The 576,716-nt window shown below is 37.4% G+C and overlaps 1 protein-coding gene across 1 annotated transcript; it reads left to right on the top strand.

The window, feature by feature from the left end:
- The first annotated feature begins 208,026 nt into the window (after positions 1 to 208,026).
- CNTN5 (contactin 5) lies at positions 208,027 to 481,566 on the top strand. Its single transcript, XM_074150159.1, has 23 exons — positions 208,027 to 208,038; positions 208,458 to 208,698; positions 221,081 to 221,204; positions 226,516 to 226,691; positions 272,913 to 273,008; positions 297,081 to 297,284; positions 314,856 to 314,958; positions 331,651 to 331,832; positions 339,764 to 339,900; positions 342,940 to 343,069; positions 345,255 to 345,405; positions 407,201 to 407,328; positions 412,082 to 412,257; positions 426,111 to 426,231; positions 441,209 to 441,367; positions 441,794 to 441,943; positions 453,365 to 453,435; positions 456,593 to 456,827; positions 466,956 to 467,065; positions 476,868 to 477,054; positions 477,514 to 477,626; positions 479,035 to 479,203; positions 481,463 to 481,566. The coding sequence occupies exons 1-23, from the start codon at positions 208,027 to 208,029 to the stop codon at positions 481,564 to 481,566; spliced, it is 3,279 nt and encodes a 1,092-aa protein (XP_074006260.1).
- The last annotated feature ends 95,150 nt before the right edge of the window (positions 481,567 to 576,716 follow it).

Below are 576,716 nucleotides of genomic sequence, written 5' to 3'. Positions count from 1 at the left end.
TTTGGTGGCCTTTTACGATACTGCCACAGACTTGGTGGACAAGGGCAGAGCAACAGACGTCATCTACCTGGACTTATGCAAAGCGTTTGACACTGTCCCGCATGACATCCTGGTCTCAAAATTGGAAAGTCATGGGTTCGATGGATGGACCACTCGGTGGATAAGGAACTGGCTGGATGGCCGCACTCAAAGGGTTGTGGTCAATGGTTCAATGTCCAAGTGGTGGCCAGTGACGAGCGGAGTTCCTCAGGGGTTGGTACTGGGACCAGTGCTATTTAACATCTTTGTTGGAGACCTGGACAGTGGGATAGAGTGCACCCTCAGCAAGTTTGCTGATGGCACCAACCTGTGTGGTAAGGTCGACACACTGGAGGGAAGGGATGCCATCCAGAGGGACCTGGACAGGCTTGAGAGATGGGCTCGAGCAAATTTCATGAGCCAAGTGCAGGGTCCTGCACCTGGGACGTGGCAATCCCAGGCACAAATACGGGTTGGGCGGAGAATGGCTGGAGAGCAGCCCTGAGGAGAAGGACTTGGGGGTGTTGGTGGATGAGAAGCTCAACATGAGCCAGCAGTGCATGCTGGCAGCCCAGAAAGCCAACCGCATCCTGGGCTGCATCAAGAGAAGTGTGGCCAGCAGGTTGCGGGAGGTGATTCTACCCCTCTACTCTGCGCTCATGAGACCCCACCTGGAATACTGTGTCCGGCTTTGGAGTCCTCAACACAGGAAGGACATGGACCTGTTGGAACGGGTCCAGCAGAGGGCCACGAAGATGATCAGAGGGATGGAACACCTCCCCTATGAAGACAGACTGAGAGAGCTGGGGTTGTTCAGCCTGGAGAAGAGAAGGCTCCGGGGAGACCTTACAGCAGCCTTCCAATATCTGAAGCGAGCCCACAGGAGAGCCGGAGAGGGACTCTTTGTCAGGAGATGTAGTGACAGGACAAGGGGTAATGGTTTTAAATCGGAAGAGGGGAGATTTAGATTAGATACCAGAAAGAAATTCTTTACTGTGGGGGTGGTGAGGCACTGGAACAGGCTGCCCAGAGAAGCTGTGGATGCCCCATCCCTGGAAGTGTTTAAGGCCAGGCTGGATGGGGCTTTGAGCAACCTGCTCTAGCGGGGGGTGTCCCTGCCCGTGGCAGGGGGGTTGGAACTTGATGATCTTTAAGGTCCCTTCCAACTCTAACCATTTTATGATTCTGTGATTCTATGAACATAACTCAGGCTGGGAGAAGAAAAACTGGGAAAAAAGAAAGCTTTAAGATGATACTACTGCGTTTACTGTTTATCTGGTAAAAGGATACCTGCAGAAGGAAGGCTGGTTTTCAGCTTTCATGTAAAAGTTAATTAATCCAAAAGCTCACATAGCATCACAACAGTGGTGTTTTTTTGTTTGGTTGGTTGGGTTTTTTTTTCATTTTTCTAACTGAGGGGGCTAACAATTGTTCAAATTTACTGAAAGTGTTGTGATTTCTCTGTTGTTACCAATTTAACGTAATGATTGGACATCTAAGTAGAAAAGACTCTGGTTCAAACAAGTCTTTTACTAAGGAAGTCTTATGCTGTATTTTTTGAGATGATAAGCCAAATGTTGACAAATGCCTTTAGCATAATTTTAAATGAGCAATTTGAAAATGAAGTAATCAACGAAGTTGTAATTGCGTGTTATATAGAAAAGGTCACTTTAAGAAAACAATAATATGAGAAGGCATCTTTAGAAAAATGCTCGTGCAGTGGTTTAAGTTCAAACAACAGAAACTATTTTATATTCCTTCAGTTATAGATGAAATTACATAAACATATACAACTAATAATGTAAATTTGTAACTTTTCCATTCTTCTCAGTACTACCCTTTCTTTATATGGTAGCAGATAAAAAATAACTCTTCATTCATGTTTCTTTTTGTTGTTGTTTTAAGAAATACCATTTTCTCCCCTAACAGCATAAACCAAAACACTTTTGAATCCTGTATCAATTCTGAAACAAGAAAGCTATCTCCGATTTAATTCCTACAGCCAACCAACATTGCCATATTGTGCAACATACAAGGAATGAAACATGAGAGTCAAATGAACAGATCTCCACATAGAAGAAGGTTTGCATGATCTAAGGCTTCAAATAGAGCTCTACAAATACATATAACTTCTTTTTCTTTTTCTGTTCCACAGATTACCAAAAAGGAGTCCTAATACATTTTGATACAGTTCAGCCTGTGAGCGTCATCAGTTTTCACTCATACAAGAACTATTCTGTGGACATCATTTCTGTTTTGAAGGACAGCTTCTGTACAGCAAATAGAAGAGTTGAGGTAGTGGATATTTAAACTAATCTGCTTTTGGAATAGGTTTATGAGCTTTATTGCCTGCATTTACCAGTTTATAAATTTAAAATCAAACACAGCTTTCACCAGCAATTTAACCTGCATAAGCTTAGAAATAGAACATAGATCAAAGAAAGAAATCCAGTTTTCTGGGTAATATAGTTATGTTTCTCACCATGGTTTAGTAGAAGGTTCTATCTTGAAAGTGTTTACCACTCCTTGTAAATGTTTTTAAATAATCACTGCATTATACTCTAATCTGGGTGCACTGAATAACTTCTTTTTAAATAATTTGTCTCATGTCCAATAACACCTGATTACTTCTGTAAAACTCTGTAGACAAGTTTTAGAGATAAAGTCTATATTGCACTTCTAACCTTTCAGGTGTTTCAATGTGGCTTGGCCTAGTTCTAGAATACAGTGGGTTTCTTACAGGAATCTGAAACCATAGGCAAGTTCTCATGAAGGTAAGCCTAAAGGTCAAACTAATTCACCCTGTTTGGCAGCTAGAGTTTGTTCCCAACTAATATTAAGTGGTTTGTGTAACTCAGTGCATGTTTATTAGAATATTCAAATAATACAAATCTGTATTAATGAAGCAGGTGAATGTCAAAAGTTGCGTGCTCATTAAGAGCCTATTGTGATACAAACCAGTGTGATATAGCAGCTGTAGATATGAGTCATTTGAATTTGATAATCATTATCCAGATGAACGATGGATATTCACTTTAAATTTATCATGAGTACAGCCACAGATGGAAATAAGATGGAGTAAATGTCTGCGGTTATCTGTTAACTGGTGTGCTTCATCATTTAATAGCTGAATGACTTATGATCATGTAGTTCAGAACACCTCTAATTAATTTTTGAGTTGAGTCTTTATTCTCAACCTCAAACTATGGTTTATTAATAGGTCAACATAAAGAGCTTGCTGAAGTGTAATGTGTGGCTGTGCAAACATATTTGGAAGCACATAGTTCATTGTTGGATGTCAGATGTTTTACCTGCCTACCCAACTAATTGAGAATCATATCAGAAAACTAGAAAGCCATTGTAATGAATGAGACACACAGTGACCTCCAAACAGACGTAACTGAATTAGAACTGATTAACTTGATATGAGTAGATTCACGGTGTCATTTTAAATATAACACAGTTTAACTCATTTTCCTGCTCTTGACAATGTATTGCAACCACTAAATGCATGGGAAAGATTGGCAGGTGAATTTTAACTTGTTTTCTCTGTACAAGCCTTATTAGAGTAGCGAATTTATTGAAGGATATTCTTTATATAAAAAAGCATTTTTTTATATAAAAAAATTCTGCTCTTGACAATGTATTGCAACCACTAAATGCATAGGAAAGATTGGCAGGTGAATTTTAACTTGTTTTCTCTGTACAAGCCTTATTAGAGTAGCGACTTTATTGAAGGATATTCTTTATATAAAAAAGGATTTTGGCTCTGAGTGCATGCAAAGGGGGCTTTCTGGCATCTAAGAGGTGTCTTTAATGTCCTTGAGGAGCAATAGGAGGAGAGAAGAGGGAAGAGTTTTTTTCCAAGCTATAAATGAAAAACCATTCTCTCTTTTCTTTCGTGCCAAATAACAGCAAAGATAAATTTAAGCCATAATTTTATAAGAAAGTTTAAGTTTCTACAGTTATTTATAGGCTGAATAATTGTGTGTACTGTGTCAGAATTCTGTTACTCTTTAGGCTGGATGCTTTTGATAGTCCCAATTTTGACAAATATGCCAGGATCATTTATGCAGACATTCTTTCTACATAAATCTATAATCTCAGGTGACAGAACTAACTTCTGGGCTGCCAGCCTTTGTGCACAATGTTAACTTCATCATCTGTTGCAATAGAGCAGAACTGAGCCTTGAGTCTGTTTCTTAAATCCATGTGGTTTGTTCCTAATAAATGTTAAAGTGCTCACTTGTAGGAATTCCTATGTAAAAAAATAACATAAATTGCCAGTGAAGCACAAATCATGCTGTGTTTTGTTCCACCTCTATAAAGAATTAAGATGATTTGGCACAATTTAATGCCTAAGCAGGAGCTGCTTATTTACTGGTGAAGAGTACGCCCTCAAATCCATGCCCTTAACCTACCAGAAAGTACACATTATGAAATAAAACAGATTAAGGGAAAACATTCAGCTCCCCTGACTATAGTCCCTTGAATTTTTTCTCAGCTCTGAGATCCAGGAATACTTTCGTCCCTCCTTTCCCAAAACGCAGATCTCCATTTTTTTGCCTAAGGTTCTGCTAATTCCCCTGTTTCTTTTCTTTCATTTCCATGGACTTATCTTTTGGTGGATTTCCCAGGAATAAGGCTTACATACACAACTCTTAAATCAGAATAGTTGGTGCATGTCATCTTCATTTTAAGTTAATCACTCAGATAAAGGTAGAACAGCAGCATCAAAGCTTACATAAACAAAAGAAATGTCTCTGATGCATATTTTTGAATAGGCTATGTTGCTCTTTTCATACTATCTGCCTTTACCATGTGGACCTTGGCATAGTGATTACATTTAATAGATCTTTTTAGAACTGCCCTTTCATCAAATTTTTCTGGAAAAAATAGTGCCAGTTAGGAAAAACAGTTGCTAAAATGGGCTATATAGGTGTTTTGTATATTGTTATTTTAGATGATCTGAAATTCTGACAGTTGTAACAGTTAGGACAGGCACAAAAGTAGCAGTGATTTCCAAAAATAAAACTCTGTATTGTCTTCCAAATGTGAAGATTCCAATAGATTGACATCCTGAGAAAGTGGAAGGACCTGACACGAATTAGTCATTTTCTGTATGTGTGGAATTTAACAATCCTTAAATGGCTCATGCTGGATAAAAGAAAAACAGAAAAATGACCTTTATCTTTGTCACCACTGCAAATCATGTTGTTCCACTGTTTCAGTGATGCGTAGAGGTGGAAATAACGGAGATGAGTACAATAGACTTTTCCATAGACTGAGTTTTCCAGGTCATTTAATTCTCTCTAGTGTCTTCAAAACCTTTCCAACAGAGCTAATGATAACAGATTGCCACATTATCCTGTTCGTGGTGACCTGTTTGGGTAGCTGCCAGAAATTCTACTCACTCAAAACTATGGGTGAAAAAAAGTGTTTACTGAATTCACTTCTAATGGTTACTATAATGTATTCAGGGCAAATATAATAATATATCGTACTATTGAGTACTTCATGTGTTAAGTAATGATTCGATTCTTTTGAAAATTGATACTTTAGATATGGGTTGATGCTCTGCTGCAGCTGGTTTTGAATTTTCCTTGCAGACTCTGGCCTTCTGCCAGTTCACTTTCCACGGGGACAGTTCCCCCAATCTAACCAAGGTTGTTTTTTCAGCATATAGCCAGCTAAAGCAATCCACGCTAACTCTATCCTTTCTAAAAGAGAAATAGCTGTGGCTCTGAAGGTGATGAATATTGCTTTTTCCTGGGAATTGTGATTACTTTTAGGGTGCATGAGCTTAAAAAAGTGGAAAGGAGAAAGTCTCACCACCTGTGCATATAGTGGCATTCAGTTTCAAACATCGGTCATTTTAGATTTTATCTTAATTGTTTGTATCTCTAGCTTTAACAGAATTTTCTGAGACCCAGGAAGCTTGAAATTTTTGCCATGAAAATATGAACCTGTGTTTAATTAATGAGCGTGAATAAATAAATAGATAGAAATCTGCCCATCAGCTGCTTGAATATTCAGTGTTTCTCCATCCCAATCAGAACGAAATAATTTTGTAAAAGAGATTCTTCCTGCTTTGAAAATACTTTGCTCTTGTGTGTTACTTCTATTGAATTTTTGAAAAGCTAGAGGGATTTAAAATTTTAAATGTTTACTGTTTATTCAAATGGATTCTTAATCTTGTTTGAAAAAGATTTGAAATACAATCTTTTTTTTTTTTTGGTTGGTTGGTTGGTTTTGTTTTCAAACTACGTTTAAGTTCCCATAGAAATGCTAGATACAACATACTTGTTCCATGTCAATGCAAAATTCAGGTTAAGAGTATTACCAAAGGTTACTTTCAATGCACCAATGAATGAGTTCAGCTGTCCGTGTATTTCTGTTTTCTAACTTAGGACCGATGTTCAGGTTCGTGGGCTCGTGTTGAGCATGCAAGTCACCTACATAGCTTTCTCTTGATTATACATTATGGATTATAGAACTAGAAATACTCCAGGTGGAAAATGCCGTCAAATCTATTTGAGACATAAATGCTCTAATAAGAAAAGGTTTCTTTAGGAGTCTGTTTCACACATTAAGGGTTCAAATTTCAGTATTACATAAAGAGTTTTGCCTGCTGAATGAGAAATGTGGCAGTTCAGCTGCTGCTTTGCTAGCCGCTGAATCATCTCTCATGAGTAACAACTTCCTTCTCAAGGTGGGGAAAACAACATAGGCTGGGGAACCATGAGAGTTATCATAGGTAACAAGGTTAATTGCATCACACTAATTTAAAAATGAAGGTTTAAAAGGTTTTGGACTTGTATGCTTGATATCTCATTGCCAATAGGCATGCTTGTATTCTGAGAAGATTCATCTTTTCAAGGCCTGAAGTGGCTACAGTGATTCACCTCTTTCCTACCTGTGCATTTGCAATAGAAATAAATTGAATACAAGAGGGTTTAGACCTTGAACCCATTTACTTTAAGACTTCAATTTTATGTTATACCGAATTGCTTAATTTTAATTTTTTGATGAAGTCTTCTATTTTGCTGCTGCATAAGTTTGTAAAGGTTAAAATGCTATAAAATTAAGACTTGATGTTAATATAAATTTTTTTTAAAGTCTTCAGATTAGTTTCTGAAGTCCTATTAGACTACAGTCCTGAAGTATTCAAATATTAGTATCATTTTCATTAATATTGAGTACATAACTTGATGGATTAAATTGTGGTATATATGTTTACAGTTCACTACAGACTGATGAGAATCTAATGTGTAACATATTAATAGTGGTTCACAGCTTTCTGTTACAGCAGAATGAGGAAAGTAGAAATACTGTTTTAAGTAATTGCATGTATTCAGATTTCAGGTCTGCTGTAAATTTTTCCCCTTACAAGAAGCCATTTTTTATATGTCTCAATGTGATCTAAAGAAGAAACGATTTTATCCTGATGTAGTTACTTATGCTTAGTCTGACATTACAGTGAAGCCTAATCAATGACAGATCACTGCAAAACATGTGGTTCAGTTCTCTCCTTGCTACCCTCCCCTCCCTGCAGCAGATCTACAGCTTGTATAGCCAATGCAGAATTGTGGAAAGTTTTTGTTTTGTTTTTTGTTTTGTTGTGTTTTGTGCGTAAACCAGTGTACTAGATGCAAGGGAAATTCCAAGGCAGCAAGACTTCCACTTTCTGTGGCAGCTTGTTATCAGATTGGCTTTTCTATCACACTAAGCCACAAAGCATGCTTTAATTTTTGAAGCAGGGATCTAGCATCAGAAAGATGCCTGATCTAGCATCAGAAATCCCAATGTGAATGCAAATGAGCTGCATGCAGAGCCACTCCACTGTGGGTGCCTCATGCCACTGCTGAATGATTAGCTGCTTTTGCAAAACTAAGTGGTGTAGGGCCTCACCCCCTACTTGTTTGATTTTGGGGAGGCACCATGCTCTGCAGGAAAGCAGCAATATGTCAAGCCTGTCAAGCCAGTAAGGTCCAAGCAGGCTCCAGTGTTTGTTAAAAACAGTTCTAATATTTTCATTGAGACCAAATACACCTACTTTCCATATAGTGAATATGAAAGCCCAGTCTCTAACCTGGCCGTGGCATGTCCAGCTGTGCCCATTGTATCACCGTTTCCCACAGCCAGGCTGAGGTTAGCTACAAGGCAGACAGTCATTCATGATGGGGACAGATGCAGGCAGATAGATGTTGGAGAGACATTGAACAGCCACCCATCCTTTCCTAAGAAATGAGCAGGAGAATGTTTGATATTGTTAGCTATATGTACTTTGTGAGTAGTGAATGCACATGTTCAAAGCGACAAGCATCTGAATCTTGAAGACAGCTATTTGACCATGCCTTTTCAGATATTGTATAACTCTTAACATTTTACACAGAATTCAGATATTTGGGTGATAGTCAGCAGTAGAAATCCCAAAGCTAGAGGTAGTTTGGGAAGATGCCCATATTTTTCATTATTTTTTTTCAGTACAGAAAACTGATGGGCTGAAATTGATAATAAAAAGCCATTGATAGAGCTTAAAGCTCATGTAGCTTTTTCATTATACCATTTATACAGACACAACATTTCAGAATAACTAACCTCATATAAATGTGCATGCATCTGTTTTTATATTACATTCATATACAATTCAAGTTTTTAGAAGTGCTTTTAAAACATATGTTTATAATTGTTGTTTTGTTTTATCTCCCTAGACTTGAAAAAAATATGCTAAAATTCCATAAAGATGCTTACACCATGCTGCTTTTTACATGACTAGGAGAGATAAAGAGGCTGTCAACACGCTTTGATTTTGCCTCAGGTTTTCAGACCTGAATCCACATTTATATCTCAAGTCTTACAAATATCCATATAACTTAAAATTTGTTTTGTTTGCATAACACATGGATTTTTTTTGAAGGGTTCTAGGCTCCAAATAGCAAAATAAAACTCTTCTTCAAAAGATTACTTTTCTGGGCTGTAAACTAGAGAAGAGGTCTTGGCAAATGGGATATGTTTCTGAGTTTTGCAATGCTTTCAAGAAAATAGTGTAAAATCCATAGCCTCACACAAAAATGAAAACATTACATAGTATAACAGAGACACTCTGAAAATAAGTGTTAAGCATCCCTAATATGCAGCACAACTCCTTTATCAGCAGTTTCGGGGAAACAATAATTATTTCTGCTGTGACAGGATGAGAAGAACCAAAGCTCAGTATTATTTGTTGTCATTATACTAATTATTGTTAGTTATTTGTTATAGCAGGAGTATTTTTCCTATCTGAAGTCCTCAGAATTAAAGCTATTTTCATCCTTTTAATAACATATGCAGTGTGGTTTCTAAAGAAGTTTTGTAATTAATTATTTCAAATTCTTATGAACATTGTTATTGTCTTAATCTAATATTTGGTACTGATAGAAATGAGCTGCAAAATATTTAATGATATTTTGCAAGTACTGTCTTATCAAGTTTGTCATTACCACCTTACATAAGCAATTTTAGAAGTCAACAGTCTTGTTAGTTAATGTTAATGAATTTGGCAGTCACACATAATTGGCTCTTACCTTGGTTTTAATTTCTTTTTATGGGATTGAATGGGGGCTTTTTGAAAGTATAGACTTCAGATTTATTGGTTGTACAACTGTAAAATCACTTCTTGTAACTGGTGTTTGGCTGGATTTTCTATCACATGAGATAAACTAGATGACTGACAGATCTGGTAAAATTAAGTAGCTCCATATAAAAAGCAAAGTTCATAAAATCGTAGTATTCAGATAGAAAAAGAACGTTGGGCGGTCTCCAGTCCAGTCTCTTGCTCATGGCAGGCCAGCTCTGAAGTCAGACCAGGTTGCTTAGGTCTTCATCCAGCTGGGTCTTGAAATCATCCAAGAACAGAGGGTCTCTCAGCTTGTGCTGCTCCCTGACTGTCCTTATGGTAAAAAAGCTTTTCCTGTTCAGGCTGAACCTCTCTCATTTCAATTTATACCTGTTATCTCTCATCTTCCCAACTTGCACTGCTGTGAAGAGCCTGGCTCTCTCTCCTCAGTCACCTCCCTGTAGGCACTGGGGGTTGCTGTTAGGAACCCCCAAAGTTGTCTCTGTTCCAGGCTGAACAAGCCCAGCTCCCCCAGACTCTCCTCAGGGAACATGTGCTCCAGCCCCACCATCTTGGTGGCCTCCCCTGTGCTCCCTCCACTTGGTTGCCGTCTGTCTCGTACTGAGTGGTCCAAAACCAGACACGGTATTCTAGATCTGGAAATTCTCAGAGAAGTGGGAAATCAGACATTCTTTACCCTCATAAAACAAGATTCAAAAACATTTGTTCAAAATGAAAGAAATCTTATTTTTGCTTTCAAATTTAGTAAAAGAAAGCTAGGAGCACATCTCAATTTCTGTATATAAACTCAATGCATCTTCAGTAGCACGATTGTCTGGACTCTGCAGTGTGGGAAAATGTATTCTTATCCTCCAGACTTTCTTACCTACTTCCCTATAGAGATAACATCCTATTATGAAGGAGTTGCTAAACATATAAATGTAGTAGATATAGCTCATTCTTCTTTAGGCACATCTTGATTTTTGCTGATTCTGGAGCTCTTAGTAAAGATAAGGTTGGCTACACAAACTTCAGTAAATGGTCTCTAAGCTCAGTTTCAAGTCTACCCACTGAGCATTTCACTTGTATTTGTAGTACTTTGAAGTACCTGTACTAGTCCTATCCCTCAATAATTTATAAGTATTTCTATCCAAGATCATTTATAAAATCAGCAGTGGACAGCTGTGACACTCAAATAATCTCCCAAACCATTTAGCAAATAGAAGGCATGCTACACATTGCAACCTTTTAACTCACTAGAATGGTGTGGGGACCAGAGCACAAAAATAAACAGAAACAGGACAACCAAAAATACTCATTGCATAAAATTGCATCAACTTTAAAAAAAAAGCCTAATAGGCTAGTGAGACAGGTGTAGCTGGACAACTCCAAGGGGCCAACATTGTCTGCTTCTCTGTTTGCAGTCAAATAGAATCCATAACATAGATGGTGGTGGTGTAGCTGCTGACTAAATAACCATCTAGGTGATAGAGGAAACATAAGGGATTGTGTGAAAATCAGATTGGAATATTAGGAACTAGGTTTGAGTTTCCACTTCTGCCTTTGCTTTTTCTATGGAATGTGTATTTGAGCAGCAGAAGAATAAGAGATTTTTAAACATTGGTTTTATTACTTTTTTTTTTTTTCCCTTTCATAGAAAGGAAAATTAACATATGTCATTATCCTACTGATTTTCTACCAAGTCGTCAGCATTATTAAAACTCCAATACGTAGATCATAATTTGTACAAGAGGCTTGTTTGTGAACATAGCAAGAGTAATAATTCAGCTGGGGATGAAGAATGACTCAATTTTAAAACCAAATGCCTTTATTTAATATTTTTATGCTCGTATGAAATCTATCAATATAATTTCTTTTATTCTTTGTAGATTTTCATGGTAAAAACAAATAAAATCTTAGTAATTCTTAAGATTAACTTATAAGTAACTATGAAATGGCTCTACTTGAAAATGTGGTAATTGTCATACATAAGTAATCAGTCATGTTGCTAAATTTAAAAATAATTTGGTTGATGAAGAAGAAATGTGTGTTTTTCTTGTGTTGTGCATTCATTTTCCATAACAAATTAGTGCCCACATAAATTCAGTCTTCCAGACAAATGAATGTTCAGTTAAATGAGAATCTGGAACTTGCACATAAAAACAAATGCAACTGTACTGATCTTAGCAACTGAATTAACAGATGCATAAGCAGTAGTGTCTACTTAGCCAATAACATATACATTGTAAGTTGTATGTAGTTAAAATAGACTTTTAACAAATGAGTGTGCATTTTTCAGCTGCAGTTGTACAAGGTTAAAAATGCATTCGTGATTTAGAGAGCATGAATTCTTTATTTATCTTTAACTTTGCTTATACAAAACTTGTCATTCATGAAACAGCCTGTCCACAATACTAATTTTTAAAAAGATAAACTGAAAAAAGAAGTCACTCTTCTTCCATGCACTTTACTGCAGGCCTAAGGCACAATGGCTTTGAGCCTCATTGCTGAGTCGCTGTTTTGTAATCAGTGGAAAGAAATAACAGAACATAATTCAGTTGACCCAACATCTAAATCATCCTCAGGGTGTCTGTCAATAAAAGGAACCTGGGATGCCTACTCGGGATGAATTGGCCCAGTATTACATGTTAAACTTCATTTGGCAACACTCCACAGTGTCACGTTAAAGAAGTCATCTTGTTAAGGTTTGGCAAAATGGGGTATGCAGAGAATGTATAACAGGATTTTACGTTGTAACGCTGTAAGGCTTAATAAATACGACCTCTGTTTAGTGTGAAATAGTATTCTTCAGAGTATGTGCTGTTGTATTATGCATTCAACCTGTATCATATAACTTTTATTATGAAGTGCTGAGGAAATTACATCCTCATGGTTTGCAAAGCAGAGCTTCACAGTTATTATAAGAGCATTTTCTCATCATCTGGCCTTTCTTCAAAGAGCAGTTACTCTCAACTGACATACCTCAATCAACTGACCTAATCTGAATCTTGTTTAACTGTTAAAGCTTTCATCTACTTTAAGACTATACCTACATGGTCAAGACTGTATGCACTTTCTGACCCATCCATACTATGTATCTACTAATACATAGTTATATTTGCCATGTCTATTGCAATATCCTGATGTCAACACCCTTCATTCTCTTACCACAATTCAGTCCACTATTGAAAGCTTCCGCTTAACATTTGGGTATGAAATGTGTTCCTCTCTTATGGCTTCTGGATGTTCCTTCTTTGCCGTATGTTTAGAGCTTGTTTGAAGACACGCTATTTGAGCATGAAGTCTGTCTATAACAATGTTGGACAGAAAAACTGCTCAACTCATGGTGTTTTAAATCAAATCTTGTTCCAAGGGGTTTATTGATTTATTAATGACACATAATTAACTAACAATCAGTGAACCATATATTCGGGATCAATATCAATAATACAGAAGATAAACCACAATGCTAGACATATATAAAATTGTAAGAAATACCTTTAAATTTCTAAACAGCCTTTTATAACTAACCCCCAGAAGTGTGAGTTGCACACACTCGCGCAGCTGCCTGTGTGCTCTGGTTTTTCCTGCACCCGTATCAGCCCAGGGGCTAGTAAGACAGCCCCAAGGTGTGGGACCTGCACTGCAACCTGCACAACCAGTGCCTGACTGCATGTGGCTCCCTGTGGCCCCCAATGGTGAGGATGCTCTGCCAGCCCTAGACAGAGATCGCAATGACAGCGGGGTGACTCTGGCATTCTGAAACTGATGAGGTCTCTTCGTACTTCTTTTCAAGCTCAGTTCCTTGTTTCCAAAATCTCTTGGTAATCTCCTGCTTACTGTTTAAGCTAGTGGTCATTGGCATCTTCCTCTTTAGGGTTGTCAGTGTTTGGGTAAACAGGCTCTCAGACTGTGCTGGGTAATCCACTCACATGGCATGCAGTCCCACTGCCACTCTCACAGCTACTGTTACGTATGGCAAGGGGAGCAATCCCACTTGCCTGTTATTGTCTTCTGGTGCTTCTGTGCCAGACTTCTGTTCCTATCCTGCAAGGGAGAGAAGAGCCTGGAAAGTGACTGGGCTGCAGGCTGCAGGCAGGTTTGCTGGAGGGCTCTGAATCTGCTGAAAATGAGTGTGGGGGAAATCTAACACCATAGTCAAGAAATAAGCAGCAGTGCATACTGATTCGCATGCTACTGGATCTCATACAGACACACATGAGAAGTCTGTTCTGTAAATGTTTTGACTTAAAGTCAGTCTTAAGCATCTATGGATATATATTCACTGGTTTAAGAACAAAGTAGGCTGCTGGTGACAATGCTGCTTACCTAGGATAGAGAATTCATTATAGCATACTTACCATGTGACAACCAATTTGCATTTGTTTATCTTTCCTTTAATTTCCATGTTCTTTATGCAGTTCAACTAGAGTGATTACCAATATTTGAATAAATGGCAGATTTACTGCATCTTGTGAAACAAATCATTCCTTTAAGTCATTGTGCTAATCAAATATATTTACTCTGGAATGGAATTGGTATTTAATGTCATTTGTTCTTTGAGATGTGAGAGAACATTGTATTTATATTTTATTTCTTTGTTGGCAATTTGTTTTTCTGTCAAGTACTAAAACATGCCATACATTGTAAAAGTGATTGGATGTAACTCAAGAATAGAGTAATAAATATCTAGTCAATGTTTTCTTTTGAATAATAATAATTAAAAAAAAATCCTGAACTTGACTTAGTACACTCTTTCTTTAGTAAGTGTGGATAGCGTGTTTGACGAGATTTGGAGACTTGGACCCAACAAGAAATCAAATACAGTTGATTAAACAGCTTCCTACACACATTTTGAAATCAAAGTGCTTATATTTTCAAAGAGGTATTTTAGTTTTATTTTAAAAAACCCAAACAGATAATAGATAGATGGTCAAGTCTACTGGCTTTACTGAATTGAAACAGAAAGTTTGTGCATTTACCCATCTTTAAGTTTGTGGAATTTATTGTTTTTCTTTTTAAAAAACAAAGTTTTTTTAGCAGTTACAGACTTACAGCACCTTTAAAACACTGCAGTTGACTGTAGAATAACTCTGCGTGACTAATGTCAACCTCCTTATGTCTTAAATTGCCTTTTAAAAATAAATAAAACATTAATTAAGGTTCATCTAATATAATTCTGTTTTGAACTATAGACTAAAACTGTAATAGGTTAATGTCAGTAAGAGCACTGAAGAGCAAGTAATGTGTCCAGAGTTTTCTCTATTAGCAGAGTTATGTAAAAGCTTTTAATTTCACAGCATCTGAAAAAGCAAATGCTTATAGTCTTTACGTAGTTTTAACAGTCTTTTCACTTTAGAGACTTTAGAGTTTTCTTGAATTTGTGGAAAGTATCTTCATCTCACTGTGGCCTAAATTCTGTTTCATATCATAGAATCATAGAATGGTTAGAGTTGGAAGGGACATTAAAGACCATCCAGTTCCAACCCCTCTGCTGTGGGCAGGGAAACCTCCCACTAGACCAGGTTGCTCAAAGCCCCATCCAGCCGGGCCTTGAACACTTCCAGGTATGGGGCATCCACAACTTCCCTGGGCGACCTGTTCCAGTGTCTCACCACCCTCACAGTAAAGAATTTCTTCCTAATATTTAGTCTAAATCCCCCCTTTTTCAGTTTGAAGCCATTACCTCTCATCTTATCACTACATGCCCTTATAAAAAGTCCCTCTCTAGCTTTCTTGTGGGCATCTTTCAGATACTGGAAAGCTGCAGTAAGGTCTCCCTGGAGCCTTCTCTTCTCCAGGCTGAACAACCTCACCTCTCTCAGCCTGTCTTCATAAGAGAGGTGTTCCAGGCCTCTGATCACCTTCATGGCCCTCCTCTGGACTCGTTCCCACAGATCTATGTCCTTCTTATGTTGGGGGCCCCAGAGCTGCACGCAGTACCCCAGGTGGAGTCTCACCAGAGCAGAGTAGATGGGTAGAATCACCTCCCTCACCCTGCTGGTCATGCTTCTTTCAATGCAGCCCAGGACATGGTTGGCTTTCCGGGCTGCAAGTGCACATTGCCGGCTCATGTCGAGCTTCTCATCCATGAACACTCCCAAGTCCTTCTTGGCAAGGCTGCTCTCAACCCATTCTCCACCCAGCCTGTACCTATGCTTGGGATTGCCATGACCTATGTGCAGAGTAAACCAGTGGCAATTCTGTAGAAATAATTGCCAAGTAACCTTTGTAAAACACCATTAGATTTTGATTTGTTGTCAGTTAAATTTCAGTAGAAAACGAAATCATGATGAGTAATAGAGAGCATGCATTCCACACTCTTAATTTCTGAAAAATTTTTTGTATGATTTCTTACACTGTTCCCTGATCTGTAATGAAATTGTTCACAAATTTTCTTTGAAGATTTCTTTTAAAAAATGTCACTTGAATTTTATTAAAAAGAGTGAGCTAATTCTCACTATAGAATAAATTCAAAAAGGCAATTTATTATTCTGTTTTTAGAAGATATAAGGCTTCCTTGTAATGCTAATCTCTCAGTGAAGTTTTACTCCAAGCTTTGGAAAGATCTTGCCAAATGGAAATGATCATTGCCTTCAGAATTTTTATGGAATTAACTATGTCATATTTAACAGAGCAGAAGTTTCTGTATGAAGCCCATAAAAGTTCAGGCACCTAAAGTATAATACAAGCACAGTTGAGGAAAGTAGGCTCAGTTCACCTTCCACTGAATTTCCACTTAATCACAGAGCTAATTTCACTTCAGTTTCTTATTTAATGTTTCCTTCTTTTCTCTAGCATTCTAATTTTAGACAAGCACACCACTGCTGCTTTGCCTCTCCACTCCTCTACACCTCAAAAACCACTCAAGACTGGAGTGTTTTCCAATCCAGAAGACAAACATGGATCAATAACAAGATTTATGTCCTGATGAAATGCAGTGGTGGTTCCTCCAGGACCCTAACACTAGGGGCAAAATTTGACATTTCCACAGGCTATTTCAGTGCCCTGTCTTCTAGATTAAGAGTGAAGTTCTCTTTACCATGATTGTATTAGCTCAAGTAACCCTTAAAGATCCTTGCTTTTGGCCAGAAACTGCCAGAGATGTGGCTGTTTTCTTCTTACGTGACAGATAAAAGGATGTGGCTTCAGAACTTTGATGCTATGAAAAATCTGGATAAGAGTCATGTATTTAAGTTACACTGGATGTTGGTTTAGGTCAGAAAACAAAATGTATGCCTGAGTTCACGAGAGAAGTTATTTGTCAGGAATTGTTCCTCCAGTCCCTTTACCTCCCTAGAGTAATCCACTCTTATTTCACTTCCTAGAATAATCTGTACTTTGATTTATCATTCATCTTAGAGGAGTTTCAAAGGTAGAACTTATGAGGTATCAATTTATGAAGGTGGAAAAGGGAATTCACTGTCCTACATTAGTTCTAGTTGATAGATTTCCATTTCCTGTAATACAATCCATGCTGACCAGCTTTGTAACCCCTGAGACAAGAGACTATCTATCTACCCTGGAATTCATGGCCATTATTGATTATTTTGGGTGAAAAGTGAAATTGATATGTATTTCTTGGTATTTGTCTCCACAGCTGGGGTAGAGATGCAATATGCAACTCTTCTGGGAGTCTTCTTTTTAACAAAACTAATTAAAAAATCATGAGACTTCTATTTTAGAAGATCTAGGATTTAGTGCCCTATGGGCGTTTGTTAGAAGTTTAAAAATGAAAGGAGTCTATTTAATATAGCTTTGCAATTGGTTAGCATTAGTAGACTAGATGTGCTTTGTATAGCTTAAGATTTTAATTAAGGTGATAATTGTGTTTATTTTTAAAATGAAATATCTTGTAACTCAGTTGAGTTCCTTGTTTGCAAAAATTAGAAAAATCAATATGCTGTATTTACACTCACAAACCAGAATCAGTGTTGTGAGATGATAAAACTTTATTTACACTGTAACGGTATTTTCACTGCTGTTCACACCAAGAACAAGAACACGAATGTAGGTTTAGACTGAACATTAGGAAAGAATTTTTCACAGAAAGAGTGGTCGGGCATTGGAATAGGCTGCCCAGGGAGGTGGTTGAGTCACCATCCCTGGATGTGTTTAAGAGACGTTTAGATGTGGTGTTGGGGGATATGATATAGGGGAGAACTTTGTAGTGTAGGGTAGATGGTTGGACTCGATGATCCCAAGGGTCTCTTCCAACCTGTATAATTCTATGATTCTAAGAGGACACATTCGTGGTGCCTGAGGTGTCATTTGTTCATAACTGCTACAGTTTGTATGAATCTCAGCAAAGGTTTCCCTTTATAAATGCATCAGGTATGTGTGGCATGGGTAGACAGATCTGTGTTTGAGGAAACTTCCTTCTTCTTCTCATCTTCCTCAAGTTTTGTTTTTATTATTTCTTTATTTATTATTTAAAATATGAAATTCAAGTTTATCTTCATATTGTGCCATCCCCTCATTTCAAAGCCACCATTACGAACAGAAGTTTCAGAGCATCTCCCAGAGGTACCTCCAGAGGGTGACTCAAAGCAGCCTTTTATTTTCAATGACTGTGTGAAGAATGAAATCTAATTTAGGTACTGCATGTGCCTTATGAATATTCCTGATTTTGCTTACGTCTTCAGAAACATCCGAGAGTGAAATTCATAGTGCTTCTTGGTGGTGTGTATTGTCACTTTGTCAGTGCTATAAATTATGAAGATCTTTGAGAAATAAAGTTTCTTCTAATTGTTTCTAGTTCATTGGGAACATCTGGCTTGAACTTTTTGAGTACTAGGTAGTTGTTTTTTTCCTGAAGATTAGAGTCGGTTTTTTCTCTTTCTGTCAAACTCTTTTGAAAAACTCTTGAAAATCCAGCTAACGCCAGACACTAAACTCGCACAGGCTACTTGGAAAAATCCACTCTACAAAAATGCCTTTGATTCTTTGTTGGACACTGGTTTTGTAGCATTTAACCTCCATAATAAGGGTACAACCTACGGTGACTACAGTAGCAAATATTCTGCTGCATATATTTTAATTATTGATAAATAGGTGTCTGCATTGGGTCCCCTGCAGCTATCAACAACACTTGCTTTACTGAAGCTGCCAACTGGACAGCTTCAAAGCAGGGGAATACCAACAGTAGGCGTGAGTGCTCTGCAGTGAATTTCAAAAGGAGAGATTCACAGCAGGAGTCTATTGATAACTCCTATCTCAACCCACTCTCTGCTGCCCTAGAGGTGACTGTTCGACAAGGACACCGTTTTGCACTGCAGATTCACATGTGCGCTGGGAGGGTGGATTCACCTTGAATCCTTGCCAAAGGAATCGTTTGTGAAACTAATGTAATAAAACTGCAGAATGCTAATTCTAAAAGAAATAAAAAAGACCCTGGGATTACATGCAATTGTCCCCCACGTGCAAATTAACAGTAGTAACCAATCTGTGGTTCCATTGTGATTACATATTATATTATCAGCATCTTATAGATTCTGATATCCATCTTGTGAGGTATATATGATAAGTCAGACACTGCAGAGTATTTATATATATATATATTTATATATATATATATATAAAAAAAAAATCCAGGTATTTATTTTATATATTTCTTTTAAAATGGAACTTGTTCAATGCCATTTCCATAGAGATCATCATCCATGTAACAGATTCAATACATTTTGTGCATTTTAGTTTGATTTTCTTGTTGGAGCAAGACTATTTAGATAGAAAGTAGAATAATAATTCATAGAGACTCTCTGTTAAAAATGATCCTTTGATAGGCATTTGATTTTCTCCAGCTTTTATTTTTCTTTCAAGGTTGTGCTTTCATAACCTTTTGGGACAGGTTTTCCCAAGGGCATTTTTCTATTAGGAGGAGTATACGTAGCTAAAAAGAGACTAAGAATACTCTGAGCTCAAGAAGAAGAAAATTCAGAAGAAAGTTCAGAGCAAGGTATTAGAAGCAATATAGTATATCATGCTGTGCTTGAGAAAACTTTCTTCCTTGAGGTTAAAGAAAGCAAAATATTATGGACCATAGGTAACTCAGTTACCTGTGTTTCATATCTGTGCTGAGCTCATTAATAACTTGGAGACCCTATAATAATTTCATAACTGGACTTCTAAATCAAGACATACTGAAATTATGAAGAATGCCTATTGGGCTATTATGTCAAGAGCTCCGAAGTTCTTGCTGCTGTGGTTATCTTGACAGCTGTAAATAATTCCTAATAAGATGTAAAATAAACTTCTAGCTTATACTCATACAATTGCAAGGGTTTTCTGTTACTTTCAGAAAATTAATAAGAGCCACTATGCTAAGTAGAGCTAATGAGGGGGATTTATTTATCTCTTCTCCTGATTTATGCTAATATGAGTGCATCTGTAGTTTGAATTAGTCTGCCTAATGCTGTTTTGGCCAGGATTAGAATTTCTCAAAGGCTTTGCATTCTCACATGGTTACCACTTCCGTTCAGCTATTTCCCTGCCGGTAGTTTTAGCCTGGATGTTAACACTAATTGCAGAACAGTAAATAGTTCATTTTAATCTTTAATAAGTTTACATCTTTTCAAATTGGTTCTTGGAGTGTGAAATCTCTGTTGTCATTGCAGTTTAATGTCTTAGCATCTCAGAATAGGAATAAGAAATGAAGCTTTTTCCATTGTTTTAGAAGATGATTCAGCAACTATTGCTATCAAAAAGCATAATGCCCTTTTCTTGACTTTAAACACAAATAACGCTTGCAATTATAAATTCCCTTTATCAGTGTCTATCGGTACTGACCCTGACTGATCTTGGCAAACACCAAGAGTAGACAAAGTCCAATGTAGTTTTGTAAATGTCAATGTATGACATCACCACGGGGAGTTGGCATCTTTCTGTACTGACAGAACGGAGGCTGTAATTAGACATGAATGACAAGGTGCTTTTCATCTTTGATGAGAAAAGATTTTTGTGTCAAAATATCTCACCTGAGGAACAATTTTTCTCTAAGCATTTCTTGTCCTGAACACATTTTGCATAATAATGGTGAAGGAGGGAGGGGGGAGAGGGCAAAATTATTGCACAGTGTTGCTAAGTGACAAAATAGCAGATGTTCTGCATTTGCAGATAACAAATGTTTGAATGCTATCATATTGTGATATTGACAGATACCATTCGGAGGAAGTCTTCATATATTCACTATTTGAAAAAATATAAAGAAAATCAAGGATATTAGAATTTTTGAGGCCTTATGTAGGGAGCATTTTAAAATTACTTGACAAAAGCAAATCATCTAGTTCAGAAATGTGTTTTAAGGATTTAATCACAGGATACAAAACCACTTTAGGAAGATAAATGACCTGATCTTTTCTTGATCTTTTAAATAGTAAAACACCCACCTGGTCAGTCAGTGGAAGTGGTATCAAATACCATATGAATTTAGAATGTTTAATAATTGGCCTAGTGAATGGACTTATAGTGGTTATATTAAAAATAGTATTTAAATAAATGGCTGCATTTGTATTATTTTAAACTAAATATGATCTTTGAAGCACTGTAGAAACACTGCAGAAGGGCATAAAATGTTTTCAGAGAAGTACATAACTTCCAGATTGGCATAATCTGAAATTATGACATGTAGGAAAACAAATTTAACTTTGATAGGCAATGAATGCCCTAAATTTTTATTAAGACCTGTAGATTTGCAAGACAACCTGGTCAGTTTGCCAAAGCTTAGAGAACACTTTCACTTTTCACAGCAAATATATCTGTTGAGAATTAGATAACATATAGGTTGCAACTTGAGCTTTCAGGTTTGTAGTTTATTTCTTCTGCCATTTATTTAAAATTTGCAATTAGATGAATGCATAGACAGTAGATACCTTTTCTAGCCCTGCCGTCTCTACCTCAATTCTTCACAAATCCCAAAAATACGAAAACAAATTCCAGCTCAAAATATAATGTCTGTGCAATTAAATTAAGTTTTCCTTGTATTGAGAAGTTTCCGAATTTAACTTTCAAATTGACTGTTCAAAAAGTAAAATTTGAAAAGGTATGCACAAAACAAGTCAAGGGCAAATATTTAGGTCTGGTTACAGAGCAAGACTTTACGTGTGCAAATAAACATATAATTTACTAGATCTATAGAAGGGGGAATAAATGGTTGGTTCCTCCTTCCCCCATGACATTTCTTTAGTGTTCTACCGGCGGGATTTTTTGCATAGTCTTGAATGAAAAATAGTGAAGTTGCAGTTTCTGGAACCCTTTTCCAGATGATTGTCACTTACTTGCCTTTTTTTTTTTTTTGACTAGACTGAGCTTCATTCTCCTTTTCTCTGAAAAGGCAAAAATTTCAGAGACATCCATCGAAGTTAATGGAACTACATCAATATACAGATTGAGTGGTCGGGCATTGGAATAGGCTGCCCAGGGAGGTGGTTGAGTCACCATCCCTGGATATGTTTAAGAGACGTTTAGATGTGGTGTTGGGGGATATGGTATAGGGGAGAACTTTGTAGTGTAGGGTAGATGGTTGGACTCGATGATCCCAAGGGTGTCTTCCAACCTAGATGATTCTATGATTCTATGATAAAAATGTAGTTTGAAGTTATGGTATCTTCTATGTAGATCTTTGCTGAAGAGACATAATTTAATTCTCATTTATTTGATAATTCTCTTTCAATGATGGAATTTGAATAAACAGTCTTTAATATATGTTTATAAAGCATAAATACATTAATGCAGTGTTTAGAATTTTAATATGCTTTTCAAAGTTTTTATTACCTTGATACAAAAATGGAGTATATAGTTATGATCTATAGTGTTAAAATCTGAATAATAATTAAAAAATCCCATAAATTATTTTTAAAACTGCATATTACGTTAAGTACTCAGCTGAAATGAACGTCTAGCCAAATTAATTGTCATTGCTCGAAAAAATATTTGAAGTTGTTTTGCCTGTGCAAGCAATGTGCCTGGAAGCCACAGGGAAGTTGTTGATCAGCCGTTATCACCATTCTGCCTACTTTAACAGATGGTGTAAATAACCAAATTACAGATAGAGTAGAGTGTGCAAAAAAAAAGAGAAAATCATGTGAAAATAAAGGGGAGGCCACTTCATAGCATGGAGTCTGTCTGCCTCAGTTATTAGCTGGAGAGAAAGGAAAGATACTGGCTCTGTACACTCACCTTCCTTCTCCATTATAATGCTTGCCAAAACTTTACAAAGCTCATTGTCGCTCCCCCATCATCCTTCCCTCTACTGTACTTTTAGGTGTTTTTAGAACTGCTAAAAGTCTGACAGTTTGCTTTAGGCTCGAGAAGCATTTTTTTTCCTTGTTGCGCCAAAACTGCCAGAGGCCTGGAGGAATCTTTAGCATTTTTTTCATCTTTCTCAGACCATCAAGTAGGCAAAATTAATTTGAGAAGGAGTTGAACAATGGATTCTAATGTTCACGAGTTTACAGGAGTTTTTAACTTATTTGAAATTGATGCTGGCCTTCCTATTTATAAGAAAAGATAAACAGGCATATGTTATGGTTTGTAGAATAGACACTGCAGTTTTTGCATTAGAGGTACTGGTAAATAATTTAAAAACTGTGGCACACCTTTTCAAATCAATCTGATGTCTGTTTTATTGCCTATGCTAAAGGGAAAACTAGAGAAGATTTCTCTGCATGTGTATTTGTATAGATCTCCTTGGCAAAATTGGTGCGAAAAACCAGCCGGAGTTTCAGCTTCTCTAGAATTTTTGCTGGCTTTGTTGTAAAATTGCATGATTTATTTTGTATATAGAGCACATATAAGTTGAAAACAATGCTCATTTCCCCAGAAACAAAACGCAGATATTTGAATTTCATATTTGTGTCAATGAATGACTGTACTTGTGCAAGATTATAAGTAGAAGTTTTGTGTTTTAATGCTTTTATTTCTGTATCTGAGCTACCACTTGGCGTTGACAGAGCACTTTGGTGCACTGTTTTTTTAAAAAAAAAAATTCCCCCAAATTAGAGCTTCAGGGTTTAGTCCTAAAGGCAAATTAAAAAATGTCTATTGTAGATAATGCCAGATATGTAGATATGTAGATAATGTTCCAAACAATACACGCCTTGTAAGGCTCACTCTGCTTGGAGTATAAGGCTGATAAGCCAGGAGACTGCCATCACTGAGAAAGAACATTCTGGTCGAACTGAAACACCAAAGGAAAATGTATATGCAGTGGAAGCAGGGACGTGCATCCTGAGAATAATATAGGATCAGGAAAGGCACAGCTGGAGATAATTAGGGGAAGTGAGGAATAGTGACAAGGGCATCTAGAGTTATGTTAGTCAGAAAAGGAAGACAAAATAAATTGTACTCCACTGATAAATGAGACAGTGTATCTGCTGACAACTGGTACAGAGAAGGCTGAGGTACTTCACCTTTTTTTTCATCTCATCAATTGCTCTTCCCACCTCTCTCGAGCCCCTGAATCTCAAGGCAAGGAATGGGGGAATGAAGTCCCACCCATCAGAGGAGAAGATCAAGTTCTAGACTGTCTGAGGAACCTGAATGTACACAAGTACATGGGACCCAATGAGATGCACCCCAGGGTCCTGAGAGAACTGGCTGATACAGTTGCCAGGCACTCTTTATTGTATTTGAAAAGTCATGGCAGTCAGATGAAGCCCTCAGTGACAGCAAAAATGGAAACATCACATCCATTTTTTAAAAGGGTAAAAAGGAGGACCCTGGGAAGTCCTGACCTGTCAGCCTCACCTCTGTGCCTGGGAAGGTCATAGAACAGATCCTCCTGGAAGACATATCAACACATACGGATAACAGGGAGGTGATTAGAGACAGCCAACAAAGGCCTTCTATGATGGAGTGACTGCACTGGTGGATAAGAGAACAGCAATTGATGCCATCTATCTTGACTTCTGTAAGACCTTTGAAGTGGTCCCCCACAACATCCTTGTAGCTACATTGGAGACATACTGATTTGGTAGATGGACTGTTTGATGGATAAGCGATTGGCTGGATGGCCATGTCCACAGAGTTACAGTCAATGGCTCAACATCCAAGTGGAGATCAGTAACAAATGATGTCCCTTAGAGATCCATATTGGGACTGATATTGTTCATTATCTTTACTAATGACATAGACTGTGGGATTAATTGCACCCTCAGCAAGTTTGCAGATGACACCAAGTTGAGCGGTGCGGTCATTTCTGTGTAATGCTGAAACACAGGCATTTAGTGTTTTTCTTGAAAAATCATTATTATTTATTTTCATTATTTGTGGAGTTTTATCTAGTCCTACATATTCTATAACAGAATATCATAGTCCAATTCATATCTAGTCCTGTCTGTTCTATACCAAGCAAATCTTTAACAAACTGTGAATTACTAGTTTTCATAAGGGCTTGACTCTGAAGTCCTCATTCAGAATATTTTCACTATTCCAGGCTGTCCATGAATTTATCCTTAGAGTAGTTTTCTGAGGTGATGTTATATTATCCCCACTTCTCTAGGGAACTTGGTCACAAATCATAGGCAGCATCTCCAACAGTGCTGACCAGTTTTTGTGCCTTACCCAAGAAGCTAAGAGACTGACTTTTTTTTTCCAGTTTTCTTAGCACTTTCACAGAACTTTAATTCAGAGTAGAGATCCAACTGATTTCAGTTTTGACTGTCAACACCTAGGACCCTTGAAAATTGAACTGCATCTGTCTGAAACATATAATCCTGCCTATTTCCAGTACATGGTGCCTAAATGAGGTAAGGATCCTGTGGGAAATACTATGTGATCATGTAACTAAAAACTGTTTCAGAATGGCTACATATGCCAGGGTGATTTCAGGTTACATATAGTCTGGCACATTCTACCTTTTCAGTTTTTTCATTACAGCCTGCCATACTTGTGATGCTTTTTTTTTTTTTTTTTTTTTTTTGATTGCAGGGAGGGGAGGAGGAACTGGGAGAGGGCAGAAGGGTGTTGGTTTTAATTAATTGGAGATGTTATTTGATTTTTTTTGACCGTGTTTTCCTGTTATCTGTTAATTTTCTGTTCATCTTCAGACTGGGATTTTCAAAAGTATTTTTCCAAGGGATGTATGTAAGTGATAGAAACTGGAAAGCAGTCATTTAGTTTGTGCTTACCTCTAGGGAAGCTTTGTAGTTCACTCTCGTTTTCAGGAGGTTTTGACAGGCCACAAGATATGCTTTCTTTTTCCTCTTTCTGCTACTTGTGTTTGCCCCTTGACTTCATCCTCTGTTGGTGGTTTGTTTTTTTTTTTTCTCTTTTTCCTATTCTTTCCATATTTCAGAAAGTTGTTTCTTCTTTTCTTTCTTATTGACTATAGAAAAATAGAGTGGTCTTCCTTATTTGTTTTGTTCCAAGTACCATTATGGTCCTTAGCCCAGGAAGAAGCATTTGGAGAAAAAAATCTTGCTTTCTTCACAAAGTCAAGATTCAATATAAGTAATGGATATAGACTGCATTAAGTGAAACATGCAGAGTCTCCAGAGTGTTTAGTTGCTGAGACCTAAACAGATCTGATCATGTGTGGACTGACATTGCAGAGATCTATAAAAGGTGAACTTTATAGAGGTTTTCAGAAGAACAAGCAAAGAACATCTATAGCATCTGGACAAAACCCTTATCAAAACTGAAGTCACAGATACATGAGGTAGATGTGCTAATATTTCTGATTTTTATGGTTGTAACAGCTTGGGTGTTAGCAGAAGCAGAAAAATTTTTTCTTTCATGCAGAAATATGTGCATTCATGTCACTGGGCCAATGATCTCAATTGGCTAAGTGAAAATGTAATATAAATACAGGTAATTGCAAGGTAATTACTTTACAGCTTTATGAATAATTTTACCTATTTTGTAAAGATGAAAATACACCTTTCCAGATACGATCCTGCAGTGCAGATGTGAATAGATACAAAAAATTGTAATGAGTGTGGCTCAAGGGGTGGTGTCAGCAAAATATATTGGCCCTTAAAGGATTATGAAAGTAGAAATCAGATCAACAAGTTTCGGCCTGCTGAGAAGGTTTCTGTAGCTTTCTCTAAAGACATATTCAAAACCAGTCTTGAACTGTACCATACGATCATAAAAATAATTTATTAGTGTAAGTGCTAATTTAGTATCCCATTTAAGAAATACAATATACAGTATTAAAGTGAGCTAGTTTTCTTAAGTAACACCAAAGGGACTATTGCAATTACCTAGTCCGATCTCTCTCAATCAGACAATAGACTTTATAATGATATAAATCCCTATGATAAAATCTGTGTAACTATAGCAGATATTTGAGGACAAAAAAAAAAAAATCAAGTTTTAAAACAAAACACATTTGTTGATAAAGATGCTGCAAAAGCTTGTGGTAAAGTTGATCCAGTGCTTAATCTCTTAGAGTATTAAATGTGTACTTATTTCAGCCTAAGAATTTCCAGCTTTAATTTTGTGACATCATGCTGCTAGTATATAAAACGCTCTATTGGCTATTCTGTATTCTAAAAGTTGTTTATTCCTGGACAAGCCACCTTTAATGTTTCCATTAGTATAAGGACTTGATTTTTTCTCTAGAAGGCATAATTTCCACACTTTTAAATCAATAACAGTACTTCTCTGAACTCTCTCCAGCTCCTCAACATCCTCTGTGAATTATAAGCAGTGTATTTCAGCAGGAGTTGTGTAAGAGAACTGACATACATACACAATATTTATTATTTTACCCACCAGAGCTTTTAAAAATTATTATTATTTTGCCTCTGACATGGCTTTTAGTGATTTGATTTTGAAGTTATTCAGAGTCTTTCATCTTAGAAATATGACCCATGTTCTTGGTACTTAGTAACGCAATTTTGCCAATAGTGACATTGAAAAGGGGTGGGGGTGTTGCTTTTATTTCTGACTGATCAGGTAATCCAAGATTACTGGTGTGATTATTGTGTCATTTACAAATCTTTTTTTGTTAGGACCAGAGTTTTTTTAAGGTAATTTTTAGATTATATGAAATAAGTATTAGGCACGACGAGGTATCTGGGTTCCCAGTAGACAATGATCCTAGTACAGACAATTCTTTTTACTCACATTATCAACTAATCAGTGTTTCATTGATTTCAGTGTTCAGGATACTTTTCATTTTGAATAAGAAATGATAAAAATTTAATTTGAATATTTGTGGTATCAAAAGAAACGCCTTTTAAAAAACTAAGCATACTGTATCAGCACTATTGGTTTTTTTAGCCAAATTTATAACTGCACAAAAAAAGGAGAGATCCTTCCAATATATCTAAAATCTAAGTTAAGATCTACTTTCTATAAATCCACGCTGATTAGGATTAATTGCCCTCCTTTAATTATTAAGTACACTATCAGCCCTTTTGTATAATTAATGCCAGTTTAACACGGCCTTGTCCTTCTTTATTAATTGAGTCCTACCTGTTATTTTTCAACAGATTGGCATGCGGTTGAAAGATTGGCAATTACTTGGTTAACCCAGATGAAACTTTTTATTGCCATAGCATGAACTTTGTTCCATGGCCCTGGACTTCCTAGCGTTTCAAGGCTTAAAACAGGACATCAACAGACCAGTTTGCTCCTTGGCTAACTCTTCTAAAACTGCACATCATGATTACTTTTGTTTATCAGTCTCCCTGCTTTATAACTGCTATTGCAAATATTTCCTCATACTCTAAGAAAGGTGAATTTTTCATCTAGCTTCTAGGAGCAAAATTCAATTGTTTTAAATCTTTCAAATGTTTCTGATCTCTCTGATATCACAATTACTTTAATGACATTTGTATCCTTGAACAAACTATACAGTCTCTCCATAAATAACTTCCACTGTTTGAAATGTCTTTTCATGGCTCCCTTCTAGGATTTTCTCTTAATATTATGTCAGTTGTAACTGGAAATGTACTTCTGCCTTTTCCTTTAGCCAAGAGTGACATTATTTTCTGGTATCTTGGTAACTAACATGATATTTCACCTTGATCAAGATATAAATATTGTAAAATTTATTGCAAAATGTACAGGTAAAAATTTCCTTCTCATTAGATGGAAATATTTGATTTCCTGATTCCCATCAGTTGATTTTTCAAATTTTTTTGCCAGTCTGAGTATGTCTACATATTGCCCTTACATCTTACTGTTATTCATACAACTAGTCCCCTGTACTCAGGTTGCCAATTCAGAAATAATTACCCATTTATAAGATTCTGAAAGGAACAGAAGCCAGCCTAGTGTCATCATACGTGACTTCACAGGTATAGATGACAGTGGGGAGTCACAGGAGAGTCTGCAGAAATCAAATTAATAATATGCAAAGTAAGGAAAATGCTCCCATTCTACTTATTGCTGAGTGCTACATAAACAAAACACTAGAAAGGTCCTGCGCAAAAAATTGTAACATATTTATGTCATCCTCCTGTGAAAATAGAATCTGAAAGGTAAAAATTCCGAGTGGGTGTATCCTTATTCTGTCACCAGTGCTATGACACTTTAAGGAATATTTTTTCATGAACAATCTTCTTTTAAAAATGTTTCAGCCTCTGCTGCCAAAGGGAATAAATTTTAGTTTCAGAATCTGCTCTTGAGCAAGGCTGACAGGCGGTTTGGAAGGAGATGTGCCTCTCCCTCTACTTCTTTCCTGAGTTCCTCTCAAATGGAAACATCTGCAGTAGCATCTTTTGACAGATCATTTCCAAAGCCAGTAGAAAACATTCAGTGGGATGTTCTCCAAAAGGGAAGCAGCTCACATGGAAGTACACCAAAACTACTGTTCTTGCAGGTCACTGGCTCAGTCTAACAGGTTTAAAAAGCACTGAGCATTTTTTTTTATTTTTTCTTAACGTATTGTTTAAAAAAAATAATGGAAGTGTTGGGATATAAAATCATTAAAGAGTGCTCATTCTTGAGACTATGATGTTTCTCAGCAGTATGAATTAATTAGATCATTAGTCCATTTTTGAAACTGATGGAACTGTACACCAAAAACTGTCAAATTTCATTTGAGTTAGATAGTGCTGTGTGTCATGGCTAATATGTTTAAGAAGTAACCTTTCCATCCTGTTATTGTCATGTCAGACTATCTGGCCTGGACTGGAATTGGGAATGGTGACCCTTTAAAAGAGCATGTAACACTACTAATGGCAAAGTGACAGTCAGTGCACCAATGGCAATGAAACAATTATAGGAAATTAGTTTCCCAAACTAGGTAATCACTGAATGGGAGGCTTTCTTAAAGTAAAAAAAGAGTGCTTCAAGATCATCATGTTTAATGTTGCATACTTGTGAAACAGTAATTTCTTCAAATAATATTTTTATTCTCTCTCTAACTGCTCAAATATTTAATTCAGGTTGTTTTAAAACACTAATTTTACTCAAGCAGGTTTTTTCATAGGATTTCTTGGTAACAAGGATGTGTCTCCAGGAGCGATAAGCATGATTCTGGAGACCCCGGAGACCTGCATAAATACCGCAGTTCCCAGGTGCTGGCCCTGATCCTTTATCATATATGTTCATTCCTTACATGAAAAAGTGCAATGTTTAAATTCATTCTTCAGGGAACAGTATTAAAAGAACAAGGGAGAACTTGGCTTTATTCTACCAAGTTAACAGGATATTGCTAGATAATAGGATTTTCTAGTCATTCTTTCAGTTCCCATGGCTGAAAAAAAAATCTACATATATTAAACTGAGACAGTCTGTCCTCCTTCTTACTCTCAAAACAGTAGAGGATATTTTGCTGACATTGTTATGTTTATTAAAATCTCTATTTTGGGAGAGGTACTGCATTTTTGAGGTGAACAGGTAATGATTGAATGCAAATATCCTACTTATTTATTGGAAAACTCCAAATGCACCTGGAGATATTACTACTTTGTAAACAATCCTACCAAAGTAGACTTCAGATGTAAAGCAAGTAAGAATTGGCACAATGGTTTCATAGGTGATACCAAGCAAAATGTCCCCTGCTGAGGACTTGTCCAGAAATTCTTGCAAAGCATTGTTAAAATACAGGCCTACACATCAAAACCTGTTTTACAGTTAATGACAGGATTGCTTTTATAACTTGTATCTTTAAAGCTGACAAAATTAGGGTGGATGTCATCTATGCTGAAGCTGAAACCCTTCACTGCACAGTGTGTTACATGGGTGATGTGCAGCAGAGGGCTGAATTTGTTCTGTCTGAATTTAGAGCCAGGTTGTAGGGAAACACGGCCTTCTGCCTCTCGATACCAACTTCAGTTTGATTTATAATATGTTCTGGAATCTTATACTTCTGCAGCATTTTGAGGAGAGTTAGAGTAACAAAGGGTAGCAAATGATCTGATTGCTGTGCATCTTTCTTAGTAGGCAAGTATTTTGAGTATGTTCAACTATTTTGGTAGTCTGATAATGAAACAGAGTTTTACTGAGTGTGTGAATAAGGAAGACAGACTGCATTAGTAGACTCTCGCAGCACTGAGGATGCTGCTTCAAATTTTTTTTTTTGTTGAAACTGCCTTGACCTAGATGTTTACAGGAAATCCTGGAAATGGAGCTGAGTTTAGCTCCTCAAACATAGATGACACTTGGATTGCCAAACGTCACAGGATCCCTGAAGTTAGGGGTGAGGTATTTAGGGAGACATCTGAAATTAAGGCATCCATTTATGCAGACCTGAAAGGCTTATGAAGCACTTTAGTGTCATAACCTTGTATTTAAGTGAAAAAAGAGAACAAGTATCCCATAATAGTGTGTGTGGGGGGGTTATTACATTTTGGTTTGTCTTCTTCCTGCCGAATAATGGATTATTCTATCATTTGGACACAAGCTGAATGATATTAGCTGAAGAGGTGGTGACAATTGCGAGAAATGGTGATAACTGTTTGTGCACTGCCTGTGTTTATAGAATGGCTGGGAAACAGGAAGAATCTAAAGGCCATTTTGCTGATTTTCTAGCTTCAAACTTGTAATGAGCTTGTGATGAGCAAGACATATGCTTAAATACCATCACTAAATACTATTTTTTTAACATGATTTCATCAACAACATTTTCTTTACACTTCAGCATTATCCTGGTTTCATTCTGATAGGTTTAGACCAGCCTGCCCTACTTCACCTTTAAGCATGAGGATTTGATTTTAAACCAGGAAGACTTAAATCACAGAAATGTAGGACTGAAAAGGATAACACAAGATCACTTCAAATTCCAGTCAATACAAAGTCAAGTAAACTTCCAGACTGGAAGTTTAGTTCAGAAGGTCTACAGAACAATTAATGATGAATTTATTCATAAATAGTAACAGACCAAATACAATACAAAGAATAGGGGAGACAAAGAGCATCTTCCATGTGCTAGCAGAAGATTTGTTAGATAAAACTGGGTACGTGTAGAGACTACGTTATACATTGCACCTCAGCAAAAGTGATGAGAACGATCTCAAAAAATCTGACCTGTGGTGTTAATAGAACCATTTCACTTTAAGTTTTGGTTTTGTTGCCTAAGTGATGGAGTCAACATCAGCAGGAGTTTACCAGCTACGCATTGGTGAGAATGTCCAAGGAAGTATGCTGAGAAAAGCAGGGTTTCAAGGTCTTGCCAGTCTTAAGCTCTTAATTATTAGTCTTCATCCTTGCCAGTTTTTATCCTTGAAGTTTATGGCCATATAATTTGCCTGTTGCCTGGTGTGATTATATTCCTCAATGACAATAAAAAAAAAGGTGTGTGCACATCCATGACTGCTTCTTTGTTTAAATTCTAGCTTCTCTTTCCTTTTATAGGAAAACACCATAACTGTTTTCTGTGGAGTACTTGCAAATATCTACAGAAAATTATCTCTGTGGCAGTCATACAAGAATACGCTATAATCACTTGCTTGTGAAAAAGATCAATATACTGTCAAAATATTTGTGATCAATTATGTTTTTAGTGAAAAATACCATTACAGCTAAAAGAGATTCTCAAAAAAAGGGAAAAAAATTCTTTTTCTTGAACATTTTGCTGTTTTAGCATTTTGTCTAGCTCTATTGCTGATATAGATTAAATAATATTTCCAAAGACACACTGCAGATCTTCATATACTTTTGAATAGTCAGATAGTACTGGATAATCATCCTAAAAGAACCTAGGTAAGTATGGCAGACCTACTCTGGAATTTCTTTAACCTTTGATACTTTTTTTCTGCTTGTAGTCATAAAAACTTGTTGAATTATGTGTCCAATTCAGTAGCAACTTTCTCTTTTCCTTTAAAAAAAGCTCATGAATCTAAAATACTTCAGAAGGATAAATTTAGTAATAATGATCATTAAACATGGCCATCCTTCATTCAATTAAATTACTTTTTCCCTGGAAATGTCTGAAGAACCAGAAACAGGACATATCTAAAAAGAAGTTTGTAGAAGTGGATTGTTCCTCAATGATGTTAAAACGCAAAAAAAAAAAAAAAGAAAAAAAAGAAAAGTGAATCACAAACTACTTTTTTCCCCTAGGAATTTATACAGATTATGATTAGAAACTGAAATGACGTTTTGTCACTCATGATACAGGGATTCACTTAAAAATTCCTTAATGATTTCTTAATTAAATCACATTTATAAGAACAGTGCCATTCCTTAATCCAGCCCAACAGTCTGATTACTTTTCAAATCAAACTACAGTTTAATTTCAGAAATAGTTGTTATAAAGCTGCTTAACCCTTAGTGAGTCAAGTTCAGTTGATTATTTTTGATTTCAAAAGTGCTCTGAAAAAAATTGCTACTTGATAATTTAGCAGGTAAGGAAAGACCTGCAGCCAGTTATGGCAGGAAAATGTGAAAATTGTGAGAAAAGGGAAGTAGCAGGTTTGTCAATTTGTGACAATTATTTTTACAAAATAAGAATCCTTATAATTATAAATATTCCATACTTGCAAAAACTGTAAAACCAAGCTTAGGTCTTGGCCAGAGCTAAGACCCATTAATAAAAATTTCATAACAATGCTACATTTCATTTGTATCGAGGTATATTTTAAACACTGCAGAAATCTCAGAAAGGTGGATTTTCTTTTGGTTCGAGTTGCATTTGGTTAAGCATTTGATGGCTAACCAAACTGTTTAAAACTTTAGAATTACCCAGTGAATCTTTTGCAACTAGTATCTTATGAGTTGTTTTTTTCCAGTACCAGATAGAGAGTTCACACAAAGAGACTGTTACATTGATTTTTCACAGTACCTCAACATTCTCCGCGTTTGTAAACTATTCAGGGAGAAAAAAAAAAATAAAATTCTGAGAGGTCTCAAAAGGCCAAGTTGGTTATTCTCCTGCATGTCTTCTTTACTTGTAATTGCTGCTTTAAAATGTGTAATGGAAGACAGAATTTCTTTGTACGTAGTATAAATGGCTGAAAGTATTCAGAATCATATGCTAAATCAGTATTAACTCTCAATGCCATATACAATAAAGAAATTGGGAAAGAAATTATGTTGTTACAACTCTTTCCGAGTTATATTTTCCTTGCAATAAAGTAGTCACAAATAACTTTCTTTCACATACCTTTCAGCATGTATCTGAAAACTCTCATTGATGGGTTTGGTGGTTTGTCTTTTTATGTTGTTCTACTTCAGATTCTTTCCCTAAACCTGTTTCTTAAGCTGGGCATGTCAATATTCAAGTTAACAAGAATAACCCTGAGAGATTCTGTAAGTATAACATTTGAACACAATCTAGTGGTAATTAGATGATGTAGACACGTGTTTGCGTCACTTCCATTTGAGCAGGCTGCTATGCTGAAAGAGAGGACAACTGAAATAGTATGTTTTAGATCAATAAATTCAATTGCATAATTATCTCTCTATGTAGCATAATGTCTAAGTGGAATATTCAGGATTATTTTTACTTTATTAGAAAGCATTGGTGTCAATGAAGACCTAACAGAAAAAGCTGGAAAGTTGAAAATGTTTAAAAATATCTAAAAACTCATTTTCAATACTTTAAGAAAGATTTTTTTTCATTTTCCAATTTTTTGGTCTCATTATTTCCTGTATTATTTCATCATTTTTTAATTACCTAATTTTGTTCTAATTTTTAGTTCTGTAAAAATGAAGTAAATAGTAAATAGTAGTTTGAGGTGACTTTGGTTTTGTTGTGAATTTCTATTTTACTTTATTTTATTTGGGTTTCTTTAATTTGGACATATTCAACTGGACCTGGGAACAGAGGGGTTTTATTTGTTTGCTTGCTTGTTTGTTTGTTTTCCTCAAAAATCTCATGCATGCTTAAAGAAAAATATTTTTAAGCATGTTTCATTGTTAGGCATCACATTATCTAGAATGAACATCTCCCACCTGTGAACACCCAAAGATCTAAATAATTTAAAGAGACTTAAAGAAATTTGGAAGAAATAAAACCTTTGTATTGTAATTAAACAACGAAGATACATCTGACTGTATAAATAACTGATGATACATAACTTCCTGCAAAGTCCTTTCACTGAATTTATAACCTAGTGCCATGGAATAAACAACCCCAAAACAACTTCAGAAAGTACATCCTGCAGATTAGAGCACCTTCTGAATAGGTTTCCTTTTCAGAATTATGTGCCTTGTAACAGCATCAAATAGGTTGCCTTGTCTATTATTCCTCCATTTTTCCTCTTGATTTTGATTGCCTTTCCTTTTTCCCACCTCTACAATTGCTACAGAAATTTAAGATTTTCTTTCTGCATCAAATTCTATCTCCGAATACAGGAAATTTTTCCCTTGTTTCACTTAGAGATGACATCTCTAGTAAAATTCAGTAACATCAAAGTGTAGACTAGTAATGCTTCATAGTGAAATAGTTCAGACATCACATTTATGTAGCCATTTTAATTTCTGATATATTCAAAGATGATAATGGACACAAACCTGCCCATAGTGCTCTGTGCCTTTGGGCTGGAATATTGCAACAAGTTCTTTTTAGAGCTGTCCTTGAAAACCCTCAAAGATTTTGTCTAGTGCGGAATGATGAGGCATAACTCCTTGAGGGCATGTCACTAAAAGAGCTGGAGACATCCATACTCCTCAGGCTTCGCTTGTTGTTCAGAATGACTCAACTTTAATGTTAGTAAGAAAAGTAAGGAGTTTGCCTTATAGAACTTGGAGTGAAATATTTTAGTTCTGTTGTAGTTTTTTTTATTATACTATGAACTTTTTGTACTGATGATAAAATATTATCTGTATATAGAAAATCAGAATTCTGTGTCATGTTAAAAATTCAGTTTTGTTTTGGGTTTGTTTTTTTTTTTATATCGCCATTAGGGATAACATTTTTTGCATTCTGCTAGTAAATGTAAAATCATTAAATTCTGAATCTATGTGCTTTACTGTGCAATACAAACAACATCAATAACAGCACTGTGGCCTGTGGAAACCCTGACATTTTTCTAAGATGTGACATATGGACCTGCCAGAAAAAGGAAAATGACATTTTCTTAATTGTTGGGTTTTATTATTTGCTTCATAGTGGCCTAGTGGAGATTAACCCTCCTACATCAGACAGAGAAGGATAGGGTCTCTACCTTGAGAGGCCTTAATACAGGAAATTGAAGTGGTGCAATGAATTAGGGCAGCATATTACTAGAGAGGCATCAGCAGCCAAAGGCCAGGCTGCAGAGGGAAGTTCAACTATTCTCCCTAGGCACGTGTTTTAATAGTGGTTTTTTTTGTTATTTCTACTGGTGAGGCAGTAGCAGTAGCAATATGCTTTCCGTTAACCTGCACTGATGCTGTAGGGATGCTGCAAGAAGCTGATGGTACTATATTTGTGGACACACGGTTTTGCAGACAAAGGTCTGCAGATAAATAGGCTTTATTCAATTTTCTTCCTGTAGAACAAATTTAATTTTTTAGAAATTTAGTTTTCTGGGTTTCTTTTTAATGGAATATTTAAATGTACTGTTCAAAGTAGAGTGTTGGGTAGTGCTATTTAACAATTTTTTCATAATTGTTTTCAGTCCTGAACATGTTTATCCATTTTTTCTGTGTTGTTATGGTTACAACTGATATTCTTTAAATCATTTGGTATACATGAAATAGATGTGAAATAAGTATTTTTTTTTCAGTTTGCACACAATTCTGCAGTTACATCAGTCTTTTTCTTAATGGTGTCTGGTGGAATATTTAATTCATTTACCACATCAAGTAAGCATGTATTTGGAGAGAGAAGTTATGATCTTTATTCTGAACGCAGTTTCTATGTATGTGAATTCAAATATCATGTGGATGTTTTGTTCATTTTTAAATGTTTTTCAGGAGACAAAAAGTTGTGCCATTACAGTATTTGTACAAGTTTCACTTTCCCTAAATAATGATATCTGTACACAGAAATTATTTAATGATTTAGAAGAAAGTCTACTTTAGGATGTGAAATGTGCACAATGATGGATCAGAATTTTTGGTATGGCAGTTCTGTACTTACCCTGATTTCTGCTGACTTCTCCATGAAGAAATTCAAAATAAAAGATGTACAGAAAAGCTTTATGATGGGAAATGACATCCATGCATCTGTCTTAGAGGCATTATATATATTTTTTCTTTATCTTATTGTAAAACTTGAGAATTATGCCCTGATGCTCCATTTTCTGAGGCTGAACGTCCCTCAGTGTGGGTCACCCTGTGCTCAGGGCATGCTGAGTTTTCTAATACAGTAACCCAGCTGTCTCTGTCACTGACATCTAGCATAGCCTCTACCCATACTTTGGTGACTGCTGTTGCTACACTAAGGTTGTGTGGCAGGGAGTATTTTGGGGACCACTGCATATTTATGAATTCTAGTTGCTAGAGACAGGATCTAACAGACGGATACTGGAAAGCACACTTGGGTGTTGTAAGGGGGAGGGGAAACCCTAGAGAATATTAGCAGCCATGACATGTATCAGTTCATTAGCCATCTAAGTCTCTTTAGCCATCTAAGCCTTAAGTTCATTTTCAATGCAGCCACAGAAAAGTAAAATGGTTTTTGTCCTACCTGGGTCCTCTCCTCTGCAGAAATGTGGCACTGGAGCCTAGGGCACCCCTGTAGCCTAAACTCAGCTTCGGGCTACCTGCCATCCCTTCTTCTTCCCTGCTTGTGTGGAGTCCTGCCGCCTCCCTTTCAACTCCTCAGCCCTTTTCCTGAGGCATTTTTGTATACTAACCTTGTAGAAAACTGCTAACTTTCAGCCGAGGTTAGCACAAGGAATGAGGTTGCAAAGAGGCACATCAATACTAGAATTTAAGCAACTGGGAGGGCACAAATTCTGTAAGTCATTCTGAATACATAAAGTGTGCATGAAATAGACTTTTATTTTAATTACCATACAACTCTGAAGTTACATCATTTTTTTGATGGCATTTGGTGAGATACTTACTTTGTATACTGAGTCAAAAAAGCAGGTATTTGGAGACAGGCAGAGGACCATGTAGATAAGAAAGATGAGGTGAGAGAAGAGCTTGCCAGGCCGTGGTCAGGTGAGCTGTGGGCCCACCCAGAGCTTTAGCTTTGCAGCTAAAGCCAGGCTTCACTAGCTTTCCTAGCTGGCTTCAGAGCAGAGGAAAACAGATTAGTATAAAGCATGATCGCTATAAACCAGTGAATTATGTCTGGTCATCAAACTCTGACTCCCTCCTTCCATTTAGCACTTGCTGTCTGTATTAGCCTCTTCAGAGTTAAGCTGAGAGACTGAATTTGAAGATTAATCTCCTTCTACAGATGGTCTCCCTAGCAAGGAATTAGTATATTTCTAAGTGTGCTTTTTGTACTTTACTCCTACATAATTTCATAAAGGCCATCAGTTTCTAATGCAGGAAATAAGGCTATAAAAATGTGTTCGTTAGTCTTTTGTTTGTTTGTTTTTGTTTGTTTTTTTTTTTCAAAAAGGGCTGCTTGAAATCCCTTCTCTGGGTAACAATCAACAAAGTTCTCATTACTGGGAACTTTAAAATGTGTGCTGATCTGCAAAACAGAGCGTGAGTGATGTGGGCATTACTTATATAATTGGTTTTGTGCATACTACAATCACATACTGGCTTTAAAATATACCCCCTTGGTGTGTTCATTATATCCATCTCTCATCCACTTCTGCAATAGATATTTGCAGTCATTCATCACTGTTTATTAGTAGGAAAGCAATGAATATGGAGCAGCAGCATGTATTTTAAGTCTCACATTACAGTCCCAAAAGAACATACATGTTAATATACAAAGCATGGCAGAAAGTTCACATTTCTCCTGTTAACTTCTACACGTTCAACACAGCTGACCTGCTGTCATATTTTCCTCTTTTTTCTTTTTTTTTCCTTTCCATGTATCTCTGCTTAGTTACTAGAGATTAGAAATGAAACCAGGACTCTTAAAATGGTAATTTGGGCTTTGTCTGATGATAGTGTGATTTATTATTAATTTTTGCTTCTTTTTATATTAACGTGTTCTCATTTTAAATAATTTATGAGCTTTTATGATTTCTAGATGTATACCTTTTAAAGTATTCTACATTTTGTATAGTTCTTTAAAGGAATATTTAATTGCATAAACCTTTAAAGATGCAGATAAATCTCTTGTAAGGCACATACAGTGTGAGTGGTAACTCCATAATTTAAAGCTGTATATCACAGCATGCCATAAAATATTCTTATCAGCAGTTCTTGGCAATATAAAATTGATATGTTTGGTACTACCAGGTAATGTACTCTTTCCTGTAAGTCACCTTACTCTGATTTACCCTTAAGCTAGTCTCTGCATGGAGAGAGTTGTACTTTGGACTTATTAGTAAACTTCTTGGCAAATGAAAAGCAGTTCATCCATAACCATAATTAGTATAGGATGACCATGACTAATTCAGTTGTTTAGATTACCCAAGACACCTCGATTGCTCTTCTGCAGCAACATACTGAATATTCAACTTTGTGAATCAATGCAGTACTGGATGCAGTAGCAGATATATCCAGAGGCCCAGGGTACAATTTGTCTGTTTGCTCTAAATTGATAACCTCTTAACTGCACTATTTCTCAAAGGGGTTATTTGCTGCAGCAGCTATTCCTATTACTCCTCTGATTGCAAACTCTCTTGCCTCAGTGCTTAAGCGTGATAAGGAAAGAGGAGCTCCTCACTGGCAAACTGCAAGAGCTTAGTAGAGATTTGAATAAAAAGGCTACGTGTTATAACAGTCTCCTAAGAGGGATGTTGGGGATGGGGTTTGATATTCCCAGGGCCATTGTCATGCCAGAAAAGCTAATTACACTCATGTCAGTGTCTTTGTGAAGAACCGGTAATGAACCCTATATCCCATTTAGGTATTTGTTTCCACTATATTCATCAATGTAGACATACAAGATCCCATGGAGAAGGTACCTCACACAACAGCATTTGTGCTGTGGGTGTAATCACTGTGCATAGTCCAACTAATAGCAGGCTCCTGCCATGAAGCACCTTTTCACCTCCCTCCCAGACAGACACTGTTGTCTTCTTTCCATTAGAATTAATACTAATTTATTCACAGGTAAGTTCAACCAGCAGATTTTTCGGAAAAAGACCTCTCTATCCAACCCAAAATAAAGGCTTCTCTTCAGATTACCTTAGGTCTCAGTTGGATAGAATGTTAGGAAGGGAAAGGAGAGAAACAGTTGTATTGCACTGTCAGGCATAGGCCTGAGTTTTGCTGCAATATGTGCAATATGTGTACTGTAAAAAGTCACCCTGAATCACGCAAACCTTATATGAGGTTTATACCTTCATTGAGTCAAGGAATGGGTAATTTGTCTGTCAGATACAAGAACTGATCTGGTCTAAGAAGCAATTTGTATTTCTAAGGAAGCGAGAGAAAGTTTATTTCGATTCAGGTGGGTGGTCAGACTATTACTCTAATGAAAGAGAAGTGAACTCATTTTAGAAAAACAGATTAAGTCTAGACCCACTGGAGAGGTCCAAAATAGAAATTAATTCTAAAACCAAGTCTTTCTTACCAAGACAAGGTTTTCTTTCAGGGATAAAACCTGAGGTACAAGGCATGGAGAAAAATAAAATCCACAGATTCCAGAGAAGTCGATATCACACCTGCTAGATAAAGGGATTTTTGATTTAGTCATAGTTCAAGTACATTAAATGACACGTCCCTTTCTTTTTTTGTAACTATGTGTGCAACTACTTTTTGATGTTTTGAATAACTTCTTTTATTTGCATTTTTCTTTAACCTATCTTGAGATAAGAATGATCTTAAGATAACCCAATAATAGCATGTTTCTCACTGAAGACTAAGGCAAATCCAGAAACCTGGCCGCTTGTCATCCTTAAGTGCCCAGTTCTCCCCTGTTCTCTGAAATACGCACAAGGGACTGGAGAATTTTCAGGGACAAAATTGCATGACCCTCATGAGGAGCTTGTGTTACATGGGTCAAGACCAAAGAGTATCTACCAGCAGCTGCCTGGCATCTAGTTAAGATAGAGAAAAACTTGCCTAAATTCTTAGGATCTTTATATGGTGTATCTCAATATCTAGAAGCAGTTTACCATAATTAAATCAGAAACTGTCAATCTTTTAAAAAATGTATGGGCTGAAGGTTATTTAGCAATTTTTAAAAGGTTTAGCCATGGTATTTATGAATCTAAATATAGTTTGAATAGAAGTCATACATGTATCAAACGTTCTACTGGAAGAAAAATAGTTTTGTGTTTTCTTTTATCCATATCTGATGAACAGAACTTTAACAGGGCACTGAAACAGTAGAGTCACACTGTTTCAGTCTCAAACTCTATAGTACATTTCTGCTATTCTCTTCATGGAAAAAGAAAAGTTATTTTATACATGAACTGACATCAATCATTGAGAATTTCAAGATAGACAGCTCCAAGTAGTGACAAAAAAGAAGTCAAGCCAAACTAGGACTTGTATGTTTAGTCAGTGGTGAAATAGACTTAGGGAAGTGAACTTTGACTGTACTTTAAACTTTCTGTAACATACAAAGTACAAAAAAAAAAAAAAGGCAGAAAAACATGTTGCAGAAGCAAAGCCATTGATAGAAGAGCTATCATGTGAGGCTGGAAATTCAGCTGTGTCTTTTACTTTGGAAAGTAAAAAAAAGAATTTTGAAATAAGTGGGATAAATAAATACTTCCGCCTTCCGTTGTGAGCTCTTTTTTTTTTCTTCACAATTTACTCCCTTCTCCTCTCCCTTCCCCTCTCATATTTCAGTGAACTACAGGGAGAAGATGAAGATGATGGTAAAATGCAGACGATGTTGAGAAAAGTATTTGGTTATTTTGGACTACACTTGAAAAGAGAGAGTGTTGTGTGATACACTTTTAAGATAATGGGTTTGGAGACTGTAGTGTCCCAGAAGAACTTTATAGAAAAAAAATAGTAAATTTTAGATTAGTAGGTCAATAGGACTAGATAGTATACTTCCAAGAATGAAGGGATATAAGATTATGATAGAGAAATCCCTAGTTCTAAATTAAATATGCCATGTATGTACCTAATTAACACTACACTGTATGACCTTACTGGTGAGATTTATGACAATTTATTAGCATTAGAATGGTAAGTTTTACATATTTTGCCTGCATTAAAATGCAAGATTTACAAATGTAGCCTATGCAGAAAAAAACCTCTATTAAAATGTAATAACGTGTTTATTGGCTGACTTTCCATTAGAATTCCTTATAGTTCAGCAATAAGTGAGTAAAATACATTCTTATTTAGCCTTCTATGCTTTACATCTTTTAGAAGGTAAGCATTGCCAAGGAAGATGGTCCCTTTTAATTCAGGGTAAACACCAGCCCTAAGAGGGGCTAGTTTTACCCACTGCCATCCTGAAGCATCTGATCACTTCTAGATTACTTACAGAAGTATATACAAATCTACTGAAATTCAAATTTTTATGTTCAAAATCCCATTTCTCATATAAATCTGCATAAGGAATGCAAAATTATAGCATGTGGAGTGATTATAGGGATCAGAGTCCTTACCTAGAATTTCCAGAAAAGGCTCAGCATTTAAGATGTACCTTCTAAATCTGAGGATTTACAAGTCCTCAGCAATCTGAAAGCAGGTGGGTTGTCAGCCTCTTTCAAAAATAGGACTTTGTTGTAAATATTGAAGTACAGGTCTTTCACAATAGCTTACAGATTTGATATTCTTTCTCCTCTAAAATTAAACATTTTCCCATTTACACTTGAAAGTAAACAGTTTTCTTGCTGAACCTTACAATTTTTCTTTTACTAGTGTTTATTGTCCTTATGCTTTTGTCCCAACATCAGGATTTTGGCAAGTTTGGGCTGAATTATCCATGCTTTTTGCTCTGTCTCTGAATTATATAAGGTATTTCTATATAGAGCTTCAATCCCTTTTCCTGGTTTTATGTCATGTTTACTCCTAAGCAGACGGTTGTGTGCTGAGAGTTGTCATATATACACTAAAGTAACTTACAATTGACTGTTGCTTTTGCCTTAGAATGAATGTTGAGTGAAATGGGAAAAGTAGTTGTCCTGCAAACAAATCAACTTTTTATCATAAATTTGACATGCATCACAAATTAATGGAGGCAATTGCTATAGTAATAATGTAATCCCTGGAAGCACTGCAGCTGTCTATTCAGGTGCATTCAATCTCTCCTTGATGGGAATAATTACCTTCCATCCTCACTGGATAATTGCCTTTTGATTGAGGTCATCAGAGCAATCAAGTCTGTGAGAGGCAGAAATCATTGCTAGGGTGAAGAAAGAAGGGGGAGGAGGATAGAGACCAGAGCAGATCTTTTAGAAGGGAGAATTAATAAAGAGAATTTGTATGTATTTTACTGCTTCTTTGTTTGTAGCGGTATTTCAAATGATGTGATTATGTGAAATTAGATGGCTGTTAAATATGCTAACGCTCATGTCTGTTATTTTTTCCTCCAAAAGAAGGGTGTTATTGTGTCAATCTTTGAATATAGAATTTTCTAATTGCAAGCTTTGAAAATAGTTTCCTTTTGTGAATGTCTGCATCAGTTTGGAACTCTATTATTTTTTGGGAGGGGGGCAGAATTTTCCCTCCCCTGAGTCTGTTAGTTGTTTAAACCAATGATTTAGCAGGTTGGATTTTTGCCCTGGGTCTTTAGATCCTAGTGTTGGTCACTATTGGAAATTGCTTTCACCTGGTTAATGACTGGACATCGATACAGCCTAAAATGCCATTTATTGTTCTAGTGTACATCTTCCCTAGTGGTTCTGTCAATCCTACATTGTCTGCAATGAAGGCAACAATTGTCTAGCCTATTAGCTGACAGTTTCAGCATTATATCCCTTGGTTGGACCAAAAAAAGAATGTTTTGCTTTTGTTTAACAAATTATGAGGAAAGATCAGGAGATACTTAAATGCAATATTTTTTCTTCCTCTTATAACAATATTGAAGCAGGCAGTAGAGCACTCTGTTGCTTGAAAACATTTTTATATTTTTCATTATGGGTACAAATACTTAGGATTTCTGTACATAACAAGAAGTTATTTTGCTACCTAGATGTACACAACTAAATTTTATCAATAGAGAAAAATCAGCAGGGTGATTCATGTTAATTGGTTATGGAGAAGAAACTGTTGCATTATGTGGTATATAAAATGTGTACATTTTAAAGTTTAGTCTTTGCAGTAATTTTTACGTAAATCATAAAATACAAATGAGAAACTGACATTCTGTGTAACATGATGTCTTTATTTCTGACTGCTGTAGATGGAAACACAATTTCTGGCTGTGCTGTTATTTCCCTCATATATTTAACAGGAAGTTTGTACCACAGACAGTAAATGCCATCCGTTCCTTGGAAAGTAAGTCTCTGGATATTTCAGCCGTCATGCAGAATCAACTCAGATAATCCACGCTCAGGCTGGTAAATTTACTTTTGCTGTTCAGTGAAAGTTCAGAGGGTTAGGTTTTCTGTGCACGTGTATTACACTACATTTTAAATTGCAAATAAAACTAAGTAATTAGTAATGAGGATGAACTTATAGTAAATATGGAAACAGTTCAGGGATGTGGGAAGTTTTTCTTACATTACTTCAGTATGAGAGTGCATGATAATTTTTCATGAGCTTGTTCTGGAGACATACTATGGAGCTTCAGATGAAAAATACAGTGTTCTTGAACAGACATTGAATTAACATGAGCAGATGATTTACCATTTTCAGTGACTTCTCAAAAATAGTTGACTATCAGAATCTGCTTTTGGGAGTCATGAAGAAAAATTTGTGCAGCGGTATTTCCCTTTGTTTTTAAAAGTGTGCATATATAAAATTAATGTCCTAAAACTGGAAGCACATGGTATTTTAAATAGTGTAATGAGTCGCTATTTATTGGATTCATTTAGCTGCTCTGTTATTTGTAGACATCATTTTTTATCTTCTAATAGGAAAATTTATGGCTGAGATATTTCTATTTTTTTTTCTAAAGAAATGATCTAAAATTTATAGTCTAAATCTGCACTCTAACTTGTTAGAATACGTGCATTTCGTTACAGAAGAGGTTAACAACAGCGGTCTTAGTACTCACCTGAAAATAGAGCTAAAAGAAACATCACAGAAATGCGTTTGTTTGCTGATAATCCTGCTGTATGGAACTAGAATACATATTTTCATTTGCTAATCCTATTTACAGGAGATAAAGCCCCATGCTTCAGAGCACTGCCAACCATGAACTGCTTGCTGTTTGGCACAATAATACTGCTGCCTGGGCAAGTGAAGCATTGTGTCTTGCTCCTTTAAGTAACCCAGTTAAATTGGCTCTGCCTACCACACCTGGGGTCATGAGATGCTTCATACTTTTGGGGTAAACACAGAATAATGATGGTGAGCAATTTCCAAGGTACTGCCCAAAATACTCAGAAAGACAGATGCGAATGAGAGAAAGGCTGTTTAGAAGAAGCAAGGTCTGGGGTTGTTCTGAGATAGACAGAGCGAGACTGCTGGAGAAGCTATTGGATTTGACAGAAAAACACAGAAGAGATCATGGTGAGTGACAGTGGGAGGAAAAAAATGTTTGGAAGTTAATGGTGTGGAAATGAGGTAGGTTCACCAAAGCTCTGCATGTAACTGAAAGGAAATTGTTGCTGGTAAACGCTAACTGTGGCTGAATGCACAGGACGCACAGTTGGCTGCTATCAGAGGTTTCTTGCTGCTCCTTTGAGGCAGTTAGTGTTAGTCACTTTTCATTCAAGTGGATGAACCACTCTTGTAAGACCATTGCAGTGTGTACATGACTCTGTCATTTACAAGTGGAAAACATAAAGGTTTTAGAAAAATAAAAGGAGAAATGGGTATTTATAGGTGTTTCAGTGAAACAGAAGCAAATTTTCTTTATTAGCCTCGTAAGGAAGAAATCACTCCAAGCCTGACTCCTGTTTTTTACCTTGTCTTCAATAGCTGCCTGAGCTTAATTTATTTGTTTCCATTGGTGTTTCTTGTTACTGTTCAATTTTCTTGCTTGAAATTAAACTGTGATCTCTTTGGAACAGTAATGTGTGTGCCTGAATAGTGCCCAACACAACCGGGGCGATTTTTCTGTGGGACTTCTGCTGTGCTGTTAATCAGAGGCTGCACAGCTTTTGAGAAGACTTTGACTTAAGGGCCTTAGTATATTGGCAATGTGACTGTAAATTGTAAAATTGTACTCGTATTTTTTCGTTTTGATTACTAAGAACTTAGGCTTGAAATGATATGTGTAGAGATGCATTTTTCTTAAGCAATAGAAATGCAGCTTTGATCATGAGATGAAAATGGGTATGTAAAGACTGCGTTGTCAGCACTAATTCATAGAAAGAGATTGAAAACTTGAGACGTGAAGCTGCCTTACCTCTTAATCCTTCACAGGCTGAGGTGAATTACTTGATAGAGTGGCAGAAAATGTTGCTATCCTTTCTCTTGAGTGCAGATAGAAAGTGAATTAAATGACTGAGGACAATGTCATGAGCAATTGAGCTGTACTGATGTTTTATTAGGTAAAAAGGTTAATGCTGGACATCTTATTCTCAGTCCTGACTGCTTCCTAAGACAAGATGGTTGGCCATAGCTGACAGCAATAAAATCTTAGAAATATGAAAAGAAATGTAAATGAAAGAGAATTCTTATTTTCAAAGTGCTGAACTTTATGAACTTATAAATATTTAATATAACTAGGTCAAATACAAATTTGTTGTTGTCTTTAGACTCTGTGTTCTAGGGGTCATCCATCTGAAAATAAAGAATGAGAATGGTGGATGCAAATTACTCTGGGTTTAGGACAGAATGCAGGATATGTTCAATGTACTTGTTTGTAAATCGGTGTTTCCTGATTTTGTTTGAAATACCACATAATCATGACACTTGCTGTTATCTCAATAGAATCATTGAACTTTTAAATACTTTCCACCTTTTTCTGAGCAAATATTTAGTTTCAGTAAAAGCCTGAAATAAGTTCTTTTTTTTCTCATTTGGAGTGTGTAGTAAAATTGGATATGAACAGCAGAGAACATAGGCGTGCTGAAAATAACTCAGTTAATGAGAAGCGTAAAAGGATTCATTACATATTTGCATAAAATAAGATACATACCAGAGTACATACTGGAAAAATTTGAATTTTTTTTTTAATTGAACATAAAAAGAATCAGGGAATGATATTTTTAAAGACCAGTCTAGTTCTATAAACAGAATAAATTATCTCATTGACTTTTTCTGTTAAGAATTATAGTGGGACAGAACTGGCTAGGATTTCTTATCAGTAACTTTTCTTATCCCAAGGATAAGATGCTAAAAGAAGCCCACAGCTTGTGTGCTTCTGCCTCTGAGACTGAGAAGATGGAGGTGGGACAGGAAGGGTACTTGGACCAAATGTTGTTCTGACAGAGGAGTTCTACTTTTATCTCCTCAGAGTCCAGCGGGGCCAGAGGTGTTCTTCTGTGCATATAAATCTCCTGCTGGGAACAGTTTTCAACTGCATGTGCCTGAACAGAGCCATCAATTAACTACATTCTAATGTAGAGTATAGCACAGTTTACTAAGCAAATTCTGCAGCATAGGCCAAAATTTGAGGAGTCTACTGTTCATCATATATAATGCTGTTAGGAAGTATATTTCATATCAGCATCAAATTCCACAGGTCAGGCCTTTTTTCACCAAAAATGGTTGTCAGTAAAAAAATTATTGTCTTTAACTTCTTTGTTAGAGTTGTCTTCTTTTACCAGATGTAATATAGAACCAGAGTGGTACTGCTGCAATCATAAAAGCATGAAAGAAAGAAACCTACTATGCTTCCTAGAATAACCTTTGGGAAAATAGACTTGTACTAGCACTCACAAATTGCAGTTGAATGTATAAACCTTTGAACTCTGAAAGAGATGATAGTTTTTAATTCTTTAAAAGGATTTTGTTTAATATAGTTTGATTTGGGAGGTATTTTTAGAAATTATGAACTCTTCAGGACTCTAATTCAGCGTCCCATTGAGATACAGACCTCCAGGTAGGTGATGTCTGGTGACCTCCCGCACAGCTGAAGTAAAGCTGACCCAGAGTCTGATAGGAAGAAGTGCGGTCTGAGGTGGTACAAAACTAGGTATTGAGACGAAGTTCAAATCCAGCCAAAGCTTTTGGGGAATACAAAATGATCAATCATCATCTTTTGTTTTAATGACTCCTGCATTAATGTAACTTATGAATTCTTCTAAATACACTAGAGTATTTCTGTGCAGGGATTACCCTCTAGCATGGTAGACCATAATCCAATGGTCAGCATCAGGTGAAAAAATACTTCTTTCCGTGGTAAATCTGAAAAGCCTGTAGCAGTATTTGATCTACTTAGAGCCTCCAGTAGTGAAGCCTTTTGTTAAAAAGCTAACAAACTCCCTTAATTGAGACAGCTCTTGCAAACTTACCCAAAAACTTATACAATTCCCTCTGTCAATTTCTATTACCTCCCACTTTGTCTAGCTTGCACAGGTGCCAACTGTCTTTCAGGCAACTCTGAAGCCTTGCTAGATATTTAGAAAGCAGGGAAACAACATTGTGTAACTGTGCTGAAAAACAGACACACACTTGAAAAACGAACTTACTGTCTGTTTGTTACTCCAGGAGGCTCTTTCCTTCAGCAGTATTTCATGAACACAGAGTATAGTGATATTCAAGGTCTCCATGATGCAACAGTAACTAACAGTGACAGTTTTTCAACTGGTGTGACAGTGTTATCCCACATTGTAATACTATGAGCAGTATCTAAGGTTGTTGGGGGAAAAGAGCCAGTTACTAGAACTTTAAGTTAGTTGGGTTGTTTTGGGTTTTTTTTTGTCATAGGCTTGCATTTGCATGTAACAGAAGACTTTATTCTTTAAGTCAAGAACTGTAAAGAACTTTTCTTCTTTAGTAAGTTAAAAAAAAAAAAAAAAATCCTAAATGGAGTATTTGGTGAAATCTAATAATATAGTAAATGATTTTACGTTTCTTCAAGAGCAAACACTTCCTTAGCTTCACTTTATAGCAGTGGTTCAGGATGTTCTTGGAGTGAGAAAAAGACCAAGAATGTTAGAGAGGAATATTTTCATGATCCACATTGTCCCTAACATTGACCAAAGTACATGCCAAGAGAAGGGCTGGGACAAGGCAGATAGATATTTTTCCCAAAAATCGTTTAGCCACCAATCACTTTCAGCTCAGAGATCACATTTATCTCATGAAATTCTTACAAATTCTTCTTTAGATTTTAACACAGTGTAAAAAGATATTAATAGACAGATGAGAGAACTGAACAAGAAATACTGAATAGCTTTCTTGAGGATAAATTATTTAAATTTAAAGCTGTGTGAGAAATTTTGAAACTTCCTCTCTCAGTCCAAGTTTAAACAACTCAAATCCATTTGTTCTCCCAGAAGACAAAGGAACAGAAATATGTACGTAATATCCCTGATAATCTTGCAGCCTCACAGCTACAGCTACAAATCAGCTTAAATGTTGGGTAATTACTTCTTATGATTATTTAACTTATTAAACAGCAATTCAGATTGAGGTTGAAACAGTACCTAATGTACCAGGAATGAAAATGAACCTACTTAAGGATGAGAAATGATCTATGACAATCGATACAGAATGGCTGCAATAGGAATGGTCTTGGAATAGTGCAGAAAACCAGACTGCCTTAGGAATCACGCCAGGTCGAAGGCGTTTGTTCTGTGCAGAGACTTCTTGCAATCTGGAGCTGAATTAGCTAAACAGTGCCTATGTTGAATTAACATGAAGTTTCCTTTCAACCATTTTTAAGTACCTTGATGAGTTTTCTGATGATGCAGAGAGCTTTAACTTGTCAACACAATCTTCCTCTTCAGAATGATAGAGATTATCAGTGTGGCAGACAAATACATTGTTTATTCTTTCAGTCCTTTGTAATGGAGCCAAAATTTTCCCTGCTGTATGTTTTTTGGACGATTTGGAATCCGCTTTCATGGAATCACAGAATTTTCAGAGTTGGAAGGGACCTCTAGAGATCATCTAGTCCAACTCCTCTGCTAAAGCAGGATTTCCTATAGCACGTTACTCAGGACTGCATCAAGACGGGTCTTGAAAATCTCCAGAGAAGGGGACTCCACAACCTCCCTGGGCAGCCTGTTCCAGGGCTCTGTCACCCTCACTGTAAAGAAGTTTTTCCTCATATTTAAATGGAACTTCCTATGTTCCAGCTTGTGCCCATTGCCCCTCGTCCTATCGCTGGAAACCACTGAAAAGAGTCCAGCTCCATCATCAAGAACATCCTTTTTCTTCATAACAAGGGACTTTTTTCCCCTGTTGCGTAGGCCTGGGATACCCTATCCAAAAATAAATTCAAACCTGAGGAATAGAACCTTAAGTTTTCCTAGCCAAAACCACACAAAAAATACATGGAAAGATAATTAGATATTAATACTACAACTAAAACTGCTGAGTAGGCTTCTTAATACAAAGGCACCTCTGAGACTTTGTGAATTTAACTTTCATTATTAGCCATAAAATTCAACTTAGAATATACTGTTTAACTTTCTTTTTTTCAATGTATAAACTTTCTCACAAACTGCAAGCTAACTGCATTAAGTGAATGTATCAAGTGCTTGTGAAGTCTTTAAGTGCTGAGTTCTGAAAATACAGTGGAAGCATTCTTAACACTTGTTGATATTCCCAATGGAAAATAGTGGAGCATATTTTTTAATTGCTCTTCTTCAGAAGTGTATTAATTTCTTAGTTATGTTTCTAGCTACCCTCTGCTTTTAAGTTGTGTCCTACCAGGGTAGAAAATTAACCTTTTTTACCCTTCCTGTCTTTACTCTAAGAGGCCACTTAAATGATACTCCCTGAAGTACAATTTTTGCCCGCACTAGTAAGGAGCAATGAATATATATTCAGGGTTTGTATTGATAATTATGCTTAGAACGTGTGGTATTGCAGGCTAACTCAGAATATTTATTTTTTGGGCTTCAAGTAGGAGGAAAACGTGATCTTTCTGAAATATTAGTAGTGTTTATTAACGTGGTTTTCTTTGGTCATGCTTTTTTGGTTTGTTTTGTTTTTATTCATGTATCACCAGAACTTTCAGGTTAGTATGCTTTCTAAGGAGATTAAAGTAACTGAAGCCTTATTTTATGAGATGCATGTATTTCTGCATCCAAGTAATTGAAGTTGTTTTGGTTTGTTTTTTTTAGGGCTTGATCCCTTATTTCACTAATATAAGTCTTGTGCTCAATGAATCATACACTACTGGCTTTATTTTTTTTCTGCATTTTCATAATTTTTAATCTTTAACCTGAACTTTAGAGTATCAGTGGACATTATCTGGATTTCAACAGACCTGAAGCAATTTTATTTGCATTCTTTTTATTAAAAATGACATTTTTACCTCTACAGCACATTAATCTAAAGATTTGGAGGGTTTTTAATATTTTGGGACTTTTACCATTTTTAGTCTGTATTTTTTAAAAAGTAGATTGCCTATAATAAGACTGACAAGCTTCTACTAGTGTTCCTAAGTGTTTCATTGTTAATGTTTTAGAACCATTTCCTTCGATTGCTTTTTTTAATTTAAAGGTATGTCATAATTAAAGTAACAAATGTGCTGAAAAGTTTGAAGTGTAATTATTTAATTTGGTTTGAAATATATTGTTCAATTACCACTGATAACTCTTCTGTTTGTAGTTGCTAACTACTGACCATGTGTTATCAGTGATTTTATATGGAACAGCTTTTTGCTTATTTATGCTTTTATCTTTATTTCAGTCATTGCAGCACTTTGAGCCAACCTAATACTACAAAATAGTATTTCTATGATTTATACTTCAAGTGAGGAATGCTTTTACAAATTTCTAAGAAACTATATTGGTTTTGCTCTCTGCTGTCTTATCTCCTTATTTCTGGCAAAGTTTGACTTGCAACAGATGAGGAGGTATGTCAGTTGCCGTCCATATGTCTGACTTATTTTAAAGTCAGAAGTGAGCATTCTGTACTAATCTGTTCATTGCAAATCAAAAATACTGCCATCGGTCTTCTGAGCCAGCCAGTTCCTTGAGCACAGTAAATCTAAAGAGTACACAACATAGTAAATCCATTATTTAATGAGGACTTCTACCAGCCTTATCTTGTGTTTTCATAGTGAGAAGATTCTGTAAAGAATGAATTTCAGTAATAAGATTTATTTATCTAATGTCTTGCTCCTGAGATGATCAGAATTGTTCACCATGACCTTTAGTCTGTTTAAAGTTTTTCAGACCAATATCCTCTATTTTTGTTGATATCTCTTCTGAAGCAAGTAGTTGGAAATTTGAGTTATGTAGTGCAAAATCTGATTATTGGCTATTCATAGACTAAGTTGAGTGAGAGATGACTCAAGTTATTTTTAATATTTTTTGTCTAAGAAGTACAAAAGTCACACTTTTTTCAATGATCTGTTTTTTGAAATAGAATCTCTGCTGGTTTAAAAACCACAAACTACTCTAAGTTGAACTGAAAAGCAAAGCCTTTGTAGTATTGGCTTATAAAGTCAGATGGATCTGAAAGACATTTTACACACAGTAGAAGCTTTTGTGAACTATTTATGCTCTAGCTTTTGTAAATTATAGTAAGAAGTCCAGTTGTGCTCTTAATATCAGGGACAATTTTCTTTAACTAAATCACATAGACTTTCAAGTTCCTAATATTATCTAATTTCAGGAAAGAGACAATACTCAAAAGAATTAGTAAAAAGAAGAGAATGGTCTTACAAATTTGGAACTCGGTTCTTGGAAACCAAAGAAGAATTTATCTGTGTTAGTAGCACAGTGACTGGCTGTGGGATACCTATCCACTGTGGCAAAATGCCTCAGATAAAGCATATTTTCAGTAGTAGTGATGAAATCTCTAGTGGCCAAGATTGTAAAGGGTTCTTTTTGTGTGTGTATGGTTGGACTTGGTGATCTCAGAGGTCCTTTCCAACCATGACGATTCTGTGAAATGCTAATTCAGTGTTGTCAGATACTGTTAAAACTTTGTGTGGGATACTACGTAGGAGTGGGTGTTTATGTTCAGGAAAAGAATAGTACAAAGAGCACTTATCAGAGGAAGAAATACTTAACAGTGTCTCAATTGAAAAATAAAAATAAAAAAAAAGGATACGTCCTGTGCAGTAAAACAAGAAATGCTACGGTCCTTACCCATGAAGGAATGGCAAGTCTTTCCAATAAGAATAGTGTGAGCAAAAGATTATATTTGAGAATTGGGCCTATCAAGTACGGAAAAGTGATACTACAATGTACTTCTCTGCAATATTGGGTGACTTGATGAGAAAGAATTCCTTTTCACTCTCATGCATCACACTCTCTACACAGAAGGTATAATTAATGCAGTGAAAATGGAAATTAAATTGAAACGGCTTTCTTAAGAACTATTTAAAGAACAGCTAGGTAATAAAGCAGTTCTAAGGAAAAGAAAAATCTTCTAAGAAAAGGTAACTGCTAAAAGCTTTAAATAACCTGATACAGACAAAATAAATTCAGAAAGCATAAATACACCTAACCTTAGGACTTTTGAACTGTTGTATTTGGTATATATGTGTTTAAAATAAAAAATGTTTGTATTTAATCTTAAATGTCAGTATTAAAAATGCATTTTAAGTATTAGTTCTTTTGGGGAGTTAAGCCTAAAGAGAAAAGAAGATTATTATATTAACAAATTACTCCCTTATGCACAGAATTGTTGGAATTTATTCTATCTGAAACCTTTTCTGTCATGTTTCTAAGCATTGATTTCAAGAGACTTAGAATGACACATTTAATTTAACATTGTGATAAAGAACATCTCTCAAAACTGCAGCCAGTTACTATCCTTAAAACCAACCATATCAACTCTGCTTGTAATCCTGCCCTTTTATGGTTTTCCATGGAGGAATACAGAGAAAATTGGGAGACCAGGAACCATAATTTGAATATTCTGATGAAAGAGGGTTGGTTTGTTTGTTTTCTTTCACAAGATATTCTCACTTTCATATTAGCTGTTATCTACAGTTTGTTTTTTATAAGGATGGCTGGCTTTGGTCAGAACAAGGATACAGTTGAGATTACGGAAGCAGTCTGTTAGGATTCCTGTGTGTGGTGTGCCCTAAATCAAGTTCTTGGTCTATGGTATGACAATGCAACATTTTCAATTTCTGTTTCTTTATTCCACAGAGTAGTATAATAGTGAAATTATTTGCCAGTCTAGATAGTGAACTGTCATTTTTTTCCTAAAGTTTCTGTATCCTGACTTGGAAAAAAGAATTTCTGCAATTTATAACCTATATTCTAGCTGTTGGGGGAAGAAAAAAAAATCCTCACATAAGAATGCTTATACTGATCTATGAACTACACAGACTGTGGTGATTTGGACAGATCTCTGATCCCCTGAGAGATGAGGCCTCAGGCAAGATTTTGGCTCTAGTGCTAATTACAAAATTTCCAGACAAAAAAGACAATTTTTTTCAAATTTAGTTATTCCCCTGCCAACATCTCTTGGTTTCCATTCATTCCTTTCTGTTCTAATTTAGTTCCAAAACTTGTATAGTTTCAGTTACTTGAGATTAACCAAGCAACAGTTTTTTGAGACTTTTGAAACAAATGTGTGGTTTTCATACAGCTCAGTAAATGAATTTAAAAATCACATGGTATTTCAAAGCTAAAGAAATAAACAGTCTGTATTAGTATAAAAGATATGCTTATCATTAGAGGCTTTGGAGAATAACCACCATAAATGCCATCCCAGGCAAAAAGTCGGTTCTTTTTGTTAGCTAATGATACTGAAAAACTGTTTTCATTTTTCCAAGGCAAGTGTTTCAGTTCTGATGTCTGAAATAATGTGTTATGCTTAGAGTACTGAATTAATTAATTCTGTTTTGAAACTCTGTTTATTCTTCATCTCATCTCTATGTGTAATATATCATGTTCTTTAATCATTCTAGTGTATTTCCATAGGTTGTTTATTCCAGAAGTCTTTCACATAAATGTGAAATATCCTCTCAGTCTTTTGTAAAAGGGTAGTTTCAAGTTAATACCGTATAATTATGGTATTCTAGTATTATCAATAACTTTTCTTCTAATTACAATAATTTTACAAAATGTGTTAATCTTGTTTATTATCAAAGCAGAAACATTCAGTGAAGGGTTAATCTTTTGAAGAGGAAGATTTATAAGGTATTTGATTATCTGGTAACCTCAAATGAAAAACACGTGTCAAAAGTTAGGGACCAAATTTGGCTTTTGCATTTCATAGAATCATAGAATGTGTTGGGTTGGAAGGGACCTTTAAAGGTCATCTAGTCCAACCCCCCTGCAATGAGCAGGGACATCTTTAACGAGATCAGATTGCTCAGAGACTCATCAGGCCTGACCTTGAATGTCTCCATTTGACTTCAATACAGCCAGGATTTCACCTGGAGCTTCCATTCTAAGATTTCTTTGGCAAAATTGTGCAGTCTACATATTTTTCTACAAAGATGATGAGAGAAGAAATGAATTATGCTTTTCATTTTATGAGGGGAAAAAAAAATTAGAAATTATAACTAACTTGCAGTATGACCAAGTTATTAGAAAAGATACAAGTGCTTATGGAATCCATGGACATTGTTTTAATTCTGTAGCCTCAGAACTACACCAATATTAGGGAAAATTATATGACAAATGCTTAAATTGGTGAATCATGGAAATGGTTATCAATCTTAAATTATTGAAAACATTGTGCATAAAGACATATGCAGAGATCTGTTTTGCATTTCAGGAATGGTGCCAGAATAGGCATTACCTATATACGTACAATGTTTTCCATGGAAAATATCTTTTGGGAAAGTAACAGGTAATAATTTCTCAGCCTCTAAAGAGACTTTTGTTTCCTCAGATGTACTAACATGTTGGTCTGTATTGTCATCCAGAAAACAGTATACATTCTCTGCCATCTTTGCTAAGTAGATTAAAAAATTATTTCCTTTCCTTCTCCTTATCAGTGCTGGCCACCCCTTTAATACAGAATGCTCTGGGTTTTGATACACATCCTCTAGTGAATCTTGCTAGGCTGATGTGACGCATCGCTCCAGCTGTCCTGCCTTTTTGCTAACAAAGTATACAGCCCCTGTGGAGGAGGTGATGAAAAGAAAACAAGTTCTAGCATTTTCAGGTTTCTTTCTAATTTAAACTGCTAATGAAAAGATGAGATTTGTGTGGTTTTGCTAGACCAGGACATGCAGTTCTCTCTTACAAAGCTGAAAGTTTCTGGCATTGGGGCAGGAATATGCTAAACTGCCCTTACAGGAGACATTTGGCAGAGCTCTTTGATTTTGCCCTACATCCTTTCCTATCCATTTGCATAGGTTCTGCATCTGGGCTAAGCATGATGGGATCTGATGGTACTTCTATAATTGAAATAGAACTTCATGGTCCAAGTAATATGTCAGGCATAATCCTTAGTTCTCCTAAGTCATTTTCCCCTCCTACAAAGCTATTTTAAGCTTTAGTCTATTTATTTATTAGATTTTCAATTTCAGAAGTGCCAAAAAATGACCTAATAATGAAAAAGCCATTGCATGAAATCATGAGATATTACAAAATTCTTATGCTCACTTCCAACTATGTGGAATCTGCACACTTATTGGATTCCACAGTTCATTTGAAGTGATGATGCATGTCATTGATAGACCTCTAATTTCCCACAAGCCTCTAAGAAAATGCTAACTCAGCAGCATTTTTGCTTAGAATATGCCTTTCAAATTCCAGCTATAAGACTAAAGTATTCTTAGCAGCAGGTGCCATATATATTTATTTTGTATAAATTATTTTGTTACAGTTGCTGGCCATTTGCACATTTTTATAACACTATGGAAGTGCGGTGAGACTATCTTCATGTTGATCAAGGTGCTGAGATTGGAAAGTGCTAACATTTCTAAGTGTCCTATCATTGCAGATTTCACTAAAAGAGAAAACCTTCTGTTGGCAGAAGCAATAGCTTTTTGCTATTTCATCAATGTGAGGATACATAGTAATTCAATTTTTTTTTTGTTAGTCTGTGTTGATTTTTAAGTAAAAGATTTTCAAAGCTAGGAAAAAATACTATTAGCATAATATTTGGGAGTAAAGCTTTCTGGCGAACTCTACATGTTAGAAAAATAGAATAGGTCATATCCAAGTAAGACTTCTACTTTTTGATGATAATACCATTTGATAAATCATTAAGTAGTAGTAATAGCACTTAGTATAAACCCCCCAAATCAGGATAAATTTAGGATAGCTTTTAATTGTCATGAAACTAGTTTTACAAGTTTTAAACTAAGCCATCTGTGAAATATTATGCTTACAATGCATTCATCTGTACTTTAAGTAGTGTAAACTTAGAACAACTGAAATTTGAAAGCTTGCCATGACTCTTAGTTAATACTAATATACTAATACTAATTCTCTCAATCTCACACACACATATGCATATGTGCACACATTTAACTGTAATATTAGCTAAAAACTTACAGAATATAAGTTAAATGTAGAGCAGTAGGCCTCCAATTATAATATAAAGCAAATTTTATCAAATCTTACACATCAAGAGAGAAACCATTTTAACTTATTAGAAAGAATTTTAGAACAGACTTTATTATCATGTCGTACTGTATGTTTTATGGACTGCCCTTTTACAGCAAAAATAATTATTATAAAAATGTCTACTGCAATGTGAGAGATTGCTTGGTGTTGTTTACAACTAAGATTAGTGTTCAAGAGTCAAGAGGCTTCACCTACACTCTTAGTTACCATAGATGATTGATTCCTTAATAATGGCTTTCTTCTCGGGGAGTTTATGCAATGTGGCTGCACAGATTTTGTAGTGGAAAAACTCAGCCTTCAATATTCTTGCGTAACGGTTATAACAGAGGGTTGTTTTGTTGTTGGTTTTGGGGTTTTTTTAGTGAAATGCAGATTTTTTGAATGGATTTTAAAAAATTATTTAAAACTACAAAATCTTTGTTGGCCCACCAATTGCATGTTTCACACTGGTAAAATTGCTACATGGAAATGGCATCCAAATTAGGCAAATGCATGTCATAAAATATCACCATCAGTTATGGTTAGTAAATCATGACCATAGGCAGAACAGATGACTTGACAGTTCATTAGGAAAGACAGGAGTCAGCAAGCAAGACACTTTAATGACCAGAATACCTGATGTTCTACACAACTATTCTTAATATACCAAGGGGGGAGAGAGGAGAATCAGAGCTTACTGAAATTAATTTCTATCCATCACTCTTGTAAAAGTTACTACTACAAAAGAATCATTTGGTACAAAGATTGCTATTGGAAAACTTGGAGTTGACTTTTTTTTTTTTTTTTTTTGGAGGAGAATAACAGTCTGTTTTCATACTACTAGCACTTAAGAGTCCTAAAGATAACAAGTAGTGTGAGAACTCAGAATAATAAGATAATTTCATTCTGGGGAAGAAAGTGGAGCTTAAAACAAAACACATTGGTGGAGGCAGACAGCCATTCCTAGAGAAGGAATGGATGAGTCCTTTTAGCCCCATGGCAACCTAACTGTTGTCATGTTTTCAGTAGTAATCATTGTTTAAGAAGTTTGAGGAGCATTCTGAAAAAAAAAAGATGCAGAGTAGATGTCTGTCTGTCAGGCATTTGCCTTAAGTATGAGCAACAATGTGAGATAAGGCAACAAACATTAGTGTCTGCTTGTTAAAATTGCAAGCAACAGATTGTACTGTGGATCAGGAGTGGATATTTTTTCAATGCTGAGATGTGATACAGGGGATGACAGTCATTTGTTTTCCGTAATAAACTAGAGGGAGACACATAAAGGAAAAAAAATGTAACCTCAAGCTTGAAAAGGAAATTTAATTACAATAATAATACCTAATCCTTTCCAAAAAGTATAGTAGTATAGGGATAGTAATACCTAGTCATTTCCAGAAAATAAGCTTCAAGTACTTTTCGAGACACTTGCTGCACACAGAGCAGATGTTTTTCTTGATTTTGCCAAATGACATCCAGGTCTATTTCTTTAATTCAGGAATTGACATTCCATATGAGTAAGTGACATATGCTTTAAAGCAGACATTATCTTGCGGTTTTAATCACTGAATATCATCTGCTTTTGTCACCTCAAAATTAGATTATGGAAATAGGTTTTGTCTAAAACTCTGTTTTAAATCAATACACAAACAACAGCTGACATAGATCTAAATATTCTGCTTATTATTAAGCATTCTAGCCTTCTGGTAACACCAAACACAGAAAACCAAGGGGAGAACTTGCGGTCTTTCTCTGGAACTTTAGGGTGAATATTGTAAAACCCGTTATTGTTTGGGGTGGGCTTCTTGGTACATTGGGCCATGCCTTTCACATTTTTGTACTGGACACTCTAAAGCTGTAACCTTGTCAGTATAAATCTGAATCAAATTTTAAAGGTGAGCTTGAGGGGAATCATGATACTTAGGACAGTTTCAGAATTTTTGTTTTAGATAAATAATTCCTTTCAATTTGAATAGATATTCTCTTGTTAACATCTTGGTCTTTACTGAGAATAGCTAGTCTTGCATTCAGTGCATACTGCAAGCTTTATGTTTGTTAACAGATTCATACAAATGGAAGGATTAGGAAAAGAATATCGCCGGACATTGTAGTCAAGCTATTTTAATAGCAAGACGCTTCCAGTGATATCAGCTGAAGCCTCTATCATCCTTTGAAAGAAAAGGACTGCCCCCTGCTGTGTACTGTCCTTAGACTGACCACGGGGTGCATCTTCACTTTAGTGGAAAATTCCTTTTTTATTAATACTTGTTCTAGTTATTTTATAATTGTACCGAGGGCAAGATGTTTGATTTTTAAAGAGGGTTAATGAGATCATTTTTTTTTCAAAACTATATGTGGATGACATTTTAACGTCTTTTACTAGTATTCAAATCTCTGACTGAGCAATTTCATTCATCAAAGTTTGATAGGTGTCTATCTTAGTAATATTTCCCAAAACAGAAGAAATACTCTGAATCAACACTCCCATCTTTGTGGGTGGAGGGCCTCCCTGTTTTTTCCCTGACAGCCTGAATGAAATACATGAAACTCAAAGAGTGACCTAGCAGTCCTTTTCTTCAGTCCTCTAGGACTGTCATTCCTGGTACTTGCCAGACCAGTCTGCATGAAATTTAACGGAAAAATAAACACCTCTTGGTTCTAACAAGACAAAAACTGGAAACTCATTACTAATACTGAGAAGAGATGCAAGGAATTGAAATTATTCAGGAACTATTTGTTTTAACATTACCAGCAGTGTTTATTACCAACAGATTTGATAGCAAGCATTGTCTCCTGGGAGGTCTCCTCCCCTCATTGCCAGTCACTGTGATTCCCATTGACTGCTGCTGCTCACTGGGGGGTTCCTAAAATTCTCAGCCTTCGTAATTAATCAAATCAAATTATCATCTTAGAAGAACTTGTTAATGAAATACTGTCAGTGACAATATTGGCTTTGGATATGCAAAAGTACATTGTGAAGCTTCTAGCAAGGCATCTACAAACAGTTTTGGCAACTTCTTGATGATTAAACAAATGCCAATGAATGCTTGTGTAAGGGGAAGTGGATATATTTTCCATAAAGTATAACTCCAATATATCTAAGAAAGGATACTTTTTTCATGATAATGAATATGGTATATTAACTAGTGCCATTTGGAGACTGAACTTGAAAAAACAGTAAGGGAAATGTTTATAGGCTTGATGTGTCCGGATATTAGCTGACTATAATCACAGCATAGCTGTGAAGAAGCCTTTTTAGGTAATAGGATAAGAGATGGTACTTTAGGGTAATAGATGGTACCCTGAGGCAAGAGTTAGGGAAATATAGCTGGAAAAGACTGAAGGGTAGAGGAAAAAATGTAAAAAGAAAAGGGAACTGGAAATAAAAGAGAAGGTTGAAGGGAAAAACAGGCAGGGACTGGGAAAAGCAAAATACTGATGCATGGGAGGGACTGTTCTGAACTGTATTATCTCACTGCATTATGGCACTGTAGCTGTGCAGCTTCTGCTTTCCTATAGCCAAGTTGAGCCTTCATACCTTCACCAGGATTTTTCACACACTTGCAAATGGAGATGGAATGGGGAGGCTCTTGGCTAAATTTGGCTCACATGCAGAGCACTCCTTCCTGTGTTACTGTGCAACTACAGCACTTGGCTGTTGCTACATCATCCTGTGTACAAATTTATTCTTGTCTCCAGGGATTAACTTTACCATGAGAAAGGATGACTTGTAAGGTAGCATTCCAGACTGAAGGGCAGGGAAGAGCCATAGCTTTTGAGCAATGACTGTTGAAGGACAGATTTCCAGAGAAAAGAGGTTTATCACCTTTGTGAGCTAGCAAAAGCACAGTAAAGCTCTGAGGACAGAAAGAAGCATGTTAGCAACTACAAAATCCCACAGAAGGAGTAAGAATCCTTTTTATAACTAGGCTCAAATTTCTCTTTTGCTGACTTCTTAGTGTAGGCTATGCAGCCTTCTGCCTCTACAAAGGAAGAACATAGTGATTCAATTCAAGGAAGTCAGGGCAAAAGGGAAAACTAAGATCAGTAGGTCACAGGATAGATCCTTTGAGAATGACTGAACCTTGTATGAGGCTGAAGCAGGTAGGAAAAATAAGACTTGGGGGAAAAAAATCAAGCCAGTAAATGAGATTGGGTAGCAAACCAGTACCAACCCTGTTAAAAATAAAAATATCTCTGCTTTTATAAGAAAATGAATGAGCTAAAAATGTTATCACATCTAAAACGTGGTTTATTAGGATAACGAAACCTTTTCTAGTTCCAAGACATTTACTAGCGTTCATAGTATAGAGAAAAGGTAATTGCATTTCTTCACAAAAACAAAACAAAGAGGAAAAAACCCCTCCCTCTAGCTAAAGACATTCCAATACCCAATTATTCAAAGCACAAAAACTTGGTCAGTTGGACTAAATTTTAATACAAACTGACATAGTTTAGTTTTTACAAAAGATAATACAACAAAATCTCACTGAATTTTCACAAACAGTAGCTACCTATAGTTTTATTTCCAAAAGGAAATTGCTAAAAAAATTAAATTGGCTTTAAATGGCTATTTACAAATACACTTTTAAGAAAGCAGCACTGAAACTGTTTGCATTTTCATGGTAGTACAGTGTGAAGTTCATGTTCTGCCATATAAAATGTTAGATAGAATGCATATAACTGTTTTCTGTAAGGTATGCTAGAAAAAAGAATTCAGTTTACATCATTGTCTTTGTGAAAAGGTTTAAAGAGATTTAAAAAAATAGAAATATTTGAAATTGCTATCAGTAAATTCATAAAAACAAGTTTATTCTTAGAAAGGTCTATTTTAGCTGTGTAATCTGGGAGAGGAGAGAAAAGGCAGTATGAGCTGTAGTGTAAGAACAGACTGCTTGCTGTAGTGCCTGTGTGGGGCTTACAGGAGTTAAACAACAATTTAGGTGCTTAAATTCAAGAGCAGCTCAGAAAGCTTATTTGAAATGAAAAGGCATCACATATTGGACTTTGCTGCTCCTTTAGCATTTACCTTTCAGTTTCTATAGAAAAATGACCTAAGAAATAATTATTGTGACCTAAAAAATTGTAAAAGACCTGGTTGCTATGTAGGCATCAAACATTCTGAAGCTCATGGCCACAATCCAGTTCAAAACAGCCTTTGAGACTATAGTGACATCTGCTAAACATATGAGCTTTTTTGTTTGGTTTTAAGCAACTGCCTTTTAACTGTATTTATTTTAAGAAACTTTCTTTCAACAACTGTCTTTCATTGCAGCTCAGAACTGGTGATTACTCTGATAGCATCTTGGTGTGCTCTGCATCAACAGAGGCATAATCTTGAGTGTCATCCTTAAATTTCAGAACAAAGTGAGAATTCAGAGATAGCTCTCTGCTTGATATTTCCTTTTGGTTAGCTCTGTGTGACACTGCTTTGAATGCCTTCTGCAGGAACATGACCTTCTATGGAACCCTGACGTGCAGGAGCACCCTATCTCAACAGGATGTCTGAAGAAGACATTTTGAATAGCAGCTGCTCTTTGCTGGATCAATCCAGATAGTCAGTGGAATAATTCTATCCCTTAAATATAAATGTATAAATTGATAGTAATGGGAAAATGACATATGTCCTTCAAACTGAACTGAAATATTTATTTGCTGCTTGGAAGCTCTTTAAATATGCCTAAGGGCAGCCTCTCTGGCTTCCTAAGTACCTTCCTAAAAGAACGACTTGATTCAGGGCTCTTAAAGATTATGTTGAAACCTATTTTACTCAAATCTTCCCTAAATTGGTTTGCCTCAGATAGTCATGAATATAAACATAAGAAGATAAATGGAATGAGTGTCTTAGACCTAAATGCAGAAAGTTGTAATTTTCAAATGTCTTTTTAAGAGCAATGGAGTCAGATGACATTCTGAAATCTCATTTTCATGATATTTAGCTTGCATATTATACTCTGTCAACACTAATAATAAACAGTTTATTAACTCAAGGCTTTTATCTATAACTTTTAAATTATTTGTTATTTAATATATTCCTCTTTAGTTGTCATTTACCTATTCCATAGGTATTTATTTCCTTTACTTTTGCCTCATTTATTTCAAGAGGTTGGTACTGCTTTGGAGCAGAATGATAATCAGGCTGTATCACTTTGTTGTTCCCTGAAGTAGGGATACATGGAAATCATAAATAATGCAGTGACTGCAGCACTAGATTAGGAAACGGTAAGAATGGCGACAAAGTCATGGTGAAAGTAGGGACTGAGTTTGGCAATATTATGGAGGTGGCAGTAGATGTACTTTCCACAAAAGGTAGAGCGAGAAGAAAAATGAACTGTGTTCAGAATTCTTGCTTTGGAAGAAAATAAATATGGGTTGAGAAGCCTAGTGGTAAGAGCAGAAAAAACAAATACATGCAATTTCTTTTTTTCCCTAAAGGAAGATATTTGATCATGTCTCAGTTCAGAGAACATTTTTCCCAAGGAAACAGAGCCACACTTTCTAAGGAAGATGGAGGCAATGTTTAGTGATATAGTTAGGCGTGAATATAGGCACAACTGGTGAGGGAACTAGCAATTAATTGACAGTTCTAGTATAAATGAATTGGATGATAACTTCAAAAGATGAGATGTATAAAGCTTGCAAAGAGTTGACCTCAAGGACAGTTTTCTTTCTGTGTAAGTGCAGATGGAGAGATGCTATTACTCTGCCGATAGTTATACAGTTTCAGTGCTTTCAGTTGGGAAATTAAGATTGCAAATGGATGTGGGTCTGAAGCTGACCATATCGTTAAATCTATAGAAAACTGTAACGTTTGATATAGCATTATAGCTTTTGAGCCTTTGAGATGTGAACGAGAGAGCTCTGAAGAAAGAGTAACAGAAAAAGTAACAGAAAAAGTAACAGTAAAAGAACTGGTGAATGTGAATGGATCTCAAAGGTTTTTTTATACTTCATCAGCATAGAATTTGATGAAAAAAATAATCTAAAGCATGATTTCCAACCTGACTGCATAATCCATTTGGCACAGACACACATGCATGCACGCTCATGTAATAAAGATGTTAACTATCAAGGAAGGGTTCTAAGTGCAGATGACAGCTCTGTAGACTTTCTGGTGCAATAGCTACACATCAAGTAAATGTACAAACAGACAAGGGAAGTGAGGTCTGACTTCTGTCTGAAAATCAGTCATGGTAATCTAGAGCTAGAGTTGCTGAAAATTTTGCAGACAGTAAGCAGACCAAGCAGATAGTATGACAAAGTCATACCAATATATTTCATTGGCATTTGGGATTGATTTATTGCTGTGAAGTAAATACTCATCATTCTCCTGAGAGTAAATTTGGCTTAGTTTAGCCTCAAGCACTTGGCATAGGGAACAGATCACTTTAGAATGACAGCTAACAAGTTTATTTTCTCCACCACATAGCCACTATACTGTAACACTTTTTAAGCTTCACACATGCATTGTTAAAGTACATGCCTCCTACATGTAAAGGCTATTTTGGCTACATTAACAAAGTGTGTTTGCAAGCTAAAGCTGGCTGTGAAAAGTAAGCTAAAACTCTGTGTCACTTTTGGGAGGGAGTAGCCTGAAAACATGAGCTCAGCTGTCTCTAGATGCCTGTTTCAAATACATATCCAAGATGTGTATGAGTTTGGGTGATTTGTTTTGTTTGTTTGTTTGTTTGTTTGTTTTGATAAAATTAATTTTATCCTAAAATGTCATGCCAAAAATACTGGTAATTCATGGTTGTGAACTAGTGCTTTCTTTTCTGTCATGTTATTTTGGTACATCAGAACACTAGCACAAATTTCTTCTGTTCTAGACAGCTACATGTCCTGCACATTAAAGCAAGTGAATTTTGTGGCAGTGAAATCTTATATATATTTTAATATAGGAGTTGCCATTGATACTAGGGATGTCCAAAGCATAGAATAACCATAGCTAGAAAAGTACATCTAGAAAGGATCAGCTAATGCTACAGGAAGATGCTCTTAAGAGCACTTATTCCAGACATCAGTAGAGGTAACTAATTAATTTCCTTTAAGTTTGAATATCCTCCTACTTCTTCTGATGCATTTTGTTCTCGATCCTCTTTTTCACCTGTACCATGTTCAAGTTAAATGTATTTTAGAGATTCTTCTTAGTCGTCTAGTCTTGTGCTTAGAAACATTAGTACTGTTTGTTGCTTGCAAAAGACCATCATTACCTTAATTGTGGTCTTGGACTGTTCTTTCCCGCTCTTAAGCCCTCCTTAAGCTTTTGCTGTTTATTATCTTTGAGATGAGAAACTCAGCAAAACTGTCGGGTGATGCAAAAGTATGTCTTCATTCTTCATCCATTCTTCATCCATACTTGGATGGATGGGTGGATGGATTGATTGGTTGATTAAAGCAATCATCATTCATAGGAAAAGCACTAGTTTAACCCTAATGGAGGAGCAATTTTTTTTTTTTTTTTTTTTTCTCAGGATCTATTCTTATTTTCATATACACTTCATTTGCTAGTGTGGTGGGTTGATCTTGGATGGCCACCAGGTGTCGACCAAGCCAACTTGGACAACAAGATGAGGGGGAGAAAATAAAATAAAATAAAAATGTCATGGGTCGTGATAAGGACAGGGAGATCACTCACCAATTACCATCATGTGCAACACAGACTTTACTTGGGAGTAAATTTCATTTATTCTAATTATTTTCATTAATGACAGTGGTTCATGTCAGCAAGAGATCAGAATATCCCCCTTTTGGCACACCCTTTGGTAAATCTTTGCTAGGATAAACACATTCCCAAAAGTTATAGACTATTAATTGCTTTCATTTTATTTGCTGTAACTATTTAACATTTATTTACTTCCTTTTTTTTTTTTCCTAAGTGAAGAAGAAAGACTCTTGTACCTTTTGAGTTTTACAGTTAGATCTGGTTTCTGTACCACTTCATATAGTACACTGGAGGAATTGCAAAAACTTAATTTACAGTAAAAAATTGCTGAGAGCTGGATAAATAAAATATAAACAGGAATAGGATGAACAATACTGTAGATCTAATTCATTTTATTGATTTTGTTTTGGTATTGATTTTGTCTTATGTTTCCTCTTCTGAGGCTCTGCTTCCACAAATAAACTTTTCTTTGTGACACATGTTTATATTAATAGCATAATATGGTGTGCAATACAAAAAAAGTTTGTGATGAAAGTGGCAAGCTTTAACATCTGGATATGGAGACAGTTATGTGGTACTGCCTATCTAAGGAGGGACTTTAGGATTATCTCATATCGTATGTCAGATACACTAGAAGAGAAAATTATTCACAGTTTTCACATTTACACTTCTGTGTTTAGGATCTGGAGGTAGTGACTCAGGGAACTAAGATGACAATTTCCAGAACTCTTTTTTCTAGCTGTGATGTGTTTCATAAAGATATCACAGAGTTTTGTACACATTTCTCTCACAGCTCTAGTGAGATAACAACTTTTGAAATGAAAACTTTAAATACAATAAACTAGGCCAATACGATACAATAAATACAATACCAGTACAATAACCTGCAGAGCTGTGAGCTCATTCATAGGTTTCCTATGTAATAATATAAACTCCCCAGAGCAAGCCACACTGTTTTATGTGTCTGGCTATACTATCAGTAAAACAGAAATACCTACTCTGATATTGACTTGTAGGTGTCATCTGTAACCCCAATTGTAATATACCTACGGGTACATTTAGATAAACACAAACTCATGAATTTACTCTAGCCTAGAAACCATAAGTTCATGCTACTTTTCTGCTTTGCATGCATAGACATGCATAGAATTCCCATCCATCATCACCTGCCTGAGTAGTCATTTTTCATGTAGAAGCAGCAATGCTCTGTTTCTAGTCTGTTGTTTGACAGGTCTCTACCCAAGACATGATTCCTTAGTTTATGAGTCTAGCACAGATCTCAAGGAAGTTCTTAGACAATGGACACTTTTAGTTTAGCATGGTAATAATATCTTAGATGTGTTAGGTTTACTAATAATAATCACATTCTGAACTACATTGAAAAAAAAGTAATTTCACTATAAAGCATGTCTTTGTTATCAAGTGCTATAATTTTATTTTCTTTTATTCTAATAGTGTTTATATATGTATTTATCTGAAAGCAAGGTGATGTTTTTTCCCATTCTTGCAGGAATTTAATATCTGAGAGGCATCTTAGATAATGTTTTAAAGAAAAACCTGTGCTACCGAAGGATGACAATTTACCACACATTAGTAGCTCTAGCCAGGTTTTCTTATCCTGCAACAAAAGGAAGATACATTTTTATTTTCAGTTATAACTGTATTTTAAAATGTTTATTACAAAGTTCTCATATCTACTCCTGCAAAATACATCTTTCTGAGTTATTCATGGTCTAACAGACAGAAATTACTGACCTTAAGTATTGCATTATTTGTAATACTGAATAATGCTTTGTTCTATTCTTGTTTGGAGAATGCTTGCTAGATAATTTGAAGATTTTGTTCATATGCATAGTACAAAACTTTTGTGTTCCATGAACAAACCCTTCTCTTAGTATGCACTTCATCCCTGAAAATCCTCTAGTAATAGACTCAAATTTCTGAATTAAGAGTTTTTTGATTCTTAGTTCCAACATTCTTTCTCAGGTAACTAGTTGAACAGGGTATGTTATTGTGGTTGTAAAAGAACATACGTATTTCCTCATGTTCTCTCTTATAATGCTGATCTCCCAGGTTTGTGGCTCAAAGAAACACTGAATCTTCTTTAAGGAGAATGTGTACCTTATTTCCTAAAGTTGTCATTTATTAAAGATTTATTCTCTGAAGCAAGTATTATGCAACTTACAAGGTTGCAAGTATGCAAGGCATACTTAATTATAAGTATTTAAATTGTAAGTCCTTAAATAACCAGCTGGCAGGTAGGTGGGCAGTTCTTTTTCGACAGGTACTTGATTCCAGAAACTGTCAAGTTTGATGGCATCTTTGTAGTCCTAACAGTAATTCCCTATTCCCACAAAGCAAGAATACAAATCCTATAACATGCATTTTGTATTGTACTTTATTTCTCTCAGACAGTTATTAAACAGATACAGCCTAATGGTTCTTTCAGGTAACTGAAAATGTTAATCTTGATTTTCTTTCAGGTGGTTATTATGAAAATTGCGGTGGGTGATTGTTCTGTATTAGTAATCAAATGTTTTGATAAGGTTGACTATCAGTTGACTATGAAAGGAAATTGCTTCACTTTTCAGGAAGGTGCTTTGGGAAAAAAACCAGAAAGTTCTTTCATTGAATTCTGTTTATTCATCACTAAATACACATTAAGTTCTTTCAATAAATAATTTTTGATTATTAGGAAAATTTTCTGTTACTGTTAACTGTTAACTTCTTGAAAACCGAAAGATATTTAAGGGCCAAAGTCATGCTTAGAACAGCAGTGATACACATACATTAGTGTACTTTTAAGTTTAGCACTGTCAACTTTCATTTCAGCTTATAAAAAGAAAACTGAAGTCTGCAGGAGACGGATGTGAAAAAGAAACTGTTCTTTTATCTTTAGAGATGAAAGCAATAGCAGCATAGTATTAACTCTTCTAAGGTTTGGTTAATTATCCTCTGTTCTTGGAAATGTTTCGATGATTTACTCTTTAGCTTTACTATTACAAGGACTCGATATATATGGCATTAACTCATTTTCTGTGGCAGTTAATTCCATGAGGTCAGTGCCTACAACTGACTTAGTGGAAGAGGCAGTAAACTTATAGATTAACCCAAGCAAGTAAAGGAATTTCCTTCCCTTCTTGCATTTCTGTTGCACCAGATTGTAAAGTGCAACTGAAGATTCAGTATTTTTAGCTCCTAAACATAGCTATTTGCATAAAACATCTAGTTATCATTGTGTATACTTTGAATTGTTTACCCTTGTGCTTAATTGAAAGAAGAAATTGCTTCAATATTAACAAACATTCTTCATATCTTGAGTCCTAGGGTCTAATACTGTGAAGTCACTTAGAGAAACAGTAAGTTTCAGAAGAGGCCAATAGGTTAATGCTTGAAACAGAAGTTTATGGATGTGCAGTAGTTGCAGACAGCTGCTTTACGCAGTTATATTGCTCAAAAAAAATCCTTTGAAAAGGATAACCTAATTTTTCTGTCCACAATTTGCATCTAACTGGCAGTCACCCAAGTACCTGATTGACAGAGCAATCTCAGGTGTTACCCACTCATCCCTCTAAAGTGTTGATGCCAGACGTGTCTGACTCCTTAAGGCCATTGTAAAAACTCCTACCCAACATGGATAAAGAAATGGAGCAATGAGACAACAAGTAACTAAAAATGGCTCAGTAAAACTACTTTAGTAACTCTGTAAATAGCTTCCTAGGAGGTGAAAAGTTTGGCTGTTTTATGGTCTCTAGCTTAAAAGCATCAACGAGCTCAGATGAATGCATGTGTGCCTCTGTGCGTGTGTCTGTAAAAACTACATTTTCAGTTTTGACAGTAAAATGTTGGTTTTAGTGATTTCCTGTGGTAGCCAGTTTCACTTTGTGTTTGATAGATTATTCTATACTGACTCAGGAAGAAATATCAAGCATCACATATGATTATACCCTCAATTCCTCTTAAGAGACAAAAAAGAGTAGTGTTAAAATTGACAGTGTAGTATAACTATATAAGATTTTTTTCCATGTACAAGATAACATGACAAGATTTGGGAACTGGATATCAATAGAAATTGGGGGTTTTCATTGGGTACATGCTTAAAAAGAGATTCACAGCTCCAGAAACAGGAGGGAAAGCAAATACGAGTTTCTGTAGGTATTGTTTGACCAACTTTTACCGCAGTACCCTTCTTCCTCCCAAAATCATAAATTGCAAGATAGGTTTTGTGCATTGTACCTATCACAAGCATAAAATTATTCTCTGGAAGCAATTAATATTTGGACCGATGCCAGTCAGAAGGAATGTTGTTCTCCATCCCCTGCTATGTAGAAGAAAGACATTTGTGCTCCCACTTTGTCAGGCTGCCTGTTACCCATGTGCAACTCAGAAACGCTTCTCGATACAGCAGTGCCAGTTTAATTTAGTCATTGTTCTTATCAATGCTTTTGCAGATGCTGTAGGCAATAAGCCATGTGAGTCACTTGCAGAACTTTCCAAATGACTTTCCATGTCTTGATGATGCTGAGACAAGTACAATTTGTTTTTAAAGCAGACCTACAATGTTACTACTCATAAAACTCAAAAAAGTTCTCAAGGACTCAAAGTAATTTGCTTCCCACCACAGTCTGATGGATGAATATTAAAATCGGTTCCGATATTTACTGCTTAGATACAGAAATTTCAAATCTGCACCAATGGACAGTTTCAAGGAAAAGCAATGAACACAACTGGATCACTCTGCATGTTGCTGTTTGGATTTTACTGTGTAAGAGCCTGAGAAAAGAAGCATGAGGAAATCCTCACTATTTCCTGCTCACTGGAATTGTCTCAAGTTAGCTATTTCCATGCCTTTTTGCTGTAACAGCTTTCAGTTACCTATTAGCAGTCCTTCAGAAAAGGAGGGTGTCTCTGCACAACCTGACATTAGCACTGACCTCCGTTCTTCTGCCCTGCCTTACCTCCAGGCTTCGCTGAGCTACTGCAGAAGAGCAGCTGAGAACTGGTAACTGTAAATTGCGGAGGGAACCAAAAACTACAGGAAGAAGTCTGTCACGTCTATTTTTTGACTTCTGTTTGATCTAAGCAATTCCATTGAGAAACCTCATTTTGGAGAGCAAATTACAAGTAAAGAATGCAATTTCATACAGTTTGAGGAAGGTTAGTACAATGCTGGGTATTATTTTAGAAGTGGATCAATTGTATCTGCAAAGGTCTGACACTCTAGACAGAAGGGGAATATTCTGGACACCACATAAAGATCTGCGTATTTCTCTGATATATGCAGAAAAACGGAAAGGCAGAAAAAAGGAAACATTGCAACAAAAAAAAAGAACTAGTGTAACCAAAGAGGAACAGTTCAAAGAAGGCAATTGTTTGAAATGTTAGAAATTATTATAGCAATTTAAAGGTATGTTTACAGCTAGACACTGTCATACAAGCCCTAAAATAGTAGCAAGGCAAAAAGAGTTATCATCACCACCATAGAGTTCATACTGGATGGCAGCTTTCACCTAGTGGTATTCACTGAAGATCAAACCTCGTTATGAAGTTTATTGCTGTAACATGATGCCACTACCAGTGTTTGAATTTGCTAGTCTGTATCACTGGATCGTAACACAAATACAAAATTATTGGGAGGCTATACAACCATCCATGAGAGAAGTAATTCAAGGTTTAAAATATCAAGACAAAGGTAATAATTTCTTTGAATATAATTAATTTCTTCATTAATTTATTGTGACTTGTTCTTACGTCCTTTACAAAGCACCATAGAAATCTTACTTTATAGAAAGATAAGGTTTTAATTTGAAAGCACCATTGCTTTACACTTTTAAAGTTGCATTAGACAAAAGACCTGAAAATCAGACTATGACATTTATGTCTTTTATAGTTTGACTTTTGACTTGCCAGCTTCTTTATTTCTTCATTATACCTTTGTGTAAACTTTCTGCATATATAGAAAATGTCAAGAACAACAGCTTTTCTCCTGGACTATTTATAATTTGGAATCTCCTCTTCTTTTTGAAACCTGAAATGGAAAATATGTATACCTATGTATTAGTTCATGGTCTTCAATCCCTTAAAGTAGAACATGTAATTCTAGAAATACCTTACTCTATTTAAAGTGAATGCACATTTTTCTTTTTCCAAATAGTTAGAGAGTAGAGGCCCTGATGACTATACATGGAAAGGCAAGACCTACCTGGTTTTCAAGTTCAAATGTCTAGAGTTCTAGAAGATAGAAAGAGAATTTAAGAACCATCAGCTAGTTTTATAGACAATACCACAAGCCACATATTAAGCTGAGAGTTCAGGAGATTATACTGGAACTCTGAGACCATCTGTAGGACAAAATAAAGAAAAAGAATGCCATTTATTTGAAGCCTGTCTGGTTGGTCATAAAAGTTAAATAATGACCAAGGTGTCTCTTCAAATTAAATTGAGTAGTCTAAACTGTCAGTGATGTCTTTCAATATTTTTCCCCTTTATTCCTCTCAGAGTCAAACCATGTTATAGTTTGATCTGAATGCCTGCCCAAAGGGATGCTATGTGCAGCTCACCCATCAGAGAGTTTCCAGTGGAAAAAATAATCAATGTGTTGAAAAGCAGTAGTATACTTTTTTCACCCATAACTTCCAAGGATTCAAATTCTTCTGTATGATTGTATTCCCATTACTCTGCAGAGCTGTTTTTAATGCTATCACAATCACTCTGTAGATGTGTGCTGAAAAATACAAGTGTAATGCTGCTATGTATCAGAATGCATCTTCCACTTGAAAACCTGATATATCATCCTTGGCAAGAAAAAAAGAAAAAGGAAAGTGTGAAGATTGTAATTATATTTCATTTCAGCCTTTCCCCAAGGCATACAAAATGCTTCAGAAGATTTTTAAGGTCTGCATGGAGCAAAACACGTGTAAAATCTCAGACAGTGTCACAGATCTTCCTCAAATACATTTGTGTCTATCTTAAAAAAAAAAAAAAAAAACCAAAACCAAAACCAAAACATATTAATAAATAAATAACAATTGGTGTAAGGTGATATTCAGGAATTTACAAGTTCCAGAGACAATAGCTGATGACTTTTTTATTATAGAGACACTAAAGTCAATATACAGAGACTGATTATTCATGGCTTCAAATAACGCTGGTGACAATTCTGTGGAAGGACAAGCATACAGTTAAACTACAACTGGGACTACTATCTTGTGTGCCTAGCACTGGTACTTAGGGACACAGCTACTCAGCACCTACCTGCCCCGACTCCTCCAGAACCTTTCAAATTCCACTTCTTGCAAAGGCTGAATTCACTCAGACTTTTCTAGACTTGGAGGTTGACTCTCAGTTCCTTTTATTCAGGGTGGTACAATACAACAGCAGGCGATGGGTGGCACACAGTGGGATCTCACCTTGTAGCAATTTGAGTCTGTGGTCTCAAATTAGAATTCATCTTTGAACTTATTGCATCCTATAATCCTTATAGGCATTCATCCTATGTTTTCTTATTAAGTGACATCTCTTATTGTGCATTACAAATTAGATAATCAAGTTATTCTTTTGGTAAATGGACATGCAAGATCTAATCATGGACTACAATCCATTTAGTGCACGTTATGTATTTTGCAATGTTTGAAAAATTGCTACTCTATATGCATATAATACAGGACTTCTGTAGACGTTGGTCAATCTTTTGATATACTACCAGGCATCTTGCTCATTGTTGTAACATAAAAGTTCTTGTTAATTGCACCCTACAGATTTCTGTTATTCCAATTGCTTGTATGGCTACTGCACTTAAATTTCATCTTTCCAAGGCTGTGAAGCATCACCTCTGCCTATAGTTGAGATAATCTTGAATGACATAAAACTTATGAATGACATAAAACATAAACATAAAAGCAATTCATTTTATTGCTTGAAATGTGTTTGATGTCAGTCTAGCTGAAATTTTAAATTCGCCAATTTCTCAGGGAACAACATGACTTTTGTGTAACATAAAAACAGTGTGAAGGAACATAAATTAAGTGTCTTCATATAATTAGTTTTATATCAAAAATTTAATACAATTTTAGTAACAACCTAAAATAAAAGCAAAATCTGATGTCCTCAACAGGACAAGAGGTAATGGGCACAAACTTGAACATAAGAAGTTCCATCTAAACATGAGGAGGAACTTCGTCACTTTGAGGATGGCAGGGCACTGGAACAGGCTGCCCAGAGAGGTGGTGGAGTCTCTGTCTCTGGAGACATTCAAAACCTGCCTGGACACGTTCCCGTGCAACCTGCTCTAGGTGGACCTGCTTTGGCAGAGGGGTTGGACTAGATGATCTCCAGAGGTCCCTTCCAACTCCATATCGTTGTGATTCTGTGATTGAGAATACAGCACCAAAAGTATTTCATTTGACTCCAAACTCTTTTTTTAAATTAGTATTAGTTTGCAAATAAATTCAAAAGGCTAACTTCAGTTTTCTGTTCAACTGATCTTTTTAGCTGACAGTCAATCCAAAAGGAAGTTCTGCACTGTCAAGCTCTCCTTTGGCAGTCTGCATTCTTAACATTTGCTGCTGACAATTGTTGGCAAGGAGTATTTATGTGAGGAATATGAAATAAATATTTATTTTTCTTGTCATTTAACTCTCAGCAACAGCAAAATAACTAGTTAACACTCTCTCTGGGGATTTCCAAATCTCAAAAAATATTCATAGTAAAACCCATAGCCCTTACAAAGCATGCATAGGTCACATATATAGGAGAACTGAACATGTGTTGTTGACAAGAAAAAAGAATAAACTAATAAATGAGGAAAGTTTAGTTATTACCAAACACATACCTTCATGCTCATCAGAAACTCCATTTCATAATCTGCTCTGCTGCTTCTACTGTCTCATCTTGTTTTTCCAGGAAACATATTATTCTAACATGATTGTGCTTTACACTATTTAGAAATGGGACAAAATAGGCAATGACATTTTTTAGAAACGTTTTTAATCTTGGCAGTTGACATCCAAACAATACAGACAACACAAGTGCTGATTATTAAATGTTAGGCATGTAGATACTTCATTGTGAATGCAATTGTAATCATACATGAATTGACAAAAGATTAATAAAGCCCAATACTTTTATAATAACAATATTATTAGTGCCAATAACCTCCAACATTGATATTCTGAAATGTTTTAATTTTTTAAAGTTTTTTCAAAATTTCAGTAACTGAGAACTAATTTTCTTTAAGGAAAAGTAGTATGAAAGCACAATTGACCTAAATGTAAAAATATTAATCCCTTCTCCTGGTGACTATTAGCTGTAGCACACTATTTGATGTCCTTTGCTTTAAAATCCAGTGGGTTTGGGGTGTTTGTACTGTACAAGCTTTCAGAAAAAGCATTCAGCATCTTGATTTTTTTTCTGTTTTATTTTTCAGTCTGTTGTTTTGCTAGTTGTCAGTAATATATTCATGTCATCTGTATCAATAAAAAAGTGGTTTCTCCAGTATCTTTTTAATCTTTCATATTCTATCATAAAAAGGCAGTTCTTATGATATGTTTTCTGAGATTGGAGAAAACTGTACTGCTCCAAGTATTGCAGCTCTTCTTCCACCATCATAATCTGGGAATTTGCTGTTACTGATGGCAGTTTCATTGGTGTGTTGCTTGACTCCTCACTGGCTCAAAAATATCTCTATTAGAAGAATCCTATTTGCATTGTCATTCAAATAAACTAATTTCTTTAATCACAGAGTGATAGGGGTTGGAAGGGACCTCTGGAGATCATCTAATCCAACCCCATCCAATGGGCAGGGACACCTTCCACTAGACCAGGTTACTCAAAGTCCCATTCAACCTTGCCCTTAAATACTGGGGCATCCACAGCTTCTCTGAGCAACCTCCTCCGGTGTCTCACCACTCTCACCACCCTCACAGTAAAGAATTTCTTCCTAATATCTAGTCTAAATCTCTCCCCTTTCAGTTTGAAGCCATTACCCCTTCATGTGAAGGGGTTTGAAGCTGTTGCCTCCTGTCACTACATGCCCTTGTAAAAAGTCCCTCTCCAGCTTTTTTGTAGGCCCCCTTCAGATACTGGAAAGTTGCTATAAGGTCTCCCCAGAGCCTTCTTTTCTCCAGGCTGAACAACCCCAACTCTCTCAGCTTCTCTTCATAGAAGAGGTACTCCAGCCCTCTGATCATCTTTGTGGCCCTCCTCTGGACTTGCCCCAACAGGTCCATGTCCTTCTTATGTTGGGGGCCCCAGAGCTGGACACAGTACCCCAGGCGGGGTCTCACGAGAGTGGAGTAGAGGGGCAGAATCACCTCCTTCAACCTGCTGGCCACACTTCTCTTGATGCAGTCCAGGATGCAGTTGGCTTTCTGGGCTGTGAGTGCACATTGTCAGGTCATGTCAAGCTTCTCATCCACCAACACCCCCAAGTCCTTCTCCTCAGGGCTCCTCTCAGTCCATTCTCTGCCCAGTCTGTATGTGTGCTTGGGATTGCCATGACCCAGACGCCAGATATTGTACTTGGCTTGTTTGAATTTCAAGAGGTTCACACAGGCCCACCTCTCAAGCCTGTCCAGGTCCCTCTGGATGGCATCCCTTCCCTTCAGTGGACTGACCACGCCACACTGTTTGGTGTTGCTGGCAAGCTTGCTGAGGGTGCACTCAATCCCACTGTCCATGTTTCTAACAAAGATGTTGAACAGCACCGGCCCCAGTACTGACCCTTGAGGAATGCCACTCATCACTGCTTGCTACTTGGACATCAAGGCATTGACCACAACTCATTGAGTGTGGCCATCCAGCCAATTCATGGAATCACGGAATCACGGAATTGTCAGAGTTGGAAGGGACCTCTAGAGATCATCTAGTCCAACTCCCCTGCTAAAGCAGCATTGCCTAGAGCACATTACTCAGGACTGCATCAAGGCAGGTCTTGAAAATCTCCAGAGAAGGGGACTCCACAACCTCCCTGGGCAGCCTGTTCCAGGGCTCTGGCACCCTCACTGTAAAGAAGTTTTTCCTCATATTTAAATGGAACTTCCTATGTTCCAGCTTGTGCCCATTGCCCCTCGTCCTATCGCTGGAAACCACTGAAAAGAGTCCAGCTCCATCCTCCTTCAACCCATCCTTTAGGTACTTGTGAACATAGATAAGGTCTCCCCTCAGCCTTCTCTTCTCCAGGCTAAAGAGTCCCAGCTCTGTCAGCCTTTCCTCATCAGGGAGATGCTCCAATCCCCCAATCACCTTTCTTGCCCTATGCCGGACTCTCTCCAGTAGTTCCCTGTCTCTCTTGAACTGGGGAGCCCAGAACTGGACACAGTGTTCCAGTTGTGGCCTCACCAGTGCAGAGTAGAGGGGGAGAATGACCTCCCTTGACCTACTGGCCACCCTCTTCCCTATGCAGCCCAGGATTCCATTGGCCCTCTTGACAACAAGGGCACATTGCTGGCTCATGGAAAGTTTGCTATCCACCACAACCCCCAGATCCTTCTCCTCAGTAGTGCTTTCCAGAAGACCCATCCCTAACCTATATTGGTGCCTGGGGTTCTTCCTCCCCAGGTGCAGGACCCTACATTTGCCCTTGTTGAACCTCATTAGGTTCTTCTCTGCCCAGCTGCCGTGGTTTTGGCTGAATTTACCAAAACCAGACTGACAGATGGCCCTTCCCTCCCTCTCCCCTCCACAAAAGAGGAGAGAGGAAGAGAAAGAGATAAGGAGATTTAGAAGTTTAGAATGAACTAAACTATTTTAATGAAGAATTAATATTAAAATAAAAGTAAAGAAGAAAATAATGAAATAGATACAATATATACAAAACCGTATCAAGCTCCCAGGATGACAGTCATGTCACCGGCAGGCACTGGGGAAGTCCGAGACTGGACTCAGCGACGAATGGGAACTGGATTCCAGCTCTGGAGTCAGGAACACACGGATTGGGATCAAAGGCAGATGAACAGACAGAGTCCTCTCTGGACGTCGGCCATCGCAGGAAGAGCTGACCCTTTGATCCCTCAGCCTTTATACTGAGCATGGGGCAGATGGGATGGAATACCCAAATTGGTCAGGTTTGGGTCACCTGTCCTGTCCACTCTTCCCCACCGATGTGACCCCTCTACGTTTTTCCGTTTCCGATCCTCTAAGGGGGCAAATAATGAAATTGGCTGACCTTGGTTGTTATGGCAATAAGTATAAGCAAGGGCCTCCCTGCATACCATTCCTTGGCATGGAGCACAAACATTGGTCTTATCATTCTGAGAACGAGCAGTTTTCTCCACAATATACCATTAATTTCAGACAGTTAGAAGAGGCCTAGCTAAGATGTAAAATTACAGAATAGAAAATTGGTTTGGTTTTACTTAAAACCAGGACACCAGCTATCCAGCCTGTTCAGCTCACGCTGGATGGCGGCACAGCCCTCTGGAGTGTCGGCCAGCCCTCCCAGTTTGGTATCATCATCATCCTTATCCACCAAGTGGTCCATCCATGAAATCCATGTCTCTCCAATTTAGAGATAAGGATTTTGTGCAGGACAGTGTCAAACACTGTGCACAAGTCCAGGTAGATGATGTCAGATGATTGCTCTTCCCTTATCCACCAATGCTGTAACCTGATTGTAGAAGGCCACCAAATTTGTCAGGCATGCATGGCTCGCCCTTGGTAAAGTCGTGTTGGCTGTCACCAGTCACCTCCTTATTTTCCATGTGCCTTAGCAGAGATTCCAGGAGGATCTGCTCCATGATCTTGCTGGGCACAGAGGTGAGACTGACCAGCCTGTAGTTCCACAGGTCTTCATTTTTTCCCTTTTGGAAAATGGGGGTTATGTTTCCCCTTTTCCAGTCAGGGGAACTTCACTGGACTGCCATGACTTCTCAAATAGGATGGATAGTGGTTTAACAACAACATCTGCCAGTTCAGGACCCACAGATGAATCTTACTGGGTCCCATGGATTTGTGCACTTTCAGGTTCCTTAGATGGTTTTGAACCTGGTCTCCTACAGTAAGCAGCTCCTCATTTTCCCAGTCCCTGCCTTGGTCTTCTGTGACTTGGGCGGTGTGGCTAGAGCACTTGCCAGTGAAGACTGAGGCAAAAAAGTCATTGAGTACCTCAGCCTTCTCCATATCCCAGGTGGCCACATCTCCCGTTTCCTTCCAGAGAAGGCCCACATTTTCCTTATTCTTCCTTTTATCACCGACATACCTATAGAAGCTTTTCTTGTTGCCATTGACATCCCTGGCCAGATTTAATTCTGTCAGGGCTTTAGCTGTCCTAACTTGATTCCTGGCTGCTCAATTTCTCTGCATTCCTCCCATGCTGCCTGTCCTTACTTCCACCCTCTGTAGGCTTTATTTTTGTGTTTGAGTTTGTCCAGAAGCTCCTTGTTGATCCATGCAAACTTCCTGGGGTTTTTTTGACAGACTTCTACTTTGTTGGGATGCATCACTCCTGAGGTTGGAGGGGGTGATCCTTGAATATTAACAGCTTTCTTGGGCCTCTCTTCCAAGGCTTTATCCCATGGTACTCTATCAAGCAGATGTTTGAAGAGGCCAAAGTCCACTCTCCTGAAGCCCAGGGCAGTGAGCTTGCTGTGCACCCTCCTTGCTGCCCTAAAAATCCTGAACTCCACCATTTCATGGTCACTGCAGCCAAGGGCATTCCCCACCAGCCCCTCCTTGTTGGTGAGAACAAGGCCCAGCATGGGACCTCCCTTGTTTGTTCCTCTGTCACTTGGAGAAGGAAGATATTGTCAACTTTACTAGATATACAGACTCTCCTGTGTGTTCTCCTTTACAGAACATTGTCCTGTTAATTCATTTTTTGTAAAGTTTTAATATGTGCACTTATTTCCTTAAAAATAGTTTTTAACCTTTTAATATGTTTTACTTTGAAAAAGTGGAGTCTCTGCAATTTAAGATACTGGAAGATTCATGTATGTGAATTCTGCTTCTCAAATCTGCGTACAATGGTGACAATATTGAGTCAATTAATTAATCTTTCTTATTTGATGAAAAAAGTTCCTGAAAATGCACTACGAACTTTTTACACCTTGCTTTGTTATCATCATTATTTTTGAATGACACTTTTATGCCTGTAACTTTGCTTGTTTGGGATAGAGTGTTCAAATTGATTACAGAAATGAAAATACTATCTCCTATGAAGCACTGATAAATTTTTTACATTTTCTTAGGAAGGGAAAAGAAATTTGTCTCAGCCCTCTTGCATCTCTCTGCAGACAAATGTTAGTACATGAAAAGTTAATCAATCTGTTCCTACTTCCTTGAAGAGCTACTTAATTTTTATAATGTTATAAAGATGGCTGTTTAGTTCTCTCTCTTAATAATCAGTAGGATGAAGCCAATTAAATTCCTCCAGAAAGCCCTACTATAACAGCTTATTTTTCTCAGACCGAGATGTTGACTGGTCTGGTTTCCCACCTCCTCTATTGTTCAGTCACAGATCAAGTATCAACTAATGGAAGGTGCTTAATACAAATTTGAGGTAGTAATTATTTATCATATATTTTATTCTTAGTTATTTAATAGGCTTTTGAATAGATCTTCAGTTAAATAATATAATGAGATTTGGATTTATCTATTTAGTCTTGGGGAAAAAACACAAAAATTAGAATGTCACATGCATTAACGCAGTCTTAACTGCAAAATTAAGGAATTTTTCTTTCCATTTGGAAAGTTCTCCATTTAAGACAGCTTTGCAAGACATATTTTCCAATGTATTACCTGTACCAAGTTATGATAATAGTAAATAGGATAATGGTAAATAGCTAGTTCTGGTAACAGTCAGCTAGCTTTTCTAGTTGCAATAGACATTTTGACATTTGCAAATTCTCTTCATCTGGTAATCTGATTTCAGAGCAAAATTTAATTCCTATGGATGAACACATCAATTAAGGAATAAACAGCATGCTTAGATTAGCTGCATCTCTGCTTCATATTTCACAGAATCACAGAATCACAGAATGATACGGGGCTGGAAGGGACCTCTGGAGATCATCTAGTCCAACCCCCCTGCCACAGCAGGTCCACCTAAAGCAGGTTGCACAGGAACGTGTCCAGGCGGGTTTTGAATGTCTCCAGAGAAGGAGACTCCACCACCTCCCTGGGCAACCTGTTCTCTCTCAAAGTGACTCTCAAAGTGACGAAGTTCCTCCTCATGTTTAGATGGAACTTCATATGTTCAAGTTTGTGCCCATTATCTCTTGTCCTGTCACTGGGCACCACTGAAAAAAAGACTGGCCCCATCCTCTTGACATTCACCTTTTAAGTATTTATAAGCATTGATCAGATCCCCCCTCAGTCTTCTCCAGACTAAAAGGACCCAAGTCCCTCAGCCTTTCCTCATAAGAGAGATGTTCTAGTCCCCTAATCATCTTTGTAGCCGTTCACTGTACTCTCTCCAGCAGTTCCCTGTCTTTCTTGAACTGGGGAGCCTGGAACTGTACACAGTTCTAGTTCTAGTCTAGTTTACTACTAGACTGAAGATGTAATTCTGTATAGTTTTTGTTACTGTTCCTTCTTTAAGGCTGCTGAGCGATATTTTTCATTTCATGTTATGGTTTTCAGTAGTTTTTAATTTCACCGTGGCTGATGTTGCAGCTTCAGAAACTTGTTATCACAGAAATGTATGGAATCATAGAATAATAGAATTGTCTGGGTTGGAAGGGTCCTTTCAGATCATCTAGTTCAACCATCAACCTAACACTGACAAAAGCCATCACTAAACCATGTCTCTAAGCACTAGGTCTACCCATCTTTTAAATACCTCCAGGGATGGTGCCTGAACCACTTCCCTGGGTAGCCTGTTCCAATGCTGAATAACCCTTTCAGTGTAAAAATTTTTCTTAATATCCAATCTAAACCTCCCCTGGTGCAACTTGAGGCTGTATTCCATATATATAGCTCAAAGAACATCCATAGATCTATTTTTTATTTTTCAAAGACGAAAGAATGTTTCTAATGAGTGAAGATGTATTAGAGATTTTCAGTTAAAGTATAATCCTGGAAGATGTTACCAAGTGCACTTCTGCAATGCTAATTATGCTAGTCAGGTACATTTACATAGGTGCTCAGGGTTTGTTCTCACAACGGGATTGTAAAATCCAATATTGATACCATAGTGCAGTAAATAAATTATTTTTCTTGTCTGTTTAATATAAAATATAATGTGGTGTCTCTTTGAGGTAGAGCCCCGCATGTAGAGAATTTTCTTGAGTTAAAAATCAGCCCTCATTTTGGATTGTGTGAACCAAAGACAGAATCATTTGCAGTTCTGCTGAAGGTAGTTAATGTGGCAGCATCAGAAGGTTTTCCAGGGCACATGCACAACTCCTGCTGGCTGCTGCTCTGGGTGTTTGGAGCCCTGCAGCGGAAGGTGTGTAGGAGAAGTATCTGTTCAGAGACAGTATTGTGTACATATGGCAGTTATGAAAACATATGTTGTCTGTGACTCAATGGCGGCGGACAGAATAGATCAAGATTCAGTGCGTTTGCTTTTGTTTCCTTCTAGAAGCTGTGTTTGCATCTGGTCTCCTCCTGCTTTTTAGTGACAAAAGGCCATATAAAACTGTAGGCAAGAGTTGCATGTAAAGGTGCTTTATTTTCTTTTAATACAGTCTTTTCAGATTCTTTTCAGTTTCTCATTCTTTTCTGTTTTGATGTGATTCTCATCTCTTTGTAGTTCTAATAATTTATTGCTGAAGGATTAACAGAGGGAAAAAATCCAACACAAGAGCAGTGTGAATTACAAAATCTGTTTTTAACACTCCATGGCTGCTCTCAATTAGGAAAAAAAAAATGTTAATACACTAATAAGAACAGAAGATAAGACAACATGAATTCACTTTAATGGCTTATTTATTTCTGTTTCTCTTTAGCTGTTCATGTTGAGGTATATGGTTTATGAAATGCTTTTCAAAGCAAGAGTTTGTGATGCTGGGCGTAATACAAGGTATCCGTTTTTCTAAGAATTAAGAAAGATCTTATTACAGATAGTGAAGACGAGGAGGTACCCAGATTAGACCTGCTTCTGGTTAAGAATGAGGAGATCGGTCCAGAGCAGCTAGAAAATCAGTAAGGCTTATTGCTTGTCTATAATGCTCCCTACTGAGAGCAAAAATAAAGCTAGAGTATTTGATAAAATGGAGAAAATCTTAGTGTTTGTAGGAAAGAAGTGGGAAAGTTAAAAACCCATCTAAGGAATAACATATTCTAGAAAATAAAAACAATAATAATTAAAAAAAAATTGAATATTTTAAAGCAAGGGTTTGTTTTGACAGATGCAAAGAAAGGCCTTGGTATTCTTAATAGAAAAGATGTTGTTCAGACATGGTGGTGTGAGTGGGTAGTTAAGACAGTTAAGAAAAAATCAGTTCCTGTCTCACACATACTTTAAACATGTTTTAATGGCAGTTTGGCACCATTTTGTGTTAATGAAGATAATACAATATGTACTTCAAGATCATTATGACACTTAATTCATGAATAAGTAAATTATCTGATGTGCAAAAAAGAAGCAGCAGGTTTTGGAGCTGACCCCTAATAAAATATTTCATCTCTTCTGTCATTTGCTTTTTTGACTGCCTTTTTTTTTTTTTCTCTACCATACAGAAGTCTTTGTAATATTTTTACTGGAACTAACTTGGATTGTTTAGTGAAGTTATTTAGGTAATTTTTTTTTTTTTCTTATTTTAACCCCTTATTTTAAACCTTGTTTATAATAACTCCTGTAATTTTATTGTCGCTGTTTAGAAGGATGAATCTATAAAGCCGAAAGGCTAACAGAGAAAAAAGTAATTAGAAGTTCACTAAGTAGTTACAGTCTCTTCAATTTTTATGATAGGAAGAGTAACCCCAGGTCAGCTTCTGGCAAGACTAAACACCATGAAACATTAAATGTAAATTGTGTGAGCTTGAGTGCTGACATTCAAAACTCTGATGATCATCACGAAACCTGACCATGACATAATCCAGTGGCCACATAACTCACCAGTTAAATTTAGACTATATGTTTCCTTGATTTCACTAACTGTTAAAGCTGTACATTGCACTCAGTTAATTAAATTTATTTTTAAAACAAATCAGTTTCAACTACTTTGCACTGCTTTGTGGATGTTCTTCAATGGGCAACTTTAACTTGAATTGTATTAGAATAATATCTCTCAGCAGGTTACCAAGATAAACTAACATGTTACTTTAAAGGGAAAAAATATATATTTGCACTCAGAAGTTTGTACCAGCTGAAGCATAAGTGATTCTAAGGCTTTTTTTTGTTGTTTTGTTAGTGTAAGTTCAATTTCTCTGTCTGCATGTCACTTAATTTGGTATTAAACAGATCTTTTTATAGTCCACCTATATTTCCAGTAACTCCAACAACAAAAAATTTTGGGCTCAGAGAAAACCTGTTTGAATAACTGTCTTTATTGTTACAATTGAAAAATAAGGCCAGCAGTATTAATGTATTTTATAGAAAGATCTCTACCTTGCAAATGAGGTAGAAAATAACAATAGTGTTTGAATCTTAACAGGTTTACAGCTGTCATGGGGTGTATGCAGAGAATGATAAACATGTCCAGTGACTTTCTGTGGGCTGTCTTTTGCAATCAAAATTGCTCCTGAAGAAAAAAGATGAATGATATTTTCTCTTTAACTCATTCTGTCCCACTGATTTTTAAAATTTGTTTGTAAAAAAGTAAAATGTATGAGTAACTTCAGACATGGAAAAAGAAATACTTTTACTTGCACATAATACTCTCTCTTCTTTAGTAAACAAACAATTTGTACTGTTCTGGATCTTTTCCTCAAATTAATAGGTAGAATGTGTTGCCTTAAATACCAATACTGCTTTTTAGTACATTAATTCTTTTTTAAAAAGACCATGCAACAATTTCCAGAAAGTCTTTGTATCATAGAATTTTGAGAAATTAAAAGTAATGTATTTAACTTTAAAAGTGAGGTTTAAGTCTCAAAACTATTCTTGATGTGATTCTCAAAACTGTTCTTGGTATACCACGCAAAAAATATCATCAATAGCTTTATTTTCCATAAAGCCTTCTAATTTTGAAACACAAAACCAAAAAAAACCCAACAGTTTTGGGTCTATTTACTCTTTAAGGTAAAAATGCTAAAAGCAAAAAACCAAAAGTGTTTGTGTTTTTAACTCTATGGAATGAAATATTTTTATTAAGATCATATTAGGTGGACATCTGGACATTAAACTGAAATGTTTAGGTTTGATAGAAGTCTTGCCAAGCTTAATTTCTGAGTGTGTAGGACAAGAAGGTAAGGTTTAAATGATTGTATATGTGTATCTACATATATGTAAGTACAATATATGTACATCTGTATGTACATGTGTGTACAAATGTTCACTTCTGTAACCAACTTAGACTGAAGCATTTTCTTTAGTCTTCTAACTTGCTTAGACCCAGCCAACTGATTCTGTTGAGACTGAACGTAGTGATGCATGTCTCAGCCAGAAACCTGGGCGTGATGGCTATTGCACTAAGGAAGCTGAAGGGATAAATGATGGTGAAGGGCGGAAGAACCATGTTGTTTTATCTTTGTGAGGAATAGGGTCACACAGGGGAATGTAAAGAACATTGCAATGCCTGTAGGAGAACATGGTGCTAAAAATCTCTAGTGGTCTATGGATTTATTCTCACCTGATTTTAAGCTACTATATAAAGCAACCTATAAAAATTGGCACATTAGGCACTCGTAATTATTGTGACGCTACATTGTATATCCCAAATAATTTGTTTACACCTCCTGTTGCATTGTCAAAAGAGCTACACCTTATGACTGTATGAACAATGAAATCATCTCCTTCTGTTTGTCAGATAAAGGTTATAAAAGGGCATTATTGTTTTTGTAAATATGGTTCAGAATGAAAATTGATTTTGTCAGCTTGGAAGCTGTTGTTGCCAATGGCTGTTTGGAGTTGCTGTTAGTAGGCTGTAGCCAAGGGAAAATAGATGAAGCAACAGCAGGAAATGGTGCGCTGGAGAGAATTTTCAGTCCTGTCCTTGATCATCTGAGAGAGAAAGTCTGATAAAAATACCCACAGAAAGGAGGTGTGACTGGTTTATTTTTCTTTTTTCATTTTTTTCTGTCTTTTTGGATTGTATTTGTTTCTGAAGAGTCTTGAAGATGATGGGGAGTGATAAAAATCAAGTGTTCACAACAGAGAAAATTATTTCTCCAAATTTTATGGTTCTTTTGTGAAAGGAAAAAAAGCAGAGATACTAAATAAACAGTGAGGCAACTCATACTGCATTAACTTTCTAGTATACTATATGCAAATAGGTGAGGGCAAAGATTGGCCTGCAGAGGCCAACGAACAAGGACAGTTGGGGGTAAGACGTGCTACAACACTGTATGTAGGAATGGGAGACACAGCAGATTTACTTTTGGACTTGTAGCTACCCTGTAATATTTAATCTGCTTGTACCATGAAAATAGAAGTTATCTGGGGGCAGAATGCCATGATCTGTCTTTAATTGTTCACCTCGGTCATCGATGGTGACATGCAATTTACATTGTAAAAGAACAGCTGAGGAAAATTAGTAAATTAAAATAAGAAAGAATGAAAGTAAAACAGCTATTGCGTCAAGAGGCAAAATAGTTTTGGCAGAAAATAAACCCCCTTGCGTTCTAACACTCCTCACCGAGGTGGGAGGCTAGGGGCAGCTGGGTTTAAATTCTGAGTGATGCCCAATTCACCGCTATCAGTCCAGTCGCGTTTCATATATTAAACTATGACGATTCTGGATACACTAATAGTGGACTGCACCTTCAGTCTAGTCATGCTCATGAACTAACATGGCCTCACTCTAGTATTTGGTTGCGTTCAATGAGAAACCAAAATGGCTAGCTACTTAAGTACTGCAGTTTATTTAAGCAACAGATATAAAGGTTCTTATGGTTTGCCGGTGATAAATACACTGTCTGCAAAGCACATGCAAGTAAAAATATTGTTAATGGTACAAAGCACGCGACAAAGTTACAAACAATACAGCCTGGCTATAAATGTAGCAGGTAACCCTCTAGAGAGATTTCTAAGTTCCCCGAGGAAGCACTTGGTATAGTCAAAGTCTTACCCGAAGGCATCCCTATGGAGGGAAGAAAGGCTCAGCCCCTCGACTGGTCCCAGAAGTCAAAGGCAGTCCGTGATGGGGTCCTCCCTGACTTGTTTACGATGGTGTCTTCCCTAGCATCCTGCCTTTCTTGGACTATTTTTATACTATTTTTTACCTTCAAGGTGGAGTTTGAGTGACTCTAGTCATAAATACCTTTGTTATGATTGGTGTAAAATTCTCTTGCCTGGCATTTAAAGGTATAGTTTATGAAAAATTCAGGGCGCAGACTCAAGGAGGAGTGGTCGCACCTTGGAGGCAGGTAGCCTTCGGGCTGGAGGTGTGTTTTGGTATTATAATGACATTTTAATGAGCAAAGTTCACACAAAGGACAGCATTTCATCAAAATTTGACAGACTCTTGGCTCAGGGTAGCAAGTATGCAGCTTATCAGTTTCATAGGATCACCGTGTTCCCATATCTGCTGTATAATTACAGAGCTTGGCGATGGAATCTTCAGTCCACTCCATCCTCCATGTTGCTTTTGCAAGCAATATTGTTCAGGGAGTCATAGATGTAGCGGATTCCTTGCATACCAGCTGCCACTGTGTTCCACCCTGGAAATGTTTCGATTTTACACCTTTCCTTAATGTGTGAAGAATGCTATATTTTTAATATAATTTTATTTTAGGAATTATTTCACACCCTCGACTTGGTGGCCACAATTCTTTTGACACAGCCCAGGATGCAGTTGGCTTTCTGGGCTGCCAGCACCAATTGCTTCTTTTTCTTTCTTTGTCAGAAGTTTTTTTTCCTACTCACAATTCCATTGCTGATATATTCTTTGGCCCTCTTTGCCCCCTGAGTGTCTGTATTCTTTCTCTTATTCTGAATTATTAATTTTGTAAGCTCCCTAGGGCAGCATTGTATATAGTAGAATCATAGAATCATAGAATTGCCTACGTTGGAAGGGACTTTTCAGATCATCAAGTGCAACCATCAACCTAACACTGCCAAAACCACTACTAAACAATGTCCTAAGCGCCACATCTACCCATCTTTTACATACCTCCAGGGATGGTGACTCAACCCTGGTCAACCTGTTCCAATGTTTGATAACCTTTTCAGTGATTAAATTTTTCCTGATATCCATCCTCAGCCTCCTCTGGCACAACTTGAGGCTGTTTACTCTTGTCCTATTGCCTGTTACTTGGGGGAATTAAAGACACAAATGCAATCAGCAATTGTAGAAGTATAAGGTGTTTTTTCTTCCTGTGTAAGGTGAGAGGGACATTGGTACTAGTACGGCATGGGCCAGGTAGTCATGCACATGGCAGCTGGCAGGTTTCTCCCTAGCCGCCCCTAGCCTCCCGCCTCGGTGAGGAGTGTTAGAACGCAATGGGGTTTATTTTCTGCCAAAACTATTTTGCGTCTTGATGCAACACCAGCTAATTAAGATCTGAAGTTTACAAATAAGAAAAGGTAACATTGGTTCTCTTCTGGTCTGTAGATTACTTTTACTGCCTAATGTCTCCACTGAATTCAGATCATAGAGTTGTTTCATTTTCCTTATTTCCTGCCTCTTCTGCAACACTGAAAATACTGGATGATCCTCCTTAAAACTGTGGCACCTTTGCTATGTTTAGTGAGTCCTCAAACCATCAGGAGGAGGGTGAGATTCCTTCCTCTGTCCTCAGCATACCAGAATAATTGGACTAAATTTTCTTGACACAAGGTGGATGGATGTGAAGGAATGTCCATCTTCTGTCTTCTCAGGGAAGCTCTACATTTCTCATCAGCTTCTGCCTCCTCTTACTATATAAGCTGTTACCCAACTCCTCCCTTGCTCCAATTTATTTGAGAGCGAAGAGGAAATTAATTATTATATTAAATGATTTAATTATATCCTAATTTAATTCCTCACAATATCAGTGTGCTATGTCTTTTCTGAAGGTCATGAGTTTTCTATGGTTCAGGAAACATTATCCACCCCGTCGCTTATGAGAATAAGCTCAAACCAGATTATTATATTCACTCTCAGCTGTAATATTTGTATTAACTAAGTCTCTTTTTCTATGTCTGCATAACCCTTATAAGGACTTTGAATGAGTGTAGCCTAGTTTGGTTTCTTAATGTCTGCTGCCTTAGTGAATAAATAGTCAGAAGAGATCCACACATCTAAGTGTGAAGTTGAAACTGAAATTCTTTTTAATTATACTTCGATGAGCTAATTTTTCTGAAATACTAACAAGATGTAAATGGAGGTATGGTAAAGCTGGTGGCAATATCTTCAAATTAGAGGTTTTCTTCCCCCTGTATACAGTATGAAATCTTCTTTACTGAAAATTTTAAATAGTGATAGAAATAAGATGTTTCCCACTCATTTGGTTTGAACTCTCGTGTTTTTAGCTTTGGATCTTCCTTAGATGGAAGATTATCTCTTATTATGTACTTTCAGTGCTGAAGTGAAGGATCTACAATTAGAAAATTTCTCTTTCAATTTGCTGGAATTAGGCCAAGCTAACACATGACTGCTTTCCTGTATAATTAAACTATGAAGGATTATCATATTTCTAATGTCCTTTTGTCCTTGTTTAAGTCTGGTTCAATTTATAAAATCAGTTTAATTTAAAATCAGATTAATTTATTTCATTATTTTCTTTAACTATTTATTTATTACTTAAATTAATATGAAGGTTTGGCCCTGTAATAGGTAGCCTTTTGGGGGCAAGGAGTCCCATAAATACAAATAGAAAGACTGCAAGTAATACACTACTTACACATAAAAACAATATTGAAAGCACAGACGATACTTGCCTCTCCATTTTCAGTAGTAATTTACATAATCATACTCAATGATATACTCATTCTTTTATTTTTAATAATTTTTGAATATTCCAACATAACATGGAAAATAGAAAGAAAATAAGTGAATATGCCAGGTTTTATTTTCTTTTTCCAGTTGCTCAGATATTTTAATGGTGGGACCTGTTACAATACTAAATTGTACAGATAGATCATGTTAATTTTTATGGATAAACTAATATAACTAGATTTTAAGGGAACACTCAAGATAAGAAGAATAGAAAGCACAACTGACATTTGACAAAAGGCATTACCAGACTATTTCTATGAGCTTATTTTACATAACTCTTTGTCCTCTTGGCATCTTCTCTCCCTCTGCTGCTTTGCATGAAACATCTAGTGAGGAGCAGGAAGGTGACAAGGCGTCCTAAGACAGCATTCATTTTCAGATATAAGTGTCACTCTGTCTATTAGCCATCCTGGTATTCTTGTTTGGCAGCAGGGGTTAGAAATTGAATTGTAAAACACTTATGATTCCAACTAATTATCAGGAAAGGAAGAGAAGCACTTGCAGTTCCTACCTCAATCCCACCTCAATTCCCTTATAATCGCTAATCAGGCCTGTGCTGAGGGATTTCTGTCTCTTGGAAGGGAATGGCTGAACTTTTAATAAAAGCAGGCATCATTCCACATATCTTCCAGAAGCACAAAAAATAATCTCAAGTAGGTTCAGTGATGGGCCTGATACTTCTCTCCCTGTCAAACAAGTGACTGAAAACCCTGTCCTGATGGAGCCTTCTCTGGGTAATTAATAGGATTTGCCAGCACCTGTTCAGCATGTACCAGAACATCCAGTAGCCCCAGGCTTGTATTTAACTGGCTGATTTTTGCCTGATTCACTAGCAGAATTTCAGTACACTATTGGCAAAAAGTACATAGTACCTTCATTATGTTTCATTGCATTTTGCTGAATTGTTGTTCTTAGTTTGTATTTTATAGACAACGTGAATTTGCCAAAGCGAAGCATCTTATACAGCAAAGAAAATGCCATGCTGAAAACTTTGTCTAGTTTGTGTTCTTGCTTCTAAACTCTAAATTCTCTGCCTTCGTGAATGGTAAGAGAAGAAAGAAACAAAGAAGAAATTGTCCTCTGTCACTGAACTCAACCTACAACCAGTTGGAACTCACAAGCTAAAGAAAAGTGACAAATTTTCACAAGTTCTGATAGACATGAAAAGAACTGAGGAACATCAATGGAAATAAGTGCTGTCAACACAGTCAATGACATTGCTCTCTGGAAACAAATAAGAGGCTCATGACTTAGTTTAGGAGGATGTTCTCTCCCCAGAAAAACTTATAAGAAACTATTATATTTTTTCAGAAACTATTATTTCAGAAACTTTAAGAAATTATTTCAGAAATAAAAACTAATGAATGAGGAAAAAATCAGGAGATATCCTTCCAGTTCTGGAAGAACTGTGACAACTTCTTCGTATAATTAGGGAAATATGGGTACTCTGTAGGGAGTGCTAAAGCTGTTGATCTTCATGACAGTAAACTCCATTTTAGGATGCCAACAATACAAAAATGATACTAAGAACACTTCAGCCACTTGCCATAGAATGCAGAAAAGGTATGAAAAACATGGGAAATAACTTGCTCTTTGCAGATTGTTGTGCAGATCAGATAGTGCCATTTTATGCAAAATTAACCTTCTGCTGAATGAGCTATGAGTGCATTGTGTGGGCTGGGTAATTCCACAGAAATATACTCCTATTTGGTCTTGATTATATTGGTGTATGTATATCGCATAGTGCAGAGATCGATTGTTAGTTTATGTAGGACTCTACGGCTGGAGCCTCCAGGCCTGATTCTGAGCTAGTATACTTTTCACAGCTTAATTCATGGCTGTTGTATTATGACAGTTTACAGAGATGAGGAATTGTCCTAACTTTCTTAATTTTTTGGGTTTGGTTTTTTTTTGTTGTTGTTGTTGTTTTACATGTAATGAGAACCTCCAAGGTGATGTTTAACCCAGTATCCTGGACAAATTCCTTTTGCATGTGCACCAGACCAGCCTCTGCACTTTCAGGTTATGACATTCTTAATTTCTGACCCTAAATCTGTCTATTCTGTCAAGCAAGGAGGAATTCTAGCTGCTTCTTGAAAATACTACATTCCAATACTTTACTATGAAGTACCTTAAAGGAAGGACTGCCAACTTACACAGAAATCTCTGCAAGAAATGAATCTTCAATCAATAAGTCTTGCAACCGTTATTAGCAAATGTTCTTGTGCAACATAAAATTAAATTATCTTCCAAAGAATAAACAAATGAGAAAGTGTCAGCACCAGCAGCTACTAAGAATTATGTCCTATTTAAGGACTGATCTAAACTCAGAAATGACAAGGTGTCTGGATAGCATGTATGGATAAATTTATAGTAGTTCATTTATTTGAATCTATAAAGGAACCTGAACTGCTTTTGTTGTGAGCTACTGTGATTCTAAACATTTACTGGAATTTTTCTTTAAAAATCAGGAGAAAAATCCCTATAGAAAATAATGAAGACAGTGGCAATATGGAGAGGACTATTCAAAAGAGGCAGCCGGGATGTCTGCCCTCCTGCTTTATCACTAATACTGCAGAAGGTTTTACATTATGGTATCCTGGGCTTCAAATTAAATGTCAAATTCAATTTGCCACTGAAAACATGAAGAGTGTGACTGCCCTTCGAGGGTTAACCTGACAGCACAATTTCATAATTGGTGTCTGCCCTAATACTGAGTTAAAATACAGGAAGAGGTGTTATTTGACTGCAGTCATATCTTACTCTAAAAATAAACAATCCACCCTCAGATAGACTAAAACACATTTGGTTGAAATTTTAGCTCTTAGTAAAGTTCACTGTCTTTATTTAAAATCTTTGAGAAAATAATGTTAAATACAGTATGATAACAGATACAAAACTCCCTGATGGGATCATGCCACCAGTTACGTCTTTACATCTCTGACATTTAGCTCGTAATAAAATGAGATTTGTGAAAGAAAATGAAGAGGTACTTATTCCATTTAGAGTACTTTATTTTTTTTTTCCTTTCTATTCAGACAAGCTTGTGTTTTAATAATGAGATTTCTAATCCACTTTAATATCCTATCATTATATCTTAGTGAACTATCTGCCATATAAGTAATAATAATAAGGTATGTTTAAATATAAAAATGCATCCTGAAGCATTAGACACTTTTAGTACTGGTTGTAATTAGAAACTTAAGGAACATGTGCAATTAAATATGGTCATAAAAAAAGCCAGATACATCTCTGTAGCACCAGTCAATTTGTTGTATCATTAATATTCTTCAGTATAGCAGTTTAAAAATGTATTGCGGTGTTTCAAAATAGCTAAGAACAAAATTATTAACATTTGAACCACGATAACTGTTTCAGAACAAATGAGTGTTTTAAGTATCTTCTCCAAAGTAATTTTGTATTTACAGATGCATTTTCAAATTCTACATCTTTATCTATAGCTCTAACAGCTAAGTTCCAAAGATAATGTCTTTTTACTGTATATTGAATAAATTCTTTGCTATTTTGAGATATGACAACTATTAATTGTAATGAAATAGTTTAGTCCAGCCATTTAAATAAAGCAAGTGATATTTTGCTCCTTTTTTCTTGCTCATTTGAGTAGTTCGAAATTAAATGATGTAAGTGTCTAAAGTGACTTGTGACTCTTAAGCTTAGGGAACTTTTACCCTGTCTGAATTGAAGATATAATCCTTTTGACCTATTTCATTTTTTGTGGAGAGTCCTCTCATGTGAATACATAAGCAATTAAACCTTTGTGCAAAGTCCTTGTAAAATGGTGATGTCCCCTTGTGATGGAGTCTGTCTACATGGATCACGTCAACTTCGTTCTGTATTCTTTCTCAAATAACAGTATAAAAATTACAGAAAGACACCTTATATTTGAAAAGCAGAAATTTTTTTTTGCTTAGGACAGGCTGCCCAAGCAAGTGTTTGAGTCACCATCCCTGGAGGTATTTAAAAGGTGTGTAGAGGTAGCCCTTAGGGACATGGTTTAGGAACCTCATGAATGAGACATCAAAAAAATTTCTGTATAGTACTGTCATTTTTCTAATTTGTGGGTTGCCATTGAAGCAGACTTGCAACATATGCACACACTGACGGATCATTCCCATACAGCCTTTTTACACACAAGCCTCTCTTTGTATCTCCCATCCTCTCTACACATGAAACAGCCTCCTCGACTCACTGCATGTAGCCTACATCCTTTTTGTATGAATGTCCTTCTGACAGGCTGATGCCATCAGGTAAGGCCCATTTGCAGAAGATAAGCGGGGTACTGAAGGATCTTATTTTTCCTTACATAGTTTTGGGAGCCTGCCCTGTGCCTGCTTTATAAAGTGAATGGGATCTCATGTCTTAGGCACAGAAAATTTATTGATCCTTTTCACGTGTAGCATTGAACACCCTGGTGCACAATATACCCTGTTACGCCAGACCTGATTTCTCTGGAAGTGAGCACAGGAATGAATTGAATTTACAGGTCCACAGAGAGGTTTTGGCCACTACTTCTGAGCATGATATACACCCAATCTGCAGGGTTTTATATCCTCACAGAGAGACAAGTGGTGATGCTGGTTTGTGTTATTAAAATGCATAATATCCTTAGTCTGGCAGTTGAATTAACTGGAAGTCTTAAGCTATGCTTATTTATGCTGTCTGATATAATACCAGATGCAAGAGTCAGTCAAAGATATTTATTTAACTGCAATCATCTTCCCTCTTGGCACTAGTTGGCTGCTGCAGAAGAGAGGTCAAGATGCTGCTTGCTCCTCTTGTACATTAGAGGTAGATGTACCGAGTACAGCTGAGACACAGAACAGCAGTGTCATGCTGGTCCTATCGTCCTTCACCCTCCTGCTTGGCAGAGAAAAGACAATTTCCAGATGTGATTACTCTGGCACATGTTACAATCTCTCAGAGGAACTTGGAAATAAATAAGTGGGCCTGAAAAGAGTAGCATAAGAACCTTTTTTCCTGCATTTTTTTTGTTGCGAATAAATCAAGTTATTAACATGACCCACAATTCTACAGCTGTTCCTCCCTGAACTTCTCAAGTTCTCTGAGGGCATCTGTAGGACTTAATAAAAGTACTTGAATATACTTCCTGAATAATTAAAGCAAACTACTGAGGAATGTCCATCATAGACGAAGAGTGATATTATTGCAAGACCACTGGGGTAGAAGTTAAATGACCAGTTCAATTTTCCAGGTCTTGTGGAAACTTTCATACAGGCTTGAACAGATAAGTAAAGATTGCTATCACTCAGTTTAACCATCTGAAAGTTAATTGAATAATTTAGCTTAGCTGTATAGGCTTCTGCTGCAATTAGGTTTCCATCACAGTTAGCAAAAAGAGTAAGGTTGTTCATTTACACTCCAAAATAGCTGTCAAAAATGGTTTGAACAAGTTTTTCTTCAGGTTGTCTATTTTTCTTCACTTATATACCTAATTTCTGAAGTGTCAAATTATACATAATTTTCCTCTTTACTCTTTATTTCCTACTACTTACACGTGATTAATATTGACACAACTACAAAAAAAAAAAAAAATTGAGGAGAGTGTCATAAAGGCTTGTGGGACTTTAAGAAATAAGTGCTCCTAAAGCTCATATAAGAAATCAGAGAGCTTAACTGTAGTAGTTGTGAGCAAATCTATGTTACTTCTAGTCCAGGCTCTGAGAAACTGGAAAATGATGCTGATGAGGTCGGTCTGGGTTGCAGAGTGCTCATTCACACACCTAAGCAAGAGCAGCCAGGCTTTTTAAACTGCTTCCTCCCCAGCAGCTGCTTGTTCTATGAAATGTGAGCTGAATTTTAGAAACTGTCAGTCTGTTTGACAAATGGATGTTGGTAAAAAAAAAAACCCAACAGCTAATTAATTCCACTGCTTTCCTTCTCAGAAAGATTCATCCAATAGGTATTTATTCACCAGATAACATGTCCATGCCTTATAGTGGAAGCAGCCTGTTGGAGCTGCCTCAGTGCCTGGGAGTAGCACAGAAGTCCACAGTTATATTCTTCTAAGCACAAGGTACATCCTGAGTCACTTGACTTGCCTGAGCAGTACCCTGATTTTTTCATGCTATATTCACATGAAATGCAGCACCTCACTATTGCTTGTTTAGAGAAGCTGAGAACTATTTCTGCCATCCTCTCCTTTCTCTGAGCATGCTGATGACATTTTATGTCTAATATGCAGTAAGAATCCCAAAGAGGATCTAGCTCCTCTAGCAACTAAAATGATCCCTGAAATAATTCAGCATTAAACCAGCCTTCTTGGTCAAATGATTTTGTTAATCTCCACTATATTTATTTGTGGTTGATTTGGTAAAAATGTAGTATTAAACACAATGTAAATGCAGTCAATTAGCTGAAATATTATAATTTTCTCACTTTCATCACCAACTTGATACGTGTGTGTTGGAAAGGGAGACATTCTGTATCTCACATTCAAAAACTTTTTTAAAAATATGTATGTGTAAATATATTCAAATACTATAAAACAATCAATGTTTAATACAGTATTAATTTCTTATTTTATGGGTACTGTGCAGAGTTTTCAAAACAGATTTTGTTCGTCTGAATAATTCAGAACTCATAGATATGAGAGACAGAGTGTACCCTCAGCAAGTTTGCTGATGATACAAAACAAGGAGGGGTGGCTGACATGCCAGAAGGCTGTGCTGCCATTCAATGAGACCTGGACAGGCTGAAGAGTTTGGCAGAGAGGAACCTGATGAAATTCAACAAGGGCAAATGTAGAGTGCTGCACCTGGGGAGGAATAACCCCATGCACCAGTACAGGTTAGGGGTTGATCTATGGAAAGCAGCTCTGCAGAGCGGGATCTGTGAGTCCTGGCCAACAAGTTGACCATGAGGCAGCAATGTGCCCTTGTAGCCAAGAAGGCCAATGGTTTCCTGTGGTGCCTTAAAAGAGTGTGGCCAGCAGGTCAAGAGAGGTCATCCTCTTGTGTTGATGGCCCACAAGTTGAGGATGCAGGTGACAAAGTCCATCCCACTATAACTGAAGGCATGGTACATGATCACCTAAGGAATCTAAAGATATACAAGTCCATGGGACCTGATGAAATCCATCCCAGAGTCCTGAAGGAACTGGCTGATGAAGTTGCAAAGCCACTTTCCATGATATTCGAAAAGTCATGGCAGTCAGGTGAAGTCCCTGCAGACTGGAAGAAAGAAAACTTCACACCCATTTTTAAAAAGGGTAGAAAGGAGGACCCTGGGAACTACCGACCTGTCAGCCTCACCTCTGTGCCTGGGAAGATCATGGAGCAGATCCTTCTGGATGCCATGCTTGGGCACATGGAGGACAGGGGGATGATTCAGGACAGCCAACATGGCTTTACTAGGGGCAAGTCCTGCCTGACTAACCTAGTGGCCTTCTATGATGAAGTGACTAGGTCAGTAGACAAGGGGCGACCTATGGATGTGATCTATCTGGACTTCTGTAAGGCCTTTGACACGGTTCCTCACAACATCCTGCTTGCCAAATTGGAGGGATACGGATTTGATGGGTGGATGGTTCGGTAGATAAGGAATTGGCTGAATGGTCGCACCCAGAGAGTGGTACTCAATGGCTTTAAGTCCAGATGGAGAGCAGTGACAAGCGGTGTCCCTCAAGGGTCCGTGCTGGGACCAGTACAGTTTAACATTTTTATCAAAGACATAGACAGAGGGATTAAGAGCACCATCAGCAAGTTTGCAGATGACACCAAGCTGTGTGGTGTTGTCGATACACCAGAGGGACGGGATGTCATTCAGAGGGACCTGGACAGGCTGGAGAGGTGGGCCCAGATGAACCTCATGAGGTTCAACAAAAGCAAGTGCAGGATTCTGCACCTGGGAAGAAACAATCCTCAGTGTAAATACAGACTGGGGGATGAGGTATTAGAAAGCAGCCCTGAGGAAAGGGACTTGGGGGTGCTGATGGACGAGAAGCTGGACATGAGCAGGCAATGTGCTCTCGCAGCCCAGAAGGCCAATCACATCCTGGGCTGCATCAAAAGAAGTGTTGCCAGCAGATCCAGAGAGGTGATTCTGCCACTTTGCTCTGGTGAGACCTCACCTGGAGTACTGTGTGCAGGTCTGGAGCCCTCAATATAGAAAGGACATGGACCTGATGGAGCGGGTCCAGAGGAGGGCCACGACAATGATCAGGGGGCTGGAGCACCTCTCCTATGAGGACAGGCTGAGGGAGCTGGGGTTGTTCAGCTTGGAGAAAAGGAGGCTCCGGGGAGACCTCATAGCGACCTTCCAGTACCTGAGGGGGGCCTACAGGAAGGCTGGGGAGGGTCTGTTTACAAAGGCCTACAGTGACAGGACGAGGGGCAATGGTTTTAAGCTGGAGAAGGGGAGATTTAGATTGGATATTAGGAAAAAGTTCTTTACCATGAGGGTGGTGGAACACTGGAACAGGTTGCCCAGGGAGGTGGTTGAGGCCCCTTCCCTTGAGATATTCAAGGTAAAGCTCAACGAGGCCCTGGGCAACCTGGTCTAGTTGGGGGTGTCCCTGCTGACTGCGGGGAGGTCGGACTAGATGATCTTTGGAGGTCCCTTCTGGCCTGGACCAATCTATGAATCTATGAATGAATCCTCTCCCTCTACTCTGCCCTGGTGAGGCCACATCTGGAGTATCGTGTCCAGTTCTTGGTTCCCCCCAGTTCAAGGACAGGGAGCTACTGGAGAGAGTCCAGCGGAGGGCTACAAAGATGATCAAGGGACAGGAGCACCTCTCATGAGGAAAGTCTGAGAGACCTGGGTCTCTTTAGCCTGGAGAAGAGAAGACTGAGGGGGGAATCTGACCAATACTTATAAATATCTAAAGGGCAGGTCAAGAGGATGGAGCCAGACTCTTCAGTGGAGCCTGGTGACAGGACAAGGGGCAATGGGCCAAGCTGGAACACAGAAAGTTCCGTCTGAACATGTGGAAAAACTTCTTTACTCTGAGGGTGCCAGAGCACTGGAACAGGCTGCCCAGAGAGGTTGTGGAGTCTCCTTCTCTGGAGGTATTCAAAACACATCTGGATGCATTCCTGTGCAACCTGCTTTAGGTCATCCTGCTTTGGCAGGGGGTTGGACTAGATGATCTCCTAAGATCCCTTCCAACCCCTGCCATTCTGGGATTCTGTGATATTTCGAGATTCTTATTTAGCATTTGCAATCAAATATTTTTTTTTTTTGTTTTTCAGAGCAGTAGTTCAGATGTTCATTCAACAACATAGAAATTGTGATTGATCAACATTTGAAAAATAGACAATTTGCTTCTTTCATACAGTAGCATTCTATGCTTCTTCCTAGAACTTGACTGGTATCTTTGAAAGCTATATTAACATCATGAATAAAAAAACCTTATAAAATATTAATTTAGATATTGAAAGTCCTGGTTGCTTGCCAGAAGGAACCTGACAAGGAAAGGTTCCACTGCAGAATAAACTTTTAATATTGTTAGCGATAAATTAAGTGTTCATAAAACAACTCAGAAATTGTTTTATGAAACTGCTAAAACTTGTGCTTTATTAAATTTTCTTTACAATAGGTTGAACTATTATTAAACCTTGAAAATAAATGATCTTCCCTTGGGGTGATAATCAATCCTACAAGATGCCTTGCTGTTTACATTGGCGTAATATCATTTCACTTTCATTTGTCCTATAACAAATTCCACTGACATTTCAGTGTAAAAGTGTCTATGGTATGACTTTTATCAAATATTAACTTAATATGTTTTTATTAAATTTAAACCATTTTGTAAATAGTATTGTCAAAAAGATTTTGGACTGAGCAAATTAATTCTTTATTGAAAGCAAGCAGGAACATGAACTCGATAGAGGTTATTTATATTCTGTATAACCATTGTCTGTCATAATCATTGTCTAGCAGTTAACTTTATATGTAAATATATCATCAGGGAACTCTCAACAGGGAAGCTCTTTTTAAAAATTTCCAGCTAAGCTATCTCCTCTGTTCATGATGAACTTTGTAACATCTGAGCCTTTGCTTTTCCAAAGCCTCTAATCCTCCATGGGCTGAGTGTTGCCAGGCCTGATACTCCTGGGAACAAGGGAGACGGACTGAACTGCTGACTGTGGCAATTCAATTCATGTCTTCCAAGCCCTGATTGAAGTAAAGGTTATGCGGGGAGGGACAGAGACTTCTGTGTTGATTACAAGGCTTTATTTCAGTGCTTTAAACTGTGGATCTTCAGTTAGACCTCCATCCTTTTCCAAGATTATAACAAGCCTTTTATACAAAGCTCAGTCAGTGATACTTAGCTCATTGCATTTATTGATTTCATAGGTTTGCCACCTTGAGGAATCTTATTAGCAGTCTGGTTACACCTTAGGCCAACATCCTCCACTTACTAAATGTGAAAAAAAATATTTCCTAAAAATACTGTATAAAACCATGTGAGTATATCTGTTCTTTGTAGGATATACTATTTTTCTTTCAATTCAGACATATGAGTGTCAATAGCTTGATTTCTTACTCTCTTCAGTTCCTGCTCTTCCAAGTCCATGTAGAACATTAGAATTGCTTATCACTGGTGTTATTTCTTCGTTATCTGTGAGCATGTTCCCTTTTCTTAAGGAAAGGGAAAATGAAATAATTTGATTTGCCGGTGACTTGAGCTTTCCTCTAATATATATTAATATAGGAAAAAGAAATATTACACAGAAAACTTTTTTTTTGCGACGTCACATCCTTCCTCTGAGCAGTAAAGTCATTGTAGAGACAAAGGCTCGTGTTACACTGCTTTGAGACAGGATGTGGATTTAAGTAATCATCCCTTTCATGTTGGTACAGATAAACTGATAAATATGCATATGATGGAAAAGGGAAATGAGGTAGTGATAATGGAAGAAAGCCCTTTGATATCAGTATCATAGTATCTATGCTAAAAGCTTCACTTCTTAAGCTTCACTTCTTAACTAATTTAATTTAAAAAAAGAACAAATCTTTGCAGTTGCATATAAATTTATCCTAAGTGCCAGAAAACAAACATTAATGACAGTAGGTGCCATTGTTATTAAAAAGGTCACAGTTTTACTAAACCTAGTTCTCTAGGTTGCACATTAGTGTTTACAGCATTGCATAAGGGCTCATGCTCCAAGTATTCACAAATTCTTTTGGGAGTCAGAACCATGAGACAACATCCACCCTTTCACTACTAGCCAAAATAATTCATTAAAACACACTGAATAGTGAATGTTTTAATAAATTGTCTACAATTAGCACCCAGAATTAAAACAATTTGCAAAGCAGTTTGGCAGAAATTCTGGGAAAAACAAAGAAGTATAGATAGTACCATGCAGAAATTGAAAATTGCATCTGCTAATTCTTTGTGCAGAACAAGAAGTTATTTTTTTTTAGATAAATTACTTGCTTCATATTATATACATCAACTTTATTTTGGAACTCAGATTTTTACAAATTGTCGTCAGGGAAAATTCACATCCTTCGTATTAAAAAAAAAATCTGAATCTGCATATTTTGTGAAGAAACCAGAATAAAAACAGGACAGAAAAAAAACCTCAGCAAATGGTAGACATTCCATCCTTACTCTTAAAAAGCAGACTGTAGAGCTTTGTCAAATCATGCTATTATGCAAAAGAAATCTATAGAACATAGTATATTCTGGACAACTTCATTTTCTTTTCTTGCTCTGAATTACCAATGAAGCCAAAAAACTGTTGCAAACAAGCCAGCTGGATTTTTGTGAGGTCCAAATTTATATTTGGGGGAAATAAATAGATACAGTTGAGCTGACATGATTTTAAAGTCCTTTTGAACAGCATCTTCAGCTGTATTTTTTTGCAATAGTAAGTGACTGTATATCCTGTACTATATTCCTAGGATTAAATTGTAAATGCTTGTTTTAAAGATTCTTCATTCTGGAATGAAGATAGTCAGGGCTGGAAAGCAAATCAGAGAAAGAAAATTGACAAGATTTTCAAACGAAGAACAACCAGATACTATTTGTGTAAGAAAGAAACTTTTTTTTTAGAACAAAAACTTTCTTACAAGATTTAAGAGAATATTCATTAACTGTTTTTAAAGCAGTAACACTTCATTAAATATAGAGCAGAAATTAGTCTATATGCCTATGTTTATTAACCACAGCATTTTCATGCTCTTGCCTATATTATTTCATAGAAAGCATCTTTGTGATTATCCCACATGCCATGTGGTAGCCCCATATATGCAGTATCTGTGTATTGTCAGACTGTAAGAACTGTAATCTTCAATTCATAGATGTACGATATCTCTACAATGTTGCTATGCATTCCATTTGCTCGTAAAGTGTTTCCAGGTATCCCTGAAGAAACAAGAAATATAGAAAAAATTAAGTAAAGATGTGGGATCATTTAATTGTGGTAATAACCAAGACTTCTAGGTAGATTTTTAAAAAGGTATACAGTGATATATTTCCCCCTTGCTTGTGTTGCTAGCAATTATCTTACCGAGATAAACCAACTTATTTATACAACAAATATCCTAATAGGAAGGTCAGTGTTCAACATTCATGACTTAATTCAGAGCATCTCCCTGTCATTTCACTCTGCTTTTACATTTTTATATGCCTGTGTAACAGGACTGAAGTTTGTTTTACATTGATAGGGTCAGGTTATGCAGGTCACAGTTAAGAGTTGTCACTTAGAAGTTGTTATAGCTATTTAGCTGTAGGCTTCTTATCTGGCAGAAGTTATCATAACTCTGTTGTCTTTAATGAAACTTTCATTAAAAATATATCCTTTCCACAGGGAGCTTAAAATCATCCTGCTTCAAGGATGCAAAAAGAAATAAATTCATCTTTTATTATGATGTTCCCATTGCTTGTTTCCAGTTATTTCTGGAACTTTCTACTCTTTCAACCTCAACCTTTAACATTATTTTTTAACAGTCTGATCCAATAGGCACAATAATACCTATTGATAATAATGACAAATCTCACACTTTAATGCTGGAAACTTTGGTATATTTTTCCCTATTTATGCAACAGAGAAATCACCAAGTTAACAAATTTCTATGTTGCACTACTATAAAAGCAGCTCAAGAGAAGTGAAGAAAAGAGAAAGAGTGATGAAGTTGAGGGAGGAGGGAAGCTGTGCTCTACCCTTTATAACAGATATGGCCATAAGGGAAAAAATTAAATATTAATGAAAATACTTATTTCCCAAAGGCCTGGCCAGCAAAGAATGCTGAACGAGATAATTCACTAACCAAAGGAACACAGTGACTGAAAAGCAGATTATCACTGAAGTGAAAAACAAAGGCAGCTGACATTAATAATTAATGGAGGAGATTTCCTGTGGAGGTTTAGATGAGTTGCAAGCACTATGTGTAAAGTCACTTGACTACCAGATTATTATGTTCTCTTTCAGACATTCTTACATTAAGGTGTACACCATATTAAGTTTGCTTGGTCTGAGTTACTTGGAAGGAAGTACAATCCTAATTGGAATTTTTATCCGTGTTGAAAGCTGTGCCTGCTGTGCTGTATAAATGAAAGCTGACAAGTTACACCTTTAGATTGTTACAGGAATAACTACCAGCACCTAAACAGATGCTGTCGTCTTGTGCTCACAATCTATGTGTCTCTCTCTATGTGTACATATAAAGGTTTGTCCCTATATACGAGGAAAGACTGTCAAAATAGGTTACAACTAGCGATGCTCACAGAGCAGCTGAAATTGCATAATCCACCAGGAACCTACTCTTATGTTATGAAATTATTTTTTTTTGCAACTGCATTGAGCTTTGCCTGTGCTCGCTTACTGTGACTGTTCTCACATGCAGGATAGGTCTCCCGAAACAGCGCCTGTGGCATGTAACTGAGATGATTATAATTTGAAGGAGTCAGATCGTCCCCAAAAGGGTTTTGATAGGGGAATAAAGCCAAATTCTCCTTTGTCTCATTGTTCTGCACCGTGGGATTGCTCTTGTAGTTGTGGATCACAACCTGTAGAGGTTGAAGATTCCTTAGGCTCCAAGAAGATCTCAAAGGCTTCCTAAACAGATATGACTAATTAAGTGTAGGAAATTAACTTCATCTTTGCAGCTTATTGTTTTTCAAGTCAAAGACTAGAAGTACACTTGTGTCCATACATAACCAGCTGAAGCTTCTCGTATTTTGGACTGAGTTTTCAGTCATTTGAACATAAAATCTCTAACTTTTGATGTGTTGATATTACGGATATTATCAAAGCGATAGCTAAGGACAGAGAGATCAAAGATGTATTGCACCGAGATATATGTGGGAGTTATGGAACAGATAGGAAACCCAAATCTGAGGAGTGGCTAGAGGAAGCTGAATATGAAAAGTTCTGTATAAATGGTTGTTCTTTCAGATGTATTCGTAGATTCTTTACAGAGTGAGTAAATTGCAAGACACTGAAATCTATTTCAACTTAATTTGCAAGTAATAAAAATGCCTGAATTTCCTAGAGCAAATTATTATTTGGGGGGTGGGGGACTTTTAAAAATGCTTTATACCAAATATCAACATATTGCTTTCAGGAGAGGAAGAACACATGCCAAAGTATATGCTTTGAACATGCTTGCTATGAAAGATATGTGTTCTATCTTCTATCTAAGTTTGGCTTTTTGGAAATTCAAAGCTTCAATACACATACAGCTTTGGGGTGATTTCCACACATATGTCCGAAGCACTGCCACAGACATTTCAGCTATTAACACAGCTAACTACTGGAACAAGATCCCTCTGAGCATCTGTTGGGCACCCTGCCCCTGTGCATACAGGGTTCTTTGGAACTAGACTTTTAATTGCATTAGGACCAGCTTTGTCTTTTGAATTGTATATCATATTATTGCAAGATATTTTTAATGTTTCCTAACAGAGATTTGTCTTTGTCTCACTAGGCTAAGCTTTAATGAAGAAACGTCAACGTTGCTAACAACTGCACAAAGAGGGACTGAAGACCTTTGCAACCAATGATGTGGTTGTCATGGAAACTGTTTCTGTTTCTGTCACTCACTGGCTGTCTTTCAGGTAAATCAAAACAAAACCAAGAAAACTCTGCTTATTGTTTCAAGGCTGTGAACTGCAAACAGAAATAGGAGATGTAAAAGCATGCCAGAGAAGATCAACGTTGTTATTAAAATTATTTGCCTAAGTGATGAAATTTTAAAAAGTTATATTAAGAGATTTGTAAGTGCTGTCCATCTGCCTTTAATTTGTACATAAATCTGAGTAATGTTTAAAAGAGAGGACAACTACATGCCTTGTTTGAAATTACAATGACAATCTTATTATTAAAAAAAAAGAGAAAAATGGAAAATTATTAATTAGCATAGTGCTTAGCTAAAGATTGAGCACTGTAGATTGTTTCACTTTGGCATCATGTTCTGATTTTGGAAACTAGTTATTAGGTTGTTTTGTTTTTTTCTTTTTTTTTTTTTTTCCTGCGTATGTTTTATTGATCATTATGATTTTTTCTCTGTGTAGTAAGTGTATTTTGCAGGTTTTTCTCTTGGCATTAGCTTAGTTGTCTTTACCTTTGGAAGTAATAAAATGAGTTAATCAATAATCAGCCTAAAGACTTCTCACATGAGAATTTTTCTAATTTGATAGCATATTGTCTCTAATTGATCTTTTTTGGCTGCCCCATTTTCTTAATGCTACCTCTTATACTGCCTCTTAACAGTTACTAAGCTACTCTTTTCACAAATTCTTCCCAAACTTATTGGTTTTGTGTCACCGCAAGATGAAAATTAGTAAAAGTCAATGAAATAAAGTATTTTAATTTGTTATAATACTATGACATTGGGCATGGGAATTTAATAAAGGAAAATGCCTGTGCATATCATGTAGATGCTTTGGATGCATACATGAAACAGTCTAATCTAATCTGTTTTTTCTCATGTAGCTTCATTATCATACATTACCTAAGTCCATTATTTTTGGACAGAGAATATAATTCTCTTCTGTCTTGTATTTTCAGGTACATTATCAATCTTGGTAACATTTGTATTTTGGTGATTCAAGTAGTAGTGTCTTACAACCACCATCTATTAATGTAATTTTAATACTTTTAAGTTGAAAATTATGTTTTTATTGTTACATTTCCAAGAACTTTGATGCAAAATTCTGAAGCATTTCAGAAATTCAAATCTAGGATTTCTTCATAAGAATTATATCTTCAGCCTTGCAAATGTTAAGAGTTAGAAGCCAACATTGGGCAGAAGGTATTGCACAGTAAAATTCATGTACCTGAGCCTGCAGTTGGTTTCACATAACTAAAATCTCCTTACCTGCAACTGCTATTAAACAGAACACCTTTAAGTAGTAGAGTTTGCTCCAAATAGAATTATTTGACTCTGTACAACACAATAACATGTTGTAAAATTTGTATACTAAAATTTTATATACAGGAATGAGTTTCAGCTCTTTATCACAGCCATTGTTTAAGTACATTTATTAAATCAACGTCTTGCAAAGGCTTTAGAGCATTTAGTGACTAATTCTAATATAGCCTTAAAATATGTAACTACTTTGGAATTTGAACAGAAAATCAGTATTTACAGGAAATATTTTATTTAAATAACAGAATTCCCTGAAAACTCTTTGTCAGCACCATATCTAAAATTGACTATTCCTCTCATCTGTTAATGTACTATTTATATCTGATGGTTTCCAAAGCATTCCTCTTTTCGCTTTCATTTTTATTTGGGATTCTTTAGGATTCTTAAAGGTTTATTCCATATTACTGGAGCAGATTTAGACTCCTATAAGAAATAATTTATAACTGCAGTGCTTGTTTTCACATGCTGTTGAATATGTGATAACCCATACATTTTTCCCATACACAAAGATAATTTTGTAATGATTTCATTAATAATAATCATTCATTAGAAAATTTAATGCTGTAAGAGCTGAAAGTAACCAAGGATAAGAAAATTGGGTTCAAAGTTATTTTAATTAGATTGTCAGTGTAACTGGTAATTTACTCCATACCTTTGACACTTGATTGCATTATTGTGCATTTGAAGCTGCCTTTATATTCCATAGCCCTCACTAGCACATGCTTACAACTGCAAATAGTTCCTACAGCTGATGCAATTCAAGGTAGCCTAATAAGTTAGATGCCTGAATGTGCTGTTCTTAACGATAGAGCAATAGGTATTGATGCTGCTTCATTCAATTCCTGTTGTTTTGGGCTGTGTTAAAATTCAGTACTTATCCATTAAATTATCAGATCATGGGATCACCCTTAGCAGCAGCCAGTGTTTGGAAGAGAGAACCACATTATTGTATTGATTTTGCAGTGGTGAGGGAAATCATCCAAGAAGAGAATAGATGACCTCTCTAGTTTGTGTTGACTCTGTTTTTATATTATTTTTATCTTAAAGCTGACCCTGTTATTTTGGGTTTTGCTTATGCACGAATGTGTGCAAGTGTGCTTAAACTATGTGGAAAATAATTTTTGGGTGGAGAAAAGTATATTATTTTCTGAATACAAGACTGAGGACTGGATTTTCTCTCTTACCTAGGTTTAAGTGTTTTAGTGTAAGCAAAAAGTAGTCTGGGTCTACAGCTTACAGTTATACACTTACAGTCTCAGAAAATTTACATTTATGACACTATTGTAATTAACACATGCAAAGAAGATCTCAAGATTGATAATATGTTCCTTCTTTTCTTATGGCTTGTTATTGCCCTTCAAGCCAAATTGGAGTTGAAGAAGAATTAAGCTGTCATTTTAGATTTAGTCTGCCTCACTTCTGAACTGACAGTTGGAAAAAACACTTATTTTGGGGTTGGTTTTTTTTTTCCTTTTCCTGTGAGGTTTTCCTGTAGGGAAAGACCTCAAGTTGTAAGGGAACAGGTTACCAAGAACAAACAATTAATCTGAAATTCGGAGGAGCCATTCATATCTGATTTGTTTACCTGAAGTGAGTTCAGAGGTGGCCAGCTTAAATTTAAATCAAGTTCATCAGAATTTAATCAGTTGGTAATTTTTAACTTTCATGAGAGCTTATCTATATAAATACATTCAGGGCATTTTAACAAATGTAATTGTGATTTTTTCAGTGGAAATCCACAGAATGATACAGGGTATGGCATCAGCAGTTTTGCCTTCTGGGTAATTTGGTCACCTGTGTGTTCCTCATGCGTAATCATGACCTTATGATTTGGACCACACTGTCCTATGTACAATGGGACTTGGGTATGTTCCTGGGATTTTACTGTCCTGGTTCCCCATAATCACTTTGCAGTCTGCTTTTATGTGTATAGTAAAGGCTGTTTATTTTTGGTTCACCCTAGTAACAGCTAAGCAGAGAACCTTTTCTTTGTCCAGAGTTACTAAGGTTTTCTTGAACTGATTTCTCAGAGATGCTGGAATTGAATATTGCTGAAAGATGTTGTTTTAAAATAGCACTCCCTAACCTTGAAATGAGACAAGCAGGTATGTCTCTTTGTGTTTCAGGAAGAGAAGAAATATTTTTTAAACAGAACAAAATCAGGTCAGATTATCGGCTCATGGTTAATAGAAAAAGTAAGACTGTGGCTTTTATTTGCAGATGTAAGACACTTGACAAAAGCCAGCTTGAGAATAGGGCTCCTGTCATTCTTTTTAATAATTATTGCTTCCTGTGACAAGATGTTTCAAAATTTAAATATATGCTAAAGATTACATAATAGAGTGAATGGCATTTATAGTGGTCTGATTTTGTTTTAATCTAACTTATATCCCTTATGGCTTTTTGTTCCCCTGCCCATTTATCTACTTATTCTGTGTTATTACCTGCTGCACGTTAATTGGGTCAAAGTGAGACTCATTTTGTCTGTAAGACTTTATAATTCATGACATCAATAAAATTATGGGTATAATGAAAGTAGCAAGGCTTCACAAGATAGAGGGAGTACCTCTGAGACCCAGTGGTCACTGCTCATAGCGCCAAGTGGATAAACTCTTGTCCTTAAACCTAATCTCTATGTTCTGTTCATTTCTTTTTCACATAAAACATTCTCACGGCCAAGCAGACTTCCTAAATAGTGAATTTTCCTCTGTATCCCTCAGTATGGTGCTCAAAATTAAAACCAGCATGACTTTTATGAACAGTTGCTTGCTAGAATATGATATGAATGAACGCTTACAAAAAATGCTCTTAAGTAAGAGAGCATATATGGAACAAACACAAGTGTCCCGTCTAGTTTTGACCTACAACTGGCAGCAATCTGAGGTGCTTCTTTTCTTTTTATTATGTCCATCCTGCTCCATCTGGCTACTTGGAGGCTTTTAGGAATTGTCTTTATCATCTGTGCTTATCAGCTTCCAAAATGCATCTCAGACCTGCTCAATATGTGACTTTCAGAATTCCAGCACCACTGCCAGGATTAAAATTCATAGCCTAAGGTTCATAAACTCATTAACCAAACCAAATAAAATATGCGTACCACTCTGAGTGCCAGGACTATTTCTCGTTTTTATTCCTCCTCCTTTTAGTATATCAGAGCAGACAGTATGTAAAAGTTTGCTTCTCTGCCAATGATGAACACATGAATGACCGGTGTTTATCATTGATAAGCTTATACAATCAACCACCTCCCCTCCTGCCCCCCAGCCCCTGCACTGGTGACAGTATAACAAATACCATGTAACTTTGTCACCTTTGATAGCTGAGCATAAAAGCTGGAGACAGAGCTCTAGATAAGGACTAGGGCTTGGGGACTTTCACTTTCTCAGTCTTCCAAGTAAAATGGAAAAGTCAGAACACACTTAACCCTTCTACTGCCCATCCTGAAATATTGCATTTGCAGATAGTCCAACACAAGAGAAGAACAATTTGTCCCAGTGCTGAAATCCAAGTTAGGCTGCTACACACATTCTCATTCCTGGATTCAGTGCTTAATTGAATTGGGGAGGAAAGCACTTATCTGCTGAATGTTGCACTTTGTATAGTTCTTAATTTAAAAGAAGAATGGAAAGCTAAAAATTATTTACTGCTGCCAGAATCCTGAAGTGTGAGTAACGTTTAGCAATCAGGAATGTTAAAAACTGGAAAAGCTGTGGTCATGAAAAGAGGCACTTTGAGTATGCACATAAGAAAGTATTTTTATGAGAAACCCTTATGCTTGTATGCAGGTATGTGGGGTTTTTCTATGTTTAAGAATTTCTGTAATAAATTATTTAGGTTTTTATACCTAGTTAGGGCTATGTAATGATGTGCTCATATGCTGATATACGGTTGCTTCAACTTGCAGAGTACCTAATGTTACGCAACCACCAGATGCCTTTCTTTTATCATGAAAGTCATTGATGTGCTAGGCCTTTTCAGGTGTAAGACCATAGTAAATGTGAGCAAAAATCAGAATCAGAACAAAAACATCGCCGTTTACACAAGAATTAAACTAATGATCGATATTTCATGACATAACAGTAGTAACACATCTGGTAATATTACTGGCATACTAGAACATATTTTAATTACCTACCTAACTATACTTTCTCAATTTAATACACTTAGGTTTGTTCATTAAAAGGTTCCTACCTCCTAACACGCACTTATAAATCATACAAGCAACTGTCTAGCCAACTGATACTTAGATTAGGTTTGGTTTGGGATTGGGATAACAAACCTTTTTCAGAAAATGATTGTGATACCCACTGAAAAATAGATTCTAGTCATTCTGTTGTCACCATCTATATGGAGAACCCTTAATCTACACATCTATCCTCATTTTTGTGTTTCCTCTTAGTTGTTGGATAAGTCTTAATATGACAAACTGTTTAGAGTCAGCCTATTGCAATCTGATACTTTTAAAATATTTTCTATTGCATTAGGTATGATACTAAATCACATGGTTCTTACTGATAGAATTATACAAAAATATAATGAAGCAATGTTTTTGTGTCAAGATAATGATTTTACCTTTCTGTCTGGCAGTTTACACAGACATATATATTGATTTCAAGTTTACACAATGGGATAGTGGCTCTACTACTTCTTTTCATATTTTTGTGTGATACTGGAGATGACATGCTGTTGGGATTCAGTCCTGGCATTGTATTCCTGGAGTCCCATCTGGACCTGGAGTCAAAACGTCAATCAGTATTACCAGTTTATAATGGTTTAGATTAAAGTGTTTGTTCATCCCTCTCCATCTTTGTGTTTAAAATATGAAAGACTAAATCTCTTTTAATTTCAAAATGCCATCATTTGAAGCTAAGGATGCTCAATGTCTATAGCACTGTTATAACCTAACATTTATACCAGAGTATAATAAGAATGAGTGATCCTATTCTGCTTGATGTTTTGCCTGATTTTTGATTATTTTTTTTTCTTAGAGATTTCAGACTACCTGTTTACATTTATGGGCTAATAGAAAGATAATGGACTAGTAGGAAAATAATTGTAACAAAGCTCCAAAAGCATCTTTGTAAAGTCCTCCCAGCAGGGAGAAGTCTGCTGTTAAGAAGCTGCCACAAAGAGACAGACAAAACAGCAACGATACAGGCCCAGATTCATCTCGTTTAACTTGAATGTTTAAACTGAAATGTCTGTTAGAGAATAATTGCTCTCCTTCCCTAAATAGTTAATGGACAGAGACAGCCACTTGTAAAAGGTAGCTAATCTCATCTGAATCTGAATTACTTCCTGGAATTCTGCACTAAAACTAATTCCTAACATTAAGGATGTGAAGTTAGACCTCTTTCAAGTTTTCACGTGATTAAAGAACATAGAGAGAAAGGATATTTCTGGACATATATTAAATGCTCATAACAATGGCAGATATGAAAAAAAAAAGTCTTTTGTCCTAAGGTAGTGTATACACTATACCTACAAAACTATCCCAAAATAGCAGTAAACGCTTTGAGGAGAAAGCAACAGTTTTTAGTGTTGGGCCAGTGAGAAGTACCCAAACTATGGGTAGACTATGATTGCTGCTTCATCAGGTTGTCTCCTCATATGGCTTAGCATAGTCAGGCACATGTTAGGGAAGACACTTCTGCCATGGGGTGCCAGGAAAAGATCCCTGACCCCCAAGCAGCTTCCTGACTTCGGCTGTCTTTAGCAATAACGGCAGGTGGTGAATTACATTATTTGCTCCTGAGAATATTCAGGAACTTTATGCTTACACCCAGCACCTCCACTTAGGTACCATAAGCAGCAAGGCAATACATCTCTATTCTGTCACTAAAAGAGGCTCACACAGTTAATATTTAATAGAGCACTTTGCTTACTAGGACAGTCAACCTGTTCTACCTGATAAATGTTGCTTTCCTTTACCCCAAAGTAATGTTAAAATTTGTAGCCACTGTAAACAAGGTCATAGCGTCTGTGTAGATACTGACTTACCGTAATCACTAGAGCAAACCACCAAACAAGCCTCTCAGCTACCATGGAAAATATTTACCTTCAGCCAAAAGTTCAGCTGAGCAGGACCGTGGAGGACTGCCTTGCAGCTCTATGCAGCACAGTGAAAGATGGCATCTGCCAACTAAAGGCAGCACTCGGGATCCGCTGGTTTAACTCATAAAGCCTGTTTCCTACTGCCAGCCAGCAAGATGTCCAAAGTAGTTCTCAGTACTTCCCCCAGATATTCCATGTGTTACTTTTCTAACTGGGTGGGTGACACTCCACCAGAAATCCTCACCCCCAGGAACCTCTGCTGCTTTCATCTATACTACTGGGAATTCAGGATTTGTGCAACGCATTGCAACAGTGATAAGGGTTTTTTTGTAGGAACATTTGTAGTAGGCTTGCTGTCAAAAGTAATTAATTAATGAAGTGACCGTCATTTTCCCGAAGTGTGTTTCTAGATGGCCGCTTCTCATGGTCAGAAATAATAAAAACAATAACACTGGGTCTCAAAAGCAACTGAGTCTGTTTTCCCTTTCTTGTAGTGCCAAACATGTACAAGGAATAGTTTGCTCATAAAGCAGAATAATTTCCAGTTTCAGTGCAGCACTAACAGTATAACAAATACATAATAAAATAAGTCATTAACTTCATTTCAAAAAGTCATTAGGGGCTAGAACAATGTTTCTTAAGCATTGGCCTGGCCTTTTCTAATAGGAATGCAATAAAAAGGCAGTGAAATCTTTGAAATTATGACAAATTCAGCTTTGAAATTAGATACAGTTTGCTAGTAATGAGGTTAAAACAATATTGGAACAGCTCTACTAGGAGAGCTGGCAAATATGACAATGCTTCAAGTCAGAAAGCAAAATTAAATATCTTTAGAAATTAAATGTTTTATCAAGTTTCTAATAGAAATTCGATGGAGAATGTGAGTGAATGTGTGTGTGTGTGCATGTGCCTGTGTTAGAATAGTTTAATACTGGGTTGCCTTCTAAATAATTTTCAATTACATTAATCCTTATGTTCTTCTCCCCCCGCCACCCCCAGCTTTTTTCCCGTGTGGGTTCATTAAGAGTATAGCAAGCTCTCTACCGCTCTCTTCCACTGGACTGGTCAGAAGTTTCTCAATGTGATATCAAATTATCAGGCTAGATGTGTTCGTGCATCTTTGTGACTTTACTGTCATACAACCAGATGAGCAAGCTAGAAGAGCAACCAGATTGTTGGTTCACGTCCAGCTCCTATTTCAAGCAATAGCACCTACTGCTTTTAACCCTAAGAAATGCCAAGCTCAAACCTCCTCATAAAATCTAGTTTACAGCTTTACTCCTACCTATAGAAATATAATATAGCCCTATGAAAAGCCTTCTTTCTTCTAATTGCTGATAATTTGCCTTAAATGGCTGAGAATATACTACACTGTATGTCAAGATCTAGGAAAAAAAACCAAAACCAAACCAAACCAAAAATGATTGTAAAGGGATTTTATATACTTATTTCTCACTGCCCAATTCCAATATTAGGTAGTAAGCATATTATTGGAAACATTTCCTATGTCCTTGAGACTTCTAGACTTAACTTTTCTTTCATTAAACTTTTCAGCCAGGACTCTTCAGGTGGTATACTGAAAAATGTGTATGGGGATCTCTTCAATTTTTACTTAGTATGGTCTGATATATTTGGCAACAAGAAGAGATTGAACTGACAAACCACAGACCACACATTTGGGTTAAATGAAACTTCCCTGCTCATTCAAATGCAAAAGATTGTTATAGCAAATAACATCACAAAAACTATTTGGGGGAAATCAAATTGCTACCATGGACTGAATAAATTTAGATAATAAAGGATGGAAGTATTTGTTTAACTTTTTTTGGGAAAAAACAATCAGAAGGTGTATAAAACACCTTCAGAAATGATCCAGGGAGTTAAACTCATTGCTGTGCTGGAATGAAGAGTCATGTACTTATTAAGCTTATAAACTTTCTGCAATGATATGAATTTTCTCCCACAACTTAAGTCCGTAGCTTCTCTATATATGATAATTACCTGTGTTGGAGGTAGTGATGAAATAACCTGCCTCCTTGCAAATATTCTCCTCTGCTCCCTAGGTAACTATCTTTTTCTTTCAGTCTTGCCCATTTGAGTAGTGGCAGTAGGTTAAACTCTGAGCAATCTTACCCAATATGAAGTTAATGTTAGTTGCCTATATCATACCTGAAGAAATCTTCACATGCTAAAAAAGCTAGTGTGGTTTTCATTCTCTGTCTGTTTGTTTATCAGTCGATTGTGTAAAAGGTCTTATTGCCATGTGCAAACACTTCTTTTTTGGAGAAAAAGTAGGCATGAAACCCTGTGTTGACAACCTGGTTTATATTTGCAAAAATTAATACATTATGTAAGAAGAAAATCTCCCAGTTTCTCAGCATTGGATGCAAGCTGGCTGATGTGGAGGGGTCACACACCTTATCAAATAATGAATAAATACACTTCATATGTATGTGAGGAGGTGAACATAAGTAGCTGTGAGTGAACCTCTTGCTGTTCCAAACTTAAAAATGCAGTTGTCAGCTGTATAGCTGCCTTTGTTTAAATTGCTGCTAGCAGTTTGGTTAGAGCAATTTCTTAACTGTAGTGTAACTAAATCTCTATCTTAAACTGAATAAAGTGTGAAAAATAAATATCTCATCTGTCAAAGAATATGAAGTGTGTATATATTGTTCTGTGCTAAGACTGTGGGAGGTAGAGTTTATTGAGCTCCATAGAGCACCGTGACTGCTCTGTTCAGTGGAATGCTTTGATAGGTAGGTTTTTCCCTATTAAGTGCAGTAGTGTGAAAATGCTGATAATACTGAAGAACATATCCTGGGATTTTGGCTTTTATTCAGCATGGCTTGCTGTGCTATGTACTGAGGCCACTTTCTGTAGTGATTTTAGTTTACTTCATTGGATTTATTAACCTTAATGTTGGATATTCAAGTAGAAAGGCTTTATCTAATAATTTGTTAAATACCAGAGTTAGTTTTGGTCAGGATTTCCGAGTGGTTGTGTGTGCTGGGGGAGTGAGGGCATTGTGTAGTTTTTAAATTTTTTTAACTTAGCACCACAACCGATGCAACTCATGAGCTCAGTGGCTAAACAGTTCGTGTACTGATGATGACTACTGGGGTGTTAACCCTGTAGTGAGTGCACCATGGCCTGTGCTCCTAGTGTTTGCCCTTAATGTGGTGTGCAACTGTGAAAAGGAATGTTTTAGTCAGGGCACTATAGGTAGTGTCAATTTAGCTCAGTAAAAAGCTGCAGGTGGTTTTCTATGGCTCACCACACAGCCATTAACAGTATCATCTTTGCTCAGCACAGAATTGCAAGTGATAGTATTTAAACTCCCTATAACACAGTGAATGATAGCATTCTCATCTTGTCCAGGAAGAAATGTGAAGACAGGCATTCTGAATAAGCCTGTGATTTAAGCGAGTCAGGTAAGGAAAGAATATAGTCTCATCATTTGCAAGAGGATGCGGCATCATTGAAATTTAGCATTGATTTTTAAAGTGATTAAAACAGGACAATGTATCACAGACTCAGCAGATTTCAAAAGAAAAAGATGAGCGTATTCATAAATATCTCCTGAGATGAGCACCAGTGTAACTTAGCAGATCTGAATCCCTTTCTGGAGATGCTGCTTTTCTCTAAGCCCTGTGGAAACTACTCTTAAATGAGGTGCTTGATGTAGATGACTAAAGCAAGTGATGTGAATATTCTTCTCTAACTCTCCAGCTGTTGTTCAGTTGCGGTTGAAGCACTAACCTGCTCAAAAAAGTTAAAAGTGGAAAACCTCTCACAAAGGATTTTAGAACAAAAAATGTACAATAAAAAGTAGAATGAAAACATGCCAAAATAGTAGAGTACAGAAATTAATACCTTTTGCCTCATAGCTATTTTTTGCTAAGATATTATAAAAAGAGGCTTGTGACAATCCATTCTAAATCTGCTTATGTCCCAGATGGGCAGAAGGGGAGAAGTGGAATGATTACATCTGTAGGTACATAAACCCACCCCAGTGGTGTGTACCTGTACTCTGGTTTGGTGACCTTACTCACCTGGGACTACAAAAAACATCACTTTTCTGCAAAGTTTACATTTGTTCCTTTAGTTTGTTTTCTGTAATATAGTAGCATAATCACATTTTGTCTAATGTGTTGAAAATAGCATATTTTGCTCTTCGTAGTATATTTCTTCTTCACTGAACATTTGGTGATCATTTTGGATAGAATTTGTGTTTTCCATTCACTGGACAGTGCTTAACACTTTTTAATCACTAATCTGCTGTGTTGTATTTATGACTGTTATACATTTAACACTCGTAATAGAGGTTAAATAAATGATAGTTAAGTCCATGGTCATGAGAATTAAGCTAAACTGAAGATAGTAAATACTGTCATTTTAATGATGATTCATCAAATTCCCTCACTTCAGTGAGAGCTTGAAAAACTTAAAAAAAATCAATAAAGCTGGTATTAAAAATTAAAAGGGATATAAGGAATAAAAAGTTAGATTCTCATAATTTTTCCTTTTGTCTCTGTAGTAGAGTTGTATGGCATTTACAAATCAATAATTTTTATTATCTTACATAATCCAGAAGACACTTTTCAATTAACAGTGCTATCATTCAATAAAATATTGGAGTGCTGCAGAATTTTACAAAATATTGATTTCATTCTACTTTGTGACTTGCAGTAATACCACACAAACCATTGTGGATGGGGTATAATGACATCTCTATTTTAACGTATCAAGAATTTAAAAACTTGACCAGTGAACTCAGTTGTAAATTGACAATCCAGTAAAGCTTCACCAAAGGGAATGCTGAAGATCGTCTGACTCATTCATGACAGATGAATTTTATGGCATCTTATTGCCTTAGAACTATAGAAAAAAAACCCTTGATATGCAGAAATACCAAAAGTTAACCACGTACTTTTACTTATCCATTAGCTATTATTTCTTTCATGTGAAATAAATGACCTAGAATCAACTGTCTTGGCCATTAATGGTGCCAATAAATGTTTTGATGATTAGTTCCTTTTCATCTTTTTGTTTCAAAACTTCACTTGTAGAAATTTTTTTATCTTTGTGGGAAGATTTCAGGTACTGATAATCTGAGAGAGAAATTAATTTCCGTGTGAGCTCAGGTATTTAGATATACAAGACCATTTTTCTAAATGTTATAATATTCCCTCTTGGACATCCTAAATACATATATGAATTAATTCTTCAATTGAGTTTCAATAATTTATTAGAGAGTGCAAGATACAGTCTGTGAATATGTACACTTTATCAACAAGTCTTGATGGACTTAAATAATGAACAAATTAGGGAACTCAAACAGGAATGCCCACAGTGAAATGAATAAGAAACTATGTCAGAATTTTTTCTTAAGTTACTTTCATCGTTGATCTGGGCATTGGGTGAAATCTAGCATCTGATTTAGTTTCTCTAACATCTGGTATAGTTTATCTACATTTAGTTTAGTTTGTCTAACAGGAAAGAGTGTAAGACAAACAAAAAAATCTAAAAGCTGACCAGTTTATACTCCTAGAATTCTATTGCATTCTTTAATTTTGAGATTGTATCACCATTAAAGATTTAAGAAATGTTCAATTGACTCTTTAAGGATGTTGAAAGAAATTACAAATACTTGATTTGGCAAGTTATCCAACGTGTGCTCGATTGCAGTTCAGAATTTCCTGTTAAAGTAGATTTAGGACTATAAAAAAGGTACTTCTGTGAACAAATGGGAAAAAAAAAAAAAAAAGACATTTCCTCTAAAGCTCTCTCTCAGTCTTCTGTCTGCTGTTCATCATAGTCTTAAATAATTGCTATAACTTATACTGTAGTCTGTGTTCATTAAGGTTATAAATTTGTATGTCTCCAACTTGCACAGAAGGTTACCGTGTCCTGTAGTGCAATCTGATGGTATAGTGGACATGTCACACTACCCACACCACACTACATTTTCTTAGCAGCATTTTCAAGGTTTGTGGAGTTTTGCTATACCTGTCACAACTACAGTTCTCCAGGCAGTGAAAGAAATCCGCAGAGCTTACCATGGGATATAGTAATTTGAAGTAATAATAGCATTTTTGTTGTAACTTGTATTGCTTCTCTCAGTTATTACAACGGCTTGGATTTCTAAAATATCTGCTATACCAATAAGGAAGGATAAGTTACTTCAAAATAATAATTAAAAATAAAATCTAAGAAAAATTAAGTAGGTGCTATAAAGTAAAAACTTAGCCTTCTACTTGGGTGTGATATATGAAAAAAAATGTTCATTCAGTTCAATAGCCTTTCCAAGTAACCCACAAGATCTTTTGTACTTTGAGATTTCTTCTGGTCAGTTGTTCTTATATTTGCTACTAAGGTTTTAAAATACTTATGATAAGAAGTTTTATGACAAGCAAAATACTTGAACAATGATTAAATTAAATATTTTCTGACATAAGAAAGTTATGATTAAAAATATTTCTAATTCTTAGCTATACTTTAAAAAGGAAATTAAGTTCCGATAAAATAGTTTTCCACTTTGATAAAGTATATTTTCTCATAAATTATAGAGTTCTGTAATTAACTTTTCTTAATTATCCTCATTTTTATATTATTCATGTCAGTGAAAAAGTTCAATTTTAAATACCAATTAATCTTCCAACTAGAAAGAAAGAAAGAATATGACTTTCTACACAGGCTTCTAATTTTCAACCTGAGTCTTCCTGGAACATTTTTATTATATCTGTTCTTGTGAACTGTTAAATAAATTTCTCCTTTCCTTCTTTTTCTTACACACATCCATCAGTTTTCCTTCTACAACAGCTGGTTAGAGGAAGCCCCATATTATTTCAATCAGCAGTGTAGGCAGTGCTGCAGAATATTCTAAAAAGCTCTTAATTCCTACAATATTTGGAGGTATCGAATAGAGATATTATTCATCTGTGTAAAATATATAAAGATATAAGTAATTTATCAGACTGACTCAAGGGAGATAAGTCTTACTAAAGACAGAATTAATCACAGTGTTTGTGGTATTTTCTTGATGTTTAAGAAATGAGAAATTGTAAAATAAAAAAGCTAGTTCTAGTCCCAGCGTGCTATTAATGAAGGTTTTGTGGCAGGAAATAAAAGTAAAGGATTAAAAATAGATCTATGTCCTGTTTCTAAATCCACAAAGAATTTTAATGTATCTGCAGAGAAATTCATCAAAACTGCTTTCCAGGGCTCTGATGACAATATTCTCATAATTCATTTTGAAGTAAATTTGTCTAGCATTTGCTTAATGTATCTAAGAGTAACCAACACACAAAAAAAATAGTGCCAAAAGTAGCAAATTATGAATTAATTTCTGGTTGGGAGCCTTGAAACTCATCTTTGCTCTGGTTGTGAAAGGGTATCTGCATCGTGTTACGTTGTCTGCCCAGGTTACTGCAACGCTGTCAAAGCATTGTCATTTCTTTAAGAGTCTGTGTTCTGGGAACCGGTTGGAAAAGTTCTTGCAGTTGAACCCAGAGGAAGTGTTTTATTCCTTGTGGAGATGTTTTTGTTAGTGTGGAAGTTGTTTTGTTTTTGTGTCAGGTGAGACATGACTACAACTGGCAGCGATACCAGTAGCAGTTTTCCTGCATCCCAAAATTGTTGCAAATGGCTAAGTATCTAGCTTTGCTTTTAAGCTTTTATTATGAATTCCAGGAATCACACACTTTGAGATGAATAATACTCAAGGCCATACACTCGCTAAGATAAACAGCGTCTATGTTCTTGATGTAATAATATAGCAAGATTGTAAGTCAAATTTTAGATTAACAACATATTATTATGCCAGCAGGCAAAGATTTCTGTTAATTAGTTCACAATTAGTCCCTCTTATTTCAAATCTCAATGTATTAGATATTGATGGAATTAATAGATTAGCAGCTTCAGCTTAATGGTGTCAAACAGGCCAAAATGCAAATAGGAATTGCTTTTAATGGGATTTATTGATTTATGTGCATATGCTATTTAGTCAGTTTTTTGCTTGACCCATACAATTGCTTTATATTTTAGTTCATAAGAAAATGCAGGCACCTCCTTGTCATATTAGGAAATAATTTGTTTTTGTTTTTTTTTTTTCCATCATACAACTTTTAAGATTTTCCAGTAGAGCTGTGTTTGCATGTCCCTCACATGCTACACCCCATTCTCCCAGCAGCAAGTCTATATTGCCTTCATTCTGGCTTCAAAATGTAGTTAGAAAAAACTTTCAGGGACTACGTTGAATTATTATGTACTGAGTCAGAAAACGAGACATTGTGCTACTTGGAGATGTTGGTATAACCTATTTCAAGATATCTCCATGAGCTTCTTAGGAAACATTCAAACGTCACAGATCAATAAATGCAAGATCAAATAGTCAGAAATGGTTTTATCTGGACTTTTAAAACAAACGAGAATTTTGACCTGTAGTTCCTGCAACCGCAAAAAGCGTTAGTCAAATCAAGTGTTCTAGTCTTTGTATTCCCTCTACCAGGCCCAAAAGAACATTCCTGTAATTCACAAGCAGGGCCAGACAGTGATATTTTCCTCTTAGATGATATAGAAACAAGAGCATCTTTGTACCAGTATGTACTACCAACTATTCTTTGATCTTCATTTTGCAGGAATATGAATTTCAGGTACGCCTCTTGCCCCCTAAAAAGAAAGAAAAGAAAAAAAGAAAAGAAAAAAAAGCAAAACAATTGTTAAATAGATACTGATCCTACAACAGATTCTGTATCAGACCTTGGTTGATCTGAGTAGCCTTGTGAAAATGCCTCGCTCTCTTTCTCTTGGTGATCTTAGAGTGAGTTGAGTCGCATAAGTCAGGCGTGTCAGTTACACAGTGTTCTTTTTTTTTTTCAAGATTAAATCAAATTCATCTATCTTATACAGATGCATTAGTGCAGATTTCTGTAAGATCATTCATCCTCATGATAGATCTGTACCCAATCACTTCTCAAATCTAATTTCTGTTGCCTTTTCCTGAGCTTTTTAAAACTCTGGCTATTTTACTTTTTTTTTTTTTTTTTTTTTCCCCCACTGGTAGGTGAGATTCAGCAAGTAAACCTGATAGCAGTATGTTCACAACAGCAGGAGGGTTTGGTTTTTTCTGTTAATTTTGTTGGATCATGCATTCAAAACAGTTAAAACAAAATTTACAACACCCTGCTGTCTTAACACTAAACTAGCTTGCAATGAATTTACTTTAATGAAATTAAAGCCATAGAGTATGACTGAAGAGTAAGTCCTTTGGTACTTGCCTGATTTCTTAACAGACACAAATGTAAAAATCCAAACAGGTCATGTGGAAATGATTTTTCAAAACACTAAGGAAAGATTTAGGGTAGCATATTCTCAGTTAGCCATCCATCTACAAAATTCTAATTATCTCATCTGTGGAAATATAGAGATTTAATTCTGGAAGTTGTTTTGCAGATGCCTTGTAAAACTGTACCTCTGCTATGTTTAACTGTAGACTACCAAACAAAATCAATCTATCTTTCAAACAGACGCCCTATTCAGAAATGATTGTGAGGTCTATAGCATTTGTTTCCATTTCCATTGTGCCGGGGTGGCCAAGAAGGCCAACAGCATCCTGGGCTGTATCAGGAACAGCGTGGTGAGTAGGACTCGGCAGGTGATTGTCCCCATGTGTTCAGCACTGGTAAGGCCCCACCTCGAGTACTGTGTCCAGTTTTGGGTCCCTTGCCACAAAAAAGACATTGAGGTGCTGGAGCAGGTCCAGAGAAGGTCAACGAAGCTGGTGAGGGGTCTGGAGAATAAGTCTTATGAGGAGAGGCTGAAGGAGCCGGGGTTGTTCAGCCTAGAGAAAAGGAGGCTGAGGGGGAACCTTCTCTCTCTCAACAACTACCTGAAAGTAGGTTTAGAGAGGCAGGGGTCAGTCTCTTCTCCCAAGTCACAGGTGATAGGACAAGAGGAAACGACGTCAAGTTGCACCAGGGGAGGTTCAGATTGGATATATTAGGAGAAATTTTTACCCTGAAAGGGTTATCAAGCATTGGAATGGGCTGCCCAGGGAAGTCGTTGAGATACTATCCCTGGAGGTATTTAAAAGACGGCTAGACATAGTGCTTAGAGACATGGTTTAGTGATGGTTTTTATCAGAGTTAGGTTGATGGGTGGACTAGATGATCTTGAAGGTCCCTTCCAACGTAGACAATTCTATGGTTCTATGATTCTATGATTTGCTTTCTAATTAAGTTGAAGAATAATTAGTTTTTTGAAATTTCATTTTTAAAAGCTTTATTTTATATTAAAAAGGATGCAGATCTGATAAAATATTTTTTGCCTTATAAAACTGGCATACATATATTTGTTTTGCGTATTATCCTTCTATTTAAGAGTTTTGGAAATAAGTGGACATATTGTTGCTATCTATTCTAGGCATCCAATTCAGGCACATTAAATTAAGAGTCTGTCCTCTGTGTATCATCAACAAAGGCAAAAATAATACTCCTGAGAGGAGATTGTTTTAGGATCCAGGCTGAAAGCCTAACTGGTTCCCATTTTGACTAATTGTTTGTTTCCAAGCTGTGTTACTAATCTGCAAGGTAACCATAATTTGATCTCATGTATACGGTCTCTAAGTCTTGTTCTACATAAAATGAGACATTCAGAAACACCAATTCAAAATCAAAAAATTCTTAGTTATAGAATATGAGCTTTCTGATGTGATAGAATTGTTAAAACCCTGAGAGAACTTTTCTGTTTGACCCAACTATTGCAATAAGACAGTCTTATGTTTCTTATATTAGCGTAACTTTTTGTACCTGCAAGTGCCTAGCCCTGCATATTTAGTGCACTGTTACTTCTATTTTATTTCATTGTCAAGGCTTAGATAAATAGTATTCTCCTCAGCTGTCACTTATTTTCCAGACAAAACAATGGGAATATTTCACTTGTTTCATTTGGAATTTAAAAAAAAAAAAAAAAAAAAAAAAGAAATCAGGACAGAATTCAGTATATCTCTGTCAGACAGAATTTAGATAATGGTTAACAAAAGTATAATTAGTAATAATATGTTGAATAGACACCTGCTTAAGAATATTTCTCCATTTCTCCTCTTGGTACTTTTTTTTCAGATACTGTAACCTCCTTGTTTTATTCAAGAATAATGACAGCATTTACAGTGTTTCAGGAGATAGGGCAGTAACATCATCACAATTTTCTGCATACCAGATTTTCACGGGACTGTTTGGGTAGATCAAGCGTGCCATTCACTGTTCTTTGATAAGTCAGCAAATCACATCAACTACTGGTGTATTATAACTGACACTGATGCTCTCACTGTTATTTCACACTTACTGAGAATACTTAGGGAAAGCAGAAGTAGGGGATGTTAGTAGATATACAGTTTCCAACTGATGTTTCATTTTCCTAGGTTTGTCTTTTCTTCTCATTCAGTTAATTTTTGCCTTTCTTTTCGTATAATCTCTGTAAGTGTGAACTCTCAAAGCGAGCAGCGTAACTGTGACAATGACAGACTAAGCAAAAGCTGTTAAATGGGTTATATCTATAGGAGTGGAGCCCCTCAACCAAAAGAAAAAGAAGGCACCTCAAGAAGGTTCTTCAACCAAAATTAAGATGCCAAAATTGTTCTGTGGAAATCTGTCTCTTTGCTCACAGTCAAGGGTGTGCATAGTGTTTAGTCATGCAAATAAGAAATGTGAATTAGAAAAATAAAGTGACATGGGCTTATTCCAGGCATTAGGCTATAGGTCCAGTACTTCTAATGCACAAGAGGCTAATGGCAGGTGAAGAAGTGTAGGAATCCAGATTGAGATTATTACTGATGGATTTTTTTTATATAAATCTAATCTTAGAAGTCTAATTTCTCAAACACAGAATTCCTCAAAAGCAGAAGCTGAATGACTTCTTCATCTCAGTTTTTACTAGTAAGACTGGCCTTCAGAAATTTAAGGACCCAGAGGTAAGAGAGAAAGTCTGAAGCAAGAACGCTGTAGCCTTAGTGAAATGGGATCAGGTTAGAGAATAGTTAGGCAAACTGCTTAATTTAGGTAAGTAATTGAGAGAGAGTAATTGAGTAACCGGACATATGTAAGTCCATGGGAACTGATAGGATGCACCCATGATCACTAAAGGAGGTGGCTGATGTCATTGTAAGGCCACTTTTGACTATGTTTAAATAATCATGGTAATTCGAAGAGGTGCCTGATGTCTGGAGGAAAGCAAATGTCACTCCCAACTTCAAAAAGGGCAAGAAGGACCCAGGGAACTACAGGCTAGCCTGTCTCACCTCAATCCCTGACTAGGGTATAGAACAACTAATCTTGGAAACCATTTCCAGGCACATGAAGGAGACAAAGATGATTAGGAGAAGTCAGCATGGATTCACCAAAGGGAATTCATGCTTGAACAGCCTGATAACCTTCAGTGATGAATCTAAGGAACCTTCTAGGCTTGGTGGATGATGGCAAAGCAGCAGATATTGTTTACCTTGACTTCAGCGAGGCAGAGGCTGTAAGAGCCTCATAGGCAAGCTGTCGATGTATGCGCTGCAGGAACAGACAATGAGATGGACTGAAAACTGGCTGAATGGCCAGGCCCAGAGGGTGGTGATCAGCAATACAAGCTCTAGTAACCAGCAGTGTACCCCAGGGATCAAGACTGCAGGCTCCAGTCCTGTTTTACATCTTCACTAACAGTTTGGATGATGGGATAGAGTGTACCCTTAACAAGTTTGCTGTTGACATAAAACCAGGAGTTGCTGAGAGGGTCTTGCTGCCATCTAGAGGGACCTTGACAGGCTGGAGAAACGGGCTGACAGGAACCTCATGAAGTTCAACAAGGAGAAGTGCAAAGTCCTACACATGGGTAGGAACAACACCATGCAGCAATATGTGCTAGGGACTACCCACCTGGAAAACAGCTTGTCAGAAAAGGACCTGAGGGTCCTGGTGGGCACCAGGTTGAACATAAGCCAGAAAGGGGTCCTTGCCACAAAGAATGACAATGGTGTCCCAGACTGCACAAGGAAAAGCATTGCCAGCACTGGTGAGGCCACACCTGGAGTCCTGTGTTCAGTTCTGGACTCCCCAGTACAAGAGACATATGGACATCCTGAAGGGAGTCCAATGAAAGGCCATGAAATGGAGTATCTCTCCTATGACAAAAGGCTGAGAGAGCTGGGATTGTATAGCCTGGAGAAGAGAAGGCTCGTAGGGATCTTATCAATGTCTGGAAATACCTGAAGGGAGGGTGCAAAGAGGACAGAGCCAGGCTCTTTTTAGTGTTGCCCAGTGACAGAAGAAGAGGCAATGGGTACAAACTAAAACACAGCAGGTTCCCTCTGAACATCAGGAAACGCTTTTTTACTTTGTAGGTGACTGAGCAGTGGCACAAGTTGTCCAGCGAGGCTGTGAAATTTCCTTCCTTGGAGATATTCAAAATTTGTCTGGACATTGTCCTGGGCAACCAGCTGTAGGTGGCCCTACTGTAGTATGGGGCTTGAACCAAATGACCTCTGGAGGTCCCTTCCAACCTCAGCTGTTCTGTGAATTAGTTAATCGTACTGGAGCAGGTCAAGAGAGTCAAAGGCTTCAAAAAATCAATGTAGGCACCAATGAGTTTGCCAAGAAGCAGCAATCATATGCCAAAGTTGTCTTCCTTAACAGAAGGATGCATGCAGTAGACCCATTTTCGTTTGGTTTGATCTTCCTTATGCCTCATGTCTTCTTCTGTGGATATTAATTTCTTTCTCTGAACCTTTCTCTGCTCTCAGAGAAGTCAGCAGATGTTGGGCATTATGTTTTCTAGTTATAGAAGCATTACTTCTGCCAGGCAAAGTAAGAAAACCTTTTTTCTATTTGTTAGTTGACCTTTATATATACGATAGATGTAGCAACTGTTTTACCATTTCCTTCTCTCTTTCTCACTTCTCTCCTGTATTCTTTTTTCATACGTTTTCCTGCTGTCTCATTACTAGACAAAACATGCTTCCTAATACTACTGTATTAGCTATTACTTTAGTCTACCCATTTGACTTGTTGGCTTCAAGACTTGTAAAATACCTTGTACTGATGGTAAAGTAGAATACTAAAAAGCTTAGTAATTCTACAGGCTAAGGCTTTGTAGTTATGTATTTTCTAATGTATGCAGGGGTTATTTTTCCCTCTCTTGCTTTGGGGCCCCCAGGTGCTTAGCCTGAGAAAGCAGAAAGGAACCTTGTATGAATTTAGAAGTACTATTATGCAGAGTGCATTAACAGGTTTTCAACAGTTTGCTGTTGTGAAACAAAAATTCATTGGAGATTTGTTGGCTCTAAATACAACAGCAGAAGTATCACCAACAGCATGTTCTTTACATTCCCAGTGGAACCCAGAGGAACCCTGGCTGCTTTCATTCCTCATTTACATTTATTTTCTACTTGCTCAGCAGAGTTCAGAAAGAAGAAAAAAATTCAATTTACACAGGTATCTACATTGTTCTTGGACTTTTTCTGAAGAGATGGTAAAAATGCATGTTGAGGCTTACGACAAGGGGAACAGGAAGGTTAATAAATTCTGTACCTTTAGATTACTTTCTTTTGCATCTTTTATATATACTTTTCATTAATCATTTTTAGCTAGAATTTCTATGTGTATATGTGTGCATTTGCACATGATTTAGTTTGTTTTTCTTTGAAGTCCTGTGGTATATTTTATGTATGTTTTCTAATTTTGGGAAATTTCAAATAAAAATACTTTGTCTCCACATTTCACAGACGTTAAAGAACTTCAAATACAGGAAAATAAAAATTGAGTTGTCTCCCTTGTAATGGGCCCATTGTACCTTTGGCAAGACAGCTTTTGCGCACAAATGGTGTCACAAAGTTTTCAGGCATTACATAGATTACGTGGCCGATTTAGTGTCATGCTGTGTTTCACATCCTTTGTAATGACATGATCATCCATCAAAAAGAGATAAAAGTATCAATATTATGACATTTTTGTACAGTGTCATAACACCTTGATATAATAATCTCTTGCTGCAGAAGAAATACAGATAGTTTGGCTTCTAATTAATACATTATTACTAGTCATAAGGACATCTTGAGTTTTTAATTCAGCCCCTCTCTACTTGATAATTCCTCGTTGTCCTTTAAAAAAAAAAACACAAAAGTAGGTTTAAAATCTTTCTCTGGCAGTGCTTATACAAAAAGAATAATATATTCTGGACTATAGTCAGGTGATGGACTGTAATGCCCTCAGTAGACTATAAAAGTTCTGCTAAAATGAATGTACTTGATGGTGTAAATAATTTTTTCTTGGGAACCTAGATAAATAAATAATATGTTTACTTTGAGTTCCACTTCTGCTATCAGTGTTCTTTTCTCTTACAGTATACTAAAAGCAACATAAAGCACTACCATAACTGTTGTATCAGTGCTGTACTGATTCATAATAAATGTTCAAAAGTTTCCTGTATTTTGACACAATAGCAGAAGACCATGTGAAGTTTCATCTTACAGACCCCAGCGTTTTCTAGATCTGTTCCCAAAGGAATTTCCCCAGGAAATTTCCCACTGTGCAGCTTTGAGAAGTCTCGCTTCATCTTCTCTGATCAGGTAGTTGTAGATAGGAATAAGGTTTCCTTTTCAGCTTCTCTTCTCCAGGATAAGGAGACCCAGCACTCTGAGCCTCTCCTCATCAGAGAGGTCCTCCAGCTTCATGGCCCTTCTCTGGACTTTCTCCTGTCTGTCCATGTCTCTCTTGTACTGGGGACACCAGTACAGGGCACAGCACTGCATGTGTGTCCCACCAGTGCTGAGCAAAGGGGCAAGATCACCTCCCTTGACCTGTTGGAAACCCTCTGTCTGATGCAGCCCAGGAGGTTGTTGATGTTCTTTGCCATGAGGGCATGTTGCTGACTCTTTGTCAACTTGTCTGTCATCGGGACTTGAAAGTACTTTTCAACCTAGTTCATTTCCAACCAGTTGACCCCAGCCTGTCCTGGTGCCTGGGGTTATTCCATACCAGATGCAAGACTACATGATAGAGGTAACTTAGAAGCCCCAGTGTGTCACATACAGATGTGCAAACACATACAGATAGATCTCATCATACACATAGATCTCATCTCCCTTGCACAAATATATTCAAATTTGTTTGCAGTCTGTAAGTGATGTTGCTTTGTGAGCACTGTATAATGTTTTAATTAGAAAGCCCTGCAACAGCAGGGAGAGAATTAGAAGGTCAGAGGGATATTCTTGCACTTGCTCATAAGTCCTTTTTTCTTTTTTCTGAAACTCATATGAGATTATTGTCCTAAATTTGTTTGAAAATGTGATTTAGGTTTTCAGGTCAGGTGGTTTTCAGGTGGTTTTGGAACTACTTAGGGAAAATGAACCTCCTGTTTTACTTTCTTAAAACAGTGTGCATAACAGGCAATACTACTGCTTTCTCCTCTTCCTATTTGTATACTCGTCATCATTTTCCTGTGCTTCGAACTGTTTTCTTGTTCTGAAGCTTTGGTTCCTATTTCAAAGTGGTCCTGCTACATGTTTTTGTCAAGTTCATCAATTCCAAATTGCCAAAGGGGCATTGTTACATTATTGATTTCTCTAACATAGCACCTTGCTATTCCCCTAAAATCATAACATTTTTTCATCAAACTTCACCCTGAATTTGTGATAAGATTAGCCAGCACGTGTAAGGGATGCCCCTCCATATCTGGACTTTATATGCCTCTTAACAGGGTCCTTTTTAACTCTAAGTTTTCGATAGTGCTAAGCGCACTGTCGTCATCTGAAAAGAATTAGGACAACACAGAAGTATGCTCATCTCTACCTTTTTAATAAGCCAAGGCCTGCTGAGGATAATAGTTTTTCACAATTTGTGACCAATGTTCAAACATGGCTTTGTTACAAGTGGTCAAAGAGTCTTGAGCTTTAAATTAGTCACAGAGCAATACTTGTTCACACAAGATTGCTGTGCCCTTTAGTATAAAGTGGACTTTTAGCAGCTGCTCAAACCTTAAATATTAGTAGGGTTGCTATGTACCAGCAGACAGAAATGTATGAATACTTTTGAATACTTTTCAGTCCTTGTATCCCTTGTGTAGGTGTAAGTATGTTGTGCTGTCTCAAGACAACATTAGTGTAATGTTTTTTAATTAATGTCTTTATTTATAATTTACATTAAGCTGTTTGTAGGTGTGAAGAGCTGTAACATGAGTGTAATTGTTGAGGAAATAAGAAAAAAAGGAGAGGACCTTTGGCTGGAATTGGTGCAGTAATAAGATTATTTCGTGGTTCCATTTTGCTATAGCCTAACCTAGTGGAGCTGATTTTACTCTTATATTTATTTGATTTTTAGAATAACTCAAAATATTATTTTGCATTTGCAATGTAAGGTAATTCTGAAAATCTGTTTCTGTTCTTGCCTGATGTATGTTACCTCATTTTTTATGACATGATTTTCATTGATTTTGTGTTTATTATTAATTTCAAATTTAGCTAATCCCCAATAAAAGTAAGTGGAGCTCAGGAGAACAATATTGGCATTTCATATCACAGAATCACAGAATCACAGAATCACATGGGGTTGGAAGGGACGTCCAGAGATCACCTAGTCCAATCCCCCTGCCAAAGCAGGTCCACCTGAAGCAGGTTGCACAGGAACTTGTCCAGGTGGGTTTTGAATGTCTCCAGAGGCGTAGACTCCACCACCTCCCTGGGCAGCCTATTCCAGTGCTCTGCCACCCTCAAAGTAAAGAAGTTCCTCTTCATGTTTAGGTGGAACTTCTTATATTCAAGTTTGTGCCCATTTCCTCTTGTCCTATCCTCGGGCACCACTGAAAAAAGACTGGCCCCATCCTCTTGACACCCACCCTTTAAGTATTTATAAGCATTGATCAGATCCCCCCTCAGCCTTCTCTTCTCTAGACTAAAAAGACCCAAGTCCCTCAGCCTCTCCTCGTAAGGGAGATGCTCCAGGCCCCTAATCATCTTTTTAGCCCTCTGCTGTACCCTCTGCAGTACCCTCTGCAGCAGTTCCCTGTCCTTCTTGAACTGGGGAGCCAGAGCTGGACACAGTACTCCAGATGGGGCCTCACCAGGGCAGAGTAGAGGGGGAGGATAACCTCCCTTGACCTGCTGGTCACATGAGGTTCCTTGACCTGCTGGCAACACTCTTCTTGATGCACCCCAGGATGCCATTTGCCTTCTTGGCCACAAGAGCACATTGTCAGCTCATGGTCATCCTATTGTCCACCAGGACTCCTAGGTCTTTCTCCTCAGAGGTGTTCTCCAGCAAGTCAGCTCCCAACCTGTACTGGTGCATGGGGTTATTTCTCCCCAGGTGCAGCACCCTACACTTGCCTTTATTGAAGTACATCAGGTTCCTCTCTGCCAAACTCTCCAGCCTGTCCAGGTCTCGCTGTACGGCAGCACAGCCCTCTGGCGTGTCAATGACCCCTCCCAGTTTTGTATCGTCAGCAAATTTGCTGAGGGTACACTCCATCCCCTCATTCAGGTCATTGATGAATATATTGAAGAGGACTGGACCCAGTACTGACCCCTGGGGGACTCCACTTGTTACAGACCTCCAAATAGATTCTGTGCCCCTAATAACAACCCTCTGAGCTCTGTCTTTCAGACAGTTTTCAATCCACCTCGCTGTCCATTCCTCTAATCCACACTTCCTAAGCTTACCTATAAGGATACTGTGGGAGACTGTGTCAAAAGCCTTGCTGAAGTCAAGGTAGACAACATCCACTGCCCTTCCCTCATCTATCCAACCAGTCATGCCATCATAGTAGACTATCAGGTTAGTCAGACATGACTTCCCCTTGGTGAATCCGTGTTGACTACTTCTGATAGCTTTTTTTTCCTCCATATGCTTTGAGATGATATGGGTACTTTGAGATGACTGGGTACTTGACTTTGCTGTTGCAGTTGGGAGTGAGATATTATTTGACGAATTTAGAGCAGCACAGGTCTTGGGTTATTAAGTGCAATGGTGGTTTTGGTGAACATCATCGTAGTGTTTTGGGAATCTAAATCACTTTTGCTCAGGAGTTACTGTAGCTCAGTGAAATAAAAATATTTCAGTTTGGGTCTACTGTCTTAATTTCATCAAATGAAGGGAAAATGTTGAGCATTTGTTAGACAATGGCTTATAGAATACTTAATTATGGTACATAATTTTGTCTTTTATGACTTAATTGGTCAATTTAAGAGGTTATTATCATATACATGACCTGTTAATGTACTTCCTTTTTTAGACTATTACACTGTTGGGTTTTTTATTTGAATTTATCACTTGAACCATTAACATGTATAAGTCCTCATGGTGCAGGACATAAATTAGATCATGATGTAAAGTTCCTTTCCTTTGGGGCTTGCTGTTACTTAATATTTAATATTTAATGTTATTGTGTTGGTCTTGGCACTTGAGTCATTTCCCGTGTTACTGTACATTTCCTTTTCTGCAGGAATACCCTTGAGGTCTTGTAATTTGCAGGCAATAGGGACTTTCTATCAAGGTTTTGACCAGTCTCTTAATTATTTACTATGTCAAAGATTCTCTAGTGTTTTTATTGCCCCCTTGTGGGCCATTTACTAAAAAGCAATTTATTTTTTTTTTAGATAAATTAGCTTTATTTTGGCTTGTTCCATTACACAGCAAAAGTACTGTAAATGGGCTTTTTTCAGGTCATCAGAGGTCCTATTTAATTCTCCTGCCCTTATTTTTCACATTCTGAAAGGATCTATTTTTGGCCTTCTTAATAACAACAAACATCTTGACATTTTAATACTGCAGTTGCCTTTTTCTAAACAACTGGGCATCAACAGGGCATTGCTTCCCTTTCCTGCCTCCCCCTGAAAAATATTGTGCAAGTCCTGTGAGTGTAGGCATGAGAAGATTGTGATATGAAGGCTCAGGTTTGGCTGCCTTGGATTAGGCCTCAGTAAGTAATGCTACTCTGTAAAGTGTTTTCTTCTTGACCCTCACATGAGAGAAAAACTCTAGTTTATATTTCTTAAGTGTGTCAAGTGGTTCAAGTCATGTAGGTTGCGTCTGGATGGTAGAGCCAGACTTGAGAGCAAAGCAAGGTTGATTCCAAAAGGTACATTTGAAAAATTCTCTCTGCATGAACAAATAAAAAAACCCAGTGTTTCTGTTGTCTTTGCTTCCCTTTACTGCCCCCAAAATTAGCTGCTTGAAAATCAACTGGAGACTTATAAAGCAAGGCTAGGCTATTCCATAGTCTTCTTACCTCGTATTAAAATAGTAACACATTTCATCTACAAATGAAATGGGGCTGGTAGATAGTTTACTTCTTCACTCAGTTATTTCTAATATACCTGTGTTTCATTGTCACTGTTCACAGTATGTGCAAATATGTGTCTGTGTTTATGTATACAAATTAACTTTTTTTCTTGGATGAAGCATATTATGTAAAATATTTGTCATAAACTACTTGTATGCAAGTAGGTTTGTCTGTCATACACAATGAGTAATTTCCTACTCTACTTCACATGCCACTTTGCAGTTTATTGAGTAACTTTGATAATGTCTAGATATTAGTATAAATTTACATTTATATAATGCATTTCATGATGGAGGGCCCTAAGTGTGCTTAGAGACTCAGCGTGCCTATCTGAAAAGTACTCAGAAATAACCTGATTCAGTTCTGAAATGTAGCAGCCCTTCACGTGTACATTGAATTTCAGTATCTAAGTATTTCAAATGCTTCTATCATCAGATTACAGCATCCTCCACAAAATTTATGAAACTATATTATAAGACAAGTGGAATTCTACTTACTATCCTAGTCTTAGCTCATTTAACAAGCTAGTTTAACCTAACTCACTAAACTGTTTCAAAATCTGTTTTGTGCCAAAAAAATGTAAAAAGAGAAGAGTATGGAATCAAATCCTGCCTGGTCAGGTTTCTCTTGATCTCCAGGCAGCAGTTTTTGTAGATGTTAATTAATAACAGCCTCCTACCAGAAAGCAGGCTAGTATCCTGTAGTCTACATGTAAATACCAGTATGGATAAATAGCAATTGCAACAGTACAGTGTTGAATATCGCTACTTGAAACTGCTTTAGAGGGATTTAGACAGAAAGTAAATACGCACAGGCCATTTTGTTTGTTTGTTTCAGAAAACTAATTATGTTATCTGTATTTGTATGAAAAGTGACAACAATTCTCTCCTTAGCCTCAGTCCTGAAAGTAGTATAGACAGAGAGAGAAATTCCATTGAATTAAAACTACTGATAACATAGATTTATACGTGCAATAAAATACTTGAAAGGAAGTCTCTATCTTTATCTTTGCCTCTTTAAGAATTAAGAACTATCACGAGTTTCATCTTTTCAGTGCATGGTGATGTGCAAACTAGCAAAATCTATCGCTGCAACTCTCCTAGTCACTCTAGATGTCATATTTCCCCTTTTAATGTATTTATATATTCAGTATTTTAATTCTCATCCATGTCATGATTACTGTGGCTTTTCACTTCCAAAAATCAAGAATCATTGTATAACACAAAGAGAACCTGAGGACTACATGGTTTTCAACTGAATATTTCACCATTTTCTTTTCCTCAGTGTTTTGGGGTTTTTTGCATTTTAATAGAACAGAAGTGCATCCTTCTATCATGGTTCTGTCTCTGGATCTGTTGTCCCTTTCTTTTAGCTGTACAACCTTCATGTCAGTTCCATTCATTTCCAAACATCAAGCTATTATTAAAATGCTCTCAGTTTGGAAGACATTGGCAGGTGATCAGAACGCCTAGAAAGACTGGGGGGGCAAAGGCAAATATGATCAAGAAAGAGTAATGGGAAGCTTCAGATGCAGCTGCTCTTCCTGAGCTGTAATTTGCAGTGCTAGAGGTTTGTACGCGAAGGAGTGGTATATTACAGAAGTACCTTGCCGTCTGGGAGCAGCACACTACAAAAAGAAATGATTTAGACAACTCTTAGGTATATACTGGGTACCACAGTCATACGAATAACATGAATATGTATTTTCTGGATTTTTTTTCTGCGATTTTGGGCTGTAGCTGTTCTTATTCTTGAAAATTTCGGGGGGGTGGGGGGGTGGTGTACATATAGAGACTGCCAATTTCAAACTCAGGTTCTAAACACTGAGAGATAAAAAAAAAAATCCAAGAGTTTGCAGAGCTTAAAATTCACGTGATCAAGGAGACAATAGGCACTAATTGTAAGGAAAAGACAGTGAGGTTTTTTCTTCATTTGGGATTTTGAATATGTAGCAATGATGATAAGGGTATGATTATTCCTGATAGAGGTGTTGTTTAAAGGGTGTTTATAATTAGACAGAGATTTTTCCAGTATTTTGTCCTGTCCAATTTGTTCATTTTGATGGAAGAATCAATAGTGCTAGCCACAATAATTGAGAAAATTAGTAGCAGCTAATATAACACAATATGCATGTCCTCCTTGTTATAACTGGCATTTAGGCATGGCCTTGGCAGAGTGGCAGCGCATATGCAGAGGCTGGAGGCTCTGCAAACTGACAGCTGTTTAGATTTTGATCACTCTCTAGTTTCAAATGTATTCAGTGTAGCTATGAAAACAGATGAGGAGGCAGGGAAGCTCTACAAATGACAATGTCCCTGATAAGGATGAGTATCTCACTGCTAATTGAAGAAATATGTGCATAACTTCTGCTAATGCCAGTTTTGCTGTTTCTCTCAAGCTGTTTCTTCGGGGCTTGAAGATTTCACTTAACTGCAGTCATTTGTACTGAGGCTTTAGATGTACAAATGCTGCAGATGAAAAAATATCTCAAATGAAAACCTGAAAGAAGTTTTCTGGGTTTTTTTGTATGCTTTTTTTTTTCTTATTTTAACAGAAAGAACTTTTGTTTTACTAGAGAATGTGAAAAGGGATAAATAACCTTAAGAAAGGATGAAGAATTTCAATTAAAAATATTTTAGCTTTTTTTACTTGTTTCTACTCTTAGAAAATGGATAAATGTTGTGGTGATACTGAAGCAGGGAGGCATTTGTCTGTGTTGGCAATCCCAGGTGTGGGAGGAAAGAAACACACAAACACACCTAATCCATTAATCATCCCACAGCACAAAAGAAAGAAAGGGAGATCTATGGAGATCTTGCCATGTTATTCTTGTGATATAAATGAGGTTTTCTGGAGCCATATACCTCAGCATTTATTAATTCACATTGTGACCACTGCTTTGTTCCCAGCCCAGCTAATCAGCAAATGACATTTTGCTGTCCAACGGCCAATGTAAAATGAATGAATGGCTTGTCCTAAGTACAGCTTTTACTACGTTTCCAAAAGTATTAAGGCCTTAGCTTTTGTTATAAAGCTCTATGAAAGAACAGGCAATTTACTGGTTTCACTTTAAGAGTTGTCATGGTATTCAGGGAGAGAGCAGAAACATTAAGAACTGAGGACATATGCTTATAATTCTTGGGCTGTTCTCTTTTAAAGACAAAGAAGTCACAAACACAATATTTGGAATTAGATGGCATGTTTTCATAGTGTATTGCACTATGAAAGTTCATTACTGGAATCACTGTAAAGGCTATAGTTCAATAGTATTTATTTAAGAAGTCCTGGAAGCTGCAATCTGCACTGGGACCAGTCTAGAAAAGTCCTCAAAATCAAAGGCAAATGCCTGATGGGTAACCAGCCTCTCAGCTCTATTTCTAGCCATTAAGTGGGAATTGAATGGCGTACGGAATCCTTCTAGTATGTTACATATTGACTGAATTTCATCATAGAAGTGATAACAGGTACATGACGTGATTCTGCTGAGGAGCAGATTTTGGAAAGGAAATACATTATAGAATATAATCTTTGTATACTTCTATACATTGGGCATGTTTAGTTTGGAGAAGAGGAGGCTGAGGGGAGACCTCATTGCCCTCTACAACTACCTGAAAGAAGGTTGTGGAGAGGTGGGTGTTGGCCTCTTCTCCCAAGTGAATAATGACAGGACCAGAGGAAATGGTCTAAAGTTGCGACAGGGGAGGATTAGATTAGATACTAGGAGGAATTACTTTACTGAGAGAGTGGTCAGGCACTGGAACAGCCTGCCCAGGGAGGTGGTGGAGTCGCCATCCCTGGAGGTATTTAAGAAACATGTAGACATGGCACTTCAAGGCATGCTGTAGTGCCTGAGATTGTTGGTTTGTGTCTGTTTGTGGGTGGGTGTGGCGTGTGGTGTTTTGTGGGGTTTTTTTGTTGGTTTTTTTTTGTGGTTGGACCTGATGATCTCAAAGGTCCCTTCCAACCATGAAGATTCTGTGATTCTGTGAAATATATCTTGAAGTAACATAGAGCACTTAATGCTCTACCTAGTTAATGGTATTATCAATTTACTGTAAGTTTTTAACATCAAAACTAGTACTTTTTTTTTTATCCTCAGTTGCCATTATATCTATAACCATTTAGGTGACATTTACCTCTACTCTTCGCTTTTCACAAAGGTCTAAGTTGTCCATTCCATAAGGAATGAATGAAGGAAAAGGTTATCCTTGGAAGTAGAGGGAATTCTCAGTTCCTTCTATGCATTCTACACCATTTAGACTTGCAAAAAATGTTAAGAAAAATTACTGTCTAGATTTGTGGCCAGGCTGGCATATGTGTAAAAGTTAGAAAGGAAAATAAGTCAGCTGAGATGTCAGTCAGAAGCTGTTTAAGCTGTAATGATAAAGAGGATGAAAGAGTCTGTTCTCATTTTAATTAACGCTAAGGGGACAGAAGGCAAAATTCACATTAACATTCTGAGTAATCCTGAACATTCATTGTTTTCTGGCAGTCTTAGTCAGCAGCCTATTTGAATCAGTCAGTCTTAGAAAATTGTATTATGATATATTGGTTTGATCACTTTCCTAAATCTGTTTGGAACACAGCCAGCTTTTAGTAAACTGCAGAACAAAAGCATCTAAAGTACTTCATGGAAAAAAAAAAAAAAAGAAAGAAGAAAGAGTAGATAAAATACACCAAATATGTATGTGCCAGCAAGGAATATAAAGTCATGTCTGAGTGATCAAATGTGATTTTCCTTTGTTGATGTTTAAAATAAGTCCTACAACTGCCATATATTCTTTAATCCATCTTTGAATAGAAACCAACTTTTATCATAGTAAATGGAATGTACCTGGAAAACTTTATGCTGAGACTCACCTTGATGTCTGTGCTAACAGATTGTGCTAAAACATCATAAACAAGCAAATCATAAAACTGCACCTTTTCCATTATGCAGCAGTCATCTGATATCTTAAGGGGTTAAAAACAACAGAAGAAAACTTTGCAGAGAAAGTCCAAGTGACTTGCACAGTTAATTTGTTTTTGCTGAGTCCATTTTTCAGTATTGATTTTTGGGCAATACATTGCAGGAAGCTGGAATTTTTGCAGCTAACAGCAGTTGCTTTGCTTTTTTTTTTTTTTTTTTTTTTGATTATTCCAGTGTGGACAGTGCATACATTCATACAATTAAAATTTGTGAGTTTTTTTAAAACAGAGGAAGGAATGGGAGGTACTTCAGGGTTCATTTCACAACAGTTTGTGGATACTTAATATAAAAAAAAATAATCCTTGAAATCCCACATCAGTCTTTGCCTAAACTTCTGAATACTTAGACTCTGGGTGCATATACTTTCTACTAAATGTTCTCCTAGTGCCTAAGTTTGTGCCAGTAGATGTGCACTCAGTGATCCATACTGTGAAACGGAGCAGCAAGATAACTTGCTCACATCACAGCCCCATAAGGACTCCCCAGTGACATGTTTCCTTGTCTGTGGAGCCTGAGCTGGGAGAGCTCAGGACTTGCATCCCAGATAGATACAATGCCAGCCTGATGTGAAGCAGGAAAATTAGAGCTGACATAATTAAAATTCTTATAAGATAGACTGAAGAACTGAACTTTTCCCTGGTATCCTCCCTCCCCAGCATGATCCCCAGTGACTAAGTAAGGAAGTCTTTCCCTGTCCTTCCTGGGATAACAGATTATCCCATGGCAGTTGGAGCATTTTTAGAAGCAGAGATTGAGATAGCTTCATCCTGAATGTTTTTGTCACACTGTTTAGAGCAGCCCTGTCAGAGGTGATAGGAGTTCTTGTGCCCTCTAAGTGCAAAAAGGAGTTTGAATCTTTCCTGGTGAATAAAAGACAGGAATCCGTTTCTTGCTCATTGTCCCATTTCACAAGAGAGAGCTGGTTCAGCGCTGCCCTGCAGAGGGCAGTTTATGGCTCCATCCTGAGGCAGAGCCGGATACCTATTTCCAGATGCACCAGTGAATCTGTTACACTGGGAATAAGGTCCTATTGCCCTGCCTGGAATTTCCTATTTCTTATGTTAAAGGGTTTTGCGCTGTCAGCTGGCTTTTACAGCTCCTTTTTTTAGAGAAGTATCTCACAATTCTGTTCATAAAGTTCAGAGCATCAGCTTAAAAACTAGTTTCCTTGCAGTTTGTACAGACATTTATGGGAAATCTTTAGTGCCATTTAATCTAAATAAATTATTACAGCTATGTTTTATTATTCTATTGTGCTTGACAGCACAAAAGCTTATTCCAAAGAGATTAAGGCTTCCTTCTTAGCAACCAGTTTCGTTAGTAGAGGAAATGACAATTTCAGTTCGTAAACAATTACAAGTTTTTGCACTGAAAAAATATAGATCAGAATGAAAATTAAATTTAAAATGTACAAGCCAGAGAATAACAAAAAAGCAAGTGAAACACTGTTAAAGCATTGAATGATCTGAGGGAGACAAATTTAGTATGTTTGATTTCAAGTTTCACAAAACTTGGCAAGTAATCTACTCAGTAGTATTCATTCTGGAATATCTCCATCTCATGCCCCAGTGTAATCAGGTTTAGCCAAAATATAAAACCTTCATCAGGATGAACTGTGGGATATCAACCCTAAGATATTTATCCTATAGCCTAGCAGCTGTGATGCTTCCCTGCAAATGAGGTACTTTTGCTCACAATTTTTCTCTAAACAAAATGGATCAGAGAACTGACAGCAGGTCTGTCCTGTCTACACACTCTGCATGTAGCAACGGCCATGTCTGTCTCTGTTTCATTTAGAGTAAAAAAAAAAAAAGGGATTCAGAAGACCTTCCCAAGACCTTCCCATGTTTTTCAAAACTGGTAAGTTGCTGTGCAACATTTCGGTTCTGATTTGTTGATGGCTTTAGTCAACTGCTATAAGGAAGGCCTAAACAATGAAAGTCAGGATGACTGTCCATGACTATCAGTAACAGGTGCATTGAGCCAATGTATGTAGAGTCTCACACACCTACAAGCTTTTGAGTATGTTAAGAACTCTTTAGGAATAAATGTTGCACATCATTTACAAGAATGAGGGCAACACTGCATGAGGTGCTGTGTAGCTGGCTTGCCAGAGTGTTTTTAGCATTATTTTGGTTGGACTTTTACCACAGAATAAAAGTGGTAACCTATGGAAGTGGAAGTGGAAACCTATAAACTGTCAGCATTAATTCTTAACATAAACTGTATTGATGATGATGGCAAATAATCACAACATTCATTACTGTAGACAGGCAAACAGTATTCAGCAGTATTTTCAAAAGCCTTGCCTAAATTATAAAGCATTAGTCAAACTGTCCAGCACTGATTCAAACAGCACCTGCTGCTGACATTCAACATTATTAAGTTAAGAGAAACATCATGAGAAGGAGAAGAAGAAAATAAAATTTCCCCACCTCTTAGACTTACTGTCTTATTGCTTTGGAGTATCATTTCATACAAATGTTCTGCTGAAAAAAATCAGATTGGGGGAAAAAAAACCCAAACTAGAAAAGTATAGAATTAACTTTTGTCTTACAATGCTGAAAGGTAAACTGGAATTGTCAGGAGTTGATGACAATTATAAAGCAAATGGGGACAAAGGCCATACCACATTGCTTCCCATTTAGAAGGTTATCTGCATAAAGAGCTTAGTTCAGCCTTTAGCAAAATGCCACTCTTCAGGATGCCAGTAACATACCATCTATCAGCAAAAAAGGTGCAAACAACTATGCTGCCACTTTCTGACTGAGGCACTTCCAAACACAGGTGAACACTATGTTATATCTATATCTTGTTTCTCTTGGATCCTTGTTCAGGTGGAATTTAATACTGTTTGTGAGCAGAGAACAAGGAAAAGATTATGCAGGAGATGGATGAGTGTATTTCAAATTGCTTCCCTCTTGTTTTCTCTCACCAGGATGAGATGCATGAATGAATATTTAGTAGAAAAGGAAAGCAAAATAATAGCAATACACTTTTTCGCATAGGTCCACAGTGTTCCTCTCTATAATAGTCCCTTTGTTCTGTGCAGTGGGTTGAGACCATTCTTCCTGTGGTTCCATAAGTAAAACAGCTAGATTCAATAAACGCTATTCTACTTTGAAAAATATAAACTCTGTATAGAAAATAGATTGCATAGTTCATTATTTTTGTTCTATCTTCAAAATACTTTTGATGTTAATGTTTGGCAAGATTTTTCCTAGCATCAGGTTAAAGATTTTTAACCCTTTAATATTCAAAGAACCATGTTACAGGAAGAAAGAAAAAGCTTTATATAATCTATATCTATGAGTCACTGTAGGCTTTCTTGCTGAGAATGATCTGGTAAGACTGCAAGGATGAAGCTCAACACACGTTATACTTTGGTTTCCACTGACTCATTAGAATACTGTTTTCACCCGCTGCACAAATGGCCATTTATTATTATTATAAAATTATGAACCATATTAATTTTTGAGAGAGAACATGTTGCAATACACAAATCTCTGTTTTGGATGTTCTCTATAAGTCAAAATTATTTTCCACATCCTATCTTTTCTGGTACTGGCATTGTGATTACATATAGTGAGTATAAATGTTCCCTTTAATATGTTGCTTCACTTGAGAGGACACCTTCTGAATATTCGGTATGTGACTACAGGTGAATGTTAAATGGACTATTGAGAGGTTTGAGCCCTTTCGGCCCCTTGCAGGCTCTGGAGGTTTCATGTGTAATGCTCTATAAATATCAGGAGGAAAGCAAACTCTCTTCAATACCTCAGAAATGCTGAAATGCTTCATACCACCAGCATAAGTTTGACTTGTTTTGGGTTTTGCCATATTAGCATTATTTAGATGGTCTTGCTCTTGTCTTTCTTTTTTATGAACTTTCTTAGGACTGTTAAAGATTTAATAAAAATTCTAAGATATGTCTCTTGATTATGGTTTGGACTACCGAATGAAGGTGAGAGGAATTTCTTGCTGTCATGGTTTCTTTTGTCAGGATACTACACTTTTGTAAGTCCATGGCACACTTTCCCAAATCAGTAAGGCCCTAGATACAGACTCTTTTTCCCATGGCCAGACTCCATGGATGCCCAGATCTTTCAGTGAACAATAGTAGTGAATCCAGGGATGCCAGGTTGCTCTGGTTGCTGGTCTGTAAGGCACAGCAAGTATAGGGAGACCAGATTCAAGCTGTTACTGAAAGTATGTTGTGGCCTGTCTTTCACACAGGCCACTACTCCGTGATTCTTATTTACAGAGGTACTACAGGTACTGCTAAGAGTTGGATCCTTGAGGCATAGATAGCATTATTGTCAGTTTTCCTAGCCGGGGTCAAGGCACTGGAAGGGACAGGGATGTCCTGGATGTTTAAGGCCTAGCTGTATTGGTGGTATTTCCATATAGTGGCTTCCTACACCACAGGATGAAGTTCCATGAGCTTGCCGAGTGACAGCTGCCTCATGGAGAAGAGTAAAACCAGACAGCCTTTCCATACTGATGTGCTAACTGAGAATGTTAAATTAGGTCATGGCATTATTATTACCTTTTTAATCAATATTTTGGTCTGTCAACCAAAGGTGAGAGGATTACTTGTAACGAAAAGAGGGAGAAGAAAGTGAGTAGTAAATCAAATGATTAACATCTTATATGAATAATTATTAATGCAAGATATGTAAACAGCAACATCTTATGATTATGATCACATATACAAATTAGTTGGCATAACAGAACTTTTGTGAGGTCTCATGACAGGAACAGCAACATAGTACTTCTTGCCTAGGAAGCATTGGCTAGTGAAAAGGGAGGCAAGGCACAGTTTATGAGCAATGTAAGCACTTTGATATACCTAAGAAGTTGTACCTGATGAAAGTCTGTGCATGATAATAAAATGGGAGAAGAACAAGGGTACTGTGACTGAGGTTGCTGCTAAATGAGAACGATCACATGGATAAGGTTTTTTTGGTGAGCAATTAGTGGACTTCCGCAAAGCCCAGATCTTAGATGCAGTGAAAAATTTAAACTACCTGGCCAACCATTCAGAAAAAAAACACAGTAAAATCCAGGTTAACAAGCAAGTTGGTCGTTATGTTGTTATGTTATGTTATGTTATGTTGATATGTTGGTCATATTAAAAAAAAAACAGAACAGTTAAGGGACAAAATAAGTGGAGGGAAGGTATACCTAGTTTTGTCTATAACCTGATGTTTTTCTCTAAGTGGATCTGTCTGAAAAAATGAAATTGTCGTGGAACTTAGATAAACATTAAGAACTAAAATTCACAAAGTTTGATAAAGGAGACAGAGACATCAGGAGAATAAAAGCTTGAGAGAGGTGTATGTGTAGCTTCATGCATCTACTTTAAAAAATTTGGCCTGGAAGATAAACTTTTCAGAAGTGCCTTAGTGCCTTTACTAATGTCACAAAGGGAGTCAGGCTGCTGTAATTCTAGTAAGCAAGGCTGACTCTCAGATGGTTGTTGTGGTCTTCCTCCAAATAATGAGGAAAGGTGACATTGGCTGCTCAAAAGCAATCAGTCCATTTGCAAATGGCCAGCTGAGAGACAGCTTGTGTTAGGCTTAATGCCATCAGTCACAGCCTGTACAAGAAAACTCACAGCACATTATTTTATTTAAATTACAAGTTTTCTTAGCACAAATATTTTGTGGCTATTCCAAGTAATTAAAAAATGATGATTATAGTTTCTATGGCTACAACTGTGAACAACTGCAAGAAACTGGATATGATCTGTAATTAAATAAAATTTTCAGGCGAAACATATTTCTTAAACATTCAATATGAGCAGTTTTCTAGAAATGAAAGGAAAAATTATCACCATTTAAAAATGGTGATATCCTAACATCCTAAAAGTTTTCAGATTGTGGAACGGCAGAAAAAGGCCAATTCACAAACCCAGAACCCACGTCTAATTTTACCACACTTGTGAGAAAAAGTATTGTTCATATTATATGAGAGATTACTTTAATGATGGTTTTAGCTGCAGCACAGCCTGCAAAATGTGACTAATTATCTCCCGTAGCTCTAAGAAACTTGTTTCCCAAAGGAATAGTGACAATAAAACTTTGTCCTTATAGCACTTTGCATTTGTGAGTCTAGAAAAGATTTATAAAATTCACTAATTAAGCCTCACAAACCTCAAGAGAACAAGTAAAGCAATAGTTTACTAATTTTTATGGATGCCACACACCAAACTCATGTGACTTGCCAAAGGTCACACAAAGTCAGAGACAGCGCTAGAAAGAGATCAAAAGACATCCTTCTTTCCTAAAGGCCAATGGCATAGCAGTGCCCAGCAGACAGCACTTTTCTGCCACGGTTCAGATGGCGACATGCCTGTATCCATTAAAATGTCATTGAGCAGTCTGTTGCTGTAGTTTTCATCCTCCTTTTTTGCTCTGCTTTGTATATCAAAATGGAAATAGCAACTTTCTGTACATTAGGTATAATGAATTAGCCTTTTGTAGGGCAGTTAGAATGAGTTTGAAATTCTTTAAATACTTGTTCAGTATGTATTTGTAGTGTTGTGAGAGAATGTGTAGCTTGTTAACCATAAGGAGGAAATAAGGGAAGACTCTGTAAAGGGGGATTTGTGAACTTAAAATGCATGCTGTAGTAAGACTGACTCTTCTCAGTAACAAGCATGTGTAAATACTGTAGTAAATGCTTCCTCATCCCATTTCTACAATCAGGGAAATTTATGTTTCAATATAGCTGCTGAAAAATTTGGGGGATCTGTCTGTGTATCACTGAAGAATGCTAGTTAACTCCTAAAATCACTATATTACAGAATGCTCCAAGGATATTAGTAAGTCCATCACAAACTGCCAAATTCTCTAACAGAAATCAATCTGCTTGTCTAGATGAAGCTGCAGAACAAACAGTATCAGCCATTAACCTGACGAACTGGACTGTGGCCAAACAACAGTTAAGCTAAGAAGGCAACATGAACTAGGAAAAACTTTTTGGGTGAAAAAAAAGAGAGAGGTCTGGTGTGGAAAATCCCTCAGAAAAAAGCATGTTTTTCAAGTTGCTGGTTCTCAGTTACACCTGTATTATAAATACATATATATATAATTTTGCCAGCATTCACTTGGATAAAGTAGCAAAGAAAAGCAATGGAAGGGTTGTTTGCTAAAGAGAGGTTCATCTTAACTGAAGTGCCACTTAGGAAAAAAACAAACTTTTTTTGGTTTCGTCTCACTGCAGGAGCGAGAGAAGTATAGCTTGATTCAAAAGAAAGGGCATGTGCAACAGAGTGCCCTGAAATTCCAAGGAATGGTCTGACCTACACCCTCAAAATTCTCAAGACTGTGAGAAGTAGTTGAGGGAAAAATACAGATGGTTTTATTGTTTTCTTTGGATGCCCATCTTTTACTAAAGAAGGAATAAATTATTTTCTCTATTATATAAAGCTAAATGTCCATTTTACATGAATGAACTTAAAACTTGTTTATGCACAGCACTGAAACTGTGGAAACCTGGTAGGTCTCACACCTGTGAAAAGACTAAAGGACAGAGAGATTATGGCTTTTCTATGATATCTAGTGCAACCTACTCAGACAAATTAAAATGTGAGACTTAGTAGGCTGCAGATTCGATTCCAGAGAAGTGGGTTCAAAAGTTATGTCTAAAATGTTAAATAAAAGTGTATCAGAGACCAGTTCCAGGCTGAGAGGACAAATGGCAGCAAAAGGTCAAAAGGTTAGGTCTAACTCTTCCACTGTTAGATTTGCTGCAAGATAGCTGGGTTGCCCAAAGAGAAGTAGGGTATGAAGTTAAAAGTTGTTCACCCAGAGCATTGAAAGTGTGGGCAGATAAGCAGCGTGGATAATCTAGAATGATCAAACTCATTCTTTAATCACTTTTTTTTTTTTGTGCTACTAATCTACCCAAAACTAGCCACTTGAAAAGCACTAGCTTAGAGAGCTTCGATAAAGCTGTGGCAACTGCCCCAGGAGTTTTGCAGGAGTTCGCAGCAAATAGATGTTCAGGAAAAATAAATAAAATAAAATAAAATAAAATAAAATAAAATAAAATAAAATAAAATAAAATAAAATAAAATAAAATAAAATAAAATAAATAAAAAATCTGCACTGTGCATTTTTCAGTGACTGCTTTTAAGCATGGGCCAAAATTCTTAGCTTTTTCTTACATTAAAAAAGCATTAAATCACAAGACCATCTTACCTGAAATCAAGAGTTACTCATCTCAAGCATTATAGAAACAGGATCCTAAATTAGATATTGACCTTTTAGCCTGATATTGAGAAGACAGATTATTTAGTGATAGGAGGAAAATGAAAGCAATTTCCTAGTCTCAGTCCCTCATTCCTCTTTATACGTGAATACACTCTCATACAAAGAAAGACAAACCAAATTCTGTAAAGTGGCTGCAAAGTAATTAATCTTAGAGTGAAAGGATGAAAACATGAAGTACTATCAGTAATTTACTTTGCTCTAAGTAGGTTAGACATTTCCAAATCTGAAATGCTAACTCAAAGAAAGAGAAGGCAAGTAGTCAGCTACTGTCTGTTGATATCACCCCATTTTTCTGCTCCACCAAGATTATTTTGACAATTGTGCATAAACCAGTCATGAATTATGATTATCTGGGATTGTTTATAAACTTTAGTGTAGGGATTTTTTTTTTTTTTAGTTAGATTTAAATCTTTGGTAAAATACCAAAATACAAGCGATGAACTATTGTGTTATATACAGCAATCCCCTTGATTTCTAGACTCAAACAGGTTTTATAATAATTTATGTAGCCTACTGTTCTAAGGCCTTGATTTGCCTTCTAAATCACAGGTGCACATTACCATTATCTTGTAACATCAGCTCCTTCTTTGCATGTGTTAGTGATTTGCGTGTCCTCTAGATGACAGAACAGATACACCTGCATGCTGAAGGGCTGAATTAAATCATTAGTCAAGGCTTATGTCAGGCTACTTTGGACCCCAATGCAGTATTTGATTGTAAGCACCTTGTTCTTCAGTTGCTTCTGCACTTCTGTTGCCTGAGCTATTCTGCCTCTTTCAGCAGAACACCTTGCCTGAAGGGAAGCAGTCATGTGCAGTTTGCTGGGTCACCATGAAGTCAGACAGCAGTCATAAATATCTTTAGAGAAATTAGTATTTATTCAATAACAGAGGCTTCTTCAGGTAAGTCCTTGGGGATCTAAGTCAATTTACAAACTCTGGTGATGTTCTCTTACATGCAGTCATAGCCTAGTGTTTCATTTGTGCAGGATAATATGTATTTAGTATACAGGGACAGTGAATTCTGGTGAATCTTTATAGTTAACGATCTGCATTCCTAAAGGAAACTTCAGAGGAAATATTAAGAAGAGATAGGATGCCTACACAAGGATGCTGGCCTCTCTCTATTGTCTACAAAGGAAATCAGGAGTAATGAGAGAAAAGGTCCCTTCCAACCCCATATCATTCTATGGTTCTATAAGACATGTTAAATCTAGAATTACATCTGTGACAGCACTATGAGTAGCGCCTGGGAACCCATCCAGATGTTTTGAGTCCAAGTCAAGTGCTGATCCATAAAATCACCCTTATTAGCTTTGCCATACTAATCGCACTCTTTGTAGAACAGGAAGTGTTTACGTGTAATCCTTAATTTCCTATCAAGAAAACATTAATCTGCTAACTCTAATCTTTGCATACTTTTCTCTTGCTATTTATACTGATCATTCCTGCTTAAAAATTTTTAATTGATTATACAACAACTTGCCTTTTCAGCATTTGTTGAATTGTTGAAAGGTGACAGAACTGACAGGAAAAGAGTTAAGTTGCCCTCTTTCTGTTGGTTTTTGGTTTTGGGTTTTTTTTTTATTTATTATTGTTATTTGATTGGCTTCAGAAATAGTGTTTTCTGTAATGCAAAAATACTGTATTCATCTGAATTACAGTTACAGTTATCTTCTTCCCTAGCCCTTTCCCACACTCAGCATTACTTTTCCAAACAAGAGCTTGGCAATCACACAGGGGATGAATCACAGAATCATAGAATGGTTAGAGTTGGAATGGACCTTAAAGATAATCGAGTTCCAACCCCCCTGCCATGGGCAGGGACACCTCCCACTAGAACAGGTTTCCCAAAGCCCCCTCCAACCGGGTCTTGAACACTTCCAGGGATGGGGCATCCACATTTCTCTGGGCAACCTGTTCTAGAGAACAAGTTCACACGAAATCTCACTCATCTTACTGCTCAGTGCTAGCTGAGGAATCTGCATTCTCTTTCCTTTCTCACTCCTGGGAAACACAGGATTACCATTTTGAGACCTCTGCAAATGTTCAGGGTCATTCCTATGGGTTCAGCAGTGACTCCACACTAGTTGTGCCAGCGATCGTTCTGGATAGAGACTACATGTATGTCTAGCTAAGGTTACATGCTGACCTATACACTAACACTAAAACCAGGAAAATGAAGTAATTCTAAAGCTGGAATGAACTTTTTAACTTTAACTTAATTAGACAGTGTGAATTCAGCACTGATGATTTGACTTGTGCGCCACTGTTACTCAGGCAGATACAGCAGTACTAATATACATAGCAAAATGCCTGCATAATATGTAATATGAAAAGGCAGTAATACAGCAAGGTCTCACCTAGCTAGAAATTCTTGTTTAAAAGAAAGGTTACAACTTAAAGAAAGAAATTCCTTGCAGAAGGAGACAAATTCAAAAATAATAAATCTTTAAGTTGTTAGTTCACTCAGAATATTATTTTTAAGGTGTAAACAAGAATTATTTGATTTAATGTTTATTACTTATACAGAAAACATACTGAACTAAATTGAAAAATTATCCCATTATGTTTTCAAATCCAATGGAATTAAGTGAATAAACAGAATTAAAGGTTTCTCTAATCTTTCCTTAGTTACCAGAAAGAGGTTGATTAAATAGTGTAATTGCTGTGGTTCCACACGTTCTACACAACGTGCACATGTACATGAGAGTGCATATATAAATACACATAAACACAGAGAAAGCTGGATATATTAAACTAAGGGAAAGTCCTTGGCCAGCAAATTATAAAGAATTATAAATGATGCAATGCTTAGATTTACTTTTACTACAAAGTAGAATACAGTTTAATTAATTTGGCATGTTTGGAAGGTACTTTTCCCTTGACAAAAAGTTATTTAAAATATCCACTTTCAAGATGCCTCCCCCCTGATTTAGCACACCTGTGATGATGTCATTACCATCACTGTATGCCCTACAAAGAAGAGCTGACGACAGGCAGTGCAAAGCTCTCTGCCCTGACAGGCGGTTCTTGGAAATACACTCCATGCAGTTTGCCATATCTCACTGAACTTAACATGGAATATGTATGTCTCATTTATATGAGTCACGTGCAAGAGTTTCCAGCTGCTGACATGCTGTGTTCAACGCGAAATGCAAGTCAAAGAGACTTAAATGAACTGCTCACATATGTGAACTTTTAGTCAGAACCGAATGTAGTGATTTCCATAGGACTTCTGATTTCTGTTGGAGAATAGAAGATGTGATATGTCCTTGTGTCTCTCCCTGGGATTTCTAGATAAATACACGTAGTATTGAACTGTTAGTTTATGGTCCCAAAGAGGTGAGGAATTCCTGACCCAGAAAAGCTTCATCCAGTTAACGGGAGAGAAGCTAAACTTTCATTTACTGGTAAAAGATACTTTCTTGGAGCAGGTTGTAAGAGTATATTAAATGTATACATTTATCCTATGACAAAATATAATAATCTTAAATAATTGTGAGCCTTCTCACAGTTACATGCTTGTTCTATCAATCATGGTTTATTGCAAGAAACAGTAAAGCACAGGAACAACTGTTCGATGGTGGGCAGGCCCCCTGCAGGCTCACCTGTAGCACATCAAGCTGATGTGTCCCAGGATTTCCAGAGAAGTTTGCAGTCCTGCACCAGCAGTTAAGAAAAAAGGGATACAAATGAAGGTTTTCAGGATATTTTGATATAGCTACCAAAATTTTTAAATAATTGAGCTTATTTCAGAGATGCAAGGTTATACACACACATAAAATAGCATGGTTCAAGAACCATGCCTAAGGCAAGCATTCCAGATGATAAATGTTGTGTGGATATACTGAGCTATAACAGGGAATTCTAAGAAACATCTCTTATTGGCCACATAGAGAAAATGGAAGCACTGAAAAATGTGAAAAATTGAAGACTTTAGATTTGGATCTGTGTTGCAATGTATTTAAAACAGGTCAATGAAAGAGCCAAAACACTGAAAGATTAAATAGGATTGGTCATTTTACTAACAGAATTCAACTTTGCTGTGGAAAACACTGCAGTTTTCTCTCTGGTCTGTAACAATATCTTACATCTTCAGTTGGTCAATATGCACCTGAGCTTCAGCTCTGGATAGCTATTTTTACTTTGATGAATATGTAAAACTAATCCTATTTTTTCATTTAATTTATATTCCAAATATAGCACAAGTTATTAAGCCATAAATAGTCATCCAATGCTCACCATACATTTTGCACAAGGGAGTGGTGGTCTTTCATGGGCATCTCTATTTGTTTTAACTTATTTTGATGTCTGTAGGTTTTATAATCTGGATCTTGCAGCTGGATTAGTATTTTTAATAGTCTAAAATTAGATCAAAGCAAGCTGATTTGTTTGTCATACTAACACTTTATATGTAGGATTTCCATGAATTACCCAAGTGTATATTACAGCTACTTAAACTGCTCTCTGGGGGTTCAAGCATTGCTTTCAAGTATAGGAGGGATTCGGAAAACATTTTATACATCAAAATTCCCCTGAAATCCAGTCAGCCATCCCTGTTTCATTGCTTTATCTTTATAAATGTGAACAACACAAATGTATTTCATTTGCTTGTCTAGGCCTTCAACAAGCTCTCAAAGATATGGTTCATTTTTATTCAGTGCTGTTCCAAATAATAGGGAAGGGAAAGAACTCCTGTTATGAATACAATGTAAATCAATAGTCCCAGTTGTCAGGCGTGAGCCACTCTCTGGTGGTTGCTTTTATAACCTCTGGATTCTTGTCTCCTTGCCCTACCTCAAAGAATGCTGTAGGTCGTGTTTTATATCCTCATTTCTGCTTAAATCCTGGTTCCTTGTGGAACATATGCTGATTATAACACACAGGCATGATGCTTTTACTAAACCTGGAGCCTTTCTGAATGCCAAGTCTGCAGGAGAATAGAAAAATGGTTTTCTAATAATTTTGTCTTATGACCGTCATAAAAAAGAGCACGTAGCTTTGTGGTAATTTATGATAGTACATCTGCTGAGCTACAGGAGCTTGGAAAATCTATTCTGCTAATGGTGTCCTAAACTAAAATTATTATGCATTCATTAAGTTGCAATAAATAGAAGAAGAGCTAATGCATTAAAGTTAATAGGGCTGCTGGAGATATTTACAGTGAATAACAGTATGAATAGCACTCAGATAGATATGAATCTCACTGGGAAATCCATTTCAGTGTAAAGCTTGTAAAAAGTGGAGAGTGGGAATGCAGTGGATTGGTGTTCATGGCAGGCTGCTGAAAAAATGTGTCACTTGACAATGAACTCAGTCTGGGTGTATCCATTACTTCTTAAAGCTATTTCTAGATATATAATTACAGCATATAATTATGATACATATTCCTCTTATTCTTCAGGTGGTGCTATTTCTATCACTTTTGAAAAATCTAGCTAAATACAGTATGCCTAATGTAAAAAAAATGTTTTGGTGACATGGAAAAAATTATACCTACAATGACAGTGGTTAAGAATGTCCATATTTTTGTAACAAAGATGTAGACGTTAATTGCTGTAAGTAATTAACTGAAAATGGTAATAAAAACAAACTCCCAAATCGTATGTCATTAGAACTATTAAATGCTTTTTGGACTATCTTTCATATGTAGTATTGAATGAGCATTTAACACCACTTTCTCATCGATCTAAACTAGAATTAATTGACAGCAGTATGTTTTCAGGTTGCAGAAGGTGTTCACTAAGGACATATAGCTCATTAATTAATATTTGCACATATATCTTATTTGCCTAGCCAGTCCTCTATAAAGAAATCTCTGCTTGTATATCATTCTTTCTCTAAGTATTATGAACATTTCCATTATATTTTGAGTGCAAAACAATGTTTGATTAATGAAGGATGCACCTTTTCCCCATCTTTTCCACTCTTAAGCTTGATATTGCTGTAATTTGCAGTATGGTCTGTTTTCATGAACTTTGACCAGAAGAACTCAAAATTTGGGATTTAAGACAAGCATTCTCTTCTAAGTTTCAAGGCTGAAGTAGGCCAGGCAACGTGTGTAAAGGCTAATGCGACGGGTATTCTGATACAACAGACAAGAATACTGCCTGTAGGGAGAAAGTTGATATGCAAAGGAAATAAAATTGAAAATAACAGTAAGACAAAAAGCTTGAAGACACTAGACAAGATTAGATATTAGATAAAACAGGTCAATTTGTACACACATGGAAAATTAATAGTAAGGATGCGGTTACATTCTCCAGCTATACCCAGACTCTGGTGTTTGCCTAAGAATCACACATCTCTGTGACATCTTTCTGTGCCTTCATAGTCAGTGTACCTGTGATGTACAATTGCATTACGAAAGCCTCTAAAAAATGTCATACAATGAAAGCTTCGAATATATGTTTCTTTTTGGTAGTATTACATTGTTCTCTCTGAAATTATTATTATTTTATGAAAGCAGAGATTATTTTAAACATATTGTACAACACCACCAAGATAGAATTGCTTAAAGCAGTGTGGGTTGTTCACCTTGCACAGAAATATTGCCCAGCTGAGTAGCTACCGGAAATTCTTAAATATAAGTTATCATAAACAATGCATCTGTTACTAGAGCATAAAGAATTTTTTTAGCTAGGACACCCTATCATGTGCTATTCACATTACTCAAAGCACCTTACTGATATCCCACTATAGCATTTCATCTATTAAAATCTAGTGTGGCACTCGAAATATGGAAGGCAAAAGGAAACACAACTTATATGTAAAATCAAGAATTTATTGTTAATATAACAGAAATCTGAACAATCTAGTAATAAAAAAATAATATTAGTCCAGGTCTCTTGGTTGTGGAAAAAGAGAGAAACAAAAAATACAGTAAAGAATGTTGTTGCAGAAAAGGTCTCAACAGTGACACAGTGGAAATGGTAGGAACAACAGTTCCTATGATTTGCCCCTTTCTCTGCTGTTGTGCTCAGCTGTCCCCAGCCCCTCTGGGTCCTGCAGTTCCTGGTGTCAGTCTGGGTGGTGTGCTATGGCCAGTCACCGGTGTCTCACCCAGGAGTGTGATGCAGATAGTCTGTTTCTCCAGCTCTAAGGTTCACTGGAGACTAATCTTTTCTTTGATGTTTTCTACCCTGCTTTTAGACCCTGCTCTTTGTTGATCTTCAAATGGTATCTCCACATTTTTAAATATCTTGATCAGGTTGCTTTAAATATATATACTAGATCAGGTTGCTCAGAGCCCCGTCCAACCTGACCTTGAATGTTTACAGGGATGGGGCATCTACCGCTTCTCTGGGCAACCTGTGCCAGTGTTTCACCACCCTCAGTGTAAAAACTTTCTTCCTTATATCTAGTCTGAATCTACCGTTGTCCTACCTGGGCCACTCTGTCACATTGCTGATGATTTGTTGCCCTGGACTTTCAGCCACTTTTACCAGTTTTGTTCCTAAAGTTGAATCACACAGAATCACAGAATCTTCATGGTTGGAAGGGACCTTTGAGATCAACAAGTCCAACCACAAAACAAACAAACAAACAAAACAACAAAAATCCACACACAAAAAAAACCCCACAAACAGACACAAACCAACAATCTCGGCTCCCTCCCTCCCTCACACCCCACCCCACTCCCCGGCTTTAATTTAGGTATCTCTGTATTTTGCAACTGAAGCAATGTATTTTAGCCCTTGTGACTTTTACTTGTGTAGTTTCTCGTGTCATCATCTACATTTATAACAGGTTTTTTTGCAACACTTGAATTTCCAATATCCTGATAAAATCCACATGTTCACCCAAACTGTGAATGAAAAAATAGTTGTATTACAGATAATAGTAGCCTACATTTCATGATGCTCAAAACATCAACAGAAGGTACTGCATTACTTATCAACCTTATTTATAATTAGATCACAAGAGAATCACCATGCTTTGTCGATGAACGTGCATAGTTTTCAGAAACTCATTTATTCAGAGAACAATGAAAATTATTTTTTGGTTGAACCTTATTCTTTCCCTTTATTTTTTCCTCCTTACTAAAAACACCAAACCCCAAAACAAAACACAAAAAAACCCTCTTTTTTTGGAGTGTGAAAATTATCCATAGGAAACAGACATTTAATGAAAAGTACTACCATCATGAAACCATTTCAAGAGGTTACTGTCAAGCAGCCCAGGCAAACAATTATCTCCCAAATGGTCTCATTTGTAATAAGTAGGATACCTCTTAACTGTGCATTAGTCTTTTCTTAAATTGAGTTAATGTAGCCTATTTAAAAAGCATATAAAATAGACTTAATATTATAATACAGATCAATCACTTTAACACTTTAGTTCTCTATGAAGCTCCTCTCTTCGAGGAAGTAGAAACATATTTGTAGCAATCCCCAAATCTGTTCCCTAAATGGAGGCTCTCAGCTTTCTTCTCTTGTATCTCTTCTTGGCACCTTAAAGTTCATCATTTATGGAGTGCTCAAAATTTCTTTCTCTTGAGGGAAAGTCAGTTGTCCTTCTTTTCTCCTTAGGTCCCAGCCAGATCTATTAATTCCTTTGTGAAGCTGGACTGAGATCTGCTGACTGTAAAGGCAGTCATGGCTCCCTGTAGTGCACGTCCCTGAGAACACCATTAGCCCAGCATGTGCAAAATCTCTCTGTCCTTTCTGTTGTCCGATAGTCCATCGGGTCATTAATCCTAAAGTTTAGAGGAGCAATACCCAGCAGAATGAAATGACTTCATCGCAGCAGTATATGGCTCTCCCTTTAGCAGGAGTCAGCACCCAGTAGATACTGCTGTGTTTAGCAGGCATTGCTGGACTGGAGCCACAGCTGACTGAGCTGATGGCTGCGGGACTGCAGCACACCTGGGATATCTGAAACAAAAGATCCACCCACCTTTTTTTATTTTTTCCCTCTATATCCCATTGCTAATAAATAAATATTTACATTTCCATAAAAAATTGTGATGGTTCTGACAGAGTCCAGTGACAGAGTTCAGTGACAGGTGCTTTGATTACTGAAATTATAACCTATATCAGTAACCAGCAGGAAACCAAACTCTAGTGAAGTGACCTGTATATTTTTCTTCCTCTTTTAAATTTAATTTAGCTTCCTTATTAAAGTTGCATTAGCCAGAGACCAAGTATTGTATGTGCAATAACTTCAATTTTTGCCTTTTGTAGATTTGTTTCACAAAATTAACATAGGCACGTGAGTTTAATCTATTTCATTTCCAAGTCTTGTCTGTTCCAGTTGTGTGCAGAACATCCTTATTAATCTATTACTCTTTCCGTTTTTCATCCAAACGAGCATTGAATCTTTGTAGGGTTTTTTATTAATCTTTAAATTTTCACTGGTATGTAAGACCACACTTCCTTTCCTCCCTTATTATTTTGTGCTATAAGAAGCACCTGAAGCAAGCATTATAAATTCATTGAATCCTCAGGAGCCAGGCATATTTCAAATGAAATACCTGGTGTGTCATAATTTTCTATAGCTTGTTACCTTTAATTCAAATCCTTTCCTCTCTTTTGACCTAATCCAGAAAGTTCCAAAATTTCCATCGTTTCAAGGCAATTCCAACCAGAGGACACACACGCGTGACAAGGCAGCAGCAGTTTCGGAAGAAGCCATTTGTGTGCGCATGTGTGTGCATCTGCTGTAGATATGGAGAATAAAGAGAAACTGGGAGTCTTAATAGAGTAATGGTAAAAGCTTAACTTGTTACTTTATTGGCGTGACAGAGACTTCTGATAGTTCTCATAGCAGTAATATTGATACAGATTTATTATTTATTTTTTTAAGTAGAGGCACATAGAGGGAAAAGAGAGGAAGCGTTGCCCTATATGTGGAGGATGCATGTTCATGTTCTCAGGTTTAAAAAGTGCACAGGAAAATATATCTCTTGAAAGACTCTATCAATAATGAAATAGATATAAACAAACATTTAGTCATGCTGGACTTTCATTAGAGATAGATATCTACCAGGAAGCTTAAAGAGGGGGTTTTATGACTGGTTAGTGGGGCTTTTAGAAGCCAGAGACTTAAGGTCAATGGGGAACATCTGATGAGAAGCCTGTGTTATAGAAATTAAATTCTTTTAAACCTGTGAAATCTTTACAGCAACTTCCTGAATTTTGTTGTGAAGAAAGCAGTCAGAGGGAAAGTGCTTCTACACTTTGTAATCACAGAGAGGAATTTGTGGAGAGTGGGAGGGTAGAAAACAGCCAGGGTAAGGTGATCAGGAATTGGGTAAGTTCATGATTACTATGGAAAAAAGCAGGAAGACCAACAAAAGAATGACTCTGAAATTCACTGTGGTATCCTTCAGTAAATCCAGAGTCCAGGTCTTATTGGAATGAAGTCTGAAGGTCTAAAGTAGTGAAGCAAATCCACAAAATCAGAATTATTTTTATACAGAGGAATAAGAGGATGTGCAGTAAAAAACAACTTGCTGGTCTGTGAGCTTTTCTTCATTGATTTCAAACACAAAAAGAAAGTCTGCTGAATGTGGTAATGGACATAATAGAATCATAGAATCATAGAATGGTTAGAGTTGGAAGGGACCTTAAAGATCATCGAGTTCCAACCCCCCCTGCCATGGGCAGGGACACCTCCACTAGACCAGGTTGCTCAAAGCTCCATCCAGCCTGGCCTTAAACATTTCCAGGGATGGGGCATCTACAGCTTCCCTGTGCAACTTGTTCCAGTGTCTCACCACCCTCACAGTAAAGAATTTCTTTCTGGTATCTAATCTAAATCTCCCCTCTTTCAATTTAAAAGCATTACCCCTTGTCCTGTCACTACATTTCCTGACAAAGAGTCCCTCTCCGCCTCTCCTGTAGGCTCCCTTCAGATATTGGAAGGCTGCTATGAGGTCTCCCCGGAGCCTTCTTTTCTCCAGGCTGAACAACCCCAGCTCTCTCAGCCTGTCTTCATAGGGGAGGTGCTCCATCCCTCTGATCATCTTCATGGCCCTCCGCTGGACCCGTTCCAACAGGTCCATGTCCTTCCTGTGTTGAGGACTCCAAAGCTGGACACAGTACTCCAGGTGGGGTCTCATGAGCGCAGAGTAGAGGGGTAGAATCACCTCCCGCAACCTGCTGGCCACACTTCTCTTGATGCAGCCCAGGATGCGGTTGGCTTTCTGGGCTGCCAGCGCACACTGCTGGCTCATGTTGAGCTTCTCATCCACCAACACCCCCAAGTCCTTCTCCTCAGGGCTGCTCTCCAGCCATTCTCCACCCAACCTGTATTTGTGCCTGGGATTGCCACGTCCCAGGTGCAGGACTCTGCACTTGGCCTGGTTGAACTTCATGCAATTTGCACGAGCCCATCTCTCAAGCCTGTCCAGGTCCCTCTGGATGGCATCCCTTTCCTCCAGCGTGTCGACCAAGCCACCGAGCTTGGTGTCGTCGGCAAACTTGCTGAGGGTGCACTCTATCCCACTGTCCAGATCTCCAACAAAGATGTTGAACAGCACTGGTCCCAGTACCAACCCCTGAGGAACTCCGCTCATCACTGGCCGCCAATTGGACATTGAACCATTGACCATGACCCTTTGAGTGCAGCCATCCAGCCAGTTCTTTATCCATCAAGTGGGCCATCCATCGAACCCATGACTTTCCAATTTTGAGACCAGGATGTCATGCGGGACAGTGTCAAATGCTTTGCATAAGTCCAGGTAGATGACGTCTGTTGCTCTGCCCTTGTCCACCAAGTCTGTGGCAGTATCGTAAAAGGCCACCAAATTTGTCAGGCACGATTTGCCCTTGGTGAAGCCATGTTGGCTGTCTCCAATCACCTCCTTATTTTCCATGTGCCTTAGCAGAGATTCCAGGAGGATCTGCTCCATGATCTTGCCAGGCACGGAGGTGAGGCTGACTGGCTTGTAGTTCCCTGGGTCTTCCTTTTTTCCTTTTTTGAATATTGGGGTTATGTTCCCCTTTTTCCAGTCAGTGGGAACTTTGCCAGATTGCCATGATTTCTCAAATATGATGGAAAGCGGCTTAGCAACTTCGTCCGCCAGCTCCCTCAGGACCCGTGGATGGATTTCATCAGGTCCCATGGACTTATGCACCTTCAGGTTCCTTAAGAGGTCTCGAACCTGATCTTCTCCTACTGTGGGCAGTTCTTCATTCTCAGAGCCCCTGGTTTTGCCTTCTGTGACTTGGGCAGTGTGCTTAGAGCCCTTGCCGGTGAAGACAGAGGCAAAAAAGTCATTCAGTAGCTCAGCCTTCTCCATATCCTGGGTGGCCAGGTCTCCCGTTTCCTTCTGGAGAGGGCCCACAATGTCCCTAGTCTTGCCTTTGTCCCTGACATATCTGTAGAAGTTTTTCTTATTGTTTTTTATGTCCCTGGCTAGATTTAGTTCTGCCTCGGCTTTTGCTTGCCTGATCTGTTTCCTGGCCACTCGGACAGTTTCTTTATATTCTGCCCATTCTACCTGTCCCTGCTTCCACCCTCTATAGGCCTCATACATTAGAATAAATATAAAAATGTTATACTTTAAATGTATATATACATTTCTGTGGGCAGAATCAGTAAGAATACAGCATAAAATCAGAAACAGTTAAAAAGGAATAGCAAGTGTAACAAGAAGTAATTCCATATGCATATAAGCATTAAAAGAAAGAACAAAGAAAAGGGTACTCTACAATTCAGCAGACAGGAAAGGCAACAACAAATTGCTCAGTAAAATCTTAACTATTTAAAATATTTTATCATTCAAATGAAAAAAGAGGTTTCAGGAGATAGCAAGTAACAAACACTAGTGACAAGAAGTTAAGAATAATGGAATAAGTGAAAGGAATAATGAAGAAAACGAAAAAAAAAAACAAAACAGGTTAGGAAATACTTGAACAAAAAGATTGCAATATGTCAAGAAAAAAACATAAATCAATTAAAGAAGTTCCACATCTGAAAATAATCAGAGGTTGGGAGTGGGAATAATCAGAGTGGGAAGTAAAGTGCATGCTTGCCTCAATTTTACTCATCCCAAGGTATCCATTTATGGCCACTGTTGGAGTTACTGGGTTAAATGGGCCTTTTTACTTCCCAGTGTGGCCATTCCCGTAGTAAAGTAGATGCACCTTTCTATTAGTAGAAACGACGAGAAGGGTCAAAAAGCCAAACAGAGTTAACTGCTGTCATATATGTGGGAGCAGATAGACCTTACACTGCCATGTGTGAACAATAACACTGTTTGTTAGGTGGTAACTAAACCTTTGCTTCCAATGTCAGGGCCCAGTCTGGAGTATTACAACAAGCTCAGCTGAAAAGGGATCAGAAAACCACAACAGCAAAAGCAAACAAGCAAGTAAGCATAGAGAGAATGGTAGAAAGATTGCTTGTTTGGATTGGTTATTCTAAAGCAGATAAAACTTTAAGAAGGAAGGATATAGCAGTTGGGTTTCGCTGGTTTTTCTTTGTAAGTAAATAAAAAGTAATTGCAAAGAACAAATCAAATAAAATGTCAACTGAGAACAACATAAGAAACAGAAGGAATAAATTGCAACACAAGAGATTTAGGATAGACATTAAGGAAAATTTTTTAATTTGATATGGATACTTAAACAACAGAAAAATTGCTGTGGGATGTTGTGGAATATATTTTGTTGCAAAACACTGTCAGGAATGGCTAGATGCATTATCTTGATGCAGGGGTGGGGAACTAGCCTTGATGGATCATAGAGGTCCCTTCTAGCCTTTTTTTTTCTGATTTTCTGACTGTCTTCCTTTGATGTAACTTTGTATGTTGTTAACAATATGAAGGGGGCTGTACAAATATTGTTGTACCTGTATGGTATAAAGAAGTAGAGCATATGCCTGCCGACAAGCCCGTAGTGCAGAAATTATATACAGATAGTATCACTTCATTTTATGTAATTCTCTGACGAAAAAATACAAGCAAGAAGCTGCTTAGATCCAATGAAGTTACGATACAATCCATTACTATTTCTATATGTGCCAGCACAGGCAGAAATCTAGCTCTGACCAGTTGCGCGTTAATTATTTACATACCTGTCTAAATAATAGTTGAAGTGTGGTAACTATTTTATAGTTTCAGTGTACCTATTGTTAATAAAAGGTGCAAGAAACAGGTCTGTTCCAAAAAATCTTTAAGAATGATTCCACTCCACATGTGGTGTATTTTAATATTATTTGATATGGATTTATTGTTTTGCTAGAATATGTAATAGACATAAAAAGGTACATTAAAAATGCTTAGTAGAAATGTTATTCTTCTGTTATTAATAATGCAATTAGGGTTCTAACTTTTATGTCTTCTGAGGGAAAAAACACTACTTTCTAATGACTCGCTAAAGAAGAAAACAGAATTATGTGATTTATCAAACACTGAATGTAGTTAATTCTCAAATCCAAAAATCAAATCAAATCTAAAGGGAAGGGTCAAATAGATATGTTTTTTTCACCTTTGCTAAATGAAAGAGAAAGTAATTATATTCTCCTTTAGTAGTATTTTTAAGCATACTCTAAAGATCAAATGGTCTAGCACAAATAGAAAGCTTCTCCATACAAGATGAAGTCAAAACAAACACATTCTAGCAATAAAACAAAACAAAGTTAATAAAGAGGAAGTCTTACTTGCTCTTACCCATTTATTATTAATAGAATGAATAACTTCATCCTTTTCTAATGTCACAGTTTATTATTCAGAAACCGGATCTACTATTTTTAATACATGTTGTAATTCATCTTCGTCATGTAATTAAGCATTTGGCTCTATAAATTAAATTGTAATTACACATAAGAGAAAGCATAACTTAGGTCTAATTGGATTATGAACTCTGTGTACCTTGTTCATAGTTACTGTCAACATACTATAAAGAATGCCTAGGATAAAAAAAAAAAAAAAAAAGATATCTCAGAGCATTCAATAAATAAAGCACTGTTTTCTCAAAGCATATTAAAACATGAAATATCATCTTTACTTTATTTACATGTATGTTCCTGTGAACATACACTTTTGTATGTTGTATAGTTGAAAGGATTTCTTTTCCTGTGATTAAATATCACTTTTATCCTAAAGAAAAGAGAGGCTCAAGCTTGTACTCTTATACCACTTTAAAAGGAATGGATGGGAGAAGAGTTTGATTTAGACATAAAAGTGAACAAACTGGACACTTTGCCACTGTTTCATCATTATTTTTGCATTATTTTATGCAAAGTTCTTATGTCAGCAGTATCAAAAGCCATAATTGGGAAGACACACCCCCACACTCCCAAGGATGTTACTTCTTGGGCAGCATATCACCTTCATTATTCAAATCACATAGTGATTGTATTTGCATAGGCTTATTTTTACTTTGTAAACTGGTTTTACATTCAGATAATTTCAAAGATAGTGGTTTTGTTCTAGGCATCACTAAGAGCACAAGATTTATATTTGAGCTACATGGAAAAAACAAATAAGCAAAAAACTCATGGGAAAGCAGTCATACTTCAGAATATTTCTGAATTTCCTTTGAAAATTTGTGCAGATATCTGCATCTGTTTTGTCTCCATGGAAAGAAGAAATATCAAAAAACATTACTAAGGGGAAAAGTATTTTATTATTAACTGTTAAGAAGTTGATTCTTATGGAAGATGTCTGACATCTTTTCTCACATACTAAACACTGTGGACCTACCTAGGAACTACTGGGGAGTTCCTAATGTTTCTTCAGATCAGTGTCTGTACTCATGGAAAATAAGATTCTAAACTAGGCTATCCAGAACACATAATTTATACACATTTCTATATATGTAAATTCATTTCTGATGTAACCTCTTTCTTCTACAATAAAAAAATGCAGAACCCAGGCACAATTTAAATTCAGTTTGAGCCAAAGTATAAAACTCTGAATATTTTTATAATGATGTTCTACAGACTTTCTAGAAATAATACAGGAAATATAAATGAAAGTGAAGGATAACTCATTTAGTCTTGCAGACCTAAAGCCTATGTTAACATTGGTTGGACATTTGAGTAATACTTTTAAGGGATGAAATGCAAATCAAATTATTTTTCTCTGTTTAAATGTAGTAATGTGAACAGAATGCTTGTGAACTGTAAAATCTGTTTCATTGACTGAAGTTTTATGACACAGTAATATTACAGCCTACATTTTTCTTATTTCTCACATAAAATTTTCAAACTTGACCGATTTTTCAAAGTAGTCAGCAAAACTTCACTAAAAGTAAAAGGCATTTTAAGTGTCTGCATATGATTTGTTGAAGGGTGAACTATTTGGTTTTAATTTTAAACATCCAGCTTTAAAGAACTGTGGTGATCCATGAAAAGGAAAAAACATATTAATTATCTATGCATGAAACTTTTTAATCTTAAATTACAGAGATGCTGCTGAGAATCCTGTCCTTTAATGTAAAGCAAAGATATATTTGACAAAATTACTTTGGCTGACCTTTTTAATAGAAGCCAAAAGCAAACACTTGTATGGAATGTTGGAATCTACCTCATCAGTGCAACAACTGTTACTTTAATTAAAGGATTCATACTCATGCTGTGACTTTCTTTAAGTAACAGTAAGACCTTCACAGAATCAGAGAAGAGTTGAGGTTGCAAGGGACCTCCGGAAGTCATCTGGACCAACTCCCCTGCTACAGCAGGGCGATCTAGAGCTCGTTGCCCAGGACTATGTCCAGATGGCTTTTGAATATCTCCAAGGATGGAGACTCCACAGTGTCTCTGAGCAACCTGCATGAGTGCTCAGTCACCCTCACAGAAAAAAAGTGTTTCCTGATGTTCATAAGGAACCTCCTGCATTTCGGTTTGTGCCCATTGCCTCTGGACCTGTCACTGGGAACCACTAAAAAGAGCTTCACACTGTCTTCTTTGCACTCTCCCTCCCTTCAGGTATTTACAGACATTGATCAGATCCCCTCTGAGTCTTCTCTTCTCCAGGCTGAACAATCCCAGCTCTCTCAGTCTTTCATCACATGAGATGCCCCAGACCCTTCATCATCATGTGGCACCTACAGGACAACCAGGCAATCAGGCCCAGTCAACTGGGTTTATGAAAGGCAGGTCTTGCTTGACAAACCTTATCTCCTTCTATGACAAGGTGGATTTAGTGGATGAAGGGAAGGCTGTGGATTTTTTCTACCTAGACTTTAGTAAAGCTTTTGACACCATTTCCCACAGCATTCTCCTGGAGAAACTGGCTGCCTGGACGATGTACTCCTCACTGGGTTAAAAACCTAGCTGGAGGGCTGGGCCCAGAGAGTGGTGGTGAATGGATGGAGGCCAGTCACAAGTGGTGTTCCCCAGGGCTCAATACTGGGGCCAGTTCTGTTTAATATCTTTATCAATGATCTGGATGAGGGGATTGAGTGCACCCTCAATAAGTTCGCAGACGACACCAAGTTAGGTGCGAGTGTTGATCTGCTTGAGGGTAGAAAGGCTTTGCAGAGGGATCTGGACAGGCTGGATGGGCTGAGGCCAGTGGGATGAGGTTCAATAAGGCCAAGTGCCAGGTCCTACACTTGGGTCACAACAACCCCATGTAGTGCTACAGGCTTGGGGCAGAGTGGCTGGAGCTGCCTGGCAGAAAAGGACCTGGGGGTGTTGGTCGACTGTCAGCTGAACATGAGCCAGCAGTGTGCCCAGGTGGCCAAGAAGGCCAACAGCATCCTGGGCTGTATCAGGAATAGCGTGGTGAGTAGGACTCGGGAGGTGATCACCCCCCTCTACTCAGCACTGGTGAGGCCCCACCTCAAGTATTATGTCCAGTTTTGGGCCCCTTACCACAAAAAAGACATTGAGGTGCTGGAGCAGGTCCAGAGAAGGGCCACAAAGCTAGTGAGGGGTCTGGAGAATAAGTCTTATGAGGAGCGGTTGAGGTAACTGGGGTTGTTTAGCCTGGAGAAAAGGAGGCCGAGGGGGGACTTTATTGCTCTCAACAACTACCTGAAAGGAAGTTGTAGCAAAGTGGCTGTCAGTCTTTTTTCCCAAGTAACAAGTGGCAGGACAAGAGGAAATGGCCTCAAGTTGCACCATGGGAAGTTTAGATTGGATATAAAGAAAACTTTCTTCACTGACATGGTTGTCAATCATTGGACCACGCTGCCCAGGGAAGTGGTTGAGTCACCATACCTGGAGGTATTTAAAAGATGTGTAGGTGTGGTGCTGAGGGACATGGTTTAGTGGTGGTATTGGCAGTGCTAGGTTTACAGTTGGACTTGGTGATCTTAAAGGTCTTTTCCTAAATGATTATATGATTCTACAGTTCTATGATCCTCATGGCACTTTGAAGAACTCTCTTCAGTATGTCCATGTGTCTTACTGGAGAGCCCAGAACTGGACACAGCACTGTTATCTGTGGCTATTGCTTCTTCTGGTTTGCTTATATTAGCTTATTTAATGTCCTAAAGCACTCAAGTGAGGAGAAAGTATCCTGAAGGGCTTCAGGGGACTTAGCTTGAGGAAGGAAAAAAAAAAAAAAAGGTACTGGAACCTGTGCTGTAGCACTGAGTATCAGACTGTCAGACTGTAAAGGGTTGTTAAATCCAAGGTCAGTATGATGTGGTTGATGAACTGGAGTAAAAGTGAGTTCAGTGTCTGTTGACTCTGCATGTTACTGCTATAGTGTTTCCTTGCAACATATACTACATACATGGCATTTTTTTCTTATTCAGAAGAACCTTTAGCAGCAAAGTTATTGACTGATGTTCACATTACTAAAAGCCGAGTATTTTTACTTACAAGATATGACATTTACTAGTAAGTGCAAAGTATTCCCATGAATAATTAAAGCTAAACCATACCTGTCAAAGTAAATGAAGTATAATTCACAATGTCTTATTCTGGCATTTCTTATTGTGTGTGTTTACTTCATCTCTAATTCAGAAAAATTCTCTAATCTGTGCTAGGCTCGCTGAGATTTGAGAGCATAAGTAAAAATGTTTGTTAGATGATTGTATGTCTGTATTACGAACTGGTGTTTTCAGTAGTGCAGTGGGTTGGAAGATACACTTATTATGAAAAAAAAAATGGTACTCTGTTAAAACTACTTAAAGTTTTCCTGATAGTGCTGTTCTGAAGTCATCTAATCCTTCAAGATGATATCTCATGTAGTTCTGATCTTGATGCAACTTCAAACTACGCTGTAAACTAAAAAGAAAATTAACATTTTAAAACAGTACTCTCTTGATTGAGTATCACCATGTTTAACAAAAAGTAAATTTCATACCATCAATTTAAAATAATGATGACAACAGACATTTTAAATCTAATTTCTTAAATGTCTTTTGCTCTGTTTGAACTACATGAGATTTTTTTGTTGTTGTTCTGGGTGGTTTATTTTTTCTGCTGACAAAATATCCAGATATTTTACCTTAATAATCTGTTCACTGGGCTCACTGACTTAGACAGGCTCCATTCTGACTCTCCTGTCACAGTAGAATTTGTAATTTATCTGTTTTTATATCCATAAAGATACAGCCTTAACTAAGTGGTCTTTTGCATAATCAGACTGGCTTGGAGTTCACTAAATGTAATCTTGCGCTGTGTATCTCAATTAATCTTGCAGACTGTGGCTAATCACATCCCCACTAGGCAGGCTCACATATCTCACCAAGCTGGATTATTAAAATCCATATTTCACGTTAACAGCCATGTGTGTGAGATTAGTTTCTAAGTAGTAATGCACCTGCCATAAATACCTCATATCTGGTATCTTCTGAAATACTGCTGCTGTCAAAGATGAAAAAGCATGATGTGCATTCAAAACTAGTTTACATTTCTTTTTTATGGGCAAGTGATTTTTTCTTGGGTCCTTTTCTTTGTTCTGATATACCTGAAAATCTATAGAGCACAGAATGTAATGAAGACAGAACTTGGTAAATGATATATTCTGGAAAGATTGATAGAAGAATACGGTTATATCAACTTTATTCATTTTTTACCATTTCAAGTAAAAGCTTAAGTGAGAAAACCTGCATTAATTTGGGTTCATACCATTAGTCATACATTAAGTGCTAAATTCCATTTTACAGTGAAACTTTTTAAATCTGGAGTAACTCCAGTAAGCTCAGTTGGCCTAGAAACTGCCTTTGCATTGTCTTTTTACTAATTACAGAATCACACAGAATCACAGAATCATGGTTGGAGGGGACCTTTGAGATCATCGAGTCCAACCACAAAAAAAAGAAAAAAAAAACACAAAAAACCCCACCACCACACCACACACCACACCCACCCACAAACAGACACAAACCAACAATCTCAGGCACTACAGCATGCCTTGAAGTGCCATGTCTACACGTTTCTTAAATACCTCTAGGGATAGCGACTCCACCACCTCCCTGGGCAGGCTGTTCCAGTGCCTGACCACTCTCTCAGTAAAGTAATTCCTCCTAGTATCTAATCTAATCCTCCCCTGTCGCAACTTTAGACCATTTCCTCTGGTCCTGTCATTATTCACTTGGGAAAAGAGGAAAACACCCACCTCTCCACAACCTCCTTTCAGGTAGTTGTAGAGGGCAATGAGGTCCCCCCCTCAGCCTCCTCTTCTCCAAACTAAACATGCCCTACATCATAGGATAAAACACTTTCCATCCAATCAGTAGACAATTAGTAGAAGATCCAGACACTGAATCTTGGAGTGTCAAGTCTCTCGAGTCTGCAAAGGCAACTGATGCTACACTTCATACCCCATACTTTCAAAAAGCAGAATTTGTGTTTAACTCCCTGAAGCCCTCAATACAATGGCTACACTAATGCCTGGGATTTGCAGTAAAGACCAAGCAAACTTTTCTCTCAGAACTTCGCCCAAAAGGTCTGTGGTTCAATGAGCCACCCGAAGAGTTAAAAGTGTACAGCTGCAAGAAAATAGGCTTTGCACACAATTGCTAAATGTGATGATGCTTTACTTAAAGGAAATACAAGAAATTGACTTATTATTTTCCTAATGTGCTACTCCTTAATCTAAGTCCTCATTCCCATGGGAGTTCATCAAGTTCTATCTGTATTCAGACAAGCGGTGTTTGTCTGGTGGAGGCTGCTCCGGCTGACTGGTGGGATTGATGGGCACAGTCCCTGCCCTTTCACAGCTTTCCAGGCTTTCTGTCAGGTGAATGCCTGAAAAACTCCTGTTTGGCACTCAAAGATTCTTGATAGATAAAAATGCTGTTCTGGTGATTTACAGCCTGATTGCTCAATCCTTTCTAATGAGCCAAACCTGTGTTTTAGAGCAGCTACATTTCAGTGGCATCTTCGTTGACCTTTTAGTGTTGGTGTGTGCTTCTTGGAACGTCAATGCTCAAAGGCAGTAGGAGGCAGTGGAGAAGGAGAAAGGTATAGATGCTCCAAGCATAATCTGGACTTTTGTTAAGGACCATATGGTGAATTCATAACTTTACATAAAAAATATAGGCTGTATAAATAGACTTTTCAAACCATCATATTTATGCACAATTTTCCTTTAAAAAACTTTCTCTTATTCAAATGTATATGTAGACTGACAGAAATGCTTCTGCTTTCAGAGCTTCCAATTGTCCTTCAGGTCTATCATTTACTCAATAATTATGTTAAAATAAATTTGTTTTAAGGGTTTAAAATTATAGGGATAAGAATGAGATTATTGCAAGAGAGCAGAAAAATAAATGCATGTTTAAAAATTTAGTGCCAGTTGATGATTATGCATATATTCAGCAGCATAATTTCAAGAGTTCAGTTTAAATATACAGAAATGATGGACATAAAGAAAAATCTGTTGGGAAACGACACTTGCTTATGCATTACATATGCCCTAGTCAAAAAAAACAGCTGAATGTGCTATATATTGCCAATGTGACTGATACAATTTTCAAGTTGCATTTCATAATGTGTGCTCTCTGGTACATTGAATTCTGTGTAACAGTAGTGGTCCATTTTAAAATTTTCCTAAACACTTATTTTTATATTATAAGTCCATCACAAACTGAGAGAGTTGTTTGGATTTATTGTTGCTTATTTTTTGCAAACCTTCACATGAAATATATCCCATTATCAGTCACAAATTGCTGCTAATGTTTCAAAGTATATCACAGAAAGAGGCAAAATGCATCAAGACAAATCAGGCAGCATAGAGCTGGGTAACTGCTGAACACCCTCCAGAGACACACAAACGAGAATAAGAAATATGCTCTAAGTCCTGAGGTCAAATGCTTTACCTAAGAAGTACATTAATCCCCTAGAGAAGCGCTGCTTTGAGAGTTTAATTTCTCTCAGGCAATAGAAATAAGGAAAACAAAAACCAGCAAAAGCCATCCAACCCTATGCATTCACTGACATAAAAGACCAGAAGGGGTATAATATTGTGTTTGTTTGTCAATAATATAGCAGTACCTAGGAGCCTGTTGTGCCAGGCATTTTAAAAATTCAGAACAAATAACTCCTGCAAGGAATTTATCACCCAAAAATCCATAGTCAGCAGAAGAGCAGACCAACCACCTAATGTAATAGAGAATGATATCTACACAGGGTCTTCACATCTGGCCCTAGGTGAAACCACAATTTATAATTTTTATACAAATTACTATGAAATACAGATTTTATGTCCCTCCCAGCTAGCTAGCCAGCCTTCCCCATTTATCCATACTATATCCATCAAATTATTATTTGATTACTTTTGCTTATTTAAAAACTGAAATAATCTATGGTGATTTTAAGAGCTGTCAGGTCTCTGATCAGTGTTAGATTTCAGACTTAATAGATTACAGCGAAGTGACCACCTCCAACTAGTTAGGTGCATGTGGTGATATTTGCATAAAGAGCTAGACTGATATTGTGACTAAGCACATTCTTAATGTTAACTGTCTTTAATGACAGTGTTTAATTGCATATAAGGATGTTTTCTTTTTCTTCTCATATCTTTTGGCTGTTTGGTTAGTAAGAGCTGACCATAGAAACTCTTCCTCTGGTTTGACATCACTCTACCTGCAGAACATGATAAATTATGTTATTAGTATCACATCAGTGTTAACCACTGTTGGAAGCAGGGAAAAAAACTCTTTTAAAGTTTTAAATATTAAGTGTTTTTAATTATTAAAGCTCTTTTCATACATTGACTGCCTTAATTTGCATAAGAAATGTGAAGACTTGTAGCACTTACTTCAATTTATTGCATCTATTTGCTTCAAATCCTATATAAGGCAGCTTAACCAAACTAAGCAATCTGCAGAACAATTAGAATTCTAAATATATACTGTTTAATTGTCAAGCAAGCAGAGTCACACATAAGAGGCGATACTACTGCCTGTGGAAAATCTTTGGAATGAAAGAGATCAATTCAAAAACTGTTTCTTTAGCAGCAAAATGTTTTTACCCACAGTATCTTCCTAATACCTTATAAACTACTTTCAGGTAACAGTTTTACCTTGGACTTTAAAAACACAGATCATCAGGCTTTAGCTGGAGATAGAGGAAAGAGGATTTGGTGTACTAAAGGTTCCTGAAGGTTTGCAAGCAGCAAAGCAAGCAGAAAGAATTGTAGGTTTAGACAGCAAAATCACCTACAGCTCAGAAACTACCACTCAGAACTGTACAGAAAAATAGCCTGCAGACTGCCCATCATCAGGAAGCTTGCTGAGAGAATAAAGGAGTGCTAAATTTTGCTCTTAAACTGTTAATTTCTATGAAGAACTTTATGTGATTGTGAGAAAACACAAATAATTTCAGATTTCCTTGAATAAGTGAAAAACTGAGCTACACGACAAAATCTTTATATTTAACCAGGTATTGAAAAGAATCTAGACTCCTGCATTTCCACATGAATGCCATTATCATGAAGCTCTCTTGCATTGTATCCTCTGCCTGAAGAATACTGAATTAATTAGCTAGAGAGATTTGACCAGAAAACCTGAGGGAACCAGTTCTGAAAACTATATGGGCCTCATGCTTAGACCATCTTGCCAAATAGGAGGATCAATTTCTGGACTTGAATCTGAATCAGAAAGCCAGAAAACTTGAAACTGTACATCATATTCACAGGTAGATTTGGTTACTCTTCAACGCCAAAATACTGCCTGCCTGAAAGTTTTTATTAAAACACACCACCAGCTCTGTGCTTTTCTTTAAGTCACCGCATAATAAAAGTAATGCAGGGTTTTCTCTAACCATGTTGTCTGTTGTCCTTCCCTTGTCAGCCTGCTAACCACTAACCCTGTTCAAAAGCTGAGTCTACAAAAGACACACCTGCATCATTCTTGCTGTTGATCTACTGTGCCAGTTCTTCTCCCATCCTGGGAATAAAATATCCAGTGCTATGTTATTTTAATAAAAGCTGAGGTGACAAAGCATGCACCTGTATTTTTGTTCATTCCACCTGCTTGTCCTGGTACTCTGCTGTCTTTTCTCCCTGCAGTAGCAAAACCCATGTGGCCACCATTAGTGAAAGTACTGTCTGCTGCGTACAGCTTTAAATGTTACGCTTTGGTTGAGGGGAAAAAAATGAATAATCAAAGGCAGTGAATCCAGACAGCTGTTTTTACAAGGTATTGTTGTATCATAAACAATTTTGTACTTGATCCTATTCTTTCAGATCATTAAAAGATTTACTACTGATCTCAGTGAAGGTCAACTTTGGACATGCCAGCAGAAATAACAGACTATATTTAAAAAAAAAAAAAAAAATTGGAAAAAAAACCCAACCCAAACCAAACCAAACCAAAAATCCCTGTACAAAGTAGAGTAGTCATTTTCTCCTGCACCCTTAATCAGCTTGATGATTTGAAAAGAAAGTTGGAATAACTGTTAAATGTCTATGTGTAATTTCATCAGTGGCTGACGCTGCATACAATAAAGAGTTAAATCTCATCACAGAATCACAGTACCTTTCAGGCTGGAAGGGATCTCAGGAGGTCTCTAGTCCAGCCTCCTGCTCACAGCAAGGTCAGCTGTAGGGACAAACCAGGTTGCTTGACATTTTATCCAGTCAGGATATCCAATGTCACTGCTGGACCTTCCTCATTGGGAAAAAGTTTCTCCCAATATCCAGTCTGAACTTCTGTCTTACCAATTTATGTCCATTGTCTCTCACCCTCCCACCCAGCAGCACTGTGAAAAGCTATCTCCATCTCCTTAGGGACCTCCTGTAGGCATCGGGGGTGCTGTTAGGCCCCCCCAAAGCTGAGTGCTCCAGCCAGAAAAAGCCCAGCTCCCCCAGCCTCTCCTCTCTGGGCCATCTCGGTGGCCTCCCCTGATACCCCTCCAGTTCGTCACTGCCTTTCGTGTACTGGAGGGTCCAAAACTGAACAGAGTATCTAGATGAATTCTTATAAGTGCCAAGTACGGAGGGAAAATCACTTCCCTGGGTCTGCTGGCCCTGCCCTTATTCCTACAGCCCATGATGCTTTACTCTTTAGTGACAGGGCACAGTGTGGGCTCCTGGTTACCTGAGGGCTTTAACTGCAGAGCTGCTCCACAATCAGTAGTTCTGCAGCAGCAGCTTTTGTCACCAAAGTTAACACAAAACCTGACTATTTTTCATCTTCGCTTTGAAGAGGTAAAGGCAAACAAGTTCAAATAATAGACTAATTAAAAAAGGCAAAAAATGCAATCCATTTTTGTAATGATTGTGATAAAAGAATATGTGATCTTGCTGTTTCTGAAGCAGCTCTAACCTCAGACCATTCTTCTAACACTATTAAACTTAATTGTTAGTCTTCCAATTATGCACACGAACGGAATAAAAGAGCCTGCAGACACAGAAATACGTGACTCAATTTAATACATGATTGTTAAGGCATGTAAAAGTGTGTGAATATTTAGCCCATGATGACCTAAATGTGTTGCACAGATGTGTAGGAATAATAAATGAAATTCAGGAAGCTTTAATAGAACTATATGCGCAGAGATGTCATCCATTTCCATGCCACTCCGTTTCATCATTGCCGCACTCCAGTTCCACAGGCTTCTAGTGCTCCCGATAAGTGAAACAAATTCGACATCTTTTCTCTCTCTGTTACCATTGCCACTCAGAACAATATTGTTCTCTAAATTGGTCTTTGAATTTTGTACATTTGGAAAAAAAAAAGCCACTCCAGAAAGGTACATCAATAGGATACAAGTGACCTGTGATTCAGTGGAGCCTCTCAGGACACTAAAACCTTCTCTGTGTCTAAGTGTACAATAGCTGTTTTGTCAAAGGCTATACTTAGGAGGGATTGCAGTTTCACTTAACTAACGGAGAGCTGTTGACTTCACTGACAGCATTATATATTTTATAAATAGATTCACTTGTTTTTCTGGTATATTGGTTTTCTTAAGGTGCTTTTTTTTTTTCAGACAGATTGCTAAAAAATTTGATCATACAGTACTGTGATCCTGCGTGTTAAGGAGTGTTACAAGTGGTCATGGTCTCTGGCAGCTCTGGAGCCTGGGGGGAATTCCCCCTGCCTGGCGCTGGAGCTCAGGCTGGTGCACCTGGGGACCCAGGGGTCTCCATCCCAGGCCAATGGACACGGCTGCTGCTTCCCCCTTTGCAAGCTCAACCAGTGGGCAGGCTGAGTGTGTGTCACAGAGACACGCACACAAACACAGAGGACACATGGAGGATGCTGAGATGGATGGCTACACAGGCAGAAGGCACTGCCTTGAACTGCAACTTCGTGCAACACTACCAGGGCTTGCAGGGGGTGTAAGCACAACCAGCCCAGCACCCTTCCTCTCCTTCAGCTGGTCAGGACTGAAGTTCACTGGTGCAAGCACACACACAAGACTGTAGATTCACAAGCACACACAGTTTTGCAGATCCCCAAATAGTAGCATGGTCCTTCTGTCTGCCTGTACCCTGAGCCCTCTTACCTGCTGCATTGGGTGCGTCTCCTCCTCACCTGCTAGTCCAGCTTGGGGCTTGCTACTAAACAAGTCCTCATGTTCCTCTTGTTTACCCCTTCCTATCAGCTGCAAAGTCTAGGTGACCCTCTCCAGAGCTGTAGCTGTAGCTTCTTAATGGCCCATCAGTTACTGACTGGAGACTTTGGTCTTTGGCATCATCTCTGTTGCCCTGTGTCTGTCAGGTCTGTGTCTCCGACTGCTCTTGTTCATTGCTTCTTCCTTTACATATTGTCCCCTTCTGCATTGCAAAGGTCCTTAATTGGATGACCCTAATGAAACAGATGTTCTCAACTTCCATGTACCTTTACATTCTGGTTTTTGCTATGAACATTAAATACGGTATTTGGCTTTCTGTGAATTACATATACATTTAGAGCAGGATGAAGTAACACAGTTTATGTATTTGGTACTGGTGAAGAAATAAGATCTGCTGTGTGCTTCAAGGAGCTACATTTTGAAAGTGTTATACTATAGACATTTCTGAACCCCCAAAGACCATCTTTAAATATTTTTCTATTTAGATTTTTCTTGGTCTTTCAAGACCTGTCAAAATGATGCAGTAGTATATTAGTCTTGCTGTTCCATTAGCTTTAATGAAATTCGCATTACACACTAAGCTCTCCTTTTGTTTTTAAAAAGAATGCAAACTTTACCAAGAGTATTTTAAGAAGTTACCCCAACAATATTTTTACTTTTTACAGTCTTTATATGCATTATGTCAGTTCTTACTGGTTTATATTACCATGCTAATGCTATATTCTCTGGAAACATCAGAAAAGTGAGAACATATTTTTCTCTATAATGGTATGGTCTCATGGATACTAGCAAAGCATTTTTGAATCTGATGGAGTGGCAACTTCAGAACTGGTTGCCAGTTGGCTAAGAGCATATAATTAGAGCTCCATAAACTTGTCACTGGCAAGAATCCCTTTATTAAATGAAACATAATCTGATGTTAGTTTATAAAGAATGAAGAACTCAAAACATTTTTAAAAATCATATGATAAACATAATCTTTGCTTAAATACCATTTTTAAGAACAACTCGTTTTTTTGTTTGGTTGGTTTTTTTTAAAAAAGGACAAAATTCATGTTTTGCTTCTGATTTCTGAACTAGATATATTATGTAGGATAAATTTTACTTATCTTTACATTTCCATTTCTGGGCTAGTCATCTTCAGTTCTATTTATCTTAAACTTACTTGTGTGACTATCATAAATTCCTTACTTACTCTAGAGCCAATACAACATAAGAGATTTTTGGGGGACAGTCTTCTCCTGTGGGGCAGAGATATCCATGCAGATGTGCTCAAAGAAGCAAAAGGACTAACAGGTGGGTGCGTGGTTGGTGATGGTTCCCCCTTAATCAAGAGTGTGGCCAGTCATGTCAGGGTCATGTTTTGGAGTCATGTTTTGGAGGGGTTTCAGATCAGTGGTAATTACAGCATAATTATTATTACCGCGGTAGTCTGAGGGTATGAGGAGAACAAAGAATTGGGGAGGAGAGGATAATTTTAATTATCTGTAAGATTTTTTACAATGCAGCTTTTATGGGTCAGTGACGATGATTATGGAGGTGGTGGCTGAGATTCTTCAATGGAAATTCTTTTGTTCTGGAATTGAAGTCCAAATGGCTCTCCAACAGTCTTAGTCAGACTACTGAATCTGGAGCATACAGTTTTTTTTCTTAAAACTGAAGATAGTTTAGTTTGGGGGAAAAAAAAAAGACACTTCAAGAATAGAATTCATACACTTTGGTGGGAGATTAATTATACTCTTCACCTGAGATATGTTTATTTTTCTTCACTCACTATAAAACATCTCTGAATGACTTGCATAATGTAGACACCTGCATCTGGTTGTGTGAATCCCATCCTATTACTTTTTACTATAGGAGTGATGTGTTGTCAGTTCAAGTGTTTTTAATATTACAGGGGATGCACTGTTTATCATGAAATGTAGTTTTCTGAATTCCACACTTATCTATAATTCCCACATTGCAGGTAGCATTTACAGTTCCCTCAAAAGTAAACAGAGATATGAAGATGCAGTTGAGGGTAGAATTTTGATCAAAGAAAATGGGAATGCAAACCAGTTTGTCACTTCCCCTTTTGGAGTTCTTTAATGGGTTTTAAATTAAAATAGCTAATTAGCTATTAGATTTTTCAGTTGATCAGCTAATTTTAGCTATCTGCTTTCTGACCATGACTGTAGAAAAACCTTACGGCATAATTCTGTTTCAGTCACTTTTTTTTTCTTCCTGAAATTTTTTCAAGGTGCAATTTGAGAATTTTGTTCATTTGTCTGGTATTTGTATAAATGGGATAAGATTTACCAGTACCAGATCTGCCATAATGTAAAAGGAAACCCCAAATCTGTCAACTGTGCATTGTATGGTAGCACATTTCTGATCTGGAAAAATCATATTTCTGTTCAAACTGTGGTGTGGCAGGTAGTTACATTGTCTCAGTAACAGGGCCTGGAACAAAAGACTAAATAAATCTATATTTTGATTCCTCAGTATTATTGCTATTGTTTCATTTATACATAGGTATGCAAAACTGTTAACAGACTTTACAAATAACAATACTTGAATTGAATATTTTAGTTACCCATTCAGTTCATCATAGCTACTAGTGAAAGTAAATGAATTAAGCTGTAGGGTACTGGGGTTTTTCACCCCATTTGGTGTTTCTAAATGCTTTCTGAACTGGTGATTATCTAGAGTTTATTGTTATTTGAAGGTGATTAATTTGAAGGTGAAATCTGGGACACGCTTACATAAATGGGAGGAAGGCTGAAATGAAAAGGAAGAGCATTTTCAGCCTACACTAGGAGAAAAAATTACTTTTAGAAAAGTGGCAATATGCCAGCTTCACTGATAATGGTTGGTAATTAACTTCAACAGCAGGTTGCACACCTGCTTCAGGAGGTCTAAGGGTGTAAATCATTATCCCCTGAGCTCCCAAGATTTTAATTTTAATTTTCCTATTTGGACCCCCAAACTCAGCACCACAGGGACAGATGGTTGAGCATGACTATGGTTTACCGGAGCAGAGTTCTACAGTTTTTTTGTGAGAGGAAAACATCCCACTGTGGGACGAGGCCAGACCCTTCCCATAGGCCATAAGTTATTCTAATGCCTATAATAATTGTGCTGATCAGGCCTTTAAAGCTGATGCACTGAAAGTAAGCATAGTTCCACAACAAACCCCATTGTAACTCTTTGATATCTATGGAATATACACAGTTGGTCAAAAACAGCATTAAAAAAATCCAGCTGTGATACAGATGGCACTCTTAACACCTCATTTAGTGTGGTCTGTCAGTTTACTGTAAAGATTTGTGAAGCTAAAAATGAAGAAATAGATATTTAAGAACTGCTGTATTTATGGTTGAAATCAAAAGATAGTATTTCACTCAGTGTTTAAAATGGTCTCAGCAGAGCCCAAAGCAGACTAAGCTACATTGGTCTGTTTGTGGTATTTGGTACGATGATTAAGTGTACATTTACTCTCAATGTGGAAGACATTTTATTTATTTTTTCTTGGAGATTAATGGAGGTTAACACATTTTCTTGTGAAAAATTGGAAGATTACCCCAATATTGCAAATGATGAAGCTGGAGCAGAGAGGTACTAATGGATTTTCCTGTCTCTAGAATCAGCCATAAAAACTAGTCATCATTTCAGTATTCAGTGCTGATCTTAGAGTGCATTTAAACACTCTTTTACAGAAACTATTGGTGCTGAAAATTGAAAAAAAAGCCATGAAAATTTCTACAAGGCAAAGCTAGGACACCAAGGACAACGTTTTTATAGAAGCAGTGGGTAATTCTTAAGAAAAAGTGCAGTACCACTCTGAAGCTTATTGCACTTTCTTCTTTTCAGTTCCTCCAGTAAGTGAGGTTACAGTCTTTTGTGCTGTTTCTTGTCCATACTCGGATAATTTAGTAACACTGAGCTAGCACCTTTGCCCCCCAAAAAGAAAAACTAAAGAAGGAAGCCTTTAATGTAGTGTGACTAATCTTAGCAACTTTGAAGCAAATCGTGTTTCTTACTGGTAAAGCTATGTTATTTCTTGCTCAGTTGTTGGATTAGTATTGTTTTCACTCCTTTCTCAAGCTTTTCATTCAATAGCCACTAAAAGTATGGATATTTGGCACTAGCAGTGGCCTCTGGTCTCCTTGAGGTCCCTGGATATTCAAATCATTGAATACATAATGGAGAAGTACATGAATATTTCAAATATCATTTATGCTGCTTCATCTCTAAAATTAGACTGGTAAGGTTTGTCCATCTTGCCAAATGTCTGGAGTTTGAGGAAAAGGAATGCGGTATGTTTGGAGTTAAGCCTCTTTTTTGTTAAGCAGTCCAGGTTACTGTGTCTTTGTAAATCAGAAATGTTATTTCATGCATAACACTAAGAGACTGCAGCACATGGTGATGTTAATGTAATACGACATAGATACGTGAATTATTCAGTAAAATACTTCATTATTCAATAAAAATGATATTGAAAAATTGAAGGCCAGCTATAAGGGTAATTTCAAAGAATCAACACTTTCTATACACACATACTTAAAATTGCTAACTTTAAATATAGAAGGATATTTGTTGACCGAAAAAAATATTTAGATAGTAGGTTATTGATGCCCATAACTACTGGTAATGGGCATCTGAATAAATATTTAATCATAGTTGTAGTCACTGTAACATTTAAAATAATTAGGATGTGCAACGTTATAAATAATTAGGAAGACATTAGCCTGATAAAAAAAGCTTTCTTGTGGCAAGCCTACTTTTGAAAAAATAAATGAATTTCAGACAAAAAAACCTTGAAAAAAATTACATGGCTTTAAAATATAGTTGCTGTTGTTACTTTCTGTAAAGTAAAAAATAACTGCTTTTGTTTTGCAATTGGCAGTAGTTGAAAAAATGCATGAAGTAATAAAGTTGGGTCTTTTATACTGTATGAGCTCAGGTTTAATGACATTCTTTCTTCCCTTGTCCAGTTTCTTTGATTAGCACTAAAAATCCAGATAGCTTGGTTACTCACAAAGCGATCTTCTGAAGATCATAGGAGTCAGGCTGATGCACTTTCTAAACTGCATTCCTCCAGAAATTTCTACACTATTCATCACTGAATCACACCTCAGAGCAGCAAATGCTCTTATTCTACACAATCAGAGATTTAATGAAATGTGCTAGGCTTTTAGAGACAGTTTTTCCCTACATATTACATAACTCAAAGGTAAAAGTAAGCAGGGAGTGTCTTATAAAACGCTGAATTCCTGAGAACAGTCATGGATCTCTAGGTTCCAATGATAATAAAATAATAGGGAACAATATTTTATAAATGCATCTGCACAGCCCCAGTGTACATAGTTTGCATAATACATAATACAATACTATTCAAATTTTTCAGTGCAAATATAATGATAATGACTTCTGTGGTTACATCAAAAGATGCTTTTGTTTTTTAAAATGTGACAAGATTCAATGCGTAGTACTTGAACTTCACGAAACCTTAACTTATTATCTAAATAAAATACTGAAGTGTCATCCTGGATTCCTTGAACACTCTGCTCTAAGTAGTCTTGAAAAAATCATTCTTCTTACACTCTTCATTTCACCTGTCCTACACACAGGAAAGAATATGTATTCAACCTGAAATTATTACTTCTCTACCGTATAAGATGTGCAGCATAAACACTCACAATAGTCTTGAGGTCTGACAATGTCCTCCTCCTTTCCTCTGCCCGCCACAATCTAATACAGCCATCACCGAAAGAAAGTAGATTGTAACTTTCTTCCTGAAACTAAGTACGTAAGAAATTTTTCCCACACATAGGAGGTGCAGGGAGCTTGTGAATACAAGCAGGGCCAATTTTTGTGTTTTTACAAGTGAGACATCTGTGCTATTGATGTCTTCTTTCTCTTCCCTCTGAAGTTCTTTTTGCCTTTTGCAAGATGCCTTTATTCAGATGTCCCACACAAGGGATATCTCTTTCTTAAAGGGAAACGTACTCCTTTTTACTCATTTCCGTGGGGTCTTATGTGTTATATTAGAAGTTACCTTTACCCCTGCTGATGGAACAGTAATCCTAATTTTCTGAAGTCCAAGCACTATAACGTCACTGAAATCCTTTCTACTCTTCTGTTCTTCTTTCCACAGATCATCCTATATTGAGGTATGAACCCTTCATTATATTACAAGTTCCTTCCAAAACAAGGATTATGTTTTAATATATATAATTCTGATTAGTTTTCCCAGAAAACAAATTGAACTGTCATATCAGTGGTGTGAGGTGGATGTCACTTTGTTAGACACATGGAGCAGCTCTTCTTCAGGAGAGTGATTAGAGAGGTCAACTCTGGAAATTTACATTGAAAATTTGCTGTATTTCTGGCATAATTTTACATAGTGGAGCTCTTGCTGTATAAAGAGAGTGGAAAGGCAAGACAGATCTTATATTTGTATTGTTTTATTTAAATAGCTGTAAGGTTAAAACTTTTATTCCAAATTGCTCATTTTATCTTAAAAAAATATTGTACTCATGTATGTAGCTCATGCTTTATATAAGTGGTAGGTAATACAAACATATCAAGCATATGATTGGATGATAAGGTCTCTTGAGGCCTCTCTGATCTTTATTCTGTCTTGTTTCTGTAATTTATAGTAGGCAATTTAATAAAGATGCCTAAATTTCTACATGTTATTACTGAGCACATGACCTTCACAAGAATGTATCATTTCTTGTTTTATCTGCTTGCTGTCAATTTTGAAATTGTTCAATTTATGCAAATTGTTTTGTGCTTGGATTATTCAGACTGTCTAATGCTAAGCTTTTCACTCACATCATAGATGTCATGACAAAGTAATACAAAAACTTTCAGTGACGTATGCAGGGGAAAGAGTCTCTTTAAAGCAGATTTTAAAGCAGATTTTAAAAATAAAAAGAAGTACAGCCTTAACAAGTTCATTCTTAGGGCTGCAAAGATGATTAGGGGACTAGAACATCTCTCTTATGAGGAAAGGCTGAGGGACTTAGGTCCTTTTAGCCTGGAGAAGACTGAGTGGAGATCTGACCAACACCTATAAATACTTAAAGGGTGGGTGTCAAGAGGATGGGGCCAGTCTTTTTTCAGTGGTGCCCAGTGACAGGACAAGAGGTAATGGGCACAAACTTGAACACAAGAAGTTCCATCTAAACATGAGGAAGAACTTCTTTACTTTGAGAGTGGCAGAGCACTGGAACAGGCTGCCCAGGGAGGTTGAGGAGTCTCCGTCTCTGGAGACATTCAAAACCCGCCTGGACAAGTTCCTGTGCAACCTGCTTTGGGTGGACCTGCTTTTGCAGGGGGTTGGACTAGGTGATCTCCAGAGGTCCCTTCCAACCCCATATCATTCTGTGATTCTGTAATGTGTACAATATGGCACATTGTTAGTGCCCTTTACAGCACATCGGAGTTCAGAAAAAAAAACTTCTCAAAGCATTTTTCCTTCAGCCCTTTAGGACTGACCTGGATGGCCCAAATTTTGTTTCTTCTGTTGGTAATGTCCTATATCAGTTATCTGATCTCCAAGTGGAATTTCTCTGATCTCACTACATTGAGTTTAATAGTGACCTAGGATATATTTCTATACCTACCTATAATATTAGATAATAAGACATCAAGTGCAAATGGATTCATGAAGACCAACATAACTTTCTCCATTTTACCTGCTGGAAAGTCTTATGAACCTAGTGCAGCAGTAGTGGCCTGTGAAGATCCCCCAAATACGTGCAATATTTCACACTTATGAAACATTTATTTTACAGATACTAAGTCAGAAAGTAGAGGTAGAGTTTGAACACAAGTTAGACACACAATTAGAGGACACTACAGGAGTTATTAAAGAATAACACATCTTTCTTTGAAGTACGTTACATTTTTGCACCTTTGTCTGCATAAAAGATCAGAATTTGCCTTGTAAGATAAACGAAGCTATGCGGTGATGAATACCCAGTCTGCATGCATGCAATTTATCAAGAGTTTCTTAAACAGATATAGTATGGTGGGTATTTATTGGCATCCAAAGAAGTGTTTTTGCCGGTTGACCTTGGAAATTAGTAAGATTTATTTACTTAATCCTCTGACTAAACCTCGTTTGATATCTCCAGTATAAGCACATGGGTGAAGATCCTACAGAATCATTATTTTGTTTTGTAGATTGAGGTAGAAACATGTCAAGGAACTTACCCAGCGTCACAAAAAGACTTCAGTGTTAGACTTGAGAGTGGGTTTCAAATAGTCTCTATACCTAAATTTGTTTGGTTTTGCATTTTTATGCATTGTAAAATGTATGAAAACCTTTTCAGGTAAAACAGAATTACAAGCAAAATGCAGGTGCTCAAAAAGTTTCCTTAGTTGATTCCTAGCAAATTTATTTCTCTTTTTAAAATAACCACTTGATCAATTTTAAACTCTCAGTTAATGAACTGGCTATCACCTCATGAACAGCTGCAATAATTTTATAATCAACATATTTTAAAATTCCATATCTCTTTACTTGCCCTGTGTAGCCAAAATATTCTTTTTGGCATAATCAAGTGCTCTGAAAATAGTTATGAATTATTTTTTTTTTTTATGGAAAGTTTCTTCTTTGAAACGGCAGCCTTTTGTCACATTTACATGGGGAATTTTCTTTCAGGGATGAAAAGGCAGTCTCTGGAAGGCTGCCCACTTTTGTGCAATGTTTCCAATATAGAAGACTATGCTTAGGCAAAGAACCAATACATCTTTTTCTTCCTGCCCTAACATTTTGACATTAGTCCTGGTTTATGTTCCTCAGCTGTCGTCACATTCCACTTCAGACACAATCTCCATTCAGCACTTTTGAAACAAGATTTTTCATTGCATTTGTCAGAAATGTTATAGGATCTCCTAATATGAAGGATACTGTTATAAAAGAGAAATAATTTCTAACATGGAGACAGACCACCTGAATCATGACCTGAAAACCAAGCATGCTATAAACCCACTGATAAACTGTATTGCGAGCTGGCACCAGAGCCAGGAGTTATCTTCCCTCCTTCTCTTCCTCTTCAGGATGAAGAATTACAACACCAAAATTCACATTTTAGTGTGGATAGAAGACCTGTTTCAGATGAACTAGCATTCAGCCTGGTTCACTGCATTTGGCTTTCCCTTAGTTTATATCATGACAGTGAATCAACCAAGAGCCATTACTGTTGGAGGTATCATACTCCCTCACCAGAGAGGTTACGATGCACAGGCAGAGGGCAGTGCTTCATTTTGTGTCCAGAAAAAAACACAAATCACTGTATGAGCACGACTTCTGAGACACAGGAACAGAGTGAGTAACAGAGAACACATGCTGGTATGTTAGACTCTATGAGACCAGGTTTTTGTGGTATTCTAGGTTCTTTCAGAAACTTTCTGTATGCACATTATGTGAACGCTTATGAAATAGTCAAAATTAGAAAGAACAATAATAGACTTTCCAGCCTGCAGAAGGAGGGGATTAGTTTGATGATGGCCTGTTTGTCTCTGTGTGGGAGAAGGGTGTGGAGGCGGTGTCTGGCTGTGTGCGCGTGTGTGAGATCCTTCATCTGGAAAAAAAAATTGGCAAAAAAGGAGATTTATATGTTTTAAATGTGGTTGACTCTGTGATTACCTTTTCCTGTTGCTTCATTTTCATTGATCTTGCTGTTGTAAAAATTTGATATCGATGAGACTCATGAAATTTCTAGCTTAATGAGTAGGGCAACATGAGGGAAAAAAAAAAATCTTTGCCTGTGTAAATCAGCAGAGTTCAGGCATTTCTGGGGAGCTTGGGGAGCCTGCAGCCCGTTACCTGGAGCAGTGAACATCAATGGCTATTAGACCAGTTGGTCATGACAGGAGCAGGAGACTAAGAAGAATATGGAGGCAAGGGAAATGCATGTTTTTTCTTGTTCTAGTTTGCCTCTCAGCGTTCTCTCTGGGGATGCCTTTCCCTGCTGTTGACTGTTGTCTCTCTACATAGAGCATATCCTTTTGCTGTACAAAACATGGTGCTTAACCAAAGCCAAGGTATTAGCCAATCCTTCAGATTCTTGCCTCTAGCAGTGTCTTCAGTTAATGCTGCCCTGTCTTCTGTACTATGAACATACACAGGAATAACTTGCTCATACCTTAAGAACACTGTAAATACACTCGAATATTGTCACTGAGTCAAATATATATTCTAAAAAAAATCAAATCCAAACAATCTACTTCAAAATCTTGTTCAGAGTGTTTTTATTTTTTCGTCTGTTACTTCAGGAAGGCAGCAGCTGCACCATACTTTTTCTAAAGGTTCTCTGGCTTAGTTTTCATACCTTGCTCTACCTCTACACCTTCTTTCAGTTAGCCTGAAGCGCTCCCTTCAGCACTCCACATTCATGGAGTGTATATTCTCAAATAAACATCCACTTTCAGGAATCCTAATTTCACCAGTTATTGCAAAAGTGGAACAAAAGACTGGTTTGGGCTCTTTGACTAGTATGTGGGCCTTTCTGCATTGGACACAATCACAAACTCATAGAGACTGCAAAATGGAAGAGATTGCAGATCTGTCCTGCTTTCTCACAATTATATATATCCGTATAATAATTTTAAATTAGTACACTATGCATTCTTCCAGTATTTTTTCAGTTAAAAATGCTTTTGAAATGTGAATATGACTTCTTTAAGGGAATTCTGTGTTATCAAAGAAAACATTTATAAAAAGCCTCTTTTCTGCACAACATTCTTATTTGAGAACAATAAATAAATAAAAAAATCTGTGTTCTAAAATTAAGTATAAAAAATGATCAAATACTATCTGTATACAGGTACGTTGGAACATTTTCCAGTAGTAGATGGTCACTTTGGTTTACTAGATATATCCATAATGACTATTACTTGTTGAGAGCTGAAACTGTAGAAATATGTAGAAGCTGAACAGTGAGAAGAAAACTTTTGAGTATGTTTTGGATTTATTTTGTATAGCGTAGGAACTCAAGTAGGACTTTTTCAATGAAGATCTTTGATGGAAATTATATAGGAAGTCAGGCCAGAGTGTGATCAAGATTTCCCTTGGTCTTAACATTTATAAATTGTGTATTATATTAAATCATACACAGATGCTTTGATGATATATGGGATGGAGTAAGGGAGTGTTTGCCAATGTGTAAACAGCAGTAGCATGCCATGTCCTACAAGCCTTCAAAAATCTTGGGTATTATTTTCAAAGTGTTGAATATGGAATCAACCATAAATATCTTTCAGACGGCCCTCACTAGCAGTCAGTACAGGTGTGGTCTTCGGCAGCCTGTCCAGCTGCAAACACAAGATTTGCAATGTAAAGGTTACCAGAAGAAGTAATTGCATTTTAACAGCACATTATTATACATTGAACCACTGCACTTCCACGAGACCTATTATCCCAGATCTATTTTCTTGGTTAATCTAGATATGTGATCCATCTACTCTCTCTGGGTATTTGTATTGTACTTTTTACTGTGGTACCTCCAAAAAAAAGCATTTATGAGTAAAACACTGGAGTCTGAAGAGTCAGCTCAATTTTCTATTCACTCTTTCAATTATTTTCCTTTATATCTGCTCCTTATAAACAGATACCAATCTTTCCAAGTAGTTTTATAGATCTTCTGTGAGGATGGGAAAAAGTAATTCACAGAGTTTTTGCCTGGTGCTTCAGTGAATTTTCCTCATTAAGTATTTATATAGACAGACTGGAGTGTATGGTCTAGGCTCCAGATAAAGTTGGAGCATAGGTCTTTCTAACGTAAATTACTAATAACAGTACTGCTAAAACTGAGGAAAAGTTTACCAAATTAAGTAACTGAAATTCACAAAAGCTAGAAGAAATATATTTTCTCTTGGTGTAAATAAATGCTGTTGAGTGCAATGGACTACTATCTATTTATACTGTTAAAAAAACTCAACCCATCATCCATTTATTATTTAATGTAATTCCTTATGATTTGTATCTATAAAATAATGAGCCCTCTAGGCTATTATTTTCTATTAAACTTAACTTTAAATATGAGTGTTTCTTTAAAATGAAACATATTACCAAATATTATTCTGGACCAGCTCTGGAGTGCCTAGTATAAAATTAGAGTTAAGAGGAGCAACTTGTTATCATGCTAATTCAGGTGATGTGAGAAGGACCATTTCAGTGCAGGAGGATCCCTAGTAGGGCAGAAAGGGACCTTGTGGCTGCAAGATCGCTGCAACAGACACCAAGATGCTAGAAGATCATGAGGCATTAAGCTGAATGAAGATTGCTTCCCTTTGCATAACAAACGGTAGACTCACCCCAAAAAAACTGTAGCAGGGATTGTTCAGGGACAACCAGGCTTTGTTTCCCTAACTTTAAAAAAAGGATTTTCATTTGCATCAGTAAACACTATTACTTGGCCCTCTAATTATAAAGCCTATTTTCAGTTTACACATTGGGATTACTGCTGGCTAGTGAAAAGTCAATTTCTGTCCTATTGAAACAAAACCCATTTGGAAAAAGTGGATGTATTTAATTGTTTCAATAGTATCATGGCATCTAATAATTTATCAAACAAATGACACATTAAAACCTCAAAACTGTTATGCACCCAGGTGAAGAAAAGTAGATTTTATTAATTCTGTGTGTGACATCAAGCTCTTATAATTGCACTAGTGAAACAGGCCTGCTACGCAACAAGTCTTTCAGAAAGTCCTTTCTATGTAGTTTGTCCACTTATGACAGTTAAAATAGCCTGCAATGGCTTCAGCACTATTTGACTTTATACTGCAGAAGTGAATGAGTCATAAGGTGCCTCTGGTTCTGATTTTGGAAGCTAAGAGAAATAAATTACTTACTTTCTTTTTTTCAAGGGCTGTAAAAATCTTGTGCTCAAAAATAGACAAACGTACTCTTTATTTTACTTTTTTTGTTGTTGTTTTGAAGCCAATTGTAAGTATTGGTTATATTCAAACCCATTCAAAATCACTGGAGATTGAAGAGCGACTGTGATGTGAAAATGATGTTATGTGGGCATATGGAATAACAAGATGTGTTTAATTGGGAAATAAGCATTATTTGAGACACTGACAAGAAAAAGTACCCAAAAAGTCATAAACTGTACATTTTTGCAGTTAATACAGAACTGGAAAAGGATGGTTTGGTGATTGTATGTGTTTAGCAGTTAGATGCTATTATTTTCCCTGTTGTACCATGCTCTTACATTGTCATTATCTCACAAATCCATATATTTAAGGTGGTATTTATGTGTATAAGATCATCAAAATTCAGAAGGATGTAGTCAGTGGTATTCTTTATGAGATGAATATTAGCTTATTTACATTATATTTTCATTTATCTATGCTGCTTAAATACCTTTCAAAATGTTCCTTTAAGACAACATGTTTCAAATGCCTTCAGCTTATATTCACAGCTGAGAAAAAATGCTGGTCCTTGGTGGCTGCTTTAGGTCCTCAGTGGCTGGAGAGTCCTCTATGCCCTGTAGTGAACCTTATCAGCACAGGAGAGTCAGACTCACGCCGACATGAATCAGAACGGTGCCATAACTCAGCAGCCTACTACATGAGCTTCAGACAGGAAAAAATTACTAAATTCAGAAAACTCTGAAGAGGTTCAGAGGTTCACAGCATGTACACCTCAGTCCCACAAGGTGGAAGTCTCTTCTCCAGAAGGAAGGTATAGCTTGGGTAAACACTAGGTTAATACTCACTGGGTGTGCCACAGGATTTTTATGTTAACATGTACAGTAGTTGTTTGCAATATGATTATTTTCATCTTAAAGCATGCATCTGAATGGAATAACTAGAGGTCCTCATTTTAGAAAGAATAGAATTAGGCATTTCTTAGACATTTTAATATAAGATGAGGACATTCACTGCCTGTCTGTGTCTATGAAAAGCAATCTAAGAACAAAACTAAGTGGCAAGTCCACCCTGCTGATATTCAGCAACTTAGTGTTTAAAATGCATGTCGAGGACATGTCACTTAGATTCAGTTTATGCTTTTCCAGAGTCTGATCCTCAATCTTCCCGACCACAGATGAGTTTTCTAAACACCAGGGTAGTTTACAAGTGGACTCTCAGTACTCTTGATGTTCCCATTACCTCTTTCACCTCTGTAAATAACAAAATACAAACTGGATCAGGGCCTTTAACCAGTTACTTTTATAGTGCAAGAGAATGCTCACACTATTAGCTTCTAGAACCAGCCTTTCTTTTATGGTTAGTAAATATTTCTCTGAAAACGGAAAAGAACAGGAGCATGAATATGTGCCTCTGACATCCTAGGTGAATGCCACATACAGCTATGCTTCTGGGTATTCTAGGATGCTTTTCACTGTCTGATTAAGAGAGTATTTAAGAAATTATTTCAGTAAAACGTCTGTCCAAATGGATATATTCTTGCAATTTTTTTTTTCATTTTGGTACATAGGTATTTTCTGACAAAACAATATTTTTAAAGAAAACAAAAAAACCCCTGTAAAACCAGGTGAACTTTTAGTGAGTTATATGATGGAAAAGAAAGCCTTTTTCTTCTAGACAGAATCTGTTATATCCTTTATTACAAGTATTTTCTACAGAAACGTTGACCTCAGTTTTTTATGAACAGCTTCCTCACATGATGACAGCCCTACCTGCTACAATTCATACCCTGAAAGGGAAAGTTTTAAGATTTGTTTACTTCAAACTATTTTTTTCTATTATTATATCTTTCCAAGCTTGAACCTTTATTGCCACAGCAAGTTCTTAACATTCTCTTTACAACATCTAAAACCTGACTTGCAGGAACAGTACAGAGGAAATGAAAAACCATGTTCTGTGATCTATTGGGCTGTTACTCTTCATGAACGTTGGTACCGCTGACAAACGCATAAAGTACTAAATCGTACCCAATCTGGATTACTATGGATAGAACCGAAGAGCTACAGTGTAATTGTAGAAGGCAATCTCTGATTGCATTTGAACAGTAAAAAAAAGCAAAACAAACAAACACAACTCTTTTCCTATAGCTATAGAAAATGGAGCTAGAATAAACTGACATTAGCAGTGTTAACATTTTAGTTATGCTGTTCTTTAAGCAGAAAGTTTTTCCCATATCCCATGCAAGCTTGAAGAACTATCAACTGGCATTAATTAATTCAAAAGCTTTTTATTTCAGAGCAATTAATGATACCTTCAAGTAACTTATGTTAAAAATGGGATGACTTTCTATAGAATCCCTCCACATCATCCTGGCCCTCAATTTTTGTCTAGGATCAGTGTAGTCTCTAGAAGACATTAGTATATATGCCAATGTTAGCTTATTAGCAAAATTAGCATGGATTATTGGTTCTTCTGGAAGTCTGACACAGGCAACAATGTTATCTGTGATTCTTCTTTGGGATCTGTGCATCTGATCGGCAAACCTTGAATCTTCTTTGACCATATTCTGCTTCTAGGATCATGGAATGGTTTGAGTTGGGAGGAACCTTTAAAGATCATCTAGTTCCAACTTCCCTGCCACTGAGTTTCACAGATAGTGATTAGGTGTGGAGAAAGGAGATAGCTGGGCCAGAAGTGATGAATCCAATTTTATTCTATATACTCTACAGAAGTAAGTTCCCAGAGATAGTAAAGGTCATTGTTGGTCATTTGTCTTCTTGATCAACTCAGTAGCCACGTGACAGCCATAATCACAGCTATCTCAGTGTAACTGTATAAATAACCTGGTACAGAAATCTTTGCAAAGAGAATTGCTTAAGAAAGTGATGGAAAATCCTACTACAAACATAGCAGAGTACATAAGTAAGAGACCTTTCTTTTCCTCTGCAATATCTATATTGAAGAATTGGTGTTGACTTCTAAACAGACAGATTTCTGTTTTGAGACCTTTGATCATTTACTCAGCCCATAGGTAAATTTCAGAATTGTCACCATCGCTCTGTGTATTCAGATTTCAAAATTTTGCAAACTCTCCTAGAGCAAGGTTTTCACTCAAAGGTCAAGTAATGTTTTAAATGACTAACCACAAGAGAGTTGGTGCTATTTTTTTAGTCTGAACCATCTCTTTTTAGAGGTTAAAGTAATAGCAGCAGCTGATATTTGGTTTTGCTGTGTTAGTGAGTGTTCATCAATAACGTAATGGGCAGCTCTTATTCTGCGCAGGTGTTTTGGCCAAGTACCGTGCAGTGTACCTGCTGGTAGAGAGTTTTGATCCTTTTGGAGTTCTTCATCTCACCTTTATTTTGGGTCCGGGTGCAATCTTGCCTATATTATCCATTACTAGCTCCAGGAATGGTGACTGTGTATTTTTTTCCTGATTCTGTTGTTACCAGTGATAGCAAAATTACAAATGGAACCAGACAGATTTTAATCCTTATTGCTACTATCAACAATATACTGTGATTCTTTTAATTTCTCTGGTTTCGCTATATCAGACTTTCTGATTCTTCTTGCACCATCAATATTCCTTTCAGTTCTTCCTCATTGCCAGAAATAAAGTGATCGTGAAGAGCAGAGGGAAGAGACACAACTGACTCACTTTCATTTTCTTCTTAAGTCTATATATTGTCTATAACCTGAAATTTGACAGTTTCTCTCCTGTGTTTATTTATTCTCTTTCTTTTCCTGGTTCCAATGCTGTTTGGAGTCAGTCATCTATGGGGAATGTATGTGGATGGAAAAAATTAAAGTAATCCTGGAGTTTAAAATTCCACACTTTCTACAGAGAATTTGCCTTCAAATGTGGTTCCACTTGCTAATAATGAGCGTAAATGTAAGGAATTATTTTTTAAAAGTTGAATTTTCAAACCTCAGAGCTTAGGCAGAGTCAAGAACAATTTTCAAATTCAGAGGGACTCCTTGCTTTTCCCTTTGAAGAAGTAATGGAGATTGTAAAATTTGGGTAAATGTACATCTAACTGAAATGGATGAGCCTTTTTGAGTTTGCTGTCCTCAACATCAGCCTGCAAAGTTTATTCTCACTAACTTTCTGCTTCCCAGAAACTCACTGACAGAAGACAAAGAATGGAGAAATCCAGCATCAGTTGTTCTCAAAAGACTTTTAAAAGAAATAGCCCTTTCCTGCTGTCACTTGCTATAGCATTCAGAAACTCAAGTTGTATTCCATACTGACAGCTAAAAGCAGAAGCATAGAAATGTCTGATCCACACAGATCCCATACAGCAACAAGGATCAGAGCTTTTGGGGAGCCCCCTCCTCCTTTGAGAGAGACTATTGGTGCTAAATTGGAAGAAAGGAGACAAAAAAGTTCGGTCTTGGGAACGATGAGAGGGCTGCATACTCTAAGATATTTTTAGAGCCATTTCTCAGCTCAAGTTCGCTCCCTCTGGAGGAGATTATAAAAATGTAAACAAATGAATAACAAAATTTCAATGTTTTAGTTGTTCATTCTCATGGAAAGCTGTAGGGAGATAATCCTTAGGACATAACTCTGTTCATTTATACAGAAGGGATGTGAAATTAATACAAAAGAGGCTATGCCAAAAATATACTCCAGTCCTTCCAGATGAGCCTTTGTGGCATTTCCCTCTAGGATAGGAGGGCCAGCAGCTCAAATAGAGTTTAAGGATCAAATATTAAAATAATAAGTAAAAAATGTAAACTTCCTTCAGACAAGAGTAAAATTTTTAAAGTATGCCTAAGGAGTCTGTATGCCTGATGCAAACCGAATTAGTCATTTAAAACATTGCTTGACCTTTGAGTTAAAACCTTGTTCTGGAAGAATTTGCAAAATTTTGAAATCTGAATACACAGAGCGATGGTGACAAGTCTGAGATTGATCTGTGGGCTGAGTAAATGTTCAAAGGTCTCAAAACAGAAATCTCTGTATAGAAGACAACACTGATTTGCAGCTACATGCACACAAGAAATATATAATAGAAACATAGGCTTTTCTTTCTAAAATTAAGAGGCCAAAGGGACAGAATGGTGCCCTCTGTGACCAGTGTGTGCAGAGGCTCTATCGTCACAGATCTGTGGACTCCAGTCTGAAGGCAAATAAAATAGAGTTACATTAAGTTGACTTTTTTGACTAATGAGGCCCACAAATCCAACCAGCTTTGGAGACAAATAGAGGCAGTCACTGACATAAAAAGATTTTGGTATGTTATTGCAAAGTTGAATTTCCCATATGCTTCATTAGTAGATACTGTAGCCTTTTTTCCCTGGAGATATTTTCCATCAAAACTGAGTAGAAATATTTTGGCTCTGGAAGCCATGTGCCTGGAAGTGCATCCTAAAATATGCCCTTCCTACTGGTAACTGATAGGTCTTGTCTGACTGTGCCACACTGGCTGAAGCCTTCCAGAATAACAGTGCTATGGACTTTATTATTTCAAAGTAAGGGAAATTTCAGGTAAACAAAGATATTTTCTCTGTTATCATGATTGACATTCATTGTCATTTAGTAATGCAAAACCATAGATGGGAATATAAAACCTACAGAATGCAAATTCCCTTGAAATGACAAGGCTTATTGATTCAATATCTTTTCTTTATAGAGAGTTTTTTGAAATGAAAGCTATAACCTCAGGCTTCAAAACAGTCACACTAACTGTGTTTACAGTAAAGTCCTATATACCAACTAGATGACTTAGAATAAATCTTTCTGTTCTGTGCTATTCATACTTAAAAATTTACTTTTATGACAGCACTAAATTACATTGTAGCAAAAAGAACTATTATAAATTTTCCTGGAAAGATATCTACATTTTAGACAGCCTTGACTGATTCAAAAATCTTCCTTACTTAAAAATTCCTGTTGTGTTCCATGTCTATAAAATGGCAACTACTTTTTTGAAATGGAAATCAGCAATAAAGCCAAAGCAATTCAAGATATGACAAGTCTTTTCTTATTGTTGCCCATGTGTACTTCCCTAAGCGCTTGGCAAACTAATGCTACTTTGAAATGTAATAGATGTTTCTGATTGACTTAGAAAAGTCCTTTGTGGTGACTTCTAAAATCAATTGTGCTGATTTTTCTCTGCTGTATTTTACATTTTCATTGCTCATTATCGATGTACATATGGGGACTAAGTTTGCCTGTCATGGCGTTTCAGTGCTGGTTCCAGCTGTAATCCCATTACATCTGTTACGGTGCCAATGCTTGCAGATTATTTGTTCCCCACATAGATGGCTCTAATGCATTTATGCGTTTTATTAGAATCCTGTGTGCAAATTTATAATAACTTTGCTTGCTGGTATAATTTTCTCTTTAGACTTGTTGTTGCTGCTGGTAATAAGAAAACATGCTTTGGTTCTATTTTATAATTATCATATCTTGTATTTCTTCTTGTTAAGTCCTGATAGGAATTCTTCCCGGTGACTTTATGAAAAGATTAGACAAAGCACTCAGGATAATTTTCTTGGGGCTGCAGTAAGTCATTGACTAATCTACAAAGAAGTGTGTGACTGCCCACTGCTGGATGAGATGATGTTACAGGGCATTTTGTTGGGATACATTATGGTATTAATTGTCAAATCATTTTGACTGTGAGTCTTTATTTGAGACTTCAGACCTCCATGCTCCTTCAAACACCTTGTATGATAAAATTTTGAGGTCCACTTGTAATGCAGAGATCTTTTAGATATATGTATAATAGGTAAAGTAGTTTTATTTTAACAACTTTTTTGTGTAAATGATTTAATATTTGCCTTCTTATCTGTTAACTATGTTCCCAAAGACTACATTTAGGAAGCCTAGCCTTCCTAGGCCCCACTATAGTGAATGAAGAAGAGAAACCCATCCAAAAAAGAAGTCAAAAAACTATGGTTGGGCTATTACCCTCAGGTGTTTTCCAGGGAAATATACTGCACATACATAAGCCATAATGATATATGGAATGTAAGGCCACCATCTGGTCTATCCTTAAAACACTAGGACAAGAGGCAGGAAAAGTATAAAATTAAACACATAGATACACTAACCTTAATGAAGAGGAGATAACGGAAGCAATGTCAAAGACCCAAGGTCTCAAGTCTCTGAATAATGGGTGACTAAAGGAGCCTATCAGATGTATCCATGGAGCGGCTTAGCCGGAACACTGTAACTGATGAGGAGCAAAAAAAGATTGTCATGGTTCTCATGGGAAAGAGAAACCTATGAGATGTTTGAGGCAAATTGCAGATATAGTTGTCACAAGATATTTCTGAGAAGGGCCAAATGTGGAGAAAGGAAGGGGTGGAGGTAGGTGTTGCGTGAAGAGGCAAAATAGTTTTGGCAGAAAATAAACCCCCTTGCGTTCTAACACTCCTCACCGAGGTGGGAGGCTAGGGGCAGCTGGGTTTAAATTCTGAGTGATGCCCAATTCACCACTATCAGTCCAGTCGCGTTTAATATATTTTAAACTATCACAATTCTGAATACACTAATAGTGGACTGCACCTTCAGTCTGGTCATGCTCACAAACTAGCACGGCCGCACTTTAGTGTCTGGTTGCGTTCAGTGAGAAACCGAAACGGCTAGCTACTTAAGTACTGCAGTTTATTTAAGCAACAGATATAAAGGTTCTTATGGTTTGCCGGTGATAAGTACAGTCTGCAAAGCATGTGCAAGTAAAAGAAAAACTGTTAATGGTACAAAGCACGCGACAAAGTTATAAACAATACAGCCTGGCTATAAATGTAGCAGGTAACCCTCTAGAGAGATTTCTAAGTTCCCCGAGGAAGCACTCGGTATAGTCTAAGTCTTACCCAAAGGCATCTCTATGGAGGGAAGAAAGGCTCAGCCCCTCGACTGGTCCCGGGAGTCAGAGGCAGTCTGTGATGGGGTCCTCCCTGACTTGTTTACGATGGTGTCTTCCCTAGCATCCCCCCTTTCTCAGGTTATTTTTATATTATTTTTTACCTTCAAGGTGGAATTTGAGTGACTTTAGTCATAAATATCTTTATTACAATTGGTGTAAAATTCTCTCGCCTCGCATTTAAAGGTATAGTTCACAAAAAATTCAGGGCGCAGACTCAAGGAGGAGTGGTCGCACCTTGGAGGCAGGTAGCCTTCGGGCTGGAGGTGTGTTTTGGTATTATAATGACATTATAATGAGCAAAGTTCACACAAAGGACAGCATTTCATCAAAATTTGGCAGACTGTTGGCTCAGAGTAGCAAGCATGCCGCTTATCACTTACATAGGATCACCTTGTTCCCATTCTGCTGTGTAATCACAGAGCTTGGCCGTGGAATCTTCACTCCACTCCATCCTCCGTGTTGCTTTTGCAAGCAATATTTTTCAGGGAGTCATAGATGTAGCGGATTCCTTGCATACCAGCTGCTGCTGTGTTCCACCCTGGAAATGTTTCGATTTTATACCTTTCCTTAATGTGTGAACAATGCTATATATTTTTAATGACATTATATTTTAGGAATTATTCCACATTATGTCAGAGAGGAACAAACCTGGGAACACAGAGAGGACAGGAAATAATGCCAGGGATCACGGCTACTAGATGAGGACAGAGGAGTGGATATTGTCTGTGTGGACTTCAGGAAGCCTCTGACAATATGTCTCTTAAGATCCTCCTAGAGAAACTGTTGATATGTGGTTTGGATGAACAGACAGAGAGGTGGGTTGAAAATGGGCTAAATGGCCAGACCCGGAGAGTTATGATCAGCAGCGCAAAGTCTAGTTGGAGGCCAATAACTAGTGGTGTACCCCAGGGATCAAGACTGGGTCCAATCCTGTTTTGCATCTTCATTAATCATCTGGATGATGGGGCAGAGTGTACCCTCAATAACCTTGCAGATAACACAAAATCAGGAGGAACAGCTGATAATGCCAGAGAGTGATGCTGCCATCCAGAGAGACCTGGAGAAACGGGCTGCCAGGAAGCTCAACAAAGGGAATTGCAAAGAGAAGAAACAACCCCAGACACCAGTATATGTTGAGGGCTAAGAAAACAGCTAATATTTATTAAGCAGCTAATTAAGCTTCTAATATTAATATTATTACCACACTGGAAAAATCCCTTTCTGTCCTATGTTAAATCCCACTAGACAAAACACTGATGCTTTTGATCTTTGACAGCAAAGTATTCTGTGTACATGTGTTTACTCCAGGATTGAGTTTTAATATCTATCTGCATGTTCTTACTGAATTCTCAGAAGACCTGAGAAATGTAGACTTTTAAATAAGGTACCATTAAGACACCCTATATGCTGGGGGGCGCCCAGCTTGAAAGCAGCCTTGCAGAAAAGGACCTGGGAGTCCTGGTGGACACCAGGTTGAACATGAGCCAGTAACGGGCCCTTACCACAAAGGCGGCCAATGGTGTCCTGGGCTGCATGAGGCAAAGCGTTGCCAGCAGGACGAGGGAGGTGATCCTCCTCTTCTACTCAGCAGTGGTGAGTGCCTGGACCTGATGTCACAGGACAGCAGCAGCCTGGGTCTAGGGAACTGGGATGGAGAAATCCTCCAAGTCCAAACACCACTGTATACATCAGCACTTTAAGATGAGACTCTATGTGCTTAAATAATTTTTTTGAAAATGGGACTAAATCCTGGACATCTGTATTCCTTTAAAAATCTTATCAAATATTTTGAAGTATTATTTTGAGTTTATAGTCAATTTTGTGCCCTTTCTTACCTGTAGTAATTAATCAAACTTTGAAAGTTATCTCTCTGCATGCAAACAGAACCATAAATATTGACTTAATATTTCATCTTGTCATAACTTAAAAGTCCTTTTTTTCATCTTTATATGGCATCAGTCTTTTCAGACCAGCTTCTGCAAGCATTAGATGGAAGTAGTGTTTAGGTCTGGTTTGGTGATGTTCTGAGTGACATAAACTTTGATCCCTAAAATCTATTGATGAAATTGAAAATGAAAATAATCCTGTTTCTAAAGTTTAGTAAACCACTAGGTAGCTCGTTATTGAACTACACTATTTGCTTTGTCTGAGAAACAAAACAGTTGTGTTAGGGAATTATCTCAGTCCTATTATTATTTTTAAATAATTCGCACTTTGTTGGAGATCAGCTTTACAGCCTCTCTTTTTTCCTTTATAAAGGGCTGTATGAACAGCTCAAGTCTGTGTCCTTCAAGGAGCTGCTAGTCTGTCTCAATGGCTGCATCCTTTTGATGGCTTTCCTTTGAATTTGCAAATATTTCATTGAGGATGCCAGGCTCACCACCAGAACAGGCTTATAGTTGGAAATGCACACAAGCGGACACCAGATCCTGTGGTTAAAAAACCTGCTATGAACACACAGGAGAAGAATTAAGAATCACCTGAAAGACTATGAAATATTAAGGGTTTAGTCCAACAAAGTAGTTTCCAATTTAGGAAAACAGTGTGCAGATGTGTTTGTGTTATGGATTTACCCTGTGAGAAAACAAATCCCTGCACAGCGTACTTTAATTTATTTCACTGCAAAGACTGGAATAATTTTGGATGTTTTGAAAGGTTTATGTGTTCACCTCTATCAGTACATCTCAGACAAAGAAGACAATAAACAAGCTTCGGCATGTACCTTTTTGTGGAACTGCTGTTTCCTTGTGGGAGGACAGTGGAATAATGTCCATCATAACAAGGTGTGTTTTTTTTTTTAAATTTGCTTTATTGTTTTTGAAAACACTTAAGAAGTAACATAAAATCTTACTCCCCTTAACAGTCTGTAGACCTATATGCTACTTTGGATACTCAAAAATACTTAAGAAGTGCTTTGCCTGTGTATTTGTCCAGAGCATGAGAAAGAATTTCACTCTGTGTGTGCAGGGATTGCTTAATTGCTACCAATAGCTGTTTACACTGACAATACATCCCATGATTAATTCCCTAAGGAAAGACTAAGTCACATAACGGTCTCAAAGATGCAAGTCAAGGTAGAAAGTGCACTGTAAAATATTTAGCAAACACCAAAGTAAACCACAGAGAACTAAGGAAGGACTGAAGGGCAGGGGCCTCAAAAATAAATAAATGCTTTGAACCAGGAGATAGGTATTTTGAAAGGGATGAAAGACTGTCTGCTTCCACCACACATATAAACACACATAGTTATGATAATATGTAAGAATGTGTATCACAGGGAACAGAAAAACTTACATTATCCTAGGTGACCTTTAATTAACTTTGCAATTTAAAGAAAGCTTTACTTTAGCTGTTAATCATAAATGTCTCTGTGACAATCAGAAGCTGGTTCAGAAATTTCTATGTCAAAGTAAAACCAATCCTTCCCAAAAACTAAATATTAATTGACAAACTTTTACTGGATTATTTTATTATTTTAATTAAGGACTGTGAGAATTTCTTTCTCTTGTACTCATTGCATTGAATGTTAATTTGTTCTCTGTTTACTTGCACAGTTTCCAAATTGTGTTCGTTCCCTTATAATAAAAGGAAATTTTGCAAAATTCTTTAAACAAGTCAAACACTGTACAGCTCTTACCTCTCCAAACTAATCTTAATTTGTAGATTAGATAAACCTGTCAAATTCTAGTCTTTCAGTCTTATTAATACATGATCTCTTCTCAGAAAGCTATATTTGTCTCTCATTACTTCAGGAAACCCTTACAACCTTATTGTTCATGGTACTTCCACACTGATGAAAAATGCCACAGATTCTTTCACCCAAGGATGAAAGGATGTCTACACTTGGTACGATGTATAAAAAGTAATAATACATTCTTAAAAATATTTCCAGCAGTTTCTCTTGAATGAGTGGTTAATGTCTCTTAATTTTCAGTTTCTTCTGTCCACATAGGTTGGAAGACAGGGAAGCAGTTTGAATAGTGAGATGTGCCTATGCTTTGATGAAAGCTCTGCCTGGTGATGTGAGCCTGAAGCAGTAGCCTCTTTTCAAAAGAACACAGTTTTCTCTCATACACATGTACTCTAATAACTTTTTTTTGTTTTCAGTATCTTGTTAATAGATCTGTATTTTAATGGTAAAGATCATAGGCTGAACTGTGCTTTTTTTTTGCAACATGCTTGGACCCAGCTCCCCTGTCCTCCCCCCAAGCCTGCCAGTACTCCCAATAGGCAGCCTGAATACACCAGCCCACAGCCTCAAGCCTCCCGTGCCATGTCCCATATCAGTCCCTGTCCCTGCCCTGGCTCTGTGTCCCTTAAAACAGCTTTGCGCTGTCCCACAGCACCTAAACCACTCCACAGCAGGTCCCTGCTGAGCCCAGATCTCGGCAGGGTTTGATGCACACCTTGTGGGGATGGAGGACCTTGAGTGACCCTGCTTAGCCTCCCCAGGGCTTCCCCCCACCCTGCCCATGGCCCAGAGCCCCATTTCAGCCCAGTCACTGCCCCAGTGACGCTATAGGACACCAGTCTGGAGTCAGTGTTGCTTCTGCTGGGGTATGATCTGTGGTTGCCACGAGTCCTGTTTTAGTGGCAGGTAAAAGTGCAAGCAAAGAGACATAGTCCTTGCCCAGCCATGTTACTGTGTAAACAGACCAAAGTAGTCTCATGAGCACGTGAGAAAATACGAAGCAATAAGAGCTCTCACACCAGCTGTCCAGCTGGCATCACCAAAAAGCAAGTTTTCAAGTGTAATTTTGGGGGAATATGGCAAAATAGCAATATAGATGTTTATGGGAAGCTAATTCCTTGTTTGAAGGACATAAGCGAAAGCACAAATATAGCTTTTGAAGGCAACATCTGGTAGTCTTAAGGCAGTACCAGAGCTTGTGTTTGAGCAGCAGCAGACAAACTGGTATTTTCAAGTCAGTTCAGGATGTGTTTCAAAACCTCTCTGAAAAGTGAGCAACATCCTAGATTATGTTTTGCTGGCCAAGTAGCTATTTGATCTCTTAAATTACTGTGGTTTTACAAATGTAAACACAGTTCCATTGCCAAGAAAATCAGCAGGCAGTTCCCTTCACACACTGATTATTAAGATTTTGACTTCTTCATTTTTCATGATGGTATTAATAATTTAATCAAGCGTTTTATATTAACAATGTCAATTACAAATTTCTCCTTTGCTGTGGATTGACCCATTATTGTCTACCTAGCATCGATATGCGTATCATTGCAGGAAGGAAGGGCTATAAATAAGGATTTCTATCCACCTAATTACTTTAATTGATTTATACTGAAATAGTTGACCTTTGGTACTTGGTTCTCCCTTCACATTCAGAGTTGACAGCTCACTCTGATGATCATCAGCCACAGGGAAAATAAGTGAAGATTTCAATTAAAAGCATGCAGTGTAGGCTAATCTATGGATCTCACATTAGTAACGCTCCATACTTTCCTGCTAGAGAATACATGTCATGTTTGAGCTGAAAAATATTGTATGAAAAGTACCTGAAGAGTTAGAACAATGAAGTATATCTAAAAATTGACAAACAAAACCACTTAGGAGTCTTAGGGCACTTCTTCATATGTGCCTACAAATTACAGCTAGTGCCACTTAAGCACTACTCCTTCAGGCCAAAGATCACAAGATAAGTAGAAGCAGATGATTTCTGCATTCACTTTCTTGGGTAGCATGAGAGTAGTGATGCACTCAGCTGCCTACACTGTCTGCTCTAAGTGTTATTTTTCAGACAAAGCTGGCCTAAAACTCCTTTTATTAGATAAACAAGCAGAAAAATTCCACACATTGGTAAAGTGTCAGACACATTTGTGGTCTTAAAGAGTGCACAAAACAGTAGTAATAAATATTGAGCTAGATGGAATATGCTAAATTATAAAGTTTTGTTGATAATATTTGGAGTTAAATTTTCCTTCAATAAGTTCATGAGAAGAGTTTTCAGAGAAGAGTTTTCAAAGAAGAGTTTTATATTTTTTACATCTGAAAAGCCGTTTCCGTTACATGACTTGACTGAATTTGAAAAAAGTGCAAAGCACTTACTGAACATAATCACTGTGTTTGAAGCCTATGCTAAGGCTATGACATACCCTAACTAGCTGTAATCTGTATATTATATTAGCATGTTTTGAAAAAGAAAATATTAAGTGTTTTGATAGAAAAAATAGGACAATAATCTCAAAGCACTTTCCTCAGTTTAAAATTACTTTACTTTGGATGAACATTCTTCCATAATTGGAATATATTATTACTTTTATTATTTTTCTTACTGCAGTTGTAAGCATTCTGTAGCTGAAAGTGTTCTATTTTAAAGAATATTTTGCTTGATCTGGTGGATGTTGTATGTCAGATGCAAAGTGGGAATAATTGAGTGTATATTGAGTCATCTATTTGCTACATTACGAGTATGAAGTGGAAGTAAGATGGAAAATAAATTGTTTTTTCAGTAGGAAGGGAAACAATGACTAACTCTACAAAAGAATCTTTATATTATTCAAAATAATTCCTCATAAAAATTCATGACATTTAAATCAGCTCTAACAGTATAATATTCCAAAGATGCTGACTCATTTGCTAATAGCCACTGGAAGTACTCTTTATTGTCTTTTAGTCAGTGTTTTAAGTCTTCAAAGCAATTTCCCTTTGTTAAAGGAAAACAAAATATATCCCTAATTATTTTTATTGTTTTTTCCATATCTGTCCATAGTGTTCCATGGTCTCAAATTTTCTGCTTTGTATGACCAGATTTCTAAGAGAAAATCAAATTCTACAAAGTGAGAGGCTATTTTGGATTTTCAGATTAAATTATTGTGTATCTTCTTGAGCACTGCACTACCGAAAAGTTCAACAGAAAAATTTTTTGTTGGAAGGTTACTTATTTTGGCCAAAGTCCTTGCAAAAATAAGGGGTTTTTTCCCCAAGGAAGGACCATCTTAAATAGATTAATTTTCTCCTTTTCCCATATTATTAAATATGTGGTGAAAAAGGCTGGTAAAGACCACCAGCATATTTTCCTTGAAAACTTCCAGCTTCTAAATCATCCCCCACTGCCGCTTTGGAAAACAATTCAAGTCTCTTGATCCTTACGCCTGTGCAGAGCAACTGGACATTTTGAGCAGAAAAGACACAAATGAAGCCTGACTGATGTGTGATGAGCGGACTAAGACAATGGACTTCTGAACAAGTTGAAATGGTCACATCTCAGCTATTCACCTTGCTTTCCTTTTAAAGTCGATGGCAAAAAGTAGCCATTTCCTGAGCACGTCCATCACATCACATCACATGCCTTGTTCCTCTTCCTCTTTGCTACCTCACCGGCTCACAGAGAGATCCAGATACCAGATGTTTAAAATGAGGTTCCTGGTGAAGGTTTCAATCTTTTTGTTTGGTTTGGTTTTGATGATTGCCTGCATATGCTATTGCATTGCCTGTTGGTTTGAATAATAATTGGGATATAATAATATCTTTAAAATTAAATCTCTGATATGTAAACTAAACCACATACAGTGGGAAGCATGCAGAGGAGGATGAGATGCACTAACTTCTTCTGGAGAAAATCTGTTGGCTTCCACTTTTTCCTTTATTTTGTTCTGTTTGTTTGTGGGGTTTTTGTGGGGTTTTTTGTTTGCTTGTTTGTTACAGTTAATGGCACTTCATCAGGAAAATATAATTTATTGACATTTTGCTGTGTTTTAGTAGTAATCCCACTTCTCATAAGGAGATGCTCTTGACGGACGCCTTATCAACACAGGTTCCTACTATTCTTGCATATCACAGAATCACGGAATCATGGAATTGTCAGAGTTGGAAGGGACCTCTAGAGATCATCTAGTCCAACTCCTCTGCTAAAGCAGGGTTGCCTAGAGCACATTACTCAGGACTGCATCCAGGAGGGTCTTGAAAATCTCCAGAGAAGGGGACTCCACAACCTCCCTGGGCAGCCTGTTCCAGGGCTCTGTCACCCTCACTGGAAAGAAGTTTCTCCTCATATTTGAGTGGAACTTCCTATGTTCCAGTTTGTGCCTGTTGCCCCTCGCCCTGTCACTGGGAACCACTGAAAAGGGTCCAGCTCCATCCTCCTTCAACCCACCCTTTAGATACTTATAAGCATTAATATGGTCTCCCCTCAGCCTTTTCTTCTCCAGGCTAAAGAGTCCCAGCTCTCTCAGCCTTTCCTCATGAAAGGGTCTCTGAGGTTATAGCCAAGCCATATGTCATCAAGCAGTCTAAAAGGAAACCTATGTGCATGCACAGAACAAGACAGAAAATACATTTCTGCTTAAAAATTGAGGAACAACAGTGGTACAGTTGAGTTTACAGAATGAAAGCACATATTTTCATAAGCTTGGAAGACTGAACACTTCCACTGAAACAATGTAATTAAAAGTTACAATTAAAAAAATGGGTTAGCATTCTTAGTGACATTTGATTAAACATGCTAGCTAGCAAAAATATACAAATGAAGGTCACATTTGCAAGTATTATAAGATAGTCTACATTTTAATTAGATGGTTGAGAAATGTCAATGAGTTAGTAACTGACCAGGAGTCACTTAAAAAAAAAAAAAGGAATGAAGGAAAACAAAACACCACCCCAAGAGTCAGAATCCTTTACTCTCTGTAGATTTCAAACACCACAAAGACAGTTTTCAAAGAAGTTTTGGGGATGAATTCAGTGAATTTGCTTTGTCATTTTTCTCTGTTTGAAGACAATGTAATTTAGTCAAATTGCATAGTACCATTGTTGGAGCTATGTTGACATAGGTTGTGCCTTTTGAAACAAATCTGTCAGATAAAATATAACAGGATATTATTTGTGGTTTATATTTGTACCCATGGACTGTGCCTAAGGAACATGAATAAGCATGTACCATCCTGTGGGAAAAGATCCCCTTTCTCTCAGAGTCAGTTTAGTTCTCCCACAGCATACATGAAATTAAGTTGAATTTAACCTGACAGAGCTATTACAAATTATAGGAGAAAAATTCTTCCAAATTATCTTGAAATTAATATTTTTGGTTTTTTTTTCTAAAAGAAAAAACCTCAGTAATCAGTAGAAGACAGTTTCTCTATTACCTGTGGTATTGTTTTTCCTCATTGTGTTGAATCTGACCAAAGAAAGACTGAAGAGCAGCGTCTGCTGGAAATAATAAAAGACACATGAATAATTTAATGACTTGACACAGATTCATTAAAAAGTTACCAAAACTAATTCAAATCATAGTTTGCTGTTGAAAATCACATTTAGGAAAATGTGCACTTGGAATAAAAAAATATAGTCTGTCTTAAAACTGTCATACTGTTGTTAAGATGACTATAAATCTGGTAGTTCTAGTGCAAAGAACTATGAAGGCTAATCCAAGCCGCTGATTTTATTGTGTCTGGTTTATAGTTGCTTAATATCTTTACCATTTGGGCCTATATATTCCTTATATGAGTCTGCTTCCAGCTGAAAAGCCTTTGGATATTTCATCCCAAATACTTAAGTTATTTCTAAGAATGATGTTAGGGAAAATATAATTTAATTGTGAAGCTCAAGTGCAGCGAAGTTTTGAGAGCTACCTATAGGTCTTTGATGGAATTTCTCAAGGATTTTGAGGGTAGACTGGTAAAGCTAAAAAACACATTAGAGAGTAACATCTACTCTCCAGCAGTTTAACTATGTACTTAAATAATGGAAAACAAATTTATTTTCTCAAGTCTCAGAAGTCTAATCTAAACCAAATTAAAGGAATAATTTTATTGTAAATAGTACTCCAATAAAAATATATTCTAATTAAGCCACTGCAACTAGGCAGTGCAGAAGTCTAAATCTCTGGAGGCGAATGTTCAGATTAGGAAGTGGGTTTTGTTTTCAGGTAGCACAGTTTCTGCTCTAGTTGTCAGTAATGATCACAGGCTACAGGCTTTCAGTAAACAAAACAAAAAATATTTGCTTATGTATAATTTATTAACCATTTCCAGTTATGTCTTACAAGAGAAGCTTCACTCAGATACAGCATCCCCATGAGCGTGACAAAGCAACCAGAATCAGGGTGAAATTTCACATTGATCACTAATCCCAGCCAAACAAAACAATTATAGCATGAAAGGTCAGAAACCAGCTTGCATAATAGTGCCATTACTGCAGGATCTTTTCACCATCTAGACTGGCTTTTATATTCTTTCCTTCTCTTTGTTCCCACGGTACTTTACATTCATGCCATCTGAGATCATGTTGATTCTTTTGTTCTTTCAAACCCTGGATTTACCACTGTGGAACAAGTGTTCCCCATTCAACTGGAAAACCAAGAATGTAAAATTTTTTTTTTTCTTTTTAAGTGGAAAAAGTATTAGAGTCTTCTTGACTCGATGAGGCAGCACAGAACAAGTTCATTTTACCAAGTTTCTTATGCAAAAACTGTACTTTGATTCAAACTTCTGCAGAAAGGGAGGCTACATACCACTGGGGATTTCAGTATGGCTTCTATTTACTTTCGTTTAGCAAGGTGATATGTCAGCAAAACTCAGGCAGCCTGGAGCGAGTCTCGCTGTTGTACTTTCTCCTTTATCCAGTCCTGCTCACTGTTTAGCCTTCCACGTGGCTCCTACACCTCCTCAAACATCCTTCCCCTCCAGATGCATTCCTCTGCCTGGAAGCTGATCCAGGCACTCATCCTAATGACAGAAAGTCTGTCCCAAGCTAATTAGTTCAGGAGTACTTGTTAGCTCAAGCTTACTAGAAACTGTGGTATGCCTCATCTCATAAGCTGGCATGCCCTTCCAATTAAAAAGAGCAAAAAGAAAAAGTTTTTCTTAGTACAATTTTGAAAGGATTAGTAGTTATTTTGCTCTACCGTGTGTGTATAATCTGCAATTTGGCCTGGTGGTAAATGAATTAAGTGTAATGGAGGATATAATTTTTGACGTATTTGTTTATAACTTCATACAGACATACTACTTTTGTTTCTCTTGTGTGCCTGGGCATCAGGGAGGAAGGCCGCTTATTAGTCAACTTGTCTGCTAGGTGATAGACCTGGACAAACCAGGTAGAAGGATGTTTCCCGCCTGTGATGAAGGTCATATGAGAGACTTTTATGGAAGCAGGTGGAGATGGCAGAGAATGAGTGACACAGCAAGGATGAGAGCTAAGTGGCAGACTCGCTAGAGCAGGGGCCTGGCTGCATTATGTTCTCAGTGTGTCATTGAACTGAAAAAATCACTATTGAAAGCAAAAGGAAGAATCGTAAAGTCGTATGTTTATGTGAAAACCGACAGAGTTGTGTGCCTGCTCCACCCGCTTTCCAAGATGACAATACAGGGCAATAGGAACATAGAAGCTATATGAAATGGTCTACCTAAGAATCAGGATTATCAGTGCTAGTACTTAATTTCTAGTTGCTAATCTCTATTTCTTTGCAAAAGAAGAAATATACAGCTCAGACTCTAACTTGCACAGGAAGCCTTTCTGTCTACCCATGAAGGAAGACTGTTTCATAATTTTTCCAGTGAAATGACATAAGAATAATTATTTGAATCTTCTCAAGCTGGAATAGCTGATATACTCAGGAACATCACCCAAGGAATTATCTTCTGTTGTCAACAAATGGACTACATGGCATATAGTACATTTAACAGCCTAATAACATATTATTTCAGTCACACAAAGTACGTATCATTTGCTGAAAAAGTACTGACATAAAGTTTTCCCAAATCCATGTCCTTTGCCATAGGGCAAATAGCATAGAGCTAAAATAACATGCTGAAAATAGAAAAGTGTCTGTATCTGCAGAAAATACCCAAGGAACAGTACATTCATTATAGATGTGATTGTAATCATGTTTCCTTTGGAAATCTTATTAAGTTTTATTATGCTGTGTTGTAAAGTTTGGACCAAAGGCAGGGTTGCATTGTTTTTTTTATAATGCAGAATTCCTTCCAGTGTGTATTTCGTCTACGTCTGTGTGCACACTAGAGGAATGTCTTCCCAACCGTAATTGTCACTGTTTCCACTTCTTTTTTTTTTTTTTAAAGCTGTAGAAATGGATCCTGTAAACCAGAAGACGTACCACTGTTACAATTACATAATAGTTTACTTAGGCATAAAAATATACACAGGAATAGTTCTGTGACACCACACTTTTTAATTTAGCATTTTCTTTCTCCTTCTTTGTCCATCTCCCATAGATTACAGATCATTTGTTCACCTTGGGTTAGAAGCAGAAGGACATGTGTGTATATGAAAGACAGAGAGATGTGGTGTCTTTTCAAAGCGAGAGTCCTTTGCATGGTGCTTTGCATCCTTGTTACCAGCTACAAGCTGACCACATCCCAACTCCATGTGAGAAAAACAGGACTGCATCCCAATTTGCCCATTTCCAGATTTCCTGCAGCATTTCCAGGGAGGGCATCAGCACCCCTGGGGATATCAGAGGATCTGAGCTGTGAGGATCTGAGGATCTCCACAGTGTCCAATGCCCACTTATGGTAGCACTAATAAGCTATCCTGCCACCAGAACTGCTATGTTCGCCACCAAGCATTTCCATCCTCTGATTGTGTTAGAGACTGTGTTAGGGAGAGTTTTGTCCCTTTCCTTTATGTCTATACTCCCCAGGGAACATCTTCCTTCTCTGTTCACAAGGAAGATGACAAATCTGCATTAAAGATTTACTGTGATAAGTTTAAATGTGGACATTTCTACTGCAGCTCATTTGTCTGAAATCATTTATATTTGTATGGCCACAAATATTTTTGTTCATAAGATATATTAACATTTGGTGAGACCAAAATCAGGCAAAAATACAAAAATTTCTTCAAGAAACCTCGATGACCTTGAGATTCTGACCTCAGAGAAGTCAAAATGAAAATAAGTTATTTTATGGGGATATATTTTAATATGAAATTTTAAAGATTTTTTTTTAATATTTTCCTGGAAATGGAAAGATTTTATTTCCTCCCTATGTCAAAATTTTACTTTAAAAGAGCTAAAATACATTAATATTGCAAACTGTTAAAAGAATGTATTGAAAGACAATCAAAGATATTTTTTGTGAAGTCACATTTATATTCCAGTGATAATGTTTCAAGAGGTCCTATAAGATATATTTTCATACAACATTTTAATTTATTATGATGATGTTTTATTTCCCCTGTCTTTGTGAGCCAGGAAAGACGATATTATGTATGTGATATACAAAACATTATGATGCACAATATAAAGTAGATGGTTTATGAGACCAGGATGAAAAACAAGCTAATGCAGAGTTCTCCTTATTTGTGCCTTTGCCATCTGATTGCAAAAAACTTGTATTTACATCCAGATTTTAAATGAGATATGGCATCCTCAAATAATGTATATTTAAAGTTTGCATAGATTAAAATGTTAATTTTTAAATACTGGTCATCTGCTTTTGTCAACTTCCAGCTTTTTCTAAAAGATAGAAGAGGTGTATTTTTAACATCTGATCAGAAAAAATAAATACTGTACTGAAAAGACATTTCCCTAAACCTGAAAAACTCTACGCGTTCACTGTCACAAACTTCATAAAGTAAAATAGATATCTCTCTAATTTGAAACCATTTGAAACATAAAATAGTCCAGACTATATTTATGCTTAGAATATTTTTCCAAAAGCTCTCCAGCAAGGAGATATTTTAGAGAGATTTTATTTCAATTGAGTGTACTGCTATTCAAAGCTTTTGAACACTCAGTTTTCCCTTGTTCATATTATGCCAGTGTGAAGACTGTCTCATTTATAAATATTTATCTTAAGTGGAGATGACAGAAAAATTATCTTTTTTTTTTCTGCCAGCCACTTCCACTGTCCTTCCCAAAATCAGTTCCTTCATAAGCACTTGATATGCAATCTGACTGCCTTTGCTCATCTCTATCAATGTATTTTTAAATGTTCTTGCCTCCTTAAGACTGTTGGATGTTAGGGTCTATTGATTTCAATAATTGTGCTTGCTTTGTTCTGCAGATCCTGAGTGATATTTTTATTCCATCATAATAAAATAGTTTAGTTATTTCTCTTGTATTTGGCATTATACAGGTGCCAAAAACTTGGGCACTACTCTTTATTTGTAGACACTGAAATTTTAAGTACAGGCAGAAAAGGAAAAAAAAGGAAGTTGGCGGTGACACTGGCATGTGCGTGTTTTGGGGAGATGTATTTGTGCATACATGGGCTCTTGGGTGTTTTAGCTAGCCCACTTGACTTGCAGACTAGTGTTGAAATGAGGAGCATATTTAGCTTCATCCAGTGTTTCTGCACTGCATACGCGAAGTAATGTAAGGCTGTGAAGGAAAGAAGGTGGCTTGGCAGATGCCTTTCTACTGTGACTTAGGGTCATAGAAATAGAATTAAAAATATTGAAAACTCATATTACCATAAGTAAGAAATTTAATAACCACATGATTTTTCTATTGTGTTGAAACAGCAGGAGAATTTTCTGACTTAGAGCTCTATGCTGCTTCCCAGTTCTGTCTTGAAGCTGAGTCCCTCGTGGAATCTGGGGTGTCTCTGACACTCCTTTAATAGATAAAACTTTTCTGCTTTTCTAAAGTATAACTAAACATTCTTTTGAAAAGTGATAGATTTTATCCTTATTCAGTGTTCGCTTCTTGGGTCTTTTTCAGAATATTCAGAAGCTGTTCCTGGTCTCCCCACTTCATATGCTGCTATCCTCAGAATCAAATCGGGCAGTTCATCTTTAACCTCATTTAATTCAAAGAGCAGACCACGATTAAGCAGTCCTTCATTAGGAAGTGTATCTTCACCAGGCTGGAGAGGAGCTGCACATTATCACTCCCCAACAAACCTCTACCATTTTTCAGAGGCCTTCAAACACGATGGTAAGTCTAGTTTCCCTCTGAATTTTTGAAACATTTTTCAAAAGCATGATATTTTTATCAGCTTACTTCAGTATTTCTCAGACATAATTTTGAATTTTATTAAACTTCTCAAAGCAGAAATGAGCCTCTCCCTTTACATTCTTCAGACTAGCTTTAAAGTCACCAGTTAAAACATTCTTTTTTGAAGATTCCTATGCAGAATATTTTTATACAGTTTTTGCTACATGAAAATAGCAAACTATTGGTTTGAAATTCCATTACAGCACAATTTCATCTACTCAACTAATGTCTGTATATTTGAAAAGCAAATCAGCAAAATGTCAGTCCCTCTTTGAAATATTTTTTCTCATTGGAATTTTTCTGATTATTCATGAATGATAACAAGGTAAAATAAACATGAATAGTAAGTCTTAAAAAAATACTTTTTCTATAAATTACCTACTCTGTATAGTCAACTCTGTCATGCATGCACATATGTATGCATGGTAGACACCATAATATGGTGTCATTTAACTTTAGATGCAGTAATTCATAGTAACAATACACACTTTCTCATATTTGCTTACATTTAAAAAAGCCACATTTCTGATACCATTTCTTTAGTAATAATATTTATCTGAATTACATTCAAAGAAAGGTAGAAAGAAAAACAGAAGGAAAAGGAGGAAGGAACAAGAGGGAGGGAAGAAAAAGTTAGAGGATATTTGAACATAGTAGCCTAAGGAAGTAACTGGAGAAAGAATATTGATTAATACCTCGCAGTTCAACAGTGGCTGTGATTACAGGATTACTACTTCTCTCAGTAAGTCTTTCTTTTTTTTTTGTTTTCCTCCCCTGGAAAGTACCTTGCATGTGATGAAAGCTAATGGTGTATGCACATGCTTTTGTAAACAGAACGGGCTTAGATACAAGGATAATATGTTACATGAATTAAGGTTGATCTAGCATACCAACAATTGGAATCATGCAAGCAGATAAATTCTGTTTGATAGCGTTTTCAGAACTGGGGCAGGTTTCTACATTTGTTCTTCCTCTGTAATACTCTTCCTAAGCAGTGACTATACTAAACTCACTTACTGTCCATGCACCAGACACTGATAAATCCTCCCAAGCAACCTGATATGTGCAGGTGAAAATCAAAGTTCAGGATAAGAACCAGAGTGTATTATCCTCGTCTTCATCAGCATGAATGTCTACAGACTGTAGAAGAAATTGGTAGCCGCAAGTCAATAGAATAGACACTTGCTGAATAATATAGTAGAAGCTGGAACTACAAAGCATCTTCTCCCTGATTGACCCTGCTTTTTCTGTCATTTTTTCTTTAGAGAAAAAAACAAGCTGGCAAAAAGGCAGCTTACTATGTTCAAATTTGATGTGAATTTTGACTGTTATTTAAATCCTAAATTTGAGAGGGCTGAGAAAATTTTATACCCATCTCATTCTAAGAAAATGACGTATGGGATGAGGATCCTCAGAGTAAGCATTCCAACACCTAAATCCTTGTCGTTTCCAGGAGATATGCTGAGATCATACCTGATGTAGGTCAGCAGTCATGGCACTTCTAAAAACATAGGGGCCACATTCCAACTCTGCAGTTGAGTGGCTTCTATTTTACAGCAGGAAGTGAAGAACCACCGACTGGAGACAAAATTTAAAAAGGGCCATAACTGACAAGCCCCAATGAACAGAGCACTTGACTCAGAAGAGAGGGACTTCAGTTCTTTCTTCCAAGGACTGCATAAAGCAGTCCTAGGAGAGCTACTCCACCACTTACTGGTCTTTGTGCATCCAGATGTGTAGACAGTTGCACAAACAGGTAAATCTGAGGCACCTGAGTAAGATTTTTAAAGCCCTTGCTTATCTGAAACACCTGCATGGCACAAGCAGACGTATGAAACAAGACTTAGAAGATCAGCATACTTCTGGCATGGCAGGACTGAGGATTCTGTGGCAGGAGACCGGGTAGGATATTTTGCATCATCCAAGAGGGCAAGAACACATCTATGGGAGCTGAATGGGCAGCCGAATGCAACTTGTTTTCTAACAAGCACAGGCTGCTGTAGTATTTCCTCATTTGTGTGTGGTCATGAGTGACCACTGCTACAAGTGAGAGGACACTAATGAGGGGGGGGAAACATATTTTAAGTTATTATGATTAAGAATTTGCATCATTCAAATATCTAATATATGGCATACACTCAGGACCCAGGTTTGCCATAAGAAAAAAACAAAATTCTTATATTAGCTCCCTAAGTATAGAGGTTCTCAAGCGATTTCTTGATTTCCTAGGAGATGCTCAGAGGCCTGACATGACTTCTAATAAAGGTCCTCTTATACTTACTTTATGTCATTTAATTTGCACTCTTAGTTCAGCATGTGTTTCCTGATATTTCAAATTAAAAGAACTATGCTGTTCACTGCTGAATTTAAACTATATGGGATTACTTCGCATAAACATGCAGTTAAGGCAGTACAGTCCTTTTCTTCAAGCTGTGTATCAATGTGTAAAGTCACGACTAAAGACTGTGCATAGAAAGTGTGAATTATTCATTAAATACTCTTGAAGAATCATAAAACTGCAAACTCTTATACTTTCTATTGTTCCAAAAACTTCTGGAAATGCTGCAGTTAAAATAATTGAATTTAACCTTGAATAATGAATCTTTTCATCCTTCCATCTTTGGTTTGATATCTTTTAGAAGAAAACAAATAGCAGGGTCTAGTTCACAACTGGAAGTGTTTGAATCAATGAACCTCAAGATGTGCAAGATCTGAATCTAATTTTTGCTCAGGGAGGATTCCTGATTTCACACCATCTCCTAGATTCAGCATTTACCAGTCTGAATTAAAGACACAAACTACTAAAAAAATTTTCCACTGCTTGAAAATATTGGGCAATATTCATTAATGTGGCATGCAGTTTAGATAGTATAAATGAAGTCTAGAACAGATCTGGTTTTTTCAGGCCACAGAACAGAGAAAGCATTTTCAAGCCACAGAAGAAAACTTGTCCTATCTTGTCTAATAAGCAAATAAACATATCTGCTTCAGAAAAGATAAATCTAAAAAGATGAGAAAATATTTTTATCTCCTTTGCAGTGTAAACTCAATCACGCATGTACTTGACACTGTTCCAGCATGCAGAGTGCTAGAATCAATGTAGATACCTCAAGGCATGTGTATCTACCTGAATTTACCTGTCAAAAGGAACGTCTCCTCAAATTCTCTTGACTTTTAAGTTAACTGAAACACAGTTTTAAGATTAAATGTATTTTATAAATGCATGTGTGTATAAACATATATACATCTATATGTGTACCTGTTTCTATATATGCAAAATAATTATTGTAAATTGCAACCACCTTTGTTATTGTTAGAATCTGTTACACACAGATTTAATCATTGGAATATATTTTGGTGTGATGAATCAGTGAGCTTTTTCTGTTTCAGTATATTAAAAGAAAAATTATATTTTGGCAGATTATAGGGATATTAAAATAGTCATTCTTTGTTTCTGAGGTGTTAAGTGAAAGGCTATATTATAGAACCTACTTGTAAAATCAATATTAGAACTTAATACTTTTTTTCTGCATTTAAGCTGAAAAAAAAGATTTCTAGCTTTTAGTTGAAGAAAGTGATATGTTTTCTTTGAAAGCAGGGTGATTATTTATACATCTAAAATATTTTCTGAATATACTGAACAGGTTAAACTGTTTATTTCTATGGTAACAAAGGTTAATCAGAAGATGCTTTAGAGTCACCACATCAAATGCATACAAGTGGCACAAACTGAAAACAAACCAGGAAAGTAAGAAATTCAAAAGCGAGTTTGATAACGAGTAGCACTAAAACCTGCTCTACCTTTACCAAAAAGTGTCTTACACTTTATAGGACCAATTTGAAATGAAATACTTTTGGTTTATTTTATTAATGACTGAGGATATGCACATTTCAGCAACATATGTAGCCTTATCAGTAACTTCTGCAACTTTCTTAGTGTATCCTGAACATATTAATACCCAGGACTGACAGAGCATTGGGATATTGTTTGGCCCGTGATATGTTGAGCAGATACTTTTCTGGGTAGGGTCTGTCTACAGAATCCAATGCTTATTTTAGGATGGAAGATCTGTTACTGACCCCTACTTTTAGTCTGCTTTAGAAGTTCTATCATTTTACACTATCTTGTATCATTTCTTTAGAAAATTCTTCCATCTCCATATGGGTTCCACATTTGAAAAAATGGGCAAAAAGAAGTAGAGAGATAAGAAAGTGCTGTTTTCCCAGTCCTGTAAAAACTTGTGTTTTTTCAGTTTGCTGACTTACTCTGCTTTCAAAGAAGAATTGCCATCACCCTTTTTCCAACTGTTATTTGGATAAATTCTGTTAGTGTGCCACAATAACAGCTGAAAACAAATGGTTTGTCTGGAGATCTTTCTAGTCCACCCTCAGAAGGATTAGCAAATCTTAAATCTATGATATTTGATGCAAGTGACCAGCGCAGTGCAGAATTTGCTACACCTTCTGCAGACAATTATATTTTTTATATATTATTTAAGAAAACATTTCAGAGAACGTTATTCCCTTTATACTTTAAAAACACAGCACACAGAATTATCAGATGCTAAAAATAATGTTGCCAATGAAGCTTTGATGCAGGTCTTTGGATACGGTTATATTTCCTTCCTGCCCACCTCTGTGTTCCCAGGGTTCCAGGAATTCATTCTTTTTCACAGTGTATTTATTGAACTGGAATTATATCAAGGATGGTGGCAAGAAAGCTGAGTGTTGAGGAATGACACTATTTCAGTTATTAGAGAATTGAAAGTACAGGAAGCTTTATTCTCATCTGCAGTTTGTTCTCATGGTGTTTGCAATGCTCAGCAAGATGAACATCTGATTTTTTTTTTATCAGCAATTGGGGGAGAGAATGAAAGTGTCTCTGTATGTAAGAGAGAGAAACTATATTTTGGCTACTGTCCAAGGTCCAGGATATACAGATTGCAGTTTCTACTCCTGTGAGAATTTAAATACTTGTCACTAAGAAGTCATATAGCATGGTATTGCATAAGTGCAAATGTGCTGGAAGGTGAACCTCAGAATTCAAAGAATATCCGAGTACTGATCCCAAGAATACTAAAGAATTTAAAAAGAGGGATTTTATTAATATTTGGAATGTTTTCCATATCCATACCTTTCTGAGAAATACCAGCTTATATAGTAAATTGTAATGAGAGTATTTAGTGCTTTTAATTGCTTAGATTGAAAAAGGCAACTTAAAATTTGTAAATTAGTTACGTTGCTTGGTTGCAATGAATACCTGTAATCCCAAAACATATATAGCACTGTATAATAAGTCACCAATCTCATAGCACTTAAATAATATAGAGAAAACTGGTTGTTTTCATACAAGCCTGTGTGAGGAATAGAAATATTTCCCTTGAGAAATTAAAATAGTAAATTGGAATATACGTATACTTAATATATATGCTAAATATTAATCTTTTTTTATGTTCCTGCATAAGTTAGAAATTAAAAATAAGGTGTAGAGTTCAAATCCTCGCACGCACACTGTCCTGTTAAAGAGCATGAGTCACTATTAGATAAAATATGAGTTCAAACAAACTTAATGCTTTTGGATCCCTGAATGGATCAGAAAACATACATGTGTATAAAAATCTGTATATATATATAAAAAATATATATGCATGTATACAGAGATATATAAATTAAACATAATAAGGAAATAAGTACAATAAGGAGAAGTCCCAGGAGGTTTCACCAAAAGACCACACAAAGCAGAAAAAACAGCCAATGCTTCATGAATGAGAAAATTTTATTTCAAGGTCAGCTTCAGAGAGCGAGGGCAGGTAGTGCAGAGCTCCTCTTCTCCATGGCTGTGGGGAGCCTCCAGCAGCCTGTGGGACCATGGTGCAGACAAGGGCCGTCTGTCCTTCCTTGTCCCCAGGTCAATGGCTTTATTGAAAGTGGCAGAAATCTCTGGCTGAGTGACTGCAGAGCAAGGGGCCGGGGGTCGCCACGGTCAGGTCCTGTCCCTGTCAGGCCCTAGGGCAGCAAAAGGCAGGATAAAAAACCAAGGGAGCAGCCACCCTGGCTCACCATGGGCAACCCCTGCCCAGGGCTCTGCTAGGCTCTTGGTGCCTTAACTTCATTTCAGCGTCCTTGCAGAAGGTGGTGAATCTCTGCCTGTGTGGCTGAGGATGGGAGTGTGCCATAGTCTGGTCCTGCCCTTGTTTGAGCCTTCAACTCTGCAGGACAAGGGGTAGCAGCCACCCACCATCTGTTGAGCCACGGGCAACCCCTGCATCTCTGCCCAGGCCTGGCAGCCCTGCCCTCCCGTCCCTGCCATCTTCTTGCCTCTCGTCTCAGCCCTCACTCACCAGCCTCTTGCCTCCACTCTGGGCTGGCACCATGCAGCCCCCTCTGTGCCAATCCTGGAGACTCTGTCACCAACCCCTGTGCCACGGCCACCTCCAGCGTTCTTGCTGCTCTGACACAGCCACCATGTCACCAAGTGCTCCAGAGCTGATGGAAGGCCAAGCTCTTGGCTGCCCAAGGGAAAAGGCCTGTCACTCTTCAGCCTTGTTCAAACACAGTAGAATGGACAAATCCCATAGCTTTGGCTAGTGTGAACGTGGCACTATGGTGGTCTGCTCTGCCTGGGGGTCTCCAACACCTCACCACCTCCCCAATGGCACTGGGTATTTATCGGTTTGCAACTGAATGCCCTTTACAGATTAAATCATGTGCTTGAAGCTGAGTCTCCAGGGCACTTGAGACACCCTGGAGTGTCTGGTCTGATCCCAAGAGGCCACTTCAGAGACGTCCCATAGATGCTGTGTCACACACGGCAGCTCTGTGGCCGGGAGGAAATGGGGGTGGAGGAGGGAAGTTGAGCCTAGAAAGAGGCAATGAAGGTGTTGCTTTAATTTTTGTCTTTGTTTCTCACTACTCAAGTTGATTTTAACTGGAAATAAGTTTTCCCAAGCTGAGCCTGTTTTGTCCACGCCAGTAACTTGTAAGGGAGCTCCCTGTCTTTCTCTTGACCCAGGAACTTTTTCATCCTATTTTCTCCCCTGGTGGAGTGAGCAACCAGCTGGTGGCTGCATGGCAGCTGCCCAAGGTTAACCTGCCCCAGTGTGTACTGTCCTACAGTAATGCTGTTTAGAGTGTATGTACTGTAGATATGGGTGGGGGGGGAGAGGGAGAGAAGTGGTGGTCATTTTTGCTTATGAACTCTTTTGCTATATGGTTCTCAAATGGTTAGTGTTTCGAATCCTGTAAAAATTTGAACACATATAAAGCGTGTTTGCTTACGTAGAATAGTTCATATGTATAAAGTTGGTCAAGTGGATTTTATAATCAGGCACTTTTTTCTCTTCTTCCTTGGCAATCATCCATGTCTACTGTCACCTAAAATCTACCTCTAATCTTGGTTACTCATGAGATTAGCTTAAGGTATAAAGAACATACTGCTTGATGCAGTCATGAGTAATGTGCTCTAGGCAATCCTGCTTTAGCAGGGGAGTTGGACTAGATGATCTCTAGAGGTCCCTTCCAGCTCTGAGAATTCCATGATTCCATGATTCCATGATTCCATGAAGTGTTCATGATCAAAACGTGGTAAGAACCAGAGATTAATTTTTTAAGGAAGACTCTCATCGGAAAGAGCAGACTGATGCAGTTGATTAGACCTGGGACTAAACCCCAGAGTTTACTAATCCTGATGTTGTCTCTCTTGAGCACAATTGAGCAGTCCTACAGTCTAGTTCGTAAAAGGGCACATGAAGAATCCTTGTAAATATTAATCAGTGTTCAGTTATGCTGTACACTGAAGAAATTATATATAGGTTTTTGATGGTGTTTAATAAGTGATGAAATACTCCTGAAAGAGAAATTAAGAAATTCCCAGTTGTAATCAGGTGAAATTCACATAGTCACCCATTTCAGACTGGAAATCTTCAAGCGGAATGATGTCAAGCTCTCCTAAGCATTTGCCCCTGTTATTGATGTAGATACAGCTTGGAATTCACAAATCAAGTAATGCACCAAGATTGGCAATGACACCAAAGTTATTGAAAAATGAACTGTTAACCCGTATCTACTTTTCAACTGTTGAACCTCATTGCCACCTACTTAAAATCTCAAGTCCCTAAAACCAGTGATAGATGAGATTCACCTATTCCTGAGAAGGCTGACTAGATCCCATACTGATCATTAGATATCTATTTTCTCCAAGCACTTCAGATTTTAGTCCGCATATTATTCTCTCAGGGGACATATCTGCCTCAGAAACAATGTGGACAGTATAAAGGGTGAAGAAGACACGGTGTTATTCAAGAATCAAAATTAAACAGTTTTGACAAGTTGAAAATTGTGAAGCAGTATGGTGATTACAGAATTTCCAGGAGAAATTTGAAGTAATTTACCTGAATCTTGAATATCAACAATCCATTTACTATGGAACTGAATATTTTAAATCATAAATTAAGATTATGGTTCTTTAAGTGTTTTCTTTGATATGAAAATGTTAAGAACTGCTAATAAGTAATTGTTACTTAAAATAACAGCTGATAAGTTGGTAAGATGGTAAAAGGCAGCCAGAATTCTATTTAACGTTTTCCCCGAGAGTGCAGACTTTTATCCTGCAATGTTAGAAATCTCTGTATTATGAGTGCCATGCACATACAATTTTTGATTTTTTAAAAATTTGTTCTAGGAAGATTGATTAATTATATAAATTTTGTGTGCCTATTCACATTCCTCAGTTTCCAAGATTTCAGGCTGTGCAGTCACCATTCAGTCCAATTCCCCCCTCAGCCCTGGCTCCGTGACTGACTAGTCTTGCAGTTCTGCAGCCTCACGCTATAACTGTCTGCATGCCTCGCAACCTGGCTTTACCTTCATTAGGGGAAGGGAAAGAAAATCTGCATCCCCGAGTCTCACCCCACATGAAACAGTGACATTAGCAGAGTGTGCACTCGCTTCTGGGAAATGTTCTCAAATCCCATAGTTTCAATGTAGCTTTAAACTCTCTACATAGAAAAGAGAGTACAGTAAACCTCCAGTGATGTTCCAGGTCAATTTTGGAAAAGTCCAGACTTTCCATTACCTCTAATGGCATGTTAAGTTCTAGCTTATCATTGACACAACTACTGAAGTCTTCACAAGGCTTCATTTAATTTGAGCTTTTATTAGCATTATGTATAAGAAAATTATTTTTTTCTTTTTAAGTATAAGCCAGCCTGTGTTTTAATTTGAAAAAGAATAGTTTTAGAATATTTTATAAAACATTTAAATGAAATATTTGCACCTGTAGTATGTTTCCTTCATTGCTTTTGAAATAAAGGAGGAATAGAGCACGTAAGATTTTCAGTTTCAAGTCTGTCACTGGAGTTTAAATGAAGATAGTATCATTTGGTGGTCTGATACGATTTCTTGAATATCACATATGACAACCCATTTTGTTTTATTTAATCACCCCTTTATTAAGTCTAATAATTTATAAACATGTAGTCTTGTCTTTTCAGCAAGTGCTTTGATGTCTTCAGAATAGACCTCTTTCTTCAATTATTCTGTTGCAGACGATCTAACTAAGAATTCATTTAGTCACTTTAGCTACAAACTGATGAACATTCTCATTCATTATTATGTTGCTTCTGAGTCTCCGAATATTCTCTGCTGGTACTCCACACTCCATCTGAAATGCAGATAAGCAGCCAACTACATCTTTTCATCTTTTAGGAACATGCCTTGCATGCACTGAACTTTCTCTGTTACCATCCTCTTCACTGCAAGCAGAAGTGAAACCTGTTCTTATTCCACATAGCAGAAGTACTCATTTGGCTACTACCATTAAGACTGCCAACCTCCCCATAAAGAGTCCAGGTTATTTTTCCAAAAGGAAAGTGCACCACATTATTTGCAAATAGTACAGGTAGAAAGAACAGCTGTACTGCTAGTGACACCAGCACCTACCTAGCGTTACATGTTTTTCTTTTCTTTCCAGCAATTCTAGACTGTGACATTTTATCTACAAAGTCACTCTTAGCGAGAAGATAAGTGATTAATCTTCATGAATATGCTCCCTGTCCATATACCTACTAATCTGTATGGAATAAACCTAATTCTAGACCCATGATTTAGCTTTGCATTCATTCATTAATTCTTGATTTGCTAGACTCTTGCTTGATGAGAGCTCTGATTATTTACACCTACATTCATTAGTATTTTCTCCTGTGCAGTGTAAGAAGCAGGTAACCAAATTATAAGAAAAAGTCCATACAAAGTTTTTATACCTATATTTTCCTCTCTTAAACTAAGTTTTTCCCCTGTGGCAGCCTCAGCTATAGTGTTCAAAACTTAGTACTGGAGTTATTTTAACTTCAATAATATAAGCACATATTAGAAGTCACTTAACTGTGGTTGGAGTTTTTTAAATAATTATAGAATCATAGAATCATCGAATGGTTTGAGCTGGAAGGGACCTTAAAGATCACTGAGTTCCAACCCCCTGCCATGGGCAGGGACACCTCCCACTAGACCAGGTTGCCGAAAGCCCCATCCTCCAGCCTGGTCCTGAACACTTCCAGGGATGGGGCACCCACAACTTCTCTGGGCAACCTGTTCCAGTGTCTCACCACCCTCGATAATGCAGATATCTGTCCCAGAAAATATATTTCTGCCAATGCATACAACTGAAGTAATGTACCTAAACACAGAAGTAATGTAAATATACAGAACAGCAATTCACATTCCATTACACAGTCCTACAAAAAGGGCTAATAAACTTGAAAATTATGCAAACCAGAAACTACTAATTGCTACCACTCTTATTTGTTGTCTTTAAAAACTGACAGGTAATTTTTGAATCTATTTCAGTAGAAGCATACATACCTGAAAATGAAGGTATTTTCAAAACCTGCATTTCAACAGCAGTGTAAAATGACAAAAAACTAAGTGTGTAATAAGTCTACAGTCACTAAAAAGGAAGATTGAATAGCAGAAAAGGTTTTCATGTGGTCTTTTCACTATAATAATAGAATTGAGAAACCCAAAATGTCACAGAATTTAAAGACATGGAAATTTGCATCTCAGACCGAGCATACTATGACTTATGTCTCCCATGTTTCTCATGCTTTTTCAGACTCCAAGACTTTCTTCTCTGTACCAAGACTTGTAGTCCCATGCACCTTTTCCTGTCCACTCAAACTTTCTGAAACTTTTAGCAGTACGAAAAAGGTCGGAGGTCCCAAAATTGTGAACCCATAACATGGCTGAAGTTGTGGGGACTTGGTAGAACAATGCAGTAAATAATTTTTATATGTCAGTGACCAAAATCCAAAGTCTTCAGGTGCACCTTTCTCACTTCAAGCTGGCACTGATAGGACAAATATATCAGGAGGTTATAAACTGCTTAAGGTTTCATGTGGTCCTCAGTACCAATTGGAGAACTTGTATGACGTGAACATATGAAACTATAAAACTGACAGAGAAAACACGGCTCCCACATGTTTCATTGCAAATAGTAGGACAATGTAAGTATTTCCCCTCACCCAAATTATTACGCTAGTGCTCTAAATCTTAAGAGCATTGTGGGACTAAATCATTCATGAGTTCGGAGCAAGTCTAAGTTGATTAAAATTCCACAGTCTTCAGGCGCACAGTGAGCATTTTAGTTATTCAGACCTACATGATCAGGAACCTTTTACTTTTCTGAAGGTTACACTTCCCTCTTCACAATATGAATGAATTGGAATCATAGATGTACTCTGGCTCTATCAAGCTTTTCTTGTTCAGAAATTTAAATTCATATGAAGATATAGATACACGCCAAAATTAGAGAAGACTGGAGGAAAATGAAATGTCAGATTTTGCTATATATTATTTAATAGCAGCCACCAGTTGCTGCCATTAATTTTATGAGTTATTTTTCTTAGCAACTCCTATACATGAAGGGGAAAACTGTGTCTTAGTTCTTTGTGAGATAGGCTGCTGGAAGCAGCAGGAAAATTTTTGTTTACCTTGCTCTCTATAAGAAGAGTTAACTCCTCTTGCTGGCTTAATTCTCCTGAGTTGCTCATTAGACTTCAGGTCAAAATATGTCTGAGAAGAAAGCCATGTTAAGGCATGATGAACACTTGCATCATACTATGTATTTTATTGTTAATTTAGTAATATTTATTCCCTATCTTTTTTGTTTTCTTTTAACTATTGCTTTTTAATATAACATCTGAAGTAATGTGATATGAACCTCTGAAAAACAAAAATAATTTTGCATACTTTAATCTCACTTTGTAAAAGTTATAATACACTTACATTTATTCAAATTTCCTAAACTGTAACACTTCTATTTCCACAGAAAGTATGGATTATGGGCCAGTGTTTGTACAAGAGCCAGATGATGTGATTTTTCCAACTGATTCTGAGGAGAAGAAAGTATCTCTGAATTGTCAAGCTCGTGGAAATCCTACTCCCACATACAGGTACCTGTTTCAGAAATATTTTTTTTTATTATTTTTCAGAATATTAGCCTCTGCAATCCCACTCTGACAGTCAGTGTGCTTTGGAGAACAATGTAACAGAAACTGTTCCATGACAGAAATGGCTTTCCTGATTTTGGCTTTTTCCAAAAATGGAAAAGCCAAGAAATGGCTTTTTCTGATTCTGAATAAGCAAGAAAGATAAGTGGTAGTCATATACTACACTTCATGTAAGGCAAAGCAATATGTGAAGTTTCAAATTATGTTCTCTGTGCATCGCATCTATCCATGTGCAGGGACTCCTTTTGTCCACTTTTTTGACTTGTGCCTGTAACAGCTGACAAGACCAAAAACTGTAATTGATTTTTATTCTAAACATCTAAAAAGCTACAAAATACGATCCCATTTTATAGGGAAAGCAGTAAAGAGCAGGTACATTAAATGACATGACTATACAGTACAGGATACCAATGGCTGAGCCAAATCTGGTGTCTTTTCACCCATGAGTCCACAATTTTATTCCAGTGCCTGCTGCCTGTTTTCCCATACAGACTGTTATACCACAGATACCTTCTATACAGACCCACTATGACACACCTGTGAGTCTGAGAGTTCAATTTATTAATGGTGCCTTCTTACAGGTGGGAACAGCATGTTGCAGTCACCTTATCCATTTGCTATATCTGACTCTGCTCATATTTTATACAAATTGCAAGTGATGTAGGAGGGCTGAGGGAACATATGGTTGATTTTTTTTTTCCTATATACATTGTATATCTTTTCTCCTAAAGTCATTCTTCACTTAGAAAGGGAACATAAGGACTCTTATTGTTGTTTTGTCATAGGTGACAATTGTCAGTTCTGCATTTTATTTTTTGCCTATTACACTTATTTCACTTGTGGATTCTTTAGGATTCTGGATGAATTTTCCTTAGATGCATTAGAATCACAAAACTTGTATTTCTATGGCAGGAAGAAATACAGAGGCAGTACCATGTTTGATATCCCCATCATAACAGCACTGAATCTGCCTCTTTGCAACCGACGTGAGTCATTAAATGGATCTGATGTATAGCAAAACCTCCCCAGACAGCACAGGCATAAGTAAAGCATGTAACATGGGATTAGGGAGTGACCAGAAATTCTTCAAACTGGAAATTGCATGAACTCCTCACCATGTGGAATGAAAGCTATGTTTCATTCTTCCTTATTGACATTCCTTGTGTAATTTCTATTACACATTTGTCACTTTCTTGGTAGAAATATATACGTATTAGTTTCACACACTGTTAAAGTGCTATCAGTCCATTAAACATGGCATATGACCCTATGGAAAAGTCACAGATTCCCACAAAGAGAGGGGAACCTGATGTTTAGCCCTCCCAGATGACCTCATTATTCTTATGGAGATCTTTTCTTTGGAGAACATAACGTCATCTCCTCTCTAGGTTCAACTGTTTTTTCCTTTTTCTCATTGAAATGCAATCAACATATACAGACTTTTAGCAGATCTTAAAGGTTAGCTAGGAAGAGGACAGAGGTTCTCTCTTCACAAAGAGCCACATGAAGTGGACAAGGAGCAATACATAGAAGAGAGGTTTCATACAACAGAGATTTCATCTCAATGTAAGAAAGAAATTTTTTACTGTGAGAATAATCATTCACTAGAACAACCTCCTCAGGGACATGGCAGAGTCCCCATCACTGGAGTTTTTCAAGGTGCAATGGAACAAGGTGCTAGATAATCTCATCTAGGCTCCCTTTTCCATGAAATGTTGGACCACATGATCTTTTGAGGTCCCTTCCAGTCTGGGCTGTTTTATGATTTTGTTATATCCATTCTTTCAGCTCTCAAGAGATTAATTGGTGTCAGCAGCCTCATAAAGAAACTTTCCTAACTGCTATTCATGCAAGAAAAGCTTTGACCTGAATGGCTTTAACAGAACAGCTTAACTTCTGTCCTGTTGCTGCAACTTGTCTGTACAGTGTATGCAATACACCCTCCCATTCAGGGAAAGGGAAAAGAGATATAAATTACTTGGTGAGGGGTATACTGTTCTCCAGGGCAGGTGCAGAGGGAATTTTATCTCAAAAAAAGGCTGTAGATAGGCAAAGGTTTGTTGTATTTCACTGCCCAGCCATTGGCATATGAAATAGTGAGGAGAAGGGATATTTCCGTATCACCAAAGACCATGCCCTGTTATCTACAAGCATTGGACAATAGACATCTTTGTTTTTATGGGCTGTGAGGTCCATGTTGCTAAGAATTATTTTCAGCCAAAAGCAAAGCACAGAACACCTTTTTTTTTTTTTTTTTTTTTTTTAAGCTACATTAAAAGAACATTTAAAAGCACTCAAAAATTCCAAAAAGTTTAATTCATTTCCTTAGTCCGTAGAACTTACAAAACAGTGTTTATAACCTGTTTACAAATTCTTTTTTTTTTTGCTAGGACGTTACTTTATTTTAACATAATGGAAAATGCTTACCTTATTTTAGGTTTTCTTCTTCCTTGCAAAGAGCTTTTTTTCCCTTGTTCAAGATCTACCCTGAAATAACAACTTTTAATTTCTTGAGTTCCAGTCATTAAGGTATCTAGATGCATTGATTTAGGGAATAACTCCCTACGATCAACTGATTCTATTTGCTCAACGTTTCTGCAAATCCTACTTTAGTATCACAAGTCAGGACCTGTACAATGAAGAACATAACCGAGATGCCTTCGATAAGGAATACAGACATTCACAAGCTTCCTGTGGGATCTGACAGATCACCAGTGTTCTGAGTTAAAGGCAGGTGCAGGATTCCCTGAGATGCTGCTTCACTACACTGCTTTCATTGTTTGTGCAGCATTATATTTCCTATTTTACCTAAGACACATATAAGCTGGTTAGGAATTTTTTTGTCAACATCATTTGCTGATAAAAAAGGCAGTTAAAAAAAATTACTTTCTGTCTCAAGCCAAATTAGATTATTTTGAAATGTTATCTGTCACTTGTCTTCAAGAAAAAATGTAGCTGATTTTCCCTATCAGTTCATTACCTTTTAAGTATTATATTTGGGTTTCTGTCCTCCTAGATCAGTCAGGGTACCTAGAAGAAAACATGTCACACAATTCAGTGTTGCTTTTCCTCTAATGTGTTTGGATTATATGAAGGGAATACAATCATTCAGGATGGACCCCAAGATATATAGGCAGGCAGCCATCAAAGTCCAAAATTTTGGGGTAGTATTGCAAAAACACATTTTTGCATTCACTGAAAATGAAACTAAGTAAAGAAAGCTAATTAAAGCAAGCTGAATGTTGTGCCCATTGCCATTTGGAAATGCCAAAACTTGAAATTTTGACTTTTTCTTTATCTAAATCTCTCATCATTACTGGATCAATGAATTTTGCATTTTTATTTCATAAATATCCATGAAAATACATAAATTAGCTTTCATTATGATTTCATTCGAAATCTTAAATCATTAATAAATTGTTCAAGATTAAAAGTTCCTCTTCTTTTTAGCTTTGGTATGTATGAATCTCTTTTAAAGTGCAGTGAATCCTACAGACATTTCCCTAATATCCTTTGCAATATAAAGATAGTCAACAGTGTTTCATTTCTTACATCAAATGAAGCAGGAGTCCTCTGCAATCAAAAGTCCAAGCATGAAAAAAGGGGCAAATAATAGTTTCACATTTCATCTTACTTCTGGCAATTCTGACCTTTGGATTAAGAAAAACTCAGAGCTATTTCAGCTGAATTCTGTTGTCTGTACCCCATTCACCATGAATGTTAACAAGTCAGGGTGTACTGATAATAGTTTTTCTTCATTAAAATTGCCTCTGGGGTCTTGATGTTGCCAAGTTCTTCCAGTCTTTGCTGAATGCTGGCAAAGCTTGGCAGTTTCCCGATGCAACTTTGAAACTGCAGAATGACTGTGAACTAGCATTGAAGTTAATATCTGTGCATCGTAATGGCTGCACCACACCTGTTTACACTGCTTATCTCTTCTTTTGTAATATCAGAAGCACTCTTTCAACAGTATCATGTTCTATACAGTTTGACACAAAAGCAAATCTAAAAATTCTTCTTATGTGGATTATTATTATTTATTTGAGATATTGAACACACACCCCGAGGTTATTCCAGAGTGCTGGAGTCTATTAATCTACCACACAAAATCTTTTCTCTTGCAGCCAGTGGACTATTGCAGGGTTTGTTGTTTCAATCTCTGGAGGTAAAATAGGGGAGTGAGGCTTTTTGGCAGAGTATATCCAGGGGAAAAAAAAAATAAACCCCAACCCTAAAACCCACTCACACAGCAGAAAAATTATGAGACTCTTAGGTTACTTCTTAAGCCTCAGAAAAAGAAGTGTTTGGGAATTATTCAATGTTTTGGCTCAGGTGTGATACTTTCTGTTTCCTCCAGCTTGGCTTTTTCCACCTTATCTTCACTCCCATCCCTGTCTTTACTGTTCAGGCTATTCATTCCACTCCCAAACACCTCCCAAACTAAGCCTTCCCTCCACTGACTCCTCATTTGATCTTAATTTCCATTTACCTGGTAGCTGCCAGGCATTACCCTTAACCAGCCGGCAGCTAATTCCAGTCTCTCCTGTCCCAGTCTTCTCTGAATTTTGTGTATCTTTTTTGTGTATCATTTTGTGTATCTTGGTCAAGCTGATATTGTTTTGCTTTTGTCCATTGCCAACAACCTTTGTTTCATAACAGCCTACATACATAAATCTGCCTCCCTGCTCTCCACAGGTCTTTTCTGCTTTCTGTATTTAAACCAGGTTTCTCAATTTCTTGGGCCCAGAAAATCAAATACTGGAAAAGAAAGGTTACTGGCTCTTATGCAGTGCAGACTCAGCTCTGCTAACTCTCTAAGCTCATCTGGGCCTAAGGCTTTAATGATAGAAGATGAACAGAAAATTTTTTTATTATAAGCATATTAAAATTCATATTGTTAACATAAAGGATGGAAGTCTTTGTGTATGATAGTTTTTGGTGGGGAAAAAAAAAGAAAAAAAGACATCACTAGTTTGATTCAGCATCAGCAAAACAAAAAATATGCTTTCTCTTCAGAGGCTGAAGATCTGTTTTTATTTGTGGGGTTTTTTTCAGAAAAACTTAGCTTTTGTCAGGCATGTGTTGTAAAATATCTCCATCCCAAGCTTTGCCAAAATAACAGGTTGCCAAAGACAAGCACAGGCTGTCTTTGAGTAGCTGTCATCCTTTTAACAGCTGAGGCTAGCAAGTTCTGTATACTCTGCCTTCCTTTTGTCCATAAAAGACTCACATAGTTTCTTTCTATTTTCCTAAGATGGCTTCGAAATGGAACTGAAATTGACATTGAAAGTGATTATCGCTTCAGTTTAATAGAAGGAAGTTTGATCATCAACAACCCCAGTGAAATGAAGGATTCTGGACAGTACCAGTGTTTAACCACCAACGTGTTTGGCAGTATATTAAGCAGGGAGGCTGTTCTTCAGTTTGCATGTGAGTAACAATTTTTTTAACATGGATAAATGAGATCATTACATTGCTTGATAAGGCTCTAAATTGTAATTTGAATACATTACACAAAAGTTACACTGTCTACTGACTTTGTTGGGCTAGCATCTCAAAATCAGAAATAAAATGCTCAGTGGGTAGGAGTGGACATTTTTCTGTGGACTTTTTATTGTTAAAATAGAATCAACTATCAGGGAAAGTAACTCTAGTACATGATCCCAAATGCTATCCTCTAATGATGTTCTTGAATATTCTGCAATGATATGTTTCATTCGTTGCTACTTTCCTGAAAAATATATCATTTTGACAGTATCTGAGCAGAAGAAAAAGAACTGTAAACTTAGGAATAGAGTTGGATAAACTGCCTGTATATCTGCAGCATACTCTGTATCTGTAACTATGTGTGTGGGAGCACAGTTTTGTAAGTATATATTTATATAAATATATATTATTTATGTCTAAGTTCATGCATACATATCATACCTATGTTCACACATTATGAGACTGAGATTTTTTTTTTGTAGTTTTTAATGGAAACTGGAAATGTCACAGCTTTTGAAATCATACACTACAATATACTTTCCAGAAGCTATCAACAATTCATGATCCTGAGTAAATGCTATGGTCTATCTATAGCATGCTCTTTTTCAAACATACTATCAGGAAAAATGGGCCCATAATTTCAGATGTTCTACCTCCCTTCAGCACTTTACAGGAAGGTAACCAACACCATTTTAGTGCTTTATCTAGGTAAATCCTACCATGAGGGGTTTTAAGAGGCAGAAACACCAAAAGAACTCCATCCTAATTTCTCAGATCCTGCTGAAAATAGGACATTATCATGAAATACGAAGCCCATCTTCATATAGCCACAACTGGAAAACAGTGGGGTTAAGGAAGAGTTGCCTACCTGCACATCCACTAACATAGGGTGACATGGAGAACCCAGCAGAGATGGTGTGGGCTCTGAGATCCTCCTTTACTCTACCCCTCCGTGGTAAAGCCAGGCCTCTCAAATCTATAATTTTAGTCTTATCTGCTGCAGATCCTGTTAAGGTATTTGTTAGCAAGATCATGGCACTGTCCACTTACTTCTGAGCCGGTAGGAATACTGACATTTGTCAAAGTTTCTTCATCTCAGGGCAGTGTGGTTAAAACTCTGAACATTGCAACAGTGGCCTTATCACAGTATTATCGGACCTCAGTCTTAAACATAGCTCTGAGAAAATTCTGTTACATTTTTTCTTTTAGACAAGAAAACTGTCATAAAGCAAATCACTTGTTTAGAGAACCTGTCAATTGGTAAATATAGATAGTTCCAGGGCTCTGAACCTCAGATTTCTGTTCCCATTTCAGGTGCATGGTTAACAGGTGGCCATTTGACCTCCAGCTGAAAAAAATTGCAGAGAAACTGAGAGCTGAAGCTCAAAACAACAGAAGGGCTATGGCTTTCAGTAGCTACCTCCATGGTTCATTCAGGATACCATGTACTTCTAGTTACAATATTACCTCTTACAATAAAACAAATTTAGGTAAGGTTGTAAAAAAAAGTATAAGAAAGAAAAGGTTGGATTTGGTGAGTTTAGAATTTTGTGAGCAACCCCTTCAAAAGAGCAATTTCAAGTTCAATGTGTATTTATACCTTCTTTGTAGCATGACACTTTCTCTTCTGCTCTTGATTTGATGCTTCTTCAAATCCCTGATCTTAAAGAACTGGCGTGTTCCTGTTGAAATAATATTTGCATCATGCAGAAACTCACAGTATAAATTGGTGTCACCGTACTGTAAATTCATAGCAACCTATTAGAAGCTTATATCACAGAAATGTTTTAGTCAGATCCAAAGCAAATTTAAAATAAAGATTTTTATTGTCATTTTAGCTTTAAAATATCTAAGACACTGTCTTGAATTTGACCAGAAAGTTCAGATAAATTTTCTTAAAGGAAAGATGGAATACTTTCATCCTAATATCTTGGGTGATATAAAGTTCACACTGGTTCCCAAAGTGCTAATACTCTGTTTCCTCTAGGAAACTTAAATGTGCTTTTCAGATGCTTAAAGGGAATATCCAATGTGTGAGCCGATGGCAGGCAGGACACAGGAACAACCACAAAACCATGGATTAAGGGCAAAGAACAAAATTAATCTCAATACCTCATGAATCAGGGAACCTCTGAAGCAGAACCCAGGCAGAGGCAGGCAAGCAGGGGACGCAGGCACCGCCGAGTGAGAGTCCTTATTAGCAAGAGAGTCCTTGTTAGCAAGGGAGTGAGAGAGCGAGAGAGCTCCCACTTGCTGTTTGGGCCTGTATTTCAAGGATTCTTGCAGGCAGAGTTTTCCGTTGTGCTTTGATCACTTCAACAGCAGGGCAGGAATCTCAGGCATGTTTGATAAGGTGCCTCTGAGTCCATCCCAGGCCTGTGTTATCTAAGTGCAGATGTCCTACTTGTTCAGCACACAAAACTAAGCAACAATTAGTGTGATATATGTGTTTTCCAGCACCCCACATGCAAGTCACTTGAGCGTATTTACAGTCCTCCTCGCCGATCTTCCGTTCCTTTCCCACATCCATACTTTATAGCATGAAGGATGGTTTTATTATTTAAAACATAGTATTTTGGAGACCTCTTACTTCATATCTAGAAAAATTTCTGTAGTGTAATCACAGTCTTTCTGAAATAAATTAGGAAATTTTCCATATTAAGATATTTTAACCAATTAATCTATAAAATCTCATTTATTAATAACTATTTTTCTTGCATTTACATTCATTAATTACCTGAAAACAACCTGGGGTGCTGTAGTATACAATTATATTAGGCTATGTTCATTCAATAACTAGCATGAGCTCTAAAGCATTATATAGATTGGTAGAGATGATCTAGACAAAGATTAGTTTACATTACCCTGAAATAAATGTAAGATTTTTTAAAATGTCATGTTTGTAATGAAATACTGTAAGATAAAATTTCCGTATAATTGAAGTAGGACATTTTATAGTATTGCTTGTTAACAGCAGGCTTGCATGTCTCCAGTTATTTTCAGTAAGACAGAAAGTAAAGCACTGAAAAAGATTTTTATAAGGAAAGGTCCTAACCCTAAAGCAATTAAAGTAATTGGTGCCCTGCAATTTTACTGGGCTTTAGTGGCTTGAAGGGTAATTTATAATCCCAGGGATAAACCAAGGCATTTCTGATTATGAGATACAGAACTACACATAATGGCATTCAGTTTCCCCTTTTTCACTGAAAGCCATGGATTCCAGAAGCTTAGAAACTTGCTACTTTCAAAGAAAAAATTTAAAAATTAAGTTCATGGATTTGCTTGAGTGCATATTTGTACTGCTGTGGAAAACAGCAACGTCTTTGCAGCTTGAAAAGTTTTCTTCTAATTAAAGAGAGAAATGGCATACAGCTCAAAAGGAAACAATAGGGACCATTAAACAAGGCCTTTGACACTGTCTTACAGGAAAAAGCATGTGCTGTAACATGACTATGCAAAAATGTCACAAAACTTGAAAAAGGAGAGCATGTTTATTGCATTGGCTCTTAGTTTTCTCACAATTGCATGGCCAAAAGCCCAGTTGCTATGGTTATTATCATGTAGTTCAGCATTGGTCATTCATTACAAATATAAATGTTTATGTTCTCCGTCATTTACATATGTGTGCATAATTAAAATAGGATTTTGAAATCCTTATACAATGTCTTTGGATTTGAAAAAGATACAGTTTTATATGTGTTTAGAGATACAACATTTGAAATAGCCTTCTGTATCACTGGTTATTTTTATGGAGCAAAGTGGAATGACTAGTTATATGCCATTAAAGGTCTGCTCAAAATTTTAAATTATCATAGTAAATATTTAAGAAGATTGAAACACAGAAAAAATTCTTTTTTTTTCTTTTTCCCTTCTTCACATTTCCTATGATTTTTTTATGCTTAAGATCACGCTGTTTTATGCTATTCTAAGAAATTAAGAAAAAAACAAAAAGGAGGAAAAAACTCCATACTGTAACAGAAATTAAGGAAAAATATATGTTTCAATAAAGGCAAATATTTCCCAAGAATTTCTTTTGTCTTCAGTAGAATTTTATGCAGAAAAACTGTGGGGAAAAAAGCCCAAAGATAGCATTGACAAAATGTCAAGCAAATCAGAATTCTTGATCACAAAAATCTTATGTTTAAAGTCACATTTCAGAAGTTTGCTCATAGCAGGTTGTTTAAAAGATAAAAAGCTATCAGTTTGCTGCAGCTTCAAATGTCATTTATACTTCACATTCACAAGGAATAGTTCATATACAAAGTATATTGTTTTCTTAACAAGATTCTAATCGTCTCACTAAAATGTAAGATCTCTAGAACACTAATTACTAAATTCTTTTAGCCCATCTTAATGAATTTTGTAGTTCTGGGTGTGGCTAGCTCTATAGAAGAGTACTTCAAATCCCAAACACATCTTTAAAGATACTGCAGTCCATGTAAGTAGAAAAGGGATAGTTATTCTAGCTCAAGCTTTTACTGAAAAAAAAAAAAAAAAAAAAGTGTATGTATGAGGGCAAGAGCATCACCCAAATAAAGGAACTAAGCAAACTTATAGTTGCTGCAAGCAGAAACCCAACTTTGTTAAACACCTAGTAATTCTAAAGAAGTGCATAACATCGAAAGTGTTTTGAGGATATCAAACTTAATAACAAACTGTAAAAGTTTTATGAAGTATTTTATGCACTAAGCACACACATCATCCAGCAGTGCTGGACCTTGTCCTCACCAACAAGGAGGGGCTGGTCGGGAATGTCAAATTCAAGGGTAGCCTCGGCTGCAGTGACCATGAGATGATAGAATTCAAGATTCATAAGGCAGCAAGCAGGGTGCGCAGCAAGCTGGCTACCCTGGACTTCAAAAGAGCAGACTTTGATCTCCTGAGAGATCTGATTGGTAAGGTAGCGTGGGAAAAAGAACTGGAAGGGAGAGGGGCCCAAAAAAGCTGGGTGGTATTTAAGGATTGCCTCCTCCAAGCTCAGGAGAGGTGCATCCCAAAAAAGAAGAAATCGGGCAAAATAGCCAGTAGGCCGGCGTGGATGAACAAGGAACTGCTGGACAAACTCAGGACCAAAAAGGAGGCCTATAGAGGGTGGAAGCAGGGAATGGTAGACTGGGAAGAATACAGAGAAGCTGTCCGAGTCACCAGAAACCTGATCAGGCAAGCGAAAGCCCAGGCAGAACTAAATCTAGCCAGGGATGTGAAAAATAACAAGAAGAATTTCTATAGATATATCAGGGATAAAAATAAGACGAGGGAAGCTGTGGGTCCCCTCCGGAAGAAAACGGGAGACCTGGTCACCCAGGATATGGATAAGGCTGAGCTACTGAATGACTTCTTTGCCTCAGTCTTCACTGGCAAGGGCCCTAACCACACTGCCCAAGTCACGGAGGGCAAGAACAGGGGCTCTGGGAATGAAGAACCACCCACAGTACAAGAAGACGAGGTTCGAGACCTCTTAAAGAACCTGAAGGTGCATAAGTCCATGGGACCTGATGAAATCCGTCCATGGGACCTGATGATATCCATCCATGGGTCCTGAGAGAACTGGCGGACGAAGTTGCTAAGCCCCTCTCCATCATATTTGAGAAATCGTGGCAGTCTGGTGAAGTTCCCACTGACTGGAAAAAAGGGAACATAACTCCAATATTCAAAAAAGGAAACAAAGAAGACCCGGGAAACTACAGGCCGGTCAGTCTCACCTCCGTGCCTGGCAAGATCATGGAGCAGATCCTCCTGAAATCCTTGCTAAGGCACATGGAGAATAAAGAAGTGATTGGAAACAGCCAACATGGCTTCACCAAGGGCAAATCGTGCCTGACAAATTTGGTGGCCTTTTACAATACTGCCACAGACCTGGTAGACAAGGGCAGAGCGACTGACGTCATTTACCTGGACTTATGCAAAGCATTTGACACTGTCCTGCACGACATCCTGGTCTCAAAATTGGAAACTCATGGATTCGATGGATGGACCACTCGGTGGATAAGGAACTGGCTGGATGGCCGCATCCAAAGGGTTACAATCAATGGCTCAATGTCCAGGTGGCGGCCAGTAACGAGTGGTGTTCCGCAGGGGTCGGTACTGGGACCAGTACTATTTAACATCTTTGTCGGTGACATGGACAGTGGGATAGAGTGCACCCTCAGCAAGTTTGCTGATGACACCAAGCTCGGTGGCGCAGTTGACACGCTGGAGGGAAGGGATGCCATCCAGAGGGACCTAGACAGGCTGGAGAGGTGGGCTTGTGCAAATTGCATGAAGTTCAACCAAGCCAAGTGCAGGGTCCTGCACCTGGGACGTGGCAACCCCAGGCACAAATACAAGTTGGGTGGAGAATGGCTGGAGAGCAGCCCCGAGGAGAAGGACTTGGGAGTGCTTATGGATGAGAAGCTCAACATGAGCAGGCAGTGTGCACTGGCAGCCCAGAGAGCCAACCGTGTCCTGGGCTGCATCAGGAGAAGTGTGGCCAGCAGGTCTCGCGAGGTGATTCTGCCCCTCTACTCTGCGCTCGTGAGACCCCTCCTGGAGTACTGTGTCCAGCTTTGGAGTCCTCAACACAGAAAGGACATGGACCTGTTGGAACGGGTCCAGCGGAGGGCCACGAGGATGATCAGAGGGATGGAGCACCTCTCCTATGAAGACAGACTGAGAGAGCTGGGGTTGTTCAGCCTGGAGAAGAGAAGGCTCCGGGGAGACCTTATAACAGCCTATCAATACCTGAAGGGAGCCTACAGAAGAGCTGAAGAGGGACTCTTTGTCAGGAAGAGTGGTGACAGGACAAGGGGCAATGGTTTTAAATTGGAAGAGAAGAGATTTAGATTAGATATAAGGAAGAAATTCTTTACAGTGAGGGTGGTGAGGCACTGGAACAGGTTGCCCAGGGAAGTTGTGGATGCCCCATCCCTGGAAGTGTTCAAGGCCAGGCTGGATGGGGCTTTGAGCAATCTGCTCTAGTGAGAGGTGTCCCTGCCCATGGCAGGGGGGTTGGAACTCGATGATCTTTAAGGTCCTTTCCAACTCTAGCCATTCTATGATTCTATGATCATTGGATGGTTTTAGCTTGATCTCTTATCTGCTTTCATTTCTGTTGTTAGAAATGTGTGTAACCTAAAGGGAGGATTTAAAAATGAAACTTTAATATTAATTGCTCAATACTGGCTACTTTAGGCATCTGTACTGGAGCTAAAAAAGAGTAAGTGACTTAAACCTGATGGGAAACTGGAAAAAAACCCAGATATTCCAAATTGACTAAATCTACCTGCTTTACCGCAAAACAGCTGCATATTTTTTGTGCTGGGTTCCACAGGCTCTCTTTGGAACAGTGTGCTACAACTTTGGCTACAACAGTGGATGTATTTTGTGCTTACCTTTGCTACATGTACAGTCTCTGTTCTACTAGGTCACAAAACAAAATTGCTTTTCTCTCTCTGTGGATTATTCAACCTTTCACAAGCCTACCATCTCCATGATATTTACAGCCTGAGCTAAAAAAAATAGAGAAGTGGTAGGGGGAAATAACTTCTCACTTGTCATTTATGGAACTTCTCACTGCAATTTTATTAATCTGATTGTCACAGGCTTTTTTGTATCATTTTCCTTTTTTTTAATTTAATCTACAGAGAAGGGTATTGATTAGATAAAATTTAAATATCCTTTTCCAATTGATGAGCTACCATGGCTGTCCAGTGAGGTACAGAATAAGAAGTCAGCCATGATGCAGACATATAAATCAATAGTTTTCTGAGGAGACAGCCTTGCACTGCCCATTCCATCACAACACACTTCTGACAGCCTGTTAGCAAGTTCACCACCTAAAAAATGAGCTTAAAGATCCATGTTTTCTTTCTTGTCATCATGCTTCCTGGACATCTTGTTGGGCTTACTCCATAATTTTCTAATATTAATTTGTAAAGAGTTGATTTAATCACAACCCTCTAAACATAAGAAAAACCTTGATTTTTCATGTTAATTCCAAAATTCACAATGTAACAAAATGTTTGGTCACATTACAATATCAAAATTTTCATATCAACATACAAAGATAAACAGTGTTAAATACTATAAAAGAAAGATGAGAACGAGCTGAGTGGGAAAAGAAATCAGAATGCAGCTAGTCATGCTTTCATTTGTTAAAATGTCCCTGATCGTTCTGTAATACAGCCTAAATTGGGCATTGTTTTGTTCTGAAACCATCACAGCAATGTGGAGAATGTTACTACGTTGGTAAAGAATAGCTACAGTAGTGATTTGCACTATAAAACTTTCGGATTTTTTTCTGCATAGTTCAGATGTGGAGACTCACTTTCATTATTTATTTGTGCAAGGTGGACAATTTCACAAGGAAAGATTGTGAGATCTTGCTTACAAAGTGAGATTTCAAGGCTAAGGTCTTCAGTGACCTGTAGGACTCAGATCAACTGCCCAGGCCACAGTTTCCCACATAAACATTCAAACCACTTGCGCATATCTACTTCACAATTCTGCAAATCTAGCCCTTTGTTTTGTTAAGAGAATCAGAAGGAATTTTAAACTGAAGGATATGTATTTTTTTCATATAAAATTTGAAAAAAATGAAGCTTTGAGTCAAATTAGAACTTCTTTTTTAATTTCAACTTTAGAAAAGCAAGTTATTTGAATTTTAGCTGTAGTGATACTTCGTTGTTTATAGAAACATTCATCTTATACAACTAAGTTCAATGGTGCAAGAAGTGAAGAACTTTGCCCCTAGTCTAAAAAAAGTATTTAATCTTAAAATATTTGCATGATCTTTTTGAAGTTGATGGGATGATGTGTGTGTTTAAAGTTGAGCATATGCTTAAACTCTTTGTTGTTGTTAAACACAACAATTTCTAAAGCAAGAGTTGAAACCGTCTGTATGGATTTGTTACCATAGTGTCATCATGACAGACACATAATAGGTTTAATTAAGCCTTCTGCCATTCATTTCTTGATCCTTTCTTTCTTAAAGTGAATAAATAGCTTAGAATAATAAACTTCATGCCTTAAAAATAGCAGAACTCATTACAATTCCTTTTATCCAGCAGTTCTCAAAGAAGCTTTCCTGTTGGAAAAGGTAGATCTGGGTTCATCATTATGGCTATGGTGAATCTTTGATGAAAATCTGCCTTTGACCTTGCTTTACATGAGTGAATCTTTCATCCAAGTCTCAAAGCAAGTCTGGAGAAATAAATAATATCAGCACTTGAGAGGTGATCAAAAACTGTGAAGACAGCTAAAAAGCACTAAGCAAAGCTACTCAAATTTTCGTCCAGTCTGTGTCCATCCTTCCTTAACTCTCAGTCTGCATTTTGATGTTTCAGTTATGAAATACTTGGAACAGACATCTTAAAATGGGAGATTAAGTCTGAAGAATCTCAGCTACACATGAATTCTTACTGTAAGGTGATACTCAGGAACATGAGAAGACTGTACTCACCAGCACTGTGTTCCAGAGACATTCTGTAAGGCAAAATATTAGGCTTTGATTGTTCTCCTGAAAGAAGCTGTTTAGTCTATGTGTGTCCTTACAAACAACTATCTCATTCCTTCACTTCATTAATTTGATTTTTGTGTGGTGAAACCACAGATTAACTCACCCTGAGTGGGGCATTTTGACAAAGCTGAGAGCCAAAACTCAGGAAACTCTAAAGTAGGAACCCAAAAGGGTTTCTTCTTTTGTATGGTAGTATTAGAATGAAGGCAGCTTGAGCAGTTGAGGTCAGATCCCTAATTAGGGATTATACATCAATACAGTGCAAATTTGACTCTCATTATAATAAATTACTAGCTTCAGAAAAGGATATCAATTCTGGATGTACTCCATTGAGCAACATTTATAATCTCATTCTATTTGAATTGCACACAGGCATAACTTCAACCTCATTGATCCTTATATCCATCAAACACCAAAAAAAGTTATGATTATTTCAAAGTATTCAAATATAAATGAGATTTATTAATCTTGTCAAGTTCATTTCTTGCTACATAAGTTTTGATGCCAAAAAAGTATTCTGAGGTTTAAGTTCTGCTGAAAATGTACTTTAAAAATGCATTTTATATTTTGTGTTCTGTGGAAGCATTAATAGAAATTAGTCATGTAGGGAGACACAGGTTGAAATGTAATTACAGCAGTCATTTGAAGATGCATAGTACATCCACTGACTTCTCATTTTAGCATTGTGCATCTCTCTGCAGGACTGGGAGGCTGGTGTTTAACCTGTCTATAACCTACTTACCTGTCTTTCACTATCTAATTTATCATGCTAATGAACCATTAGTCTTGCCATTTAAATATAGATGACAGTAATTAAGACTCGCATTACTAAATATGAGAAATTTTAAAAGGCTGAGGGAGAATTCTGTGCCAAGACCAAGCTGTATTGTGGCTTTTTCTGAGAATTAGATCAGGCTTCTGATCTGGTTGAGAAAGAAACTTGTCTGACATAAACACAGGTGCACAGATACTTGTGATAGTATGAGGGAGAGGGCAGCACAAGGCTGGGAGGGAAGAAGAGAGAAGTGGACAGGGCATTTAAACTGACCTGCTCAGGAACAGCACTTGAATATAAATAAAAGCAGTGGAGTAACTTTTGATAATACTTTTGGAACTCAGGGGAAAACTTCTGAGAAAGAGTTGAGTTCTAGCTGAGTTAACACTGCAAAGGATGTGTTAAGTTTAAGAGAAGCCTGCAATGAATGAAGGATATTGATCATCAAAGAAAACAACATCTAGAAGGCTGTGAGACATATGGATAAAGTTGGAATTAGCAGAAGTCAAGCTGAGTCAGACTGACAAAGGAAATTAGAAGAATACAGATAAGCTTTTTAGCTAGTTTAATAAAAATTAATAGGAAAAGTTGATGGGATAGAATTCAAGTCAGTCTAAATATGACCCCAAATTCAATGGTTGCCTTTCTTTGATTTTTCATATAGACAATATAACTTATATAGCTGATTCCATATGAAGCATGAGATACCAGAAACAGAAAGATATGCTTTCGGTTTAGGGATGGGAGAAGACAAGAATGGTAATAGAACTTCAGAACAGTGTGCAGTTCCAGGGGCAATTTGTCCTTTGTTGTTCTTGATATTTGCACTAGTGTTAAGAGCACAATGATAAAATTAATTAAATTATCTAATGCTACAAAGATGGAAAGTATTGTCAACTGTAATAATTATCAATTTTATTTGTAAAGTTTTGCACTCAAAATAATGAGCATGGTAATATCACTGTCATTTTGCATAGAATTTCATGTATTTATTTTAAGGATAAAATCAAAACAAGCTCCAAGAATAATTTCTCACTAGCGATAACGATAGCATCGAAAGCATCCTCTATGACCACCATGTGGTGGTAATGTCAAGTGAGCAACACGATAGTCAGTGAGATTGGGTAGATGTGTTACATCTGCACACCAGGACCCAGAAGTTCGTAATTTCTTCTGTACTGGTTTTAAAAGTCAGATATCAGAAGTTTCTTTCATGGAACATGGTACGTATATAAAAAGGAGCAAATCGTCTCCATAAAATGTATTGTAACCTGTCTCCATATACAGACACACACACAGAGCTAAACAATGCAAAAACCAAAACGCACCCTTTAATTGGGTTTCAGCCCTATATCTCACCAAGCATGGAATTATGTAAAAATGCCCGCAGCATTCTATAAATATGTAAATCCTGAGCCCACCCACCTACCCACTCCATACACTGCACTAATTAAAAGACTATACATTAAGTTAGAAACTTGTATACTGTGTTGTATACTGTGTGTCTAACTACACATTAAATATTACACGGAATTTTATTGGAGTTGCAAGGTCAAACATCGAAGCTATGGGATGAGGGATGTATTGTTGTCTATGCAATCTGAATTATGCCTTGCATGCAAGAGTCCTACAATATAGATTTGTCACGCAATCACTTTTTTTTCATATTAGACCCCCTAGACTCTTTCAGGTCACAGAAAAATTACTGCTCGCTTACTGAACAGTGTACTATTTTCTATTGTTGAGTGCACAGCCCCCCACCTTCATTAATTCAGACTATTCAAAACCAACTCTGAAGACAAAATTAATTTCCTCAGAAGCTTTTCATGGTGCTCATCATTACAGCATCCAAATGCTTCATGAACATTAATAAATTTATTTTTACAATGTCCCTGTGAAGTGAGTGGTTATTAGTATCTCCTTTTTATAAATGAAAAACTAAGACATGAGAGATTAATGTAAAATATCCAGTAATCTGGGGAGCTGTACATGAGCTCATGAGGAGCTGCTTTTCCCAAATGCTTAGCAAAGCCAGAACTGATCACTCTTCCATTCATCAATGACCATTTTTTTTCTCAGGCTTTGTATCAGTCATATCTCAATCCTGCATCTGGTTTCTATTCTCTCTTCTGCTATCAGATTAGGCCACTGATCCCATTTGTGGTTTCCTTACTTACTGAAAGCATCTATTTGACCAAAAAGGATAGTAACATCTTTCTATCTCTCTTTTAGTGCTCATTTTATTTCATTGCCTGTGGTTCCTTTATCTCACATTTCCCACTTCCAGGATCCTAAGCTCAGTTTCCTTTCCTATCCTTAGTCAATACCTTCTATAGGATGCTTTTTCATCCATAAATGAACTTCTGGTTATTTTTTAACTAAAACTGGGAGTAACTGAAACAGGATCTTATAATGGAAAGTGTTGGCCAACTTAATCACAGCAGTTACTACCTGTTGTCTTTATAATAATGGATGGATTTCTTGACGGTACAAATATCCATTGGCAGAACAGGGTTTTTTTAGTTAGAAAAATTCTATATACCTTCAGGCTAAATCACTTAAATTGCTACTCCATTAGCTCTTACAAACGAAGTGGGTCAAAGCTTTGAATGGCAAACTGTTACAGTATGTTGAATAGGAAGTTCTACTGATAATTCAGTAGCTGGTGCTTTCTCTTTTAAATTATTAAATCATTACTGCAGAGGACACTATAATGAAGCAGGTACTCCTTGGATAAATTTCTGCCTGGAAAGGCATTTCTACTTAAATGCTTGCCATTCATCAACATTTTCTTTACTGTGAGGTCTCCCTCACTCCTCATTAATATAACAGCAACTAACTGTGACCTGTGTTTTGGTTGGTGACTGCAAGATTTTGAGATTTTAAGACAGCCTTTATGCAGTCACATCCTCTGAATTCCACTGCCATTTTACTGTGCTAGTCTCATCTCCTTTTCCTGTCCTTTTCTACTGTGTTCCTTCACACGTCACAAATGAAAGGTTCACACACTTCACACTTCACAAATGCTTCCATCTAAATGGAAGCATAAGAAATATAGGAAAACTTAATTTATGATAATCACTAGCCATGACAAACTGCAAATATGGATAAGAACTCTTTTAAAATTTTCTTTGTTCGTTTCACTGCTGGTTGTTTAAGGACTGGTAATGTGTACTCGTGTGATACTGGGAAGTGGCACCTCTTGTAATTTTTAATTAACTCTTAAAATTGTTGTTACCTCATTAAAATCATATCTGCTAAAAAAAGTGGAAGCATCGTAGATAAAATCTGTCAGTAAAAGTTGAACTGGAATATTGGTAAGAAAATCATAGCTAACTGAATGAAAGACACTAAGTATTCTCAATTCAAGTTGCCTTGTGGCAATCTCAACAGAGGAGCCAATCCTTTAAGTACTTTATCCTGAAGAACGCAATCACCAGCAGTTCACTCCAAGTCACTGTAATTGCATTCAGGGTAAAGATATCGCTGCATGTTTTGGTTAAAGTTCTCTGAAATGTACAGAGTTGTGTACTATGTGAACAGAGGATGTTTAAAAATTGGGATACAGACTCAACAGGAGATTTAAGCACTTCATTTTTTTGTAATAAAAATCTTTTTTATTATTGCTTTCACAAAAAAAAAAAAAATCCAAAGCAATCTGTTTTAGAGTCAAGGAAATGCGGTGTATTAATTTTGTCAATAGTTTTGTATACGTTGGTTAAGAAAATCCTATTATAGTGAAGTAAAATTGTTGTTTACACATTATTTTGAGGACTTCAAGTTTAGCTTTGTATTATACTAAAAATATCACATGCAATTCATGTATATATGTGATATGTACTTAGACATGGTAAAACTTGACTCAGCATTGCCAAAAGAAAAAGTCTAAATGACTATTTTTATGCACAAGACTGTTCTTAAAAAATATTTCTGTACTGATGAATTTCCAAAATCACAAAACACTTACAATACCAAAACTGAAATGCCTTCATAATGATTTGACTATTTTTTTCTGAAAGCTATGTCACTTTGATGTCATTACTGTTCTGTTACAGTTATTCAATTGTTGAAGTGGAGTTCTAAGGAAATAATCTGATGAGGAAGGTAGGGCCACAGATGAAGTTGTAGGGCACCTGCCACTTTTGCAGAACTATTTTGCCTAAACTCCTGCCATTTCTCCCATCCCAAGCTCTTCCACACAGCTTCTCCTTAAACTACCTGATCCACAGCCAATAATTCCTCCTTGTTCAGTGTACCTACTTGATGACAAAGGCACGCACATTCTGCCTAGTCACCCTCTGGTGAGACATACTCACAACTCAGAGGCTTTATTTGCTGTTATTTCATATATATTCCTAAATGTGTGACCATAGCACATATGCATATTTTCCCCCAGGAAAATATTTACATAAAGGAAGGTAGAGTAAAAGAGACTAGACGTGGAAGACACAATGGAAAAACTATCCAGACCTAAAATCTGTGGATTCTCTGACTTTTAAATGAGCTTTGTATCAGACCAATAACGTGAAAAGAAACTTGCTTTGTAAGGACCTTTTAACAAAAAAGACAGTAAACCAGCATATAAAATTATTCCCACATTATTTGGGAGCAAACTTAACTGAGTATTTTTAAATGACATAGATCTAAAGCATGTATAAAATTTATTCAAACTTGAAGGAAAGGGAATGAAATTCAAATGTTTACTTTCATAGCATCACAGGTACCTTATCTATTTAAATAAAATATTTACTGAAATAAATTTAACTAAAATAAAACCTAGGAGTGGGACTTGATCCTTATGGTACCTTCCAGCCTTCCAAGAATAATGAAAATTACATATTTTAATGACTTGATACAATCATATCACAGAATCATAGAATGGTTTAGATTCATGATTCCGTGATTCCATGATTAAAGTTCATCTAGTTCCAACCCCCTTCCATAGGCAGGGACACCTTCCGCTAGGCCAGGTTGCTCAAAGCCCCTTCCAACCTGGTCTTGAACACTTCGAGGGAAGGAACATCCAGAATTTGTCTGGGCAACAAGTTCCAGTGCCTCACCACCCTCATAGTGAAAAACTTCTTCCTAATATCTCATCTAAATATATCTTCTTCCTTTTTTAAAACCATTACCCCTCATACTATTTGCTATGCTCCCAGACAGGGTCCCTCCCCATCTTTCCTGTAGGCCCCCTATCATTCATTTTCAAAGAGATCAAAAATTATCTTCTAAAGCAATATGGTTTGTGTAAAGAAATTAGATTGTATCCAGAAAAAGATGGAGAGACCCCTATCAGACAGGTTATTTTTTGGAGAGTGTTTTTCTAGGTAATACCTTTAGACACATACTAGTGCCTAAAATTGCTCATCTCATTTTTTCAGGACACATTCTGTTTGAAAATAGTAATGAATCCTCACATCAGTTGTTTTGTACATCCAATGAATTGTTCACAACCCTATCTACTAAGATAGCTGTGCAGTCCTTTCACTTCCTAGAAAAGTGTTTGGAGATCAGTAAAATACCTAATGGTTTCTATTTTTAAATAGCCAGGCTTTCCAGATCACTTACAAAGAATTCTTGTCTTCAGACTTTATTAATTTAGAGCCTAGCACTCTGTGACAGTGTAGTGTAATGAAGGCAGTGTTCAGCAGTCTACTTCAGTTAGTCAGGGCTGCCAAGTTTTATTCCCTTCTTTTATTTTAATGTTATTGAGTATCCTGAAATATGATGGGCTTTCTAGTACATTGCATATATGTTCTTGTTTATTCTTATCTCTTTTAATGAAAAACAGTCAAGGCAAGTGAATCAGTCACCAATGTAAAAAAACAAAACCCAACCCATTCTAAAAGCAAGAAATACTGTTTGTGATTTAGCAGCTGAAAAATCTGTAGATTGTGTCTGTTGTATAGCTCCATGCTTTCACTATTAACAGTCTTAAAATGCTTTTACCCACTTTAGCAGCTACTGTTTCCAGATTGTAATTATGATTGATACCTTTTAAGCAAAGACTAATCATATGTCTGTTGTTGCTATGAAAATGCACGCAAACTAGGTCAGTGCTGCAATATGCTGGAAGATAAGTCTTCATTTTGTAAATGTTTTAGATTCCAGAGGATTCTGCTTCTGGTTTTGCTCAAATCTACCTTAATACTGAGATGAAATATTTATACTGGAGTTAATTCAATCAGGCGGTCATTTTGTTTGACAAATTGGGTCACCTTTTGGGGAATTAACAGTTTATGAGCTTCAAACTCATGTGAGGTTTTGATTTACTGCTCATTGTGAGCACCACGATATTGGCATGCAGGGGCCAATGCTATAACAATGTTGCAAAAGCTGGAAATCACATTCTCATAAATCAGTGAGGGTAAAATATTAGTATTGGACTTTGATCCTGAACTGAAAAAAAAATAAAATTGATGTAGAACTCAAGAAGGGGAAAACAGATATCACAAAAACTGATTTCCATCTGTAACTTGGCTTTTTCAAAAAGCTTTTCCTAATATATTCTCTATATGGTACATCCATATTTTCTTAATTTGATTATTTTTTTTTAAAAAAAATCATTTAAGTCATTTGCTGACACGAATTCCTGGGAATACCCTGGTAAAAATAAATAAATAATCAGAGATTTAAGCATAGGTAATTTGTATATTACAGATGTTTCACCCCCCGTCAGTGATAATAATTATTGTCTCTGTGTGAAGGAGACAGCTGAAACCAGTGATACTGATTTTCAAGGTGGAAGCCAACTATCAGGCAACATCTTGAGACTGGATTCTGAAACTAAATCTTTAGTGAGCATCTCACATCTCTATGTGATCTGCATTATCACATCTACTGGACATGCAATCTGGAATTTGGATCTGTGGGTTCTTTCGCCATTAGAAGGGTCTCATTCGCTGACTTCATGTAAGTTATCTGAGGTGCACATCAGTTTGTGAATAAACGCTCAGGGTGGAAAAGATTTACATCGTATCATACCTGAAATTATGTTTGAAGTAATTACAAAAATGGTATTTTTTACAGATACAGCCTACAAATAAAGTACCTACAGGGTACTTTCACTGTTTGTACCTCTCTGATAGCGCAAATTACTAGAAGTAGGAATACTTTTCTTGCATTAGGCATAGGCATTTTGAAAAAGGGCCATAATAAAAGGTTTACAAGTTTCAGTGTTTGAATTATAATGGCTGCAAAGAAGATGTTTCTGCTTCAACTCTTTAAATTACTGCCTGAAACAGGAATGCATTTAGGCACTTAAGGTTTGATTTATAAAACTGTTATTTACCTTTATGCAGGTTCTTTGCATAGTTTACTTGGTAAAAGTAGAACACTTTTAGTTTGCATAAATTATATTTTTCTTTTCTCTTTTCATGGAAACTCTTGTAAATGCTGCTTCATCATTCTCATCTCAAGAACGCACATTAAGACAAAAAGAGGTTGAAGGTGTGAAAGAACTGTTGTAATCCCAGACTCAATAAGTATATAGCACTGCAATATATTTTATTTAAAGAAAAATAGTGGATACATTTTACAATAAGCTGCAGAAGCTAGAGTTGCCTGGAGAAATGTCAAACTGGTAAAAAACACTGGTTTCTCTTTGAAACAGTGTGTTTGGTCTGATCTGGCACATCCAGGATATTCCTACTGATCTCCTTGGTAGGTGATTTTTCTATCTTCTCTATGCACATTGTTAAATAAAATAGCGCTAAAGTACTAACTTGCACAGCTTCTTAACTGTTATCCAGGTTTCCAGTGTTTCTTACCCACGAGAACTTTGACTAAGATACTGAGGGTCTGTAACACTTATAACTGAACTATAAGCAGAAAAGTTATTATTACCAGTTATGTATGTTTCTCCCTGTTCCCCATAGGTTTGTACAGCTCTATCCATTCCTGCACCCCTCCCTGTCCGGATTCCCATGGTTTACAGTCTTTTCAGTTGGAAAGTCTAGGTTGATCTTCCTGGGAGCTATGCATGTGGTTTCTTGGTAGCCCATCAATTAGTGTAACTGGTGAGGTTTGTTTCCTGTTGTTTTCTCCACATTTCTTTGGTCAGGTCTGTGTCAGTATATATTGTTTGTTGTTTCCCCCTTTTCCTTTAGTTTCCCAGTTGACAGGGTCCCCCATCAGATAACCTTGCTGGAATAAATGTTCTCACAGTCTCACTTGCCCTCATCAATTAGCGTGACTCACCAGGTTTGGTTCTTATGAATGTCCTGTATGTTTTCATAGATTCATAGATTCATAGATTGGTCCAGGCCGGAAGGGACCTCCAAAGGTCATCTAGTCCGACCTCCCCGCAGTCAGCAGGGACACCCCCAACTAGACCAGGTTGCCCAGGGCCTCGTCGAGCTTCACCTTGAATATCTCAAGGGAAGGGGCCTCAACCACCTCCCTGGGCAACCTGTTCCAGTGTTCCACCACCCTCATGGTAAAGAATTTTTTCCTAATATCCAATCTAAATCTCCCCTTCTCCAGCTTAAAACCATTGCCCCTCGTCCTGTCACTGCAGGCCTTTGTAAACAGACCCTCCCCAGCCTTCCTGTAGGCCCCCCTCAGGTACTGGAAGGTCGCTATGAGGTCTCCCCGGAGCCTCCTTTTCTCCAAGCTAAACAACCCCAGCTCCCTCAGTCTGTCCTCACAGGAGAGGTGCTCCAGCCCCCTGATCATTTTGGTGGCCCTCCTCTGGAACCACTCCATCAGGTCCATGTCCTTTCTATATTGAGGGCTCCAGACCTGCACACAGTACTCCAGGTGAGGTCTCACCAGAGCAAAGTGGCAGAATCACCTCTCTGGATCTGCTGGCAACACTTCTTTTGATGCAGCCCAGGATGTGATTGGCCTTTTGGGCTGCGAGAGCACATTGCCTGCTCATGTCCAGCTTCTCGTCCATCAACACCCCCAAGTCCCTTTCCTCAGGGCTGCTTTCTAATACCTCATCCCCCAGTCTGTATTTATACTGAGGATTGTTTCTTCCCAGGTGCAGAATCCTGCACTTGCTTTTGTTGAACCTCATGAGGTTCATCTGGGCCCACTTCTCCAGCCTGTCCAGGTCCCTCTGAATGACATCCCGTCCCTCCGGTGTATCGACAACACCACACAGCTTGGTGTCATCTGCAAACTTGCTGATGGTGCTCTCAATCCCTCTGTCTATGTCTTTGATAAAAATGTTAAACAGTACTGGTCCCAGCACGGACCCTTGAGGGACACCACTAGTCACTGCTCTCCATCTGGACTTCAAGCCATTGAGTACCACCCTCTGGGTGCGACCATTCAGCCAATTCCTTATCCACCGAACCGTCCACCCATCAAATCCGTATCCCTCCAATTTGGCAAGTAGAATGTTGTGAGGAACTGTGTCAAAGGCCTTACAGAAGTCCAGATAGATTACATCCATAGGTCGCCCCTTGTCTACTGACCTAGTCACTTCATCATAGAAGGCCACTAGGTTAGTCAGGCAGGACTTGCCCCTAGTAAAGCCATGTTGGCTGTCCTGAATCATCCCCCTGTCCTCCATGTGCCCAAGCATGGAATCCAGAAGGATCTGTTCCACGATCTTCCCAGGCACAGAGGTGAGGCTGACAGGTCGGTAGTTCCCAGGGTCCTCCTTTCTTCCCTTTTTAAAAATGGGTGTGAAGTTTCCTTTCTTCCAGTCTGCAGGGACTTCACCTGACTGCCATGACTTTTCGAATATCATGGAAAGTGGCTTTGCAACTTCATCAGCCAGTTCCTTCTGGGATGGATTTCATCAGGTCCCATGGACTTGTATATCTTTAGATTCCTTAGGTGATCACGTACCATGCCTTCAGTTATAGTGGGATGGACTTTGTCACCTGGATCCTCAACTTGTGGGCCATCAATACAGGAGCTAGGAGGAGAGGGGTTGCCAGTGAAGACTGAGGCAAAAAAATTATTGAGAACTTCTGCCTTCTCTTCTTCCATTGATACAAGTTCCCCATTGCTGCTCATTAGGGGGTTACATTTTCTTTAACCTTCCTTTTCTGGTTAATGTACCTGTAGAAGCCTTTCTTGTTTTTCTTTATGTCCCTTGCCAAGTCCAATTCTAGCTGTGCCTTGGCCTCCCTGACCTCATTCCTACACAGCTGGGCAACATCCCTATACTCTTCCCAGGTTGCCTGTCCCTTCTTCCATTTCCTGTGTAGCCCCATCTTACCCCTTAGTTTGACCAGCAGGTCCCGGCTCAACCATGGTGGTTTCTTGCCTTCCTTACCCAATTTCCTACATGTTGGGATTGAGATCTTTTGTGCTCTATGGAGAGCATCCTTAAAGATCTGCCAGCTTTGTTCTGCTCCCTTGTCCCTAAGGGCAGTTTCCCATGGGGTCCTATTTACTAACTCCTTGAAGAGTTGGAAGTTCGCTTTCTTAAAATTTAGCGTCCTGATGGTGTTCCTCTTGGGCTTCAAACTTCTTAAGAGAGTGAACTGCACTAGGGCATGATCACTGCAGCCCAGACTGCCTTCAACTTTGATATCCCTGATGGCCTCACTTGCATTTGTGACCAACAAGTCCAACAATGCATCTCCTCGAGTAGGGCTGGTGATTTCTTGTCTCAAGGAGTTGTCGTCTAGGCACTCTAGAAGCTTCCTGGAGTGCCTGCAGCCAGCCGTGTTGCTTTTCCAACAGATGTCAGGGTGGTTAAAGTCACCCAGCAGAATGAGAGCCTGTGATCGTGATGCCTCTTCCAGCTGGAGTAAGAAGGCATCATCGACAGGCTCTGCCTGGTCAGGAGGCCTGTAGTAGACTCCTACCACAAGGTTCCCTTTGTTGTCCCGATCTCTAATTCCTACCCACTTTTGTTTATGACTTACTCCTTTTCTTATTATCTCTTTTTGCATTGAAAAAGGTTCTTGACCAGATACCCTTAAAGGAGCAGACACTCTCCTTCCACATAGAATCATACCTTACAAATATGACTAAAGAGAAGTTGCATCATTTCTTCACCACATTATGATTCTTTCCCACCTCTTCTATCACTCATTCCATTCATATTCAGATGCATCAGAAAACATTAAAGGAAGCTTGAGGCAAAAATGTTTCTAATAAACCCAATTAATAACAAAAGCACTGTTCTTATATAATTTTCAGCTGTTCATTCTTTCAAGCAATGTCAGTTCATACTGCACTTTTCCCCAGGTATTAAATAAATATAGCAGTATTTGGAGCATTAAAGTAACACTAGGCAGTCTCTTAATGTATTTTGCAATAATGTTCCTTTCATCCTGAACTGCTATGCATTGTTGTCATAACCATCATGAGAAAGAAAGCTCTGCTAGTCATAAGAAGTGTGAACCCTCATTCCATTTGCATGAATTTGCACAACTTAATGTTTCTTGGCCTTATGCCAGTGGATTTTTTTCCCTTATGTTGAGCTCCATGTCTCACAAATTCTTCCTTAAAAGAACACAAGCGGCTGATAATTCACCTCTCTGTAGTGACCATAGCACACGTATCATTTTATTCTCTTCCCTGTAGCTCCTCAGAGTCTGAACTTGGATTTTTCAGCCTACCTGTAGCAGATATTTGTGCAATGGTGTAACACTACTTTTTCAGCTCTGCTATAATTTATTATACAGCCTAAAACTGACAGTTTACTGCTTTTCTTTTCTGCACCATGTTGTATGCACATAGGTCTGGATTTCCAAGTGTGAGCTCAGATTAGTGTGAATAGTCTCCCTGTTGACACTGTTGCTAATCAACTAATTAAATGTCACAAAAACCATATATATGCATACAGGTGTATTTAAAATACAATCATATGCTTTATATTTATCTAGCTGATAAATATGAATATAAATAGACCTACATACATACATACACATATATGTATAGATTTAAAACTTCTGGGTTAATCATTATTCCCAGAATTTTGTACCTAATGCCACTCTATATAAGACTGGTTTATTTACTGTCTCTTTATACAATTGACTCTCTCTGCTCTGTCCATTAGACCCTGTTTGCACAAGGTTTTATAAAGCAGCTGCTGAGCGAGATAATAGGGGCAGATTCCAAGGCTGAGACACACATCAAGATTTTTTGATAGAAGACAGTGTAATGTGAGGGAGATTTGAACCACAGAATGTGCAAAGTCTCATAACAGTCATTGTCTACTATTAGCCTCCAAAATTGCTTTTCTGAACTTAAATCTTAAATTATTTGTCCTCCTCAAGAAATTCACAAACGAAACTCATAAAAAATGGTTTGCAATTGCATCTTGAGGTTATTCTGAACTTCCAAAAGACTGGGTCCTCCTACACAAATTTAACCACAAACTTCTTCACTGTCAGAAAACAAATCCTTGACTCTTTTAGAATCTAGACTTAAGAACAGATATAAAATGTTGAAGTTAGTAGATTGCATCCTGCCAGGTTCAGCTAGACCAGTTAAAAAGCTGCAATTCTTATGAAGATTTTAATGAGAATAATATTAATAATGTCCCAAGAGTTAGTGGATGCAAGGTCTTCTTTCTATTCCCGTGAGAGCAATATCAGGGAAAATCCCCTTATTCCTGCTACACGGCAATCTGATCGCTCTGTGCCTGTCATCACAACTGCTTTTCTTAAGTTTGCTGGAAAACTATAGAAATTAGCAAGGAACTGGAACGGTCACATAGCTTCTGCATGAATTTGACAGATATCTTGTGACCAGAACACAGATCTTCCCATGGAGTTCAATTGCTCACATAAAGGTCCTTTAGATTTACCAAAAAAAAAAAAAAAAAAAGTTAAATGAGAAAAAAATTGATTGTAAGTTTTCAGCAGCAGTTTATTTTCTTTTCTCTGTCTAGCTGTAGGATTTCCTATCTGAGTCTTAGCAGGGTCAGGATTTTTGAGCTCCTTTATCTAACAGGATGAAAGAGATCTTGTATTACCAGCAGTCATTAGCTTTAGGATGTGGTACAAGGTTTCCTGGGGTGATGTTCTTTGTTACTCCTTCGTGGCTCACATTATCCTATGGATCAGCCCCCAGTGGCAGTGTGCCTCTCCTTGGCCATGGTACTTTTCTAAGGGAATTACTACTTTGAGCTGTTCAAAGCTCCATTTTATTGGAGCTCTTAATCAAAAATCAAGTTATTCTTTCCATACTGATAATATGAAGATTCCTGATCTTCCTCTCCTGTCACTTCTGGAGCCTACCCTATCTCTCTATTCTACCTTCTGTGGCCTGCAAGTTAAAAAGGATGTTGATGAATGGGAGAAGATTTGGAGGACTGAGTAGAAAACAAGAATTTGTTCAAAAAAAATTGAATTTATTTTGTTTAACTCTTCAAAGCAAGGCTACTGGTGCAGTAATGCATAGGCAATAAAAATACAATCACAGTGGCCTTTACAATCTAGCAGTTGAAGCAGTAACAAAATTCAGCATTTGAAACTTAAAGCTAAAATTTTTTATTGAGAATAAGCTGCAACTTCACAGGGAGAAAAAATAACCACTGGAAGAACTTGGCTAGGAAAGTAGTGCAAATCTTTTTTTTCTTTTTTTCTTTTTCTTTTGTTTTGGAAGAGATGTCTATCTTAAATAGCAGTTAATTTAGAGAAATCCTATAGTTCATGTTACACAGGAGCTACAGTATATGATTGCAGTGGTGATTGCCATATTTATCACTTCTTAGTGTATCTAGAGATGTTTAAAAATTGCATTCTATATTTTTGACTCTTGCATTTTCTGTTGAGAGCAATGTGGTAGTTATTCACTTGCTGAATACTAGCTGAAGAGAGTAAAAGTAAAACTTTCACAAATAGTCATTCATTAGGAGCACTCACGACAACTTGATTTATTGGTATTCCTTAGGGTATGTAGCCTGATTAACACTTGACTTTGACATACCATCTTTTTACTCACGGGATCTCTGAAATTTACTTTCGCACATTTTCTCTTCTCCAGTCAACTACATATGAGATACCTGATTTAGTCTCAGTGACAATCATTGTACTAAGCTTGCCATGTCTAACCATATACAACAAATTCAGACATTTAGACATGAAGCAAGTGACCATCAATGCAACCAAAATTACGAGTAACATATTTTTATTTTCCCCATATTTTAGTCCTAAATTATCTGACCCCAAGAGGCTGTTCATTAACTCTGCTCTTCTGGCAGAGAGGTTCCTTGGAGAGATTCAAAACTTGATCAGACAGGGCAGCCTGATCAGAGCTGGTTCTGCCTTTAGCAGAGGGTTGTAATGATCTCCAGAGGTCCCTTCCAACCTAAATTATTCTATGACAGGTTTATGGAGGAGAAAGTAAAAGTTTCTTGGCCAAAGTCAAACTCCAGTTCCAACAATCTGAATTGAAATTAATTTGCTATGAATAGTAGGCTGGACACCTGTGACTCTTTGTGGGTGGTGTTTGTTGTTTGTTTTGTTTTGTGGTTTTTTGTTTTGTTGTGTTTTGGTTTTTTTTGTGGTTGAACTCAATGATCTCAAAGGTCCCTTCCAACCATGAAGATTCTGTGATTCTGTGATTCTATGACTCAAATTTGGCTGTCCACACTTACTGTATGCCAAACAAAAACAATGCAAAAGACCTGGCTGCAGCATAAGCAGTCATTTTTCTCTTCTATGAGGATGAAACAATAGAAGATGGAAATGGCTTGAGCTCCCTCAGATAATTGTGCACAGATGTACAATGGTCAAAGCCAGGGAAAAATGTGGGTATAATTCCTCTTTCCGAGGTGGATGGAAGATCCTGGGTGGTGGTATATTATTTCTGTAAGAAGACTATGCAGGTATGGAAGATGCTGCCATGTGCAGAGGGAAGCTGGAGCCATGCCTCTGTATAAAGTAAAGCTCTTCTGCATTTCCAGCTTCCAAGGGGCGTCAAAACCTGGAGCTGCTGTGTCTCAGAGGTGCATACTGTGCAGAGCTGCAGCTCCCAAGCTGTTTTCCTCTGTAGTGCTAATGCTGATTGCATAGCTTTACATACCTACATATTTTAAACACTGTTTTTGGTGAGAGAGTGTTATTTCACAAAACAACTTAGAATCCTCTTGTCAGCATACTTCTATGCAATGGAAAATGCAGAACTGCTCTCCACCAGGATTCCCATAGAAACCTTTTAAGCCTCCTGCACAAACCCTGTATATCTTGTAGGTGTTGTTCCTGTACATTGCATGCTGTAAAGAATAAGGTTAGCTTTATGTGTGTTTAAGAAAGTAGCTGACTCTGGACAGACTTCAGATACTGGTGATCAGCTAAATTTCTTCATGGTAACTTGCCTGGCTGGCACACCGATCTGAAGCCCAGAAGGTATTTTTTAGTGAATTATGATTCTCTGATTTTTTTTTTCCCCTTTTTTTCCTCCTTGCTCTTCAGTAATACTGATTCTGACACAAAAGTAGAGTCACAAAGTGAAGATATCATTCAGTTCTCACCTGAGTATACAATTTTAAACTTACCCTTTGCGATACTCTGTGAAGTCAATAGAATAATATAAGGGATTAATTTGAACTCTTTCATCTACAGTTTCAACAGATTAGTAGTTGTAGTGTATTTTCTTTATCACCTGCACTTTTCATTAAATAAATTTTGTCTATCTTGTAGGCTGTGCTTTACACAGCATTAGGCTGTTGGAAAATATTATATCCCACATTGACCTTCTGTGCATCTGGGCTTTGCCTATTTAGATAACAAAGGCACAAGGAAACTGATCTGCTTGTGGGGTTATATTTGCATAACTCCATTTATTTCAGTGACCCAAAGTATACGAGAGAATCAGCTCATAGAGACCTGCTACATAAAGGACTTAATATAATTACCTGTTGAACTGTCAGAACTTTTTTAGAAAGACAGTCCATGTGGAGGGCTTGTGTCATTCTGGTATTACTGTACCTGGGGGTTTTACTTTCTTGGTACTAATTCAGTAGAAAGAGTTGAATGCCCAGAAAAGATTTAGGCAAAAACATGGCAACAAAGTAAATGGACTACTCAAAGTATGATTTCTGAGGAGATAATACTGACAAAATCTTTGCTGATGTAAATGAGAAAAAAATCCAACCTTACAAAGATAAACATTGTCTTCCTGTCTCTAACAAGGTTATACTGTATAATTTGTCTAATAAAAATGAAACTTGTCACCAGAGTGTGTTGAATGTCGCAACTGCCCCTCGAGCTCCTTATATTTGGTAACATGAAAAGGCATCCATTTACTCAAGTTGTAGAAGCTCAGGCTTTTAGCACTAAGGAATTCTGACTGGCTCTGTCACAGTATCTAAACTGCAGCCTATATATAAATATTGTGGCAAGCAAGTGCTTCTATTTAAATTATTTTAATAACAATTTCAAAATTATTTTAAAGATTCTTTCGTAATTACAGCAATAATAGGTTAAAGTTTAAGAGGCTAAAATTAAGGAGTCAGAAACTTAGCAGAAAACAGTCCCTACTGATGAGATGCATTTATTCCACAAGACAACAAATTGATAGTGTCCAGTTTCAGACTCACCAGTAGAGAAAAAACATTGGTAGACTAGAGGGAGTTCAGGGGGCACCTAGCAAGGTGGTGGGGGCTGGAGCATTCGCCCTTGAGGAGGGGCTGGGGGAGCGGTGTTTGTTCAACCTGGAGCAGATACGGCTTTATGGGACCTAACAGCATCTGCCCAGTGCCTACAGGGAGGTTATCACAGAGATGGATCCAGGCTCTTCAAAGTGGCGACTGGCAGGAGGAAAAGAAAAAATGGGCAAAAACTGGAGCAAGTGATATAAGGAGAAACTTTTTCCCTGTGAGGACACCTAGGCGGTAGCAGAGATTCCACAGAGAGGTTGTGCAGTGTCCTTCCTTGGAGGTTTTCAAGACCCAACTGGATGAAGCTTCAATCAACCTGGTCTGACCCTGTGGATGACCTTGCTTGAACAGGAGATTGGACCAGCAACCTCCTGAGGTCCCCTCCACACTGAATTGTCCTATGATCATAGAATTTCTCTGACTTCCAGCTTCTATATGTACCTCCATCTGTAAAAAACTTTGACTTTGGTATTTCAAAAAGCACCACATGTCTATATTGTTGCAGTCAAGTGAAATTTACTGCAGGATAGGGCTGTGAAGCACAGTATTTTCAGTTTATTGAGAAGACAAGCAAAGGCATGTATTTCCATGTTCTGAGAGACAGGACTGACAGAAGCCCTTTGACATCAACTTGGATTACACAGAGGAACTGGAAAAAAAACAATTACCTATCTGTATTGATTTAAATATAGAACATTAATGTAAGGATGACTTAAGTCCTTCAGGAAGCACATAAAATAGAACATTAAACATCTAGCTTTAAATTTCTGAACTTATTACTGAGGGTTTTACTGTTAATTTAGGAATTTCAGCAACTGATATTTGTTTAGGGGAAAAAAGTCAAAATAAAGCATGAGGACAGTAAGGGATTTTCCCCCCAGTACTGTGAGCTTGTTGATATGACAGAGTATCTAAAAGACAAGCTGTCTCTTCAGATTCACAGAATTTGGCTGAATGTACAGTTAACGGGTAGAAGACATAAAGTATCCTCAAGAAATATCAGCTTTAGTTTTAAAATAGTGGTTTTACATGTGCCCTGGAAAAATGAAAGACAGATTTATAAGCATATATGATGCAAGTGGAAAGAAACAGCTACAAACTTGGACTTGTGTCATCTGGTTGTGTGGCACTGTGGCATTTGAAGGTCAAATTGCAATGCAAGTTCTGGCTCTATCAGCCAGACTTCCTTGTAGGAGGACAAATGATGAAAGCAGCTCTGCCATTCCATCCGTGGATCTGGCACAAATGCTCTGCTTACCAGTAGAGATACTGTAGGACACCCAGGCACAAATGAAAAGCAGTCAGATTCCTCCTGATCTTCCCCTTCTAAGCCTTGATGTCTGCCATCTAGGGAGAGCATGTTCTTCCCTGCTTGGCACCTGGCCATGAGCTGCTGGAGCGTGTCCAGAGGAGACCCACCAAGCTGGTGAGGGGTCTAGAGAACATGTCATATGAGGAGAGGCTGAGGGAACTGGGTGTGTTTAGTTTGGAGAAGAGGAGGCTGAGGGGGGTTGCTCCTCATTGCCCTCTACAACTACCTGAAAGGAGGTTGTGGAGAGGTGGGTGTTGGCCTCTTCTCCCAAGCAAATAATGACAGGACCAGAGGAAATGGTCTGAAGTTGCGGCAGGGGAGGTTTAGATTAGGTATTAGGAAGAATTACTTTACTGAGAGAGTGGTCAGGCACTGGAACAGCCTGCCCAGGGAGGTGGTGGAGTCACCATCCCCGGAGGTATTTAAGAAACGTGTAGACATGGCACTTCAAGGCATGCTCTAATGCCCAAGATTGTTGGTTTGTGTCTGTTGGTGGGTGGGTGTGGTGTGTGGTTGTGGGTGTTTGTTTTGGTTTGGTTTTGGTTTTGGTGTTTGGTGTTCGTTTTTTTTTTGTTTGTTTGTTTGTTTGTTTTTTGGTTTTTTTTTTATTGGTTGGACTTGATGATCTCAAAGGTCCCTTCCAACCAAGAAGATTCTGTGATTCTGTGATTGCTACATACCACCTGGATCATAAGATTCAGGTTTATCTCTTCCTGCACATGCCATCCTTCACATATGAAAGAACAGAGTAATGCCACAGACAAGGTTTGGGGAATAGGAGGACATACAGGGGAACTTAACAAATAGTATTTGTCTACTGCATTTGTTCTTTCAGAAGTTACTTAAGAATTGCAAAAGAATTGCAAATGTCCCCCTATTGATACTGTAAGAACAGGAATACTTTGTGTAAAAATCACATATTTTACAGAAAGTGTGGCTAAACTTCTTTACCATAAGATATAGTATGGAGAAAATGGAAATTATTTTAGTCCACAGTAGTTAAACTGCATTTCAAATTTGCATTTGTATGCTAAGCATAAGGTTCTGAGTTGCACCTACAGAGGATGTCCCGCTTTTCCTTCTGGAGAGAAGAGGAATGTCCTACATCATTCCACCAGTTTCTGCGGTTGTGAGTTATACTTGAAACCTTTCTCTCAGTTCTGAAGACACACTAAGCTTGAGCTTCCACATATAGCAAAGCAATTCGAGGACAGATATGGGCTAGAATTCATCTGTAGAAAACTTATATTTTTAAGTCCTGTGAAAGCTTGCTGGAATCAGCTGCCACATGAAAATATTCATATTGCATAACCAAATGAGTAAGAATTCAGTTTCAGAATTGCTCTGAATGCCAACTCCTGAAAGGTTATTTGGCTCTGTGGTTTCTGAATTACAAGCCATCATTCCATAGTAAAGATGTGCGCCAACCACTTTTGTGCTGGAAGTGTACTAGAGCTCTTCTCAGAATACTTGCAAAAATTGTATGCATTTTCTCATCGTTGATATAACTGACTAGTGTAGACTCTCAGTGCAAAACAACCTTGGAATATATTCTCAAATACATACATATGTATACACTTGAACACATTGCTTTTTTTGTTTTCTCTTATTTATACATAAAGATGAAAAACAAGGACACAGTAAGATCTGTGACCCTTCACTGAGACTTCAAAGATGACGTAAAGTTAATGATTCTGGAGATTACATTTCACATTATAGAAAAAAAAAGGCAGGACAACAGCTATTTTACCCAACAGCTATTGAGCAGTCTGCTAGAGGCAAACAGAATTTGCATTCCCTTCATAGCCGATGTATTGAACGTGCCTTCTCTACAGGCATTGTGCCACGAGCATCTATGCCAGCTCTACTGAAAAGCAGTGTCTATGAGATCTAACAAGACTGACCAGTCATTGTCTTTGCTACAAAATGCTTCAGGAAAGGTTCACAAGTCTTCTGAAGATTTTCTCTGCAGTAATATAAGGTGACAAAATGACACTTAAGAAAAACTGTAGAGAAAATAAATCTGGAATTTTATTTATTTTCCCAGTGATCCCAGTGACCAAGAACACAACCATTAAGTTAACTAGAAAACAATGGACATAAATCAAGACCAGGATAAACAAGAGTAATGTCAAACTGATGAACGAAAAAAAAATTTAGCATAAAAAGATATAGTTTTATTTTCAGTGAATTTGTTCTCTTTGCTCTGCTGATGAACTTCAACCTTATTTATGTTACATTAAGATTAATCATTTTCAAACTAAACTTTTTGAAAGAACTGATTTATGATCTCTGATGAGAGATCACTATTACATTATTTTCCTTTGTCACATTATTTTACATTTTATCTACTTATTTTACCTTTGGCCTCCTGAATCCAATATTATAGGTGTTTGAGTTTTTTTGCTATAATAGTTATTTCCAGACTTCAGAGCATTAATCTGTGCCATGTCTCAGTTTCTTATAGACACCTTTGCGTCTTCAGCCTTCAAAACTTTCTAAAAGCAATATGCTTCTATTGATCAGCTACGTATTTCTGTAACACCACTTCATAACCCACTGAGGATTCCAGGACTTGGTTGTTGGTCAGGAATCACTGTTTTACTTGCCAAATGTGCAAGTATTTGTTCAACTGCCTGGAGATTCTTTATCATATTGATTATACCAAAGTCCCATTCACCTGTTATATTAAAGGAAGAAAAGAGCAGACAGGGGAGCAAAACCATTCCAGGCCAGCAATAAGAGTGTGTTAAAAGGTGTAGAGATTTTATACTGTCTAACAAGACATCGGGAACATAAACAATACTGCAGTGCAACCTCATGTATTAAATAATAAGATAGTTAGGTTAAGTGAGGTGATGAAACACAAATGAGATCCTTTCACATGCAATAGATTTCACATTATTTTTTTATGATAGTTATGTATATCAAGAGCTGCTGTTTGTGTAGTTTGATTATAGACACTATATGAGTGTATTTACATTTTCTAGGATAGGTCAGGATATATCAAAAAAAATCGCTGATAGAATTGCAGTTTAATAGACTGTGACTATGAAAAAATATTTTGAGAGTTTAGGATTTGCTTGTTTCTTCCATCACTCTCATTCTTTGCACATTAGAAATTAGTGTTATGAGAAAAAAATATAGATCCTCCCTCCACTTCTAATTAGGAAGTTTTTCTAGACTTTGCACATATATCCCATCATATGTATTTGTTAAGTTCCTTTCAACTCTGGCTTAAGAGAAATAAGAAGCACTCAAATTACTCGGAAGTGTTTAAAAAATGGTGTCATTTAAAAGGAAGGATTCAACAGGCAGAAATACTCAAGATGCACTTGTGAGGCTGACAAGTAGGTTTACATGATAGCAATAGTTTTTTGTGTTGTCTGCTTAAAATCAATATTTACCCAAAGGCATTGCTTCTCTGACATTACAGGTGTTGCTAGAGAGGGAAATAGCTTTCTACGTTCTTTATAAAGTCAATGCAGTAAAGTAGATACATAACAAAGGCACTTCCATTCCTTCCTTGTTATTTGAAAGCCTTTTGCTTCCACTGAAATTACAAACAATAAATATGAAATGCTAGCTGATTTTCTACTTGCTGGAGACAGTCTGCTAGTCATCTGAAGCTGGACATTTAATGCAGCATTATGGTGACGGCATTTCTGCCACCCTCTTTTCTCCAGTAAGTGTCTTCCCAAGGTGCAGAACATTATGTTGTCTAAGACTCACTCAGGCTCAGCAGACGGAGATGGAGGTTTTCCTGCATATGTACATTAATCACCAAATAGGTAGGCAAAAGATGGAGTTCACCACATTGTAAAGTTCTTTTAAAAGTCAATGGAAAATCCTTTAATATATCTAACTTTCAGATTTTCTATACTGCAGAAAAATATGAAACACATTAGGTGTAAAATTAAATGTGTATCTCTAAGTTGGGTTAAATCTAAAGCTATCATCTTGGTCCTTCAGGAAGAGTATCTTATAATACAATTAGTCTCACAATAAGAAAGTCTATGAGGTTAAAGGCTGAATTTTCCTTAATTTGGCAATTGTTTGGAAAAGTACTACACTCATATCCTAATGTTCTGTTTACCTTTTAAAAAATTAGTTAGTTCACTTGCCGTACTGATAAGAGTAAAAAACTGTTGCTTCACCTTTTACTAAAGCAAGGCCAAAACAGTTAAGGGATTTTTACTTGCCTTTTGTTTTCCATGTACCAAAGGAATCCTTTGTCATCATCTACTCAGTTTTATCAGAGCATTGTAGACAAAATAATGATATTGAGAAAACAATCTGAAGATCACGGAAATAGTAAAGTGCCTCTAAATATAATTTATTCATTCCCCTTTAATGTCAAATATCTACACTGTAGACACCTGCAACTGATCTAATTGTTTAGATTCTCTACTTAATCTATTGCACTACTAGGATGCAATTCATTCATGTCAAGTTGACATCTAAAATAGGTCAAATGAATCAGGCCTTTGAAGTGTCTATTTCTTTGCATTGTCTTTAAAGGAAGAATGGGATGACTGGCTCAGATATAGCTATGAGACAACTGAACCCCACACTGACAATAAAATTTAGCACTCACAAATATTGCTTTTGTGGTGACATGTTAGAAGGAAAGAATTTATCTATATTCCAAGCAGAAACAAATATTTCCAAATAATAGGGATAACAATTGAAAATGATGTTCTATTACATTCAAAATCATTGGCATTAAAAATCAATTAAAAAAAAGGCCTTCTCAGTGTTAATATTATACTGTTACCTTAAAGTATAATCTCACATGAATCTCCTAAACGACTAGTCATCATTACTTAGTTACACTACCATTCATTTTCGGTTTGCTTACATTTGATTCATATTTGGTAGGCCATAGACATTTATGATATGACTTATCTGAACCAGTTAGTGTAAATAGTCTAACATTTTTACTTGGAATGAGCTTAGTCACAGCTAATTTCAACCTACAATCCATGCTTGTATTGTTAACTGGAAACATGTAATACTTAGTATAATTGACTTGGATAAAATGAATGTATGCTACCACTGTAGATGTTCTTGTCAATAATTTACAATTACACTGATAAAAATCCCATTTCATCTCCTTAGCATGTGAAACATGTAAAATGGGTTGAAATTAATTAAACAAAATAGTTTATTTTAAATTACATTGATAGTGTGGATGCAATTCTCCTCATTCTATCTATTTAGGTACCATCTCCTTAAACATCAGTCCTTCAAATTATATTTGTTCAATCATTATTAAAGTGATAACACTGCAGTAATCTTGTATCATTTTCCTATTCTTTCCTACACAACACCGAAAAGGATTCATTATTTTTTCTTCTTTATCTTTTCTAAGAGTATCTCTTGGTTTGCTCTTATTCTTTGTATAAACAATTTATGCATGCAATCTATGTTAAAAATGGTATTCCAATGTATACAAGCTTTTATGCACATATTTAAATCAGTTGACTCTACCCACTGAGTTCAAGGGGACCATTTCTAGGACTGAGTTTAAACAGTCACAAGGTGTTTATTTGTAGGATCAGCTAGACTCACTAGGAGATTGACTCAGAAACTCAGATAATTTCTTTTAAGAAAATGAAATGACGGAAAAGTCTTTTTCCTTTTCTCGCCTTTACCTTCATCAGAATATTTTCTCTTAGGCTTAGACATTTATCAATGTAAGATTTTTTCTGTAATGCAAATTAATCTCATAATTTTTCTCTAAAGCTTTTCGGATTTGTCAACCTCTTTTTACAAGTATGGCACCGGAACAACATGTCAAACTTATGTGACAGAGGCATTTTCAAAGGAACTGATTTTCAGATAGCAAAAACTGAACCCTTTTTGGTAAAAACAACTATAACTCTCAGTGAAGCGGGGAAAAACAAACTAATTGTATAATATATAATGTTAACCACCTGGAACCCAACAGATATGAAAAAGATATTGCTCCTCACATATTGCAGACTCACACATCCAGAATTTCACTTGTTATTTTTTGTTAGTAAGGTTCTTCGGCTGTGTCAGGTCCTTTGTAAATTAACAGTTTACATTCAGAAACAATCCTTTCAGCACCTCTTAGGTAACTGATCTGCTTGTTCTAAGCCATTCAGTGATCATTTGGCAATATTGCTGCAGAAACTGTTGCTCTGTAAATACTTAATCTGTGGATTTTTTTTCTAATTTTCCCTTTGATATTCATGAACATACAAATCATTTTTTACGTTATTTCATAATATTAAAATCTGACCAACCACCTCCATAGTCTTCATTTCACAGTCTCTTGTAGCGTATGAAGGCATGGACCCTGGTCGGAGGTGCAACCAGAATCGTTTATTACAACAAACATGCAGTTTATATAGTGCCAAATATCTCCTTTCCCAGACAACACACCCCTGCAATCCCCAAGCACCAGACGGGTGGAATTCCCCTCAATTAGTAGGGTTGTTAGGCGCTGTCTGTGGGTCGTCCCCTGACAGTGTTCCTGCTGCTTCTGTTCTGTTCTCTGGCCTTGCTTCTTCCACAATCCTGTTCACCCACAGTCTCTAATTATTTGGTCCACTTCAATATACAATCCAGACATCACCTCTTTTGTTTTTCTGAAGTGAATTTTCAGTTCCTTCATACTGCATGTTCACTACAGAAGCTTGGATTCTTTCCTTGCTGGTAAAAACATATTATGTATTTAATCTGCTTTACCAAATGCACCCCATAAATTTGAAATGGCTAGACTTCTTTTTAATATTTTTCCCTCATGTCCTCTTTTATGCCTGACTTTGAATGACTGTTGCAAATGCTTTACGGTACCTTCCTACAAGACCAGTCCCTAACAGGTCTGATTCCTCTGACAGAAGTTATCCTATTACATGGAGAGTTCATGTATTCAAGACTAAAACTTCTCCAGCCTGATATTTACTTTTTTAACCTCTCTGTGGTTGAGTTTGTCTGCACTACTCAATACCTGTATCATGGACCCCAATGTTTTCTTGTGGCAAAACACTGTCTAAATACAGACCTGTGATTAGGGTCAATCGTGGGTTTAAGGCTTACAAGTGCTGTGCAATTCCTTAGTAGTAATGTAGGAGGAAGTATGGTTCTTTGGTAGGTCACCCAGACTTGTCCTGTGAGGAAGTTCAGTTGACTTAAATGGAAATATCTGCATTTCAGGATTATTTTTTTTTAAAGGATTGCGTACTACTATGGTTAGGTATGGCTGCAGGCTTAGAGAGCATGGTCTATATGCTCTTAGATAGCATGGTTCCATATGATTTATGGAATCATAGAATCATCCAAATTGGAAGGGACCTTTAAGATCATCAAGTGCAACCATCAACCCGATTCTCTCTTGTATGTTATACAGTAGTCCATATGAGAAGAGAAGCTCTCCAGCTCTTCTTCTGTACTGCATTAGTAATACTACCCAATTACCCCTATCTTCCAAACCAACAGCTTTCACAGCTTTGATAGCGCTTAGTTGCGGTATCAGAAGTCTGTGCCACTGTTAGAGCTGGGACATACTTGGTGGTAATTTTCTTTGCCCTAGGAAGGTCAGTTAAAAAGAGAAGCAATTATTAGATTGCTTAAAGAAATCAATCCAGATTGTGGAGCATCTAACCGACTTAGTTCAGGAAACATATTGTACTTTTATTTCTATTGATCAGTAAGCAATAATATATAATTGTGACAAATGACAAAGGAATTTAAGTGATCAGATGAACTACTGAGCGATTGCTGCCTGATGTACATTTCTAAAACAAAGACCATGATTACTTCTTTGTGCAACCTTGCACTGCATGGCTGCCTGCATAGTGCTACTGACATATCTGTGTCTTACAGTTTCTTATATAGAGACCTTAGGTAGGATATAAATTTGATAAGAAGCATAACAGTCTTGAGAAAACAGGAAGAGAGGCGAGGCGAGGAGAGACTGCATGCTGAACAAGCTCTCTGACATTATCATGTGGCAGAATTGGAAAATAAGTGGCATAGAAGAATAACATTAGACTACAAAGAGAGAGGTGGGAGAAGTAAATGCCCTTTCCAGAGCATAAGAAACAGCTTTAGCCAAGATCTCATGAAATTATGAAACCTTCTATGAAGGTTTAACTTTACTGATACGACAAATAAATAAATTGTTTGCCATTCATTGGCCGTACATTGGATCATTAAATGAATGGTCAAACCACCTTCACAGGGCTTTTAACTGATGTGTTCTAGTTTACAGATTGAAAAGGTTAAAGTACGTAGCCAGTAATTTATAGTAGCTCAACTGACGGGTGACAATTTGTTTATCTTTGATGACTATTACTTGTTCAATTACATGTTCATATCCTAAACTGTGATTTGCAGTGACTCCTATCACCTTGATATTAAGCAGAATGGCATGCTTCAATAGAAACTACCTTATCAAAAACATTACCTGGGTTCATATGTAACAACCACCCGCTACCTAGGAAACACTCTGTGTTTGTAAGGCCTTCATTTCCAGTTGAGCTATTCAGCTAAGACCAAGGTCTTTCAGATTTACTCTTTGGATGTGTCCAACCACTTAGTTATCTTGTCACAATTGATTTGTAGGTCATACTGGGCACCACAGCTCATAGAGAAGAAGAAATAAATAATTTCTGGGAGATTATGACCTTCTTCTTTGCTTTATGACAGACCAGAAGTGAAGTATGGAGGCATTTATACACATTAGTCTAGTGAAAAGTCAGCACTTTGAAATGACTTGTCTAGAGAGGAGTCACAATTGGATATGTCATACAGCACAGAAATGGTGTCTGCAAGTCTCAACCTGTTACTGGAATCTGGACAGTCATGCCATTCTCCAAGCCTTGGATCTGAACAGCAGTTCTCAGATAATATATTACTTCTGGTTCATGCACATATAACTTGGAATTCTGAAACAAAACCTCTATTTACACAAAATATAATTTAGGCAGAAAAAAATTAGAAGAACCAAAACATTATCAAAGATCCCTACATTGTTGTCTTCAGAACAGGGAATGTGGTAGGGCAGGCTTTTATTTTCTGTGCCCGAATTTGTAAATCTAGGTCCCTTTTGTAGTTAGTAAAGAGGAATAATCAGTTCTTAGGTAGTATTAATCTCTTCTTAAGTTAGAGCTGTAAACTTGATCAGATGAAACAAGTTATGGAAATACACTGGTATTTTGTCAGTTTAGTATAAAAGAAGAAAGATAGTTTTGAATGCAGAAACTGTGAAAGTTCTGAAAATTTAATTTAGGTGAGCTCAATGCCATCTCTTCTGAACCTGGGAAAGTTTACTCCCTTTGCTACATTTCCCTGATGAGAATAATTTCATTTCTTAACTGTTTTAAACCATTTCTTCTGATCAATTCCAGCTTTGGCAAAGCCAGATTTGGAACTTAAAGAGTTGTAGGAGAAAAGATCCTTGAGGCCAAAGGTTTGCAACATTGTCCTGTACATATGGAAGTGAAGACATTATCTTTGGGAGCAGAAACCATGAGCTAAAACTATCATATATATATATATAAAAGCAATGTTTTTCTCTCTAATATGAATTAGAACAATGAAATAGAGAATATCTTACCCTTAATGACTTGTTCACACAGAGTGATCAGAAAAGTGTGGGGTTTTTTCCTCTGTATTACAAACACTGTTACAAATCAGCCTTCTATGAACCACAACATATATACAGTGATTTTCCAATAAGGTGGAGATTAGTCACTGACAATTCCATATGATAACATAGGATAAGAAACTGTGCTCTGCTAGTCATTACATATTTAATCATGCAAAATTCTAACTGGCATTGCTATCTTTAATCACTAATTAAACAAAGGAAAAAAGTCACATCTAATTGAAGAAAGTTAAAACAAATGAAATAGTGTTTGCAATATATCCTTGAATGTTTGGAACTAATTTAATTGAAAAAAGTGAGTAAAGGGGAAATAAGAAAAAAGGAAGAAGCACTCACACGCACAGAAAGGAAATAAGTAAGATAGTAGCATTACCAATATCATGTACACTTTATACAGGTTAGTATACCACTCAGTGACAGGAAGGCTTATTAACAAGGATGCAAATAGAAATGTGTGTTTCTCAAGATGCAGATAACATTATGTAACAAAATGTGCTTACAAACAAATATTTTGCATATATTCTGAAGTGAAAATCTATTTGCTCAGAAGATCTGGAAATGGTATCATTTATTGACCCACTTTATTTTAGAGATTAAGTGTGGGCATAACTGTGCTTGAAAACCTTTCCTTTTATTTGTTACTTAAGGTTGTTGTTTATTTGTTTGGTTTTAGCTGTTGCTCCTAAATGACAGATCATGAATGGAATGAAAGAATAAAAAAGTCTTAGCTATAATATTTCCATTTGGTTCTGTGTTTTGCCTTGCTATTGCAGTATACAGATATGAGAGACAGCTGAGAAGCATGCTGAAATAATTCTTGTGAGACTAGATGAAACCTGACAGACACAGAATGATTGTAGTTAATTAATCATAACCATCAACAACTGTAACCACAAACATCCCAGATATTGTGCAATTAACATGGCAAGTTGAATCATATAGCAACTCTATAATTTTCAACATAATCTTCTTATTTTATTCTGCATGTAAATATTTCTTTTTCTGATTCCCTTTGATCCAGTACTTCAGGATTTATGAGTGCAGAAATCCTACTGAAGTTCAGGGAGATTTTGGTATCTACAAATTCCCTTTCTTCTTCAAGGCTCTGGGAAGAGTTAAGCTTTATTGATGACACTGATGGTATTCATTGATGCCATTGAAACTAGGTGTAACAAAAAAAAAATTCTTCAAAGCTCCCAATATACATAAGACTCCTGGGGTACCCTTCCCTGAATTATTAGATTATATAAAAAATGAATAGCTGGTCAAGAGAAAACTGTAGAAGAAGCGTGTCAATTTATATTTTATATAAAATCTATGTAGGATCACAGGTAGTGAGTGAATATTTTAATTGAAAAATAGAATTCCTTTTTAAAAATATGGTATAGTAAATAGAGGCAAACTCTATTTTTTGCTTTTATAAAAAGTTCTATTTTTCTAATAAATAATAATTAATTAATTAAAAATAATATTCTAATTTGTGGAGGAAATAAAAAAGGAAAAATATTTTACTATATTTCATACAAGAATCAATAAATCATTTTTGGAGATAGTTCTATATATTTCTTATCTTCACCAGAATAGCTAATTATTATTATAATAAATTGTATTATTGTAGTATGTACTAGACACATTTATGGATTCGTGACTTCTCTGTGATAGGAAATGTAGAAAATACAAAGCTATGTTCGCTGCTCACAAGATAAAACAGCTAGTGATAGACGGCTAGGCAAAGATAGACAACAAATAGGATAATACTACAGAACTACAGACTACAGTACTACAGATATTTTTGATTTAATATATATAAAGATTATACGTATAAAATATGCCATTAGGGACTGGGAAGACAATGTTCCTTTAGTTTACTACTTCTCTGCATTTCCTACTGAAAATTTAATTCAGGACTAACGAATCAATACTGTATATATTATATACAGTTCATGCTGACAGCATGGTAGAAAGAAAATTATTTTCTTTTTCTTTTTTTCTGGGAAAAAAACTGCATTGTAGTATCTGAGAAAGATTCTGGAAGATGTTGATATAAGAAAATACAGTATCTTGTGTCTTCTTTTCTTAATCTTTTACATTTTCAGCCAGGATTCCTTAAGCTTTCTCCTGTGCTTCTCGTCATCTTTTGTTGGCACTCCCTGAAAACTTCTGTAAATATCCGTATAACCACACCCTTTCCTTTAAACTCTTCAATGGCTCTGCAGATGTACAGACACAGGGTGGCTGGCACACAGCCTTAAAATACAGCATTGCTTCTCTGAACTCTCTCTTTGGTGTGTGTCTCATTATATAATTGCATAGTAACATCTTTGAGAAAAAAAAATGACCTTTTTCAGGTCATGTCAGACTGATGATCCATGAAGGATTCAAAAGGTTTCTGGTAATAAATAATAACAGCAGCAATGATAACAAGCATGATACATTCTAAAATATTTGAATCCTGCCCCTATTTTGTCACCTAAAAGTCATATGGTAATGTGATTTTTAAAAGTTCCAAGATGTATGCTTTTCCCATTAACCATGGTGAGAGGATGGTTTTGTCATGGAAGAAATCTTTTTGTCTGACCTTCCTTTCACACGTTTTCTAGTTAACATCTTCAGTATTAAAAGTTACTCTTAGGGTCCAATGAGTGATGCTAATAACAAGGCTCCACCTATTTAATCTGGTATTCCTAGAAAATAGGTGTATGTCAATACAAAATGATCTATTAATTTACTTGGACCTCTTGATATGCTGTGAGTATTGTATTTAATCCATCCAATTTAAAAGTCCCCTATACAATCATACATGTCATTTCTTTTTAATACCTGCCTTTCATTCTTCTGTAGCCTGTGTTTATGGGCTATTAAACACAACATTTATATTGTCCATTGTTTAGAGTGTACAGTCAAACCATGTTTTTGATTTAGGTTATAATGGAATTTTGAAAAACATATTTTTAATGGAATTTTTTTCCCTGTAAATCTTACCTTTTTTAAAGAGCTACAATTACAGCTCAAGGTCTATTTCTTAGTCCTGTCTTTCAAATGCAAGGAGAGGAAAGCTACCCTCTCTATAGTGACATGAAATGAATAAGTTTGTCCTTGGCCTGACAGAAGAATTTTACTTTGCGTAGATCTATTTTTACTGTAATAGAAAGAATATGCTTTATATTTATCTCTAGATATCTTCAGCATATGTCTTTAAACATTTTAATACATATCATATGATGTCCATTTTCAACTCCACTATAAATTTGCACATAAAGTAGTTTGAACTCACAGAATTGGGCTGGCAGAGATGTTGCTCTGCACCAGTCTAATTTCTACTTTTGAAGTTAATTGACTGGTTTAAGTCACTGATAATGGACTACAGAGCCTTCCACATCTTCCATGCTAGGTTACCAAGCAGTAATTGCCTAAAATAAAAACAAAATCTGTTATTAATTTTTAATTTGATCCTAATTTCATATCAATCATCAGTGGACCATTGTCTGGGTCACAAAAACCTGCCCCTTTGTTGTTGCCCCCATCAGCTGCAGCTAACTGATGAACACAGAGAATGAATGGTCCCTCGTGTGCATGCCTAAAAACAAAACTGCAGCGAAGGTGAATTGGAAGGCTATTAAGTGGTATAAACCACTCCAACTTTTGTACAAGTCTTTCTGTCAATGGCAGAATGTTTCCCCCTTTATTTAGTTGTTCATTTTGTTGCTAGTCCTGCAAAGCTTTTCTGTTGTTTTGACTGCCTTGAGATTTTTCTCATTTATTTTCCATTACTTCTTTCACCTTCTGCAGAAGTCTGTTGGGTTTTATTTAAACTGATATTCTTGTGGTGGTGAGTGTCATTGTTCCTCAATGCACATCAATACGTTGAGAGAAACCTATGCTTCAGCTCCTTTCAGCAGAATGGGGATAGCTGCTGCTGAGACAGCCATACTGCCTGGCAGCTGCTTGGGATCAGAAATCTGAACGTTTCCCAAGTTTACAACTTCTGTGAAAGATTGAATACTACACTGAGCTAATTATACCTGAAGTACAAGTGGCACATCCAGAAAGCATTACGGCAAATCCATTGGATTTAATGTCTTGCATCTTCACTAGCTCCGGAATTTCTCTACTGTTTCCCTTTCACAGTGCAGAATGCTTCTCTGTCACAGGTTGTTCTTTAGAGACACGGTATAATATTTGTTGAATTCAATATTGTTTTAGCAATAAAGACAATTGTGCTGCTCCCGCCACACACACTCCATCCTAAATGTTCTTTGCATTTTTTGCAAATATATTGCTAACACTATGGTTACATTAGAAATGGTGAATGACACTTAACTATACATTTTCAAAGTGGTCAAGGCTGTACCTCATGTTAAAGAGTATGGAAGTCACTGAATTTCACTGAATTTTTAGAGTTGGAAGGGACCATAAAGATCATCTACTCCAACTCCCCTGCCGAAGCAGGATAAAGTCATGTAGCTAAAATGCCAGGAACTGCTTTGAAAATAATACAGTAGGTGTTATCATCTTTGCTGCTAGCACTGAGATAAGTATAAATAAATCTAATCTTTCAGGGCAGAAGATAAATACCTATGGAGCACAAAAAGTCATTTTCTTATCAATGAAATATGCACATCATAATAATATGAAGGATTGACTCATTCTGTGTGGGGCTGTCTGGCATATCACATGCTACTTATACTGCAGCAAGGATACTGAACCGATGGCCAGCATTGCTGTGGGAGAGGTTACAGTACCCACCTCTAAAGCAGTATTCTGTCTATTCTTTCTTTTATTATCTATTTTTTTAGAGTTTTTAAAGTAAAATTATAGGGTTTTGAATACTTTTTTAGTAGCTATCTTTCTTCTCTTTTCAATATGCCTAGATATGAAATGGCTGGGATTTACAGGAAATTAATTACATTTCCCTTTCATTTAATTCTTCCATATTGGACTTGTTATTTTAATGTGGGGGAACAGCGAGCATGATCCTTCACCTTTCCTTCCTTTTAAGCTTTCCTACATTTATTTATTTTACATCTAAATCCCTGCATTTGTACTTGTTAATCCTTTTTTTTCACATAAGCTAGCAAGAGATACAATTCAGAAAGGACAGCCGAAAAGAGTTGAAATTCAAAGCCTTCTTACCTTCCTTCTTTAGTTCCTTCTTTAGTTTGAAATTAATTGGTTTGAACAAATAGAAACTTAAGTCACACATAGTACTTTTATTTTTAAATAAAAAAAGATCTTTATTTTTCATTTGGAGAAAAAAAAAATAAATTTGTCTTTCACGGTGCATGTACAAAACAGGAAATGGGAAAAAAACCCTGAGGTTCCTATAGCTAATTGGAAAATAACATTTATCACCTGAGGAATGAAAATTAACAAAAATCTTTTTGTTTTAAAAAAATTTTACTTCTGCCTGTAGAGGTTACAATTTAGATGTCACAAATTTCCGTTCTCTTGTGTTGACAGGCTTCCAGGTTGTATATTGTGGGTAGTAAAAGCTTAGTATAAAGGATGAAAACATATAGCCACAGGATTCGACATTAATATTAAAATATTGTATCCCCAAAAATAAATAAATAAATTATAAGTTTAAAAAAATAATTTCCCCAAATTAAAGATATTTTTAAAATAATTTAATATTTCACACTGAGTTTGGAATTTAAGTCAAAAGACTGGAGTTTTTAATTTAAAAAAAAAAATTTCTGAAAATTCTGATTATTTTCAGGCTTACAAGAAATTGCAGGAACAGTCTGTGAAAACAATTCTCAGAGACTTTTTTTAGAATTAGAAAAGATTGCTTCCTTGTCCCACTCTCTTTATAAATTGCAGAGAATCTCTTCTTACACTGCTATGAATTTTTACTATTAAACTCACAATATTTTCGTTTATTCACCTATTTGATTCCCTGATCCAAATGTTTTAAAAAAATAAAAATTCTCCTTTTATAGTGCATATGGCAGATTTGCAGTATGGGTTTCAGGTAGTCAGTAGTATTAAAAATTTTTCTGATGTTTGCAACATACGTTCTTTTTTTCTTCCAAATGCTGGGGAAGCAGGTACTACTATGATAATATGATAATATCTGTTCCTACACACAGAGCAATGGCCTTTGTATTTCTCACAGAGCAGCTGTTCTGGTTTCAGAGCATCTTCCCAAAACATGTTGAAGCCATGGCACATCAGTTCAAGTTCTGTCCACATTTTAAATTCACTGAGGTTTGTTTATGCATGCAGTCTGGAGCTTTGAAGGCATTTGAGGAGTAAATCAAACTGAATGTTTTAGGACATCCATACAGAGAAGATTAATCATATTTTCTTTAGAAGGAAGGCTACAAGAACAATCTTATGGTTTAGTGTCATTCTTGCTTGAAAAATTGACCTTGGAAAAAAGCTTTAAGGACACACACTGTTTTCTCAAGAACTCAGCAATAATGCATTAAAAAAGATGATTATATTCCTAAATTTTACATTAAAATGAAAGCTGAACATTGGTTTCTTAGTAGGCTGTGGACATTATTGGTTGATATATCAGTTTTCTTTTAGAAAAATATTGGACTTAACACAAACACACATAAAGTTGTAAACTCAAAGTCATATGCAATTGAAATCCAGGGATTCTTAACTAAGATGACTTTCCATTGCAAGCTGCTCTCCCATCCAAAGTCACTGTTTATGCAGGGATATACCAGCCCACTACTTTCTAGACATAAACTAATAAAAATTACATTTCTACAGGATATACTATCAGGTAATATTCATTAGGTGGCACTTTTAAGTGAAATTACACCAGATTGTATTATAGTCCATCATGCACTTATTTTAAAATGCAATATAATATTTCATTTCATTTCTTGCCATGGAAAATTTTGCATAATTTGGGAATGTTTCCCTATTATTTGTTAAAATTGTACTGAAACCCATCCACCTTTTCTCTATTCAAGCATGATATCTATTATTGAAATCAGAGCACTGACTTATTTTGGCCAAAGATAGCACGAATTTAGATGCACTTAAATTTTAGGCTTCTGCCTGTGCCCAAGACATCTTTTAGAAATGTGAAAAAGCATTTGGAAAGATTATACATCTCTTTCTACTTAAAAAAGTATAGCTAATCCCCATTATGAAATCTATCAGAGATCAACTCATATTATTTTTGAAAATCATTGAACTTCAGTTTCATGCACTACCAGGCATGGAGCAAGATGTGGAGCTTCAGCATCTGACAGAAAACTGTCAACTGAGTGCAGTTAAGAAAGCAATAATCCTTTTCGACCTATTCAAACTGTTTGGTGTTGTCTGGCTCATACCACTCATACTAGCACCTTGCTCTGTACGCAGAAACACAGAGGTATGGCTATAGGTTGCTGGATGTCACTGAAGATGCTCCCACTAGCCCCATCTATTCATATTTCAGCACCTCATTTAGCACCTGCTGAAGCTTCTGGTCCTTTTCAAATATATCTTTGGGTACCCTTATTGCAGCTCTCTTTGCCTTGATCCACATCAGACAGAAATGTGTCTAGAAAAGCCCTGAGTGAATAGAGTCTTTAAATGGCATCACTGGCACTTACAAATGGATGAAGGCGACCAGTCTGATGGCAGAACTGAGCTGTCATATCTCTTCTGCTACAGATACTCATGCTAGAGCATAGCTATCCACCTTGAATGTGAATCCAGGTCCAGTGTTCCCTGTGGTAAACGGAGTAATTGGATCTTATGGTTGAGAGGCTTTAAATAAACACAATGAACTGCCCATAGTAGTGCCCTACAGCCTCATTCAAGAGTTTTGTACAAAAAGTGAAATGTTCCTTATTCCCCTGCTGGAGGGAAACTTTTGAAGGGAAAATATTTTTACTCACAACTGGACTGTACTTCTAACACTGCAGAAATCAGAAGGAAAGTATTTTAAAAAAGTAAGTGGGCTAAAGACCACATTTGGGTTTAAAATCAATGCTGCTGATTTTCCCCTCTTCTCCTCACAATGTGCTGTGTGTTGTCCATTATGACAGACATGTGCATGATGTTAGCAACATCATCAGTCTGGATGTTAGCAAAGGTGTTCTCTCCACTTTTATTTCTTTTTCTCACTGCGTATGAATCACTTCTACAGGTGAAAAAAACCAAACACGATATGGCAAAAAGAAATAATAGCACCATTAAAAGTTTTTGTAAATGCTATATATAGTCTGCTGCTTTTCCTTTGATACTGTACTCAAGTGCACTAAAAAGAGTAATAAAGTGCTGATGCTACATGGAATTTTTTGTAATGAAAATAGATTTATTTTTAAAGGCCCTCCTACTATAGATTAAGGTATGAAACCATGAACTATCAGCTTTACATGAGGAAATAAAATGGAAGTCACAGCCACAAAATTTAAAATCTTCGGTATGTAACTAAAATGCTCTGTTCTTTTGACAGATCTGGGGAATTTTAGTGGTCGGACAAGAAGTGCTGTCTCTGTACGTGAAGGTCAAGGAGTTGTTCTGATGTGCTCCCCTCCACTTCATTCACCAGGTACAGTCGGCTGCAGCTTGTATGCATGCTGGTCCTTTATAGTTGGCTCATTATTGGATGTTCATTATTTTAGATACAACGTGTATTTGGTTTTAGATATTCAAAAATGAAATACCCACCATTCTGCTGACAGTTTTGGGAGTACCAAAGGAGTAATTAAAGCTCATATACTGCAAATGCCACTGAATAACAGCAGAATTTCTGTTACAAGATTGTCTTATTCCCAGTATAATACTTGAATGTAACAACAATAGTTTCCATGCCACCAGTGGTGAATATGCTGCCTTGAGGTCACAGAAGATTTCTTTTAGAGTTTAGAAGCTTTCAGAAATTGTTCCAAACGCCAGTGTCAAGACACTGTTGTTGAATACAAATTGTCTTTAGTTTTCAGTAGTACAGCCATGATTTTGGTTGCTTGCTTTTGCCGTATAACTTAGTTTCCAGTACAACTGCATCATTACTAGAAGTCAGAAATAGCATAAATCCCATGAAATGCCTGTGGATTCCCAAATGAAAGTGTAGATATCCCAGAGAGGTTACATTTTTGCTTTTCAAATTAGCACTCCTGCAATGTCTGCAGATAGCTAAGCACGTCTTTATATTTGCATATCACATAACACCTGGAGACACGATGCTAGAGAGAATACCTTGTTTTTTCAATAGATGCAGTATAGCCTCTTCAGGAAATGAGGTCTGTACTGAGGGGATTTTTTCTTCCTCCAAATCTGAGCCCTGGAAAGAAGTCGCATTGCAGATAGAAGAGTTGCAGAAAAGAAAATCTCCTCTGAGTTTGTTAGGGAAATGTGTTCACTTTCTATTTGTTCTGGAATTATTTTTATTCTATTTATTCTGGAATGACTGTATTACAATTATCATTGCAATTAACACCTGTTATCTTCTGGCCATCTCTCTGCTTTTCTCTCTTCTGAGTGCATTCGCTTGTTATGGTTGCTTTTATAGTCTATTTCTGAGTTTGACACTACAGCCTCTATGTGATGAAATTGATTGCATGATGTTAAGGCTTGATTATGATAAGTAAACTGAGAGAGAAAAGACGTAGGCAGAAAAAGTGAAAGACAGTTTCAACACCACAGCTGAATTAGATTTCCCCAAACAAACTGAGAGCATAAGGACAAATGGGCGTCAATAGTGAAGTAGTCATATACCTTGTAACAGCTGTCATTCCACAAAATGCACTTTATATGTCATCAGACTGTTTATAATTTTTTCCCTGAAATTTGCTTTTAAACTTATATTTAGACAGATTGCAATGCAGTGTTCTACTGTAGCACACACATTGCCTTTGAAGGTGAAAAACTTGTATCTTTCATTTTCATCAGTGGGCCAGCAAAACCCCTGCTGTGGAAACTGCTGTGCTCACAGGCACCGTTCAGTTGGTTTAGTTTGTATTGTTTGAGCACTGGCATGCTATGTCAGCAGGAAAATTGCTTCTAGAAAAATATTTTGAGCCCTTGTTGGCATAATTTTATCACCATAGCTATGCCAAGAAAGGTTCTGCAGTGTAGAGGAGTGATCACTGAAAGCTGAAAAATTGCATTGATATGCAGATGCAAGCAAAACCTCTTGTGAATGGGAAGGGGACTTGGCCTCCACTTTGTTCATCATGTAATGCAGAATCAAATGCAATTTCCCTCCAGCTCCTCACCTGCAAAGTACTGAGGGCCTGTAAGTCCCTGTGGTACTGCAATGGAACTGGAGGATGTAGTATAGTGGCTGGAGTCTCCTGGGAAAGGGGAGAGCTACCTCCATGTGCCTTCCAAAAATTCCACACCTGGTGATGTTTGAACAATAAATCATCCCATGAAGCTCTGGCAATAAGGTACAAGGCATTACTGAAAGATGACTACTAGAGCAGAGTCAGTTTGTGAAAAATTGTTTTGGACAGAAGCAGAACTTTAAGGGGGAAGTGTGTGAAATCAATTCTGAAATTATGCAGCAAATCCAAAACTTCTCCAGTTACAAAACTGTTTTGAAGAGCAGAGGAACCTCAATGATTTGTGTGCAGGAACATCTAAAATACATTTTTAAATTATTTTTTTTAAAGCATTCAGTTTCTGAATACTCCATTTTAGTTTCTGTGTCTGATTTGCTCGAATTGTATTGTCTTCTAAATAGTTCTAAGAAATTTTGACCCCTAAAATCACCTGGGAGACAAACTTTCAAGTGACTACTAAGCTATTGTAGTGGATATATCTAAGGTAAAGACTATTTAAAGCATGTTTGAAATGTGTGAACATGTAACATTAACAAAACCATGAGTTTTGGGGGTGTTTTTGATGACAGAGAATTTTTTGTGGATGAAAATCACAAGCTCCACTATATTGATTTATTCACATTGATCAGCACCTTTAGAAATAATTTTCACTTACTTATCCCAGGAGATAAACCCATAATACAATATCAAACGTAATCATTCTCCACAACCTTGTAAGCAGTTCATCCTTCAACAAAATCCTATTCCTCAATCTCTAAAGTCAATAACTACTTATAAACTAGCCTAAGAATTTCAGGATTGAGCCTTCTTAGAAAATGACAATATCATTGTGGGAAAAAAAAAAAAGGTGACTTAGTGAAAGAACACTATATTAAAAGAGATACAGGTTTATTAACATGTTTTCAAATAGGAGATAAAGTAAATACTTTTGATTGAATAATACCTGCATTACATTCTTACAGATCACAATTCTGGAAAAATCTGAAAGTCTTTACAAAGCACCACTGACTGAAAAAATATTACACTAATTTCTTTTGACAAGAATTTAATCAGAAAACAGATTTCATATGTACACAGACTTGATTTCTGTTTATAATGCTGTGATATATTATCAAGACATAATGCAATAAACAAACAAACAAATACAAACTTGTGATATATATAGATTATTCACGTAGGTTTTCATTAGATTGTTGTCCAAATATTTTACAGAGGAATAAGACACACAAAAAAAGAAAAAGTGCACCTGAAATATGTTTAGAATATTTGCAGTGCAGATTCAGATGAGAGAATTATTTCTTGGTTTTAATAAATGAGTTTGTTAAGTTATTGTCATCTTTGCTGAGAAATATCTGTGCAGAAAAATGAGGGAGATTTTTGGGAGAGACACTATCCCCTCTTTCAAAATGGTGAAGGAAAATACATTCAACAAAAAGGATTTTGTGCAAGTTCCTTATGACAAACAGGCACCAGCAGATTCTTACCTCCTGCTTTTCCTGGACCATCACTCCAAAAAAAAATGCTGTATCTGACTTCATTGGGAGACCTGTGTCATTTTAATGTGTCTACTCCAGAAGTATTTCCACTAATACTTTTTTTTTTAATTGCAAATCCTTAAGTTGTCCCTTGTGAAATATATTAATTGTGGGTAACTTGATCATCCATAAAAATAACTTTTTATCCTTTTTTTTTTTCTTCCATAAGTACAACATTTGATTCTTCCTTACCCCCCATTATTTTTTTCTCCAAAATGGGTTTCCTAGACGTTTAACTCTTAGGTACCCTTGCCAAGCAAGAGGTTAATTGATTACCAAATGCTTAAATAACAAACTTTGTTTGATATCTCCATTTTAAAAGACCTCTACTGCTTTTTTCTATAAACAGGATTATGGCTTTTCATTGTGGTATTCTAAAGGATGTAAATATATGGTTTTATTCAGTCATTTAATCATCTTAATTACAAGGTTTACCATACCAAGATTAAAAATGAATGGAAGATTTCATCCAGATTTACATGTTTCCCTCAGAATTAATACTTTCAGCTGAGCTTTTTAAGGCTTTTATTCAAAGCTTTCAGTATGAGCTTAATAGAGAATGACGATTCCCATTGTTAGAATGAGAACAGCGCTGATGCATGCAGGGGAAGGCAGATGTGTGCTCCCTCCCACCTCAAAGGCACACTGCCTTCTGGAGGGAGCACTGCTATATAACCTTTCCACAGCATGTAACGTCTGTACAGATGTTAAACTATACATTTTTTAATCTCTTTCTAAAGGACAAATCTGATCTTACGCAGTTTGGAAACTGTGTTGTAGGCTGCATCTTTTGTGCCTCCACTTTAGCGTTATAAAACTGTATTTTTCGTAAGAAATGCTTCACCAAAGATGATTAATGTCAGTGCTATGGGGATCACAGTCCTTCCAATGCATTTTCTGGATGTCTGTATAGTAGTGTGTTGCTAGACCAGCAAGGTGCTAAACCAAAACTCTTTCTACCAAGGTCCAAGAGGTTTTGTCCTGTTCTTCTGTTTCTTACACAACTGTCCTAGTTCTCATATTAATTGGAGAAAATCACATCAAATAATGTTTTTGGGGTTTTTTAAAGTTATTCTGAGTTCTTGTTTGTCTGTACTTTGGGCATACACGGAAAAATACTTTGGAAGGAAGCACAAACCAATCACTTCTCACTGCTCAGGGTGTGCAAAAGGAATCCAAGAGTTGTGTTTGTGTTAAAACTGCAGCTTTGGGCTGCAGCTCCACTACAGGTAGGAAACCAAGTCTGACTGAAGTGCTCTAGTCAGAACTCCTCTGATTAGGCCCATACTGCACAAATTATACATAGAAATAATGAGGCAGCCTCTAAATGACCTCATTCAGGTACAGAATTCTTAGGAGTAGACTTCTCCAGGCAAATTAGTTATGATAACAAGATTGTTATATTTGGGCTGGACTGCCCTCAGTATGCTCATTAGCTTGTTTACAGGCAATTGGCTCTGGTATCTGCATGCAGGACGCAGCAAATTCCATTTTGAAGGCATCCATGCACCCTCTGGCTCTCCATTTATTAAGCTGGATTTTGTGAATGCAGTTCAGAGATGTCTAACTTCATGTATATGAATGTCACAAAGTTATCTTAAGTCTGTGGATTCAGTCCCAGCTACCAGGCACCTAACAGTGGCATTTCAGTGCACAATGTTACAGAACTTCCGTATTTATTTGCATCTACCCATTGCTAGTTTCTTCAAAATCATAGGAAGACTGCATGAACTTAGATCTCTGAATGTTCCATCTCTTTCTGGACGTAACTGATTGCTAAGCTGTCACTACAGGTGAGATTTCTTCCTGACCATGATTTGTGATATTAATATAGTTCTGTATGTAACTGTAAAGTAACATCCAGATTTATTCTATTATATATTTTTTTCAAATCTGACTTTTCACATCAACTTTAGCATAGCAATCTATATAATTTGCTTCAAGGAGAGACCAATGTGTAGGTGAAAGTCACATTTGAAGGACATGGACCTGTTGCAACAGGTCCAGTGGAGGGCCACAAAGATGATCAGAGGGATGGAGCACCTCCCCTATGAAGACAGGCTGAGAGAGCTGGGCTTGTTCAGCCCGGAGAAGTGAAGGCTCCGGGGAGACCTTGTAGCAGCCTTCCAATATCTGAAGGGAGCCTACAGGAGAGCCTGAGACGGACTCTTTGTCAGGACGTGTAGTGATAGGACGAGCGGTAATGGTTTTAAAATGAAAGAGGGGAGATTTAGACTAGATATTAGGAGGAAATTCTTTCCTGTGAGGGTGGTGAAGCACTGGAACAGGTTGCCCAGAGAAGTTGTGGATGCCCCATCCCTGGAAGTGTTCAAGGCCAGGCTGGATGGGGCTTTGAGCAACCTGGTCTAGTGGGAGTTGTCCCTGCCCATGGCAGGGGGGTTGGAACTCTTTAAGGTCCCTTCCAACTCTAACCATTCTATGATTCTATGATTCTATGATTTCTCCTTTCACCTCCTTGAGAACAAGGAGGACTGTTTTGCTGATCCCTACCAAAGCACTGGCCTCTCACAGTATTCCCAAAACAACAGCTAGACAGGCCATGCCTCCAAACATGACTCTCCCTTAAGTTAAGCAGAACTTATCAGTCAGTACCTTCTATTAGTAGTTTGTAGTGGTAAATATGTATGAAACTGGTGATGGCAAATAGAACATTTCACATTCTTTGGACATAACTATCATCTCCTCCTAACTGCTAGGCTTGCTGGGAAGGCAGAAATGTCTAACACCCTGATGCTTCTCCTTCTACTAGCAAAAGTGAGATTCAGAGGAATACTGAAGTTTAGGATTGGTTTTCTGTTGGTTTTCGTTTCTTTTTTTACTTAAGAATTATTAATACTTTAATGGAAGCCAAATATGCATACTAGACTTAACAAACAGTTGACCTGTAGTAAGGGGATCTATACGAAAACATACAGAGCAGGTGTCTTAATTCTGTTTTGTTTCTCTCGTAATTGCATGCCATAGTTTGTTATTCACCTGTTTTAATTCACTGTGGGAACATGATGCTGAGTAACAGAAACAGGCCACTTTTGTAATGGTATTAGAAAATGATTGCTAACTGGAGAGAAAAGTTTCTTTAATAAACCCTTAATATGTCATATATAGAAGACAAACTGACACAACTTTTCTATCACTTCTTTATACAATAATATTTAAATAATAATATAATATATAAATGATCATAATGTACATGTAAAACATTGGCGCCTAGCAAATGTGACGCCCATCCACAAGAAGGGTCGGAAGGATGATCCAGGGAACTACAGGCCTGTCAGTCTGACCTCGGTGCCTGGGAAGGTGATGGAACAGATCATCCTGAGTGCCATTATGCAACACATGAAGGATGCCCAGGTGATCAGGCCCAGCCAGCATGGGTTCACAAGGGGCAGGTCCTGCTTGACAAACCTGATCTCCTTCTATGACAAAGTGACTCGCTTGGTGGATGAAGGAAAGGCTGTGGATGTTATCTACCTAGACTTTAGCAAGGCCTTTGATACAGTGTCCCACAGTATCCTGCTGGAGAAACTGGATGCTCATGGCTTAGATGGGTATACTCTCCGCTGGGTTAAAAACTGGCTGGAGGGCCGGGCCCAGAGAGTGGTGGTGAATGGAATGAAGTCCAGTTGGCGACCGGTCACGAGTGGTGTCCCACAGGGCTCGGTACTGGGGCCGGTTCTCTTCAACATCTTTATCAATGATCTGGACGAGGGGATCGAAAGCACCCTCAGCAAATTTGCAGACGACACCAAGCTGGGTGGCAGTGTTGATCTGCTGGAGGGTAGAGAGGCTTTGCAGAGGGATCTAGACAGGCTGGATCGATGGGCTGAGACCAACGGGATGAGGTTCAATAAGGCCAAGTGCCGGGTCCTGCACTTGGGTCACAGCAACCCCAGGCAGCGCTACAGGCTTGGGGAAGAATGGCTGGAGAGCTGCCTGGCAGAAAAGGACCTGGGGGTGTTGGTCGACAGCAGGCTGAACATGAGCCAGCAGTGTGCCCAGGTGGCCAAAAAGGCCAACAGCATCCTGGCCTGTATCAAGAACAGTGTAGTGAGTAGGACCCGAGAGGTGATCGTCCCCCTGTACTCGGCACTGGTGAGACCCCACCTCGAGTACTGCGTCCAGCTTTGGGCCCCCTACCACAGGAAAGACATTGAGGTGCTGGAGCAGGTCCAGAGAAGGGCAACGAAGCTGGTGAGGGGTCTGGAGCACAAGTCTTACGAAGAGAGGCTGAGGGAGCTGGGGTTGTTCAGTCTGGGGAAGAGGAGACTGAGGGGAGACCTTATTGCTCTCTACAAGTACCTGAAAGGAGGCTGTAGAGAGGCGGGGGTCGGTCTCTTCTCCCAAGTTACAGATGATAGGACAAGAGGCAATGGCCTCAAGTTGCGCCAGGGGAAGTTCAGGTTAGATATTAGGAAATATTTCTTTACTGAAAGGGTTGTCAGGCATTGGAATGGGCTGCCCAGGGAGGTGGTTGAGGCACCATCCCTGGAGGTATTCAAGAGAGGAGTTGACATAGTGCTTGGGAATATGGATTAGTGTTGGGTGGTGTGGTGGTGTGTGTGTGGGTTGCGTGTGTGGTGGTTTTTGTTTTTGTTTTTTTGTGTTGTGTTTGTTTGTTTGTTTTTTTTTTTTTTTTTTTTTTTTTTTTCATTGGTTGGACTAGATGATCTTAAAAGGTCCCTTCCAACCTCTGTGATTCTGTGATTCTGTGATTCTGTGATTTTAAAAACACTGTTTTGAGAGCCACATGTATCAACTGTATGAGTTAGCTATCATGAGTTGAAGGGTTCCTGCACTTCCCTCTTAGGCTTTACTATATATATATTTATGTTTATTTGACTTTAACTGAATTATGTTTATTTGAATTTAACTGAATGCTAATGAAGCTTGAACTTTGCTTTTCAATAATGGGAGGGGAAAAAAAGAAGTGTTAGAAGACAGGTTCACAGTCCTTTAAGCTCTATATTCCTGTCCTAATTCTGGGTTAGTTCCATAGCGTCATCTCATGTCTTCACCCACATTTTTCCCTGGGAGGATCTTAAAGATGCTTCCCTCTTGAATCCACTACTTTATCACTTTCACTAGACTGCTTTTGAATCTTTCTTGTCTAGTAATGCTAATTCCCATCTGTGTTATCATTAAAGTGAACATCCATGGCCTCTGACATGACTCAGTATAGGAATCTGTATTCTTTATCTGTGCAACTGATTGATGACTATGCTTGTAGTTTTCATTATGGAATGAACAAACACAATTAACTTCTTTTTTTTCTCTTCTATGGTCGTTTCATTACTCAATACATGACCAGTAATTTTGCTGCTGACTTCCCTGGAGCACTTTTTAGGGTTTCCTTCCTCAATCTTGTTGAAGGCATGCATCTGAGGATATGAAATTTAAGAGTTTGGGAATGATATAATTTTCTGTAGGGTAGCACTGTAACAAGCTATGTTTGCCAATGAGGAGTTACTCCCAGTCTGTTGGCAGTGTGTTGTTATTAGTTTTTAATTACATTTTAATGATCTACATGTGCCCCAAATTCTAGGCAATGTCTGTATAGTAGGCATATGGATAAATAATTATCGATTTAAACTTTCTTGACATAGAAGTCTAGATTTTCTCTATTTTTATTTTTTTAATAAGTTGAAAAGTAATAAATGAACAGAAATGCATTACTGGGCCAACTCTAGTAAGTTCTCCCGAGGAACTTGTAATTTGGAATTTTTTAAAATATCTTTTCCAAATTTTACCACTGTTGATAAATTATCCCCACTCCCTTAAAAACACCAATAATTGTTTCAAAAAATACACTAAGCTACACTAGAATCTGACAGCACAGTGTCCCTAGACCCACTGGATCACTCACTGGAGTTGTTCTTCCCCTCAGGGACCATGAAAATGTAGTAAGAGAAAACTGGTTGACCTTGGCCAATTAAGCCAGTGCACAATGTTGGATGAATGGGGAGCGTTGACAGGTCTCTGCTTGACGGACGTGTGGTGTAGTTTCGCAGCCACACTGTTGTCAACAAATATTACCCCAGCTGCCAGTTCAGGAGAATCAAAGTGCAAGAATATACCAAGGGAAGAGGGGGGAAACAAGGGAGATTAATTAATTTTAAAAATGCATTGAGTGTGTTGGCCCTCAGGCTTGTGCTCTACTGCCTTTCAGGTGACAGCCTTATATGGTTCTTTGTCTACAGCTTGACAAATGGGACAATAACGATGAAAAGTTTCTGTAGTGGGCAGGCCCCTCTTCGCTAGAGACAAGTTACTAGCCTGTTACTGAGATGTCCCAACAAATTAGATGCAACTATCAGGAACCCCTCAGTCTAATGATTAACGAAGACAGCATTATCCTGCCAGGTTTAACAGAAATTTGTGTTCATGGTACCACAACCACATTTCTGCAACTAGTATTGTAACGGTACCAATTAAATTAGGAAATGGTGTTGCAAAAACTTTTTCTGTGGCACAGGCTATATAATTTCTAAAGCAGCAGGAGACCAACATCAATAGATTTAAGACTGGAATAACATACAGCAGTTACAGTCACAGAGGTACAGGGCTCTCGCAAAATTGACCCTCTCATAATAACCTTCCTGTTAGAACCCATTTGCTATTTAGTTCAGATGTTTTACTAAGCTGGTGGCTGAAACAATACCATTTTACAAACACATCAGTTAGCTAAATGTCAGAAAGTCCATTTTGTTTAAGACAGAATATTTCTAATTAATCCCAATTACCTCTCCACTTCATATAACATAAAAGAATAGAGTGAAAGTGCACGTTAATCAATGTAACTAAGGAGAAGAAGCCAGAAATACAATGCTGATCAGACAGCTGAAACAGGAGGAAACATAAGAAGGAGAAAGAGATGAGAAATGATTAATTTCTAAGGGTCTGTAATCTAGCTTTTTCTCTCCATTACCATCGTGGGGAAATCTTAAAGGATTAAAAAAAGAAAGAAAACAGTGGAGTTTTCAGAAAATGCAACTCTTCCCAGACTAGGCGTGATTGACTGAATTCAGCGGTGATTCTGGCAGAGATGACTACCAAAAATCTTGGAAGGTCAGTCTTGATTCAGAAGGAGAAAGCTTCGGACTGAGCTGATCTGACTTCTGTAAGATTGCATTAACAAGTTTCCCTATATAGTAAAGTCAGTTATTCCTTATTTTGTAATTACTTATGAAAGTGAAGTTACAATCATTTGAGGTGATACAACGCATAATGATACATAGATTTTCATATAGCCTTATTTAATCAGTTCAGGAAGATTGTTCCAAATAAATGAAGCAGTATGAAAACAATTCTAGTTGGATATCTAGTGTTATTTTTTCTTTTTAAGGGGGAAACTAGAAATTGTTTAGAAATATGTATTTGGGTGTATTTATGTTCTTTTTTCCTACCCAATACAATTGTAACTGGTATGAAAATAGTTATAACTCAACAGTAAATACATTAAAGGCAATTGATTGGATTTTTGAAGGAGAAAATGACTGAATCAATATAAGCATAATATCATAGAGTTCAGACAAAAATCTGAATGATTATGGACAAATCCAAACCCCTGTGCAGCAGCACTTGTGCATCCTTTATCTTTTGACAGCAAAAGATGTTTTCCAGAGCAATTTCAGTGGAAAAGTGACTTCTTTTTGATCACAATGCTCTTTTTAACAATGTAATAATTGATACCACATTTAATTCTGATAATTTGATTGCCCACTTCTATCTCCTGTGTTCTCACGCTATGTTCCAATATTGTTAAATCATTGCTGATAACTTCATTAGCCAGCTAATACAATTCCTGTTGCGTTGACACTATTACCCTAGAGTGGAGAATCCGTAACTGGAAAATTTCACTTCATTTATTCGTTTATTGAAGCATTAATTTCATGGTATTTTCCTCTTTCAATAGTTAAGAAAGTCTTCTATTGGAGACTGCAGGGATGAAAATTCAGGAAGAAGAAGGTAGAATGGAAAGAAGGACATAGATAACACTGGTGAAGGGTTTGTCTCTGTTTGGCTTTTTCTGCAGAACCTTTAGGAGTTTAGCAAATTACCATGTAGTTTCAATCCTGAAGAGTCTATTTTCAGCTCTGTCAAATGCAAGATGGAAGGAAGGAGGACTACCCATTTTACAGAGGATAACAGAGGATGATCTGGAAAAAAAAAATGTCAAGAAAACACTAAAATTGCACTGATTTACAGCCCAGATCAAGTGACTTTACAATGTTATGCTTCATACCTAAAAGGAAAAGGGCTTTGAAAAACATTATTAGTCTTCTGAAAACTATGCACATACTCAGCACAGGAGGGAATAGAATTGCCTGTTGTTTGCATTACTTTAATTATTATATTTCTTTTATAGAAAAAAAAATCAGGGAGAGTTGGACAAATATCTTCTTTTTCCATGTGATATGTATATATATATATAGTGTGACACATCAGGTGTCACACTGACTGCTATTGCTATGTGGTTGATGAGGAGAGACATGGGACACTGTCCTAGGCTGAAAGTAAGACAACAGAAGGCTATGTATTATCTCTAAATAACAATTATGTGACAAGTAGAAGATGGATGGAAGCAGTTCACTGGGTTTCCAGTAGTGCAGAACAATGTGCACAGGGACTCAAAAGTGTATTGTCTGTATGTAGAAACAGGTAAGAGTTACAGTCTCTACACTTTTAAATTTTAAATGATTGATTGTTACTGAGGTTATTTGTAGTGATTTATTTGTACAACATGGTTGAACAGCGTTATCAGCATTCTAGGGCAGTTTGCTAATGTGACATGTATCTTCCTCTTCATCTACACTTTGAGTTATTTTTTAATTATGGTGAAAAAAATAATCTGTCACTGTCATTCTTAATACTTAAAAATTGTCTTTTGGGGACTATAAATTTGGTTTTATGTTATTCTCTGAAGCATATGTTCACACGTTCCATTGTGTTCAGAAAGATGTAATGGAGGATCCATTCCTTGGTACATTTAAGCCTAGAAAATATACCAAGAAGGAGCTGAGCACTAGACCTTGAGCATCAGGGGGATTATGTGATTTATACTCCTGATTTTTTTTTTGTTAACATTTGAAAATCAAATTCAGAGGGAGGATGAGGGATAGCTACCCACCTCTGATGTTCATCTGCACAGCTCCTAAGGATTCATTGACTACAACATTTTTTGGTGTGTTTTGATGTTTCTTGTAGATGTAGAAAGAGCTGGTAAGGAAAGGAAAGAACACTAGAAATTAAAAGAATTATGTATTAGTGGAGATTCCACTTTGATTATGGCCTGATTCGTGACTGCTGGGAAGTCACTTCCTTCAATCTTCTTCATTTTTCCCGTACAAAAGTGATGATAATGGTACTGCCCTTGATTTGAGATCTTAGGATCATAAATACCATAGGAGCAAAGGAGCAGACCTAAGGAAGATCCATCAATGATATCGTGCCGTGACCATAGTGGAATTCACCAAACACTGACCTGCAGATAGACCGAGAAAAGCCTTTAAATTTGTATTAAAACACCTGGCGCCAAGAGAATATAAAGCAGAGAGGCAGTGGGGTGTATCTTAAGTTCAATATGTGTAGCCATACCAAGGTAACTCTACGGATTCTGAGTACTCAGTTTTTGCCAGTACATTTCCTAGGACAACTCCATGTAGGGTGGTGAAGGCTGTTAGAAAAGATTGTGTTTTGAAGTGTAAACTAGCACTGCAGTTTACACTGCTACTACTGCTACACAGTTACACTGCTACTGCTACATCAGTAGCCTTTTATTCTCATTTCAATACCCAGAAGCCTGAAATTAAATCTTGTTAAATAAATCTTTCTGCTATTATTAATCCTTCCTGGCATTAGGAATCAAGGTGAATGAAGGATAAAGTGACAAATTTAAGTTGTTTTCTTTCTTGGAAGTACAAAAAGCCAAATTGAAACATACATATAAACTCCTTGAGAGACTGATACTCTGATAACTGGAGTACTAGTGAGTATTTTCAGCCAAATTACAGAATTCGATTAACGGAACTTCTGCTGCTAAATGATGAGTAGAGGAAAGCTAGGGATACAGAGATGCATTTTGCATCTCTCAGCTGAAGAAAAGATAATGTCACTCGCACTTGACAGGGCAATATTCCACAAATTTGGATGATCATCAACTTATTATTTCATGGTTTTTTTTTTTTGCTTTGATGGATGTCCTTGTTATACCTTTGAAATGCATTAATCCTTTGGTATCATCGCAGTAGTTATAAAATGAAATTTCCATGTAATGCAGCAGCCCACTTGGGTGCAGGATTCTGGGATTCACTGCAGGTAACACAGCTCTTGAGTATGATTTTTCATTGTGCTGATCTCTGCAGCAGACTTAAGGAAGAAGCAGACTAGGCGGGAGTAACTACCCCAACAGTGACATTACAATGTAGAGAAACTCAAGTATCATATCATGATCAGAGAACAAGAGAGATGTAAAGTGTGAAAGAGAAAAAAAAGAAAAAAACAAAAACAAAAAACTTTAAATTCTGTTTAACATTTTGCCAGAAAAAATAATTTTCACATATAAATATTATATTCAGATATGTTTTTTTCCTGAATATTAAACAGTATCCTCGCTATTTTCCAATGGCACATTTTTCATATCAGTACAATAGTTAGTTAGTCATTACCACAGAATTATTTTCATTCAAAATATTAAGAAATAATCAACTTGTGTTACTGTACATTCAACATATTTCCATCATAAAAAATGTTCTAACAATAATAAGCTATCCAAATCAGAGTACACCAGTGACTTGTCCTGCACATTTGTCACTGCTAATTTTTATATCTCCTGTAGATCAGTTATTACAACTGCATGGGTTTAGTTTTGACTGTTAAAATTTTCAGCAGTAGAGGACAAAAGATTCTAGAACCGATTCTTTTGATTATGCTTTTAAGTAAGTTTTTAATACTTTCAATACACAATAAGTTAATTTTGTGGTTATTCCAATTCTTTTTAATTAGCATGTGCTTTTATAAAACATAAATTCTAGGTACATTGCAGAGACTATTCTGTCTTTGTCAATAAAAAGAACAATAAAAATAGTTTGACCACATTTATTTTCTGTCAATATTGTTAATTATATCTCACTTTTTAAATTGGGTATTAATCAAGTCTCATATTAGTCATTGAATTATTTTATCTAAGTTGAAGCTAATGAAGTTATAATGATGTGAGTCTTCCTGATTTCCCTCTCTAATGCTGGAACAAGATAATCTCTAATTCTTGTATTTGGAAATTACTAATCATAGAGTCATGGAATCATTTAGGTTCAAAAAGAACCTTAAGATCATTGAGTCCAACTGTTAACCTAGCACTGTCAAGTCCACCAGTAAATCATGTCCCTTGGCACCACACCTACATGTCTTTTAAATACCTCCAAGGGTGGTGCCTCAACCACTTCCCTGGGCAGCCTGTTCCAATGCTTAATAACCCTTTCAGAGAAGAAATTTTTCATAATATCCAATCTAAACCTCTCCTGGCACAACATGAGGCCATTTCCTCTCATCCTATTGCCTGTTACTTGGGAGAAGAGACCAAGCCCAAACTCTCTACAACCTCCTTTCAGGTAGTTGTAGAGAGTGATAAGGTTTCCCCTCAGCCTCCTTTTCTCCAGGCTAAACGACCCTAGCTCCCTCAGGAGCTCCTCGTAAGACTTCTGCTCTAGACCCCTCATCAGCTTTGTTGTCCTTCTCTGGACTTCCTCCAGTACCTCAATGTCTTTTTTGTAGTGAAGGGCCCAAAACTAAACACAGTACTTGAGGTGGGTACTCACCAAGTACAGGGAGACACCCTAGTCCTGCTGGCCGTAGATATTTCATTAGTTCTATAAAGTCAGTAGTGTTGATTAAAAGAGTTGCAATTCTAAAGCTTGAGTTCTGAATTAAGGTCTGTGGCATTACTTATTTACACTGTTTATTGCTTTTTACCATCCATTTTTTTCTGCTTTTCATAGAAAATAGCACTGTACAGTGACATCTGCATTACCTGGTATGTTATAAAACATAGAACATCAATTTAATATGGATCATTTGTGAAAGTCTCCAAACTGCAAGACATTGCGATCACTGCAGAGCACAGAATGAGAATCCAAAAGGATCAGTACATTGGAGAGATGGTTTCTAATGAGTAACACAAAATTCAGCAACATGCAGATTACTATACTCACCAAACCATCAAATTTATAGATAGAATAAAGGAAGATAAGTGATTAAACAGCATTCCTCCTTAGAAAAATACTGTTATTACAGAAAATGGAATACTTTGTAAATGGAAAATTGCATATTTTAATTCTAGGACACACTATGAAGACTGCTACGATTAGAGTACATGAGAATATTCTTGCAATTATCAATAGTGTTAGTGTCTCAGAACACTATGTCCAGCTTTGGTCATATACTATCAGATGTAGAAAAGCAGTAGAGATGACAACAATAAAACTAAGTAGAGGATTCGAAACCATTACTTATTTAAGAAAAAGTTGAATAGGTTTGGTTGATCTAGCCTCAAGAACAGAAGGCTGATACGGACGATAATGGTCTTCCATTGTAACTGTAAAAGTTTAATATTGGTCCTCAATAATATGTTTTAAATACTTTCAATGTGGTAAGTTGCATAATCAATAAACAGTATTGCAAAAAAAACAAAAGAGGAAAAATACATAAATATTAAGGAAACTGTCTCATTATTAACTGAGCAATGAAATAGGCTCTTTTGAATACCTAAATTTAGGAATTTAACCCACTGCAGATTTTTAAAGACTGGGCTGATAGTATCTGATCTTGCCTGAGGGTAAAAGAAGAGCTTGAAGGACATGTGGTCTTGAGTTCATTTTGGCCACAATATTTTGATTCTTTCTGGAACAGATTTTTTTTAAATATAAAAATCATGTCAGTGACAATCAAATACACATAATAATCTAGCGTCCTTTCCCAGTATTTTTCTTGTATACTATGTGGTCTCTTTAAAGAGTGTATGTATGAGAAAGAGATTTCATCGGTCTTCACATGTTTCAATGCCTGGGTACGTTTCATATATGTCAAATGCACAAATGAGACTATATTGGCTGTGTATACTGGTAATGACAATATAATATTTTTATCCTCCAGTACAAAATCAGTCCTGACAGTGCACTTACCTTTTATACCATATTTTTAGTTATTACCTGTGTGAATGGTTATAAGAAAGAAAATATTTGAAGATTTATCACTGTAATTAAATCTGAACAAAGACAAATATGTGATTGGTAGAATTGAGTTTCAGGTAAGTAAGCAGTAGATACAGAGCCCCCAGAGCAGAAGAGAAGTAATTTCATTGCAAGCTGATAAATCGACAATATCTGTTTGCTCTATGTAGGTACATTACAACGCAACAAATAAATTACCTTCATTAAATATTTTCTTGGAGGATTAATGAGCACTGATAATAAGCCACAGAAGCACAGAGATGCACCAAAATTATTTATCTGGTTGTGGTGGGAGGCTGGAGGAACAATCCATTGTTATCATTCATCTTAGCTAAAAAGAAGCCTTCCCCTTTTGAATGTAAAGTGTTCTCCATCATTCGAAAGGGCCACATATTGCCACCTTATTCTGTGGTTGGTTCACAGAACATCCAAACAGCAAGTGTGATGAAAAAGGTTAAAACTGGGCTTGAGATAACATAAGGTTTCATATTTTCAGCAGGGAAAATTTAGGCATATATTTTTCCTGATACTTTATTTTGTTTAAATGAAATATTTCTGAGTGGTAAAGCAAAGCCATCACACAAATTTCATGGTTTATAGCTATGAATAGTAAATTCAACTTGTAATCTTAAGTGCACTTTTTGCTGCTTTTTTATCAATTAAAAAAAAAAAAAGAGCAGTAACTTCTTCAGAGCTGCTAAAAGTCCCAGATTATCTCAGATTTTGGCTGTCACCAGGCATCAGTTGCATTTATTCTTCAAGTACTGCCATCTTGTGGAATTTGAGTAATCAGAAGAAATCCTAAACAGGAAGAGAAATATATTTGCCAACAGGAGATACTGGAGGAGATGGAATACTATATCTCCCATTGCATCACAGAAAGAAGACACAAAACAGACTTACTTCTTGTACGAACACCATAACTCCACAGAAGTGCAATTATGGGTTGTGTGTTTTCATGCTTTGCCCTTGAAGATGCAATATTTAACCAGTGTATGGACTGTACATTTAGGTTTTAGGTGGCCTTCAAGGAGTTTGTGTGGTGACTTTCTTGTTACGTCTTCACTTGCCTCCTGAAATACTACTTCGCTGACAGGACTGATGAAAAGGCTGTCCAGAAACTGCATATTAAAAGGTTGAAGCAAGCAATTTCTCAGGAGAAAAGCCTTTAAGCAAATCTGGGAAACATTCAGGCATTAACAACCACAGGAGTGAATATGTGGTGCTATCTGAATGCCTCCAGCACAGCTCTTGATACAATACTTCAGGGGGTTATTTCTTACCAACCCACAATGACAGAAAGACTTTTGCATTACCATACTACTGACATTTTCTGCATCAGAATGATATCTCCAAAAGCACAATACAGCACTAGCAAAAATGCTGATATGTCAGTCTTCCAACTTCGTCCATTATGGGAAGTACATCACATTGTGACAGTTTAGGAATTAGGGCTGTGAAATGGAGAAAATAGATCTACAAAAATCATTTAAGAAATTATAGTAAACAAAATTTCACACCATAAATTCATTTTGGCAGGAGATAGATGCTCTCTTCTCACTACTTTATCACCAAGTGACCTAGATTTTCACCTACACAGCCCACTAAAAAGTGCTTAATAAAACACAGAAGCAAATTGGATGTTTGGAAGGCTTTCCAAATGATCTTCAGATCAGATCAGAAAACAGATACAAAGCTGGGAGACATTTTTCTGTAAACAAGGCTGGTCATTCATAAAAGGAAATACCAGTTTTGAGGTTACCAAAATTAGTTAGATAATTTTCACACCAAGACTTTGCATAGAACAGAATTTACCAATAGAAGAGTCCTTCAGCCCAAGGCACAGGAGAAAGCCGATTCACAACTGCCTCTATAATTCATAATTTCTCTGAATTACTCTCTGTTGCTGTTGATGAACAGTATCTACATAAAAGTTTCTTTTGTATTAAAAGTCAACTGTAATTTCCAGCAAGGACTCTGCATCACCTTTGTGATTTTGGCATAGGTGTCACATTAAAAATAAAATAGATGGACATAAAAATAAAAAATAAGCTCTGCACATATTCTATAAAAATACTCTAAATTTCTGTATACTGCAGTATTCATGGTTTCCTATTTTCACTTAAACTTTTTTTCCCTATTGAAAGCAAAATGAGTACAGCATGGAGAAACCATTTACTCATTTTTTTCTCAAAAGGACATGAATTCAGAAGGTTCATATCTAGAGGAATTACTTCCTGATTTTACAGTTGTAGTTTCGTTTATTTAGATTTTGGTAGCACTGACTTTTATCTTCAAAACCTCTTGAGGCTCATCCTTATTTACCTGTCAGGCTTGAGATGCATCTCTGAAGTTTAGTGACCTATTAAAAAGTTAATACAATGACAGTTGTGCTGTGTGCTGAGCAAAATGACACTTGTAAAATCTTTTAACCTAAACCATTATTGGAAAATACAGGCTTGAAGTTCACTAACAACTGCAGTGAGCTGTGTACAAATAGGCCCAGTGTCATCAGGGCCAGCCAGCATGGGTTTATGAAAGGGAGGTCCTGCTTAACCAACTTGATCTCTTTCTATGACCATGTGACCTGCCTTCTCGATGTGGGGAAGGCTGTGGATGTTGTCTACCTGGACTTTGGTAAGGCCTTTGACACTGTCCCCCACAGTGTTCTCCTGGAGCAGCTGGCGAATCATGGCATAGACAAGTGTACTCTTCACTGGGTAAAAAACTGGCTGGATGGCTGTGCCCAGAGAGTTGTAATTAATGGGGTGAAATCCAGTTGGCGGCCGGTCACCAGTGGTGTCCCTCAGGGCTCAGTGTTGGGGCCAGTCTTGTTTAATATCTTTATTGATGATCTGGATAAGGGGATTGAGTGCACCCTCAGTAAGTTTGCAGATGACGCCAAGCTAGGTGGGAGTGTTGATCTGCTTGGGGGTCGGCGGGCTCTACAGAGGGACCTGGACAGGCTGGATCAATGGGCTAAGGCCAATGAGATGAGGTTTAATAAGGCCAAGTGCCGGGTTCTGCATTTCGGTCACAACAACCCCAGGCAACGCTACAGGCTTGGGGAAGAGTGGCTGGAGAGCTGCCCAGTAGAAAAGGACCTGGGGGTATTGGTGGACAGCCGGCTTAACATGAGCCAGCAGTGTGCCCAGGTGGCCAAGAAAGCCAACGGCATCCTGGCCTGTATCAGGAATAGCGTGGCCGGCAGAAGTAGGGCAGTGATCATGCCTCTGTACTTGGCGCTGGTGAGGCCTCACCTCAAGTACTGCGTTCAATTCTGGGCCCCTCACTACGGGAAGGATATTGAAGTGCTGGAGCGTGTCCAGAGGAGACCCACCAAGTTGGTGAGGGGTCTAGAGAACAAGTCATATGAGGAGAGACTGAGGGAACTGGTCATGTTTAGTTTGGAGAAGAGGAGGCTGAGGGGGGACCTCATTGCCCTCTACAACTACCTGAAAGGAGGTTGTGGAGAGGTGGGTGTTGACCTCTTCTCCCAAGGCAATAATGACAGGACCAGAGGAAATGGTCTGAAGTTGCGGCAGGGGAGGTTTAGATTAGGTATTAGGAAGAATTACTTTACTGAGAGAGTGGTCAGGCACTGGAACAGCCTGCCCAGGGAGGTGGTGGAGTCGCCATCCCTGGAGGTATTTAAGAAATGTGTAGACATGGCACTTCAGGGCATGCTCTAGTGCCCAAGATTGTTGGTTTGTGTCTGTTTGTGGGTGGGGTGGTGTGTGGTTGTGGGCATTTGTTTTGGTTTGGTTTTGGTGTTCTGGGATTTTTTGGGTGTGTTTTTTTTATTTGTTTGTTTGTTTGTTTTTGTTTGTTTGGGGTTTTTTGGGGTTTTTTTGGGGTTTTTTGTTGGTTGGACTCGATGATCTCAAAGGTCCCATCCAACCAAAAATATTCTGTGATTCTGTGATCTGTTTGGTCTTAGGCGTCTGGTTCTGAAATTCACAAAGCTCACTCAGCAGTTTTCTATTTTGTAAGAGTGAGATTTCAGAAAATATTTAAATGTAAGCCTCCCTTCTTGTGCTCCTGTGCTGAACTGCTGTGGGACTTGTGGCAAGTAAATATATATTCACTGTTGTTTTAGAATATCTTATTTGGCATGTACTATAGATGACAGACTTGTCTATAGATAGACAGCAGTGTTTTAAATGTTGATTCTCCATCATTCTGTCTTTATTAGTTATTTTTATACGTCATTGCAATCATTTGGGTATTCTTTTATGCATTGTACTGCCAGAAGAAAAAAACAAAACCAAACCTCCCTCCCAGGTTTTGTAGTTGGACAGCCTTCATTAGCAATTCTGTGATATGAGAACCCTAAATTTTAAGTTTGCTGGTATACAAACTGGGAATATTAGCAGTCCCAGAATATGAGCACCAATGCAAGTTTCATTCTTTACCATGGCTGCAAATTTAGAAGTGTGTGACATTTGTACAATGGATCAATGTCAAGGTGCACCAATTTTTCTATAATTGCACTCATTCTCTTAACATCCTTTTGTAAATCTTCTGCAAGATCATCCATCTGTTTTTGTCAGCTAAAAACTGTTGGGTCCCCAGATCCCAAGCCAGCTGTAGTTGTTTCTGACTGTTCTGTATAGCATGTATTGGAAATTGCAGGGCTTCCCTGAGATATTTCCACTGAAGCCTGTGGATACTGTATGGACATAGGTTTCACAATTATATTTAAGAATATACTGAACTCATTGACCAGGTCTATTAGGAGAGGAACTACATAAAGTGTGTAAGGGTCTTTTCACCTGCAAAGAAGGTTAAGAATTCCAGATCAATTCCAGATCTGAGCATTAAGATGCAAAGTCTTCAGAAATGAAAAAAAAAAAAAAAAAGGAAAAAAAAAAGTGTAATTCCTTCAAAGATCAAGAAGTAAACTGTTAACACTTTTGTCTGTGCTTTGGAGTTTGGGCTCCTGGCTGGATGCTGTAGGAATGCACAAATAAAAGCGTTAACTGCAGCTTAATAGCATAAATGATTTGAGTTTCAGATTTGGCAGAAGTCCTGTTACTTTTTCCTCAGTACCCTGTCCTGGTACTCATTCATCCATCACTCAATTTTTTACAGCAAAAATCGTTTAGAAGGTGAAAAAATGACAGTATACCCCCACACACCCTGGATTCATCACTAGCAAAGATTAAGAATTGCATTTCCTTAAAGGCACAAAAAATTATTGCTTGAAATCTGTCCCTTAGGAGTAGTTCTAATTAATAAATGAATAATTGACTGTGTGTGTTTTTAGGGTACAAATGGAGAAAATTCTATTCTACATGAACTGCCAATGAACCCACAACGATGACTGCTTTACATTTGGTTTGAACTACTTTTAAGCCAGAGCAATTAATGAGACTGCTTTCCATTTGAATTGGTAACAGGTGTCTTCAATTAAAGCCTATGCATTTTCCTTGAACTTATGTGTTCATCATCATCATCGCTTTGTAGAATTCTATGGTGCCATGAATCATTTCTGCCAGAGAAGACACCATAGCAAAATGTGGCAATGGAATTTTCGGAGAGAAATATTTTTGGCTAATTAGTATTTTGCCTGAAACATAACAGAAGAGGAAGGAAATTTTGAACACTCAGAGAGCTCTTGGTAAGCTCGGAATTCCTCAGGGTCCTGTGTAACCACTCAGAATTAAAATTAGATCTGAAAAAAGTTTTAAGCAAAAAGTCAATGTGTGCAGCTTAATTCCCCATTTTGGAGAAGTTTTCCCCTGCTGTCAGGGGGGCTAAACTAAATATGTTTAGTCCTTTACCATAACATTTTTGTACTAATACCATCAGTTTTTCATGAGAAAATTTTCATCTCACTTCAAAATTAGACTGAACTTCTTCAAAATTAATCTAGAAGATCCTGCATCTCTACACCACTGCTTGCACTGTTGGCTTATGTTGGTTGTACAAACAGTCGTGCTTTTCTATTCCTTTCTGACCACTGAGTCAGGAAACGATACAATGTAAGGATAGAACGGACAGATCAGTTGGAATTTCTAATGTTTTTTGTACTTTAACAGTCAAACTGCACACCTGGCTATGGCTAGGATGTTAATATGTTTCACATTTCCCGTACCATGAAGAGCGATACGAGTTCCTCTCCTATCATTAGCAGAAAAGCATATAGCAAAATTTAAATTTTGAGGCGTTCCCTCTCACCTCTCTAACCCTTTCATTTTCCAACTAACTTTATATCAAGAAAAAATTTTGACTGTAGTGGGGATAACAGTATGAGAGAACCAGAGTGACTTACGTGCAATTACTGTCTTCATATCCCTGCTGAAGCTGAGAGTAGTCACCTAAGAAATTTGAATCTAAAAGCTTGGAACTTGCTATACCAATGGAGCAGTTTGCATCCTGGAGCAGTAGTAGGGGCTTTATATACCTGAATTTGCTTTGGCTTTTCTGATTTTAGAGTCAGCTCTTTAAAGACTATCACAGGGAGAGAATACAGAAGAAATTGCCTTATAGATAATGTGCCAGTTTAGAAAGTGAAGAATATTTTTTTTAAGCGTGAAGACAAAATGAAACAGTGGAAGACAAGATTGAAAGGAGAACATATAAAAAAGCATACATAAGGTTAAGGCTTTTAAGTCTGAATTGGTGGAATTCCGCATGAATAATTCCCTGTAAGGAATACCCTGCTAAATCAGAATCTCGTTAACTTTACGATACTTCTAATACTGAGACATTAATGCATCTAAGCTTTTAATAAATCATGATATAATCTCATACAGAATAATAGGAAATAATCTTTTTTCTGAGCCAATTATTATGAATATAAAGGGAAAAGTATATACTTTTCAGGTGAACAGAATTATTCTAGGGATAATAATAAGAACCAAGGCACTGCCTTCAGTTACCATTTTTTAAAAATCACTTTGATTAGTCAGATTATGAGGCAAAGCAGTTGATAGCTTTGGTTTAAGGAATCATTCATTGATCGTAGGGATTTAAGCTGCAAATAGGAAGGGTTCTGAGATTCTTCAGTGAAGCAGATGTGGAAGATAGAAGTGTAACACAGTAATACTGCCTGCAAGGTAGATTGAACTGTTATTAGAATCTGATGATTTTTTAAAAAGCTGTTTGGAATAAAAACTGTTTATACACACACTTGGAAAAGTCATCCCTAGCTCTATTGGAAGCTTCTTGATATATTTCACTGGAAATTTGAAAAAGTAGAGAAAACAATGCTTTATATATTATTTTTGCCTTGACCTGAAAGATTAGATCTAATATTTTATGGGTGTTTTCTGAGGTTGATGAATAATTTAATTATTTTTTCCTGAACTGTATCTGTCTTCCTAGGGAACTTGTGGACTCAACACTTATGCTATTTTCAAAATTCCAAGAAGAAAAAAAAAATTCTCTTCAATGTTAAAACAAGCAAATAAAAACTTTAAAAAGCCTTTAGTTCTTGTTTTTTATAGATTATTTAAATAAAGTTAATGAGCATTTATTGAGTGTATCCATTAACATGACACAATATTGTGTCCATAATTACTTTCTCTTATTTTTTTCTGTGTTCTTTTAGAGATCATCTATAGCTGGGTATTTAATGAATTCCCATCTTTTGTGGCAGAAGATAGCAGACGCTTCATCTCTCAGGAGACAGGCAATCTCTACATCTCCAAGGTGCAAACATCTGATGTTGGCAGCTATATATGCCTGGTAAAAAACACAGTGACGAATGCCAGAGTTTTGAGTCCTCCTACACCTCTGACACTGAGAAACGATGGTAAGAAAGGCATTATTTCTGGGTATCACATGGATGCAAAAATACTAAGCCAAATATACTCTAGTTAATTTAAGAACCATGATTTTATTGTTTTTCTATATATGCATGCATTTACTGCAGCAATCGGCAAAGGAAAAGTGTTCAAGGAGACAGTTTCATTTGAAACATCTAACAGCTGTGAGAATATCTAGACCTCTGAAGGCTGAGGTGCAATCTGACTCCTCCTGACGCATTTTGTTTAGAACAGTTACTCCTTCTTGCTATTCTGGTGCTCCATCACTGACAGAGAGAAGCAAATCTCCTTTCCTGGTAATGTCTGTTTCTTTAGGGCTCGGCTCAGTTGCCTTAACCCAGGTGGCCACTGCCACACTGAGATACTGTCAGGCATCTGAGACATCCATGGGGAACTGGCAAATATCACATAGGGCATACAGACCACCAGCAGGATGCCAAGAGATATACATTCATGCATCTCAAATGACACAAACCACACATAGTGAGACAAATGAACTGAGGTCCTACTGCTTAAAAGTTTACCTGTTGCTGTACTAAAGACCTGTTACACTTCCAGGCTCCAATTCAATGCACTGATTAAGTACCACCAAGAACACTACAATAGCTTTGATTACAATGATAGTTAGTTACCCAGGCAGTTTTGAATTTCATCCAGTCATTTAACTGCAGTAGTTTTTTCTGTAAATAAGTACCTAAATCTTATTATCAAAAAGTGGCTTAGGATCTTTTCCCTCAAAGTCAAAAGAAAACACTTCCCAATAATATGTCTTATGGAGCAGTATGACATTTCAGTATAAATGATATGTAACTGTGATTCTTTTGGAATATCTGCCAGTAGAGGCAACTGTGTTATTTGCTCTTTTACAGCAAAAAGATTAATATTTTTTACATTATAACCACTTTTTGGTTTTATTTTCTGTCAAAATAGTGTTATTTTTGAGAATAATAATTAATGATTCCATAAGTGCCTATATTTTCCTTTTTCCAAGATGTTCCACAATTAACGATGCTTTCAAGTGATTCAGAAATAACTTTGAAATAACTTCTTGTTTCAGCAATTCAGCATATGTGAATCCATATTTACATAAATCAGAGAGAGAGAAAGGGAGAGAGAGAGATATTCTGCGCCTTTTGTCTTGCTTATGGCTTTTTCTAGAGCTAAGACTAGTCCTGGGCTGTAGAAGCATTACAAAAGCTGGACTTAAAGACAGATTAGTTTAACAGAGTAAGGAAAAAACATGTTCACAGATTAGAAAGGAATTAAGTTTATTCATCATAACAAGTTGAAACTTCTGTCTGCACAGCATGCAGCCTCTGGAGCAAAAAGCTGCATGTTTTACTGTATCTTTTCCTATTTTCTTTTGCTGGTTTAGTACCTATGTTAATTATTGAGTTTCAGGTGTTTAGTTTTGCTGAATTAACATAGCAGACCTGATCTTTTCAATATCAACCTTTGAAAATTAAAAACCCAAAGCACTGACTGTCTTTTTAATTAGTTTGAACTCTGACAAAAACAGATAGAATTTTATTGTCATATTTATTATTCACATCTTGTTCTATTGTTTACTTATGGCATTTCTTCATTCTTTTATTGGGTTCCAGTTTTGTGCAGAAGTTCAACAGATTAATTATCCATATCATACTAACAGTACATAGGCACACAGCACAGTATAACAAACGGAGAGAGTAAATAAGGGTAAATGCAGCAGTCTACATCACTGAGATAAGAAGCAAAATCTGTGAAGGAAAATTGCACAGATTTTCTTAAATGTCAAGTGGGTAGTATATATCAGCCTCAAGCAAATTTGAGTTTCACGGCTGGCTGTCATACAACTGTGATAATCCAACCTTCTGAACTGTGCTGGAGTATTGGGGAGGCATTTGCACATAGATGAAGCGCTCCTCAACAATGTCCCTGTTAATTTTTTCACATGCATAAATTTCTACCAGGCTTCCATGCCTTAGTTTTTATCTGTTGGGATTTCTGAAAAGCCCCTTTATTGTAATGAAGTTCTTTAGTGTTTCTTAATATATTGCTGGCCTTCCTATATGACTGAGCAAGTTTCTCAGTGAAGAGACCCAGACTGTCTGTCTAACTTTACAGTCTCTGTAAATCTACCTTGAAAAAATATTCAGGAAAATTCTTGTTGCTAAATCATATTTATTATTTAGAACAACTACCTCGTTCTGCCTCCTTCACAGAATGCAATAACATGGGCCTTGTAAAAAACATCTGGGATGACAATTAAAATATTCCATTAATAGTACTGTACTTTTTCGTTTTGATAGAAATTGCTTTAGCTTATATTGCCTTGTCAATTGACAAATATTAAAGAGAGATGACAGAATTTAAAAAATATGTATACATTATACTTCAAAATACAGGATAGTATAACTACTGAAAAGGGTGCTCATTAAAGTTAAAGAAAATGATAGTAATTTGTGAAGAAAGAAACAGCTGAGGATGGACTCAAATAAGGAAGTGAGAAATTAAGAATGGCATTAAAACAAACATTCAGCTGCCTGAAAATTTACTTGACACTATGTCGCTGAGTTCTATTGTATGATATTGAATATGGCTTTTTAAGCTTTTTGATTATAAAATTAATTGAATCACATTCAACTTCTCAAATATTCACTTAAGTTTAAAAATCATATGTCTTTCTGAGTTCTAATGGTTGGCATCACAATTGACATTATCCTACGCAGTCAGCACATCTGTCAGAAACCACAGGAAGGCCTCGTGGTTCTAAACAGCTTTTCCAAATGTCACTGTATAAATAAAATAATTTATATGGTCTGTATTCTCTGGACATATGTATAGAATCATATAATCATAGAATCATCTGGGCCGGAAGGGACCTTCAAATGTCATCTAGTGCGACGCCCCCGCAGTCAGTGGGGACACCCCCAACTAGACCAGGTTGCCCAGGGCCTCGTCGAGCCTTACCTTGAATGTCTCCAGGGAAGGGGCCTCAACCACCTCCCTTGGCAACCTATTCCAGTGCTCCACCACCCTCATGGTAAAGAACTTATTCCTAATGTCTAATCTAAATCTGCTTTTTTCCAGTTTAAAGCCATTATCCCTTGTTCTGTCATTGCCGGCCTTTGCAAACAGACTGTCTCCAGCCTTCGTGTAGGCCCCCCTCAGGTACTGGAAGGTCGCTATTAGGTCTCCCTGGAGCCTCCTCTTCTCCAGGCTGAACAACCCCAGCTCCCTCAGCCTGTCCTCATAGCAGAGGTGCTCCAACCCCCTGATCATTTTAGTGGCCCTCCTCTGGACCCTCTCTATCAGGTCCATGTCCTTCCTATGTTGAGGGCTCCAGACCTGCACACAGTACTCCAGATGAGGTCTCACCAGAGCAGAGTAAAGTGGCAGAATCACCTCTCTGGATCTGCTGGCAACACATCTCGACACAGCCCTTGATGCAGCCCAGGATCATTAATTCAAAAATATTCTACTTGATATATTTGTCATTGTTCTCAGATTTTGATATATAAACAGTACCTGTACCAAGAGGACTGGGCAGCTTGCGACAAAAGACACTCCTATGACAACATTGGTCTCTATTTATCTGTGAGGAAGAAATGGAATAATATTAAAGCTTTCTGTCAAACTCTGCAAGAGTGTAGAAACTTCCTGGGCTTTTATTAATCTTTTATTTCTTTCATGAGGTGTCTCAAAGGGGAGCTTAGCTCCTTGATATGAAGCAAATTAAATATAAACATCAAGAAATCCTTCAATGGATTCTGAATAAAATGAATACCTCATTTGTTCAGATGTCCTTGACAATCAGACATTTCATACAATTCAATTTCATTTCAAGTTGGGTTATAAAAACACTCTAAAATTCTATCTGAGGAGATAAAAAGTTTTAGCAGGAAAAAAAATTATGCATCATTTCATAACTGACTTTATAATGCATTAGAAACTTTGAGGGATTATTTAATAACTGTTTACAAATAATAAACAGGGTTCTTAAAATGGATCTTTACAGGCTTGGATGCTGATTGGGAGCAGTAAATTATGTTGACTAATAAAAACAAGAGACTCTTCAAATTTAGGAAATAGAAACACAGGGAGTATAAAATATTTGATGCTTGATACCATAAGGCAGTTTTTTCAAGTTCACACATTTTCATTCCAGCTTTTTCTTCTTTTTTATCTTTTTTATCTCTCTTGAAAAGATGTTAACTTTAACATTATTACTGTACAGGAGAGAATTAAGTAATTCCTTTTTTTATCTCTGTATAGATACTGCCTAGTGACTTTGCTATGATTAAATTTCCAGAAAAATAGAGAACTTGTACAATTTCAGACATCAGAGGACACTTTCTACTGTGTTCCATTAGAACAAATTAGTTTATACCTCAACAGAGGTCGGTGTATCTGACCAAGCTATTCTCATGTAACTGGGTGTGAACCTTGACCTTCAGGGTTGGGTTTTTTTTGGCATCATCATAGTTCTATGAACTGAATCTCATCTATTATAATTCTATGTGATTAATAGCCTCACATAATAATAGAACATATAGTATCAAGGTATTAAGGATATTCATTTCTACTTTTCCATGATGGAATGTGTTATGCATATGCTTATTTCAGGCTGAACTCTGGGATATGTTGTTTAAACATAGAATCATAGAATCATAGAATCATAGAATCATCCAGGTTGGAAGAGACCCTTGGGATCATCGAGTCCAACCATCTACCCTACACTACAAAGTTCTCCCCTATACCATATCCCCCAACACCACATCTAAACGTCTCTTAAACACATCCAGGGATGGTGACTCAACCACCTCCCTGGGCAGCCTATTCCAATGCCCGACCACTCTTTCTGTGAAAAATTCTTTCCTAATGTTCAGTCTAAACCTACCCTGTTGGAGCTTGAAGCCATTCCCTTTTGTTCTGCCGTTAGTTACCTGTACGAAGAGACCCGCACCAACCTCTCTACAGTGTCCTTTCAAGTAGTTGTAGAGAGTGATGAGGTCTCCCCTCAGCCTCCTCTTCCTCATACTAAACAGTCCAAACATCACTGGGTTATCTAAAGATCTCTTTCCCAGCATTAAGAAAAGTTTGGAAGAAGTAATAATAATTTCCTCAGTGGTAGAAATTAAGCAATAAAAAGAGCCAGTGTAGGATAGTAAGGTAATAAATAATAAATATACAAAATCAACAGTTTCACAGACATAGACTATTTCCATCCCTGAAGAAAGCTGATAGTTGTTAATTAACTGATAATTAGTATCAAAAAGATTTGTTAAAGATTAACCCTAATGTTTATTATAGAATCATAGAAGGGTTTAGGTTGGAAGGGACCTTAAAAATCACCTAGTTTCAACTCCCTGCCATGGGCAGGGACACCTTCCACTAGAGCAGGTTGCTCAAAGCCCCATCCAGCCTGACCTTGAACACTTCCAGGGATGGGGCATCCACAACTTCTCTGGGCAACCTGTTCCAGTGCTTCACCACTCTCACAGTAAAGAATTTCTTCCTAGTTTCTCATCTAAATCTTCCCTCTTCCAGTTTAAAACCATTATCCCTCATCCTATCTCTACACTTGTTGATAAATAGTCCCTCCCCATCTCTCCTATAGGCCCCCTTTAGGAACTAGAAGGCTGTTGTAAATTTTTTCTGGATCCTTTTCTTCTCCAGGCTGAACAATCCCAACTTTCTTAGCCTGTCTTCATAGGAGAGGTGCTCCAGCCCTCTGATCATCCTTATGGCCCTTTTCTGGACCCATTCCAACCGGTCCATGTTCTTCCTGTGCTGACAACTCCAAAGCTGGATACGGTACTCCGGGTGGGGTCTCACAAGAGCAGAGTAGAGGTGCAGAATCACCTCCCTCGACCTGCTGGCCATGCTTCTTTTGATGCAGCCCAGGATGCAGTTGGCTTTCTGGGCTGCAAGTGCACATTGCTGACTCATGGCGAGCTTCTCATCCACCAACACCCCCAAGCCCTTCTCCTCAGCGCTGCTCTCAAGCCATTCTCCACCCAACCTGTATTTGTGCTTGGGGTTGCCCTGACCCAGGTGCAGGACATTGCACTTGGCCTTGTTGAACTTCATGAGGTTGGCATGGTCTGTCAGTTTTCTTATGATCTGTTTTATTTTTTTTATGATCTGTCAGTTTTCACCTTCCAGAAATGCACAGATTTTCTTTTTCTTGCTTGCATTACTAGTCTGTCTTCTAATGTATTTATTCATATGTGGCTGAATTCTAGAAGACACAAAGCATGCCTGGATTGTAATGGGAGTTGAAAATACTTATCCAACTGTGATTTTGTCCTGTCAGATTTTCTGGAGTTTCCCACCTTGTAGGCTGCCTCTTTCATGTGGGTTATATTGCTAGATCATTAATTTACATTAATTTACATTTTTAAGTGTCCAGTCACATCTCATATTTGAATTATGCAAGCCCATAAAAACTGTCAAAGACTGACCGGAAACTATGGAAACTCTTCCTATTGCTCCAGGACAGAAATCAAACCTGAAATAATCCTACTTTGTTTTTTTTAAAGCAGGGCCAAACTGTCTGGGCAAAATGATGTTTGATCTCTAGCAGTATACAAAGACTGATACCACTGACAGAGACCTCAAGGTATGCAAGGTCTGCTCCAGGGGAAGGCTGATAAAATGACAATGTCCCTGGACAGCCATTACTCTTGTAGCAAACATGTTTCTCCCCTGAAATTGTAGAGAGATATTTTAATGGTGGGTCATTATGAAACTGAAAATAAAAGACTTCTCATTTCTGCTTTTCGCTAATGAAAACACGAGTTTTCACAGGTTCATGGGTTACAGGTATTTTGAAGAAATACTTTCTTGACTGTTTCATTCTGACACTTGTGCCTAGATCCCACTGCAAGGTTGTAAAAAATAATAGGGTGAAAGTCAGGATGAAAAAAACCCAGTGTAATCTTTCTTTAATTAAAAAAAGAAAACAAAGAGATATATGTAATAAGACAGGGGCAGGTTGTTTGTTTTTGTCATTGTCATTTTGTCATTGTCATTTGTTTTGGGGTTTCCATTTAGAAAATTTGTTACAGCCAGTGATGATTCCACCTAAAATTCTCAGTGAAAATCTGTAGGTAGACAGGAAGTTTTATGGAGGGTTCCTGTACAATGACCCTTTTCAGAGTGTTTTATATGGATTGTATCATGGTTCAAGTGCATTATCAAACAGCACACAAAAGTTCAAATACAATATTAGTAAAAGATTTAGCATAAAAATGGTATAGAGAAAACATCCTGGGATGGTGTTTTGACAATATAAAAGCATTGAAACCAAGGGAGTATTTCAGGAGGAAAACTGGGAAAGGTTTGGAAAGTGTTAGGTTCCAGCATTCAATGTAGAACAAAAACTCTTACACTGTGAAACAGTTTGCTCTGAGTTTAATCTACTTGGAGCTCTGTTAAGACAACATCGTTCAAGGACTTTTAATTGCTGTTTTCCCACTAGTTTATAGAATCACTATCTGCTGGAAATTAAGTTGTTGCTCTTTTTAGTTAGCTAAGGTAATTTAAGATTCTAGACATATCATCATGCACATCTGCACTCATGTTTTTTTTGTTTTGCTTCTAATGATTTATGAAAGTATTACATGAAGGAAAGAGTTAACTTATCCATATACCGAGTATAAAAAGCATAAAGTAACTGAACTGGAGAAAAAATGTTCTTCTAAATTCAACTCAGGATTAGGAATTATGTTGCCTCAGACTGTAGCTATTAAGATTTCATGCAGAAGTGTGCTGGCAATATTTTAGTTAAAGGTGACTAAATTAAAATTTCTGCAAATTGATAATGAAAACCTTCATAGTTGCAAATGGTTTCACATTATTCAGAACATTTATATCTAATGTTATGTATCTTACTGTCTCAGGATTTGAGATACAAATTCACAGGTTACTGCTTACTTGGCAATCATGGATATGGCATCATGTTCAAATAAGAATTACTTGTCAGTTTGGTGTTCTTATCAACATAGTGAAATAATTTAATTGTGAACAGCAGGATTTTGCTTGAGGTTAGGACTACGGTAAGTTTATAACAAGGATGATTTGTTGCTATTGGGTATAAAACAATAGCTGTTGAGAAATGTTAGAGTTAGTTTCATCTTTCTTATTGACGAAATAATAGGTACTTGTATTTGCATGATTAGATAAGGAGTCTCAACTAAAAAACATTTCCCTTTTAGGAAACTCTTTCCAGTTAACTAGATAACAATTAATATTAGAGCAACATTACTTTGTGTCCTAATTGATCAGAATCAAATTAAAAATTGCTCTCTGGACAGTGCAACAATTTTGACACTTTTGGTACCTAACTGGAAAGAGGATATTTTCTTTTCATCCTGTAAAAGAACAGTGCAGGTTGCAAGAAAAATAGAGAGTAAGGTCATATTTGAAGTACAAACAATTATGCCATTTACTATAAGAGAAATTAGAGTCTTCAAGAACTACGAACATGCCATCAGGAAGATAATTAGAAACCCTGTGAAAATTAGATCCTCCTCCTAATCATTTAGATTATATAATATTTTCCAGGTTTCTGAATAGCTTTTATGAGCCTGACCTGGGTGAACAGCAGGCAATTTGAAAGGAGGAACAATAAACATTGGCCAGTGATGCCTAAGCTAAATCTGCCATAGATTTCTTGTGCCAAGTTCATCCCAATCTCCTGTTATAAAAATGTGAAATAAAGAAAGCAATGATAGTTCTTGTGGCTTTTTGTTGACTCGTATTCTTAGACCTCTCAAGCAAGACAGCACATTGTCTAGTCTAGTGGAGTCCTGATTTTTCTCTATGTGTATGGCTACTCAGAAAAATTATCTAAATACGTAGTCAGTGAAAATATTCAGGTTATCATGTTTCCATACAACTATATGTGTACAAATCTTCATGCTGGAATGTCCTATACAAACCATTGAGATGCCCTCACTCATCTCTAAATACTCAAAGGATTAAGTTTGGTTTCATCCAACGCCAGATGTGCTAGGTTTAACAGAAGAGCCTTGATGCTAAATTACATATATGTGAGAAATTGGATGGATTTAAGTTATGATGGAATTCTAGGTTATGACTCACTAAAGACTTCACTACATAGGGAGAGACAGTAATCTTGGTCGTAGTTACTGCTTGATATTTCCAAACATAGGTAAACAGAGATCTCTGCAGCCTGCAAACTATAGACTAGAAATTTTGGCCTCTTGTTTGAAGAACTAGAGAAAATACCACTGCTCCCCTCATTGCTTATTCTGAAATTACCTCATTGTTTTTGTGTCCTTAGGGTTTGGCCCCAGTTCCCTTTACTTCAGTCATAACACACCCACTTACAATTGAAAATGAAGTGCTTTTAGTTGTATTTGCTGTTTAAGAGAGGTAGAAAGGTCTTGTGTATGTATGACATACCTACATGACATTTATTAGTTATAAATAACTAATTCTTAAACTATTCCAAGATAGGAATCCTATTCCTAGAAAGGGCTTTCCAGACACAGTTCAGAGAGTAACAGCTGGACTAATGAAATGAAGTATACTATAAAGATGGATTTTAATATGGGAAGAAGAAAGTTTTGTTTAAGCTTTAGGTAAACAATTTGTTTTGGTCAAATGTGACCTTCTTCTACATTCATACCTCCATAATTAGAAATACATGAACATATTAACCCCTAGCTGTGAACTAAAGAAGAATTTTTTCCCTTCTTGTGCTGTGTTCATTAAGATAATTTTTCCCAGAAACTGAATTACTAAATTTTCTTTGATATTAGGAGAGATTCTAATAAATACTTCTTTCCATCCAGTGATGTGTGATAGGATTTGCTCTCTGAGTAACATATGAAAACATTGTTGGTACTTTAGTGTTCAGTGCATTACAGAATGCAATTTCACATGAGCTTTTTTAGGGCTTCTCAAAGGATAAATTTAGAGCTTAAAACTTGGCTAAGAGATCTCCAAATAGAAGGACTATTGTGGACAGTTATCATAAAACAACCATTACCAAAGTAAATTTTTAGAGACTTACAGCAGGCACTGGTCCTTCCATTTAGAATAAGATTAATGGCAGGTAAATCAGTAAATTCTTTCCAATGCATTGACAATTTCTGCTGCAGTCAGGAAGTAATGATGGGTATCATCATTATATTTGAATTAATTCAGTTTGTGCTGTGAATTTACTGTCATTGTAAATGCGTGTATTCAGGAGTCTGTCTTCCAAATAAATATTTGGGGACATTTAATGGTGCAGATCTTCAGGAAAAATGCTAAATATTCATTTGTCACAAAAAGACCCACACAACAGACAAGCCTAGTTTGCATCATAGATTACTGGTAGAAGAAATTATACACAAATATTCCTGCCTTAGTTTCTTAGTCAAAGTTTTCTTGGGTTTGGATACATATTCACACAACAGATCATCATTACAATGTGGTAGGAAACTCAATTTCTGATCTATAAAATTATTAGAAAATTAGGACAAGTTCATCACTCCTCAGATTTCCCAGAGCTTGAGAGAAATATCCAAACCAATAAGAATCCTCAGTAATTTTGTGATTAGAGTACTATCCAGGCTGTAAAACAACCAGATTAACATTCCTACACCATCTGATTAAGATCAGGGACTTCACCCAAAGCTCTCACTGGCAAATACTGAGCTGGGGATTGTATCTTCTGCTAATAAAATAATAGCAAGTATAAATCTGTGCCTTATCTTTCTCCTCAGTATAGGAAATCTTTGGCTTTCATTTTCTCCCTAGTACTCTGATGATGTTTAGCCAGAAATCTTATATTTAACCTGTTCCACTCAAAATTAGTTTCTGAAGTTAAAGAGCTATTGCTTGAACAGTTTGAAACAAACCCAAATCATTTTAGCAGAAAAGGTTTAAGGAGCTATCATGGAAGCTTATGTTCTGGGAGATTCAAGAGGGTAGTTAATATCTGGGGAAGACTAATGGAACAGAAGCATTAGCCTCTACACAGTTGGAGTAAGATGATGTGTCAAGATTTCTCAACAGTCTGATTTTTTTTTTTCCCCGTGAAGGCAAAAAGTGTTCTTGTGTGGATACAGACATAGATTCAAAATTTTTCTACACTCTTCTTTTAAAGTTGTAAAAGTCATGGAGTGGCAGGCTAAATTAAGAAGTAGTGCAGTTCTTTTCACAGTGATAAAGACTGATATCCTGCCTGTAGGACCGAAAGGATTGACAATCAGAAACTGATCTTGCTACTTTATTCCATTTTCCATTTCCGTTAAGTGGCCCACAGGGGATAATGTAAACAGTTTTAGCTGCAGTAATATCTGTAAATGTTTGAAATTCTATTACATCTATTTCTGCGGTATGTGAGCACCTCACAATCAGTGTTTATCACATTATTATGATTTAGTGAATTGTGCCATCTCTGTTTTTTGATGGAAAACTAAAATGCAGGCAACAGTGTAGCTGAGGGTTCATAGGACGCTTCGAGTAGTGGAGATTTGAACTTAAGTCACAGATTTGCACCCAAGACAGAGGAACAACTTGTTAAATGAAACCACTTCTTAAAATTAAACCTGATTTTATAAAGATTTTTCCTTACCACGATTGGAGATTGTGTAATAATTGCTCTGTGTTAATTGCATTGTTGTAACAAAATATGTGAAGAAGGAAATAGGGAAATCATCTCTTCTATAAATATTGAGCTCCATTTCTGCCCATGTGACTAAGAAGCCCTTAATTCTAAAAAAGTCAAGCTTAGTCCTGGAATATGTTCAGTCATTTGAATCGGTGCCTTTTTCAGTAATCAGAGATATAACAGAAGGGTTATTAGCTTTTCATCTCAGTTCAACTTTTCACACTGAAAGGGCAAGTATCCAGACACTGGAAAATGTAAGGTGAGATAACTTGTTTCAGAATAAAACCCAGGGGTAGGATTTCATTAAACAAACAAGAAATACAAAATTTCAGGATCTGGTAAGTTAGATTTATTTTGAAGTGTTGCATTTCATACCGTTCATAAATTCAGCACTTTCATACTCAGATCTGAACTCAGCTGAAAGGCACAGCTTGTGAAGCAGAGAGAGTAGTAAACTAACTAATTAGCCTAAGAAAGAGTGAATCATGGAGGTCATCTCTGGGAAGGTAAAAGATTCTTCAATAGGAGGTATTTTCATGGGGAGGCAGAGCACAGGAGCATTGTGATTGGCTCCCCGTTCCCCCATAGTGCTCAGACCATGTGAGCTCTGTGATTTGTTAGCTGTTTGAAAATCGTATATTATGTTTTTATTCTGTGCTGATCAATTTTATTTATTGCTATATTTCATGTTTGATAACTGGAAATAAAAAATGACTGAGATATTTTTTTATGGCCTTAACCAAAGCTCTAAAAGAGAGTCATGTGTATAAGTCCGAGAGAGATTGATTCTAATGCACATAACTCAAGACCTTGATGTTTCTTAAAAGTTCAGTTTCCTTTTAGCACCTGATACAAATGAACAAAAATCTTGATGAAAATACAGATGGTTGTTGTTTTACCACTACTGATGCATAGTGACCAAAACAGAAACTGGGAAAGATAAAGAGCCTGGAGGTACAACAGCCATAGCAAAGCAATTACAGTGTAATGTGGGAAGGTAAGGCCTTGATAATTCCCTTGATGGCTATGCAACTGTAATGGCCTCCTTGGTCTCAAAGATCATAAATAATAAGAATGAAAAATATCCCTTTGCAATAATAGACTTTTGTTTCCTAATTTTCATAGGGACACCAGGCAATTGGTCAGTAATTTTTCTACATCTTTCTGCCAGTTGCTGCAGGCATGTTGCTTGCTACTAACCCAGAAGAAGAAGATGTAGTAAAAAACATTAGTAGATCCACATTACATTAGAAATATGAAATGATGGCATGACTTGCAAAGAACATTCCATACTTGTACAAATTGCACCTACTAAAGAGAGTTAAAGTAACTTAAAAACATAAGATCTGAAAGAAAAAAATTGTCCCTCAGAAATGTTCATAAGTACTGTATTATTTTAAAGGCAAGAATAATTTAATCCTGTTTTAAGTTGCATTTTTTGAGGGCTAAAAAAGCCAAATATTTAACAGTATATGACAATACATCACAATGATTTTCAGGAACAAAGTTTTACACAAAAGCAAAAAAATCTTTAAAAATTCATTGAATCACAAAACCTGTCAGCGTGAATATGCAATCAACAGATGCCAGAGATTTAAAAGGAAGACCTCAAGTGTATAAGGTTGCATCATAAAACCTCAATGACTATTTTCAGTAGTGTTCACTAGAAGGGAATTTAGGGAGGTTCTCCTATCAAGACTGAAGCTCTGGTAGTTGAAGTTTCAATAGAAGAAATTTTAGAAGAAATATTGACATTACAAATGCTAAAAAATTTCAAAGGCCAAACTCATATACAGAAAGAAGCAGAATGTACCGTTTTCCTTCAGCGGGCCTCGGGACTAGAAGAAGTATACATAGAAAAGATGGGTTTTTTTTAAAAAATGGACTCCTAGGAATACCTGAGGCCCTACAGACCAGTAAGTCTGACTTGTGTGTCAAATGTTTTGATAGAAAATACATAGAAAAGTGCAATTAGTACAACTGTATTTATCACGTTACCATACAGTAATCTTACCATGCAGTCATATACCATGAACAGAGCTTTTAAGGAGGGAAGTCTTTCATTGATGAGAAGCTCAGCATGAGCTGGCAATGTGCGTTCACAGCCCGGAAAGCCAACTGTATCCTGGGCTGTATGAAAAGAAGCGTGGCCAGCAGATCGAGGGAGGGAATTCTACCCTTCTATTCTGCTTTCGTGAGACCCCATGTGGAGTACTGCATCCAGCTCTGGTGTCCTCAACATAAGAAGGACATGAACCTGTTGGAGCGAGTCCAGTGGAGGGCCACGAAGATGTTCAGAGGGCTGGAACACCTCTCCTATGAAGACAGGCTAAGAAAGTTGGGACTGTTCAGCTTGGAGAAGAAAAGGCTCCAGGAAAAATTTACAGCAGCCTTCCAATTCATAAAGGGGGTCTATAGAAGAGAGGGGAAGGGGAGATTTGTATTAGATATTAGGAAGAAATTCTTTTCTGCGAGGGTCGTGAGGCACTGGAACAGGGTGCCCAGAGAAGCTGGGAATGCCTCATCCCCGGAAGTGTTCAAGGTCAGGTTGGATGGGGCTTTGAGCAACCTGGTCTAGTGGAAGGTGTTCTTGCCTATGGCAGGGGTGTTGGAACTAGGTGATCTTTAAGGTCCCTTACAACTCTAACCATTCTATGATTCTCCATGATTCATACTCATGATTCATACTTCAATCTATATGCAATTTTCCTGAAGAGTCAGGGAGAATGTGTGTAGTTGAAGGTAACACTGAGTACTTTCATTTCAAATAGCTGTTGACAAGGTCACTCATCAAAGGCTGTCAAAGAAATTAAATTCTCAGAGAGGACAACCCTATTTTGTATTAACAACATACAAAAAGTTCCAGCTGTTGTAGAAGTATCTAATCAGTTTGAAGAACTGTGAGATTGTCAGTGAAGCCACAGAATACTTTTCTGGGACTTCATGATTCAACATATAAATGATCTGGAAAAGAAATGAACAGGGAGATAAAAAAGCTTGTTGATATAAAATTATTAAGGGTAGTTAAAATTAAAGCTAATTGTGAAGAGCTGCAAAAGAATATTGTGATAATAGACTGGATAGGTGATAAATTATGTCACCCAGTACAAATTTATATAATAATTAAACATAAAAATGTAATACCTGTACTAGACATTATTAATCGGAAAAGAGATTAGGGTGCCATGGTGAATGAACAGTAGCTTAAGTGAAAAAAGGCAAATAGAATTGAATCATGAGGAAAGCAATAGGGAACAAACAAAACAAACAAAAAAAAACCATCAGAAAAACCCACAAGTAAAACCAAAATGCGATAGAAAGATCTACAGCTTCAGTATTGCTGTGCTGTTCTCATTTTCCCATCTCAAAGTGTTAGAATGGAATTTGAAATGGTGCAACATGGACACTAGGAAAAATTGCAAGTTTATGAAACGTTCACTGTAAGGAAGGATTAATAGTCTGGGATTTTTCAGCCTGTAAAAGACACAACTAAAATGGATATGACAGATAAAAAATCATGAATGACTTAACTGAGATGAATCAGAAACTGGTATTCATAATCACACACACACAAAAAGCCAGAAAACAGTAAAAGAATACACAAGGAATATAATCAAAATATGAAATTTATTGACACTACAAGCCAGTGGGAACACATTTTTATGACAAATCAGGCCAGGAATTATTTCAGTCTAGGCTAAGGAAAATTTTAATCGGCTTCAATTTGGTTGGTGCTCTGACTTTATTTTAATACCCAGGACAGAAACATTTATTTCCTTTTTTGTACAAAACCAAAAATACCTTTTAAGCTTTAATGACAGAACTGGTTGAGAATTTGCCTTTTCATATAAGGGATAGTATTTATCCAGAAGCTCATAAAACAATGTCAAAACATTTATTTAGTCATGTTTTTGATGAAAAATGGGTCACTGTTGCTAGTATATGTAGTACTTTCATGATTATATTTTTTTAAAAAATAAATCTACTTATAAATCCATATTATTTATGGAATTACATTGTTTGAATTAAAAGCATTTTATGTTTTGTGCTTCTCTTATTTCATTCACATATCAGAAACATTTAGATTTTCTAACTAAATTTAAGCCCTCAAAGACATATTTAAATGCATATATGCTTAGACTACATCCCAAAACAAATCCACAGGAGCCTGTGGGACAACAGCAGGAAGAGAACATAGTCTCACTGGAAACTCCTGAGTCCCATGAGGAACATTTGGAGGGCTGGAACTATATGTTTTACCATTTCATCCTTTTCTATTATTGTTTTGCTCCAATAGGTTGTGGGTTGTTTTTCCGTCTGCCAGCTGGTTTTCTCTCAGTTGCAAATCTCATATTCCTCTATTTTGATGTTCCTCCTTATGCTCCTTTCTTTTCTCTTTCTTGCATAAGATATTTCTTCTCTCTCCTTTCTTTTCCTCTCTTCTTCCTATTTGCTTGCTTTAGCATTCTATGGAGACTCTTGACTGATATTTATAGATTTAGACTAGACTTGTCTTGTTGCTACTGTGTCCACAAGTCAGATTTCATTCAGTTTTCCTCATCTAAAAATCTGAACAAGTATTACTTTGTTTGATATGGCTTTTAGTTCCTGAGTATCACTTACTCCAGTAGCCCATCTTCTGTCTAACCAAACACAGCTATTATAGTCATACTCTTCTCCTGCCATACTGATTATGTCATTTCCTCTGTCACATCAAATACAAACCTCTCACTTCACCTTATAAAACCTGTCTCCCTTCCCTGCTCATTTGTAATTTCCTAAACTCTTGTGATTCTCCAAAGCTGTCAGTCCCTCCATTGAAAATTCCAGATAACTCTACTGATTTCAGTGTTTATATTTTTTCACATTCCTGAATGTTTTTCTAGTTGTATTTTACAGTACTAACCGTGTTGTCCTGATAAAATTAATCATCTCCCAAATTAAAAGGGCCACTGAGAATGAAGTGACTGAACTTTGTCTCCATTTCTGTATTTATATCTGTGTAAACAAATGCTCTTACATCATTTGAGCTTTCCTTGCTGAGCTTAGAATCATAAAATCATGGAATTGTTAAGGTTGAAAGATCATCGAGTTCCACCTTTAACCTAGCACTAGCAAGTTATCACTAAACCCTGTCCCTAAGCACCACATCTACATGTCTTCTAAAGACCTCCGGGGATGGCGACTCAACCACTTCCCTGGGCAGCCTGTTCCAATGCTTAATAACTCTTTCAGAGAAGAAATTTTTCCTAATATCCAATCTAAACCTCTCCTGGCACAACATGAGGCCATTTCCTCTCATCCTATTGCCTGTTACTTGGGAGAAGAGACCAAGCCCAAACTCTCTACAACCTCCTTTCAGGTAGTTGTAGAGAGTGATAAGGTCTCCCCTCAGCCTCCTTTTCTCCAGGCTAAACAACCCCAGCTCCCTCAGGAGCTCCTCATAAGACTTATGCTCTAGACGCCTCACCAGCTTCATTGCCCTTCTTTGAACTTGTTCCCGCACCTCTACATCTTTCTTGTAGTGAGGGTTTCAAACCTAAACACAGTACTCAAGGTCCTCAGTCAAATAGAGCATGATATATTGATTTATTTGTCATAATTGTCACTGCATTGGTGACAATAGATAAAACTTCATCTATGAAAATTCTTATCCTTCTAAAATTGTCTGATTTAATCTTTCAAAATGTAAATTTTAACCCAAGTTTGAGAAAAAAAAAATTTCTTAAGCTCACTGTTATGCTGCTGGTAACCCTGAAGAGCATTTTAGAACACATAGTGGACCTGAGCAAAGCACATCAGATCAAACAAATTATCTCCATCAATTACTGGCTTTACTCCTGGGCAGGTTCAAAAAACAAGCCACAGGGCTTTTCTGTGATAATCTCAACAAATGGAAAACTGATGATATTTCATATTTTAAACATTCCTTATTTTCCAGGTGTCATGGGGGAATATGAACCAAAAATTGAAGTCCATTTTCCTTACACAGTTACAGCTGCAAGGGGAACTACCGTTAAGATGGAGTGCTTTGCACTTGGCAAGTAAGTACAGATTCTTTCATAATTAGACATCATTGTTTATTAAGATGTGACTTACCTAATTTGTTGTTTCATTATTTTACTGGATTTCATTTTCACAGACAGTCCTTACTGCACACTCAAAGTACCCAATTGACTAAGTAGCCAATTATGAATTCCCTGCCCAGCCATTTCTGTGGACAGTAATTCATTCAAGATAAAAGACTCTTTGTCAAAATGAAAAGTATCATTCTCGTAAACAGAAAACAGAAAGGAAAGTTTCAATTTTATTGAAAATTCTACCAGACACACATTTATTCACTGTGGTGATAAATCAGTAAATTAGATTTTATTCTGCCAGAGTATCATAGTTGGAGAATAAACAAGATTAGTAGCTGTTTTTCGCCAGATGCTAGTTTATATATGAAGCTAAGAGCACAATGTTTTAAACATGTCCTAACACACTTTGTGGCAGTGCCAATTGTCTAATTTTTACCTGACTTAATAGTAGTACTAGAGAACAGGTGTTCAGTCTGTATTATTATTCACATCAAGGGTTTTTTTATATGTTTATTGATTACAAATTGGTTCTTGAATGTGTTTATTTCTCTCCTTTAGTTTAGGGAAAGATTTTAGAAATACCTCTTTGCTATTTCATACAAATTAAATAAGAAGTGAAATTACTTCTATACACTATTCAGATTACAGAATATAGGATGAAATTGATAGCATTTCAATTTTGTTGTTTCAGTTACTATTATTATTGTTGCCAAGAATAAGGGTGGCAAGGGTAGTATACAGTCAGACAGAACTAAGAAGCAATTCTAGTGATTCAAATAAATTATTCTTTCTTCTGTACATATATGTAGCTAAAACCAGATGTTTCATCAGTGATGTTTCACTAGAGACTTATAAACATATACAAAGGGTAGTGTTTTTTCCAAAATACCACATCAAATTCTGTGTGTGTGTGTGGGGGGGGGTGTTGAAAGAAATCTCACTGTATTGAATTCCTTTCAGATCTTTTTGATATTCGTGTTCTTTTTGGACATCACCTCCCCACCCCCTGAAGTCATGTTGCTCAATATCATATATCCTGCTTGGGTTTTAGTTCACAGCACATACAGGTTCATTGCAGCCTGGCTTTGATTAAGAAATAGTGGAGGATTTGTAACTCCTGTTGAGGAACTTCACAAATCAGTTAGTGTGAGGGGTACTGTATCCTCCACACCAGTTTTTCTTATTTACCTAAGTAGGAACAAAACATAAGAGGAAAGGAGTTTTAAAGCAATAATTTATTTTCCTAAGGATCACCACTCCAGCTTGCTCGGCAGGTCTGGCTTTCCAGGACAACCTTTCAACATCTGTCTCTACGACCTGAGATGGCTTTTTAAATGTCTTTATAGTCATTTTGACCTTCATGTGTCACTGGTCACTGGACCTTTTGTTCAGATTTTTCTCTTAACAGTTCCTGTTTACAGGCCAGATGAGAAATATCTTAAACTTGCTTCCCTTCTTGCCTGTTTTTCCTGGTTGACCAACATCCAGATACTCTCATTGAGCAGTTCAACAGAACATATTCATAAATAATTACAGAGTAATTCTGACAAAGTATTTTAATTGTATCTATTTAGGTCCAGTGAAGTTGAAGGAGAGGCAGTACACAGCCAAACCAGTCCAAACAAAATGTGGGAGACATAACCCATGTACAGGGTGATGAGACTGTCTAATGTGGCATTGTGCAGTGACAGCACCTTTTGCAAATTCATTCCCCGCTTAAATGTAAGCAGTAGTTTAGAAGGCAAATGTGAGGGGCAAACTTCTGTAGGGTAAAACACAAGTCTTATGTTTTATAAAGTAAAGATAATGAAAGAGGTACATGAGAGAGGACAAAAAAACCCAAAACAATAAATGCAGAGATTCTCTGAAATGCTGAAATATATGAGGAAAAGAGCTGTTCTATAGAGGTTGGTGGCTCCAGGCTCTCTCCTGTCAGCAACACTAACCAATTTTCTGTCAGGTCAGTAGTTGGCAACGAGGTCCTTTTAGAGTCTTGGCTATGGCTGAAGCAGTAACCAACATGTTAGTTTCTGTTTTCCTCATTTTGCTGGAATTAAATTTCAGTTCCTGACAGATTACAAGTCAACTGTCACTTTCCAGTGAAGGTATGCCACGTGTTGTCCTTCACAACCATCACTGAGAGGCAAGAAACACAGCTACTGATACCTTCCATCACCTTCACCTTGGGATTTAGTAAACTCTCTCAAAAAGTGTCAGTCACTATTCAGTCACACAAGGAAGGCGAAGGTTGACAGGAACAGCTTTAATTAGCTTATTTCCACATTCATGTTTGGTGTTAACATTTAATAAACAATAAAACCAAAAACATCTGAATCATCAAGGAATTTAAGGTTATCTAATAAGCTGACCCCATTTGCTGCTATTGTAATGGGCAGCTATTTTTACCATGCATATTCCTTATCTTCTTTTCACAGCTATTAATGCACAATCAAATCAGCTGAGTTGAAATTGCTTTCAACCTGATATGGTAATAATTACATGAATGACATTTCAGGACTCGTTTGAAACCTGGAGGCTGAGGTGGGAAGTAGAAATGCATCAGATTTCCTATTCATTTTCATCATTTTCATTTTTTGTTCCCATCTCTTATTGCCGATTGCTTGTAAGGATCTTTCCTTGTTACTCTGCCGTGGGTCCCCATTACTGAACTGAATCAGCAACTAATTTGTTCCTTCTTTATTTCGCATTTTGAGATTTGGTGTTTTGTATTCTTATTGTAAATAACACAGAAGTTATTCCAGTCTCAAAACCAATGTGCCTCTGTTTTTCTTATGATTTAATTTAGTTGTCTGGAAGACTCGCTCTTCTTTCTCTGCTGTAACTGTGAGAATGACAGACATTCCAGCGAGATTTCCTGAAGTAGGCATTTGGCAAATATTCCAGAAAGAGCCTAGTCTTTAGTTGCAGATTAATGATTTATTAATAGCGTTTATTTAGAACTGCCAGTCACTATGGCTGTAGGAATTAAATAAATTGCAGCTGTGCAGCTTTTGTCTCCAAACTAAAATCAAATGTCTTAATTGGTTGACAGACAGAAATTCTCTGAGAAGGATTTTATTTTGGCCCAAGTTGTAGCTGGTCCAGTTATAAGTGAAAATATTACGTTACTGATGCCACTTATAAACAGACTTTGTTTTTGCTAAAGAATTCAAAGTAATACAGGAGTGAAGAACCTTAAAATGGTGTTATTTGTATCAGATAATTCTGCTTATAATGTGTCAGTCATTGGCTAAGAAATCACTGCATATATCCATGATTTACTGCTGAGGTATAGCAGACGACATGACAGACAGAGGAGTCAAAATTTACTATATTATATATCAGAGTGTGCATTTTGCAATTAGTGATGTAATGTGATTTGTGCTGGATATTTGTGCTGGCTCACTTTTGTTGAAATGCTATTTTTATAGCCATATTCATTGTCACATCTGCACAACAACTTGTGTTTGGATTAGTTCTATGTTTTGTATACTTCTGTATATATAGTAGACAGATATTATTTCTGCCACCCATTTAATTATGTCATTTTTATTAGGAACACTTAAATTTCTGTTTGTTTCCTAATAAGGCAGAGGATCATTTATTTTTTTTAGAGAATAACAAAAAAAACCCATGGGCAATAACAAAATATTAATATCTTCTAACTTTTTAACTTTTCATAAGAACAGAACTACATCTTTTTAATTTACATAATTGCTAAATCCTGATTAAAATTTACATTAAGCATTGTTAAAAATCATAAAATAATAATTAAAAAAATTAAAATCTCATTTAAAACTTACTGAATGGAAGAATTCAAAACATCTACATTAAAAAAAACCCTAAATCTAACTAGCAGTATGTTGATATTTGTTTTTAAGTAATGCAATTTTCACTGCTTGTCTCTTCTGTTATTTAAAAAGACAAGGTAATTTTTTGGCAAAACTAATAAATGAGCTTAATGGTAATGAAGTGGTTGTTTGCAGTCTGGATGATCCTGGTTTTCTAACAAGTCCATCATTTCATTGTCAGAACTTAAGTTTATTATGTAAATCAGGAACACAGATTATGACCTTGTTTTTTGGGTAAGTTCTGGTGAAGAAGCCATCATTTTTCCAGCTGACAGTCTTGCACAGATCACAGCATTCCTGGCTTTTTCTGCTCTCGGGCACTGCCTTCTGTGACAGCAGGTTGCCATCTTATTTTTCTCTCAAATATTACTGACTTTGCTCCCAAGAACATCTGGAGGGAACTGGTTAATTCTTTCGTTTCTTTTTTTCATGTACTTTTTAAAAGGAAGAATTCTGATGTCTTCATTTTACTCCTCATTACAAAGATATGAAACTAATGGTGTTGTTGAGTAAAAGGACTTAAGTTCTGTCCCCACCACATGATATATTCAGTAATGAAGCACTTCCAGTGATGACCATCTGAATGGTCACTTTAACACTTCCTGACTTGGGAGTATAATTATCTCATAAATTATTTTAATACTGTCATTTTAAAAGCAGGTGTAGATGGAAATATAAGGTTTTTTAAAGTCTCAAAATGAACAAGTTTTTGGAGTTTGAACAATTATATGGGACTGGTTTGTCCAAGCTTGCATGAAAAGCTGTAAGTTACAACACTCTTCAATGAGCACAGACTCCTGCCCTCAGAGGAAAGCAAGAAAAAGGAAGTGTCAGAAATTTATCACTCCTTTTTCTTCCTTCTTTTTTTCTTCTGGCTTATAACTCTAAATTGACTTTTTTCCCCCCCTTTCAAATAATTCTTCTGCATTCACTCTTTCACACAGATTTTTTAATGTAAAATGGTGTGCAATACACTTACCCTATTTAGCCCTCATACTTCAGCCTTTTCCTCACTACATTTTTGATCATGCATCACGCCATACAAAAGCTTCTATTTTATTCTCCATGTAAACTTCATATTTCATTGGTTTTCTGGCTCCAGCCAGAAAAAAAAATATACAGTTTGTATTATGATAGTGCCAACAGCCAATTTTGAGTGAATAATCATATTTTATTTCTCATTAGAACAATTTAGAGGATGTAGGGCTATTGCTGTACTTGTAGGTTACCAAAGTTTTCAATCTTTGCTTTTAAAATAGGATCTCTGGGCCATGTAGACTGCCAAAAGGATTGTTTTGCTAAGAAAAATAAAGTTTTATGGATCCTTTTTTTTTTTTTTTTTCACTATGGTTATTTTTTAACCACATAGATCAACACATAAACATCAAAAGAATCAATAGAGAGCAGTGCTGACAGATAATTTTTCTTACAAGCCATATGTTTGCTTTTCTGTATTTTTGAGAGACTGTTTTATGCTCGTGCTATTTCTGTACGATAGTAACATCTACACAGTATATCAATATTCTTTCTAAATGCTAGCTTACTTCACTTTAGTAATGTCAAAACTATGTTTTTATTGTGAAATATTTTTAGTTAAAGAGAAGAATAAAATAGAGATATTGACTTCCTATGATTACTGAATTATGATGAGGCTGTTATGATAGAAGTGTTGTTCATGCTGTTATTTTTAATGTTGCTTTAATAATTCTATTGTAAACTTTGTTTTGAAGAGATTTATAGCTCAGTCAGAAACATTCATCCTATCTGTAATATGGTTTGCAAAAACTCACGATAATCAAATTTTAAATCTTGCTTTTTAAATGAAATAAAATAATATTAAAAGAAAGTGAAGTTACATATATTTAAGTCATACAAGTGAACGAAATTTAGTGACCTGTAATCTAGGAAATGTTCTAAAATGTTATCTTGAAACAAGTTCTGAATCAATTCTGATTAATAAATATCCCTAAGTTTTAAATCTATGTAATATAGGATTTTATTTTATCTCCTTGACCTGATTTTCCTTTAACAGACTTTTCTAATGATCCTACAAATTTTTATTAAAACTGTTATTATTTATTTTATGTCACTATTAATATTTTCATGGCAGACTATGTACAAGTAGAGAGAACTTACTGGAGATTTTTCAGTATGCAGAAATAAAAGCAGAAAGTGTTTGGATAAGTTAATATCATATATAAGCAAAGATCAGGGTGGCGATACAAAAAAATCTTTATGAACCAGTGAAGGGCATTTGGCTGTAACTGTGTAGAATTGCATGAAGTATTTGAAGAAGTTATCTTTGCTGGTGTTGCTCATTAAGACAATGACATAGGATAATGCTATAAAGAAGGCTTCTAGATATTACAAATCTGTTTGGAGGTGTAAGTCCATGTGTTAAAAGGCTGTTTCTGTAAGGTCTGGTCAGTGTTTGGCAAACAATGTAATGAAGAAGAAAGTAATTTCAGAAAAGAAGGAAGGTTAAAGGCACCCAAGAAGGGCATCTTTAGTCAAAGGTTTTATAGTACCTGGTTCCCTTCTTTTCTTCCTCTGAACTTTAGCTGTATGTGATTTTTGCCGGGAACACAAAATACACAAACAATAATCCTATAATGAGTCACAGATCCAGGTTGCACACTTCTCTGACTAACACATGCAGTTATCCATCTGGCCCCTCAACGCAGGGGAACAGAAGTTTCCAGCATTGCACCATATTGTTTCTTAACTGCAAAGGACAAAACTTAACGCTCTCTGCTCTTCAAATTAGTAAAACATGTTTTTTCCTTTCAGTCCACCAGTTAAAACTATGCCCTGTCTTCCATATCTTTCTCCCTGACTTTTATCCTTTTATTGGCTGATCTTGGCAGATCCAATATTACCTATTTTATACTGGTCCAGAATGTTTCAGAACTGGTATTTGTGTTGGCTGCAAACAGCAAGATTCTTCCTGGCTTCAGACCTGGCAGGAGGCATCTCCTGCTATAAATTGTCAGGGGAAGCAGACAAGTCCCATAACCTGACCCCTTCCCATTTATCCAGTGTCAAAAAAGGTCTCTTGAGGATTTCTACTCTGAGATCAAATTATTTTCTGACATAAATTTTCTTAATACAAATCCATGAATCCACCTCTCACTCCAGCCCTGGTATTGTGCTAAAGAGTAGCAGCCCTAATGCACTGATCACAGTTGAAAACAAATTTAAAGTTAACATCTGTTAACAGCACTGCACTGTATCCCAGGGGCATCGAGAGGAGTGAGTGTCAATGAGGCAAGCAACAGCTGAGTATTATTGAGTATAAAGATGGGAATATAGCATGACTATAAAATGATGCTAACATCTGTCATATAAAAGAGGTTTCACTGTTTTTAGGGCCAAGTATGACAGTTTTTTGGTCATTTCTTTGGCATATGTCAGCAGATATTTACAGTGAGGTGACAGTCAAGAGATGTAGCTCCAAAATGTCTGAAATGGAATGGTCATTCAGCTCCAGCAGCTGCCCCTTTCTACGTATTGTCTTTTGGAAATTACTAAGTCACCTTGTACCTTTCCACGAACATAAACCACTTCTTGCTTCTTCCCACAATGAAACACCTTTGATTTTACAGTGTGTTCAGAGCACATTAACAGCTTTCATTTCCACTGAATCCTGTGACAGTAGCAGGTACATTGCTATCCCCAACACAGGAACTGCTGGTCAACACAAAGTATGAAAGTACATGATGAATCACAGCATTGATAAATGAAGGTTGGAGGGTTGAGGAATTCTAACCAGATTTAATATACAATTTGCAGGCAAAGAGAAAGCTAATCTTGTCTTTTAAATGTATTATGGTACTCACAATTTAATGACGTGCCAAGATCCCTGTCTTGCATTAAATGGAGCAAATCATTGTAGATGCTATACATCAAATTCCCTGTTGGAGCTTGGAATTCAAATATTCAATGTTTTTCCTACATGTAGGAGAATTACTAGGGGAACAAGGAGTCATAGCATCTTAGCATTGTCAACTATTAAGCAAATTCACAGTGGAGAAGTCCACAGGTAGTAATTTGCCTTCACCCTCAAAAACAATTTTTATCATGATGTTCTGTTTTTCATCTACAGGTCACAGAGACATAAAATAGTTGTTTTCTCCTTTTAGAACAGGAAAACTATGGCACAGGGTATTAAAATAGAATGATTGGCCCAAAATCAAACTGCAGGATAGAGACAAAAACTGGTATAGAAATATAAGTTTCTAAGTCACATAGAACAAAAAAACATGTTCCTCCATGCCCCTCCACATCACGTGCACTTAAGGAAAAAGATGTTGTTAATTTTATCAGATGCCAAACCTGGAAGTTACTCTTAAAGTTTGCTGGTAACAGAAGAAACCCAAGAGGGAAATGAACACTTTCGGTAGAACAACATTTATCAATGTTGTAAGTAGGGGTGTCCTTTTCTCTGGAGATAAGCTTGTGATGAGACGAAGGCACCTTCTTAAACATGAACATGGCATCTTCAAACTGAGTTTGTTTCGGTAAGACAGGAATAGACCCGGGATTTTTTTTCCTTTAATAGCACATATTGTTTATGTCAAATAAATCTTTCTAAAACTTTCATCAATCTAAAGTTCATTTTTAGCTCATACTGAATAAGAATTTATGTCTTAAGGTGCTAGACCAGGATTGGATTTTGTTCCTATTTTTAAGGCTGGATTGATTTCTGCTTCCTTTAAGTGGTCTTGTTCTTGCATGCACTTCATAATGTTGTTACAAATATTGCAATCATTCAGAGCAATGTAATAAAGATTCTTTGGTAAATCACAAGTAGCACTCCCGACCCTCATTCTGCCTCACTGTGAATAAATGCTTCATACTTAATGCTAAAAATTTACAGTTAATTGCTTTTACCATATGGCATAGGGGAAAAAAAACCCACCAAACTGCAAGTCCCCATCAGTAGAATGTCATTCTCGAAGAAGCAATATTACCAATCCCTTCCCTTTCTCTCTCACAATCATCAAAGAGAACTTGTAAATGCTACTAAAAACTCTGTTCAATAATTTACCCAGCTTTGCTTTAGTTTGGAGGACTATTTTACTGCATTCCAAACTTACTATCCAGAAGCACATATGTGGGCTTTCTCTCTGTGTCAAAGGTTGAGAGGATCAGAAGGAAACAAATTCTGTCAATTGTCAATAGTAGGTCCCCGGAGTTACCATTGTGGTATTTCTCTCAGGACTTCCCACAAAGAAATAAATGCATATAATACTGTGTGGTGCAAAAGCATGAAATCCAGCACTTCCAAAAATTATCATGCTCACGGTCTTCAAACTCCGTAGCTGATCGGCAGGTTCAAAGCCATTTTGCAGACCCCAGACACACTGAATTTACATGTGCTTCTCATTTGCATCATGATTAGTGGTAGACCTGTTGTTTCTGGAAGTCCCCGACTCATTGTTGCTAGTCCTCTGGAACTGATCTGTATACATACACTAGCCATATCAGTACAGCAGAGTCAGGCAATCCTAGATTAATGTATCAGATTAATTAATCCTAGATTAATGTGCAGCTACAGAAATTCTGCCTGGGCAAAATTTGGAACAGAGAAAAATGACATGAGAGAAAGTTCAGTTATAAAATAGCTTTGCACAGGGCAAGTAAACACAGTGGCACTGTAGTAATGTGGCCCTGAGAATCCATATGAATACCTGCCAAAAACATGTCACCTTTTCAGGCAAATTTCTGCTTCAAAGCATTTGTCTCCCCTAAATTAAATTTGTGGATTCTTCATGTATTATCCCCCATACTAACACAGCAGATGTCATATATGTCTTCTGCTTTTGAAGTTGCTTCAGATTCTCTTCTCAACAGCCTTGATCAAGTCACAAGCTGGTGACAATTTACCTATTGTTACGTCTTTAATACTTTTTAGAAGAATATCCACTTACTTCAGAGTGCCCCAGCCAGCAAGCTGAGGTAGGGTGTGATACAGAGACACAGAAAAAAGGGTCACTCGATAGCTGAGGAAAAAACTGGGCTTACTTCTGTCCTTATTTAACAGTTGCAGTAGTTCAACACCTCCTCCATCCCACAATATAACATTTGCTAGACTGTCATGAAAAAAAATAATATGGAATTTTGCAATGTGACCAACACTGAATCCACAGCAGATGTTCAGCTCTTTTGTATTAAATTTTTCATCATCTAGCTGCGCTGTTGAGATTTCTTTAAGAGTATATACCATTATCTAACTTTCAAATGGAGAAACAAAATGTTGCAGAATAGTGTTTCCCCTTTAATCACTACTTGTGAAATCAATACCTTGCCTATTGTGGATCTTTATTTCTCGTTTGATTACATCTTAATCAGATGACTCTTGGGTTCATGATTAACTTGAATTTAAGAATTTGGAAAAATCTTTGAAATCGCCACAAGTGTCAGTTGCATTTTCTAACTTTAGCTATCAAACTGTTAAGGTTCAAGTTTGAGCTAACAGTTTAGACTCTGATCAATCAGTAGAGCAAAGCCTCTGGAGTGTAATTCACTATGAATAATGAATCATTATAGACAAAAATCATTATCCATAGTGGTATTTTGGATGTTCGAGATGCTCTAACGTTAGGACTTACAGTGTGAAGAAAATGACGTGGAACTGGACATGCAGCCAAGCAAGCACAGTGTCCTTGCTCTGTGCCATAAAGAACAAGCCAGCAGTGGTAGGAAAGCACATCCACATTAGTATATGACAGTGATTCATCAGGCCTTTTTAGTACAGTCATAGATGTGTGTTGATGTGACTTGCAGACCTGGACTTGTTCCTGCACACAGGTTTCAAGCTTATCATCATTTCCTTCTATTCAATTTCTATTCTTAAATCACCAGTACTCACAGCTGCAATATTTCATGAGTGCTAACTATATTTTAATAACCAAATGAAAGGAAAAGTTATTATCTTGTCTCCTAAATCTTTGCATCTGACCAGAATAGATTTATATGGGACATTCTAAAGGTAGAATCATGGTAATGGTTGATGGGCATTTCTGGAAAGTATCTGATGGAGAGAATTTCATGATACTCCTCAACATTTTAATCCTATATAATTATCCTGTAATAATTAGAAGATATTTAACACAGTTGCAAGGCTGCAGGGAATAAAGAGAAAGTTTTTTTTCTAGTCTCAAATGCACAGGCATGCAGAGGTTTTCAAGATATATTATGATGTGAACCTGTGGATTTGAAGGCATAGCTCAGAACAGTGATGCATGGTAAAAAGAAATAGTGTGGAGAGGAATCGAAATTAAAGTAGAAGGTAAAATATTTCAAAAGAGCACATCAATTTGAACCAACCAAAAATAGAAAAAGTAACCTATGCATTCTTAGTTAAGATATTACTGAAAAACTAGGAGCTCAGATCCATGGAAAAGATATTTTAAAATTCAGACATTACTCTCATTTGCACCTCACACTGTTTCTGAAATAAACATATGCTTTATAAATCCAATTAATTTTTTTTTTCAGATTAAATTGCAAAAAGAAAAAAAAAAAAAAGTATAAAATTGCTTCCAATAGTTTTTTCAAAGCATTTTTCTTTTGCAGAATCACAGAATCGTAGGTTTGGAGATCATCTAGTCCAACTCCCCTACCAAAGTAGATTCACCTAGAGCAGGTTGGACAGGAATGCATCCAGGCAGGTTTTTAATATCTCCAGAGAAAGAGACTCTACAACCTCTCTGGGCAGCCTGTTCCAGTGCTCTAGCACCCTCAAAGTAAAGAATTTTTTCCTCATGTTGAGAAGGAATTTTCTGTGTTCCTGTTTGTGCCCATTGCCCCTTGTCCTGTCACCAGGCACCACTAAGAAGAGCCTGACCCCATCCTCTTGACACCTGGCCTTTAGATATTTATAAGCATCAATGAGATCCCCTCTCAGTCTTCTCCAGGCTAAACAAACTGAGATGTCTCAGCCTTTCCTTATACGAGAGGTGCTCCAGTCCCTTGATCATCAGCCCTCTGCTACAAAGACTCTCTCCAGTAGTTCTCTGTTCTTCATGAACTGGGAGCCCAGATGTGGCCTTACAACGGCAGAGTAGAGGGGGAGGATACCTCTCTTGACCTGCTGGCCATGCTCTTTTTAATTGGCCTTCTTGGCTACAGGGGCACATTTCTGGCTCATGATCAACTTGCTGTACACCAGAAATCCCAGGTCACTCTCTGCAGAGCTGCTTTCCAGCAGGTCAGACCCTAATCTGTACCCGTGCATGGGGTTATTTCTCCCTACATGCAGGACCCTACACTTTCCCTTCTTGAACTTCATTAGGTTCCTCTCCACCCAACTGTCTAGCCTGTCCACAGCCTTCTGGTGTGTCAGCCACTCCTCCCAGTTTTGTGTCATCAGCAAACTTGCTGAGGGTACAATTTTCCCTCCTCCAGGTCACTGATGAATATATTGAACAAGACAGGAGCCAGTACTAACACCTGGGGAACACTGCTAGTTACAGGCCTCCAACTGGACTCTGCACTGCTGATCACAGCCCTCTGAGCTCTGTCTTTCAGCCAGTTCTCAATCCACTTCACTGTCCACTCATCTAACCCACAATTTCTAAGCTTGCCTATGAGGATTTTATAGGAGACAGTGTCAAAAGCCTTGCTGCAGTTGAGATAGACAACATCTACTGCTTCCTCCTCATCCACCCAGCCAGTCATTCCACCATAGAAGGCTATCAGATTGGTCAAGCACGATTTCCTCTTGGTGAATCCATGTTGACCACTCCCAATAACTTTCTCTTCCTTTACATGCTTAGAGATGACATCCAGGATGAGCTGTTCCATCACCTTTCCAGAGATGGAGGTGAGGCTGACTGGCCTGTAGTTTCCTGGGTCCTCTTTCTTTCCCTTTTTGAAGACTGGTGTGAAATTAGCTTTCCTCCAGCCCCCAGGCATCTCTCCTGTTCTCCATGACTTTTCAAATATTATGGAGAGCAGCTTTGCAACAACATCTGCCAGCTCCCTCAGCACTCATGGGTGCATCCCATCACGGCCCATGGACTTGTGGGTGCTAAGTTTGCCTAAATGATCTCTAACCCAGTCCTCCTTGATCAAGGGAGAGTCTTCCTTTCTCCAGACTCTCTCTCTCTTACTTCCAGGGTCTGGGATTCCTGAGGACTGGCCTTAGCAGTAAAGACCAAAGCAAGGCATTCGGTAACTCTGCCTTCTCTGCATCGTCTGTCACCAGAGTGCCCACCTTATTCAGCAGTGGGCCCACATTTTCCCTAGTCTTCCTTTTACTGCTGATGTACTTGAAGAAGCCCTTCTTATTGTCTTTGACATCCCCTGCCAGGTTTAATTTCAAGTGGGTCTTAGTTTTCCTCGTTGCATTGCTGCATACTCTGACAACGTTCTGATACTCCTCCCAAGTGGCCAGTCCCTTTTTCCACATTCTGTAAACTTCCTTCTTCCAATGAAACTTCTGAAGAATTCCCAACAAATTCAATAGCGCTTATCCCAATTAATATACTGCTGAAAATGGACTCTATAATCTCATCTAGAGATTATTAATAGAGATATCTAGAGATATTAATAGAGATTATTGTTCAAAGTGAACAAACCCACAGTACTGTCTATCACAGTCACCAATGACCTCTTAGAACTTTTATTTCATCTCAGATGAATGAGAGATTTAACAATGGTATTTCTGAAATCAAATAGGATTTTTTTCTCAGTGGTGCTAAGGTTTACCAGTGGTATTCAACTGCTAATTTCCAAAAGTGAGGAGAAATCTTATCTTTGAACTCAATTCAAACTTGGATAAAGTTACTCATAGGAGTTGAATGTGAACAGGGTTATAATAAACAAGGAAACTATATTCCCATAAATGTCTGCTGAGACCAAAATAAAAATGGATTATAATGATTATAAGATTTAACAATTATGCATATTACATTAAACTCATATTAATGTTAGAGATAATTCTGATGTTGCTTTATTTCTAAGGAAGCTGTGGATCTTTTGAAAAGATGAACAATATGTGCATATATTAGTTAGCTTTTATGGTGGATTTTATGAGTTTTCTAGAACAGTCACACAGTTCTATTCTTTCACATCCTCACTCATATTTCTTTCTTTCATTCTCACACAAGTCACAGAGGAGACATAGGTATGGATATATTTTTATTTCAGATGTAAAATTCATACCTCACTTGTAAGTTATGCAAGGAAAATAAGAAGCTTCATTAAACAGCACTACAAGTTGTCTGTGAATAGTGATTTGCAGTTTGGGAGTGCTTTCCTTTGAAATCATTAAATCTACACAGCTAAAGCAATTTTATCTCCTTGAAAAACTCCACTTACTACCTCATACTGATGAAGAAAAAAGTTGAGGTTTTTTTTAAAATGTTTCCTAATGATTCAGAGAACAAGTTTCCTCTGTATTTGCCATGCTATACACATTTACTTTCCGTAGCACGCATGAAAGCAAATTTCAAAAAAAATAGTTAAATGCACTTTAAAAGAAATTTTCTAAATACCTGAATTTCAGAATAACCTCATAGTAGCTAAATAAGACAACTTTCATGGTTTATAATGTTTTCATTGTTTCTCAGAAACATGTGGGTGTATATGAAAAAAATTCCACCTAACAATTCTATTCAGCAGAACCAGTTTTCTTCCATGACAATAGAGCAAAAGCATTTTTGTCATTGATTTTACTGGAAGTAGGGCTGAAGGGCAAATAAGCAATAATGGGCAACAAGAAAGGCACCCTTATGGTGCCAAATAGAGTGTACTTGCACACCTATCTTATTCAAAAAACAGCAGTTGCTGAGTAGTATTGCACTGGACCAGCATAAAATATTTCCACTGTGGACCTGTGTTGTGATCAATAATGATTAATGAAACACTTTGCCTGGCCATGGTGGCTGTTTTGCAGCCAAAAATTGTGATATAACTATATTCCATAAAGAAAGAGGACAACCATATAGGGAGCTTACACTTAAAGCTGAACCCAAAGAGTTACAAACAAAAGAGAGCTGAACAAAAGAGTTACAAAATCTGAAAAATCAGTCAGCAAGAAAGTAATGTAAGATTAATAATGAGCAAGCTATAAAGCTTCCATGGTGAGACAGGAAGGGAAAAAAAAGATCTCATATGATCCATACCCATCATATGTTCCACAACTATCTATAAAAAGAAACAGATATACATAATTGGAGTGCTGAAGAAAGAGATGAGTCTGTTTTGTTTACTAAGGAAAAAAAGGTGATTTGATTTCCATACATGTATTTCATCTATGGGGAACAGTGTTAAAGAACCATTTTGCAACAACAAGAGTGGTATTGTAGGGATAATGTTTCAGAGATGAATCCACACACACTCAAAATAAAGTGTTTTTTGTTAGGTTAAGTAATCAGTGCAGCAAAGTGATAAGGGAAACAATGATTTTCTCTTGCTGATATATTCAAATATATAGTGGATATCATTCCATATGGGACTATATGTTGGCTTTGTGAAGGTATTTATGTTCAATGAAATTCAGTGATTTGTGACATTCAGGAGATAAGATTAGAGAAACCTGACCTCCAACTACAAGTCTGGGAATTTTCTGAGTCTTTATGAAGTACTAGAATTTGGAGCATCATGTCTGGAAGTTTGAGTACAACTGCAGTAACTCACAGCCTGATTTTAACTGGCTGAAGAATAGCTAGAGCATTACTCATGGGTGGTTACTATGTCTGTATTTGTTGTGTCTCAAACTGGATGCTCTAAAATACTGAGGGAAAGGTGGGTTTTTTTTTTTTTAATGTAACTTCATATTGTTACAGCAAGAAGTAGTTAGCAATGGTGGCAGAAATTAACAGAAGCTTTGAATAAAATATTATTTGAAAATATATCAGCAGGTAACAGTTACGTTTTCTTTTATGAAACCAACCATTCCTCCAAGCTTCTTTTGGAATACCTGAAGCAGCCTAGTTTTTAGCTCACAAACAAACATTTTATAACTACAGTTCTTCTTTTTTTCCTTTTTCTCTTCTTCCCCCTTAAGTATCCACTGCTCTATTTAGGCAAATGTTTGTCTGTACCAAAAGCCCAGTGGGTGCACAATGACTGATGAGTGTTTGGGCTCAAAAGAAAATTGAATAAGTGCAAACACTATCTAATACATTTCTTCCCTCAGAGTGAAAGTAAATGACACAGTTTCCACATAGACCTGTGTGGAATAGCAAGCTACAGTGAAAAGCCCTTCCACTCCAGCAAGCAGGCATTTAATTCTGTGAGTCAGAAGCACGAATGCCATTAATATATATTTCTTACACAACCAGTTTTGTAACTTAAAGAATATTTCAACAGAAAAGTCCCCAAGACTTTGGTCAACTTAATCTATGCAAGATAGATACGTTGGTACTGAAATCCTCCACCTGGATGAATGTATCACTTACTGATCTCCTGAACAGCAGTTTCATTGCAGGAAAATGGGGAAGTGTTGGAATTTGCTAAATTCATCCAGGTTTGTTATTTTCTTTTACCTATTGAGTGAAAGTGTTCAGGAACAAAGCATAGAGTGCTAAAGAAGCTCTAGAGTATTTCAAGTGATTTACTTGATCTCAATAAAAACTTAGCCTCCCTTGTGGATGAAAGAGACACATTCCGTGTAACAAACCATTTATTAAGGATTCCCTACAGCAAGTGAGGTTTATCAAACATTATATGAACCTTAATTGTGGTTATATTTTATTGCTGCTTAGATTATTAAGTGTTTAAACTACCAGATAACAGTATCTATATTCTTAACAGAGGAAGAGTGCTAACAGAATTTTACTAAATATTTCAGCCCTGTTCCAACAATCTCTTGGAGAAAAGTTAATGGTCATAATCCGAGTAAAGCCCGCCTGAGAAAATCCCAAGCTGTGCTTGAAATACCCAATGTGCAACTAGAGGACGCAGGGATGTACGAATGTAAGGCTGAAAACTCTCGTGGAAGAAATGTCTTCAGAGGACAGCTACAAGTGTACAGTAAGTGTAACTGCACACAGTATTATCCAGTGATGCTTTGTCCACACTTAAGGCTTTAACTACATATGAAGGATGCTAAGGTCCAGTAGAAATGAAATGTCTTTCTTCTGAAATACAATTAGTATTGAATTAAGCTATATATTTTTATTCCTTAGTAATGCATTAAAGTCTGAAATAAAAATAAAGTTGACTCTCTCAAAGAACTGGCTTAAATGCGATTTCATGTTTGATGTTTATGGCTTTGAGGGGGGAGGTTTAAAGGGTATCGCTATCATTTTAAAAGTCTATTTTTTTTCTCCTGATATGATATATAGCAAGACATGTAACTTAAGCATGATGTATCTATCAGAAAACAACGTTAGCAACATCTTAGGATTTTTATCATGGTTTTATTAATGTTTCACCCTTGCCATGCCTGGGTGCTGAGTTTTATCAAATTCGTTGTACAGGAATCAGAGCTGGAGAAGTGATTTTGTTTTTGTGAAAAATTCTCAATCTAGGTATGCACAATTTCTGAAAGTTCTAATTTTCAGAAGGTGCTGACAAATTTTTCTCAAGGATTGGTCTTTCTAAAACTTTTTTGAGAAAACATAAAAAAAAATAAACACAACCTGAAATTAAAAATATTTAGTAAAAATCATGACTTTTATATATTGTTGCTGCTTCATAGAGGCTAGAAACAAAAGCTCATATAAGACATGCCCTGAATATTTACCAGTCAAAGTTTTCCTTATATTGAATGCATGTTTGAGTCCCACCTACTTCTTACAAGCTACATCACTTGGTATCATTCCATGAATCCTACAACCTTAAATACTTAGCAGGAAAGGTTTACTGCAGAAGATCATGCAACGAATCTTTCAGACTGAATTCTTTTCTGTCTTCAAATATCGCAGTCACTGGAATTCCAACTGCTGCAGTTTAGACAGGGCCTCAGGCTAATAGATACCTTGAAGAAGGAGTCCCTCCTTTTAATCCATTTTATTTTTCTTTTCTTGATTTCAGCCCATGACTCCTAGTGCTTTCTCCCCATTACTAACTATACACAGTTCTTTGTTACACACTTTCATCAAATAACTGTAGCCTGGCATCATATATTTAGTTTATTTTCCATATGTACGTAATCAATTTTCCTGTCTCCTCCAGCTTTCCAGTGTCTTTATCTTAGCTCCATCATTTTTAGTGAGTATCAGCATATCTCTGGATGATGCTTCTCTCCTTACTTTTCATTCTCATCCATCTAGAGCCAAGGGCAGTTTTTGTCTTCGGGGTTGGTTTTTTTCGCATATGCTGGAAAAAACCTGTGATAGGAAAGGTGGTAGCTTGCACCTTTTGTTTTGGACATACCAACCATAGTGCACTTGTTCCAAAGGTTTTATAAAAGAAGGACAATGAAACTGGTGAAGGGTCTGGAGAACAAGTCGTATGAGGAGTGGCTGAGAGAATTGAGGTTGTTTAGCCTGGAGAAAAGGAGGCTGAGGGGAGACCTTATTGCTCCCTACAACTACCTGAAAGGAAGTTGCAGAGAGTTGAGGGCTGGTCGTTTCTCTCAAGTAACAAGTGATAGGACAAGAGTAAATGGCCTTAAGTCGCGGCACGGATGGTTTAGATTGGATATGAGGAAAAATTTCTTCACCTAAGGGTTATCAAGAATTGAAACAGGCTGCCCAGGGAAGTGGTTGAGTCACCATCCCTGGAGATACTTAAAAGAAGTGTCGATGTGACACTTAGGGTCATGGTTTAGTGGTGGACTTGGTAGTGCTAGGTTTACAGTTGGACTTGATAATTTTAAAAGTCTTTTCCAACCTAAATGATTCTATAATTCTATGATTCTATGATTGTAATGCTTTTACTGAAAACAGCAGTCAAAGCCCAGAAACTACTCAAGGCATCCTACTTTGCCAGTACCCCAGCGATATTTCTCCAGTATTACAAATTCTTACTATCAATTACTTCCATGAAAGTATAGCAGCTCCTGCCAGAGACCTAAGGGCCAGGGGTACTTAGCAGCATGCCTGGTCTTTTTCAAAAACATTTCTTAAAATGTCTGAAATTTAAAAAGAAATAATTTGGGTTATAACATGAACCCTAGCTCATAACTGGCTGTTTCCTAGAAATGTGAAACTACTAGATGCATGCCAAAGCACCTTATGAAGGAGTTACAGTTACCTCTGCCTTCCCCTTTCAGAGTTAATGGAATGAAAAAGGTACTCTTCGAGAGAGAAACTAAGATGCTAGCAAATGAAATTAATTCCTCAAGAGCACCCTGCAGACCTGTGGCATAAACTCACAGAAACATGATGTAGTGTTGTACACAACTCTGCTTCTCTCATTAATCTGGACATATTTTTGTTTTGAGCAGAAATCAAGACAGTGCTTAAATCTCTGAGTCCATAGAAAACATTTCCTATGCCAGTTTTATTCTACATTGTCCAGATAGAAATATGAATTTTTAGTTCTCCACTATTCTCAAAATTATATTTTTTTACAGTCACTGGCCTTATGGATAGTGCAAAATTTATGCTAGTTGGCAATTTTTGCCATAATATTAGAACAACTTTTTTGACATCACAGAAAGGAGGTCCACTTTAGATTGTCTCATTTCTCTGATTAACAGATATGTGAGACTTATATTATCTTGCAGGTAAGTCAAAACCATATCTGAGTCAGAGTTTCACCTATCTGCATTAACAGGGAGTGAGGTCAGAGTACGTAACAGAGAGCTTCCAGACGGAGACCAGCAGCGACCTCCAGTACAGCAGAACAAGAAGTGCAAACTGTTACTACCCCCCTACCAGTGCCTTTTCTTGGCCTTGAGATTAAATACTCCCCAGTGAACCTCTCACAGCCTTCAGTGCTCCTGAAGACAACATTATTGTCTCATTGGCCTACAAGCCTTGACAACCCTTTCCAGGGGTGTAAGAGGGTTTGGGTAAGAAGCTTTTTAGCCGCACAGAGTTTAAACTAATATTACTTTACAAAATGCTCAGTTTCTTTCGCTGACAGCCGATATGGCAGGATTTGGGGGTGATACTTGAAACAGCATTTCCTGCTGTACCTCTTACTATAACAACAGTCAACATGAATTATTTACCTTTAAGCTCTTTGTCTTTTCACTGACAACTTATTCCTTCAGGAGATAGTGATTATTTTGGCTCAGAAATTCAGATGTAGGCCATCATGCCTTACCAGGGGTTTCTTGTAAAATTTCAGAGCAGGCTGTAGGACCAGCTGTGTCATACTGCAGTCTCACAATTTGCATATTTGTAGGAGCTTGCTTGCTGTCTGCTTGAATTTTCTTCATCTTGTCAGTTGCATCTGATCTGGGTCACCACAGAGTATTTTGGAGAAAGCCCAGGACACCAGTCTGCCTGTCTGGTCACATTTAGTCAGAAACTAGTGACTTTTCATTTCTTACCTGGTGCTCCAATCCAGTGACTGTCTGATGCAGCTGATGCTTCAGATGTTGTTCAGAAAGTGGTATTTCAGATGCTGACAATTTCAGATTGTTGTAGTCTCAGCATTTAGTGGAAACTCAGCTGTAGAAATGACAAAGGCATTAAAAATAAACTTTTGATCATGAAAGACATCCTCATACGCACTGCAACTTATTTTGAGAGGTGTGGCTATTCGCCACGTGATCTGCTCATCCTATAAGTTTCCATGAAATTTAATTCAAGCTCAAAGTGATTAATAGAAGAGAGCATAAATATTAAAATTTGGGTGGATACATTCAAAGAAACATAGAATGGAATCATAGAACAGTTTGGGTTGGAAGGGACCTTTAAAGGCCATCTAGTCCAAGCCCCCTGCAATGAGCAGGGACATCTTAAACTAGATCAGGTTGCTCAGAGCCCTGTCCAGCTTGACCTTCGAAGTTTCCAGGGATGGTCCCCTACTACGTCTCTGGGAAACCTGTGCCAGTGTTTCACCACCCTCATTGTACAAAATTTATTCCTTGTATCTAGTTTAAATCTTCCCTTTTTTAGTTTAAAACCACTACCCCGTGTCCTATGGCAACAGTCCCCATCTTTCTTATAAGCCTACTTCAAGTACTGAAAAGCCACAATAAACTCTCCTGGGAGTTGTCTCATCTCCAAACTGAACAACCTCACCTCTCTCAGCGTTTCCTCATAGGAGAGGTGTTCCAGCCCTCTGATTTTTTTGTGGTCCTCCTCTGGACCTCCTCTAACAAGTCTTTCCTGTGCTGAGGACCAATAACCTTTTGTAATCACAGTTCCTCCACAAATCCTGACTAGAAACATTTTCCCAATGGTAATCGCTGGTTTGTGTAATTCCTGCTCCTCTCTTACTCCTGACCTCTTGGGTTTGCTTCTGTGTTACCTACTTACTAGTGTTAGTGGTGTGAATCAGACCACAAAAACACTTTTTTGTCCATTTTCCTTTCAGCTGGATCAGTTCCCTGATCCTGCTCACAGCAGTACCCCATAAGCAGTGCTGTTTCCACAACAGCAGGGGAGGTTTGCTGTAACACCAAAGTGCAACAAGCAGCTGAGGGCAGGAATATTCTGTAATACAGTGTAACGGACCATCCTGATTTTAAAAAACATTTTAATAACTTCCTTATAAAAATTGTATGGAAGAAAATCCATTGCTGCCACTACAAGTTAGCCCCAGATACGTATAGTAAAACTGGCTAGAGAGAAAGAGATTTTTGTGGTCAGAATTGCAGCTTTGTTTGAGATTTGCAATCTTATCTTTCTCACTGTGATAGCTACCTATTCTTCTCCTACTTTATACTTCCCAATTGGCCTTGTGTCCAGAAAATAATTTTTTTTCACTCCAAACTCTGTTCTTATTCACATTTTAAAACACTATCCAAAGTAATTTGTCTATGCAAAATTTTTCCTTAATTTCCTTTCAGTCAAAAAGTTGCTTAGTAATTTTAGAAAGTAGGCTGAGTTTTCTACATGTGAATTTTGTTTTGCACAGAGGATATAAAAATTTGCTTGTAAGCTTGAAGATTTATTGCCAATTTGTGTTTGTAAAATATTTTGACATCCTTGAATAAACAGGTGCAGAAATGCAGCATAAAATAAATCAAGGATTGGATGGTGATTTTAAAATCTCAGGAGCACCGCATAAAGCTGTGGCACAGTATTCATAAAGACTACTGAATAATAAAACATATTCTTACATTCACCCCAAAACTCATCACTGGACAGATAAAAAACAAGCAAACACCTATTTTGCCCCAAGATGAGTGTTACATCTATAAAAAGAAAAAATAACCTGTTACTTTTGAAATCTGTTTAAATGCTTCTTAGAGTTTATATTTTCTACTTAACCATGTGTAATTATGGAATGAAGTTTTCTTTGCCTGTATGTATATCAGGATGATGTCAACACATTTTTGTTAAAGAAAATAATATATGGATTCAGAGGTTGTCAGAGGTTGTTCATCCAGTTAAACGTTTCACTTTTATAATTATCTACAAGGTTTAAGAACAAGTGTTATGATACTATGGAAAGTGACCCTTGCTAATGAGCAGAAAGGGAATCCTCTGTGGCAAAGTAACAGCGATGAAAGGAAGCCAGAAAGTGATGAAAATATTTCTCTCAATCATGCTCTATCCCTGCTACATCTACTTATTGCTTTGTTACCTTGTTCTCAGAGGGGTGGGAATCTGAGCCTTGGCTGATGGCAAGTTCAATATCTTGAAAGTTATGAATCCGAAGGCCATTTACGCTATGAGGAGAAAATTTGGGGTAGAAATACCCCAACTAATGAAACAAAGTTGTTAATACCGATCAATCGTACCCCTGTGATTTGCAAGTCTGTGGTTACAGAGGAAAACTCATGCCATGACTATGCTGTCAAGACAGCCACAGACAGAGGGTAGGGAATGGCACTTGTGTACTGAGAACAACTCTGCAGCCAGGCTCAAGGAGACAGTTTTATTTCAGTGTAAACAGTTGCACACCCTAATCCTGAATGCTCTGGTCCATGATGAGATCCAATTCAACATAGAAGAATAAGACTAGATATGCTTTGGATCATATGGTAGAATTTTCAGAACAGTAAAATAATAAAAAGAATGAGATATAAATAGGAACAGTTTAGCACCTTTTTGAAACTGCATGATTTTATGGCACCACTGGCTAACTTTTATGAATTTTTATTTACACATTTAACTGTCATATGCTCCAAAATCATATTAGCATACTCATTTTCAAAGGAAACAATTGTTTCTCAGCATGCTTCCTTTGAGCATACTGAAACACTCAAAAAGAAAACAGCAGCTTCAACTATACAATGCAATCAAATTATATTCTTAGGACAATTAATAGACAACAAGTAAGCAGAGACTCTCACAAACTGCTTCTGAGGACTTCATGGGATCCTTTGATATAAGTTAAGAATTAAGTGATTCAGCGCTGCAGAGCACATAGGGAGCATGTCGTGCATTGCCTCCCTAGGAAGAGTAAGGGAGCAGATGTTTTGGTCTTGAGTTTGGGAGTGAGGTTGGGTCAATCTTATCTCTGTTTTCCTCTATTAAAAGGGAAATGGGTGATTCTTTTTTCTGATACATTTCCAGCTTCTGACAACTGTCTGGTCAGGGATTCTGAAGCAGACTATTCTCTGCTTAGGAATGATAGACACCTCATTCACTTTCTTTATCATCCATGCACGAAATGTAAGCTAGAAGCAGTTAGTCACCTGTCATGCCTGTTCATATCTTCTCACGTCTTTGATTAGTGACCTGTCAAATGCCAGCTAGATTCAAAGATTTATTTTTAAACTCAGTTCTCCATGTTTAAGTACGTTATCAATTATCCAGCGTTTGAAGCAGAGACTTTGCTGTGACAGATCTGGACTTCTGTTCATACCAAGCAGAAGAATTTTACATTCCTTTAGCAATGAAGGTCTTTTAGCTACTTATTCTCTACTATTTGAAAAAAACCAAAAAAAAAACCCCCCAAAAAAACCAAAAAAACCACAACACACCAACATTTAAAATCATTATTTTAATTAATTTAATCTTTCTTCCTCTTTGCTGTACAAATTGATATGGTTACAGTATGAAAACCCAAAATCTGGCTTTTGAGCATATATTTTTATTTCTGCATATTAATGCTCAGTTCCTCACTGAGTCTTACAAAGTTTCCAAATTATAGCATCCTACGTATAGCTATCTCATCCACTGCTCCATTAAAGATCTACTTCTCTGCAAAAAAAATATTCTCTGCTTTTTAAAAGATTATTATATGGAATTTAAGTACTAATGATCACATATATACCTAACAACTGTCTACCTTTAAAGAAAGACTGTTTTAACATTGTCTTACTGTGTAATTTATGTTCCTGACGAATGTTGGAAATCTCGAAGGTTCTGTGCTTAAAAACATTAAAAGAATTTTCTCTCTTGAAATCTGAATTAAAGCCAAGAACCTTTAACAAAAATATGTGCAATACCTTATCAAATGCCCAGTCACCCCTAGCTGAATAAATCGTGATTTCCTAGTAAACTGAGAAAATTTCATTAAACAGTCTATGATGATTGACCTCATTACCAAAATTTGAATAGCTTATGTCTTGAAATGTTACTAAATATTCTATGGTTAGTACCAAGCAAATACTCTTAAATTCAATAATAATTAATGCATTAACATATAGTACTATAATTTAGTCCATTGGACTTCATTAAATCAGGCAGATTTCTATTCCTGATCATTATACTGCTTACTGCCTGGTGCCATTACAGCATTTCCTTGAAAGTTACAGAGTTTTGTTAATTTTATTACTTTCCTAGTTTTGGTTGTTTGTTTAAATGTTCTTCTTTCTGAGAGTAAGATAAGCTTCATAAAGGTCGCAATTTAAGCTCTTTAATTGATTAGGTCTTTGCATATCAGCTAGAGACTTACCAGTTTATATGCTTTGTATATAGCACGGTATTTTTGTCTTGCAGCCTACCCACATTGGGTGGAGAAACTTAATGATACTCAATTAGACAGTGGAGATCAGCTCCGATGGGAATGTAAAGCCACTGGAAAGCCAAGGCCCACATATCGTTGGCTGAAAAATGGAGCTCCTCTCTGGCCACAGGTACATTAGATGAGAAGTCACCAGTATGTTGCATATTTCTCCTCTCATTCAGATAAAGCCAGTTAAAGAAAGTACTGAAAAGTACTTCAGAAACGACTGTTTCCTGGGTTAGTTTTTAAGTGTTAGTGTACAGACAGGTTTTCTATGCATATCCCCTCCGAATCATCTCAAGCAATGTAAAATTGCATTCATCACTAATTATCTGTAGTTCAGAAATATTTGGGAGATGAGACCTTCTGAGCTGTATCTGCAACAGCCTTTTCCAGTGTACTATAATGTACATTTAAGCAATCTCCAGTATGTTTTTTTTTTCTTTAGAAAGTGTTATTCTGCTATTTGTATCTATTTTTTTCTGTATAAAAAGATAGTACCAACTCAGAGAATTGTTGTATTTGCTGAATCAGATTTCTTTGTATTTCCCCTGATATTTTGTTATCTTATTTCCTATATTTTGCACATAATCATACTATTCAAAACAGAAGCAGGGTAATGTAAGAGGGACAATGACAATTATATTTTCATCAGTTTTCAACTCCATTAATTCTCTGCAAGTAACAGGGTAAAATGCAAGTAATGAGTACTCTCCGCTGGGTAAAAAACCTGGCTGGAGGGCCAGGCCCAGAGAGTGGTGGTGAATGGATGGAGGCTGGTCACAACTGGTGTCTCCCAGGCTCGGTATTGGGGCCAGTCCTCTTTAATATCTTTACCAATGATCTGGACGAGGGGATTAAGTGCACCCTCGGTAAGTATGCAGATAACGCCAAGCTGGGTGAGAGTGTCAACCTGCTTGAGGGTAGAAAAACTCTACAAAGGGATCTGGACAGGCTGGATCAATGGGCTGAGGCCAATGGGATGAGGTTCAACAAGGCCAAGTGCCGAGTCCTGCACTTGGGTCACAACAACCCCATGCAGTGATACAGGCTTGGAGAAGAGTGGCTGAAGAGCTGTCTGGCAGAAAAGGACCTGGGGGTGGTGGTCAACTGTTGGCTGAACATGAGCCAGCAACGTGCCCAGGTGGCCAAGAAGGCCAACATTATCTTGCCCTGTATCAGGAACAGCGTGGTGAGTAGGACTCGGGAGGTGATCGTGTCTCTGTACTCGGCGCTGGTGAGGCCCCACCTCGAGTACTGTGTCCAGTTTTGGGCCCCTCACTACAAGAAGGACATTGAGGTTCTGGAGCGAGTCCAGAGGAGGACAACCAAGCTGGTGAGGGGTCTGGAGAATAAGTCTTATGAGGAGTGGTTGAGGTAACGGGGGTTGTTTAGCCTGGAGAAAAGGACGCTGAGGGGAGACCTTATCGCCCTCTACAATTACCTTAAAGGAGGCTGTAGAGAGGCAGGGTCGGTCTCGTCTCCCAAGTCACAGGCGACAGGACAAGAGCAAATGGCCTCGAGTTGCACCAGGGGAGGTTCAGATTGGATATTAGGAAAAATTTTTACGCTGAAGGGGTTATTCAGCATTGGAATTGGCTGCCCAGGGAAGTGGTTGAGTCACCGTCCCTGGTAGTATTTAAAAGATGAGTAGAGATAGTGCTTAGTGACATGGTTTAGTGATGGTTTTTGTCAGTGTTAGGTTGATGGTTGGACTGTCAGGGATCTGAAAGGTCCCTTCCAACCTAGACAATTCTGTGAATCTGTGAATTCTATGATTCTAACACAACTCACCATCAAGACCATTAAAATGTTCCATGTAAGACTCCTTGAATGTAAAGTCCTTAAATACAGTCACCTGATATATTTTAGAATTAGGTCTAGATAAAATTTTCTTCCTTTTAAAAAACCACTCATGGCATGGCCTGCCATTTATTTTACTTTGTTCTGTTTCTCTCACTGAATCGTCGACACATCAGCCCACATAATGTGGGTTTTGCTAAGCACCTTTCCATTTTATAGTCTCAAATTATTTAGAGTAAAGAAAAGTTTTGTAAATTTATTTCATGCATTTTTCCAGATTAAAATAAAGCTGTTCAATTTTGGGAGAAAATGTCTCCATTTGTAAATGAATTCATAGAATGGATTTATGAATATAAAAGATGTAATGTCTTTCTTTTCAGTGAATGTCGCTTTTATCTGTGAACATCATCCAATTATGCAAACATTGAGAAAGGAAACATAAACACAGTTTACTTTGAAGCTGTGAGGCATTGAAAATAAGGTTATATCCCTTTACTTTATCCATTTCTGCCTTTTTAGATGGAGCTATTAGTCCTGAAATTGAAGCAATTTAAATATCTGTATGTTTTGGTTTTCTGATTTTCCAAACCATTAGTTGCACCAGGCTCTGAAATTTAAAATTAAATTTCAGTTTAAACTGGGAGCTTAAAACAGAGATAACTTTTTTCACAATTTCCTCTGCATTCCCAAACACTCTGTTCTTTATCAATTTTTTATTAAACTTACAGCTGTAATAATGAAATTTAGAGATGTTTTATAGCAGTTCAAATTATTTCTTATACAGCTCTGTGAAGTACCCATTTCCATAAACAGCTATTAATGCCCCTTCTCTTCCAGCTTTGATAATTATTTTCTACTAGTGGACCTTTCAAATAAAAAATTTTCACTAATGATGAAGGCAACTAGACCCTTTCACTCATAGTCATGCAAGCAATCTTTTATATGAACTTTTATGAAAATAGTACCATGACTAAAATGAAACATTTGCTAGAGATGTGAAGATCATCAGATATGTTGCACCACAACTGACTTCTTGCCTCATTAAAGTTCCAAGGATGAACTGCTTTTAAAAATCATGCCAGGGTAATAGAAGACAAACAAACAAACAAAAGCAAGCCTTGGAGATAGTGAACTTGCACTGAAAAATATTTACCTTTAAATATTTTTGGAGGTTTTTTTGCCCTCCCACATCTGCTTTATTCTTGTCATCCCTTACATAATAAGAAAAAAGTAAGCCCAAGGAAATTTGTTGCTCAGTTTTATTTTAGCTTAATAATGTATTTTGTCCCTTTGCCTTAAACTAATAGCATAGCAAATTTCCAGTGCCTGTTTGCTTTTATGGATTTTTTTTTTTATTCCATTACAGAGCAGGATTGAGATGGTTAATGGTGTTCTGATGATCCACAGTGTGAATCTCTCAGATGCTGGAATGTATCAGTGCTTAGCAGAAAATAAGTATGGCACCATTTATGCCAGTGCTGAGCTGAAGATTTTAGGTGAGTATTATCAAAAAAGAACAGACTGTTCCTTTTTTTCCCTTTGATAATTACATTTGTTCTTGGTCTGTTATGATAAGGAACATCTTCTACCAGTCCAAATTTAGCAGAGCAGATAAAAGTGGGTTCCTTTTTCTTCTTGTTATTTATGTGTGAGTGGGTCCTTTGTTGCCCAAGAGAGCACAGGTCCTTTGGTTAACTGAAAATTTTATTTCATAAATTACTGACTCAGTTACATTTTGTGACTATTTCTCATATAAGACTATTTCAGTTCAAATATATGGAAACATATTTTTTACTCTTTTAAAAAGAAGTGCAGGAGAAGAAACATAGAGAAAGTAAATATATTTTAGTCTCTGCTAAAATTAAATTATTATTTCTACCAAGGCCATTATTCAAAGGTAATTAAGTATGATCTTAGTTTTAAAGGTGTAAAAATTTCCTATGAAGTCACCAGAACTGATTGAATACTTGAAATCATATACTTGACCTAATACCATCCCATAGTAAAACAAATACACTACATAGTATTAGCTGGAAACATAATAAAAAAAAAATCATTATTCAAAAGTTGAAGTGGGGAATTAATGAAGAAAAACTTGAAGCATGTCTTTCCAACACTCTAGTTTTCCTTAAAGCAAACTGTGGTAATACACAATGGGAGAATAGTGATAAGAGGACCTCCACGGGGTTAAGTGAGACAGACTTGTAAGGGTCTCATGATCTTTTTTAGAGTATTGTATAGCTGGAAGACAGGTGGCTTTCAAAGTAATTCAGTGGCCATATCAGAGACTAGGGGTCTCTGCACTGCTGAAACCTTGCAAATTTCAAACCCTGCACCAGGGAATTTATCTTGTAAACTCCTAGTCAGATGAATAATAAAGCTGAAGTTACTGAAATAATATACTGCATTTGAGCTAAGATTTGGTTCCTCTGAAGAATAACCTATCTAGTACATTTCCACTATTTCATATCTGGCCAACATTAGAATTTCACTGATAACTCTTCAAAATATTTCTGTCTAGCCATAAATTGAACCCCACAGTCAGTGGTTGCGCTCTTTCCATCACTTTCCTTTGTCATTTGTGATTCAGTCAGCAAAGAGATCCCTGTTGATTACAATGTTCTCTTGCTCTGTTTTTTTATATCCATTATAAAATAAGTATACCTATTATATCAGGTAGTTGCACACTTTCTTTGAAATTCTCTAATATTGGAAATGGCCATTATATGTTGCTGCAATAAAATCAGCCTTTCATTTTGTCACTTGCGAAATAGTACCCCTGTTAAATTTTAACCATAATGTTGCATTAAAGAAGTAGTTGTGTTTAATTTTCTGGATTATTAAAGGGAAAAGAACAGAATAAATTGTCCATATAAATAGCTCTGGTATGAAAATTACCAAAAATAATGGTAGGAAATTCCTACATATGTGAGGCAATGGAGTGTAATAAGTTCCTATAGGTGTAGCTGAGATAGTTGCAGGGGGGATTCTGGTTTTGCACAACTGCTTTAAGAAAAACACAAACAAATGAGATTATTTGAGAACAACTGTCCTTTCTTGATGTGAAATTACAGTAATTAGTGTCATTTTGTGATACATTTATTACCTTAGAGAATGTATTGTAGTCAATGGGACTTCTTGAAAACTGAGATACTAAGAACAAGACATGGTAAAATATCGTCTGTTAAGAAGTTCTCACTTTTCAGTTCCCAGTATTCAGACAAATTTTAAAAGGGAAAGCAACAAAGTTTCTCTACCAGTAATACTTTTTGTAAGAATAAACTCTAGAGAGTGCATTTTGGATAGCTGTTGAATTTAAACTTCTTTTCATTTTTCATAACTTCTAACAAGTTACCTATGAAGTCCAAAAATTTTGGAAAAGGTGTAGCTAAATCAACAGTAGTATTTAATTTCTAAAGCTATTGGATCTCACAAGCAATCTTACTTTAATATGCTGATGTGAAGGACATCTCACTAATTCATAACTGCATTAAGTTATGGACCTGCCATCTAGACTTTGCTGCTGATTTCAAATATTTTGTAAAATCTCATCTAATCTGTGGTGTCATAATTTCCAAGCCAAAAATGGATATTCTGTCCCCCAAACCAAATCTATTATGCTAGCCTTCTATTAGAAGCTGTGATTGTTCTCTGTAGGGTTAACGTACTTCTTTTTAACAGCTTCAGCTCCCATTTTCCCACTAAATCAAAGGAGGAAAACAATAATTATTACCAAGGGCCAAGACGTTGTCATTGAGTGCAAGCCACAAGCCTCTCCAAAGCCAACTATCACTTGGAAGAAAGGAGACAAAGCGTTAAGGGAGAGTAAGAGGTCAGAAGCCTGTTCGGTAAACTAAATATTGTGTTTGCATGTTTGAGTCTGTGAAAATGAAAAAAAAAAAAAAAAGAAAATACAAGAAGTGTCAAGAACATGCATATGTTAGCATGGATATGGCATATTTATTTTGTCAAGCTGATTTTGCTGACAGTAGTGACTTCATTGTTTCTATAATATTGAAATGAAAAGTCTTAAAATTGTTCGGAGATGCAGGCACATGAAGTTATTTTGGTTTTTTCTCTATTTTCTGTTACTAATTTGAAAAATGCTTCAGTTACCCTATAGAGATACTACAAATTTAGTGTATGAGGGTATTAAAAGCATAGAGGCTGAAGTAGTCAAGACCACATAAAATATCAAATGTGCTTATTCATTTGAAATAATTTAAATAAGGTAGATTTGCAGCTTGATCACAATAGAGGTCTGTCTAAGAATAGCTTTAAAATGGTTCAGAGCAGAAAAATACAATTCTATTATAGGATTTAATTATACAAGTAATTTCTGTACTCAGCAGCACATCTGTTTAACAGAATATATTTGATTAAATAAGTTCTGTCCAGCTCTTTACGTTAAACGTAGTTTAAGCACTGCGGGTTAAATGTCAGCTGTAATTGCACTTTACAAGATTGCATGTCTGTACACTAGAATAGTTTTGCCACACTGCACATGTTCTTTAAGTACACAAGAGCAATCTTATCTTCTTTCTGGTAATATATGTGAATGAGCCACTTAAACTGACTTGTATGGCATTAGTCAAAAAGATAAAAGCAAGGCCTTTTGGTTCATTGGTGCAATACCGATGAAAGCAGTAGAGCGCATCTGTCCTCATTAGCTGCAAAAGCCATTTCATTCAGGTGAGTTTTATTTTCATCTCATGCCATTTGTTTTGTTCTGAGAAGGAAAAATGGGTAACTTTTCCTGCCGTTTTGACACTTGGGGGAGGCAGAGTGAAACAGCATTATATACAACATTTTACTAACAGGTATGAATTTTATTGTACATATTGACAAGATATGACAGAACAATATTACAAAGATGCTGATAATATCAGAGAATATCTCAGAATATTTTCTGAAACTGATGGCTCTATGCTGTAGCTACACAGTTAACTGTTTTCACTACATGACCTTTTCCTCTCATCTCCACAAAACTCACTATGGTTTCTCTGATCACCACATGTAAATCACATTTTAATGCAAGACCAGTAAAGCATTTTGGTAATTACTTGATGTGTGTCCAAACATAGCCTAACTCTCAAATTAAAATCTCATTAAAATAAGATCTGGAGCTACGTTTTTGGTATTTGCAGTTTTTGATACTTGCTTACTTTGACAGAGGCTGGAATGGGAAATGATGAAACATAGAAGATAAAAAGATGGTTGAACCATTTCAAATCTTTGAAAGACATGGGTTGTGTTCAACTTAATTTTTAGTCAGCAATTCGGGGAGTATCTTGTATAATTCGGAGCAGTTGCCCTACTGTGTAAACAGGGTGGGGGTGAGGGGAATATCAGTTTCAAGGGAACTAAATTCTCCATCTATATAGAGTGTGCTTTAAACAATAAAAATAAAGTCGGTGTGAAGAGGAGATGAGGAAGGCAACTGTGATTTTGGGAAAGAAAATGTAAATTCATAGAGGTATTTTGTGTGTTCCCATGTTTTGGGCACTCTGAGAAGGAGCCATTGGAAGAACACTGTATAAAACATTCTCAAAAAGGAATAATCTGACAGAATTTAATGAGCACATCTATATACTTAAAAAACAACTGCGTAACTTTCTTCATAGACTTCTGATAAAAATCCCAGCAAAAACAATTAGGAACTGTCATGTGATGAGTCTGCATAGAATGTTAAACCATCAAAGATTAAAAAAAAAGAAGCGTTCTGATTAAGTAATAAAGAAGGGCAAGGATGGAACAGCAGAATAATTTCTTTTTCTGCCACAGCTTAATCCTCTTCTACAGAGTGCTTGTACCAAGTGCGTGTTATGTTTCATTTTTGCCAAGTCTGCCAGCCCAGAAATGGATTTAGCATCTGTTAGAAAAGTCTCAATACAAAAGAGACCTTCCCCTCTACAGAGCAGAAGAAATTCCACTTGACTAGTGGGTCTGCTATCATCTAGTCCACCTCTTCCAGTGGTGTTGCCTCCTTAGGCGTTCCTCCATACAACCAAAAGCTGGTTGACAGAAATACCTCAAGTGACATTTCTGTTTGTAAATGAGCAGAAGGCTGAATTTGTTCCTGTGGCACTCATGGCTGGGTACAGTTCTCACTGCAGCCAGACCTTGACTCAAGCTCCTGAAAGTTAGTGCAGTCTGAAGGCCTAAAGCGTTTCAGATTCATTCAGAAGGCTTAAACCCCTTGCTTGGCAACATAACTGTGGACAGTCTTTATGAGCTCCATCTCTTGGCTTGGGGTTTTTTTTGAACAAATTATCCAACTTAAGGTCTTCATATTCACAGTCTGTCTATGCTAGGTTAGTTCTCCCCGGTAAGCAATCAATATTCTGAGCTGTAAGATAATTTGATTCCACTTGGAAAGCACCTGTATATTATAATAGCTCTTTTGAACTGGGTTCTGAGTGGCAAGTCTATAAGATAGAGCAAAAAAGTAGGATATTCACAACTATTTGCTACAAAAAGTATCATTCTGAGTGTTACAATCTCATGTGTTTTAAAACTGATAAAATTACTCCTATAGAAGGATTTAATAAAGATTCCAAAGGATTCACAATTCATTCCATTAACAAGATGTAAAGCTCAAGATCTGCTGCAAAAGCCACATTTTAATGAAATAAAACATATAGTATTAGAGATCTACTATGCAGAAAATTAAAACTTCCAAAGAACAAGGCATAATCTGTGAAGTTTACTGATACAGGACATTCAATGATCACTATAAGCATTTGAGAGGAACTACATGTAAAATTTCAAATCTCTTTCATAGATCATTATCTCAGTGAGTCGTTAATACATTCAAACAAACGTAAGTTCATCGGCATCTTCACCTAAAAGTTAAGAGGAGGGAAAAAAAACCCCAATTGTTATACTTTTATAACAATTGCTGCACAACAGCAATTGGAGTTGTGTAGGTAGGTAAACACATTTAAGGTACACATTTTCATTAGTCCTCTCATAATAATTAAAGTTGTTAACTATCTTTACTAACCACTTGTCTCTGGGTTCTACTATCTCATAGGCTGATAGATGACTGTGTGTCATTTATGGCTGCCTGTAGTAATTGTGCTCTGCTTATTGATTTGAGCATTGAGGTTTTTAGTTCATAAGAATTTTTTAAAGAATTTTTTAATCTTTTAATTCATAAGTAGTTTTGGTTTTATAGAAAAGGGGATTCTATTGGGATCCAAGTCTGAAAAAAATAAGTTTATGCTTTGATTTTTAATAAAATGGTTAGAATTTTGATTTAGGTCCTAAATAGGAAGAATTTGGCCCTTGGGCAAGAGTACAATGATCAACAACCACGTTTATGAAGCTTCTGAAATATTCCCATCGGACACTTCCTAATCTGTAATCAAATCATCATTTAATATTTTAGCATCTTCTAAACAAGACCCAGACCTAGACTATTCAGGTCAGAAAGCCACTTAGGATGCTGTTGCTAATTAAACATTTTTTTAAACTTATGCATCGAGCTAAAAGAAGACAACAAAAGTGATATTTAATAATATTATTTTATGTATACAGTAAACGTTATAATACGCAGTAGAACAGACTGGAAACTGCTGTCAGTTACATCAATATAAACCATTAGTAATGCTAATAAAGTCGATTAAATTCTGGATAAGCATTTTTTAATAAATTCTTTCAGTTCCTGTGTTTACAGCTTCTGTAAATTGTAGGTATTTTATAATGATTTACTACTGCACAAATTTTTGTGAGCCATTACTCCATGAGCTGTAATCTGTTTCATCCCTTTCTTAAAGTCACATACCTCTCTTTTCTAGAATGTCCTGTAGTAGCGACTACAGCTGATGTTTAAACAGATATGCTTGAAGAGTCATAGGTATTAAAAGACAGTATAAGTCTCTGTTTATCTGTTTTTGTTCTTACTCCTACATTACAATATACTTCTCATTAAACTTATATTGAGTTTTCAGTCTAGCTCATTATTTCCATTATGTATCCATTAATTATAGTTAAAATAAAATCATTCAAAAGCATTCTATGAGTGCAAAGAGTTCTATGTAGTCTCTATTTTTTCCTCTCCATTCAGACCACGAAGAAATAAAAAAAAAAAAAGCACAATTTAACCAACAAATGGGTAACTGAGGAAGCAGCATTTTTATAGTGCCAATTTTGTGCTGCTTTATTTTGCTTTTGTTCCTTTTCCTTTTGAAGTTTCTCAAATATTAATGCTTATTTTATCAATGTTTCTTGTATGTCTCAATTTGTGTGCAGATTAATATTTAATCTAAAAAAAAATCTAAGTACAATGATGTTTAAACATTGGTAGTATAGTTCCGCATTTATTGAATGCTCCCTTTCCATATGGCACAGTCTAAGCTTTCTCCTTCACATGACAGAGCGAGCTTTGCAGGAAAACATTATCAGTCTCTGAAGGTCAGATTCACAACAGATCACCATGAGCACAACAGTGCCAGTCTCTCTATGGCCGTTGTATAATTGCTCATATTCATCCACCTAAGTCCAAGGTTAACTTTGCCTGAGGACGTACATATATTAAGCATTTCTGTGAAGAAAATAAATGGTAATAATACTCCACCTGCCACTTCAATTCAGCCACTTTTCATATGGAACAATTAGTTTACTGCATTCCGCCTCTGCTTGAAGGAGTTCTGGAAATAAGGTGAAGAAAACTTTTGGCAGGTTAAGCAGCAGAGGAATTTTAGATAGTTTGAAAGGAATTACCTGGCATGGTTTGGCCAGGACACAAACTTCAACATCCCTATTCTTGCAGTAGACATCACAGTGGTTTTTTTATTGATTCCAAGCAGGTAAAAAATTTTTATTCCATTTTTTTCTGAATGGTACAAAGGAATCACAGAACAGCTGAAAGCGGCAGGGACCTTTGGTTATCACCTGGTCCAGCCCCCCTGATCAGAGCAGGATCAGCTAGAACAGGTTGGTCAAACTCGTGTCTGGTTAGGTTTTGAGTATCTACAAGGACAGAGACACCGCAGCCTATCTGGAAAACTTGTTCCTATTCCGGTTAATCATGCCTACAGTAAACCAGAAAGATATTCTTATATTTAAATGGAATTTATATTTAAATGGAATTGCCTGTATTTCAGTTTGTGCCCATTGCCTCTTGTCTTTTCACTGGGCACCACTGAGAAAAGTTTGTCTCTGCCTGTCTACTCCCTCCCATCAGTGTATGTATCAGTTGATCAGTGTGTCAATCAGCTAGAAGGCCCTGATCTGTAATAAATATGTCCATATAATGAATCAATGTCAATGCTTCTTCCATGACACATGAAAATCTACATTCAGACCTGCCTTAAATTTTCTTGGCAAACAAATTCATAAAATGGAATGTCACTTACTCATACAAAAGCTGTGCACTGTGTATTGCCATGTAGTATAGTTACTGTCTGTTGGACATGTTCTTCATTTGCTGTGTGCCTCACCTGAGGTCATTGGGACTGGTTTGTAGCAACAGAACAGCTAGTAGAAGCTGTACATTAAACGACGAAGTACTGGATATTAATAGCAAGTGCTGTGATGATCACTCTTTAGATATCACAAATAAAATTAGTGGATACTGAAAATAGGGAGACATTAATATTTGTGAAGCTATCAGGCATTAAAAACATGGAGAAATATTAATGAGGAAATTCTCTCTTCATAGTCATGTGGATATAAAATTTCAAGCCACACATTCATAAAATCGTAGAATGGTAGAGTTGTAAGGACCTTAAAGATCACCTAGTTCTTACCCCCTGCCATCAGCAGGGACACCTCCCACTAGACCAGGTTCCTCAAAGCCCCATCCAACCTGACTGTGAGCACTCCAGGGCTGGGGCATCCACCTTCTCTGGGCAGCCTGTTCCAGTGTCTCACCACCCTCACAGTAAAGAATTTCTTCCTAATATATAATCTAAATCTCCCCTCTTTCAGTTTAAAACTGCTATCATTCATCCTATCACTACACTCCCTGATAAAGAGTCCCTCCCCATCTCTCCTGTAGCCCCCCTTCATGTACTGAAAGGCAGCAATAAGGTCTCTCTGGAGCCTTCTCTTCTCCAGGCTGAACAATCCCCAACTCTCTCAGCCTGCCTTCATAGGAGAGGTGCTCCAGCCCTCTGATCATTTTTGTGGCTCTCCACTGAACCCATTCCAACAGGTCCATGTCCTTCCTGTGTTGAGGACTCCAAAGCTGGATGCAGTACTCCAGGTGGGATCTCACTAGAGCAGAGTAGAGGGGCAGAATCACCTCCTTTGGCTTGCTGGCCACACTTCTTTTGAGGCTGCCCAGGATGCAGTTGGCTGTCTGGGTTGCCAGTACACATTGTCGGCTCATGTTGAGCCTCTCATCCACCAACACCTCCAAGTCCTTCTCCTCAGGGCTGCTCTCCAGCCATTCTGCGCCCAACCTGTATTTGTGCCTGGGATTGCCATGTCCCAGGTGCAGGACATTGCACTTGGCCTGGCTGAACTTCATGACGTTTGCACAGGCCCACCCCTCAAGCCTGTCCAGGTCCCTCTGCATGGCATCCCTTCCATCCAGTGTGTCGACCACTCCACATGGCTTGGTGTCATCGGCAAACTTGCTGAGGGTGCACTCAATCCCATTTTGCATGTTGCCAACAAAGATGTTAAGCAGCACTGCTCCCAGTCTCTGAGGAACGCCACTCATCACCAGTCACCACCTGGACATTGAGCCATTGACCGCAGGTCTTCGAGACCAGCCAATTCCTTATCCGCTGAGTAGTACATCTGTCAAATCCATGTCTCTGCAATTTAGAGACAAGGATGTCATGCGGGACAGTGTCAAATGCTTTGCACAAGTCCAGGTAGATTATATTAGCTGCATTGACCTATGAAGTACATGAAAACACTAAACAGTTCCCATTAAGTGAGAATCATCATCTATATGTACTAAACGAGAAGAGTAAATCCACTTTAGGGGACAAAGTGTTCAAGCTGTGTGCAACATAACACACAAGGGAGTGAATTGAGGCCGTTGAAATCTTGCCTTTATCTAAGTTTTCATAATTTTTTTTTTCTTTCAGTTCTGTTTCTCTAACATTCAAAAGTCAGAGAAAAGAAAGAGAAGAAAGAAATCTCGTATGGGGACATTAAATTCCAAATACTAATATAGGATTGCTATAGTGTTGCCAGACGGAGACACAGGGAAGCCTGAGACTATTGCCTTTTACTTACTTTCAGGTTAATGCTGAAATCTTTGAACTACAGAAGTAGTTGTCCTGTAAGCCTGGATATTTCATCTGTCATACTTTGCTGTGCAATTAGTGGAAACACATAGAGCACTTAAATCTAAAAATATCATCATTCAAAAACTTAGAAATGGACATGATTTTATATTCTTCTGATCTCTCAGACTCCTTCATTTTCAGTTTTGACAGGTTCTTATTACAGTTCTACTCTTCACTACTATATTTAAGGATCTATCAGTGTTTCCATTGTAAGTTCCTATTTTAATGGCTTTATAGCTCAATTGCTATGAAAAATATCAAAGGAGAAAAGAAAAAGGATGATGTTTTTGAGCAGAAACAAGAAAAAAAATTATTTGAGTTTGCAGATGAAATTCGTATTCAATTTTATAAAGTGCTTTGGTTAGTACATGTTATGTTATGTTTTTAAATATGAACATGTATTTGTGTGTAACAGAAATATATATTATATGCTTTCTTCGTAATCATGGTGGTAGCTTTCCAAAAGAATTTCAATTCCACCTAACTGTGCTATGTAACGTTTGTTTAAACTGAAAACTGTGCATTGTGAAGGCAAAAAAACCCCCGTATATATGTAAAATGGATGGGAAATTACTCTGAATTGTAATTGTCAGTTTGTTTATTGGTCCCTAAGTTGCACCAGGCTCAACCTGTATCTGGCACAAGCTTTTCTGCATCTGTGTGATCAGCCACACAGACAGCACAGTAGCTCAGTCTACTACGCTTTCACTTTTTGGTGAAAACACCGCAATTTTCTTTTCTGGTAATAAATAAAGATCTTCAGAGTTAAACCAACTACAGGACCAGATAATTAAGTAGTTGGAAGATCATACTTTGTGTCCCTAGTTAAATATCCAAAGAAAGTGGCCACTCATGAGTTTCAATTAGTTTAACAAATAACATTTCCCACAGGCTACCAAATGAATTCTGTGGTTATATTCAAAGAAATTGTTATCTACAAGATGCTAAATGACTCATCTGAACTGAAACATCCCAGTCTTTCTTCCCAGGAATTGTATTCAGGACAATACTTTCTATTACTTCTCCTTAATACAGTATTCATACACTGCTATACAGCTATTTAGGCCCTTGCTGACTCTTTTTAGGGAAATAATGCTTAATTCTAATACAGAAGTGTATGTTTAGGTAATAGTGCATTGAAGTACACATTATTTTAGAAAAACATTCTCTTCTTCACTCATTGGGTTGATGTTTGAAGAAGTGTTCCACTAATTTTCAATTCAAATAGGATTTAATTGTGTAAAAACAGGTATGCAGTTCTTTAAAACAACCCCCCTGGCCTCCAGCTGCTTTGTCAGCAGAGTGCAAGTCTCTCTAGTATCCATCAAGCACATGTGGGTGCTTTGGCCCTCTTCAGGCACCTACAGACTAGACACTAATACTTAAGGGGCTGAGTCCCACCTTATATGACCTTGCTTTTTGGTATTTCCATACAATTGCATTTCTTGAATTTTTTTCTCAGTTACTGAAATGTAGCTATCCCATATATATATCCCATAGGCCTACTGAAAAGAAAAAGCTGAAGAATTCAGCCTTTTAAGTTGCTAACAACCACAAGATATTTGATCTGCTGTATATGCCTTGAATGTCTGCTTATACAACTCAACTAATTATCAGTTGAGCAAACAGTTAATGAATTCTGATTCTAACTATGATTCATCTCTCTGCTGTTGTTACACTGCTGTTTGTGCACCACACAGGCAGAATATGACTAGTCATCAGACGCCTAAAGATTTTTCTTTGCTTAAGGCTCTTCAGACTATGACTTTCAGCATAATTTGTCCTTAATAGAAACTTCAACTAAAATTCTTGGGAATTTAAACACTTAACTTCATGCCACCAGCTGATCCCCAGATTCCCAAGTGGCACTTTAATGATCAAAAAGTAGTGAAGAGAGAAAATGCTGAGGACATTAAGAAAGAGAAACTTCATGTCTGAAAGTCTTATCTTCCTGAGAGAGTTCCACAAGTCACTTCTTTCCAATTTTTACATAAATCATGGTCTAATTTAGCTGTGGCAAGCTCATAATGGGAATTAGAGATCTGCTTATAACGTAGAAAAAGGAAACAATGATAACCTTGACTAAATAGTAAAAACAAATGGCAAGGTCATCCCTTCACAAAAAAAAGGATCTTTGTTCAAAAGCAGCATTGTTTTACTAATTGATCGTATTACACAGCATCAGTTTTGACAACACAATGTTTTTGGCCATGCTCCTAAACAACACTTACTCCTGAAATGTTTCCTCCTTTGTGCACCTCAGGCAAGAGATTTGCTATTCTGTAGCTATGGGTGCAGTCAGGTCTGGTTTCAGCGACAAAGTTAAATTGCTGAAATTTCTTTCCTTCGTCTCAGTCCTCTTGCTTTACAATGAAAAGATTTAGGGATCTGATTCGGGCGAAAAATAGCCCCTTTATTTCACCTGGGCTATTTTTGTGCTGGATCATTTCCCTTGTCAGTCGGTCACACAGATGCAGACATGCATGTGCCAGAGCAGCCCAGGAAGAATCCTTCTGGAAGGACTGGCTAGGGACCAAGACAGATGCTCGCAGGAGAGGAGTGTGACAGCACACAAAGCAAGTCTTACATTTTCCTGCCTGTATGTGCTATACACCAGTTAGGGCAGATGGTTTACCTACACAAGTAAATTAAGAGCTGCCTTGTAGTGTTGCTGGGATTGCACTGGGATTGCACTGGGATTGCACTGGAATGCAATCAGCTATGCTATTAAGCAGTTAGTCCCTGGTTGGATTTTAACCTGCATCAAGTAGCTGTCCCCAGGTAGTCCTTAGGCATCTTAGGAGTTTGTGCATTCCAAAAGCCATTCCTGCTAGGCTGTCCATGTGCTACCACCATGTTTTAAAGCCTAACAGCATTTAACAGGATGGAAACAGTTCTGTGACAGCTGGGTTCAATATATGGAAGGAGCATGCCTATTGATTTTCCTGATAGAGGAAAAATGTTTTAAGTTGTGCAGCACATGAGAGTCTTACCTCAGCCTGAAGAGGTAAGAGCCAGAATCTCTGGGCATTATCACTGAATTAGTCACACTGAAATAGTGACAAGATAAACAATAATTACTGCCATTCATTGACATGTTACCATATAGCAATAAAATGTTTAAAGTCTGTAGGCACCAAGTCTATTTTTAAACTAGGAAGAAACAGAATGTTAAAGAAGAAATTCCCAAGGCATTTTGGGAAATTTGTGGAATGAACCCAGATTGTTTGGATAAAGAAATCTTGTCAGACTCCAAAACAGAAGAATGTATTTTGAGTGTATCTTTTAGTTTATAAAGGATAAAACTACATTTTAAGTGATGTTCAATATTTTGTTATTTCTGCTAGTCAGCATCCATGATCTGAGTGGAGATTACAAAGATCTTCTGCACAGGGGCTGTTAAAATTCATTTTGAACTAGAAAGCCACCTTTCCAGGGAATATTCTTCCTTATCTGTCATAAATCTAAATTAGTTAAGGTGGCTTTTCAACAGATTATCACCTATTGCATCAAGATTTAATGGTCTTTGTAGCTATATTATGAAATGTATTAAATTTGAAAATTTAAAGGGAATTTGTGATGCTTTTGGCATCTTCTCTCACATTATATTCTGACATTCGCCAGTGTGTCTATCTTGAAAATTCATGGACTGTCAGTATTTGTATGCTAATTGCTTCTAGAGAAGAAGAGTAAGTCTATGCATACTTTAAAAAAGTTAGATATGCTTTGCAGAAAATTAAATTGTATGCAAAACCTTAAACAGATTATTTGATATCTAGAAAAAAAGGTATGGTGGAAACTGGCTTTCTAATGGTATTTGTAACAAAAAAGAATGACATTGGTCTAGAAAATGACAAGATACAATTAATCCACATAGTCATGATAACAAAAATAATGACTCTCTCAAGATAATGACTTTCTGGCCTCTCTCTAACTCTATGAACAGATTTCAATACATAAACGACTATAAGCTTACTATCCAATCAGCAGTCTCAATGGCATATTTCTAAGCAATGTATGGCAGTGAAATTACATCTTATCCAGAAAAAAAGAAAAAGACACTTTAGGTCAGAAGAAGGGATATCTGTCATGTTTGCATTTTTGCATATTTTCCAGTACTGTAGAACATCATTCTTTGTAGTTGTCAAGGTTCAGATTTTTTCATGGTGAAAAAAAATAGACATCATATTTCCTCATGAAAAGTTTATACCAATTTACCTATAAGGAAAGCCAAGGTATTCTTTTATTTAAGTAATATGGCAATTAGTATCACAAATCCTTGACAGGGCAAGGGGCAACGGTTTTAAATTGGAAGAGGGGAGATTTAGATTAGATACCAGAAAGAATTCTTTACTGTGAGGGTGGTGAGGCACAGGAAGAGGTTGCCCAGAGAAGTTGTGGATGCCCCATCCCTGGAAGTGTTCAAGGCCAGGTTGGATGGGGCTTTGAGCAACCTGCTCTAGTAGGAGGTGTCCCTGCCCATGGCAGGGGGGTTGGAACTTGATTATCTTTAAGGTCCCTTCCAACTATAACCATTCTATGTTCCTATGATTCTATGAAATCAGTATCACGCTATTACTGGTTACGAGTTGCATTCCTTGTCTTTAACACTGTCAATCTCATGTTCTCCTTTGGACAAAAGGTTAATATAAAAAAACTTTGAATTAAATGTTTCTCCTTAATAAATAATAGATAAGAGGCAAGAATTTCAAAATATTTATGAAAAACAACACCATGAATGATCCATTCCTGCTCGTAAACTGTAAACGCATTTACCACTGTGAAAGAAACTATTTTTAATATGATCTAGTTGTGTATAACACTAATTTTGCTATGGCAAATTGCTAGCATCAGTGAAAATCAGATTATTTGGATGTTAGTGACTTCCATGGAAGTAGATTTTCTACACACATACCTGAGATTCCTGTATTTCTCATTTTCTTTGCAGTGGCTGTATACAGCTACTGTCCCTACAGCAATTAAATGGGAAGAGTCATAGCGAAAAGAATCATAAGTTTAATGCACACAGGAATGTTAAAAATGTACTTTTGTTTAGTAGACTAGCCTTGAAAAAAGAGAAAACATTCTAGTAAGAGCAAACATGGAGGTGTTTGATATTTGGAAAGGCTTTTAACAAGCATTCCTCAACCTTGCCTTTCCTTTCTGCTTTCCTCTTGCTAAATCCTTTTTAAAAATTATTTCTGTAGTTTCTGTTTTAAAACTTTAACAACTAATAGCTTCCAAGTTAATTAATATGCCATTTCTAACAGATTATTAAAAAATATTTAGTAAAACAAGCACCAACATTGGCAGAGAAGAACTTAATGAGGTTCAACAAGGGCAAGTGTAGGGTCCTGCACCTGGGGAGGAAGAACCCCAGGCACCAATATAGGTTAGGGATGGATCTTCTGGAAAGCACTACTGAGGAGAAGGATCTGGGGGTCGTGGTGGATAGCAAACTTTCCATGAGCCACCAATGTGCCCTTGTTGCCAAGAGGGCCAATGGAATCCTGGGCTGCATAGGGAAGAGAGTGGCCAGTAGGTCAAGGGAGGTCATTCTCCCCCTCTACTCTGCACTGGTGAGACCACAACTGGAACACTGTGTCCAGTTCTGGGCTCCCCAGTTCAAGAGAGACAGGGAACTGCTGAAGAGAGTCCAACGTAGGGCAACTAAGATGATTAAGGGATTAGAGCACCTCCCTTACGAGGAAAGGCTCAAAGGGGCTCTTTAGCCTGGAGAAGAGAAGGCTGAGGGGAGACCTTATCTTTGTTTACAAGTACCTAAAGGGTGGGTTGAAGGATAGTGGAGCCGGACTCTTTTCAGTGGTTCCCAGTGATAGGACGAGGGGCAACAGGGACAAGCTGGAACATAGGAAGTTCCATTCAAATATAAGGAAGAACTTCTTTACGGTGAGGGTGACAGAGCACTGGAACAGGCTGCCCAGGGAGGTTGTGGAGATTTTCCTACTCTGGAGATTTTCAAGACCCGCCTTGATGCAGTCCTGAGTAATATGCTCTAGGCAATCCTGCTTTAGCAGGGGAGTTGGACTAGATGATCTCTAGAGGTCCCTTCCAACTCTAACAATTCCATAATTCCATGATTAATATCTGTAGCGCTTCACTGGACCTAATATAATACTATGCTTTTTTTCTTCCCCTGCCACCATAGCCTGTTGTCTCCGTACAGAGTCACTAATACGCTTTTTGTATTATGCTCTTATGTCTTTGCCTACGTTCACAGCAGACATAATCAGCCTAAAGCTGTGAAATATATAATTTAAATTTTACCACAGTGTCATTAAATTAACTGTGCTAAAGCTGTTGAAACATCCTTAAAGGATTAAAAAGTTACAGTTTCTAGTTAAAAACTCGAGAAGACCTATGAGAAAAGTATGCTGTTTTCATATGTGTAACTTCAGGTCACAATGCATAAAATCCCCTCATTACATAGTCTAATATTGTTGGAAAGTGATGGCATGGTAATGTACCAAAATAGTAAGGTGATATAGAATCATAGAATCATAGAATCATCCAGGTTGGAAGAGACCCTTGGGATCATCGAGTCCAACCATCTACCCTACACTACAAAGTTCTCCCCTATATCATATCCCCCAACACCACATCTAAACGTCTCTTAAACACATCCAGGGATGGTGACTCAACCCCCTCCCTGGGCAGCCTATTCCAATGCCCGACCACTCTTTCTGTGAAAAATTCTTTCCTAATGTTCAGTCTAAACCTACCCTGCTGGAGCTTGAAGCCATTCCCTCTTGTTCTGTCATTAGTTACCTGTGCGAAGAGACCAGCACCAACCTCTCTACAGTGTCCTTTCAAGTAGTTGTAGAGAGTGATGAGGTCTCCCCTCAGCCTCCTCTTCCTCATACTAAACAGTCCCAGCTCCTTCAACCGCTCTTCATATGATTTGTTTTCCAGGCCCTTCACCAGCTTCGTTGCCCTCCTCTGCACTCGCTCCAGCACCTCGATATCTCTCTTGTATTGAGGTGCCCAAAACTGGACACAATACTCGAGGTGTGGCCTCACCAGTGCTGAGTACAGGGGCACAATCACCTCCCTACTTCTGCTGGTCACGCTATTTCTAATACAAGCCAGGATGCCGTTGGCTTTCTTGGCCACCTGGGCACACTGCCAGCTCATATTCAGCCGCTTGTCAATTAGAACACCCAGGTCTCTTTCTTCCAGGCAGCTTTCCAGCCATACTTCCCCAAGCCTGTAGCGCTGCTTGGGGTTATTGTGGCCCAAGTGCAGAACCTGGCACTTGCCCTTGTTGAAACTCATGCCATTGATTTTGGCCCAATGATCCAATCTATCTAGGTCTCTCTGTAGAGCTTCCCTGTCCTCCTGGGAATCAACACTCCTGCTTAACTTGGTGTCATCTGCGAACTTGCTGATGATACACCCTATGTCCTTGTCGAGATCATCAATAAAGACATTAAACAGAAATGGTCCTAACACTGAGGCCTGAGGCACACCACTTGTGACCAGCCGCCAGGTGGATTTAAATCCATTGAGCACCACTCTTTGGGACCTTCCAGTCAGCCGTTGCTTGACCCAGTGGACCGTATGCTCATCCAGGCCGTGTGAAGCCAGTTTTTCCACAAGAATTGTATGGGGGACAGTATCGAATGCTTTTCGAAAGTCCAGGTATACAATATCAACAGCCTTTCCCTCGTCCAATAATCTGGTTATCTTGTCATAGAAGGAGATCAGGTTCATCTGGCAGGACCTGCCTTCTATAAACCCATGTTGACTAGGCCTGATCCCCTGGTTGCCCATTATGTGGGTTTTGATGGCACTCAAGATGACCTGCTCCATGACCTTCCCTGATATCGAGGTTAGACTGACAGGTCTATAGTTTCCTGGATCCTCCTTTTTGCCTTTCTTGTAGATGGGTGTTACATTTGCCACCCTCCAGTCCATTGGGACCTCCCCAGTTAGTCATGACTTCCTGTAAATGATGGAAAGAGGTTTGGCGAGCACGTCTGCCAACTCTTTCCTGATATTTAGTCAGATATTCTAATTTGTTTCTGTTGCCTCTTATTCTATGCATCTTCAAGTCCAGCTTTGTCTTCTCGACACTTTCCAACAGGTGGATATAAAGAGGAAAAAAATCTACCCTTAGCCTTCCTCAGGCTAAAACCCTTCCTCAGGCTAAAACAAGAAACATTTCTCGGTCTCTACTTATATGCTCTACTCATGTGCTTCACCCCATGACCATCTCCTTGGCTCTCTTCTGAACTCACTGTAGTATGTCAATGTCCTTCAGGTACTTGGTGTCCCCAGTACAATCCCAAAAGAAAAAGCATCAAATAAAGGGGAAGAATTGACTCTCAACCTGCATGCGGCATTTTTAGAAATACAGCTTAGAAGGTGGTTGATCTTCTTCACTGCAAGGACACATTGCTTGCTATCAACCACGACCCCAGGTCCTTCTCTGCAGACCTGCTTTTATCTAATCATGCTCAGTCTGTATTTGTGCACAGAGCTATTTAGAGGTTTAGAACTTTTGATACTGACATCTGTCTTAAACCATTTCTCCACCTGTCAAGGTCCACCTGAATAACAAGCCTGCTGTATAGCACATCCATCACCCTCTCAATCTGGTATCATCTGTGAACCTGCTGAGCCCACTCCATGTTGTTGTAAAGGTCATTTATAAGACCAGTAAACAGCTGTGGGCCCTCTATAAGTCCCTGAGGGAGGCCAACTAATAGCCAGCCACCAGCCGAATTTTATATCACTGATTACAGATTTTTGAAACAGACAGCGCAACCAATTCATTCACCAAACACACCCAGAGAAGACCTTAGTGATGATCACCCACCTTTTCCTCTTTACACAAATGCTTGGTCTAGGGTCAGCTGGCTTTGATACCTTATCTGATAAGTCTTCCTCCTCCTCAGCTGATCCTAGGGCACTTTGCCTGTCCTGAAGTTACAGATCTACAGGTGTAAAGGATCGACAGGGCAAGATCTAGGAGACTGCTGTTGCCTTTCCAGTCTCCCCCGTCTTGAGAGTTTCCATCTACTGTTCGAGTGTAGTCTCTAGTTGAAATATTTCTTATTTCACATAGCTTGAGCTTTTGTCTCTTCAAGATCTCTGAGAAGACCCTGTAACTTTCCTGTCTGATCTCCCTGATGTCTCACAGTCTGCATGCACTGCAGCACTAACAGCTGCCAGATCTCTGTTAGTGGCACTCCAGCCTGACAGTTACACACCTGCCCCTCAAGCACCAGCTGAAGAGATGCTTGGGTCACTTCTTGAAAGCAGGTAGATGAAGACAGAAAGCACAAACTGACGCTAAACAGAAAAAAAAAAAAGCCAACAGAAGTCTCCAGTTAACTGACAGAAGCATAAGTCTCCAGAAGACAACCATCACCAGCAATGGCAAGACACCAGAAGATGCCAGAAAGAGCTCTCAAAAGATTGAACTTGTAGCGATAACAGCTAGCTCCTGCCAGCTAAACTAAGACTTCACAATTCTTTCATCAGGAAAGAGAGGAAAGAAATCCCTTTGCTCTAAAGCGAGCAATAGCTCAGACCTGGAGAGGGTTTACCACCTCCAGTAAATGTTTGACCTGAAGCTTGAATCTGCATCAGGCAGTATATGGACTTGGACTGAGGTTTGCGCAGAGTGGTGGCTGCTTTGCAGCAGGCTGATGGAAGAGCCAAACAAGATCGTAGGACATGGAGATTCAAAACCCTGCAATGCAATAACAGTGGCATTCATTACCCTGGATTTCTCTCATCATATATGGTTTAGAAATCAGTGACTCATCGTTAAAGTCAGGGCCCAGTTGTTCTTCTCCATCCCAAAATTTTCCTTTCTGCATAAAGTATACCTTTTCATGAATAGCGCTTTTGGATTTTAAAGGCATTGAACGGAAGGAAACAGGGCATTTCTTTGAAGCACTTATTTTCTCTGCAGCACAAACCCTACTGTGGTTGTTTTAACAATCTAAATAATAAACATAATTTAGATGTTAAAAATCTCCTTTTAGAAACTTTAATGGATAACTCTAATTTTCTTTACAAATGGAAGACAGCCTAAGTTCTCATAGAAAAGCAAAACAAAGTGCCAAAGCCATGTGCCTGTAAGATGCTAACAGAGGTATTGAAAATAGCATCCTATTTAACACAGACATATACAGAATCTTTTACAACTCAGAAATTGAAATTACTTATATTATAAGCAAAGTTTCAAATAAATAAAGCTAAAAGAAATTATTAACATTAATGTACCTTTAATTTACCTTAGACCTTAGGTGGATTCAGGAGAAATTATGCTAAACAGTTCAGACTTTATGACTGACATCTCTGTAGCTGCAGACGAATATTTCTCAGCCTATCTCCTCATTCTAGCATTTCTTCTCATTCCGATGTCATGCATCAGTAAACTCTGAACAATCTGTGTCTCAGAGCACACCATGCACTAATTTTGCTCTGCCAACCTTGAATGGGAATTATAATACTTTTAATACACTTATAATACTTTTTTTTTTCTAGGTAAAAACAAGGGAAGTAAAAGACCCTCTGTATCAGAGATGTTGTTTTTTGCTGTGAGTTCTTAGGTTTAATGGCAATTAGCCATAAACAGCACCATATACTTTATCTCTGTACTAAATATTCTTCAGATGAAAAGTAGTATTTGTGGGGACTTAAAATTCCTAGTACTTCAAGAGCTAAGTGCTGCATTCAAAAAGGTATATCAGTTGAAGTTTTTAGCACCATATTCCCCTTAGTGGTGATTCATTTTGTCTCGAATCAGTCTTTCAACACTTCCTCACTTTTGCATGCAAGGCTCACAGTATTATTGCAGTTGTGGTGTTGTGTTTTGTTTGGAGTTTTCATTCTCTGCTCCATTTCAGGATCAAGGCCAATACAATAGTTCTTTGTTGTCCACTGAATACCCACTCAGAAATATCATACATCTTCTTTGATATTCCATTAATACTCAGTGGTTTCTAAACTCTAATGTCAGATTAAAAGACTTGTATGATTCAGACTGTTGAATTTAAGCACATGTGCTTTTTCCTTTAAGACATGATTCCTGCTTGATGTTTGACTTCTGCATTATGGCTCAACTGCACTTTCATGTGACACTCAGATAAAAGCATATACCAGAAAGTATAATCCAGATTTTTATCGAACAGAATCCCTTGTGTCCAATACAAACTCCTGTAAAAAGAAATACTTGCAACTACAGCAGTAAATGAATCCTTGTTTATTAAAATTCATTTATTCCTTAGCAAGGGGGTTCCTGTTCTGTTGAATGTAATTTCTTCTATAATATTAATGAAAAAATTGTCACTGCATAAACATAATATTGAAATGAACTAATTCAGACACTTCCAACAGGACCCCAGAGTATAGAGACCTGTGTAATAAAACTGATTGTGTAGGTCAGATAATAAAACTGGGAACACTGTTTATTTGTAGGTCATATTCTAAATTTTGTAACTTTTAATTCTGTAATTAGGCCATTTTAATTTAACCCTTACCTGTCTGTTACTTTTTGCTTGTAAGTGTATGTTGATTTTTGTGGGTTTTTTTAAATGTAGATAATTTGATTTTAGGAATGGAGTATCATTTTAGGAAATAAGACATAAAATTTAAACAAACAAACAAAAAAAAAAAATTCTACCAAGTCATTGGAATTAAACACATGGGAATTATCGTGACCCTTTTTTTTATGACAGTTATGTGGCATTTTCCATACTACCAATCACACAGCTTTGTGGAAACGTAAAAAGCGCATTGCCTGTATTCAAAAGTCTTGAACTTGTAGCACCGTATTCTTGCCCTGTCATCCATTTAATCTCAAAATGCTTGATTGCACAAATGGCCTAGCAGTAAGTAGCTCTACCTTAATGCTAACTCTTCATCAGGTTACTGCAGAAAGGAAGTCCTATTCCCCTTTTCAGTTCAGTTTTGTAAATACACAGAAAAGATGTTTCTATTTACCTCAATGTATCATCTGATTTCATTTTCAGAGGAAAAGTCTTCAGTTGCTTTTCTTTCCATGAACAATGAGTTTCTCTTCAGAGCCAAGCATGTTCTTTAGTAGTACATATGGTTAACTTCTCAGTGATGTGAGGTCAGCTGAGAAAAGCCAAATGATAACTTTGGGTATTATCTCCTATACTCTGAGTGCTCTTTTATTCAGAGTAACACTTGTTTTTATAATTTGATTCATTCTATTCAACATGAGTTTAAAGACATTAAGTGAGAAAGTACTGTAGTTTAGAGACTTCACTTTGTCTTCTTTTCAAATGGCCTAAACAGCTGTTCTTTCTCCCTGCTTTAATTCCGTATGCAATACTTCATATGGTTTTCAGTGTGTAGCAAAATGTACTTTACCTGTCGGTATATTCCCTTTTCCCTCTATCGTAGCCTCTTTTCCAATTTCTGTGATAATTATTAAACTGTTTGTTTATCCAGTTTAGGTCTGGAACCCTTTCCCACAAGCAAGATTATCCCTTTACTTGAGATACAAATTCCTTATAACTTTTGCACCTTTGACTTAATAAAAATCAGTTTTCTCTATGTTCAGGTCCTTTGTCCAGTGAGTAGCTTCCCAAGGTTTCTTCTGTAATCAAGTCATTGAGCTGCTGCCTTTGCTCCCAGGTCCTGGGTCCTTTCAAAAAAGTTGAAAAAAGAGTCAGTTATCCATCATGTTCAGGAATAACTGTATTAACCATGATTAGTATTTATTATTCATCCACAGTTTAGTCTCCCACTGTGATGTCATTTTAGGAGGCATTTGCTTGTTTGCTAGTATTTAGAAGAACTGTCTGCCCAAACCCAAATCTGATTCTTCCTGCAACTGTTTCAGACTTACAGACTTCCTTACTTGATCAAACTGAAAGAAATGATCTCTGAGAAGTTTATTATTTTCAAATATCATGTCTAATATTTTCAGTATTTAAGCATTATCAGAACATAACATTGACAAATTTCTCTCTGTTTGGGGCTTCCCAGTAGTTCTTAAAGTACCAGTCTGCACTATGTTGTGAGCACAGTAACGAAGGGTCATACCTCATTACAGCAAGGAGGCTGCAGACTGACAGACTGCCCCATCAACCCCATCTGGGAAGTGCCTGGCTCAGAGAATGGCTGGGTGGTAGACTGGAGAAGAATTTGAAGAGAAGGATACTCTGGGCACAGATAATTAATGTTAAAATTCTGCTTGACTTTTATGTGGAAGCCAAAAGAAAATCAGGCAGATACTTTCATAGGGTACAGGAAAGTATCAAAACTATATCATTAATTGTGCCTCAAAAGCATCTGAAAAAGGAAATATTTGATGACAACTGCTAGAGTATATTGAACTAGCTGAGCCTTCTCTATAGTACAAAATTAACAGTTTAATTACAGAAACAACTGAAGCATTTCACAGGTAATATTGCAAAAGGCAAAGTATGCACTCACGTTTCCACAATACACATTTCCAGCAAAAAATGGAGGAAAAGGTATGGTGAGAAAAAAGAATGTTGAGATTGATCAAGAATAACTCATCCAACAAAAGAAGGGGCTTTTCAGTGAACACAAAGTGCAGGAAAATATACTGTGCTTTAAAGCTCTTGATTCTGGGCTTCAGAAGCAGTTTCCTTTCTCCTTAAATGTTAAGGACAGGAACTTCTTATTCTAGATTGTGTCTTATTGTTCTTTAGCACTATGTTGAAACCTTGCTAGGAAAAAAGAAACACCTGCCACACTTTTAATGCACATTCTGGAAGCTTAGAAACGTCTCTGCAGCTGCTATCGTTCTTATAGCAGGGTGATTGAAAAAATGAGTATCGATGCCCCAGGTTCTTAACAGCACTCCACGGAGCTCTGCGGTAGATTGCTCTGTGGCATTATTATCCATGTACTGTTAAGTTGGATTTTGCACTTAGCAAGTGGAGGATTTTGATCAATAGGAAGGATTCTACACAAGGGACTCTGTGGATAGGCATTAAACTTACTGAAGCAACTAAAAGAACTCTCAAGGAGTCTTGACAAATTACAAGCTGCTGCTCTTGTCACATTCTTAGCAGTAAACTGACCATGAGCAAAAAACTGCCATCAGAGAAGGCCAAAACGATAAACAGTTAAAGCACTGCAAACTGGCACCTTTTTCATTTTGTAGGAATTATCCCATTAAAAGATTCATAGGCTGAGCCCAAAATATGATGAAGGAACTGAAATGTCTGACAATATTATCCAAGCTGATTATTTTTAGCACTTAAAACTATCCCAAGGGATTTCTATCCCAGATCTATAGACAGAAAAAATGTTATATTTCAATGAATACAAATTATTCAAAGTCATGAGACAAAGATCAAAGAAGATGAAAAATTGAATTCAAGTAAAATCAGAGGATCACGAATGTTGAACAGCCACCTTCCTTATCATTTCATGGGTTCATTAGTTTTTACCCAAAAGGTATTGCACCATAACCTGACTGCTCTATATATAGCCCTTTAACTTCATCTACTAACATCTGAATTGAGATCAACAATTTCATAAAAGGCTATTTTATAATCCAAACAAAGGCAGAAAATTGAATGGAAAGGAAAGGAACAAATAAAATTGTGTTTGTTCTTTCCCAAGAAAATTTTTTGTTATAAAAATTCAGCTGCCAAAAGTGTGCAAATAACACACTTGCTATGAATGTTGTCTTAGCATCCATTGTGCTAGGCACTGCTCAAGCAAATGCCATTTCCAAATGAAGATGCCAGTTGGTACAATGCATGATGCTTGTGTAAGCAGGTTTCATTCTTTGTGGAAGAAATGCAATTCATTATTTAAATTCCAGAAGTCAAGATGAAAAGCTTATGTTTTCTGTGCAGAAAAGCTGGCACTGGCAGTTTGTCCCAGGACACATTGCTTGTCATGAGACATAAACACTGCATAATAAAAGACTTTGAAGTATTATTAGTGGTATTAGTGAGACTGATATTCAATATGACACATGAAAACAATAGAAATATTTTCTCTGACACATGCTGAAGCTCTCATCAGATCCTCCTTAATTGCTAAACACTGTCCATAAAAGAGTGTAGGATTTTATATGTGCTTTTTGAGTGAGATAATGTAAGTGCATTTCTTGGTTAAACATATAATCCAGAAAATGTATATCTTAATCTAATTTGTAAACTTTCATCTAGACTCTAATTTTCTGCTGCAGGAGAAAAATTACTCCTGCTTGTTTATAAATAGCAGCTTGAAAAACTGTGCACTTAATTAAACATCCAGTGACTGATCTGATCACCCTGGTGTATCTTCATAGTTTGTGATTTATAGACAGGCAAAGGGTCATGGGAACCATTTACCACATTAATGGTGATATATGAGAACAATCGTTTTAGTCTGCAACATTTTATTAAAAATCTTCAGGCGCAGGTTGTAACTACGATGCAGGTTTACTATCTTTCTGCCTCTGTGTGTGTGTTGCCTCTAAAAAACAATAAGAAGCTTTGATTTGGTGGATGGGATCTGAGGCCAAATTATGCCCTGAGAAACAGATGGTGTGTGAGCAGGAGCTGTGTGAAACAAGCTAGCAGAAAAACGAGGCTGTAACTCAGACTGTGTGGTACCCAGGATTGAGTCATATAGCGTGTCCTCTTTCAAACCAGAAACCTGGAAGCAAATGAAACTCATAGATGTTTTACAGTACACAAACCCCCAAATTGTCCAGAGTCATGTCCCGGTCACAAGGTTTCTAGTATTTTGTGTCTCCACTAAACTGATTCAGTGAGACTGTCTACTAGCTGGGCGGTTTATAGTGTTGAGTTGTTAGTCTTCCCTTTCTCATCCCTTTTACAGATTTCTCACATTCTCAGCTGTCATCCCCTTGTTTTACAAGTGCATGTGTTTTTAGCTAAGTTACTTGAAAAACTAGTTCAAAAGCTGGGCTCTTGATTTGTAGCACAGGTAAATAAGAAGTTCATTGCTAATAGCTTCTTACAGCTCTCTTTTTACAATGCTTTTTTTCTCATGCCTTCTCCTCTTCAAGATAACATATGCAACTAAATTTATTGTCAGGCAGAAGGGACTGTATGTGTAACGTATCACACAGGAAAAGCCAGAGGGAGCTCACAGAGCTGTACCAACCCTGCACCACCCCTGCATGCAATTCAGAAACACATCAAGTTTCCACACTGTGTTTTGAGATGCTTTCATGAGCGTTGGGGCTGTTGTAGCTAGTGCCACTTCATTTTCCTGGACTCCAGTGTCTTTTTCTCTAACCCTCTCCTCCTGTGCACAACACAAATTTCCTTCCTCTTGTCTCCATCAAATTCTTATTGTTTTTCTCAATTTCAGTTACCTTGGACTAAATTCCCTGTTTTGCATTTATAAAAACTACCAATTAAAAGAACACATTTCACTAAATAGCACAGGATGTAAAAAAAACCCAGTAGTTTTTATTGACAGAATACCCAAAAATACAGCACAAAAATTGTTTTAATCAAATGTTAGACACACTATGTATATATATAAGCATACATATTATATGCTTATGTGTATATATATATACTTTTTTCCATTGTCTAATTTAAATACTAGTAAGGATCAGAACAAAAAGTCTATGAAAACCAGAAAGTGCATTGGATTAATTTTGATATCCACTGTCAGCCCAACTTTTCTTTCAGATGTTGTGTGGCCCTATCATAAAGATTAGAGCGTCTTCATGTGTTTTACACAAATGTTCAGCAGCAGCAGCAGCTTCTTGATTGCATCCCCCTCAGTCTGTGCCCAGGCTGCAGGAAGGTGTCCATGGAGGAACAGCTATATTGAGCAGGAATCTCATAAGCTTAATGGTCACCACAGCTCCTGCAGGTGTGACTTTATCAGAACAGTAACCGCCATGTCTCTGACTATTGTGTTGCCTCACACTCCACTTTGGGCAAAACAGGTTTTACTTTCCTTCTCTCAGCAGAGACTGAAGGTTTTGTGTCACACCAGGCTTTAGCAATCCAGAAGATGCATTCTTCTTCTAAGTCAGTCATCTGGTCTTTTGGTAAGCAAGAGGTGGTCAGAGTGATGTGCTCAGCCCAAAATATCCATTCAAGACTAGTGATGTGAATTGTCCCCAGATATGCTTATTTCTGTCTGCTCACTATAGGGAAAGAGAACCAGACACATAGTTTAGCCAAGAAGACAAATCCCATCTTCAAGACCTCATCACCAAATACAGTTTTCTGTGAGGTGAGAATAAATCCACATAAAGTCTTGGGCACAGACCTAAGATCTTTCTATTTGAAGCACATTCCAAATTGTAGTGACTTTCCTGGCCCAATTACTCAAGTAGGCCTTCACTTTCATAGCTGCAAACTTACAGAAGCAGATTTATTCACTTGCAAATACTATGTTCTTCATCCCACTGTATTTATAGCAGAGTGTGTACACTTGCCTGGAGTTCTGCTTTTTCTCTCTTTTTCTCTTCCATCTTCCTGGAATTCTATGAGCTCTTCTTTTATTTTCTTTTTTAGTTACAGTTTAAGTTTTAATTTAACTTTAGAGAAAGGAAGAAGCAAGGCTCTGATGTATTGGATGTTCAGACAGGTCTTTGAACCACTGGTAACTGATATATTTCACCAATGTTTTTAGTTTGGAAAGTCTCCTATTACAGTTAAAACGACATTGTTGTGACTTCTGTCATGTGCATTGCAACTTCATTGTCCTTGGAACTTTGTGGATGTAGAATTTGACTGTTGAATCCTTTTTCTAAGATATAGAAAAACACACCACTTTGTTTTTGTTATTGAACTTCTGTGGTTTTGTAGGAATTTGTATAGGACAGCAATTTTTCTGACCTTTGAACTGTCTGTTTGATATGATTTCACAAATTTTTAATGATAAAGAAGAATAATATTGAAATAGAGTCATACATATTTACATAGTATCAGTTTTATATATATACAGTTTCTAACATTTAGGATCCTTAAATATTTGTTCACATATAATTTTTTTCTATGTACTTGCTAGTATAAACCAATATTTATTTACCTGCACTGAAGCTTCTCTCTATGCAATACAGAATTCAGGTTATTTTAATGTCTGTTAGCTGTATTCTCTCTAACCTTAAACACAGAAAGTACAAACATAGGATACAACAAAGCCATTAGGTATAAATCCCTTTCTAAAAATGAAGCAAACTTTAACGTAGCTTGAGAAGCGACCTTCCAACAGATTTTAGAATGAAAATTCTGCCAAACAACATACAAGTTTCTTTCTGATATTTATTTTCTCATATTTTTCAACATTTCATTATAAAAAAATACTTTTTTTATTTTAACTTTCTTTTCTGCTTTTCTCCACTCATGGCAGAGCTAATGCCTGATTTATAGCAATTTATTTTAATTAATTCTGGACACCTGCAACCTGTAATTGATTTGGCACTGATATAAATTTCCTGACTCCAATCCAGCTATTACACTACTTTCAATCATATTCAACTTCTCCTTTGGATATGGAGACATGCCTTAGTATGGAATTAATGGATTTTGTTTTTGGTTTAGCTTCTTTTTGTTTATATTCTCTACCTTCTGCTAATGCTAAGAACTGCATATAACCACAAGATAAAATTGTGCTAAAAATTTGCATAACCATTTTCCTAGTTAAGTGGGGATTGAATATCTATGGACTGAAACAGAGTGTAAATATGTTTGTTTAAGGGTTCAGAATACCTTTATTCTATTTTAAGGATTGTTTTTCTTCATAGGTACTGAGCCAAGTTCATCAACAAAAAATCATAGGCTGCTGGACTTCAAAGAAAAATTATCTCTCAGCTTATAATATTTTTTATTTTAATTGGCATTTGTTAAAATGAGAATATTTTTGTGGCACTGCTATCTTCTTCCAATTATGTTCAAGCTCCCTCCTATGTCACCTGATTTAGGCTCAATATGTTTAATTTCCTCAATTTTCTAGTAAGAATAAGAGAAGTATTTCTAAGATGTTGAGCTGTACGGTACTGATCTTTAGTGTAGAAAAAGAGTAATGTGACCCCCATTTGGAGTAATAGGGTAAGGTTTCTGTAAGATCAGTGATTTCAACAATTACTGAAGTGGCACGTTGCAAAAATCAGCTGGTACCTCTGTCAACCGCATGCAGGAGAATGACCAAAAAATATAGAACTAATTAGAAGCACCACAAAACTGTCTTCTGAAGAGCTTAACCCTTAAACTACAGAAAATCTCCTCTTATATGGTACATACAGGAAGCAAAACAGTAATTTGCATTAAAAACTTTCAAAGATAAGAAATCCACATCTATGTGTATTGCAACATGAAACACCTGCAATAAATATATGTTAATCATAAAGAATGTTTATGCTCTGAGGCAAATACTGGGGTATTTGTTATGAGGTACATATTATTTATATACGTACTATATATATACTATACTATATATGTTTATAAACTATGTCATATTTATATAATAATTATATGTAATAAATATACATATTGGTTTATACATATTTTAATTATATATACACATAAGTTATTATATGCATTTAATAATGGGCTTTTTTTCTTGCTACTACAATTTAAGAGGTGCATTTTTGGTATATACCATCAAGGTATTTTTTTTCTTTTTTCTTATTTCTTTTTTTTTCCTTTTTTTTGGGGGGTAGGTGAATGAGCAACACACAGTAGATACAGAATAACTACCTAAATATTTCAGGCAGTCCCATGCCCCTTTACTTCTATTTCTGGTTTATTTTACACTGATAATAGAGAATATCTCTTAAACTGAAACAAAAGAAGAGGTTAATAAAACAAGTATACACCAGATTAAGTATTGCTGAAATGCCCTGTGCCAGTCTGAAAGCGTTTTCCTATGACAGGAATCACTGAGACTGTATGATAATCTCATGAGAGAGGGGAGGAGGTATGTACCTTTCTACTACTTTTAGGGATTCTGACACAGAAATTCAATCTAAATTTAGGAACAGAACTCTAGCAAAGGAAAGATGTAAATTTGCTGTGTTTCCATGTCTCTCAAAATTTTCAACTATTTTTTTGGAACCTTGACCTTGCAAGAGTCTTTTATCATTTCTTCTTGTTCAACTCATATCATATTCCAGAGTTTTAGTTCAGTAGAGACCAAAACTTCTGAGAAAACATTAGAAAAACTTAATTTTTTCAAGTTTTACCTAAAACATTCTTAAATAGTCAGTGTGTATTTTTGTCTCTCTGAATGAACAGAGAGGAACTCTGTGGACTAAAACCTGGGACTACGTTGACAGGGACTACTATTATGCTAAATCACTTAACTCTTTGGATTCCTCATCTTGATAGTGGAATGGGAATAATGTTTCTAATTTTCTCTGTAAAGGATTTCAGGATTAATCATTCATAGAATCAGAGCATCATTCAGGTTGGAAGGGACCTTGGAAGGTCACTAGTCCTAGTCACTCCTGATCAAAGTGGAGTAAACACCGACCGTGTGACTGACTGTCACAGAACTTTGATGTACTTTTGAAAATTACTTTTCAATAAATAATAGAATCAATAGCAAACATTTGGGGGAAAAAAAGCATGGCTTCACATTGCCACAATGGAATAAACTGAGTTTGGGAAAGAGCATCATTAAAATAAAAAATAGTCTTCAGATCATGTTTTCAGAATTGGCTAATGTCCCTACATGTAGTGCAAACAAGAAGTTGTAGCCACCTAGCACAGGACAGATTACTTTTATTTTGTATTAGATGAAAAATATGATGAAAAAGACTATGACATTATGGTATTTTGAGACGGATAAGAACTATTGAAACTTTATATTTTTCACTAATTTAAAAAAAAAAAAAAGGTTTAAAAGTGTTTATTTTCAACTTAAAGGTATTTATTTTCAAGTGACTCAAGTGTTTTTAGTGCAAACTTATATCAGGATAGGTGGTAGAAAATTCCTACTTTTCTGAACTAACACAAGTCTGTTTCGAATTATTTTAAAACTGTTGCAGGAAAAAAAAAAATATTTCTGAGCAGATTTTAAAATTGTCTATCTTGAAATCATGTCGGATACCAAGGAAATTGAGCGCTTTCTTCTGATAGCTCACTGACTGTGTCGTTGGCGCTGATTTGTGAGTTAATATGCTGAGATTGTTCCTGCCTGGTTTTATCTATGCTCAAAGCTATAATAGGAACTGTAAACGGAGTAAGTAGGAATGGGTAACATATTAGCCCCAAATCTGACCACTCATTTATTTTCTAAAAAGGACACAGTCTCTTTTTGTAGCTTGTGGACTCTGGACTGTTATGAATTATTACAACAAGCTTATAAGAAAACAAAATTGGGCATTCTAATCAGCAGCATTCTTGAGGCACTAATCCTTACATTTTCTGTTTCTTATATTGTTGGCAAACCACGGACATTGCCTTCCAAGTACGATTTTGTTATGGTTACAAGTTGATGTGCTTTTTTCCTGATTATTTTTTCCTGTACTTCCTATCTTGGAAATAACATGACCAAAATTTCTTGTTTGTCCTCTGATCCACTTGTAAAAGGCCACGGAACAGCATGTTCCAGAGCAGCACATTTGTGCCCTTTCAGCACATTTCTCAGGGCAAGTAAGCACGTTAAGTCTTAAGTTTTGTCTGGGTGGTTTTCTCATGCTTCATTATCTCCCCTGGTGCCTTTGACTGATGGGGTATTTCCCCTGTGTGGCAAGACTATAGGCAGTTCTTACTCTTACAAACATGGAGAAAACTGCACTAATCTTCCTGCATTTGATGCTTTACTTCAGCTTATACTGAGAGAAGTCAAATACGTCTGTGAACTTTGCCTCTTCCTTTCTTACAGTGTACAGATATTTCAGTAATCTCTGCCAAAAAAATGCTTTCAAGTGTCAAGAAAAACACTTTGCTCCTGAATGGCACAGTTCTGTGACAGAGGAGATGGAGTGCTCAGTATCATCCGAACCCATCGTAGTCTATCATGTATGATAAAGAGAAAATTTTGCATTTTTAAGTTCTTGTATTGTCACAAATGGCATGGATACAAATATACATAAAGGCAATAGACTTTTTAATAGCTCTTGATGCTTGCAAAGAAGTGACAGTATGCACCGACTGCTTTAAATGGGCACTGATCTCAATTAACTTTAAAAAACTGTAGGTCATAAAACCACAGACTCATAGAACACCAGGGTGGAAGGGATCTCAAGGATCATCTGGTCCAACCTTTCTTGGCAAAAGCACGGTGTAGACAAGATGGCCCAGCACCCTTTCCAGACAAATCTTAAAAGTGTCCAATATTGGGGAATCCACCAATTCCCTGGGGAGATTATTCCGATGGCTATTTGTTCTCATTGTGAAAAATTTTCCTCTTGTGTCTAATCTGAACATCCCCAGTAGTAACTTGTACCCATTACCCATCATCTTTTCCATGTCACTCCTTGTAAAAAGGGAGTGTCCGTCTTCTTTGTAGCCACTCTTTAAAAACTGGAACATGGTGATAAAGTCTCCCCTAAGCCTTCTTTTGTCAAGGCTGAACAAACCCAATTCTCTCAGCCTTTCCTCATGGCAGGTTTCCCAGTCCTTCAGTCCTTTGGTCACCTTTGTGACCCTTCTCTGGACCTTTTCCAGCCTGCCTACATCTTTTCTGTATAGCAAGGACCAAATCTGAACCCATTATTTCAGGTGTGGCCTGACAAGTGCTAAGTAGAGTGGGATAATGATTTCTTTATCTCTACTGGTGATGCCCTTGTTGATGCAACCCACCATCCAGTTGGCTTGCTTTGCTGCAGCAGTGCACTGTTCACTCGTATTGAGCTTTCCACAGAGCTGCTCCCCAGCCAGGTAGATCCTAGCCTGTGCTGCACTCCTGGACTATGTTTTGCAGGTGCAAGACCTTACAGTTGTCCTTGTGGGACTTCATAAGGTTCTTGTTAGCCCAGTCTTCCAGCCTACCCAGGTCTTCCTGCAGGGTGGCTCTCCCTTCCACAGTGTCCAGTTCCCCACTCAGTTTGGTATCACTGGCAAACAAATCTGATCACAGTTATAGATAAAATATGATTCAAACTGATGTTCTTATAATCATGCAAAATGGAAGCTGTACCATAAATGTTGGAAACTTTAATTGTTTCTATTTTTTTTCCAAAAAAAAAATAATCCTATGATACCAATACTGGTCACACTGCTGTTGCAAATAGAAGTCATACCCCAAAAGGGATACTAACTTTCTTCTATCTGCATGTTGCCTACAATTAAATTAAGACAGTATTTTAATACATAGGTTAATTTTACTTCACTTAAAAAAAACAGCTGTGTACAAATGGGGTTTCACTTTGTAAGTTTTTTAGCTTAAAAGAATAGAAATTCTAGTGTCTTAATGTTGCTAGTATCTTCCTCATCTTCTAAAGTTATTTTCAAGTCAACAACTGAAAACACAGTATATGCTATATGTTCTAGCTTTGCCTTCTGCTTTTTACTTTCTGCTTTTCCTTCTGTATCAGTGATGATTTGTGCCCAAGACAGCAGTGATATAAACTCTTAGAAAAGGCATATATGGCACATGATGGATACTACCAGACAATGGATGCGATGGTAACTGGAAAAGAAGACGTGTATCCTGAAAACTCTCAATTACTCAATAGTCTAAGGTTCCTTGTTGAGCAAAATAAAAATGCTGGCAACTTTTCTTTATCAATGTAATCTTTCTTACCAAGCAAATACAGTATTTTTTAAAGGCGGTGGTTTTTTTTTTTTTTTTTTCAGTGTCAGTAACTTGCAAGAACATATCTTAACTTCTTATTGGCTTGGATTGTCAACAAGGTTAGGGTCTTTTCTTTTTATCCATTTTACTCAAAAAACATTAAGGCCCTTTGAAAGACAAAGAAAACATATTTAACAAGCCCACTTTCAGACAAATAGCTTTCTAGTACTACATCTCCTGCCTATACACATTTTTGTTTCACTCAGAAAATAAACTGTTGATTACCCTGAGATGCGAATGAAATACATTCAATTAATCTCTTCACTGTGAGGGTGGTGAGGCACAAGAACAGGTTGCCCAGAGAAGTTGTGGATGCCCCATCCCTGGAAGTGTTCAAGGCCAGGTTGGATGGGGCTTTGAGCAACCCAGTCTAGTAGAAGGTGTCCCTGCCCATGGCAGGGGGGTTGGAACTAGATGATCTCTAATGTACCTTCCAACCCAAACCATTCCATGATTCTATGATTCTATGAAAACCTGAATGTATCTTGCCTTCCCTTTAAATGTTGTATATGTTCTCACTACCTAAACATAAGAACCTTCCACAATGTCTTTAAGAAAAAGGAGTAGGCACAACTCTATTATCCTTCTCTCAGTCAGAAAATCTGCAAATGCTTTATCATGTAGTATCAGACACTAATGTCCTGGTATAAATAGAGCTCCAATGTCTCTAGTTACCTCACTCCGAACTAGGGTAAGGCTGAGGTTAGCCTTCTGATTTGTTGTTGATGTTGTTGTTGTAGTGAAATGGCTGTGTTCATTATCAAATATGATTTTCTTTTTGGATTTTTTTTATTAGATGTATTTGGATTTTCTATATAACCAAATATTAGATAGACCAAATTAGCATATTCAGCAAATTTTAGCAAACTATACATTTATGAAAGGAGGCAAAAATGCTGACATCAAATATAGTTACTGTGTTGAGTATTGTATTATGATTTACTGCAAAGAGAAATAGAACAAATAGCTTTTATCAGCTCTGTCCGGATCTGCTTTTCTGGCAATTCAAAACATTGAACAAGTCTTCCTGTACTCTACTTCATAATATATCAAAGGAGCTATTTACTATACAGGCAGATAGCAACTATCAGATCCAAGGAATTATAACTTCTGCTACCTCAGGACAGGTTCTGCAATAGCTTGGTGTGTTCTATATTGTCAATCTGGTGACAATAGGCCAACAAGAGGGATCTTCCACATTCATGGAAACGTGAAAAAAGCAACTTGTCTTTTCACATGCTTCACACCACTTCCAGGAGATAATCCATTTCCAACAAGAAGCTGCATAGTTGGAATGATGTCCCCGTAACTCTAATTATTCTTAAGTTTCTTCTGTCATGAAGTGTGTTGCTGGATGCAATATAACATCTAACAGCAGCCAAGCATATGCTCCTTTGTCAGTGCTAGTGAGAAGAGACAAAAAGAACACAATAACTGAATATTTTTTAGTTGTATAGAGGTTAGAACTGTAATGGGCAGCTAGATAATTTAGTCTGAATTGCTTTACACCTCAGATCCCCCTAATTCCCTGCTAAATAACATGTTTAACTATAGTATGTCTTCTTTTATAAAGGAATTGAGGTTTAATGCAAATACATAAAAAGATGGAGAACTGGCTCTTCCCTTGGTAGTTTTGGGGACTTTCTTCCAGCGACTAATCTCTCTGACAGTTTGAAATGTATTCTTCTAATTTTAATTTGTTTGTCTTTAGCTTCCTGCTATTTGCACCTTTAATCCCTTTCCCTTCTAGGTTATGATGCCCTTTGGGACATAACATTCACTTGCCCCAAAAAGACTAATGAAATAAGTCTTTTTAAATAACAATGCAAATGGAACTCTTAAGTTTATCTATAGAAAATGCTTTTCCTAGTTCTTGATTTGCTTCACATTTTTTCTAAATTCTTTCCCAAAATTATTTTTCTTTTTACAATATAATGTAGAAACATAAAATTTATGCAGTAGTCCGGTATCATTCTCATAAGTGTGATCTGTCAAATTAAAATTACCACTCTCTCTACCTAAATACCCTGAGGGAGCCCAAAAAGAGCTAGTGAAATTCAGAAGTAAGTAAAGAATTAACCACCATTTCGGAGGAGACCTGCATTCTGCAGCAGCAGTACTATCCACATTTGGACTTGTTTTGTTCAAGACTGGGAAATGCTTGTACTTCCAGAGCCTCTAGCAAGCTCCTCTTTAAGGGGTGTAACATAGTGCCACAGAAGGTTGCTGTCCAAATGAGAATGGAGGGACAAATGAACTGTACCTTGACGTATGATGTAGGAGAGAACACCATGCACTGGTGAGTGATATTAACAGATTAGGGGTAAACTGTCCATTCAAAATTATTTAATTGTCCTATTTTATTTTTCTTAAATAGTCATGCTGTCCTAGGGAAGAAGAGACAAATGAACACAAACCCCTAAAAACCACAGAGCACACTTTCAAGTTTTGTACCATGTTAGTATGTCGCTGTGTTTCTCTTACCCCTTGTCAGATAAGGATGGAATAAGATACCGGTAAAATACATTAGCCGTGCTCAGGCTCGGCTGTACTGAGTGATGATCTCCAGTATCAATCAGAGGTAGCAGCGAAATCTCTCCACTCGAGCTCTAAAACACAACAGATGCTGCTCTGCCAGTTTTCATTATGCTGAAGTAGTGTGGCAACAAGATTGCTTCTATTTTGAAGTTATCATTTTTCTTAGGAATAATAACCATTTCAGATTTCTCTTTTGCCATAGCACTTCTTAACAGCCAACACCTCCGCTGTTCTTATATCTAACAGAAAAACAAACTCAAGAAAACAGCCCGGATTAAAATTTTAAGGACATTAGGAACTATCCAGTGAGTTGATAATAAATTACTATTTACAAAACATTCAATAGCAGGGGCTTGATTGAAAAGCAAGCAATTCTTAAGACTTTTATCTAATGTCCTCAGCTGTGCAGTGTTAATGAAGGTTTGCAATTACCATGAATTTTAGCTAATACTCAGCTTTATTTTTAATTGTTTTGTTTACAAAGTGCATGCATTAATCACATTAATGTTATATTTTATCACTGTCAAGGTTACCTGACGGCAGTTGAGGAGCTCTAGACAGAACAGCTTGTTTCTGTCTTTTTGAAATGCGTTATGAGAGGTGATACAATGAAAAAGAAAATTCTTATTAATTTATTCTTCTGAAGAGAGTTCATAACAGATTTTGGCATTAGATATTTTCTCAGACCCATCTTGTCTCAGTATTTTATGACTGTAATTGAAATTATAGTCCTATAAACCCTTTATTTAAATGTTCCTGAAAGGAAGTTTCAGGCAATGAGCAAGCAAATGTGTTATAGAAAGTGGAATCCCGGCTCCAAGTATATTAAGGGTTATTAAGCCACTGACTTCTGTGACTAGAAAGGGTTAGTCTTGAGTACTGCACGGCAAAATGTATACCAATAATTCCAATATATACTAATAAATCTGTTATAATGATAGCTATTGAGATTATTGTAAGCTTATTTCTAATCGCAACTCTTTTCTTGCATCTCTCCTTGCATAATTATGTATTTGCATAATTACTTTTGATGTAATTGGTACTGTTTAGATTGGTAGCCCTCTGACGGTGCGAATGAGGAGATGTCAGTGTGGTACCCTATGAACCACAGAGCTGTAGGCTTGTGAAAAGGAGGGCAAGGTCAGGCAGGGCCTACTAAGTTTCTTCTACTTTGAGCCCTTCCACGCAAAGCCAAAGATTTGCACTTACTTTCCAAAGTGTTTAAACGTGCAGTAGTGGTGTTTATTTTCAGAACTGTAGCAACTGATGCAGAACCAACTGACAGTGCGCGACGATATGTGACACCAATTTTGCTGTATAGTGCAAAAGCTTGGTGTCACAGGGGCAGACTGCCTGCATGGGCATGACGGGCCTCAGGCTGGCACTGAGACTAGGTAAAGAATTAGCCTCAGAAACAACTGGAGGTTGAAGGCATTCACTGGTTCTTCACTACCTGTTAAGCTGACGCAGCCAGTGAGGCTAACGTACGCCGATACTGACAGAAGTGGAAGTTACAACCTAGGGCTGCTATATCCAGTCTTAACTGGTTTTGGTTTTCCTTGAACTTACTTGGTTATAATACCGAAGTCCATAATTGAGTTCCATTTGAATATGATTACGTTAATCCTTTTACAAGGTTTGCCCCTTTGTACCTCTGTGAGCAGACGAATTAATTTTGATAAAGCAGAAGTGGAGCTGCTAGACACAACACATAGTACAGACTATAAAGGAGTTAGAGCTTCTTTTTCCATAATGTGCCTACTTTTTTACCAGGAGGTATTTAACTGAAATCAGTGTTCAGTTATCTTCTTTGTAGACTGGAAGGGAGATGCTAGTCAAATGTTGCATCATCTTTGTCAATTAGTGTGAATGTGGAGGAGTGGGAGTCAGGTGGCAGTTTCAGACAGCATGACAGCACTGAAGCATGCTGCTTTTAAGTCCTCTCAGTTCTTTACTTTGGATCAAAGACAAATTCCATTGCAGTCATCTGAGCCTTGGGAGCAGCTGATATCCTTACTAAATGAAGTTCATATGCCTTTCTGAAAGTCCGACTCTGTGCACCTGTTATTCTTCTGATTTTATTCATCAGGCAATCGCTGTGTTTCTGAGGCATGACAAACAGCATCAAAATCCACTCCATGTCCTTGATAATGGAGCGGGGAAACAGAGAAACCTTGAAAAATGCTGCCCTTAGCTGTCAGACTGTTTTAGCAATTTAATAATTTACTGACTAGATAAAAATAACTAAATATGTTTCTTTTTAAAGTTCTTGCTGAGAAATAAGGAATGTTTTCAGCCCTCAAAGCAAAAGCTGATTTTGCCACTGTTTTATTTTACTTTCCTTTTTTTTTGCTATTGTATACATCTTGGATGAAAATGAATTCTCTCCCTCAGTGGCTTATAGAACTACTCTTAATATTTTATGTTGAAGGAGGAATCAAATTCATAAATAATAAATCGAAACCTTCTAGGTGGAATGCACAGGAATATAATGAGTTTCTGCAAATATTACAGATTTAATGCAATAATGCAGTGTTTTAATGTCAGCTATATTCATTTGCTACTACTGAATGAAAATAAATTTTCAGCCATTAATGTATGCATTCAAATGAAGATAATTACTATATTCTTCACTGATTTTTGCTACATCACTTAACAGGAATGTGAATCTTAGAGATTAAAAAGCAAACCAATGTACTGCAGACAGTGGGGTCAAAATGAACAATGCATGATAAAAGATTTTGGTTTATTTCATAGAATTCATTAGGTTATATTTGAAAGCCTAAGTCACAACCACAGTTAAATGAAACAAGAGAAGCAATTAGTTAAGCAAATAAAAAATGATCTCAGAATAAAGTATTGGTGATAAAGAGAGAAAAAACAGTCATAAAGGAACCAAGCTCAGTAGAAGGGTCTCAAAACAAGGTTTCTATAGAACTGAAAAATAAATGTTAAACAACACACTCAGACTGAGAGTTTCAAAAGACCTGAAACACTCGTCTTGTGTTTAACAGGGCCAAACAAAACAAAAGCAAGGGTTCATCTACATAACAGACAAACGAACCTGTGTTCTGCCTGTGGTCTAGACCTTTCAAAAACTGTACCATAGCCCTGAAGCTCATACTGGCAGTATGGGTTTTGTGCCTCACTGATATGAATATAAGTGACCATAAGAATTTAAGCAGCCAAGCTCAAGGAAACAAAGTCAAAAGCCTAGACTGTTTGAGCTAGAGAAATGTCATTAGGCCCTCTGAGTGTGGGTAGAATTAATTTGAGATACTGTTTCTAAACTGCCCCACACTGAAGATCTAGAAATCAAGCTTCAACATGAAGTAGAAGCTTTGGAACCTACACAGAAACTTAACACAATGTTGAGTCTGACATGAAATGTATCGGCTGTTGACGTATTGATTCAACAGTCCTGAACAACCTTTTTACATAGAATATAGAACAAAATTTCAGCAGCTAACTTCACTGTTAATACCTATTATTTCTTCTGTCCCTTGACTTCCAGAGAAGTTTGCAGAGCAGACCCACTTTTTTCCTAGAGTCTCAGGTTTATAGAAGTGTCAGAAATATGAGTACCATTATGGTCAAGAAGGATTAGAACCAAAAAATTTGCTTTTTGAATGAGTTTACGAACCTAAGTGTTAAAAAGGCACCTTCCATTTTGTACCTAACCTCAAAGCAAAATATACTTTGGTTCTTGAATCTCCATATGAATTTAGGAGTTCTATTGTTTTGCTGGATATGAAAAATAATAACATAGACCTGAGTTAGGTGCCAAGGCTTTGACAACTTTCTAATAAAATTCCCTGGCTGGTATATTTTATTGGCTATCTGTGGCTCACTGTACTTCTTGTAGGCTCTTTCAGTTGCTGACCAAAACTGCCTCCACTGCTTTGACAGGGTAGGACTTATTGCTGTGCAAGCCAAAGCATCAGTCTGAGAGACTAAGGTATAAAGTTTTGGGTTTGGTGGAGTTTTTTTTCCCATTTTCTCTCCTACCCTATGTGATATGAAGTGAGATATTAATTGAGTTCTTAATGGATTGACATAAAATATCGGCTAAAAAATTGTTGACATGGTAGTATGGGAAGCCTAGCTGTCTAGGCTGCCATTTCAAAAAATCAGGATTCAAGTATTTGCAGCACCTAAATTGGAGCCACCTCTTTAGACACTTTACCTCTCACCTCTCTTCCTTGAAATCTTGCATGATCTACTCACTTTTGACACATGGACAGTACTATATTGTAGCAAAGTTAAAACCACAGGCAGACTTCTGCAATGGCTTTGACGATGGTGACAGTGCCCAGATGCAGGGCAAAGATTACTTGACTGAATTAAATAAGTAGGGATTCATGAAGTCATTAAACATTTAGCTCAACACCTATAATTTTTCACTTCAACTGTCCAGTTGGCTGACTACTGTTGGAATGTAGATTTTTTCCTGCATGAAATGTCTTGCCAACAATGAATATGCACTAAACTGCCGTTCAAGAAAGAATTAATGGAACTATAAGCATGGCCACCTGGCTAATGTCCTTGTCTTTGATTTTTTATCAAAAACACTACATGATTTGATTTATCTTTCCTCCAAAAGGTAGTTTTATAAAAAATATACCCATGAATACAAATGTGTCTAGATAAACAGATATAAATTAATTTACTGACAATGAAATTTTTGAGATTCCTAGAGAGTCAACATTCTTTTTCTAATTCTGGTTGTATGTACACAAGTGGAGTCAAAATGTTCTGGTGTAAGCTGTTCAGCTGTGTTCAGAATGCAATCTGGTATGGTTATCTTTCGTGATGAAAAAACAGGTCATAACCATGCCCACTGACATCTGTGGTAAATTATGGTAGTTCCATTCCAGATATTCTCGTTGTAGAGTTTATTACAATGGACTATCACAGAAACTAAGATTTTAACAAGATTCAGCAAAGGATTAGACATTTAATTGAATAATAATATCTGAATTGTAAGAACATATTGTATTTATTAACTTTCAAAAGACTTTTGGGGCTTAATCTCTGATGTGGATTTTAGAAATAGGCTGAGATAGTTTCTTTATTTCTCTTCTACAGCATTTATTGAACACTACCATGAGAGATGAACTATTGCTCTAGACAGGGCTGTGGTCTTATCATCTTATCTCCTAGTTTCTGTCTTCTTAAAGCAATGGAGTCAGCAGCATTGTCCCATATGCGCTGAGCCCCCGTCCTTCAATCTTTCTGACTGGAATAACAAGGAAATATTTACAGTCAAATAGCATTGAACTTCTTGTGATATTATCTGTTGTTTATCAAGGACTGAGACATGTTAGAAAAGAAGTAATTTTTCCCTTGTCAATTGGACTGAGAGGTATGTGAGTACGAAGGATCTCATACTCCCATTTATTACTGATACTGCCAAATTGCGTGTATTATTTAGGTTTTTCTGTGAAGAGTGTTTAATTATTTCATAAGATTCATAAGACCATTTTTTAAAAAAAATCTTTCCTTAAATAAATATTGCCCACATTTAATCCTTGCCCAAATATAGATTGTATTTTTTTAAAGTTAATGCTTTAAAAAAGGTAGGCTGAAAAAAACTTTAACTTAACTTTATTAAGTTAAACTTTATTAAGCTGAAATTAACTTTAAAAAAAGTTAATGCTTTAAAAAAAGGTAGGCTGAAACTACAAACTACCTTTTGTTTTGTTTTGTTTTGTTTTTGGTTTGGTTTGGGGTTTTTTTGTTTGGTTTTTTTTTGTTTGTTTGTTTGTTGTTTTTTTTTTCTTATTAGGTTATATTCTATGTACACAGCTCAAAAGTAGCTTCAAAACTTTACCGGCTGATATGCTTCTCTGGAGCCTAAGGCTATATGCTCTTTTTCATGCTTTGTTGACTTTTCATTGGGAAAAGGCTCCATAAACTCACCGGAACTCACCAAAAGAAGGTGTTTCCCCCAAGTCTCAAGTCAAGAAATGAAGTTTTTCCCAGTTCATTTTTGCACAGCATGCTGTTTCTACCAACGTTGTTTAATGATAGCTCTGGCAAAGTTACAGACTTCTGTACTGTATAAGCATACTTTGAAAAGAAAAATATCTGAATTCAGTGTTTTATTCAGTCTTTTCTTTTTTTGGGGGTGGCAAGGGGCAGAAAGTCCAAGCCAGGGTTTTAGAATGGCACAAAACAATTTATTTTCTTTTTTTTGGGAAAGGATTGACACGTAGATAGTGCAACATTCATACAAATAGCACTGGCTGGTGAGGGAGGTAATAACAGTATGTTTTCTCTTTATTGTTTTTAGTATCAGAAGTCAGAGAAAGTTTCAAGATATGACAGCACTGAGGCAGTCATATTAGTTGCATGAATGAGTACCAAGTTTGGACAGATGTTCTTAAACTTCTCATAGAGGGTCCCAATCCTTTTTTTCCTTCTTCATATTTACAGGTAAATATAGTACAGTATAAATGCCAGTCTGCCCATCTGTCTATCAGCTATTTGTGAGCGGTCTTTGGTTTGCTCCAAAATTCTTCATTTTAGCCCACCACTCCTTCCTGAACTGCAAACTGTGCATTTATTTCCCTTTGGAAATGCTTTTCAACCTGCTCTTTATGTTTAAGAAGCCAGTACCCATGAATTCAGAGGAAGAGTTACACCCTTCCCAGGCAGTCAAAGATGAAATAATTTTCAAAAGGGGAAGAAGGAAGTAAACAAGAAAGCAGTTGGTAAAAAACCCACAAATTTAACCAAGGCTTCTTTGCTTCACCTTCAGGATATGCTCTACTGCTGTCCCAGCTGTCCTGCTTCTGTGTTAGGACATCAAAAAACAAAGCCACACTCAAACCTGGCGAAGATGTACCTACTTATATATTTTTATTTCATATTAGAGTTTAAGAATACTAGTGTTAGTTTTAATGGAGTGGTTTTCAAACGATACATCATCACCAGCTTGCATTGGTGTACAAGCTTTTGACAGGTGTCTCCTGTTCAGTACAGAGCAACTCACACTTGGACTTCAGGTTTTAGATTTCTTCTATCCATTTTTATTAATGGAGACAAGTAAAAAGCAAAAGATAAACTAATAGAAATAACTTACAAAACAAAAAATAAAGTGAAGTATCTTATTTGCTGTTCCATGAGTGTAACCATTACCTGTTGCTTCGAGGGGTTTTTGGGCCATCTGTCTTTTGCATGATAGCACATGGCAGGGGTACATTCCCATGAATTCAGGTGGTAGCAAGGGAAAAGCAAGCCGTTGTTGGCTGTGCATAATATTCTCATGCTTTTTCTGAGTCTCTGCCACCTGTGTAGTGTTGAAAAAGCATAGACAACCTGCACTACTGAGATGGGAATGTGAGTTCCCAAAACTTCAAAAGGAGATAAATTGTTGAAAGCTGGTGAGGGACCAAAAGCATTCTTGGACCTCCAAGTAAGGCTGGTACTGACATGCCCAGCCTTGTCTAAATCTAGCCATACCCAGGACAGTTTATCTTCCATGACAAATGTATGGAAATCTGCACTTGAAAATTACTTTTTATTTACTTTTTTTTTCTTTCTTCTTTTGTTTTTCTTCCTTTTTTTTCTTATTTCTTTTTTTATCTTTTTTATTATTTCTTTTTCCTTTTTCCTTTTCATTTTATTTTTCCTCTTAATTTTTTATTCCCTTTTTCTTTATGTGCTGTACAATGGCTATTCAAAAAAATCCAGCTGACTGTAGCAGCTTGGTGGGATTTAACTATATATATCAGGAGGAATTTAAGTTACTACACAAATTTGTAGCATACATGTTCTAATTTCTGAGACTTCAGAAAAAAACAATAATATAGGTGATCTTGTCTATTTTATAATCATAAATAATCACATACCCAGCTTTGAGTATTGGGTTTAGATAATGAGTGATAATAGAATTTTCATTAATTGTCAATTTTGAGAGATATTCTCTTTTTTAAGAGCTCTGTGATACTTAAATACGTCTAGATTTAGAAATTACAGAAAGTGAGGAAGAGAAAGAGAACAATTCACATTTACTAATGAGTGTTTTGTACAGATCCAATCTAGAAGCGATAGGTACCTTTTCCTGATGTTTCTGCACCTTTTCTTTTCACAACATGTTGTTATTAGCTCTGAAATTTTTGGGGTCACTTTTTTGGATTTACTTCAATTATGTCTAACGTAATGGCTTTTCATCCACTTTGTTGGATTTATTCCTTAATGTGCTATAAGATTTAGTCCCTGGTTCATTACAGCTTGTGATTTATTTGATTTCAGTATGGGACTTATTTGTCACCATTATCTGTGCAGTTATAAATACACTGTTCTGTACCACAGATTTCTCTGTTACTGGGTTAACTTTATAGAAATGATTTATTCAGTTTACTCAGCTGGATCTGGCAAAATCATCTACACACCACTGTTGGGAATTTGAATTAGGTCACTTAGTCTTTGAATAGTACTTCTTATTTTTTATTCAAAATAATAGATGAGGATGACACTTCTATATTCGTGTTTGAGCATACACTTCATCAGTTTCTAACAGTGGTATTTTTTTATTTCTTATGCAATACTACAGCTCTTATTCATCTGTGCACTGAAGATATTGGAAATCTGGAGACAAATTCTTGTCCTCTCATTTTGAGCTTGAACTAAACAGCTACCTTGAAATCAAAATGCTTCAGTGCTTTATCAATATAAAATATATGTTTAATAAATGTAGAAATTTATTTCTATGATCACACACCATGTATGTGCATTAATTACAAATATTTAAAACTCAGAATGACAGTAAACCCCATCTCTATCTTCTTTCTCTTCTTTATTATAAAGTGCATAAGATTTTGTTGGTTTAAATGAGAAAATAGATGGGTTTGTATGTTACCTACAATATGCTAATTAAAAGAAAAATAAGAAAAAACAATATAATTTTTACAAATAGTTATGAAAGTATTGTGGGATGTCTTGGTTATTGCATGACTGAATTCTTAATCCAGAGTTGCTGCATAATGAAGGTCTAATGATAGAAATAAGGCAAGGGAAAGGAAAAGGACTATCTTTTGTTAACCAAAGAATACAGTTGAAAATCAAATAAAGTTTTGTCATTACTTTCTAAATCCACAGCCAGCTACTGCCAGAGCTTTGTCTTTTTTGTCTTCCAAACTCATGAGTGTCTGGACATTGGTCAGCTGTTGAATTGTTTCAGATTAATAGTTATTACAAGAAGCCATGGTTACATTGGACAGGATAAGAGGTAACTGGCACGAACTTGAACATAAGAAGTTCCATCTAAACATGAGGAGGAACTTCTTCACTTTGAGGGTGGCAGAGCACTGGAACAGGCTGCCCAGAGAGGTGGTGGAGTCTCCGTCTCTGGAGACATTCAAAACCCACCTGGACACGTTCCTGTGCAACCTGCTCTAGGTGGACCTGCTCTGGCAGGGGGGTTGGACTAGATGATCTCCAGAGGTCCCTTCCAACCCCCATATAATTCTGTGATTCTGTGAAATAGAACCAGGTGCTGCTGTGGTTACCACATGCTGGATTGCAAAAAATATTAGAGCTACATTCACAGGATTCTCTGGCTGGTACAAAGACAGTAAAGGACATGGAGATCATAATGTTTTTGCATCAGAAGTTTTTACAGGGCATATGCACTGAGTTCAAGCTTTAATACCAAGACTATTAAATAGAAGCAGGATGCCATGCATGTGGTCAAGCTGAACTACAGATGTAATAGCAGTTTTGACTATATGGGTAGGGTCAAAGGGGAAATATTTTGCACTTCTTCCTAAAAGTAACATTAAAGAATTCCCTTAGATATAAAGTAAAAAAGAAATACTATGGGGGCTGGAAGCAGAGCTTTCTGTAATATCAAAAGTAATCAAGTGTCTATGACAACAACCTGGAACTAGATTATTATATTCATGAACAGAGTGGTTGTCCAGTTCCTGGGGGCCACAGAGCAGTCTGTAGCACTCAGGTGAATGCATTACCACTGTGCTACCTTCTGTGCTCCATTCTGCTCCATTCATTGTATGTATTGCAGACGTTTGCATATCAAGCTCTTTTATAATAGAACTATAATATTAAACTTGTTGCAATGGTGAAAAAGTGATGTTATGCCAGTGGTTTAATTGTCAGTGTTTCACCAGTTTGAAACTGAGGAAGTGTCTGTCAAAGACAGGCAGATAAAAGAAAAACTGGAAGCAGTTATTACATTCATGAATTAAGATATTTCAACTGTTACTGAGAAGACTTCCCTCTTAATCTTACATCAAATCTGAAAGCATGCATTACGGGAAAATTCTATTAGTAGGTTAAAATGAAATAATTTTTCTTTTATGTTAACCTATTGATTTTAAATAATAGATATATACATCCAAATTCCTGTGCTGTGATACATGAGTCATTTCAATCTCTATATGCACTGAGTTCAAACCTATTCTGTTTCTGACTACAAAGTCTGTCAAATGCACAGGAAAGTGATAGAGCCTACTCTGTGTCCTACACTGGTCAAATTTTGTTTCTTTGCAGAAGTTCCTCCTATGGGTGTGACCCACAAGGAAGTAAATCAGCTTTTAGATGGCTTGTTCTGAAACCCAACATGCTGAAGCTATGTAAGAAAACACTGAAGTGAGCACAAAAGCAATCTGCTGATTCAGAATTTTTTAAAAAAATAACTGAAGTCTTAGTAAACTTTGTGTGATTAAGTAGTCTGTCCTCCCATGCCATTGGAAAGCCAACAAAAACATAATACTGTCATAAACTCTTAATATTGAGTTTTGGATAATTGGATGGAAATGCCCACTCTTCATCTGGCACAAATTTATGGTGGAAAATGATTCAGAGTGATTGCGGGTTGACAGAGTAAGATCCAGTGACACTAGGAATTAAAAACTTTTGTTTCATCTATTAAAAAAATGCATAGTTCCTCCATAAATTCCAGAGCTGAAAATAGTAAATTTGGATTAAATATACTCCTGCTTTGTGACATATTTCTAGCAATCCACCCTGTTTCTGATCTGTTCTCTTGTGCAGTTATTTATATCTTAGCTGTCTTCGATCAGGCATATGAACCTTTAAATTGAATTTCTGCATTTGTGAATTTATTTTAAGTTTCCTATTAATTAAATCAAATTAAATGGAATCTTATGACTAGTGTCCCAACATAAAGACCCTGAACTAGTGTAACAACATACAGTGAAATGCAAGTCATTATTTAATTGCTAAGATATTCATTGTTTAGACATGGTGATTAATTCATTTGGCATTTACAAAGATGAAAATGGTAATTCTATAATAAAGTAATTAGACAGAGGAGTGTTGCCTTGAATGAAACAAGACTCAGTCTGTAAATCTCAATGAACACAGGCTTAATCTAAATTGAATCCTTTTAAATTTCTAATATTTGATATTTTCTGATGAAGACAGATTTTTGCCCAACAGGTGACCTTTTGCACATGAAAATAATATTCCAATGGCATTTTAACTTTTCTGTTCAAGCAGCTATGAATTATTTAAATAAATTTCCATACATTGAAATATAGATTAATAAAATGTTATAAAGGGGAGGAGGTAAGGCTTGGTATTATTTATTTGGAAGTTGATTTTGTGACTTGCTACAAATCTTGGTCAGATAAAACCTATCAAATCAATTTTTAAAGTCCTTATCTTTGATCACAAACTTTATTCTTTTCCATTCATGCCATTCTTATAGTGAGTACTTTGACTGAATGTCTAAACTGTACTTTGGGTCTTACAGTGTTCCAGAACATAGATTTCTCACATTTTTCATATGTCTAGTGATGTAGAAAGTTGAAAATTTAAACCGTTTTTTGACATATTCAGTTTGAAATATGCTTAAATTTTTTTTCAAAACCCATGGAATTCTGGAAATTTGGGGGAAAAAAATAATGTCCTGTAGCAAATTTGAACCTTCCACAACTGTGTCTAATTCTATGAATATATATAATATTCTACCAGAATATTATCTCTAAAATACTGGAGTATCATCTAAACCTTAATTATCTAGTACTAGAATATTATCCTAGAACATTGTTTCATTTTCCGTCATGCAAATTGTTACAGACATGGAAAGGAAACCAATATAATTTATATTTGAAATGCACATTTTTCCCATCACAGCTAAGAATATGGTGCAAGGCCAGTGTTGCATCCAAGAATTTCTTGGTGGTGTACATGTTTCTTGTGATAATGAAGAAACAAGTAGTGGGCTCCCGAATTCTGATTATGAAATTCAGGCAGAGCATCAGCCAAAAATTTCCTTCATAATGTACCTACTCCAAAAGATGAACATGGAAATGAATGTCTCCAGTGGTCTGTTAGGCTTCTGTGCTGCCTTCTATAGTCAAAGCAGAAGCAAAGCAGAACCAAAGGTTCTGTGACTAATTTGTGTTCCAGGACAGACTAGGGTTATGTAAGTATTATTAGAGTTAGATGATTTTCATCCTTAAAGGGAAAAAATAGAATTACATTAAAGCCAACCTAAAAAAGATGAGAAAATGAAAAACTTATCAGACAAGTGTAAGAATTAAAGCATAGCTGAGCCTGACCAAGATCTCAAACACTGTATCTTAAAACCATCAGATGTGAAAGCAGATCTGAAAAATGTCTAATGGGATTAAACCTGTATCTTGATTCAAAAACCATTGCTTTCTGGTGAACTTTGGGCTTTGAGTTTATAATGATGTACAATATCAACAACATAAATATTCTCGGTTCAAGATGAAAACAATTGTAGAAGATGTGGTGATAGCTTGCAGCTATGAGGTTCCTTTATAGTCAAAGTGAACAGGAAGCTTTCATCTCACCCTTTGGGTGTTTTTTTTTTTTTTTTTATGATGGTATTGCCTAAGGACTCTAGTGTGTAGCACTTTATTCTTTGATAATTTCAACACTACTTAGACATTGATACTCTTCTTAGTTTACAACTTGATTGTGACTTTTGAATCACAGTGCCCAAATTTTAGAACAGTTCAGAAAAAGATCTGGAATTCCTCCTGAGGAAGCACAGACTGCAAAAGAACTTCTCCATTCCAAATTGTCCTTCCCCACTCTTTTCTAATATCTGCTATCCTCCCTGTGCAAAACTCATGAAAGTGCTTGGTCCTTGCATGAAACTGCTTAGAAAGTAATAAGAAAGTTTTCTTGTACCTTCACTGTTATTTGCATATCTTTGCAAAGATGGCAATAATCTCCCTCTTAATGAATTCCTTTGTTTAACAGTCATCAAACCTTGAGGTAAGACCTGCTTAGTAATTTAAACTATCTTTTCTTTGTTGATTAAATAAATACCAAATGTGTAGAGACAAATTATAAATACAATTAATTCCAGCCTCACCAAGAAAAGCTTTAAGATGCAAATCCCAATTAGGTAGAAACAGTAATCTGTGAACGAACAGTCAATGGACCATGGTTCATAAATGACTCAGAGGTCCCAAACTCTTCACAGAGGTACAGCGTTTACTAATGTCCCCTTTGTGAGGATAATTACTGCAAATCCATACTTATTTCATGTTTGGCAGTAGGACCAACTGATTAACAAACTGATTTATCTACTGCTTGTGTCACTGCTAAACAACTGAAGAGGCAGGCTGTCCATTTGTTCTGCTACAGACTACAGGCATAGAACGTGTCTTCCCTGCTTGGATTACAAAAGTAGTTACACTGAAATTGCTGGGCATTGATTCTGCATTTGTTGTGTTTCCTTTTGTATGAGACAAACCCCATGGCCCTTTACATTGTCATTAAAGTAAGTCTATTTTCTTCTTTTCCGCTAGCTGTTCCTATTTTCATATAATCAGAGAATGGATTGTGTCAGAAGGTACCTTTAAAGGTCATCTAGTTTAACCCTCCTGCAATAAGCAGGGACATCATCCAGCCATTGTTTATGGTTGATGATCTTAAATGTCTTTTCCAACCTTAATGATTCTATGATTCTATCTTCAACTAGATCAGGTTGCTTAAAGCCCCATCCAACCTGACGTTGAATGTTTCCACGGATGGTGCATCTACCACCTCTCTGAGCAACCTGTGCCAGTGTTTTGCCACCCTCATTGTAAAAAATTTCTTCCTTATATCCAAACTGAATTTAACCTCTTTTGGTTTAAAACTATTATCCGTTGCCCTATTAGTACATAGTTGCCCTATTAAAATGTCATACTTCATCTTTCTTATAAGCCCCCTTTCAATATTGAAAAGCCACTTTTCCAAAGGATAGCTGTGGAAGAACAGTAGTAGAGGACTCAAAAAGGTAATGTTACTGAGTTATAAAAAGATGCTGAATTGAGCTAATTTACTTTACCTCAAATATCTCCCAATTCATATTAACAGTTTGCATTTGAGTAGGAATCTCATTAGATTTGATATTTGGAGTTATAAATCAAAATACCTGCACAATAAAGATAAGCCCAGAGGTTGGAATGCTTTATAAATGTCCATAAATAAAAGTCCATATGTGATCTTGAAACCTGTCAAACAGCACCTTGAATATACAGAAATTTTGGGGTATCATATATTAAGGCAACAGGACTAGAGGAAATGGCCTCAAGTTGCGCCAGGGGAGGTTCAGATTGGATATTAGGAAAAATTTTTACACTGAAAGGGTTATCAAGCATTGAAATGGGCTGCCCAGGGAAGTGGTTGAGGCACCATCCCTGGAGGTATTCAAAAGACGGGTTGATATGTTGCTGGGGGACATGGTTTAGTGATGGTTTTTTTGTCAGAGTTAGGTTGATGGTTGGACTAGATGATCTTGAAGGTCCCTTCCAACCTAGATGATTCTATGAAGTCTTATTAAAGTCAATCCCCACCCCCCCACCCCCCTGCCTTTTTTTTTAGGTTCTAAAGTACAGCATACTCTCAAAGGGATGCTTTAACCTGATCCTTGTATCAAAGACTCCATCTTACTGTTTTCCCTTCCACAACCCTGCTGCTAAATGGCAGTTTAGGTTTTCACTTTCAATAAAAGAAATAAATAAAATCATCTTATAAAAAAGGTCTTTGCTTTTGCTGATTGTCCCTTGAAGAAGCTATGAAATCTTGAATTAGAAGAAAGGTCATTTGCGCTTTACATTCTTCTACTTTTGTGCAGTTCATAAGTAGTGCTATAATCGTATCCAAGCAACTATGTGAAGAGCACTGCAAAGGTTGCAAGTTCAAACACTCAAAAATTGGGGAAAAACTTATGGATGAGGTTACAAGTGTAATCTCAGTTCAGCAGGAATAAACATAAGTGTGACAGGAGCATGAGTCATCCAGAGTTTTGAGAATTTGTCTGCAACTTTTCACAAAGCGAGCACCCCTAAAGCACCAAAAATATTTGAACGACAGGAGCTATGTTTTCTTAGAAGAAGAACATTTTTTAAATGAAGCAAACTTGACGACAGAAAAGTGAAGCTATAAATGGATTATCCCCATCTACTGTGTCCTTGGAAGGCTCATCCTTCCCTTCAGGTTTGTTCTTAGTTCAGGAAACTTTCATCAGGTTTCAAGAAACTCTGTATGTAGTCCTCTCTGTATCCCTAGGAAAAATATCTTTCTTTTCATCGCTTCTGATCCCTTCTGTGTCTGTTCCCAGACCTCAGAAGAGAAGGAAAGAGAGATACTGACATAGTGAACTACAAAATGACAGGAAAACTGATGCCATCTGTCACTATCTGCTTTAAGAACACATTCACACTACTGGCTTTAAATACTTATCTTAGCCTTGCCAGGTCCCTGAGAAATAGTCACCTGGTTTAATAGATTCAGAATATACAAGTAAAGTCATTAAGAAGAGCTCAAAGCACTTTTGAATGGCTGTAGAAAAAAATTCTGTTGATGATTCAGTACTCTTCTCTGCCATCCTGAGAAGGGAGCTTGCTACAGTTAGACACATTTATTAAATGTTTTTTTTTTCTGATTACTATATCTATATAATTATATGACACAACTCCATGTCTGGCAGTGGGTTATCTCTGGTGACACAGTAGCTTTTTCATTTTCTATACTCTATGTTCCTAGCTCCATGCCAATATCATTGATAATGCACTTCATAGGTAAGGTTAGGGAAGAAGAGAGGTGGGGCAACAGTTAAGAAGATCATAGCATGACCATAGCATGCTGTTTTGTGCAGGAAAAGAGATTATGGAAGAAAGATTGAGGAGAAATAAAGGTTGGAGAAAGCAAATAGAATTTAGGAAAACAGAGAAGATTATGGCACTCAAGAAGTATATTCTTGTTTCAGTGCTGGTGAGAAAAGATGCATATTTATTAAGGCTGTTGGTATGAAGAGAGTCAGGAAGTCTTTGAGTTGTGTGCCATATGAATGCCTTGATGCTGCTTTGAGTCCCTCAAATAGCAAACAAGAGCCAGTTTTTGGCATTAGTTTTCCATTATGATTACAGTAACAGAGACCTTAGAATGATTGTACAGCTGCTGTGCCACCAGCCTGTAAGTGTGACACAGCTGATACCCCACAACCATTCACTGCTGCCTCTAGGCCAGTATGGGATCCTCTCCAATGACTGCTGTCAATTTTTGCTGTGATGCCACAACCATGACAGTTTATATCTTGAAATTAGCAATCCACAACTGATCATCTGTACCACCCAGGAGTATAAGATCTCACCATGGGGTGTAATGATGTGTACCCAGGCTTACCATGATAAATATATATAAGCTCAGGAGCACTACATCCCATCCATCAGAGAGCTTGCATCTGGCAGCAGCAAGAGCGATACAAGAGCAATACAAATCCTTGAACTGATGTGGGTATCCAGCATCATGACATAAGCAATTGCATCTCCTCCACAAGTGCTTCTCACTGATTCTTGCTGGCTCCCTAGTCTTCTCCAGAATGTGTGACTATCACAACTTGCCATCATTGCAAAAGCAATACCGACACTGAGCGACAGGAGGCAGGGGCTGTGCATGGATGGTTTATGCATAAAGCAAAACCAGCTGAGCCTGAGGGCACCCTGTTTTTCACACAGAGTGTTCCTCACAAAGAGGTCTATGACCATCTCATTTTGCAGGATGGGGCACCCCACTCTAAAGCAAGAGACATCTTTGAGAGCAGCCCGGCAGAGTAGCACAGATGCAGTTGCTGGATTTTTTCCCTTGTATCATTATTATTGTCTCTTATGCTCTGTTGCACATAACTCATGCCACCGGGGTAATTCCATCTGTTCTCTCATACACAGTGATACAGCTGTAGATAGATATGTCAGTTTTAAAGAGAAGCACTTCCTACTGAACTGTTGTTACAGCTTGTAATCAAAATCTTTTGAGTTACGGCTAAAGTGGAAGGTGTTCCAAATTAAACTGAAGGTTTTAAGGTTCAAACAACCCTAATCAATAGATTGTTTTTCAGTAAAAACTTTGTGCCCTTTTCACCCTTAGTGGCAATACAGTTTTCTGGAGGGAACACATATGTCTTTAACTGCCTTTTCCCAATTAAAAGACTGTATTTCACCTTGTGACACCAGAAAAAAATAGATTTTGGTTTTACCTAGCTTTGCAGCCATAGTCCCAGCTGCTCTTCCAGAATGCAAAATGAACTCAACTGACATGAAAACTGATGTAAATAAGATCCTAGTCCATTATGGTCAAAATCCCATTTACAGATCCTACAGTCTTGAAGTATTTTTGTGCTGAGCAAATGCTTTTAAACTGCATCTCCACTGAACTGATTGTCTCTCCTTCCTGCAAGATGTCTGTATCCACAGGTCAGACCGGTTGTTTCGCAAAATGTAAGAAAGCTAATCTAGTCAGCTTTACAGTTTACTCCTCATAAAGGTTTAAACAGATACATTTTTCTAACTCCTCATAAAAGTTTAAACATTGCAAGACCCTGTCAGTAAGATCATTAACACACAGGTTTACTATCAAAAGAGAAACATAATTAGAGAGAATTGTCAGTTATAAGAAACAAGGTAGTATTCTAGAAAAACTGTCTTCCAGATCAATTGTTCCTGTGAGAATTTTGTATGTGTTGCAGAAACAGTACAGTCTCTAGTCTGCACTGCTATTCATAATGGAGGTTTCTGAATCCTCAGCTTGCACCAATAGCTTCATAAAGAACCACGTGTTCACAAGAGGTACTGACTTTTAAGTTCACCACTCATTGAGGATGCAGTCAGAAAGTGTGTTGGATGCAAACAGTGTAGAAATCTATAGCTAATATCACTATATCACAAAGCTGGATCAAGGCAGCATCATGGGACAATAGAGAGAAGGTTGTTTGTCAGGTGTGCACACTCACTTCTCACATTTTAAAATCATAGGATCATGGAATTGTCTAGGTTGGAAGGGACCTTTAAGATCTATTCCGACCATCATCCAAACACTAACAAAAATCATCACTAAACCATGTCATTAAGCATTATGTCTACCCGTCTTTTAAATACCTCCAGGGATGCTGCCTCAACCGCTTCCCTAGGCAGCCCATTCCAATGCTTAATAACTCTTTCAGTGTTAAAATTTTTCCTAATATCCAATCTGAACTTCCCCTGGCACAACTTGAGGCCATTTCCTCTTGTCCTATCATCTGTGACTTGGGAGAAGAGACCAACCCCCGCCTCTCTACAACCTCCTTTCAGGTAGTTGTAGAGCGACAAGGTCTCCCCTCAGCCTCCTTTTCTCCAGGCTAAACAATCCCAGCTCCCTCAGTCACTCCTCATAAGACTTGTGCTCCAGACCCCTCACCAGCTTCGTTGCCCTTCTCTGGACACGCTCCAGCACCTCAATGTCTTTTTTTGTGGTAAGGGGCCCAAAACTGGACACAGTACTCGAGGCGGGGCCTCAACAGTGCCGAGTAGAGGGGGACAATCACCTCCCAAGTCCTACTCACCACGCTGTTCCTGATACATGCCAGGATGCTGCTGGCCACCTTGGCGACCTGGGCACACTGTTGGCTCATGTTCAGCCAACAGTTGACCAACACCCCCAGGTCCTTTTCTGTCAAACAGCTCTCCAGCCACTCTTCCCCAAGCCTGCAGCGCTGCATGGGGTTGTTGTGACCAAGGTCAGGACCCAGCACTTGGCCTTGTTGAACCTCATCCGATTGGCCTCAGCAGTGAGGTCTGTTCTATAGAGCAGATTGGTCAATTGTTCTCATCTACTGAACTCTTCTATTCACATGAAAGCAGTAACAATATCTCTAACAGAAGTTTTCAGGGAGGTGGAAAAGATTAAATTTCATTGCTGTGTTACATAGAAATGCCGCTTGCAGTTAATATTCTAGTAGTGTTGCTATAGAACATGAATCAACATTGGAAAGCAGGTTCCGTCTGACTGGACGTTATTACACAGCTTACAATAATAATGCTTTAGCTAGATGACTGCTGTCCTGAGCATATAAAAACTTCCCATGTAAACATCTAATTAACAGTCTTAAATTTACAAGATCTTCATTTCAATGAAATTAAAGTTTTTGCTGTTCATATTATATTGATGAAGTTAATGTTAACACTTCAAGCATAGCATAGTTTGGCTCGTTTCAGCTGTATATTCATCTAGGATAAATCAAAATAGATCCATGTAGTTGAATGAAATTCTGTCATTTTACACTGGCTACAGAAGTTCCCCTTGAGCACCTGGTCTATTTGAATTTTACTTCTTTCATACCAAGTCTGCCTTCGAGTACTAATGTTGCTTTTCCAGCTAACAAGTGAAACATGGAAATATCTAAAAGTAACTAAAGTTTTCCTATGCATTTTTCTTTTCCTGAGGGAATTATGAAGTCCTACAAGCACTTTGTTATTTCTAAAGCTTCTGAGGAAAATAGAATAAGTTAATAATTCATTGCTGTCACTTAGGAACATGGAAAAAATTATTGTGATAAAAGTCTTTTACTTGAAAAGCAGGAACCTTTTCTAAGTAACAGAATATTTCTGACATTGAAATAGTGTGTAAGAAGAAGAGGAAATAAATTTAATTATTTAAAATATTAAAATATATTTTAATTTTAATTACAGCAAGAGTACAATATGGATTGTAAAAGATATATAAGAATATTTTCATCATTTTAGAATAATTTCATCATGTTTGGAGATATATAGACCTGACATATTTTATAAAAGCTTTTAAAAGATCTTTTGGACTACAATACAGAACAGAAAAGACCTTAAATGGCCTTTCCTGCCCTCTGGGACTTTAACCTGAGATATCTTCTGAGGAATTCTTTGAGTTTTTCTTCTTCACACAAGAACACACACATTTTGGAGCAAAATACTTGAGCAGAATGGCAAGGTGCCAATTAGCAAAGTGATGCTAAATTTTCAAAATGTACCAACTAATCTTTCTAATTTGAGTGTACCAGTGAAAATATAGAGCAATTTAAAAGTCCTATTGTTTGCTTAATTTCTGTAGATAATAGATTACTGACTAAAACCTCTGCTTCATTCACAGTTAGGATCTGATTCAGTATAATACCTTAACAGATGTTTAAATTTTAGGACTTTTATATCACCATTGACATTAAAGTTATTAACAGAGTCTTGAAAGCAAACTATGTGCTTAAGTACTGGTCTGAGTAAAGTCACAATACAAAACATGGTTAAAACTAATAATGACCAGCCTACTCATACAGAGAAAAAAGTGCTCCAAGAGACGGTGTTAATTCTGAGATATCGGTCATTTCCAACCTTCACTGTGCTGCAGAAATCGTACTTACTCCCTGTGCTTTGAACAGAAGCTAACAAAAACTGACTTATAGTGTCAGCCACTTGAAATTATATTTACGTGTGTGGACACCATTTGCACCAGCAAGAGCTGTGTATTTTCATGCACAAACATTACTGTGCAGCAAACGGCAAGGACAAAATGAGAGCTGCAGTTGTGGCTCCTTTGAAAAAAACTGCCCTAAGACAGTTTGCATAGATTAGCTTAAATAGGGCTGGAAGTAGTTTGTGGCACATTAATGATAATTTTTAGCATATTCCAGTGACCTAAGATATCACAGACAGGAACTGCACCACTATAAATGTTTGAAAATCTAAAGTGAAGAAAATCCAAATAATTGTGTGTTTTGCCAAGTGACTGGGCCAACACAGTCTTGTTTCTAATTAGATCAACAATATTTATATAGAAAGACTCTATCTAGGATAATATTAAAAATGTATATAAAGTACATGGCATTCTGCTTACATAAGTGGTTTTACTATAGCAGTAACTCATATCCATTTTCTGTGAGAGTTAGAGGTTTGTACATGAAGGAACAAGAGAAAGCAAGGGGAAATGACAGAGCCCACAGCCATTCAAGGAGAAATAAAGGTTTCAAGTATTTACAAATACTTGTCCTGATTCCTTGTAATCTACATTAAGGGATACTGACAGTTCCCATACCCAAGCAAATGTGGAATGACAGATTGCTCAGATCAGAACACTGTGAGGGGCTACAGGCTAAATGAGTCAGTGCAGCTTCTCTCCATTTGCATTTTTAAAGTTCTTATTTCCAACATGCAGACAAACCAATCTCATACTCCTGGTTTTAGACCCCAATGAGAAATTTCTAACCACTTCAATAACTTACATTTCTCTTTTACATAGTTACTAGGTGTTAAAGTTTGAAAAGCTTTTAGCTAACTGTAGTGCTTCCCTGATTGCTGTGATTATTTTTCTGAAGTCCTCTAAAAATTGACTTTTGTATGAAAGGTAAAGTCAAAATACAACACATACCAAAAGAAAAAAAAAGAACTGGAAACAGAGAAAGGTGAAAGTGTGTACAGCATAATCAAACTACTTATTGCTAATTCTTCCTCCCCACCAATAATGACCATACAACTGACTTCTATCTTTTCTTACTTTGTAATTGTTATTTAAAGAATATAAGGATCCAAGTGTAAGCTGTCTGGCATTCATTTCTATTAATACCCAGACTCTGTGCAACTGTCTCTGCTACAAATCCTCAGTAAAATTTTGAAGTCTGTGTAACAATGGTAGCTTTTGCTGCCTCAACTGCTCAGCTCCTTCAGCATCCAGACTCCAGGTTCCATTGCAGAATTTTTAAACAATTTCTAGCCACAGCATCAAGACCTCTCTTTGTGAGAATCCACTATGAATGACACAACAGAATGAAAATAGAGTTTCCTCTTCTCATTATCTTAATCTTGATGGAAGTTTCTGCTCACTGATTTTACTTGTGATAGGAAGAATAAATATACGTCCTGGCCCTGGTGGGTCAAGGTAAAACTGTCCCTGGTGATAAAAAGAGATGAGAATTTCCACCATATAAACCAGTGTGTCCTCTACCAGCTGTAAATAACATCTGAGAACTTCTGTGATGTGTGGTATCAGATATTAATGAATTAATATTTTGTCTGTAAGACAGTGGAGCAGTGAAAGTATCCAGACTACTAATATATTTCATTTATCCTTAAGAACTAATCAAAGGGAAAATAATCACAACAATATGGCAGGCAGAATAGACCTCCCTTTTTTATACCAAAACAATGATGACTTTATTTCCTATTTCTTTATCCTTCCCCTCAAAACAGGCCAAAGATTACAGTCACTCTCACAAGTTGTCTGTGCATAAAACAGCAGGAAGGAAAAAGCTTGCTACTTTTTAATCAAAATACTGTAAAATAAAGGTTACTTCTTTAAAATCCTGCCAAACTCCCCATATGAGCAACTCTTAAGTATCATAGTCTACTCAGTACTCTTCTCAAAATCACATGAAGCCTAAAGGAACTTGAATTTTGTCATTCACATTTGTGGAGACCTTCCACCCTGTTCATCTCCATTAGCAGTTTTCCTTACCTCCCTGTCAGTCAATACTGATTAAGAGAAGGCATTTCTGACTGCCAAATAGAGGACTTCCAAACACCATCTATAAGCAAAGATCCAGCATTTCCTATGAGGCTAATTTCCATCCATCAGCTGCTCAGCAGACACTTGGTCTCAGAGAACAGTTTTCTGCTCAAATCAACATTCCATATGCAAACAGTATGAACTTTCATCCTTCCAGATAAAACAGCACATTCTCTATAAGGGATCTTACTCTCCCTGGTGCATACTTTATTGGTAGAAGAGGAAAAGAATTGATGAAATGACTGATCTGTGTAAGATAATACATTTTTGTTTAAATCAATGTACAAAGAATCTTAAGTGTTACTGCTGAACAATAGCTTTGAATAGATTGCAAATATTTTTTCAGTGAAAATAATCACTTGAAAGTATTGTTCTGAAAACTATAATTACTGAGTATTTTGCAGCCTTCCAATGTCAATCTAAATCTAATTCTGAAGCCTTAAAGAAGAAAATTTACACTCTCATTCATCTTTCTGTGGCTTTGTAACAATTCTCGATCTAGTTTACTGGGTTATGCTGTCATTAGCAAAATTGACATTGTAGAAATATTACTAATATGTATTTCCATATTTGCTGATATTCTAGGCAAGAAAATGATAGGCATTGCAGGCTGGGCATCCAACATCTGAACTATTTCAAATAAAATCATAGTGGAAAAACATAATACGCACAGATATCAGATACACTTTGAAATTCACATTCTATTTTAATTTAACTCTTTTCATTATTAATTTGTTGGGTTCTTTAGCTTCATGGGCATACAGTACGCAGTGAAGCTTGTGGTTAATTGATTTCTGAGAGAGCGGGTGTTCAAGTTCAAAGACCAGCTTCACACTTGGTGCTCACCACCACCATCATTAGCTGACTTTATATCCCTTAATTCTTTAGTCTCTAACATTAGGCTGTGGACTTGAGTCAGCTACCCCCAAACAAACTCCTGCTGCCCTTTGAAAGTCCTCACACTGTCATCCTGGCTCCAGAAAGACACACTTACACCTGCTATAAACCTCTGTGTCCGTGCTGTAAGCAGCTAAGTCCTCTCACAGGTCAGATCACATTTGTCGGACCTGAACAGGTGGATACCTTATAGATATTTCTATGTGAGCAGGTAGTATGGATCAATAAGAGGAGCAAAAAATTGACACTGTCCACACTGCCTAATTCTGAGTTTCTCTTTGGAATACTCCCAGTCCCATTCCACAGACTGGATGCACATTTGTACCTGAAAAGCAATGCACTCCTCAAGCACCCCTTGCAGTTTAGTATCAACTGAAGTTCATGCGCTCAGACCACTTTATTTTACAAACCAAAGCCACAGCAAGTGGGGAAAATGGGGAAATTAATTTCCAAATCATGCTCTTGATGTGAACAGCAGTTAGTATTTTGTCCCTCAAATAATGTCAGGTCATAACAGACATTTATGTCTGGGGAGCTAAATCAAGGTTTGAGGGTAAGATTCAGTTCCAGTTCAATTATCTGAGTGTAGATACCTACAATGTGAATTAGACATCTAAATAATTTTACTGTTAATAGAAGCTCCACTGACTCTACTGACAAGATACATGAATTGAAATGTAAAATAGAAATTGACCTCACATGCAGATACTTTAGCTTCCATTTTACAAACAAATTCTAGAATGAAAGGTTTTCTTTCCTCCCTGGTCATCCTGATGATCCTCCTGAGTACCAGCTTGATTAGAATTAATCTTTCCGAATACAGATGATCAAAGTCATCCTATATTCCATATTATATTTCCTCAGCACCTTATGTTTTAATACTTCCATAATGCAGGTTGGTATCTGATATATTCTAGGGTTTCATTTGCCTTTGCTGCATAGTGCTGTTAGTTCAGAGTCACATTCGCTACTTTTCTGAGTCTGATGCTCAACAGTCATCAAAGTCCTCCTGTTTAACATACTGATATTCTGTGTCAATTAAGTGTTTATTTCATCAAATTTCTAGCATCCTTCTTTTTGTATCCTGGTCATTATGAGAAATAAGACAATAGCTCAAAGAATCATTTCTCTTTCAAAAAAAATATTTTTCTGTTCAACCAGTTTCTTAATCATCCTAAATTTCTGAATTAAATCTGTTTAAGCAGTCATGTGAATTTCAGCATGAAAAATGTGCTTGAAACCTGTGGAAGACGAAATCTGCATTTATTTTCTCTAGAAAATTTTTCTTATTATTAAATATTATGACAGTTTAGTCTCATTCAGTGTAGTTTAGTTAAATCATGTTGAATTTTACCTCATGTCCATTTGCTCTCATATCTTGATTATTTTTTCATAGGCATTCCTGCTAAAAACCTTTGTTGCTATTTATCTTAAGTCAACATGCTTATTGACTCCAAGATATCAACACTCATCTCTTTTTCTCCATGTTATTAGATAAATGAAAACTCTTTGCTACATACACGCTAAGCTCATGTGCCAATTTTTTCAGAGTCCTTGACTGGACAACATCTATCTCCTTTATGCGATTACAATGAGTTTTTCTTATACTTACATACAATAATTTCCAAACTATCACCTTGTTGTCTCATCCATCCCTCCTCTATGCATTCACCTATTATCATCATCTTTCCCTCAGTTTTTAGTAAGTCAGTAATTTAGTGGGGGTTTTTCCTGAATTATCCTTAACTCTACCTCAATGCCATTTCTTCTCTCTTTGCTTCCCTTTTATTTATGAAGCTAAAAAACCTTTTGATATGGTATTTTCTTATTAAAATATGTAGACATACCACGCAGGTGGTCTCTCCATGACTGAGAGATATTGGCAGGGAGGGAGGAGAAGTCTATGTTCCTGCTGTGTGCAGCAAGTGTTATGCGAATAAATAAAGCATTTCAGTTTCCATCATAACCAGCCTCTGGCTTTTTTCCCAAACACAAAAAAAGGGAGAACAGATGAATGCTAGGCATTTTAAGGAAAGTATCAATTTCTGAGCCAAACAATTCACCAGCAAATGTGTTTGCAATTTCTTTGATTGAGCAATTATTCTTTTCCTCATGGATAGCAAGAGCTTTTAGCTAAATAGAAATGTAGCTGATAATATGTGTAAGATTCATTAGATAATCTTCCATATGCATCTAACTTTCTTTTCCTCCGAGCTCAGAATGAAAAACAGTTTTATCTCAGGACTTACACTGCATATAAGCTTTTATAATTTGTAAACACTGTAGGAGTGTCCTTTCTTTTGTCTGACGCTGACAGTATATTGATGAAAACTATTACTGCTCTGCAAAGGCTATTGTCATGCTAATGATATGATGTCCTCAGAGCACTGATCACAGAGCATCTTGATAGGAAAACAAAACTTACACCAAGAGGAAAGGAAGGAAGCTTACATCCCTGTCAGTTCCTAAAGCAGATTGCTCCTTCAAAGGTGTGACATATATCATAACAAAATTTCAGGCCGCCTTATTTGTTGGAAAAAAACCAAAACCTCAAAACTCTGATACAGTGGCAATTGCCTAATATAATTATGTTTTCTCTAAAATTACCTTTAGACAAATAATGTGACTCAGATACTGATACATATTTGTTTAGAGAAAGATGGGAGATATATTATCAGATTTCACCAGGGAATTTGAGAGTTGACATGTCCTTCCTCTGCCCCATTCACTTTTGAAGCTATTATTTTCTTCTGTCTCTCTGCTGAGAGCAGTGAGTGGTTTCACATCCAAAGTGAATGGGAGTACATTTTTCACTGGAATTAAATTCAGTTTTCTCCACTACAATGTTTATAAACCTCAGATAATAAAAAATCATTTTTCACAAACAGTCAGAGAATGGGAGGTATTGTTATTTTTCCAGAAAAAAAAAAAAAAAAAAGATATGCAGACTCATATTAGTGATTTAGTTTGAGAACATTATTGAATCTCTAGCCTTTAGTAAATCATTCCTAGTTTAAATCAAAAGTATCTCAGCTTCACATATCAACATGCCCAGCCTAGAAAAGGAATTCTTTCCCTTTTTTGGCTGCTGAATAGCAAAACACAGAGCTGTTAATCAGGATGATCAAAGCGCCTTACTCCTGCTTAAATAATTCTAAAGAGTAAACCACAACATTGTACCATCCATGATTTCTGATCGTAATTTCAATAGGGGACTACCAGCAGAAGGAGTGCTAGTCACTATATTAACAGGTAGAAAGCCCTTTCTGAGGAGGTATATCTAAAGGTCCAACCATTGCTGGTGAAGAGCCACCCACCTAATTAGATTCTTTGTCTAACAAAGAGAGATCTTGTCTTACTTTCAAAATACAGTAGAAGAAAGCACTCCTTCATCTCCTCCTCTACTTCTAATTGATGGCTGAAAGCAATTGCTGAGGAGTACCTGCTGGAGGCTTCCAATCTACATCTCCCATATCCTTTGAGAGAGTAATAACCACTAACCAACCTGGGAAAGAATATACATCTGCAAGCAGAGCTTGGCTTGAATGTCGTGTAAGATTTGCCACGTTCCATTTAGGTTTGTAGTTCTTTGTCAGGAAAGGAGCAATGATTATTTACTGTTCTTCTAGGTCTGCAGCTTTGACATATAATAACTTCAGGGCCTTTGTCACTTTAGAACAGCAAAAATGTGTTAATTTTCACCTCTGTGTAGCTTTGTGGGCTTTATGATCAATACTGCGTAAGCAAAGCCAAAATCTGAAACTCCTAAATTTAAATGGCTGAACAACTTTGCCCATGAGATGCTTCAGCGGGGTTACTTACCTAGAGATGTAGTGGAGCTGCAATAATACAAGACTGAAGGAAAAAAATAAAAGCTGAACTACAAAAAACAGAGATTGCTTAAGTACCTATGCTACACTGTGTCGTGATGTCATAAATCATATTTTGACCAGATACAATTAATTTTATGGTTTTTCTAGTCCTCTTTTACATTTTACTTCCCATTCTTCTCAGATTTGATTTTAAGGTCATTTTTTTCCAAATTGAATAGCCTGTGCTTGATATTGAAGTGTGATTTGACAATAATACAGCAGTGAAACTTTAAAGACAAATTATGAAGAATCACCTTTTTACTTTTTACAAAAGGTTCATTAAAATTCAGCACTGGTAAGTGTCAAAGGATACTAATCCACTGATGCCTCCCTGAAACTTTTTGAATTAAGGAAGGAAAAGGAATAAAATGGGTTTATTACAACCATTTTGAAACAGAAGAGAATTCAATTATCTTCATCATCCCTTGCTACAGAGGCAGAAGTCCTTAATCCTATTTATTCATTCTAAAAGATATCATCGTGGAATTTGGCTGTTAGGGTGGAAGAAATATTTATACATTTATGTATTTATTCCTTTCAGGATAACTATTCTTCCACATGGGAGCCTGCGAATCGTGAATGCTTCCAAGTCTGATGAAGGACGGTACTTATGCCAAGGTGTTAATGTATTTGGATCTGCAGAAATCATTGCATCAGTATCTGTTAAAGGTATGAAAAAATACTTTTATTATAATGATGATTTCTCTTTACTAATATTTAATTATTGCTTAGAATCCCCAGCCAACCATACAACAGTGATGTACAGGCAGAATAAAAAAACATTTCCAACAACCAGGGGGGGCTTGCCTCCATCTGGTCAAACATTGTATTCCTCCATCAGATTGCATAGTCCAGCTATTATATCATAGACATATATCAGAAGACTTAGTATATATATTAAATCTCTCTGATTATAAATAATTCTATAAGTAAAATCTCCCATGCTGGCACACACAGAAGCCGGGGCCGGGGGCGGATCAATGCAGAAAAATGGAAGCTGGTAACGGCAAGGACCAGCAGAAGGAAGAGACTTCCCCTAAAGCCTGAGGTGCCCTTGCACAACCGCTTCACCACTCTGAAGAGTGAAGAGGAAAGGACAGTTCTAGAAGGACAGGGAACTGCTGGAGAGGGTACAGCAGAGGCCTACAAAGATGATTAAGGGCGTGGAGCATCTCTCTTATGAGGAAAGGCTGAGGGACTTGAGTCTTTTTAGACTGGAGAAGAGAAGGCTGAGGGGGGATCTGATCAACACCTTTAAATACTTAAAGGGTGGGTGTCAAGAGGATGGGGCCGGTCTTTTTTCAGTGGTGCCCAGGGACAGGACAAGAGGAAATGGGCACAAACTTGAACATAAGAAGTTCCATCTAAACATGAGGAGGAACTTCTTCACTTTGAGGGTGGCAGAGCACTGGAACAGGCTGCCCAGAGAGGTGGTGGAGTCTCCGTCTCTGGAGACATTCCAAACCCGCCTGGACACGTTCCCGTGCAATGTGCTCTAGAAGGACCTGCTCTGGCAGGGGGGTTGGACTAGATGATCTCCAGAGGTCCCTTCCAACTACATATCATTCTGTGATTCTGTGATTCTGTGAAAGACCCATTGCACCAGGAGAGGTTGCTGGTGCTGAGTAAGGCAACCTGATCTGCTCCCCGAATAACAACCTGCACAACTAAGAAAAGGTGACAGATGATAATAGTAGGCTACTCTCTTCTGAGAGGTATAGAGGCAGCCATTTGGTGACCTGAGGCACTCTCTATAGAGATGTGCTGCTTACTCGGGACTTGTATCAGGGATATCACTGAGACACTACCAAGCCTCATGCACTCCTCTGACTATTATCTGCTGCTGTTCTATGTGAACACCAGTGATACAGCCAGGAGCAGCCTGAGCAATATCAAGAAGGATTACAGAACCCTGGGAGCAGTGGTCAAGGACTCTGGGGCACAGGCAGTTTTTTTTCATTTGTGGTCCCAGTCAAATGGAAGGAGGTTGAAAGGACCAGCTGAATCTGGCAAAACAAGAAATGGCTCCAGGGCTGGTGCCACAGCCAGATGTTTGGCTACTTAGACCATGGGACTCACTTTGAGAAACCTGGTCTACTGGCGACTGATGAGGTCCACTTATCAGAAAAGAGGAAGAGCACCTTGGATCAGAGGCTTACCAAGCTAGTGAAGAGGGCTTTAAACTAGAGTTGCCAGGGGAGGGGAACCTCAATCCATCCCACTCCTACCACTATGATACCAATACCAGTAATAGATGCCTAGAGCCTGGAGAAGGATCACAGATCAGCAGGAAAGCACCTGGAGTGCAGCATAAAGGAGTACCAACCCCGCCAGCCAGTAAGTCAGCTTCATCAGGGGCCCAACTTAAATGCCTCTATGCAAACACATGTAGCATGGGGAATAAACAAGAGGAGTTAGAGATGTGAGCACACCTGCAGGGCTATGATCTTATCGCATCATGGAGACATGATGGGATGGGAGTGTTGGAATAGAAGGATACAAGTTCTTCAGGAAGAACAGGCAGGGGACACAAGGAGGGGGTGTCGCCCTCTATGTCAAGGACCCGCTGGAGTGGTCCCGCTCTTCCTGGGGATGGATGAAGAGCCAACTGAGAGTCGAGTCAAAATTAAAGGGAGGGCAGGGACAGGTGATGTTACAGTGGGGGTCTGCTACAGACCACCCGACTGGGAAGACTGAGTGGATGAGGTCCTCTATAGACATATAGGAACAGCCTCACGTTCATGGTCCTCGTGGGGGACTTCAACCATCTTAATATCTGTTGGAGGGGTAACACAGCAGGGCATAAGCAATCCAGGAGGTTCCTGGAATGTGTCAACGATAACTTCCTTCTCCAACAGACAGAGGAGCAAATGAGGAGAGGTGCCATGCTGGACCTTGTTCTTCCCAATAAGGAGGGGCTGCTGGGGAATGTCAACCTCTATGGCAGCCTTGGCTGCAGTGACCATGAGATGGTGGTGTTCAACATCCTTATGAGGAGGGTGCACAGTAAGCTGGCTACCCTGGACTTCAGGAGAGCAGACTTAGGCCTTTTCAGGGGTCTGCTTGCTAGAGTACCATGGGATAAAGCCCTGAAGGGAAGAGGGGCCCAAGGAAGCTGGTTAATATTCAAGGATCACCTCCTCCAAGCTCAGGAGCAAAACACCCGAAGAGAAAGCTGGGCAAAAACACCAGAAGCCCTTCATGGATGAACAAGGTGCTCCTGGACAAGCTCAAACACTAAAAGGAACCCTACAGAGGGTAGAAGCAGACAGGAAACCTGGAAGGAAAACAGAAATTGAGCAGCCAGGAATCAGGTTAGGAAATCTAAAGCCCTGATAGAATTAAATCTGGCCAGGGATGTCAAGAGCAACAAGAAAAGCTTCTATAGGTATGTCAGTGATAAAAGGAAGACTAAGGAAAGTGTGGGCCCTTTCTGGAAGGAAACAGGTTAGCTGGTTGCCTGGGATATGGAGACGGCTGAGGTAGTCAGTGACTATTTTGCCTTGGTCTTCACTGGCAAGTACTCTAACCACACCGCCCAAGTCACAGAAGGCAAAGGAAGGGACTGGGAGAATAAGGAACTCCCCACTGTAGGAGAAAAACAGGTTAGAAACCATCTAAGGAACCTGAAAGTACACAAACCCATGGGGCCTGATAAGATGCATTCGCAGGTCCTAAGGGAACTGGCAGAAGAAGTTACTAAGTCACTGTCCATCGTATTTGAGAAGTCATACTCCTGCATGTGGGTCGGGGTAATCTCAATACAGACTGGGTGGAGAATGGATTAACAGCAGTCCTGAGGAAAAGGACTTGGCAGTGAAGGTGGATGAGAAGGTCAACATGAGCTGGCAATGTGCGCTCACAGCCCAGAAGGTCATTCATATCCTGGTCTGCATCAAAAGAAGCGTGGCCAGCAGGTCAAGGGAGGTGATTTTGCCCCTCTGCTCTCATAAGACCCCACCTGGAGTACTATGTCCAATTCTGGGGCCCTCAAACATAAGAAGGACATGGACCTGTTGGAGTCAGTCCAGAGGAGGGCCATGAAGATGGTCAGAGGGGTGGAGCACCTCTCCTATGAAGACAGACTGAGACAGCTGGGGAAGAGAAGGCTCTGGGGAGAGTGGTCTTCTAATATCTAAAGGGGCTCTCCAGAAAAGATGAGGAGGGACTCTTTGTCAGGGACTGTAGTGATAGTAAAGGGATAATGGTTTTAAACTGAAAGGAGTAGATTTAGGTTAGATATTAGGAAGAAATTCTTTGCTGTGAGGGTGGTGAAGCACTGGAACAGGTTGCCCAGGGAAGTTGTGGATGCCCCTTCCCTGGAAGTGTTCTAGGCCGGCTGGATGGGGCTTTGAGCAACCTGCTCTAGTGGGAGGTGTCCCTGCCCATGGCAGGGGGGTTGGAACTAGATGATCTTTAAGGTCCCTTCCAACCTAAACCATTCTATGATTCTATGAAAACCTGAATGCATCTTGCCTTTCCTTTAAATACATATATATATGTATTCTCCCTACCTTAATATAAGAACATTCCACAATGTCTTTAAGAAAAAGGAGTAGGCAAAACTACATTATCCTTCTCTCAGTCAGAAAACCTGCAAATGCTTTATCATGTAGTATCAGACGTTTCTGTCCTGGTAAAAACAGAGCTTCAATGTCTCCAGTTACCTCATTCCAAACCAGGGTAAGGCTGAGGTTAGCCTTCTGATTTGTTGTTGATGTTGTTCTATAATTCTATGATTCTAAAATAATCAATATCCCTTTTAACATACTTTAGGTTTGGGAACTCACCCTTACCTCTTTCTGCATGGGAACAAATCTTAGGATTAAAGTAAGAGCTATATCAATGTAAAATCTAAGGAAACATAGGTCCTTGGAACAGTAATAATAATCAAATCAGTGAGTTGCAATTAATTTCTAAACTACATTTTTTCACTTTGCAGCTGAATTCTTATCTGATCATGGGTTTTGTTTTCAGTTGTTCAAGTCTTTTGACTTCATTTTCCAAACTTCTTCCTGTGTTTAGTATTCCTGGGAACATGCTTTTTTTATTTTAAGTGAAAAAAACTGCAATTTTCACACAATCACAAGATTCCAGGTGCTGCAGTTTTTAAAAAAAAAAAAAAAAAGTAATAACTTTTTCTGAGACTAATAAAATTAATTAATTAATCCATCTCAGAAGTCCTATAGATTATATTTAGGATACTGCTTTATTGCTTCCATGAAACTGGCTATATATTCTGTTCACCACTGTCATGTCTTTGTATGCATTATGAATATATTTTAATATTTGACACTATGTATTTGAAACAAACAATAAATGTAAGCTCTGAGTAGACTAAGCAGAATTCATTCATGTTATTTTGGCCTTGCTCTATAACTAGATTTCTACCTAAATATTTTTAAACCTTCTATATTTCAAGAACCTACAAGAATAGAGCTGACTCCCAAGAAGATAGAGTTAACAGTTGGAGAAAGCATTGTCCTCAGTTGCAAAGCCCTTCATGACAGCACACTAGATGTCACTTTCTATTGGACACTCAATGGGCAGCCAATTGACTTTGAAAAAGAAGGTGGACACTTTGAAAGCATCAAGGCAGTAAGTGACCATGCGTTTGTCTCTGTGCTGTGAACTGATAGAAATTTGCGTGCTTTTACGAGTCTCTCATTTACCAAAATCTGACTAAATTGAAAGATAACTGGCTTCACTGATTCTGGAAAGGCATGTTAGCTAGGTGCAAACTGCAGGTCACTAGAATTACTTCAAGTAGTTTTAATCAAGAATATATTGAATGTATACTTATGCATCCTATTATTAGTGAGGCATTTGAAGATCTTAGAACAGAAAGTAGTTTGAATCAAATCTTCCTTACATTCTTCTGCTGATTTTAATATAGGAAGGATGCTGTTATAAGCATTGATGTCTTTCTCACAGATAACATGGATTTTTGAATCTCCTCACCTCCCAATGTTTTTACTCGCCTAGATATATTTTAATATCTGAATAGCAAGGAGTATACTTTATTTTCAAATTCCCCTGCCTGAGGTAGGTTCTAGCTGTGCAACCTTTATTTAAGTCAATATGAATCCTATGGAAAAAATATGCATACCAATTCCAAATATTACCTCTTGATTCAAAAATGATTTAATATGATCAAATGGTATGATAAAGTAATTCAAACCTGTTCCATGTAAAATGGTTTGAATTTCTCTCAGTAGAAAAGCATCTCTTAATATGAACAAGTTTGGAAATCGAATCTACAGTCATTTAACTCAATCTTCCCACTGATGAAATGTAAATCAAATGTCCATGCTATTTTAACAGAGAAAAATGAAGCTCACAAAGGTCAGAAAATTTTAAAAGTTAATTTATCTAATTTGAGTACAATGTAGTAAAGTTAACTTTGCGTTTAAAATCTTGTCAGCTGCAATCAACTTATTCTTCTGCTTGCCTTTATGGAAGTCATACTATATTCACTTTGTGATGTGGTTTGTTTTTTGTTCATGTTTGTTTGTTCTTTTGTTTGTTTTTTAAATTTGGTTTTACTTCAATAAACTTTTTAATTGAAAAAGATTAGTTATATATAAGCTGTGAAGGTTCTTAGCATACTTATCCTCATCTGAGGAAGTCCAGTACTCAAAATCCAGCACTAAATACATAGGAAGCAAAACTATCTTTCTTTTTTTTTTTTTTTTTTTTTATCTTCAGGGTTAAAACATTCTTTTATTCAAGAAAATGTCCTATGATCACAATTTAACTTCAAGTCATTTCCAAAAATTTGAAATCTAAAATGTGTTACATGGTTCCTTCAGTGCATTTCAGAGTATTCTATGATGAAGGGAATTTCTTGTCGCTGGGAAAAGTCCTCAGGCTAGGAAATTTCCGAAGTCTTTTCTCCTATCAAAGTAAAGCTAATTTAATGTAATTTCATTTGTTTTATGAAAACAGGATTTTGTAGATCTTTCAACAAGAATTCTTCATGAATTTCATTTGTACCAGAGAAAGCCTTCAAATTGATAGAAATAAGGCTCATTCAAAGTGAGAACCTGGTAGATGACACACTGGGACTATTTTCAGGCAAATATTCATGCAAAACACACTGGAATTACTGTTTCCTTTTATTGTACTGACATGACTAAAATTTTGCCAAAACCTAGCAGATTTGACCAGCTATTTTAATATGAGTTTATGACTCGCTTCTCACTGTGTTGCTAAAGAGTCACTGCTACTTTACGAAGTGAAAATAGTATTGGTCACTCATAATGGAGTCAATGCTCAATACTTTTTTACAAACAGCAAACTCAGCTGATCGGAAAATAAAATCAGGCTGAAAAGAAGGCTTTGCATACTTTGCAAAATAGTACAAAATTGGATCCTGCATTGTCACTGTTCCAATGCTGAAATAGTGAAACACTATGCAACTCTAAAGAAATACCAAAATGAAGCATCAGACCCTGATATTTTTAAACTGGACTAGCTTCATTTGCCTTTACAAGATTGCTTACACAAGAGATTGTCAAGCCATGGTTCATTTACTTGCATTCCTAACACATTTAAATACCAAGACATTTCTTGTCTGGTTTTCACTCTAAAAAGAAAATGGAAGAGTAGCCTTGGATCAACTGGAAGAGGGCTGAAAATATCTATTAATACGTTACAGGCAGGATGCGGGGGGAAACACTCCTTTTCAGAACAGATACCAAAACGTGACCCTGTTAGGACAATCCTCACTGAAATTTTCTGAATGCTGTTGGAAACCTAATATGACACAACCTTCTCCCTCTTTGAAAGTAGTAGTTAAAATATTTTTAGATCTCCATTCATCAAAAGGCATATCTTGATTTTTGCATTGTCCTAAAATGAAGATGAATGTCAGTTGAGAGATGCAAAACTCAAAAGTAAGAGTTGTGGTAATACAGCAATTTTCCTGTGTTATGACACAAAACTCTACAATTTCCATAACTACTCTTTTGTGGAATGTTGTCAATTTTTTTTCAATATCATTTCTGTTAACAACATAAGCATGTGAAATTAATCGTGAGAATAAAAATATATTTCTTTACTTTGTTAAAACCTAAAACATGACCAGGTACTAGGGGAAAAAAAGATAAAATAAAACTCTTGTGTTTCTCATATCATGTAAGCTCCTTTAACCTATCCTGTTTCAAAGGAGTGATACACAATGCGATAAAGACACAGGTTTAAAAATGCAGAAGAAAGGAACTTTAACAAAAGTCATGGTTAAATTTGACAGGACAAGAGGTAACAGGCACAAACTTGAACATAAGAAGTTCCATCTAAACATGAGGAGGAACTTCTTCACTTTGAGGGTGGCAGAGCACTGGAACAGGCTGCCCAGAGAGGTGGTGGAGTCTCCGTCTCTGGAGACGTTCAAAACTCGCCTGGACACGTTCCTGTGCAATGTGCTCTAGAAGGACCTGCTCTGGCAGGGGGGTTGGACTAGATGATCTCCAGAGGTCCCTTCCAACCCCATATCATTCTGTAATTCTGTGATTCTGTGATTGTCAACCTCTCACCATTGGTTGCATTTCTCATACTTTCACTGTGGCAGACCCAGGTGTTAATATGGTGAACATTCTGGTGCTTAATGCGATGCTATAAAATCTATCACCAAAGTGACATTTATTTGGGCTGTAGATAAATTTCAACTTGCTAAAATTACAAGCTTCCTAGTAATTGCAATTAAAAGGAAAATTAAAAGCTTCTCTTAATAACACATATTGCTTTTCTTGTTTTAAATTATCTGTAGCTTTTGTACCCAAAAAAAAAAAAAAAGTGTTATTATTGTTCATACTGAGAACTAATTTCTATAGAAATTGAAGATGATTTTGCTATTATTTACTGACCTATCAAGGATCTGGTTCCTATAGCAATTTAGGTACTTCAGGGACTTGCCTGGCAAGAGGATAAGTGTGGTAAGCGTGTCGAGCTGAACAAAGCTGTGCATGAAGGGAATATTAAGGAAAAGAGACCAAACTCCACTGGGGTGACAGCTGCAGATTGTACTCTAGGAGAGGAAAACATCCCAAATATTGTTTATGCATAACTCCACAGTACACTTGGTAGCAGGGCAACAATGCAAAGTGTTAGATATACCCAGAATCCTTTGGCATTATAAAAGTCTTACTTTGTCTACCAAAGGATTCAATACCATTTTAGGGTCTGTGAGGGGTAATCTGTGTAGTTAATAGAAACAATTTTGCATGGAAGTCTGATTTGCCAAGGTTTATTTCTAGCAACACCAGTGAGCTCTTGAGCACAGAAAATACAGACACACTTGCTTTTAGTAGGAAAACTTTAATCTTCTGTCCTTTGTGCCAAATGCAGAAGTCTTGTTCAAAATTCTATTCGGAATTTTCTAAGACGTCCACCTTCATTTTGTCCTGGAGATATCCCTTTTCTAGCTAAAGATGTCTGATTTTGCGAGTAGATTTTCATCCGGCTATCGTCATTACAACTCTGTGTCTGAAAGCTGATACTGTTTTTATGGCAGCCAAGCAAAGTGATTTATTGTGGTTACCCACAGACTGGTAAGCAGCAGCATTGCTCTTAGTGTCCCTCAGCTTGACCTGCATGAGTACCTTTTAGACTCAGGAAAGTGATTTAGTCTCAATATCTTCTTGGTCTTTGATCTTAACTGAAACTGCCACCATGGGAAGCAATAAGCACAACTTATGTTATATTTTACAGTGGTCATTTTTCACATGGAAGCGAATTGAAATCTACTTAGAAAAGGCCAGTAGATACAGACTAGACAATACATTAAGTACTGTCTAGCACTCAAGACTTCAATCTGATAACTTAGAATCTGTGAGAGAGCATGACTTTGCACCTTTCCTGACATTCTCAAGTCTCTACTTAGTTTGTTGTAGTACTTTAATCATATTTCAGAAGTTAAGATTAACATTTCCTAGGCATTTTATAAACAGGCAGCACCAAGTTCTATACTACATGGAATCAATTAAAACAGCAGGCTGTTAATAATAGTGTCTTTCCTCTTTATTGGACATAAAACCAAACAAGGCTAATTAAATAGGGGCTTTATTTAACACACTCCCTCCTTCCCACGCTGAGGAAAACAGCAATAGTTGTCAAAAGTCTTGTAGAAAATACGTGCTCTATGCACAGAGAATTTCTGTTCATGGTAATGCTGCCATATCAACCTCATTGCTATCAATTTGTTTCGCTGCCCAGCTGATGGAAGAGGCTCAACACAGCCATTACTGTCAACTAAAATCTCCAGATATTTCAGCCCTATGCTCATTACCAGATTTTGCCTATTTGTCACACTACAGTAGTTAAATACTTGAGTGATCAGAAGCAGTTTCAAAATAAAAAGTTCATCTTGCCTTTTGCTAACACAAATTTCTTGTAAACTAGGGAGGGTACAAAATGAAATAAGTATTTCTGGTCAAAAAACTTTTAAATGTGTGTTTTACGACTGGTAACTACAAATCAAAATTTGAACACAATGAAGACCACTTTACCATATATTGCTTCCAGGATACAAACAGTTCCAGTGAACTGACTGAATTGATAGACATACCTGCATGCTGCATTAGTATGGGACACTGAATATTTGCTAGAGTGAAACAAGTATGTAAACTGGAGTGCCCAAGTGCTTCTGGCTTTGGATATGAATAGAGAGTAAGGGAGACGAACGATCAGTAACATCACTTCTATTTAATTTTACTTTGGAGACAGCAGATAACAGAGCATTTTGCAAAATGCTAGTCTCTTAACATTCCTGAATACCAATTACTATTTAAAAAAAAGTAATAAAAAAGGCATGAAATACAGTCACATACTTTTATGGTTTATTCTATTAAGATATTTTGTATTTCCCCTGTTTACAAGAAACTTTCTAAACAGACAAACCTCAGGGTAAATAAAAGATATTTCATGACAGTCCGTTCTTTCCCCTATTTACTTGTCACTGGTGGATCATTTAACTGCATGTTAATCTGGGTTATAACAGCACATCCGATTGTTTGAACACCTGATCAATATCAGCCTTACTAAAACTGAGGCCTTCCGTTTGCAGCTCTGCTGTCTCCTTTTCCCTTGCTGCTCTGTGACCTTTCTCCCAAGCTGTTGTAGGGTGTTTTCCAGAGCCTACCTGGCAGTATTTCTCCCTCGCAGTTCTTACACTGCTGGTCTGGTTTTGGTCCCCTGGCCTTGCACTGGCAAACCTCAATCATGTTGTTATGGTGGGGTCTTATGGGAGGAAGCTCCCACTGGCTTGAAACTCATCCCTTCCTCCTGCCCCCTTTCTTTGTCTATTCTTTTGTAAACCAAACCACAGTGTGCAGCGAAGTAGATAATAGGCATGTAAATACTTAATGAACATCATCTAACAATATACGTGCTCAGAAACTTAACAATCAACCACTCTGTAACAATAGCTCTTAATTAATGTATTCCAAACAACATTAACATATAGGAAGTTTGAGTAGGTCCCAAAGAAAAGGTTACAAAACTAGGAAACAAAAAAGAAAAAGGCAAACAATAATCCTCACCATCTTCCTTATCACCACCTACTGCACTGGAGAGAGCCTCAAGAGGAGAATACTCTTTCTGGCTTGCCACCAGGAAGAGTTTTCCATTTTCCTTTTCTCTCTCTCTCCTCATTACCTTTTTTTTTTCTCACCTAGGTAGCTTTTTTTGCTAGAGTTGATGGGTGCCATCATCTATGGACCCTTCTAATAAATCTCTGTTAACCTGTAGCTGTCACATCCTTCATGCAGCACACTAATGAAATAATGAAAAAATAAAGAGTCATAGAATCATAGAATCATAGAATGGTTAGAGTTGGAAGGGACCTTAAAGATAATCAAGTTCCAACCCCCCTGCCATGGGCAGGGACACCTCCCACTAGACCAGGTTGCTCAAAGCCCCATCCAGCCTGGCCTTAAACACTTCCAGGGATGGGGCACCCACAACTTCCCTGGGCAACCTGTTCCAGTGCCTCACCACCCTCACAGTAAAGAATTTCTTCCTAATATCTAATCTAAATCTCCCCTCTTCCAATTTAAAACCATTACCCCTTGTCCTGTCACTACATCTCCTGACAAAGAGTCCCTCTCCGGCTCTCCTGTGGGCTCCCATCAGATATTGGAAGGCTGCTATGAGGTCTCCCCGGAGCCTTCTCTTCTCCAGGCTGAACAAGCCCAGCTCTCTCAGTCTGTCTTCATAGGGGAGGTGCTCCATCCCTCTGATCATCTTCGTGGCCCTTCTGTGGACCCATTCCAACAGGTCCATGTCCTTCCTGTGTTGAGGGCTCCAAAGCTGGAGACAGTATTCCAGGTGGGGTCTCACGAGTGCAGAGTAGAGGGGTAGCATCACCTCCCGCGACCTGCTGTGCACACTTCTCTTGATGCAGCCCAGGATGCGGTTGGCTTTCTGGGCTGCCAGTGCACACTGCTGGCTCATGTTGAGCTTCTCATCCACCAACACCCCCAAGTCCTTCTCCTCAGGGCTGCTCTCCAGCCATTCTCCGCCCAACCTGTATTTGTGTCTGGGATTGCCACGTCCCAGGTGCAGGACTCTGCACTTGACCTGGTTGAACTTCATGCAATTTGCACGAGCCCATCTCTCAAGCCTGTCCAGGTTCCTCTGGATGGCATCCCTTCCCTCCAGCGCGTCGACCAAGCCACCGAGCTTGGTGTTGTCGGCAAACTTGCTGAGGGTGCACTCTATCCCACTGTCCATGTCTCTGACAAAGATGTTGAACAGCACTGGGCCTAGTACCGACCCCTGAGGAACTCCGCTTGTCACTGGCCGCCAATTGGACATTGAACCATTGACTATGACCCTTTGAGTGCGGCCATCCAGCCAGTTCTTTATCCATCGAGTGGGCCATCCATCGAACCCATGACTTTCCAATTTTGAGACCAGGATGCCATGCGGGACAGTGACAAACGCTTTGCATAAGTCCAGGTAGATGAAGTCACGTGTCTGCTCTTTATTCTTCCTGTTTTGATGTCTTCTCAATATGGCATACTTGACCCAGATGTGTTTTGCTTTCATTTCTGTCAACTTCATCCATCACTATCACCACCCTTCCACTCAAATCATATGCGTCACTCCATGGTCTTCTTTTCCCTCTTTCTACATCTTTAAAGAGGAGCACGGGTACCCCATATTTTTCGGTCTTTACTTCCTTTTTCCTCCTGGTAATAACAACTCAGATACAGAACACAAATTTAGCAATATGTAGTGGACCTCTCTGTCCTGAAGCTTGCCGTTTCATATCCCATCTTTTTTCCCATTCCTTCCCATTTTCAATACTTTTTCTATGTTTTCTTTAACCCCTAGATTTCACAAAACTACCTCAGTACATGACACACCACCTGACATCATGTAATTTCATCTGTCTCTGCCTTCTCTCAGTTAAATGAATCAAACTTATTTGCAACAATTCAAGCTGCATTTTAAAGTCCTCCCTATCCACTCCCAACACCCCAGCACTCCCTGGCATCCACTCCCCAACCACCAATGCTCGTCCAAAACAACTGTTTTCATTATTCTTGCTTTCTCTATGCAAACTGCTCAAAAATACTGCCACTGGAAGGGTCCACACCTCCCCTGGATAATTCTTATGGATCCACAAGCCTGAAAACCTTGAATACCTTCTTTTTTATTGCTTATAGATGGGAAAAATGCAACTTGTGTATTATCAGGTATCCCTCGGTCAACCCGCATCAGCCTGGATACTACTATACTACCATTATTATACTACCACATAACATTAATCGCAACAAAACCAGTAACGATAATTTCATCTTCTTTGTTACAAATGTGCTTATATGATTAAAAGACAGAACTCAAAATATAATTTTCCTTTATCACTATCTCAACAGAGAAATCTGCTGCTTTTTAACAGATCTAATATTTGCAATTTGTAAATATCATGAGCAGTAAACAGGCAAGTGGTTGATGTGTTCAAACCTGAGAATTTGCACGAAATGGCACTTACATAGTCCTAAATGTATTATAAACAGAAGTTGGCTTGAAGCCAACCATCTATCATAATGCACATATAAATTGTCAGCATAATTTAAAAGAACTTTATTGTATTGTTATTTTTCACTTGCTGTTGATGGTACAAAACTGACATTGCCATGAGGTTATTCTGTAAGATCATTAATTTGCTTCAGATAAAAAAATAAAAATAAACCAAAAATACGTCAAGCAATCACAATTCAACTGTGAAATCATTTTTCAATTTAATCATACTAAATTTCATTAATAAAGGCTATTTTGCTAAATCAAATAATGTGTGAGTCAGAAATTCACCTAACTTGGGTGTGATCTGTAAAAACATCCATATATTTTAAGTAATCATTTAAGCTGAATAAGATAGCATTAACAGCCCAGGTCAGTCTTGTTTAGAATCAAATCTCAGTCCCATTTAATTATAGCCCATTATTTTACTGTTCTCTATTTATAAAGAATACGACCTTACAAAATGTTTAGGTACTTTTCAAGCTTTTTGTACTGCCCAAGCATTCTCTTCTGTATAGAAACCACTTTGTAGGAAAGCATCTTCACCTCTCACTGTCAAGAGATTTAGATGACAACCAGCAAGCCCCAGTAAACCCCTGTAGTCATAGTAAAGAAATGACTCAAATACCCCTTAGGCTTTCATCATAAAAGTTTTCCTGCAGTGGCAGTCGGTGTTCGCCCACTCTTTTTTCCCATTGATTTAAGCTTTCATTGAATCATATAATTTATAATCATCTCACTACTCTTTTTAGGCATAGTCTTCCCAAGCAGAGAGACAATTTGCACTGCATGTAGCTTGGGTTGAGTTCCCAGCCTGAATCCTTGGTACAATTATAGGCAGCCTTTCTAGACTCCAGGCCTTTGCAGTGCAGAAGCTGAGAGCTGCGAGTCACCACATCATCTCTATTGACTACCCAGTATTTTGAACTTCCTTGCCTTTTTGTACCTTTTCCCAAGATAAATCAGCTACGTTCACAAAGCTGCAGTTGGAGTGTGGAAGGGAAGTACAATGAACAACGTGGAAAATAAGCAGCACTAGAAACAGATTAAATGAAGGCTAGGGTTGGTATAATGACAAGAGGATGATTTAAGGTTCCTAGGTTTCATATATATTTTCCACATACAGTTCTCTAGTTTGAACATATGTGATTAACTGTGTAATAACCAAACCAATGTTTAATTCTTCCACAGAATCATAGAATCATAGAATCATTCAGGTTGGAAAAGACCCTTGGGATCATCGAGTCCAACCATCTTCCCTACTCTACAAAGTTTTTCCCTACACCATATCCCCCAACACCACATCTAAACAACTCTTAAACACATTCAGGGATGGTGACTCAACCACCTCCCTGGGCAGCCTGTTCCAGTGTCTCATCACTCTTAGAGAGAAGATCAGATCTCTTAGAGAGATCTTAGAGAGAAGAGGTAGGAGAAAGTAAACAAGAGACTTACTAGATCTTAAAAATGTGGTCTTCCATGTAACTGTGAGCTGCATTTCACATGTAGGCAGATAATAGCTTGTTCTTGTGCAAAGTCTTCAAAAAAAAAGGTTGGATACTCAGAGAACCACCTTATTTTAGAGATAAAAACTCAGCAAATGAATGGACAGATTAACAGGGAGGTTTCCTAGCAACTGGCTCAAGATAATGAACTCCCTCTTGCAGGAAGCATAAGTGCAATTCTCTTCACTTGAAGAACCATATGTAAAAGTTACTTTACTGCAAAGCAACTCACAACCTCTTGGGATTTATGAAATGGAAAGGAAAAAATCCACACAACTTCCTTTCTGTGGGGATATGGGATGGCTGAAGAAATATTCATTCACCAACAGTAAGCCCTCTGCAAGTTTGTGTTTTTCTGCCCTCTGCAAATCCCCAGCATTAGAATAACAGCACAAAAAACAAATCCAACACGGTGATTCTCATTGAGCGAAGAGTGCATATTTCATGCTCCTTGGAGCCTTTTTGAGTTTGGGGAAGTATCTCCACATCAAAAGAAAATGCTACATATAGGTGGCACCAGTTCTTGTGAAAAATTACTTCAAGCAGTACCTTGCAGGTAAACCTAATTAGGTATATTGCAGACACAACTATGACCTCAGATAACATGCCACGCTGGAGCAGAGAGGGCAATAGATTGACACAGCACTCAGCACTGGAGCTGCCCGGATCCTGATGAATGGGACATTCAGGAGCATAATATGAATTATATAATAATTTATTGTCCTAGAGAGAACCATTAGTTGTAACAGATAACATCAATAGATTTATTATTATTTATTCACTGCTTAATGGACCAGGAGTGTGTTCAGTGTTACACGAGGTCCATAGCTGATGCTGGCCTTGAAGGTTACATTTAGTTTTCCTTAAAATCATTAGAAGTTGGCTGTTAAGCTTTTTTTTTTTTGTTTTGTTTTTTAAGTCTTAGCTTCAGTAAAGTACATGTTATATGCCACACAGTAGAAGTTTGTACTGAAGAAATATAAATACTTTTGATACTTGGCTAAATGGGTAATATATAATATTCAGAAGACCAAGGAATATAGATTTTTCTAATAAAATGCTACTTTGACATAGTGCACTTATAGAAAAATATAAGTCACAGAAGTCACAGAAGAGAGCATAAAATTAGTGGAATAAAAAGCAGCTTTTAAAAACATACACTTAATAAAGCTGAAATTTAGATGTAGACAAATAAATTTAAGTATCACTAATTTCAGCATTTAATAATATTGGGACCAAATGGTTGTTGATACACCAGGCTGTTCTAACTCATGTTAGGCCGGATGAGAGATCTTTCTATGCTGTTTGCATCTATGTCACCCGGTTTTTTCTTCCCCAAAGGGGAAGCTTAACTTTTGCTTTTGTCTTTTTCCACCGAGAGAAGACTAAAAGCAGAAGACAAAGGTTTCAACCTTAGATACTTTTATTAATGGAGTCTCTACTGCATTCCCACTTAGCAGTAATCACTCAAATTCAAGTAGCAGTTGCAATGACATGGTGAGGAGATTTTTTTTAAGACTTGGAAGGCCAGCATATCAGTTTAACCCCACCAGGCCCTGTAGTTTCTTTGAACCCCTCATTACAGGATAAACCGATCAACAAAATAATCCATCTTCCAAGACTTGGAAGAGACTGTAAAATTCATAAAGACCACATTATAAATACCACTGAACAGCAAGTAATATGGTATTTGTTAGAGGTCCTGGTCAAACATAGCTTCTACTTACCTAAATGGAAGCTAAAATGTCTCATTACTTCCCATGATCAAGAATCTAATGTCTGAGCATATATCCATCTGTATGAAACACAGTGAGTTTAATTTCTTTCCACTCACACATCCTAAGCAATGCTGGCTGCACATCCTGTTATGCTGTAATAAATGTAAATGTTTCATGGGGATCTATTGTACTGCACTGCTCTCCACTTACAGCAATGATTCTTTCAATGGCTGCTTGTCTGCCCAGTTACACAGGTGTGCAGATGAAATGCATATATTTTTCCTGATAAGAACATTAGGATTCACATAGTCATGAACCCTCTGGAAGTTAGAGTGACAGCCAAGATTTTTAACAGCTCCTGAGCAGTCAAACCAGGCAGTTGCTATCCATTATGCTTTTCCTCCCACTTAACAACAAAACACACACTTAATGTAAATTACCCTCAAGAGAGGACAAATGTGGACTGATTCTGGTCTTATCCTTCTAATAGCTAAACCTTTGTACCAGAATCACTAATCATCTTCAGCAACCCATGTTTCAATGGCTAGTAAATGCTGCTGTACTAGAGAACTTAAAAAATGTGTATCCTGAAGTTGACTTGTGGTAGGAGTATGTGCTCTTCTTTTGCATTTAGAGCTGCAGAGTACTCAGATATTCTTTTCCACTGCTGTGATTTCTGATGCACCAGAGCAAGAATACAGGAATTGCATTATGGCCTGACTGGTCTGACTATCTTCCCTCTAGCAACATCATTAACAAGGCCACCTCAGAAGGCAAAACGCTACCATTGTATTCACACTCTTAGATCTGCAGGGTTATTAAGCTATAGATCATGCCTGCATTCATTTTGGTCAAGTAGCCTTGATGCTCCACCTCTCTTTTCCTTCTTTGCATGTGAATATGCTTCGGTAAAGACTTTGGCTTGGTGCTACATGGAATATTAGGACAAGCTCTGTTCCAAAAATGCAAATGAAGAGACGATTGGCCGAAGAAGATGTGCCAAGATGTGCTGAAAAGGATTTTTTTCTGCCTAGAAAGAAAAAAACTAAATTATAGAAGATTGGATCTTGGAACCAATCCTATTTCATCCTGTCTTTAATGACCTTGGCATAAAACATAAAAGTATGCAAATGACAATTGTATGGTACAAAATTGGATATATGACCAATACAGCAGATGATGAAAACAACACTTGGGAACAGACAAGAAATTTAATACTTCAAAGCACAAGGTCATGCACATATGGATGACTGGTTATAAAGTGGGAGCTCATAACTTGCAAATGATTGAGAAGGATAAAGATCTGAGTGCAACTACCTGAGCACAGAATAATCATGTGCCAAAAAAACAGGCTAATATGAATCTAAGTGGAGTCAGTAATGTATTTCCAGCCCAGCTAGAGAAGTATCAACATGTACAACCATAGTACCATAGTAAGACTTGGGCTCTCTAAATCTGATGGAGCAACATTTATTGACTCCAGTAAGTTTTAGATACAAGAATGGTTTTGTACATCCAAATCTAATATTATTGCTTGAATTTTCGCTTTTATTCTCATAATTTTGTGGCATTGTAATTGCTCTGGCTAGAATACTAAAAATATTTGAACTGGTTCTCTGGGTACACTTATCCAGGAATTGCATGTTTCAGATTTAAATATATACAGTTTTCAAGAGTAAAAATGAGAATCTGTTCATATTTCCTCACATTTAGTATTAATTTCCCCTATGTCAATAAAAATCAATCAACATTATCTTTTAAGTTATCTTAATTTCATTACAATAGAGAGGCATACTCCAAATGTCACTGCATTTTATGGAAGAGGAACAGGAAGAAAGAGCCCTTCATTTCTAAGAGGACTTTTTAACACCAAGGATTGCATCAAAAGTATTTCTGTTCATCTCCTTAATGAATTTCTTTGTGCTAGTTTGGAATAATTTTCTTTGAGCATGCAAATATGCACAATGTGCTTTAAGTAAAGTCAAAGTTATTAAAAACCTGAAATCCTCTTCTTTAATCCCTATTAATAATTGTATAAATGCAGTGTTCTGATAATCCTCAAAAGAGGATATTAGGGCACATAAATGTTGTAAGAAGAAAGTTACAATCATGAGTTTCTCACACTCTACAAAATACCCTCGTGAACTACCTTCAACACAGATTTACTGACTTTTAAACTGGCACTTCATCCCTGTTTCAGCAAGCGTCCTCTGCAGATTTGATGATCAGGAACATCCTCCTGATGCACGCCGGGAGATACGGCTGCAGGGTCCAGACGGCAGCAGACACCGTGTCAGATGAGACGGAGCTGCTTGTTAGGGGTGAGTGCGCTCACGGTGCTGCCTGAAAATACAATCACCAGAAACTGTTGTACCAGGGCATTCAAATACATAGGCTTCAGGGATACCTGTGCTATACATTATTCTTCAGGTTTTATACTAATGAAAACATCTGTGCTTAACCTACTGTCTTTGAAAGCAGTTTCACCATAAAGTGACCTGCAGACATGGCAATGAGAAACAAAAGACAGTTGGTTAATGAATGTACAGTCTTAAGAGAGGTAATAGTACAAAAGTTATACCAGATTAGTTAAAATGTGGACAATTAGCATTCACAGGCCTGTGTAAGGTAGGTAAGATGAGTTCTATGCTTTTTTGTGATGCTTTACATTTCATCTTATGGTCAAGCCATTCTCTCAGGTTTAAAGGTTTAGAAATATTCATTCACTTCCTAAGAGAATGCAGTGTTTTATAAAATGATAGATATGAACAATGAACTAAAAGCCCCCTAATATGACAGTAATTTGGGGTTTTTTCAAAAAAAATTTTTATTGCCAAATTTTGATGGCATCTTTAGACCCAGTCCTGTACCCATTGAGGTCCTTTACTTGCCATTTAACTTTCCTGGTTATGCACAGGAACACAGAGTCATTGTCCTGCAGGATCCCAGACCGTATCAGTGAGCTTACAATAAAGCAGGATGTTAGCACCATATGTGCATGCCGTTAAGCAGAGCATTTCTGCATTCTGCACTACTTGTGCATGTTTGTATGTGTATGTGTGTGTGCACATACATGTTTGCTCAGTGCCTGATGGGACTCAAGGGCTTACAGTCCACTGGCGTTACAACTGGTGGGTCCTGCAATGCCAAAATAGATGGATCCCTGCTAGGTAGCACAGCTGGTTAGCCTTACTGTGGATTATAAATTTTTTGGAAGAATAAATCAAGGTAGATATTTTATTAATACTTGAAGAACACCAGATTAAAAAAAAAAAAAAAAAAAGACAACTATTTAGAGACTATAACTTTCAAAAATACTTATTCTACCACATTCCACCACTTCTTTAGATTTGATATGTTCATATCGATCACTTACAGGAAAAATAAATGCTTTAAATGATAAAGAATATTTCTGACTGACTGCAGGGCTTTTCACATTTTGATGAAAGCAGCCGTTAAATATTTCCATAAAGTCACTTTGAGGACCATCAGATTTCTGTGAGCTATGGCACTATTGGGATAGTGGTATTCAGTTGCTTCAACACAGACATATAATGTCATTTTAGCTGCCTTATGAAATCTGATTCATCCTTGTGGGTTACACAAGACCTTAAGCATTCCCTTTACCTCTCTCAGAGAGGAGCTGGAGGCTCTATGGATAGGCAGGGCAATCTCAACTTTAATGCCATTGAACCTATTAGTGACAAAAATCTCTCAGCTTACCATTATCTAGGACGCTGCAGACTGGCTACAAAATATTTTTTTTTAAGAATGCCAGTTATATAAATGAGTGTGATGTAGAAAATAAATGCTTCTCTAAGGAAGAGGTTTGAGATGAAAAAAAAGGCATTTTAAGCAGTATCAAAATGTATGTATGTGGGTGTCTTATTACCATGCCATCTTGCTGATGAAATGAAAACTATGACTGCTTTATAATGGAATTTAAATTCAAATATACTTTGCTTACAATGTTCTCCTTTTCTTGATTCTGTGATTGGATAATTATAAGATACAGTAAGAAACGTTTGCATCGCTTTCACAAAATGCTTTGTACTGTGTGACTGCTTTTGTCCTGATATATAATTCAGTTTTCATGAAAGTACAGGATATGGTTGGTCTGCTGAAGTAGTTAATTTCTTTAAGATATCTGTAAAACTTATGCAAATGAGGGCAATAAGATCCTACAGTGACAGTATTGCTTTCACCAAAAAATGTAGGATGGTTTTGTTTTGTATTGCAGAAAATGTTTACACATTTGCACATTCAGTGCAAAGTTGCTAATGATATCTATTTATAGACTTCAGCATTTCAAAAATCCAAAATATTGAAGAGAATCTTCTATCTTTCCTTATACTGTTACAGGCATTTCATTTTCATTTCACTATCTCTAATTCTTTTTTCTCCACTTATTTCAGTTTATAGAGTGCACTCAGTGGTCTGCAATTTGACACTGTCTGATGATCCTAAATTGCTGCACCTTTCAAACTTCTTTAGGTTTAGCTTTTGGAGATACTGGACATTGCTTAGGAGAAAAGATCAGCAGCAACAGATGTTTCAACAAATATTTCAGTAAACTCTGAAGAAATTCACCCAACAGAGGAACTCATCATCTATGAAGAAAAACCATTGCCACTATGCAGAAAAGTCTGAAATCCAAAGCTGTATTATACTTTATTTCCAGTATAGTTTCTAGGTGAAATAATTTCATTTTATGGATATTACAAAATATCTTTGTGTTTTAAATGTTACAGCCCGTGGCCAAACTGAGGTAGCAGAAGCTTTGTTATAAACTCTTAGAAGTACCAATATAAGCAAAGTTCCAGCACATCCTTGTTCTGACCTTACTATCTCTCCTTTTGCCTCTGCAGAAAAAGCCAGTATTGAATGCTGATAATATCATACCAGCATACAACAGCATTTCAATCATTAGTTACATTGTAAGGTTCATCTAGTATTTTTAATATATCATTGTAATTTTTACCCAAAAAATTGTTCTGCTTACACCATTTCTTCAGGAAACAAATTGGACATACTGAATAAATTAAATTAAAATCATCTAATTTTACCTCCTTTAGATATTCATGAATATTGGAATTATTGCTATTAGCAAACTGACTAAATTTATACTGAATTATGTATTCAACTGGAGCATTATTTTTAAGTCAAAGGACAGTTTCCTAGAACTTTATCACAAATGACTTGGAAGACAACCGTACCTTGCTGCAGCCTCTTAGATGGAGGAAAAAAACTCTTAGCAGACTCCTATTGCTCATAACTAAACGCTGATCTTCAACAGACAGACATTCACCACTGCATTTTCAGACAATTGCAATGTCTCAGTGTCATGTATTGTGGAGAAGGCATGGAGGATCCTTAAACCGTATTTATCTTTTTTGAAACCATTCTTGCTAGTTGTTATATTGGAAGATCCCTTGAATATATGCCAAGGAACTAACTGTGTCACTACTTTTGCCCTTGTTCTTCTTTGCTCTGCATTATACAGTAGAAGTTAAAATCCAAAAATGTCACCAATGAAAGACATTTTGAAGAACAAAGAATTAATAGTGTCAAGTAAATCTCAATTCTTTTGAGTCTAATTACTTACAAGAAGGTAATTAATGGTGCAAGATTTCTGAATTTACTACATATGCATATGTGTGTGTGTGTGTGTGTGTGTGTGAACAGCAAAAAAAATCAAGACAGCAGCAAGTTTCTATTCTGTAACTTTCTACAAGGGGTTATAAAGTTTTTAAAACCATTTTCAAACCATTGTCAAATTCACTGCCTCGCACTTCTTTATTTTAGGTAAGTTACAGTGAAATAGATGTCTAATGTTATTTCCATAATGGTTTTTATCCAGTGAATCTCTTTCAGGAGCACTTTAAAACTATATGTGAAAAGATATTCTAGATTATGTTTGGACAAATCAAGATTCAAGTCCAGTCAGTGCTTACTACTAAAACAAAACTTTGAAATTGTGATTAAATTATGTATATTAAAGTAAGAAACAAATTTTAGTGGTTCGTAGTAATTTTTTTCTCTCTTTAAATACTGTTTTTCCAGCCCAAGTTATTTTTTTCCCTGTCCGTTTGATTTTTTCTAATGCTACCAATAATGCAGATTTCATTAGGAAGAGATGTTCTGCTGGCAGCTGGACCTGTCAGGCAGTACATTAGCTTTCCAGTTTAAGTGTCTTGCATTCTAATCTTGGAATGAGTTGTGAATGAGAAGTATTTCAGTAGCGTCATGTTAGCCAACAGTGACCTTCAGAGGTCTGCTGTGCTGATATACCTGACATCATCTGTTTATATTCATGTAGGCTACTACCTAACTTGCAAAAGCATTTCGTCTCCAAAATATAGTTCTACAAATTCCTGCAATTCATCATCATAAGTTCTTCTTATTATTAAGTACTTGAAAAAATAAGTCATGGTCTTTTATTCATCCATCTGAGATCCACCATCCCCTCTAGATAGATGCCTTGACTCTGTGGAAGTCCTCAGAGAGTGCCGGTACTCTCTGAATATGGGATGGATAAAAAAGAAGATTCAGTTCAAATGCCAGAATTGATTTAAGGCAGAAGAGGCAAAGTCGATCACTTACAGCTTAGCTCAGTAACTGCAATGCTCATCTACGAGGTAAGATATCTCCTTTTAGCTGTCCCAGACCCAGCCTCAAAATCACACTTGTCTCTCCTCCAGAGCATGCTATACCTGCAGGCAGTGGATTAGGTGGGATCAAGATATGTTCTGAGGCAGAGTAGCCAGGAGCACAGAAGTGAGGAGACAAACAAATGAGAACCTGACTGCGTACGGCACAATTTAGTGTATCTCCAGCAACACGAATATTTTCCTCCCTCATTGAATTGAGTACTGCACAGAAAAAAAGCCTATAGTCCTCAGGGGAACCGTTATCAACAGGTTATACTGAAGTGTGTACTGGGAAAGGGAAAAGCTAAAAACAGGCACGCTCCTCTCCACCAGATTTGCCCTGCAGCAGGACAATGAGGCGGATAGTAGTAAAGCCTTAAATATTGCTGCAAGATTTTCTGGAAGACAGTTATCAGAGCCCATAGCAGGAGAAGAAGGCATTTAGGGCAGGCTGATACAGCTCAAGGACATCCAGAAGAGAAAACAGCTTTTCACATAGGGTGGTAACTCTTCTGGCACCAGGCCCACATAAATGTGCTACTTCAGAGCAATCTTGTAACAGGAATTATGTATGTTTGATGGTCAAAGAAATAGTCTTAGTGGAGTGAATGAATACAACAAAAATCACAGCTATAGACTTACATTCCTAACACCCAAGTCATTGCCTGATTTCACTTCATTTATGCCTTGTGTGGTTTACTCACCCAGTCTACAAAAAGGGCAAGAAGGAGGACCCAGGGAACTACAGACCAATTAGTCTCACCTCTGTCCCTGGGAAAATAATGGAGCGACTCGTTCTAGATGTCATCTCCAAATACATTGAAGATCAAGAAGTTATTGGAAGTGGTCAACATGGATTTACCAAGGGTAAATCATGCTTGACCAATCTGATTGCTTTCTATGATGTTATAACTGGATGGCTGGATGAGGGGAGAGCAGCAGATGTCATCTACCTTGACTTCAGCAAGGCTTTTGACACTGTCTCCCATAACATCCTCATTAGAAAATGAAGGAAGTGTGGGCTAGATGAGGGGACAGTGAGGTGGACTGAGAGCTGGCTGTGTGACAGAACTCAGAGAGTTGTAATTAATGGAGCAGGGTCAAGTTGGAGGCCTGTAACCAGTGGTGTCCCCCAGGGGTCAATACTCGGCCCAGTCCTGTTCAACATATTCATCAATGACCTGGACAAGGGGACAGAGTGTATCCTCAGCAAGTTCACTGATGATACCAAACTGGGAGGGCTGGCCGACACTCCAGAGGGCTGTGCCACCATCCAGCATGACCTGGACAGGCTGGAGAGCTGGGCAGAGAGGAACCTAATGAGGTTCAACAAGGGCAAATGTAGAGTCCTGCACCTGGGGAGGAAGAACCCCAGGCACGAATATAGGTTAGGGATGGGTCTTCTGGAAAGCACTACCTGGGAGTCCTGGTGGATAGCAAACTTTCCATGAGCCAGCAATGTGCCCTTGCTGCCAAAGGGGCCAATGGGATCCTGGGCTGCATAGGGAAGAGAGTGGCCAGTAGGTTGAGGGAGGTCATTCTCCCCCTCTACTCTGCACTGGTGAGGCCGCAACTGGAATACTGCGTCCAGTTCTGGGCTCCCCAGTTCAAGAGAGACAGAGAACTACTGGAGAGAGTCCAATGTAGGGCAACTAAGATGATTAAGGGATTGGAGCATCTCCCTTATGAGGAAAGGCTCAAAGAGCTGGGGCTCTTTAGCCTGGAGAAGAGAAGGCTGAGGGGAGACCTTATCTATGTTTACAAGTACCTAAAGGGTGGGTTGAAGGAGGATGGAGCTGGACTCTTTTCAATGGTTTCCAGTGATTGGGGCACGATTCCAGGACGAGGGGCAACGGGCACAAGCTGGAACATAGGAAGTTCCATTTAAATATGAGGAGAAACTTCTTTCCGGTGAGGGTGACAGACCACCGGAACAGGCTACAGGGAGGTCGTGGAGTCCCCTACTCTGGAGATTTTCAAGACCCGCCTGGATGCAGTCCTGAGTAATGTGCTCTAGGCAATCCTGCTTCAGCAGGGCAGTTGGACTAGATGATCTCTAGAGGTCCCTTCCAACTCTAACAATTCCGTGATTCCGTGATTCCATGAAAATATGTGCAGAATAGCTGTTTGCCATGCAAACAAGGATGTTTACAAGACAATATAGATATTCACTACACCGTCAACAAACATTTGCCACAGCACATGAAGTCATCAGCCATTTAAGAAGCAGAAGTGATTTATGATTTTTAAGAATGTCAATCCCATTCTTGACATCTGTCCAAGAATAGTTTCCCATGTCACGTGTCTTGTCTGCCTGCCAGCCTTTATTTATCCACCCAGATCTTCAACTTTCAGTGAATATTGAGTAGCAGAGAAGCAGAATAGCAGACTGTTTCAGGTTGGCTGGTTTTCCATCTATCATTGGCACACCAGTAGTTGAGCTGTCTCTATACTGTTTTTTCACAAAGAAGTGATTACCAAAGCAGAAGGCTCTAATAGAGGATAAATATGCATGTCATGTTCTGACATTAATGATATGATCACAAACATGGTTACCAAACACCCAAGTACCAGCCAGGAGACTTGCATCTCACAGATGTCTCAGGTGATCTTGTAGCCAGCAATGTGTCAGGTTTCCTCAAGACAATGCCTGCTTGGTAAATTAATTTAGTTTTAAAGCCTGTCTTCCAAAACCAGCTTATTATATTCTTATTTCCCCATTATGCTGTAGAAATTTGAAGCAATCTGTGCACTCATATTTTCATTACCAAGGGTATCTTCATGATCCTGTGCTTCACTGTAAAGACATTTAAAACACCAAATACTTCTGTCATAAAAAAGGTTGACAGCATAAAGGGGCTAACCTTTATTACCTTAGTTGGTCCAATCAACTACATTTAAAAAGGTCAACAGTGTTTTTCACTTGGTGTGTATTTAATTCATCAGCCCAAAATCTGACAGGGAGGTTTTGAAGAACACCCGCAGAACTCATAGCTAAGAGTGGAAGGCTACTTCTTACATTCACTTTTGGAAAAAAAGTATCCTTTTGCTCTTGAAGCACGCAGTTTCTAACAAACTCATTTGAAATGTTGCTTTTCCATAGGCTGCAATAAGAAAAATCTTGAGTAAAAAACCTCCTAACAGAACCAGTTATTGTATATTCCTTGCTCTTTCTTCTGCAAGTTTGGAGGGTTGGCTTAGAAAAACATCTGTACAGTTCAGCAAAGAAAAATAGTGGGAGCTGGGAACTTCACACTGGAGTCTAACATGCTTTCAAAAAGATCAACGTGAGGCTCACTATAGTCTGTTAAAAGTAAAGATCCCTTTCACCTACACTGAGTGAGTAGCACTTTTGGAGGAGCAGCAGCAGTTTCTGAGATCAGGGGGTTTCTTACGGATTAGAGGATCACTACAAAATTTAACATGATACTATTATGTGATGTGGATGGGGCCAATGCTTCAAACATTTAGAACTGTGTGATTTTTCCTATATAAGCCTCTATATTCTTAGTGATATTAGTGACACCACAAACACCAAAGTAGGTTAATTTTCAGAGTTATCCCTTTCTTGCATCACATTTCTTTTTAGGATCATCATGACTGTGTTAGGAATACAAAGTTGTGAAGTTAAAGGACTTTTTTTACGTCTGTGAAAGCTTCAGTGCCTAATCAACGGTACCAAGTCTCCGGTATTTTAATATTTATTTAATAAAAGCAAGTTTTTTATCATAAAAAAGTTCAATAACTTCCAGTTGTCAAATAAATTCCATCACTTAATTCCTATTTGTAAATTTTTCTTGTAAAGCTGGTTTACAATACATTATACCCAAGAGAATAAGTAACATCGATTGCAAATTGCTCGGACAAATGCTGGCTGCTGCATTACACACTGCCTTACAACAGCCTGTGAAGCAGCCAGCTCATCTCCAAATTACCAGACTTTCTTTCGGATTGTTCCACTTATTTGTTCGAGATACAGTGCAGCCTGATTTCTGGTTTTGCAAAGGAGCAGAGGCTACTAGTCCCAAACTGACTTACTCAGGGTTTGACTTTCTGCAATATAAACAGTGTAAACTGTAACCTGTAGCAAAGGTTGACACTACCAGGTAACTAAGGCTGGGAGAGCATAGCAAAGAAAAAAAGACCATTATCTCTTTGCAAAGGAACTATAGTAAAGCAGTAGTCAGGCAAGTTTGCTCAATTTCTTTTAATTTGAGGTGCTAACTAACAAAAAGTGCCACCTTCTGTAACAAAAAGAGATCAAATAAATGAAACGCATAGAAATTGTTTCAGCAAGTTTCCTTGTTTCCATCAATAATCACACAAAAGATTGTTTCAGCACACCTAGTAATTTTCGTCTTTCATATATTTATATAAAAATATTTTTTATATTACATACATATTATAGAATATGTTTTATGAGAAACTAAAAGATAAATAATTTATTGGTCTCAGTTCTGTTACAAATAGATCTGTGCTCTCTAAGCATGAATACAGTTAACTTTGTTTTCAGTACTATCTCATCGGTCTATACTTAAGGATTTTAATAGATTTAGATGCCAGATATGTTCTGTGTATTTCAGTAATAGTTTTTTCACTGTTGTTTGCTGTTATTATCCTTTTCACTCTTACTGCTCAAAATGTGTTTTCTATTGTTATAGATGTCAATAGACATTGTGCTTCTCTAGAAGAAGAAAAAAATAGTGTCGACTCTTCCTATTCTCTGTGTTAATGCTGTGCAACCTTGGAAACTTATTAACATGTGCAAAACTAAAATCCTTTGAACTATACAAACATTAGTATAACATTCATGGCAGGAAGATTTCTTAAAAATAAGATGAAAATTTTTTCTACAATGTGTAACATGTATTGTAAGACTGTGCACTGAACAAAATCCACAATGCATGCCTACTGTAAGTAAAGTGATCTTTAAGAACAAATGGCTACCTGGAAGCTATAAGATTTTGAAATGGAGCAGAAAGCAATCCTGTAGTGTGAAGGGATGAAAGCCTTTATGACTACAAACTGTGGTTTAAGAGTACACATTTTGTGGTCTAAAAATAAAAAGGAGGTTAAAGCTATTCATCTTGTAGACTGGCAAAACTACCAATCTAAGCAAGAAATCCACTCTCATGATACATTTTTGGAGAAGTGATGTTTCCTCTGAACTCCACTGACCTGGAGCAAATTTAACACAGGAACTGCTGGTTGGGTTGACCACACTGCTCCTTTCAGTTGTGATATTACCAATAAAACTTAAAGACAAGCACTTGGGTTTAAAAGCCATCAGACACAACATTATTAAATGGAACGTAAACGAGGTCAGCAGATTCTTGCTGGCCCTTGAAATTACATTTGAGCTGTAGCAAAGGCCAGGAAGATGCCCTAAGCACAGACCCCATTAATTGAACTCACAGAATATGTCCATAATAGTAAACTGCTCCCTGAGGCCAATGGGTGCAGCAGAGTTCCCATCCACACAGCTAGATTCCTGGCCCCCCTCCCCTCTCAAAACAAGATGGGCTCAACAAACTGCCTGTTGGGATCTGCCCCAGCCCATGGTAATCCATTAATTGTGCCAAGGCATTGGCTGGCAAAGTCATAATTCCACAGGGTTGAAATTACGATAGGGACTGGCTGACAACATAATAGCGCATAGGATCAGTGCTAGAGTTCAGATTGGTGCTTTGGCACCACCTTTTTAGTATATCAGTGTATCTTAAACATTTACGATATTGGAAGATAATGTGTTACTGTAGACACCACCAGCCTTTTAACCCACAGATTCCAGACCGAGACACTTCAAGCAATCTGATCTTGTAATAGGATCTTTGTTATAATATCTTCAATGGTGTGCAAGGGAAAGAGATTACTATCTTTAAAAATCAGATTTCTGTAAAGTTTAAAAAGGACCTTTTGTTCTAAGAAGCCTTTTTACAAATGTAAACTTAACTCATATCTATAACTTCAGTCAAAAAAAGTGCCTAGAAACAAGTATGAAAACACAAATCAGATGTGGTGATGTTCAAGGACTCATTGCCTAAAAGACACCCATGCCATTCTGGGAGTGCTGGTGCCCACAGTGATCGCAGAGAGTGAAGGAGGCAGCGTGGACAAGAACTAGGACAGCTGACAAGTGGTGCCCTACAGTGCTTAAGGTAGTCAGTAGGATACACCAATTAAAAAGGCATGTCCAAAATTCAGTTTCTTATGCTATTTGGGACCTGCTAGTTATGCCATTCACAATATAATTCATAGGCTACTGGTACTTTTTCTCCTAAGGTTAATATTCAGCTCATGTTCCCTGCACTGCCCATACATTTTGTGTCCTTGCAACTACCACAATACAAAGATCCAACTCAGAGACTCGGGGCTGCAGACTGTCATCTGAGCTCACAGCACTCAGCTCTCAAGGTATTCTTCCCCAGATCCTCTATTTTTAGGTTTGTACAAGGCAGAGAAGTCATCAGGGCAAAGGAGCACAAAATGACATATTCAGGCCGAAACACTGATGCCTTCTCTTTCTTACCTTCCAACCCTGAGTCTAACCCTGTCTGTTCTGCCACTGGTTGGGGTGTAATCTCACCATCTGCCCAGGGCCCGTATGGCCACTTGGGGTACCAGTGGGAAACCACTGGGGTACACCCGCACATGGAGGGAATGAGGATATGGATGTATCCACTAAAGTCATGGTGCCTATTGAATTTACTATACATGGAACTTTTTCTTCATCCTCTTGTTCCCCATCATGTGCCATAGGTGGGCACAGAAAAAAGAATTTATGCTACAAGAAACAGTCAAGCTCCTGTTTTCTCAAGCACCTTTTCCATCCTTTTCCAAAAGAAAGAGTTACAGCCTCTTTTTCTCCCTTTTTCTTGACCTCTCATCTTCTTGATGACAAGCCAGTTCACCTTGTCATTCAGAAAGAAAAATCTTCAGGTCAAGAAATCTGTGTTCGTGAACTGCTACATATCAGGCGTCTTAGTTGTTTGGTAAAAGTAAGAATTATCCTAGTCAGGCAGCAGTGGAGTAAATCAGTGCACATTCTGGGATTCACAGGAGCGGGCACTGCCTCACTGAATGACTATGGCTGTTATTGGTAATAGTCTTTCAAGAACTCTCACATTAACATCGTACCATGGCAGTAATCTAAGAGACCTCTCAGAATGATCATTCCAACAATAAAAAGACACATAAAACAAGTTTGTCAAAATGCACTCACGCATGTCCTGAAATGAAGTATCAATCTATGGAATTCCTCTGAAAGAAGATAACGAATAATATCCTTGACACTGGGTTTCTAGTGCTCCTAGAGCAGCATAAGAGCTTATTGCAGTCCCAAATGTCTTCTCTACAAAGGTCGACTGTACTGTAGTGCATTTATGACCAGTCATTTTTTGTGTAGTTTCCAGAGAAGCATCTGAGCAGACTGTGCATTTTTTCCTCAATTGGCTATTCTCAACTAAAAAATTGTTTTAGAGATCCTGAACAATAATGCAGCCCTTGGGAGAAAAGCCTCTCTGCATTAGCCATCCGGCTGACACCATGAATGATTACATCCAAGCATAAAATTTAATGAAATTTCTACAAAAATGAGTGACATCTGCATAGCACTCAGGTCCTGGCTAACTGTCATACATTTGTCATCACTGAGGCTTTTGTCCTTTATTAATCTGCTTTCAAGAATGCCTGCTGTTGGAAATGGAAATGCTTTTTAGCAGTCATCCTGCAAACTGTGTAAGAGCACACATCTCAGAAAGCATAAAGACACATTGTCATGACTAGGAATGCATTTAAAAGGTATAAAAAACATGAGAGAACTCCGACAACAAAATATATTGAGAATTTAGCAGGAGATGTCTGCATAAATATATTTTACATATTTTTATATAAGCAAGATGCTTGTTCTTTTGCCTATAATGCAGTGGCTAGAAACTTTTTAAAAACATTCGCTGTGCTTGGGAGAAATATTGTCATAGACAAAAAGTACTAAAATATTTCCCTTTAATTTTGTTTGTGCTTGGGAGCATGATATAATTCTGAGCCTAGGGGCAGCAGCCCAGTAAAAGCATATGACTGTATCAAGATCCCAGTTTTCCTTTAAACTTTCCCTCATGGCTACAAATAAAAATTCCACTAGTATTTTCCTGCATCAACAGATAGCCTGAAACAATAGAAGATGGGGATTGAAGATCACCCTATTTTATTAAATTAGCCCCAGGACTTGCTATTCTGAGGCAAAGGCCTGACATGGTGCTTCCCATTGAAGAATAGTAAACACTTGTCAGGAAGGCAGGAGTGCAGAGGACACGTCTTTCTGCCATATTTTCTCCCAGGAAGAACAGCATGACCTTTCAACTGCAAATGAAGATGGGACTCCAGAAAGCCAAGAGTCACCAGGTATCCAAGGAGGGGCACCATCTTACCCCAGCACTGTTTGCAATTCAATGAAAGGTACTGACAGCAGCGAAGTCAAGCCTGCTGAGCAGGCAGAGCAAGGGAAGAGGAGAGACTCCCAGCACTGGCACTGCTCACCACCCACGGTAGTGAAAGACTTCTTCCTATAGCCCAAGGCTGTACCCTGAGCTCCTGCAAAGAGGCCTGCAGTGCACCTGGAAGACAATCTTGATCCATCATACACCCATAATGCTAAGCTTTGCTGAATTCCTTCCATTCCTTAAATTGAAGGAATTGAATCCCCTGAATTCCAAACATTCATTTGTCTTTTTTTGTTGCTATTATTTCTAAATAGCATATATTTCCAACATTTTAATGTCAATTAGTTGCTTGTAGATCATTGCCAAGCAAACAGAATCAAGTGAATAGTGTAATTTGCTTTCTCATTTAAAGGATTCAATGTCTCCTTCATTCTGAAGCTACTGAGCCCAACTATTACGGAACTCTGATCATACTGCTGTCATAGTTCATGTAAACAAGCTTTTGTTGAAGGCATATCAGAGGAACTATAAAGCTGTTTGCAGCTGCAAATGACAAAAAATCCCAGCAACTAAAAATATTTCAGTTAATGGGGGATTTTAGCCTTTGATATGAGATAAATTTGTTTCTACTCATGGACTAAGGATTCTAGGCAGCAAAAGATTTGATTGCATGAAATAGCACTAAAAAAATAATAATGCTGAGCTCAGTAATACAGAAATCCTGGCTACAACTGCCACTTCCAACAGTGGCACCAGACCCGAGTGTTTGCCTCCCTGATCCACAGGTGCTGAGCTCTGAGAGTTCAGCAAGTGGGACTGCATCATTCACCATAGCTCACAGGAATAGAGGTCCCCAAAGGATCTGCTCCAATACAGTTCATAATACATGGAAACAGCATTGGGATCCCACAAAAGTGTAGCAGCAATTGCTTTCTGCTAATGAAGTGGTTTCCATCATCACCCTTCTTGCAGTTTTCTGGAGAAAGTGTCCAGTAGTGCATTCTGATTTCACAGACCTCCAACTGTGTAGGAGCAGAAGCAGAACTTCAACCTTCAGCAACAGGGGGAGGGAAAAGAACCAGGAGGGTCTTGGATGCCAAGAAAAATCTAGATTTTTCCTAAAAAATTATAGCTATTAATAATATTAATATTTTACTGTAGTATCAAGTCCTGTACTCCTGGACTAACATAAGTTTTTAAGAACCATAGGAGAGATGATTATTTTGCACTTACCCGTGACAGACATGCACATTTTCCCCTAAACATCTGGTTACAACAGCTGTGGAAGAGGATCCTGAACCAGGAGAACCTTGCCTCTAATTAAGTTTGGCAAGTGCAAATGGATTTTTTCAAACACCAGTAATATCAATATCAGGAAGAATTAAAGATGAAAATTGGTGATGGGAGTGGGATGGTATAGCCACGTTTTACTTTGCAAAGTCATGTTTGCTACCAGAGACCTCATCTATTGGATCACTCACATGGCCTATACAAATGGTGACAAGCACATTCTCATTTGGTGGAATAAATAATCCTTTCATTTCTCAAGTGAGAAGTTGTTGTGGTTTTGTTGTTTGTTTTTAATGGAACCATAGTAATTATAAGCCTTCAAAATATTTGGGTTTGAGTTTTGTTTTGTTTTTAATAGCTTTCAATCAAACAGTTAATGGACTTCCAGCAGGATAGTAATCCAGGAGGTTTCCCTGAATGAGTGAATTTGAGAAAAAGAATGAATGCTGTATTCTTGATTCAGTTATTAGTAATATTATTGTTCTTCAAGAAGAACATCCACCTGTGCTTCATTTTGTTCACTATTTGTCTTTCCTGCTGACAAGTCTCACACAAAGAGATGATGTGGTTGCAACTGTTCAGTCTAGCCTGGATGCTTCTTAAAGTTGCTCATTTTTTCCTTTAATTTTAGGTTCACAACAATTATAATGGAGGATTTTTTTTTTTAATCTGTTTCTATTTCTAGTTCTTCTGCTGTCACTCTGACAAGTTAATTGAAACTCACCCACACAGCATTTAGAGTAGGAACAATCACAATTTACCAGCAGAAATCATGGAAATGAGGTATCTCCATGATGTAGTAACCCTTGTATTTCATGGATATTGAACTCCACCAGTTCCCCACAGAAACGTCTCCTGTATTATTGCTGCTCATCCACGATAATGGTGTGGTCTGTTTGATTATTCCACTTTATTTCTAGGTCCTCCTGGTCCCCCAGGGGTTGTAATAGTGGAGGAAATTACAGACACCACAGCAACACTCTCCTGGAGTCCTGGGGCAGACAATCACAGCCCTATCTCCCTCTACAACCTGCAAGCACGCAGTCCATTTTCTCTTGGCTGGCAGACCGTAAAAACAGGTGAGAAAAACTTTCAAACAGCACAAGTAGGCTGTTCAAAACTCCTGCTCATCACAATAATAACCACCGGCAACTGCAGGAACAGAGAGTCTTAGGAGAACAACAATAAATTAAAATCACTGATTTTTTTTTTTCTTTTTTCATTCCTTTCATGTTACTTAGCAACAGCTCTGAAAGGACACCACAAAGACACCTGCCATGATGCATCTGTGAATAAGCAGAAAGATCTCCCCTATATCCTTCAATCTGTGTCTTTTCAGGAGTACCACAGTGCCAAAAACCTAGCTGTGATTTCTGACATATTAGATCCTTGATGTCTATCATTTCTAGTGGTCATATTGTATTCTCAAAGTCCACTTGCCATTGAGACACTGCATGTGAACTTCAGATTTCTGAGTGACCTACATATTTCTTTACCGTCTGCAGTTCCAGATGCGATAAGTGGTGACATGGAGTCTGCTATGGCTGTTGAGCTGAACCCTTGGGTGGAGTATGAATTCAGAGTTGTAGCAACCAACAAAATTGGAACTGGAGACCCAAGTGCACCATCACGAATGATCAGAACCAACGAAGCAGGTAAGAAAAGGATAAAAAGGTTAGTTTTCTGGTACTATCACAAACAAGAACTATTTTATAATAATAGAACTATTTTCTTCTCCCTGGTACACATCTGTGTGTCCAGTCATCACTGTTTCAGGGTGATATTCTTTGTAATGGGGAGCCAGTTTGTTTTAATTACAGGAATATTGTTTAATTTACAGAAATTTCAAATAAACTCATTCCCTGCTGTCTTAGTCCCTCTGTGCTGCCTTACTCTTCATCTTACACTTAAGCCATTGCTGCCTGCCCTCTGGCAGGCTTCCACTATTCTTTGATTGCAGGCAGCTTCTCAGTCTCTTCACACAACTGCTCCCAAGCAGCCTCCCTCCCCTTATTCTTCATAACTTCTCTCCTTGAAGGTGCACAGAATTTTTTTCAGCAAGATAGGGAAGCCATGCTTGTGCTCCAAAGTGTTTCTTTGTCATGTACACTCTACCATGAACTGTTAGTGCATTTAAAGGAATTTCATTATGTTCTGATTGGGATGGTACTGTGGGACCCAGAAAAAATATTTAATATTGCATTTGGGTCTCTTGAAAATTGCAGTGGTCTCAGAAAGTTTTGAATCATTGACAATAACTTGTGTAGAATGAAAGGAGATAAAGAAGGATTAGGAATCCAAGAAAAATCCCTAGGCAGCTGGAGAGATGCATTTTAAGAGGCAGAAAGAGATAGAGATAGGGCTTGAACAAAGCCTAAAAAGAAAACTGCATCTCAGGACACTTTCAGATTATTCTGTATTCTTTGTTGTTATTTAGGAGGCCTAGAGAGTTTTGATTTTGTTTTGATGTTTCTTTAGCTGAATAAATTATAAGTAGTTTATTAATCATAGAGAATAGAAGAGTGCCAAATTCAAAGATTCCACCTGAATTTGAAAGTATAACTGATTTTGTAGTTGGAAATATTCTGGACGAATTCAGGCATTGTGTTGCACTCTGTCTTCTCATTAAGGGAAATTATAAAATTACAAGTGGCAATGCCAAAATGTGTCTGTCTCTCTCATTCTGAAATAAAATTCTTAACTTTTAAAATAAGTTAATCTTGTGCCTCAACTCCCCATAGGTCACTGGTCTGTGTATATGCCACCCATAAAGCTTCACAGCAGAATGTTCAGGCTGATTTTTTTTAGGCAGAAACACAAAATCAACTGAAAAATTGGGGCTGGAGTGGATCTTGGGAGGTCTGTAGTCCAGCCTCCTGCTCAAAACTGGATAAACTGACTTCAGAGCAGGTTGTTCTGGGCTTTGTCCAGTTGAGTCTTTGGAATCTCCAAGGAAGGAGATTGCACATCCTCTCAGGGCAACCTGTGTCAGCAGTTAACTAATCTCATTGTGATTTTTCTTTCAATCTATCTATTTAAAACTCCCCCTATTTCAACTTATGACCACTGTCTCTAGTCCTTCCACCCTGCACCACTACAAAGAGCCCATTTCTGTCTCCTTGATGACCTCCCCATAGTCACTGGGGACTGCTGTTACGTCCCCCAAAGCTGTCTCTGCTCCCCCAGAGCAAGCCCAGGTCCCCCAGCCTCTCCTCACAAGGCCAGTGCTCCAGCCTCACCATCCCAGTGGCCTCCCCTGAACTTGCTCCAGTTGATCAATGTCTTTCTCATTGTGGCACCCAAAATTGGATGAACTATTTCAAATGAAGTCTAACAAACCTATCTGCCGTTGTAATAAGACATATTTATTTTTTTCTGCTTTAAATAACTGTGTAGTTGCTAGCTGGTATTAAATTTCACTGTGCAATCACAGAACTGCACTGAAGTGATTTGATTCCCATTCATGCATGTGGAATCTTTTCCAACTGTCCCCATCTTCTGCAAGCTCCCCACAGTGTGAAACTTGATAACTTTATAGCAGAAGCTTCAGATGCTACATACTTTGTTCCATTAAGAATAAGAGGAAAGGAAAATGACATAAAACACACTAGCTGCTTTCATCTCAAATGATTAAAAAAAAAACATTATTGCACCACCATTATTCTTTTCTTGATTTTCTACCATATTTCCTCAGCAGTGAAAATTCTGTTGGACCCAAATATTTAAACAATTTCTCTATTTATTCAGGTGGTACATATCAGAGAGGACAAAAACATTCTGGAAAAAGTTTATCCTGTAATCATTTGCACCCCTGGGATCATGTTCTTTCAGATGAATATGTTGCCTATTTTTGAACGGATAGTTCAGGATTTTAATCGACCAGTAGTATTGAAGCTGTGAGCGAATGTTTTTCTCACAAAATGAAGTTTGAAAATGTTAGATTTCATCTAGCTGTCATGGTTTTTAGGTTCCTTCTTCTTCTTTCCCAGTGTTAATCAAACAAAGGTTGTATTTACTAAAACATCTTCCGACAGCTCTAGTGAAAGTCTTCTTCATGCACATCCATTTTCAATATTCCTTTGGACAAACATTGCAACTTTACCTCTGTAAAAATGAATTGCTAAATCTTAATAATGATCAGTAAGACAAAATAATTTGGGCACAGACAAAGCATGCAGTGTGCAGTATATTTTCACCCGGTGATAGGTGTTCATTTCTGGGTAATGCTCCACTGTTGCTGCCATTGGAAGGAACACAGTCTGGAACTCAAGTAGCAAAGACCTGTACTCCAGTAAATGGGGCTCCCCTGATAAACAGCAGAGTAGCTGATAATAATGCAGGTCTTCTTGAATAATAAATCAGTAACATATTAGTTAAAATAGAAAAAAAAAGGCTACACTCGATCTTTACTTTCACTTTCAGCTTCCCGGTTAGGAATACCTTTTTGCTACCAGAGTTACAGATGCACAAATGTCATGTTAGAAGGGAGTGTTTTGTAGCATGACATTGGAATCCAGACACGTGCCAGTAAAACAACTTAACAGCCTTCAGAGAAATTGAATTGGAATTTATTTGTTGTGCCTGCTTAACATGGCATGGTACAGCAGAAGTCTATTGTCAACCCCTCCATTTCAAAACACCTTTCTTTTGGTGTTTTGGTGAAAAAGTTTGGTTTCTGTATCAGTTGTGAATTATTTGGGGGGTTGTATTTGTGTTTTTTTTAATAAAAAAGATAGATGCAGTCTCATTTTTTTAATCTATAGAGAGAGTGAGAAGACAGGAGTTACAATAAGATATAACTTCCCAGTTTGTTAGAACCTGCAAGGAGTTGTAAAGTCAGAACAATAATAAAATGGACTCTGCTTTAAATGAAAAAAACAATCAAACAAAAAAAAACCCTGCTACACGTATAATTCTTTGCAAAATTGCATGCTGCTTGTAATTTTTATGGCACTCTTGAAATGCCAGTGGCTTCATGATCTGCTTCAGTCAGGCAGCCACTTTTTCCTGGAATCCAGATATCCATGAAGTCCAGAGCCTGTTTAGCTCTGTCCTCTGACACAGCTCTTTCAGTGATTATGTGCATTATCACCCCTTGTAGAGTTCTCAGATGCTAAAGTCAAGGAACTCTAGTAATAGTCTTCATTGGGTTTCATACATGGTTTTCCAAATCAGCACATTAATAACTATCTTAGAGTATTACTCAGTGGTCTGTTATTTTTCAGAATCTCTGCATTACTGTTTTTTTTATCTCAATTCTTAAGTCATGTGTGTGAAAGGACATTATATTTCAGAAAGCGCAAAGCATCAGCCTCTCTACTCATGACCCAGGCAGAGTAACCTGGCTCTTTGCCATGATGTTAGATGTGCCCCACAAGTGGAAGCTGGCAGGCTGCCCCTGCACTGGGTAGAACTCCCAAAATACTGGTTTCCCAACAGAGAAGGTGACTGTGGCTCATGGTCAGGTGAGAGCTGAGATCCGCAAGGCTGAAGGAGAGCTATGTAGACAACCCACAGAGGCAGCAAATGCATGATTCTGCTCGCATTATTTTATACTTAAACAGAAATTGGCATCTGTAATTTAATGGCACAAGCTAATTTGACTGGAGACTAAAGTCTTTTTCTCTCTCCCCACACCTCACTTATTTTATCACTTCTTCCCCAAGATAGTAACAACATTTTATATTAGTCCATTATCTAAAAATACCCATGGAAGAGATACTTGGGGGAGTGTAAGGAAATCAACAGAATAATAAACAGGTTTCCACTTGCTTTAATTTTCTAATTAAACCCTAATCTTGTTACTTAGTTCATATTTAGTTAACATGATTGCTTTTCATAGCTACTTTCATCGGAATGGATAACACCGCAATTTTCTGGCACATCTAACTTATAGCCAGCTGCTGCATTTCTGTCAGTTCTAGCCTTGATACATATTTTACAGGTCCACAAGGTGAAAAGAGCCAATAACATGAATTTAAACATGTCTGGCATTCTACTAAGGCAGTCGGGCATTTGAAGCCTGGGGGCAAAGCATCAATTACATTATCTATTCATGGGGAAACATGGGGAGAGAGAAATTGAGTAGAATCAAAGTTTAACCTGCTAATCATGCATGCAAACTTGATTTCATGAGGTAACATTGTAATGCACTCTGTTAGGAGCAGATTGTACACAGGCTTTATTTTTAATAAGTCCTTATTTTCCATTGTCACCGCTATTCTCAGATAGAATTTCTTCATACCATAACAAGAAATGCCTTTGTCCCAGGAAAAAGTCACCTGTTTAAGACTGGCTCTGTTTTGGGTTTTTTCTTTGTTCTTGGTCGTTGTATTTTATTTGTTTGTGACCTGTATAAAAGAAGTTTCGGTTTTTCCCATTATCATACCCATTTTTGCTCTAGAAAAAATTAATAATCTGCTTTATGTGTGACATTTGGAGACGTTTTCCTGGGCCTTTGTAGAAAACATGCTTTTCCATAGGAAAAAACAAACGGAGAAGGGAAAGTAGATGGTAATAATTGACAGCATGGGTATATTTAGAACAAATAGGTTACTAACACTTAATATTGCAGGCTCAAACTAATATGCAGTATATATTGACAAAGAATGCACATGTGTGTTACTGCAAGACATAACAGGAAAGTTAAGGAATTAGTTCTCTGGCATATATGACACAGCATTTGAGATTTCAGTCCTATATGTGGTGATTTGAAAGCTATTCAGACCGAGTCCCACAGCCATGCATGAATTCTATATCCCACTAAATTACAAATATTAAAAATGCAGAGGAAATGAGAACAACAGAAATGCAGATCCTGGGACCAGTTGTGGCATCCTTGTTTTCCAACAGTTAAATAGTGTATCGTCCACTTCTGAGATGCTGGTACATTTCACATTTCATTCCTGAACAGATGAGATGTGAAAGGATGATCAGGGGGCTGGAGCACCTCTCCTATGAAGACAGGCTGAGAGAGTTGGAGTTGTTCAGCCTGGATAAGAGAAGGCTCCGGGGAGACCTTATAGTGGCCTTCCAGTACTTGAAGGGGAACTACAGGAGACATGGGGAGGAACCCTTTATAAGGGAGTGTAGCAACAGGACAAGGGGAATGGTTTTAAAGTGAAAGAGGGGAGATTTAGATTCGATATTAGGAAGAAATTCCTGTGAGGGTGGTGAGGCACTGGAACAGGTTGCCCAGAGAAGCTGTGGATGCCCCATCCCTGGAGGGGTTCAAGGCCAGGCTGGATGGGGCTTTGAGCAACCTGGTCTAGTGGAGGTGTCCCTGCCCATGGCAGGGGGTTGGAACTCAATGATCTTTAAGGTCCCTTCCAACTCTAACCATTCTATAATTCTATGATTCTATGAAATATTTTCCTGGGAGAGTGAGAACTTGAGGACTGGCATTTCATGCAGTGAAAGGGTTTTCACTTAACATCCCTCTGTTGCCCAGATGTGTACTGCAGGAAATAGATAGATAGATAGATAGATAGATAGATAGATAGATAGATAGATAGATATAAAGGAAAATAACTGAGAAATAAAAACAAACAAATGTGTTCTTGTTTTGGTCCTCACATTAGAAAGTTCTGTTGAGCAGGCAACAAATCCTTCTCCTCCCACCCATACGTTTTCCACAGCTAAGAAAAGTTGGTTTTTAAACATTTGTATCTTAAAAGATATAAAAAGCTCTAAAACAAAAGAATGATTGCAACTGTACATTCAGCAAACATTTTCTTAAGGACTAAAGCCAAGTTTAATAATTCACCTCCCCCAAAAGTGTAGCAATACCTACATTTTGTTTCATTTTACTTTATTTGACAAGATGTTTCAGAATTTATACAAAAAATAACCATGTGGAAAATATCTTCATGAATACAGGATTCGAGCAGAGTAAGAAAGACCTTGTGATTAAAGTATAAGATTGTGATTTGGGAAATCTGGACTCAGCTGCTTATCAGAAAACTCTCTGTAAATTTGGGCAGTTCATGTTAGCATTTCTTACTCTACAACCAGGAGGTTTGTAAGGGCTTTGCTTCTCTTTGTCTTCCCTCTATCTCACCTATTGAGATTACAAAATTGAAGGCTAGGGACTAAATCTAACTATATGTTTCCACAGCAATACCATAATCAATTATAATCTTGGCTGCTAAATACTTTTGTTCTGCACAAAAATTAAGACACACTACAAAATTAAGAATCTGTCATTTCTTTGTAATAAGCAAACCACACAGAATTGAAAAAAAGCCACTCGACATTTCCTTGAAAAAAAAAAAAAGACAAAACAGAAACACTTTAAAATGATTAATTATTCATTCAATAACATTTTCTCTTAATTTCTTTACAAGATTGCAATGTTAAAAAGAGGATGAACTGTTTTTCAAGTACTTTCAGTTTTTCCATGTTCAACGTGACATATTTTCCTTTCTATAAGAAAAGGAATCTAGAGCTAAAGCAGTTTAAAAGATCTTTTCAGTTCACTCACTGAAGTAAATATGGGGAGAATAAAACTGATTTTAAATAACATGTAGATTTTATTTATTTTCTTTAGAAAATTAGAAGTAAAATAATAATTTTGAATAAAAATTAAAAATCTTTGCCAACTCAAAACAAAATACTCTATTTTTTCTTTCCAGTTTTAATTTTTATACTTTAAAATAAAATTGAAGCAAAATTCAAATCATACCTCTTCTTAAAACAAAATGGCTGTTTCACTTCTTCTAATGTCAAAATGAAATATTAAATAATTTTCAATATTTTGCCCAAGAGTGAGTACTTAAAATCTCTGAATGGTCTCTGAATGGGCTTATCTTTACAGTCTACCAGAATCCACAGTTTTCATTAAAAAAACAAACAAACAAACAAACAAAAAAAACCAAAACCAAAAACAAAAACCCAGAAAATCCATCAGCCATGCAGCATGAAGCGAGAGGAATTTTTAAAACTCTCAACCAAAAACCTAATTTAAGCAACCTAAAGGACAGAGCAGTTTTCAAAATGTTGGACACAGTGGAACCCTGGAAAGAAAGCTAACATCTACCCCAAATGTTCATGGTTTCATAGCTACGGTATTACCTACCACTTCCAAAAGCTTCCCAAAACTTTACGTTTAAATGCAGATTTAAAATATATAGGTGTCATTGTCAGCACTTTGTAACTACAAAGCCCTCAGCAATGTCAGTTCTGTGCATGTATTTTGTCCTAAACAAAAAGCACTGCTTTTCACGTATATTTAGCTTGTAATGGTAAGATACACATGAATTATTAAATAATGGGCCATGGCTTCATGTATAAGCTTTACCTTTCCATATCAGGGAATCATAGAATCATAGAATGCTTAGAGTTGGAAGGGACCTTGAAGTTCATCGAGTTCCAACCCCCCTGCCATGGGCAGGGACACCTCCCACTAGAGCAGGTTACTCAAAGCCCCATCCAGCCTGGCTTTGAACAGGGGAAGGGGCCCACAACTTGCCTGGGGAAGGGGCATCCACAGCTTCTCTGGGCAACCTGTTCCAGTGCCTCACCACCCTCACAGTAAAGAACTTCTTCCTGATATCAAATCTAAATCTCCCCTCTTTCAGTTTAAAACTGTTATCCCTTGTCCTATCGCTACACTCCCTGATAAAGAGTCCCTCCCCATCTCTCCTGTAGGCTTTTCCTCATTTATATTTTAAGCGCGTTGTCAAATGCTTCGTAGGGCTGCTGAGGGCTACATTCTTTATGCCTGCTATTAGAGAAATTGTTAAAGGGTTTTTTATTTGGATTAAGGGAGATAGATAAGTTTTAATAGTGTTTAATGTCACTTCCATTTTGATTGTACGACAGTACCTCCATGAAAATGGAAAACAATAAGAAACAAATCCTGCTGTTTCTGTTCAAATCAAATTCCTGGCAAAGTTGTATCAAGATTTCTGTTCGTTTGCCTTAAGTGGAGATTTCAACATCAATGTGTGCCAGCATACACCCATTATTTACTGTAACCCATATCTAGTCACCAGGTCTTTCCAAACATGGTTTTTAGTACTACTTGTTGTTCCCATTACCGGAACAATGGAGAGACCTGGCTTTTAACTCCCAGCCTTACCAGTGGCTGAAGAAACAAATGAAGAGTTGACCTGATCCCAAAGTGCTGACAGTCTAAGAACAAACCAGGAGACAAGTGCTAATAGATAGCTGGCAAAGGGGCTAAGGAGAAAGCTTTGATCATAACTGTAGATAACTGATCAAGCTAAGATTAGTCATACTTTACGATTCTAAGGACCATTGTTAAGCCAAGGAGTGATTCATTTTCCAGTAAGTGACACTCTCTCATCTTGTTAAATATAGACATATTAACACAGAAAGAAGCTCTTTGCTACTAGTTGGGGTGTATTTATTCAGAAGAAACAATACTGAATTTCTCAGCTTTGATAAACACTAAAGAAAAGAGGTCCTAATGTCCTTGTTCCCCAAGCACAAGCACATGGATGCTGTGTCCAGGAGCCAAGTTTAGTCATCATCCTTGCATATTTGGTGCAAGTGTATCTCCATGAGTGTCACTGCCAAGAATTAATAACTTAAAGATTAGGAAGTCACTAATTGCATGGCAATAAACTTGGGCTATGAGAGAGTAAATTCAGATATAACACTGATATAAAGGTGATGCTGCCGAAAGGGTTGCTAATATATAACTTTGGTGCCTGGCACAAACTTCTTTTAATAGTTTTCTTCACTTAACTGTTACTTATTTCAAAATGTTCCCTTCTAACTGTGTATGCTCTGCTTTGCTGCAGTGCAAAGGAAATTCATTCCTTTGACACATTTATTCTTTTAATGGTTATTCATTTGAGAGAGTTTCGTTGTGTGAATGCACATTTTAGTTTGGTGCAAAAGAAATTCATCGTGTTGACAGTTTTATTCTTTTAATGTTTATTCATTTAAATAGGGCTTTAGTCTGCAAAGCTGTTAACAAGAAAACTCTAGAAAGAGGACACTGCTGGTTAAATAAGTCCATCATGTTGGATGCTTCAAAGGAGTACAACATACTCTCTCATCAGTAACATGGCACTTATATATAAACTTGATTTATCTTTATAACTTAACCAAAAAATATCTTAAAAAGGCAAGAGAAAAATGGGGGATAAACAAGGTTTAAATATTCTCCACTAGAGATGGCATCATAATTTTTGCATGCTAATTAACTGGCAGATGATTTTTCATCTGCATCGTTTTGCTGTAGAACATTCATCCCACTGTAACACACTGATTGATTTTATTCTTGTTTTAACCAGAGGGCAATTCCTCACCATTCAGTATATATAATTCCTTTCTGAAAGGAAAATTTGAGTAACTTTTAGCCATGTAAAGATTAGATTTTATTTTAAACTAGTTCATGTCTCCCGTCAGTGGAGTCTAAACAATCCTCCTCATTGTTTAGACAGTTATCTTTGGATGGGATGTACCACCCCAAAGCTCTGCATTCACTGGAGAAGGAGCCTGGACTACATGCTGGATATCTGGTTTCCCACTAGCTAAAGTTAAACTGCAAAGAGCTAAAGTTAAACTGCAAAGCAATTTACAGTTAAACTGTAAGTCAAGAACTTTCAGCAGAGAGTAACTACAAAAGATATCATTTAGCATGTGTGTAGGAAGAAGGAAGGAAGGAAGGAAGGAAGGAAGGAAGGAAGGAAGGAAGGAAGGAAGGAAGGAAGGAAGGAAGGAAGGAACAGAAAAGTCAAAGGCATGATGAACCCAGTTTTATTGCAGAAGGGTGTTTCATACATTAGAAATCTCCCCTATTAGTCTGCTAAGAACCATGGATAAAAGAGCTGTTATCTCTTTTGCAACAGTGAAAATCAAAAGCAATTGATAAGCTTTGTGGGTTTGCACCATTTATGAGGAAAAGAAGAATTGGGGTTGTGTTCTTTAAAGGGGAGTTCAGAGTTCAAAAAGACACTACACGAAAGAATTCTGAAATTTTATGTGAACTTCCAGGATCTAGTAAAAACTGCACTTTCATTGAACTTAAGCTGTTAATGATCAACATGGGAAATAGAGAGGACTGTGTACATTTATTTAAATGTATTTTTCTTTGTATAGTTCAAAGGCACAGTGCTACACAATAAATAAGCTAAACAGCACGCAATAAGCCCTTCACAGTTAATGCCTCACAGTACGTTTCTACCAATGACCTATGTACTGCTGAAAGGAAGAAAAGAGGAAGCTTATATCTTAGGACATATTTAATCAAATAAAGAATGCAAGCATTACCTGCTCACAGTAAATAAACTCAAGACATTAGTCATTTTAGGAGCTTCATTAAAGGCACTAAGTAAGATAAAAGAAATTGTACAATTACAAAGGAACAATTAAAATTTCTGAAGTTTTACAAAATATGATAACTTATTCACACTGATGATAGTTACAATTTCTCTCAAAGAATTTCAGTAGCTCCTTATATGTGCTTTTAAAACCAAAATGGTGGTCTCAGTTTTTAAAGAACTTTGGGTAATACTGCTTCTATCATTTTGCAAGAAATTATAAGGGCTATTTAAGGATGATTACTTTAAAATTTCTGAAAATTGGCTCCCTGGTAAAGCACACAAGAATAGATTTGCAAGAACTAAAACATTATAGTAACCACAAATGACCTGGGAAATAGTAGAGACATATTATTTATGTCCTAAGATTTTACCTGAAGTCCAAAATATGTCAGGTTCCCTGGCATTTGATTTTGAGTTGTCAATTCAAAAAATACAAAAGTTAACAAGATAATTACTGTTTTATGTCTTAGACGAGCTGTACAATGAAATTTTGACTAATCTGCAGAAGTAATAGTGCTTAAGCAGCTTTTTATTCCAATATAATATTTCTTCTCAGCTTATGCTTTGTTTGAGTTTAACAGCTTGACTGTGGAATTTTCCAAAATGAAACTTGAGTGTATTTTCTTTACCACAGAGTGCTGTGTTTGTTATTTCTGTTCTGATTTAACAGCCTCATGTCTTCTGCAGCAACTTATTACTATGGGGAAAACTTCAATAACTTGGACATTCTGTTTTGTCTGTTTTGGTTTGGTTTTTTTTCTTCCTTTTTGCTCACAGTTCCAAAGACACCTCCAGCTAATGTAAGTGGCAGAAGTGGAAGGCGACATGAATTAGTAATAGCATGGGAGGTAAGGGACTTTTCTGATTAAAGGTTTTGGTTCATGTTTACTTCTTTGAGGGCAAAGTCAAGAATATTGTACTGGGGTTTCCTTACAGCAAATCTTGGCAAGAGATGAACACAAAATACTGTTTTTTAAATATGTTCTAAAGTTTCAAATTAATGTGCATCACCATGCAGTTTGAGTAGAGGGCATTATGGTGAATCTAACCCACCTAGTAGCAGCTCCAAAGTTGTGTTAATTCATCAGTCTTTTCTTCCTGATCTACTGCTTGGGTTAATTTGACCTTTCTGGATCTTATGTGAATGCTACACCAGATGAAACAATAGCTGTGGGAAGAAAAGGAAAGCTTTGCAATTTTTTTAAACTTAAATTAAGAAAGAATTCTTTTTCTAAGTATTTTGTAAAAATATAAAACTGAAGACCTGAAATAGAACTTTATTTTGAGAAGATATTTGTGATGCAAGATGCAACACAGATGTATGACTGCGCCAGCGGACAATTGGAGGAGTGGGAGTTGCTTTCTCTGCTAATCATAAATAACACAATAGAACAGAAATTGTTCTTGAGGAGTTTTCAAAACTTCTAGATTCATGATGAAGAGTTTCAGACTCAGAAAAAAAAAAAATATATATATAAACCCAAGAAAAATTCTATCCAATAAAGACATAGGGTTTTAATGAAAAAAGTTTTTGCCTAGCCAAGGAGAGATTCAGATGGTAAGAGATGCACAGAATTCTGACTCACTGCTTAAAATGAAAAATTTTAGGACATCTGAAGAGGCTGTCTTCTGGTGACACATCTCCAACACAAGCTAACTGAGACAGCTGAAACAGCTGATTTCAGTTTGCTTTATAGTCTATACCTATAAACAGCATCATCTCTTCTATCAGGAGAAAATTTGCTGAATCCCAAACAAAAACATCAGGTGGCTAGAACTGTATCTGATGTAAACTGGCCTAATCCCAGTCCCTATTGTCATAGATTAGCATGTAGTACTCATATTAAGTGTGTTTATAGTGCTCCCCATATGACTGGAGTGGGGGACTACTGGAGTGTGTTATATCTTCCTCTCTGTCAAGGATCGAAGTATTCTTCCAAAAGAAACCAGAGACCTATGGGTGTCCCATCCAGCCATACAGGTACAACACACAGTTAAGAATTAACAATTGCCGTAACATAACTTCCAGTATATATATTGACTTTTTTCCACAAAAGGCAGCTGATCCTTCTTCACTTACAACTAAGGAGTGCAAACTGCCATTAAGGAAGAAGGCGTTGATCCTTCCCCGTTGTTTATGATTTGCTCATTGTTTCCATCAATATATGGTGCTGTTCTTCCTACTGTTAATACTTTCAGTGCACTATTGTTTCACATACCTTTTAAATTGCATAAAGTTATTAATAAATTAAGATCACAAAAAAATCATAGTATTTCATCTGTGTCATACATAATTGTGGAGTGGGCATATTTACATTTCTTAATAGTTTGAAAGATTGATACCATTTCTAATTATAATCACTGTCTCTCTTCAAGAAATGGTAAAATATAGAGCATAACACAGAAAAATACGCAATCAAAAGTAAGTGTTGAAATTTCTGCTAAAGAACTAATCCTAGCGCATTGGATAACACTCCAACAACTCACTACAGGTTACTGTACTGTGTGGTTTAGCCACTGGATTTTCATAAGGCTCAACCACAGTGTAAGTCAGCACAGCTCCAGTACAGTCAGTCTGTGCTTTTTCAGGATCCAAAAAAGTCTTATTTGACTTACACAGGCAACTGGAATACAACAAAGTACTTTGAAGTCTGAAGAGATACTGAGATGCCGGGTCTCTGGGCATTCAGGAAAAGATTAACATACCAGGTCCCTGAACTATACTCTGCAGGTTCAAATAAAATTTTATTCTGACAACTTTAATTCACAGGCTGCATATTTAGCATTTCCAGTGAAATCCAAGGGTTCTGGTACGGCTCTTGTATTTCTGGCTTTTTTTTTTATAGTGGCTGTCTACTGCCAAATCCATAATTACTGCAAAGAGATGCAAGGCTTCTCCTTTCCTACTTAAACCATGAGATTACAAAGTCTGTCTTGGTTTTGCTTCCTCTGCCTTTAGAGTCATAATTTATTTTTTTTAATTGGATGGACAGTGTACAGCTTCAGAAGGATGGGTAGAAAATGGCGTCTGCAAGTGAGGTGCCTGGGGATGAAACATTCACTTGCAATGTGGAGGAGAGAGGACTTGGTGTCCCCTGTGCTCCTGCTCTGATTCATATGTTCATTAGCTGCAGATCTAAGATGGGCACTTCAAAAAAGGGAGTTTAGACACACATTTTTCAGCATTTCCCATAGGCCTAGTATGTTTCAGCTGTTAAATATACTCTAATTCCTAAACTAGACCATTGATTTTATAAGAAACGTAGGCAGTAAAATAGCATGAAGAATTCCATTCCTTGAGCTGGAAATGTAAGATTTAGCTTTTGCAGTGTTCACCCTCTCAACAGATAAATCCCTTTGCTGACTGGCTGTTTATGGCAGATCTGTCCCAATTTAAGTGGCTAATTTCACAGATCCTCTAAGAAGAGAAAAGCAAATGAGATTTTTTTTCCATCAGGGCCCAGTTTGAGAGTTAGGACAACTACATTTATTACATTATATCCTGACTTTCAAACTGAACCCTACACTTAAATCCCTAACACTTGACACCTTGTTTGAATACAGAAATTAGACAGGCTGGCACCTAAAACTCAAGAGAGTGCCGCTGTACTAAGTGTCACTCACATCATGATTTAGGAGCCCTTAACAATATGTTGCTCTATATTTTTAACAAGGTCACCGGAAGGGACTATTCCACTAATAGACTGACAGTTAAAGCACTAACCATAAAGTGGGAGATAAAGAAGAAAAAATCTTTCTGAGCCCAAGAGTTTATTCATTCCTAGGACAGTGACCTAACTGAGATGACTAGATGAAGGATCTCCCTCCAAGATTCCTCTTCAGAAGCAATTGTCCCTGTGTTACCAGGCATGATAAGTAAAATCCTATTATGTGACTGTAAGGGATGACCCTCACACAAGCAGCCAGATTATGGCCAGCCAGTGAGTGATGGCTTTCTAAATTAGTAAATCCATGTCTGATCATTATCTGAACTTCATTTTTTAGCCAGTGTCAGAAGAGTTTCAGAATGGAGAAGGATTTGGATATATTGTAGCCTTCAGACCCAATGGAACACGAGGCTGGAAAGAAAAAATGGTAACATCTTCAGATGCTTCAAAGTTCATCTACAGAGATGAAAGTGTGCCACCTCTAACTCCTTTTGAGGTGAAAGTTGGTGTTTACAACAACAAAGGAGATGGTCCCTTTAGCCCTATTGTGGTCATCTGCTCAGCTGAAGGAGGTCAGTTCAACATAAAGTTAACTTGTATATTATGAACTATATTATGCTATTTTTATATAAAGTTTCCTATTATACCATGCTTTTTCTATATTAAATTTCAAAATTCTTTGCAGAATTGCGAAGTAACATCAAACATGGTTTGCAGAGGAGGTGAGCTAACTTGCTAAGGTTACTGAGAAAGCAAGTGACAAACTTTACAAATAGACTCAAGCCACATCAGTCCTAAACAAAAAAATCTCTTTTAATGAAGGCTCATTCCCAACATGAACTCTGTAGTCTTAATTTTAAGATGGGTTTCTCTAACAATGAGCAAAGAAAGGATGATATTTTCTAATGTTTCTGAGGTTCATGATATTTTTTTTTTGTGAGCTAATCAGACAACTGCTTAAAGACTAAATAAATCCACTTATGAATGTTCATTTCCCGTTTAATGGGTACTAGCAGTGCACAGAATGCAATTTTGTTCTTTTTCCCCCTATTATTTTCTCTCTTTTTTGGTTTATTAGTACAAAATTTCTGAATTTATGTTAAAGCCCAATGTGATTTATATTCCCCAACACTGGACACTTTTAAGATTAAGCTGGACAGGGTGCTGGGCCATCTTGTCTACACTGTGCATTTGCCAAGACTGGAGCAGATGATCCTTGAGGTCCCTTCCAAGTTGGTATTCTATGATTCTAAGATTCTGTGAGTAGTTCAACATAAAAAATGAAAAAGATTTCTGGAAAATTAGTATGTCAACTTGATATACCTCTCAACAGTATTTTTTTTTGGGGGGGAGACTAATTTGTACTAGTAAATAAGTTATTCTATATTAACAGGAGCCAATGACTGGAGATTTCCATACACACAAAAGGAAAATAAATGTTATCCCCAGGAGTATTTTGAGCAGCTCCATTACCGGAAGTCATAACTTCAGTTCTTCTTTACTATACTATCTTTGAGCTATCCCACTGTCTCGTATAAGAGAATACAATAAGTACAGGTGGGAGGAATGTCATACTGTCTCCACATAAATGTAGTATGAAGACACTGGTATTTCATGTGAAGCTGGAAAACATTAAATGTTATTCCATATTAGCCCACAATAAATGTGTAATTTTGGAGCCATGATGTAGCAGAGATTATCTGCTACTATTGTCTCACAGTAATTAAAGAGGTTAGAAATGCTCTTTTTGCTAAAAGCAGTTTCAGTAATTTGTTTGTGTTTCACTGTTTGGATCAGCTTTACCAAGTATTCATATTATTATAAAACCAACTACTTTTTTAAATGTAAAAATTTCTCAGTACAACTTGGACATTTTTAGTTGACTTGGCTGTTCCTCAGTGGAAAATGATACTGTGAGACTGATGGTGATGTTTTTATTCTTTAACAATTTCGTACTCTAATCAGAAAGTTCAATAAAAATAGATCTTTTCAAGGCAAGGGAGAAAAAACCCTAATAGATTTTTTTATATATATAGCAAAAGCTATTTTAACAAAAGCTGAATGCTGAATTGTAATAAGTAGTCCTTTGCTTGTTAATTGAACAAGACTAGAAATGGAATAATCAGTAATATATAAATCAATTTTTCTAACATTTCTTTTAAAATATGAACTTTAAAATTATTTGAATAGAATTATTAAAATTAGCTTTCTCTCTATGTTCCCAGACATATCTCTAGAAACCAATTTTCTGATTATAGTTCAGTTATTTGAAAGTACCTACTCACCATAACTTTGCTAATTCAGTATCTGTATGTTTCTGTACATTAGACTTTCATTTGGTAAGAGAAATTCTATGGGGCCAAATACTTTTTATAAGACTTATATTTGAAGAAAAAATATGGGGTGCTGTGACAATACAGTGCAAAATTAATTTATAAAAAGCTTTTCTCCAGAATAACCCTAGGTGATATTCTGAAAATTTAAAGGAACAATGAAACAGTTTATTATGGTTAAATTCTGGGCAAGTGAAGACTGAGGACAACAGATATTTCAGCTTGCTATGAAAAAAATGGGGAACTGGTTGTGAAAGGGGCATGGACTTTCACACTTCAGGAGCTAAACAACTGAAGGTGCATTTTCTCAAGAATTTCAACTGAAGAGAAGATATTAAATAAAGATTGACAGTACAATATATTATGGTCCTAGGGCTAACCCAGAAAACCCTTAGCTTACTTGATTTTCATCACACAGTCAATTCACTGCTCTGCAGACATCTAGAATAAAGGTCTAGTATAAAATTATTAAAAGTTAAGGAAAATTTGTGTTACATATTAAAAGGTTACCTTCATCTATGGATGGATCTACAATTGTTTGCTGGCATAAAAAAAAAAAAAAAATTGCCTAAGGAAGTCTAAGTCCTTGTACCTCTGCTAAGGACATGGGGAAAAAAGCCCACAAGAGTTTGCATAGGACAGGTTCTGGACAAGGAAGAAATTTCTCATTTATTAAGAATGAATGCATGTCTCTTTTCTGGGTGGCTGTGACTGCATATTATGTGCTCTCTGATCTGCACTGAAACCCCATTCGTGGTGGCTGCGAGTTGTGCCTTGGCAAGTAGCTTTGCAGGTGGTATTAAGATGTTCTCCTGTATGAACACAGCTAACTGATCTATGATTACATAAAGTGTCTCTGACTGAGGAAAAAGGCTTAAAACACTGCTTTCCAGTGAGTAAAGAATCTCAGAAAACACAAGCAAAATGCTGAGCACTTTTTCATAAGTATCTGGAGGGGCTAATCCTTTTATCTCTAAGTCAGATATTTAAAAGATAACATGACACCAAAGGTTACAGAGGGATCAATGATGCTGATAACCCAAAGCTCAAGAGGGAAAAATGCCTGAGTGGTTATAGATGATTGCTTCTCCTTCATTGGCTTTTTGACTTCATAGGAAACATCTTGAGGGTACAGCTCATGGGAGAGACTATCCAGGAGTTAAAGATGCAGATGAATGTTATGGGGGGATAGATAATAGAATGGAGAAGCAGATAAAAAGGTTGTACAAAACTAGCTGGATAATCCAGGAAGTAAAAAAGCAAATGTGACCCTCTGGAAAAGATGACTTAATGCAGTAGAAAACTATGAAGGAGGAGTCTTTCCTGGAGACCTTAGGAAAGGAAGAAAACAAGCAACCAAGAGAGAAGAAGAAAAAGAAAGGTCAGAAGTTTTAGTGAAGTAACAGAGACGATGAGAGCCAGGGATCAGTTCTGAAGAGGGAATGAGGATGCTACACAGAAGATGCAGGATAGAAAAAAAGATGCACAATTTTCTTCAATAAGAAGGCACAACAGAAGGACACAATAGATATGTTTCAGCACCAGGGAAACCTTTAATATGAGAAGGACACACCAGAGCATTTACAGGCCACAGCAAGTTAGGCTGCCTGCCAGAAGAAAGGTTGCAACATGCAGGCCTGAAACTGAACAGGAGCATGAATAGAGTAGGGATTGTACTGACTGTACTTTACTGTACTTTAGGTCAGGAAAATAATGGTATCAGATTCATGCTAGAGCATACTGAAACAAAGCACTGAACTTCAGTGCAGGCACAGATGGTTTTCATTCACAGAGAACAAAAATTGCAAAGACACAAGGTATTGAAAATGAAACAATGAACAAAAGCAGCGTTAAACACTGTTTCTTTTAACATTTATATGTTCTTTGGAGATTTTCTTGATCACTACATTCCACTTAAATAGTGAGGGGTTAAGAACACCAAGACTGCTAATACAAGCTTTCAGTATCAGGGTAATCATATGCAATCTCTATGTGTGTTTCACTGGGAGAGGAAAACTGGGAAAGTCACAAATATAGCAATAGAGAAGGAAATATGATAGTATAAAAGCATGACTGCAAGAAGATGGAAATGGTTGTACTGATAAGAGTGATGGCCAGGTAGGCTTGCTTTAGAAAGCATGACTAGACAGAGCGTGAGCTACATAGGAAAGACAAAACTAAAGTAAAAATGGTTGGATGTCATAACATGCTGATGATGTGATAACATATAAGGAAATACAAAACCAGTGTCTGGATAAAACAGAATATGCTTGGGTTCTATGTCATTTCAGAAAAGGGCAATTAAAGAAACTGGGAGGCAAACTAGAGGTCAGTTGCTGAAGGCCCTGATAAATTTAGATGCTGAGAAAGACCTTTCTAATTTTAGGTAAATATTACAGGACACTGTTATTTATGAGAGAATTTAGCTGCTCAGAGCAGTTTGGAATACAACTAATGACCTTGTGCTCCGGCTGTGATAATTAGCAGATTCTTTATCCAGTACTGACTAACCAAGAAGAAATAATAGTACTATATCCTTGTTTTGATGAACAATTAAGACACTATAGAAAAGCTGATCATAACAAATAACAGTGGAACAATAATAAAATCCAAAAAATGAGAAAGATAAGAATAACACAAGTATTGCCAAAAATTAAGATAAAAAAAGATTTTTTTTAGAAGTTAGGAAAGTATAGAAAGCAGGAAAAAATGTGAAATAAATAAAGTATTGAAATTAAAGATAATCTAGAAATTGACCAACAATGGTGAAATACTTTATCATTTATTTTGAATAAGTAAGATGATCCAGGCAGAATAGCATATCAGAATGTGAAAGTCTGCAAATTTTTACATCTGTAGTGATAACCTCTGGTATTGTTGAGTAGTCAGAAATTCAAACCTTTTCAATTTAAGCAATGCAGAATTTGCTGCTCAAATGTACTGTAAATTAAATTCATAACTTCCGTAGATAGTGACAGCTAGTCCAGGACTAGGAGCAAGATCTTTTCCATCCCAAAATAATGGAAACAAATACCAGTTGACAAAAATAAATTTTAGTTAATTTATCAAGACAAAAAAGCCACACAATATTTCTATATAAATGCAGAAAAAAGCCATGTTTGCCACCAGACTTGAGAAAGACTTGGAAGGCTACTGGCAGAATTTCTTAAGGATCAGCCTTATATCATGTGTATTTAATATTCATAATGCTAATAGAAGAGCTGGTTACGATATTGCTGTTAGTAAAACTTCAGGATGCACTGTCAATACAAGGAAAGATCTGAACAATACATAGGAAAAATGTAAATTAGAGGACAAGAGGAAAAGGAACATGAATGACGTAGAAGTGCTAGGTCAAGTACATAAGGAGTAGTAACAAGCCAGTCCACTACAAAATGGGAAGCTAATAGCTAGAACCTACACACAAGAAAGACTCAAATGTTTTCATTTGTATCAGGGCATCATTCTGATAAAATTAACACAAAGCTTTGCTAAGAATCTTATCTACAGTTCAGGTTGCTCTTGCTCAACAAAGATGATACAGGTTCAAAGGACCAACAGGATCACCAGGAAACGAGTAGAAACTCGAAGAGCTTGTTTCTTTTGTCCTAGTGAAAAAAGGCTGAGTTTCGATAATATGCTGTCTGAAAATCAGGGAAATTATTAGGGATAGTGAAGAGCTTTTAAACACAAAGAACAATGATCTCTTTTTTATTCGCAAATAAAACAAGCCACCCATTCTTTACCCTTGAAGCCAACTGGCTAAAAGTAGTTCACATCTGCACGCTTTAACACTGTCTCTCTCCAGACTGTGGCTGCATCCATACACTTCCTGGGAACCATCCCTGGCCAGGCACGGGCATATTTTGGGGCAGTACTAATTGGCCAAAGTCAATACTTCACCACAGATCATGCTGACTATTTCATGCTATGGACAAGTGTATGTCCACACTCAGGCTGGTGCCTTGTTTCCCTGTCCCTGCTGAGTTTACATGTATACACACAGCCTATGAGCACAAGAATAAATACGAATTAGAATACATGTAGTATAGAAATAGGTGAGAATATAAAAGGAAACAGAAACAAGCTTCTGGGAGAAAGAGGGAACCCAATTGGTTTCAGGATGAGTTAGGTCTTTTATAAAGGTTTTTTTTAATGATTGCCACAATGGGAGATAAAGAATTAGTTCTGTTAGTTTCAATAACTATCTTCTCCTTCAGGCACCTGATGAAATTATCTTCACAAAAATTGAAAGTTCTATAACTTTTATAAACAGTGTGGTGAATACTACTCAAAACTTCTAGATATGAAAAGAGAGCCCCCAAGCAGTGCAAGGTAAAGCCTGAAGACTGTTTTGCTGTTTAAAACCTCCTGAGGGACCCCAGATGCACTTCTGCAATATATACAAGATGTAATGATACTACACAAAGCTTCTGTTCTTGCTTCGTATGGATTTCTACTAATTCATTGAGCCAATGGGAAACCAAAGCTGCCAGTTATCTGAAAGGCAAAGGGCCATATAACAGCCTTTACAATTTTGTTCCTTCACAACTTTAAGTTTTGCATCAGGCCAGCTAATGGATGATGAATTAAACAAGACACTGCAGAGTAAAGGATTGTAGGCCCATCTCCCCTTGCTTTTCAACCTGAGCCCTTATTTAAACAAACAAATAAATTACCCTTTCCTTTTCATTTAGAGGAAATAATGTACAATTTTACACTTTTAAATACAGCCTCCACGTCTTTAATTAAAACCTTACATTCATGAAGTCCTGTGGTGCATTTCATAGCTAAAGCAGAGCTACTTGGGGTTTAGATGAACCTGAAAATTAATAAATCTGCATATTAGCTGTAAACTACAGTGGATTATTTCTTGTTTCTGTCAGTTGATCCATCTGGATTAGATACTGTAAAAGTTCAGCTAAAGCTGTTTCTACTGACTTTTAAGAATGAAATCACAATCCTGATACATAAGAGTTTATTAAGCATTCCTTTGATTAATGCCACTAGCCTCCAGGGGAAGTCAGATGTGCAATCAATATAATAGGAACATCCCCTCCTCACGTGCTGAGGACAACGTTAGCTGCCACATCCCTTGGTGGAAATGAACCATTTATATTCATGAAGACGGCAACAGTCCTCTAAACTTTTAATCTAACAAAGCCTGAATTTTATCAGTCTGCTTGTCCAATTTCTACTCACGTGCCAAGGTGAGTGAGCAGTGTGTAGGTAACATGCTAGTACAGCCTTTGTGGAGTAAGGTAGGTCCTTATTCCCATGTGACACTCCACCATATAATAAATGCAGGGTATTTTGTGGAGAAGAGAAAGCCGCAGGAGGATGTATACTGTGAGCAAGAGCAAAGGAGAGCAGAATTACAGGAGCAAACTTCGGAAGCTCTATCTGATAAGTAAGGGTATTTCAACAATAAATAAAAGGGGTCCAGAGCAGGGGTCAGCACTGCAGCCTGATCGCTGCTTCTCTGATAGCTCATTTCCTCAGCCTTCTAATTTTTCGCTGTTTTAAAGTCCTCTGCAAAGACAGTAGTCAGAGAGAAAGTGAAAAAAAAAAAGACTTGAGGAAAAGTGAGAAGCCCCAGGGCCTGTCCAGGGCTTCATCATCTCATCAGTCATCGTATTTTTGGTGTTTTGGAAATCAGATCTCTTTTCCCTTTCTAGCACAACATTCTGGAGAAAGCCGCATCCTGCAGGCAGCCGTGCCACCACAGGTCTGCATCTTTAATTCAATCAGGGAATATTAAAGGGACCGTTAAGGGTGCTGCCCCCCCCCCCTTTTTTTTTTCAATTAGTGTGACCTCAGGCAGACACCAACATAGCATACCATTTAGCATAATGCCATGATATTAAGAAAAGAATATGATTATAACATTGGTGACCATTATAGAAAAACCTAATGAACCTGTCAAACTTATCATTAGTTTTAGACACACAGAATAAAGCATGACATTGGAGTGAAGCACGGACTGTATTATACCACCAGAAATTATATGGTCCTCATCTGAATTAATAAAAAATGTTGTTTAGTCTCTATAAACTTTCAGACAGTCATAATGTACCTTATTCCTAAATATATAATTTCTGTTCTTTTGTTCAACACCTACATTCCCAATGTCTAATATCAGTGAAAATGCAGTGAATAATTTCTGGATATGTAAGAAATGCATTTTCTTCACATAAAAAAATCCAAGCTATTTCTACACCATTTGTTGAACACAATTTTTAAAAATATCAGAAAATATTCTGTGTTTCTATTCTGAGCAATACATAAACCACCCCTAGTGAATGCTATGAAGAGGAAATGATTTCTGCATATATAGGAAGTGTAAAGGCTTCCAACCAACATTTTGTGTCCATCTCAAATTACTTATCACACTGCAATCTTTTCTGACAACAAGGTAATTGCTTCAATAATACAAAAACTAGAAGACAACTTTTGCCACACAAATCTTAGTAGTACATAAAATAGAAAGCAAGGAGTAACTATTGAACAGAAAATCATGTTATGAGGAATGTATTTCTTCATAGCACATTTTTTGGTATTGAATTCAGAAGATCATTTCACCTATTCCTGGAGATATTTTTTTTATTCTTTGTTACCTGAAAAGTTCCATATATATTTTATACTTATTAGTAATACTCATTGTTGGTGAACACCATTTTGCATTACATCAAAAATGTTTCTTTTCTTTAGAAGTAAATAAAAAAGAAGATCAAAAAGAGCTTCAAACATTAAAAATTTGACATCAAAAAGGATGAAAAATTCATACAAGGCATGTCAAAAAAAAAGTGTAGGGCAGAAGTGCCAGAACAATGCCTGCAATATGATCAGAGAAAGGAGTGTAGCTAATGACTCAAGACTGATATTAGGCATCTTACTGAGGCAGTTTGATCACTGAAAAAAACGTATCATTTTAACTGAGGCTGTTCCATAAGGAAACTCCTTTTTTGTAACCCAGTTAAATGAGCTCAAAAAAACCATTTTTTAGAAAGCTCTTTGATGTGCCTCTCTATAACATAAAAGCCAGGACCTCTGCCTGCCCTTCAAGAGCAGATCAACACATTAGAAATGTAATGAGGAACATCAGGCCAAGGAAGAAATCTCAGGCTCTACGACTGCAGGGGAATGTGAGTTCACCTTTTTGCTGAGCAAGTGAACCACACCAGAATGGTGGAGAAATGCCACCCATGTGTGCTTCACTGCCCGTATTCAAGCCTTGTCTCCACAGCTTGTCTTAAGCAAATTTTCAGTAATATTTCGGTAATAAAGCAAAAGATCCAAAAGACTTCCTTAACTCATGTCTCTGATACATGACAATTTTTGGACACTTGTCACTCCCAATGCACTAACTGGTGATGTAAATTGGTGGTATGCTCAACGGCCTGTCATGGCAGATGTATATTTACCCATTTCCCAACCACTAGAAGAAGTTAGTCCTCTGTAAAGTGTTCAACAATATGAAAATGCAAAGTAAAACATGCCTGCGGCAACACTGTTTGGCATGTGTGATGTGCAAAGCATCCTGCAGCCCCAACCCCCCAGCGTGTACCCTGGCTGTATCCCAGCAGCACTGAAGGACACCCGCCCTGGCTGTAGGGCAAGGAAGGTCCTCTGCTCCAAATAATCAAGAGGTCAGGACTGCAGAGTGTCCTGTGAATAGCATGGAGATAGAAACATGGACCAATGGTAATAACACAGGTAGTCAGAGAGACAAATCCTAGGTCTTAAAGCCTTCTTTAGAAAAGTGTGCATCCCAGGCCTAAATCAGGAGATACTTCACAGCACAGAGAGGATGGCATGCCCCAAACACTGCTGTCCGTGACTTCAAGGCCATAATAGCATAGTCCTGAAAATTTCTTTTAAGTAGCATTTCATTACATCTCTGGGCATCAATTCTTACTTGGTATGACTCCAGAGCAGGACCGACTGAGCACCCCAGCAAGGTATCGCTCATCCCAAGCTGACAGAACGGCACTAAAAAGCCAGGAGGAGAATGAATGCTCCATTTACTGCTGAAGTCAGGCTGATCAAGGTGTATGAAAGGGGTGTGTGGAAGCAGGGAGGGCATTTACAAATATTAAAGATTTTTTTTTAAATCATAGACAAGAGACTGTCATGGTTTGCTGCACCTGTTATCAGTGATGAGATATTGATGTAGCATGACACAAATAAAGACAACAATAAAAATCTCTTCATCTTGTTCAGTTTTTCATGTTCCCTGTAATGTCATGCCTTCTTGTGAGTATTAAGGTAGAATAAAGGAAGTAAATGACAGTTTCAGATGGAGTGTTTTTGATAAATACAAGTTGTTACAGTGGAGGTTTATTGTTTCAATTTTTCTTAATACAGAACCCACTGCTGCTCCCATCGATGTCAAAGCTACGAGTTTGTCTGTATCAGAGATTCTTGTTGCGTGGAAACATATTAAAGAAAGTCTAGGAAGACCACAGGGATTTGAGGTATGAACACAGAATATCATAATGAGAAGTCTTGTTGCTTTTGCTAGCGTTGCATTCTGTTAACATGTGCAGCAGTGAAACTTCAATAGAAATTATGCTCATTTTAGCATACATACTACTACCTGTAGAACAATGGTCAAATCTATAGCACTGGCACATCTTTTATTTATTTGTGCTTGAAAACTCTTCAACACCCGTTCTTATAACATCTCTTTGACACTTCAAAAATAGCTGAAAGAACTGCAAGTGACCTAGCATGCCTCTCTCACAGGCTGGGTAAGATTAGGTATTGACTGTTTCCAGCTCTAGTGACCAGTTCAAACTTGTTATTTACTGAGACCAATCAACACAGAGGAAGGAAAGAGCCTCTGCCATCCATTTGTTCTCATCCTGCAGTGGCCGGGGGACATCTGCTGGGCAGACGGCAAAAGGTCAGACGTCAAGAGGAGAAGCAGCAGCAGCACCCATCACAAATAAATCTCTGCTTAGACAGCCCTTCCTGACTTGGGAAAGAGAACTGGCCCTGGCAATGGACCTTCTCGTGCTTTTGGACCCAGTTGTAGCTTTGGAACCAGTTTACAATCCAAACCTCCAGGAACAGATCAGATCTAGGACTAAATCTATCCTTTGGGGCCACCACAACCCATCCTGACCTTGTTGTTCAGGCTATGCTGCTCCTCATGAATTAGCTCAGCTAGACACAATTTACTGATTTTGGGGTAGAGGTTATTTGACTGTTTTGGTCCTTTAGAGAATACTGACTCTTTCCCAATTCTCTACAGTAAAAATGAAAAGAAGGGAAACAAGTAAGTCTGAGGCAGATACCAATGATATGGATGTCTAAACCCATCTTGTGATCTGCTAGCACAGAGTGTCTCCCTGGCAGCATGTCCAGACAGGACCTTGGGGCTGGTGGCCATCATTGATGGCCTTAGGAAGGAAACTTATGTGCCCAGGCAGCACCAGAGCCACCACACTCTCCAGCACAGCCTGGCCTTGACCAGGACAACATGTTCACCCCGCAGCTTAGACACAGTCAGTATTTTTTTACCTCATTTGCTATAGCTTCTTGATACTTAGACACTCCCGTATTGCTCTCCAGCGTAGTCCAAGCAGGCTGTGACCATGATGTGTCCCCTCAGGTCTCTCATCTGTCCAGGCCTCTTTCCCATAAATGTCTCCATGCCAAACTCTGCAAACTCTCTTGTACTTTACCCTCACTTCTTCCTTACATTAAACATGTTTTAACCTCTTTGCATATGGCTTGCTTCATGCAACAAAAGTGATACCTAACCGTTTTACCTTTAGAACTGTGATATATAAGGAGAACAAAACTGTGATTCTGTGATTCTGTATTTGATAGAGATGATATTCACCTTGCAAATGTTATCCCTTTCCACGTTGAAGTGTTCCACTTGCTACTAACTTTTGTCTTCAATTTCCAGGCCAGTCTTTCATTCTCTGAAATAACTTACTCGCTTCACCCTGTATTTTTCTCTTCAGAAAGGTGGCTGTTTTGTTACACCCTCTCAGATATCTTGACGTCTTTTAAATTACACCTACTGTTTTTACTTTTATTCTCATTCCATTGATCACATTGATTCTCAAAATGTTCTATTAACTTTGTTTTTTTTAAATAAAAATAGATTTTCTTTCTAAAGGTGAAAATTATTTCTCTATATACTTATTTTTTCATAACTTGGATGTATTTTGCATTTACCTGCTTATCACATAACACTTCCCTTAGCTCTACAGATGTGTCCTGGTGACAGGTGGCTTTTACAGGTAGGACAGTGGTCTCTTTCCACATTAGAGGTCTTCCACGGAGCCGTCCTGTCTTGGAAAGTGCTTAGACACTTGGAGTTCAGCATACTGTGACCCCAACTGTAACACTCACTTGCTCTACTTCTCTCATTGACTTCTTAGGAATGAATTTGGAAATTCTTATTGATATAGCAGGGGTTATTAACATCTAACCTCATTAATAATTTGGCTCCTCACTGTGCTGTACACCAATTTTAGGATTCTAGCATGAAGATTACAGATTAAATGTTTCAAGCCAGGAACCTGCAGTTGACAGAACAAAGAAATTAATTATAATTATAAAAATGAAAATACTTCACTGCTCCTTTCTACCTCATCCCATGAGGGAAGTAGAGGAGCCTTCTGAGGTACTACTTTTATCTAGGGAGAGGATGGTGCTTTTTTTCTCCCCTTGCCCCCCTTTTCCCTCTTTATTTGTTTAGCCAGAATTTCTCTGCCCACTTTCTGATAGAATCTTTCAGGGAGTAATTTGTTCTTTTCTGTCCTCATTCACAGGAAGAATTATGATCAGGGCAACACTTACTCAATAAACAGAAGAGTAAATGCGTCTCTCCTGCATGATTCAGCAGGACAGAATGCAATCTGGTTCTAGCAGGATGGTATTGCTAGATTTTTTCAGTTCCATTTTTGGGAAGGATTTCATCAAAATGACTTACAGGATCAGTATAGTGCATCAACACATTACAGTATTCACTTAGGAACACTAAGTCCACACTATCAGCCCAATTTTGCTAACATACTGACAGTTTCTCTTTAAAGCATCCTCTCAGTGCAAAAAAAGGAAGGACTCTGTATAGTAAGACACTGGAGCTAAACTCCCCCAAAAAACCCCAAAAGTATGGAGCAGCTTTATGCTTTTCATATGATTCACTTTCTTCAGCTTCTGTGAACATTATTTTAATTTAAAAACTGATTTTGAAAGTTTTATCATATGTATTACAGTGCAGAACTTAGCCTGTAGTACTCCAGCAGTGTAGCACTCCACTTAATTCACAAATAGAAAATAGCTAACATACAGAAATCTAGTGACTTTGATAAAATGATGAATGATTTATGTTTTTTTAATCAAGTTTTTCCTAATGTAGAGTTACTGGGGACCACAAGTAAAATGTTGCCTTCAATTCAAATGGAATGTAAAATAAGCTGACTAGCCACTCTGTTTTCATGTCGCAATTTGTATTCTGCCTGTGGTCACCACAGCAGTGACAACCACCTACACGGTCTTCACATTTCCTGGCCTTTTAGCAGCAGAATTATAAAAGAGGGAGCTATTTTTTTTTATGTTTGGGCTCTAATCAACAAAAGTGACAGAATATTTGCTACATATGGACAAGTTTGCAGTGACCCACTTTCACTCCAGCCCTGTTTGCACTTTGTACTAAGGAGTAATGAAAGGCAAAGTAACTTGTCCAATTTCACATTGTCATCCATGAAAGGCAGTGTTAACTGTTATGTCACATGAGTTTTATGCAAGGTTTGCTGTACTCATTTGCATCTTCCAAAGCACATATTATTCCTGACTTCAGTACAGATTTGTCAGCTGTCCGCCCGACCTTACTAAGCATATGTCAGCTCCACTCTGATAAAGTAGAAGTAGCTCAAAAACTTTGTCAGGAATGGTAGAAAAATATAGTGTATGGTTCATACTTATTGTTTAGAATCCATAACCTGAAGGTTATAAAATCTATTTCAGCCCTAGGCAGTATTTTCTTTGTCACTCATTACTGGTAGGGAAAGGAAAGGGAAAGAATTACTGGCTGAAAGAACAGATATCTTTTTTTTTTCTTTTTCCTTTTCCAGAAAATCAAGGGTAATACTTAAGTATAGATCACAAAGCTCATGTCATTTTCACTGGAATACCCCAAGGTATAGGAGCTTAACTAACCTAATCAAAAGATCGACTTGCAAGAACAAAAAAATATAAAAATTTTCAGAGAGGACTACTTGACATAATAACGTGTTTATGTCATATTCTGTCTTTTCAAAGAGAAATATTCAAGAGTTTTTGCTGTTTCTCGGATGTACTTTATCTGTTTTTACAGTAGAACAGAAAATTACTACGAGGTACTAGGATGTGTTTGGGTTTTTTTCAAATTTAGTGAAGTACACTTTGAAGTAATTTAGAAAGAATATATGGATGTTTCTACCAGAGGCTGGTAAAGCAAGACAGAAGAAAAAGAGGACTTCATGTTTCACCAGCCTGAATACCGATATACCAGACTTCACTTTTGGAATGAATTAATTTTTCCAAACACAAAATTAGCAGTTGGATAGTTTTATGTGTGAGTCAATTTTGCCTACAAAGTTACTCGAATGTTAATTCATACCCCTCTGAAATCCTGAAAATTGTAAGCAGGATTTTATAGCACAGTTGTACCACTGCTTTTCAAGTGTTTAAAGTACGGATCACATTCGAGATCTGTCATGAGGGCCTCAAGAGAGCCATACCCTTTGCAATCTCTGTATCACGAATTGTTACAAGACTACTAGCTTTCTATTACCTAAAATCAGAAACCTAGATAATTATTGATTTTTCATTACAAAATATGACTAGATATTTTTTGATAGTCCTCAAGGTTGAGGTACAATACCAGTCTTCGTCCCATGTGCATTTGGGACTATGTGGGACAAGAGAGTATCTGAGAAAAGAGGAGGAGGATGTAAGCTACTCCAGAGAAGACCCCAGAACCTAGGAGTGCTGAACAGTGTTTTCTTTCTTCTTTTCTGTCTTGTTTTGGTGAGGGGGAAGGATCTGAGGTTGATTGATTGACCTTTTTGCAGGAACCTCTCATCTTGTTCTGAAGGACCGTCACACCATTGTCTTGAGATGATATAAAAACCAGCAGTAGGTGATACAAAGAGCACATCTCCTGTCCTAAGCTCTTGCTTCTACTGTTACAGTTGTGCCAGCACCAACATTTGCAGGACTGCAGTGTGTCAGTTCATGGAGCTGATTGGTTTTCTGATAATGATAATTAAAACAGTTTTAATGAAATCTGAATTTTTTTATTTTTTTTTTAGGGCTAGCAGCAGTTCTTTCAGCTCATCGCTCTCTATCCCCTAGCACTTTCTGTACTCTGATATCTCTTCAAGCTCATTTTCAGTTATGTCAGTACTTTGATGCTAGCAAAGACTCAATTAGAGATTGTATGTCAGTTTCTGTGTTTGTCCACTTCGATTCATCCTACCTAATTTAGGCTCTTACTTAAAATGCCTAATTTGTAGCTTTAATTCTCTGTGGTCAACAGAAAAAGTATCCAGACAGTAACTGACTGCTGAGTTTAGAGAAAAGGGCCTGCAACTAGATCACATGAATTTATACCAAAGTGCTATTATACATACCCTAGAAACCAATTTGGGAAAAAGAGTAACATTATTTAAATATCTTTTAACATGAAACTTCAAGGAAGTAGCCTGTAAGTATGAGGGACAGAAAAATTTTAGATGGAAACATTTTTAATGTGATGGTTTGCTTTTAATGATTGCTTAATCCATGATCAGGACAAAGCAGCTTGTATGTTCCTGCATCTCCCCTATTCAGTTGTTTAAATATCATTATTGCTTTCTCTCTGGCTCGAAGAGATGGGTCTCAGAATCAGATGAAAAACAACAGAAAGCCCAGCAAAAATGTAAAACCTCACAAACAGTAATGCATTAAACAGATAAAATGTGTTGTTCCACCCCCCCTCCCTGGCTTTTTCTTTTGTTTTTAAAATATAGGCTACCCTTTTGTGATTTATGCTCCATGCTATATCAAAATTCAAAGTTATCATTAATGAAAACCTACCCTAAGTGTCATAAATCCCTTCTGAGCAGTATAAATTAAGCTAACAGAAAATAGGAAGATTTAAAAAACAAAACTCAAAGACATAGAACTGTAAATAAACAATCCCTCTATTTTAAGAAATATGTCCAGCACTTTTAACATCAGCAGTATCTTCATTTTGGTTCAAACTGCTACGTTCCCCCACCATCAACCTCAGTCAACAATTATTGGAGTTCTTTTTTTTTTATAAACATTTTTCCCTTTAGTTCATTTGGCCATCAACAAATGGATGTGTGCATTAAGAAAGAAAGAGAAAAGCATTTTTTCAGATCAAAGTCTAAACTCACCTGGCAAACCTTAAAGGGGAATTTTAAAAGCAGAGACCAAACACTTACGGGCTTTGAAGTACAGAAGAAACTGAAATAGAAGCACTGCCAAATTGCATTTCATGCTCTTCCTGCTTAATACAGTATATTAATTCCCACAAGAATATCCCTTTGCCAAGGGAGAACACCTTTGCCATGTGGTGCAGCAGAACTTGTAGGGAACATGTCAGAGTTACTTTTGCAGACTTAACATTTGCAAAACATAATTAGTATCCAAACTGATAATGCCGAATAAGCAGTGGTGGAGAGCATTTCCAAACACATGAAAAATATCAAAAGGGCTGAGTTATGCTCCTAGCTTTCTTCCACATTCATCAGGTTTTAATATTTATATAGTCCTAACACCAATATTTGGAAAATAGAACCAGGATTTCACTACTTCAGTTGCATTTCCGCCCCTGCTTCTGTCCACCTGTGTAAGCTTGGGCAAGTCACTTTTCCTTACTGACCATTTCCCTGTTGGATCCTCAGCAGACCTCACTAACTGGATGATGGGGTCTGCAGGACATGTGCTGCCCCACACTACCTTTTCACACAGTACTTAATACTATGTGGTTCTCATCACTGTATTGTCAAGTTTGCAAAGATTCATTGCTAGTAAAAGGAAAGGAATCTGACTACCCAAGAGGAAATAAGCATTGGAGGTTCAGTCCTAGTGTGTGAATAAAGGGTTGCTGATTTTTTTTTTCTTTCCAAGAAAGATGTGACTAGGTGTTACTTCAGATACCAACAGGGCCGGTCAAGCACTCAGCTAGCAAAATACCTCAGTCAATCACATTTGTTTCAATAAGAAGTGGTGACTACAGCTAGATTTGCTATCTATCTGAGCTGTAATTAACCTAAGAATTAAAGTAACAGCATTTTAATATGAGATAATGCAGGCATACTAAAAAGATATTCGCATAAATTTTACAACTCAAAAAGTAGACTTTGAGTTGGCACAAACTCAATCAAAGTTAACAGACCCACTTTAATCAAGTGAAGATATGACCTCAAATGTGTATTTTTGCAGCCAGGTCTTTCCAGATTTTTATTTTTTTTTAAATGACAGTCCTAGTGCAATTATTAAAGGTCATCATTGTACTTATTGGTCTTATTTTCCTATGAACCCCTTGGGTTTTTTGGTTCACCATTTTCTGGGATACATGCACAAGAGTGCTGTATTGTCCGTGACCTTTCTCTCAGAGGAGAAGTTATCCAGATATAATATGAATAACTTATTATGAAATAACCAACTTCAAAGAAAAGGTCAAAATGTGGAATAAATGCAAGTATGTCTCAGCATGAATAACGGTAAGCTGAATATAGGTCTTTGAGTGGCACATTAGTGACATCTCCTGTTAGGGAAAATAGGGCCCCATGAGAATTACCTTACTTGTGTAGGTCACCTAGATACATTAAAAAGAGACAGTACTGCTTTTTCCCAGTTATGCCCTGCATATACTTTGTCCCTGAGGAGAGAAACTAGTCAAATTCCTCACTCAGCTCTGTAAACTCTTTGAGATTATGATAAATTCAGTAGAGGTACCACAAATATAAACTAAGAGCCACCAAAGACAATTTAGGTGGTTTATGTCTGAAAAGGAAGGGCATAAACAATCTGTCAAAATTGCATTTACCAGAAACCTGTTTATATCCAAGAACTAAAACTGAATCCACTTCCTTCTTTTTCTTCAGATAAGATTTTTCAGAAGAATGAAAGATTTCCTTCAGTGTTAGGTCATTTTCTATTCATTATAATTATCACAGAATCACAGAATCTTCTTGGTTGGAAGGGACCTTTGAGATCATCAAGTCCAACCAACAAAAAAACAAAATAAAAAACAAAACAAAAAAAAACAAAAGAAAACAAACAAAACAAAACAAACAAACAAAAAAAAAACAACCCCAAAAAAAACCCCAACACCAAACACCAAAACCAAAACAAAATAAATGCCCACAACCACACACCACACCCACCCACAATCTCGGGCACTAGAGCATGCCCTGAAGTGCCATGTCTACACGTTTCTTAAATACCTCCAGGGATGGTGGCTCCACCACCTCCCTGGGCAGGCTGTTCCAGTGCCTGATCACCCTCTCAGTAAAGTAATTCTTCCTAATATCTAATCTAAACCTCCCCTGCCGCAACTTCAGACCATTTCCTCTGGTCCTGTCATTATTCGCTTGGGAGAAGAGGCCAACACCCACCTCTCTACAACTTCCTTTCATGTAGTTGTAGAGGGCAATGCGGTCTCCCCTCAGCCTCCTCTTCTCCAAACTAAACATGCCCAGTTCCCTCAGCCTCTCCTCATATGACTTGTTCTCTAGACCCCTCACCAGCTTGGTGGCTCTCCTCTGGACATGCTCCAGCAGCTCAGTGTCCTTCCTGTAGTGAGGGGCCCAGAACTGAACACAGCACTCGAGGTGAGACCTCACCAGGGCCAAGAACAGAGGCACGATCACTTCCCTACTCCTGCTGGCCACGCTATTCCTGATACAGGCCAGGATGCCATTCGCCTTCTTGGCCACCTGGGCACATTGCTGCTCATGTTAAGCCGGCTGTCCACCGATCCCCCCAGGTCCTTTTCTGCCGGGCAGCTCTCCAGCCACTCTTCCCCAAGCCTGTAGCGTTGCCTGGGGTTGTTTTGACCGAAATGCAGGACCCGGCACTCGGCTTTATTAAACCTCATCCCATTGGCCTTGGCCCATCGATCCAACCTGTCCAGGTCCCTCTGTAGAGCCCGCCGACCCTCAAGCAGATCAACACTCCCACCTAGCTTGGTGTCATCTGCAAACTTACTGAGGGTGCACTCAATCCCCTTATCTAGATCATCAATAAAGATATTAAACAAGACTGGCCCCAACACTGAGCCCTGAGGGACACCACTGGTGACCGGCCGCCAACTGGATTTCACCCCATTAATTACAACTCTCTGGGTACGGCCATCCAGCCAGTTTTTTACCCAGTGAAGAGTACACTTGTCTATACCGTGATTTGCCAGCTTCTTCAGGAGAACGCTGTGGGGGACGGTGTCAAAGGCCTTACCAAAGTCCAGGTAGACAACATCCACAGCCTTCCCTGCATCGAGAAGGCGGGTCACATGGTCATAGAAAGAGATCAAGTTGGTTAAGCAGGACCTCCCTTTCATAAACCCATGCTGGCTGCCCCTGATCCCTCGGCTGCCCTGTACTTGCTGTGAGAGCTCACTCAAGATGATCCTCTCCATGATCTTTCCTGGTACTGAGGTCAGACTGATAGGCCTATAGTTTCCCGGATCCTCCTTCTGGCCCTTCTTGTAGACGGGCGTCACATTGGCCACCCTCCAGTCATCTGGTACCTCTCCTCTTGACCAGGATTGTTGATAGAAATATGAGATAGAATTACGAGAAATCTTGCGGCCCTGAGTTGCACAGGGCCAGGAAGGGAATATTGCTCACAATGCTTCTTAACTGATGTGGTCAGAGCTTTCCAGGGTGAAGGCAGGTTTTCTGGTGACCTACCAGAGGATGAGCTCTCCTTGAGTTCTCTGAAATACTTTTGACTTCCTGTCGATGTTCATTCTCTGCTCTCCCATCTTATAGTTACCTCTTCTTGTGCCAGTACACAGCAATTCAATGTGTTTCAGGTAATACCACCATATTCTGAGTCTTCCCATTTTGAAGAAGTGAGAATTGCTTGGCTCTGACATCAGACTGCAAATCCCATGTGTTTAAAAGGGCTTGATGATCAGGCAAAAGGCAGAAATGGCAAAAAGACCCTCCACAGGATAACAAATATGAGCATCTAGAAGCATGAGCTTCCTGGATGCCTATGTTAATCCTTCACTTGGTTGCTTGTTGGCAGGTTGGTTACTGGAAGGACATGGAGCAGGAAGAAGCAGCAGAAAAGGTCAAAACTGAAGGAAATGAATCATCCATCCTCCTGACAGGATTGGAAGGAAACACATTATATCACCTAACAGTGAGGGCATACAACGCTGCAGGGTATGGACCACCTAGCACTGCTGTGCGTGCAGCAACCAAGAAGTCCCGTAAGTGATCTCAGTAACTTTGCTCAAAGGGAGAAGTCAGGGAGCAACCTCTGCCTTCTTGGGTTTTCCTTTAAGAAGAGCGTATAAAATCAGGAATCATGTATAGTTTTGATTCATCGCTTTGCTTTTATATTTAGACATGAATTCATATGACTTTGCATTCATAACAAAGGTTATCTTCCTAGAAACAAGACATTTGTGACAAAGAAGGGATAGAAAATAATTTAAATTCATAATCTCTGTGGAGTTTATGGGGTGGGCTGAATAAATAAAACCACAATCTATTAAATGACTAACCTGCTGCAAAAAAAAAAAATGTCTTTTAAAATTTCAGCTAGATTTGGGAGCCTCCTAACACAACCAGTTGTAAATGTAATAAAAGATTGAAATATTTTTCTTTTGATTTTAAGGAAACTACCTATAAACTCTATTGATGTACATGCTATTTTTTCTCCTCAGCTCCCAGCCAAGCACCAAGCAATATTATGTGGATACAGGATGGCTCTCATGTGTCTCTTGGGTGGGAGCCAGTCAGACCTCTAGCTAATGAATCTGATGTAATGGGTTATAAGGTGAGTGCTTTCCCTTCCTTGCTCACCTTTCTCTCTTCTAAATGACTACTCCTCTTCCCTGTTGGCTTTTTTCCCTTTCTTGTTTTTCTGTGTGAATAAAGTATGCTGTACAGACTGTCTGCAATCAGTTCTCACTATGAAAAGCAATAAATAAAATTGAAAAGAGCATAATGGTCTAACATTTACTGTGTTGTGATTTTCAACTACTGATTATAAACTGAGTAAGCTCCATCTGAGGGGATCAGTCCGTCATATCTGACTCAGAAGCGCTATTAATAAGACCAGCCTGCAATGACATTCCTACTAACACTTCAATTTAACTGTGTTTGCAATAGGATCTAGAGAAATGCAGAAGAATGAGGTATCTTAATGTGACATTAAAATTAATATTTTTATGGAGCAGAAACACAAATACTTCACTTTGGTTTGTGATCATGTTGGTCATGTTCAACAATCAGTGATGATAACATCTGGCATTTAAAGTTTTGGAGTTTTAAAGAGTAAAATACATATTAACTCTTAAATAACAAGTAGTAAGAAATAATGGAATTCACTGCAACCTATTAACTCAAAGCAGATTTATTTCAATGTTTTTACAGAGGTGTGGTTGGGTTGGTTTTGGTTTTTTTTTTTGAAGCATATATACGATCATTTCTATAGACTGCAATCTGATATTCCCTCTGATACATCAGGAAATATCACCAAGAAAGTGTAAAATGTTTCAAATAAACCAGAAACTGCTTTAACATATATCAGAATATCTGAGATTCTGAAAAAGTTCAGTTGAGTACTTTGCTTTTTTACATCTCTCTGATCTTTTCAATTTTATCTGGGAACAGAAACTTACACAGAAGTACCAAAAAGTACCAAAAAGACAGCTATGTACTCACTTGCTCTCCTCCCACGTGCCATAAGCTTGTACTGAGTTTCACAGGAGATAAAGGGATAGATCTGAGCTATTCTCAGTTGACTTAGCCAGCTCAGGTAAACATACTAAGGACATTATTTAGGGCATTTTCTTTACATTTGAAGTTGAGTTCTTGAGCCAAAAATGTGAATATCTACATGGATTTGGGGATAAGAATTTTAATCAAATGGAACCTAAAATGCATTTAGAAGAAAGTTTGGAGAAAAAATTGTGTAACACCTATATGCTATATCTTCACACTGGATCATAATCAATGTTCTTTCATGTGCATTAATTGCTAATATACTTTGCTATTATTGTTTTTAAGCCAGTGGAGGGAGGAGAGAGTAAAAGCAGATGACTGTTCAAATATAATATCAAGAAATCCTTAATGAAATACTTAACATTTCAGAAGCACTTAACATTTCAGTTATTTACACAAAATGTCTGGTATATGACTTGAATGACCACTATGACCACTATCTACTTTATTGACCATAGGTATTATTTAGGCAAGAAGGCCAGAGCAACAGTCAAGTTATAGAAACGCAGAAAACCTCTGCAGTGGTACTTCTTCCTGATGTTGGTGTCTACATCATTGAGGTGTGTGCAGTCAGCGAAGGAGGGGATGGGACTGCGAGTCCCCAGATCAGAGTTCCGTCTTTTTCAGGTATGGGTACACTTATATTTGGAAGAGGGGTAATTATAGCAGTGCTCATTAACGCTATTATAGAATCACAGAATCATAGAATGGTTCAGGTTGGAAGGGACCTTAAAGATCACCAAGTTCCAGCCCCCCTGCCATTATTCTCCACCTGAAAAAAATATTCTCACAATTCTCTAGCTATTAGATAAAATCATTAATCAGAGTCTTTAGTTCTATGCTGAAACAAAGGTATCTAGTGCCATTTGAGATGCTCAAGAGTATCTGAGGCATCCATGTGGGGCTAATGAACAAAAGAGAGGATTTACAGGAAACCTCTCTCTAGAATAACACCTGGAAACCTAATTTATGTCTACATGTGCACTAGGTGTCTCAAATAGCAATATTGTCAGCGGAGATGTAATCCATACAAACTGACAGTGGAGCCTAGACAGCAATTCAGCTGATCTTCTGAATTTAAATATGCAGACATAGGCACATAAAGGCATATGAGACGTCCTAAGGTATCCCAAACATTTGCACAGACCTGGCAGATGGGATGTGGGACTTAGATGATACACACACAATTCTGGACCACCAGCCAGAGGTGTAGTATCCAACACAGCTAATACAGCATGCTTTTAGGGAGCTGAACCCTCTGTATGTGCCTAACCTGAATTTCTCTGTAGGTTCCACTGACTCCCTTGAGTAGATATTTATTAAATTATTAAAATATTACATTATTAATGTATCATCATGAAGTAAATTATGATGTCTGGCTTCTATTTCCTCAGTAACTGTAATACGTTGAAAGAATTTAAAGTATCAATATTACACAGGTAAGAAAGGGATGGAAGGATTAGTGACATGAACAACCAGAAAATAACATTGTCTTTTGCCTAAACACAACAAGGCATCTTAATTCTAACTTTCTGCTAACACTTTAAAATTCTACTAAACATTGCTTTTTAGTCCTTAAGGAGTACTAACCAAAAATGGGAGGCTGAAACTTCAATCTAGACCTAAATTTCAGTTCTAACCTATTCACAAACTACAGTGCTATCATCAGAATGCAAAAGACACCAACCCTTACTCCATGGAATATTTGTTTAATCTGTCTTTTGAGCCATAACTCTAGGGACAAAATCTTTCATTCCTTCTAAACTGATATTTTTGATTAGACTATACACAACAGAGCAGTTCCACTTAGGACAACTGTGATCCAAAGAAACCCAGTCTGGTTCACTTCCTGTCCTGTGATCTGTTGCCACCGCCAGCCCATAGTATATTTCCCCCTAGTACAGCTTTTTAAGTGACTACTGTGATCTAAAATGACTGGGCTATTGGGCAAAAGACCACTTTTTCCTCTACACAGACATCCAGATCAATGGCTAGCTTTCATTCCTTGTTTCAGAAAGAACATTTGTGACTATGACTGAGGGCATCTTCTGCAGTCTGAGTCTTTTTGAGGATTAAGTGTTCTGGCTTCAACTGCGACAGAGTTAATTTTCTGCCTATGACTGCTATATTTCAGATTTGGTATTAAAGGAATGTCAATAATGCATGTTGTTTTAGTTGTTGCTAGGTATATTTATAGCATTCAAGGATGTCTTTCAGCTTCCCATAGAAACTGAGAAGGAGCACAGGCAGAACAAACGAACAGCCGATGGAATATTTTGTACCGCAGATGTCATGCTCAGTGTAAAATGGGGGTTGGCTGGGGGGCAGGAATTTGCCATCAGTGCTTGGGATGGTGTGAATTCACCAATTTACCGGGTGGTGAGAGTGACTTGTGTCATTATTGTTATTGTTGTTGTTGCTATTTTCCTTTTCTGATATTGTTCCATTAAACTGTCTTTATCTCAACCCATGAGGGGGTTTTTTCCCCTCCCTTTCCCTTCCTTTTCTCCCTCTTCTCCCTGCACCTCTGGCGGGGGGAGGAGGAGAACTGCGCAAGCAGCATGGTTCTAGCTCCTGGCTCAGGTTAAACCATGATATTAAGGCATAAAACCACATACCTTTTTGGAATGTCCTATTCATTTGCCAACTCGATATGAGGATTCAGCATGTGAGTTTCTGTAGATACCATCATAAAATCCCCTATTTCCTCATGTCTGCGCAGGGAGCCTATTTTGTGATTGCAGTTATCACAAGGTAATCCGTTGCCTAAAAGTCAGGCTTTTGCTGAGCATAATAGAATACAAGTTTTGGGTAAAATCTAGTACTTAAATGTACTGAGAGCTGTTTGCATCATTTGTTCCTTAATTACTTTGCTTTTCATTTCAGGAGGGAAAGTAACAAGTGCTCAATCCACCTTACATGTGTTGTCCACTTCCTCGTCCTCTGTAATATTGCTTTTGGCACTGATGGTTCCATCAACCTCATGGTGAAGACTGCAGACTTTGTTGTTGTTGTTATTTGTTTGCTTTAGCTTGATGACACCAAGGGATGGAGTTTTATGTCCGTGGAGAAGCTGGAAAACCAAGCTAATTCTTAAAGACCCATAGAAATGCCTGTGGTGCACTTAAAGGAGTATTGAAGACACGGTCAATAATTCATCAGGTTTTTTTCTCTTCATTTTTTGTAAAAGTCCTCTGGGGAGGGGACACTTCCTGGCCCAAAAATATGCAGATTGTATGTAATAAATTTTTGTAAGGAAATGTAATTTCTGTCAAACGTATTTTACTTTTTCAATATGTTTGATTTTGGTGACCCCAGTCATGTACCATTTGGTGTTAAACAGTGGTGTCTAGTACAGTACATCTGTTTGGTTTGGAAAAAAATTCTTTTTTAAATATAGAACAAAGTTTGATACAGCATTGTCGAACACTTTTCTTGCATCCCCTATGACTGGCTGTTCCAACTGAAAAGAGAGAAAAATATAGTTTAGATACACAGCTCACTGCAAAAGTATAGAGGATTTGTTCTGAAAATGTATGAATATGTATTTAATTAGCAAAAAGAATTGTCAATACTAGACAGCACCCTCAGAAAGTGGCAAAAAGGAGCAGAAAAGAAGGCCATTTATTTTATTGCAAGGTAAACGGAAAATGATTAAACATAAACTTAAAAGGAAACAAGTTTTTTTTTATCAAACACCACATGATTTAATGTCAAATGAATCAAACATTTATTTTAAATAGCAAATAAAAAGTTAATTACTACTATATATGACAATGAAAACTCCACTAGGCATTTAAATTAGTCTGCTAAGTGGACAAATAAAGCAATCCAAGGAGATAAACCAACTTTTTCCAACCACTTCTGAGTTGTAACTTTCTTTTTTCCTCTGGATCCATTTTTTATTAACATTCTATGCTTTAAATATCTTGTAATCAATTTGAAGTGTATAAGAAAGCATATTAGGGAAAGTATATTGACATTTTTTGGAATGTAATCACTCACATACATACGGACTCCAGTAGGATATATTTTGGAGAATGCTGTGTCTAAAAAAAAATACTTGGATAAGTGCTACTGAGCATCATTCCAGTTATTTAGCTAATTGGCTCTATTTCTATAGCTCACTAGAGATTATTCTTGTAGGGACTGTGTGCTATCAGTTTTAATCCCCACTTTTTGCTATACCAAACAATTTTTCACTCAATAGAAAATTTAGACAATTTTTCTACATTGGAAGGCCTTTCTGCATATTGGCACCTGAATCAAAATAATCCCCAGTGTATATGGTGTGTGTGTTTGTACAACTATGGTGTGCATGGTGTTATGAGGGAGGGTGTTTTACTGCCATGGGTCTAGCAATCGCACTTAGGATGAACATTCCCTTACCTGGGAAAAATCAAGTCAAAAGAGTTTAACAGGCAAGTCCTAATAGCGCAGTTCTTCTAGCTGTCCATCCCTCTAAAAGTTTTGATGCAAATCTATTTGGGTTCATGGGTTCTGGGTCTAAAATGTTATTATTTTGCCAGCTCATTAGCAAAATAATACTTGGCATTTAGTTAGTACGCTCTGTGCCCTTTCTTAGCAGCTTTAAAAAAGTAGCCAAGAAAGCACAACACACATCAAGTGCTTGGTAGGGAAAAAGCTGACTGATGACTAAATTCTTTTTTCTTTTGAATATTTTATCCATAAAATTTTTCAGAGATGGTTAAACTCAAATCTTTATTACCCACTAATATTTTAAATAACTTTCTAAAAAATAGTTTTTAAATTTACTTAGTCACCATGTTGCTAGGAAAACAAAGGCAGGATAGCTAGCCCAACACAGACTGCAGATATGGACAGAAGGGGACTCTCTTTATCTCCACTTCTGGAAAAGCCTTTGAGATCAAAGAAAGGGAGGTGGGTTGTACGTTGCTGAAAGAGCAAACTCATAGCAAATAGCTACCTACTGTCGTTTGTAAAACAGCAAAGTTGCTACTGTGCAGAGAACTTGCATTTGCAAACCATTGTCTTTAAAAGGTTAAAATAAACAAAAATAAATTGATGAACCAAAAAGCAAAATGGCTATTTTATAAATTAGTTGAGCATAATTTCCTCTATTTTTTATACAGTTGCTTGCCAATGCAGTTTATTTCAGAGTATTCAAAAAGGCTACAGTCACTGCTGGTGGCATTTTGGTCAAATAACTTTCTGAATACAATAAATGGCTATGCTTTATAAGAAGTATGAAAGTTCAATAAGGAGATAGAGCTGCATCTAGTTATATCTCAGTCTCTGGTGTCAAGATACAGATAGAAATACTGAACATACCATCAGGTAATGTAGTTGTATTGCAGGGACAAAAAGGGGTATGTTTTATATTCAACATGAACAGACTATGTATTTTGCATCTTAAATATATTAATAAACATGTTTTAAATGTTTAAGTACCTATGTATTACCTATTTGTTACTTTGTAGAAGATGTTTCCTTATCATGACATACTATTTTTAGTTGCAATGGAGAGGTCTTTCCTTTTTCATGTAAAAGATTGTAATAGTGCAGTCTAGTGTCACTGAGAAGGCTGTATTTTTGTATAATGCCACAAGACCTGTTTGGAAAAAGGTAATTAGAAAGAAACTTTGTTTTGCAGACCAAAAGAAAGATACTGTCATGGCCCATATCAAAATGTTAGATATATTGTATACAATCTGTATATACGCTATATATAATGGTATATACGATGTGGAAGACACAGTAATATAATAGTTCCTGTGTACTGTTCTTGTAACATTAGATCTTTTTAATAAATAATTCTCTTTTTATTGACTTTTATCTTATCTCCTGTCAGCTCCTGAATTGTATTCATAGAGGATAGAGTGACACAAACATTTTGGATTCTAACAGCAACAACCTTTTAATTACATGACTTTCAAGAAAAAAATGATGAATCTGCAATAGTGAATGTGGACAATGCAGCCATTAAAATAAAAAAATATTTTTTGGCATCTTTCTAATATCACATATGTGTTGGTTTTCCTGTGTAGATATTACTTTTATAGTTAAATAACTGAAAGGTGCAAGAAGGCTAGAACTCTCAACATGGAACTATACCTATCAAAAATTGCAAAATAAGTCCACACATGAACTTCGGAGATAAAAGCTCTCTGCATTTAAAAAAATAATCAGGAAAAGAAGTGCTTTGCAAGGAAGCCACTAAGGGCAATCCTCTATATAATGAAGTATTACCTAATTTATGGGACCACTCTGGCATGTATAACATTCTTTCCGGTGTCACGATACCCCATGGCCATGCAGATGCAAAAGCACAGTGTGCCCATTTCATGCTCAAGTGAAAAGTTTAGGTTTTTTGCCTTATATTCGAAATACTTTGCGTGATAAATCACAACAAAAAAGCTTTCAAAAATATACATACCCTTTTGGAGGAAAAAAATGTAATAATGGATGATCCAATTACAGCAAATATTTTTCTTTTTTCATAGTTTTAGTTGTGTTTTTAATAATCTCCAATCACGTATTTATGAAATGCATATTTATAGGAGTAAATGACTTTGCAACACATTACGGAGTCAAAAAGCACATTTTGGAAATAAAAATAGATTGCTACAGTCACCATTTGAACTGAGATTTCAATTACAAAAAGGGTATGGCTTAAGTAGCATATTATATCAGGACTTCCGTTAAATTAGTTATGAATGTCACAGAAAATTCCAATGACCTGGTTTTGCTGACATGGAGAACGGTGCGTATTGAAAATCCATATCCTATCAGAACTTCTACCAAACTGCAACCCACTCCTGCCCTTTTATGGCCATCAGCCTAGTGCCTCTGAAGATGAAAGATGTTTTCCTTCTTAATTACTTCCTATGCTATCAAGCAAAACAATGTCAGGGATAAGAGAAAATGAAGAGCATTTTATTACAACAGGTTAGTTGGCTTTAGGTTATTACAAACAGCCTCCCGAAGCATGTCTACACACAGGCTGCTTCCAGAAATACAGACCCAGAGTTTGCTCAAAGACTTTTCTCTCCGTTCTGGTAAAGACAGACCTGAGCACTGACTTTGCCTTTATTGTGGTACATCTTTTTAATACTTTAAACAAGATAACGATAATGAACATATATTAAAGACTCACAAGCCTAGAAGAAAAATCTGTGGAAAATTTCAGTATTGACATTACGTATTAAAGGGGTCAGTTGCTTAAGCAAACTAGCACAGATGTTTAGATGCGCAGCTATTCTTCCTTCCTCTGCTCCTTTTCTGCTGTCAGACTATTAATTAAACACCCCAACCTGTATAAGGAACCTACTCAGTCATCAGAAGAAACTGATACAGAACTTGTGATGTGTCTTGGTTCATCTTTTACTATGATGAAATAGATACGTCTGGCTAGAGAAAAATACCCTCCTTTTTGGTATGTTGGGTTTGGTTTTTTTCACTTTTAAGCTCAAACTCATCAATTCTAAAAAAATATAGAATAAAAACATAAGAGAGTCTTCCTGAAAGATAGTTTCCAAGATGAATAGCAAAGGCTGGCTCTATGTCTGTTAATCACAAATAAATGTATTCAGCATATTTTGATTTTCATATAGAAAGTAAATGAGAAAATGCATCAATTTCCTTTCAGTAACAGAAAATGTGAATAAAAAGATACTGAAAGTATCTGAAACATATCTGGGTCAAAGTTTTAGCAGGTACAATTTTACTCTAAGGTGCATTGCTCTGATGCCTGGTGGAGCAAGCGTTTTCATTTCATAATGACACCATCTCTTATCTTCTACAAAAGGGACTTTTTAAGATAGGTTAGTAAAACAGGGTAGTCTTCCTGATTTTCCTTTAAAAATTCACCATGTGGAGAGACTGGCTGACTCAGAAAAGAAGCCTCATTTCAATTGCTTAGTTTTGTATAATTTAATCCCTTATTTTTGAGTAATATATACATCCAAATCTATCATTATTTTGGAGTCATTCTAGGTGATGACAACATTTTATATGTATGTTTGTTTAAATTAATGTTTCAGATGTGCTTTAGGTGAAAAAAATTAACGTCCAATCTGCTGTGACCATTAATTTATAACACATGAGCTGTCAGATGATCAGTGCAGGTAATGCGTAAACCTAGTACTACGGGCACAGTTCCCCATGAGGATGACCTGGAGTTCACCCAGCCTCTTGACCTAGCAGTGTTTGCCTTCCAACAAGCCATCTGAAAGGGTGAGCCTTTTCCCTTCCAAACATACAGGAGAGCAAGCATTTTTCCCCATCTGAGAATGGGGAAACTCTCAAAAAAACTAAGCTAGGTTACCACTGTGTTGGGTTGCTATCTGTCAACATCTTCTGACTTTCTCAGGGGAATAGAAGATAATCCCACAGTTTTTGAATCGTAAGTGAAAGGAATTTCATCACTACAAGTTTTTCATAAAACAGCATGTGAATACCCAGAGTACCTACGAAAGAAAATATCAGTCTTAAATGCTCTTCCCAAAAGCTTTGGCCATTCAATGCAGAAGATAAATCTGGCAGGTTGCTGACTGAATGTATTATTGCGGCATGAGAAACAGGCTTGCAGTGGAAGAAAACTCATCAGATTTTTAGGTCATAAATGGCTGGAATATTGCTGGATCTCTGCAAGTTTGCTTTGCAGAATGGTAGTCTTTCCTTTTGGATCATTTTTTATTGGACTCAAACATTTCTTGAAAGTTTCTGATTTACTAAGAGCTACGACACTGAAAGTCCTTCACCACAAGAGATCTGCATGACATGCAGAAACAAACCCTGCAACTCGAATAGAGTTATAAAGCAGGTATGTTTATTGCGGCACCGGGTGCAAGGGAGATTTCTCCTCCTAACTTGCACACCGGCTCGTAAAACAAGCATCTATTTATGATAAAAAGCATACATATTCATTAATGTGGGCTGGGTTATTATAATTAATTCTAAGAAAAGGCGTTACTATTCTAATTATTTCTAGGAACTCATTATCATAAGTCTCCTCCCCTTGCCACATGCGTACTGTCACCTGGTGGTCGTGGGCTGGGGTCTTCTGGAGGAAGGCTCATAGTCTTCTTCACCGTGTACTTTTACCTTTGGCTTAGAATGCTGGGCTGGCTGGACCCCAAACCACGAAACTAGTCCCGACCAGATGGACACTTTATCCAGACAATTGGGTTCCTCCTTAGCATACAGGCTGTTCCTGCTATCTTATACACAAGGCCAGCTCCTTATCTTGGAATCTGGGCTCCGAGCTCTGTTCTTTGCCAAGCTGTACTAAATCTACACTAACGACCTTTAACCATTCATTCTCTGAATCATGCAGCACCTTAAACCTTGGTGTGACAGCACATTGCCAACCATGCTCCATTAGCTCAAGCAGAGCTACTCCCACAACTCTTCCCTCCACCAAGAAAATATTTACCTTCATGAACTATGGTGAGGTGGCGAGGCATTTCTGTTCTTAAGTGGCTGCTGAACTCTTTCTTACTTCTAGTCAAAGAGTACAGCTGTTAAGATACTGTAAATATCTTTAAAAGGTGAGAAAAATATGGGGGAAAAAGCTCCAAAAGCCAGTAGTTCTTGTATAGACCAGTAAACAAGCCAAACCCAAAATGAAACTATGTGACTCATAATCTTCTCCATCCGGATGATGGGGGGGAGAGGGAGGCGGGGGGGAGGAGAGATCTGTTACACTCCACCCCCAGCTTAATCTGTTGATTTTCAGTAGAATAGGATCTGTGTTGGCATAAAACCTTTTCACAAGGCTCTCAGCAAGATGCTATAGAGGAGGAACACCAGCCAGGAAAAGGGAGCAACAAGCTTTCTGTCTGTTTTGTGGCTGATGCTGACAGTTTTACAGAGCTCAGGAGTAAGGTGAGAAACATCTGGCCAATTTATATCTCCTTTGGACACCTGTGTCTCAAAATGATGATGAAACTAAGCCCTTTCAGGTAATTAAATGACGGGTAATGTTGAAGCACTCCAAAAGGACTGCACAAAAGAGAGTGAGGGAAGAAAAAGGCACCAAGTACATTTCAGTGCCAATAAATGTGAGGTGAAGAAAATGTAAACTGTGCTTACATCATGCTGAGTGTAGAACTGACAGGTGAAACTCAGGAAAAGGGACTTTAAGCAATCTCAAAGGGAGTAATAAACTCATGGCTCACCATATGGCACCTGCTAGAAAGCAGTAAAAGTTGGGAATCTTCAGGAAGGTTATGAAGAGCAAGATGAAACAACACCTTTCTGCAAGACAAAATTTTGGTTTTATCATAGTACTGGTACTGTGTGCACTTGAGGTCTCCACAGCTCAAAAAGGACATAATAGTGAGAGTGAAGAGAAAGATAAGTAAAATGATCAGGAGTATCATCTAGAATATCTGCTGTCTGGGGAGAGGCTAAAAGGACTAGGACTTCTCAGTTTGGAGACAAGTGGGCAAAGGATGTAAGAAGCTGTCACACTCCAACTGCCTCTGCCATTGTTCTTTCCTCTGCAATGAACAAAGCACTAAAAAAGTTTGTGAAAGACTGACTCCCAAATATCCTCCTTCTCCTGTTTGGAAACTGTGGAACACAAGTGCTTTAAATTCAAAGTTAGAGACCCCACTTTATCTGTCCAATGAATATTGAACTATTCACACAAAAAGCTCCAAGACTGAAAAGAGGTTATTTCAGGATATCCCTTATTTCCAGGGCCAGAGCAATCAAATCTACTCCCAGACCCATGATACTAGTCAGAAAGAAAAGGCATTTGAGATCTGTGAAATCCTCAGCTGGATTTTTAAATCATTTGTGGTAACAGAAGAAAAAACATGTCTGCCTCTGTTTTACAATGGGACACTCACAGAAATACATAGAAACTTGTGAGTGTACCCAGGATAATTAAATCACCCCTCCCACATGGACATAAAATGTAAGAGCTGGATCTCTGGAATCAAAGTCCAGCATTTCCAACACCGATTACCTTTAAATGCTTATTGTTATTGTTCTAATTATTACTGTTTATGCTGTAACCTTATGGTAGTGCTTGCAGGCCATCTTTGTCACCTGCTAATAACTACTCAACTGAAGACTATAAAAGAAAAAGCACAAAACTCTAAGGATCTTCCTATTCCTGTATAGTTTCTTTAGCTAGACACAGAGCCTGGGGGGGCCGGGGGGGGGGCGGGTTAGGCAAGACAGGAAAGCAAAAGCAAATATCTATTCTTACTGTTTTATGAGTAACAACATCACATTCACTGCCAGACCATCAGAGAATGGGGGAAATGAAAATGCAGCATTTTTACTTTCTCTTTTATGCTGAATACACTAAGTGGAATGATTTGGGTATAATGTAGAAAAGATGCCAGATTGATGTAGGTTATAATTTTAAAACTAAGTTTTCTGCTTCTGAGTACACACATACTCACTAATTAACTTGAACAGCAGTTTATAAGACCAGTTTTGACTCTGCCCATTTAATGAGCAAAATCCAATCAACCACCCTGTTAGCGTAAATGGAAAATACATGTCTGCAAGAATGATAAATAACTGATTGCCATAGTGATTAGCATAACGTGCCTCCTGGGAAGCTACTTGGCATTCAGTTCTCACTAGCACTTTTTAAGGATTGATACAAGTCTTGGTGTGCTTTGCATTGGACTTTCAGCTTGTTTAAATAGGAAGACATCTTTCTAGATCTGATGACTGACATTTCCATTTTGAACTTTTACATTTCTGTTTATAGGAAAATGAATCATATTTTTCAAACTGTTGTGGGTGTTTTCACATAAAATGTATGTTTGGCTCATTCCATTAAAAAAAAATCCAAGTTTATTTTTAGTGGTCCCAGATGCTCCAAGAATTATAGCTGAGCTAAACTAGCCTCAGTAAAGCTGTTGCTGACTCGCAGTTAAGCAACCTAGTGACTTTGAAGGCTGTATACTCTACTCTGGAAGTTTTCAGACCCATTGTATAATTAAACTTTCTGGGCTGTTGAGGCATCCAGACATTAAATACATCAGATGATCCCCTGGATTAAAAAAAATGGGTGATATTTTGAATATACTTTAGGTAATTTGAAATGCTACTAACAGAGCACAGAATATCTATATTTCAAAAATGGGCAATTCAGCTACTCTTTTTAGTTCCTTAGCTCCAGTTCCAATTAGGACTGTGCTTTAGTGTATTGGTCCATATTTTTAACATATTAGCTTCTTCAATATCAGACAAAATCCCCTTCAGACACAAAATAAATCTGGGAGGCTTCCCAGGAGGTTGCCATGCCTGTCACAGGATTGACTGAACTGTGGGCAAAGCTACTCCTGGACTGCAGGATCTGGGGTCACCATCTCAGACTGGGTCAATAGAGATGCATCGATTGTTTCTTCCATCTTGCATCTGTAGGGGTTCACTTCAGCCCAAAAGAGCTGTGTTGCAAATAAATTCTATTTAAATTCTGTGAGTTAATATGACAAACTTGAATTAACTGATTAGGAAAAACAAGCAACTCATATATTCAACTTCCAGAGAGGCACAGTGAAGACCAGAAGGGAGGGAAATTATCTCTCAAGATAGCATAAAACTGTTCCCTGAGTTCCTAAGGATAGGCACTAAGCTATCGTTCCCAGGGAGCACCCTATATAAATAAAAATATTGCATTCAGTGTTTTCAAAAACTGGGCTATCTCCACAGCAGCATCTAAACATACAAACAAATTGTCAATTCAAGGAACCCATATAGGAAACTGGGATCTCACTGATCACAAATATGGTGGAAACAAAAGTGAGAAATGAATGCAGGAAAGTGTAATAAAAGAGATTTAAAAAAAAAAAAAAATCTTCCAAAGCACACTATTTTACATGTCAGAAACTGCATAATATTTGCTGGGAAAGAAAAAAGGTTCCAGCAAAGAACAAATTAACTTAAATTTCTTATCTGTCTGGTGAACTTGAAATGTTTCTTGGCCATTCTTCCATTATTAAATATTGATGGAAGACACACAGGGTATGTATAAAGATATGGACACATATCTTTATGTGTATATGTATAAAGATAGGTATAAAATAGATACAGCTATGTATAAACCCAACAGACTGAAAAGAGAATAAGAGCAAGGTAAAGAATAAAAATTCTTAATGTCCAAAGTTCAAAGTAATATAATTTCCCGCTGCAAAAAAAGTCGAACACTTCTCTTCAGGCTTTCAGAAAAAAAATCCATGCAGTTTTCTGAATAGTTTAGCATGTTTCAGGTCAAACAAATTTTCCAAAGTGTAGTTACAGAATGGAGTCTAAAATACTTGTGGCCTCTTTTTTCCTTAGCTTATATGAACCTGTAGCTTTTATAGCACTCATCAACTGAAACATTAAGCTGAAATCATTTCTTTGCTCCAGTACTCAGTAATAATGTCAGCATGTCTCACATCTTCAGACTGATGCTTCTCTCTGGTACTCAAGTTCAAACCAGGAATATTTGCCATTGTATTTTTCAGTTAAGATCTGGACATATTCTAGCTAAAAGGAATTTTCCATTCAGTTTTGTAGTATCTGTATTTCAGCCCAAGGGTTCCCCCATATATTACAGCAGCAAAGAAGCAGGAGTTTAAAACTTCTTTTTCTGGGATGTAGCGGTTGTATATAAAATTTGTATTCATCGTCAAGCACACATGCAGGTGTGTGCACGTGCCTGATGCACCTAAATAAATATCAGTTGACATTGGCATTACGGTTTCTTATATCTCCTTGAATTCCTTTAAAACAGCATTGCTTAATGCATGATATTACAGTGCCTAATTAAGCAAGAAGTGACTAGGATAAATGGTGACCTTTTCCAAGTGATTTCCATACATAACATACTGCATGAAATGTGAAACTCCGGCTCCTGAATGAAACCTATCAAAAAGAAAGACTGTTCTCTTTTATACTACCATTCTAGAGTGCTGTGTAAACGACTAGGATCTTTAAGGCAAAATCATAGTGTGTGACATTTCATTTTCATAACCTTTTCATTCCATGAAAGTATGTTTTTAATGGTGTAATCCTTGTAAAATATTAATGATTTTGCTGAATGTGACAGAATTTATAAGGCAATATACTCAGCATCATTTATAAGAATACCTATTATAAGTGCACTCCAGGTACAGAGAGACAATTCTACTGGAAAAGTGAAATATTCAAAAAGATATGTAAAATAAGCTGTGATTTGTGTATCACTGCATAGTTTCATTACCTTGAAAAATAGTTCTACTTCAAAGGAAATGTCAGTGAGCTTTGTAAGGTTTTCAACTAACTAAGGCCCAATTCTAAGTAACAATGAACCCATTTTAGGCAGAGATGATTTTTCACACAGAAGAAAATTTTAAATTATCTTATACTTAAAGCATCTTTCACACTGACCTTGCAAGGATGCTAAGTATATATCTTATAATTGGGTGCAAAGACTTCTGATGCATAGGTAACAGCAAACAGGTTTCTAGCATATAAAATCAGTTCAAGAGGAAATTTTCTCGGTTTCCACATCAGGGTAAAGTTAATTTCCATTTAAAAAAAAAAAGATTTCTCTTCTTTCCTAATTATTCTCTACTGCTTTGTTTTATTGCTGGCAGATTTAAGAGAGGGAAGTGAGTTACCTGTGACAATGAGAAAAATATGATTCTTCTTAAAGCAGAATCCTGGAAATTTAATGCACAGAAATTTATTTCCTGGCATTTTTTTTACCTTTCCACCTCTCCTTTCAACATGTGGCTTTCTGTAACATCAAATTCTGATAGCACATGGAGAAGGTATGGAGTGTAAAAATTATATTTACTGTATAAAGCACATGAGATGATTGAAAATTTATGAAAGATTATGAGAAGTTCATGCTGGGATGTCCTTGGTTGGTATAGTCCTCTGTTTGTAAATAAGTATTACAGGAAGAACTTATTCTTCCCCTTTAGTGAAGTGACCAGCTCAACATTGAGAGTCAGATGAGCTTACCTTCAGCTGTTTCCATATAAGAAGACAGAACTGTTATAGTAATATACCCCACAAAAACACACACAAATGCAGAGGATGGGGGAAGTAAATATTTCCAGATAGTCAAAGTAGAATGTAAAACCATCCCTTCAGAATTCTGTCATGAAAATGGGGGAAAAAAAGTAACATCTTATCTGGGAACTAGCCAAATGTGATTATAGCAGTCCGCATAAAAGACGGGTATTTTACCTTGTAAGTCTCTAAGATATCAGGATCACAACCTATTCTTAGGAATCCCAGAGACAATATTGACTGATAAAATAATGGTCTACTTTAAAATATACAGAGTTTTTTGTGTATTGCTTTTGCAAAAGAGGAAGTATTTATATGCAATGCAGTTTGAGAGTTTTAGATTAAAAGTATAATGAACATTTATTAATTTCCACAAGTATTGCTGAGTTTTTAATATTTACCTCAGAACCCGATGCTCATTAGATCTTAGATGCCTTGAAATGAGTCATGCCAGTCTCATGCTGTTTAATTTAGATGTGCAATCAGACATTTTTTCAATTTTTAATTCCATAGCTTTATGCTTATTCAAATCTTTTATTTCATTTCTGCTGCAATTACTTTTCTTTTCAAGTTAAAAATATTTTAGTTCAATTTAGTACAAAGACAAGTTTTTTTTTAAAACATGACTCTCTAAAACTTACAATTAAGTCAATTCACTGCTCAAAGTAAACTAGATTCAATAATGGTCCTATTTTAAAGTTAAATTGCATTCCAGACACCTGATATAATGAAACAGAAAGATGTATTATAGTCCTTAGGAAAACCATTGGCAAAATGTAGCAGTTTTGGACCAAGGCAAGGTGAGAATAGTGACTGAGTGTTTGCTTGGGTTAGCAGAAGGACCTGTGAGAGCCAACTCCTCAATTACAATTATTGTTTTTTTCAGGTCATGGAAAGACAACAGGGGATAAAAGAAAAGACACAACCTGTTCATTCAACTTAAAATCTTTATAAATTGCAAGAGAATGTTAAGGTCATTCTGTCCTTTCACATCAAAGTTACACTAATTTGTGATGTTAGATAAAGTGGGCAAGAACAAAAAAAGATTCAGTGCTTAGAAGCTGAAGTTAAACAAAATCAGATTATGAACAAGATATACATTTCTCAAAGCAAAAATAAACACTAGAATAACTGCTGTGTCATGGACTTTCCACAGAAGAGAAGCAGCTTACTTAGAAGCCTACCAGTAAGTACTTGGGTACAGCCAGAAGTGAAGATTTCTACACAGGAAATTCTGGATCAAATATTATGGCCTGTTCTCAGAAAGTTAAGATTAAATGGCCATGGTATTCTCATCTGTTATGAGAACCTGTAACCTGTGTAAGGGGAGAAAATTTGCAAGAGCCCTATCTCCATGTACAGAGCTCTGAGGTGAGAGAGAAGCCCCAGCAGGTCTCACCACAGCTTTGCCTCACTAACAGGAACAGTAGAGCTGTACTGCACTAGGCTGAGCTTTTGAAAATACAGCTTCAATAACTTCAGCATTTTAGACTGATTTTAAATGTTTTCCTACACATTTTTACCTTCTAAACACAGTAGAAGTCTTCTAGTTTTTATAAGCAGTATGCTCTAATTATGTGGGGGAATTTCCCAGAATACTAAAGTGTATGATATGTCCAAGGTTCACTATTTAAGGGATGAAAAAGAGGTTTCTCACTAATTAGAACAGCTGGGAATAATAAAAAACTTATCTCAGGGCAGAAAGTAAGAGAAAAATAACCAGACATTTTACTCGTCAGAAAGGTTTGCCGAAGCATTTCAAGCCATTTCAGTGCTAACAGGTCTCATTTCCCTGATGTAATTAGTAAAGGAAACAACAATTACCTCCAGGTTCATTAAATAAATCAGCACTGTTACTCATTGTGAAGTTAATGATCAGTAGTGCAGATGATTGTTATGGACACAGTTAGTTCAGTTGGTATTCAGCAGCAACACTTTACTAAAGAGAGTATTACTCTGTTTTTAAATTTTGTCATTGAAATAGATGATTTTTTTCTGCTTTTTCACTTAATAACTGAAAATTATTCTAACTGGAAGTGAGTTTTACTGCCTAACTAAGATAAAGCTTTTTCAGAGTACAATAAATTAACTGTCTTATATCTGTTTCTATAAAACAGCTTTTGCTTACATTCATGTCATGTAACTCGGACCCACCAGTAACATAATGCTAGTAGTTATTGTTGTGAAACTCCCAATTTAATACCACTTAAGGAAATCTGAACCCATCAGAGTATTAACTTTCTTTGCCAGGACATAGCCTGTCACACAGCAATTTCCATTCTAAGCTGCCTGGGAGCCTCTGTATCCCTCTCATCCTGGTCCTGACTTTGTAATATTCCACCTAGACTGCAATAAAGCAAGATACATAGGCATGAAACTCTCAATCTTTTGGAGAACGCATCTGACCTGTTCTTACACTTCTGTACTAGGTTTCCCCAGTATCTCAGGTTCACTTTAGTGCTTTTGGTCTTTATTTTCAAGATGATTGATTACTTGGGTCCACAGTGTGCATATATATATTTATATTTAAAAATTCATCCAACACTTCTGAAGAAAAATAGTAGTGAACAGCTGTATTTCTCAGGAGGAAAACAAAATAAAAACCAAAGCAACAGCCCCCAAAACCTTTCTATAATAAAAGCAGAACTTGTTGCTCATGACAGACATCCTCTGAGAATTTTCTGAGACAGGGATTGAATTTCTACAAGAACTAGAGCACGGGTAACCTCATCATCTCTGTTCTAATTGAACATTTCTCACCTACATTCACTAGAATAAACTTAGAGCAGCTCGGTGTACACCAATTTTTACCACTCTAAAGTATCAGCATACCATATTTTTTCCTCTTATTCTGTTCCCAGGGTATGTAACATAATGATGTATAATAAGTACTGGCATTAATCGTATAACACAGTAGTACTGCTGTTGCGCTTTCAGCAGCCTTCAGCTATCCAAGTAAGATTTCCCCAAGAAGTTCCACCTGTAGGTTTTTTCAAGCATTTTGCAGCTCTCACCTATTTTGTAAAATTTTTTTAATATTCAAAAATAATTAGTGGCAGTTCTTTCATTGTATCAAGACGTTTTGATTATTTTTTCCCTCCAGTCAGAATTTAACAGGATTTTGTGACAAAGGAATAAACACGCCAACTGTTGCCTTGGCCACATTTAACTAGAACACAGCAACAGACAGACTTCATCTTGCCCTTCCAGGTGGCAGAAAGCCAAGCAACACCCAGCTGACCAGCAGTCTTGGAGTCAGAGGAAACCTCTCTGCTAAATTGGTCTGTTTAATAATTATTTAATTTTATTACACAAGTGTCAAAGAACAACAACAAAAAAGGTTTCATTTTATGAGGCCTTTGTGCAAAAAATAGAGTAAGATTCACTACATGTTCAAAGAGTTTGGAAATCAAATAAAAGTTCACAATCCCAAGTACCAGGCTTCAAAAGATGGAGGTATTTTCTTTTAGAGCCGGTCTCCAAGTAATGTAAATACCACTTTAATGTAAATTAATAGAAAGTGAAGAAAGAGAATGAATGAAGTGAGCATGTAAGTGTAATATAAACAGTTATCTCTAAAGTGAATGGCTTCAGGTATAAGGAGCTGTTTAAAAAACAAACATAAATCACAAATAAATAGGAGAAAAAAATTAAATTGGCTTTCAGAATTTTTCTCAGTATACTCAGCTGCAAAGAGTCAGGACATCCCAATCCAAGTAAACAAATTACAGTGCACATCAAAATAATAACACATCAATTTAAAGCCCACCCTTTATTCAGCAGAAGCCCATTTACTAGATTTATGAAAAGGGATATTTCACAAACCCCAGACATTCAACAAATATTAGTTACTCTATTTATTCCCACTGCATTTTAAGGTTATTCAGATAGCAGTTGCTAAGGGAACAGCCTTCATTTATTTCAAGTGTTATCAGAACTAGAATACTGCTCTGCAAGAGATAAGTCTGCCAAAAAGTAACATTAGATCTGAATAAATGAGGAAAAAATATATGTATGTGTGAGCATACACAAGCTCAGAGGTGAGGGGTAGGTAGCATTAGCTCAAATGAGTTTAAACAGCTTGAGTTTTGTTTAACTACCAAATTTTCTCATCTGTCTCTTACAGAAAATATATGAGAATATTCTCAAAGAGTTCTCAACCTTTCCTATAAATATCAACCGCTACATGCTAGGCCATTGCTAGGGAATACAGGTCCGTCTTTGTTAAAGAAATCGTTTCAACTGGACAAGTTTTGCAAATCAGCAGGTGACGATGTGGAATGCATTCAAAAGGAACACATTCAAAAGCCTTGGCTAATGTGAAAGCTACACTTTTGAAGGATGAGCTTGCCAGCCATACATCAGAGGGAGAGAGAGTCAAACCTCCTACATGTCCCATTGTTGTTAAGCAAAAAAGTTATTCCCCAAGACAGAAAACACATTTTAAAGCATGATTAGTCAATGTTCCTTTCTTTCCGCTCCTAGCAGGCTGGAAGTCTTGAAGTAAATTAGAAGATTTTAAATCTCTTCTCTGCATCCTTCACGTCTTCTCCTTGGGACTTGGCATCCCAAAAGGCAGTGAGGATGGCCCCTCAAAGTAGCTCCTAGAAACACCTCTTCTGATGAGTAAACTGGGTGAAAGCATGTTTTTAAATGGCTCACAGAAATCACTGTAGAGGAGAATTTCCCTCTTGAAAAAATGGCTGCCTGGTTCTTCCAGAGAGAACAAGAACCCAGACAAACCATGTGGATAAACTAAACCCAACAGGGTGAGTGTTAGGACTGCGCTATTCCACAGTGCGTTGGTGTCTTCTAGCCATTTTATTTCAGGAAAGAGTTGTCACAAGCAAAGATGACATCCATTGCTCTTCTCCTGCAGTGTACAGTACATAAAAATGCACTGAAGCTGATGACACAAGGCAGCCTGTACTACCCTTTTGGTCTCTACATCCTTTCCTAAGCTCTACAAAGAGCAATTCTGTAGCAGGCCCAAGACAACCTAGTAGCTAAATGGTGTCAACATACCCAAATGTAAGCTGCGTTCTTAGAAAGATTTCCTTCAGCTAAAGTACGCAAATCTGCGAGGTTTCTTTCAGACCATGGGTCAAATCTTTACTCACACTGTGCAGGTTCTTCATTTCTGCTAACACTACACCAGCATCTTGTGCAGGTTTCCTGGGACAAGAGTTTGTGTAACAGTGGAAAATATATAGCATATACAAAAATGGTCCATTATTACTTGCCTTTCTGGAAAAACATAAGGATGCAAATTTTGGGATCCAAAATGGACTCATAAGAAGTACTCTCCAGGAGCAACCTCCTGTCAGGACCAATCTTGTTCATTTGGGACTTCAATTTATTTTTCTTATAAAAACAAAATGAAATTACTGCTCCTAAAGTCTTTTCATCATATTGCAGTGCAATTAGTAATGCCTACTTTTAATGGGCATGAAAGTCTAAAGAGAAAAAAGCTTGCACATCTGTCAGAGCAGACTACCGTGGAACTGACAGAAGGGAAAACGTAGCATCCCTACACTATGCTTTGCTTGCACTGTGCAGAATACTCCATCAGACTTTGGAAAATACTTCCAATTTCACTGAAAGATAGGAATGCCATAGGAAGTCCTCGGCTGATGTATTGGAAAAGGGTTTGCTTAAGCTTTATAAATCTTGCCAAGAATTTTAAGACCTCTGCCTCCATACATAAGATATCAGGAGGAGCATTATGCAGGTTTCTTCATATTTACAGTTTGCTTTGAGATATTTCTATGAAAGTAGGTTGGAGTGAGAAAAACAATGCAAAAAAAAAACCCTCACAAATATCTCAAAAAAGCACAATACAGGAAATAATCTATGTATGCATAAATATATCAACTTGAAGGATGAGGAAAAAAGAATTTCATGAAATCTGGCATATGTAAACCAGAACAGCTTGAAGCAATTTGCCTGACATTGTGGCAATTTACACTATTTTGTATAATACTATTACATTATTCATTAAATAGTAGTATTAAATTAACAACTTGAAGCATCATGGGACCATTGCGCGTGCATGGAATTACTGCATTAGTGACAGCAGAATAAAAGTCTTGAATTCTCTGTGTTTAAATTGAGCTACCTCCTCGCCTTTTATAATTGTGATTTATTGAATGATCACCAATGCACAGAGGCTTTGCTTGCTTCCGTGCTTCATTAGGAAATCCTCTATAGGCACAACAGGTTTTATTATCACTGACAAGGAACGTGATAGCACACAGATTGCTAGATAAATTCTAGAGTGTCACAGGCACAGAAGATGCTGTAGACTTGAACTGCACCATTGAGAGAGCTGGGAGGGTTTGTCCGAAGGGCGCCTTCCTCATTACACCATGTATGTTGTCGTTAAGTTAAGGCTGGCCAGTCCACAGCCATCTAATGCAACGGTGGAAAAGAGTTGCATTTTGTTCTATTCTATCAGTGACTTCTATTGCTGAAGATTCTAGGAACAGTGACAGGGCCACAGACTCAATGACGCAAACTGGTTTTAGCTGCTTTAGGTACTAGGCACAAGACTGGGGTGGGAGAACGGCATAAACACGATAGCCACAAAGACTTGAGCATAATATTGAAAAGTTACTGTTGTGCCTACTATACTGGTTTGGGCTGGGAGAGATTTAATTTTCTTCATAGCAACTCGTATAGTGCTATGTTTTGGCTTTGTACTGAAAACTATTGACGATACTGGGATGTTTTGTTACTGCTGAGCAGTTCTTACACAGTGTCAAGGCCTCTCCTGCTTCTCACACTGCCCTGCCAGTGAGTAGGCTGGGGGTGCACAAGAAGTTAGACACCAAGACAAAAGAGGGAGCCTTGTTGTTGGTGTCTACTACAGGTTGCCTATTGATGAAGCCTTCTTACTCCAGATACAGGAGGCATTGCACTCGCAGGCTCTCATCCTGCTAGGAAACTTCAACCACCCCACATCTGCTGAAAAAGTAGCACAATGAGCTGTAGGCAATCCAGAAAACTCTTGGAATGCTTTGAGGGTAACTTCTTAAGTCAGGTAATAGCCCCAGCAGAGGAGAGATGACACTGGACCTGTTGGTCACCAACACAAGTGAGCTAATCGGTGACATCAAGATTGGAGGCAGCCTGGGCTGCAGTGATCATGCACTGGTGGAGTTCACAGTCCTGAGGGATACAGGTCAGGTGAAGTGTAAAGTCAGGACCCTGAATTTCAGGAAATCAAAATTCCAGCTCTTCAAGGAGTTAGTCAATAGAACTCCCTGGGAAACTGCCCTCCGGGACAAGGGAGCAGAACAGAGCTGGCAGATCTTTCCACAGAGCGCAAGAGCTCTCAATCCCCAGGTGTAAGACATCAGGAGAGGAAGTCAAGGGACAGGCATGGCCGAGTCAAGACCTGCTGGTCAAACTAAAGCGCTAGAAGGAAATGCACAGGCAGTGGAAGCAGTGACAGATATCCTGGGAAGAGTATAGAAACGCTGCCCAGTTGTGTAGGGATGGAGTCAGGAAGGCCAAGGCACAGCTGGAGCTGAACTTGGCAAGGGATGCAAAGAATAATAAGAAGGATTTCTACAGGTATGTCAGCCAGAAAAGACGCTCAAAGAAAGTGTACCCCCCTTGATGAGCAAGGCTGGCAAACAGGTAACAACGGACAAGGAGAAGGTTGAGGTACTCAACAACTTTTTTGCCTCATCCTTCACTGGTAACTTCTCTTCCCATACCTCTCTAGTGGATGGACCACAAGGCAAGGACTAGAGGAGAAAAGTCCCTCCAGAGAAGGGGCTGTAGGACAGAAGGACTGCAAGAGAAGATCAGGTTTGCGACCACCTCTTCTTTTAGTGTAGTCTCCTTATAGAGGATAAGAGATTAGACATATGGCTTCTACACACAGACTATAGACATATAAAAGTAATAATTTTAAAATATTAAAATATTACAGACAAATAAATACTAACAAAGAGGTATTTGGTGTCTAATTATTGATAATTTTAAATGTTAAATATTTGATCATTTTAAACAACCATTGACATGTCACTATTATGCATCTATCATTATTGTATCTATCTTTAAATGCGAAAAATTCTAGCAAAGAGTTTATTCAAGAAGGATTAGAGGCAAAATCTGTCTATTTATTTGAATTTATGCATTTCCACTCTTCATCATAGAAAATCTGTTTCCTTACAAAATGATAGCAACAAAAAAGTCCCTAGTGTTATGGTTGGAAATGTCACCAAGCAGTTATTAACCAAGTGGTCTCTGCACTAGAAAATTAATTTAAAATTTATGTAAAGCTAAATCAAGGAGAATCCATCTGGAAGATGGTCATATATATTTAAATAATGGTGAGGTGTCATATTGCTTAATGATTCTTTATCTGTGGCTAACTGTAATAAAATAGTTGCCTGTGAGTCACCATGGATCAAATAAAATTCTGTAGTAGTGTTATAACCATTGCTTTGTCTGATTCCACTTTTACATTACATTATCATTCCCGTCTAAACTACAGTCAAGTGCTATTACTCAACTCAAACTAAAAAGTCTGCAATTTTTTGTGTAGCCCAGTGGATACCCCACCTCTGATTTTCTGTAGGGAATTCAGCAAAGAAAGTTGAGTCTATACAATAAAAATTTAAAGGAAGAATTGGAGAATCCCAATACACCATAACTGTTTCACAGCATTAAGCCATGGCTTGGGAAACAGATTCTTCTTGCCCTCAACAATAACCTGTGGACTATCTGTGTTCAGCTTTTTCTGTACACTGTAAATGGTCTTGGTGTCAGAAATTAATTAGGTCTACTGTCGAAGCAGACAATCATCTTCCATCAGCCATACAAGACAAATATGTCCCCTGCAGTAGTAAAGCGTGAGCAAACTAGGAAAAAAAAAGAAAAAAAAAAAAAAAAAAAAAACAAAACAAAATAATTACAAATATAGACTAACTCTTTCTCACAGGAGCCAGAACTAAAAATTTATTATGTCAAATATGGTCATAAAAATGCATGATGCACCTGCATTGTGCAGGCTTGATGTTTCTGATGCCAATGAGATGCAATCCATGGACAGCACATTTGTAAAAAGACAAGTTAGTAGCATTCTTACACTTTGCTGTATCATGTGTTGTTCTTGTATAAACATTTGTACTGTGCAATTTAATCCATTGGTCTTCTGGTTCCACTAATAGAATTTTGCTTAATCCCAAACTTTCCGGACACAACTGTTTCAAAATGTAAAATATTTTAAAAACATGAAAATATGATTTACAACAATTTACGATATAGTAAAAGCTGTTGAGAGCCACTCTTACGGGTATGTGTGGGTTCCCAACATACCTCTTTTCATCCACACCAAAAAAATATAGAAAGACAAAAAATCCATTCATAAAGTTAATTCTCTGCTATTTAAAAATCATAAACTGAGCAAATGAGTTACATTAAAATAGAATTAAAATTGAAGTTTTTTATCTTTTCCAGAGCTAATACAGAAAGTGGAGATTTCCTTACTATTCAAATTAATTCTGTGTTAAGCTCTCTGACATGACTGTCATCTTGCTCCATTTGCACTGATGTTCTTTGAGAGGTAGATCTTTGTCCACTATTAAAAAGACTGAAAACACCAATTGTAGTTCATCAGGCAGATGAATAAGCATCAGATCTTGATGTCTGCCTGGCTAGACCCAATTACGCTTCTATTTTTCACACTCTGGATTCTATTTACAACACTGTAATTTAAATAATTCATATCAAAATCGTTTTACTGTTATTGTTTAGAATTGACATTTCACTTGCTCTAAGGCTTCTTTTGGGATTCGAGTCTTATTCTGCTTCATAGTATCAAAGCAGAGATAAAGGCATATCTTCAGATCCAGACCATCTGTATCTCATGCATAATATATGCACTATAACCCATAGAAATTAGCCACCAGCATGACAACCTAGACCTCCTTTTTTAGGAGCTTAATGGTATATCTACATTAGCATTTTAATCTGGATTGGGAGTGAATCCAGATTCACTTCTCAAGTGAATCTCCTGATCATGCTAATTAAATGCTCTTCAGTTCTCACCGTGGAGCAGTCCCAAAGCTCACAAATTAAACTCCCTTCAGATATAACTGAATCAGAATTTTCACTTCAAGACTAACCCAAATATGCTCCCTGCACTAAAACAGGCCATGTGGCCAGATCAGAGGTAGTCCAAAGTAAAAAAACCTAATTTTCTACAGACTAATCTTTGCCCTATGAGATCATCCAGCAGAATTAATTTCCCCTTTGCCTGCTTTTTCATCAGGCTTCCAGGACGCTCACTCCTGGTTATAGGGCTATTTCAGGAGGCGTAAAGAACTCTGATTTACTACATCCCATTGAATTAGAGTCAGAGTCTTCTCTGTTCAGAATGAACACAAGCCCTTCCCTTTTCCAAGCAGGCATGCTCAGTGTCCATTGGTGTCATTTTCAACTACAGCGTGAACACTCTTCAGGTTCTAGGGGGTTTCAGGTAGACTATAAGATTGTTCTCACAATTTAAGAGGAAGGACTGCTCCACAGTGCAATGGCCTTTAAAACAGCCAACACAGAAATACATTGAAATGTATCATATTTTGTTTGCAAAGGCTGCAGTAGCAATAGTTGGTCCATGCCATAGAAGTGCTAGCTGCTGTTTTGAAGAGGTATTTAAGTTGATATGTAAGGGGAAGTCGGGAAAACAGATATGTCATTAGGCTGTTATTGTACTCATAATTAAAGAGAGAAGATCTAATTGCCACACATATGAACAGCATATACAATTACCTATAATCACTTTTCAATTAATCTTTCCAACGCCGGGAACATAGAACTAAAATTCAGCTGGCTCTGTGTTATTCTAATTTCCTGTTTTCTGTGATAATATTTTGTTGTTTAATTTCATAGAAAACAACGTGAAGCCAACTGCTGTCAGTGCAAAGAGCATTAAACATTCAGCTTCATTATTGTGCTTTGTGATGATACGTTTCCAAATCCCATATAATAGCTCCATGGAAATAGTGCCTTATCAGATGTAGCAAATATCATAGGGACTAGAGCTGATACTGAGAGAGAGAAAAGAAACGAAGCCTCTCTGGTGAATGGAAAAAGATGAAACAAGAGCTGAAACACTAAGTCCTAAAATAAAGTCAAAAGGGCATGCAGAAGCATCCAGGCACACAGGAGTGTGAAATGAAAGACATTGACTTAGCAGGCTTTGGAAGAAAGTATCAAAAAAAGCCTCTGCCGTGTAGACACCCATACAAGGTACAGCCTTATACGTCTGAAAACACTGAAGAATGGAAATAGATCAGCCAGAAAAAGATAAATATGTGACAGTGAAAAGAGCCACTTATATATACACACACACTAAAGAGCAAAAAGCTATTGTTTCACATTTAAAAATCAGGATGTCCTTATTAAACATTGATGTTTGTGAAGCCCTGATGTGTGTCCTTTGAAAGTGTGACCCCCATGGTCTACCACCATCTTAGAGATAAATTGACTTCTTTATTCTAATATTTAAACCTGTCATTTTGAACTGAAGGTCTAGGTTCAGTTCTAATTAGTAACTATCACATGAATGCTTCAGCTATTCATGGGTAAAATAATTGAATTTTTAACCTTATTTCTACGTCACAGATTTTAATCAGTTGTTGTTCAGATGTCCAAGGCCACTATATGCAGAAATGGGTTTTTTTAATATGATTTTCTAACACAGCATTTACACATCACTACCCATTCAGCAACACACACCACCATACATGGTAAAAAAAAAAAAAAAAGAAAAGGGCAAGGATAGGAGAGGTGGAAATTGGGAACATGGAACAAAAGTCTCTCTCACGCTTTTAACAGAGTAACCAATGTAACTATGCTCAAAGCAGAAATTAAAAATTACTGTCAACCACACCATACTCAAAGCTACATGTAAATCTCAGGCCCAGAAAAGCAAATATGATGAAACATTTGAGAGAAATTCTGGTTTATAGAGCATATTCATAGGATCACAGAATGGTTAGAGTTGGAAGGGACCTTAAAGATCATCAAGTTCCAACCCCCCTGCCATGGGCAGGGACACCTCCCACTAGAGCAGGTTGCTCAAAGCCCCATCCAGCCTGGTCTTGAACACCTCCAGGAATGGGGCATCCGCAACTTCTCTGGGCAACCTGTTCCAGTGCCTCACCACCCTCACAGTAAAGAATTTCTTTCCAGTTCTAATCCAAATCTACCTTCTTTCAGTCTAAAGCTGTTACCCCTCAGCCTATCGCTACACTCCCTCACAAGGAGTCCCTGCTCATAGTAATCCCAGCATGTGCTGTCTGCCCTGGACACTTAAGTTGTCAGAGAAGGCTACCAGGGATTTTATCCTTTCCCTGTCTCTCGTGTTACTTCGATCAAAAAAAAAAAAACCAACTTATTGTTCACTTTTAACATCAGAGGTCTGATTTTGGGTTATATCATCAGGGCAAAGCTAAGGGCAGCAAGCAAGTGAGATACTTAGCAACACTGCAAGTGAGATACTTAGCAACTTGTTGCAGAAGCTTAATGAGGACTCAGCGTGACAGATTGTCTGATGAATGCATACCACCGCATCCTGGGTGAGTGCCACAGGCAGGGTGGAGTTCACTGGAGAATAACCCCAAAACAGATAAGATTATCTATTTTCCTGTTTCTTTTAGATTTCCCTTTCTTTCTGTACTGTTCTGCATTCTTTTCTGGAAAGCATTGTATGCTCAACATCCTAGAACAATATAAACTATTACAGATACAATAATGATGCAATAACAAAATTATTTTTTTTAGAAAGAAGGGACATGTACATGTGTAGCTGTGGGACATAAATGGAAGACATAAATGGAGGAGACAACAATGCCACTGTGAAGAGGGAAAGAGGTAATTGAACCTAAAGGAAACTGGAGAAGAAACATTGATTTTGTTATACAAAGAAATTACTGTGGTTGCATAAGGACATCAGCTAAGCTGGAAATTTACAGGGCATTAGCCGCTGAGTGAGAATTACTCACATGAACTCTGTTGCCTAATACTAGCTGCCAGATACCTTGTGCATAAATAAAAGGGACTTACGTTACCATAGATCATATGGTTCTATGTGATAAAACCATGCACAATAGGAGTCAACAACTACTAGCTGTATTTACTCAACAGCTTATCTCACGGTAGCTTGTTTATGTAGCCAGAATTTCAATTTGCCTTCTAATTTAATTATTAGTGCCAGAACAAAATGCACACAGCTGGCAGGTTAGAAAGCCCACAATAATGTGAACTGAGCATTCACGCCAAATAGGAATTCCCAGATTGATTTGAGTAAAGATGAATACAGCACCTCTAATTCATTCATCTGAGTACCTCTTCTCTCCCTGTCTTTCCCCATGCATAAGCATATAGGCACAACAATGCTTGAGAAATAAATAAACCTATAAGTAAAGCCCATCAACAAATATAGCGGTAATATCTTCCCAATATAATTTTAGTCCTTTTGTTTATAATCTATATAGGTCCTTTATGCACCTTTTCTGAGTATTCCTCCCCCACTCATCATTTGCGCACTTGTGAAATGAACCAAGGTTTTCCTTGATCATTCATTATTATCATTAGAAAATTAAATAAAGATACATATTTTCACAACTTGTAAATTGTCATTTGATAACACCTTATATCAGGAGAGCAATTTCCTACTTCTCACTCATAATCAGACCAATCACTTTCACAATCTGAACTGTGGATCTATAAAATCACCTTTATGTTTCACAGTGTTTGCACTAAGTAGCAGTTAAAATTATGGACAGAGAAATAAATTTGGACAAGTCAGACTCCAGGAAACAGGCAAATAGCCATTAAAGACACTAGCAATCATAAAAAAAAAAAAAAAAAAAAAAAAAAACACCACAAAATGTCAAGTGTTCACGGAGATTAAAAATGGGGAGGTTTATCATAAAAATATTTATGACTTGATTCTCATCTTCTGTACCTTAGTTTCTCATCTGATGAAATAGTGTGAAAGAAAGTGCTGTGTATTGGCTCTATGTGGTAAAGTTTTGGTAGTAGGGGTCTGGAAGCCCCTGTGAGAAGACACTAGGTGCTACCCTCATCTCAGAGAGAGCCACTTCACGTTTGCTCCAAGACCAACCTGCCACTGCCCAAAGCGATGCTGGTGGTGACTCTGTGATAATATATTTAAGAAAGGGTAAAAAACACTGTGCAGCAGCTGTGAGTGAGAAATGAGAAAATGTGAGAGAAACAGCTCTGTAGGCAGAGGTCAGAGAAGAAGGAGGGGGAGGAGGTGCTCCAGGCGCTGGAGTAGACATCCCTCTGCAGTCAGTGGAGAAGACCATGGTTGTCTACCTGCATATCCTGGACATCAGCAGTGGAGCAGATATCTACACTGCAGCCCGTGGAGGACCCCACAGCAGAGCAGGTGGACGTGCCCTGAAGGAAGCTGCAGTCTGTGAACAATAGCAAGTATTTCTGCCAGGAGTTGTGGCCCATGGAGAGAAGTCTTATGCAGAAGCAGTCCATTCCTGAAGGACTGTAGCCCGTGGAAGGGACACACGCTGGAGCAGTTCTTGAAGAACGGCAGCCCATGGGAAAGACCCACATTGGAGTAATTTGTGAAGAACTCTATGATGTGGGAGGGACCCTGCGTTGAAGAAGGGGAAGAGCATGTGCAGGAAGGAGCAGCAGATACAAAGTGTTATGTACTGACCACAATCCCCATTCCCCGTCCCCCTGTGGCACCCGGTGGGGGAGGTAGAAGAGTCAGGAGTGAAGCTGAGCCTGGAAAGAAGCAGGTGGCTGAGGGAAGGTGCTTTTAGTTTTGTTTGATTTCTCACTGTTTCTCACTGTCCTGCTCTGTTATTAATTGACATTAAATTAAATTAATTTCCCCAGAGTCAAGTGTGCCCGTGAATGTAATTGGTAAGTGGTCCCCATGGCCTTAACCCCCCATCATGTTTTCTCCCCTGGTGCTGTTGACGAGAGAGAGCAACAGAGCAGCTTGGTGGGCACCTAGCTGTTACACCAGTAAAAAACTAGTGCAAGTGAAAAAAAATATTCATTTTTCAGTGAAAATCAAATATTTAAAGTTAGATATAGCTCGGGTTTTTGACATAAACATTTTATGATTAGACCTCCAGAGTTTTACAAGTTCTAAAACTCTGCTGACAAGGCACACACTCCAAAGCACCTTAGTATCACTGAGGTTGAATGTTTTTCCTCAATTTTCTTACCTGTTCTTGATGAGGACACAGAAACAGGCTCTCACTCTGAACAATCTCTAGAGAAGCGTGTGCAGAAAGACTATGTTCCAAAGTTAAATATACATATCTAAACACATAAAGTAGACACTGTGAATCCATCTGTGTTATTGGAGTGACTCAGCTATGCAGAAGAGGCAGACTTGGAGTGGAGTTCTGCAGCTTCAGGATCAGAATATTGCCAAGGAGAGAAAGAGGGTTATTTTGTTCTTCCCATTAAGTGAAGGAAATTCACTAATGAAGATAAGAATTTTCATCATTTTCCCCGAAAGATTACTAGCCTCATGGCTAATAACAGCCTAATTTATTACTTCTGAAAGGAAAGTACTTGAACCACAATTTTTCTACATTGTGAGTGACTGCAATAGCCACTGAGCACTGACTTCCACAGTAGATGAAAATGACTGATGACGGTATCACAAAAGATGTTTAAAACCAAAATAGGGAAGGGGAAGGTTGTAATACCCTTGCCTCTGCTTTCTTTTTAAGTATGGTTAGAGCAGGCTCCATCCCACCTAATACAGTTCTCTTAATCTCTTCTGCACCTGACTTTAAACCACATTTTTCCTATTCGTAGAATCATAGGCTTATAGATTCCTAGACTCATGGACTTACAGAATAATAGAATGGTTTGGGTTGGAAGGGACCTTTAAAGCTCATCTGGTTCAACACCGCTGCAATGAGCAGGACAACTAGATCAGGTTGCTCAGAGCCCCGTTCCAACCTGATCTTGAATTTTTCCAGGGATGGGTCATCTACCGTCTCTCTGGGCAACCTGTCCCAGTGTTTCACCACACTCTTGGTAAAAAATTTCTTCCTTATATCTAGTCTAAAGCTACCCTCTTTTAATTTAAAACTGTTACTCCTTGGTCCTATTGCAACAGGCCCTGCTAAAAAGTTTGTCCCATCTTTCTTGTAACCCCCTTTGAGTACTGAAAGGCTGAAATAAGATCTCCTTGGAACCTTCTCTTCTCCAGGCTGAACAACTCCAACTCTCTCAACCTTTCCTCATAGGAGAGGTGTTCCATCACTCTGATCATTTTTGTGGCCCTCCTCTGGACGCACTCCAACAGGTCCATGTCTTTCCTGTGCTGAGGACTCCAGAACTGGATGCAGTACTCCAGGTGGGGTGTCATGAGAGCAGAGGGGCAGAATCACCTCCCTTGACCTGCTGCCCACACTTCTTTTGATGCAGCCCGTGATACAGTTGGCCTTCTGGTTTGTGAGTACACACTGTCGGCCCATGTCCAGTTTTTCATCCACCAGTACCCCTAAGTCCTTCTCCTCAGGGCTGCTCTCAATCCCTTCATCTCCCAGTCTGTACTCACATACTGGAGGTTGCCCCAAGCCACGTGCAGGAAATTGCACTTGACTTGTTTGAACCTCATGAGGTTTGCACAGGCCCACTTCTTGAGTTTGTCCAGGTCCCTCTGGATGGCATCCCATCCCTCAGGTGTGTCAACCGCACCACTCAGCTTGGTGTTGTCTGCAAACTTGCTGAGGGTGCACTTAATCCCACTGTCTACGTCATTGATGAAGATATTAAACCATACTGGTCCCAATATAGACCTCTGACAGAAACCACTTGTCACTGATCTGAATCTAGACATTGAGCCATTGACCTCTACCCTCTGGATCTGACCATCCAACCAATTCCTCATCCACCAAGCATTTTACCCATCAAATCCATATCTCTCCAATATAGAGAGAAGGATGTTGTGGGGGACCATTTCAAAGGCCTTACAGAAGTCCAGATAGACATCTATAGCTCTTCCCCTTGTCTGCTGATGTAGTCACTGCATCATAGAAGGCCACGAGGTTTGTCAGGCAGGACTTGCCTTTCGTGAAGCCATGCTGGCTGTCTCAAATCACCTCTCTGTCCTCCATGTGCCTTAGCATAGCTTCTGGGACGATCTGTTCTGTGGTCTTCCCAGACATAGAGGTGAGGCTGACAGGTCAGTAGTTCCCAGGGTCCTCCTTTCTCCCCTTCTTAAAAATGGGTGTAATGTTTCCCTTTTTACAGTCACCTGGGACTTCAACTGAATGCCATGAATTTTCAAGTAACATGGAGAATTCCCTCAGGACTCTGGGATGCATCTCATCAGGTCCCATAGGCTTCTGTATGTTCAGGTTCGTGAGGTGGTCACAAACCTGATCTTCTCTTACAGTGCGGGGGACCTTGCTCCCCCGGTCCCTGCCTTGTGGTCCATCCACTTGACAGGTGTAGGAAGAAAGGTTGCCAGTTGTGTATTTTCTATAGAAATCCCATTTACACATTGAAAATCAGTGCTGTCTGCTGATAGTTACATACCTCTGAATGAAAAATTGAAAAGCTGAAGTCCTTTGAAATGTAAATCCTGGGAAGTTGTCAGTGAGACTGATGCCCTAATTCCAATCACGTGTTGTAGCATCATAGCTTTACTAACACTGATCTGCTTCCATTTGTGAGGTCCTGTTCATGTCTGGTCAACTTAGAATACTTTACTAATCAACCTTTCCTCTCTCTTTACCCTTATGCTTGTATGTATGTCTTTGTATTTCTTACATGTTTGATGAAAAATAATTGACATTCATTTAAAGTGGTTCTAACAAGAGTTACACTTTCTGGCCTGAAACAGCTTCTGGGCATTTAGAAAATAGAAAGAAATATATCATGTTCACAACATACCACATTCACATGGTATGAAGATTTCTCAGTGCTACTTTCAGACAAGAAAGAAGACTTTCTGAGTAAAACCAGGGAAAGCTAGTGAGAGATAAGCACTTCACACCTGCTGTGTTCCTCTGAACATATTTTGAGAATTTTCCATGAAGCTAAATTCAGCCTTGATGAAAATGCCTGGAGTTCTGCCTACTTTAGTCTGTTAACACCAAGGTGAATTTGTTTCAGTGTTTTGAAAACTAAACAAACAAAAATCAGCAGATTCATGTTTAAAATAATATTGTAGTTTTTAGACAACAACCCATTGAAGGTGCAGCAAACCTCTATCATCGCCTCAGGGCCTGGAAGAGATTACATTTCAGGGAAGCATGTTTTTTCTTCAAACTTGTTTGCAAAAGAGGAAAAAGTGATCTCTGGTACTCTCCACAGGCACTGGTGCCTCCAAGCTCCTCTGCATCTTGACACATAAAAGGAACAGCCTCTCCATCTCCACCCCACTGAACAGCGTAAAGATTGTAACAGATTTTTCCGTGAGACCCCCGTTCACACTTCACAAAAATATGCAAGTACAAATAAAAGCTTTCATGTGCCATATCTAGATATATATAACCAGGCAGGCATCTCAGTGATATACATTGATATACATCTGCATCAACTGCAAAAATCTTTAGCAGAAGAAAAGTGACTGCCAGAAAAGCATCAACCTCCAGAAGAAACAATTTTCCAAAAGCCACACAGACAAATATAGGGGGAATCAGCCAACAGATTTCTAAATGAAATGCCATACTCAGTTCTCATAACTCTGACATCCTCACAGACATGCAGACTGCACTTTGCAAGGAATTATCACCATCTGTGTAGGCATTACCCAACTACCTAGTTTTGCAAAAGTCAAAACTCAAGAGGAAAATTTTGATTCTTTCTCTGTTGCATTGGGATATAATGAAATTATGAGGCAAGGTGGTTGATTTCTGCAGAGAGCTAGTTGTTTTCTGTTAAGTTCTAGGGAGTGAAGAGTCTTTTCTGTGATGCTGTGAAAGGCACAGGTGCTCACAAAGGAATGCGCACACCGGCAGGCCCTGCATTTTTTATTGGGGTAGAGGGAGAAAAGTAAGTATAGAAGGAATGATGAAGTATGCCTTGCAGCTACGCACACTGTATCTCTTGCACAAAATTCTCCTGCTGTTGGAATTAAAAAGTGAGAAAGTAATAATATTTTCTCTTCCTGACCATGATGAAATCTTTGTATACCAGAGAGGAACCTTGAGACTGAAGGCATCACTCACAGGCTTTTCCAGATTAAATGAAAGCACATGATACGAAAATGTGGTCAGGGTTCACATTAGTTCCACATTTGCAAACAGTCTGGGTTTACTAGGATGCCAGTTACTACTAGGTCAGTTCAGTGCATTCCTGAGAAGTCTAAGTATTTGAGTACAACTTGTAAGACTCCACAAACCACACTGAGTCATCTGCCACATGACAGAAAGCATCCCAGAATAGGAAAACCATAGTAACGTGGTATTTTCCAAAATAATTTTCTATTAAAATAGAAATATCACAGCATAAGTTTACTGAAATTAAACCTTGTTCTTTAAGAAAGAAATTCCTTGGCAATAATTGGATCGTAAGCTAAACTTGTGATTTTCAATAGCAGAACAGTCAAAACTTCAATACATATTGAATGAAAACTTTAATACATATTGAATATAAACTTAAATTACTTTATACTATTGCATTCCCTGGCTTCCATCAGCCTGTAAATCAGCCTGATAATTAGGAATGACACCAGTTGTCTCCTTGTGAATTTAACTTCAAACAAGGACGCAAAATATTACAAGTCTTTGATGTAGACCTGCCTATGAGCCCACATCTGCCAGCCCATAATCTGTGACAGTTTGGCCTGTCAGACAACCCTTTCAGAAAGCCAGTCAATTTTATATTTTAATACTTGAAAGTTATGGGTCAATCATACTGTAAAAATATCAGAGTATCCGGAATGTACCTGGAAAGAGATTTAAAGATAATTTGTCTACGCTTTACTTTGGAGGCACTGAACACTAGCAAAAGAAAATTAGTACATTTATTTTGGTTTCTTTGCCCAGAAATAAGAGGGTGGAGTAGCTCATTATTTGCAATGCTTTTAAAGTTCACTGTAAGTGTAGCTAATATTACTGCATGAAATCTAAGATATCACTAGTATTTTCACTGTCCTATAAATAGTTGTTTTACTGTGAGCTTACTTGTCAAACTAGGGTGGTTCAATTACAGTGCTTAGTAGACCTTAACTATTCATACTGGAAACGTTAATATTTTAGTATCCCAAACTCAAAACTGCTCCTGGAGTACCAAATTTATGCCTGCTACATCTCCACTGAAGTCAGAGTATGAGATGGCTTCCTGCCAGGAATCCCACAGAACTGCTTCACAGCTAAATTAGGCCTTAATGGTCCGTGGTCACTGACCAGGTCACTTTTCCACAAAGCCAAACTGATGTTGATTTTCTCACAGCATTTGAGGCAAGGATCTCATGCTCTTGCTGGCAAGGTCTAGCAGACTTCAGCAGGTGAAGCTGGTTTGTGTTCAGATGCTAAGATTGTGAACTGAAAGATCTGAATCCATTCAGTTCACTGCCCTTCTCTGTACAGTCTCCTCTGGCAGAAAAGCAAGCTAGGTAACTGTAGTTGTAGCATTTTAAATCACCGCACCTATACCTGCTCTACATCAATTATGAGAAATTGCATTACTGCCTTGAAAAAATGTTTAAACAGTTGCTGAGACACAGTTGTCACAATGTTCATACAAGCAATATCTGTGAGTTTATACAGAATTAAGACTACGTCTTAATAAATTATTCCCTGTTTTTGCATTGAGGCAGCAGCTCGCTCTTTTATAGCTCTGTTTTTGTATCCATTGAATGTATCAGAAATAATTGTTTTCTCTTTTATACAGGCGTATCACAGTAACCAAAACCAACTGCTTACTCTGGGAACTCTAGACTTTCTGGCAGACCTCCTTTCCCCATGATAACAGAGAACGGCGTAGATCAGGGTGAAAGGATTAGAAACAACACACCCTTTGGACCTCTGAGAACTGCCTGACCTCTTACCCAGCCTGCTGCAGAATGCCAAAAAAGCTCTGCCTTGCGATGAAATAGGAGATCTGAAGGAAAGTCTGATGGACAATTCCTACCGGATAGGGGACCTACAAAACAGACTGCAAAGCAGAGAAGAAATATTGTTGAGCAAGGAGACAAAGACCAGAGGCCATTTTAAACAGTATGTGAGTAGGAGCACTTGAGTTGTCATAGTTGTCTATTAGCACAACACAGAATCATAGAATCATATGAAGGAGTAGTACAGAGTAGTAAAAGAATTACTTAATTGTTCATGGGAAATCAGCTATGTGTAAGAAAACAGAGTAAGAATGTCATTAACTAAGTAGTGATGAGGCTGTGAACTGTCTTTTACATCAACAAGGACAGTTACCAGACAGTAGCTTACTAAAATAATACTGCCATTTGGCCTGAAGAACTGCAGCAGATATTTTGCTTAAATAAAAACTTTAAATTATGTTTTTCATCAGAAGGTCACGTGGATGCATATTACAATTCCACTTAAGTGATTGGAACAGTTCTATACATTGTCAGATTTACCTTATGGATATATTACACACTTTGGGTCATTTCATTGTTCGCAATCGTCTTATGACTTTTAATGGAAGTAAACTGATTAATTTCCCAAAATTACACAATGCAAAATGCTCTTAGAATGATAGCCAGCTATGTTTCAAAGCAGCAAAGTTGTTCAGGCCTGTTCCAGTGCTGCTCCATTTTTTGCTGAACAGCCTGTTCCAGAAAAGGTAACCGTGACTAAGTGAGGTAACTAGAACCAGGCCAGTGGGACCAGGACCAGGGTGGTAACCAGTAGCAGGGAAAGAAATCAGTACAATTTGTAGCATATGGCTCTCTGTTTATCTATTTTTACATGTTTGTTCTATATGATTCAAAGATGTTTAGAAGTACTACTGAAAACAAACTTCATGTCTATTTTGTATATTACTATGATGTCATTTTTCAGCTAACAAAAGTGAAGCACATGGATGTAATAATTTAAAACTGACACACATATGCATATTTAGGCATTGTTTAAGTAGCTGAATTTGGGACCAAAAAACACATTTCAAAGTCAGCCTTTATTAAGCTATCTACACCCAAGAATTTGGACCAAAAGTGACTTAACTATGGTCACCTTGAAACTTCACAGTAGGGCAAAGGGTAAACCCATGTTTTCAAGTGCTGATCTTTAACTATAAGACAAAGTAGTCTGCTGCAGCCCACAAGGTAAATATCTAGGTCTCACAAATGAATTCACTGCATAGTCAGCTTTCCACCCACACAGAAAAATATATGCATATGCATTTGCATTGTAGACACTTTTCTTTTTCTGCTTCTTTGTATTTACACACAGAAGAGGTGAACATAATAGTTTGTTGTTTCCTTTATTTATAGCCCTCAAGAACAGCCGAAGTCCAAAGCTACCATGCTCATGCCCTATCAATCTTGTTGAAAGGTACAGAGTGTATTGTAGATTTAAGAAAGCAATGATGCAGCATATTGACTGATTTGAGATTCGGTGTCTCAAGGGACTTACACCAGTCCTTTGGAAAGTAAAGATGGATGACTAACAGAAATGAGAAGACAAGTTGAACAACCTCCTGCCAGTTCACTGATTAGAAAGAGATAATTAAAGTGGTTTTTGCCATAGATTTGGCCTTGTAGGAATCAGCAGACCAACTGCCAAATTGATCTCAAATCAATGACAGAAAAAGGCATTGTGAAGGATGGGGAAACAATTTGAAATGAACCTTCTGTGATAGACTGACAAAAATAAGGTAGTATCAATAGTTTAGAGGACAGCCAGGACTGGTCAGAACTGCAGCTTATGCTCAACAAATCCTGTGGTACAAATAAGTTTTTTCAGTCGGTTTATGCGAACAGTCTCATTTACAGCATGACACTATTTTCATCAGAGTCTGTTTTTTTCTGTTAAATTCAGTGCAATTTTACACTTTGGGTTTTTCATGTGTCATGGTTTAACCCCAGCCAGCAGCTAGGACCATGCAGCCGCTCGCTCACTCCCCCCAGTTGGGACTGGGTGAGAAAAGTCACGGGATGAGATAAAGACAGTTCAAAAATAAAGCAAAAGTCATGCATACAAGCAAAGCAAAACAAGGGATTCATTCACAACTTTTCATCCATCTCCTAGAAAGCAGGGCTCCACCACATGTGATGGTTACCTGGAGAGACAAACACCAAAACTCTGAATGTCTCCCCCTTCTTCTTTCCTCAGCTTCTTATACTGATCGTGACGTCATATGGCATGGAATATCCCTTTGGTCAGTTGGCGTCAGCTGTCCCAGCTGTGTCTCCTCACAATTTTTTGTGCATCCCCAGCCTACTCACTGGCAGGGCGGTGTGAGGAGCAGACAAGGCCTTGAATGTTTAGCAACAACCAAAAACATTAGCGCACTATTAACAGTATTTTTCTTCCCAGATCAGAAACATAGCACTACACCAGCTGCTGGCAAGAAAGTTAACCCCATCCCAGCTGAAACCATGACATCATGGATTTATATTTTCTTCCTTTTTTGTTGGCAACATCTTCCTATCTAGCATCACATCTTGGAGTAGTCATCTCTGGAGGTATTTAAAAGATCGGTAGACGTGGTGTTTGGTGAAGGTTTTTGTCAGTGTTAGGTTGATAGTTGGACTCGATGATCTGAAAGGTCCCCTCCAACCTAGACAGTTCTATGATTCTGTGATTCTCTCACAACAATAGAAGTAATCTTCTATTTTGTCAAAATCAATATAGTTCTTTCCTCTTGCAGAATTTTGAAGACACTCAAACCTTAACACAGGTTCTGTGTCTCCAAGGCCCAGAACACAACATGAACCTTTAACCGTGCCTTGCATCAGACTGCTTCCTTTGGCTTATCCACAAAAATCTCCCCTGTTTAATTGTTATATCATATTTAAAGAGATAGTCACATCTTGTCTGTGGTGGGTTAAGCTTGCTGAGTCAAATGCGCACCCAGCTGCTCACTCACTCCCCCTCCTCAAATGACAAGGGAACAAAATGGGACAAAAAGGCTCAGGGGTCAAGATAAAGACAGTGAGATTGCTTATCAGTTACCCACACAAGCAAAACAGACTCAACTTGGGGAAAATTAATTTAATTTATTGCCAATTAAAATAGATTTGGATAGTGAAAAACAAAGACAAAATTAAAACAATACCTACCCCCACCCCTTTTTCCCAGGCTCAACTTTACTTCTTCACTCCTGACTCCTCAACCAACACCTACTCCGTTAATCTGTCTCACCATGGTCTTCACCACGGTCTGCAGGGGAATACCTGTTCTGGTGCCTGGAGCGCCGCCTCCTCCTCCTCCTCCTTCACTGACCCTGGTGTCTGCATAGATGTTTCACTCTCATTTTTTTGCACCCCTCATGCCAACATGCAGTGTCTTGCTTTTTCTTACATAAACGTTTTAGTTGAAGAGTGTAAGCCAACATTTCCTGTGCCTCAGTTTAAAATCCTAAATCATAGGCATGTTCAGCTAATAGTTAAATCACCTTCACTGGCTTAGTAACTTGCCTGCTGAGATACTATGCCCTCTTCTTTCTGTTTATTCTTAAAAATAATGTGTATGCATTTTCCTTCTCTGCCCTCCTAAGCTCTTGATTCTCATTACTTAGGAAAAATAGTAAAGGCATAACTAAGGGCTAGAACAATACTCACTCCTTACCTCTCCTTACCTCTCCTTACTAGGTAAGGAGATGGAGATGCTATTTAACCCAAAATACCACAATATTTATTTAGTAACACAGCAAAAAACTGAAGAATATTCATAATTTTCTTTGGTTACAAAACACGATGAAACAATATTATCATCTATAAAAATGTAATTTTTAAACACTGTCTGTAAGAAAGTATACATATCTGAAAGTTGCATTCCTCAGACACACCAAATTTTGTGCTTCCATATTGTAGACACTGAAAGCTATAGAGATCATTTTCTAGACTCCCCTTACAGGCAATGGAGAAAAAAAAAAGGAGGTTAGGATCTCCTGCTAAAGTAGATGAATAAAATTAGCCAGGTCTCTTTAAAGGTGCTTATTTCCTTCTTTTGAATATAGTGTCTGGAAAACTAATTTGGATACAGATGTTTAGACTTTAGATGTCTAAATATTTGTATTGAGCTTAGTGATATGAACCCCACCTTGTGACTCTTCCTTCAAAAACAATACCTCAGCTTCAGACTTCACTAACCATTTGTTAAAATTATAGCTCAAGTGAAAGATAATAGGATTTCCTCTGCAAGGAAACAAATGAATGATTTGTGATTAAATAGTAAAAAAAAATAAGTTAAAGGTGAAAAGGAGGTAAAGATCTGATGTTTGACATTCAGATAAAATCAGAGCATCGGTAATGTATAGTGTAGCTTCCTAATGGAAGCTAATTCATGTTAGTAGATCTTTGCCCTTAGTTTAAGAGTTACTACAGCTGAAATAAATGGGCCATGCTAGTGCTCACTCCCTTAAAATTAGTCTGGTCCCTTGGGTCACATATGAGTGACGAATTTTTAACACTGAACTTGAGTATCACCAGTTTTAAGAAATGCTCTTCATTGTTCATGTAAAAATCAAGTATAACACACTTTCAGATTCTCAAATAATTTTAAGTGACCTGGGAGCATTTATCATGAATCTTCCACCAAACTTAGTATAGAATAATACATAATGTTACAAACAGTCTCTGAATGTGATCTAGGACTATTCAAACAACATGCCTTTCAGCAGAGGGAAATCGCTTTTCATGTCAAGGGAAAGTCCTCCTCTTCTGTCCTTCGTATAGTGATGTTCAGGGTAGTAACATGCAACCACTCTTAGAAAGGAACCGGCTACTATAAGTTAAACTAAAAGTATTTTCTCATCAGTTTTGGCACGAGAAAAGTAGGGTAGGAGACAGTAAAAATTAAATCATCAGTATGATCAAAGTACCAGCTATTTTTTTCCCCCAAAGAACTTTTTTTCAAATAGAATTACAACAAATTGCTTTATAAGCAACATTTTTGTCTAAACATGTCCTCTGTATTTCTAAAACAGCCTTTTAAATGATGCTTTCGCATTGTTTAGCAGTAAAAGTGTGACTTTCTGCAGGAGTACTGTAACTTTATGAATATCACAAACAAAAGGCCTTATCTTGAGCATCAACACTCAGATGTTTAGAAGCTTGTATAAAATTAAATTGTAATGAATTGATAATTCAAGTTTACAACAAACTGATATAAAAATTATAGAAAAGTTATAATTTTTTGAACTCTCAAATTCATATTTTTAGTATACTTAGCAACTTTCATGGTAAATGCAAATAGCTGAAAAAAGGAAAAAGTCCTGCAACGGCTGACTACCTACAGAGATCATCCAAAGCAGCTTACTTCTTCCATGGAGTATATCAGTGCCTGAATTCTGTCATTAAACTGACAACACGATGGGTTCAGAGCTGATGTCCAAAGGCAGCCATGTGCTCAGGTGCATCCCATTAAAGTCGCTAACATACTGTGCATCCTATGACACTATACAAGCGCACATGCCCATACAGTCAGAGCCTACTCATTTACCTGGCTCTCATTATTGCTACATCTGAGCACCCAACAGCCTTTCATGTATCTATATCCACTTTATGAGCTTGGACAACACTTTTACCTCATTTTACAGATGAGGAACAGGCAGACATACACAATAGTAGAGCTCAATTCCAAACATGTAACTTACTGGACCATACCAAGTTCAGAGCATCTTTCATAGATATCTTTTTGTTTTGCGTTTGGCTTCATGTTGACATAATGATGGAGATGCTGTGAATTTCTACGGGATGATTGCAAGCAATAAACACTCCTGTTATGACTCCTATTATGAAATGGTTTATAAACAACATGCAGGTCATTAAATGGCAAAAATTACTTATATATTTAGGGCATAATGTACAAAATTTCACTAAAAGATGGAAGTGTAATTTTATGTTTAGAATTATATTGGAGAGGATATTAGGTTATATATTCAGAAAAAATATCACATTGCAAGCAGAGGAATGAAATGTTATGGTATTGATAGGTCTTTTCCATTTCCAGGTGTCTCGTTTACTATCCAATTTTGTTGTCAGTGTCTCATTTCTTTTCTTTTTTTTTCCCCGATTCCTGTCTCTCTCTTTTATATGGCTCTCTTTTATATTTCTTAGTAACTTCAGTTGCTTCTTTCTTCCCCCACCGGTCAATTTTATCATAAGACCATTGCAGTGTCGCTGTATTCCCTCCTTCTAAACCTTGCTTATAAAAAATGTTTCTATGCTTGTAATAAATGAAGAGCAAATATTACTGACTCTGAAACAAGTGTCACTGGCACAAAAGATAAGAACAAGCAAACTTTGCAGATCCTATTAACAGCTTGCAAAGAATATCAGAGAATTCCAGTATGGACACATCCTGTGTTGAAAGGAGGAGGAAAACAAAACAGTTGCTCTGATGCAAATCAAAGGTAAAGAGTACTGAGAAATAAAAAAATAATAATGGGAAATAGTCAGTGTGAGTTTCTAGCTGTCTGATAAATTGTGTTCAATATATAACTTGAAAATAAGTTATAAAATATTGAAAGGAGTAAACAACTTAGTAAAAAGTGGAAAGACTGTGCTGCTAAGCTTTACTGAAATCACATCTAAGCTTGGTTTTTTTGTAATAAAACTAGCTACAGTTACAGCTTCAGTCCCTGTGTCTGAGAAGCAAAATGGCACAGTTAATAAAGTGAAAAGGAATATTAATTAGAATACTGGTGATGGTACTGTCAGCATCAATATATGATTCACAAGGTTATCTTGACAATTGTACAACAGCATAAAGACAACTATTTGTCCATACCAGAGGAACAAGACTTTATTCAGAAGAACTATTCAAACATTTATGCTTAACTCCTTCTATATCACCCCAAAAAAGATACATAAGCACCCATTTAACTTTGTTTATATCCCTTAAATTCATAAAATTAAGGAACAAGGGAAAATGCAAAATAGCCTAACCACTACTGGATTTCTTGCATCAAACCCAGAGTTTTCACTGAAACTCGAGCTTTTGTTTTAGAAAGATATCCGATATTGATCTGGAGATTACAAGTGGCAGAGCACTCCCTCATCCCTAGGTGTTTCAATGATTAATCATCCTTACTCATTTCAAGTCAGGATTTGTCTGTACCCAGCCTCCAGCTGTGGGATTTCATTACACTTCTAGTTTACAGATTAAAGAGACTACCACTAACAGAAATCTTTTTTTTTCCTATGTATTTATTTATAGGTGATCAAGACACATTTTAACTTTTCCTTCAACAACTTAAAGAGGCAAAGGTATGATTTTATGTTAATCAGGTGCTTAAACACTTATTTTAACAATGATGTTTTCCTAGAATGACTGTTGAATTTTGTAAAAAAAAATATAAACAGTGAATCAATCATGAACACAATTCTCCACACCAATCTTTGCATTATAAACACGGAAAGAGAAGCTTAGCACCTGTCAGATACACAATCATAGGTTTCCTTGGGAACTAGGCTGTTAGCAGTTGTAATAGACAATCCTTTTTTTCCCTCCTCCAGGTAATTTGAAAGGTAATCAATATTTTCAGGGAAATCAGGAAGGAGAAGGAAGAAGTCGTTCCAGAACAGGGCACAGAAAATGTGTTTTTTCAGGAAGAGCAAAAGTTTTAGGACCAATTTATATGTCGTGATTACAACCTATACCATAGTTATCCAAAGGGATATTCCATGCCATATGACAACATGCTCAGCAATTAAAAGCTGGGGGAAGAAGAAGGAGGAATGGGCATTTGGAGTCATGGCATTTCTCTTCCCAAGTGACCATTACGTGTGATGGAGCCCTGCTTTCCTGGAGATAGCTGAACACCTGCCTGCTGATGGGAAGCAGTGAATGAATTCCTCATTTTGCTCTGCTTGCACACGAGGCTTTTACTTTATCTTTTAAACTGTCTTTATCTGATCCCATGAGTTTCACTTTTGCCCTTCTTATTCTCTCCCCCGTCCCACTGGGGGAGTGTGAGCAAGGGGCTCTGTGGGGGTTAGCTGCCTACTGCGGTTAAACCCTGTTAAGCCTCATTGGAGTTTTCTAGGAATACCTAAGCAAAAGTATTCATAATGCTATGTGCTTTCATTAATATTAAAGAAATACTAAGGTCTATTTTGGGGTCAGGATACAATTCTGCATTTCTATTCTCTCCTACCTAACAAAGACTGCTATTACTCTTTATCCGGTATTACAGAAAACAGAGAAGTAATACTGAAGGGTGATATATATTTTCATTGGATTGAAATCCCAATGTATTATTGATTAGAATTATTACTAAAGTATTATAATATATGTATATATATATTAAAACTCTTATTTAAAATATTATTTATAATTCTGTTTCATTAATTAAAAAGGAGAAACTGAGGATAAAATATCTACTATAGGCACAGTAACTAGAAGCTTACTGAGTCACTATTTTTGAATTTAAAAAAAGCAATTAAATCCATCAGGCCACTTCCTGTTAAATGTATTCTGCTAACGCTCTAGCTTCAACTGACTTTATTCATGGTCACAAAGTCCAAGAAGGTGGTAGTGAGAAGTTCTCGCTTGAAAAGAAAGAGAACTGCAGATTCTGAATTTTTCACTTTATACCTCAGGGATATGAAAACACATTTCAGCTTGAAGTAACTATGTAACATCTGTATAGAGTGTTTGAGGTTGAACTTGATATAAAAAATTCATGCATGTTCTTGAGGGTAAAAAATGAAGCCTTAAGATTTATTAAATGATTTACAGATGTAACAAAGATGTGTAGACCTTCAGAAGGAGCAGAAGTAGTACCATGCTGAATTAAAGAAATGATCCATCTAACCTGGTACCCTAACTTGAGCACATAACAGTATTGGTAATTTCACAGGAAAATCTGTAATAAAATTTTCTTTATTAAACAATTACTGAATTTTTGAGAAAAATATCCATTACGGAACTTTCTTTCTCTACACCAGGTGTACTTAAGAAGTGGTACACATATTAAGGGTAGCTAATACTTCAGTTCATTGTGCCACAAAGCAGTGACTTTCTGCTGCTACTGCCACTAATTTACCAGTTACGCTTAGCACTGAATGCTCTACTCAGTTGTTACCAGACTCTTTGCTGTTCTTATTTATGTTTGCCAATAAATTCTTAAATCTTACATTCATTTCCCAGTCACCAAAATTTATGAGGGAAAAGTTATAAATTCAAACAGAAAAATGTGTTTCAAATTTGTTCCCTTCATGATTTCTTCTGTTTATTTCAAAATACGGTTTAAGAGGCTGATCATGGCTACATGCATCAGCTTTCAAAATAGCCATCAAAAAATACATCAAAAAGACTTGCACAACCAACAACATAAAAGCAAGAACGACATACAATTTCTTTATTTGAGTGCCTGTTTGAACTCAAGAAAGGAGAGATTTCATGCATTTTAATCATCTATTTCATCCTATGAAATATGAAACAGACAGGCCAGTTACTGGGATCACTAATATCAGCAAGGACAAAGGCATGTTTCTCCTCTGCTTTTACCCATCCTACCATCCTTTGTCTATCTTGTCACCTCCTGGAGGCATCCTAAGTGTTGGATGCACAAAAGAACTTCCCATAATTTGTCCTACAATTCCCTGAAACCCACTATATTCTTCCTTTCATGCTGTTCCAGCCCTTAATAACACAACCCATTTTACTGTTTGCTCCACATGCCCAAACACTGTTATGAGACCCAATGGCTAAGAAGATTGCTTTGTCACTGTTAACCTGAGCTAAGGCTATATTAGACTAGAAGATATCTGATTATACAACAGTCATGCAGAACAGCAATTTGATAGCCCATCTGCGTAGATGCTTAATTGCACCTACACAGACCATGTTAGTGTTGGTACGATACCATTATTATTCCGGTATACTGTTTATTATTAGGAAGCTGAGTGCACAATCAAGAACACAGCGTGCTAAACATATTTATTCTAACTGTGAATCACAATGTAGAAAGAAAGCAAATATCAACAACAACAAAAAGCAATTCACAAGATGCATGTAAACTCTGGAGCTTATCTTTCCAAAAGGAAGTTATTTCTTATTTCTGTTTTAATAGGAAGATATGGTACTCTACTATATGCTAATAATGATTTTATATATTGGATTTGGTTAGAAAAGGAGCATTTGTATGGCTTTCATTCTAAGTTAGGTACTTTTTTAAATGAAAATTTTAATAGCTTTGCCCCAGCGGGGCAATGCAGTCTACTGAAAATAGCTTCAGTGATAATGCATAGAATCTAAAGATTTTTCTGAAAACCAGTAGGAGGTAATGCAGTCTGCCTGACTTAGGTGTTTCTCTCTATTTGGCATCTCTCATCTATTTGGCATTCTAGACCAAGTTCAATGTCTACTGCTTTCATCAGTGGAAAGCCTGAATGAATCCCAGTTGCAGGCAATGGCAGCAGCATCCTGCTAGAAAAGCAGTCTAACTACTGTGACTGTGCAGTGGACACAATGACGTTCCCAAGTAACTCAATCAATAGATAATAGATAAATAGATAAATAAATAAATAGATAAAGTCCACTGAGCAAGACTTCTTTTGCCATCAAAGGACTAATGAAGGTCTGTACAAGACACCTGTAGCATTGCAGACATGGAAGCATCCAGTTACAGGTTCATTAGAATGTATGACATTAATTGAAAATACAGGTCATGTTGGAATTTGAAGGTACTTAGCACACAGGTAAAGTAACAAGCCCTTAAAAGCAAGCAATAAAGATGTGGCAGAAGATAATAAGCAAGAGAAAAATGCTAAACAGACACATTACATATGTCCTGGATTTGGAGTGTTTCAGTCTGGGCTACTATGCAGGTAGCCCCACACTATGACAGCACTAGGAAAACAGTCTTACATTAACTACTTGCCCTTTACATCTAGTAAAGGGACAAGCATTACAAAGCTAATCTTGAATTCCATGTTAAAGTTCAATGAGTACATTTTAACTTTGGAGCAATCAATATAATATTGAACAGGTGGTAAACTTTTCCAGGGCCAACCCTGGAATAAATAGGTTAAAGTGCCAATATCCACATATTCCTGACTTCTTTTAGTGCAGCAGCAGAGTTCAAGGCTTCTGCTCTTCAGAGAAGAAATTGGAGAAATATATCCATACTACTGTCTGAACATAAAGACATAAGATCAACAAAGATGATGAAACAAAAGCAAAAATTCACAGAGATGTGTAACTACTGTGTCCGATCTGGTGGCTAGAAGTTCAGTGAGTTGCTTATTGCACACTGGCTTTTTTTTTCCCCACCCAGTGCTAAGCATAGAGCCTGACAAGTCTGTAAACTGTTATATGGAATGGGAAAACTGGCAGCCTATTTTCTACACAGAGATCCAGGCACTCATTTTTTATTTAGCTATTATCTAACAGAAAGGATCTCTCAACTTCCCTGGAGTAAATTTGTCTACATCAAAATCTGTGGAATGCCATGCAGACAAAGTGTTAAACCTACAGAATGCTCTACATTATGGTGTCCAAATACATTTAGCATGGGTTATTGTTAGGTGATAAAATGAGAAAAGCTCTTAAAATTAAGTCCTAGGAAAATAACCTGTGTATTAATATCCCCAGCATTATTTTCATTATCAACTCTGCCATGAGCACTCTTTATGCAAAACAATTTTTGAACTATAGAATCATGGAATCATAGAATCATTCAGGTTGGAAAAGACCCTTGGGATCATTGAGTCCAACCACCAACCCTACTCTACAAAGTTCTCCCCTATACCATATCCCCCAACACCACATCTAAACGTCTCTTAAACACATTCAGGGATGGTGACTCAACCACCTCCCTGGGCAGCCTGTTCCAGTGTCTGACCACTCTTTCTGTGAAGAACTGTTTCCCAATGTCCAGTCTGAACCTACCCTGTTGCAGCTTTTGCTAATTACCTGTGAGAAGAGACCAGCACCAACCTCTCTACAATGTTCTTTCAAGTAGTTGTGGAGAGTGATGAGGTCTCTCCTCAGCCTCCTCTTCCTCATACTAAACAGTCCCAGCTCCTTCAATCGCTCTTCATAAGATTTGTTCTGCAGGCCCTTCACCAGCTTTGTTGCCCTCCTCTGCCCAGCACCTCAATATCTCTCTTGTATTTAGGTGCCCAAACTGGACACAATACTCAAGGTGTGGCCTCACCAGTGCTGAGCACAGGGGGACAATCACCTCCCTACTTCTGCTGGTCACGCTATTTCTAATACAAGCCAGGATGCCATTGGCTTTCTTGGCCACCTGGGCGCACTGCCGGCTCATATTCAGCAGCTTGTCAATTAGAACCCCCAAGTCTTTTCTTCCAGGCAGCTTTCCAGCCACTCTTCCCCAAGCAATATGCAATTGAAGTTCTATGCAATGGAACACAGAAAAAGTCTACCTCAATGCTTGATAAGTTATTTCTAACTAAGAAAACCCTTATATTATGATTCCCATATATTTTTAGAGCTTTAAGACTTAATAATGTCATCTCACATTTGAGTACAGTGCTTATCTTGGATGTTGAGTTATGAAATGCTGATGTGTAATGCATAATCAAGGCCTTCCAAGTGAATAATGTCACAAAGGTTCATGAATATAATTAACCTGCTTGAAAAAGGCAGAGAAATTAAGATTAAGCATATATAAAACATAACTCCAGTCATTTAGTCACAGATTTCACAGGGAAGGTGAATATTTTAAAACAACACTTTAATCTTAATGTTGACAGTAGATAAAATTAAGCAGGTGATTCATTTTTACCTCATACGTATTACTGTTGTAACATCTATAAAATGTACGCACTCTTGAACTGCTATATAAATCCAATCTCATTCTTATAGTTTACAGATAGCAAGACTTGTTTCAAAATTTTATAACTACCTTCAGATAAGAGAACTATTGTCACAGCACCTGCGATATACATTTCACAGTCTATTCAGGGCATTTCAGAGTCAACAATATCTGAATGGATTGTATTCTTTTGCATATAAAAGTCATCGTTGGCATTGATTACCCTTTATTTCCTCTAGTGCAGGACTATCATTCTTTTGAAGTAATTATATTTTCCAAGTTGAGGTATGCACATTCAATGCAATTTATATGATGTTTCTTCTACCCTGAGCCTGAGCAATACAAAAAAATAAAAATACCGTGGAAAAATACCTCTGCTACTCTCCAACAAAAGTAGGAGGCACATATTTTTTTATGTTATCAAAACTGTATTTGTATTTTTTTAAAAAATTAGGATATGCCACAATTAATGTTGTTATTAGCAGTCCTAATTCAGCACATTTATGTACATGCATTATTTTGGCTCAGACCTCCATACAGCACTTTTTTTTCTCCCAACCTTTATCAGTGATTACTTAATGAATTGTTCTTGAATAATTCGTGTATATATAAAGCCTTGCCATATTACTGTAGATGATTCAAGCCTTGCTCTGAAAAAAAAGTAATTATTTACTGTCAAATGCTTTTCCAGTTCTTAATGATACTATATAGAGTTCTTTACTAATAAAACTACATTTTCATAATGTCATTTGAAGGGGGTAAAAGGGAATTATCCTGTTTTATAAATGGAGAAATTGGGCACAGACAAATGAAGAAGGCCCTACATTGGGAATTTTTCACATGCCTTATCTATCAGCAAAAAACACATTAGGTTGAGTTTAAGATGCTCAAGGAACAGCTGCCTATTTTCAGGTATGACAGTTTTTTAATAGTCCTAAGGTACTCTATCTAGGCAGCCAGAAAATAAAGAATGCAAGTAGAGAAAGAAGTGGATGAAGTAACTTCTAATATCATGTAGAAAAGACTGTGGAAATAGAAGATATCAGATGCAAATCTTTAGGACAGGATTCCAGAATCTTACCAGTGATTATGTGAATCCTCATAGACAGAAGAGGGTCAGGGACTGATCTCTGGCCCTGCCAGTGGCACAGTCTGGCTATATCACATTTGACTCTAGGTCTCCTCTGAACCCCGTATGGGGTCCCTGTGATCAGAAGACATTATTTTTATTGTTGGGGGATGGGTGGGAGGGTGTCAATTCAAAACATCTGAAATTATGTGAAGGTTGTGTGACAACTGATCAAGTTAATGTTTCTATATGACAACAGTGAGGCTATGTACTGATTACAATGGAGTATGGCATGAGGCAGCAAGACAATCTAGGAACATACAGCCTGGTGGGATAGTACTGGAGGATTACATAAAGCAGAAGGAACTAAATCCGGATCATTCGTGTCCATGCTTCCCACCAGGAGTGGTCCCTAGCACACATTATTTCAGTGACTAGGCACTTGATCAAACGTTCTATCTACGCTGCTCAGGGTAAGAGTCCAGTCTCCATGACCAGGTGGCACCAGCGAGTTTAGGCTCACAAGGGGCAACCTGTTCCACTGCTGCATCAATCTCCTAGAGATATTTTTTTGCCCTGAAGTTCACTCTGAACTTCTTAAACCACAATTCAGAGCCATTTCAGTTTGTCACATCATTTGGCACAATCAAGAAATTTTTTTCTGTCATTCTCATAGCCACACTTCCAATAGCAGGAGGCAGATATTAGATTGCTTTTGAGCCTCCTTTTCACCACTGCAAAGGGGCACAGATGTTTTCATCATTCATTCTTCTTAATCAGAGGGGCTCTAGGCACAAGCCATCTGCTAAATCTCTCCAGTTTCTACATATGACTTTTGAACCTTGAGTCCAGAACTGGATGTGGCATTGGGGATAAGAACATGTGGGATAACATTTTTCAGTCCACTGAACTTGTCTTTTTCTAACATAGCCCAGTAAATTTGCATTTGCAAGGAGTACACAATGCAACTGTGCACAGATCCATTCCAGTTTGTGTCTACACTTCTGACTAGTCCATCTAGAGCAGAACTGTCTTGGAGAGTGCTAGCCTGAGTAATTTAAAGTAGTTACCTGGCAATTTGATCTCACTTGGGAGCTATTGCAGAGAAAGGGTATTTATCATAATGAACAGTTCCTCATTGACACAGAAACAAAAAAGTTTATAAGAACTTTGTTCTTATTTATATGCTAAAGAACAGAATTATTTTTAATAATATCTAGCTGCTCCTGTTATTTCCAAAGGGGAGTGTTGTGTAGGCATTTATTTACTTCTAGACACAGTTTATTTAGTTCTACTCCCAACTGTATTTGTTCTGAGCATTTTTTGAATTTCTGAGACATTCACAAGTCTGTTACTCTGTTTGCCAGCCCTTTTGAAAAGGTTGGTATAAATTATGAGATTAAATCACGTATTTCTGAATTTTACCTCAAAAGCACTGCTAATTAAACAATTCCCTCTGACATCTCATTCTTCTCTGATGTTTGGCTGAGTGTTTATTACCACTATATGAATGCAAAAGGTTGTTATTTTGAAAGTCTAAAGTAGAATAGAAAAGACTTAGTTTTTCCTCTTTATTATCTTCACTATGTTAAAAAAGGCTTTTTGTCTTTGTACCATCCCAAAAAATAAAGAAAAAAATATCCTTTTAGATTAAAACTTACTCTCACACTGTGCTTAATAGAACAATATATCTATTTGCTTCTAGTATCCTGAATACATTTTTATGTGTTGTGCTGTTATGCATGAAAAATGCTATAACTTCAGACCAGAAAATAGTATACTTATCTCACTGTGCTTTATGTTATATAATTGATCCAAACACAAAAGCATGGGGTCTTTTCACAGAAATAGACAAATGATTTAACTTTTTAATTAAACTTTAAAGCTTTTAATTAAATGCCTAAATTGCAAAGAACTATTTCAGTTTAAACTGTCTTTAGATTGCTGGATATGTATTTTCCTATTGCATCGCCTCTGACCTGGAAAGTAAAAAAGAGCAATAAATCACATTCTCACTTCTTAATTGGTACCATTAACACTTCTTTAATTATCCAGGCAGACAAGCACTGATTGTGCAAATGCTGCAGGTAAAACAGAATCTGATGCTTTTAAACCCAATTCTGTCACTAATGTATTTCAAATGCTTTTGAAGTATCCACCAGCTGAATAACTTCATTTCCTTCTTTCCTACACTGTTGTCTTACTATGGTTCCAATGCATTTCCAAGTGAAGCAACATGGCCCAGCGGATGAAGCACAACTTAAATGAATTCTGTAGTCCCTTTTCATCTGACGTTAATCTGAGGTGACCTTGAGGACGCCACGTTCATTCTTTACACATTGGGCACTTCTCTACCTTCTATATATAGATGATGATAAACTCTTTGATACAAGGTGCATTTCCACGTCTCTGCCCAGAACTTCATGTTTGTGACTCCAACGAGGGATTCTAGACACCACTGCTGTGCTAGAAATAATAAAATAAAGATAACTACATCAATACCTAGATCTCTTCAGAAGGTTTCTTTCAGAAAGGTACCTTCAGAAGGTAAAGAACATAACTGTTACTAGTCAACGGAGTGGCATGGACAACTACACCTAACTGCAGAAATCAAATATATCAATAATCAAATATCAAATATCTCCACCCAATTTCTTTTCTCTTTTGCATCTCAACTATGAAGGACGCTACCTTTCCATGGAATATCCTTTTTCTTTTTATACCTTATAACTTTGCTCTGTGCACCAATGCTGTAGACTAACAGAGCTCTGTTACAAGTGCTTTATATTGCTTAAGCACCAGCCGTGGTATCAGATGTCTGTCCCCCAGATTTGGTGGATGGAGGTAGGATGGAGAAGCAAGAGCAGGGCTGCTCTGTGAAGGAGAGCAACCCAGAAACTGAGGGTCAGACCTGTGTTCTCACTGACCAGAACACAGTCCCACAAAACCTGAGCTGGGCCACGTGGTGACAATAAGAGAGTTCTTCACCAATGCAGTGCACTTCAGACACGGTCAAGCACTAAATGTGGCCCAGAGTTCACCTGGAAAGTCCAGTCAGAAAAAGCAGTAGACTGGGACAGAGAAAGACCTAGAGACAAGGCTACGACATGTGTCCAAGGTCCATGCAGACAGAATACCCGTACCACAGGCCTAAGGTCTGTGCAGGACGCTGGGCCGTTTATAGCATCGATCCGAGGCCTCTCTGGAAGACCAGCCACTGTCTCAGGAAATACAGTACGTCCCCACAGCATCCTCGCTTTGCAATTTATAAAATGCAATCCCATTCTTTCCAAAGGGTTTCCATCATAAATTCCTGCTGCAGCTGATGCCAAAGGAAAAGGAGGACATCAGGAAAAGTGAGAAATATATCTTAATTCTCTTCTGATTTTGTAAAGGCTAGGTAATGTTGACTGGGCTTGCTCCATCTCAGCTACTGTAGATCGATTTAAGCAAAGACTGTAAAATCTGTATCTAGCAGAAGCCTCTTCAGCACTGGATGCCTGAAACAATCATTCAGGTTCCCTTTCTATTTTAGCAATCATCTCGAACTTTTAATGAAGTGATAAATATGACAATAGAAATATAAAATATAGTAAGAATAGAGACATGCTAATGCATACAATTTAAATTGCTTTGTTTCCTTTACAAGAAAAAAAGTATAGCTATAAAGCTAAAAGGAATTTGGTCAACTTTTTTTTATGCAGAGCACCTGATACAATGTAAACTTTTCTTGCTCCAAGTACATCCTTGAGGAAGCTGCCAGAATGTTACTTGTCAGATTTACAGCGAAGCAAAGGAAATTATTACAGTTTCTCAGTCTCTTTCTCTGCCATTTATCTATGGAGATTTTAAAAAGTTCTTTCTTTCATTCCCTAACGCAAAATGTCAGCTAAGTATAAAAGATGTCAATGTAGTACAGGCCTTACTTCATATTTATTAAATCAATGGAGCTATTTCATTAACACTTACTGTTAAATCAGGGTATCACCTAAGAACCTAAAAAAATTGTGAAGCCTAAAATTCAAGCTTATGTTACTGTAGCATAAAAATTATCATACATTTCTTATCACACTCTCATTTGTATTTCTATTGTGAGAACAGCTACTTTATGCTATTCTACCATTTATTTGAAACAACAGATGAGATTAAAATTCATTATAAAGTAAAATAAAATCACTAAGATAAGGCAAAAGTCAATCCAAAATAAAATTTACTTTTTTATTCTAGTATTTTAGGGGTGTTTTGTATTTCATTACCAATTTGATGTTAAATTTGCTCTGGTGCATAACACCATCACATAATGCTGGCACAAATTAGTCACTCTTAAAGGGGAAGAGGAGGTGGCATGGTTTCAAGTAATGTAAATTCAAAGCAGATAATGAAGGTTTACACTTCACCGGTATTGACTTTCTGATGAAGAATGCCATTCATTCATACTTGAGTTTACATATACAAAATTCATATTCTTACTTTAGACTACAAAATGGCTGGCCTTACATAATAATGGATCTGTAATCACCTTGAGTGATTGATAGGAAATACAATCAAGGTTTCATGCAACTTTAATTTTATACTTTGGACCTGATGTGCAAAAAGTCTGATAGGGACAGAATGTTGGTCATTGTAATATGCTTGACAAATGGATTAAACTCAAGAACTGAAAATATTTACTGAACAGGTTTAAATTAACAGTCCATAATGCTTTGAGAAAAATATTCAGACAACTATTGTTACTCTGAAGATGCTTCACAAAGTTTGCTCAATTATGAGAACAGGAATTGCAGCAAAATTAAACATGAAAAAAGGAATCTAAAGATACAGTTTGAGGGAAAAGAAAAATATTTAAAGTATATTGGTAATAAGAAATTCTAATTATAGAGTATATCCATTATTACATTTGAGTGTGTCCTCAGCAAGTTTGCAGATGACACCAAGCTTAGAGGTTCAGTTGATACATTTGAGGGAAGGGATGCCATCCAGAGGGACCTTGACAAGCTTGAGGAGTGGGATCGTATGAACCTCATGAAGTACAACAAGGCCAAATGCAAGGTCCTGCACCTGGATCCAGGCAATTCCCAATATCAATACAAACTGCGGGATGAAATGACTGAATCATAGAACCATAGAATATCAGGTTGGAAGGGATCTCAAGGATCACCTGGTCCAACCTTTATTGGCAAAAGCACAGTCTAGACAAGATGGCCCAGCACCCTGTCCAGACGAATCTCACAAGTGTCCAATGTTGGGGAATCCACCACTTCCCTGGGGAGACTATTCCAATGGCTATTTGTTCTCATAGTGAAAAATTTTCCTCGTGTCCAATCTGAATGTTCCCAGGAGTAACTTGTACCCATTACCCATCATCTTTTCCATGTGACTCCTTGTAAAAAGGGGCTCTCCATCGTCTTTGTAGCCACCCTTTAAATTACTGGAACATGGTGATAAGGTCTCCCCTAAGCCTTCTTTTCTCAAGGCTGAACAAACCCAATTCTCTCAGCCTTTCCTCATGGCAGGCTTCCCAGTCCTTTGATCACCTTTGTGGCCCTTCTCTGGAGCCCCTTAGCCTGCCCACATCTTTTTTGTATAGCGGGGACCAAAACTGAACACAGGATTCCAATTGTGGCCTGACAAGCACTGAGCAGGATAACAACTTCTTTACCTCTGCTGGTGATGCCCTTGTTGATGCAATGATTCCAATGAATTCTTGGAAAGTTAAAAAAAAAAAAAACACAAAACCACCAAACGCAACAAAATACAATCTCTGATGTTTATGAAGAAACTGCTAATAGAAGAAGGCGAATAGGATAGCTCAGGGAGCGAAGGACCAACTCTATCTCTAATGCCAGTCAACAGGATTTTATGGAAGAAAAAACTTGTCAAGCAAAACTGATTTCATCCTTAGGTGCAATTGCAAGGTTGGTTCATAAATGTAGTTTTATAGAACACAATAGACGTTTAGAAAGTATTTGACTTAGGATATGCTGTCCTGCTTTAAAAATTAGCAGAATATTTACAGTATTGGTAAATATAATTTTATTAAAACATGGCTTTTACATATATTAAAAAATAACTGTCACACTTCAAAAACTATTTGAAATGCTAAATTGAAAGGGAATGGAGAATTTTGTGGTAAAGTACAAGACGGATTGTGTTTATCCAAATTCTATACAACATTTTCAGCAATTATTTTGAAATAAATCACTCCTGACTACAAAACTAGGAAATACAAAGATCACCAGAATGATAAGGATGAGGCAATGCACTCACGCTACTACGTACAACTGATTACTACTCACAAGGGATCTCAGTTTTCATGCCCAAACAAATCTCACCAGTGCCATTTATCCATAGTATAAATTCAGTTCTGTCTCAGAATGTGGCAGCAGGCTTCCAAAACTGGGAAGACCAGATTTAGGGACAGAAACAGAGCTGGCTTTCACCTCTACAGGCAACACAGGCAGGATCTTGAGGCAGCTACTCACATCTACCCTTTTTTCCTGGGTTACCTCTCTAGGCCCCACATCTGTTCTCCAGAAAATGTCTGTGTATCATGTAGAGGCTTCCTTGTTCTGGGAAAAAACACTCAGAAACACAACTCTCTTGCTAAGCAAATCCCTGATCACAATGTTCTTTTAGAAACTACAAGTTGTGATCCCATTCAACTCAGTCTAAAAAAGGGGAGGGATGTAAAGCAGGTGGGAACAGTTTGCAACATTTCTGGGACCGTTGCCTATATCTTCTTTCCTTAAGTATTAATATTCTCCTTTTTTTAATGGATGAAAGAGAGGTTCAAAAGATCAGTCCTATCCAGAAGGCAATCAGACGAACTCTTACAGTTTCTTCACATTTGTTTAACATCATTCTACACAAGCAAGAAGCAGGGCTATAGATACAAACCTTGTATAATCTTAGAATAGTGAGTATATTCATATTTTTGAAATTAGTTGTTTATAAGCCAGTCAAAAAACAGTCTTTACTTCAAATTTAAGGCAACACATACTGGCAAACAGCTCTGGCACACATTGGCACTCTTCCTGGGACATGCAAATCTAAAGTACATGGCAAAGAAATTTGGATAATCCAATTTTTATGCCAACAGAACTCATCCTGAAGGAATTTCTAAACCACAGTTTAAAGCAGGTTTGAAGGCTGTAATATTGAAAGACACAGTGACTGTTAAATTAAACATAGGAAAACAAGGCTAAATAAGCCTAACAGGGTAAACCATTCTGATTAGTGTTGTAAAGGCAGGAAAAAACATCTTCAGCAAAAGATACATTAATTTTTAGTGCTCAGAACTTGGCAGGATGCTAGGCAAAAGGAGAGAGAGAGTTTAAAAAAAAAAGAAACAGGAAACTGATTCATTCAATAAAGACTGTCTTCATGTTGTAGGGAGCTGGACCATAATATTAGAATTCCCCAATAATGCATTTTGTGATCATTTAGATTTCTGCTGTTATTGTTTTGAAATGTTACCCTTAGCAACACTAATAAAAAGGTCACTTCTATTTCTGGTTTGTTGTGGCTTTACACACTGCAGGTATTTTCATTGTAAGAGTAAATATCTCAGTAGTAATCATTCCATGGGTTCTGATTCCCTTAACCTTTAACAGAACATGACTGCAGATTGAGAACAATGATTTGCTCTTTACAGTTTTTGCTAACTTAATCAAGTAACTAGGGGGAATCTGGACTTCTGTATGAAGACCGTTATGTCCAAGCAAGGTACCATGAAGTCATCCCATCCAGTAGGACACAAACCATAAAATAGTTAGGTAGTAGCATAACGGTAAATGTAAAAGGAGGAAGATCAGATCCTGAACAACAATTTCAATTAATTTGCCGATTTACTCAATCTCGGGTTATTTACACTAATCAGGACCAAATTAGTCCTTAGTGAATCTTGATGGTCCTCAGTGTTGTCTCTGAATATTATATTGCTAAATGAGATTATCTGTTTCTTCAACCATACAGCAACCAGTAAGTTCATAGCAAGCCAAATTTTAGGAACTGATTCTGTCTGTAGTCTATGATCACAGATATCTTGAGGCTTATCTACCTTTGAGAAAGAACACATATTTTTGAAAAGAAAAAGCTTTTGAAGGCCTATGTTCTACAGATCAAACAGGATTGTACAGTTGTTGGCAGTGAACACTAAAGTTCTTTAATTACAAGTACTAATTAATTGTGGTCTTTTGTATGAACTACTCCCATTTCACCTGCAATGAATATCTTCTTTTAGTCTTAAAAAACAATTATTCAAACTGAATCTATATTTTTAATGGTAATTGCAATACTGTGCAAGAAATCTGACTGATAGAGATTTCTGTCCTACGTCCTGATGATTTAGTTGTTAAAATCTGTTTCTTCAAGGACATCGGAGTCTGCTGAACAGAAAAAAGAATTCAGGTCAGTCACTACTTAAACAAAAATTTCAAAACCTGTAAACTGACGAGGACCTTGGGTCTCCACGAGAATTTCTGATGAAAGGTATCTTTTTAATTTGCCTTGTCATGAAGACTTCTACTGTAACATCAGACTTGTCTTCTTGACATCCAATATGAAACAATTAGAAAGACAGGACACAGCACAGAGAATCTTTTCAAAACTCTTACAGCATGGGTAGATTGATTTGAGGAGCCTATTTAGAAGAAGCAGGTTTGTTACATGTCAAGTTATGGCTCCTCACACCACAATTGTCCTACCTTTTCATAAGCAAGAACATTTATTTGGAACGCACACAGATTATTATTACTCTTTCTATATTTAAATACAATATCCACTTCTTCTCTTGATATATACAATTAAGTCTTCAAGGTAGTTACACACATTAGAGGCTGCGTATGTTAGGTTTTACGAAGTAATGTTCAGCTAGCTGTTTCAGCAAGTAATTGGAGTATTTAATATTATGCACAAGATAATTAGGAAAACCAACTACTAATGGATTAAAATGGTAAACAGCCTAAGTCAACACCACTCAGAATGTGTATGCCTTATTCATGGTGCATTTTCTAGCACAACTAATACACAGTCAAATTAATCATGTCAGTTGATGCCCCTAGATCAGAAGTGATTAACCCATATAATTGCTGCAGATTGTAAAGTTTTTCAGGAAAGATATAATTTATTATAAAATAGATGGAGGGTTTTCTTCCCCACAGTGTTCTCTTCTTTTATTTCTTTTTGGTTTTGTGCACATGCAAATGCTATATGCTAGGTTTTTTTGAGGCATATTTCTTCTTAAAACTTGTTAAATTGGTAGGTTTTATCTCCATTCACACGATCACTAGACTAAAATAACAAACAGGGAGATGATTGAAATGGGTATTTTTCAAAATAACTTAAACCAACAGAAACCATTAAAAGTTTATCGTAAAATAAATAAAATGCTAAAACTAGCTATCCACTTTTTTATGATCTTACCTACTTTGAAGTGCTTTTATAAGTGCTCTCCTTATTGATTTATTTGTCCCCAAGAAGAGAGCAATAAAACTACTTGGCTGGTCTGAACATTTTAGCACCACAAAATATAAACCTATGTATCTCATAAGGACTCAGGCTTTTAAAATGTTGACATTTTTATTTCTGTTTCACCATTGGGGTTGCCTAATCTGAGACATGAACAAGCAAAATGGAAAATACTTGAGAAACAGGGTTTCTATAAATGCTGGTGGCCAAGAGGAAAAAGCCTTTATTGAACTCCCATTTTACATTATTTTCACACTATCAAGTATGACTTTGTTCCCACTCAAACATAAAAAAGTGGGAAATCCAATGAAATTAATGAATTTAAGATGTACACTTCCATTTTAGGCCCCTTATTCCTGGAGCTCAGTCCAGGTTCCCAATGCAATGTGTTGAATTAGCGAAGCAGGATTGTTAAGGATTGTTAACTCTGTGCTACACCAGATGATAGATACACGAGTTTGCAGGCACGTGTATCTCGTTATATAAATTTGAATAACTCATATGTTAAAAAGAAGCCAGCCCCAGGTTACGGTGCTTAGCATACAGACCCAGCAGGCAAAATGGGACATTAAAGTGGGAAAACATCTATTCATCATTCTCCTTTGAAAAATAAGCCACAAAAAGAAAAGTCACATTATTTATACGCTTGCCTTTGTAAAAAAGGACAAAATCTTACATATTATATTTCATTTTGATTACTCAAAACTTTTCTGTTGGTCTTCCTTCATCTGCGTTTCATTTAAACATACTCATCTTTGTTTTCCTCCCAGTTTCTCAAGAAATGAATAAACGTGACATCATTAGGGACTAGATGAGGTACAACTTATATCAGAATAGAAGTTAAAGTCTTTATAACTCACTGGATTTGACAAGTTATTTGTTCTTTTAATCCTTCTTAACTATGCTGCTTGAGAAATATTAATTAGAAAGAGTATCCAAATATTCAGTTTAGTCCACAGTGAAAAAAGTAGAATTACTAACAGACACTTAATTATAAAACCGTGTTAGAAGATAGATCCTTTCTGCAGCACAGTTTGGGAAGAATCTATTTAACAATTTTCCAGGCCTTCAGTGTGAAAATTAGCATGGAATAGTAGGTAACTCTAAAACATTCATTATAAACAAACTACTAAGTAACACAACCATTTTATTTTTCCAAAACCAGAACATATCAGACATATGGTATCTAAACTACTTATTTGTACAGAATATCTTCAGTTTTCCAGCAATTCCTGCCTTTCCAACCTTTCCTTGTTAAATGAGATAATCACCTCAGACGACACTTGTAAGAGGCCTGCCTGAGTGGGTGTGTTGGCTCAGGTGATTCAATGACCATGCTAAGCCACACTGCTTCTTTGCCATGGTACAAAAAAATAACGGACTTGCAATGTTCGTCATGTAATTAGTCACACATGAGGGGTATCAGATATAGAATGGCATTCAGTCCCCCCAGTTGCTTTGTAATACAGTACAAAACCAGAACCATTAGTTATTTTTGCATTTTTTTTTCTCAGTATAGTAGGAATTCCAGAAATAGAGCTAAAAAATGAAGTTACAGAAATATAACAAGGTACCCCTTAAAAATAATGCATACCAAGCAACCTACTCTTCTTGGCACGCATTGCTGATTGGAATGCCAGGGCTCCAAAAAGCTCTTTATTAAGGTGTAACAAACTGTGAAAGTAGATTTCTGGAACAGCAGCCGTAACTGCAACAATACAATGCTGCTGCTAAAAGAAATGGATTAATGTAATTTAAAATCACTGTAATAAGCACATGTCAATGGCCAGGAGCAGACAAAAAGCAATTTAAGAATAAAAACAGAGTCATAAAATATTCAAGGAGGCCAGAGGATTAGCACTCAAAGCAAGTAGCATTAATTATGACTTCTAAAGAAGAAAAAATTGCTGATAGACCAAACATCAATTAACAGCAATTGCTCTGAGCCAGGTTTTAAACACACTACATGAAAATAGTAATTATACAATGTTATACAGTAAGAGATGACACAAAGTTGAGATCAAAGGTTAATTCTACAATTGCCTAAGAACTTGGACTGACAAAATTCCCAAGAACATTAAGGCCAGCAATAAGGGACTTTTGTCAAGACAGATAAATATAAAGAGAAGGAATTTGGACACACAGTTTCAAAATCAAAATAGTAGAGCGCTAATGGAATTGTGACAAGCATCACGCTTACAGTTGGAAGATCATTCTTCCCACATGTTCACCCCAAAAATAATCAAAAGTCCCAAGAAAAGCAAAAATGCTCTAGACACTCAAAGGAAACAAATCTGCCCCTCAGAACATCTGGAGGTGATGTTAATTTATGTGCAATATGATTAAAAATCTAACTCAAGAAAAATAAGTTTTCCACTATAATAGAAAGCTGATCTAAAGCAAAAGCAATTTTCAAAGAAACTAAAGTATAATTCAGAGAGCTAGAGCATTTAGATTCAAAGAAATCACCATTAACACAATATGGATTATTTTCTGCATGACATTATCATAGATTACAACTTAATAGTGTTCCAAACAGGAAGATCTAAAACTTGCATAAATAAGAGATAAGACAGAAACCTGTCAAGCATCTTTTTTTTTTCCTTTTAACTTAATTTTGAGAAATAATAAGGAAATGAAAAAGATATAATCCAATGTGATATAAGGATTCAACAATAAACAAGTTTAAGTCACAGCTCAAAAAATCTTTCCACCAAGACCTTGAAAAGCTTTCCTCAACTCAGATAAAAAAAAGAATTAAGAGAGTAGCAACTGAAGAATGCTTAACAAGTCTTGGAAATACCACAAGCACAAGAAGAGCTGAAAATCATACATGAATTGTACAAACATGACACTAGAATACCAAGCATAATCCAAACAAAGTGACAGTATAGTTGCAAATCTAACACAAAGGATATTTGCACATGGAAACATGGTCACTGCTTATATAAAAAAGCCCACTTAAACCCCATATTTTTCAATAAATTATGATTTAAGAAAATGTGACTCAGTAACGAATAACATAACATTTAACTTAAAAAAAAAAAAAAATAAAAGCAAACCAAACATTGATATCCTAATAAACTTCAACTATGAGTTTGACTGATCAAGTGTGCTGACATTTTCTGTTATTGAAATAAAAAAAAGGTCAGGTTGAAGCTGTAGGAGCTGAACTACCTGCCAGGTAGAGTTCCTAACCAGAAGACCATACACTTACCAGATACCATTCCTAAGCACAATTACCAGAGAGTGAAGCAAATAACAAAATGCTCTTATCATAAACTTACCGTATTTTGAAAAATGCATGCCCTTGCCTTCATTGTAATACATTGCAGAACACACTGAAATATAACAATATGTCAATAAATAATTAACATCATTAAGACTTTAGATCTTACACCCAGTTAAGATCGCACACTCAAACTAAGCCCTGGTTCAAGCAAATGGTTCAACGTAATGTCAAGTGGTGTCAAGAACACATCTTTCCTGCTTGTCATTGCCACTTACTTCAGTTTAAGAAAAATCCTCCTTGGACACAACAGCGGCATTGTGTTGCTGTTGGAGGAAGAGCACGGAAGATGGAATTGTGGCTAATAAAAATAGCTCTTGGAATTAACAGCTTAACCCACATGCAAGCAAGGAACAAAAATAGTAGACTATCCCAAAACAAAAGTAAAACATGAAAGTCTAATGAGGACTTCTTCAAATCAAAACCAACATAACCTTAGAAGACAGTGAACAAGAGAATTCAGTGTATTTGACTATTTTGTTTATAACAAGCAAGCACTTCCACAAGGAAGTTAAATCTGCAAGATGGAATCCTAATTACAGTTTTGCTTAAAAAAATCTTCAATTTACAGACCAAATTCCATATCTTTAATTCAAAATTTATTTTTGCTCTTAGCATATAGATTTGAAAGCTGAAAATTTTCCAGAAGAATAGACAGGTACCTAAAAGCCTCTGAAAGAAAATATCTGAGAAAATTTGTAGATACTAAATCTAAAAAATGCAGAATTTTCCCAGACACCTCTACCTCATTCTAGGATTCAAAGACAGAAACGAGAGAAGGTTGGCAGCCGGTAAAGTCAAATCACCTTCTGCAACAGGTGTTGGATAATACTAAAGTGCTGGAAATTTTGGACAGAGTCACTTCAATGGTACAAATAACCACACAGGTCATCCAAGGACATTAGAGTTTTCGTTGTGACCATGTTATTCCTGGTATTCTGGGAAGAATAGTTGTTCTGAAAATAGTTAATGGAATATACAGATTTTTCTCTTTGCAGCTCATTAATTTCACCATGACTTTAACTTTTTCAGTGTTGCTAATCCAGAATTTAATCTGATGTAATTTCTTTATTAGTTAGCATGAGTTTGTTACACTGGTATTCCGCTGTTAACAAGGAGGCTGTACTCAGACCTCCATTTGAAAACGCTTCAGAAGGGTTGCTAATCATGGGTAACACAATTTTATGGACCAGTATCACACTGAGAGAAAGTATTTGGAGGTTTAAAGGCAACTATTAAACAGGTAGCCTTGCCAACATCACAGTACCGGGAATTAAAACAATCATTGTATATTTATCAGTCTTTTATACGCTCTTTATAAATAGACTCTTAAACACAGAATATAGTCTAAAGCGTTTTACCTTTGGAAATGCCATCAAATAACTACTATTTCTACCTTTAGTTTTTATCACACAAATAGATCAGGAACGTTAAATTATTCCTTTCTACATACACACCTGAAGCTATCCTGGTGACAGGATTTATATAACCTAACAAATGATTCCAAAATACAAAAATAGCCAGGCAAAACTATATTTGGAGATTTTCCTCATGAAATTTCTCACACATCCAGTTTTGTTTGTCATACTTTTGACAGAAATAGGTTTTCTTGTTCTGCATAAAAGTATTTATAATTCCAGATACAAAGATGGTAAAGTTTAAAATAGGTTTTTAATGTATCTATATTACATACATATATAGAAAATTCTTATTGGTTCATATTGTAGGCAGTATGTAATACTCACATCAACTTTACAAAATATCACATTGGAGATAAAGAGTGCCTCCTGGAGCTACCAGGTGCTTACAGGGTATAGAAGACCAAAGTTTCCCCTTTTATCTCCTCCTTGGCCACTGAAATAAGGGAGATAATTTGCTCAGGAGGGAATCTCTGACTATTATGCTTCAGTCCTGTACAACTGGGGAGGAAGCATGGATACAGAAGGCAGAAGGCTCTATCTTCTTCCCCTTCTGTATCTATTAAAAACCCAAGCTTTTCATTGTGTCAACAGCTCTTTGATTTCTAAATAGCTTGTGAACTCCACAGAAAGCTTAAACATATACTCCTGCAGTAACAGGTAACATGGAAAAAGATCCACTCACTGTAACTTGGAGGTTTAAATCTCAACTAGTCTCTGCAGGGTCCTTCTGCAGCCCACAGAAAGAAATAGGCACTTCCAGAGGGTGATTCACAACATATGAGACCTCTCTCTGTCTCAATAGACCAGATGAGACGTTCTCTGGAGGTGCCTATAAGTTTCCACTGACTGCCAAGGTAACTAGGGTGACAAGTCCAGATTTAGACATCATCTTTCACATATTTAAACCTGCCTGAGCTGAATCTATCCAGCGTAGCATTGAAACCATCTAAATATTATGATTAAACCTGGCTGGATTAATGGGGTTTTGATGTTGTCTCTCAACACAAATATAGACATCCAGATGAAGTCCAATTGAAGATAAGTAATTTTTTTTCTAAAGGTAAGTAAAGTGAAAAAAACCCTTCAGATTTTACATATTTAATATCTAAATATATTGTAAGCTTATGCTTTTTTCATTCTTTTATTCTATGTTTGATCTTGAACATGTGATCAATTCCTTTTCCCATAAATCCAAGCATGATCATAGATGACTTCTATATTCTAATATATTCTGCTCTTTGTAGGTGTTTAGCCTGTTTTCAACCACATTTTATCCTCAGGTATGCTAGAAAATATTCAGCAAAATCACTAGTATCAGTTATGAAATGCATTAGTGCCCCCACACAGCTCTTGCTTCTGCATGAGTGAAATGATGGAGAGAGAGAACATGATATGAATTATTTCTAGACAAGAAAGAAGAATTTCTTGTGCATACAAGAAATTTTAGATGAGAGTTCACAGAACAGAATTAAGGGGGAACCTCAAAGTAGTAGAAGGCCTGGTGAGAGGGTCTCTTATTGTAAGATAAACTGTGATTTTAGATAGATAGATATACACACTGGTACATGTTATTAGAGAAGAATCAACTAATGAAATGTACTTTGCATAATTAAATTGCATCTTCACAGTGTTAAGCCCACACTCTTTCTGAAATTGGAAGTGTTCATTGCGCTACTACTTTTGCATTCTACTCCTTATTTCCTAAATATTCCATTAACTCTCATTCATTTCATTTTAGTTGCTTTCTTTGCCTGGTTCTTTCTCTTTTGCTTTTCAAATGTAAAATAAAGTAATTGCATTCATGTCACGGGAGTTATACCAAGGTTGGTCATACATGATGGATTTTACCAGCTCCGTGAATACCAATTTATTAGCAGTCTTTAACTTTACAAATAACCTTGAATTTGAATTAATGATTTAAGAACACTTACGGTTTATTTACCTAACAAATTGCTTGTAGACTTATAAGGAATTCAAGCAGCTTCCCTTGGGTTTCCCATTTGGAACATGATTTTTCCTATTATCCCTGAAACAGATAAAAATAAAAGAGCTCCTTGAAGTTAAGGCTCCAAGACATCAACACATCCTTAGTAATTTTTAAAATGTAACTTACTTATTAAAATATCATTACAGAGTGGTGTGGCAGGCCTGACTGCACACCCATTGTACATGGCACGACCAGCACCGCCCTCAGGCCTGTGCTGCACAGATTTTGGCTGCAGGATAAACACAGCCAGTTGCATTTAGCAGAGGAGCCCACAGGGAGCTCCCACTCAGTACCAGCAATTACCCCACCTGCCTGGCCTTGCTTTTATCTAACAGTGCAGCAAGAAGTTCTCACGCGAACATCCCTCCTGCTTAGCAGTAGAAACGATTAATAGAGATGTTTCCTTGTAAGAAAACGAGGACCAAAAGGGAAGAATCTTTTCTGTGGATGGGGTCCGCATGACGTGCTACCCAAAGGTTGGAGGCCCATTTGATGCTACACCAGTTGGGGTTTCAAGCATCGAAAGGGACATAAGATTACTTATACTATTCTCTTTGTGCAGTGTTAGCTCTAATAAATAGCTTTTTAAATGGTAGCTTACAGAGCCTGAGTGCCTTTCTTACTGGGATCATAATGCATCAGCAAGCACCTCCAGGTACAAAACAAGGCATTTTCCGTCGTTTATCTTGACTTGAAGATATGCTTTCTCACTTCCATGAAAAATATTTTGCTGATGGCTAAAAGGTTAAAAATTAATACAGATACCTCATTATCAAATTAAATGTCCATTGTGAAACTTCACCTTGAATTAAATTAACATTGCATTAAATTACATTAAATTGAGGAGATTGGTATTTATTTCAACACAAAAATTGATCACATTTGTTCTTGTCTGTAACTGGAGAACTAAATAAAGAAGCGTGCAACAGCAAGACTCAGAACCCATGGAAATGAGGATGACATACATGGTCCTCCTAGAATCCCAGGTTTAATCCCAAGTTTATTTAAATTTATGCACCAAAATAGAAAACTTCAAAATTAATCTTTACTTTGAATGAAAATAGTGTAAAACAAGGGTTTAAGTAAAAGGCTAAGTACATCCTTCCTGAATTTTGTGACATGCAAGTCCTTGAGAAGTGAAGGCCTCTAAACCTACATCCATAAAGTTGAAACTTACATTCATAAAATTGAAGAATTGGATTTTACATCTTCAAAGGACTTCATTAGCATAAATTAGTCTCCAGATCACTGCAGTAAATTATAGGGGGAAAAATTATTGCTCCCCATTTTTACAGTGAGCAAGGGAGCAGCAATAAGACCACACAAAAAGTTTCTTTTGGCAATTTTATTTTGAAAGCGTTCAGTGTAATTTTGACTGGTGAGATCTTTGAGGTGTTGGTAAACTAACATTGGGGGTGCACAGAAATGCTTCTAAATTAAGTTTAGGTATAGGCACGGTGTCGTTTTAGTAACCTCCTGTAGAGGAATGGATAATCTGAAGATCTATTTTGGTTTTCTTTTGCTTGTTTGCATAGTGTGTAGAGTATCCCTTAGCAGAAGAAAAACTTGCCAGTAGTTTTACAATCGAAGCAAGGAATGTATTTCTAAGGAAAGAATACCTTTGTAACCCAAAGATTATGAAAGGGAGGGTGGAACAACTGAAATGTGTTCATTTTATCATTTTAAAAGCTCCTGCTGTCTCCCTTTTCTAATCTACTAAGACTTCTGGCTGAGGCTGGGTAGACTTTCAGTGCAAAGAACCATGCAGAGGAAAGCAGAAAAAAGTTCATCTTTTCTGTTAAAAAGAGGAATACAATTGTAACTACTGGCTCAGCGCCCAGCATGATTAATGATGCTTTCAAACTGGTTTTAGAGGAGCACTTAAACTTGCCCTTATGAATCTCGTGTCTGTCAGTTTTTCCAGTGCTTTGCCTGTTTATTTGACTGCCCTGTTGCTCAGAGCAAAACAGCAGGCTGGGACTGAGGAATTTTCAATTTATAAGGTTATATGCTGTTAGATGGAAAAATTTCTCCCAAAACTCACAGGGGAAGGGAAAAACATGAACCTTGGACTAGGAAATTAGTGTCAGTACTGATAAAACAGGTTTATTTGGTATCTGATTATTATGCATTGACCAACATGCCCAAGGTATACACACAGTCTGACAGTGAAACTTCCTTCCTTACTTTCCTCATGTACAGGAAGAAGTGGAGACAGCAGAATCACAGAATATTTTTTGGTTGCATGGGACCTTTGAGATCATCGAGTCCAACCAACAAAAAAAAACAAACACAAAAACAAAAACAAAAACAACACACCAACCACACACCCAAAAAATCCCAGAACACCAACACCAAAACCACACCAAAACAAACGCCCACAACCACACCCCACCCCACCCACAAACAGACACAACCCAACAATCTCGGGCACTAGAGCATGCCCTGAAGTGCCATGTCTACACGTTTCTTAAATACCTCCAGGGATGGCGACTCCACCACCTCCCTGGGCAGGCTGTTCCAGTGCCTGACCACCCTCTCAGTAAAGTAATTCTTCCTAATATCTAATCTAAACCTCCCCTGCCGCAACTTTAGACCATTTCCTTTGGTCCTGTCATTATTCCCTTGGGAGAAGAGGCCAACACCCACCTCTCTACAACTTCCTTTCAGGTAGTTGTAGAGGGCAATGAGGTCCCCCCTCAGCCTCCTCTTCTCCAAACTAAACATGCCCAGCTCCCTCAGCCTCTCCTCATACGACTTGTTCTCTAGACCCCTCACCAGCTTGGTGGCTCTCCTCTGGACACGCTCCAGCAGCTCAATGTCCTTCCTGTAGTGAGGGGCCCAGCACTGAACACAGCACTCAAGGTGAGGCCTCACCAGCACCGAGTACAGAGGCACCATCACTTCCCTACTCCTGCTGGCCACGCTATTCCTGATACAGGCCAGGATGCCATTCGCCTTCTTGGCCACCTGGGCACATTGCTGCTCATGTTAAGCCAGCTGTCCACCAACACCCCCAGGTCTTTTTCTGCTGGGCAGCTTTCCGGCCCCTCTTCCCCAAGCCCAGTTGAAGGGCGGGTCAACTAGGAATTAAATCAGTGCACGTGCTTACATTTCTCCCTGAATTGGTCCGGACTTTTAAAAACCAGACTGTGGTACTTAGTTTCATTCAAGTTCTTCTGTAACTGATACAGTGTACTGTATTGACAGTCCCTACAATACTTACCATTTGAACTTATTTCATTTGAATTTATTTCAAATTATTAACTCTGCATACTAAGAGGAGGCAGACAAAAGCCTACCATACCTTTTAATTTAATTCTTTTAAAAGATAATTTACCCTGTACCTAGGAGGACATTACCACCAGAGGAACTTTGGTTGAGTTAAGCAATCGACTTCCACTTCATCCTCTCCCACAATACTGAGCACAGATTAACAGTTAGATCCCCCAGCCATTATTTGTGTAAATTGTTTTAGCCTCAGTGTATTGAAAATGCTCCCAAATCTGTTTGAAATGCACAAGTTTGATTTTAAATTAAGAAGCAAACTTGTCTTTGGTCTGTATTTCCATAATTCTTATTCATTATAATAGCAACATTCCTACCAGTTCTTTTAATTATCTAGGACAGAGACCTGATACATTCTTAATTATTTCAAAGATTGAGATGCAGATCTTCAATACAGCATGTTATGCAATAAGTATATTTCAGTGATGAGAGGAAAAAAATAAAATAAAAAAATCATTGCAATTATAGTTCTCCATAAAAACTTCCTGAGTTTAGTTTGGTCAAATCATTTTCTAGCAGGAAAATGAAAACATTTTATTCATTGCTACTTTGTATATTTCACAAAATACAATAATTTCAAGCGGAGAACCAAAACATCCTTGTGCCATACGGTTTATACTGGAAACCTCTCTTTTTTTTTTTTTACAAAATATTTCATAATTTTCATTTCTGACTGAAAATTTTAATGTTTCTAAGACCCAGGTACATTGTTAAAAGAAAAGAATTACACCTGAAAATCTTCAACTAACTTCGCTGCAATACCAGTACTGTTCAGCAGTGACATCATTCAGGTTGAACAACTGGAGTGTGCTCCCTAAACTATCAAAGCAGATGATACATATGCTAGCAGAGAAAATTTAACACTTATTAAGAGCTAATTAGCAAATAGCTAATCCGTAATAGTTAATCCCTTCATTTGTTCCAGTTCTACTGGGATTTATCTGAAGTTTTTCTATTGAAAAAAAAAAAACTTTGTCCATGGATTTATTTTATGTTCTGAAGTTTTTGGAAGCAGTAACTTGCTGTTTCTGAAAAAAAAAAAAGTGTGAGAGAGATGCTCTTCTCCACTAATCTACCAACAGATTTATGGCAAATATTCCAGCACCGAAGAGAGGAAAACATCAACACTGGTCTCCCCAAACACTGAGAAAGAGACTGGAACGAGAGAGAATTTTAGGCCAGCATTAAGCCCAGCCTTTTTCTTAGCAAGCAAATAAAAATTAGGTCATAAAGTCAAGAAAACAAACAAAGTCTTGACTTAATCACACAAAAAAAAACACTGAAAAATTTAATTTTGAAGAAGATAAGCTCAGTATTGACAATAGACCTGAAAAAAAGTCAGAGAACTTTCAAATGTAAGAAGGAAGAGTGCAGAAACAAACAAACAAACAGAAAGCAAAACAACAGATCAAAGTATTGATCACTTGTACTTTCACCGAGAGGACTGGATTAATTTCTCCCTAAACATCTTGCTTTGGGAGGAAAGTGTTAACTTTCTTTGCAACATGAAGGATCTTGAAAAAAAGCACTATTTCTGAAAATGAGAACTTTGCAAGATGAGTCCCAGAATGCATTGTCTAAATGAGGCAATGTGCATACATTCACTACCAGCTGCACAGGTTATAAATCAAGTTGAAAATCAGATGTCTAGGTCTCCAAACTTGTGAAAGACAGACACAATGAAAGAACCATCTATTGCTTTTAGACCTCCACTGGAGAATGTATATCCAAGATGAAAAAAAAAGAAACCACTGCCACAAACTTTTTATTAAATGTGTCACTTAAGGATGAAGCAGGATTCCAACGTATAAAGCCAAAGTATATTGATTATACTTAAAAAAAAAAAAAAAAAAAGGAAGTCAGTTCAAAAAAGAAATTAGCTGCCAGTAATAGATGAAATCCGTTCAAGGAAAACTGGTATATTTGCCTTTCCAGAGACAAACACTACTTCTGAAATAATGAAGAGGATTTCCTAACTTTATAATCTTTGTTTTTTTAAAGTTCAAATATGCAAAGAAAGTTGTTGAAAATATTAATGGATCTTTTTTTAAAAAGGAATTTGGAAAACAAGTCCATGTGGCAGACACTAAGAGCTTTCACTTAAAGCCAACCCATACACAGATCAACCCACATACACATAAAAAGGATGACAGCTACAGGCTGGAACTTTCCCTGTACTGCACAAGAGGCTGCTGCCACCACAGGGATCTTATGCGTCAGACTAAGGCATGTCTCCACAGTAAAAGATCTCCTGGTGACCTATCAGCAGTGCAGTATTTTAGCAAAATCTGTTACTGAAACACACAAGAGGTCCCAAAGTCATCTAAATAGGGGGGAAAGGGTGCACAAGCACAGAGGAGTTCCTCTGTCAGTTTACCTGGTCCTGCTACAGCAAGTTATGGTAATGAGGATGATAATCTCCCTCTATTCCACACAGCAAATCTACTCCTGCAGGACTTCAATTTTGTAGAATGGGTTCATTATTCATCTTCTTTAAAATGCAAGTTACAAAAGAAAAATTTATTTTATGAACTCGGGCTGTGAACAGTCTTGAATAAATACATTTCAGGAATAAGGAGTCCCCAGCCAATGACAGTATCGTTGGAAAAATTAGAAACCACACTAAAGAAGTAACACAGCTTCTAGAGGTTGTTATTTCACACCTGGCATGATCTAAGACTAATTATAAATAGGCAAACTGAGGAAGCAGACTAGATAAGTGGACAGCGAGGTGGTGTGAAAACTGGTTAAACTGCTGGACTCACAGGGTTGTGATCAGCAGGTTGAACTGCAGCTGGAAGCTGATCACTAGTGCTGTGCCCCAGGGGTCAATACTGGGGCCAATACTGTCTAACATCTTCATCAGTGACCTGGATGATGAGACAGAATGCAGCATCCACACATTTGCAGATGATACAAAACCAGGAGGAGTGATTGATGGACCAGATGGGTGTGCTGCCATTCAGAGAGACCACAAAAAGCGGCAGAAATGTGCAGAAAGGAACATCATTGAAGTGCAACACAGGGAAATGCCAAGTCCTACCCTGGGGAGAAATAACCCCGGGCACCAGCTGGAAAGCAGCTTGGAAGAAAAAGACCTCAGGGTCCTGTGGATGCCAAGTTGACCATGAGCCAGCAATGTGCCCTTGTGGCAAAGGCATCAACAGCCTCCCGGGCTGCATTACAAAGAGCCTTGCAGCAGGTTGAGGGAGGTGATCCTTCCCCAGTGCTCAGCAGGAGAGACATGTCTGGAGTGCTGTGTCCAGTGCTGTGCCTCCCAGTACAAGAGAGACATGGGCATACTGAACAGAGTCCAGCGAAGGGCCACAAAGGTGATTAAGGGACTGGAGCACCTGTCATACAAGGAGAGACTGAGAGAGCTGGGGCTCTTCAGCCTGGAGAAGAGAAGGCTCAAGGGAATCTTCTAAGTGTGTATAAACACTTGATTGGGGGAGAGTAAAGAAGACAGATCCACTGTTCCCAGTGGTGATCTATGACAGTCTGTAATTATGTGGTACTATGAATAAAGGCATAGTCATGTCAGATTTGTTGTTAGAAAGGTCAGTCCTTGTTAATTTTAAAAAGTCACAAGTGGTGGAAATGAGTTTCTTTGCTTTTTGTCTTGTGACAGAAGCAAAGACGCTATTTGTGCTATTAAATAAACTGTACAACAATGACAGCACAAATGTCAGTTTAATCTCTCTCAGCAAAGCATTAGCAACTAAGAAACAAAAGAATATTGGTATGCCGTATACAGGACATGCTTCCATCAGGTTCATTATTGGAATCACTGTTGTAAAATATCCTTCCATAAGAGACGTGGTGTCATGCTACATTGAGTATTTTCTTGTTTCTCATACATGAAAGTGGATAAATTGAAGGATATATTTCATAGAAAGAAGATCAGCATACATTGTCTGCTGTACATTAGCCTAATTTTCCATATTTCCCCACATATCACTGATTACAGCTATGCAAAACCCAGAAAATTTCCCAAAACATTATTAACATATCAGTCATCTTTTGTGCATTTTTTAATGCACAAAAATTTAGTAACAGGATAAAGACTTTGTACTCCATTTTCTATGGCTTCTAAACAGCTTCTGCCCAAATGGCAAAACAAGCATTCTTCAAAGACAGAAACACACAAAAAAACTATTAATAAAAATCTCAGATATAGCATTGACCTCTACACCAAAGATTTCTGAAGCCTTACTTAAGGAAGGTTCCAAAACATTCACTATTTCAAGTGACAAGAGAAATCTAACTCAACTTGGAAAAAAAATATTTACATGAAAAAGTAATTTTACCACCATTAAAGTAGGAGGCGAAGTAGTAAAATCAATTCTTTATCAGCTAGAAAAACAATTGTTATCCATCTTATCATTATTTATGTGATACTTATGCTTCTGTCCGTGAAAGCAGGAAACACCGTCTTCGCTAGAAATAGTATTTTGGAGGATAAAATAGTAGCACTTAAAACAACAGACATCGAAGAATGATGATACATCACTTTACAAACATTTAGAAGGAATTTCAGTATTCCACTTCCTTTTAAGAAGATGAGGTATTGGGTTTATGGCAAGGTTTTGATAGTGGGGAGGCTTCAGGGGTGGCCTCTGTGAGAAGATAGCAGCAGCTGCCCACATGTCCAACAGAGCAAATTCCAGATAGCTCCAAGATGGACCCACCGCTGGCCAAAGCTGAGCCCATCAGCAATGCTGGTGGTGTCTCTGTGATAATACATTTAAGAAAGGGTAAAAAACCACTGCAATAGTTAGAATAGAGAGGACTGAAAATATGTGAAAGAAACAGCCCTGCAGACACCAAGGTCAGTGAAGAATGAGGGGGAGTAGATGCTTCAGGCACCAGAGCAGAGGTTCCCCTGCAGCCCATGGAGAAGACCATTGTGATGCAGGTTGTCCCCATGCAGCCCTTGAAGGTCCACAGTGGAGGTTTGAGCACCCTGGTCTAGTGGAAGGTCTCCATGCCCATGGCAGGGGGGGTTGGAACTAAATGATCTTTAAGGTCCCTTCCAACCCAAATCATTCTATGATTCTATGATTCTACGATTCTATGATTTTGGAAGGATCTTCTGCAAAAGTTTAAAAAAACAGCCTTGAGCTCTGTCTTTGAGAGTGGGAGTCAAACAAGTAAAACAGGATACAGCAGTGTAACCATTGCTGGAAACAGCATCCCCAGTAGTTCTCTCTCTGCATCCACACAACGTACTGTGAAGATGGAGTTCCATATTTAAAAGAAATACTTTGACTGACTGAAAAGACCTAGAATACTGGTATTTTCACTTGTTCCCTCTGTTTTTCTCCTCCCATTTTTTCCCTCCACATATACAATAATTAGTCACCACTGCTGCCATGTATGTCTGACAATGCATAGTACTTTCTTTAGTAAAGACTTAAGGGACCCCCCCAGTCATTTGTTCACCACTCTGCAAATGCCATGTTACTATGCCTCGCTTCTCAACTTCACAAAGTAGTATCTCAGCACTCCTGAAGTTCTAGCCCGATTGATTTCCTTCAAATTGAACCACAAGAGAAGTACATATTCTTCCAAGAAAATATGAAGCGTGGTAGCTGAACAATAGTTTTAGATGCTGAAAGCTTTGGAGATTCAGACAAGGCCAGTGTTCACACCTGAGTACAGAAATTTGTGCTACTAGTTGTCCACATAACAGAACTATAACTTAAGTCTCTTATGTTCTGGTATTTATAGATGCTGTCAAATTTAAATGACATAATTTATCCCTCCAAAAATGCCTATAACCACACAGGAACCATATTAGAAGCATACAATGGAGTGCATGAAACTGAAATAAATCACTAGAATTGGTATGCTGGAAATGAGACTTACCTGGTGGACAACTTAATGTAAGAACGGAATACTAGCCAATAAAGCTATCCATCATTTCTTTCAGATCCATAATTTTCATCACATCATTAAGAGGCCGAAAAGAAGACTACTATTGTGCCATCCAAAACAAAACACCAAGAGACTTATTTGACACTGCCACAGTCAGAAGTTGAAGCGAAATTGATGTTACGTTGCAGTTCAAAGACCAGTTATAGTTCTACAGACATCAGTGAGGCTTACAAATCTGACATGGAAGGACATGGACCTGTTGGAACAGGTCCAGCAGAGGGCCACGAAAATGATCAGAGGGATGGAGCACCTCCCCTATGAGGACAGACTGAGAGAGCTGGGCTTGCTCAGCCTGGAGAAGAGAAGGCTCCGGGGAGACCTCATAGCAGCCTTCCAATATCTGATGGGAGCCTACAGGAGAGCCGGAGAGGGACTCTTTGTCAGGAGATGTAGTGACAGGACAAGGGGTAATGGTTTTAAATTGGAAGAGGGGAGATTTAGATTAGATATTAGGAAGAAATTCTTTACTGTGAGGGTGGTGAAGCACTGGAACAGGTTGCCCAGGGAAGTTGTGGAGGCCCCATCCCTGGAAGTGTTTAAGGTCAGGCTGGATGGGGCTTTGAGCAACCTGCTCTAGTGGGAGGTGTCCCTGCCCATGGCAGGGGGGTTGGAACTCGATGATCTTTAAGGTCCCTTCCAACCTAAACCATTCTATGATTCTACGATTCTATGACATAAAAAAACTCAGATGAAGTCATCACACAAACACGGCTCCATGAGCCAGAAATGTATTTAAAAGCAGTATTATAAAAATCTGATGATATTATAAGTTTGTCAGCTTTCAGTATTCTGAACACTGTCTGTGCTTTCCCAGAGCCATGGTTTCTGGTATGAACAACAGAAATGGGAAATTTCCAAATATGCTGTTCATCTGTTTAATTTTCTTAATAAATTTTTCTCGTCTTAAAAGAAGCAGGACCTTACTCTAATGGCAAGGATTACCAAAGTATCTTCAGCCTGTGCCAATATTCTTTTTAACAAGGAAATCTATAACCTTGCTTTATCTATAAAAGACAATCAAGGAAAAGATTCATGTATATATTTATTCATATATTTTAAACTGAAGGGATTTGATAAAACAAAAGCCGCAATATTTTACATTTCAAATATATCAATCATTTTCCAAGTTTAAGACTTTAACAAAGTTTAGAAAGATTTTAATGGTGATGTCTTTCACACTACTAAGCAGTATACCATCACTGTACACATACTCCAGAACCACACTGAACTGTCTATCGTACAGTGACCTGACCGCATTAACATCTTTTACTCTCAGGGCCCATTACTCCCTCAGTACAATACAAAGCAATTTAGATCTCTCTCTTCTACTTATACATTATAGTGAGATTGGGTAAGGGAAGGCAACTCTGGCAGATCCATGAACACCAGTAGTGAAACTCTTTACTCTCTCCTAGCTACAGTTTTGTTACACATTTGGCTTCTCCCTGCTCCATGATTTTAGAATATTGATATGTTAGAACTTGTTCTTTTTTCCCAGCACACATATTAGCTTCAGTAAAATAATGTTGTTTGTGTCCTGGAGTGGGAAAAAAAGAGATTATGTCAACCAAAAGTGTTTTCTTTCCAGTACAAGGAAATATATTTTTTCTTTAGAAACACCTTTAAGTCTAACTAGCACTAGTTAATTTTATCCCTTTCAAATTTTTCCATATTACAGAGTCATAAACTTGAAATAACTTTAATAAGGAATTCCTTCAAGATCCAGAAACTGTGCTGGATGATGTAACTCACATTATCACTTCAGTTTTCTCAACTTTAAACACTTTTGCTTTGCTGATGGCGACCAGTAGAGGGCATTTTAGGACTGAGTTATGTGAATACAAAATGAAGACAAGCATTTCTACCACACAGTAGTTCGATCACGTTGGAGTAGTATATGTTTGAGAAGCTTAATAAATATTTGAGTATAAATTGTAGTGTTTTCAACATAAACATCAGATCCATAGTATTTAAGTTAAATGTCATGTGAGACATTTATTTCATTGAGCTATGTTTTCAAACTTCTTTATTTCAAACTTGCATACACTGAACAACTGTAAAAATGATGTTTAGACATTTAAATACGTAGGAACATTAAAACATTATCTAGAATAAACTTACAAAGCAAGGGGAAAATATGCACAGAAGTCAATGTCTGAAAGATTTCACTTTAGCAAGCAAAGCACTTATTTCAGCAATATTAACCATATAATTATACGTTTTTCACTTAAATGATAAGATTACTTATATATCAAGTTAAAACTTTACATATTGGATGATTAAGATCACATCATAAGTTTATATTTTCTGAAATTATACATTTCTTCAGTAAAACCTTGAGCATTTCAGATGTAGTTCTTCAAAATCACCTGAAAGTCTGAATTGAATATATATGGTTTATTTCGCCAATTCCTACAAGTTAGCACAGATGGGAACAAGTGCTAAAAGGGCACCCTTACTGGCTGGTTTTAAAAGGTGTACACTCAGATTTGTTTGCCTAACTACATGCTCAATTACGCCAGCTGGGTTTTTCAAATGTAGGCATTCAGTGACATGCCTTGATTTGAGTTTATAGTTCTGTTAATGGTGCTTATGCAACTTTATACAGCTGGTTTGAAGTGTCCGGCTACAGGCTCAGAATCATCTACATCGGTGCCCTAATTAACTGTTTCCTCAGGTTACAGTTTGAGTCCCTAAGTGTGAATGACAGAGCTTTCCACCAGCTCAGACTGAGAATTGAGGAGGGACCTCACTAGTGAAGTGATATATATGCTCTCAGCGCACAAGGATGTTGTCTACTAGGCCCCAAGACAAGATTTAGACATGGAAGAAGGTGTTCATTGTATCCCTTCTTTAGCCACCTAACAAGACACAGGAATTTTCACATGACATACTTGTCTGTGGCTGTCATCTTCCACTGCATGACAGGCCACCCTGCCAGAAGCACATATGCCGGATCCTTCCCAATTTAAAGAATGATACTAAGCACAAATTCCCACATGCAAAGTATTCTTTTGGGGAAGAACAGAAATCAAGCCACAAACCTTCCTAACTTCAATAAAACTGCTGGCAGATGTGCAGCAGCCCTCCAGGGAGATAAAAGTCTCTGGTCCCATAATGAGTGCATGCTGTCCACAGTCCTTGGTTGCTCTGCACTGCACCTTATTTGATGAGGTGAAAGTAGCTATATAAAAAAGAAAAAAAAAAAAAAAAAGAAAAGTTTGTGACCTTGCTGAGTTTTCTACAGAAAAGTGCGGTTTTCCAATCTATTTTTTTCCATGCAGTTTACCACCAAGAACCTGAAAAACCTGTTCTCATGTAAATCTGTCATGAAATTATACTACTTTTGGCAAGGCACACTCCTGGGGGAAATTCCTAGTCAACTACACAGAGTGATACTGATCTAGTGAAAAGAAAACTATAGTAATAAGAAAGAGAAAAAAATAGAAAAAAGTCAAATGGCTACTCAAAGGTACACATGCCTGACTTTGGGGGAGAGGTGAAAAGAGGGGAAAAAACACCCAAAAAAATATCAATCAGGCTTTTCTCCCAGGGTGATCTGACTAAATAAGGAACCTGCTTGAGGTCACTGCCAAACTCCATCTAAGCATTTGCCAACATTTTCAAAGCTATGCCTACACTGTGCCCTTAAATCACCAGCACAGGAAACTCAATATGGATTTTCAGTCACTTCAAGTGATAAGAGACCATGAAGTTCAAAGCACTGGATGAAATATGGGTTTTCTGAGGAAAACTGATTGTGGTGGGAGAAAGACCTCTCAGGTGTAAGCTCACCCCACATCCAATGCAGCTTAACTCCTGGCTGCCAGTGAGAGGGACTGTCCCACTCTCCGGCCCACACTGGCTGTGCTTCCTTCACATCAGATCTGGTGACCACAATGCCAGAGGGTGAGCTGAAACCACCCCTCACTGGCAGGCAGCAGCAAGAACAGGCTGTCCCATGTGGAAGGACAGGCAGGAGCCAAGGGTGGCCATAGTACAAGCAGTGCCCTCATCAACCAGGGCACAGCCCTGCTGTACCTGTACAGCAGACCCAGACACAGCACGGTCGACCCAGGTAGACCAGTCAGAAAAGCACCAGAGGCACCACCAGAGCAGAGACAATACTAAAAGATAGGTCTGAAATCCATCTAGAAGACGGCACTGGAGACAATCAACATAGGTCTGACTTCATCCAGGAGACAAGGCCACAACCTACAACACAGCTCAGACAAGAACTTGCTGCCCAGCATAAGCTTAAGAGGAGCTCGTGGACCAATGGGCAGCAACTGTGGAGGAAGGTCCTAGGTGAGGCTGGTCAGGGCAGTTAAGACATATTAGTTCTCTTAAGGCACTGATATTTGTATCATGGAAAAAAACAGTAGTAAAAAGCAAGGCTGCACAATCATTAGGAACACTTGCAACTATAAGGAAAGGTTACTTGGCTCTAGTCTGTTCAGCGTATGCACCAAATACACTTCTGTTTTATAAATTAAAATATCATATAAAGAACTATAAAGAGTTGTAATTAATGGGGTGAAATCCAGTTGGCGGCCGGTCACCAGTGGTGTCCCTCAGGGCTCAGTCTTGGGGCCAGTCTTGTTTAATATCTTTATTGATGATCTAGATAAGGGGATTGAGTGCACCCTCAGTAAGTTTGCAGATGACACCAAGCTAGGTGGGAGTGTTGATCTGCTTGAGGGTCGGCGGACTCTACAGAGGGACCTGGACAGGTTGGATCGATGGGCCAAGACCAATGGGCTGAGGTTTGATAGAGCCAAGTGCCGGGTCCTGCATTTCGGTCACAACAACCCCAGGCAACGCTACAGGCTTGGGGAAGAGTGGCTGGAAAGCTGCCCAGCAGAAAAGGACCTGAGGGTGTTGGTGGACAGCCGGCTTAACATGAGCCAGCAGTGTGCCCAGGTGGCCAAGAAGGCGAATGGCATCCTGGCCTGTATCAGCGTGGCCAGCAGGAGTAGGGAAGTGATGGTGCCTCTGTACTCGGCCCTGGTGAGGCCTCACCTCAAGTACTGTGTTCAGTTCTGGGCCCCTCACTACAGGAAGGACATTGAGCTGCTGGAGTGTGTCCAGAGGAAAGCCACCGAGCTGGTGAGGGGTCTAGAGAACAAGTCATATGAGGAGAGGCTGAGGGAACTGGGCATGTTTAGTTTGGAGAAGAGGAGGCTGAGGGGGGACCTCACTGCCCTCTACAACTACCTGAAAGGAGGTTGTGGAGAGGTGGGTGTTGGCCTCTTCTCCCAAGTGAATAATGACAGGACCAGAGGAAATGGTCTAAAGTTGCAGCAGGGGAGGTTTAGATTAGGTATTAGGAAGAATTACTTTATTGAGAGAGTGGTCAGGCACTGGAACAGCCTGCCCAGGGAGGTGGTGGAGTCGCCATCCCTGGAGGTATTTAAGAAACGTGTAGACATGGCACTTCAGGGCATGCTCTAGTGCCCAATATTGTTGGGTTGTGTCTGTTTGTGAGTGGGTGTGGGGTGTGGGATTTTTTTTGTTTGTTTGTTTGTTTTTTGTGGTTGGACTCGATGATCTCAAAGGTCCCTTCCAACCATGAAGATTCTGTGATTCTGTGATTCTGTGAACTAAATTGATGAGCTTATCCTAGCCTCTTATTGCTGAAAACAGTAGCTAATACCAATACCCTGACTGCCTCCCACTCAGGTTTTAGGCAATGATACATTATGGAAATTATGGCAATATACACTGATTTGTCCTCTTATCTGATGGCAGATCTTGCCAGCTGGAGTTCTGCATTGTCGTCTCACGTCAGTGGTTGGAAAATACGATGAGGCATTTACAGCTGAATAAGAATAACAGATGCCTGCTTTGTTAAACCTGAAGAATATGAGACTGCTTGAGAGAAGGTAATTGCCATAAAGGCAGGAGTTCAACCAATACAGACAGAGGATTTTATGGAATAAAGCTCTTCTGGGAGGGTGCATGCGTGTGTCTGCCTGTGTTTGTGCTGAGAGGAGAAGTTCTTCTAATCTGAGAAGGGAACAAACAACACATGGCTGGACTATGGTTAAGATTTTTATATATAAGTAAAATTTTTGAGGAAGACAGGCTAAAAGTAAAAGAATAGAGGGGTTTGAAAATTCTTAGGCAGCCTAACGGGCTTCCATTGCATTTCACTGGTTCTTAATTTTCAGTCAAATAACTTCAGACTAGGAAGCATGAATCTCTGAGAAAAAAAATCAGTCAAAGACAATTTCCAGAGGGATGAAAAAGGAGTTATAAAGAGTGCAAGGTCTGTCATGGACACAACTTTAACTTCAGCTTCGAGGGACTTTACTCTTGAAATGGCAGCAACTGTTCTAAGTTGGATGTCTAGTTCACTCCATGTAATGGATAGGGTATGTATAGGTTTTTGAAAGGCATTCACAGCAAACAGTATGTTGGGTAGAGCAGTGACTAAGCTAGGGATGGATACAGGAATTGGAACAAAGATTCATTTTCTCATTGCTTTTCCTCCAGCACCTTACCAGAGAGAGGGAGAAGGACTGAGACATGAGAATAAAGGAAGCAGGAACCTTGTGTCCCTGCTGGAGACTGGCACCTACCCAGCTCCTGAGTCTTCAATCACTACACAAGGATCAGCAGGGTCATAATTCTCTTTTCAAGCTGTGGGGCCAGAGAGGTGCTGAGATCACTGAGTCCTGCCAAATCACTTAATGCATCTCAGGATGCAATTAAGTTGTTAATATTGTTGATGTAAACTCTTTAATACCAAGATGAACCAGTTCTGCCAGCAGGCATCTGTCCTTCTTTGCAATTTAGATCCCTGCAAGGGCCTAGTCCTGGACAAAGATTTTATCAAAACCTGAGTGCATGGGAATAAAGGGACGCGACAGGTATCTACTCACAAAGCATGTCCTCAGGTAAATCAGATCATCACTTCCTGCTAGAAATCCAGCACAGCCTCCAGCTGGATGATACTACTTCCTTCACCTACATCCGGATGGAAAAGATTGAGCTACCGTCATTTAGATCACATCTTCATTTTGTTCCAAATGTCTCATAGCTCACAACTCTAACAACACACCAGCCTTCTTCACAGACTACCTACTGGTGTCTGTGGTCCTCTGAGTAGCCAGGATCAGCCTCCTGGCTTTGCAATTACAGACTGTTGGAGGATTCGGGCTTCATAGCAGCCTTCAGAGTGCTTTGGTGTGAGAGCAGAGGTACGTCTCACCATCAGCTCAAAGGTCAGGGGATGTAAGGAAGGTGGACACCAGGCTTTTGCTTTGACTACATGTAAGGAGGATGGGACGCAGCCACTGGGGACATGTGGCAAGAATAATTGGAGCTGGAGGTCTTAGATTCAGCAAGGCACATGCCTGTACAGCTCTGCAGGGAGTGTTGGGAGATGTGGGATGAACTCTAGATCTTGGAGTCAGGGCTCCTCTGTACAGTTGTGCATCCAAATCCTTTGGGAGTTGGACTGCAGAAGATACTTAATTTTGATGTAAAACACATCTAATAAAATAAAACACAACACAAGGGGAAAACTTAAAATCACCCAAGATGCCAAATAACTCTGTGTAAAGGTTGTGTACCCTAAAAGGGTGTATTCAGATGAATCAATGAGATCCTATTTCTCAGGAATGAATAGTAAAGGTTTCTTATCATAAGGCTCATAATTCTAACATTTTCAGCAGAGAATGCAGTTGCTATCTACTTTAAGAGGAAATTCAAACCATTTATTTTGATCCACCAACATTTCCCTCTACCATGCCAAGGAGGGAGAGGAACAAAGCAAATGAGGAATCTCCAGTCATTGCCTGTTGTGGGGAAATAAATACATAAACTGGAAATAAAAACTGGAAAGTCTGTAGATATTACAGTAATAGAGGCCATAAAAAACAAGCTAAAAAGTCTTGTATTGCTTAAGTTGAGTCAGACTTCTTGGTAGCCTCCCACGTGAGTGGTGAAGCCCAAGACTGTTCACCTCATAAGATAGCAAGCAGATAAAACTGCGTAAGTGATGATTAAAGATACAAAAAGCCCAACATGAGGTGGCAGCAAGGGACAGTTAAAAGCAGACAGTCTCTGTGTGATGATAATATAAAGCAAACAGCCCACGCAGACACTGAGTACACAGAGGTTCAAGGACTGTGTGTCACCAAACTGGCAGTGGTGCTTCAGGTCTGTACGAATACACAGAACTCTAGTGAGACTGTTTCTCCGTCTGTAGGAACACTTCTTTATATTAAATATAGCATTGGGATACCAAAGAAAACAGAAAATGTTAAGCACGTAAACCAAATGCAGGAAAATCATGCCAGCACAGCAGCAATTTTATATACAATTACTGCAGCATATTACAGGTTTGGTAGCTGAATCAGCAAAGCTTTCAGAATGGAAACCCATGAAATGTAAATCTGCGTAAAGATTATTTGCTATCCCACATTGCTTATTTTCTAGAGCTACAAAAAATCTGTTAGTAAAGACATCTGAAAGACATGTTATTAGACATAGGGTTTTGTTTTATGGTGTCCTTCACTTTTATGGTTCTAACTTTTTGGTTTTCCATGGTAAAGATCAGAAGAGCAGTACACTATGAAAACATCTGTCTTTGTTGTGGTGGTCCCTTTTTCCTGAATCATCTGATATTTTTCAGAAAATGGGAAAAACATGTAATTTTCTGGTAGGTGGTGTACACATGGAAAAGTCACATTGTTTTTTAACATCCCAAGAAGGTGCAACATTCACTATATTCATGTAGCTCTTGTTGTAGGTAAAGTTACAAAAACATTTACAAATGTACATTAAAAACCCTATAAATACTGTAATTTCTTGCTATAAAGTCCAGAAAGTTCTTACCAATAGACAGAGAAAAGCTTTCTCCTCAATGTAAACTCCTAGCTGTTCATTAACTTTCTCTGAATAAGCCAGAGACTATATGATCAAATTAATTAACATGCAATCACAGAGTTTTTTAATATAAAATTAAAAATAAATCAATCAGAAACTGGAGATTCCAGCCTGAAATAAATTTTTAACAAAACAACAGAAAAACTAAAACCAAACCTGAATTTAGCTATAGTTAAGCAGCTTCAGATTTTATGGGTTTGCATTCATACCAAAAGGAATAATGTCATTGCAGCAGATATATGTAAGGCTCAAAAGAACAAAGTTCCTTATTACAGCAGTAGAAGCAATCATGCTCCTAGTTTATCTTGCCCAAGGGTCATCTTTTATATTTCCTTGAGTCAAAAAATAATGATTTTCTTTCGAGGTAGTGTGAACAGCTGTCTGTATTCACCTGCTACATTTTTATACTGGTGATCACTGGCTTGATACATTCTGGCCAAAATGATTCACTTTCAGAACTATCTCATTTAATTTAAGGAAGTGAGAAAATGCCAACAGCTGTAAGAAAGGGATTACCTGAAACACTGAATCTAATTTAACATAATTGTTTTTCCCCCCTGTATTTCACAGATAACTGTCAAAATAGCAACAGCACTAAAACTAGTTTCAGGCAAAGCAATTCTTTATAGTTTTGTCTGACTGTTACAGCAAAAGAAGAAGCAAACTCCCCAGAGTTATAAAAATCGCATGACTCTTCAAGAGCAGCCTACAGTTTTTACTAAAGCATTTTTTTTTACATAACAGAAGCCAAAACCAGCTTGACTTTACTTTTCCATGTAATCCATCCTTTTTTCAACATAGTATATTACTTGCCATCTTTTCCATGTTTTTTTTAAAACCAACAAAAAGCAATATAGTGTCTGACCTAAATCACATGGGTTTAGGATACATGAAATGAATTACAAACACTAAAACCATAAAGACATTTTAAGTAAGCTTTTTTAAAACTGCCTGAAAAATTAGGGCAAATGATTGTGTGTGTTGTCACTACAATGAAAGGAGAGCTCAGTATCCCAGCTTAATTTCCAGAAATTACAAGTATCAGGATAAAAACTGATGTATATGCCGTTTTAGGAAACCAAATCTAAAAGATTGATGCTCCTTAATGCAGGAAGCACCTACCTTTTACCACTGCAGTTCCAAATGGTCCTAAACTAGAAGGCACTCAACCCAGTGTTTTGACGCTCAAGTCCTATAATGCAGTCTTCAAAACTCTTGCCTAAAAGAATGCTTAAGTTTCTTTCAGTAAAATTTTCCCTGGATCTCTAGTTTGACTTCTGCACTATCAATTGGTGTGGCAAAGCAGGCCTATAGTTCCTTCTGTGCTAACCCTTACGGAAATAATCAGTTGTGTTTTTTAACAACACATCCATGGTTCAGCTAAACTAATGCATTAGAGTAGCCCAACTTTATTTCATTTCCCCCCATTTTCTGGCACTGGTGACATTTTTGTTGGGTTCCTCCTGCGCTAATGTGCCTTCTCTGATCCCTTGGGGTCAGACAAAGGCGAGGGCAAAGGGCAGAATCACGCAGCCGTGGGCAGGGACGAGCACAGAAGTGCCCTTTTCCATGGCCCCAGTTGCAGTTCAGCTTAGATGCCACATTAACTACACTCGGGTATTGCACTGTAACATATACAGACCAAATACAACACAGTAAAACTAGTCTTTTCATAAAAGAAAATAAGAGAAGACTAAATTTTTTTTGCATTTCTTAGGCAATGTCGGTTCAAACTGACAGAGTATTTTCTGAAAAGTAAGGGTATCCAGACTTCTGAGCCCTCTTCAATTTAAAATTTAAACACTTTAACCCTCTCTCTTGAGGAGCACTCCCTAATGCAGCTCTCCCGTTATTCTGCAGCACACACACTGTTTCAGACCCCACAGCAACACACTGTTTCAGACATCCTGCACAGGGGGATTTGATTTTGACCTGCACTCCATCGTGTTCCATACACTGCTTTCAGGGCACTGCAGCATTATTTTTTTTCTTATATTGAACATGTGATGCATGAAGCATCCTGAAGAGCAGCCTGTAAGCTTCATATAGGATGAATACTTTAATCGTTCAGTTTCTCGCGTTAGCCCCGGAAAGTCTGAGTTTTTTTCTTCAGTATGAAAACTTTAGAAAAGTGGTCTGGGGACATTTGTGTCCAATTATTCTTCAGCATTTTTACAGAAAATGCTAAACAGAACACAAGTAGGCATTTCTGAATTTTAACAGCTAGTTGCAGTTTGAATCAGCACAAAATTTATCCTTCATGGGATGAACACTACCATGATTAAACCCATTCCAGGAGAATGAGTTGTTTTGTAAATACATGATAAAGCAGATGAGTGAGATCCAGGGTTGTTTACTTGCATTGTTGCAGCGCTTACAACCATTCTCTTGTAATAAGCATCCCACGCACATTTGCAACAAGGAGACAATCTTTGACTGAAACACTTTATAGCTAATGTTAATTTGGAGAAGTGAGAATAAAGAGATTATAGGCAAGTGACATAAACAGATACGGAAACAGAAGTCTATGTTGTTTAGTTTGCCTAAGGAGAGCTGAAGATCTACTCCAAACTAAAAGCGGATACCACCATTCCAAATATTTCAGATGTGAATTAAACCACCATTTGTTAAGGCACAAATCCACATGGGAAAAAAAAAAATCTATCAAAGCTAAAGATCCAGTTGTGAAATGAAATTAATAGTAGAGGGGGCAGTGATATACAAAGAAGTGGAATAGGATGAGAAAGGTAGAGATCTAGGAAGCAAGAGATCTGCATTGTGAAAAGATACTGCCAACTCAGCATTCTGTTCCCCCACGTTTAAGGTCTCCAATCCAGAGAGTGATTCCTAACAAAACCTATGACACGGTAGAGATCATACCTCAGGTGAAGATGTTTAAATATAATGAAAACAGCTGTTTGTGGGAGGGGAGGAAAATTTTTCAACATGAGGTAACTAACCTTTAACGAGTTTCTTGCTAAATAGGTAGATGGTGTGACCTGCTTCTGCCTACAAAGTTCCCAATCAACATTTTATGTTCCACATTACACAGCACCAGAGACCAGGTCCAGCGCATCTCCTTCCTGCTAGAACCCTTCCCAGATAGGCTTTCCCTTTTGACTAAGTGAGGCAGACAGCCTGTTGGCAGAAGCACTGCAGATTGGCACATTTCCTCCTGATTTTTGGATGAGAAATACTGTTCCTTTGGCATGTGTCCATCTCTGGTTCTGTTTGGGCTCTGTCCTGTCTCTCTGCCTCAGCAATCTGAAGACATAAGGCTACCCTTTCTTTTGAGAAGACCTAAATTATGTGGTTGGAAGATTCTGCTACTGCCTGCAGGATGCTGTTTCATCATGGGCATCACTGTTTCACTCAGACCTCAAACTGGTTTTCCACGTTTCTGTTATCATAATACTGTATGATTATGGTTTTTTTCATTTGCTTTATGCAATCATGTTTTTCATAACATAGAACCTGTTCTCCATTATAATGGTATTACATCAGTTTATTTAAGATGATGACTGAGAATTGTACAATTTATCCCTAATACTAATCTCTTTACACAGAATCATGTTCACTAACTTAATCAGAACAAGAGAAAATAATGATCGAGAAGCTGTAGCTCCAGACCTGAACTCAAAAGATGTGAGTTAGCTCCATTCTCTGCTGTAAGCTTCTAGTAAGACCTTGAACAAGTAATTTAAGTCACTTGTTCCAGCTCTCTTTCAGAAAGGTACCTTACTTTCTCTAAGTACTGATAAGGCAAAGCTATGTCTGTGTAGGCTGACTACCTACTACAGTCGCTCTGCTTTTCTCTAATATCCCGCATGACAGACATTATCAAAGCACAGCAGTCCAGCTTTCAAAATAGAGTCTCTAAAGCTGTACGATCCTTACAAAAGACTTTTGAACTTATTACACAGTAGCTTCTAAGAGATTTCCAGACATGAGCCTAGGATAAAAGAGCCATTAAAAATATTTGTGTTTTGTAAGTCAAAGACACACTACAAACTTGCAAGTGTACAGAATAAAAAATTAAGTTATTAAAAGCATTAAAAACTTTACTGCTGGATACATGCACAATAGGGAAGAGTTCAGTTACATATGTGATTGCAGCTTTATAATTTCTCAACCTTTTAAAGACATAGATAATGGTAACACTTCAACATATTTTCTTGAAAAGACAGACATAATTTGCTATTGTGAAACTCCCTGGCTGCATGAAATCCTACCACTCTTCTCACAAGCCATGAACACAACTCAAAGCTCAGCAGGATTTCTTCCAAATCAGGGTTCCCACTCCTTTGCATGAGATTAAGATGCAGAAACTGAGTGATAAAAACTGAACTGCATTTTTCTTCAAGCGCACTGAATGAGACCTTTCTTTGAAGTGGCAAGGATGTAGGAAGAGGAAACATGTTTGTTTGTTCTAGATACATAAGGTTAAACGCTCACTTTCAGAAACCAGTGAAAACCTCTCTGCCACGGCAACCAACCACACTGACAGAGTTTCAAGCCACAGAAAATTCTTCATCTGCAGCAACTTAAGTACGTGGACGAAAGAGTTTGAGGTATTTTCTCAACATAAACTTAAATGAAAGAAGCATTGAAAAAATCTTAGTATATGAGGAAAATACACTTTTTATTCCAGTAACACAGTGACTTCAGCTCAAAATGCCGAGCTAGGTAATCTTTGGACAAAGGTTATTCAATGAGTATTTGGGGTTAGAACGACAAGACCAAAGTAACAGAAGTTCAACAAAGTTAAAATGATTAGATTCAAAGCCCACTAAAACAGTAAGAACTTCCCTTGATTTCAATAGGCTTTCAATTCTGCCTAATTAAGCTTAACCTTTGAAAAGATAGATAAAATTTAAATGGCCAAGAACTCTTAGCCTTGCAACACAAATGTTAGGATTTCAATTATGTTTTCAGTTCTTAACGAAGCTGATAAATTCCCCATGGCTAGAAGCTATCAGTAGGAAAGAAAATGGGACAATTCAGAGAGATGATGTAATCTCAAGATACCATATCCTGAAAAAAAAGGTCCTAGGTGGAACCTTGAGAGATTTTCTACTTTACACACAATTGACATTACTTCAGGATAAGGATGGGCTTGACAGTTTTTTATGAAAAAATGCAAGTGCCCTCTTATTTATCGCTTTTAAAAATAAGAGACTGTTCCAACATTTAAGTATCCTTAAATTTAAAGTATCCAATTTAAACCAGTTACCTTTTGTCTAACTAAACTGAACATGTAAAACAGATACTCCCTCCTCTTTGAAGTAGTCTTGTATCACCCTCCAGTATTCTCTCTGTATAAAACACTCTACCTTCTTGCAACATTTCCTCTTGTTTCCTAGATCTCTGACTATTATCACTGCTCTCTGCTTATCTCTCTCCACCTACTCCACATCCTTCTTGAAACACCACACTTGAGAAGAGGATAAAGTAGTCCAGCCCAGAGCTTTTTGTTATAATGGAAATGCCACCAAATGTGCCTTTTTGCAATGATATAACATCGGTAATTCAAGTTCAGCTTGCGAATCTGCTATAACCTCAAGATATATGTAAAACTTCTATTTAAACAGTTGGTCCTTATCCTGTATTTGCACATAAATGTAGAATACCTCACTTACATTTATTGAATAAATAACTTTTTCCCGGTCTTTTTTCCCCCGGGCCACTTCATCATTGGAACTACAGACCACTTCTCAATTCTCATGCAGAATCTTGCACCTTAGTGTCACCTACAAATTTAATAGAAATATTTTTTGTTTAAAAGTATTAAAAAAGTGGATTCTTTTTGTAAACTGGATGATAAATCTGTTAAGTCTGTTGAATATATAAAGGACAAATTTTATTTTAGAGAGTAGTCTCTTGCTTCATAGCAATATTTCTTTTAGACATGGTTCTTAATCCTGGGAAAGAATTAAAAATTATCTTTAGGGGATGATCATTAAAAGACAAATGTTATTCTAATTAAACAAAGACTGAAAAGCAGTTGAATAGGGCAAGAGTCTTCAGGAAAGCAGATTTCAGCAAACAGGGAGATGGTAAGTGAAGTAATTTTCTCAAAGAATTTGAAGAAGAAAAGAGTACAGGTAGGATTACTGAAAAATTCTTTTGTAAACCAAGCTATTCCACAGCGAAAGACAAATGGCAGGAGTCGCAGAGACCATTACAGCTGCATTGAGAGCTCTTCAATAACTTGAAACAGTGAAGAATGAATCATACAAAAACTGAAAGCCAGGATGAACATAAGAGACCAGGGATACATTGACAAAAGCTAAGATATGAGGGGATGTAATGTGGCACAAAGGGTTATATGAAAAATTTTTAGAAGTAAAAAGTAACAGGCAGACAAAGGGAACAGTGAGAACATTATTGAGAAGCAAAAAATGCCGAGAACATGAAAATATCTAGAAGACGGAATATTAAACCACTGGCATAGATTTGTCAAGTACTGTCAACATTCAGTCTGACTGAAACTAGTCTGACTAGTTTCTTCTTTCAACAGAAAAAGTGGCCTCGTAAATAATAAGATGCAATAAACTTTTGCATTAGCATAATTTTTAAATATTGGCCTGCACTGGCATCCAAAAGCAGAAGGCTAATGAGTCTTAGCACCAGAAGTGTATACAAGCAGTTGGAAAAACTAATTTTCAAACTCACTTTCAAACAAGTAGTTGCCAGTAGCTCCCTGTCATGCTGGGAGGACATTGCACAACTCCCAACGAGATCTTTCCAAAAGCCAATTTTTATTTATCAAAACCACTCATGATGAAATAGAAAATACTGTTGGTGAAAGGATCAGGATTTAAAATTATTTTGACAAATCAGTAAGATAACTAGCTTCATCTTACTGGGTTTGGACAAAATAGAAGGACAAAATAGAAGAACAAAATAATGTGCAATTGTGAGAAAATAACATTCAGAATACAGAAAATACAGCATGAGAAATATTTAGCTAGATGGTGGGGACAGAAATGGGCTAGAGTTATAAAGGTTTATACAATGATGTCCTTCCAAAGAGCCATCTCCTTTTAGGATGCAATAATGGGAATGATAACTAATCCTACAAAGTCAGCTTTGGTGAGTCCTCACAGGAAATTCTGTCTCCGGTTTAGGAACTGCACGTCTAGCAAGAAACTAGAGAGATTTCTGATTTTTTCTTAAAAAGAGTAGTATTTTTTAAAAAGAGGAAGAGTTTTTGAAAAAAAGAACAAAAGGCTGTGAATTTGTTTGGTCTAGAAAGGAAGATGGAGGAGACATGGTAAAAATGTCAGAAAAAAAGACCATAATCAATTGCTCTTCATGTTCAAGGGAGAAGAAAAGAAGAAATACTATTGACAGCAAAGATTAAGGTTGGAGAAGCTTTTTAGCAGGGTGGTGAAACACCAGAAGATATTATCTGAAGAAACTATGAAAATATCCTTATTGAGAACATCAATAGGCAGTTGAGTTCTTTCTCAGGGATGGTTTAGGTACACCTAAACTCACCTACTTTGAGCCTGAGAGAGGAAATTCAAACTGCACGCTCCCTTTGATCCTCTCTAGCCTTAAATTTCTGTATTTTTATGGGAAAAACATACTGTATTAAAAACATGGTGAGGAAGGGAGATCATTACAGCAGACAAATTACACAATATTCTGTTTCCAATAGAAGAGGAGGCAGCAACAAAATACACAGTCTTTATCAATGTCTAATTTAATTTTAGAATCCGGATTATGAGCATATGCTTTCTAAGGTAGCTGTCTTCAGCCAGGATCATTTGCATAATTACAATGCTAGACAAGGACCACATTGCAAGCGACTCAACACTGAATGGCAAAATACACCAGCAGTAACTTCAGTCACAACTTCATTTCCCATGGCTCTGAGCAACATCAGATAATTTGTGGGCCATGTGTACCATAGGTTGAGGGCAGATTTGAACAGGTATCTTTTCTCCCTCTTCTCCCATATATGGGTTTATCATCAAGTAATACTCCATTTTATTGATACGAAAAAATGAAACCTGGACTGGTTTACATGATTGCAAACTGAATTTCAATGCTTCCACACTATTTTCCATTCTGAGTCTTTATCAGTTACATGAAGAATTACGCAGGTTAGCTATAATAGCCTAATTTAATTGTTTTTTAGATGTGTGACTTATTTTTAAATATGTTTGTAATATATTTGACACAACTATTATTACTTTTCTGGTTATACACTTCATGAAGCTGCTACTAAGAAAAAGCAGTTACAACAAAAAAAGTGGAGTTCTTTTAAAAGAAATGCAAAACCAACAGGACTTCAACTCAAACAAAATAAGTTACCCTGTAGATTAGAGCACAAGGAAACATAGCTATTCCACGATCTACAGGAGGTCTACCCTGTTGTTCCCTTAATGTAATGAAAACATTATGAATTAAACAAAAAATGGAACACTGATGAAAAGAGGACAGAGTTCAAAGAAAGTGCACGTTTCCCTTATTCACATGAAGATCTATTGTGCATTCATAGATAGAGCCATGAAAAACAGACTTCACTTACTATTTGATTTGGTTTTATACTAAAACAAGACGTACTTTCCTACTTTTTGGCAGTAAACACTTCAATATCTTGGAAATTATAATGTAACGTACGTATTTCAGAGGAAGGAGGGAAAAACCCACGTCATAGCAGTTATCAATTATACAGTAACTGGAAAAAAATGCTAAAAATGGAGTTCCCATATAAAGACAGAGTATGTTTAGTTAAAATATTCTTGGGGAGTTTAATGTTGCATTGTATATCTTTTTTGCATTTTGAGATATTCTGAAATAGTTATCCCTAATTTACTCTAGTACGATCATTTTGCTGTAAATCCTCAAGGGGACACTGCTATTCTACAACAGCTATTTTAGTAAACATCCAAGTCTAGACAAGTTTATGGAAGTAACTGGCTTCTGGCCCACTAATCTGTCTCAGTTTCCATACCTGTAAGAAGAAAATGCATTTCACTGCATGTATTTTGCTCTGAACCTGACCTTAGACACCCAGAGTCATAACCTGTGTCTTTCACCCTGGGGCTGCAACTCAACGGCTTTCACAGAAATTGCTTGACTAGTTTTTAGAGCAGAATGGGACTAGAACACATCCTTGTAGGCTTTAATCACTAGGGACAGAAATTATTCTGCCCTTATATGCCATGAAGAATACCTTTTTCCTGGATTCAAGCAGAATTCATAAATTCAAAACTACTTAGCCCTGTCAAGACCTAGGCACTTCTGTGCATGTGCAAAAGCAGAGCTTTAGGTAATGTAGAGTTTTTTGATTTAGTTTCTGGTTTATCTACTCCATAAACACATATTTAACTTATGAAAAAATACTTAAAGATTTACTCCAAAATGGCGTTTGTTAGGTACTTTCTCAATCTTGAATGGCATTACTTTCTAAGTAAACTTTTCTGTAATTAGTTTTCAGGGGAGAGATTGCTTTTGGTAAACCGGTAGTTCATGTGTCATCCAACATTTCTATCACAGTGTTTAACTTGGCCAAGTCCAGATTTATCTTTCGGAACTGAATCCAGTCTTTTACTTGGCAAAATGCTTTCACTGCTTTATGACTGCCAAGAGGGCAGTAAAATGCCCTTTGGATGGGCATTTCAACCAAGCCCTGTCCGCACGGGAAATTATCAGCAATAGATCTACCCCTGTTGTTACTGGACTCAGCTTGTTTCTCACACTTGGCCCGCCCTACTAGATCTAGATTCTCCCAGAAAAAACTAGATGACACTGTATCATAAAAACACTTCCTTACTTTTTTTCCCCCAGTTACCTGATGAGCCAATCTAAATGCAAGTTATGTGTTAGAGGAATGCTGTGAACTTCAGTCTTCCAGTGAATGGCAACTAATGTGATACATCAAGGAGCTCTTGGCCCTTACTGACTTTTGTGTTATATCTTACTGACAGACATAGCAAGGATAAACTCTTTTTCCACAGAGTTAAACAGGATACAGGTTACAATTACTGCTTCAAATTTACAAATAGTGAGGTATTAAGATTAGTCAGAAATTAATAAAGACCTTGCCTTTAAAGACCTTACATACCTGCAAATCATACTATGAAATCACTAGCTGGAGAAAATGACACCATCTCACTGCCCTGTATTTGTAGATCTGGCTCTGCTCCTGAAAAACAAGAAGCATAGCAAAGACTTTATGCATGATCCTTTACCAGTTGCCATCTCCTGGTGTCTGTTACCACTGCACAGTACGGTTGCAATTGCTATCTAGCTAGTTTCCGTACACTGGAGGGACACACAATAATGAAGACAGCAGAGGTGTTTGTCCATTTTCCCTCTCTTGCTAAGCTTTCTGTAGCATGCCTTCTACCATGATCTTCCAAAGCCACTGAGCTTCCTTCAGGAATCTTCTGTTATTCCCATCTCTCGATGGCTATACTGTCAGCAGTAACCAGAGAAATCCACTTTGATCCAAACGTTGTGTAAAGGTGTGAGCATGGGGCTGAGCTGAATATACCCTGCCTTTTAGCTTATCTAGCACCACAGAATCACCTAGTTCTTATCTGGTGCAAACTTGCAGCCAGCTGACTAAGGGCAGGATCAAAATCTGCTTGCATCTGCCTATAGCCTGTTCTTTCATGTTCAGAGTGATACAAGTGACAAGGCTAGTAAGGATGGCATCCACTTATGGAACCTGATTCTGAACATGAAAGAATAATTTTGGATAACTAAGTTAGAAAACTGAGTTTCTTGCTTTCCACCTTGATTTTGAGATGATTTTGAGAATCCTGTTGTTTACTTGTTTATATCTAATAAACTACAGTAAATAAAGTATCTAAGTTACTTACAGGATAACACAGATATGATGCTGTAACAGAATCCCAGCAAAGAATACGTGAATCAAATTTCAGTTAAGATGCTACATTACTACCTCTCAGATGCTTTGCTTCCAGAATGAAAACTAAAGCATGGGGATACTTCTCCATAGTACACAGAGAGAGTGATCCAAAGACTTTTCGAGCTGAGTGGAGCTCCCTAAAGCTGTCAAGAAGAAATATGAGCAAGGCGTTGTCTGAAGTTGCACCCTTCTAGAGATGGACACTGTTCATCAAACCTGCAGGAACCTAACATCTATCTTTCCACTTTGTAGGCAAACACTTTAGCTACTATGATACATAAATGAAACCAGCCGTCCTCATTTTCTTGTCGTGATTTTTAAGCCACCACATCTACTGCTTCATGTCAAATGCTGAGTAGCCTTCATCTGCTCCGTCACTTGTTTGATCCCATCTGGGATTTGGGAGTTGCTTTTCTAAGTCTGTAACTCACATAGTTTTAGGCACCTACTTCTTCAAGTAAATGCTATTTTGAGCATACCAGAAGGCAGAATCACAGCCAGTTAGGGAATATTCAGATTCAACAGAGACATACCCAGGAGGCTTAAGCAAACACAGAGTAAGAGTTACTACACATGACTTTTAATTTCAGCTTTGAACTTCACTGTTTGAAGCTTCTCCAAACCACTTGGAGCTAGCTCATGTCTTAAAAAGGCTTCAGTTTTTTTCAAGAAATATTGATCTGTAATTATTGATTACAACCTGAAACTCTGATAGGAATGCACATACGAGTAGACCTTTGTGTGTAGAGACCAATATCTCAGGATAACATGATCTGCACATACTAAATTACATGGTTTGGCTTCTAAACTATGATTTTGGCTAGCTACTTTCCTCCTCTGACAATGTTAACTTGCAGTAAAAAACCCAAAACAACAAAACAAACAGAACCCATTGGCAGCTCTTTCATTTAACACGGAGATTGTATTCCAGACAGGGACAGTAGTATCACTTTCAGTTTATACGCACAAGAATTATGAAAGTTAGACTGACTTCCATGGTTCATTTTTATTTATTTTCAATTTTTTTCCAATTTATCACTGCTAGCCAATATAAACTTAGCATCTAGAATCTTAATTTAATAAGGAGAAACTGAAAACTTTTAATAACATTTATCCTAGCAAGTTACTGGGAATCATGACAATTCCCATGAAGAAACCAATGGGAAACTTAGATAAAACAAGATCTTTAGAGAAGCCAAAATGAATTCAAATACTCTGTAAATAATTGCTTGAGTGGGGTTTTCTATGCTATTAATACTTTCTGTGCTATATAGGTACAGAGCTAATCTTGTACCCTTGAGCAGTTCAAGTGGATTTACAAGCATCAGTGTCCTTGCCTTCTTTTGCCTATAATCCCACACTCTCTCAAGGGGAAGCAGCAGTTTTCAGAAGACAGAGCAATGCCACGCAGCTCTGCAAGTCATTTTCCCATAATTGTGTACATTGAGGCAGAAGAAATAACATGGCAGTTGGCAGAGTCTCTATTCTAAAATATTCTCCTCTAGATAAGAGACGCCCATGGTCCTTGCCTGCATTAAATGCTAAACTAACAGCAGAGCTCGGTAGAGCCATAACGTTGAGGACTGCACATGTATCACTTCCTCACTGTACTCGTCCGGGAGGCACTCTGCAGAAAGCAGTACCGATACACACCTCTCCTTTCCTCTTCCCAGGAAACCTAGCTAACAGGACCATAAGAATATGCCCCAGGCATCCTCTAGAGTCAGAGCAGGGCCATTGATTGAGAATTATAGCTAAGTGTTTACATTTAAGATGAAGGAGAAATCTACAATAATTGGTCTGACCTCATTAGCATGTAAGATTTTAGGATAAGCTTAGAATAACAAACACAGAGGTGGATGAAACAGGACAAAGCTCCCCAGGGTTCAGGAAAAAAAGGTATCTCACTTTTCATTCACCTCTTCACAGCTTGTGATAACATCAGGCTAAGCCATTTACTACCGCCTTCTACTTAAAGGACTGCTGCTTCTACCTACTTAGGTGTCTAAATGAGCTGCCATTTAGTGTAGTTCACTCTCTTCTAGCACACTGTTAGTTTTCAAGGAAGATGCTTTTTTGGTATGTCTAGGCTTCTCCCATCTTTTGAAGTCCTGAAACCTTGCGTTTCTACTAGGGCCCTGTACTAGAATCTTCTAGGGAAAGAAAAAAAAAAAAAAAAAAAGACAAATACAGTTATTTCCTGCTCACTATAAAGCTTGGACCTTTTACACTTCTCAAATATACTGTCAAATACCTTGTTTGCTTTAGAAAGCAATAAATTACAGGGTTCCACCTAACTCCAACACAAAACGTGTACTAAGATTTATCTTTTCATCAACATTTTTTTGTTAGTTAACCTCTCTGCAGGTGTGCCAAATCACTCATTTACCAGGTCCTCCTCCAGACACAGCCATAAATGCTCATTAAGCTCACAGGTTAACTATAAACCTTTTCTCTGCCAGTGGAAAATAATGCAAGGTTGAGTGAATATCTGATCACATATTCCTTTATGAAACAACTATCAACAAGTCTATTTCCTAAAAAATGAAAGCTTTTTCTGAAGAAAGAGAATGGCAGTACATGTGAACTAGTAGGTTTTTTACACGGTATTTGATATGCTATACAGTGGGAAATTCTCAGTTCAACTAAGAAACATACGGATTATTCTGAGAAACACACTGAACCAGTTAAATGGATAATGGTAAGTTACTTGGAGGGAGGATGTCAGGCTGGAGGGAAGTTCTTAGTAAATATTGCTGAGTACACTATTAGTATTGGGCTCATTAATATTTCCATTCGTGATCCTGATACCAAAAGCAGCAATGTGGTTATGGAACTTCTGAAGATGAGAACATTATATAGTAAGAAATGAGTCATCTTGATTACCAGAATAATTGCTCTGAACTAAAATGGTCTTGGAACTAACAAATATTCCTGCTCTAACTTTGGAATCTGCTGGTTGAAAACAGAG

This window comes from Numenius arquata, chromosome 1 (assembly GCF_964106895.1).
Source record: "Numenius arquata chromosome 1, bNumArq3.hap1.1, whole genome shotgun sequence".
Lineage (NCBI taxonomy): Eukaryota > Metazoa > Chordata > Aves > Charadriiformes > Scolopacidae > Numenius > Numenius arquata.
This window is presented reverse-complemented; position numbering and strand designations above follow the sequence as displayed.

What these genes read in the sequence shown, in the direction of transcription:
- CNTN5 (XM_074150159.1), top strand. An exon ending in ACTTTGAAAGCATCAAGGCA is followed by an intron (nt 412,258 to 426,110) that starts GTAAGTGACCAT and finishes TCCCTGTTTCAG; the next exon opens with CAAGCGTCCTCTGCAGATTT. An exon ending in CTGGCAGACCGTAAAAACAG is followed by an intron (nt 441,368 to 441,793) that starts GTGAGAAAAACT and finishes TACCGTCTGCAG; the next exon opens with TTCCAGATGCGATAAGTGGT.